Source organism: Strigops habroptila, chromosome 6, assembly GCF_004027225.2.
Source record: "Strigops habroptila isolate Jane chromosome 6, bStrHab1.2.pri, whole genome shotgun sequence".
NCBI lineage: Eukaryota > Metazoa > Chordata > Aves > Psittaciformes > Psittacidae > Strigops > Strigops habroptila.
The window spans coordinates 64,239,100-64,812,858 of NC_044282.2; the positions used below are offsets into that span (position 1 = coordinate 64,239,100).

The 573,759-nt window shown below is 43.1% G+C and overlaps 13 protein-coding genes and 1 long non-coding RNA gene across 58 annotated transcripts in view; 9 read left to right on the plus strand and 5 right to left on the minus strand.

The window, feature by feature from the left end:
• Window positions 1-274: 274 nt before the first annotated feature.
• On the plus strand, window positions 275-46,085 carry MRPS5 (mitochondrial ribosomal protein S5). The gene is made up of 11 exons (XM_030490753.1): window positions 275-1,489; window positions 7,739-7,876; window positions 19,062-19,187; window positions 19,476-19,709; window positions 24,592-24,626; window positions 34,691-34,781; window positions 36,206-36,252; window positions 37,350-37,407; window positions 38,693-38,755; window positions 43,731-43,867; window positions 45,512-46,085. Exons 1-11 carry the CDS (start codon window positions 1,429-1,431, stop codon window positions 45,734-45,736), a joined length of 1,215 nt encoding a protein of 404 aa, XP_030346613.1. The 5' UTR covers window positions 275-1,428; the 3' UTR covers window positions 45,737-46,085.
• Window positions 46,086-54,452: 8,367 nt separating this feature from the next.
• MAL (mal, T cell differentiation protein) lies at window positions 54,453-61,390 on the minus strand. 2 transcript variants are annotated; one of them, XM_030490767.1, is made up of 4 exons: window positions 59,871-61,390; window positions 56,574-56,741; window positions 56,272-56,400; window positions 54,453-56,023 (listed from the first exon to the last, which is right to left on the minus strand). In XM_030490767.1, exons 1-4 carry the CDS (start codon window positions 59,955-59,957, stop codon window positions 55,949-55,951), a joined length of 459 nt encoding a protein of 152 aa, XP_030346627.1. In that variant the 5' UTR covers window positions 59,958-61,390; the 3' UTR covers window positions 54,453-55,948. The 2 variants fall into 2 exon arrangements, with proteins under 2 accessions (XP_030346627.1, XP_030346626.1); XM_030490766.1 differs by lacking the exon at window positions 54,453-56,023 and having other exon boundaries at window positions 56,035-56,400.
• Window positions 61,391-75,796: 14,406 nt separating this feature from the next.
• THUMPD2 (THUMP domain containing 2) lies at window positions 75,797-91,728 on the minus strand. Of its 6 annotated transcripts, XR_003992045.1 has the most exons (13): window positions 91,630-91,728; window positions 91,235-91,367; window positions 89,887-90,284; window positions 88,660-88,737; window positions 87,149-87,201; window positions 86,751-86,838; window positions 86,160-86,231; window positions 85,451-85,565; window positions 83,906-84,023; window positions 82,562-82,733; window positions 81,648-81,779; window positions 81,246-81,359; window positions 75,797-78,479 (listed from the first exon to the last, which is right to left on the minus strand). XR_003992045.1 is itself a non-coding variant. In XM_030490751.1 (11 exons), the coding sequence occupies exons 1-11, from the start codon at window positions 91,723-91,725 to the stop codon at window positions 79,351-79,353; spliced, it is 1,332 nt and encodes a 443-aa protein (XP_030346611.1). In that variant the 5' UTR covers window positions 91,726-91,728; the 3' UTR covers window positions 79,328-79,350. The 6 variants fall into 6 exon arrangements, 1 of the variants encoding a protein (XP_030346611.1); XR_003992044.1 differs by having other exon boundaries at window positions 81,648-82,733; window positions 83,906-83,981; XR_003992043.1 differs by having other exon boundaries at window positions 81,246-81,356; window positions 81,648-82,733.
• Window positions 91,729-93,049: 1,321 nt separating this feature from the next.
• GPCPD1 (glycerophosphocholine phosphodiesterase 1) lies at window positions 93,050-137,347 on the minus strand. 5 transcript variants are annotated; one of them, XM_030490732.1, is made up of 20 exons: window positions 137,079-137,347; window positions 128,560-128,645; window positions 126,026-126,110; window positions 125,090-125,174; window positions 118,431-118,506; window positions 116,564-116,605; window positions 115,188-115,311; window positions 112,772-113,018; window positions 111,508-111,670; window positions 111,287-111,419; window positions 110,993-111,047; window positions 109,501-109,593; window positions 108,333-108,410; window positions 107,136-107,175; window positions 106,260-106,321; window positions 104,771-104,836; window positions 103,646-103,782; window positions 102,276-102,411; window positions 101,784-101,944; window positions 93,050-94,830 (listed from the first exon to the last, which is right to left on the minus strand). In XM_030490732.1, the coding sequence occupies exons 2-20, from the start codon at window positions 128,606-128,608 to the stop codon at window positions 94,626-94,628; spliced, it is 2,037 nt and encodes a 678-aa protein (XP_030346592.1). In that variant the 5' UTR covers window positions 128,609-128,645; window positions 137,079-137,347; the 3' UTR covers window positions 93,050-94,625. The 5 variants fall into 5 exon arrangements, with proteins under 5 accessions (XP_030346592.1, XP_030346594.1, XP_030346595.1 ...); XM_030490734.1 differs by lacking the exon at window positions 137,079-137,347 and adding an exon at window positions 136,446-136,465; XM_030490735.1 differs by lacking the exon at window positions 137,079-137,347 and adding an exon at window positions 132,186-132,241.
• A 998-nt stretch (window positions 137,348-138,345) lies between these two features.
• LOC115609939 lies at window positions 138,346-169,445 on the plus strand. The gene is made up of 3 exons (XR_003992051.1): window positions 138,346-138,542; window positions 149,576-149,682; window positions 167,504-169,445. It is a non-coding gene; the product is annotated as an uncharacterized LOC115609939 (long non-coding RNA).
• Window positions 169,446-172,011: 2,566 nt separating this feature from the next.
• Window positions 172,012-212,821, plus strand: SHLD1 (shieldin complex subunit 1). Its single transcript, XM_030490773.1, has 3 exons — window positions 172,012-172,095; window positions 174,587-174,756; window positions 210,776-212,821. Exons 2-3 carry the CDS (start codon window positions 174,594-174,596, stop codon window positions 211,294-211,296), a joined length of 684 nt encoding a protein of 227 aa, XP_030346633.1. The 5' UTR covers window positions 172,012-172,095; window positions 174,587-174,593; the 3' UTR covers window positions 211,297-212,821.
• A 17,461-nt stretch (window positions 212,822-230,282) lies between these two features.
• CHGB (chromogranin B) lies at window positions 230,283-242,751 on the plus strand. 4 transcript variants are annotated; one of them, XM_030490737.1, is made up of 6 exons: window positions 231,263-231,484; window positions 231,736-231,832; window positions 235,775-235,818; window positions 237,123-237,216; window positions 238,931-240,699; window positions 242,340-242,751. In XM_030490737.1, the coding sequence occupies exons 2-6, from the start codon at window positions 231,784-231,786 to the stop codon at window positions 242,421-242,423; spliced, it is 2,040 nt and encodes a 679-aa protein (XP_030346597.1). In that variant the 5' UTR covers window positions 231,263-231,484; window positions 231,736-231,783; the 3' UTR covers window positions 242,424-242,751. The 4 variants fall into 4 exon arrangements, with proteins under 4 accessions (XP_030346600.1, XP_030346597.1, XP_030346599.1 ...); XM_030490739.1 differs by having other exon boundaries at window positions 238,931-240,687; XM_030490740.1 differs by lacking the exons at window positions 231,263-231,484; window positions 231,736-231,832 and adding an exon at window positions 230,283-230,543.
• Window positions 242,752-245,318: 2,567 nt separating this feature from the next.
• On the minus strand, window positions 245,319-260,724 carry TRMT6 (tRNA methyltransferase 6). Of its 9 annotated transcripts, none has more exons than XM_032920032.1 (12): window positions 260,486-260,663; window positions 259,822-259,989; window positions 258,063-258,190; window positions 257,536-257,645; window positions 254,285-254,376; window positions 254,118-254,201; window positions 252,830-252,954; window positions 251,207-251,571; window positions 250,905-250,990; window positions 247,671-247,773; window positions 247,499-247,585; window positions 245,784-246,570 (listed from the first exon to the last, which is right to left on the minus strand). In XM_032920032.1, exons 6-12 carry the CDS (start codon window positions 254,147-254,149, stop codon window positions 246,397-246,399), a joined length of 972 nt encoding a protein of 323 aa, XP_032775923.1. In that variant the 5' UTR covers window positions 254,150-254,201; window positions 254,285-254,376; window positions 257,536-257,645; window positions 258,063-258,190; window positions 259,822-259,989; window positions 260,486-260,663; the 3' UTR covers window positions 245,784-246,396. The 9 variants fall into 9 exon arrangements, with proteins under 9 accessions (XP_030346636.1, XP_030346635.1, XP_032775923.1 ...); XM_030490778.2 differs by having other exon boundaries at window positions 260,530-260,647; XM_030490776.1 differs by lacking the exons at window positions 245,784-246,570; window positions 259,822-259,989 and adding an exon at window positions 245,319-245,558 and having other exon boundaries at window positions 260,530-260,682.
• Window positions 260,725-260,883: 159 nt separating this feature from the next.
• Window positions 260,884-277,703, plus strand: MCM8 (minichromosome maintenance 8 homologous recombination repair factor). Of its 3 annotated transcripts, XM_030490784.1 has the most exons (19): window positions 260,884-261,055; window positions 261,141-261,296; window positions 261,487-261,561; window positions 262,076-262,158; window positions 262,338-262,487; window positions 263,256-263,359; window positions 263,832-264,030; window positions 264,820-264,905; window positions 266,380-266,531; window positions 267,613-267,811; window positions 268,287-268,317; window positions 268,853-268,993; window positions 270,692-270,833; window positions 271,458-271,653; window positions 271,915-272,128; window positions 273,035-273,244; window positions 273,961-274,037; window positions 274,509-274,698; window positions 276,252-277,703. In XM_030490784.1, the coding sequence occupies exons 2-19, from the start codon at window positions 261,170-261,172 to the stop codon at window positions 276,342-276,344; spliced, it is 2,469 nt and encodes an 822-aa protein (XP_030346644.1). In that variant the 5' UTR covers window positions 260,884-261,055; window positions 261,141-261,169; the 3' UTR covers window positions 276,345-277,703. The 3 variants fall into 3 exon arrangements, with proteins under 3 accessions (XP_030346644.1, XP_030346646.1, XP_030346645.1); XM_030490786.1 differs by lacking the exons at window positions 274,509-274,698; window positions 276,252-277,703 and having other exon boundaries at window positions 273,132-273,244; XM_030490785.1 differs by lacking the exons at window positions 260,884-261,055; window positions 261,141-261,296; window positions 261,487-261,561 and having other exon boundaries at window positions 262,097-262,158; window positions 263,256-263,717.
• Window positions 277,704-278,329: 626 nt separating this feature from the next.
• CRLS1 (cardiolipin synthase 1) lies at window positions 278,330-284,600 on the plus strand. The gene is made up of 7 exons (XM_030490790.1): window positions 278,330-278,845; window positions 279,151-279,288; window positions 279,880-280,009; window positions 280,469-280,554; window positions 281,028-281,096; window positions 281,439-281,530; window positions 283,383-284,600. Exons 1-7 carry the CDS (start codon window positions 278,522-278,524, stop codon window positions 283,468-283,470), a joined length of 927 nt encoding a protein of 308 aa, XP_030346650.1. The 5' UTR covers window positions 278,330-278,521; the 3' UTR covers window positions 283,471-284,600.
• A 709-nt stretch (window positions 284,601-285,309) lies between these two features.
• COMMD1 (copper metabolism domain containing 1) lies at window positions 285,310-362,743 on the plus strand. Of its 4 annotated transcripts, XM_030490792.1 has the most exons (4): window positions 286,639-286,809; window positions 296,598-296,643; window positions 308,604-308,885; window positions 362,604-362,743. In XM_030490792.1, the coding sequence occupies exons 1-4, from the start codon at window positions 286,697-286,699 to the stop codon at window positions 362,709-362,711; spliced, it is 549 nt and encodes a 182-aa protein (XP_030346652.1). In that variant the 5' UTR covers window positions 286,639-286,696; the 3' UTR covers window positions 362,712-362,743. The 4 variants fall into 4 exon arrangements, with proteins under 4 accessions (XP_030346651.1, XP_030346652.1, XP_030346653.1 ...); XM_030490791.1 differs by lacking the exons at window positions 286,639-286,809; window positions 296,598-296,643 and adding an exon at window positions 285,310-285,549; XM_030490793.1 differs by lacking the exon at window positions 296,598-296,643.
• A 14,901-nt stretch (window positions 362,744-377,644) lies between these two features.
• B3GNT2 (UDP-GlcNAc:betaGal beta-1,3-N-acetylglucosaminyltransferase 2) lies at window positions 377,645-400,689 on the plus strand. Of its 3 annotated transcripts, none has more exons than XM_030490787.1 (2): window positions 377,645-378,092; window positions 398,271-400,689. In XM_030490787.1, exon 2 carries the CDS (start codon window positions 398,280-398,282, stop codon window positions 399,471-399,473), a length of 1,194 nt encoding a protein of 397 aa, XP_030346647.1. In that variant the 5' UTR covers window positions 377,645-378,092; window positions 398,271-398,279; the 3' UTR covers window positions 399,474-400,689. The 3 variants fall into 3 exon arrangements, with proteins under 3 accessions (XP_030346647.1, XP_030346648.1, XP_030346649.1); XM_030490788.1 differs by having other exon boundaries at window positions 377,645-377,880; XM_030490789.1 differs by lacking the exon at window positions 377,645-378,092 and adding an exon at window positions 378,452-378,542.
• A 52,494-nt stretch (window positions 400,690-453,183) lies between these two features.
• TMEM17 (transmembrane protein 17) lies at window positions 453,184-457,947 on the minus strand. 2 transcript variants are annotated; one of them, XM_030490633.1, is made up of 4 exons: window positions 457,802-457,947; window positions 454,662-454,765; window positions 454,302-454,415; window positions 453,184-453,903 (listed from the first exon to the last, which is right to left on the minus strand). In XM_030490633.1, the coding sequence occupies exons 1-4, from the start codon at window positions 457,902-457,904 to the stop codon at window positions 453,574-453,576; spliced, it is 651 nt and encodes a 216-aa protein (XP_030346493.1). In that variant the 5' UTR covers window positions 457,905-457,947; the 3' UTR covers window positions 453,184-453,573. The 2 variants fall into 2 exon arrangements, with proteins under 2 accessions (XP_030346493.1, XP_030346494.1); XM_030490634.1 differs by lacking the exon at window positions 454,662-454,765 and having other exon boundaries at window positions 454,288-454,415.
• A 63,399-nt stretch (window positions 457,948-521,346) lies between these two features.
• EHBP1 (EH domain binding protein 1) overlaps window positions 521,347-573,759 on the plus strand; it is a 225,460-nt gene continuing 173,047 nt past the window's right edge. For 14 of the 16 annotated variants that reach the window (XM_030489114.2, XM_030489130.2, XM_030489118.2 and 11 more), the window contains exons 1-4: window positions 521,495-521,811; window positions 522,847-523,257; window positions 554,243-554,300; window positions 566,286-566,381. In XM_030489114.2, the coding sequence (XP_030344974.1) occupies window positions 523,154-523,257; window positions 554,243-554,300; window positions 566,286-566,381 (258 nt within the window). In that variant the 5' untranslated portion in view covers window positions 521,495-521,811; window positions 522,847-523,153. Of the gene's footprint in view, window positions 521,420-521,494; window positions 521,812-522,158; window positions 522,342-522,846; window positions 523,258-554,242; window positions 554,301-566,285; window positions 566,382-573,759 lie in introns of those variants that run through there. The other 2 variants (XM_030489115.1, XM_030489116.1) reach the window with 2 other exon arrangements.

Consider the following 573,759-nt stretch of genomic DNA (forward strand, 5'->3'; position numbering starts at 1 on the left):
CTGAAGATAAGATAAAAATCCTGTTTAAAAGATTATGTCTAGAATCAATTTTCTGCCAGCAGCTGGTCTGTCAGCACTCTACAGGAAATTCTTCTCTACAGCTTCTCAGTGAATTTTCGTTCCATCAGATACACAGCAATCATTGTTACATGTTGAATGTATGACAAATACTGAACACATTGCAGTTTGTGTGCTTCTGCTCACTAATGCAAATTAAACTATTACTGTAGTCTTCAATACTGGAACTAGTACATCAGGAGGAAGAATGTTAATGCAGTACATCAAAATGCCTGTACTGCAGAAGAGGTCAATCAGACCGAAAACTCCACAGGTTTTGCTGCACAGGAAAGAGAAAAATAAGAAGGAAAAAAGCTGCTGTGAATCGTTAGCAGTAAAATATTTCCTGCCTCAAAAACTGTTCTGAAAAAGCAGGAAATCATCTCCTAGCATTCTGCTGCCTTTTCGTTCTTCGTATAGCAATACCTCATAGCCACAGCAGCAGGCACCATGCAGAAGAGGGCATGATTTCCGCCCCGAGAGGGCCGCACCGAAGGACGCTTTAACTGCCACGTCTTCTTACACTTGCTGTGAGACTCGGGTCTTGAACAGTTCCTGAAGTGTATTTAGTGCTTAAACTGCTGCAGCTCAAGGGGGAAAGAGAGCTGCGGGGAGAGTGCAACCAGGGTTTGACGGCATTATTGCCAGGCACACGGAAGCTTTCTATGCCACAGGCAGAGTTCACCTCCGTTACCACAGCTTTCACTGGAGCCCACCTGCCCGCAGCATTCATGGAACACCAGGCTTAGTGCACTCTGAGCGGCAGTGCGGAGCCTCAGTAGAGCTGTGAGGGCACACCGCAGTTATCCGAGCACTGCACAGCCCACTGCACCTCAGGTGTGTGAACACGGAATGGAACCACCGGAATAGACACAACGACTCCTAGGGAAACCGTACGAGCTCCATACCGAGCTTCGGTTTCGGGCAAAGCCCGGCACCGGTGACGTTCCCCGCCCAGCTGCATCCATAGCCCTCTCCCGCAGTGCCGGCGGCGGCGAGGGCAGCGAACGCGGCGGTAGCAGCGGGCAGCGCTGTGCTCCCGCTCCCCTGGGCCGCGGGCGGCCATGGCGGCCCCAGCCCCCCGTGAGAGCAGCGCCCGCTCCCGCCGCGCAGCGCCCCGGCGAACGTTGGGGTCCTGCGGCGAGCCTCTGCTGCGGGGCTGTTCGGACTGCCTGCTGGGCCGTTGACTCTGCAGCTGCCCTTTGGGACGCGGCCGGGGCAGTGGAAGCGTTTCTCTAAGGCTGCAGCTGAGTGTCAGCCGTTGGTTTTCGGCGCTCCGCCCCAGTTTCCCTCACGCGGCACGTCGCTTTTTTATCAGGCAGTGCTCGGGACAGCAAAAGACGGCGGCTGAGAGCGGGGGAAGGGGACAGTATGGCGGTGGCGGCGGTCGGCCGGGCCTGCGCTTATGGCGCCTTCCGAGCGGCGTGGCGAGGTGATGGGGAGTGCATGGTACCGGGGGCACCTCCTCGGGGAGGCGGTAATCGCTTGCGGGCCTGCCTCCCGTAGCAGCGGCCCGGTTCGGGCAGCCTCCAGAGGAGGAAGGGCCCCGCAGTCTAGGAGAGGGGAGTATGTGTGTGCACGTATGTGCACATGTGTGTGCACATGTGTGCGCGCTTAAGCGTGGAAGGTGGGTTTGCTGCGTCCCCTAAGGCTTAGGGGGACCTTGTCGCTCTCTACAACTACCTGAAAGGAGGTTGTAGTGAGGTGGGGTCGGTCTCTGCTCCCAGGTAACAAGCGAGAGGACAAGAGGTAACGGCCTCAAGCTGTACCAGAGGAGGTTTAGATTGGATATTGGGAAAAATGTCTGTACAGAGGGGGTGATCAGGCATTGGAACAGGCTGCCCAGGGCAGTGGTGGAGTCACCATCCCTGGAAGTGTTCAGAAACCGTGCAGATGAGGTCCTCAGTGACATGGGTTAGTGGTGGACTTGGCAGTGCTGGCATAGTGGTTGGACTTGACGATCTTAAAGGTCTTTTCCAACCTTGATTCTGTCATCTGAGGCATGACCTGGTAAGGGCAACCCACTGCGGCCTACTGCCTGCCTGTGCTAGCGTGACGTCAGCAGCGCTGCTGGGGGACAGAGGGAGAAAAGAGTGTGTGCTGCAGAGGTCATTTTCATACTCAAGTGTCTATACATGCGTGTATTTGTGTTTTGTAAGCCCTTGCAATGATTTTTTTCTCTATTTTATTAATTCCAGCATGGAAAAAGTGTTTTGCTGTTGTTTGGAGTCAGCTCCGTCTGTGAGACTTCACAGTGGTTACTGTGGTACAGTATTAAACATCTAGTGATAAGAACAATGCACAGAGAAGCAGGAGCTACTTTCTACATTTGCAGATAAAAACACACCACAGTTGCATACATTCCCTTGTCTGTCCAGTCACTCCGGGTTCTACAAGACCTAGATGTGAATTGTGGTTTATATCTAAATAATGCTAACGGAACTTTCAAAACAAACAGTATTTTTAAAAAGACTATATTTTGCTAGTTCGTATCAACCTAGTTGCTCTTGCATGTGTTATTCTTTTCCAGGACAGGAAGTGTGATAAATACCTCATGAAATAAGTAGTTTTACACTTCCATTGTCATCAGCACACAAGTTTGCTGTTGTCACTACTTAGTAGTTTCCATATGTTATCCTTCAAATGCAGTAAGCATGTACTTCAAATCATAAATGGGCTTTAGGCATGCAGATCTTATTCATCATTACAGGGTTTGGGGCAGGACAGCTGTGCCCTTGAAACCTATATCAGTTATTATCTGTTATCCTGTCAGAGTAACTTGACCAGTAATATGTGCCTTAAGATAATGGAATGAGGTGGTTTACTTTCTCATTCAAATACTGTTTTCTTGCCACCCATTCTACCTTTCTCTTGTTACGTCTTTCTGGACATTTTTATTTGATAGGAATATAAGTTTGTCTTCTAGACGTCTCAAATTCTTCTGTAGGCATTTATTTCTGCGGTCGCTTTTCAAAAATCAAATGTACTATTTTTCCCAGTAGAGGTTAAAGTATACTTAGGAGGAAGGGAGAACACGAGTATTTTTTCCACTAAGGATCAGAATTGATTTTGGATCTGTCCTTCAAAAATTGTGGTCAGAAAATTGGGAAGATTGTCTTTTGATATGTCATGAGAAATAATATTGTGTAACTGAAAACTTCTGCTGGGTGGCAGTTTCTGAATTATGTAGTTAATCTTGATATAGGTAATTTTTGTGATCTGCATGCTTCTCATAAGAGAAAACTGAAATCTTTTCATTATATACTGTTTTTAAGCAGTGAATACTAGCGAGGTTTTGTCACAAACTTAGAATGGTATAAGTGTGGTTATTGCAGTACTCTGGGTACCTTATCCTTTTCTATTGCTAAGCATCCTCCATTTGCAGCTCTGCTGCCTGTGTTTCAGCAACTCTGTCCCCATTCACCCAAGCTGCCTTGGCACTGTTGCGGAGCCTTTGGGGCAGTATTTCCTCTTGTTCTCATGCTGTTGTCCTTATGACCTTGCTGCTGTGAATCCCAATAGTATTTGGTGGGTTCTCCTGGGTAGCAGCTGGCAGGAACAGGAAAAACATCTCTTCTTTCCTTTGCTTTCGTCTGGGTTGTAGGTTTTGGAATCATTAGGGGATGCTGTGACATGCCTTCATAGTGCTTAATAGCCTGTATGTATCCAGTGAGGAATTACAAAGGTCCTGATGAAAAGTACATACTATGGAAAATTCCTATAGGGGAGATGATTTGCAGCATCTTTTGTTCTCACTTTTCCTCCAAAGTAACTTCCATTGTTAGAGTCACTGTATGCCATCAGCTGTGCGCCCTGCTAATAAATCTAGGTGAACCTGTCTCAGGATCCTTTATAGAGCCTAGATAGCTTGTATTCACTGAAGTTCTATGCAAAAGTGATAATGAACTACATGAATGCTTGTGTGTTTTCCAGGGAAAGCTGGCAACTGAGGTGGAAGAAAGGTCAGATTACATTGGTAAAAGTGTATTCAAGCTTGGTGTTAGAACACTTGGAAGCTGGGCACATTTTTTGCTTTCAGCAGAGCATGTCCCTTTTTTCTCCCCCACCTTCAAAGGCAAAATAAAGTGCTCTAGTTTTTTTTTTTTTTAGCTTCTACAGTCCCCTGAAAACCTCCTTGCCTCCACTCCTTAAAAAAAAAATTAAAAAAAAAAACAAACCCTAAGCAGTTAATGAATTTCTGGTCTTTTTCCTTTCTCAGGGCAATCTATAACGAAGTGATGCCCATTCTGTAGCCAAACTGCAGTTAAAGTCTGAGCGTTCAGGGATGTTTGAAAGCAAGCAAGTGCTGTTTCCTTGGTGGAGGGAAACATTTTCCCTGTCTAATTACAGTATCTATCCTAAAAAAGAAATAATACTTCTTGCAAATAGACCAGGAAAAGTAAAGGGCTGCAATTGCTCCTAAGTAATTTATTAAAATAATCTGTGTCTTCAGGTGTGACTCTCTAACTCTTTCTGATTTGATTACTTTGGTGTTCCATGCTTAGCCCAGGTAGATAATGACCCTTTCCATATGCTGTGATTTTAAATGCATAGGTTTTAGCTTGAGAAATTAAGTTCTTCACAGTCAAAATTTTCCAAGGCAGCTGGAGGGTTTTTAAAAAGCAGTTCGTGTTTTACAGTGGTTTTCTTAAGTGATTTTTTTTTATTTTTTTTTTTTATTGCTGAATATATGTATATTTATACTTGTATAAAATTTTGTATTTATCCAGCGAAAGACAGCACTTAAAAGTCAGTGCAGGGTTTTAGTCGTAATGTTTATAGAAGGAATGTAAGTGCCACCAAGAAGTTAATTTTATGTTAGTGCAGAGCATGACTTAAACGCAGTAAACATGCAGGTTTTTTCTGCTTTATTGACATGTCTTTTGCTGGTGGCGAGACATCAGTCCAGCATTCATGACCTGCCTTGCTTTTACATGTGATTCAGGTTTTAGATAAGAATCCCATCATATGTTTGGGGGATGCATAGGGAATGGAGGATATGATGCATTAACTGTACATACTCACATGTCAAAACGCTGTTTGATTGAGATGTGACATTTCAAACTGTTTGCAGTTCATAAATTGATTCTTTGCTCTCCTTTCAAAGTGTCTTTTCGCTTGGTAGCAGTATGTGTACACAAGTGTGTGGGTATACTTTATTAAATACCAGCACTCAGTGTTTCAGACTTTGGGAATCATGTAGATTTGGTTTGGTTAGGTTTTGGGGTGTTGGGGTTTTTTTTTTTTTGCCATGTCTTCCTCCCCTCCTCTTTTGTCCTGCTGCAATTCAGAGACCAAGTGTCTCATCTCCTGGTGTCCAGAATATGGTCAACACAGCCCATAGGCTTTCCTAGGCATGTAATTTTGATTGCCAGCTCAGAACTGGTATTCTCTCACTGCCAGCCTTATAAATTTAAATTGTTCTCACTTTAGAGAAGATTGAATCCTTAAAGAAAAATGGAGATTTGTCACTGGTTTCAGTGAAGCCAGGATCTCACAATGAGCTTTAACAAGGTCTATTATGAGTTGTAATAGTTAAATGTTATAGTACTTTTTTAAAATATCTTTGGATCACCAGACTTCTTGAGATCAGCTGAAGGTCTTCTGACCTTTTTCTATCACATCAGTGTTCATTTGGCTGTTTCTTTCTCTGACATTTGACTTTTTCCTTCTCTTCTATTCACCAGCCATAAAATAATAACCTGGCTCATGATGAGCCAGTTGAGCTACTGGTGAGCAGTAGATTTGTGCGACTCCTTATCAAGGAGTGTTGTGGATGCAAGATGTCTACATGGATCTGAGGAAATCACCTGTACTGAAAGTAGTCAGAGACAGAGAAAATATAAAGGAGGACAGTACTGTACATATTTGCTCACTTTTTACTCTTCCCAAACCAGCTGTTTATAGTGCTTATGGAGACAGAATGTTGGGCTGCTTAGGCCACTAGCCTGAACCACTGCATCTCTTCATAAATGTCCAGATTTTTTTCTTTTCATTTTTCTCAAAAAGGTGTTAAGAACTAGGAATTACTATGTCTTTGTATTAAAAGAAGCTTGTTCAAGGAAATTGTCAGGAGATACGTGCATTTACAGGCCAACAGGAAGTATGTGAAGTGAGCAAAAGTGTGCCACTTAAAGTCACATTTGAGATATGACAAAATTTTCAAGTGTGTGAAGAAATCAGGATTAGATTTTGCAAGTTATTTTGAAGCAATTTCCAGCCGTAGGCAGCTAAAGGGTTTAACAGGGAAATTATAAATACTGCCACACAGTGCAAATTTGAATTTGTTGTAGATGTATGATGTTCTTTAAAAAAAAAAAAAAAAGAAAAAAAATTGTTTCGTTGCACACCAGTCCAAAAAATAGATTAATACCTTGTGTAATTTGGGGGAAAATTATTCTCAGATGAGCTGTTAATTGAATCTTGTAGATGAACAGTTTGTCATTAAACGCATATTGAAAAAAACCCACAAAACAGCTCAATAATTGTGTGTGCTTATAGAGTTATCATTAACATTGTCTATGTAGTTTGTATTAGGAGTGACAACTAGTTCAGTAAGCAATGTGAAGTGAAATGAAGTGTTTGAGTAGTGACTGTAGCATATTGTTTGTATGTGTCTCATAGTATGACTCAGTGATATGTTCTGCATTCTCTGTGAATTTAACCAGATATTTAAGAACCTTCTATTCCTGTTTTTTGCTTTTTTGTGTCTAGGCTACTTTTTATTTTGTGAAAATTGATAGTTTTTCCACAAATTTTTCATGATGGTGTTTTATTGTCAACTTCAACTTTTTATAGGAATAAATGATGATAAATTCACATGTTAAGATTACTTTTTGAATTTTTAGAACTTCCTGCTACGTTACAGCAGTTAAGTGAATTCATTTGCCTAGAAGGAGCAAAACTGACTGCAAAAAACGGTTGTTTTATTGATACTGGGTGGTAACAGAACATGACAAAAGTCATGCTTATTTTTTGCTTTTGAAAAACAGCTGGAAAGAGAGAATTTAAATGTACTTTAGGATGAAGTAGATTCTTTTTGTTGTAGTTTTCTGAATAACATGTTGAAAAGTTGACTTCAAGACAGTATACCCCTCTTTAGTTTCTTTAATATGCACACTGAGGTTGCTGTCAACCCATTTCTCCAACCTGTCAAAGTCCCTTTGGATGACAGCACGACCCTCTGGTGTATCAGTCACTCCTCCCAGTTCTGTATAATCAGCAAACTTGCTGAGGGTATGCTCTGCCCCACCATCCATGTCATTAATGATGATATTGAACAGGATTATTGGGCTGATTTCAGATTTGGTTTTCATAGCACATACAGTGTTTTGTGGTATACTTATTTATCACTTTCGATTGTGTCCAGAACGTTACTGCACATTTTGCTGCTATGACAATATTTCTTTTTGAGGGTGCATTCTCACTCTATCACCACTATGTTAGAAGCCTTCTAGATTTCTTCTCTTTGTGACAATTTCCATTGCAATGTTTCACCGCCACCACCTCCTGCAACTTGCTTTGCACTTCAAGACAGAAGGTTCAAGTTTGATTCTCTTTGGAAATTAAGCTGTATGAGTTGATATTGCTGTTTTTTTCTTCTTCTGTGTATATTTGCACAAAAGGCTGTTTTAAAGAAGAAAATGTCCCGTATATAAACACTTTTCTGTCTTTATTTTAGGGTTTGCTTCTGTGCCGGTGAAAGGGAATCACTGTTCATATTCTAGCCTGGCATGGGCTTTCCAGACACGATGTTCCATCTCTGCCCCCTGGACTGTGACAGTAGAGCAACACAGACAAAGCAGTTTCTTCAATACATGTAAGTCTTGAGTTAGAGTAAAATTATTATCTGTAATAAACAGAAGAAGAAAAGAAAATTTTGCTTTGGAGAGATACAGTCATGAAAAACTATGTATAGTAACTTTTTTTATCTATTCTAGCTACCTATCTCCTAAGACTGTAGTTGCAACTGCAGCTATTTGACAGAAGTGCGTGCATGAGGTCAGTTTATTATCTTTTAGCAGCAAGCAAGGGTTTGTTTCATGTCACAGCGAAGCAATCCATCTAATATCCATCATTGGGTGGAGGGGGGAAGTACATTCCTCTCTGTTTCCTACTCCTTTATTAAGAATATAAATAATGTGTTTATTTTCTAAATTATTTTTGAGGCACAGGCAGGACGTACTGTTCCAGCTGTGCTGTCTCAAAAAAGAAATAACTAAAATGCAGTAATGTTTTAAACAAAAATCTGTTGACAGTGTCCTGCTGATTGTCTGGCCGGCTGCAGTACTTTCCTTCACATATACTTAACATAATTGAGAAATGGCTGCTTAAATTCACACTTGGGACTGTGAACTGAGATAGCTGAAGGGGCCATTCCACCTGGTTTGTGGTTCCTTATCCTATCCCAAAGGGGATAAGAAGGAATAGTAAGAACATAATCTCTGGAGGAGATAACTGCAGCAGTTTGCAGTTCCTTGACTGTTTATAATCCATCAAATACAAGACCTCTGCAGAATCAGGCTGTCAGAACTGGTGGTCTCTTCCTGTTCCTCTCAACATCTGAGTGGCAGAATACTGTTTTCTACATTTTTAATGTAGAAAAATACTAGTTTTACTACATTTGCTAAAGAAAGGGTTTAAACAGTCATGCTGGCTGGCTGTTCATCTTACGCAGTAAATTTTGACCATTGACTGATTTAAAACCACTGAGGGTAGGGAGGTCTCAAAAGAACTGCAAAAGCCTGCAGTGTGTGAACCAGAGACTCCGCATGATAAAGATTTTCTAAGGATGCCAACTGCAGAAAAAATTAATGTAGAACTTTTTCTTAGGCACCCAAGCAGTCACAAGATAAGAATATGTAAGAAGCTAAGCACTGTTGTTATTTTATTTATCTTAAATTTATAATATAGCATTGCAAGTGATTGCAGTGTGATTACAATTTGTAGGTTAGATTGTTTCCTTAGTTATGCTTGTGTTCATATTCACAAAGTCTAGATGAGCTCTGTTTTAGCAGAAAGTTTGCCAGCTTTCTTGTTAGATGACTTAATGAAAAATGTGTTAGATGACTGAATTAAAATGTTTGTTGTGATGGCATCTGCATTGTTTGATTTAATAAAATTTTGAACAAGTTGTATTTGGGCAATCTACCTATAACTATTGGCTTAAGAAGATGTAACAACTTGGAAGAATGTAAGTGTGCCTCATTTATGTATTCATCAGATTCAGAAGTTTGAGGGTTTCTATTTCGAAGTACAGTTTTTAAGAACATTTTCTCTTACAGAATTAAAAATAAAATCTTCAAAATTCGAATGGAGTAGATATTAACAGTGTAAATCATATCCTCTAGCAGTGTAGTTGCTTCAGAAGTGGTAACATTAAAAATGCAGATATGACCATTTTATGTGAAACAATTCTCAGGTGAAATGTCAACCAAATGACAAGTTCTTTGTGACTGAGAAAGAAAAGTATGGTCACCTATCTCATTAGTGAAGGTGTACTTCTCTTTCATCATACCTATAAGAATATTAACATGCTCTTGTTAGTAGGCACATCTGTAGCTTCAACATAACTATTAAAACAGTTTAACTCATTCAAATAGACAGAATTAATTTAAATAAGAGGAATGGCAACTATCCTAGGCACTCTGTGATCCTTACCTAGATAGTTGTCTCCTGCAGCTCTGACACAGAGTTTATTCTTGTCCTATGACATATTTCAGTGAGTTTGTAGTGAAATAATTTTAAATGGTCTTGTTATCTCAGGCTTATCTTCTGTCCCTCCTTTTCCCTTTCCATTGTCCCCACTATGGGAAACAGTTCAGTTTCCATTTAGTTAAGAATTTCACATGCTTATTTAGACGTGGAAGGGCCTGAGGTTTTTCAGATCATGCTTAAAAAATATATAACTTCCTCTGAAAAGTCTTGCCTTCTTTTTCAGTGTATCTCAATAGACCTGGTATTTGCAGATAATGTCTTTATTGTGCCTGTTTCAGTCCAACTTTTGTCTGAGAGGATAGGGCAGATCGATTTTCCCTACATCTCAGTATGTTCCTGGGCTGTCATTCCTGAAGGCAGCGGAGGCACACAGATGTGTGTGTCTCCCAGCCATAGGAGTTATCTTTGATCCCAGTCATCCGAATCAACTAGCATAATTTTCTCAACGTCTGTTGTGTATCCAAGTTATATGAAAAGAAAGAACTTTTATTTGATACTGTGACTGTATAAAAATCATGCTTTCCTAATCAGAGTATTAATTCCGTTAGCCTACCCTTGGGAACAAATGAAAAGAAGAACTTAATTTCTCTGTTGCTAGGTGATGTGTCCAGTTAGTTAGAATACAGAATAAGGAATAAGATGATTTTTTCAGAGGTTATAGAACTAGATTGTAATGATCAAGGGAGAATCATTCAGGCCAACAATATAAAATCATACTCAGAGTAACATGTTTTGTCTCTAGAGGCTTTGCATACTGGAGGCAATTGTACTCAGTATAAATCTCTCTGTTCTTTCTTGGAAACATCAGCTCCTGAAAGCCTGCTCCTTTAAATTACGTTTTATATTAAATTTTTGTAGTGCTGCATGAGTTTTCTTTGGATTAAATTGTTCATTTTTTTCTGCTGTGCCTAATTTGATCGAGTGTTTGTTTTTGGTTTTTGGTTTTGTTTGTTTGTTTTTTGGTTTTTAATTTTTGTTTTTGGTTTTGGGGTGTTTTTTTGGTTTTGGTTTTTTGTTTTATTTTTAAAGAATTTTTCTTTAAGCATGAATGCTCCAGATAAATAATTACTGAGTTACCACTTGTTACTGTCGCTGGTATAATATGAAGAGTTCCGATGTTTCAGCATTAAGGATATAAAGAGATCCAAATATACAACTGCCTTTTTTTTTTTCTTTTTTTTTTTTGAACTTTTACAAGGAGGGTGCCTGTATGTTGATGAATAGTTAGTTAATTGTTTTTAGGCAGAAAAAGGGAAGTGAATATTAAAACCTTACAGTTAATTGTACTTAAGAGGGGGGCTATTTTATTGGGTTTTGATATGTTTCTCTGCAGTGTAACTTTTGTGAAGGTGCCTTGCCTCTGGTTTTCATTTAGTTTTGAGGCCAGTGATGTTTAGTTTACAGACCTCACTGAAACCTTTTCTTCATATTCATCTTGTGACACTAAGGCCAGCTTTAGTAATTAAAGCAACGTTAAAAACATGGTATCATTTACAAGAGCATCCATTAGCTAAGTTAAGATCTTGGTTTTTTAGTAAGTTGTTATGAAGAAAAACCCCATGATTTCTCAGATGTTTGTCCAGATAATTTACAGCAGTTTTTGTTCCTCCTTTAAGCTAACAAGTTTTTAGTCTCTTAACGACTGGGTTTGTAGCTGGATTTATTCAGCGTTTGAATTGTGGCTAACCAGAAAATCCCATGTCTACAGATTCCTGATGATATTGTGGTAAATTGGCAGTTTTAAAAAATGTGAAATTCTAGTGCCAAGTGCACTGTGAAAGTGTGTTCAACCTTTGCAGTTAGGTGGAATAATTCACTATGTCTGTGAAGCAGTATGGATGCATCTTTCAGAAAAATATTTTCTAGCTCTGTTTTGTTGTACTACAATATACATAATACATATGTATACAATACATAATATAGACTTCTCTTGCACAACAAATGCGCAGACACAGCTGAACTTTTTCCTGCAATCCACATAATAAGAACTTTAACATTTTTTAATTATATTCTTAAACTTCTATGAATAAGCAGGTAGTCCCTAAAGCTTCAGCCTTCTATTAGCAAAACCAAACAGAAGCCAGAAAATTTGTTTCTAGATTAGGGGTTTGTTCCTGTTTCACTATTGTGGAAATGCAGCTAGCAGTGGAAAGTAGAAATGAGCTTAAGTTTTCAGTAAAAACATTACAGATATGTGCAGTTGTAATTTTTAGTCTGTGAAATTTATCTAAAACCATCTTACAACTGTCCCATGGTTCTTATCTCTTACATGGCCTAATGTTCCTCTTTATGGTCTTGCTTAGTAGTCCTTGTCTTCCTCAGACATTTTGAGTGTCCATATTCTTGCAGTGCATGAGATACCACCTATCCAAATTAATTGGGAGTGACTCAGTAGTGAGCTGTCTAGACTGAATGCTTTATATTCTTCACTACTTTCTAGGTTTGTATAAAGGCCCTATAGAACTAGCAGAATATCCTCAGAAGATGACATCTTAAGAGTTTTGAAGCAGAGTTGTGAAGAAGAACATGTGTTTTATTAAAGCAGCCCAACGCTTGCAGGGATGGGAGGAGTTTTTTATCATTTAGCAGAACTCGGTATCGTATATACATCATACACTGCCATTTAGAATGTAAGAGGTGTCTTTCAGTAGAAGAAAACAATATTTTGAGTGTGGCCACTTAGGAAACTCCAGAGTAATCCAGCAGTATATCATTTCTTACGGATCTACACTTTTCTGCTTGCAGTCTGGGATTAGACAGGGAGTCAAGAAACTGTGATGTCACATGATAGCAGACAGTTGAAGTTTGGAGATAAAGGAAGTGGCAAGGGCAGCTCTCGTTTGGGATGAACACACTTATTTTGACAAAACGGCTTTTGAATCTTACTGGGATATTATGTAGGCTGTTGGATTTAAACACTGGTTCCTAAAAAAATTTCAATTGTAAATTTTGATTTCCCACAATGGATATATACATAACCTGCAACGACAGTGATAGAATGATTAATTTTCTGAGATTAACAGCATGCAGCTTTAACAAAATGCAGCATTTTAAATTTTACAGTGATACAGCACCTTGGCATGTCACTGAGGATTCCTTTCATGGTGTACTTCACCAGAACTAGCAGGTTTATGCATCAATCGGTTCTCCTGAAAGGTGGCCGTTACTGGATGTGTAGCTTTACCAGAGGTTTGAAAGTTTTGATGAGATTTCTGAACAGCATTTTAGTCATTGCTGTCTTCTGTTTTTCAAATTGAGGAAGCACCTGACCATAGTTCTCTTTGGCCTTGATAATTAGTTTTGGTTAAATTGGTGAAAGAATGCCAAAATATTGTTGTGATCTGTTATCAAAAATAACAGAAGTGTAGGTTAAAAGCCAATGTTTTCTAAAACCCATCAAGGGTTTGAAGAAAAATTAACTGCTGTCGGGCTTTCTAGCTTTCTGAAGAAAGCTGTCATTTTACAAGGAAAACCTAATGTTTAGAACTCCTGTACACTATTTCAGTTAGCTCTGATGAGACAGGTTGCAGTTGTCTCTTTTTAAGAGATCATAAAATCCAGTGTAATTGGAATAATCCAGCTCTGCCTGTTCCACAGTGATGAGGCTGCTTAATAAATTAGTTTCATCGTGTCAGTGCCATGATAAAAACTCTTATTTGATGGGATATCAATTTATTGGCAGTGAAGTTGTCGCTAAGAACTTGTTTAATTTAAAAGTGAGTGGATTACTGTGCTCACTTTAATTCCAATAGTAGATAATAACTATATAATAAAAGTTTTATGAAGCTTAACTTCATTATCTTTCTAGACTGTCAGCACATCCTGCTTTAGAAGCATGACTTCATATTAATTGTTCACGAACACTGACAGAATGACCTTTCTCTTGAGGCTTTGCCTGTTCAGAACAAATACTGAAATGCAATTCTCAGTAGTGAAGAATTAGTTTATAAGCTGTCTGGGACATGAACAGACACTTCACTGTCTACTATACAGTTGCATAATTCTTATCAGAGATGCACATCCTTAAATTGTTAGCCATAATGGTAGACTTTTGAAAGTACAACTACGTCAGAGAAAAAGAGTGGGTATGGGTTTGTTTTTAACATCTTATACAATGATGTCTTGTTCTACAACGAACCTCGAACGCAAAGTTGTACAAATAAGTGACATATTGTTTTCCCTGTTCGCATCCAATTTCAGCTATACCTAGAGAGCAGCTCTGAGGGCAGGCCCATCATTTGCTTTTCATACCTGTTTAATGCTTGGCCTATTCTTAATCAGTCCTCAGTGATCCCAGTTGTGGTGAGGTGATAGAAATGTGTGTGTTTGCTAAGAAATTACGGAGTCCATACTGTTCTTTCAGAAATGTGTTTCAAAATCAACAGATACTGAACATGAAAATTATACCTTACAGTAATGTCTTAGAAGAGTAAGGTAAAAATGAACTTCTAGAGTGTGAGAAAAACCTTGCCTCATCAGACCAAATGTCGGATCATCCTAACTGAGCATCCTGTCTCCAACAGCAGCTCATGCTATTGGAAGAAAGTAAGAATTGGATGAGCATGTAGAGATGCTTCCTTAGAAAAACCTCACAACCTTCAGTGATTTGTGACATGGATTTTTTTTTTTTTTTAATTTATAGCTCTAGGTGGCTTTTTCTTCTATGAATCGGGCTGCTTTTGAACCCATGTAAATGATCTGACAAGAGTGTGTTCTCTTTCCTGTAGGTGGGTAAGCATGTGTTCATCAGGGAAGATAAGGTCAAGGAAATGCCCTCTGCACCTGAGTATAGTGAGGCTTCTGCAGTTTGATTCCTAGAGGAGTTGATTTTTAAGCCTTTGACCTGCCTCTGAGGGGAAAAAAAAAAAGTCTCCTTGTGGTCATAAAGCAGCTGAGTCTAGACTGCGTAACTTACCATGCAATTTGTAATAGATTATGTAAGCAGCACATTCCCTTTGCAGATGCTCTTTCATGTTGTGTGTAAAGTATTTTTTCCAAAGCCGCCTTTAATTTGGAAATGGCAAACCCACTGGTGTCTGGAGAAGGAAAGGGGTTGAAATACCATAGTTTTTTAGAATTCATCTGCTAATAAAAGTGTGTATTCCAAGCTGAAACCTGGAAGAGAATGTTAGTGATTGAAAAGACCTTACTAAGTTCCGTAAGGTAATACAGATGCGCAATGTAACGGCATTGGTGGGCAACAGCACATTGAAAGATGCATGTTTATTGTAACATGGTCATTAGGTTTTTTATTATATGATTAATATTAATGTCTTGTGGCATCAGAGCAGTGGAGATCCAAAGACTATTTGTCATTAGAAAGCTTAAGGAAAAATTGCTTGTAAGTAGAAGTGAGCCTACATATCTCTCTTATAAAGTTGATTCTTTCTTCTCGTTTTATTCCCTTTAGTTTTCCAATTTACTGCTACTTGTCTTTCTCTGTAGTTCATATTCTAAGCAAGCTGGGAACTCGTCTTGCAGGATGCAAAGAAATGTGCTGTTAATCTTGGTTTATCGGGATCTAGGATACTGTTTGCTGGTACAGTATTCTTTTCAGTAATACTTGTGAGTTACTGAGGTGTGATCTAATACTCATCTTCCTCTGAAGTGTGCTCGGGGACTGTTGGGTTCCTTAAATTCAGGGACAGTATAAAAAGACACAAAATCAAATCCTTTTCAAAATATTACAAATATCTTTTGTGTGGATTAAGCAGAATGGAATGGTGTCATGCAAACTTGTTATTAGTGGTTGTTAGCAATCAGCTTGCATAAAGAATGCTCTCAGAAAAATTAAATAGTGGATCTTTTTCTAACCTATAAAATAAAATTTTATATATGACACATTTTCTTGTATTTCTCTTTTCAGTTATTAGCTATGTGCTTTTTGGTAACTGAGTAGAAATGTGGTGGCTTTTATGACAGGGTCTATTTTAGTTCTGGAGGAGTGCATGCAAAATACAAAGTTTTTAAAAAGGCAAAATAAAGGAAGGCCATAAATCAATAAGAGATTGCATACCTTCAGAGAATTTCTGAGCATTTGCAAATGCAAAAAGCAGTACAGCAATCTCCAGTTCTGTTTCTGGTTTTCTCCACTACAGGTCATTTCTTCTGCCTGTGTATGCGCTCTTGAATCATTTTGGTGCTTTGCTGCCAAGTCAGATTGATCTTTCTTATGGTCAGGTTTTTTCTTTGTTGCTGTGTTGTCTGTCTATTGTAAACAGTATCCCCACCATTGTAATCTTCTTGACTGCAGCCTATCCCTTCCATATTCCATTCTTGTCACTTAAAATCAGTGTGATATCTGCCATCTTACAAAGAACTCTCAGCTCTGTAGCCTGCAGGCTCCTGATGTTTCATTAAATTCAGCTGCTTTCCAAGCACATGATGGTATTATTACAGACTGATTAGATGAACTGCACTTTGCTACTGAATGTGGTGTTTTCATCTGGTTTTAATTTTGTCAGAAGTTGTGCAGTGCTTGAGGCCAAAACTTGACTCAGTCTGACCTCATCTCGCGGGATCTGTTGGCATTAACTGGTCTCCTTTGGTACAAAACAATCTCCTTTTGCTACTTTCCTCTATTGGGATTATGTGATCTTATCATACAGATATTTAGAATACAGCTTAAAGTGCTGGGGCTTTTGTGAGTGTATAACCACCTCAAGAGCTCCCAGTTCGTGTGTCTCAACTGCTTGTTGCTGCGCCTCCGCAGCCTCCTTTGTAGCTGTTACAACCCTTTGTGAGGCCACACAAACTGCAGCAGACTGGGGAACCATTCCAGCTTAAAAATAACCTTGCAAAGAAAATGTAAATACCTTTATTGGAATTCCAAGTTTCCAGGCTAGCAGGATTATCATGAAGAAAAATAAATTGCTAGTTACACAGTGTTTTCTGAATAAGCTAAGAAGCTTAACATGATTGATCGTCAAACTTCCAACCTTGTGAGAATCCTATAGTCCACTTTAGAACATCAAAAGCTGCATCATGCATTTCCTACTTACCACCAGTTTTTTTCTGGCTGAACTTTAGTGCAGTGTTATCTTAGGGTAATATTCACTAGCTGTAGACAGCCTAGTACCTATCACCATTTGACCTTTATTGAAAGTAACATGTCGAGTCAGCAGTTAAGTTTTTCTGTTTAGTGAGTTCTGTGCAGCAGCACATTTTTTTAATTACTATTATTTATTTAGCACACAGCTACATGCATCAGTTTGTAATCAGCTGGTAATTTTTTTGTGGCTGACAGTTCAGACGCTGTTTTCAAGCCACCTGCTGATAGAATCATAGAGTAGTAAGGGTTGGAAAGGACCTTAAGATCATCTAGTTCCAACCCCCCTGCCATGGGCAGGGACACCTCGCACTAAACCATGTCGCCCAAGGCTCTGTCCAACCTGGCCTTGAACACCGCCAGGGATGAAGCATCCACAACTTCCTTGGGCAACCCATTCCAGTGCTTCACCACCCTCACTGTAAAGAACTTCTTCCTTATATCTAATCTACACTTCCCCTGTTTAAGTTTGAACCCATTACCCCTTGTCCTACCACTACAGTACCTAGTGAAGAGTCCCTCCCCAGCAACCTTATAGGCCCTCTTCAGATACTGGAAGGCTGCTCTGAGGTCTCCACATAGCCTTCTCTTCTCCAGGCTGAACAGCCCCAGCTTTCTCAGCCTGTCTTTGTACTGGAGGTATTCCAGCCCCCTTATCATCCTCGTGGCCCTCCTCTGGACTTGCTCCAACAGCTCCGTGTCCTTTTTATGTTGAGGGCACCAGAACTGTACACAGTACTCCAGGTGAGGTCTCACGAGAGCAGAGTACATTTACTGTTTGTGGGATTTTTTTAACCATAAACCTCTAGACATTAGGGTTCACTTGAATGTCTAGAAAAGACAAAAATTTCTTTTCTACAGAGACTAAAGCCTACCCAGGAGCAAATACAATTCTTGCCTCACAGCACATAGCAAGTGTGATAAACACTGTTATCCATGGGCATTTTTGCTTGTCTATAGTACACATTTTCCACTTGTCTGTAATACAGCTGAAATCTGTATTACATATTTTGCCTTGTACTATTTGTACAATATGTTATTTGTGTATGTAGTGACTTTCTAGGCTCTTGTCCATCTTGAGGGAGTGCTGTTTTGTAGCTTTCTGGACTTGTGTGTCCTTCCTTGTGAACTTGCTTTCCCGATGTACTGAGCTTTGGTTACTTGATTCAGGATTGTACTTCTCAAAAAGAAATCACAGTTAGAACCATAGAATAGTTTGAGTTGGAAGGGGCCTTCAAAGCTCATCTAATCCAACCCGCCTGCAATGAACAGGGACATCTTCAACTAGATCACGTTGCCCAGAACCACATCAGCCCGGCCTTAACGTCTCCAGGGATAGCACATATACCATACAGTTATGCATCCCACTTTGAAAAGGATTTTTGACTGAAAAGATGGGTGTCATATCTTTGTATCTTAATATAAACTTACTCAATAAAAAAATAAACTTGGGCATTTAGCGATACCTCTGGAAATCTGGGATAGCTCCTGGACCTCACCGTGTTGTCAGCATAGCAGAGCTTCCCCAGTTCTAATGCGTTTGCCAGTCTGTGGGTCAGGACTCTCATGTGCATTTATCTAGCAAGCATGAAATGCTGATGGGAATTGTAGCTATTTGAGCATAGTTATTTTAATTTCCCTGGTTAAAAGCATTTACTGAATTTTTTTCTTACTTCAAATAAACAAAATCAGTTTCTAATTAGAGAGGATGAGATTTAAACTGCCATAGTAACATTGCCCCTGGGTGAAACACAGCAGCAGATTCATGTTGTTGGTTAACTTCTTGTGTTTTGTGGCTTTTTAAAGCAGGCTAATCCTCGGATAATTTTAGGAGTGATTCAAGTTGGCTGTCATTGATATTTGTCCTTGGATAAGTGCTTACAGGTGTTGTTGCAGAGTTCTAATGAATGATTTTCTTTTGATGACCTGGGAATTAATAACCTTACTGATTACTGGTTAGGAATGTTTGCCTTAAAAGAGTTTTCAAGATCGATTTAAAAACCCATGCACCTGGCTGTGTGCCTACCCGATTGCAGTCATCAGTAGAGGCGCATCTCTGCTCCAGATGTATATACAGAGAGTAGAGAATCACTTAGCAAGGCAGTAATCCTACAGTTTAAATCCCAGTGAAGGTCAAGCAAGGGTTAACAGTTCAAGTTTGGGGTTTTTTTTTATGTTCAACTTCAGTTTCCTATATAAGCTGTACTTGTACAATGCTTATGAAAGCTTTTTTTTTCAGTGACAGCTGATGAGCTGTGGAAAGGAGCTTTGGCGGAGACTGGTGTGGGAGTAAAGAAAGGAAGAGGAAAGAGAAGGAAGAAAAAGCTAAGGAAGAATCTGAATAAAGGCCAGGCGATTGGTGAAGGTAGATTCATAAATAAGGGGCTGAAGACATGTCTTGACCTTTTCATGTATAATTTTCTTGATTTAATAAATCAACGAATTGCTGTTAATTTCTTTGGTGTCTGAACTGCTTGATATATTTTTGTCTTAAAAAAAAAATCCTGATTGTTTAATGTGCCCCTAAATATAAATTCTGTATCATAAAATGCACTTGAAATATATAAGAACCTCCCATTTTATTGCATTTTTCTAGTGTGCAGGGTTTCACTCTTAATCTGGCATAAACCATATTTTTTCTGTTATTTTTAAGGACGTTCTGGATTCCTCTGGCCCGGTCTTAATGTTCCTGTGATACAAAGTGGGAAAGTCCAGGCAATTACACAACGAAAAAAAGAAGAACGAGAGAGAATTCAGTCTGAACTTATTCAGCAGAGGGATACATATGAGAAGAGAAAAAAGATAAAAATTAAGAGGCAGGGAGGCTGGAGTGGGAAGTGTTGGGGAGGTGTCATCCTGGATCCTCCTGACCCAGGTCCTAATGGAGGTAAGAAAACCGATTATCTGTCTTAGTCTTACTTGGCCTTTCTGATAAGGGGCTTGGAGCAAGTGAGATCAAGGCTTTTCCTACAATTGAAAATTGATTTTGTTCTCTTTTACGTGCCCATATATGAAGCAAGGCAGCTGAATCAAAGAACAAGTTGTGTTAACACAAGTGAAACTTGCTAAATCACTGCTTAGTTTAACATAGCTGTTAGACTCTGTTATAGACTGTATTATATCACAGAGTAACATACTATGTTGTAGACTGTTACAGGAGTATGAAATACAGCCATGGGGTTTTTTTGTGGTTTCTTAAAGGATCCTGTTGGATTAATCAGGCTTTTTTTCCTAGTCAAATAATGAAATGTGGTTAAAGATGATGTAGTTTGAATGTAGCTAATAGAAGATACTTATTTATTTATTTGCTGTCTGGTTAAATATCACAGTGAAACTAAAAGTCCTATATATAGAGTGATGACCTGAACTTTTTTTTACAATGCTCTGACTCAAACCACTAGAAATTCCATAGTAGCTTTGTTTAACATTTAGAAGCCTAATTATTTTCAACTGACTAAATATGAAAATGAGTTGTTACTCATTCAGCTGAGTTTTTCTTGTGAAGCAGTTAATGATGCTTGTATGTTTATTGTTGTCTTTCTTTAGGCTTTTCTAGTAAGATGAGCTGAGACAAACAGTTGATATTTTTTTTTTTTTTTTTTTTTCCTAACACTGTTTCAGGGTTGTTGCAGTCATCCTAAGTGTTAAGCTCGTTCATGTTTTTGGAGCTCTCTTTGTCCAAGAATATGTTATCCCAATACAAGCTTGGGTCTTGGAACATACGTTGCAGCAAGTCAACATAAATGAGAAATTACGTGCATGTAATCATGATCATATTGTCTGATCTTGCAGTCACCTTTGCTCCCCAGTCTGACTTATGCTTTGTTTATCAATTTCTTTTCTGTCTGTGAATATTATCTGGTTACATTGTACTGGACGTTAACTAAAAATTCAGCCATGCTTTGAACTGAGCCATAAGGTAGTGAGAGCATTGTCTTTCCAGTGTGATCTATTGCCTTTGTCCATGTAGATTGAATTTTTTCTGGCTTTCTGCTTTATAAACTAATGCCATTGTTGCTGTCTACTACTTCTCTGTTCCCTTCTCAGGTTTTCCATTCCTGTAGCTCGAATAGATGATTTTGTGGCTTGTGTTGCTGTAATGTCTGAGATGTATGATTTCCCTCAGATTTACCTTGTTCATTTAAGGAGAGCTTGCCTGCCAATCTGTTCAAATTTTTTTTGGTTGTCTTCAGTTTTAAAAGCAATTCATTCTATTTTAATATCAACATAATGCTTTAGCACACAAATGAAAGATTTCCTATATTTACTTCCCCATCTTTCATTTTATTACCTTGAAAGCAAATATTCCATGGAAGGCAGTGACGTAGCAATGGACTTGGCAGACTGTCCCTGAATCTTACAACTGAAAAATAGATGATTTGAGAAATTAATGGTTTGTTCCAAATTCCCCGTAAGTCAGTGGCAGAATATAGAGAAAGTTGAAAAAATTTCATAGTTCTAGTTTCATACTTTGAACACAAGACTGTGTTGTTTTTAAATTTAAGTATATTTTCAAGTAGTTTATTCCACTAAAAGAAGTGGCAGCTGTTGCAAACAACATTTATGCATGTACAAATTTTATTTTCTAGTGTTTTCACTGATTTTGCTTTTGACTGATGCTGTTGGTGTTGATTACTTGCATTAAAGTTAGCTGTGTGGAGGCTGTAGTAAAGTGCCAAAAAGAGGAAAGGGTACTACAGTCAAAATAGGCAAATCAAGCTGTCAATTTATGTTATAAATTTGCTTGAGAAAAAGCAGTTTCTGATCAGTATGCACTGATTTCCTTTTAATCTGCTAAAAATTTTGAGGATTTTCAGGTCCTCGTAGTTCTTTCAGCATCTTTTTATTCAGATAATTAATGATTTTGCAGGGGAACTGGGGCGTTGGCAGTGTCAAGGTAGTAGGAGGAATAAACCCAATGAATCCTTTTGACCTGAGACTATGGCATGGATTCCCTGTTGTCTAAGCAAGAGTGAGTTCTGATTGAGATTCTGCAGTTCAGCCCTTCCTAGTATTCTGGTATGAGAATCTCTAGTAACCATCGGAGGCTGAGTATAAGCTGCAGCTTCCTTTCAGCAGCGTTCATATTTTCTAATGAAAACAGGTCCAAGATGCTTGTAGAAACCTCACTATTGCTAGCCTTCAGCATCTGACAAATTTGATTGAAATTGACCAATATGTTAAAAAAGAAACAAATAATTGGGGACATACTGTGATTATGTAATATGCTTTGTTCTCTCAGAGGGATCTTCCTCCACTGCACTTTTAATTATTGTGCTAGCTATGAGTAGAGAAAGAACAGTATTTTTCAGTTGGAAATAAAATTAGTTTTCTTCCAAGTTTATAGTATTTCTTTGCAACTGAAGAGGCTTCAGAGAGGGAAGAGAGTACCTGCTGATATTCATATCCTCTACTGTGAGCCAGAAGTCTACTTCTTGTAGATTAACAGATCTCTAAATTGTGCAGGAGTGATTGTGTTTGTAATTGTCTTGGAGGTTATGCGTAAATGATAAAGCAATGTTGGTGAAGGAATGAGTCCCCAGTTCTTCGCCGTTCTTCACCATTGTACTGTTTTTAGCTTTTATCCAGAATCTCACTGTAGCTACACCAAATAAAATAAGTATTAAATGCTTTCATTAACACGGGTCTTCCATGTTCTACTGCAGATAAATTGGAAAAGCAGGAGGTTGGAAGGATCTCTTGTCTATTCTGCTTCTTATACCAGGATGTTGCATTTTACTTCGTGGCTTTCAAAGTCACTATTTTTTTCCACAACCAAGCTGATAATAAGATGCTCCTTGTGGAAAATGCATCTGTATTAAAATACAGATCAAATATAAGTATGCTCTCAATTGCATAAAAGGAAACAAATAATGTGCAATTTATATTCAGGTGTTTATGTGGTCATCAGGTTTTGAAACAGAAACTCAGAAAAAATGGGATCTTTTTGGCACTATCCATGATATGCAGCCTTTTTGCCTGCTTCTATAAAATGGAGTTTGAGAAATGCTAATGGGACTGCTGAAAGCCAAGCCTAAGGGATTTGCTTGCTGACAATTCTTACAGCATGTGTCAGGGTGAAGACCTGTGGAGAGGATCTGAGTGGGCTGCAGTTTGCATGGTTTTGTGCCCTCCTATTTGACTTTCTGCCTTTGCAGGCAGTACATGTCATGCCTAGAGCTCTCCAGTATTCTTGCTCTTCGCCCATTCCTCTCCCTGCAATGTTCTAAGACACTTCAAAAACATCTTATTTTGAAGTTTGTTCTAGTGACAGAGCAGAAACTTACTAACTTGCAGTGCGGTGAAAATGATATGTTTACCACTTAAGGCTGAATATATAATGTTCACCTGAACAGAGCTCTGTGTCTGGTGTTTCATTACCACTGTGATGAAAAGACTTGAACACAGATGTGACATAGAAGTGATCTTTATTTTACAGTGCAAAATGCCTTAACTATTACTAGACAACATTAATGGTGCTGTAATTGTCTTTGATTGCAAAGACATTTTTTTCAGGCAGAACTTGAAATTGAAAGGGGTAGAAAAAGTCTGGCTACGTGATTCATGATTATTTGAAGTGGCTCTATATTGTTTTGCTTTATCTTCCCCTTTTTGGTAGTTCACAGAAATATGTATTAAGAAATACTTGCAATTTCTTTGAATCCCTGTTGATTGCCTAATACAAGTTTCAGAATATTCTGAATAATATTGGATAATAGTTAGGTCATTATGAAAGTGACCCATTTGGTAATTTACCTTTTTCTTTTTAACCATTTACAGCCTTTGCTCAGTGGATATGAACTTGGGGGTTAATTTGCAGTTTCAGAGCAGTATTTAGGGAAGGATTTCACTGCCAGCCAGTGAAAACCCAAAACATTCTGTTTTCATAACATGCTGTGGATAGTTATTTTTCAAAGCATTTCTGCAGCTGGAAAGAATGAGGAAGAATATCAGATATAATTTAACAAAAAAGGCTTCAGTGTAAGTAGTGAGTTGCAGTGATTTCCGAAAGAAGGATGTATAGCTTAGCTTGTGATCAAAATACTCAACAGATTCTGAGGATGTCTCAGTTTTTCTGTCAGCTTTGCTTTCTTTGTGATGTTCAAAGGAAGCAGTTAAATTTGTATGTCTTGCTTTACTATTTAAAAAGTGATTATTTTTCTTCCTGTATGCTACTCCGGTTATTTAGATTGGACAGTCTTTGGAGACTCTTTCCGTTTTAATACCCTGCATTTATGGTACTTAAAAAGATGAGATATTGATTGCAATTGGAGGTTGGGATCCCTAACAGAGCACAATGAATGTGTTTAATAGTTGTTATCTCTTAATTATAACAAGCTGTATTGTAATTATAACAAGTAGTATTACACTTTCTGAGAAGTTACCATTTATCTGGATTTTTTTTTTAACTAGTTTTCTTCTCATAAGTTGATTTTACTGAAGAAATTAAAAAAAACCCCAGACCTATGCTTTATAAATGAAAGCTATACGCTGTTTTTCACTGGTCTTATTCTAAAAAATTGATGGAGTGAATCATGTCAAGTAAAAAACAATATTTGAGGTTTTTTTAAAAGGAAGCAACTAATAAAGCTCACTTTAGATATGTTTGTTCAAATTATTCTTACCTTTTCTACTTACTACTGAGATTAATTTATAAATTACAGTTACATAAAAATTGTGTCCTTTTTTAAATTATACCACCTGCGGAGAGCTATGCTGTTAGATAAGTAATACAAGGAAATGTAATGCTCTATTTTTTCTCCCCACAGAAACTTTTGAAGATTTTGAAACAAGAGTCATTGAGGTAAGCATTACAAATCTTTTTAAGGACTTCAAATAATTGTCACTATTTTATATTGAGCTTGCAGTTATTTAACTAGCCTTTGCCAAGTCAATCTTACAGCAGTAGGAATTAGTCTGGTATTCTGTTTCAGCTGTCATTCTTTTCACTGGGGCTTTATCTTCTCTGTCGAGCAAATGATATCAAATTTAAAGGTGGCTTTGAGTATCTCTGAAATGGCAAATGCCTGCAAATAAAGCTTTAATAGTTCACAAACAACCATAAGAGGGAAAAATTTACCATAGTAAAGAGGTAGGGTTATTTCTCAGACAAAACTACAGATAGGAAGTTGTATAACCCTGCCTGTAAAACAAAAAGAATTAAAGGAGGAGGAGCAGTTGCACAGGGCACAGAGTGAGTAGAATGAAGATCTTATTTTGTATGCCTTTCAAGTAATAAAATATCACTTGTCCTAGATGTTTTAACTTATTCTATCTTCTGGGAAAAAATACTGTTAAATTTCACATGCTTGGTGATGGTCCAGCTCTCTATCCAGATCTCACTGTAAGGTCACTCTACCCTTAAGGAAGTCCACAATTCCTCCTAATTTAGCATCATTGGCAAATTTTCTTAACGTACATTCCAATCCTACATCCACATAATTTATAAAAATATTACAGTGCTGGCCCTAAAATTGAACCCACTGGTGACAGGCTGGCAGGCTGATGTAACCCCATTTACTATAACCCTTTGAGCCAGACTTGTCAGCTGATTGTTCACTTAATTTACAGACATGTCTAGCCATATGCTGGACATTTTGTCCATAAGGATACTGGGAGAGACAATTTCAGAAGCTTTGCTAAAATAAAAAAGTACTCCACATTTATTGGCTTCCTTTGGTCAGCTAGGTGGGTGATCTTATCATAAAAGGAAATTAAGTTAGTTAAAGATGACTTTTCCCCTTATGAACCCATGTTGGCTATGACTAATTGTGTAAACTTGTCACTTTAGAACACTCTCCTGTTGTTTGCTTACCTACAACTGAAATTGCTTATTAAATTTATGTTCCTTTCAGGATTGTAATCAGAACTTTCATTTGCAGTTAATATTTAACTGCTTAATTATTGGAAAACTATACTAGTCTAGCTGCTGCTTGGAGAAAGAAACACCTCTCATTTCTAATTATCATCTGAGAGCCAAGGTCTTCACCTGAATCAATATACATTCTGTGATAGATGCACATCGTATCTCTTTGCTTAATATGAATGTTGACAGGCTTTTATCACTATAAAATTGTCTGTCTATTGAGTTATTACACAGTTTTATACGCATAGAGATGACTGTTCATCAGTTTACTCTTGTCACTACTACAGCTTCACTTACCAGACAAGTCTGTGAAACCTTACCTGTATTTTTAGCCAATATTATGTTGTACCTGTGTCCAGATGAGGTATTTGTTCCAAAGAATCTATCTGTGTTTTGAATTTCTGTTTTGTTTCACTCATAGCATATCACCTTGTGTTCTACTACCAAAGTCCACGAGTGATGCCCTTTTTGGAGAGGATCATACTCTCTCTGTCCTCTGTCATGCACTGTCATATACTGTTAGAAGAGCTGATTTTCCTTCATGCAAATCCTTTTTAAATCCTTTGTTTGACAAAAACTGGTTCTTAGTTAGTCAGATGCACTTGAAAACAGTTACTCAGTCTCAAGATTTTGCGTTGTGGTCATACTAAAATCTCATATTCAGACTTTAATCTCTTTGAGACAGCAACTTTGTTCTGCACTGCATATCTCTAAGTAAGCTATAAATGCCAAGCACTGATTTTCTTGCCAGACCTCAATTGTCTTTAAACTTCTTTGTCCTCAAAATTTTTTCATTCTGAATTTTTTAGCGTTCCAGGACCTGGAGTAAGATTAAGTATTTGTAGGGTCACACCTGTTATCTTGACAATGATCAGTCTTTATTTTAAAACCAAATTGCTGTTTAAGATCAACTTTGACATTTCAGAATCTTCAACAGAATGTGTAAAGTGGTGCTGGTATGCACAAGAACAAATTAAATTAAAGTTACTTCAGTGAGGTATATCTTTTCGATTAGCGAGTGTGTTCAGTCTAAATCTTAAGATAACATTTATCAAAGGATCTGACCTTCACTGGCAGTTCATATATGACATGTATTATCTAAACAGACATGAATATAAACCTATATAAATGAGTTTGTTATCAAGATTTTTTTCTGTTTTCTCAAGTATCTCTAATATATTATTGTCAGATTTGTCATTGGTGCCTAGAGATGACAGGAGATAAAATGAGTAGCAAACTTGCACTTAATGCCCCAGGTGGTTTGTTTCAATAATAAATGGGTAGCATGCTTCTGATGCCAACCTTATGAAGTTTAACCAAACCAAGTTCAAGGTCCTACACCTGGGTCAGGGCAATCCCAGGCACTGCTACACGTTGGGCAGAGAAGAGATTCAGAACAGCCCTGTGGAGAAGGACTTGGGGGTGTTGGTTGATGAGAAACTTAACATGAGCCGGCAGTGTGCGCTCGCAGCCCAGAAAGCCAACCGTATCCTTGTCTGCATCAAAAGAAGTGTGACCAGCAGGTCAAAGGAGGTGATCCTGTCCCTCTACTCTGCTCTCGTGAGACCCCACTTGGAGTATTGTGTACAGTTCTGGTGTCCTCAACATAAAAAGGACACGGAGCTGTTGGAGCGAGTCCAGAGGAGGGCCACCAGGATGATAAGGAGGCTGGAGCACCTCCAGTACAAAGACAGGCTGAGGAAGTTGGTGCTGTTCAGCCTGGAGAAGAGAAGGCTGTGTGGAGACCTCAGAGCAGCTTTCCAGTATCTGAAGAGGGCCTATAAGGTTGCTGGGGAGGGACTCTTCGTTAGGGACTGTAGTGATAGGACAAGGGGTAACGAATTCAAACTTAAACAGGCGAAGTTCAGGTTAGATATAAGGAAGAAGTTCTTTACAGTGAGGGTGGTGAGGCGCTGGAATGGGTTGCCCAAGGAAGTTGTGAATGCTCCATCCCTGGCGGTGTTCAAGGCCAGGCTGGACAGAGCCTTGGGCGACATGGTTTAGTGCGACGTGTCCCTGCGTATGGCGGGGGGTTGGAACTAGGTGATCTTAAGGTCCTTTCCAGTCCTAACTATTCTCTGATTCTGTGCTGATGTGCATATGTCCAGAGTTCTCGGAAACAGCCCTTAAAGGATGGCATTATTGGAAAAAAAACTGATGATCTTCTGATCATATCCAAGTGGATCAGGTGATCTCTTTACATACCAAAATCCCATTGAGTAGTAGTTCAGGGATTATGTTGAGAATGAGAAATGCAATAAAAATGAACATTTATGTGAGCATTAATAAGATGTCCTGAACTGCACCATACACTTTTCATGCATTCTTATTTTAATACACAAAATTAATCTATTATTCTCAAGTTTAAAATCACACAGGTGTGTGGCTTCATGTGGGACACTGAAGAATCAGAAAAAACATTTTTTTTATTTTTATTTTTTTTGGTTCCTCTTAGATCAGGAGCAGCTGTACACACAGGAGATTCTTGTGGTGTTTGGAAAACCCACATATATTATTAAAGCTCCTTTAAGTAAATAAGTTTTTGGAGTACACTGGGCACTATGAGCTTTGGCTCTGATGGAGCAGAGACTGTTTGGACCCCTTAGCCTTTAGCTTTGTCTGTGTTGGAAAGCAACTTGTGATAGTTGAGTTGCATGGGCACTGCTCATAGAAGTGATTTTTGTTAATGAGCCCTGCAGTTGGAAGTGCTTTCAGTGAATTGAAAGGGCACATTGCAGAAAAGTGCTGCTGTTTTGTTGCTGTGACGTGTCACAACTGAGTGTCAGTTGGGATACTATATAGTAGGTATTTACTAAAGCTGGCCTTTTTGTGCTGGCTTAATTGTTTGCAGTCAAATTCATTAAACAACAAAATGCTATGCAGTGCTTCCTTGTTCTATAAAAATTGTTTCAAGGCTTTATTATATCTGAATAATAAAACAGCTTTTACAAGCAGGCTGAGGCTCCACTGTTATATGAGGTTGCCATAGATGTGAACTGAGAGAGAGGAATGGTTTGGTTTTGGTGTTTTGTTTTTGTTTGGGGTTTGTTGGGTTTTTTTTCAGAATAGCAGCAGCACAAAGTTCTGTATTCAAAGCCAGTAGTGAGCCCAAGATAATCGAGTCCTGTCATTTTCTGATAAGTACAAGTTTTGAAAGAAACAGATCTTTTTTAGCATTCTCATTTTAAATAGATGGCTGTATCTGTATGTCTTTTCCATTATCTTTACAACACTACAGGAGATTAAAATAATGTTTGTTGGGGAATTATACTTTGCAGCAAGAAACTGAAAGCCACTTTTAAATTACTGTTTTAAAGACAAAGATACAAAAGCCCCTTTCTGTCGTGGTTACGCTAATAAAAAGACTGTGCTCCCTTGCTGTAAGTGAGAAATTGTTTATTAAAGTGTTTTCTAATAGTGTAGAAACAGAAAAGCAAACTTGATTTTTCCCTGCTTGTAGAATAGGGTACAAACAAGGTCAGATTTTCATGTAAATTAGAGCTAAAGTTGTCAGAGAGATAAAGCTAGCTTGAGAGAGTGTTAAGGGGCAACAGCAGGGCTTGCATATTGGGTTTGTTTCTGGCTTTCGTACAGAAAGGAAAGGAACTTAGAATAGGTGTTACTTAGAATAGGTGACTTGGGCTACCTGTTTCTTTCTTTCCCTGCCAACCTGAAGGCACATTTCCTGTTTGTTCATATATTACATATAAGAAGAATTTCTGTGAATAGAACTGGAGGTAGTGTTTACTACCTCGTTTACATTTAACACAATGTAATAATAGTGGTAATTAAAATTTACGGCTGTAATTGATACATGCTGTTCTTATTTTAACTGGAAGGCTTAATTTTGTGTGTCATCCATCCTCAGATAAATTTTTCTTCTATTTTTCTCCAAAGTCAACATGGTTAACGTAGTGAAAAAAGTAGCTTACATGACATCCTGTGTTATGGTGGTACTAGTAGTGCAATCAAAATTAGAAAGTGAGACCTAGTAGTCAGTAAGGCCTGAAAGTGGCCCTTTTGAATGTTTCATGAAGGGGAGCATACTCTGGAAATTATCTTATGAGCTTACTAGGAAGGAAAACAAACACATCAAACAAGTGCTTAATCCCCTTTGTACTGACTAGTCTAACATGTGAATTCACTAGTTCATCACTTAATTCATCAGGTTTCTAAGACAAAAGTTCTCTAATTCATAACTTGTAACTTTCAACTTGTAACTTGTGCAGCTGTGCGTGAAATAGTTGCCAAACTAACAGCAAGAGTTCTCATCCTTGCTCCTTTGTCACAGTACTTCCCTGTATCACAGGGGAAGCATGAAAACCTCAGCAGTCCACTGCCGTTGGATCCATTTCAAAATCTTTTTGGGTAACCTGACATATTTATGCCATCCAGCTTGGAAGTTTGGTCTGTACAACTGCCATGAGCTAGGGGATTCTGAATTTGCCTGCCTGGCAATCAGTGTGCAGGGACGATCACCGCAGGGGATGGTAAGATGCAGGTGGCAGTGGCTGAATAATGACCTTTAGCCCTTCTTGGACGTGATGTTTGCCTGTGTTGCTCTCCCTTTGACCTCATGGAGCTGCTCCCAGCATACATCAGGCCTTAGCATGAGCTGCGTGTTAGCTAAAATCTGAGCAAGAGCATTAACTTGCCTTAGAAGCAGTAGCTCTATGTTGGCGTGTGGAAAGCAGAGATAAAATAAAAAAACCATAGGTTTGTTGGGTCAAAATGATACAAAGAACCTCTCTTAAGTATTCTGAAGTATTCCTTAAGTATTGCCACAGAAGCGCATGCAGTTATAGGGAATATGAGCACAGAAGAGGGCTACAAACTGTATCACCCTATAGTCATTTGTTCTGCATCCACTAAACAAAAATAAACTGTCTAGCTGCAGCAGGAGGTTGTTCGTAGGGAGTATAAGACCATAGTTTCGATTTTCCATGAAGTAGTAAAAACCCCACGAGTACATATTTGTTTTAAGACCACAGAATTAATCTTGGTAGACTTGTTACTTGTAACAAAAAGAATATTCCTTAATATGTAGTCTAAACCCTTCGTTTCTTCTTGTAAGTCATTGGAAATTGTTTTCTAGATGTTGTTTTTGCAAAGGGTGCAATAAAAAAGGCTTGTGAAAAGGAAATGATGCATGAAATTACAGTGTCTGAGATCCATTGTTTGACATCTTTGACTGAAAAATTATATGGTAGACAGGATACTGTCTGAGTAATAATTTACTTCAAGTGAGATATTGGCTCAAAAGTACTTTTGGGGTATTGGAGCTCTAGATTTTGCTTTTAAAACTACAGGAAAGTTTTCTGTTCCCTAGATGATACTGGCAGTGTCTTTAGACTGACAGTGAAAATTTCAGACAGTTTCTAAGATAGCATCTGAAGCAACCTGTCAGAGGAAAGAATGAGAGGTCAGAGCTGTGTACGAGAATTCATTTCTGATATTCTTGGAGTTCTCAAGAGTTTTGGCCTGCCCTTAAAGTAGCGTTTAGGGATACCACCTTACTCTGGTTCTGTTGATGAAATAATTCAGTCTTTTATCCCTTTTACCTGTCAGGCTGTATGGATGAAATAATTGGCATTTGGAACATTCAGAAGCTTTTAAGTGGGTTATAATTTGGCATGATAATGGATCATCCTTTGAAAAGGAAACAAAGCCATTTCAGATGTAGTATGGCTTTGATCATGCATTATTGTGGGGTTAATCCGAAGGATCTGTACTCAGATGTGAGCTGTAGTATGAAGCCACATTAGACAATATGCTGTGTCAGTAGGGCATATGAGCTATCTTATTTTTCCTCATGAGTTATAAAAGAGAGTTTCACGCATGTGACAGGAAAACTATCAGCACTAACTACAGTTTAGTCAATAGTTTCTCTGCAGATTTGGCTCATTTATTTGGATGAGAAATGCACTTGGGGTTTATCCCAGAGCTGTGATGACTCAATTTCTATGAAAAACACTTCAAGTGCCTGGTCAAAAACTTTCATCTGTTTGCTGAGTGAGGGGTAGAGGAGTTCAGATTATTTTCTGTATTGCAGTTTCTCTATTGCCTTGAGTACTTGGGGGGTGGATGTACTGCGAGCAGGATGGCTGGTTCTAATCTTTCTGCTTCTGAGGTTATAGCTACTGAATCAAATTCCTCAAGAGAGAATCATTCTACTGATGACCAAGATGGAGAGACCACTGACTGTTAGGTTATGTGGTAAAAGACATCTCTGCCCGCACACAAAGGAGTGCAGAGGCAATAGCAGGTAGAGGAACCCAGGTAACACGCTGCCAGCACTCCTCCCAAGACCATCACAGGAGAGCCATAAATGCATTGGTGGCTCATCTGCACAGACCAGAGGAGCACAAAGGCAGGCAGGGAACCAAAATTACAGATTCAGAGAAATAGACACTCTCTTTTGCTCCTGTACTGGAGCAGCCTCAGCCCTATGGTCCAGGGATGACATCTATTAAGATGAGGCTTTCCAGATCACCCTACAGACTATGGGGGGGTTACTGCTGAGGGGTAGGGGACACATTATGGAATGCAGGGGAAGAGAATTTCAGTATTACACAAGACTTGTGGGATGTCTGGGACAGGAACCAAAGGGAGAACAAGGGAGGGATCTAGGTGAATTTGCATTACAACCACTGGATAATGGATGCAGGGAGACAGTCAATTTGAGGTACACTATGATTAAGCTTGAGCATACATCTGTTTTCAAATTTAAAAAATTGTTGTTAAATCCAGCTTGAGTGGCAATCTAGTAAATAGGGGTAATTGTGTCTTAGTTTCAGTCACTTTTCAAGGGCCATGCTGTTTTAAAAGTGTCACACTGTTTCATTGTATATTAATTAATTCCAGTGCAGTTTAATGATGGGCTTTCAGCTGCATGCTTTATTTTCAAGATGGAAGGGAAGCGGTGCTGAGCGCACTCCAGGGGAGCACTGCTTGCTTTGATGTGAGGAGGCATGGGGCTGTGGCAGGGAGAATCTAAGGACAATGTTGTTCAGTAGTCATAGCTGCCTGTGTACATTATCAAGCTTGAAAGGCCTTCACAGTGTTTCGGGAGAGATGCGGTAGCACTGATTGTGATGGGTGACTGAACACCTTTTCCTTCAGAGCTGCTCAGAAACAGCTGACAAGTGCAGTTTTAGGAAGCCTTCTGGAGAAATCATTGCATGTGTCTTTATTGCCACCTTCTGGAAGGGGAGAAAAGCAATTCTTGAGTAGATTTCTACAAACATCACGTCCTTTAATTTTGACAATATGCATGCCAACTTCTGGGTTTTTACAAGTACTTATTCAGATTGGCAGTGGAAGACAAAAAAGTATGTGCAAAGCAGAAATAGTACGCTCTTGATGCTCCTGGGGAGATCGCTCCACTCTCTTCTTTCTTTCATAATCATTTTGCATTTTCTGTAAATAGCTTATTTCCACAGGTACTTTCATCTTAGGGGGCTTTTTTTTAGCTTGCGCTTGTAAGCAATAAGATTGCAGAAATAAAAATAGGTCGGAATAAGCCATTAGCAAAGATGATACTTCTTCAAAGTGCTCTCTAGACTATATGTGCACCTCGCGTTTAACAGCATCTTTATTTTAATGAAAGCAAGGCGGATTTTTTCAGAAGCACTCATTCCTAATCTGTAGCTTGTGATGTCAGTGGAATTTTTTGGGGTGGAAGGGGGGTGTTTGGCGGGGGGGGGAGTGGTGTATGAATTTCAGGAAGCATGTTTAAGCCATGACCAAGTATTGTATAATAACCTGCTTTCAGATATAACACTACAACTAGTCTAGCTTACTGAAGAATTACATGTAGGGAAAAGGAAGGGGCACTGCTTAATTCGTATATCAATAATGCATGTTTAATTTAGCTGTCATGGTAAATTATGGAAATCATATTGAGGCTTCAAGAAAGTAGGCCCTGGTGCATTTGAGAGAAAGGGGAGAAATGAACCATGAAGTAAGTTGTATCTTGTGACTGGTAATTCTGAGACACAGTCAAGCAATATCCAGTAAGTTACTTTATATGTGTATGTATTTTTTGTATACTATATATATTATATTACATTATGTAGTATATGTATTATATATAGTTCATTATATACGGTATATAAACTACATATGAAAATATATGTCTATATTTAAGTAAAAATGTATTTTAATATGTAAACAAAACCAAGGACACTAGCACAGGAGCCAGCTGGGCAGGATCTTGGGTGATACGTTAGGTCATTCAAGGTGGGAGACTGTAATGCAGTGACTTGCGTCAAGTCACATAGGGGGAGTCTGTAGCAGAGGCAGAAGCAAATTTAGGTTTCCAGAATACTGACCATAAGGCCACCTTGTCTCCCCAGTTGTGCCACCCCCTCCAAACTAAATAGCTTTCTTGCATCTCTGCTTGAATTCCTTGCAGAGTTTCTGAAAACATTTCTAGTTCCAGGAATGGAATACTGTTTTCTTCTTCCCCTTTCTTAAATAAAGTCTTTTTAGCAGTTGTCATCTCAGTAATGAGACTGCCTTCTGCAGTCTGCAAGTAGATTTCAGTGCTAAGTTATAACTTGTGTAAAGCAACAACATGCCTTGAAGAATTCCTCTGAGTGCTTCTAAAATATGTTAAAATGTGAGGGGGGCAGTGAGGTATTAATGTCACTTCCAATTTTTTTCCATGTTTTTTCATCACAATTGAAATCACATGTGAAGCTCACAGCAGCAGAGCATTATCTGTTGTGCAGCTAACTACAAAAGGGGATATTTTAATGAAACTTTACTGAGCTAACTTCTGTGTCTGAGTATAGACTTCTAGCAGCCTTTACATATTTAATGCCTTGAAGCCAGTGTCCCACTTGCAGATGATGCCCATTGACAAAGTTTATATTGTATGGTTTCATCACAGACCTCTAATTACTTTTTGGTAAACTGAATCTCTTTAAAAACAAACAAACAGAAACAGTTGGACTGTGCCATCACAAGATGCTTTGTGGTTTGTTTTTTTCCCTCAGGTGAAAAATGTGTTTTCTATGAATGCAAAGGAAGGCAGAAAAAAGTCAATACGTGCCTTGGTGGCTATTGGAAATGGTAAAGGAGCTGCAGGTATGTGCATTTACTGTACGTAAAAGATGCCAAGTTAATCATTGTTTGTAATAGGACTTTGAGAGGCAAGGTTGATTTAAAGGGACTTTTAATATATAAAAAAAAAAAACCAACAAACTCAACCTTTTTTCCACTTGGCAATATTGAAATATCTGTAAGAATTTTGAGTTTCATCTATAAAAGATTTATAATCAAACTATGTATGTATTCATTTGGACACTTTGTTTTGTATCAAAGGACCAAAGAAGCTAGATCTGCTGAAGTGAAATGATTTTCATTCAATCTACCTTGACATTGTTGGACTACAGAGTTAGTGAAAATGGTTGTCACATCCTCTTATTCATTCCATACAGTCAGTTGATGCCCTGCTCTGAGCTGACTGCAAATACTCTGAGACTGCTGTGAAATCTCTTTATCACTACCACAGCTGACCTGGAAAATAGGAGTAGGTCTGAGAGTTGAGAGAGATTAGGTAGCAGTTTGTAAACTGGCAGTCAAAGCAGACTCTGTTCTTTGTTCTACAGACATGCATTTTTTTTGCAGATGCACTATTCTGTACAACCTGGTTTTGATACTCCCTGTTTCACTAATAGAAACCCAGTCTGCATTGCTTTTAGGGTCTTGGAGCTCTTACCTGCATCAGATTCCTTTTGGTTTTCTTCATTCCCTTCTTTCTTTTTAAGCAGAAGGCTGGACTCTTTTTGGCCGAAACGGTCACCATTATTCATAGAATCATAGAATCATAGAATCGTAAGGGTTGGAAAGGACCTTAAGATCATCTAGTTCCAACCCCCCTGCCATGGGCAGGGACACCTTGCCCTAAACCACGTGGCTCAAGGCTCTGTCCAACCTGGCCTTGAACACCGCCAGGGATGGAGCATCCACAACCTCCCTGGGCAACCCATTCCAGTGCTTCACCACCCTCACTGTAAAGAACTTCTTCCTTATATCTAATCTAAACTTCCTCTGTTTAAGTTTGAACCCATTACCCCTTGTCCTACCACTACAGTCCCTAAGGAAGAGTCCCTCCCCAGCATCCTTGTAGACCCCCTTCAGATACTGGAAGGCTGCTATGAGGTCACCACGCAGCCTTCTCTTCTCCAGGCTGAACAGCCCCAACTTTCTCAGCCTGTCTTCAATTGTTTGGTACAAGTTTGGACAAATACACAAAATAAATAATATTTGTTTCATTTGACAACAAGCAATTGGCATCCAATTATTAGGTATTCATAACTGCTAAACTGGTACTTTCTATGGTTTCTGTGGTTTTCTCTGGACCATTTTCGGAGTATGACCTGTGCAGTGGAGTGGAAATAACAGATTCTAAATGTGGTTGTGAAGTTCTCTGTTTTTCCCCCTTTGCTTTATGAAGGTCCTGCCTCATCTATTTCTCAGTAATAAAGTGACTCTTTTCTTTCTTGCAGGTTTTGCAATGGGGAAAGCAGGTGACAGGATGAATGCTTTACGGAAAGTATGTTGCTTGGATGACTTGTTGCTTGATGACAAGCACATGTAATTCATACCTACACTTTTTTTTATGGTCAATATCTTTTGTAATGTATGCAAAGAAGCAAGTCCATATACATGATTTATCTGCCTTGGTACAAGTAATCATAGAATCATTAGGTTGGAAAAGACCTTTAAGGTTGTAGAGTCCAACCATAAACCTAACACTGCCAAGTCCACCACTAAACCAGGTCCCTAAGCACTATGCCTTTAAATACCTCCAGGGTTGGTAACCACTGCCCTGGACAGCCTGTTCCAATGCTTGCTAACCTTTTCAGTGAAGAAATTTTTCCTAATATCCAATCTAAATCTACCCTGGCACAACTTGAGGCTGTTTCTTCTCATCGTATCACTTGCTACTTGGGAAAAGAGACCAACACCCACCTTGTTACAACCTCAGTAGTTATAGAGGGTGATAAGTTCTCCCCTTGGTCTCTTCTCCAGACTAAACAAACGCAGTTCCCTTAGTTTTTCCTTATAAGACTTCTGCTCCAGACCCTTCACCAGCGTCATGCTCTTCTTTGGGCACACATAATGAGGTTGCTTTGCAATGAGATTTTTTTAATGCACTCTTTATTTTATTTCTGCTCCCTTTTCTATGGCATATACCTATACCCCACGGTCACTTGTTTCCAATGCTATATGGCATACAATCTGCTTACACAGTTAGTGTGTAGAAAATTTTGTCTTACACATGCATAATGACCATAATTAAAGGCTCCTTTAGACTTCAAAATGTTACTTGTCCATCTACATTAATCTGGTTTGTGTTATAATGCTCAACTAAGCTATCAATGTAACAATGCTAAAATACACAAAGTTTGATAAAGTTGTTACTGTATTGAGAATTTTCAAAAAATATTAAATCTAGTTGGAGGAAGCAGTTCTTTACAGAGAACATTTTCATTTCCATAAAGTAAATGTATTAGATGTAGCCATCCTGTCTCCAAAGGTTTCTTTCTTGCTTTTTTTTTTTCATTGTCTAGTTAAGTGAACAGTACATTTCCAATACTTTGCAGAAAAAAATCAAGAAAAAAAATGTTTTCTACTTTTATTCCCTAGGCAAAGAATAAAGCAATACGCTGCTTACATTTTATAGAGCGGTATCAGAACCACACTAGTAAGTATTATGATTTTCTTAGACTCTAGATCAGTACTGAATGTACCAACAAGAACTGACTGCAACTTGTTACAAAGCATAAAAAGACGTTAACTAAAACCTGTCTGATCTCATGCATTGTATTAGTATTATTCATGCATTATTTTGCTTCTTTAGCATGCTGTGTGAAATCTCAGCTCCAGACTCTTTTAGCTAGATGGTGGTCGTGTCAGAGTACATAGTCTGTCAATCCCTGTATAAAATAAATTGCCATTAACGGAAATGAATATGTGGTTTATCACTTCTCTATGGTGAACTCCTCTGTGCTTTTCGCCTTTGTATGTCAGAGATGATTCCCTGTTGGGTCAATCCATGTATTGCTGACAGAGCTCAGCAGCCAGGGAGAATGTAGGCTGGAGAAATATGATGTTTCATGGTTGCTTTTTGTTAATTCAGTTTAATACCAAACATGTCCTCTCTGATGTCAGACATGGTACCAGTATACCAAATATTCAGGTATCTTTCAGAAAAAAATTGAAAGATAGTACCTTAGAGAGTAAATGAATAACCAAGTCATTGTGGAGGTAAATATTCAGTATAATAAAACCAGCTTACAAATACAAAACTGCAGTTACCTTCACATATCTATTCCTTGAGCATTATTATTTCACACTGTTTAGGATCTGATTAAAAACTGGTGGCATTTCCACCATGTTTTACGTTCTATTTAACATAGAGGTCCTCTATGAGCCATCTTGACTGCAGTGCTCGAATCCACTGTGCAGAGACTGAACCACAGAATCAGATGTATATAACAGCCACCCACCAGAGGATATGAGGTTGGGGTTCATTTTGAAGCAGAGAGAAGCAGGAAAATTGTAATGGTAAATACTCTGTATGGAAAATCCAAGAATGCTGAAGCCTCTGGGGAAATCTTATGTTAAAAGCTGAATTATTATTAGAAGAATCTGAGTATGTGGAAGAAGGCTAAATTGAATCACGTGACCTCACTTCAGAGCTAGGTAAGGATCATTGGAGATAAACACACACTTCACATTTTTCAAGTGGAGCTTGGTTTTGTATACAATAGTAACATAGTATTCACAGATGTGGAAACTTTCCTAATCTATTCCAGAAATTTACCTCCATTAGTCCTTACTATTAAAGAACTCAGAAGAGAGTAAAACCAGCTTCCCATTCACAGTTCTGAAAAAGAAAGGTACTCCTTAAATGCGCTGAGCTAAAGCTTTTCTAGAAAGAAGAATTTAGCTGTAATGCCTATTGGTTTTTTTTTCCTCCCCTCCAGTTTACCATGACATTACAGTGAAATTTAAAAGAACAACCATCCGCATGAAGAAGCAAAACAAAGGTAATTAAAGCTGCCTAGAAATGTTGAAGTTTTATCAATTACTGACTGGTATTTATTTGATAAAGTTAATTTGTGCAGTGCCTGTTCACTTCAGAAATGGATCATTTGGTGCTAGTTTATGTTTTAAATGCTAAAGATGATCAGTTGGTTTTCGTTAGAAATACCTACTGTTGGTGACATGGTTTTGTTATTGTAAATCGGGGTTTGTGCCTCTTACACTGGTGGGAGCTCCATTTGTGGTTTTCTTTCATGCTTCCTAAGTGTAGATCCTCCTGACCATCTTTTTATACATCATATGCCTGGAAATGGTTTCTAAGAATTAGTTGTTGCATCAGCTTCCCAGGGATCTAGGTGAGGCTGATTAGCCTGTAATTTCCTGGGTCCTCCAGTACCTCAGCCTTTTCTGTGTCCTCTGTCACCAGGTCCTCTGCCCTCTTCAGCCCTTGGCCTGACAGCAGACTGCTGGAAATGGGGGATGCATACTTAGATGATGATTTTGCCTGGTTCTTTTTTCCCTCGTTTATTTGTCAGAGTATCATGCTGACCCGTGTCAGAATACATGTCCAGTTCTATCACATCAGCACTTTTAGCCTTGGTATCTTGCTGCTGCCAGTTTTGGCCAGTTCTTTGCCTTGTCTGAGTATCTTGCCAGTCTTTTCAGTTATACAACACGTTCACATATACAACACATTCACATATAACCAAGTATCCTCCAAGAATCAGGAAACACTTTTTCATTTAATGAGTATTTTCTCTGTTTTATAACTGATGGAACTAGATTGTACATTTCCTGAAACAGGTTTGATGCTGTCAAGAAAAAATTGTGCTTATGTCCAATGTGCTGTGGACAGCAGGCATCATTGGCCTTATTAAGAAGTGTAATGGTAGATTAGTGTGCAAAGTTTTGTAGCGAAATTGCATGTGTGTGAGGGAGGCCTCATTATGTGGTCATGACCTGAAAACAAGCTGTAACATTATATATCTATGCAAAATAGAGTTTTTAAGGGATGATATAGATAGAGCTCTTGCTGATTTTACCTTAATCTCTGACAGGCTTTTGTGCTGTACTCTAAGGGGAGGATGATAGCAGCAGCAGGAGCTGGCTGTAATTTTAGAACAATTAAATAACTTGTGAGCGTACTACAGAACAAGCTTTAACATGAGGCAGGCCCTGGACTTCATGTCTGCCACCATTCCAGATCACTCGTGTTTTTATAGCACATGCCAGCTGGACAGAGCCTACCAGGAGTATTGCTCATCTGTGCTGTAGAATATGCTACCTTTTGGAGTGTGGACAGCTCTTAATCTTCATCTCTGATTTGACTTCAGAATTACAGTAGTCATGAGACTACTCTGCTAACCACATCGATACACTCCTAAGTACTGTAAATTAGTTCCTAATGTGAATTAATAAGGGGAAACGCAGAGCAGTTTGTCAAATACACTTATGTGGCTGTGAAGCCCAGCACTGATACCCTGTAGCTGTAATTAATAGGTATAAGCAATTAAAGTTATTCATAGTTTTCACATTAGGCATATGTAGACTTAAAGTATACCCTCTGTTTGCTGCTGGCATTACAGCTGTATGGTTATGTATACTGAAGCCTCTCACTTTGCATAATTACAGCTAGCAGTTTATTTCCAGTTCCTGTACAGACTCAGGCAGCTATCTCAGCAAATGATCACAACAAAGCCTAATTTTTCAGTAGAAAAGGTAAAGTCACTGTTAAAATTAAAAGTTCCATTCTTGAATTTATTCCTAGTCCCTGCAAAGTGGAGAAAAACCCCATCATATAGTCAGGATTACATACTAGACAAGTGAAAATCCAAGTTAAAAAAGTAATGTGAAGTGAGCATGTGAATGTGAGCTCCTAGTCCCTTAGTGTGGATTTAAAGTGGGTGGTTTACTTCCAAAGTCTTGTTAGTGGCTACCCAGAAAATCTAATGTAGATTTCCTTAACAGTTTGTGTTAGATTATGGGAGGGATAAATTTTAAATACTACTTTTGGTTACCTTTATATCTTTTCCAGTGTAAGAAAATGTTTTACATTTAAATGACCCTTTTCTCTTACATAGGTCTCACTGAATTAAACCGCAGTAAGGCAGCATGCCTGCCACAGACAAGTTTAAAATGTCTGACCCCAGCTTTTTTTCCACAGCTGGAGTTTGCAGTTGGAATCCTTTGCTTTTGTGTTCAGAATAAATTTTGTTCAGTGACTGATGGACTGGTTTGCTGGCTTCTGTTTTATGTATTAACAGTCTGCAGAAGCCTGACTGAGATCAGATGGGAGAAAAGCACAATAAAAATGCCAGAAATGAAATGCTTTAAAAGGCACTGAAAATGAATCTTTGACAAACAGCCTTTCAGAGGTCATTCACGTGTAATTGTGTCTAAAACTTGACTTTGTCTTGTAGCATAGAAAACAGTATTTTCTCAAATCACAGAATCACAGAATGGTTTGGGTTGGAAGGGACCATCCAGTTCCAACCCCCCTCCCATAGGCAGGGACACCTTCCACCACACCAGGTTGCTCATTTAGCCAAAACGATTCTGCATGCATCATGTGTAAACCGTCCTGACCCCAGCGCTATTAATGCTCCAGCCACTGTGTTTTTCCCTTCACCATTATAGTAACTAAAAGGGAAGGTTGTTGTTCTGTACACTGGAGAAAGAAATTTTCCTTTCAGAATTGCTTCAGGTGGGACTTTGTCTCTAGTGGCCAGGTCAGACATAAGGCAAAAATTAAATTGCACATGTGAGGGATAGGCAGTACAAATGGCAGAACAAATGGCTTTGGATGGTCATAGTTTCTTTTCTAATTATAGATTAAAAGAAAAGGAGACATATTGGCACAATAAAACATGCAGCACTGGAATAGACTTCTTTTCCTTATTTACTCAGCAGCAAGACTGTCCCCCAGAGTGGACTAATCAATAACCTGCTTTTCAGCTTTTAAGTAAGATACATTAGAACTATCACAAACCAATTTTTAAAGACTAATAGAACTAGGCCCCGTGAAACAAAACTCTCTGGGGAGCAAGAGAGCAAAATTAGACTCCTCAAAATATAACTCCTTCATTAAAATCTGACAAGTCTAAGAAAACATTTGCTAATATATTACAGTTATGCACTGGAGCTAATATAACACTCTATGATGGAGATGGATGTAGATGATACACAAACCTCTGTTGTGTTTGTGGATTTTGAAATATGTTTGTCTTGCCTCCCCACTCACCTATAAATTTCAAGTTGTTACAGTTACAGGCTTGTAATTTAGCTTTTTTTTTTTTATGATCTTATTACTTTGAACAATAAGTTGAAAACAAATGAGTGTTGCAACACTCATTTGTTCTTTAAGCTTAATGAAAATAATTATTTTTCCTAGAAATGTATTTTGCTATGTTTCCAGTAATTTTAGCTCCACGGAGACCGTTACCTTCATTTCCATTCCATCCTTCACGCTGTGCCGCTAATGCAATAGCAAAGTGTAATTCATGCCAGTTGCTGGGCCAGGAGAAAGGAAGTGATGTCTCAGCACAATACCTTGATAATCAGTGCAATCTTACTCTCTTGGCAGTGCATAGTATTCTACTAGCTTTTGTAAGCTGAAGGGGAAAAGCATAACTTTTACATGGCTGGTGGCTAGAGGCTATTGTATTTTGCATAGACTGTGAAGCTGGTGAATTGCTGTTGCTGAGTCAGGCAAGTAACAGGTTCACATTTTGGAGATCAACTACCAAGTGTGAATTTGGTCTGAGTCAGTGCCATGATGCCTTCTTGAATTTGCAGGCAGCCTCATCCCACTTTCACTGCTCAAAGCTTTGCTTACCAAGAGCTGCATAAAATGTGATAGGTTTTTTATGGCTACCCAAAGGCCTGTGAGCAGCAAGAGACACCAGTGCCAGTGGGCACTCAGCCTCTTTCCCAGCAGCTCTGTGTTTAGATTGGACTTTTCTATTGGACCATTATTGCCCATGGACTTGGACTTCCCTTTTCCTTTCCTCTCTATTTTTCTTTGACTGCTCTGTGTCTGATAGAGGTCTTAAGCACAATCTCAGCCTTTAGGAAGGCACTGCAGGCCTCTCATCCAGCAGCAATCTTCCTGGGAATGAGAGACACTGACATTGCTTCTACTGCTGGGTCCTTTTGGAGGGATGCCCAAAGGACAGAAGTGCTTGAGCACACCAGCTGTTTTGAGCAGTAACTTCACAATAGGAGACCAGTTTAAATCCCTCCATCATGTATATGAACCAGGACTTTAAAGGCAGATTTACCATCATTAGGAATTACTGAAGCTGTTACTCAGCAGCTGATCACCTGAAATTGCACAGGAAGTGGTTTTGAAGCTATGTAGGTATTGCTTTTTAGAAGAGACAGTCTTGGTTGTGATCCAGTTGCATTTGGATCCTCTACCCTTCTAATGGCTTCTTTTTAATACTCTTTTAAGTAAACTTGTTGCCTTGCTTCTCTACTAATATATTATTATTGTTGTTGTTGTTATCATTATCAGCAGGAAGTACTAGTGTTATTTTTCTGCTGAGTGGGAAAAGGAAATTGCCTTTTGTTTGGTCAATGTTCCCAGGGTGGGAGGGTATGTTTTTGGAAGATTCATCTAAAGCTGCCAGTGGTACTTCTAAGGAGTACTACCCAAACTTGCCATATTAAACAATTCTTCAGGTTGCATTATTTATGGTTTTGCTTTGGGTTAGGTGGTGACATTTTCATTTGGTTTTGCATTATGTTAAGTAAGGTATATTTAGGACAAAAGCCCCCATGATCTTTATGTTAACATGGCAGCAAAGCCTGGGAAGAATGGCCTTATCAGAATGGTTTTTCCATTTTTAAGATATAATGTGTTCTAATGTGCTAGGAAACAAAAATAACTAAGAAGAGGTCTTAGTTCTCTCTTCTTCCTTAGCTAAGTTGCATGCTTATAAATAATCATATAATGCTAATTTATATTTTCCCCCGCAGGGTATGGTCTTCACTGCCACCGAGCTATCATCACCATCTGCAAACTAATTGGTATTAAAGACATGTACGCCAAGGTTTCTGGATCCAAAAACTTGATTAACGTTACCAGAGCTCTGTTTAAAGGCTTGACAGAACAGGTAGAGTGCACGCTGAGTGGTTCTATACATCAGGTCAGGGGACAGAACGGGATTAATGTTGTAATAGTTTGTGGTCACACAGTTTATATTGAGGTTTAAAAGTAAGTAATTTTCCGAAGAGCAAACAAAATCAGCATGTAATTCCTCAGCAGTTGTCCGAAGTTGTCCACTCAGAAACAGCTGTATGTAATGCTACCTTTTCCACAACCAAGTGTCTCCAGGGGACATCTGAATTTCTGGGCTTTCATTTGTAGTGTTTTTGGTGACATTTGAAAAATCATGGGCAGAGGAAGTTGTGGCCCAGCTTTGCTTGCAGCTGCTTGTTTGTCTGCAATGTAGGTTTTCATTGCCTAAGAACGGAACATCACAGCTGCTTCTATTGCTAGTATAATTAAGATCCCTGAAATAAGTCAGGGAGGTGGTATCATTTCCTCTAACTCAAAGTGCTCACAATGGAGATGCCTCTCTCTGAGCCAGCTGCCTGTAGTTGATGGAAAGATCCAATATGCAGCATTTCATCATTCCTTTGAATACCAGCCTTAGGATGAGTCAGTCCTTTGGAAATTCCTGGTTATCTCATTTGGATGTAGAGCCTTGGTAGCTGCCAGGATTTGGCTGCTTACACTCCCGATATAGCTCTTCAAAGCTATAATTGTCAAATCTGTCGCCTTGTCCAGTTTAGCCTCAGTAAGGGAGGGGGTTATGATCCTCTTTGCCTAATGAGATAGTTACAGTTTCTTACCAGTATCTGAGGTTAGTCTGACTTGAAGAAGTCTGGCATATATTTTCAGTGTGTTGTCTCTGAGAAGTCTTTCACAGATTGAATAGAAGAAGGGCCTGCTGTATAGATTATTCTCCAAGAGGGTGATCAGGCATTGGAACAGGATTCCCAGGGCAGTGGTATAATCACTGTCCCTGGAAGTGTTCAGAAAACCTGTAGATGAGGCCCTTAGAGACATTGTATAGTGGTGGCCTTGGCAATCCTGGGGTAACGTTTGGAGTTGATGATTGTAAAGGTCTTTTCCAACCTGGTTGATTCTGTGATTGCTTTGAGGTGACCACTTGATATATTTTCTTGACTTCCCTGCATAGGAAAAATTTCCTGTTCCCAGTAGACATTTATTCTGTGAACTGTTATTCTGAGTGTTAACAAAACAACTTGTATGTGAGGAAGAGGTATAGTTGAAAATAATGTTAAATTCATATCATTATATTAGCTAGTATTACCTATCAGGGCAGGAATAAGCACTTTATTGTTGTCAAAGCAAAATTTATATAGGCAAAAATAAAGACATAATAATGTTCCTGCATGTTACTGACATGCCAAGATGAATCCCTGTTAGCAGGATGTTCCTTTTCTGGCCACGTGCTTTCCAGAAGCATCCTCTAGGATGGCTTTGTCATGCTAGTATATCTGCAGTCTAGCTCTCTGAATTCCTGCTGCTTATGCAATTAGCTCATCTGCAACCCATGGGGATGAGCTTGACAAGTAATGTAATTTACACAGTGTTTAAACTGTTTATTTTAAACTGTTTATTAGTAAATTGACTCTTTCTTACCCCATACACCATGTAGAATTTGACCTGAAGTAAGCCACCATTGTGTGTCATTGCTTTGATTGTCTTTTCTCTTTCCTGCTCCCAGGAGACTCACCAGCAGTTAGCGAACCAGAAGAGTCTCTGTGTAGTAGAGTTCCGGGAGGAGCAGGGCCCTCTGCCCATCGTTGTGGCACTGCCTGAGGGGACTGTCCGGGAGGATCCCGAGCCTGAAGATGAGGTTCCAGACATAAAGCTGGAGTGGAGTGATGTGAAAGCAGCTCAGGGAATGAAGAAATCTCCGTGGGTGAATGTCAGACGGACAATATGGTAAAAGCTTCAGTCCCTCTGTCTCTTCTGCTCAGAGATGCAACAGGGAAAGCCAGCCCAGATGGACAAGTTGTCTGGGCTTACATTTCAGAGGAGGGCATCATAATCATACCATTCAAATTGCTGCTGCCATTGCTACCATTCTGTTTGCTTTCCCACAATTCTTCTGACCACTGTTCTACTAGGGACGTTCAGATGGAAACACTCAGTGAACATGACTTTGTCTTCAAGCATGCATTTACTTGATTCCTGAAGATGATGAGTAATCAACAGATCACGTGTCTTTCACAAGCTTTTGGGAAACTACTGGAAAGATAAGCTTGTGAAAGCAATAAAGAATCCTCAGAATGAGCTCAGTGTGAGTTTGTTGGTGTCTTTTTTGGAAAATGCCTATGTCTGGGAGATGTGATGGAAGCAGCAGTAGTGGGAGTTGATGTGTGCACTCTCCATCGCACTCCCTAGGCTCACTCATTATGATAGGGGAACTGTGAGACCAGAAAGTAGTAGTTGTGTGTCTTCTGGTGGGGAGGAAGAGGGACAAGGGTGGGCAACAAGGTGATGGTGGGCAACAAGATGAGTTGTGCAAAAATTATTCATGCAAGTGAGGGAGTTCCCCAAGTGAAGCAGAGCCCAAATATCTGAGGACAGACACCCCCCAGTCTCCTGTGGGATATTGCAGTATTTTGACTGGCTTTGGAAGTCCACTCCAAAACCTGCAATCCAGCCTGCTTATGATACTCTCCTCTGCACATGTGCTGGAAGAAGACCTAACTTCATTTTCTGCCAATTTCTGTTCTCACTGCTAGTGCAGGATAAAACAATGCATTATTCTCTGTGGATCTTTTCTCCATCAATCAAAGCACAGGGAAGTGTCTGACTGATTTATAGCTGGTGCCTCCAAGAGAATCCATACAAGACTTGCAGGTCCACCTTGTGTGCTAGTACAAATGAGGAGCTGCAAGGTAAGGAAGCGGTTGGGTAAATGTCATTTGCTTTTACAGAACTTAAAGTAAGTTAGTAACCCCAAGTCTCCCTCTTTCCCCAAGGTCTGCACACAAGCTACGCTTGCATCTGCTCCCATGAGAGTCTTCAGGACTCCTCTGCCTTGCCTCTGCTGTCTGGAGGAGGTTCAGGGCTCTTGTCAGACCCACAGGACAGTGACTCATATTACTTCCAGGAATAAGACATTTCCCTCCCTGAAAGCAAGTGGGGTTTCAACACTTGATTCTGTTAGCGTAAGGGAGACCAAGGAGCAGGAGGGGGCCATGGTGGCAGTGCGAAGATCAGAGATGGGGAATGGACTGTAGTTGGGTCAGGAAAAGGGGAGGCAGACCGAGCTGGCTGTGAAACAGATTCTGCCACAAACCCACATAGAGCTTTGATTCCTCCATAGAAGTCATTTTTTTGAGGGTTTCCTGTCTTTACAGATTTGTTCATATTAATACAGATGCTTGTATAGATGCTTTACCCAGCATACAGTTCACTCATCACGCAGACAAAGCTGACTGTAAAATGAGAAACATCAGAAACTCTTCCTACATTTTCTATGGAGCTGGCCATGTATTTCTAGTAAGTTTCTTTGCTTTCAGACAAAGCATATTCTCCTGCAATTCAGGAGAAGATGGAAGTGCTTCTAACTCACCGCATCACTGGAGGCAAGGTATCCAATATACAAATATTTGGTGAACAGTTAACATTGTGGTTAAACTATTTAATTAAGCAAGAGTAACCAAGATTACAATCTGGGCATAGTTAATGAATGATATGTCTATAATCTTGTTTTTATCACAGGAGCTGAGGTTTTGCCTACCTTCAAGTGGGTAGTTTGTTTTAACTAAAGTCTAATTGCCTGCTCTGTAGAGTAGATGCCTGCAGACCTCGTTTTGCTGAGGAAGCTGGAAGAGAAGAGCAGAGATGGAAGCTCCAGTTACGCTAGCAGTTGAGGTGTGGTGGTGGCTGTGAGGATGCAATAGGCCACTGTTTTTAACCCCAGACAAGCACCTCCATGAGAGAAGGATCAAGCCTCAAGTGTTCATCATGCCAAACCTTTCCAGTGGGATGACAGCAAATTCTCAGGCCGATGCTGTCTCCTCTATGGGGATGAGACCTGATGCACAGATGGTAGGTGGTTTGTAGTTCCTGGGAGATTGAGGACGCCTTTAACACCGGAGCGGGGGGAAGCACAGCGTCCCGGAGCCTCAGTTCGGAGCGGCAAGAGCGACCGAGGGAGCCTCAAGTCCTCGACAGGACTTGCCCAGGAGGCGGCAGCTCAGCTGACGCGAGCAGCTGACTCACAGGGGGCGGCGCCAGGAGTGACGGCACCAGCCCTCAGTGGGGAAAAACCCATCCCAGGGAGCGCGAGCGACCAGGGCGGGCAGTCAGGGCGTGGCGCGGCAGTTTGCGCAGGCAGGGAGAGCGGGCAGCGAGCGGGATGGTGAGCACTCGCCTCAGGAGCAGGGCCCGCTCTGGGAGCTCTGCCCCGGCGGTGGCCAGCGTAGGCACCCAGACAGAGCCGATGAGAGGGGAGGCTGCGGCGCAGACCTCGGAGTGTAGAAAGTGCCTCGACTGGTCTCGTGAGGCGGGGGTGCACGATGGACAGGGCTGCACTCGGTGCGCCCTGGTGGAGGTCCTCCTGCAGCAGGTGGCTGAGCTGCGGGAGGCTGTTGGAGAGCTAAAAGATGCCAGGGAAGCTGAGAGGAAGCTGGGCTGCTTGCTCCAGGCCCAAACTGCGCAGGGGCTGCAAACGTCCAGCATTGCTCATATAGGAAAGAAGGAGGGCAGCAACCCAGGAAGCTGGGAATTAGTCACGAGAAAAACTAACAAAAAAAGGAGGAAGAGGACAATTAACGACAAGGGGCTTCCTCCTAAATCTGATGTCCCCACCCAGAACCGCTTCGCGGTTCTGCAGGGGGCTAATGAGAAAGCACCCACCACACCTAATGAGCACCCTGCTGATGCACCAGTAAAGAGGATCGCTACTGGTGCCTCCAGGAAAAAGAGGAGGGTCATAGTACTAGGGGACTCTACTTTGAAAGGCACAGAGGCGCTCATCTGCCGGCCTGATCCAGTCTAGAGGGAGGTGTGTTGCCTGCCAGGGGCTCGGATCAGGGATGTTGCTGAGAGGCTGCCTGCTCTAGTAAGTCCTGCTGACTATTACCCCCTTCTAGTGGTCCATGTGGGTGCTAGAGATACAGATAGCAGTAGCCTGGATAACATTAAGAAGGACTACAGAGCCCTGGGAGAGGTGGTTAGGGGCTCTGGAGCTCAGACAGTTTTTTCATCGATTCTCCAGGAATCGGGAGGGGAGGACCTTAAAAAAGCTAGGCGTGTCTGGCAGGTTAATAAATGGTTAGAATGCTGGTGCCATAGTCAGGGGTTTGGCTATTTAGAACATGGGGCTCCATTTGGGAGGCCAGATCTACTGGAGGCTGGTGGAGCTGGTCTGACAAGGGGAAGAGCTGTTTTGGTAGGAGGCTTGCCAGGCTGGTCAGGAAAGCTTTAAACTAGATGTGTTGGGGGAGGGGAGCATTGATCCATCCCAACATTCCTGGTCAGTTGCCAGCACCTGTAATAAGTGCTTGGAGCGATGTAGAGATGTTCCAGCTGCCCCAGGCATTGAGTCGGCTTCATTTGGAGCTCAGCTAAGGTGCCTCTATACAAACGCCCATAGTATGGGGAACAAGCAAGAGGAATTAGAGATGTGTGCAAGGCTACGGGAATATGATGTCATTGGTATCACAGAAACATGGTGGGATGGCTCCTATGACTGGAATGTCGGAATGGAAGGTTACAGGCTGTTTAGAAAAGACAGGCCAGGCAGACGGGGAGGGGGCGTTGCTATCTATGTCAGTGATAGGCTAGAGAGTATGGAACTCTGTCTGGGGATGGGTGATGAGGTAACAGAGTGTTTGTGGGTCAGGATCAAAGGGAAAACAGCAACAGGGGACATTACGGTGTGGATCTGTTACAGGCCGCCTGATCAAGAGGACTCTGTGGATGAAGCGCTCTGCAGACAGATAGGAGCAGCCTCACGCTCGCAGGCCCTGGTCCTCATGGGGGACTTCAACCATCCTGACATCTGTTGGAGGGACGGTACGGCCCGGCACAAGCAATCCAGGAGGTTCCTCAATTGTGTGGAAGACAACTTCCTCTTTCAAGCAGTAGAGGAGCCGACGAGGAGAGGTGCCATGCTGGACCTTGTGCTCACCAACAGGGAGGGACTGGTTGGAAATGTAACGCTCCAGGGCAGCCTTGGCTCTAGTGATCACGAGATGGTTGAGTTTGAGATCCTCAGGACGGTGAGAAGAGCGTGCAGCAAGCTCACTGCCCTGGACTTCAAGAAAGCAGACTTTGGCCTCTTCAGGAACCTCCTTAGTAAGGTTTCATGGGATACAGTCCTAGAGGGCAGGGGGGCCCAAGACTGCTGGTCGGTATTCAAGGATCACCTGCTACGTGCTCAAGAGTGTTGCATCCCGACTAGAAGAAAGTGCAGCAGGAGGGCCAGGAGACCTCCATGGATGGACAAGGAGCTGCTGAGGAAACTTAGAGGGAAAAAAGAAGCTTATAGAAGGTGGAAGCGAGGACAGGCGGCCTGGGAAGAATACAGGAGCATTGCCCGAGAAGCTAGGGACCAGGTTAGGAAAGCTAAGGCCCAGCTAGAATTAAGTTTGGCAGGGGATGTAAAAGATAACAGGAAAGGATTCTATAGATACGTAGCAAATAAAAGACAGACTAGGGACAATATAGGCCCTCTCCAGAAGCTATCAGGAGAACTGGCTACCATGGATTTGGAGAAGGCTGAGGTTCTTAAGGACTTCTTTGCCTCAGTCTTCACCAGCAAATGCTCTGACCACACAACCCAAGTCTTGGAAAGCAAATGCAGGGACTGTGAGAACGAAGACCTTAGGCCCACTGTAGGAGAGGATCAGGTTCGAGACCATCTTAAGAACCTGAACGTGCACAAGTCCATGGGACCTGATGAAATCCATCCACGGGTCCTGAAGGAGCTGGCGAATGAAGTTGCTAAGCCACTGTCCATCATATTCGAAAAATCCTGGCAGTCAGGTGAAGTTCCCGATGACTGGAAGAAGGGTAATATAACCCCCATTTTCAAGAAGGGGAAGGTGGAAGACCCGGGGAACTAGAGACCAGTCAGCCTCACCTCTGTGCCTGGCAAAATCTTGGAACAGTTTCTCCTGGAAAACATGCTAAGGCACATGAAAAACAACGAGGTGGTTGGTGACAGCCAACATGGCTTCACTAAGGGGAAATCCTGCCTGACCAATTTGGTGGCCTTCTATGATGGAGCCACGGAACTGATAGACAGCGGCAGAGCAGTTGATGTCATCTACCTGGACTTGTGCAAAGCGTTCGACACTGTCCCACATGACATCCTTGTCTCTAAATTGGAGAGACATCAATTTGATAGATGGACCACTCGGTGGATAAAAAACTGGCTCGATGGCCGCACGCAAAGAGTTGTGGTAAATGGCTCGATGTCCAGTTGGAAACCTGTAACGAGTGGTGTCCCTCAGGGATCGGTGTTGGGACCGGTCCTGTTCAACATCTTTGTCGGTGACATGGACAGTGGGATTGAGTGCACCCTCAGCAAGTTTGCCGACGACACCAAGCTGTGTGGTTCGGTTGATAACGCTGGAGGGAAGGGATGCCATCCAGAGGGACCTTGACACGCTTGTGAGGTGGGCCGATGCCAACCTTATGAAGTTTAACCCAGCCAAGTGCAAGGTCCTACACCTGGGTCGGGGCAATCCCAGGCACTGCTACAGGCTGGGCAGAGAAGAGATTCAGAGCAGCCCTGCAGAGGAGGAGTTGGGGGTGTTGGTTGACGAGAAGCTTAACATGAGCTGGCAGTGTGCACTTGCAGCCCAGAAAGCCAACCGCATCCTGGGCTGCATCAAAAGAAGCGTGACCAGCAGGTCAAAGGAGGTGATCCTGCCCCTCTACTCTGCTCTCATGAGACCTCACCTGGAGTATTGCGTACAGTTCTGGTGTCCTCAACATAAAAAGGACATGGAGCTGTTGGAGCGAGTCCAGAGGAGGGCCACGAGGATGATAAGAGGGCTGGAGCACCTCCCATATGAAGACAGGCTGAGAGAGTTGGGGCTGTTCAGCCTGGAGAAGAGAAGGCTGCGTGGTGACCTCATAGCAGCCTTCCAGTATCTGAAGGGGGTCTACAAGGATGCTGGGGAGGGACTCTTCCTTAGGGACTGTAGTGGTAGGACAAGGGGTAGTGGGTTCAAACTTAAACAGAGGAAGTTTAGATTAGATATAAGGAAGAAGTTCTTTACAGTGAGGGTGGTGAAGCACTGGAATGGGTTGCCCAGGGAGGTTGTGGATGCTCCATCCCTGGCGGTGTTCAAGGCCAGGTTGGACAGAGCCTTGAGCCACGTGGTTTAGGGCAAGGTGTCCCTGCCCATGGCAGGGGGGTTGGAACTAGATGATCTTAAGGTCCTTTCCAACCCTTACGATTCTATGATTCTATGATTCTATGATTGTCTAAGCCCTGGGCAGCCTCTTTCCCTTCAGAAACAATGAGGTGTGCAATTTTCCAGCCATCACCCCAGCATTGCCAAGTCCACCGCTAAACCATGTCACTGAGGGCCTCATCTACGCAGTTTTGAATGCTTCCAGGGACGGCAATTCCACCACTGCCCTGGGCAGCCTGTTCCAGTGCCTGATCACCCTCTTTGTGAGGGTGCAGCTTGAGGCCATTACATCTTGTCCTATCACTTGTTACTTGGGAGAAGAGACTGACCCCCACCTCACTACAACCTCCTTTCAGGTAGTTGTAGGGAGCGATAAGGTCTCCTCTGAGCCTTCTCTTCTCCAGACTAAACACCTCCAGGTCCCTCAGCCGTTCCTCATCACACTTGTGCTCCAGGCCCTGCATCAGCTCTGTTACCCTTCTCTGGACCTGCTCCAGCACCTCAATGTCTCTCTTGTAGTGAGGGGCCCAGAACTGAACACAGGATTTGAGGTGCAGCCTCACCAGTGCTGAGTATGGGGAGATGATCACTGCTCTGGCCCTACTGCCACACTATTGCTGATAAAGGTCAGGATGCTGTTGGCCTTGGCTGCCTGGGCACAAGCTGGCTCATGTTCAGGTCCATCAATCAGCACCCAAACGTGGCTGTGTTGAAATGACAGGAAAGCTGGGTGTGATGGGGAATGGCAACCTCAGGGTGCTGTTTTCATTTCCTTTTTCTCCTCTTTCCACCATGCAGGCAATACGCCTATTGCTGTAACTCACCTGCCACCTGACCGGTCCAATCCAGCAGCTTCATGCAACAAAGCCACCCCTTGCTGTGCCACTGTCCTGTGGTGGGGCCCAGCAGCCCTGTGCAAACAGGGACACTTACTCACCATCAAGCTGTCCAGCTGCGTGGGACTGACAGTGGGGCCACACTAGGAGGGTTTCAAAGTGGCAGCACTGCTTTGTATCAGCTCATTTGGATGCTCTTGACTCGGTGGTGGCCCTTTTCTCTGCCCAGTCCTCCTCTGGCAAAGACGTGGTGCATATTACACTGCGGCTTCGAGGCCTCCCTCCCAGTGCTATGTACACAACCTTGCCTCAGGCAGCTCCCAGCTGCCCTGGGCTGGTGAGCACTCCCATGCCAGCAGCACCTCCAGTGCTGGTTTACAGCAAGGTTATGCTAATGCTGGTGGGGATGTATCTATCTATCTCAGCAAACCTGGTGGGGCCAGAAGGAAAGGGACAAGCAGGTGAACTAGTGCAGTCTGGTGTAAACTGGTGGCAGGGAAGGGACAAGCAAAGGGAGAAGCAAGGCAGAAAAAACTGTGGAGAAGAGATGGGAGCCCTGCCAAGACATACGCTGCAAATGCAACGCCCACAAGGCATAGGGACATGGATGTGAGGGGACAGACAACATTGCTTGGTGCAGATGTGCTGGCCACACCTGGGTGCAGGAGGTGGACAGAGATATTGCACCCCAGGATCCAGGGTATGATTGCTGTATGTATGTCTGCCTTTGTAAACAGACCCAAGCAGAAAGGTGTCTTTGTGTTTTAATGCTAAGTTCAGGGGCATTAATAGAAGCAGGGCAAATCCAGGCACACACCCCCCCACACTCACCCACAATGACAAGATGTTGAAACCAGTTTCAACAGGAGGATGTTGAACTTCAGAACAAGTGCCATTGTCCCAAGTGGCTGTGAGTTCCCTCCCTGCTCTGAAAAGGGGTTTATTTTTGTATCTCTGTTGCAATCAACTTTCTGTTGTCACACTAACACAAGCAAAACAGGTCAGGCTGGTTTGCCGCAAGAAAAAAATACAAGGAAAAAAGAATTTAAATGTTTCCCTCACATTGCAATTAAAAAGCTTCAACCCCAGCCCACAGTCACAGCTCGAAAGTCCCCCCAGATCTAAAGCAACAGAAGTGCCTCCAAGTCAACTTTCATTTCCATTCTGTTCTCCAGTCCTTGTTACTATCCAGGATCTTCAGACTCAAAACAGAAGCATTTTTTGCTCCACCAACTGGAAGGGCTAATTTGGTAACACTGTTTATTAGGCATTTCTAACATGTGAAAATACCCCTTCTTGGGTTTAAGCCCCATTTAAGTTAACTCACTGTCATGGTTTAAGCCCAGCTGGCAACTAAGCATCACACAGCCCCTTGCTCACCTCCCCCTGGTGGAATAGGGGAGAGAATCAGAAGAGTAAAAGTGAGAAAACTCATGGGTTGAGATAAAGGCAGTTTAATAGGTAAAGCAAAAGCCACGCACACAACCAAAGCAACATAAGGAATTCATTCACCACTTCCCATCTCCAGGACAGCAGGGCTCCATCACACGTAATGGTTACTTGGGAAGACAAACACCATCACTCCAAAAGTTCCCCCCTTTCTTCTTCCCCCAGCTTTATATGCTGAGCATGACCCCGTATGATCTGGAATATCTTTTGGGTCAGTTGGGGTCAGCTGTCCTGCCTATGTCCACTCCCAGCTTCTTCTGCACCTCCAGCCTCCTCATTGGTGCATGGTATGAGGAGCAGAACAACTCTTGACTCTGTGCAAGCACTGCTCAGCAGTAACAAAAACATCCCTGTGTTACCAACAGTTTCCAGCACAAACCCAAGACACAGCCCCGTACCAGCTACTGTGAAGAAAATTAACTCTATCCCAGCCAAAACCAGACCACTCAAGTTAACACTGGAGTAATTTAAGTATTCAGATGAACATCACCACTGAGATTAACCTGAGCTTGCTTTAACCCCTGGCCCTATAGGGTCCCATAGCCAGAAGAACCCTCTCACTTATGCTGAAGTCTGTGCCTCCTCCCTCAGCATTGCCCTGTTACAGCACAGTGCTCCTGAGGCTGTACAGGGCTGTGTACCTGTGTGCAGCAAAGGGAGAATAGCAGAAAAGACTCTTGCCTATCTGCAAAACCTCAGCCAAGCTCGTCTTCATTACAGCAACATAGTGCTGGTGCATGTGAGAGCAGCCATGCACCAAAGACAAGAGTTGATTGCCTCTGCTTATTCAAGATGTTACTCTAATAATGCATACAATTCTCCTGCAGTCTACAGAGCACCTTCTAAGCTGTATTTCGTAGGGGGATTAAAGACAGCAGTAATTCCTGGCATTATGGTTGTGCCTCATAATTCAACAATACTCCTCCAGGGGCTGCAATAACTCGTATTGCCCCTGAGGCAGGTTAAATATTGCCCCCATTTCTCATCACAAGTCAGAGATGGCACTTCCAGAAACTCTAGGAAAATGTTCTTTTGGCACAGCGGGTTTAGGGAGGGAAACAGGCTTATATGGACAGGTGGCAATTAAAATTACCCAGTTTCATACTCATGCTCCTTAGTGCTGGTTGTGCAGGCTTCCCCTGAAATAACAACCCTGGAAACACAAAGGTATGGTTCAGGGAGATTTTAGCACTTTGAACCCAACTATATTATTATTTTTAAAACTAGATGTTTTCTATTTGGACCCCAGTTACCAGCATCAAACTGCACCCAACCTAGAAGAGAATTAAGGGAAACAGACTGTGCAGGATATAGCTTACTCTGGTACGCTCTTTGTCTTCATTGCCATGGTCCCACATTAAAAGCTTCTTGTTTTATAGTATTTACATTAAAAAACAAAACCCAAACCCAGCCTGGAAACTGCAGTCATTGAACAACTTCGGTATTCATGGGGTGACCACAAGACACACTTGCAAGGGGACGCTCTTAGGATGATTTCCATCGCAGGGTAGAGCACACCTTATGGATCACATACACCAGGGTAGCTAAGAATGCAAATACCTATAATGGAAAAACACATCAGCCAGTTAACTTTTTATTACAAGGTATGTGTTCCTGCTCTAAGCAAACACGTCATGATGCATGATATTTCTATTGACTCTCACATGTCTGGAGAGTTCCCCCTCAATGTATGGTCCATCCAGCTTCTCTCCCCCATCCCTGAATGGTTGGTGCAAGTAAAGATTTTCCCTTGAGGCTGCTCCACAGTCACCTCCTTGCCTTCCTTCGCCCGCTTGCCAGGCACTCACCACTGCAGCAATGTTCTCCCGGTGCCCGGCCACTAACGGGTCAACGAAGTGAACGATATGGGTAGCGTAGGCCTCCAATACAGCAGCACTGAGGTAGAACAGAGCTGCTGTTGACTGGCAGATGACATCCTAAGAAACAAGGATCCCACAGTCATTTCCAAGGAAGGAACACACTGAGAAGGGGGGAAAAAAAGGAAGCCACACAAGCAAGCCCCAGCCTGTGCAGTAGCAGGAAAGGAGACGATTATCCACCAGTGACACCGGGGAGAAGAGAGGCCCTGAGGTTTGCCACATCCACTTACCAAGGTGACCCAGGAGCTGCTGCCCCTATGCACACTGCAGATGTAGAGGCACAGGAGGATGGTGGACATGATGAAGCAAAACACAGAGACAAACATCACCCAGCCTTGCAGCATGGGGATCGGGACCTTCGAGGATGCCACCAGGATCCAGACAAGGCCCCCAAAGATCTGAAAATGAAAGGGGGAGAGAGGGTGAGCATGGGATAAATGGGCTTATCCAGGGCAGAGCCAAAAGCAGTGCATACCTCTGGCACTAGCACTGCACATGGCAATATCCCAGGGGTGCCTTTATCAAATTCCCAGCCTTCAGTTGAATCTGGGAATTTAGCTTGGAGCGTCTGCCTCCGATGGTGACCCAAAAGAAGCCTCTCTGTAACCCCACCTCTTGGTGTCACTGCCCACATCGGTGTGCACAGGAGGCTGGTTTTGATGAACAGGGAGGCTTGTTTCAGAAGGACATATTTGGTTCACACCTGGTGTGGTAGATCCCTGAAAGGAGTGGTGTCAAACCCAGCCGACCTGCACAAACAGCATGGCCTTAGTGAAGGCCACATGTAAACGTTACCCTGAAAGGACAGAGAACAGGTTGAAAGGAGGTAATATGGCCAGTTTTACTCTCTGGGATTTTCTATTGATGCTTTCATACACCATGTCCAATGCTAAGAACGTCTGAGCTGCAAGTGGTGTCTTTGCACCAAAATGCACTTAGCAGCTTTTCTCTGCTACAAATCAGTCCAGTTATTTCTAGAACCTGTGCAAAGTTTAGTCTACGCAGTATTTTATGATGAGGAGCTCCTCAGTTGAACCCACACTGTGGAGAAAGGGGACCTATCCCTCATCACTGACTGGTCTTGCATTTGCAGGCAAACCTCCAGAGGTAAGAGAGCCTCACTGACTGTAAGATCATTCTGATCACCAGTGTGGCCCAGGCCAGCTTTTGCCGGCATCCAAGCGCCTACTCATACAAATCACACAACTCAATAGAAAGGCATTGGAGGCATTCTGCAAGTGGGAAAAAAGTTTCAGATTTATGATACTCAAAAAATGCCACATCATTTGTGGCACCCCACATTTGTAGGAAAGTTCATTGATTCCATTACACAAATCAATACATTAAATCGAAGATGTGGTTGAGACCTTACAGATATCTGAGTGAGAACAGGTCTTCCAAAGTGCTGCTGTTTTGATACCTCGTGTAACAACCAAAGACCGACACCTGAACAGTAATGCAGTCCCTGTAATAACTCATGTGGGGCACCAATGAGAGCATTGCAGCTAAAGATCCTGGAGAAAACCTTACAGTTGCTCTATTAAAGTCCAACACAATTAGGGTGAGATGTGAGGTTGGAGGAAGAAGTATCACTTCTCATTTCTTACCACTCACCATCTCCCCTTTCTGCAGGATGTGGTTTCTCACTCAGGCAAGTATGTTTGATGTGGTTTCATTAGTGACTTTGGTTTCATGGTGCTGCTGTTCAGCAGACTCATAAAACTGAGGGAAGGGTCAAGAGGCTTTCAGTAACAACCCATAGCAAGTTGGGGACCAGTCTAAGAAAAACCTATCTATCTTTTAAATTGCCTTTTACAAAGCAAACATATCTGTTTTCAGCTTGTTTCAGCTTTTCCACATAGGCCTGGCTATCCATAGATGCAGAAAGCTCTTCAAAGAAAATAGATTACAAGAATTAAACCCAGGATCAAAGAATAAAAATGGTAGTTTTTAATCAGCACATGGATACGTGGCAATTGCCTGAGCTGCAGGCAGGACCTTCTGGCATTTTTGAGACTATCTTAGCATTTGAAATCCCAATTTTTATCTTTTTTCTGTAGTCACCACATTAAACCACTGCAGTCAACCTCAGATTCCACTAGAGATTGGGAAAGTCTTTATCCTTCTGAATGCTGTGATTCAAGGCAGCCACCTTCTTTGTACACAGCAGAGATAACACAGCTGCACAACCTAGAGTCATACACCTCTGGAGATGGGGAAATCTGGTTATGCAGCATTCTTCTTTCCTGGGTGGTTCCCAAGCCTTCAGGATGCACATTTCCAGATCTTACCCAAACCAAGGGATAGGGTGCTTTTTTTTTTTTGGTCTCATTAAGCAAGCTGCTTTGCCAAATCCCTTGGAGACAGGAATTTCAAACAGTTCAAGGCACAGCCAGTACCTGAGGCCAACAGCATGATGAGCACCAGGGCTAACACAACCCAGTGGCAGGAGTAGTTGGCAAGTATCTGTCCAGCCAGAACCTCAGTGGGGACTTTTCACCCTTTTTCATGCAGCTGCAGAAAACTTGAGCTTGTTCGTAGGGCCTGGGCACAGAGGCCAAGTCCCCAGAGCACATTTGGAGGAGCTGAAGCAAACCCTTTCTCTACACATCAATACCACCTGCTTTAAGCCAATTCCTCTTTGCTTGACTGCTATCACTAGGGGAATTAAGTAAACATTGTCAGTCCCAGGAGTGTGGACTAAGTTGGGTGCCAGGAAAGGATTTGTTCCCAGATGGCAAAGTTGAAGTTTTTAGCATGAAATAATCTGAACGCCATCCTACAACACATAGCCAAAATCCTCAGTGCTAGATGAAAGTGCTCAGGCTTTAGAAAAAGCCTCTCAAACTGTTGTGAGAAGAGCAAGTTTCATGGCTGGGGGCAGAGAACACAGGTTAAAGATTATAGCTAAACTTTAGATCTCTGCTCACAGCAACTGCTTTTAATCACCTGTGCCAATTCTAGTAAAATCATTATCTTCTCCCGCTCAATAACATTACAACCTGGGAAGAAGTTCTAAGGCGTTTATTCACCCTTTGCTCACCCACTGTTGCACACACACCCAGATCCAGCACCCTGCACCTCCAGCTTGGGAACACTGCAGCAGTACAGCTTCAGCAGGCTGGGCTCTTTGCCGCTGTAAACAATTACCTCAGGCAGCCTTTAGCCCCCGGCTTTAAGCAAGCAGTTTATCCTTTGCCTGTATCAGCTGCTAAACTCATCTTCCAATTAATTAATTGGCTCAGTTTGCAACCTAGTTTAAACCCACCAGTTACCCCTTAAACTTTGTTAGGCAGGAAATCACAAAAGGTTTCAAAGACACAACATTCCCCTGCAAACTAAAGGAGAGCTTCAAAGCACCAGCTCAGGGCTTGTGGTTCTCTTTAGGGTTGCTGCACCCAGACCCTTGTGGCTCCTGAACCATGCACTTTGTGCTAAGTCTTATCCCTCAGACGCCTGTAGCATGAAGTGTGCTGGATGCTCCACAAGCAGCATCTGCCCTCCCCCAGGGAAAAGCCAGCACTCACAATTTCAGGAATGAAGAGCACATCTGGGAAAGTCCTCAGGACAGCCAGGCCGCTCGGCAAAGAGGTGGTGGAACCTGGTGAGGACATTGCGAGCGTCTCCCACGGTGACTATCAGCTGCTCTGGCTTTAGCTGCTGGAGGCAAATGCTGAATGCAGCCTCCTTGCTTCCCTCCTTCCTTTTCTCCCTCCCTCTGTCTCTCTTCCTCCTTCCCTTCCTCCTTCCTGCTGACAGGTGAAGAAGGTGTGAATGGCACAGGTGTGGCCAAACGCTGTGACCAAGGACTACTTGGTGGGTGATAGGAGCCACATAGGAGGTTTTCAGATGTGGGCAGCCCTGAGGCATTCTGAGCAGAGCTGTCTCTCACAGGCTGAGCATGCAGGGCAAGTCCCCAGGCAGTGGTGAGGGCAATAGGGAGGACCTGTACCCATTCAGCTGGGCAGCCTCTCATTCCCTCTATTTGCACAGTAAGTCAGTTTGTCCCCCACCCATATGAGCTGGCCACAGCAGCACCCACAAGGGCAACTAGCAGCCAGGGCAGGACAGGGCATGCCAGCTATGGGCAAACAACAGGGCTGAGAAACGTCTCACAGGTGGAGATGTACCTGAAGACAAGGGCAGTCAAATTGCAGGGTGAACCAATTCCATCATCTCGGAAGGAGATTAGATATGCCAAGGTAACAAAAATTACCTAAAATAATGAGATTTCCCAACATTTTGCTTCCTTTTTGTCTTTTTGGTTTTTTAGCCCATTTTTTGGGGGGTTTTGGTTTGTTTTTTGGAGTCCATGTGGGTGAGTCATTCCCCTCTCCATAATATGTAGTGTTTGCCTCTTTCTAATATGTCACTTGGATACCCACCAAACCCACACAACTCCAGAAGCTAAGGCCAAAGTCATGAAACACCAGGAATACAAAAGGAGCAATGTGACAATGCACATCTCTGTGGACCAGCGACCTATGGAAGAAGTGCCATTGAGCCAGGCCCTATCTATGGTGTTTGCCCTTCTGCAGCTGCTCCTATGCACAATGCTTTGGTGCAGGGTCTGGAGCAGGAGGCAGGGCTGTCTTGCAAACCCAATATATAATGGAGTGGGGGTGTTTCTTGCAGCCTTAGCAATTGCCTAATATCCAAGTGTAAAAAGGGCTGCTGCCCCTTTGGACTGAAGGCTAATTCCCTCTGGGTTTGTCTACAGTGATTGTTCGGCAGATAGGTAAAAATGAGGGTGGGTTTATGGTTGCATTGTGGACAATGATGAGAAAGAAGGAGTGGAAACTTCTGTCCTAATTTCTGGTGATCAGCCAAGTGAGTTGATACTTAGCTACTCCCAGCTTTCTGGGCTTTAAAGGAAAACCAACACGGCATCTTTTGAAGATGTAAAAAGACCTCACCAAAGAGCTGGGCCATTGTGCTGTTCATCGTTAACATTCCTGTTGTATAAGTCACTGACCCTTGTCCAAGGGTTCAAGGCTGGCTGGGCTGAACAGTGCTTTGAGCAACCTGGTCTAGTGGAAGGTGTCCCTGCCCATGCCAGGGGGTTTGGAACTGGATGAGCTTTAAGATCCTTTCCAACCCAAACCGTTCTGTGATTCTAGGATTCTATGAAGGTGGAGGTGAGGCTACATGAACCAGCTACATGAGAATGGTGGCATCTGCACTGTTGGTGCAAATCCTTCCAGCTGGGAGCATGACAGGCTCATTTTACACCAGGCTAACAGGAAGAAGGAAATAGGGAGAGCTCTGCAGGGTGGAGTCATAGAAAAAACACCTACCCTGAATCCAAGGACACAGAGAGACTGGGGGCATCAAGTGCAAGAAAGGAATTCAGTGTGAAAGCTTTCCTTTACAGCAGAAGGGACAGATGGCTGGACGACTCTTCAGAATCAGAAAAAATGTACAAATGCTTTCAATAAGCAGGTTAAGTGAGGAGGTTGGTCCCCACTTTAGGGACCTTTCCACCTTATATTTATATCATGCACAGCAATGTGACCAGAAGAGTCATCCTCAGAAACGGACACTGTGTCAGTGGAGAAATAACAGGCATGACCCTGGGAGCATTTTTCCATCAGCCGTCAGTAATTTGCTTGAGACTAACCTCTGTTATCCTGCTTATGGGAATTTCAGATGAGAAGGTGTGAAGGCTTTCTGGAGTCCACATTCAGACATCTGCCCCTCACAAGGTGTTACACTGTCAAAGAAACTGATTTGTTGCTCCTTTCAAACAGTCCTCTCTGTTGTTATTTTTTGTTGTGGTTGCCTGAATACATCTGAACTATTGGATAATTTCTTCCTCTTTTTGTGGGTAGGAATGGAAATTTAAGTCACCACTTAAAATAACATGATTTCATTTCTAAATTAATGAGTTTTCAATTTGATTTAGTTTTGCTTTGCTCCTCCTCCCTTTTACTATCAATTCATCACCATCCTGTAGTAACAAATCATGTTGATCTGGGAGCACTGTTGAACCGCGTGGGGCTGGTGCACATGTCCTGGACAACAGACACACTTCCCTTTTCAGAACCCAGCCTGACTGCGTTCAGCACGAGCATTTGTTTTCATGGTTCCCGCAGCTTTTGTTGTGCCTGTTCTCATCTGTGTATAGTCAGAGCTACAGTTATCAAACTTGGGTCCCTCTCCATAAGCAGTGGTCAGGCAAGAAACAAATGCCTGAAATCAGAGACATTCATACGTCAGATGACCTCACAGTGGGTGCCCTACCACTGCTGTCCTGATAAAGCACCACCAGCAGCTCTGAGGACAGAGAGGTGGCTGGTGCAGTCCGTGTTTCCCTGCTGGGAATGCCGATGCCCTAAAGCCACCACAGAGCCACACCTGCCTGACTCTCCCAGGAGGCTGGAAGCTTTAACCAGCCACAACCAGCTCTTGCAGGTACAATTACCTTGATTATAGCAAGATTCAACACAAGTTATGGTTGTGCCCTCAAAAGAAGAGGAACGGCCCTCAGGAGTGTGTCAGCATTTGGATTTTTGGGAGCCATCCACCCTTTGTTATTTTTGGAACTCTCCACCTGGTGGCATTTTGGGAGCTCTCATCCCCAGGGCTTTTTGGGAGTGCTTCACCATTTTGGTGCTAGGGAGTCCTTTCGGGGATTTTTGGGTGCTCCAAACCTTGTAGCTCTTTGGGAGCTCTCCACCCTGGGCTTTTTTAGGCAATCTCCATCCTGAGGAGCCATTTTGGGGCTTGGGAGTTCTTCAAGGTTTGATCCTTTTCTGGAATTTACCATGACTGGGAATTTTGGAATATTTCACGAGGTGACCCTGGAAGAGAGCTTCACCTCACCAACCTGCAGAAGTGCTTCACTGCGTGTCCCATCAGCATGTGGGCTTTTCTGGGAGCCACTTTTGGTTTGGGAATCAATTTTGGGGTTTGGGAAACCTTTAAGCTTGGGGTTTTTTACTGGAATTTGGATTTTTGGCAGCTCTCCACCCTGTGCATTTTCGGATCTCTGCCCCTCAGAGATTTTACAAAGATAGGTACCCCGGGGGTTTACAGAGCTCTCACTCAAAGGATTTCTGGGAGCTTTCCATCCTAGGGATTTGTAGAGAGCTTCACATTTGGGATTTAGGAAGACTTTTCAGGTTTGGGGTGTTTTACTGGAATTTACCAGGCCTGGCATTTTTTAAGTGCTTCACCACAAAGCCTTGAGGTGGTGCATCAGCACATGCCCTCGAGGAGTTCATCAGCATTTGGTTTTTGGGAGCTATCCACCGTTTGGGTTTTTTGGCAGCTCTCAACCCCATGGATTTTTGGGAGCTCTCCACCCTCGGCACATTGGGAGCTCTCCATCCTGGGGATTTCTGGAGTGCTTCAGCATTTTGGGTTTTTGGGAGTACTATAAGCTTTGGCGATTTTTTACTGAAATTCTACATTTCCTGGCAACCTTGGATTGCTTCACCATGCATACCTGGAGGACAGCATTGCTGCAGGAGAGCTTCATGGCATGGCTCTGAGGAGTGCATCAGCTTTTGGGTTTTCTGGGTAGCCAATTTGGTTTTTTTGGAGTCCTTCAAAGTTTGTTTTCTGTTCTCGAATTCTACAACACCTGGAAGTTCTAGAATGTCCGCAGACGACCGCATCAGCTCACCAACCTGCAGGAGTGTTTCACTGCACACCTCTGAGGAGTGCATCAGCATTTGGGGCTTTGGGAGCTTTCCACTCTTTGGGGATTTTTGTACCTCTCCACTTGGCAGCATTTTGGAAGCTCACATCCCTGCGCCCTTTTAAGGTTTGTTTTTTTCCTGGAATTCTACAACTCCAGCCTATTTTGGACTGTTTTACCTGACGGCCCTGGAGGAGTGATTCACAACCACTGCTCTCAAGGAGTGCTTCAGCATTTTGGTTTTGGGAATCCTATAAGCTTTCTTTTTTCAATGGAATTCTACTACACCTGGCATTTTTGGATTGCTTCACCACGTGGCCTTGACATAGTGCATTCAGCACGTGGCGCTCAAGGAGTTCATCGGCATTTGTTTTTCCTGGACCTTCTCAGTATCCTTGGGCAACTCAGACTCAGAGGATTTTTTTGAGCTCTGCAGCCTGGGCCTTTTGGGAGCTCTCCGCCCTGGAAATTTTTGAAGTGCTTCACCTTTTTCTTTTTTGAGAGTATTTGCATTTGGATTTTTTCTGTATTCCCACAACTGGAATGCCAGGCAACTTTGCAATGTTTCACCCTATGGCCCTCTGCTTGACACCACTAGCCTCAGCAGCGCTTCACCTTGCAGCCATTGAGGAGTGAGGACTTCATGGAAGGTCTCTGAGGAGCACTTCAGCATGCAGCCCCCGCATCACGTTGCAGCCACGGAGCAGTGCTTCAGCTCAACAACCTGCAGGACTCTTTAACTGCACGACCCTGAGGAGTGAAGCAGCTCCTGGGGGTTTGGGAGCTACCCACTCCCAAACTCCACCACCACTTTTTTGGCAACTCCACACGTGGGCTCTTTCGGTGTTCTCCAGCCTGAGCTCATTGGAAACTCTGCACCCTGGGCTTTTCCAGAGCTCTGCACCCTTGGCATTTTTGGGAGCTCTCCATCCTGGAGCTGTTGGAAGTGCTTCACCATTTTGATTATTGGGAGTACTTCAAGGGTTGGTTCTTGTTCTGGAATTCTACACCACCTGCCACCTTGGATATGGTTCACTGCACACCTTGGGGGAGCGCATCGCTGCAGGAGTGCATCAGCTTTTGGGGTTTCAAGAGCTATTCACCCTGGGGGTTTTAGTAGCTCTCCACATGGCAGCATTTTGGGACCTCATGTCCCTGTGCCCTTTTTTGGAGTGCTTCACCTTTTGGGGGTTTGGAACTCCTCTAGTGTTTGGAGGGTTTTTTTTCTGGAATTTACAATGCCCGGAATGAATTTTTGAAGGCTTCAGCATCTTCTTTTTTGGCGATTCCTACATGGTTTGACTTCTTACTGGAATTTACCACACCTGGCATTTCTGGAGTGCTTCACCACGTGACCTTCGGCTGGTGCATCCGCACGTGCCGCTCAAGGATTTCATCAGCATTGGGTTTTTTGGGAGCTACCCAAAAAACTGGCTGGATTTTTGGGAGCTCTGCACACCGGGCATTTTGGCAGTTCTCCATGTTGGGGATTTTTGAATGCTTCACCATTTTGGGTTTTGAGAGCCTTTTAAGGTTAGCGTTTTTCCTGGAATTCTACCACTCCAGGCTACTTTGGACTGTTTTACCCGACGGCCCTGGAGGAGTGATTCACCACCATTGCTCTCAAGGAGTGCTTCAGCATTCCGGACCTGGGAGTCCTGCAAGCTTTCTATTTGTAATAGAATTCTACAAAGACTGGCATATTTGCAGCGCTTCACCACGTGGCCTTAAGTCAGAATGTGGCCCTTGAGGAATTTATCAGCATTTGGTTTTGGTGAAGCTACTCACTATCGTAGGGCAGCTCAGACTCAGAGGTTTTTTTGGAGCTCTGCACCCTGGGCCTTTTGGGAGCTCTCCACACTGGAGATTTTTGCAGCACTTCACCATTTTCTTTTTTGAGAGTATTCAGCATTTGGGTGTTTTCTGGAATCCCACAACGCCAGGCAACTTTGGAATGTTTCACCCTGTGGCCCTGTGCTTGACCACCACCGCCCTCAGCACCGCTTCACCTTGCAGCCATCGAGGAGCGAGGACTTCATGGAAGGTCCCTGAGGAGCGCTTCACCATGCAGCCCCCGCAGAGTGCATCACCTTGCAACGATGGAGCAGTGCTTCAGCTCAACAACCTGCAGCAGTTCTTCACTGCATGACCCCGAGGAGTGCCTAAGCACTTGGGAGTTTGGGAGCTACTCACTAATTTTTTGGCAACTCCACACATGGGCTCCTTGGGTGCTCTCCAGCCTGAGCTTATTGGAAGCTCTGCACCCCAGGCTTTTCTGGAGCTCTGCATCCTGGGGATTTTTGGGAGCTCTCCATCCCAGAGATTTTTGCAGTGCTTCACCTTTTTCTTTTTTGAGAGTATTGAGAGCATTTGGGTTTTTTCTGGAATTCCACAACAAAAGGCAACTTTGGGAAGTTTTGGATTTTTGAGTGCTTTTCACCCTTGGAGTTTTTTGTAGCTCTCCACATGGCAGCTTTTTGGGAGCTTGCATCCTGGAGGCTTTTTAGGGAATCTTTCCACCCAGGGCATTTTTGGAGTGCTTCAACATCATCTTTTTTGGGATTCCTACAAGCTTGGTTTTTTTTACTGGAATTCTACAACACCTGGCAGTTCTGGAGTGCTTCACTACGAGGTCTGGACTTGGTGCATCGGCACATGGCCTCAAGGAGTTCATCAGTGTTTGCTTTTTTGGGAGCTACACACTAATTTGTGGCAACTCTCCACCCACGGGATTTTTGGGTGCTCTCTACCCCGGGCTTGTTGGGAGTTTTGCACCCTGGGCATTTTTTGAGTGCTCCATCATTTTGGTTTTGGGGAGCACTTCAAAGTTTTTTGGTTTTGTTTCTTTTCTCCCCCCTGGAATTCTACAACGCCAGGCAACTCTGGAATGCTTCACTGTACAGCCACAGAGGAGTACATCAGCACATGGCCCTCGAGGAGTTCATCAGCGGTTGGTTTTTTTGGAGCTACCCACCATTTTTTGGCAGCTCCCCACCTAGGGGAATTGTGGGAGCTCTCCATTTTGGGAATTTTTTGAGCACTGCAGCATTTCAGTTTCTAAGAGTCCTTTCCTCTTGGAATACTACTATGCAATACTACAATGGAATAAGAGTGCTTCACCTTGCAGCCATGGAGGAGTGCTTCCGTTCAACAACCTGCAGCAGTGCCTCACTGCACGGCCCCAAGGAGTGCAGCAGCACTTGGGGTTTTGGCAGCTTTGTTTGTTTTTTTTTTTTTTTTTTTGTAGCTCTCCATGTGGCAGCATTTTGGGACCTCACATCCCTGCGCCCTTTTTTGGAGTGCTTCACCTTTTGGGGGTTTGGAACTCCTCTAGTGTTTGGAGGGGTTTTTTTCTGGAATTTACAATGCCCAGAATGAATTTTTGAAGGCTTCAGCATCTTCTTTTTTTGGGATTCCTACATGGTTTGACTTTTTACATGAACTTACCACGCCTGGCATTTCTGGAGTGCTTCACCACACGACCTTCAGCTGGTGCATCCGCACGTGCCGCTCGAGGATTTCATCAGCATTGGGGTTTTTGGGAGCTACCCAAAAAACTGGCTGGATTTTTGGGAGCTCTGCACACCGGGCATTTTGGCAGCTCTCCATGTTGGGGATTTTTGAATGCTTCACCATTTTGGGTTTTGAGAGCCTTTTAAGGTTAGCGTTTCTTCCTGGAATTCTACCACTCCAGGCTACTTTGGACTGTTTTACCCGACGGCCCTGGAGGAGTGATTCACCACCATTGCTCTCAAGGAGTGCTTCAGCATTCCGGATCTGGGAGTCCTACAAGCTTTGTACTTGTAATGCAATTCTACAACACCTGGCATTTTTAGATTGCTTCACCACACGACCTTGAGGTGGTGCATCAGCACATCGCCCTCGAGGACTTCATCAGCATTTCTTTTTCTCGGAGCTACTCAAGATTTTTTGGAAGCTCGGATCCAGAGGATTTTTTGGAGCTCTGCAGCCTGGGCCTTTTGGGAACTCTCTATCCTGGAGATTTTTGCAGTGCTTCACCTTTTTCTTTTTTGAGAGTATTCAGCATTTGGATTTTTTCTGGAATCCCACAACGCCAGGCAACTTTGGAATGTTTCACCCTGTGGCCCTGTGCTTGACCACCACCGCCCTCAGCACCGCTTCACCTTGCAGCCATCGAGGAACGAGGACTTCATGGAAGGTCCCTGAGGAGCGCTTCACCACGCAGCCCCCACAGAGTGCATCACCTTGCAACGATGGAGCAGTGCTTCAGCTCAACAACCTGCAGCAGTGCCTCACTGCACGGCCCCAAGGAGTGCAGCAGCACTTGGGGTTTTGGCAGCTTTGTTTGTTTTTTTTTTTTTTTTTTTGTAGCTCTCCATGTGGCAGCATTTTGGGACCTCACATCCCTGCGCCCTTTTTTGGAGTGCTTCACCTTTTGGGGGTTTGGAACTCCTCTAGTGTTTGGAGGGGTTTTTTTCTGGAATTTACAATGCCCAGAATGAATTTTTGAAGGCTTCAGCATCTTCTTTTTTTGGGATTCCTACATGGTTTGACTTTTTACATGAACTTACCACGCCTGGCATTTCTGGAGTGCTTCACCACACGACCTTCAGCTGGTGCATCCGCACGTGCCGCTCGAGGATTTCATCAGCATTGGGGTTTTTGGGAGCTACCCAAAAAACTGGCTGGATTTTTGGGAGCTCTGCACACCGGGCATTTTGGCAGCTCTCCATGTTGGGGATTTTTGAATGCTTCACCATTTTGGGTTTTGAGAGCCTTTTAAGGTTAGCGTTTCTTCCTGGAATTCTACCACTCCAGGCTACTTTGGACTGTTTTACCCGACGGCCCTGGAGGAGTGATTCACCACCATTGCTCTCAAGGAGTGCTTCAGCATTCCGGATCTGGGAGTCCTACAAGCTTTGTACTTGTAATGCAATTCTACAACACCTGGCATTTTTAGATTGCTTCACCACACGACCTTGAGGTGGTGCATCAGCACATCGCCCTCGAGGACTTCATCAGCATTTCTTTTTCTCGGAGCTACTCAAGATTTTTTGGAAGCTCGGATCCAGAGGATTTTTTGGAGCTCTGCAGCCTGGGCCTTTTGGGAACTCTCTATCCTGGAGATTTTTGCAGTGCTTCACCTTTTTCTTTTTTGAGAGTATTCAGCATTTGGATTTTTTCTGGAATCCCACAACGCCAGGCAACTTTGGAATGTTTCACCCTGTGGCCCTGTGCTTGACCACCACCGCCCTCAGCACCGCTTCACCTTGCAGCCATCGAGGAACGAGGACTTCATGGAAGGTCCCTGAGGAGCGCTTCACCACGCAGCCCCCACAGAGTGCATCACCTTGCAACGATGGAGCAGTGCTTCAGCTCAACAACCTGCAGCAGTGCTTCACTGCACGACCCTGAGGAGTGCAGCAGCACTTGGGGTTTTGGGAGCCACTCACTAATTTTTTGCCTCCTTGGGTGCTCTCCAGCCTGAGCTCATTGGAAACTCTGCACCCTGGGCTTTTCCAGAGCTCTGCACCCTTGGCATTTTTGGGAGCTCTCCATCCTGGAGCTGTTGGAAGTGCTTCACCATTTTGATTGTTGGGAGTACTTCGAGGGTTGGTTTTGGTTCCGGAATTCTACAATGTCTGCCGACTTTGACATGGTTCACCGCACACCTTGGAGGAGCGCATCGCTGCAGGAGTGCATCAGCTTTGAGGGTTTCGAGAGCCATTCACCCTGGAGGGTTTTGTAGCTCTCCATGTGCCAGTATTTTGGAAGATTTCATCCTGGAGCCTTTTAGGGAGCTTTCCACTATGGGCATTTTTGGAGAGCTTCAGCATCTTCTTTTTTCCTACAAGCTTTGATGATTTTTCTTAATTTTAATTTTTTATTATTTTCTCTTCTGGAATTCTACAACGCCTGGCATTACTGGAGTGCTTCACCACAAGGCCTTGAAATGGCGCATCAGCACATGGCCTCAAGGAGTTCATCAGCATTTGGTTTTTTGAGGGCCGCCCACTATTTTTTCGCAGCTCTGACCCAGAGGACTTTTTGCTGCTCTCCACCCTGGGGAATTTTGGGAGCTCTCCATCCCAGACATTTTTGCAGTGCTTCACCTTTTTCTTTTTTGAGAGTATTCTTTATTGAGAGCATTTGGGTTTTATCTGGAATTCCACAACAAAAGGCAACTTTGGAAAATTTTGGATTTTTGAGTGCTTTTCACCCTTGGAGTTTTTTGTAGCTCTCCACATGGCAGCTTTTTGGGAGCTTGCATCCTGGAGGCTTTTCAGGGAATCTTTCCACCCAGGGCATTTTTGGAGTGCTTCAACATCATCTTTTTTGGGATTCCTACAAGCTTGGATTTTTTTACTGGAATTCTACAACGCCTGGCAGTTCTGGAGTGCTTCACTACGAGGTCTGGACTTGGTGCATCGGCACATGGCCTCAAGGAGTTCATCAGTGTTTGCTTTTTTGGGAGCTACACACTAATTTGTGGCAACTCTCCACCCACGGGATTTTTAGGTGCTCTCTACCCTGGGCTTGTTGGGAGTTTTGCACCCTGGGCATTTTTTGAGTGCTCCATCATTTGGTTTTGGGGAGCACTTCGAAGTTTTTTGGTTTTGTTTCTTTTCTCCCCCCTGGAATTCTACAACGCCAGGCAACTCTGGAATGCTTCACTGTACAGCCACAGAGGAGTACATCAGCACATGGCCCTCGAGGAGTTCATCAGCGGTTGGTTTTTTTGGAGCTACCCACCATTTTTTGGCAGCTCCCCACCTAGGGGAATTGTGGGAGCTCTCCATTTTGGGAATTTTTTTGAGCACTGCAGCATTTCAGTTTCTAGGAGTCCTTTCCTCTTGGAATACTACTATGCAATATTATAATGGAATAAGAGTGCTTCGCCTTGCAGCCATGGAGGAGAGCTTCCGTTCAACAACCTGCAGCAGTGCCTCACTGCACGGCCCCAAGGAGTGCAGCAGCACTTGGGGTTTTGGCAGCTTCCACCCTTTGTTTGTTTTTTTTTTTTTTTTTGTAGCTCTCCATGTGGCAGCATTTTGGGACCTCACATCCCTGCGCCCTTTTTTGGAGTGCTTCACCTTTTGGGGGTTTGGAACTCCTCTAGTGTTTGGAGGGGTTTTTTTCTGGAATTTACAATGCCCAGAATGAATTTTTGAAGGCTTCAGCATTTTCTTTTTGGGGGATTCCTACATGGTTTGACTTTTTACACGAACTTACCACGCCTGGCATTTCTGGAGTGCTTCACCACACGACCTTCGGCTGGTGCATCAGCACGTGCCGCTCGAGGATTTCATCAGCATTGGGGTTTTTGGGAGCTACCCAAAAAACTGGCTGGATTTTTGGGAGCTCTGCACACCGGGCATTTTGGCAGCTCTCCATGTTGGGGATTTTTGAATGCTTCACCATTTTGGGTTTTGAGAGCCTTTTAAGGTTAGCGTTTCTTCCTGGAATTCTACCACTCCAGGCTACTTTGGACTGTTTTACCTGATGACACTGGAGGAGTGATTCACCACCATTGCTCTCAAGGAGTGCTTCAGCATTTTGGTTTTGGGAGTCCTACAAGCTTTGTACTTGTAATGCAATTCTACAACACCTGGCATTTTTAGATTGCTTCACCACACGACCTTGAGGTGGTGCATCAGCACATCGCCCTCGAGGACTTCATCAGCATTTCTTTTTCTCGGAGCTACTCCAGATTTTTTGGAAACTCGGATCCAGAGGATCTTTTGGAGCTCTGCAGCCTGGGCCTTTTTGGGAACTCTCTATCCTGGAGATTTTTGCAGTGCCTTACCTTTTTCTTTTTTGCGAGTATTTGCATTTGGGTTTTTCTGGAATCCCACAACGCCAGGCAACTTTGGAATGTTTCACCCTGTGGCCCTGTGCTTGACCACCACCGCCCTCAGCACCGCTTCACCTTGCAGCCATCGAGGAGCGAGGACTTATTGGAAGGTCCCTGAGGAGCGCTTCACCACGCAGCCCCCACAGAGTGCATCACCTTGCAACGATGGAGCAGTGCTTCAGCTCAACAACCTGAACCAATTCTTCGCTACACGACCCCAAGGAGTGCAGCAGCACCTGGGGGTTTGGGAGCCACTCACTAATTTTTTGGAAACTCCACACATGGGCTCCTTGGGTGCTCTCCAGCTTGAGCTTATTGGAAGCTCTGCACCCCAGGCTTTTCTGGAGCTCTGCATCCTGGGGATTTTTGGGAGCTCTCCATCCTGGAGCTGTTGGAAGTGCTTCACCATTTTGATTGTTGGGAGTACTTCGAGGGTTGGTTTTGGTTCTGGAATTCTACAATGTCTGCCGACTTTGACATGGTTCACCGCACACCTTGGAGGAGCGCATCGCTGCAGGAGTGCATCAGCTTTGAGGGTTTCGAGAGCCATTCACCCTGGAGGGTTTTGTAGCTCTCCATGTGCCAGTATTTTGGAAGATTTCATCCTGGAGCCTTTTAGGGAGCTTTCCACTATGGGCATTTTTGGAGAGCTTCAGCATCTTCTTTTTTCCTATAAGCTTTGATGATTTTTCTTAATTTTAATTTTTTATTATTTTTTCTTCTGGAATTCTACAATGCCTGGCATTTCTGGAGTGCTTCACCACAAGCCTTGACGTTGCGCATCAGCACGTGGCCTCAAGGAGTTAGCAGCGTTTGGTTTTTTGGGAGCTACACACTAATTTGTGGCACCTCTCTACCCAGGGGATTTTTGGGTGCTCTCTACCCCGGGCTTGTTGGGAGTTTTGCACCCTGGGCATTTTTTGAGTGCTCCATCATTTGGTTTTGGGGAGCACTTCGAAGTTTTTCGGTTTTGTTTCTTTTTCTCTCCCCTGGAATTCTACAACGCCAGGCAACTCTGGAATGCTTCACTGTACAGCCACAGTGGAGTACATCAGCACATGGCCCTCGAGGAGTTCATCAGCGGTTGGTTTTTTCGGAGCTACCCACTATTTTTTGGCAGCTCCCCACCTAGGGGAATTGTGGGAGCTCTCCATTTTGGGAATTTTTTGAGCACTGCAGCATTTCAGTTTCTAGGAGTCCTTTCCTCTTGGAATACTACTATGCAATATTATAATGGAATAAGAGTGCTTCACCTTGCAGCCATGGAGGAGAGCTTCCGTTCAACAACCTGCAGCAGTGCCTCACTGCACGGCCCCAAGGAGTGCAGCAGCACTTGGGGTTTTGGCAGCTTCCACCCTTTGTTTGTTTTTCTTTTAGTAGCTCTCCATGTGGCAGCATTTTGGGACCTCACATCCCTGCGCCCTTTTTTGGAGTGCTTCACCTTTTGGGGGTTTGGAACTCCTCTAACATTCAGAGGGGTTTTTTTAATGGAATTTACAATGCCCAGAATGAATTTTTGAAGGCTTCAGCATCTTCTTTTTTGGGATTCCTACATGGTTTGACTTTTTACACGAACTTACCACGCCTGGCATTTCTGGAGTGCTTCACCACGCGACCTTCAGCTGGTGCATCCGCACGTGCCGCTCAAGGATTTCATCAGCATTGGGTTTTGTTGGGAGCTACCCAAAAAACTGGCTGGATTTTTGGGAGCTCTGCACACCGGGCATTTTGGCAGCTCTCCATGTTGGGGATTTTTGAATGCTTCACCATTTTGGGTTTTGAGAGCCTTTTAAGGTTATTGTTTCTTCCTGGAATTCTACCATTCCAGGCTACTTTGGACTGTTTCACCAGACGACCCTGGAGAACTGATTCACCACCACTGCTCTCAAGGAGTGCTTCAGCATTCCGGATCTGGGAGTCCTGCAAGCTTTCTATTTGCAATGGAATTCTACAAAGACTGGCATATTTGCAGCGCTTCACCACGTGGCCTTAAGTCAGAATGTGGCCCTTGAGGACTTTATCAGCATTTGGTTTTGGTGAAGCTACTCACTATCGTAGGGCAGCTCAGACTCAGAGGATTTTTTGGAGCTCTGCACCATGGGCCTTTTGGGAACTCTCCATCCTGGAGATTTTTGCAGTGCTTCACCTTTTTCTTTTATGAGAGTATTTGCATTTGGGTGTTTTCTGGAATCCCACAACGCCAGGCAACTTTGGAATGTTTCACCCTGTGGCCCTGTGCTTGACCACCACCGCCCTCAGCACCGCTTCACCTTGCAGCCATCGAGGAGCGAGGACTTCATGGAAGGTCCCTGAGGAGCGCTTCACCATGCAGCCCCCGCAGAGTGCATCACCTTGCAACGATGGAGCAGTGCTTCAGCTCAACAACCTGCAGCAGTTCTTCACTGCACGTCCCTGAGGAGCGCAGCAGCACTTGGGGTTTTGGGAGCCGCTCACTAATTTTTTGCCTCCTTGGGTGCTCTCCAGCCTGAGCTCATTGGAAACTCTGCACCCTGGGCTTTTCCAGAGCTCTGCACCCTTGGCATTTTTGAGAGCTCTCCATCCTGGAGCTGTTGGAAGTGCTTCACCATTTTGATTGTTGGGAGTACTTCAAGGGTTGGTTCTTGTTCTGGAATTCTACACCACCTGCCACCTTTGACATGGTTCACTGCACACCTTGGAGGAGCGCATCGCTGCAGGAGTGCATCAGCTTTTGGGGTTTCAAGAGCTATTCACCCTGGGGGTTTTAGTAGCTCTCCACATGGCAGCATTTTGGGACCTCATGTCCCTGTGCCCTTTTTTGGAGTGCTTCACCCTTTGGGGGTTTGGAACTCCTCTAACATTCAGAGGGGTTTTTTTCTGGAATTTACAATGCCTGTAATGAATTTTTGAAGGCTTCAGCATCTTCTTTTTTGGCGATTCCTACATGGTTTGACTTTTTACACGAACTTACCACGCCTGGCATTTCTGGAGTGCTTCACCACGCGACCTTCAGCTGGTGCATCAGCACGTGCCGCTCGAGGATTTCATCAGCATTGGGGTTTTTGGGAGCTACCCAAAAAACTGGCTGGATTTTTGGGAGCTTTGCACACCGGGCACTTTGGCAGCTCTCCATGTTGGGGATTTTTGAATGCTTCACCATTTTGGGTTTTGAGAGCCTTTTAAGGTTAGCGTTTCTTCCTGGAATTCTACCACTCCAGGCTACTTTGGACTGTTTTACCTGATGACACTGGAGGAGTGATTCACCACCATTGCTCTCAAGGAGTGCTTCAGCATTTTGGTTTTGGGAGTCCTACAAGCTTTGTACTTGTAATGCAATTCTACACCACCTGGCATTTTTAGATTGCTCCACCACACGACCTTGAGGTGGTGCATCAGCACATCGCCCTCGAGGACTTCATCAGCATCGTTTTTCTCAGAGCTACTCAAGATTTTTTGGCAGCTTGGATCCAGAGGTTTTTTTGGAGTTTTGCACCCGGAGCCTCTTGGGAACTCTCCATCCTGGAGATTTTTGCAGCACTTCACCTTTTTCTTTTTTGAGAGTATTCAGCATTTGGATTTTTTCTGGAATCCCACAACGCCAGGCAACTTTGGAATGTTTCACCCTGTGGCCCTGTGCTTGACCGCCACCGCCCTCAGCACCGCTTCACCTTGCAGCCATCGAGGAACGAGGACTTATTGGAAGGTCCCTGAGGAGCGCTTCACCACGCAGCCCCCACAGAGCGCATCACCTTGCAGCGATGGAGCAGTGCTTCACTGCACGATCCCGAGAAGTGCAGCAGCACCTGGGGGGTTGGGAGCCACTCGCTAATCTTTTGGCTCCTTGGGTGCTCTCCAACCTGAGCTCATTGAAAGCTCTGCACCCTGGGGATTTTTGGGAGCTCTCCATCCTGGAGCTTTTGGAAGTGCTTCACCATTTTGATTGTTGGGAGTACTTCGAGGGTTGGTTCTTTTTCCAAATTAGCTTTGGGGTATTTTTTTTTTTTTTTTTTTTTTTACTGGAATTCCACAACGCCTGCCATTTTTGGAGTACTTCACCACAAGGCCTTAAGGTGTTGCATCAGCACATGGCCTCGAGGAGTTCATCAGCGTTTGGTTTTTTGGGACTACTCACTATTTTTTGGCAGCTCTGGCCCAGATGATTTCCTGCAGCTCTCCACCCTGGGGATTTTTGGGAGCTCTTCATCCCGGAGATTTTTGCAGTGCTTCACCTTTTTCTTTCTTGAGAGTATTTAGCATTTGGGTTTTTTCTGGTATTCCTTGATGCCAGGCAATTTTGGAAAGTTTTGGATTTTTGAGTGCTGTTCACCCTTGGGTTTTTTTGTAGATCTCCACATAGCAGCATTTTGAGAGCTCACATCCTCAAGGCTTTTTAGGGGCCTCTTTACCCAGGGCATTTTTCAGCACTTCACCATCTTATTTTTTTTGGATTCCTACAAGGTCTGATTTTTTTTATTGCAATTCCATAATGCCTGGCATTTCTGGAGTACTTCACCACAACGCCTTGACGTGGTACATCAGCCTGTGGCCTTGAGGAGTTCATCAGTGTTTGGTTCTTTGGGAGCTACTAATTTCTGGCACCTCTCGACCCAGGCGATTTTTGGGTGCTCTCTACCCTGGGCTTGTTGGGAGTTTTGCACCCTGGATGTTTTTTGAGTGCTCCATCATTTTGGTTTTGGGGAGCACTTTCAGGTTTTTGGTTTTTGATTTTTTTGGGGGGTTTTTTTTGTTTGTTTGTTTTTGGGGTTTTTTTTTATTTTTTTTATTTTTTTCCCCTCCTGGAATACTACACCACCACACAACTGTGGAATGCTTCACTGTGTGGACACACAGAGGAATACATCAGCACATGGCCCTCAAGATGATCATCAGCATTTGGCTTTTTGGGAGCTACCCACTATTTTTTTGGCTGCTTTCCACCCAGAGGATTTTTGGGAGCTCTCCATTCTGTGGATTTTTTGAGTACTTCAGCATTTCGGTTTTTGGGAGACCTTTTCCTCTTGGAATACTACTATGCAATACTACAGTGGAATAGGACTGCTTCACCTTGCAGCCACGGAGGAGCAAGTACATCATGGAAGGTCCCTGAGGAGCGCTTCACCATCCAGCCCTGCAGAGCGCACCACCTTGCAGCCAATGAGGAAGTGTTTCAGCTCAACAACCTGCAGCAGTGCTTCACTGAATGGCCCCGAGGAATGCCTCAGCATTGGGTTTTTTTTGGAGGAGTCATTCACCCTGGGGATTAGTGCAGCTCTCCAGCCCCAGTGATTTTTCGAGCTCTCCACGTGGTGCCTCTTTTTCAGAGCACTTCACCCATGCTTTTATCGGAGATCTCTATCACCTGGAGTTTTTGACCTCTCCACCTAGGGAAAGGGCTGGTTTTTTGGAGCACTTCACCTTTTGTCCTTTTTTTGCTGGGTTTTTTTTTTTTTTTTCCCCAATGCTCTATTGCACAGTGGTTTTTGATTGCTCCACCCTGTGTTTTTCTGTGAGGTACTCACCCACCAGCGTTTTCTGAAGGCTGTTCGCCATTTAGGTAGCTTGGAGTGCTCCACCATTCCCTGGCTTTTACTGGAGTTCCTCATTGCACAGCCCTCAAGGAGTGATGCACTTCAGATTTTTGGGGTCTTTTAAATCAGTTTCAATAAAATGTCTCTCAGGTCTTTAAGCAGCTTGTATATTGAAGCTTATAAATATATGTATGTCAAAGCTTGTATGTATGTCAAAGCTGTATATAATTATTCAAAACATTAAATGCCATTTTGTATTGAAATCAAACCTGAACATCAATCTTTTGTGGGAGTTCAACTCTGCTTCTCCAGTTTCCTTTCTGCCTTCCCTCTCATCTTCAGACTCCTCTATTTCAGCCCATTTATTTCTGTACCCACACACACTGGCTTCACACATATAAATGCAAATGGGCAATGGGACAGGCTGAGACAGTTTTGACAGCAGCCAAGAAAATCGTTCTGCTCTGACACCCTGTGCAGTAGGGGTCTCACACATAGGCAGAAGGGGCAACTACAACTGTTGCTTCTGAAGCCCTGGACATGGTACTGCTCTTCCTGCTGGGGCTGTGCTGCAGAACACACAACAGCTGGAGCAGCTATTCCCTGGAGGGCACCTGCAAAGAACATTTTGCCACCTCACTGAAAAGCTTGAGTGTACCTGGATGCCCCTTTCCACCATGATTGGGCAGATGGTCACAGGCGAGCCAGAGCCACACCAGAATTTCAGGACTGTGTCCACAAGAAGTCCCAAATTCACATGGCTCCAGTCATCTGCCCACAAACACACTAAAATGGTTTAACTAACTCAAGGCAGACTAAATTTCCTGTAGCTCCCCCACATAAAAAAACCCCCATGAAAATAATACATACAGACAAGAAAGGCATTGCTGCATTCCCTAGGTCCTACTACTATCTTCTGGTAGTGCCTATATCACCAAGGAAAAAAGTTTTCAAAGCAGCCCCTCTCCTTGAACATCCATGTTTTAACAAAACCCAACAGAACCTTTGTGGTGGTGTTCCACGCAGTTCCTTTCTGGTCTTAACAAATTGATGTGCCTCTTGCAAAAGCATTTCAACATCTTCATTACCCTTGTCTTTTCGACTTGGTTCCTAGTCAGAGCCTTCAGCAGATGTGCACTGTGTGTGTCTGAAAAGGAGGGGAAAAAGGGGAGAGGTTTTGACTGCTTTCTTTGTGAATTGTTGAACAAAATGCAGATGAGGTATTTCTAAGCAAGTTGCTACTTCATGGGATAACTGGTGCCAGGACACATGCAGGCTTCCTAAACTGGATTAGCTCTACTTTGTAGGAAAACACACCCAAGAAGCTTCCTAACTCCCGTGCTTCCAGCCCTACAGTCCTCCCCTTCAGACTCTCTCAAACCCACACAACTGCCCCAGGAGCAGATTTAACTCTCCAAGCCAGCAGAAACCCACCTGCCTCCCTTTTCTTGCTTAGTTTTCTGCCAGGAGAACCAGCCACACCTGCCCAGGCACCACACTGAGAGCTAACACCAGGTAAGCAGAAATGGAGCCAGGAGCAGGGTAGGAAATCATCCCTCTCTGGCAACAGTGAGCTGTTTTATCAGTTCAGCTCATCCTACAAAGTCAAAGCTGTACTTAACAGGAATTGAACTACTGAAGAATTATGCTAAAAATAATAAGGTTCCACATTCTGGTAGGAGGCACGATACCAAAACCCAACAGAGCTACAATTTTAGAAAGCAATGTTTTGATAAAGGTGATGTCAAACAAAAGATCTGAAATGAAGGCAAACAAAACTCCCTACACAAGGCATGGATTATTGGTTAAGGAAATCACAGTCACAGAAACTACGCCCTGTAGTACTTACTCAGTGCAGTAACAATGAGATGGCAAAACAACCACCCATCTCTGCCTGACTGACAATCTTCAAAAGACAATTAAAGCTGAAATTCCAGCTTTCGAAACATAAATACTTATTTCTAGAAAAGTCAAAAGAAGCTTCCACAGCTGTAAGGTCAATCAAGTAGAAAGGATGACTAAAATGCCTATGAAAAAGCACCCAACTAAAAGGCACAGTTTCAGTATTTCAGAAGCAGCAAAGCTGTAGAAGAACTGATGCCTTACTGGATCACCCCAGGAAAGAGGAGAGCAAGGACACTGACACGGAGAGGAGAGATTTGTGCTGAGGACTCTGCAAAATGGGAGTTCATCAAAATTCAGGTTGATCTGTTCTGGACACATCCTCTTCCAGCAACACACAGAAGCACTATCAGAAACCAGACACTGGAACCAGGATGACAGCAGCAACAGTCACCACATGCTCCCCAGAGATGCCCACAGAATCTGAGAGCTTCAGTGAAGCAGTTGAGCTGGTGGGTACATGACTTCCCTCACCAAAACCAACTCACAAGCCAAAGGGCTGGGGAGCAGAAAAATCAAGCTTTTTCTTTTTAAAAATGAGACCTCAAGCAAAGTGCCCCCTACAGAGTCCTGCGTGTTCATTTGTCAACTGTCTGAAACCATAAATGACAGAAAGAACTGAAATAAGTAGACATGGTGCAAAAGATCTTTGCAGGATCCGATTATCTCACTAATTATCACAACTATTTGAATTTCAGTAAAGGGGAAAGGAAAAGGAGGCCTTTCTTTTAGACAGATGCCAAAAAACTTTTAAGGGGTCAACCCACACTAGATGAATGACCTGTGAGATGGTAGATGAAGTTCAACCTTTATTAAACCAAAGACTTCCCCCCCCCCCCCAGATACGCTGTGATATAACCATATGAACAAAAGAAGTGGACCTACAATCACCTCAGAATATGCTTCAAATCAATAGGTACTAACCACCAGAACCAAAGGTATTTGAATGAGGGCAAACAAGACAAATTATTAATATGGTCTCTGTCAGAATACTGCATGCAGCATTTGTAACCCAAACCCTAAAAGAACAGCATAAAATACAAAGGGCCTGGGACTAGGAACAATTAGAATGGCAATTTCACACCAAGAGACACAAGTTTTTCTAAATGAGAGAGGATGTAATTACAGGGCAAAAAAGATTAAGCAACCACCTCATTTAACTCTAGAAGTATTTCCTGAAACTGAACAGGACAGGGCAGTGTCTCTTTTTCACCATCAAACAAACATAACTCTTCTTCTACACTTTGCTGACCACCCTACACAATAAAATTCCTTACAACAGTGCAAACAGAAACACAAAAGGCAGAAGTGACTTACACTACAGCAGAACTAGTTTTCACCCTTTCTAGTGAGTGTCATTTTGGATGAGAATATTTGACAGAAACAGAAGGTAAAATTCAAGAATTTTCCTGACATGTAGCTGCAATCAGAAAAGCACTCCTGCTATTAGTGTCTAAACTAGACTTTAGATGAAGCTAAATTACTTGACAAATAAATTTACTGAGATTGTCTGCTAAAATAATCTCAATCTTAGAAGAGTGTCTGGGCTTTGTTACAGATGCACCAACCATCCGACAAAGTAGTAACTCAATCTCCCCATTCACTTCAGCAGCCTCCTGAGGAGACATCTCTGGACGTGGGAACAGATTTTAAGTCCTGTGTTTTACTTAAACTTCCAATGAGAACTTTGTAATATTAACATTTCAGCTACCTATAGGGGCAACACAGCTTCACTGAAAAAAATAATTAAAACCCCAAATGTCACCTCTCTTTCATACCCCCACTGAAAACAGCGTTACGGCCGCCGATTATGTCTCTAGGATACATTAAGAGCTAAGCAACTCAATAACACTTTCTTGTGATGAATTCATTATTGTCTTCTCCAAGGCCTCTTTGAAAGCTGAACTTGGGTGGGAAGACAGATATTTATAGAAGTATTGGTTTAAGGCATGAATCTTTACTTGAGGTGCACTAGCGCATTTCCAGGTAACAGCGAAACAGGAGGACTCACAGCAGCAGGACTGTATATATCTGTCCCATATCCTCTTCCCTTTGAGTCTCTGTAGTTCAGTCCACACCACAGGCTTTTACTTCAAATTCTAAAATCTCCAGAGTAGAGGCTCTGCTGTGGAAAACACATGGATACAGTAATGCTTCCAACCGGCTACACGCAACAAACATAAAAAAAGGAAAAAAGCCCAAACCAACCCAGACAAACTGCTGATTGTTATCTCCATACTAATCACCGCAGAGGAATACAATGCCCAAGTCCACCCCAGCTTGCCAAGTTGCAAATGATTCTCCAAAATAGCAACTGAAAGCAATCTGCAATCATTCTCTACAAAAATACTTCTCTGTCAGCTCAGCAGACACGCAAAGTTTTGAATGAGACTATTCCCCCCCTTACACACACCTTTTGTATAATCTAAAAAGATTGCTAAGAGCTTTCTCTTCAGGAGAATTTTTCCACACGCTCCTTTGCAGGCAGAAGTCACTTCGAATTGTTCATCCACTTGGCAAGTTTTCCCATATTCCACATTGTGCCCTTGGAGTAGTATTATCAAGTGAGGAAAAGCATTATTTTTGACAGAAAGAAGCCTCTCCAATCCAAAAAGCTACAGCACACCTGTTTGACATGTGCAAATGCTGCAAAGAATTAATACAAACAGAGTTTATTTTCCACTCCAAGAGATCTCAACAGTGACATTCCAAACTCATCAGTATGAGCTTTAAAATAAAATACAAGACTGCAAGTAAAAACATAAATCCAGCCCTCAAAAAGAGCTGGAGACTTCTTCAGGCAAGATGTGCTTCCTAAAAAAACACTGAATACTGCTGAAAATCCATTTATATTTAATATCACCACTTTTTTTTTTTTCCAGTTCTGCAAATGAAGACTTTCTCTCCCAAAGAAAGCCCTCCCCATACCAAGACTCTTTCCCTAAACAATGGCCTCTCATTACAATATTTTACAATAAAACCATTTGAAACACTAGTAGGCGTCTTCCACCTCTCCTAAAAAACAGAGGGAAATGTATGACCGTAGGACATCCAAAGGAAATGAGGTGAGCTAACAAATGCACAGGGTTTGTTTGGATTAGTAGGGTTCCAGCAGATCACTGCCATGCTGCCTTTCAAGTGTACTAGGGGTCAAGTTCACTTAGGCACAGTGCAAGAAAGCTACTGATTCCCAGCAGTAGAGATCTTCTTATATTTGTATATGAAAGCATCTGTCTTTCCAAGACTAACCCCATAGACACCATCTAGAACCAGAGATTCAAAACATGTCTGTCTGCTGCTGAGAAAGAATTCTTCAACACCATTCACCAAGGAGGAAGAATTTCGATCAGCATGCAGGGCTTTTGCAGTGGTGGTTTCACTTGTGCCATCAGAAATGGCATCAGGAGAGTCATGTTCAGCACACTTGGTAATACTATCCATGCGCTTGTGGAGATCGTGGCTCAGCAGCAATACAACAGTCCCTCCAACACGAAGTACCCTGGCAATTGCAGGAAAAATAGAGGTTAGGTGTTATCCTGCCTGGCCTTCATTCGTCTGGGCAGAACTAAACACTGCTGACATCTCAGATGCCAGCTGCATTTGACAGAACACTTAAGCATGTTAAGGGTCATGGCTCAATTCAGTAACCTACATTTCCAAATGGAATTTAAATCCCTACCTTCATAACTCCTCCCAGATTGGAGAACTGGGCCCTGTCCAGAAAGCAGGTTAATACTAACCATTGATTGTAATGCATTTTTCTCGGTACATGAGCAAGCATTACATTTGGCTTTGAGAGAGGGCAGGGGGGGACAGACTATCCTGGCTCTGTTCACAGCAAGTGGATTAAACAGTCTTGCTGATGGAGCTCTCATGGTAATGGTCCCTTCCTCACCTCCCCTTCCCAAGGAAATACTTTGGTTAGGATGGCCCAACAGAGCAATCAGACAAGACGACAACCATGGCCAAAGGGAGGGGTGGTCAGCACAAGATTATGTAAGATTGCCCTGCCATTTTATGGAGCTACCTCACCTTCATCACCATCTTCCCACCACATTCCGGCACTGGGTGAGATCAACACCCACTGAAGACCAGGCCTACAGAAAGGGCTTGTTTTCAGCCAAGAAATAAAGAGGCAGATAGATGGAGCTGCTTGTTAGAAGCAGCCCACTATTAACTTGGTTCAACTCTGCCACAAAATGACAGGGTGAGGGATGAACAGAGGCATCTAAAAGCAGACCAGGTGGCAGAACAGAAAGGAAAATGCACACCACCATCTTCTGGTCTGAGATCCTTCTTGCCAATGCAGGCTGGTAAAAGCTTGGTTGTGAACCCAAAAGGAAAACCTATGATTTTATACGAGCAGACCTCAACCGGGAAAGGAATATTGCTTTATTTGCCTGGCCATGGTGATCCTCTTCTCTTTCTCCTTTCTGCCTTGTAAAGAACATTTGTGAGTGTGGCTCACACCACATGCTCATTCCTTGTCAGCTTGTAATACAAGCCACAACAGCCTCCAAGGGACAAGAAAAGGACTCAGACCTTCACAACCTGCCCAGGATCAAACTACAGAGAGTGTTTGGAGCAGAGCAAATCTGAAGCTGAATGAACACTTAAAACTGCAAACGATCAAGACACACAAACTCCACGCATGTCAAACGCCACACATACCTCTCCATTTCCTGGAGAATATCTGGTAGGATCTGTATGTCTTTTGTGATCTTGAACTTCTTCCCAAACGGAATATCTGAAATCACAGCGTCGAAGCTTTCTGAAGGCAATGGCACCGCTGAAGAATAAAGGCAGGTCTTTACATCTGACTATGTGAACAACGAACAGCAGCTACGCCCTCATCCATCTTACACAGCTGTCTGCCAGCTCTCCTGTGGATCATGGTCCCAGACTCACAGTTCCTTCTGTACTTATCCTCACAAACTACACTTACAAAGCCACCAACCCAATGCAGACTGGGAAGAAAGAGATGCACGAGAGCGTGATTTCACTTGCAGATTCCCTGTTACTGGCAGTATGTGTGTTACTGGTGGTATGAGAGTAAGACAGGGATGGCATGGTTCCAAACTAACTGCTGCTTCTCAACACACCTGTGCATCTTTACAAACAAAATGCAAAAAACATTAAGCTTGCAAACACTTAGTGCAGATGTTCAGATACATACGTATGAATGACAAGGAACCACATGCTAAATTTCCATCCATACCCTTTTTATTCCCCCAAGAATCCAGTTACAGCCAGAATCACTTGGATTCTATTGGACCTAGAGTCTATGAAGTATCTCCCCAGAGTTTCTGCATCCTGGGAACAGCCAGTTGTCTTGACCACGATGCAGCACTGCACCCTTGTGGTGATAAGGCCAGCCACACACAGGCTATGCTGGCCAGAACACAGCATGCATGTGAAAGGATGAGGCTGTGGGTTCTCCATCCCTCAGGATGCTCAAAACTCGACCGGACAAGGCCCTGAGCAACCACACCCAGCTTTGGGTTCTTATTAATAAGAAATAATGTTTCTCACACTTCTGGTAAGAAATAAATATTGCAAGGTAAAAAAATATGCATATTTCATCACCCCTGCACAGGGAAAAACACCCAGTTCTTGTCTGTCGTGGATTTCATACAGGACTAATTTAGATTCAGGCTTTGAGGTCCAAAATAAGGTCATAAACTTAGTACCTACTCCCCAGACTAATTCATGAGCTGAGAGCAAACAGATTCCCAATTCCAGAAGAAAGGCATTGTCATTTAAAATACTCCTACTGCAAAACACCAACAATTCAACACTGAGCTTAATGAGTCCCTTCTACTATTCATCCTGTAAATTTAAGTTACAAGCCACATTTTATCTGGATTTGTCCTTACTGTGTTCCCGGTAGACAAAAAACCCCTTCTCACATGGTATGTAGTCTCTGTGGTATTTACAAATTTACCATTAAGACAGACAACTACTGCCCATGTCTGACAATTCTTGTTTTCAATCTCTTCTGTTCGGTTTATTCTTACCAAAGTTCCTGGGGGATAGGAGGGGGGAACAAATAATTATCCATTCACTAGCACTACGGAATCACTACTCACTTTGTTGAGTGTTAGCTCTACTTCACATCACCTCAAGAGAACCTCCATTACCTGTATAATTCCAGAACCACAAAAAACACTCCAAATATGTCTCACTTGGAAAGCCTTTCACATACAACAGACATACCTTTCACAGAAGCTTTAAGTAACTCAATCTTATCCATCAGGCCTGCAGTCCTAATATTCACATCTGCACCCTCTAACTGTGAATCACTTACATCGGCACCCCAGTAACAGGCTTCCTGTTCAGAGAAAAAGAGAAAAGTCATTTTGTTGACAAACAGGTGTATTTATTTTACAGTCCCTTCTCAGCTGTGCCTTGCTGCACAGCTCTTTCAAGACAAAGCCCTTGCTGAGAGATCTACTACCACTACAGAGATCCAGAGGACACAGGAGTGGGGAAGTGGGGAAGACACTCCTTCCATATTCTGGTCTGCTCAAAACACTTGTAACTTACAGAAATACTGAGGCCATGTCCTAACAGCAAGACCCCAGCTAGCTAAAAACAGCCACACTGCTGCCTCTAATACTGACAACTGGCTGTCTAATATGTCGCATTGACACCTTTGATCCCAGAATAAGCCCAGGCAGTTTTAAAGGCTCACACAAACCCTGAGGTACAAATCCAGGGCCCCCAACACCTGCCTGCACAAGTATGCAGGACTTGGATTTACATTCCTGTGGAGGAAGATTTGTACTAGATCACTTTACAACTGTCTGAAAAGATCAGTTTGGTTTACAGTAATGGACTTCGGTGTAACTGGGGTACAGATCTTATTCAATGCAACCACAAGCCATCTTGCAAAGGTCCTGCCTGTTGCCACTGGGATACTTACAGGCCACTCTTTGGCAGCTTCCAGCAGTATCGTTCCCAGCCCACACATGGGATCCAGCACAAAGGCACCAGCCTACAAAAATAATGGGGTTATTGCATCCCAAGCAAGACAGACTCCTCTCCCAGGACAAAGCTTAACCAGGGATGTACAGATCACCTACATACTCGCACTGAACCCAGTGCAATAATTACTGATTTACCAGGCCAAAGTTGCCTGTAAGGAATATAGTAAAAGCATTAATGGTTTCACTAAAGACAAGGCATCAATGCATCCAGCCTTGAGGTGACATTTAGAGGAAAAAAATACAAGTGGACTGCAGATGGATATTGGTACCAAATTAATCTGTGGGAAACATCACACTTGCTCCTGTTTTACCTGGGGAGAACAACCCAACAGGGTTTGCAGCCTAGGCAGTGAAAAAACCTTGCCATTTACACATATATCTGTACAAGGAATAACACCTTTGCTAAAAAGGACCTGGGATTACAGCAGATATCTGGTTGAACAGCAGGTGACAGCACACTCTGATCACAGATAAGGCAAACCCTGTGCATCTGGGACTCTACATCTTTGCCATAAACATTCGCTTACACTGATTTCAGCCAGAGATGCCATGGCCCATGCAATTGTTGACCGCAGTCCTGCTGTCTTGATGTACTCTCTGTTTGCCAAAGGAAGCCTGCAAACAGTGCAAAATCAACGTTAAGATAGCAGTACAACCACCCAGAAAATCCCATGTAGTATGAAAGAACAAGTGAACTAGACAGATCTGCAGACAGACAGATAGAAACCACAGTCTGCCTTTATCCATAACTCACTGAAAGTCTGGCCTACATGCTCAGATAAGCTCCAGGCAGACCACAAGATTAATGTGATAGTGCAGTGAATACTAAACCAGAAGATAAATGCTCACAGTGAGCAGCAAGACTGTTTAGAAATCATGCCTGTTCTGATACTGACAAGACAAATCCAGCGAGGAGAATGCCTACCTGAAAAGAGGAATCCCTACTACAGAGTGAACATCATTAAGATGTAGAAAGATCTGAAAAGAGGAAACACGTTACATTAGAAACTCTCAACTTGACACAACAATAGCTTTAACTCATGTAAACCAGACACAAAAGATGTTCCTATGAACTTCTGATTGTAGTTTTTAATAACAAAAATATATGCTTCAGAAAGTTACGATTAATTGGAAGAAATCTCACTAGATAATCTGAATGCCACTTTAAAGAGGATTTAGCATTTAAGCAAGCTGGGAAGAGAATTCTGTCAATTAGGAATCCATCAGCAAGCACTTGAATCTTTAAGGGGACTGATTTTTGTAACATTGAATGGATATTTTTAGTTATAAAAGCATTTACTCTAAGCAGGAGGGTTGGAACTAGGTGATCTTTAAGGTCCTTTCCAAACCTAACCATTCTATGATTATTCACTGTATACCAGTACTCAGCTATTCACATACACCCCTCCTAATTTAAGAAAAAAAAGCAACCATCTCCCAAAAAACCAAACTAAAACCAAACCAAACACAAACAAACAAAAAACCCACCAAAAACCACCCCATGAGAGCTACTAAGGGGAACTTCAGACGGAAGGCATGCAATCCTTTGAGAAATGTAGGCAGCTCAAAGCAACTGTTCTCCTGTCCCATAGAGAGCATCCCAAAAGATGACTGAGCTCCCCAACAGGTCTTGCATGACTGCAATCCCTCCCCCAGAAAGCTGAAAGAGCGATATTTTTGCAATATCCCAGCCCTCAGCATTTGAATGGTTTCAGAGCAAAAATTTGGACAAGAACAAAACCTCCATTTCAGGTTCAATAAAGCTGTATTTGATGCACAGCCTGGGAAAACTAGAGCCAGTGGATGAACTCAGAGCTCTTACAGAAGGCCTCCGATCTCCCATCATCAGTGCTGAGAGCAACTTCCATATACCAAGTGCAGGGATGGAGAAACACCTTTGACAAGAGCTCTTGACAGAGTAAAAAATCCTTTCCCAGGTCTCCAGATAGCGTGCACCGTACAGGGTGCCTTAAGCAAGCTGCTTGTCAGGGATAGGGTCTAGGAGGAGGCTCTTTCATGAACAGCATTCTCAAGTCAAGTTCCACAAGAACATGACTTTGCTGCTAGCCCTCTTCCCCTACAGAGTCTGAACTAGTTGCCCAATGGCTCAGGTGATCTCCAGTTTCAAGAGTCACAGTCCAGCAGTTTGGGAGCATGCTGGATCCTGAGACATTGCCTGTATGGATCCTTCCCCTAACGTACAGGCCCGTGCTGGCCATTCTCATCTTTATTTAAGTGTTTGGAAGGCACATACGCAGTGGCTACCAAGCAGCTTTGCTCAGCACTACCACACGAATTCTAGTTTAATTCAGCAGCAGAAAGACAAACAAGGAGAAGCCACGGCTGTGAGTGCAAAGGGAGCAGAGAACAAAACAGAAGAGATCAGAGGCAATGCTGGAAGCACCACCAGGCCCACTGGCAGACAAGCAGCTCTACCTCTAGATCAGGGTCCCGCAGATCAGCCCGCCAACCACACTGCTTCATGAGCGCCACACCAACAGCTCTTCCGATCTCCTGCAAGGGGGAGGAAGAGTCACAGGCCATAAAAATAACAGAATTGAGAAAACTACAGACCACAGACTGCAGAATCCTGAGAAACACTTGGAAAAAGAAAGAGCCTCTCTCCATCCCTAGGAGAACATTTCGTATGAAGACCAGAAGAGGTACAACAGGGCAGAGCGAGAGAGAGGGGCAGAGAAAACACCTCTGGACAAAATGACTATCCCTCAGCTGGAGAGCAGGAGGCTGAAGATCAAGTACTGCCCAAACTACAACAAATGTCACCATTTTAGAATTCTATTTCACACACAAAATATTTCTGATGGTTGTAAACTAGATTACCTAAGAGAAAACCTGTGAATGCACAACTGCAACTCACAATTTTCATGTTTCTATGGCATCCAGAAAGCTCTATCTTTAGAATATGAGAACACACAGCACAAATTTAAGCATATATTCATGTTGGCAGGCTCCCGTATCCCACCCTCCCAAAGTACTAGCTTCAGTAGGAAAGAAAAATAATCTAGTTCAACTACTGTTATGTTCAAGTAAGAGAAATCTCCATAAACTGCAGCTACCCAGGGTTGTTGGGGGCTTTTTTTATCTTTTTATTTTCTTCATGCTAGAAAGGAATTATAGACAGGAAGAGGGCTAGATGGAAAGGGCCCCTGGAGGTCTCTATGCCACCACATTCTCCCAAGGACCAAGATCCACTCCCCAAGATACATCCCAGGGCTTCATCCTCCTGGGGAACAGGTCCTCCCCAATACAGAACCACCAAAGCTGCAAGTTCTGGGTTTTGCCCTCCTTTTACACTGAGAGGAGCCTGACTCCGCTGTCCTTGCAGTGGCTCTTTAAGTAGCTGTAAATGACTATCACTCCTCAGACTCTACAGGCCCAGCTACCTCAACCCCTTATCTTTACTTAACCTCAATGCAAGGCATTGATTTGAAAAATATTCAAAGAGTGCCCAGAAATTAACAACAGCCCTTATATTTCCACTTGCTTCAGGTAAATGCAGGTTAAGGGCATTTCTGCGAAAATACGAAAAAATTTAGATCAGTTCATTATTCTAAAACAACAACACAATTGAAATGACAAATAAACCACACATCTCCCTTCACCTTCGCTAAATTCTTTTAAAACATAGGTACTTTAGTATACCTGTGAAGTAAGTACTTTGGCAATTGCTCCACTACAACGACAAGAAACTCTGAAACTGAAGTTAAGCTGCTCATTCACAATAGCCTTCTCTCCACTGTTTTTGGCAGAGTCTTCTAATGAAGTCTCGCTTTCAGTCTGGCAGTCCTCTGGCACCACGCACCCCTCTCCAGCTTCTGCCTGACATTCCTCAGGCACAGTCTCTCTCGCTTGTTCTGTTTTCTGCCTTTTAGTTGCTGTATCTGTCTCTTCTGATTTTCTCTTGAGAGGTGATGGGTTTTCTTGAAAGACATCATCTTTTTTACCCTCACACCCATGAAGGTTTCTCCAAGTAGAGATAACGTCCTGCCAATACTTTGGCTCCTCAATGAAAAGGCTTTTAATGTCATGCAGCATTTTCCCTGGAAGAAAAAGCAGTTCCGGGTTAAGTAGTTCAGCCTCAACACTGGATTTTCCTATGGATTGAGAACAGCTGTTAACAGAGACTGTGTTCAGACTTCATTAATGTGCGAATCCAGGAATCACAGCAGCAGCAGCAATCAGAGGCAGAGCTGGGCTCTCAACACCCACATACCCCACCAGCAGAGACCCAGGCAGCCCTCTGATTACAAGCTCTGCAGACCCAAGATTAAATCATCCAACACACATCTCAACTTATATCTGTGGGTAGTCCCCTTGAGCTTGCTATGACAAAAGACGTACCAGGAATAGAGAGGCAAATTCACTTTAAAACCTTGAAGCTGGTTGAAAGTAAGAGGGGGCAGGGGAAGTATTTCTATTTCTCATTTTAAATTTTACAATCATGGTTAAATTTGATCCTCAAGGCTGAAGCCCATCTGTGATCTCCCAAATAAAATCCCACCAGGACGCAGAAATCAATCCATCTAACTTGAAATTCTTATTTCAACACTGACAGAGAATGTGACCTGAGTAGCTGAAATTTACAAGGAATCTGTGTACTGAACACACACAATCTGTGTACTGAAGTGACACAAGATACCTGTCAGGACCACTTCACTTAAAAGAAAATGACTTGTTACAACGCAAAGGGTCCAGAACTAGACTTCAGTTTCAGGGTGGGGTGTTTGTTACATGCCTTACACATAGACATACACACACAGTGCCAGCAGAACATAAGCTGGTAAGATACCTATTTAAAACAAAATCCTAAATCTCCCCTCCGGCAGCTTAAAGCCATTCCTCCTTATCCTGTCACTACATGCTCTTGTAGAAAGTCCTTCTCAAGAGTTTCTTGGGTTTCTTTTCTATTTTATAAAGAGACCTTGAAGCGGGGGTTCCCGTTTTCGCACACCCCCCCGTGAGCACACTGGACAGGGTGTCAGTGCCGTACCTTTATTTCTAGAAACCGCAAGTGGGGTGTGCTTCTTGAGCAGCAAGAACAGTCGCTCTCCAGACTTGAGCTTCCTCAGCTCGCCCGGGGCCGCCTCTGTGCTGAAGAACACCTTTCCTGAGACGCAGTCCACCTCAGGGGAAGAACAGAAACCAAACCACACTGTGGATGTGTTTTGGGTGTGCACTCGGTCAGCTCACCGGCGGTGGCGAGGGGACGCGGCCAGACCGAGGAACAGATATCGCTGCCCATGGCAGGGGCTGCACCAGACGGTCTCTCCAGTCCCCTTCCCGTCCAGTATAACACCGAGACCGGACCCATGGGGCCCCGTCCGGCTCCGGCTCACCACGCTCCCCTCCGAGCCGCAGCGGTGCGCGGCCCCGGTTGCTCCTCACCTCCGTAGCGCCGAGCCGAGCCCGCACCTCCCGCGCCAGGAAGGGCTCCAGCCCGCGGCCCGCCGTGCAGAAGTACCGCCCGGCCGCCGCCGCCATCTTGCTCCGCCCCATGGCCCTCAGCAGAGAGCCCGGCCCGCCTCGGGGTGGCCCTATCGCGGTAAGCTCGGCCGGGGCCGCTTCACCGCTGAACGCGCTTATCACCGTGACGGGGGGCGGCGCTCTGAGGGGCTGTGAGGTGATGAGTTGCTCTCGCTACTCCTGTTTCAGCCGGACACCGCGCCACCAACTCCTGAAGGGCCCATGGGAAGAGGAGGATTGCTCCATGGATGAGCGATGTCCTCATCCACACCGTTTGGGAGACAAAGCTGTAGAACCCGCTGGGAGTGATTCAGCACCTACAGCCTAGGGGGAAGTGCCAGGAACCAGCAGCTCCCCACCACAGGCAGCCTTCTGTGCTGCAGGATGCACAGGAACTTTCATTGTCCAACTACCGTGTTGTGTGGGACAACGTTCTCATGTCCCCTTCCCACTTAGAGGGCCCAGAGTATGAAGTAACATGGGTCTCACACCTATAGGCCTGTCTTCAGGTGAGCCCAAAAGGAAACACTACAAAAGCAAGAGTACAAAACACCACATGCTTTCCTTGGCAAGCAGGAGAGCAGCTGCCAAGGCAGGCAGGATGCAGCTCCAAGGAGCCTTCACCCCAGCTCAGCATCAGTGCAGAGTGGCCATGTGCTCATGTGAGGGCACAGGGATAGAACAGTTTCATCAGAGTACCTAAACTCCTCTTTGGTAACACCACAGGTCACTCAGAGCTCCTCACAGCAGTTCCCACAATGCTGCTCTTTGATTCCCTTTATTATCCCTGTCAACTGTTGCGTGCTGCTCTCAGAAGTAACACAGCAGGAGAGCTTGTTGAAGTCCAGTCTGGTTTGGAGTAAGTTGCTGAAACACTGTCCCCATAAAAAAGGCAGTGGGCAAGAATACATTAAAGTTGTAACACTGCTCAAAATCATCACCGCAGTGGGTGTATTTATTTCCACCTCCACCCCCTGCAAACAGAACAGGCAAATGCTATTTTCTGAGCAACTGAAGGTTTGGAAACAAGTTTCTCAGACAACGCAGCTTTTAAGCTGCCTTCACACAAAATAGCTGTCATGTTCAACATCTCGGTGGATGCACTGCCCAGCATTCATGAATGCGTAACTCTGGCAGGGGCAGCACATATGTTGCGAAAGCCCTCAAGACCTGTCAAGAGAACCTCCCAGGGGTATACAAATGAGGAAATAAATAAATAAGAATTACTCACATCAGTGAGGAATCTGGATTTGCTTTAAAACAGCCACAGGTTCCTGATGTCAGGAATCTACTTCAGTGCCCCCTCCCTCCCTCCCTCCCAAAAACACAGCTCACATACTGCCAAGTTTTGTGTGTGTTTGTTTATTTTTTTTAAATAAAAGACAGCTTCCAGGATCCTAATCATTACTGTGCTGTTTGTGCAGGACAAAAGAACTTTAAATACTAAAATGCACAAGGCAAGTCGAAACGAGCTGTTTCAAACTGCTCGGCAGTGCAGGCTCAAGCACTTATTTGCAATGGCTTTACTCTTTGTACAGTCGGTTCTATGTAGCAATGCCTGTATATAAAGAATATAGTACATACTATGGTTTTCATTGTCAATTTACAAGAGAAAAAAAATAAATATTTTTCATTCTTATTATACATTAACACTTCGGTAGAAAGTTACAGCTGTTGTGTTGGCATGACCTGCAACTTCAGGAGGAAAAAGGACATGCATACCTACCTATTAAGAACTCTAAACTATGACTTTGTAATAAATTACAGAGGATAGATACCAGCCAACAGAATACAGATTATCTAATTCAGTACACTTGTGATTTTTGCTCTGAAGAAAAAAAAAAAGCCAAAACAAAAATAATCTTGCAAAATACAAAAAGCCAGTAGCTTGCATTATGTAAATAAGACAAACCAAGTGTGGTAAAGCCTTTTCTTCAAATGTTCGTAAATGATCGGCTTGTGGTTTTAGGCAGAGAAGTAGTTGAGTTGGTCCTTGCACCCTTCACACATAACTAGCACCGTAAAGATGCAAGGACCTCAACACCTAAATTTCATGCTTAATAACTAAAGCATGCAATTTGCAGAGTTTGTGCATGGTTTATACTCTGTTTATTAAGGTTACTGTGCAAAATAAAGATTCTCAACCACTGAAGATGTTTCTCTTACTCTGTTAAAATTATTAGCAACATTTCTAAAGTTTATCAGGCCTGTGAGATTAATGAAAGGAAAATCGTACTTGTGGTTCACCCCTGACTGCTATATACAGACACTGTACCACTGAATTGGCAACTGAGAAAACAGCAGCAGCCTGAATGTCCTAAATGAAATGGGGGGAAAAAATGAGTTAATACACATTGCAATTTACTTAAAAATATATAGATATTTTCCAGTGGCACAAAGCTTTGTACAGGTGGACCTGTCAGTGCAAATTTGTATACATGAGGTACCAATCTATTCAGGCCAGATCTAATTATATGTATGTTACAATCACTGTCTTAATTTCCTGTTGTCAGATACAGGCTGACAAGCTGTCACACTGAAATAAAATCAAAGTCAAAACAATTTTTCAGCATATCCAATATCAGATCATTGTAAATTTTCCTACAATTTCATTCCTCAACTTTCACTCCTCAGACTGCTTTTTTATTTTTAAAAAACACACTTAGTGTTACTACTTCTTTTTCAAGATTGAGACTTGATTATAGGAAAAGTTAAAACTATATCTGTAAATTCAAACGATGACTGTAACTGGCTGAATATTGTAACTTGTTTGAAATTTTAATAAGTACTGCCAGGAAGGACGAACATAGTTATTGCTATTTGGGGACTTTAAAAGAAACCAAACAAACCTGAAGGCATAGACAGCACTGTTCCAATGGTGAAAGTTAAACAGATACACACCAGCATTCTACCTAGAATCAGTCCTTTTGCATTTGAACACTCTTTAAGTTATCTACAGCGTTCTCTTCCAGGCAACTATGATGACATTTACATGGAGATATGGATTTAAAGTGGCTAACGGTGGGACACACGCAGCTTTTCAACTCCGGTAATTCTTTCTTGAGACGTTCCAGCTGCTCCACCTGGAATATGTTTGGTTGTTCAGGATTCGAGTCATATATCCTGAATAAATGGGAAAAGAAAAAACACTGATCAGTATAACCCGACAGCTCACAGAAATGCAGACTAGATGAAGCAAATGGGGGTTTTCCCCACTAGAGTAAAATTAGGTGTCAGCACGTCTGTAAAAACAGTATGTTTGAGGTTAGTACCTTAAGTTTTGCCACTCATATCACCATATAAAATGGCATTCCTTTTGCACAATGGTTAATATTTTATTGCATATACTCAAAAGCAACTCACTGGCACCTACCTCACTCTCCTGAAAAATGTGATTTTACAGGTGGCACAAAGCAGTGAAGTAATAAGAGCAGTGTTCCAGGCTTCAAACTTAAAAGCATAAGAAATTTCAGAGCCCTGAGATTACTCAAACACGCTGTGATACACTACTTGTACATAATACAGAGTTTGTACTTACTGTTTCAAGAAGTATTTCACACACAGTTCAGAACTATTTTTTAAAATTACCATTACAACATGAGGTGAAGAGTGAAAAAGAAAACAGAAAATCTGGTCTTTATTCATGCTTAATGCAAGTTTAACTACTTTCGATAGTATATCCTCTTTTCACTTTCTTGTTTTCACACATGTAAAAAAAGCTGCAGGATTTGAACTGCATACCAGCCTGTCCAAACCCAAAACGCATCATACCAGACTGTCAAAACCCAAAACACATTCTGAATTTGACAGTATAGGCACTGAGCATAACTCAAATACTATTTTGGTGCGATTCATTATAAAGCAAAAGCATTCGTGTTCCTGTAATCTAACCTGGGTACAAGGCTTATTGTGACAAGGATACATCCTGATCTCTCAGTGTTAATTTCTAACATCAGCATGTTATTTATATCCAAAATCTAAATCCTGGCATCCAGTTACCCTCATGTGTAGCTGCTGTGCACATGTTCAGGTATTGCAAATCTCCAGGTTTACCTCCTTCAAATGAAAACTTCTGGGGGAAAAAAAAAAATACCATGGCTTCTGCCTTAGTTTTTTTATGACTATTCATACTTCCACTTATGATTCCTTCAAGAAAGTGGTTTGGTTTTATTGCATCATCCTTTCTCTTTCGTACTATAATTTCAAGGTAAGTCCAAAAGGAACACAATGTCACAACCAAAACAATGGAGTGCTATATTATACAGTGCCAAGGTGCCTTTTCACCCCAGCAAGAAAACTACTGAACTGTTGGCAAGTCCAAGACATCAAAAATAACGATGCAGCTCAAAGAGTGATATGGTAAATGGATTCAAGAGAGAAAACACTTCTGCAGGAAGCAGAGGGCATGGATCACATTCCATACAGGAAGATCAAAGATAGTTTCTATAAAGAAACTGCTAGAAATGAGGACAAATGCTGTCCAGTTTTATGGAATATGAACAGAAGGCACAGCAGTTAAAATTACTTGCACAGCACCTATAACCCAATACAGGCCTAAGATGTGACCCAAAAATCACCTAATAGAAATTATCTGCAAAATACAAGCCCAACCTTCCTTTCTTCCAGGATGCAGGTACAACCTGTGCTTTCTTCAGCTAAGTTAGCTTACCTATTACAAATTTCTTTGTGCATTCAAGACAAAGCACTGAAATCAGAAGATAGTTTTTTAAACAGCAACACACCTTAGGAACTGCAAATCTTACGTCTTTCCCATCAGTTAGACACTGGAAGAGCAAATGCATGTTTCTAAGCCCCTTGTTCCTAGAACATGGCTAAGCATGTTTCTAAGCAGCTTCTGGCAGGTATTTTATTAGTTCTTTACTAGGGTCATGCACTGAGCACAGAACTGATGTGCTTAGCTCCCATCAGGTCTTTTTGCCACCTCTGAAAACACATCCTTCCAGCAAGTCCCAGTCACAGCTGTTTTTCTTTGCTATTGCTTGGTCCAAAACCAAAGAGCCAGCAGCACTGAAATACTGGTTTCATGCTAAAAATTTTCTGAAGCTTGATTGAAAGTTTTCATTTTTCTTTACATCTCAAGGTAAACTTGAGTTTACCTTGCAATTCACAAAATAGGAAAGACTAAGACTGCCACTGCATTGCATCTTAATTTAATCATTGAGAAGATGATAAATCAAGTAATACAAGTTGATATCCTACAGATATCCATACTATTATTTAAAGCAACATTCAGTTTCAGGCAAGTAAACCAGCACAGATTTAGGCAATCCTTTAGTTTTGAGAAGTCTTTTGAATGCTTTTGCCTTTATTGCCAGCTAAATTTGTGTTAGTTTTGGAAAGTTACTACCAATAGAGCACACGGCTTTTGTCTGGAGTCTGCAAATGCAACATGCAGCCATATGGTACTGTAGCGTTTACAGACACAAACATAGTGCAGATCCTCATGGAGAAGCTTTCAGCATAAACGTTTGAGGATTACTGGTTCAATATTTTCATGCAGCTGTGTGTATTATTCAACAAACGGAACTCGGATCATGTAAAGTAAATTTAAACAAAAAAAGCTAATGCAAGTGGAAGTCAGCACCCACCCCCTCTCCACACTGGTATTTAACAGATAGCCAACTGCTGTAAAAACATAAGGCTGCCTTGTTCTTACTGACTTAAGTATATTCAAACATAGAGATATTTCCTGGACTGTTTACAAAGCTTATCCAGGAGAAAGATACCAGATAAAACACCCCACAAATCCTGCTTTAAAATTAATACTTTTTGCCAATCTGAAGAATTTCAGTACAATAAAGTTTCTTCTCTAAATAAAGTCTAAACATTGAATTAATAAAGCACTTTAAGCATGAGATTTAATTTACTCTGTGAACAGAAGATACCCAGTCATGCATTTGAAGTACTTTTCTGGATTAGGGCCCAAATAAAAGCCTGGAGGCAGAGGTGGCACCTTTTCTGTAGATTGCCCTTTTAACAAGCAGTGTGGCTATTTTAGATGCTGATAGTACTGCTAGTTGAACGTAAGAAAAAAGCAGAATATTGTCCCAGCAACTGCACTAGAGCATCCATTTAACAACTTTGGGTATGTCTAATGATGTGCAGCCCAAGTGGAGAAAGGACTGGGTGAGGAAACAAAAGCAAAACCAAAACAAATTCTTTCCCCTGCCCATGTGAGATCATTCTTTTAATAGCGTTGGCATTTGTAAGCTTCACAGCTTTAGCCTTGCAGATTTTTCTCCATGCAAAACAAAGGCAGACCCCCCTACCTGCATTTTCTTATTGCCCGACACTTGATATCACCAACTTTTGGTATTCAGGACACAGTTTTTCTGCCATCTTCGCAAGTGGCTACAATGTTTTGCCCAATTCTACATGGATGATTAAAGTTCGGAAAAAAAATAGCTTATAGAAACATCTCTACCCAGACAGTTCATAACCTTTGAGGCAATGACTGCATGCAATAACAATAACTCAGGGCAATACCCAAGCAACCTAAAATTCACTAACATTCCTGTATTCACTTCCTACCTTATTCAGACAAGTTACTTAAACCATGTTAAATGTTAAGGTCTAATAAAACAGCCATAGCCATTTTTAATAAATACCTGGACTTGGCCTGAAGTCCAGAGAACAAAAATTCTGCAGAAGCCATGGAAGAAGTGAAGCCATGGAAGAAGCACACATCTTGATTCAGCCTTGGAAATATTCTGGAATTTGTAGGTGCAACCACAGCATAATGGTATAAGGTTCAAAAAGGCAAAGCGCCGGATCCTGCATTTGGGGCACAACAACCCCCTGCAATGCTACAGGCTCGAGGAAGAGTGGCTGGAAAGCTGTCCTGTGGAAAGGGACCTAGTGGTGCTGATTAACAGAGGTGAACATGAGCAGCTTGTGCCCAGGCAACCAAGGCAGCCAACAGCATCCTGGCCTGTATCAGCAATAGTGTGGCAGCAGGGCCAGGGCAGTGATCATCCCCTGTACTTGGCACTGGTGAGGTTGCACCTCGAATCCCATGTTCAGTTCTGGGTCCCTCACTACAAGAGAGACATTGAGATGCTGGAGCAGGTCCAGAGAAGGGCAATGGAGCTGGTGAAGGGTCTGGAGCAAAAGTGTGATGAGGAACAGCTGAGGGACCTGGGGGTGTTTAGTCTGGAGAAGAGAAAGCTCAGGGGGACCTTATCACTCTCTACAACTACCTGAAAGGAGGTTGTAGTGAGGTGGGGTCGGTCTCTTCTCCTAAGTAGCAAGTGATAGGACAAGAGGTAATGGCCTCAAGTTGTGCCAGGGGAGGTTTAGACTGGATATTAGGAAACATTTCTCCACCAAAAAGGTGATCAGGCATTGGAACAGGCTGCCCAGGGCAGTGGTGGAATCACTGTCTCTGGAAGTGTTCAAAAACTGTGTAGATGAGGCCCTCAGTGACATGGTTTAGTGGTGGATTGGCAGTGCTGGGGTAATGGTTGGGCTTAATGATCTTCAAGGTCTTTTCCAACCTAGTTGATTCTGTAATTCTATAAACTGGCTTTACACTAATGAACAGATTACTGCAGCCCCTATTTATTTCTGGACCTAGAAACAAGCACGTACATCTCCTCCTTGAGTTCTGCTCAAGTTTCAAATTTATCTACTTGTAAACTTCAAACAGCACAGAATCTGGATGCTCACACCGTATCTATTTAATATCAATTTAAACTCTTAACTTCATACACTCAAATGATTTGAAAGACGTCTCTTTACCCAACAGCTCCAACTGTGAATTGAAACCCTTAATGCCAAGTTTTACATTTAGACATGCTGTCCAGGACTTGTCTTGCAGGTACCAACCACATTTCAAAATGTCCAGCTTGGGACATCTGATGCAATTTTCAGAAAGTGTCATGTTGCTTCTAAGGAACCCATATTATTATTAAATTTATTCTATTCAGACAAATAGTAAATTTTGGAAAACAATTGAGAATTATAAAGGAGCACTCCAATATTTGTTTTGACCTGCAGGGAAAAAAGTCAATACCATTTAGAAATTAGAGTTAAGAGTCTCCAACAATTGCACTGAGATAATTGTTTGCTACTCAACTGCAGTTTGTAACTTGGAAAAGAAAGAAGAAATGCACCACTGCAGTACTTTTTTTAAACACCTTTGGAATTACTATTGATTTTGGGGTTCTTCTCAAAAAAGTGAAGGATGTCAACAAGATGGAAGAGATACAGGGGGCAGGTGGTGAGAGGAGACATGAATACTATGAATAATTTAGATGGTCTAAATAGTGCAGGAAGGTTAATTCCCCCTCCCCCCAGTTAAATCCACAAGGGAATTCAGCCTATGAGCAATTTCAATGAATTGGATAGTCATCAAAAGGTAAAAGGTGTTCTGCTATCATACTGCAACTTAAAACACACTGAACAGCACAAAGGGAACATAAGATGACATGTAGCAGCCTTGCTGCCTTGACATAAATGCAACATTATTTAAGTAGTGTTGAGCAGTTAAGTATCTAAAGTAATAAAAGTAAGGTGAAGTCAGAAATAAGGCTGTCATCCACTTCACTACTTTACTCTAGTAGCGCAGATCTATTACTCAGGAGTATTAAGAACTTTAGAAGGCTGGATTAGTAGGCATCAGATGAACATTTCATAAGAACAATTTATGCATTAGTATTTGAGTAAAACACCCCACCTGTCTGTAGACCAGTAATTTATCACTTCAAGTTATGCATGCTACAGGATCCGATTTCCTAACAACCCTATGACTGTACACTAAAGAGTCAGAGTACCACTTTGTTCATCTGCATACTGCTCCAGAGATATTTTTCATCTACTAGAAGGGCCTCAATCTTGAGTTCAAGGAGAGGCACAACAAGCAGCACTGCTGTAGAAGGAAAGAGGACTTATGTTTCAATGACTTCAGTCTGAAGCTGATCCTCAGGTAAAAATCTTGTAACTCTTTTTTCCCACCAATGAATAGAAAGAGACATTCTATACAGTACAAGCAGGGAGACCTCTGGTAAACCAGAGAAACACTGGACCCACCACTTGGGAAGGACTCTCAGTAGTCAAGAACAGATTGAAAGTAGTTAACTACTTTTTTTACACTTGGAACTTGCAACTCTAAGAGCAAGCTATTTGGTTTCTGCCTCTAGGTATCTTGACTCTCAGTTTTCACTTTATACAACAGAGACCTTCACAATTACTTGATCTTCCCCCTCCCTTTTATTTTTCCCAAGTAAAACAATATGCAACAATGCCTTTGCTAAAGCAAAAGGGTTGAAAAAGTCTTCTATAATTTGACACTTCAGTTACACTTAATGCTTTCCTAATCACATACTGTTAGTAATCTATCAGAAATTCTCATTCAATACAGCTTCCCAAATTAATCATCAGCTTGTAATAATTAATTTCACATCTTTTACGATAAAAAAAGCTAAAACTTACTGGTTTTATAAGGAACTAAGGTAACACTTTTGTTCAAAGATTTACCATGATATTCTGATGTCCACCTGAATTCTGTGGGTAACTAATTTCTGAGGTGACTAATTTGGCAGTTTGCCCTCGAGTCATTCCAAGCTGATTTTAGTAGGAAAAAACAGTGAATTCACAGCTTGGAAACACAACAGAATGTTGGCAAAAAAATTAAGTTCAAATCATTCAAGTCGTGTTAACTATTTCCATAACTAAACATAGAAAGCTGAATATTTCAGCCAAACAGTTAAACAACACTGTCCTCACCATGTCACATATAAATACTAAGTTACCATCAGAAATATTATAAGCATGTTAAAAGTGCATGCCACGCACTAGTTCTTTAAAGAATCAAAATTACATTTACATTAACCTCACGAGAAACAGTTATTTTGCTTCGTATATACAGCTGAAAGAGTAGGAATTCGTGTTAGTCTTGTTCCTGACCTGGGTTTATGGGCTTCTTGTACTTAATAGTACAAAAGGAAGATATTCTGCACCCAGTCAACCAAAAAGCAATGTGAAATTTCGTAAGAATCAGGATACAATAATTTCTCAGCTGTATTAGTTATTATTTTTAAAGCACAAGTAAGTACCTGTCATATATCAGCCCATGAACACCATATTCTCTCAACTTCTTCCTGTTATCTGGGTCATTTGCATCATCACCCCATGAGAAGATAACCAGGCCCTTAGATTTCGCCCTTTTAATAAATGATGGATTCCTCAGCAGATCTTCGGAGTGCACATTAATTCCCTGAAATACACAAGACTTCAATTAAATCCATGTTTATGAAACACTCTCACATCAGGTTTTTAATTTTTTGACACCTGCAGCTCTTTACAATTTCATGCATAATAATAAAAATAATTTAATACAATTAAAGAGCTTATCAATAGCACTATTTTTTTAAACACTATTAGACATTTGAAATGAAGGACATTATTTTGGTAGTCACCAAATGTTACTGTATTTCTTTTTATGAGGTTAGTTGTAATTTTAAGCATTGTCAAAACCAGTAAGTTTACAAGTAGTAATAATTTTGGGTCCTTTTACTGCAGAGTAATACCAGAACTTGTCAGCTTACCAGCAAGTTTTCAAACTGTGCAAAGGTAATGGCAATAGGAGTTGTACGAGATCTAAGATCCATAAGTTCTGGATAGAGTTTAGATTCTCCTTGAGTGAGAAATAACACAGGATACTTATTTTGCTTGTGCCGAACCCTGTTAAAGAAGTTTGTAAGTAGCAAATATGTTAAAAAGCAAGGAAATTCAACCTTGAGGAGAATTATGCTCTTTATCATGTGTTCTTCTAGTTCTTAGCCAGTGTAACAAGATGGTACTACAGTTTAGTATCAAACTATGTGACAAACTGCTCCAGCTGTTCCTTTTGTCACTACTGGAGATTAACATAGTTTAGGGGAAGCTAGACTTCAAGTTGAACTCAGATCTACATCCTCAAAACATTTATATAAAATCCTTAAAGACTGATAAATTCTGTAATTTTCTTCTTAAATGCACGTTAAAGTAAAACGAAGATCCATTATAAGAATTTCTAAACATAGTTAATATACAACACCTAACCTTCCTAATGTATTTTTCAAGTTGGATACCAGGACAGGGGTATGAAATGACAACAGATGGAAGCAAAATTTGGGGATTAGCGTGTTATACTCTTACACACTTGCTTCTTAACCCTTTTATTAGTACCTTGATTTGGTTTTGTCCTGCCCATTTACCCTTCAATGGTATTTCATCAGCACAATCTCTCATAAAATGTGATCTCCGTAAAGCCTTTCATTAACAGTGCTAAATCACTTCTGGTTACAAAGTACTACAGCGTATTTTTATTTATGTGCCCCAACTGTTTGTACCCTAGTTCAACTCATGCTTTTCCTGTGCCCCAATACCTTCAATATAACATTCCACAACAGAAAAACTGTTTAAAACCAAGGAAAAAAAAAAAACCCCAAAAAAAAACCACCACCAAAAAACAAACAAACAAACCAACCAACCCCACAAAACCCAACAAACCCCAAACCGAACACAGGTAATCCAAAGTTCCTTCATTTTCTGTCCTTTGTAAAAGGTAGATACAGTGAAAAAAAAATTTGTAACAAGATGATTTTGTTTGTAAGCTAGGCTTGTGTGCACCTCGAGTATGACTGAAAAAGACTGTGATACCAGAAGAAATCTTGACCTTTTTTGTTGCGTCAAGAAAGACTGAAGCATTCAGAAAGGCATCTACTTTGACTTTGTTCTCCTATTTTATTTTTGGCACAGCTCAGATGGCAAAGTGGTCTCGTTTCAATTCCCAACTATTTTGGCACCTAAACATTAGGTCTAATGAGATTACATGTTATTTGTTTCCCACTGGGAGTCTTACATCCAAAGTAAATTTTACCATTAAGAAAAAAAAAAAAAAACCAAAAACATTACTTATTTCTTCTTAACTTACATTGTACAAATATCTGCATGAAAAGAAGAAAACACAATTCTTCTTCTTCCAGCATTCATCAAAACAGTTTTTAGGATAATATCTAGAAAGAGGTTCATATCAAAGTAAGTTGACAAGTTGCCATCCCACTGTCCATCCTAGAAAAAGAAAGGAGAAATTTCAGCCATTTAGATTAATGCTCACTAAAATTATTTTAACCAGCAATGGTATCTCATTCAACCTGAGCAAAATGAGAATTCAGTTTGCCAGTTTGAATACAGAAGTTACTCCTTCAGTCTACTGAGTGCTAGTTACTCAGTAACTAGCTCTATAGGACTGTCAGTCTGTGAGCTGAATTCAGACAGCAATAACTTCCACTGAAAAATTCACTGTCATCCCATCCAAGAAAAGAGTTTCTAGGAACTCTTTTCTCATTTTGAAACCACAAAGGAATTCCATGAAAGATCACTAAAAACTATCACAGATATTTTGTATTGCTGTTTCTGAATATAAAAATGCAACAGTAAATTTGTAGAAACAAACTAGATCCCCTTTGTCCTTGAGAACAGCAGGTACCAGTCATTTTGCTGTCTCTGAGAGCATGAGCATGTCTCCGTGCATAAAGACTTCCACTGGCCACTCTTAGCTTCCTTCCCCCACTCCAGGCTTCCAGTCCTAGCTTTGACAACTGTTTCTAGTCTGAGCGCTAAGCAATCCAGCTGAGTCCACAGTAGTGCTGACTAGAAGGGAACAGTTGCTTGTATTACTGCACCATGTTGTAGCTGCTCCTGCACCAGGCCAGGAGAGTTTGAATTTCTTGTCACTTTTCTCACATATATATCATGCCTGATCTGTTGTGATCCACTGACTTTAAAAAAGGGTCTTCAGCTAAAAGCAATCTGAGCTGCACTATGACCTCAATCTTATAAATACTTCCTACTTGTTTTAAGAGTAAGTTGTTCATTTGCTAAAATGGTGCTACTATACTCCCAGTTTTAAAGATAGTGGGTTATAATAAAAACAAGAGAGTCACATTAAAAACGCCAAAATTATGCCTTTGTAGTTCATTAATTGCCAGGTTAAATTACAAGCTTTAGCCATGAAAATGGCAAAGTATCAAAGTCAGTCCCATGTACATTTACTTACCCTTTGCTGGCAGATCCATTTTATTTCTATGTTGAACCCAACATCCTCAGAAACAGACTCCAGGACCTGAAAAAAATTCATTAATAAAGAGACCTCACAGCAAAGGAGGACAACTACTCTATGAGGGCAGTTACTGGGGTAATACATTAGATTTTAACACCAGTGGGGTCCATCAGTAGAATAAAAAACTTTTAACACAAGATACACCTTTTTCTACTTCAGTTTAAAGTTAGGAAATACATAAAAATAGATAAAATCTTAAGGACAAAAATCTGACAAGGTACAAAGATAAGTCAATTCACCTTAACAAGTGTGAGAAATTCCCCATTTGTACTCCTAAAGAAGAAATGTTTTTTACTTCACCAGGAAGGTTTTTTGAATGCAAAAAGTATCTTCAGTAACACATAGTCCTAAGTATGAAAACCATGAGCTTGCCATTATGATGATCAGAAAAAGAGTATGTGAAATTCTTGAACTATTTGTAAGGTGACTTCAAATCAAAAGGTGAAGGTAAAAGCTAATGAAATCAAGAAAAAGTTGGTAGATGATTCTTTAACCCTATGAAGATAACAGGTAGAGAAGAGAATAACATGCCCTTACTCACAGGAAGATAATTAAATTTAGGGAATCAAAACAGGTAGAGGAATTGAACCTCAGTAGTTTAGTCTGTTACACAAAGTTCTCAATTTTCTGTAGTTAATCTGATTAGACAGTAAAAAATATAGTGAGGCATATGACCTGTAACTGATGGATATATGCTCTGGCACAAGCCTATAAATAATTGGATATTAATAATCTCCATAATCCAAATAAAAAGCAGTATTATTGTACAAAACAAGTCCCTAAAAGGCATGTTAATGAGCAGTTCAGGCATCAGGAAGAACAGTAACAGGGAAAAAAATAGTAGTTCTAAGAAAAAAACCTGCTGTAAATGGTATGAAACTCTTGTTTGGTCAACAATTGTCAGATCTTTCTGTGAAAAATAAGCCAACACAAAGCCCAGAGTTGGCAAGCAGTCATAAGCAGGAACATGCTAGAAATTAATTCATGTTTCTCTTGTGTTTGGCTCTGCTAGATGAGGCCAGGTTCGGTTTTTGCTGTTGCTGGGTTTTTTGGTGGTGGTGGTGGTGGTCTTATTTTGTTTGGTTTAGGGTTTGGCGTTTTCGGGTTGTTTTTTTTTTTCCAAGATTAGAAATCACTTGTCCATGCATTAAAATGCAATACCCAGATGTAAAACTGAGCATATCCCGAGCAATGCAAAGTGGGTTCGTGAATTAAGAGGCTTGAAAGATATGCAAACTATTACTTTTAAGCACTGAAAAGGCTACAATGGCCAACAATAAAGCCGGTGTTCTCAGTTCCAGCATTGATAATTGGAGGCCTAAAACCAAAAGTGCGTATCTCTTGCTATGTGTGCAAAATTGAAAGAAAAAATGCTGTTTTCTTGTTTGAGAGTTGTCATCTCCATTGCTCTATATTCACTGCTTACTCTCTGCAGAGAAGGAAATGGCTGCATCTCAAAAGCAGAGTTTTCTTCTTCTTTAAAAGATGCTGGAAAAAAAATACAAAATATTGCATCAAAACAAACAGCAGTGTTGCTAATCCCAGCAAGAAAAGACTAGCTCAAAGTCATAAGGCCTTTAAGAGTAAAGAATGGAATCAGGCCTTTGATCACCTAAACCTGTTGATTACCTTTTGATTACTTAAGACTTTCTCCCTCTAACACCAACATACTCCAACAACAGCGTAGGCAATTCCTGTTTTGCCAGTAGGAAAATTTTTTGATTCCCCCTTAAAAGCCTTGCCAGAGTATCAGAAACAGCTTCTCCTATCCCTTCTGCTTCAGTCACTGGATCAGATCCAGTGGAAGCAGCCTTGCATGTTAAGGCTTACGTTTATTTTCTCTTTTCCCAGATGGGTAGGACATGTGAGACACTTTGCTAGTTTGCTGTCTCTATAAAGGGGGTGAATTAAGGCCAAAAATTTGCAGCACCAATAAGACACCCCACAGCAGTTACCAAAGTTCTTGCTAGCACTTCTGAGGAGCTGCCAAAAATGTACAGTTAGAGAAGCATAAGATGGAAACATTAGTGGCAACTGTGTTATGAACATTCATAAAAATATATTTATCTACGCACTCATCTTCTACCCTCCTGTCCCCTCTTCCCAAGGGAGTAATTTCCGTGCAGGTATTTACTTCCCAGTGAAGAACTCTATGCACAAAATGCAAGTAACTACGAAAGCATTTAGAAATATTCAGGAAGAAGCCAAATGTGACTAGAACAAGTGACTGCAACCACAGTATTTATGTATCATTATGTGATAATAAATAAATCTCAAGACTCCTGCAAACTAGCGTACGTACCATTGTGGTCCTTTACCTTCAGGGCAGTCACATGAGCCAGCTAAAGAACACAAGAAGAGTAAAATTAACAAATACTCTACCCACAAAGATCTTACTACATGTAACTAATTTTCTTTATAAATTGGTTTTAAGTTTAAAGGTCCATTATAAGGCACAGTTTAAATAATTTGTGAAAGAATAAAGGAAATCATAATACACATATTTCTTTCAAACTTTAGAACATGAAGATTCCAAGGAAAGCTCAAAAACTAACTGTAAATTTTCTTACTGAAATTTCAGAAAACATGTTCAAGAGTAAGAACACCCATAATATAGCATGATGTGAAAAGTCCAAATATTAAACCCTTCTCTGTTAGATGTCAGACTCTCATTTCAAACAAGCGCAGACAGAGCGCTGACAGTGGTTTTATAATGTAGTCACATACTGAGATAGAATCAGGCCAGGTGCAGGGACAACTCCCCTGCTCCATTCAAATTCTCTCTCCTCAAAAAGGAGGTGACCAAGTAATTTTAAGTAGAAAGAAAAATAGTTCTTGGACCAGCCAAGTGTTTCTTTAACTGAGGACAGATCTCTCAGCTGGGTCTGCAGTGGCCCAGTCTCATCCCCTGACACCCCCTTTATGTAGGCAGAGCACTGCTGTTCAGAAGATAGTGACACCCAATTAGATAAGACCAATTAACTAGATCTAGCCAGTCCAGTCAATCCATACCATTGAATCACAGAACCTTCTACACCTCCACATGCACCTCAAGAGAGTAATTCAGCATAATTGAAATGTTTCCCTGTTAACAAGTCTCCCTTGTTAACAGGGAAACGTTTGAGAATTACATTGACTTTGCAACAGGTATCTTTCTTCTTCAAGAAAGACTTGAAAGTACTGGCTTTCAACAAACCCCACCACCACCTTCAGCCTTTCTTATGTTTTAGAAAATATCAATGTTAGCATAATGATATGGATCCACACAAGTTATCAGACCATCTTTCTAGAAGTAATGAAATAAAGACGTAATTAAGGTGCAATAGTACTATTCTTGGAATTAGCAGCTACTCCTACTTGTACCATTTTTAAAACTTGTACTCTCCCAATCAATCTAGTTACTACTCGTGTAGCTTCATACACAATTTGAAATTCTACACATAGCATATCATACTATATATTTGGCTATTCTAGCATAGCATAGCCAAAGTAACAATACCTTCAATAACTGCAGCTGATCAAATGTGAGTTCTTTGACTGCAATCTCAAACAGTTCCAAAGGCTCTGTATCCAGTTTCTTTGAAGAGAAATAATACATAATTAAGCATCGCTGAAAACTACAGAAAAGCCTACATGCTTTTAATATGGTAACATTAAAGGCAACTAATTTTCTATTTATAAAGATACAAGTGATAATATGAGTAAAATGATCAGTTTTCAGGAGTCGGCTGGTACTCAGAAGCATAAAACGTGTCAATTCGGAAAAAAAACCAAGACTTGGTCTTTCATGCAAGTCAGATGCTTCAATGTTCTCTTGTGGCTTACAAAAAGAGCAGAAAAGAGTTTTTTGTTAAAAAAAGAAGGAAAAACTGCAACCTCATGAGGTGAGTAAGGAAAGGAACAGGACACCTGCTTTCCAGATCCATTTTCCTGCTCCTAGAATATCTGCTTTAACTCCTTGCCTTCTGTTTCATCAAGCAATCCAAAAACTGTTCTTCCGCCTCACTTACTGTCCCAATGAGACATGAAGTATATTGTTTACCTCACAGATAAAGGACAGAGCAAAATGCTGAAGTAAAAAAATTAAAGAAGGAGTTAGAAAAACTAATAGAAGCCAAGCCATTTGTGGCTAATCAAACTCCCTAAATAAAGGAGATCTTTGTTTCTTCCACTCTTCTGCCTTCCCTCTACTGGTTGCTACTGGGATACCAAGCAAGGCAGACTTTGGTTTGACCTAAAAAGCTTTTATGAGTGTATATAACTGCTTAAGAGAAGCATACATTTAGGTATAAGTGAGAAGTCATACTGAGAATCATATTAAATCTCCCTCAAAAAAGAAACAACCAGAAGTTCTTACTGTGACAGTCTAAAATTAGAGTCCCAGAGGTGCTACTGAATACAGCTGAGTTGTCTGCATTTTTCTTCCAAACCATAAATAAAAAACTAAGAAAGAGGCTTGAAGAGTCTCAAAACATGCATCTGACATGCTGTTGCTGCAACATCAAAACAAAAACCCCAACCTTCTTGCTGTACTTCATGCACACAGTAATCCTGCATGTTTATTCCCATTCCATCCCTTGATTCCCCAGAATTATTTCTACGAGAGCCTGGCATTTTAGTTTCCGGAATGGTAACATTTAAAGATAAAATACAGATATCATCTTTACCTTTTTCATGGCCATGCAACATGTGAGATCGTGGTATACAATCGGCACATGATCTTTAGAAAGATGTACATCAAACTCCACATATGCTGCTCCCTACAGAAAGTTGAAAAACACACAGAAGAAAACAAAAACCCATTAACTATTTATGCACAAGGATTACAGAACTGCAGAGCTGCCAAGTACTCAGAGGTCCTGGACATCAACCAGAAGTTGAATGTAACTAGCTGTTACCAGTTAAATCATATTCAACAATGGATTAGAAAAAGATCGTAGGGGAAAGTATTTTCATTACCATAATGCAGCTCTGATAAACCCTTATAAACCCTCCTAAACCCTCTAGTAACCTTAAAGTATTGTAAATAAAGTATTAATTTCAAACAAAGGCTAAGTTGATGTTTTTAAACATGGATGCCATCATGGTGCCCTTCCTCCCTCCTCCCCACCAAGAGAAGAGCAATGGCTACAGACTGACAAAGCTTTAGGGAGATACTCCGTATAGGGAGGAGCTTCTGGACTCACTAGTAACACAGCAATAGGGTGTTATAACATGTGTGAGAGAAGAAATAGCTGTATCCAGTGTTCTCCTGTCCTTTCCAACTGTGTGTTATTTTCTGTTAAAAAGGAACTAAGATCAAAGTACAATATTTTTGAAAAGAGGGCCAGAAATAAAGATATGAAGAAACACAAAGAAATTATTTTTTTTTACTTATTTTTACTGTCTATGAATTATTCCCTTGAAAGGCCTCCATGAATACCCAACAAGTTAAGCAGCAGGTGATCTCACAGCAGCATCTTTATGTGACTGTAACTACAGCTCTTCGCTGTGAAAACAGGAGTTAGACTAGGAACCTCTGATGTGCTTCTGACTGCTGCTGCTCTGCTGCAGTGTCTCACTGTCTAGATCAATCTTATCACAGATCACTTCTTAAGTGACTGAGATTACTAGAAGGAATAAAAGTGACCATCTCAACCACAGAATTTAAGCAACTGAAGCTAGTATCTCCCAAACTGAAAGTCTCATCTTAGTATTTCAAGTCTTCATTGTAGCAAGCACTGAAACAAAGGATTGTTTTATCCTAACAGCTCAGCTCCCAAATCTCATTTTTGGACACCAGTTTTAGGTACTCAGCAACCCCTGAGCAAGACCTTTGCTACCTGAGAGTATGACAACAGATCCAGCAGAGCCAAATTTTTACTAATTCATTCAAAATTATTCCAACCCTATGTCTCTGCAGGATTGAGATTAAAATTTTGCCTGTATTAAAACATCACCAGAAAAATATTACATAGAAGTTTAGATTTTTTTGGGGACCTTGAGAACGAGAGTCTAACCTAGCTATTACTTCCCTTCCTCACTCTCTCAAGAAATTTCCATGGTGATTTGATGTAATTTTATCAGTATCATTATCATTCATTGTATTGAATAATGGAAATCAAGCATCCAAGCTAAGCTAGTTTTAACTATCCAAATACTAGGTGTGTGAGTACGTACATGACTAGCAGCATTCCTCAGAGAGGCAATAGTGTTCTCTTGAACTTTAGCAAGCCTGAAACAACAGCAAAGGAAAAGATTTTATTAGAGGCAGCGTAGCACAAAAGTCCATTGAAACAACAGAAATATAAATCAGAAGTCTCTGTTTTAGAGAACACCCATATCTGATATTGAAGTGACTTAAATGATTATAGGTTGTAGCATTTTGTTTTAAACTGTCCACTTCCTCAATTGATGTCAGTGAAACTAAAGTGAACAAAATCCACCCCCAGATTAAAATGCAAATGAACTTACTTAGCTGTTGTTGTAGAATTGCCTGCTCCCCTGTGTCCAACATCTAGAGTTGTTCTTGGTTTCCAATACTTTGCATAGGAAGCCTCCATATCGCAAGTGTATCCTTGGATTGGCTTTATAATTATGTAGTCCACTACAAGAAAAATAAAAATGCTTCACATGTCAATAGATAACTTCACTTGGAGTCATCGATTATCTACATCTGTTTGCATCAACTGTACCTCTAACTTTTCCAATTGTCTTCCTTGGATTTCTGCTCATAATAGCAAGTGTAAGAATTCCAGCACTCTTTCCAAGTTCTGCAAGTGTGGATGACAGGAGGCAGGCAGAACCTACATGACCTGGAAGAACATCGCCTTGTACTACTTTCTCACTTAAATCTTCCTGAAACAAAACAAAGCAAAAAACCATCTATTGTTATATGTGGGTGAGAATTCTGAACAAACTCTTCTTCCCTTCTCCTCAGAAATATACATATACAGGCACTGATGTAACAGAAATTTCTTGTGTTACAGAAAACACTAATTTCAGGCTAAAAATTGTTTAAGACCATGTTCCAAATTGCTATCAGAAATATGAAATTGTTGATGGAAATCTACAAAACTCATATACAATTGTCTTTGAAAACTCTTAGAGTTGATAAGCTTTCCACATCAAAACTGCGTGCATGGCATAGTCCATCTTCTTAAAAGCCCAAGTCATATTTAGAAAAAAGATGAACTGGAACAATATATATGCTTACAACAACATTGTATTCATTTGTAGGGAAGGAGAAGGGCAACTAACATGCAGAACATGCACCTGACCATAGTCAAGCTCAGGAACTATGTAGCCACTTATAATTACGAGCCTAAGTGATCTTCAGGGTATTTTTAGACAAAAGAGAGAATATTTATCTTAAATCCTTTTTATGAGCTTAAAACTGTCTTCTGTGTAAACAGGATGAAGAGACAAGAGATGTTTTCTTTTTAAAAGGACTTTGAATATTAAGATGTTTCAGGGAAAAAAAAAAAATAGAGTGCAACATAACAGAAGTAGTAGTGAAAATCTGCAGCTATCCAGTTATAATTTGCACTAGTTAGTTCAGAGAAATCTCTTGTTTATAACTTAAAAATAATTGTGACGTAAGTAGTTCATATACAAATTGTTCAGGTTCAAGAAGGATAAGGAAAACTTGGTAAAGGATAAAAATCAAGCCAACTTAACTATACGCAGTACTACACACCAAGATTTGAGTCTAATTTGTACTGACTTCTCAACAAGGAGAAACTGCAAAACTTTCTGTACCCTGTTGAGCAGGCTCACAAAACCTTTCTGCAAAATGGGGTAGTAACCAATAGACTCATAACTTGTTTACACAAGTCCAAAAGATCAAGATATCAGGCAACAGCCCTATCCCAACAGTGAAATCTTCATGGTAATTGACTCTAATTACCAAGACTCCCAAAAGCAGACTTGAGTTGCTTCATGGTGGTAGAGACATACCTCAAAAAAATCAAAGATTAATTCCAAGTTATCAGGCTCCATGGTTTGTATTGTGTATTCTATCCATCGATCCGGCTGCAAAGCATAGCCACAGTCTGGCTGAGAGTGTCGACATTTGTATTCATTGTTACTTATTAAGGAGAACTCCACAGTGTTTGCCATTTTCTGAGGGACAGTAGGGGATGTTTTCTCTTGACCTTCTTCATCATCCTCATCTTCCTCTAAGCCTTCTAGAGTCAATTTTACTCTACTCAACCAGAAACACAAAACAAATGGTTAAGTCACAAGAGCATCTTTGGAAACTGAGAATAAGAAAGAAGCTTGAAAAGAAGTTCATGCAACACAAGAATTCTTCTCAACACCACCATCGACAGGACAGCACTGTATGCAGTGGGCCCTCACAAGACTCAGTTTGCAGCTGTTGTCTCTATCTTCTTTTAGTTGTAAGTGCTCGAGTCACTTCTGAAATTGGAACTTGGGTAAATGTGAAAATTGCACTAATGGTCTGAGAAGCAGCACTCCACCAAACACGATTTGGGCTCCCAAACAGACAGCCTTTCTCCACAGACTGACACCCGTAATGCCAAAAGGCTAATGAAAAGCATTGAAAATAGCAGCAATTGCCAAGATCAATATCTGAATGCTGGTGGCTGCTGCTAAGTGCACACACACAACTTTAAGTCTCTCTGAACACCAACAAGGCAGATAAATGTATTCTATTAGGCATAAATAAGATAGTCCATAGTAATCGGTTAAGCCCCTTGAGAAATCCTAAATGATCATTTAAAAGTAAACTGAATGCAATTTCTGAAAAATCCTGGACTGATTGGAATAAGCCTCTCTGTAAGACTCAGAATTCATTATTATACAGAGCAAACCTTCCACACAGAATGAATTATGCCAGTGATGGAAGCATATATGAGTAATCCAAATCCCTTTCTGAATCATCTAAGTAGCAGATGGAATAAAGAGTTATTTAGTAAGATGCTAATTCACTAGTAGATTATCTAGTTAGATTTAGTTTAACTAATCTAGTTAAATTTAGTTAGATTCCAATTCACTAGTAACATAGAAGTTGTATCTCAAAGAAACAGTTACAATCATAGAAATCCTGTATACCGAGTCCACATTCTTAATACCCTCTTACAAAATAAAAAGAAGTCACAACACAGATGGTCCATAAACTTGAAAAGTGACACAGCCATAGCAACTGACAGTCACAGAAACTACCTGGGCAGATCTAACTTTTTAAGAAGAATGTGGAAAAGAGATTGTCTAGTAATGCATCCAGATTATCAAGTCTGGATTTCAACCATCTAATTTAGACAATGTCACCCAAGGCTCTGTCCAACCTGGCCTTGAACACTGCCAGGGATGGAGCATTTACCACTTCTTTGGACAACCTGTTCCAGTGCCTCACCACCCTCACTGTAAAGAACTTCTTCCTTATATGTAACCTGAACTTCGCCTGTTTAATTTTAAACCCATTACCCCTCGTCCTATTGCTACAGCCCCTAATGAAGAGTCCCTCTCCGGCATCCTTATAGGCCCCCTTCAGATACTGGAAGGCTGCTATGAGGTCTTCACACAGCTTCTCTTCTCCAGGCTGAATAGCCCCAACTTTCTCAGCCTGTCTTCATACGGGAGGTGCTCCAGCCCCCTTATCATCCTCGTGGCCCTCCTCTGGACTTGCTCAAACAGCTCCATGTCCTTCTTATGTTGAGGACACCAGAACTGCACACAGTACTCCAAGTGAGGTCTCACGAGAGCAGAGTAGAGGGGCAGGATCACCTCCTTCGACCTGCTGGTCACACTGCTGGTGATGCAGCCCAGGATACGGTTGGCTTTCTGGGCTGTGAGCGCACAGTGAAGCCGGCTCATGTCAAGTTTCTCATCGACCAACACTCCCAAGTCCTTCTCCGCAGGGCTGCTCTGAATCTCTTCTCTGCCCAGTGCGTAGCTGTGCCTGGGACTGCCCCAACCCACATGTAGATCCTTGCACTTCACTATGTTGAACTTCATGAGGTTGGCATTGGCCACCTCTCAAGTGTGCCAAGGTCCCTCTGGATAGCATCCCTTCCCTCCAGCATATCAACTGAACCCTACAGCTTAATGTCACCAGCAAACTTGTTCAAGGTGCACTCAATCCCACTGTCCAGCACTGATCTAATGTTATTACATTTTGGTTGGGTGGTTTGGTGTTTTTTTTTTTTGGTTTTTTTTTTTTGTTTGTTTTTTTTTTTTTTTTTTTACAAAGTGCTTAAATACTTGGTAATTGGCCTGACAGTAGATCCCTATTAGCAACCAAAAATTAAAGTAATTAAATTACTTACATTAATTAAGTAAAAAAGCAGCACTAGTACTGACACCTAACATGAGCTAAATTGCAAACTGAGATAGATACGCAGACTCTTACCTGAACCTTGATGTTTTAAATTTCTTTTTAGATATCACTACAGGTGGTTTCTCAGAATAATGCAGGCGTAATCTTATTTCTGTTTGACATGTCAGCCACCCAGTATCCACAGTTTCAATACCATCTAGCAAAAATTAAACAAAAAGTATTAGACTTTAATAACTTATTTTAGGGAGATCTATACAGTTTAATATACAAAAATATAAATACAGTTCTGACACCATCTTCTAGACAATCCTCCATATCACCTGCCTTATTTGATAGTATTCCCAGAGCATATTTTGAGTGCATCCTTTCACCTGTCTTTTCTGAACTACCCAGAACAGACAACAGATACTGCAGTTGTTTGCTGGCTTTAAAGGAGGTTAAATAGGAACAATGACCCTTGCCAGCTTCACACGTAAACTATCTGCAGGAGAGCACTAAGTATTCCAGTGTTAATTTTATTTATGGTATCAAGGTCTAAACCTCCAAAGGTAGACATAACATTCCCTTATCCTGGGATCTCTCAATACATGGAGCAACACTGACAGAAACTCTGAAGAGTCATATGCAACTGGAGACTCCCCATTTCTACTGAGATACAGGTGTCAAATTAGCTCATGATAACCAATGCTAGTAACACAGTGTAAGTCTGCAGGATAGGATATAACAACAGATATGATGGGGAAACAAAGCATGGAGGAGAATCCTCAACCTCACCATTAGGACAAGGAAAGCCTGTAAGCAGGATGTCCAGAAAGCACAAGCTGCCAGACCAGGTGCTGGAGCTGACCCCGCAGTTTTGAAGAGTTCCTAGCAAAGCTTATCGTTCAATGAGGATATGAAGAAAAATGGAAAAGCTTTGAGAGAAGTATGAGACGTGACAGAGTTACCTCAGGCACCACAGGATTAAGTGTTAAGTAAGAGGTGGGTTAGAACTGCCAAAAATGAGACATATGCACACACAAGAACATGAGGTTTTAGCTTATGAGAGGTTTTGGCAGTTATGTGGCTAACTGAAGAGGCAGATTGTGTACATTTAGTGTAAGTGATAATATTTCTGTAGGCAAGAGTCTTATTTCTAAGGCTAGGTTTTAAAAGAAAGGTAAGTCCATTCTGTATTTCCAAATATGCATGCTCATGATCTAGTGTGCAAATTTCAACACCACCATACTGACAATATTTAAACTCTTCCTAGCAGCCTTTCATTAACATTAGAAGGGCTTAGAGCCCGAGTATGAATTCACAAATTCTAGATACAAAATAACCATATAAGCAGAGAAAACAATTACAGGCAATTCTTGTCAAAACTTTGTATTTCAAATATTTTTCAACTATAATCTTTTTAAAATTAAATACGTGGTTAAGAGTAAAGGTCAATATATCCCACTTACTACAGATTCCAAAGTGGCCGTCGTCAATAGTAATTTCATTTTCTAGAATTAAAAGGAGGGAAAAAGAATGAAAGAGATTAATTTGTATTCACATTATAAAGAATCACTTCCAAGTTATATTAATTCTACTTTTCCACTTCACTTAAAGTATATCTAATAAAAAGTAGGAAAACTGAAACAGATGAATAAGCATGTTTACTGCAACCATCTGTAAAGCTGTTTCCTAGTTTATGCTTTTTCTTAGTTTCTGCAAGAAAAAACAACCAACACAAAAGATGCCAAGACGCTTTACCTACAGTTATCTGAACTGAGAAAAGCAAGAAGGCTGCATCATTTCCTAGTTCGCTGCAGTATTTTGACAACATCTACATCCTACTAGAATCCAAGATGCTTTTCTTGTTAGTGTCAAAGACATTGAAGTTTCTTGCAAGCATACAAGCAAGCTGTCCTCCTGCCCTCCTGCACATTTATAGTTAAAGCTTCTAAATCAATTAAAATGCTTATTCTGTCCACGTGACAGAAACCAACCTAGGACGAAACATTTTAAACCACTCATTTCACGCTTGCTTTTAGCTTACCCTCGCCAGAGTTTTAGTAACTGAAATCTTCAGGCACTAAGTAAATTCACCAGCATTAACAGAACTGCACTAGTCTAAAACTATAAACTTCTCAAAACATAAATCTTAACAAAATCTTGTCTCTATAGCCCTTAATCCCATCTTTTTCTAAGAAGAATCATGGGCCTGACCTCAATTTTTAATAACCACAAGCAACAATTCAGGATAGTAATGACCAAGCACTAACATCCTGGTTTTGCTGCACTGCTTATGAAGCACTGCTTATGAAGCACTGAGTATTTCTTAGCGGAAAAAAAATTCCTAACTGTTTGGAATGAATTTAACTGAATTTAGAGATAAAGTCTAGATCCTAACAGAGGGTAGTCTGCCTCCCTAATCAGTTACTGACAGATACAGAAACAATCTCATTACAGGAACAGAAACACAACTAATTCAATTGAAAAAAAAAACAAAATAAAGGGGGAGAAGGGGGGAAATTATCATGGTACTATTCATGTTTAACAAGCAGTTTCCTCAACACCAGCTTCTCTCTAGAAGACATTTTTTCAATGCATCAGAAAGTACTTAACAGATATGAACTCCTAAGTATGGAGGGGAATAACATTTTTTATATCCTAGAAAAGACAGCGCATAAAACATGCCATCCCATAGCAGCACGAGAGATGTCAATTACAAGCTACATTCAAAGGTTATACCAGTCACTCTTAAAAACCATACTTTTCCTCTGCACAGAAAAGCATTAGGAACTTGCATGCAAGTCTGCATGCCACCTTTTCTTCCAGCAAAATAAACTGCTGGGTATTTAAACTCATTCATGTTTCTGTTTAAATTAATCCATTTACTTAAAAGAAGTCTAATTAAGAATTTTTGCCTTAAAATTTTACTAATGAAATAGTAGTTAAATAAAGACAGCAGTGACTTCACGCCCTCCCCCTCCCCACATGTTCTCTGAAAAAATAATATGGATCCTTAGTCTCAAAGAATTAAACTTACAGAAAATTATTACAATTCCAGATTAGCAAAAGAAAAAAACCAAAACAAACCCAACCCACATTATCTTAAGGATGGCAGAAAAGAGCTTCACATCCCCTCCATTTTTAAGCTATTTATTTTTATATATATGTATTTTGAGAGTAAGGCCCATGTTGCACAAAGAAAAAGTTTATACTTTGAAAACATTCATAAAGTTACGTATTTTAAAACTATAGTTATCAATCCCTCTAAATCAATGTGCAGCATATCAGCAATCTTATGCATATGCCTCAAACAGATGCAGTTGATGCCCATACCTAAAGGGGTAATTGATCGTGGTTGTAGATGAGTCTCCCACGTGTGAACTATGACTTCGCAGGGACCATCGATAGTCTGTAATTTAAAAGTTAAATGTCTGCAATAATTTCTTTTGTTATATCTGATTTTCTACCCATGAAGCTGTTTGGGATGGTTGTGAACTAAACTTACAGATTTAAGAAAGAAAAAGTAGGAGAAAGAGAAAGAGAGGGGGGGGCAAAGAGAGAGAATGAAGAAGAAAATAGATCAGGCTTGTTTCTTACCCCTGCAACTGCTGATGATGCTACCTGATGCGTCAGGTATACATACGACAAAACTTGTGACAAAAAGGCTGACAGGGTGGAGAATTAAAATTATTAAATCGTTACTGCTTACAGCTACTCCACTGGACTACTTTAGTTTCCTTCAGGTACAAAAAGCCCCAGAGTGTCTCTGAAGTCATTCAGCATGCTTGCTTTTTTCTTAAGATACTACAGCAACAATTTAGAAAAAAAAAAAAAACATATCCCACATCTCTAGTTCCAAACGTCATTCAGCATCTACTCATGCAGTTAACAGTTGCAGGGGGGTTTCTCCCTCAAAATTGGCTTGACTAATTTAAAGTCTGTAAAACACCGTTACTTTATTTGTGGTACAGAAGAGCAAATTATTTGCCATCTAATTAAAACATAAATACTTGATGCAGTCAGCCAGCAGCGAAGCCCCTGCTGTCTATTCCATCTGGAGCAAGATAAATTAGATTCTTCCACACAAAAAAAGAATTACTGTCCCTCAAAAGACTAAATTTGTTGACAGACATAGCCAAGACTCAGATAGGTATTCAGAACAGTAACTTAATCTCTTCTTTCAGAACAATTTCATTTGAAATAGCTTTCTAGGATAAAGATTTTTAGGTAACCACTGGCTAACAACAGAAAGAACATGTCTGATTCGCAGCTCAGTCACCCCAAGACATTTCTCTTAACAGTGTGCGGTTGCTACTATCAGTCACAAGAACCACTGTCAAATAGCTGCAGAGTTTCTCATTTTGATGTTTTGGGCCTAAGTGACTCTTATTTCCGAAAAGAGTTGCTACTAGTACCAGAGTCATATAAGCTTCAATGCCAACTTATCCCAGTACTTCAGGTTCCTGTTTAAATAGATTTCAGATCAACAGAGACATCGAGACAAACTTCAAAATCAGCAGTATAATTACACAGTACTGTAATGCTTTGTTATCTTACAAATCACTGAATCAATTCTTTAGTAGCGATGGGATTTCTCAACATATATCAAACACATTTACTCTACTATGCTTTTGATGAGCTAATAGCAATCACCCAATATTTAAGAAGTACTCAATTAGATGGGTTTGCTCTGTCTTACCTAAAAGCAATTCATTTTATCTAAAGAATTCAGAGACATCTATACTTAAGGGTCATGTCAGAATAAAATATAGGAAGTCATTCTTTAAAGACAGAATGCATGTAAATATGAATAAAATAAGATGATACTGTTGTTCTCAGTTAATTCCCATTGTAGGGCAGTTTTAATTCCCATCCTCTCACTGCTGCCACAATGAACACTTTCATAGACTTCTAGAAAAGTAAATAATAAGAAGCTTCTTTCCCCTTCTTCCACAGCAGATCCACATGTGAATGTCACAATTTCTGTTTCTGAAGGTGAAACCTGTGTTTGCCAGCCGGGAGGGTATAATTTCCTAACACCATTCAGGCCTGCAAGCTCTCCAACAGCAACTCCCATGAACACATACAGAACTTGTGGCTTGTGAACCTGGGGAATGCAAATCTGTCCTAACGTAGATTAAGCAGTTTTCTTCAAAAAGTAAGCAAAGGTTTTTTCCTTGTAGAAACTCCCAACCTATTGTATTAAAATAACAATACCAGGTTATTTCTTATGCTACTGTTAATGTACATTTTAATTTTAGGTTCTAAAACTATGAATGAGAATTCAAGTAACATTATCCCAACAATAAGCATAACATGCTGGATACATGCAGCAAAATTTCACCCCTGAAAGGAGTACAGTGGTCTGATTAGGCAGTCCCCAACACAACAGGGATGTGGACCTGCTTGACTGAGTCCAGAGGAGGCCACAAAGATGTTCAGAGGGCTGGACCTCTGCTATGGAGACAGGCTGAGCTGGGCTTGTTCTGCCTACAGAAGAGAAGGCTCTGGGGAAATCAATACCTAAAGGGAGTCTACAGGAAATCTGGAGAGGGACTTTTGACAAGGGCCTGTAGTGACAGGACAAAGAGGAATGGCTTTAAACTGACAGAGGGGAGATTTAGATTAGACATTAGGAAGAAATTCTTTACTAAGAAGATGATGAGGCCCTGGCACAGGCTGCCCAGAGAAGCTGTGGCTGCCCCATCCCTGGCAGTGTTCAGGGCCAGGCTGGACGGGGCTTGGAGCAACCTGGTCTAGTGGAAGGTGTCCCTGCCCATGGCAGAGGGGTTGGAACTAGACAAGTTTAAGGCCCCTTCCAGCCCAAACCATTCTGTGATTCTATGACTTAATCCCAGAAACCCTCAAGCACTTTCCATACTAAAAAAACCCAAGGAAACTACCCGGAAAAAAACAGGTACAGATGTGACTGTGAGACCTCTCACAATCCCTGCTCAACCCATCTTGGTGTTTATAGGTGTTTAAATAATGTTTTAATCCCATGTAACAGAAGTCAGCGTTACCATGAGGTTAAAATCTGAGGTAATTTCAGTGCCATATCCTGACCACATCTGAACAACAGCCCAGTTCAGATCAGCCTGGAGCAGAAGTTAACAATGTGTCATCAGCAGTCACAGTATGGTAAGGTTACCTAAGGAGTCAGCCTCTGCTAGGACAGTTTCAAAAGGCCAATCCAAATCAAGCATTCGAGTGGGCAGTACTCTGAGATTATAGTAAGGGGCACTGTATGGCATGGATCTCTCTCTACTAGAACAGAGATTTTTCTTTTTAAAGCAAAGATTTTTCTTTTTAAAGTAAAAACTATGTTGCTTGATTTGTATTTAGCTGAACATCTGATGCAATTTTAAAGCTCTTAAAAGATATTCAAGAATTTTCTTACATGAAGTGCTTGTGTGCTCAGTACAATTAAAACATGAAAGCACTTTGGTAGATATTTAAATTGTAATTCAGAAGGCCAGTTCCAGACTTCCTGATCCGAAGCAACATAACAGAGTAGGCATCAGGGAAAAGAAAATATGATCTTAAGAACACTACCCAACTGCTTTTATCCAACTGCACTTCTTAAAACTATGTGTCAAGAATATTAACCTACTTCAAGAACATGAAACAGCCAAGTGAATTACACTGAACTGCCAGTGCAGGATTTCTAACAAAAATCTCTCTGGATTTCTGTACCATGTAAGAGACAATAATTAAGCACAAAACCAAACCATCAACTAAAGTCATTCAGCCATCATAACTTTGTAAGGCAACAGCACATATAAGTCACTTGCCAGGAAGTCCTGAGCTAAATAGAGATTTTTTTAGCTCTAGTATTTCTAAGAACAGTTTAACACACAGTTTGCCATCTCAGTGCGTCGTGGCAGAGGTGTTCTTCTGTTACTATCAGGTTAATGGGTTATTAGTCTAGCAAAAGCTTTTCTAAGGCATTCTGATATTAAAAGAATTACTTAGTCTAGATCTAAGCTTCACCTTTATTACTATATTCCATGCATGAAATGGATTTATTTACATTTTAGGAAATGTAAATTTAAGCCTCATTTGAAACCTCTATAATTAAGCAATATTCCCACAAGTGTGAAAAATGTTCACAATCTACTTTTAAAAGTCCTGCTACATGCACGGATAGCTTAGTTCTTTCACACTTCCCTTGAAATAAACCATCTAAACTTACATGCTTATTTAATGTTGGAAAAATAAATATAGAACACAGCTTAATGAGTAAGGTATGTATTTACCTTACTAAAGTCTTCAAAGATGCATGATGCAAACAACACATATGAAAACATTCTTCTAAAACATACAGTATACAGAAGACTCAAATTCCACATAAGGGGTGCTTGGTGTGTCTCACACCCCCCTCACCCCCCAGCAGATAGTATGTGTAGAATAAAATATGGGAATATCTTCACAACAGGGTAAGTGGTACTGGACTATGTTTAAGGAACAAATAAACCTCAAGCAAAACAGTTTAAACTAGTGTCTTATTTCATCAAGTGAATGTATTTACTTTAAAAATGCTTAAGATGACTTATACTTAACATGCTTACAATATAGTAAAAGCTCTTGATATGCAGGAGCAAAGACTTGCACCAATTTTTTGTAAAATGCTCTTTGTATATACATTCATTTACACAAAAGTTCTACAAATTTCACTATATTAAGTAAAAAATTTATGTAAGCACAATCATGTCAATAGTGAAGGGCTTCAGCGCAAACAAACTAAACTGCCCATCACATTGTACTATCTTTCAAGAAAAATAATTTAACAGATGAAATTACTTTTAAAGGGAGATGAGGAAAAGACTTTCTTATTTGTTATGGTGGGGTTTTTTTCCCCAAAAAATGTGATTATATTTATTTTCACATCTAGGCCATAGCAATATTTTGAATAATATGAGAACTATTTCTCTGTGTAACTATGTATCACCCCCAGCTTTCCCACCACATCCATCTCAAGCATCCTCAAAGATGCAGTTGATCTGGAAAGGAGGCAACGCTAGCTTCAACTGGATCCATCTTCAGCATGATTTACTCAATTGTGGTGTCAAATCCATATATTCTGACTTTAACATATTTAAGACTATCCAGAATGATTTAACTTAGAAGTACCTTTTCCTTATCAGAGTTGTTAATGCTAAAGTCCTCCATACAGTGTCTCATTTGCGCTATACTGTGCATTATATTTCTGTTAGAACTAAGGGATCCTGCTTTTTTATTGTTCCTCCAAAAATTTACAAAAAGAGGAAGAAAACATTTGTAGCTGGAATTCTTTTCTTCAGAAGACTTTGTGTTATAAGAAATAAAGCCCTGTGTACTTAACAGGTACAGGCTAGACATCGCTAAATGGATAACCATTTACCCTGGCAATTCACACTTTGTTTTGCAGGGTGGTTTTCTTTTTTTTACTCCTTTTTATATATAGTAGCTCTTTACGCTGTATTCCATAAAATTTATACTTACCTTGGCAGACTCTGCATCACACGGTACATAAAGCGTGCACGATACAGAGCACCTACTTAAAGAAACACACTCACCAATACATATTGTAAACTTTTTCAAATGTTAAAACAGAAATTGTGTTGTCTATGAGCATGTTTTCTGCCCATCTGTTCTCACTAAGCATGCTTTTTCTAGTGTGCTATTGCTTACATTTTAAACTTACAGGCATCTGTGAAAAACATAAGAGCTGGTAGGCTGTAAGAACTGATCTACTTTTGGCCTCAGAAAAAGAAATCTATTATTGGCCTTCTCTTCTTTTGCCTCAGAATAACAACTTAAACATCAGTTTCAGATTAGACTATTTTCACATGCTATAATAAAAGACGGAATCGGGTTTCATTTAAAATTAGTATCCTTCACAGAGATGATACCTCTGTCAAATATTTTCTCCAGTGAAAGAAAGGCTAGTCCAGCTGACACACACTTACACACTCTTGACAGTAATTTAAAATACATAGAAGGTATAGACCAGATGATTCTATAACTTCTTTGCACATACAGCCTTCATAATCCCAATTTCAATGAAGACCTAAAGCTCAGGGTGAATATCTACAGGATATTAATAGAGTAAGAAATACAGCAAAGATAGCTTTAAATGAGTTATTTCTTACCATTATTACTCGTTATTAATAAAACCAATTAAAGAGTAGTGCTTATTTTCCCAACTTAGTCCAACTTTTTTCTGGATGCACTCTCATCCCTGGTCTGAAGGGTAAGTAGGCTGAATCGTACTTACCCAGTACAATTGTTACAGACCAGAATACTACCACATACATTCAACTCACATGCAACACTGACATCAGTACCTGTAAAAACACATCTGGGTCTGTTTCCTGGGTTCCCCCTCACCTCAGTCATGCAAATACCTATATACAAACCTAGACAAAACCCTGGGATGCCCCATTCCTTGTTTCACCTTTTCCCTCCAAGAGATTAACACAGGTTAATTATGCAGCACAAAAGCTAGTTAATACTTCTCATGCTTCACCACAAAAATTCCACAGTAATTTCAAAATCTGTAGCAGATTTGGCAAATTTAAATCCACCTGCTCACATTAACCATTTTTCTCTTGCTATCACTTACTTCCATGTTAGAGATCCTTGCCTTGCTGAAGTCCATATTCAATTATAAATGTACGAGTCGTTATAGCCCTACTATAACTAATGAGAACTTCACCATATCATGTAAGCTTTATAACCATGTCAGGCATTTCACTATCACTGCAATTTTTAACACACTAACACTGGTAAAAGACCAGAAGACAATTTAACAAAAATAATGGCATATGGTCATGTATTTCCAGAAGTGAACTGCTTGTATTTCCACAAGTGCTTTAATGTTTCATATGTTGCAATTTAAGATTTATTTCTAAAAACTCAAGTTTAACTCAGAAAATCCTTTTTACTTCAAATAAGGCAATTTTTTTACTAGGGATGAGCCAACTTAAAATAGAAAAGGTTGTACATACCTTAGGTTCTAGGAAGTACCCTTTAAAATACCGATAGCAAACAGGAACTCCTCTAGGAAGCTCTACAGTGGTTTTCCATAATTCACTGTGGGGAAAAAGAAAACAAGAACAAAACAGTTTCCAAATACAGCCTAACAGCACCTCAGACATATGTCTGTCCTAAGTGATATTCCAAAATACAGTTTGGCATACTGGTGCAAGAAATATTTTTACAAGGTAACTTAGCCAAACATGCACAAAGCACAATAATACTTAAACTGAAATTGCACTTTCTAATCTCGACATCTGAAGTGCTCTAATGGAGCAAGAATTCTCATCCTCATTTAACAGATGGGGAAAACATGATGAAATAATTCAGGAACTCATTCAAGACCACACAGCAAGTCACTGACAGAATTATAAATACATCCTGCAAGCCCTATTTTCCTGCATCATACAAACAGTGACAGGCTGGGTACCATTTTAAGAAAACGCTGAATTCCTCTGCTGCATTTAAACTTTCTTCTCATACAGTCATGTTTATATACACACAAACCACTTCTCCCCATCCCTTTATAGTTCAGATAATGTATTGTATAGGTTAAAAAAAATAAACATTATATGATTCTGTGATTACAAATGTCTCCTGCAATTTGCTGTATAGTTCTGGGACTGAGAATTATCCATAGCAGTTTCTTGCTCAAAATGTCTACAACTAAACTACTGAAATATGCCAGTCACAACGGTTGAAGCATCATTTGTAACTAGAAAAGAATACCCAAGGTAAACATTTTCTTAGACACATTCCTAAACATAAAAAATGTTCAACACAAGAATTTTACTAAACGGTATAACTTTACTCAGTAGCTTACAAACTCAAAGCCAGAATAAGCTTGTTGGTCCAGAACTCCAGCTACTTCAAAGGGAACAAATAAAAACCCCCCAAACCCAACTCACTGGTCATCAGTTTGGAGGACCACTGCAAGTTGTGGATTCCAATTTCCCAAAGTACTGCAGCTCCCGCATATTGCAAAAACCTCTCCTAAAAAAACAACCCAAACAGAAGAACCCCACAATCATCATTACTCGAGCATATATGGAATTAAGAAGTATAGCCTACATGGTCAAACTTTCAAATATTTTAAACATACACCCCAGAGTCATCCATCTAAACTCCCTCTTTCTGGTTCAGAAAGGCAGAAAGGCATTTTTTCGCCCACCCAAAACAACAGCATTTTCTTCACCATCATAAGGATCTCACTGACAGAGGAACTAGGCTTTTTAGTTTTGAGGAAGCCTCTCCAATCACGTCCATTTTTTCCAGTTTTACAGGTTAATCTAGTAAGAGAGACCACCAGGACTGCTTATGAAAGAAACCCTTGCAGACCCAAGAATTCAGAGGGGAGGGAAGGATTTACAAAAGCCAGGAATTAAGTAAGACAATTTGTTCCTAAAAACAGTTTACTGAAATTATTTTAGAGAACATCTTGATCTGCAGTAATTTATTTTTTTTTATAAATTTTTTTGATCCAATTTATTGAGGAGGATTAGATTAAGCTTTTTGGATGCTCGCTGTAAGCAGACCTATGCAGACAAAGACCATTTGTATATTTACTACACAATTCACTGCACGCAATTGCCTAGGTCAGGTGCTTTACCTGTTCCACTCTGTACTGAGGCATATTATGGTTTGGTTTTGCAAGGAGGAGATAAAGGGGAGAGGGAAGACCACCTAAATACCACACAGTTAGAATTTCTGATTGAAGATACTAAAGAGAAGCTAAAATTCTTTTAATATCCCTTTAAAATAGCAGCATTTAGTAAACCTTAGTGTACATGCCAGCTAAACTCTGAAGTGCCATCTAAATCATACTCCTCTGAGTAGCAGGTGGTTAGAACAGTTTTCTGGCCTTCATTTTTAAATGAACATGGGTGAACATCCAGTGAATACTTATCACTCAAAGTACAACACACAAAAGGCAACATTTGAATAAGATGCAGTCACCCCTAAACTCACTTGGACAGTTACACTGCAAGGCTGAACCAGGATTCATAAAATGCTGTTTACATCATCCCACAAGGCACAAGTGAAATGCATGATAAACTGCAACAGCCTTTCCAAAGGCAATTCTAAACTCAGCGGAGTTTGGTTTTGTGGTTTAAGTTCAGGGGTCTTCAACTTCTCCCCTCCCCTTCCCAGGTAATCCAATGCTGCTACTGGCAGAGCTCCTTCAGCTACAGCAAAGAGGAAGCTACTCCAAGGCTTCTGCCCAGTCTCAAAGCTTGCAACAGCATCACTGATATTGCAATCTCTCTGCTTGGGCCAGCTCTGTTGAGCAGTGTATAGATGGGAGCTAGAAGCTCCAGTTTTTCTTTCGTAAGAACTAACCTTTGGCCACCTTGCGGCCTCTTGGTATGGGCCTGCGTCCTGATGAAAACCTAAAAGGAGTCACAGCCAGTAACCAGTGACCCTCTTCCTTCCGCTACAATGAGGTAAAAATGAAGCACTGCATGTTACAAATATGTAAAAGCCTTATGTCAGTTCATAACCAGTGTTGACTCCCAAAGTGGTTTAGCAAGAGGGAGTGAGTCAAAGCATTATTCCTATGCTGGTGATGCTCTTTTATCCTGCCAGTTAGCCTGGCTTTAACATCAACAGGAAGGGACAGTGATGAGAACACAGAGAGCAGGTTAGCGCTCAAGGTAAGGGTTCCTGTTTCACCAACTATGGTGATCTGACAGATCACCATGGTGATCTGACAGAATCAGTACATGACATTTCTAAATAACCTCAAATTCTGCTGTTCGTAGAACTGTTGATAGCTCTGAAAACCTCTCTTCTTTCACAAGATCGCATCTTGCCACTGCTGCATCTCAAAGCTCTTCCTCCCAGTCAAAAGCAGCAGTAGCAATATTGTCATAAGCAGAAGCAGCCTTCAGTGTCACCTCTGTATGCTATACATATGGTATTTCCAGACAATTCTTTGTAACCTGCTAGTGAGACAGGATCTAGTTCTCCCCAATCATTTATTTTTTCGTGGATATTATCAGTACGAGAAAAAGTTACACGTGCAAAGTCAACTTTGTTAGTATCAGTGCCATTACAACTGTGGAAGCAACAGACTGAAAAACAGAACAGGTCAATGCACGCTTGACAAGCCTGGTTCAGAACATAAATACTCATTTCCATGGAATAAAAAGTTACAGACAGAACACTGCTTTTAAAAATAAAAATTTCGGCATCAAAATCTCTAGCATACTATGAAATTGCTGCTTGAAGAAAAAGGTAAAAATTAATTCTCAAACCTCATTTTCAAATTCCTATGTAAATTTTTTATTAATGTATTATACAAGGATTTATTTTTATGTTTGAACTGACGTGTTCTTTTTCCCATGAGGAAAACAGGCAAGGCAGCCTTTCAACATTCAGTTTTCTTCAGTTTTCTTATCCACCATATAAAAAAAGAAAGGAGACAGCACAATTTGAGTACCTGGTACTGATGGTCCTCTTACTGCAAAAGTGACTTGAGAAGAGGTCATAACTGCAGAACTTCCGTCTCAGGATGGCTGAAATCTCCTGTAGTGGGAGAAAAAAAAATATTGCCTTTCAGAAACAGTGCACTACATCTGTTGCTGTCCTAAATAACAGGAAATAGATCCCACCACTTATAGGGAAGTGAGCCACTAGTGATGTTACTGCGAGTGAACAGTAAGAATAGAGAAGTCTTTAAAACCAGCAGCAGCCACAAAAAACAGCATCCAGCTGCAGAAGACACTGTTGCGACACTGGCTCGAAAAAAAGACAACTAAATCAATACCATATGGAAGTATCACTATCATGCAGCATTCATCAGTTTTATGCTAGAATTTTTCAAAAACCTGTTTTGACTGATTTTGCTCCCAAAGAGGCCACTGGAAATTATAATACATTTAAGATGATGACCTTTGGAAAGCAGTAACTTCTGACTGTCTCATCTATGCGATTATTTAGCATCCTCTTCAGAATACAAGAAAGCTTTCACAGACAACCACTACCACCTTTATGGTGGTGTTCATCACCTTGGACTCTGCTCCCCTACCAATACTTCCAGTCTTTCACATGGAGCACCAGCAACTAGAAGCACTAAGCAGTCTTCAAAACACTGCAGCAGGAAAGGACTGCCTATAGCCAGGACAGCAGTGGGAGGACTGACCCTGCTTCAATTTTCTACCCTCCTCCAATACACAATAACTTGATGGGAAAAAAAAGCTGGCAGAATCCCACTCTCCCCATTACAGCAGAAACACTACTGATGTAACATATCTTTTTATATTATTTATGAAATCATACCAAAGTCCAAGTCTATATGTTGCTAGATTAACTGTCATCACCCAAGTATATTCCTTTGGACATGGGTCACAAAATAATCATACTAATTATATGCAAAATTATCTTTGCAATGCTCTCAACTAATCTATTTCTTTATATCACTGGGGTGGGTGTGGGTGGATGTGTGTATTTTTTGTTGTGGGCTTTTTTTGGTTTTGATTTGCTTTAAACCAAACAAGTAGAACATTTTTATCGCTATTTTTGAACACAGAAAAAAGCACTTTATTAGAATGTTTTTATTGCTATTTTTGAACTGGAAAAAGGCACTTTATTTTAGTACAATGTTGGTCAGCAATCCTTTAGTAACAGCTTTAATAATAATGACAAGAAAAACTAATAGCGCTACAGAAAAAAACCCTACCTTTCACTAGCTCTACTACAAGCCCTTGCCTTCAAAGGGCACAGGGCAGTTTAACAGAAGCAAGAAAAGCTATAGAAAGCAAGAAGAGCTGTAGAAAGTCAGATATACCACATAGACGGAGAAAAGCTCATAACCAATCTTCATTCCTCCTGGGCAATCAGAGTTACTTAAAAGATGTTTAAACACCTGCAATTTTTCTTCTGGATCTTCTCTTTCAATCTATCCCTTCTCTAACTATTGCTGCCTTTACTTTATATTCCTTTTTCTCCTCCCTTATTTCCCTTTCCCCACGTCAAGGCAGATGACTTTTCAGTGCTAAAATGAGAACAAGAAAATAGCAGCAATATAGATGTTTGTGGTCACATATTCTAATTCTGCATGTAATCTTTTATAACATTTCTGTAGATGATAAAATCCCAAACTACTGAAGCTGGAAACAAACTCAATTAACAGGAATTCCATGAAAGGCACACCCATTATGAACTTTGTCACATGTGTGTCATTAGGTGGTCTGTGCATTAACAGTGACACATTCTAGCATTTATTTTTAGCAGTTATATATAGACACAGAAGTGCAGCATGTTTCAGTGCTGAAACTAAAATTGGAGTTGTGAAACTGGTCCCATATGACAAGAAAATCCTCAGTTTAAAGCAGAGAATATAAACTACTAGTGTGCATTTATGATGACACTGAATAGTTGAAGGCCCTGGCTGCGTTCACTGACTTGTCCTTGCCTGGACATCCTTTAATTGCAAAGGCAGAGGAGCCAAAGAGGAGATGAAGTAGGTGAAAACGCCTTGCCAAACACAGCAGGTAAGTGGCAGGTGAAGCCTGAACCCACTTCCCCAAAGCAAGAACAGGCTTTTGCCTTGTAAAAAAAGCCATTTCCAAAGCCAATGCAACATAGAATCACAGAATAGTTAGGGGTGGAAAGGACCTTAAGATCATCTAGTTCCAACCCCGCTGACATGGGCAGGGATACCACACACTAAATCATGTCACCCAAGACTCAAAATCAAAATTGACAAAAGTCAGCATGTCTGTCTGTCTTCAAATTAACTGCCCATCCATTCCTAGAGAAAAAAGTCTGAAACCCTGTTAAGTCTATGAAGCTTTTAGCCAATCCTGTAAAAATTCAATGCACTTACTTGCAAAACATCTGTAGGCTTTTTTAAACCACCTGGCAAAAGATTACTACTTTTCTATATAACAGTAGTTAACTGTATTAAGACTTTGATAAACTGATTTTCTAAAGTTGTCTAAAATTCTGCTCAAAAGGCATTTTATCTCAAAGCCCCACTCAACCTGCCCAAACGATGTATATCAGGAGAAGAAAAACTCTGGTTTACATCACCAAACACAGGCACGATTTTTCTAGCAGAACTGCAGCTACACTGACATCCATGTTCAGGGTCTAAGTATTACCCCTCGTTTTGAAGAAACATCTTTTCTAGCAGAAACACACAGCAAAGAAAATAGATTGGCTTGATTCATTAACAAAAAGCATATATTGTATATTATCATGCACTTATAAAGCATTCTGTACTTGCAAGACACAATACAAAAATGCTTTATTTAGGACAAAAAAAATCGTAAGTTTAGCTGTCTAGCTACCGATGGTTCCTTAAGAGGCAGTAACTTAATTCCTGGAGGGAAATGGTAAGAAATCCTAGACATTCAAACTCTCTGACCGGTAGGTGTCAGGCAATCTTTTAAATCCTATGTTTCTTCCTTCAGATTTTCAGCATTGCCTCACCAAAGCAGCTGACAAAAAACAGCAAAATCCTCTCCACTCCCCACACCTATAAAAATGGACTGTTTGGAAGAATGCAGAGACTCCTGAGCTTGAAAGAGTGGTAACTGTCTGCTTAGGGGAACTGAAACAAGTTAAGAACAGTTACATTGAAAATATTAAACACTGCCTAATCAGCAAATATTAACAAAGCCAACCAAGCAGATTTACAAACTAAAGGTTCTTGCACAACAACCATTTTAAACCAACCTTCGGGTTCAAAAGCATGAAAGCTGTATTCTCATTTGCTGCAACTACAGGCATCCAAATGCTATCCGAAGTGCAAACAATTGCCCCCCATCCTGTGTTCCACTTCCTCCCCTTGGTCAGCTTTTACAGACTGCAACTACATGCAAGCAAGCAATGAACACCTGAATCTCAGTCATTTCCTCATGGGAAGAAGGTTTCATCCAGGTAGACATTCACACAATGGTATCAGCACTTCACTAAAAACAAACAAACAACAAAACAAAACCCCCAAAGTGTTTCTTTACCTAGATTCTTGCTTGTCTAACAGAAACATGTTCTTTCCCCTGCCATGTCACAGTTCAAGTCTCTCTCACACTCTCCTCCTTGAGCAAAGCAAACCCTTACCTTTCACAGCCTCTGGAGGCCTCCCAAGGAGACGGTGACTGCACAGCAGCAGCACCCTGAGTCCTGGGGCTGTACTAACCTGCCTTTAAAAGCTTGACTCAGGTAACCCTGCCCACCAAGCAACCTCACCCATAGGCTGTCTGCAAGGCTTCCAGAGCAGGGGCAAGATCAACAGCCTCATAGGTAGGGTCATGTGCAACTTGGTTCCCCTGCCACAACACAAAGATCTCCTTATAGTCTTCGAGAGGAAGAAAAGCAACTGGGAATGCTGCAATTTCAGAAATCCACTTACTTGGCTTTATACACCAAAAGAAAAGCAATGAAGAATTTAAGCATAGTACCCAGCAGGTTGAACAGAAGAGGGAAAAAAAAAAAAAAAAAAAAAAAAAAAGAAGTACTCTTTGTTCTAATATTGCCTATAAAGCTTTCCTTTCACAATCTGCTCCTCCTCATGGGCACCTGAAGGAGTACAAAAGCAACAGGAGTTAATGTATTTCCCTACATAACAATGAACACAAGCTCTCCCCTCCTCATTCTAGAAAGGCACTTCTAGAAGATGGAGGCAAACAGCTGTGGACCCCTAAAGGCACTTGGAAGAAGAGAAAAGATGACATTTCAGGCCCTCCTTCTGGCATAACACAACTACTAAACAGCACTAAAATATCACAGCTTCCCTCTAAAATGACGTAGCAAAGGTAGTCATAGATGGGCAAGACAATTTTTCACTGTAGTCAAAATATACCAGAACATAGACTTAATTTAATAATTCCAAGATTGAAGTTCATTTGAACTTAGCGGCTTACAGGTCTGGTGGTATACAAAACCCCTTCACACACACTCCCCCCTTAATTTCCTTAACCTTTGCAATATATTTTAAGGGGTATTAATATATTTAAGAGGTATTGGCTGTTTGCTATCCCATATCTTATACCCAGTATTTCAGGCTTAGATAAACATACACCAAGTAATCTGGGACAATCTTGCAATATAAGAGCCTAGCTTGCAAACGCTGAACACATTTTAGACTCAAAAATTCAGAGCATTCATAAAGCCAGATGACACACTCTCCCTTGGCACAAGGTTGATTCTTAATAGCAACTTGAACAGGTTTTTGAGGATCTGACTTATAATGGTGTAAGGACAGTGTTTGAGACAGGCTTGAAGCATGATATGATCATTTTTTCCTACTGCAGAGATCTACACACCTGAAGGCCTTGAACTTTCTTTTTGCTGTATCGACAGAAGGCTTTCAAAATTAAGCAACTATACTGAGCTAGATCTGAATGAAAATCTGACTTTATCAACAGAATTGGCTGTAAGGGCTGCAGAATGGTTGTTTATACTCAGCAGCAGCAGGAGAAAAACATACATTAACATCTAATGATGGAAGAGAAGGGAGACAAACAGGCCAAGCCTCAGTAAAGTCTACACTAGCTTTCTAAACTGGGGGTACACACAGGGAACATTTCCATTTAACTAATCAGAACTCATAAAACAAAAGAGAAACAAAATGCTGCTCTTTTGGTACATAAGAGATCCAAAGTTTTGCAAGTTTTATCCTCTCTAGGATGCAGCTAATGGGAGTGTAAACAACTTCATTTAAGCTCCTAGAATCTAGATGACCCAGATCATGAGACCATGACCTTTCGCATGGACTTAGCCCATTGAGGATAGTCAGCATCTGGCAACACGCTGATGAGAAAGCCAAAAAGCAGCAGACTTACACTGAAACATACCGTGTGACTTTTCTTCCCCTCAAAAAGCCCCAACACACTATTTAATAAACTATTAATAGGAATTTCTGATGTTAAGTTATCAACCCAAAACTCTCTTGGGTAACATTCAGGATGACTGGATAATAAAACAGATTTTTCAATGATGGTGAAATACAACTTACAAAAGCATCTTTCTAATTCGTGAATTTTTTAAAGATAGCCAGGTATATACATTTTTTATTGGTACTTAATAGCATTTTTCAATTAAAATGAGACAGCTCAGTACCTCAGTGCCATGATATTCCTGGAATGCATTTTAATATTTTCAAACATCTGGTTCTTACTGTAAGAATATTTTCAACCACTGTATTACTGGTTTTGCTTAGTTATCTGCAGAAAAATAAAGACCATCTGTGCACAAACAGGCTGTTCCATACCGTTAGCACACATTTCATCACAGACCACAGTGCAGACTACTGGCACTGCAAAAAGCAAACATAAGTTCAATTATTTCAAAATATCACTCCCTTTTTTTCTTTGCATACAAAGATCAAAAGGGTAAGGACAAGAAGACTGCAGTATTTTTGCTTTTATTTTTCTGATTTTAAGCAGGCATTCTCCACCTTAAAAGCAGACTTACGAGACATATCAACACCAAGGAGAGGTCCAGTTCCAGCCTGAAGCAGGGGAAAGGTGCCACAGTCCCAGCCAAGTCATTCAACAGCCGAGAGTGCACACGCTGGCAGGAGTGGGGCCAATGCAGGGCACCACAGCTCCCTGCAACCTGCCTCAGGAAGCCTGCATTTGAACACTACCTTGCACTGCAAGACAAGATACTGCACTTACATTTTGCCTTCTTGAAAGCTGTATTATATGCAGCAATAGAAAATCCACGACCATGCGTCAGATCTGGTGCTGTGCTGAATGGAGAGATGAGCCTAACCACACAAAACTGCTGGTTTAAGACTCAGTTTTGTCATTTTTACTTACAGAATTAGACTCTAGAGCATAAAAATACTACTTCAGACTATACCTTTCATATTTAAATGACATCTATTCAAATCCAATTAGACTTGTAGTATGAGGAACAGATGTTGTTGCTTGTGGTTGGTCCTAATAAGGTATCAGAATATTACAGACCACATCTAAAGCAACAAATTAGGTATGTAATAAAATTAAGTAACAATAGTTGACAACACCTGGATTTTAGAACAAGATCAGAGGATACGCCTGTCAGGACATTCACTCTAACAAGTGAAGAATTTTTAGAAACAGCATTACAGCATCAACCCCTTCATTTTCACCCAACCAGAAGGTTCTTCCTGCCACCTCCTCCCCTTTTTCCGCTCCCCGCACCTTGACTGCATGAGAAAGGACGGTCACAAAGTCAGAAGCTCTCATACTGCATTGCAGTATTAACACCGGACAGAAAACAAACTTGCATACAAGATTTGGACACACTGATCTGATTCAAAGGCAGGAATTTTACCAATAGGGCTATGCTGATGTTTAGAAAGAAGCAAAGCCTGAGTACTATTTCTGAAACAGCATCAAATTAGCATACAGAAAAATACCTTTAAGATGCTATTTTCAGTATCAATTTAACTATACATTTGCAAGCCAGCCCTGGTAATCAAGCACAAGATCCCTACCTGACATACTACGTTTGCCTATAATGCCTCTGCTTTGTTTTCAATAAAAAGACCTTAATGGTTTTCAGCATGCTTTAAATACCTGTCCATGAAGCAGACTTTTCTGACTTAGCTATGTCACAGCAGTTCTACAGACAAGTTCTTAAAAAAGTAAATCAGAACAGCACCAGTTTGATTTCTCTTTGCTGAGGTGTTGTTCATTACTAACATGTGGCTGACAAGACCTTTACAAGGTAGTAATTAAGCTCTTTATGATCACATTAATATTCTTCACTTAGGAAAGACTAATAAGATTCATAACGCTCCCCACAGCTCTCAGTATTCAACACAGCAACAAACAACTTTTTGTAAAAGGTTTTCAAAGCCTGTATCCATTTTATTGAGGAGCAGACTGCTTTACTAAGAGATTAATTTTCTGGCAGTTTAGTAGCTTCTATTCAAGACACAGTATTCCCCTGATTTATTTTTTTTTTTAATATATTTTCTACAGTTATTTTACAGGCAACAGTGCTAGAACACATATAAAAATCTGTAAGGAAAAGTATCTTTTATGATAAAAAAAATTATTTCACTTAACTATTTCACTCTACCATTAACGTTTTAAATACTTTGAAGGCTACTCTCCATCTAACAGCACATGCTTTAATGAATTAAAACACTAACAAACGCCCTGCAATGCTATCGATTGAAAAGGAAAAAGAAAGAAACAATAGGGAAATGAAGCTGCGCCTCCTGCAGCAGCCTGGTTAGGAAGCAAGTAATGAAGTTAATCTAGCATTATCTTATTAGCCTCCGTGACACCAAGCACACTAGAACGCCAGCCGTAAGCATTGCTAGCGTGTTCCTTTCAGTCCAAAGCGGAGACAAAGAGCAGACCGGAGCAGCGCACACACCCCAAGCGAATGCGACCGGTGCCGCAGGGTGTTCCGCCAGCCGCGCCCCGCCGGCCTGACAGGGACTTACTGTCCGCTCCCGGCCCGCCGCGGTACGGCTGCCGCCCCGCACACCCCACACAGCGCCCGGCTGCCGCCCGGGAGGCGGCGCGCCGCGTCCCCAAGCCCGCCCCGTCCCAGCCTCGCGGCCGCTTACATAATGCAGCGGCCGCGGGACCGCCCCGGGCGAGGGCTTTCGGCGGGGACGTAAATAAACAGAGCGGGCGGCAGCCCGCCAAGCCACGCTCACCCGGTGCCGGAGCCACCGCAGCGCCGGCAGCACAATGCCCCCGCCTCACCTCGGGCGCCCCCGGGCCGCGCGGCCGCTCGCTCCCCGCCGCGGCCACCCCCCTCCGGAGGCCACTCGCCCTTCCCGCGGCTGCCCTCGGGGCCGAGCGCCATCCCTGGTCACCACACACCAACCGACACCCGGCGAGCGCGGCGCCGCTCCCGCAGCGCCCTCCCCACACCGGGGCGCGAACCGGCACCCCCCGCCCTAACCCCTCCAGGCCTCCTCAGCGGCATGCACCGACCAACCGCTCCCTGCCACCGCACACCCCCTCCGCGACACCCGGCTCGGCAGCACGAACTGACCTGTCCAAGCGCCGCTCCACGGCTCCCAACCCGTTTGATGCGGGGCTGCCGGAGGCACCGCCCGCGTTCCCTGCCCCTCCTCCCGCGGCCGGGGTCCGCGGCCGCTGCCGCTGCCCAGGGCCGCCTGACAGCGCGGGGGAGGGGAGGGGGCGGCACGGCCGCCAACCGGTTCCAGCTGCCCCCGGCCGCACCGCGGAGGGGCGGGGCGAAGGAAGTAGCCTCACGTAACCTCCCCTTGACGACACACCCCAGCCCGCGCCTTTGTCCCCGCCTCCCCCGCCGCGGCCAATAAGAAGCGAGCACGAAGGGCGGGGCTTTTCCTCGAAAGCCTCGGGCCGGCGCCTGAGGTCGGGGCTAAGGCTCAGGGGGCGGGGCTAAGGCTCAGGGGCGGGGCTAAGGCTCAGGGGGCGGGGCTAAGGCTCAGGGGGCGGGGCTAAGGCTCAGGGGGTGGGGCTAAGGAAAGGCGCGGTGCGTGGAGGGAGCCGCGGCTGAGGGGCTGAGCGGCTGTGGGGGGTTGAGGGGAGGGGGGGGGATCTGGTTTGTGGCCACCTGGCCGCCGCGGAGGTGAGGTTTACCCTCCCGCTTTTCCTCAGCGTTAGGCTCCGGCGGCTCTCCCCCCCATCGCAACCCCAGAATGCCCGCGAGGAGTGTGCCACCGCTCCCCCAGCGCCCTGTTGACACCGGGGCGCGGACCGGCACCCCTTAGGCTCTTACAGGGGCACGCATCAATCGTCCCCTGATACCGCCTCACAGCCCCCACAGGCCGAGCTGGATAGGGGCCTTGCTGAGGTGAGGCGGGCTTCCACTAGCACCGTTTTACCCTGGAGGTTGCCTTACCTCAGGCTGAGTCCCAGCTACCCAGCCTGGGGGCGGGAGGGCTGCGCTGGGGACAGGCAGCCCTGCTTCCTACATGCACCTTTGAGTCTCAGTGGCTCAGATGGGCTGTGAGCTCATGGCATCAGGGGCGTGATGGCTTTTTTTGTGGTACGAAGGGGCAGGCCTGCATGCCTGTCTTGGAAGGGTTTAGTCTCTGTGGATTTGATGGTGGCCAGCTCTCTCCATGTGCATTTTCCTGAGGTGTTGCCTGAGCCGCTGTTCCAGCCCTGCCAGCAGGCTGTGGCCTCAGTCACCTGCTGAAACATGGGGTGGCAGGAGCTGGTGCCCGTGATGCCATACACCTGGGTTGGGGCTCGCAGGAAGCCTCCCTGCTGTCATACAGGCTCTGCCTCTTCCTCTACGCAGGTCCGGTTGCCCATAAGCCCAGCTGCATAAGCAAAAGAGCTGCCATTCGTGGTGCAGCTGAAAACATGTCTTCGTAGCAATGGCACCAAGACAAACTGATGTGGGGATGCCCACACTGGAGTTTTGAAGCTGCAGGCAAAGTTTAAGCATGATATTTGTCTCTGTTTCAGGGTAGCTGAGACCACTGGGTGAAGACCCCAGGGAGATTTGCTGCACTAAAAGGTAGTGTTGCGTTTGGGACTGTGACCTTATGGCCTTCCTGAGACCTGATTTTATGACAAAAATGGTATTCCACTGGAATTTACCCAAAAAGCATTAGCAAATAAAGGGAAACTATTTTCCTCTGTGGTTTTGAGGGAGCTTGTTTTCTCTGTTTTGTAGCAGAGTTACGGAGTTGTGAGAATATGACCAGTCCTTTCACTCTAATAACAAACTTGCATGAATAGTTTGGTAAGTAACTTGCTTCTGCTTTATACAACTTGCGTCAGCTAACAAAGAAGCTGCAGTCTGAGTATGCAGAGAAACCACTTATCCTGTCCTGCGCTGGGAGTTAGCACAGTTATGAGTAGAGCTTTATGCCTTCCTTCCATCTGTCTTTAAATGGAGAGCTATTTTCCATTCATTCGTCCCCTGCAAATCCAGCCATAAGTAATTTGTGACACAGCCCTGGATGTTGTAGGGAAAATAAATGTTAATATCAGATGTTTTACACCAGAAAAGTATGTAATACATCTGAATTGCTGAGGTCTTTATGTAAGCATTGCAGCATGTGACTACCCTGCTTGAAGGAAAAATGGTAGGGGAAGGTATGCACTAAAAGCAAAAGCTGAAAGCAGTTTATTTTGAAGCCAAAAGAACAAGAGGAATTCCTCTGGGTAAGGAGGAGGGAGGGTTAGTGAAAAGTGCTTGTTGGAAAATGAGGATCTTGTTAAACACGGATGTGAACTACTCTAGTTACAAACCCTTAGTAATTAAGTAAACATTAGGAGCCATCACTCCTACAGCTCTAACCAGCAGTGAGCTGAAGGAAAGGGAAGAAGAAACTTTAGAGAAAATACTATTTAGAAGAGTAATTGCCTACTGGTTTTCTCTTGCCTGTTTTTAAGATTTATTAGTTGTAATTTGTTGTAAAGCTGGGATAGAATTGAACACTTTCGAACATGCCGTGGTGTGTTAAATTTTTCCAAAAATGTGATATGGTGCCAGTCATTTTATAAAATTGTACCATTAAATTTTTGTTAAAAACTACAAGTATAACACTTGGTCTCTTTCAGCCCTAGTGTTTATTTCAAAAAATGCCTGTATCTAGTCAAAACTATTAGTGCATTTCCTACAATAATTCATTATAGCTAAAAATTGCAGTTCAGACCCTAAATGGATTTAAGAAATACTCATGTGTTTATTCTCTTAAAGATGTACATCTCCCTGCTTCTTCACTGAGGTAACAGAAGCTAATGTAATCAGCTCAATTGAAATGCTTAGAGAATTCTCTCTCCTTCTAAGTTTATGTGGTTGTTTTCAGCTAAAAGCTGACATTTGGTCAAATCATTTTTAAGTTCTTCAGTTACCTTAAAATAGTGTATATTCACTTGGAAAGAATGTTAATAGGAATTTCTATGCTGCATTAAGAGAAACCGCTGATTCTAAGCAGCATTAATTGGTCATGGCAACTTTCAAGGACTAATTTTTTCTTTAAAGGTAACTTGAGTTTGTCAAATCAGAGATGATGTTCTTCAATGTGTAATTGATAAGACTTTTCAAAGGGAAGAGATTTTGTTTAGCTGCATGATTCCTTTCTCTAAACCATTAATGTTACCATGATTGCATCAGTAGGGCTGAGGCAAGTCTTCTGCTTTCTACTCTGCCTCAACCTGTGAGATCCCCGTCTTGCTTTGCTCTTAAGCCTTTCACTGAAATATAAATTTTAATAACTTAATTCCTGTACATAATTCCATTGCACTCCTTGGTCTTGCTGAATAAACCAAACCCAGCTAATTAAGCATGATGACTAAGCTTGTGCTCAGTGCACAGCAAGTAGGAAAAGGGTGGGATGAAAAATACTGTTATGTCTTGGCTTAACCTGAAAAAAAGTCTACATTTAATTAAGTTTGCCAGTGTCCTTTTTTATTTTCCTCCTCCTTAAGGAGTTGCTTCAATATGGTTGGATCAGATAAGGTCTTACTTTGCCATGACGCAGCAGGCAAGTCTCAGCTACTCCTCGAGATAATATTAAACTGTAGAGTAATTAGAGCACATAGTTGAGTTTATAGAACTCTTCTTAAGCATCTGTCCAAAAAGTTTAGATTGGTGGTCTGCTTTCCTTGTTTACATAGCAACAAAATAAACACGAAGAAAATGGGGTTTTATATCATACAACCTGAGCTGAATTGAGTTGCTGTTTGCAGAAGTCCCAAAGAAATCCAGAAACACAAAGCTACAAGATCTGTTTCAAGTGTGCAAACACAAACTCTGTTTAAACAATGCGTGCATGTGTTGGAGAGCATGTTTTCCCCTTTCCACTATAGTAGTTTAGTAAGAATTATTAGTACTTAGCCAGTACTGTCTGGCAGACTGCTTTGTTCTGGCGATGATACTGTTGTCAATGAAGTTGCTGAGCAGAAGAGAAAGATCTAAAAGATGCCATGTGCATGCAGCCTCCCCAAACACTGTAGAAGCTGCTTTAAAACTGGACCTTGCTCCCATGATGTAGGGTCTGAAGCAGGCAGGGTTGGAGGTGATTTGCACCATAGATGGAATACCAAAGTAGCCTTAAGGCTATAGTAGTTGAGATGTGAAGCCCGGTGGGACATATGCAGCCTGTTGTTTTGTAAATGACAAGAATACTTGCTCAAGCGCTGGAAGCAAGTGGTTGAGGCTAGTGTATAGAATACATTAGCAAACCTATACTAAAAAGGCACTAGGAAATGCCTTTGAGGTTTTATGTCCATTTCTGTAACCAATGTAATATTTTCTTCAGTTGCCAGAATTATACATCCAACCTATAAATCAAGCTTCATTGATACTGTAAGTAGTTAGAAAGTGAACATCAAATTATAGCTGCACTTCCTCCTCCTTCATAGTTTGCGTTATCAGTTCCAGTGAAGTGGTTATACTGACACCAGTGCTCACAGCTGAGGAAAGCTGTGTGTATTCAGATGAATGGTGCTCCTTAGTTTACTGCACTTGGTTTTTCTGCAGTTGTTTCAGCTCTGATGGGTTATTGTGAATAAAAATAGCTGGTAAAATTATGCAAATGAATGCACAGCATTAGGCAGGCAGTATCTCATTAGCTTTTTTTTAATCTTTCTGTAAAATCACTGATTCTTGAAAATACACTTCTGACCATTTCTCTGGCACTGAGAGGATTGCTGTATCATTATCTAATGAGAAATCTGGAATGTACAGGCACTAGGGAAAAGAGATGCAAAGAGACTGGAAGGTATCAAGCAACAATAAAAATTGCAAGACAGTAGAACTGCTGTTAGCCTGGCAAAAGCCTCTCAGTCTCATGGAGAATGATGAGAAAGGATTATTAGAGAAAGGCCTGTTGTGCAATGACATTTTTTCTGTAATGTACACTGTAATACAGTATCATGTATTTTTCTCTGTGGACAAATTAGCAGTCAGGGAGCATAGAAACACAGAGATTAAAGCAAGAATATAAGGCTGTGTTCAAGACTTTTTAAACACCTACAGTGGGAAAGCCTTGAAGGTAAGCAAAAGGTGTGGAGGGAGGGGAATAATGCTACTCTAGATATGCAGTAGCTCAGATTTCTCTTTGACTGGGGGAGATAATTGCCTAATACAAGGACTAGATGCGCTGGTAGCAAATGCAACCACAAGCCAGAAAGGTGGACAAGAGCATCACTAGATATAAAATGACATAAATCTAAAATGAAACCCTTATTTGGCCACTGTTAACAAATATCAAATTTATAATGTGAAAAAGAATAGTTACAGATATTTCATTTTCTCTTGTAGAAAAATCAGTCGTTTTTAAACGCTGTTAATTTTCATGTATAATCTGGCACCAGTGGTAGACAATGTTACATCAGAAAATAAAAAATAAATCCAAAGAACCCCCAAAGCCTAGGTGCTAATATGATATTGCAGAAATAAGATTTGGATTAGGAATGACAGAGAATATAATCTAGTCATGAGGGTGCCTGAGCATGATTTGCTTCTTGATCTAAATTGGTTTATAATTTCTCAAATGAAATGTGTATAAATGTTTAATTGTGAAAGACCTAAATAAAGACCTGAAGTACCACACCATCAAAGCACCACATTTAAATTAGCCAAAGTCATTACACCTAGGGTTACCACAGCAAAACAGGTATCTAATATGAAACTTCCTCGGCTTTTTTTACATAACCAAATCAAGTTATATAGTAAGTATCATGTATATATGTAACTTAAGTTATACAGTAGGTTATATATGTAACTTTTTTGTTCAATTTTTGTGTATGTGGTGTTCTGGGAACTCCTAGCTCTGTCTGCATGCCAATTACAAGTCATTCTCTTCTATTTTTGCAATGGTGGTGGTGTCTCTGAAATCTTGTTTCTGAAATTGTACTCAGGACTCCCCATCCTCCTTTTGCCAGCAGGACCCATTTCACACTATCAGAGATAAGGGTGATCAGCGCATGAGGAACAACAGTGGTTGTGGAATATGACACAGATAATGTTGAATTTTTTCTTTCTTCTTTCGTTTTTTCTTTTTTTCTTTTTTGCCATTTCAACAACAGGAGGAACACCTGCCCTAAGATAAGGACAGATGGGATTTCCTATGACAGCAGGATGTTTGACTCTGGTGTGGTTCAAAATCCCATTTCAAAGGTCATGTTTGTCCTTTAAATAAAATGTGAGGTTCAATTTTATGCTCTGCCAGATAACAATAGTAGTGATGCAAGTGCATCCTTTGGACTCCGCAGGTCAGGGCTAGTGATAATGTGGGGCTTTGGTGTGGTGGTGCCCAGTCTTTCCCCAGGGGGAGGACAGTGGTGCTCCCAGTGCCCATGTGAACACCAAAGGGCCCAACAGAGGCAGAAATAAGCCACTTCTTATTGTCCATTGGAGCTTTCTACTTCCATGCTCAATGTTTTTTGAAGTGTGCCTGTACTGAATATACTTACGTGGAGAAAGTAAGTGGGAGACCTCAAATCCAATAGAGAAAAAAAGTCAGCTTTTCCTGTCCTCTGTTTCTCCTTCATCTGCTGCACATACTGATAATGACAGAGAAACATGTTTTAAGTTTTAGTTATCGACATGAAGTTCTTTAAAAGTACAGACTCCTGTGGGTGACTGATATTTCTTCATTTTTATATTTATTAAATAGGTATCAATTCTGCTGTGGTAACCCAGGGTTTAATGCACTGTTGTTCCTGGGAATGCAGCTGTACCCAGGGACACAATTACTTGTAAGCAAAGCTCAGCCTGAGGAGAAGCTAAGGGTGTCCATGGCCTGAAGCCAGTCTGACATCTGGCTGCAGCATTTTGGCTCTCCTATGCCTGCTCTTGCACTCCCACCTGCCCTTTGTATTCTCTCAGGTCCTTGTTTAACCTTTCACTGAGCTATACTAGCTGTCTGTCAGAAAGTGTGTGGGGGGGGTGTGTTTGTTTCGGGGGTTGGTTTGGTTGGTTTGTTTTGTTTTGTTGTTGGTATTGTTGGTTTTAATTAGATGTTGGGTCCGTGGGCTGAAACAATTCAAAGCCAGGTTGGGTGAATATTAGAGCTGTCCTCACACAAGCAGAGATGGCAGCAGCTAGAAGTGAAATCCTCTCTATCTGCCAGGGAACTGCTTACTGCAACAATGGACTTGTAGAAAAAGCAGCTCAGAGATTTATCACTTGAGGTTTAAAACAGCGACAGCTATTAGTAAAGGGACCTCAAAGAGGACTCCTGTACGAAATAAGAGAACATATCAGTTACTTTACACCTAATCTGTGTAAAGATTACACAGATTCTTGGCTGTCTCGGTCATGCTCAGCCAATAGCTCCTGTAAGCAGAATGTGCCTAATCTGCAAACAGCATTGAAAGTGTCCAAAATGAGACTTTTCCTTTTTTTCTAAGTCTAAGAAAAAACAAAACAAGGAAGTTTTTTGAGCAATTCTGACTCTTATGCTCCTTGCTGGAAGGAAGTAAGCACTCCCATCTCCAAACTTCTGGAGATCCATATAGGCATATGTAACTTTAAGATGGCAACATCCCTTGTTTTACAAACCCAGATTTGCTTGCAAGTAGGTTGTTGCTCCAGCTGAGTCTGACAGATCTCTGCAGTGTCTGTCTCCACATGAAGCTGTTCACAAGTTTGCCATTCACATTTTAGTCAAAGCTTTAAAAATTAAGAGCAACCACTATGAAAATGCAAGATCAGTGATAAAAGACATGCTGTACAGCTGAACAATGCATAGCATTTGTTAACAGCAGTGGAAACTGGTTTATCAGGTTCACCCCAGACATGCAATGGATACATAAACTTTTGAAACAGTACAAAATCTATTGGAGTATGGGCAGGTTTTCTCACGAAAAAGAGTACCGGGACTAATAGTAGCAAAATAAAAGCTGCAAAATCTAGACTGCAAGTGGTGTGAGGTAGTGAGGTATCAAAGCTAGCTTCTTGTTTGGTGTGAATGCCCTTTTCTGTGAATCACAGAGAGGGGCTGAAAATTCCCCCAGCTGCTCTCAACTGTGAGGCCAAAAGAGGTCAAGGTGTGCCAGAGCGTACTGGCCTGATCCCAAGTCTGTGTGCAAGGGCAGCACAGATAAAGCTACAGACAGGCCACAGGCAGCAGAAGTCTGATTAATGAAAATGTGCAGGGCTCTCTTTTATCAGTGCTGGCAGCTGTGCTGGCAGCTCTGCTGGCAAGCTTGCAGCCATGAAGCTCAAGCCACTGTTCACAACCTAGGGAAGCTGCACGTCGCTGGAAAACAACTGCTAAAGGAATAACCCTCCATGCTGACTTGCAACTCTTCCTCTTGGGACTTTACCCTGTGGAGAGGTCAGGTGAAATAATGATTAAAGTAACCCATGGGGAAGGCTCCCAGCAAGGAAGAGCTGTGCTGCAGTCCCAGGCTGAGTTCTGAGGTGCGACCATCAGTCACTTGAAGATTTAAGTTGCATGAGTTACTCTAGAAAACCATTCAGGCAGAAAGTATCTGTTGCACCTTGCATTGCTCCAGGCTGCACAAACTCCTGCAGATTTGGATTTGCAGGAAGGTAGTCGCAGGCTGCTAGCAATTTTGTTAACAATTGTCTTGAGCTAAGACTGTGTTGCATCGGGGCGTGCTGCTCCATAAATAGCACCCACCTACTTCCACAGTGGAAAAGTATTTGCCTTTAAAAACTGTCAGTGTAGTGTAATACAGTGCCAGTTATACACTGTATTACAAAATTTCCGTATCTTTAAAGCACAAATAAATGTCTTAGCATGAAGAGTAAAATGACAGCGCAGGAATCATCTCTTTTAGTGTTAATGGCAAGCCTGTGGGGTTTCCCTGCTCTCTTCTAGAACAAGATAGGGCTATAATTATTTCTGCTGTTTCCTTTCAAAGTATCAATCCACAAATAGTTATCCCTGGAAGTCTGAACCATTTTTTAACGTTATTAAAATAAACCAGAGTTTTAGTACCCTGAAGGCTCAGAACATGAACTGTATTAATGTATATGACACTTCAAAGACTTTTTGGAGACTAAACATTCACCTTTGTTCAGTGGTATTAGAATCAGAGAATGGTTTGGGTTGGCAGGGAGCTTTGAAGAACATAAAATCATAGAATGGTTTGGGTTGGAAAGGACCTTTGAAGATCATCTAGTCCTGCCACGGGTAGGAACACCTTCCACTAGAGCAGGTTGCTCCAAGCCCCGTCCAACCTGGCCTTGAACACTGCCAGGGATGGGGCAGCCACAGCTTCTCTGGGCACCCTGTGCCAGCGCCTCACCCTCTTCATTTTTTACGTCTAATCTAAGTCTACCGTCCTTTAGTTTAAAACCATTACCCTTGTCCTGTCGTTACAGGCCATAGTAAAAAGTCTCTCCATGTCTGCAGTAAGATCTCTTAGATGAATGAATGCTGAGAATCAAAACAACAGAAAAAACTGTGATCTTTCAATGGGTTTCTCTTACTGGGACAGGTCCAGGGACTGTGTGCATGCAATCAAAATCTGCAAAGATTCTCATATGCTGAGTGAAATTAGGAGGCTTTTAGGGAATGGGTGTTAAAAAGGCCCATGTAAAATGCCATTATTTCTACACAGGGATGGAATTACTGGGAAGGTTTTGAATGGAGGAGGCTGATTCTGAGAAGAGGGGACTGCCTTGCCTCAACATACTGCTATCTTTCCAATTCCTTTATCCCATGGATCTCCTGCAAAGGATCCTGAGCCAAGCCAAAGGTCAGGCTGAATTAAATCAAAACAATTGAAAAGACAGTAAACAAACCAGGGTTTGACTTATTAAGAAACACAATTTTTGAGTTGTGCATAGGGATCATCACCTCCGACTGTGGAGCAGACATAAAAGTTTCTTTTTTTCAAACTCTAAAGAACTGAAGGGAATGATTCCATTAAAGCAGGAAAGGAAAAGCAGCAGTCACAAAAAAAAAAAAAAAAAGAGAAGATAAAAATTCCTGGAAAAAATACACAATGGGAAAGGACATAGTTTAAATTCAAAGCAAGAAGAACTGACCTTAGTATGTTGTGGCTATTCAGTCACTTATTTCCTGTTTATTTCTATTTACTTTGTTTTGCAACATGCTTCAGATCTTTAATATTTTCCAATCTAAATAAAGAGTTATGGTTTGTTTTGTCTAATAATTTCACACACAGCAGATGCTTCTGCAAAAATACATATTCAGAAAATCCTTTTTGTTTCAATAAAGAAAGTGTTCTGCAAGCTATTACAGAAACAAAACAAAGATATCGTTTTTCCAACTCATGCAGTTGCACAAAATGACTGCTCTGCTCAGAGATGTTTTGATACTTATTAACTGAGTTAAAACACATAAAAAAAAAAAAAGTGGTTTAAAATTAAATATTACAGACTACAGAGCTAAAAAAATCTGACTGTCAGCATCTCCTTCGCCACTTGTGTGTTTTAAACACTAACTTTATGCTGCAGGCTTTCCCTCTGCAGTGGCACATGAACTTTGCCTCTCCTGTCCCAACTGTGCACCTCATGCCCTAGAACATTAAGATCCTGTTCTGTGCCACTGGTAAAGTAAGAGGGCAAGATGGTGCAGGGCTTTTTCCAGGCCTCAATATGAAAATCCCAACAAGTGGCATTATAAAATAGTATTGAAATTTTTAATACAATAGAATAAAAATAGGAATACAGATAGTGAGTAAATCTTACATCCCTGCAGGTGCTGGGAATCTGGTTTACAAACAGCATAGGACAAGCTCCAGATGGATTTCCCCATGGCCCATGGTGCAGATCACACCTATGGAGAGGCTCTGTCTGCCTCCAATACCGTGGTGTCTTTTAGTTTGCATAACAAACTAACCCAGGTATCTTCCCTTCATAGCCTGGACTGTTACCTCTGTCAGAACACCCAGCAGCGCATGGGGCTGGCATTGAGGACTCCAGCAGATTCCCTTGCAGTGGCTACTCATGCTAATGTATGAGCTGCTCAAGCGCTGCGTAAGACACCTGGTAGGGCAGATGTGGTCTGTTCATGGTCACTAACTCCCTGAATAAAATGTGAGGGTCCCAACACAAATCCCAAAGGCCCCTGCTGCATTGGCAATATAGTCTAAAACTAAAAAACAGATTCAGAATGTACTGGAAAGAAGGAAAATATAAACACACAGCCTAGCCACATAAAACTTGATTTTCTTGGGGGAATTAGGCAAAATAAATTAAGCATGTTAAAAAAGAAAAGGCAAAATTGGTGCTAGCTGAGAAGATATCAAGGAGAGTGACTTGTACAGAGTAACGCTGAGCTCCTGCCGAAACTTTATGCCCTGGGTCACACTGTCACCTTTATTTACCCAGTCACAGATGGGTTACAACCTCAGCCATAACTTTTTGGATAGTGGCTGTATGTAAAAATAGAACCATGGCTTTGCACTGAGAACAGTTTTGCTCATAAGCCCAGGAAGCAGTGAAGCCTTGTGACTCACGGCCATCCTGACTTCATTATCTGCCTATTTATAAACACAAATTAATAGCTGTAATAGCATACTTTGTTTACTCTGCATCTTGGGCTTCATCCTCCAGCCCTTTACTGGATTGTAATCCTCATGTTTGCACGATGGAGGATTATTCATGTGAATAAATTATTAACTGGAAAGCATGTGCTCTCCCGTTAATTTTTCCAGTGTAGTCTCCTACAAGTACTCCATGCAGCTATCCCCAACTCAAGAAGTGATTAGTTATGTGCTAAAGGCGTGATCCAGCATCTGTATTCATCAATGTTGACTTCAATATGCTTTAGTTTAGACTTTAACACTGTGGTCTCCCATCCTCTGAGACCTAGCAGTGACTTCCACATTGAATTCCTCTTTCCTGGAGGACAAGGTTTGGGAACATTGTGGAGACAGTACCTGCAGTTGTCATGGGGTAAAGGACCCTGTCCTCGCCCCAGGTCAGCAAAACCTACAACGCCAACGTAAGTGCTTATGCACTTCAAGTTTAGCATGTTCCTTGTGTTTTTCCTAAGCAGCAACAATTTTCAGGGGGGTCACGCCACCCCATGGCCCGTATTTGTTCACATGGGGGTGGTATTTATCCACAGGCACCCTCCCTCCTTAATACCTCAAGCAGAGCTGACACTGTATTGGAAAGGGGGAGAACAGTGACACATAGGACATCAAAATATGGAGCCATTTGTCTGCTTTCCTAAGTTTTCTGAGGAAGAGTGCTGGGGCAAGTGCTGCAGCCCTCTTCTCCAGGGGAGTCCTGCCATGGGTGCATAACTTACCTGGCAGAAAGCCTGGCCCCATAAAGTATCTTCTGAACCTTTTTTCAGGAACCAATTTAAGGGGCAAAGTCACAGCGTTTCCATCAGCAGTTTCAAATAATTTGATCAATACTGCAGAGAGCTGGTGTCACATGCATAATAACAGAAGGTGTTATGGTGCAGAAGTGTCAGGTGAATATACTCCTTTGATGCTGGGGTTTGACCTGCTCCAACAGCAAAATACAAAGGTTCCTCTTGAGCCCCATGTACCTCACATTGATAAGTTGCATACACTGGGAGCAAAGCCTTTGGCTCTGTCATGCTGCCCATTTCTTTCTCCTCTTCCCTGCAGGGTATCTGCTGTGGCTGTACTGTGCCACACACCTCACTGGGAGCCAACCCCAGCCAAGAGGAGAGCAGCTTCACAAGGGAAGATGTGGAAAGGGAGAGGAAATTAAGGTGATTAAGATGAAATGTGCAGATTATTTGGCACCTGGGGGTCTCTCCAATGTTTATACAGCTTAAAGCAGCTCTTCTTCATCTGTGCTGGGCAATGGCTGGACATTGTCCTGGGAACCAGTTCTAGGTGGCCCTGCTTGAGCAGAGGGGTTGGCCCAGATGACTTCCAGAGGTCCCTTCTCACCTCAATCCCTCCGTGATTGTGTGATCTCAAGAGTTGGCTGGTGCAGGTTTCCCTTTACAGAAGAAAACTCCCAGCTGGTTCATTAAGTCAGAGAAGCAGTGTTTTTCCCATCTGTGCCCACAATGCCAGCAGAGAATGTGTTTAGGAAGTGAGAACATGCAGGAGACATGGAGCTCTGCTTCACCAGCTCTCAGCTTTTATGCAGTGACTTGGAGGAGTGTAGTGGCTCTGGAGAGGTAGAGGAACTAATTCAGGAATAATATCTTCTGGCAAAGATAGAGGAATTAATTTCAGAATTTCAGAATGTGGCTCAGACACCACAAGGATGGGCTACCTCTGGAAAAGCAGGTAGAGCTAAAGGAACATGTCTTTTCCAGGACACAAGAAGGATGCAAGAAATGGCTGTGTCTAAATTTAACACTAGCATAAGCCATGTTATTGGTGGTTAATTTAGAAAATAGAAACAACACATTTCTTTTTAGATCTTAAATCTATTTTCTGATGTTTGAGTGCTTCATATCTGAGCAGGCACACAGATAAACATGAACTGCTTTATGAACAGGAAAGTATTGCTTTTACCGCAATTGCCTGTATTCAAAAGGCAAAAGGAAGTAATTATCATTGTTCACATCAGCCATTGCCTTGCAACTATTGTGTTAAGAGAACAAGTCCTGGGATAATCAGTGTTTTGTAATTGTGTTTTTTCCTTCTGAAGTGTCTAATCTTTGTGTCTTTTATTTCTTGTGGTGTGATCAAGTCTTGCACAAAGGCAGATAAAGTTGGGAAACAGGTGAAGAGTTTGGGAGAGCTGAGAGTTTGGAAGGAGCTATATTTGTCTTTAATCATATTCATATTGCAATGAATAGATATAGCTTTATTATTTTCCCAGAGAAAATGCTACAGTGTATTTTGCACTTCTAAGTTATCTCACATAACAACAATAGTATCTTGGATAAGAATAGCAAAGGAAGCATGGGGTATGAAGGCTGGCTGATAAAGGAAGACCAGAGAGCACAGATAGAGTATTCTTCAAGTGCCACAGATTTTCCTAAGGGACTGGTCTTTTAGTATATGGTTTATAAATATAATCTCCTCCCTGCTTAAGGAGATTGTATTTATACAACCTGTCATAAAAACTGCCAGCAATTTTCTCTAGAGAGGAGGAGGAAGTAGGAAGATGAATGTTAGCATTAGGACTTCAGTTACCAGTGGGAAAGGCTTAGCAAAGACAAAAACATGGGATTTGCTTGCAAATTTGTGGCAGTCAGTCCCAGAGCTGCTGCATAAAGGCATATTCCTTTCGATACTGACAGTAACAGGTACACACGTAAAACCATGAAAATGGTGCTTGATTCTAGGACTCAAGTGTATAGTTAGTAATGCACACCTTCAAATGCCAGGAATTTTCTGGTGCAACGTGGGCAAGCGTTCCATCAGCTGCAGGGAAACTGTGCTGATGGGCAGCTAGGGGAGAACCTCCAAAACATTTGTCCTTTTAATCCCAAGTTCAGCCTATCTGCTTGCCATGGTATTTCTAAGTTTGCTACCTTGGCAGTTATCTTGTTTGATCTCCTCAGTTCTTCCCCATACATCCAAAGCATGAAGTAGCTTTTTCACCTTTAAAATTCACCAGTCAGGAAATAACTGCCATTTTTATTGTCACAGTTTTAAAGCATCAGCACTTCTTTGCCAGTCGAGTGGTACTGACCTGTCCCAAAACAGGAAGCAGATTCTTGCCTAAGTATTGCTGCATAGAAGTTGCTAAGTCAACACCGTTGAGGTCCAGTGGGTGTTAACTTGGCGTGATATTTGTGAGTGATAAGCATCTGGGCACACCTGAAGAGGAGCCTGCAGTGGGTGGCCAGCAATCCTCATGAGAAACCATGCCTTGGTTTCTGGAAGCTGATCAAGAAAAGGTCTGAAACGTTGTCTGCCAGATAACAAAGATGAGTTAGGGACAGGTTTTTTAAGAACCATTATAGGCTCCTCTTGTCCTGAGCTGGAAACTCAGCTGTCCTGAGACTGCAAACTTGGGAAAGACCACTTTGAGGAATGCTCAACATCTCATGGAGAATTAAACAATTCTATTAGTTTTCATCAAAACCTCAGTCCTGTTACCATTGAGCTCACTGGCAAAACTCCCTCCGCTTCTAACACGGACCAGAACCAGCATCAGAAATTTATGCTGCCTTGTTCAAGCTTTGCCACAGAGCTGTGTTGCTGGAAGTAACTGCTTTCTAATACAGTTCCAGAGTGGCCTGCACAATTCCCAAAATGAAAGAAATCACAGCTACAGCAGAGATCTTTTCCCAGCAAACAATTCAGCTCATCTGTTTATTTGCATAGGTAGGTACGTGGGCTTGAAGTCAGGTATACATAATGCATGAGGAAATAGATTAAGGTAGAGGCTGAAGAGAATAAAGTTTATGGGAAGAGGGGACACAATACAGCAGCAAGACAAAACCAGCAAACCCCAAAGCCTTTGTTTGCTTTTATTGTCTGTCTACACGTCTTTGGAGTTCAGCTGCAGGCAGTTAACATCTCAAATTGTGATAAGATCTTGTATTTTCTTAGATTTTTTTAAAGCTGTGGAAAGGGTTGAGGTGCCAAATTTAAGCCCATAGACATAATCTCAGCAGTAGCTTTTCTGTGTTCCCACCATACAAAACAAAGGCAGCTATATTTATAAATAGATTTTTTTGTTGTGATGGGCGACTTCAAAAAGCAGGGTTTCTCTGTCCCTGGGAAACAGCTGCCAGCTGATTTTCTTCTCATCCTTGCTGAGCAAGGAACTGGCTGGCCAACTTCAGGAGAAGAATTGGAGCTGCCAGACACAGGTCAGTGCAGTTCAAGCCACTAATTATAAATATTGTCTTTTTGTGTATTCAGGGAAGCCGTGACTCTTTCCTAGACCAAGAATATCCCTTACAGTTTCCTGAAGCCACATAGATATTTTACACCTCACAGGCAAAAAGACCCTCAGACAGGCAATGATCTTGCCACACTTCTCCCAGGGACAACAAACACACGAACATCACTTTTCCCAGGAAGAAAGGGATTCTTTTAAGGGTAAGATTTGTTCCACTGCACAGAATATCCATCTACAGCCAACATCTCCCTTACCCTCCTGTTCTCATCAAGGGAAGAGAGAGGATTTCTAGAACAAGGGTATTCTGGATTGTTTAGGTGTTTCCCGTAGGATGCAATATGCAGCAAGTCAGAGACGCTTGTTGCCCACCACTGACTGAAAATCTGTTCAGCTTACTTAGCCCCAGGAGCCTACACTGTTGGTATTGTAAATAAAGATAGATGAATCTCCCCTAATGCTCTATGAATGCAAGTTCATTGCAAGCATGAACTGAAACTTTGCCACATTCAGCTATGTCTGTGGCTCAGGGAGCCAGTTTCCAATAAGAAAGCTGGAAGAAACTAACCTCTGTTTTAAGGAGATTACCTTCAACAAAGATTTGTCAAGCTGAAGTACAGCAAAGGGCGAAGCCAAAGCACACGTTCCTGTGACGCAGTTACCTTCAGGAAACTCAAGCAGGACAGAAAGGATTCTAGCTACAGGAGAGCAGCTGAGCATGAAGAAATAGTAACCTACAATTAATTTATTCCCCCCAAGTATAATTACCAGCAGATTTTTTTGCTGCAAAGTAGCAGCCTAATATTGGTGCCGATTTTAATTAACGAACCAATGGGAGGCTGAGGAGAGATTTCATACAAAAGTTAATTAATGCTCTGACCTACTTCAAAGTGTTGCTTAAATGGAAATACTGGGAAGTTGACATCAGTCAGTTATGGATCTTTTAGCCTCTATATTACCGGTCATATAATGAGTCCTTCCATGTGACCCACAGCACTTAAATTAGCAACCTAGAAGAAATTAGTGAATACACAAGAAATAAGGAAGCAATTTCCAAGGCAAACATAATTCCTTCTTCATGAACACATCAGAGTTAGAAGAGGAAAAGGTCCTTCCTGCTCAAAACAAGCACCTGGTTTACAGCTGAGTTCAGCTTAGGAAATGTGATGGGTAATAAGGGCACTGCTGCTTAGTGGGAAGGCAGATCTGAGTAGCACCAGTCCAGCTGAATGGTGTAGTGGGACCAAGCCAGTGCCCAGCATGTGGGAGCAGAGCTGAGTACCTTTGCTTAGTGTTACTTTGCTTAGTGTTACTTCTGTAGTCTTGGGGGACAGTATTTTGCACCTTGTGGAAAATGTGCTGGGTTTACAGAAGTATCCTGATGATAACACATTATCTATTTAACAAGAGTATAACTATAGCTATCTCTGGGTTTCTTCCTTTTGTTCCTCCCAGATGTGTTTTAATCGTATGTCTCTCAGATTAATAACTTTTGCTTTGATTTATCTTCCCATTACTGAAAATAAGACACTTCAGGATTTTATTTAATCTTTTTGTTTGGCTGGGAAATAAAAGATGACTTATCTCACTGATCACCTGTAAATTCTTCATAGAAAAGCAGATTTCTCCTTATCTATGAAAACCAGGGCCCTCTGATTCTTGCTGTGGGCCTACAGCTATTTATAGCCACCAAATCACTTTTGCAAACTGATGCCTATGAATGCAGGACATTGATTATTGCCTTACTATTCTTCATGGGCTGTGTTTTGCTTGGCACTGCCCCTGTCTTGAAAACAGCCATCTGAACACACAGAATAACCACACTGTGAGAGAAACGAGGTTTTAGTTCACTCCTATTTCACAAGCAAGAATCTGAGGCACAAGGACATGAAATGACTTTATGGAGGTCAAAGTAGTGCAGAGTCAAACCATCCAATCCTTTGCCCACTCTTCATCATTACATCATCTTCCTCTCAGCTGGCAAAGTGCAGTTGGGATTCTTGCAGTTGGAAGGGCAGAGAAAGACATAATTTTAACAGGAGTGTATCAGGTTAGCTGCAGTCTTGTAAGAATGTCTTTCTTTTCAAGAACACCTCAAGGTGGTTGGGAGTCAGATACTGTACCCAAATTTTGTGAAATGTTGACTCACCAGACAAGCAGCTCTGTTTGAATCACTGCAAATCATTGAACCATTGAAGCAAACCATTATCTGGCAGTTGAGCATCATATCCTTGTTTAGGTCATTCCATAGATAAGCGGTGGCTTATACACTCTACTAGTGGAGCCTCACAGTCTTTTCTAGGTCACTTCACAATAAGAAACGACATATAAAATTCCATCTCTGCAAATCACAGTTTTGTTAGAAGCCTGAGGCGACTCCTTTCTGGGAGGCAGGAATTATACACCCTTGGGATCTGACTTCTCCCTAAAGTGCAGCCCAATCCTACATGGGAAGTCTGTTTTTTAGACCTTTCTGAATCCTATTAAAACCCCTTTTTATCAAGGATACACCAAATATCTCTTTTCTCCTTTTTCTGCTGGAACATGTAAATAAGGCATATTTTCAGTTGGCATTCAAAGAACACCAAGGTTGGAAAGGGTTAATTAATTGTGTCCTTGTCTTTAGCACCTGATTTGGGTAGAGGAGGCAGGTTTCTACATGAGGAAGGAGTCACTCAGTGTTTGTAAATAGCCTTGGGCTTGGGAGAGACTTTGGCTTCTTGCTGCTGGGAATTTCTCCTGAATAAGGGCTTAATGGCTCTCAGATAAGAGCCTGAAGGACTTAGGTGCTGAGTCCTGGGTGGTAGGGAAGGTAGGCTGTCAACCTTCAGTTACCTATTTTGTTATTATTTTAAATATTGCTGCTGTTCCCTTTCCCTTTGCTGTGTTGAATATTCTATCAGTTTATCTAGTTTTGCTCCATTTCTTCCCTGAATTGAGGTGCTCCTGCTGCTGCTTCTGGTTCCCTTCACCCTTCTGCACTGGGGGGTGACTGAAGACCAAAGCTGTGCTGGGTGCCTGTGGTAGCCTTGGTGCAATGGCTTCCAGTCTGTGCTCTGCTGTGCTGCAAGACCCCTGTGTTGCATCTCTTGGGGCATGTTTGATTTCCACCAGTTCCTTCCTCCTGGCCTCTGGAGGCACAGGAGAAGAGGACTTGGTCTTTTGTAGGGCCCAGCTGATCCCTTCTACATGAAGCTGTGCACACTAAACAGGATTAGAAGTCATGTGGGACAACATGCCCCAGCCATGTCTAAAAGGCAATACTAGTTGTTCTGATTGCTGTTGGCTGCCCTCAGAGGAAGTGATGTGTCTGCACTAAGGAAACCAAGATGTAGTCTTAATGGGCACATTCATTTTTTGAGGAAGGTTTTGCTATGGCAGTCACCCTCAGAACAAGACACCTCTCACCTGCCAGGCAGGTGAGCATGCTGCTGAGACCTCTTCTCCATGGGTGATATCCGACCTTCCCCATCTTGTCTCTCCTCTCGGTTCCCGCCTGCACACCTTGCACACTCCTCCTTCCCTCTTAAGAAGGGCACCCCATGAGCTCTGTCACTAAAACTGGAGAGTACTGAGTGATAGTGTCCATGCCCATAAAGGCAGCAATGCTCTCCCCCCGTTCTTCCATGAGTACTTCCCAAACTCTGCACCTCTGCCCCATGATGCTTGTTTGGGCTTAGCTCCACAACAGTCTCCTTCAGCATATTCTTGCACAAGATGGCTGTGAATGTGCCTGAGCTAACGGGGTCCTGGAAAGAGACATCATTCAGTGATGCTTCTTGTCTGCATTACAGGGTTTGCATTTTTTGTTTGCGTGGTGGTGCTTGGTGAACCTCTTAGCTCAAAGAAATACTGTCTCCCACCCCTCCTTCGCATGAGGGCTGCAGGGGAACTGAATAAGCAGCTGCTAAAAGATTCCTGGCAGAGCATCTTGCCCTTGGCACCCTGACTCAAGGCACGTGATGGCTTGGCTCTGTCTACACACACCCACTTGCGTGGATGCTACGTGGCTTGTTTGCAAATACTGGTGACTCCAGCTGAAAGGTGCCAAGTGCTCGCAAGCATCCAGCAGGATGTTGTTGGTGACCTCCTTTATGAAGAATGTCCCATCTTTGGTGCCAGCAACAAAGTCCTGGCATGACCAGGAGGCACAAGGACAATATAATAGTAGCCTCCAATCCTTTAAAGAGCTGTTGTAAAATGGCAGAGCCAAACTCTTCTTAGTGGTGGCAGATGGTGTAACACAAAGCAAAGGTCACAAATTGTGGCTTGGGAGGTTCAGGGTGGACACTGGGGAAAAGCTTCCTCATGGGGAAGGTGTGTAGCCCTGGGACAGATTCTCAGAGGGGTTGAGATAACCTCCATCCTTGGAAGGGGTTCAAGTATCTGCTAGACAAAGCTCCAGCTGACCTGATTTAGGAGTCCTCTTTTGAGAAGCAGGTTGGAATAGAGACTTCAGAGGTCCCTTCCAACCAAATACTCACAGGATGACAATCTCGCCTGTTGGCGTGTGCTGTGGGAAGACCTAGGACAGAGTCTATGGATTTCTGACTGCCAACTCCGATAAGACCGTGTAGTGGGAGGAAAGAAGAACACAGATGGCAGCAGATTACCAGCTGGCTCCCAGGCAGCTTGCATGCTGTTTCACCAGCAAGCAACCCTTCTGGTCTTCCTCTAGGCATGGGGCAAGGACATCTAGCAAGGACAGCTCTGTGCTCTGAAAACACCCCTTGCACCATGGGATACACTGGAGCTATGAGCAGACACACAAAATATTTGCTGACTTCTGAGGGGCCGTGGAAGAGCTAAGGAGTATTGTGACCAGTGGACCTGACTTTCTGTGCTAGTAAAAAAATCAGTGTGAAAGTCTGATTAAAGCAAATGGCATGACCCATACCCTGCCTGTCCATATCTTATCCAAGTCTGCCCAGTACCTATGCACATGCTCCTGCTTAAAATTTATGCTGACATGTAACATATTAACTTCTATGGCTAGTCAAGGCTAATGACTGCAATAATTCAGAAGTTGTATTACCTCCAGAAATGGAATGCCATCCCTGGAGGTATGCAGCACATTATTTAGAACCTATTCTGGGCTTAATTTTATCAAAAAAAAAAAGTATTTTCAAATGTGCTTTAAAAAATAGCTATTATATCATTATGGATTGCTGGTCTCTGACATTCAGTATAATGAATCAGTCATCAGTTATTTCTTGGCAGGGAAGCAAAATGACTCTCTTGAATCATATTTGAAATAAGACAGCATGTACAACCTAAAAGCCTAATGGGAACCATGTGAACAAATTGTCATTTTACTGGGGTTTTTTTGAGGGGGCGAAAAGAAGAGGGTGTAACATAATTTAAAGTGTGCTAAGCCTTTGAGGAAAGAATTGGAGTGCTACAGAAGCGTTAATGAGAGGCTGCTGTATGCTAGTCTTCGGTTCTGGGAAGATGGAACTTTATCTGTAATTTAAAGGCTTTACACAACACAGTAATGTGTTTTTAAGGGGAAAATTCAGATGAATCCTGCATCTTGTAGTTACCCAAGGGATCTGGATGGGTGGCTGTTATTAGTGCTAATGTAAAAATCCACTGCACTTCACTTGCTTCAGGGACACCTAAGTGTACCATTAGCTGCTATGAAGTCTCAAATTAATGAATTAGTATTCATGCTTGTCCTGAATGAGGTAATATTTTTCTTGCTGAGAGTGCTAGATGGCAGGAACAAAGAGCAATCTCTGCATGCTGAATTTTTGTTCCTCTGATTGTACCCCAGGTGGGAAGGGTGAATTTGGGCAGCCGCTGGGATCAATGCACAGCCTTCAGTGCAAGGGGTTTACTAGCACCAGCTTTCGGACTGTAGAAGTCCCTCCTTTGCTCACTCCTTGGCCCATAGTAGCTGTGTATCCTCTGAAGCAGGCATCACTGCTTGTCCCCAGGGACAGGTGGCCTGTTTTGGACCTGTCTGTCCAAACCTGTCTGTGCTGCTTCAGCATGTAGTCCCTGGCCATTTTAGGGCAGAAGGGGCAGATTTGGCTGTGCTCTGTTCCCTGCTCTGGGGTTTGCCCTACCTGTGACAGTTCAACAACCCATCCCTTAAAGACTTGGCTGTTGCAGTTGAACCCAAGGTGTTTTTTGTTGCCTTCAGCAGTCTTTATGATCCTTTTACCTGCTAGAGGTGATCAAGTGGTACTCCAGTGCCAAACATCTTCCCCTAAAGCCAGTTCTGCCACCACTCTAACCTGTGTGCTACCTCTAGTGCTCTACAGTACAGAGATGGTTTAGCCGATACAAAACTTATCGGCTGTAGGGGGAGAAAAGTCGGGCTGGTGGTCCTGCACACTGAACTGGCTCAACCAAGGGGACTGGGGATTGGGGAACACTGCAGTGGGTGCACAGAAGAGGGTGAGGCTGCTGGGTTTGGTGGCAACCAGCTGTGAAATAGCACCCAACAGCCCAGGGACAATGATGGAGGGGGCTGAGATGCAGATGTGAATGCAGCAATCTCATGGAATTCTGGGCTTGGACCTGATGCTGGAGACAAATGTGAAGGTACAGCCCTCGGCCAGCATCTCTTGTTACCACTACCCCTGTGATCCCACTGGGACGATCCCCATGATCTCTTTAGACCATTAGTTCCTTAAGATTGAAATTTTCCTTCTGTGCTAAGCATGAATGGCACAAAGACTAGCATCAGCCCTGGTACTGCAGTACACATGGAGGAGAGGTATAGAAACCCCTGTACACTTCACAGTAGCTCTGTGATGAGAGATCCCACCCACTAAGAAGCATTAGACCTGCTACAAACTTAACAAACTTAAAAGTTAAGTTTGGGGTTTTTTTTCTCCCCCTTTCCAGTTTTGATTGAAAATTACTGGGGCACTCAAGGAGACATCACTGGTTTATCTCCCTGTGGAGGGAATATCTTCTTGCTGTTGCTATTAGGGTTAAACTTTGCCTTGAGTGATGAGCTTCTATTAATATAGGTGGGGGTCTCTTACACAGAAGCTGTTTTAAGGGGCATTAAGAGTTGTAAATAGAGCTTTCATTCGTTTCTGAAGCCTTCTTTTTACTGAAGCCCATGAATCATGCCAGCCGATGCCAGCTCGAGCTCTGATGGCCAATGGTTTTAGTGCTCCACTTAGAGCTCTGCAGGGGAAGTCTCACAGCTTTTTAAGTTTTATCATAAGTTTTCACAAGACTTTAGATAGATTTGATATTTACATCTATACACAGCATCTCTTCTGATCCAGTCACAGTTTTGGACTTAAAATGCCAGATCTAGTCTGGCATTTTTAACTGTGCCTCATAGACTTCTGGATGCTCTACTTAGGGCAGGATTTCTAAAGGGAGTATTTTTCCCACCATCTCTCAGTGCTAACAGGGAGTTCCCAGCAGGGATATTCCAAGGATATTTTGCATTTTTGTGCTGCTTTGTGTCTGGTTTAGTTGCCTTTCAGTCCTCAATAGTTCCTCGAGTTTGTGATTACAGTCTCATTTAACATCCTTTGCTATGGAAACTTGTATTATTGCCAGGAAACTGCTAAGCAAATGCCAATGCAGAGTTTCAGAGTGGGAGGGAAGCATCATGAGACATGATGTTTATGAGGGAAGTGGAAAGTGGAATTCCTTTCATGCAAACCCAAAAACCTGCATCAGAACTTTCATTATATTGAATTTCTCTCCCTCCCCAGCCTTTCTCAGGATCATATGGCTTTGCACTTTTGTTACCCTAAGGATCTAAATATTTTCTTACTTTATCCAAGAAATGAAAGGGGTTTCTGAAACAATGAGGGTATTGAAAAGGAAACAAAACCTGCTTTGCCAATGCTATCCTCTTCCCCAAAAACTGGTGGATGGGGACTGGAAGGGAGGGGGGAAATGGAGGAAGGGAAGATACCATTGCCAGACAAATGGTCTTACAAGAATCATGTAGCTGTTTTAATTTCTATAAATGAAACACACTGTGCCCTAAACTGACAAGATTTCTTTCTGATCTATGGGAAGTTGCTGTTATGCAGTAACTCCAGGTTCCCCTGATGGCAAATTGCTACTAAATAATGATGTGAGTCATGGTAATTACAGCTCTGTGGAGACCCAGTTCTAATGTCTAACCCCTGTGTCTGTGTGGTACCCACCAACTGAACAGTCCTGCCTACCTGAAGTGACTGATTTACTGCAGTACAGCACTGGTAGGTCGTGGAGTGGCTGTTCGTTAGACTCAGTGACAGATCTCACCAAAATGTTAAATATACCATTGCTCTAATTTCTGATTTAAAAGGTCAAATGGAGGTAAAAATACCTACTTGGCACTTCTAAGCTACAGATGTGCATGGTTTGGCTGTGACAGTTTTGCCATAGTAGCCACAACCACTTAATGCACTAGGTGAGGGGCTGGCTTGCTTTCTGGACAAGATTGTGACACTGGAAAGAAAATCATACATTTTCATGGGGCCAAAGTAGGAACTGGTGGTCTTCTCCCAGCTTCACGTCACTTGAGCTGCTGTGTGTGTATCAAAACTCCAGCTGGAGAAGCAAACAAGTACTTCCCACCATAGGATAAATGAAGAAAGAAAGGTACATTAGCTTGAGTAAGAAGAAACGACAGTACAAAAGTACAAATGGATACTGTTGAGAAACCATTCCATCCCTTATTTTTTGCATTAAAAATACGAAAACTTTATGCTCAGTTTAAATACAAGCTTCGGCAGTGATTTGGAGGCCTAAGTACAGTTACTTCAGTTTCTGAACTTACTGGTTAGTTTCTTGTTGGTCTTCAAATTACATTACAAACTCTTGGCTTGCTTGCCTGACTGGTGCTGCTTTTTGGAATGAACTCTTGGCTTGAACCTCCCAGAGTTGCAGAAGAAATCGTGATGAGCATCACCTGCCCTCTGATGCTGAGCCCTGAGTAACCTGGGTCAGAAGAACAGGACTAGCTGGAGCTTCCATGGTATAACCAAGCCTTTTTGGTTTTCCCTTTGGCATGGTTGGGGAATAGTGTTTTTCTTACAAAGACTCATTACTGATGTTGTGATCATGTACTAGAAGCTCTACTGTATACTGTTTTTCCTTGAGATGATTAGCAAAAAGCTGCTAAGCTTACCTTTGTCAGGTTGAATATATATATACGAATCATATATATAAGTTTACTGACTTTAAGAGCTACTTGAAAAGCTGCAAACTTTCCTCCAAAATGTCTGCATTCTAAAAATTCAGCATTTCTTGTCAGTTAAGTCATCATGAGACTTGAAAACATTTGACTTTGATCTTCTGTCTTGGAGAATGAAAGCCTTGCAGTGCCAAGCTGCAGTGCGTGGCAGCGTGGTTTGGTGCCTGTGTAACTTCAGGCAGAATTATAATACAGAAGAGGAAGAAGGCTGCTTTTCTCCACTTAAAAAGGAGATTTGTGTGAATCTGAGTGCTTGGAATCAAGCATGGTTGTCTCTTTTAGGAGTAAAAATTGGTAATAACAGCCTGATAGGATTTTGTGGGCTTGTAACAACAAGCCAAGACAGTATTTCATGAACACACAGGGATTTTCTTTGCACAGGTAGCTGAGTAGCAGACACACATATCCTACTTCCCAGTTGCTTCTGATGCCTCTAGGCATCAAGACCCCAGGCCCTGTTTATCACTGGAGAGGAGCTGTGGCTTGCCAGGTCCTGGAGCTGCCCTCCCTTGGTTTTGAAGACGTGGTCAAAGCAGAGAGCCACAGCCAGCTCAGGCTTCTCACGTGTCAGGCCGTGTTCATGACTCTGGTATTTTTTCCTCCAAGATGACTGGAAAAAAAAAGTGGTAACACATTAACACACATTGGACCTGTTGTTGTCCTGGGGTCAAGGACTTGGTGACAGCTAATGGAAATCGTCAGCAAAACAACATGCAAGCCTTTGTTACAGAGCACTTGAGATGCCCTCCTGGGGTGAAGGAAAGGTGACAAATTCCTTCATTCCCAATCAGGTGATCCCTTACTAAAACCACAATGGTATCCATGTCTGGGCATGCTTCTGTTTCCCTTTTTGTATAAAGAAGGGGTGCAGAAATTCCCCAGGCTGAGGAGCCAAGCACTGTGGTTAACCACGCTTCATCCAAGCTTTGCTCCGTAAGCTTGGCCAGGGTGCAGGAGAGGTGCACATGCAGAGGCAAGGCTGTGTGGAGCCGGGGAGCTCCTTACAAGATCTTGTAGGGCTGTCCATGATCTGCATTGGGAATGATGAGAAACTGGCAGTGGGAACAGGAGGGAAAGTCAGTGCAAGAGGCTTGTGTGATGCTGAGAAGAAGTGGCTGGTGCTGGAAATCCGTGATGCTGGTCCAGCAGGTCACTGCAGTTGTTTCATTTCCATGAGCAAACTTGGGGGTTTTTTTGTGAAGGAAAAAAGGGTTCTACCTCCTCCTCCCTCCCCTCCCCTGCTTTTTATAGGCAAAAGTTGAAAGTTTGAAGTTACAGTTGAAATCTGCCTGTCAGCGTAATGTAGCCCTGAGGTACATGCCAAATTTACCCACTGCACCCTGGTTTAAAAAGTGCCGAGAGGCGAGGATGTGCAGATTGCATCACCCTTGAAAAAAGAGGTTTCCACCAGGGAATCGGCTCTGTTCTCAGAGTAATGTGAGCTGGTGATTGAGTCACAACAGCTTTGATTTTCCTTTATTTTTAATTAGAGGTCTCTGTTCCCATGCCTGTCTGGGCCAACCTCTGTCTGTGATCCAGTCAGTAGAGTGGTTCAACATAACTGCAAATAAAACAGAGCATTCAGTGCTGAGAAATGTGAGCATCAAAAACCTCCAAGTAAGCATCAAGCAATCTCTTAAAAATAGCTCATCTAAAAATAACAGATTAGGGAGGGAGTTCTCCTGAAAAGCAGTTAAGGAGCTTACATCTGGAGACAAAGGACAAAGAACAGCACTCTATCTGCAACGTATCTTTGCTTTTAGGCAATAAATAAGTCTTAGGCCAGAGGGCAGGGTCTCTTCTGTATTTGTTCGTAAGCAGAGCCTCAGGCAGTCTTAGTCTGGTGCTTTACCCAAGTAATTCAAGGCCATTTCCAATGAGTCAGGAACATGGTGTATGAAATCATGCTCCAGCAGGGCAGAGCTCTTGTGGGGTTCTCCTGCCTCAACCCAAGTCCAAAGGTTTAGTTTTCCTTCTGCCAAGCTGTGTCAGCACTGGGAGTGGAAAAGCAGGTTAGCAGCAGGGGTATGTGCCAGCCCCGGAAGTGCATGGCTCTTCCTGCTCTAAAAGGTATTACAGGATGGGCTCCCTATGTAATTGGAGGCCATGAATAAATGCAACTAGAAGGACACCAGAAATACTACCCTAAAGCCAGCAAATGAGGCTCCAGTCTCCTCAAACAAAAAACATTGTTGGCTTAAATCTTTCAGTAGTAGTGGGGGCTTTTGGAGCTGTGAGGATTGAAGCTGGAGCTTGGTGTTCCTTCCGAGGTGGTCATGTAGATTTATTGCACCACAGCATGTTCTCAGTGTTGGTGACACTGGATCAGGATAGTTCATGTGAACATTCACAAGCAGGCTGAAGGCTATCACAGACTGAGGGGAAAAACATTATGTGTTAATGTATCACTCCCAGGTTTAGCTTTGCTTCCCTTTTGATCTCCAGGCTGGGAGACGATTTCCATTGCACTTCTGCTCTGCTGACAGCACAGAAGAGGAAGGCCCAAACCCACTCTCTTACTGCTGAAAAGCCCAAAGCAAAGAAGTAGCAGTGAAGAGAATCCTTACCTTTCCTCCTGGCAGAACTGCCAGGCCTCTCAGGGAAACCAGCAGGACTTTGTAAGCACTTCACAGCTCAGGAAAGAGCTCTGCCCTGCCCAGGTGGAGAAGAGCTGGAAGCCAACAGCTTTCTGACCATTTTTGTTCTACTTTCCATCAGCAGCACATTTCTGCAGAGTGAGAGCTCAGCAGTGCCCCTGTCATGTAGGGGCACTAATACACACCTTGCTTTTGATGGGCTTTAGTCCTTTAGCTGTGACTCAGCCACAATGCAGGCACTAAAAGTGGACATTTCTTGAATGTCCTTAGCAGAGTAAAGACTTTGGAGCCATAAACTCATAAAAAGAAATTATAGGAGAAAGTGTAACTACTCCAAGAAAAAAATCCAAACCCCCCCAAAATCTCCACCCCACCATAATGTATGGAGCAGGTAATAAGACTGTAATCTCAAATCAAGATACACTGAACAAGATCACAATGGAGCTTCCATTTTAAGTTATAAAGATGCTCTCCTAGAATTGATGTGTGAAATTAACACCAAAGCCATTGTCAATCCTATGCCTTATGAATGAGAACTCGGTTGAAGTAAAATGATATGCTGACAACTGCAAAAACTAGTTAGAAGCTCCCTGAAGCAATACAGTGGAGAGAAGCATTGGGGGAGAGACAACATTTGCGTGCACAAAGGGTGACTTCCTTCCAGTACTCTGCACTCTCTGGCCTTCAGTTTCATCTGTTCATCATGAGCCCACTTACAGGACACCAGTCTTTTAGATGAAAAACATGACTCTTTATTTCGAGTCTGGCTTCTAGGAGAAGCAAAGCCAATGTGGATATGCTTATCTCGAGCCACTGTTGAACTCTCTGATCAAATCTGATAGATAGGTAATGATCTCACTGCTGATGTGCTTGCTCTAACAAAAGTCTGTTACTTAGGCAGGGGAAGAAGCCCTACCTAGAAAGTCAGTGGAGGTGGCTCAGCTCTTAGGTGCTGGAGGACTTGTAGTGGAGAAAAGTGCATGACTACTGAAGTTGACACTTGCTGGAGCTACGTGCTATATCAGGCACTGGAAAATTCAGGCGAGAAGCCAGACTGTATTTCCTGTTCTCCTGGGACTATTTACGTTACGCAAGGCTGGAAGCATCTTTTGGAAATTCACTAAGGGCCCAACAGCATAAGAATGACAAATCCCAGGATATTTATGTGTGTATAAATATATATAGGTCCAGCTGTAACAATTTCCATCCATATCCCAGGAGTACAAGAACTCAGAATTCAGACACATGCTTCCTACCAGAATTAGAGGCGTCCAGTTGCTGGCTGGTGTGTATGGTGACTAAGCTGCTGAAGAGACTGTAGATCACTTGCTTCATAGGGTAGAATTAAGAATTAAAGAAGATAAACAGCAGAGGATAAACCAATGCTTAAAGGGTTATTTCGCTCCAAAGGGAGATGGAGATTTAAGCCAGATGAGACCTATCCTGTTACTTCAGATGTCTCTGCTCTTTCTGTGTGCTTCTTTGATCACCCTTGCAAAGTGCAATAGTGTCACAGGCAGAGCAATTAGGATGTACAGAATCACTGGGTAGCAGGAACGCAAGGGAAGAACATGGTTTTGGAAACTTAAGTCAGAAGCACATTGAAAGAGAGGAAGTCTGAAAGAAGGAAATACAATGCTAGTTATGATAGGCCCAAGTTGTGCTTAGATGCGAGGTATGAGCTAAGTTACAGTCTTTCCTTGAGTCACATAATGCTTCTGTTTTATGGTTAGGGAGTGATGATGCAGAAAGGCTCTTTGTAGGAAGGAAATGAGGCCCCACAGAGCCCTGCGGCTGCATCCACTGTGCTAAAAGCTTAAGCAGAACAATAGTGTTACCATCCTAAAAAACTTTCCTTCGAAGTGGATTCAAGCAGCAGCAGGTGCAAAGGGGGTAGCCCGAAAAAGAAGAGAGGTAATACCACTCAGAGGGTAGGAGCTGTGACTCTGTGCCCATTCCAGCAAAGGCTCTCAAGACAGACAGACAGGATTTGGTACAGGATTGTACTGGAAAATTCCCAACATTCACACTTTCAAGCCCCTGCCACAGAAAACTACTTTTTGAAGAGAGAATGATTTCATATTGAGTTTAGAAGTGGCACCTTAAAAAGTCAGATACTGCTGGCAGACCCATAGCAACAGATTCATGGCAGGGGAAGAACAAAAGTCAATTTACTGGCATGTGGTGTTTGAAACTTCCTGTACTTCAGTGTTTTGATTGCAGCAAGCAAAAGGCTTAAACTCCTACTTAGTGAAGGAGGAAGCAAAAAGCATGACTTGTCTTACAGCCAGGGCAGATAAGGCCAAGGGGCTGACCATGTGCATTACTTTTTGTAATGCAGATGGCTGCTTGTGTTTGTAACCTTAACCTGTCTTGAAGAGAAGTACAGTCCCCAGAGTACAGTTTATGGGGTTGGGGTATCTTGGTAGATGCCCACTTGACTATGCATGAGAAAGACAAGTAGGATGGTTTATACATTGATCTTGGTGTTAACCATGAACCTGAATCAGCAGTAAGTGCTCGGTGATAGGTCAGTCCAAACTCTGCAAGACATTAGCCCTGCAGTTATCACTGTCTGGACATAGTAATGACAAGGAGGGGTATTTCAGTGTAAGTGGAACTGACCCTTTTGAGGGAGGTTTGCTGGTTTGAATGGCTGCTTTTGATGTGGCAAAACATGAAACACACATTGTCTTTTTATGTGGTCCTGGGAACTTAACTGCAGCAAATCTGGAGGGCCTGGTAATACCGTTCGTCTGACCAGCTAACACAGCTGGATAAATCAATGAGTTTTAGGGCAACCAAACCCTTTTTTTGCAGGGTTGCACAGGCAGGGTTTGGGGTTTTTTTCCAGGTAAGCCAGTATATTTCCCCAAGTATGCTAACCCAGGTCTGGCCTTGGTAGGAATCAGGATGGATAATACACCTAGACCAGGGAGCTTGAAGATGTTCCTTGTGTGTCTGCTGTCATAATGCAGCTTTTATGTCTTTTGTCCCTGCAGCTGAGCTGCACTTTCCATGCAGTACTGTGGTGTCCATGCAGAGGACATAGCTGCATGTGAAGGGATGATGATCATGCAAAGGTTACTTGAGAATGCTAGGTGTCTTAACTTTTATGGGCGATGAGGTGGTGGAAGAGAGCTTTTCTTCCAGCCTTCCTCTGCCCTTTTCTATCTGCAGAACCACCAGCAAACCTCACTGGTCTGGAAGGAGTGGACATGAGCTGGCAGTGGCAGTTCCTCATCTCATGGGTTCAAAGAGCTGTTTCTTGCCTTGGCTTGCCTCTAGCCCAAAACCTCTCATTACTGGGATAACCCCAAAGGCTTTTCCAGAGCAAAAGCCACTAAAGCACTGTCTGCAGGGCTCAAGGGGAACTTCAAAAGGGGACTACAGTACAGCCTGATCCTCCATCCATTTTAGTAACAGTCTCTAGAGCTGGGAAGTAAAACATGTGCAAATAAGTTTTGAGAATAAAGGGCTAGTTCATTGTGAGGAAGTGAACTCAGAACACTTACGTATACAGACTACAAACTTCGGTTTCATAATTTCTGTTAAACCCCAGAACAATCTTTGTATAATTCAACAGTGAGAAAATCAACCTTGTTTGTCTCCTTAGCATCCCTTCCGCCCCGGGCACTTCCTGCTGAATAGAAGCTATTCAGCTGTTCTTCTATTTTCATGTACTAAATTCACTTCTAGCTGCTGTGAAAGAAGGAAGTGAGTAGACGGAGTTAATACCCTGTGGTGTGACAGTGGGAAAGGACTGAAAAGACATGAACTTGCTCGTTCTGCTCTTTGTGAAGACAGACTTTTGTTCTTCATGTCACGTATGAAGTTTTGAAGAGGGTAAGTCAGCAGATACACATTAGCTTCAGTAACGTGAAATTGTACAGCTTAAGAACCTGGCTCTAAGACTGTCAACACTGAAAACTTGCATTGCAACAGAGCTGCAATAGTCTGAAAATGTTACTTCCTTTTCCCCATGTGTCACTCTCAGTAGTTTGGTCTTTGGTAAATGTCAGGTGTGGGGGTTGATTCTGCGCTTCTTGGCTTTCATGCTTTAGCCAACTTGAGACATGGCTGATGGTGTAGTTTTATCACATGCTAACATTAACACGCTGATAAAAGGAAGGAGCATAGTACACACTTACAGATTTGCCCTAAATACTGTAGGCAAATGTAATCTTTCGGCTGATAATGCAGTCCATAAGGAATAAAGGTAAAAAGTATAGATTACAATGGCAAGGAGACCAGAGGAGTGCTCTGCTCTATCAAGAGACCTCAGGGCCTCTCCCTTCTGGTGAGGGAGAGGAGGGAAACGAGGATTAAGTTCAAAGATTTGGTTGTCCACCTAATATGACAATTAGAAACCAGTAAGCTTTGTCAATAAGCACTATGGCTCCTTGTCAGTTCTGCTTGCTGGAGTTCTTTGCTTTTCCAGGAGCCAGCAGTACCTACCAGTGGTGTTCCCCACTACCAGACCTTTTCTAATGGCAGAAACTCAGGATGATCCAGTGGGGTGAGATCACAGAAATGGCTGGTTTCTGGATGCTGTAATATTGCATGTGCTCCCACAGCTAAATAAAGCAGATTTGCTGATGTTTTGCATTCCCTAGCTCAGCTCCAGCCCCACTCCCTGTAAGGAAATGAAGTGCTTGGGTGCTACCTTACAACTCATAGGAAAGATGCCATCCCACTCCCCAGAGGAACAGACAGTGAATGGCAAGAGGTAGCCCTGCACTAGAGCAGTGTCTGGGTTTAGCTACAGCCCAGGCAGTAGCAAGGTTTGCATCCCTACTTACACAGTGACCCCAAAAGTCCAGCCTGGCTTCAGGGAGGCTGTAAGCGCAAGACAGAGTCGCAGCTGCTGTGCCTGAAAAGCAGACTCAAAGGCTGCTTTTCCCTGTGGGAACCTTCCCCTGGCTTGAGCCAGTTCACCTGGGAGAAAAACGAAGTCCTCTTGGCAGCCATGGGACTTCAAATTTATTTCCTTGCATTTAACAACTTCCCTCTAAACACACTGGTTAGCCACCAGTAACTTCGCACTCCAAAGCTCTTGGAAAAAACTACCAACTCCTTCCCAGTGTCACTGGCAGCATGCATGCCAAGAAGCGCAGCCAGCTCTCCCCTGGCAGCACTTCTCTCCAGCAGGCTGGCCAGCAGTGTTCCTCCCTGACTGCTAACCCAGACAATAAAAGGGGCTGCTCCCTGACCTCTGCCAGCAGCAGTGTCCTGGGATGACTGGCTGTGCCATGCACGCTCTGTCAGGCAGCACTGCAGTACATTCTCTTTGCTGGGAAAGCATCCAGCCTGTGTCCAGGAGCACTCATGAAGAGGGTCAGGATGTCTGTGTCGCTCTCCCATGACTGCCGGTGGGGTCCTTGTCACCACGCCTGTCGTGGCCACCGCAGCCACGTGCCGAAGTGATGTGCATGTCCCAAGATCAGTGTGGCTTGTATCCTATTAGCCAGCAGGGTTTGCAATACTTCCACTGCTGCTTCAACTGCTTGGTGCCATGTGGGAGAGCATGGATAGCCACTCTTGGTGTGCAGCAGCTAACAACTAGCCTCACATTTCCTTGACGTCCACAGAGATTGTAGACGAGCTCTGAAAGCCCTAAGAGAAAGACTCGCAGCCTACCCACCTCCTTATGTCCTGGGTGAGAGCTGTGTTCGGTTTTGCCCCAACCCCCACTATGTTGTTTCCCATGCACACCAGCACAGCCCTGTGCTCGCCACTGCTCAGGGCTTTTCCAGGCTGTGCCCTGGGTCTGGGATTGTACCGCAGCAGCGTAAAACGACCGAATCCTGAGTAGTCCGAGGCAAAAACCTGCCTGCCAGGCTCGGGATGGTGCCGCCGGCAGCCCCGCTGCCGCCTCACCTCGCCCAGGCGAGGGGCAGTGGTACCAAAACCGCTCCCTTTTGAATTCAGAGAACTACACCCGAGTTAAATGCGTCCTGAGGAAAACCTGACAGGAAACAGCTTTCCCCCCACCCCCTATTTTCCTCCTTCTCGCCTTCCTCCCCATACGCCGGCGCGCCCCTGCCCAGCCACCTCAGGGGTGGACCCGCTGCCCGCGCAGACGCTGTCGCCGGCCCGGGGGCGCTGCCGGGAGGTGCCGCCTCTGCCACTCGGTTCCTGTCAGCCCGGGTTTCGCCGTTCCCCCCTGCTCCCGGCCCCGCAGCGCCCTGTCCGGGGCCCCTGCGGCCGCGCCTGCCCGCCCGCAGCCAAGATGGCTGTGCCCGCTTCTCGTTGACATGGCGGCCGCGGAGGCGCAGGGCCCTGCCCGAGCTCGTCCTCCGGCAGCGGGCGGCGGGCTGGGAGGGTACGGTCCGGCCCGGGGCAGCCGTTGCGTGGTTTTGGCATTCCCCTTATTCCCCTCCACAGTGTTTTCATGTCCGTGGGGTGCTGTAGCCTGCTTTCCTCCTCGGAAAGTGGGGGGGGGGGGGGGGGGGGGCGGAGGTGGCAGCCGTGGTGAGGCCGAGGGGGATTCTGGCTTTGGGAGGCTCACACCAGGCTTGGTCGGGGGAGTGCTGCTCTGTGTTGCTTTTGTTTGCTTTTCCAACGAAGCAGCTAGTTGTTGAAATAATGCTTGTTGAAATAATGCGTGTTTGTGCCTGCAGGAAGGGGAAGGAAACGTGACTGGGAGGAATAGAACCCCCTCTCCTGCACGCCCCAAAGCCAGCTAAGAGGGGCAGCCGGTAAGGCCAGCGCGTTGCACCCACCGACATGCCCATCACACATCCCATGGTGTGCCTTCTGTTTGCACAGGACTGGCAACCTGTGTTTGGGACTTCCCAGTAGTAGCACAGTGCAAACGGTTGAGGGTGGCCCAGTGAAAAATCCAGTATTTTTCCTCCTGTGCTTTTCTTCCTGTGCTTTTTCAGTACTTTTCCTCATTCCAGTGAGCTGGGATTGACAAAATCCATACTCCTGAAAGTATGTTTTTCCTCATGGCTTGATTAAAATAATGAGGTAATAACAGAAGGTGGGAAGCAGGATTTGGGTTTCATGGGCCTGTGGTTTGCTCCACATGTTATGTTACGTGGCTCTCTTTAAAACACATTTCCTGGTTGAGGTTTGACGCAGCACAGGTTATTGGTGTTAGTGTCAAAGCACCGCTAGATAAACCTGTTGGGGAAATACCTGCTCCTCCGCAAGAGGGAGCGAAGGATGCCAGCTCTAATTCACTTCTCTCCTTTATGGGCTTTGAATAAATAGCCCATCTGGCAGCTCCTTATAAAGAAAATATTGACTTTATTTCTAGAGTGTACCAGCCCCTTTCCAGGAGGTCTCTGTTGCTGTCAAAAGATTCAAGGGCATTACTAGATGTGCTTTTCTGATTCCTAGAAAAAAATGTTTTCTGTACCAGACCCAACAAACAGTGGTATGTGTGGTGACTGACTGTTGACATCAGCTAGCATATGTGCTTTGAAAGGTCACACCATCCGTCAGCCCGATCAGCTGATGCAAAGTATGTAACTGACCTGTTTGTTTCATTCCAGTGAGCTGCAATTGACAAGGAAGAAGGAGTAACAGACTGTTTGCTTCCGGACTGTGTCCAAGGGGACTTCTTCATTGGTACTGTTCCTAGGTATGGCACAGAGGTAACAGTGTGTCTCTTTCGTATACCTGAAGGCCCAGGGCTGAGCTGAGGTCTTGCTTATCGTCACCAAACAAATCTCACCATCATTTTTGGCAGTAGGGCTGTTCTATGCTTGGTTTAGGAGGATTGGAGGGAGGTGAACTAAGGGATTTTTTTTTTTTCTCTCCCAAAAAAAGGGTGGTTTGTTTTAGCAGAACCTGATCATCACATGGCTGCACATGTTGTTAGCCCTGTTGTGGCACTACAAAGAAGGAGGCCAGCATGGGCAGCTGGCACAGGACCACAGCAGCCTGTATCAATGACAGCCTTAGGTTGCTGTGGTACCACAGCAGCAGCTCCTCTTGCTATAATCTTCCACTTGCTCTTGGAGGGATAGAATTGGTTGGGGGTTTGGTGTGGGGTTTTTTTGCATGCCAAGAACTGAAATAGACAGTTCTGTTCTCTAAAATATTCATGTATTTAAAAAGTAGCACAAATCATGAAAACAGTATTTGAGGAAAGTTTTCCTTATGTTCCTTATGCACAGATCATCTGTATTTTAGGATATGAAGAGGAATGGAGGAGAAGCTTTCCTTTGCAGTGACTGTTGCAGGGCAGAGGGTTGTGTACTTTCCCATTTTTAACCTCCCACTCTGTTTTTTTTGGAAACTTGCTGTCAATGCATGGATCTTGCTTGTACCTCCAAGGCAAGGCAGCTGGTCTCCTCCCCTATCCCAGCCAGCATCTCCACTCTGTTCATTAGCGAGTTTCATTTCATCATCTGCAAAGGTCAGAGCGGTGTCTTAGCTACAAGTTTACTCAACACAGAAGCACTTAAAGAATGGTGGGTTGAAAAAATAATGCTCTACAAGGGGGTATTTACTTCATTTTTCAATACTAATCTTTTCTAGGGATTTCCTAGGTGCATGTGGCTGTAACATTCTTCACTGACAATAACCCTGAGATAAGTGTGTTGCCTTCTTCGTTTTATAGAGAAGGAAATTAATGTGAGCCTGCAGTGCCCTAAGCCATTGCCTGACCACTGGATCTGATTCTATCACTCTTTACCAAAATAGCAGAAGGATACAGCTGGTGGAGGGGGCCATGCAGATAGCCAGAATTTGCTTTTTTCAAATTGCATATAAGCAGACAAAACAGATGAAGGAAGTAACTTGCACAGAATTTCCTGGAATCTCTGTAAGAGCTGGGAGCTAAATACACATTTCACAAGAAATGCTTTTGTTCTCTCTGTGACTTTTCCATGAAAAGTTTCATGAGTGAGGTGAAAAAACCATGCTCATGTTTACGCCACTCAGCCTCATTGTCAGTTCTCAGGGGGTGTTTAAAGCTCCTGCCTTAAAGGCCTTCCTGCATAAGACCTTGCAGTAGGGACTGGGTCATTTCCTCCTCTGTTTGGTGTTGCTGGAGGTAGGCGTGAGCTGAGTACAACAGTGCTCTGTTCAGAGCCTTTACTGTTGGTGGAGAGTCTCAGCTGCCTCACAAGGCGTTGTGCCGGGTGGCCAAAGGCTACTGGCTTTGGTGTTGGGTGGAAACTGAGGGTGTTTGGGGCTCTTCTGCATCTTTCCTTGCAGGTGCCTTTTCTTGAGAGCCCCTCTTACCGAGTCAGTACTAATCATGCTTCAGCCCAGGGATTCCTACTTACTCTTTCTTTTTGTCATTCTGTGAGCTCCTGTCCCACCAAGTTTTTGCCTTTCACTCCTTTCCTGTCCCAGACACTTGTGTGGCTGTGCTTGAAGCTGCTGGACTGGAACACTTCAGTTTCATCCTCTCCAAAAGAGTTGCCTATCCCTTGCGGCCCTTGGTGTGGAACTGGGTAGCACCAGCCCTGTCCTGCTTTCTACTCAGCTGTGTGTTCCTGCCCTCTGCAGTGGGGGACTGGTTGAGGTTGCTCAAGAGGAGGGTGTTGGGATGTGGGGATGTTTCAGCCACAGCTTTCCAAAGTGCTGTGCACACAGCACAGCTGCCCTAGTGTCTCCACACCAGGAAATCCTTGTCATCCCTCTGAGACTGAGACTACCAAGTTTTAAGATGTTCTTTCCTTCTGCTAGTGAGTATGATGAACTTCATGAACTGAGCCAGGAGGGATGGGTTTAACTGGTGACTTCTAGAAGTATCAGTGGAAAGGGACCCTGTAGAATGTTTCCTTTTAAATTACACACATGCTATACCCTGAAGGGAATATACTTTATAGTTTTCTGGTTTGGGGGCCTGAATCTGTACTTCTGAGAAGCCTCTAGGAAAGCCAGATTTGTTGTGGACTCCCAGTTATCTTACTTAGGGCTGCTATCTATGGGTTTTGCTGTTGTTCTTCCTTTACATCTTTAAACTTGTTCTGATTTTCTTAAATGAAGTACAGATATGCTAGAACAGCTTATCTCGGCTCATAAAGCAGTGCAAAAATGGGAGATCATTCGTGTTGACTTCTGCTTAGATTTTCATGCTCTAAAAACCCAGCTTGGTCACATTTGTGTCTCTGCAGTGGGACCATGGAAAGAAAAGAGGTGTCACCAAGTCCTCACTCAGAGGAGAGCAGCGTATTGGACCTACCTTCTGTCTGTGACCTAGCAGAGCACTTTCTGCCTCCATACAGTTGTGAAAACAGCGAGGAGCTTTTTCTCTCTGTGGATACTTTTCCCTCACCGCCCACAGGTAACAGCTTCTGCCTCTCTACATGCTGCTTCTTTAGCCAGTGCATTATCTATTTAGCCAGTGCATCATTTGACTGAGTAACTGCAGTCTGATACTGCTGCATCTGCCTGTCTTAAAACACAGTTTGCCAGAACTAGTCTGTTCCAGCTTGACAGATTCAGTGTGAACTGTGGGCTGATGAGACACAGGAGAGGAGTTCAGAGGATACTATCAGCTGCTAATGGTTTGACAACATTGTTTCTTCATATTTAGTATGTTCTCAGAGGAAGAAGTTTACTTAACTAACCCACTGAGCAATCCTCTAGGCGCAAGTAGGAAATCCTGTCTCAAATTACCATAGTCAGTAAGAAACATTTTTAAACTTACGTTCTTCATGTGTCATCTGGTATCCAGGAATGAGCTCAGGATGTGGCCTCTGTAGCCCATTACTTTAAAATTAACAGTGTAAATTAATGTAACAGTGAATGTTTGCTTGTGCTAATGACACAAGTGTGAAGAGAACTGCTTCAGTTCGACTCTTGGGGGATAGAAGTTTCCTCACTTGAAGGAGGACTGATTCCTGCAGAAATAGCATGTTAGGTCAGCCACTACTTCAGATTCATGAGAGTTATGGTGCATCTGAGAAGATCAAGAGATAGGAGGCACATTCTGATGACACCAGTCAGCCCAGTCAGTGTGGAAATAATGGCAAGAAGTGAGAAATCGAAATGTACTGGCCTGGCGATGCTTCTTACCTTATGTTCATACTGTCTGGGATGAAGGTTATAGTGATTAATATTGTGAAGGAAAAATAAAATGTGATCAGCAGATAACATGTGGAGATGGTTTGTCAAGGCATCCAAGCAGGTGAAACATCACTGATGACATTACTGGGCTTTTTTGGAGTCTTAAGTAGTGTAAAACTAGAGGTTGGCTCCACTCCTTCCTCTGGCACTAGGTGGTTTACTTTGGCCTAGCTCCAAGAAGTTAGTTTGGAATTCAACAGGTAAGGTTTTTCAGTGGCAATTCCATTACTTTGCATGCTAAACAGATAAGCAGTGGGATCTACTAACTGATCTGGCCCTGTTGATGTTGACCACTTGCCTGTGCAGTTGTCTTCACCTCTGGACGTGGGGCATCAAGAACTGCAATGAAATCTGCAAACAGTAGATACCAGTGCTTACTTTGCTTTTCCTATGCAGCCCAGGAAGTCACATGGCTTATGTTACTCATTATGCAAGTCTTGTACTGTAACCTCTACTTTAAACCATGATACATATCATATTCCGTGATCCATATTGTATTAGTGGAATTGTGTATCTGGTTTGAGGTTTTGCTTTATTTGTTGTGCATAAGAGCGGTGACCACCATGGTGAGCAATGTCCGGAGCAAGCCTTTTCTGCTGTTGTGGCAGAGAAGGATGGGGAGGTTCCTCTAACAGTGAGACAGGCTGGAAGGCAATTGTTTCCTTAGATTTCACAAGCCCTGTGTCGCAGGTATGAAGAAATTGTGGGGGCTGGGCAGCAGCTCCTGCAATGTGTGTAGGGTGGCTTAGTTGCTCAGACACCGTTTGGCATGGCTCAGGGCAACTGGACTCAATTGCTCTGATGGATGGGATGCACAGAAAAGCTGCATGGCCACTCAGCAGTCCTGAGACTGGCGTGAGGGCATAGCAGCAATGATGTCCAAAATGAAGATAGGCAGTTCTAAACCCAAATGACAGCATTGGGCAAGCTTACGGTGCACGTGTGGAATATGTAGCTGAAGCTCAGTACTAAGGTATGATGAGAGGTCCTGCCTCCTTGCTGGCTCCAGCAGCCCCCGGTGTCAGTGGGGGTTCCAGGTGCTGATGAGGGCAGATTAGGCCTATGGATCCTCTCCTTCATCACTGTTTTAGAGACCCCTTGCAACTGAAACCACTTGACAATAACTGTAGGATGCACTCTGTAAAATGGTTCCTTACCCTGTGCTCCTGGGAGTGAAATAACCAAGTATCACATTGGGCCTGATTGATGCTGTAGGCATCTGGGTTCCTTTTGTCTTATAACAGCGTCAAACCAATATAGGTACTCACTTAAACTCTGTTTTGATGCAGTTTCAGCTTTCTAAGCCATTGAGTTTGGTCAGTGTGACAGAAGAGGCAGGAGGATGATTTTCGAAACAGATGTGCCAGATGTTCTTGGACAAGCAAGTTCTGTCAAACGTATCTTGGGAAAGGAAGCTCCTTTGCCTGTTTGTTTTCTCATGAGACATTGTAAACTGCTGCAGTGACACATGACAGATTGGGAGAGTGGGAGTGGCTATATCTTGCACCTCACAGTATGACCAGAAGGTTGCATCCTGGGGCTTGGGCAGGATGGATGATGAGTCTTCTCATCAAACTTGAAAGTGAGGATCTTCCTTAGTGAGTCACAAGCATTTTCAAAAGGCCGTTAAGTCTCTGGGAATGTGACAACTTCCTTAGGAAAAAAGTAGACTGTCAGGACAGGCTGTGTTTTCTGATATCAGCTATAAGAACTGGACTCACACTGACTAAAATACCATGCCCTCTGAGCCTCAGGAGTCAGAAGTGGATATGGGAGGTATTCCTTGTGCCTGAGTCACTAGTAATAGGTCTTACTAGTCTAGAGAGGCTCCCTCACTTGTAATGGTGGATAATAGTACCCATTAGCCATGAAGATAGGGCCCTCTGAAAGCAGGCATCCCTAGGCAAGAAAACAGTAGTCCATGGAACTACTACTAGTAGTAGTATGGGTGTTTAAGCTATGTATGAGTGGTTTTACAATTTGCGCAGGAGCGAGGATACTGCTCTTGAAACAAACATGCATACTTATTGTCACAGTGAATTCAAGCGTTTAAATGGTGATAGGCTGAGAAAATTACATGCGGTCAGTGAACCTTTCAGCGTGCTTCCTTTTTTTTTTTCTGTTGTTGGTTTTTTGACCCCATACATGAAAATAATAAAAAAATGATTAATCATTTATAGTGTTTCTAATCTGGGTTGGTTGCGCAATGCTGCAGCAACACCTCACTGCCGCCTCTGGATTAAGAAAAGTTACCAGCAAAACTTGGCAGCGCACAGGTATTTTTGGGGGAAGGCTGAAGTTATTTGGATTAATATTTGAAAGGTTGTTACCAGTGAAATAAATCACTGGCAACGTTCCTTTTGCTTTTAGGGCACTGAGACAGAGCATACCAGGGACAGTGGAAACATAGTCTTTGCCTGGAAAAATTGCATCCCAAAAAAGGGTTAGAGAATAGACTACAGATGTGCCCTGTGGGTTGGTGCAGGCAGGGTCCTGGGCTCTGCCCATGCTCCGCGGTCTGACAGAGCTGGGTTTGCCAGCACAGCCTGGAGTGATTCTGCCAAGCTTGGAGCCAGCGTTTGAGAGCTCAGCCATGGCACCGTGCTTGGGAGACTGCCTGTCTGAAGCAGTCTCAGAGGCAGAGCTCAGCCCCATCTGCCTCAGGCCCTTCCCTAGGGCTAGCAATCTTGCAGCGTGGGTCTGCTTGTTTTTCCTGTAGCTTCTTCCCTAGTTGCTTTTTCTTTGTAATGAAAAGTAGTTAAAAAGCTGTGTCCTTAGGAGAATGGATGGTAGACAGGGTCACCCAGTGGAAGAGGATGGTACATGGAAAATGTACTGTCACAGGAACAGAGGGAAAAGAGGAAGGATGGCAGTAGGAGAGGAAGGATGATGATGGAGAGATGTGGTAAAGGAAGACAGAATTCACTGTGTGATTGGGTAGGCGTGTATGTAGCTAAAAGCTGGCTAGCTTTAACGAAAAATAAGTATTAAAAGCCAGTTTGGGAGGATAGGGGTGTGAAACCTTTAGTTGCCTCTCCAAAAGCACTCTTGTTTCTGCAGTTTGCTTCAGGTTTGAGCCCAGGCTTACCTTTGATTATTTTCCATGGGCTGCCCTGACCTCTCTAATGCAGTGAGAGTCCTGGGCTGCCCCTTCTTATTCCTGTTCCATTCTTAGTGCTGGTGCTCAGGTGGCCACATGAAGAGTCAGCTCCGGCAATTGACCCACGTTGCTTTGCAGCCACATGAATATTGGTGTGGTTGAGATGGGGACAGCTGCTCTTTCTGTCAGCAACGCAGGTATATGCCGAGATACAATGGCCTGCAATGTATCCTGTCTTTCATATGGGGTAACAGTCTTTCTAGAATAGTGGTTTCTGGAAAAGGTAGTGTTAAGAGTATTAATTGCTTTTCCCGTGTGGGGAGCTAGGCTGTAGGTTCTTTTTGATCAGTTTTTTAAAGCTACTTTCAGAAACAGTCTGGAGTCATGAGAGCTTGGGGGAAATGGAGCAGAACCGTTTCACTGGAGACTCGCTGGCTCCAGGCGAGTCAGTGAGTCTGGGCCAGCAGCACTGCTGCTGAAATTGCCACTCAGATGGAGAGAACATCTGATCAATCACAAATGGCCCCAGTTTAAAAGTAAAAGCCGTCATGATTTTTTGACTGTTCCAGTTGCTTTCTGAGTTTTCAGTCAACCAAGCAGATATGTTAAACAAAGCAGAGATTTCCAACATGTTCACACAGCTGTTGGTTCTGTAGGCAGTTAAAAAAACAAATGCTACACATACCCAGTGAATTCACATGCCTTGTTTTGCAGTGGGTTGCTATGTCTGTTATTAGCAGCTGAGGAGTCACGTTAATGTTGGTGCATGTGTTCTGGCTTGTCCTTAAATGCCCTCTTCTGTTACCATGTCCACTTGCCTGTCAGGAGTTGCTTAATCTCTTTTGCAGAAGTGGGTTGTGTTGATTGAAGAAGTCTGGCACGGTTTGTGCTTTTTCTCTATGGGAGTTGTGCACAAGTGCTGACGTAGAAGCAGAAAATGAAAGGAGCAGGCTGTACTTTTCGTGTCAGCAGCAACCTTTCAGAGCTGGCTCTTGATGGGTGCTTGGGGATTCAGTTCAGCCCAGAACTCAGTGTATTCATTCATTACTTGGTATAGAAGTTATAACTTGGCCATCTGAGCTACCACTGCTACCAAAAGTTGCAGAATTTCCAAAATTGCTTTTTGTCTGGCCATGCTGAAGACAAACTGAAAGCTAAACACCTTTAGCTGGTCTCAGTCTCATTGAAGAGGTCTGTAACTTTGTAAGCCCAAAACACGTGACATTTTTAACTAACTTTGAGACTGAGGTAAAGCTGAGCTGAAAAGGATTTGTACTTGCCCTCCAGGCTGCTCTGGTCAGGTACAGAAACTTCTGATAGTCTCCCTTTACCAAAAAGATACAGATCACCCTGAGAACATTTTACTTTTTGGCTTGATGTGGAGGTGCAGGGGAGGGTGCTGTGCAACGGCGTTTTGTGCTGTTACGAGGAGTCTCCTTTGACTGCAGGAAGCTAATGTGCTCTTCCATTTGCAAACTCACTTCACTTTGAACTGTGATCCCAAACGCCAGCAGAGTTCATTGTTTTTTTAAGGCAGATGACCTGTACATAACTGCCATGGCCTTTATGTTTTGGGAATTAGTGGATTCTGTGATTCTATGATTACAGGTTTTGGTTTGTTTTCTGCTGCCCTCTAGTGAACAATGTGACCCGTTTCTGATGCCACAAGCCTTGCATGCTTGGAACTTAGAGGGCTGGTGATTTTGGGTTGGGTTTTCTCAGCTGGTGGTGGGGATATATGTCACTGTACCAAGCTCAGTCCTGTGTCAGTTTACTGCTGTGAGAGACGATGCTAAACAATCGCCAAGGCTGATGCAGGAATACTTCTAGGAGTATTGGCTGCTCATTGCTCACTGCATGGATCTTGGCATAAGGTGGCTAATGTTTCCTGTTGGTAAAGTATCTGGTTTTGTCTGGAAATAGCCTCCCTGCTTCTGTCTGTTACAATTACAGCCGTGCAGGGATCTGATTTTGTTATGGAAATGAAGTCTTTAAAGCTTGGTTATGTTATGCTTCTTTTGGGTGCAACCATCATTTTTTTAGCCTTTCTAAAAGTTCTGGCTTTAGCAACTTTCTCTTTTATTCCTGATACTGGTATAAACATCCAGTTACTTGTCAAGGAGGGTGATATGTTTAGCTTATCAAAAGCAAAGAAGCACCTATTTTCAAGTGAATATGTGTGTGGGGTTATTAATTATTTTTAACCCAGTACACTCTCATGGTCAGTCTGGAGAAGAGAAGGCTCCCAGGAGACCTTATAGCTGCCTTCCGGTACCTAAAGGGGGCCTGTAAGAAATGTAGAGAGGGACTTTTTACAAGGGCCTGTAGTGACAGGACAAGGGGGAATGGCTTTAAACTGGCAGAGGGGAGATTTAGAGTAGACATTAGAAAGAAATTCTTCCCTGTGAGGGTGCTGAGGCACTGGCAGAGGTTGCCCAGAGAAGCTGTGGCTGCCCCATCCCTGGCAGTGTTCAAGGCCAGGTTGGACACAGGGGCTTGGAGCAACCTGCTCTAGTGGAAGGTGTCCCTGCCCGTGGCAGGGGGTTGGAACTAGATGAGCTTTAAGGTCCCTTCCAACCCAAACAATTCTGTGATTCAATGATTCTGTGAAAATACTAAGTTCTTCTTAATACTCTAGTCTTCTCAAGAGGAAAAAAAAAGTGAGATTTTTCAAATCCTAATAATTTTGTATAGAAGTTGTGATCCAGTGGGGCTGATGCTCAGTGGGCTTGAATTTATGCAGCTCCATGGAAGTCCTTGTCAGGCCCCTGGTTTGGGTGAGTTTGGCAGCGTTAGTTTTCCAAGCATCTCTATGTGGCCCAGTTGTGTTGAATTTTGAATGAATCTGCAAAGTGGAATTCATTCTACCTTACATAAAAGGAATGCAGGGAAACCTCATGACACGCAAAATCAAGCACTCGGCACCACTGCGGCGCTGAAGGTCTGGCATCTTTTGTAAATTAATTTTTCAGAAATGTGTTACATAAAGCATCCAAGCAAAAATAAATCCTGGAAGAGAAAAAGGCAGTGCTTTATTCTTTACAGCCTGAGGAAGAAAACTAATCCTATTTTAAGGAGAATTAGAGCATTATACTTAGATCAGTAAGGGGAAAAACTGAGACATGTGACTTGTCTTTTAGACTTCAGTGCTTCAGAGTCGCTATGTTTTCTGTGGAATTGAACAGTTTGTACTAAACCATTAATAATTAGAAATCAAGTCCAGATGAAATGCCTGAGTAACAGTCAAGGAGTTGCACTTACACTGAAGTTGTCTGATCGGATTCTAATGTTCTTGTGTATAAAGGAGAGCTTGGGAGTTTGCCTCTCGGAGGTGCTGTGGATCAACTGTGCAGCCCAACTCTGTGCTGTAGTCTGAGGTTTTGTGTAGGCTTGTTTGGAGTCATATCTTCTGTTCAGACTGAGTTTTCTTCCACCACCAACTCATATTTTTTTTCCCCAGAAAAAGGGAATTTGGTAGGTTTGCTCTTATGAAGCATATTTTCAGCTGTATCCACCAATCTAATTACCAAGCCTTGCAACATGGAAAGGAGCATAGTACATGTTCTGCATGTTACCCCCAAATCCCTAAAAAGTGCTGGTACAATACAGAACTTGGAATTTGTGCATTTGAAAGTGACTTTGAGAGACCATCACTGTTGTTTCCTTTCCTTCATCATTTTTAATTGAGCATATAGGCTAACTAAACCCTTTCCAGCCTCTCTGTGCAGAGGCAGAAACAGAATGGGTTGATTTCCAGTTTGAGATGCTCCCACCGAACTTTTAACAGTGAAGTGGTTTCTAAATTGTTCTAAATGTTCTAAGTTTCTAAATGTTTCTAAGTGGTTCTGAGTGCAGGACAGGGTAGTATTGAGAATGCCCAAAGTGGAGATTGCTTGAGTGGTAACGTGTCTTCAGCAGCAGGTAACAGGGATATTTAAAAGCAGTACAAACAGAACTGATCCCATCTCTGCAAGCCTTTAGCTTCCAGGATTTCTGGTTTAGGAACCGCAGATGGCTTATATATCAATGTTTCACTAGCTCCTGATGAATGATCCTTCCAGGAATTTAACTGCTTTTGGATCTCTATCTCTCTCAATGTGTGAGTGGGACTGTGGGGAAGCAATGGCTTTTGCATCTTTTTCTTCCTTTGATCCCCTGAATCTCCTGAGTTCCTGCAGGCTAAGAAACAGTGTATGATCACTGCTGTTACTTTATCCAAGCCATTTGTGGTCTTACAGACATCTTACAAATTCTCCCTGTTGTATTTTTCCAGGCTAAAGAAACGGGTGTATTTTATACTTACATCAAAGAAAAGCCATCCCAAGACTTTAGGCAGCTTTAGGCTATCCTCCTGTGTGTCCCTTCTAGCTTGTCAATGATCTTTTAGAGATGTGGGGACAAGAAGCACACATAGTGCAACATCTGTGTCATGGCTCAAAGCAGTTTGTCTTTGCTTTTAGTTCTTTGGGCATTGTTTTGCTAGATTTTTTTAAATTTTTCTCTGTTTTTCTCCCCAGTTTAGTTAGTACCTCTGTTGGAGGAAGGGAAGTGTTTCCTTGCTGGGCACTAAACTATGCCTGAGCTAGTACAGTGGTCTTGAAAAGGTACTTCAAAGATCTCTTACTACCTACTAATATAAGGCTGTGATTCCTACAGGTACATCAAAGTTGTGTTTTGCCTTTTTACTGGTCTTTTTGTTCACTGCAGTCTGTTCACATGCTTTGTTCTCTTCTTTCTTTCCCTTATAATATTCCTTACTTTTGCGGTTTCGCTGCTTTGTCTCCTATTCTGTGCTAAATTGCAGTGGTGGTTTCTCCCCCACACATCACCATTGTCCTCATACAGCCACCTATCTGCTGTGGATTCTGGGTAATGTGGTTCTTTTTATCCCCAAAAGTATAGAGATCTTTCAGTAGATGGTCCTTGAAACAGTATTTACAATATTTACTCTGTCAGCCTGTAATTGAAGACTTGAAATCCTAAATCCTCACACCCTGTGCTGTGGGCCGAGTCTTCAACATCATCCCTAAATCAACTGTTACTGCTGGACATTTATTCCAGGAAACTTCATGGTTTTTATTGGCTTTACTTCCAAAACCCTGCTGGCACAGTTTTCAGTAAGATGTTTGCTTTGCGTCTGCCTTTGATGTTTGCTGTGCTTCTAGTCCTTGTGTTTTCTGAGGTGGTTTTCCGGTCCTTTGTGGTTGTAAGGTTCAGGGGTTTGGCTTAGACTTGAAATAACAAAATGAAAATGTGAAGACAGTGTTTTAGTGATTTTAAAAGGTCAGACAGGCCTATGAGTCAGGTTCAGAATATAAATGTGATCCTACTTCAGTAGCCAGTGCAGGGATTTACTGAATATTGAGCAAGGAGGAGCGGAATCCCTGTAGCTGTAGAAGTGTCATTATAACAAACCATTATTGGTGTTCATTTCAGAAAGGAGGCTGCGCAACAGCTGTACCTGTTTTCAAGATGCCGTGTAGCCAATTTCATTATAACAAATGTGTTTGTAGCTTTTCTGAAAGCTCCATCTACTGGAGAGGACCAACTATGAATGCTTTACTTCGCACTGATGACAGCAGTAGATGATGGCTGTCGGCTGTAGAATATCATAAAGCTCTAAAACGTGCACACATGGCATAAGGAAACAATATATCATAGAATCACGCAGTGGTTTGGGTTGGAAGGGACCTTAAAGCTCATCCAGTTCCAACCCCTTGCCATGGGCAGGAACATCTTCCACTAGATGAGGTTGCATCAAGCCCTGTCCTACCTGGCCTCGAACACTGCCAGGGATGGGGCAGCCACAGCTTCTCTGGGCAACCTCTGCCAGTGCCTCACCACCCTTACAGGGAAGAATTTCTTCCTAATATCTAATCTAATTCTCCCCTCTGTCAGTTTAAAGCCATTCCTCTTCATCCTGTCACTACATGCTTTGTGAAAAATCCCTCTCCAGCTTTGTTGTAGGCCCCCTTTAGGCACTGGAAGCTGCTATAAGGTCTCCTTGGAGCCTTCTCTTCTCCAGGCTGAACAATACCAACTCGCTCAGCCTGTCTTCATAGGGAGGTGCTCCAGCCTTCTGATCATCTTCGTGGCCTCCCCTGGATTTGCTCAAGCAGGTCCACATCCCTATTGTGTTGTTGCCCCCAGAGCTGGATGCAGGACTGCAGGGGTGGTCTCGTGAGAGCGGAGTAGAGGGGAAGAATCACTTCCCTTAACCTGCTGGACACATTGCTTTTGATGCATCCTTTTGATGTCTATTTTAGATGTCATTAATCTTTTACCAGTTGTCTGGTGCGAGAGGGGCCTAGTTGATTTGGCAATAACAGTCACGCTATCAGCGCACATCAGTGCCAGACAGTGAGAGCTGTAATAGGTATGTTAGAGCTGTGTCTGCCCGCCAGTGTAACTGGGGTCTTTTAATCTTGCCTTGCCCTGCAGCTGTGGTGTAAGAGTCCCTGTGGGACATTTCTTCCTTATCTTTATCTAAACTGACATTCCAGCTTGGGCTTTTACTTCTTTCATCATGGCTATCAGTGTTTGCCGTTGCTGTGACCTAATCTAATTCAGACTGCAGTAATGACATTATGGCTATTGTTCCTAAGGTGACTGCAAGACAATTTGGTACACACTTATGCCAATGCTGTTTTATTTTACCAGGCCAGTTAATGAGTGTTAGCTATTTAAAAAAGAAGGAATTAAACCCTGTAAATAAATGACAGAGAGCAAGACTGTTAAGTTCTTTATTTTCCATCCTCTGAAGTGCAGATGTGGACTTCTTTGAAATGGAAAATTGTAGATTAAGAACAGAAACCATTTAAGTATGTGTTTTACAGGGGAATGATACACAAGTTTAGAGTCTATAAAACCTGTGCCTTTCAGCCATCATTTGTAACCACCACAATGCCATTAAATATTATGGGGACAAATAAGAATTTCCAAGGAAGTACAAGACGACCTACCAAGAATTCTTACTGACTGAGATACAGGCTGATAGCAGGTCGGGATGAGGGTGTCTGCATAGCTAGATGCTGCTGGCTCCCTAAAACTGCAACATACAGTGCAAGCATGGCTGAAAAGCTGATCCTTGCTTTGGGATCCCCCTTAATGGGTGCTTCCCTGGGCCTTCACTCTTTGGTAAATAGGTTTTTATCACATATGTAGTGCAAAATTTCTTCTGTGTTTGCAGCTTTCCTTTGTAGTCCTACTCAGCTTTTTCAAAAAGTTAGCTCTGTTCCTCACCCCCTGTAGTCATCAATAAAGGTGGATCTGTCCTGGAGCCAGCTGGATGCCGGATGTTGGCAGTCAACTGATGCTGCTGAAGGGAGCAGAGTGTTTACTGAAGTTAATAGTCCCCTGCAAAACAAAGATCTACTCGGGATGGCTTCCTTCACTGCACAGTGCTCCCATCTGAAACAAATTTGTCTGTAAATTGTCTTTAGGTGGACTCCCACATCTTCAAGGAGAGGCTGTGTGAACAGGTCTGTGTGGAATCTGGTATGTCTCTGGGCAGCAGCATGGAAGCCACAGCCTAAGATGATATTTCATCATTCCTTGTCCAGTCCTTCAACAGCTGACTCCCAAATGCACTAATGCCCATGATACCAGTTTCATGTGTTCTTCCATGCTTCTGTGTATGGCTGCAAGGAATTTACTGCATGCCCCAGAACAGTGGAGTCTGGCCTGACACGAGGATCTTTGATTCTATGACATGAGCCTTTGGCTTGTCACAGGTAGGGAGATAGGGGTTAGAGATTCTTATTTTCCTGTGACAGTTACTTTAGTGCAAAGCTGTAGTAGAAATTCTTCAAGTTCCATTAGATTTTCACAAAAGAGATAAATGCCTCAGTTTGGCTCTTCGGCTCAGTCCTGCCCAGGGACTGTTTTTACCACCTGCTTCCCACTGAGATGCTGGCTTTGAGCAAGCAGCAGGAGCCATTTCTTTCACACGATTGGAATTGAAAGCGCAGGCTGCTCTTGCAGAGATCTTCATCTGCTTTGTTGCCTGAACTACGTTACCTTCAGCAATACTGTGGTTCTGTGCAGGGATGTCGAAGGATACAGGTTGAATTGAAGTGCAGGATTCAGGAAAGGGAAAGAGGAAATTAAACTGTGTTTGAAGTTGAGGGAGAGGCTAGGAATCCTGTGCAAAATGGGTTTTGTTGTTTCATTTCTAGCTAATAGGTTTTGATTAATTTTGTTGTTATTTCAAAGCTGAGGAGCTCTAGGAACAATTGCTGATGTAATTGTGGGGCTGGAAGGGTTCAGGAAGACAGCAGTGGCAGTGATGGAGAGAATATTTTACAAGTGAATGGGAGCTGAGCGGTGTTCCCTCTTTCCCCATCACCTTGGGTTACCATTTAAACTGCAGTACATTTCCTCTTCTTCAGACAAGTTACTTTTTTTTTTAATGCTGAATTCCTAGATAACCTTCCATAGCTGTACTTGTCCCATTTTCAGTTGTGTTTTTAAGGAAGAGAAGCAATTTCAATGAAATTCTAGTTTTCACTAGCAGCTGGGGAGGAGAAGATACAAAGCAGTCATGAGGCCCGTAAGCCAGGGTGTGCGTTTTTATAACCAAATGCTATAATCATCCAGTAATAGCACCTGTGAAACATGCTGGTGTGGGCATGAATGTTTCCAGTCACTTTGGAGGGCAAGAACTGTTGTACAGCTGAAACATCTTCACAAAATACTGTGTTCTTTCTTGCAGAAAAATTGAAAATACATGCCATGACTCCTGAAGTAATTGAAATAACTGGGCAGGCTGTACAGGAGTGTGACTATTCCTGTTACCTGGACACTTATTCATGGCATTTTTTCATCAATGTTAGATTCTGTTTTACGAGGCTCTCAAGATGTTGGCTCTGTTCTTGTATAATACAGCTGCTCTTGGCAGCTTGGTATTATGGTCTTATTATAGTAGTGCAGATAGTGCAAAAATGACCCCAGATGTATATATCTGTGTTGAGCAAGTGGCAAACATGCAATGCCTGTGATAACCTTATTATGTAAAAGCAGCATTACCCTTCCCTGTTCTCTGCAGACTGCCTTGGTGTCTCAGCTTGTCAGCTGCATCACTTATATGTGGGTGTAAAGATCTCTGGCTTAAAAACCTCAGTTTAATTCATGAAAGATGTCTGGCTAGGACAGAACCATGAAAAAGGGACACATTGGCTTGGAAAGCCATTCTGAGGCCCTCCTGTTCCAGTCTGCCAGGGTATTTCTTTGATAGCATGGTGCTGCGTGGGTCACCCAGGTTAGCATGGGCAATTGGGGAAGCAGTATAGCTGCATTGGCGTTATAGCAGTCTTCCAGTACCTAAAAGGGGGCCTACAAGGAATCTAGAGAGGGACTTATTACAAGGGCCTGTAGGGACAGGACAAGGGGGAATGGCTTTAAGTTGACAGAGGGTAGATTTAGATTAGACATTAGGAAGAAGTTCGTCCTTGTGAGGGTGCTGAGACACTGGCACAGCTTGCCCAGAGAAGCTGTGGCTGCCCCATCCCTGGCAGTGTTCAAGGCCAGGTTGGACACAGGGGCTTGGAGCAACCTGCTCTAGTGGAAGGTGTCCCTGTCCATAGCAGGGGGTTGGAACTGGATGAGCTTTACTGTCCCTTCCAACCCAAACCATTCCGTGATTCTGTGACCCTCAGAGACCTAAATTCTCAGTATGAAGGTCGGCTGCTTTTGGGCATCTTTTACGTCAGTGATAATTTATGCACAGCCTGACTTCTCCATTTCACCAGGAGGCTTTCACTGCACATCTCTCTCTATTATTCAAACCTTTTCTCAGACATATAGTGTGACTGTGTGCTAGAAAAATGTTTATTGCACCCAAAGGGCTCTGCACTGACAGTTGTCCTTGACGTGCAGCAAGAGAAAACAAGATACATCTGCCCTGATTGCCATGGTCTCTCATTGCTTCTGAATTTATTCCCTGACTTTGAAGCTTCTTTAGGTACTGCTGTGAATTGGCAACAGAGAAACAGATCTTGGGGAACCCTCTGTGGCTGGTGGCAGGGAGGAGAAAAAAGGGATGCCGGTGCTGTTGAAATTAGGAGCTGTATTCCTTGCTGTGCTCTCAAGGCTCTGATGTAACTTGTTCCTACCCAATTCTGCCATGGCAAATTTGGAGTAAAAGAGCTGAGCAGGAGGCTGTGGGCAGGAATGTCTTAGTTTCCTGTGTGTGAATAGAGCTTAATGGGTCCAGTGCCTGGAGTGTTGCAGGGGATGCTCCATATCTTGGTATTACGGTCTTATTTATAGTAGTGCAGATACTGCACTGTATGATGAGGTAGGACATAGCACTAGTGCCTGGAAAACCATTACCATCTTCTCACTGGAGGTCTCTACTCTCTGCAGTGATGTCGCCTGGCTTAATCCCAGAATTGTGGAGATCATTGTGAACTTTATTCCTTGTTTTGTCCGAAGTTATTTAGTCTCAGCCTTTGCATTCACGTGCTGCTCTCAATGTATCCTTACTTCCCCTCTATTACATCTGGCCTGTACCACACCGCATGGGTTGAGTCCAGATCAAATATTCCTAAAAACTCCCAGCTCAGGCACCTATCAAAAAAATAAATGATGTAAGTGGGAGATCTGGCACTGGCTTTAAACTAATTCTGTGTGTCTTAATTTGGACCTCAGGTTTTTTTGCCTGTTTCTCTGTTTTACTTTGCTGAGCTCATTCGTGTGCAGCTGATGAGGCTGCAGCATAAAAGCACAAAAAAGAGTGACTCATAAGCCTTTAGCAGCAGACTGTGAGTATAAAATATAGCACACTTTCATCATCCACAATATTTTTTTAAACAAAACAACATAGGCCAGTGATTCAGCATCAGTGTGGGTTATAGTACATGAGGTTTTATCCTGGAGCCCTCCTGCGTCTGATTTCTTCCATCATTTCATGAGTTTAACAACTCCCCAGCCCACTCCCTTCCTTCTTGGTATTGTATGTCATAGATTTCATAGTAGCTGAGCCCCTTAGCATGCACATTTATGTTCCTATAAAATCTCCTCCACAGACAATGGAATGCTGTCAGGCTGAGCAGTGCTTCTGTGTTTACAGCGGGCCTCCACGCTAAGGGTATACGAATGGGGGCTTTGGTACTTGACAGTGGTCCATTTTGTATGTGTACTTCTATCTCAAAGATCATGCAAAACTTGCTTGCCTTTTTTTTTTCTTAAAAAAAAAAAAAAAAAAAGGTTAAATCCAGAAAATAATTGTAATCTAGGGAGGAATCTAAATGTTGGTTCTGTTGCATGTGTTGGAAGATGAGGAAAAGGAGAAGTATAGTATAGCATCAACATCAAGCGCTTTTTACACAGCAGGTACTTAGATTATAAAACTTGGTGCTACAGAACATTATTGAGGCTCAGAGCTTAGCAGTATTAAGGAAGGGGATTATACAGTTTGTGTAATAAGAACAAGCTAAGTCAATAGTTCTTGCTGACACAAATGTTGCTGAGACACTGGATACATAGGGTGCTGTTTCAAGGCTTGTACTAATCGCTGCCTTATTTCAAGTGTCGGATCATACCTACATATCCTCATTACCACATTTCCCTATTGTCACGTATAACAGACCACAAGTGGAGGGGACATACTAGACTAGATGTACTTCTGATCTGATCCTGCTTGACACCTCTTTCTTTTCCCCTTTAGAAAAGAGATAGTCCCATTCTGCAGATGGCAAAGCTGATACCAGTGCTTTACTGCATTGCCTTCAACTCTTGCCTTCAATAGTCTGTACCTCTTAAGTACTGTTACTTGAAAATAAATTCTTGGATAACCTTCCCAAAAGCAGAAGCAGGAGGGGGATGTTGGAGTAGAGAAGCAGGCAATGCAGAGTTGGAGGAAGGGACAGACTTTCCTTTGATCCACAGCTTAGCTTGATTTTGTGCATGTGTAGATTTTGCAGTGGTATTTTACTTCATTAATGGATAACTCACAGATAGCATGCATCAAAATATGGTAACTTGTACAGGCCTAAGGAATACTTACCCTTAATATGCTGACCTGGTGCCTAGCCCCAAGTTCTTCTGTACTGTTCATAATACAAATTTATTCTGAATTTAATGATTTAAGCAGTTATGATCTATAAAGATTGCAGAGAAATATATCGTCTGTGCTCCTGGTCATGCATGGTGCAGCTCAAGAGGGATCTGTTTCGTGATATCTTATAATTCAGTAGCAATTTTTTAAAGGCCTGAACTTTCTACTGAAGTGCTGAATTGAAGCAAAACCTGATTTACAGAGCTACCATCTGCAGTCCCGGTGGAATTTAACATTGCTCTACATTGCTGCTTCGCTGGATTCCTAATGAGGTTATTCCTAGGTTAATTTTTCTCCCGATGCAGTTTTAATTAAAATAGAGTAAAGGCAACAGAAGATGCAAAATAAAATAAGTTAAGAAAATCCATTCCATGCTGCATCAGTGCTTTGTGGTAGGATGTTTGTTATTGCTGCTAATTACTATTTTATATGAGGCACTTGTCTAATAGTGTGTGTGTGAATCATCTGCAGTGCCTGTGGCAGCATTCCAGAAGTGAAGTTAGCTCCAGTATCTGAGTCACTGAGTTTGCACCAGTGGCAGCATTCCCACGTTAGGTTGAATGTGAGGAAATACTAGTGTTCTTCAGCCCAGCAGTCTTGGGATATAAAGGGAAATATTTTTGCTTTGTTAAGAAATCACATATTGCTATTAGCTTTCAACAACCTGCTGATAGTTACTGAAGACAGTGACATATTCCTGATGAGGATCTAGCTCTGAAGTTTTTTTTCTCTTGAGAGTAAGAAGAGGAATCATTCTTTTGCAGAGCAGAGAAGCAAAAATTAGGTTGAAAGTTGGATCTGATATTCAGAATGCAAGCATGTGCTGTTTCTAAATGCCAGTGTCTAACTGTGTGTGTGTTGAAGTGTTGCAGTCTATGTTTTCTGGGATCATAGAAATCGTTTCCCCATTCTCAATGCTCCTGTTAAGAAAACAAACAGCAAACCAATCTAACCATTTCTTAAGAGGAAGATGATTTCAGCAGGAAATCCTCCTGAAGGGATCTGGCAGGAGGCTCTCCTCCCAGTTCACCTTTTCTCAGGTGTGCACTAAAACCAGAATTTGCCTCTCCAAACTGGTACTAAATGAATTCGTACTGGCCAAACTTAGCCAAATTTTCTTTGCAGCTGAGCCATGGGAAGGAATGTGTTATTACAGAGCTGTACTGCTGCAGCTAGGGGCAAATTTGGCCTCCTTGCCTCAGGATCCTGCTCATCTCAATTCCTGTGGCATCTTGGAGTAGATGTTAATAAGACCAGAGTGATCCCAAAACAGTGGGGTGGCCAAATTTGAGAGAAGATGGGAAGCTTAGCTTGCTTCATTAGCCTCAGTGAAGGGGTTTACTCTGAATCTTCTACTCTGAAAGTTTTGAAGCCCTGCCAGGCAATAGCTGGCCCTCCCTTTCTCCTCACTTCTCAAACAGACCTCCATAGCTTTTCTCAGCCAACAAGTTATTGGCTTGTTGCCGGAATCTGGTTCGTTCCCTTGATTATTGCATGGGAAAGTAATTGGACTTCACTGCTGTTTTGGAATCTGATAATGTGTGTGGGGTTTTTCTTCTGCAAAACACCATTTACTGCCAATTTGAAATCAGTTGTTTCTGCTCCTTTCTGAACCAATGTGTTCTGTGGATTTTACTTCTCTTCTGGACACCATCCTATCTCTAATTGTTCTTGCTTTAGTGACCAGTGAATCAGCAACAGAGGTAGCCTGTTGCTTGAAATTTAGGTGGAGAGTTTGGGTATGTATCTGAATGCTCCTGTGCCTTGGCTTCGATACTGCATTTCCACCTGTGATGAAAGAAGGGAGCAAGCAATGAAGCAGAAGCAGGCCCATCTTCTTAAGGGATGTAGGGACCAGGCAAAGACTTGAGCTTTGGGTGAACACTTACAGGCACCCCACTGCTCTGCTTGCACAGCTTACTGCCACATACAGTACCTGCCAGGCTTTCCTCTCTGCACCTTTCCTGCCTGCTCAAGGAGAAGTATTGCTGTGAGAATGAACACTGTAGGGACTATAAAGTGCATGTTGTTGGGAATATGAATGTATTGACTATCAACTCAATATTCTAGATGCTCATCTGCCAGGAACACTTTACTTGGAGTAGAGTTATTATGGACTAATGCGCCTGTAAGGGTGTCCTGCCTTTACCTGTGGCAGGTTGCTTTGATAGTAAGGCTGCGACAGTGAGAGGAACCCAAATGGGAAGCAGATGGTGTACCAAGTAGCACCCTTTGGCCTCTGTTTCCTCTTTTTGTGGTTGGACTGTTACCATGGGTCTGAGTGCTGCTTGATCTTGCCAGATAGGTTGTTATCATTACTGCATCTTATCACAGAACATAACTAATTAGGCAAGAGCTAAACTACTTAGAGAACTTCAGTGTTATCTAGAACTATGTCTGGTTGGTGATAATTCACTAAAATTTTAATGTAGTTGTCCCTGCCTTTTCTTGCTGCTGTTAATAACCTGGAGAAGAGATTAATGTTCTCAGTTCTGCATCTGTTAGAACACCATCTACGTGACTATGCTGATTTAACTCTTGCTTTGTCCTCTTCTATAACACTTTGCCCAAAACCATCTTTGTTTTGCCTTGGGGAGTGTTTGTGAGAACATCTCTGGTTTCATTAACATTCATGTGGATATTCCCTAAAGCTCAGTGCTGTCTTTGAAAAATATCACTGTCCCAAATGTGCTTTGGTGCACATTTAAGCAGGTTAAGTCCTGCTTAAAGGTAAAAAAACTAAGACAAAGGAGGTTAAATAAACCGTCTGTTTTGCCTTAGCTATATGTTGATCCAAAGAGCACTTTTGGGGCTGGCACATACAGCATGTGACACCCTGCAGAGCGTGTGCATCCAAAGAAGAGCATGAGTACCTATCGCTTCGTTTTGTACCGTGTCTTACTCTGTGGACATCTCCTGAAATCATACTGCTCAGTGCCCATTAGAGAAGACTTGGCATGGACGATATAGCTCATTCAGCGAATTAACTTGAATAAATAAAACCTACTGCACTTTTCCTATCTGTGTGGAGCTTCAGGTGCTAAACGCACAGCACACAATTGCTGCTGGAGGGGTATGGCTGTAAGTACTTGGAGAAGAGTTCAAGCCTTGCCTGGGAGATGACTGGGTTTCACAGAAGCAGACATCTAGGACGGGTGGTCACACATAGCTAATGCCTTAGTTCATCAAAACTGCTGAATCTGGTGTGGCTTGCCCTGCCTTGAATCTTGGACTTACCTGTAAAATAATGGTGAGAGCAAATGGGTTTTGGCTAAAATTCTCAGTGGGAAAGCTGTCCCAAGAAGGATTGCTCTGCTTTTCTGGAGACTCTGGTTGTCATTCTGTTCACTGAGGCTTTTTAATTCATAGTCAACTCTTGTGCTGACCCTATGGCCAGTGCCTTGGTTTGCGGCTGGAGTGTTCCCTGCACCTCAGGAGCTTCGAGTTGTTTATGGGTCTCCCCAGTGTCAAAGCCAGCCACGTAACCCTGAGCTGGTCCATCGTAAAACAGATGCCGGTGAGCTGGGGCACAGTGGTGCCCCATGTGAAATGCAGCCCAGAGAACGCTGAGAACAGGAAAATTTTAGCACAGTCCATGTCAGAGGCAGCAAATCTGAGAGGAAGTATGAGCTCTGCCACACGAGGCAAGGTGTTGTGTTGGGTTGCAGCAGGCTATTTTGGTTACATAGCTTGCAAGGCTGGAGATCCAGTGGAGGGAGCTTGGGGCAGTGTTTTGGAGGCTCGAGTCTGCAGCCCTGTCTGATGACTTAACCTGTGTCCCTACTTTATGCTGGCATCTATGCTTTCCCATCTCTGTGACTGCCAGTTTGCTTTGTTCTTATCAGAAAAAGCCCCAGCCCAGTCCCACTGCAAAGGTGGCCTGTGTGGGACCACTATGAAATCTAGTGAGTGCGGAGAAAAGACTCAAGACCCATATTAGGATGGGCTGGAGTTGTGCCGTGAATGTCTGCACTGATCCACACTTAGTGTGTGATAATAATGCCCTTTTCTCCCCCTTTACTATCCCTGGGTGTGCAGAGAGTATCAGTGCTATAGTCTGCAGTGAAACAGCATTGGGAAAGTTGATATGAAGATGTTGGCATCTTCTGCTAAACACTTTTTGAAGTCTCTGGATTTAGAGTATAACAGAATATTGTTACCTTTATGCTCTGCTCCTTGGGTAATATTGCAGAATGAAACAGCATGTTAGCTGTAAGAGATTATTTCATTAAAACACATCTTAGCTTGGTTCCAGGCAAAAAACCTTAAAATATTCTCCCTTTCATCTGTGCTCAGTAATCTGTTCATCTGCTTTCTGTCATCCTTTTAATATTTTTACAAAACTGGGGAGTGTGTATTGGTTTTTTTTTTAACGGAAATTAAACTCTGTTTTGAGCTGGGGAGTTTTCATTAGACTCAGTCTGCAACATGTGTGTCTAGCTCCTGATACTGGGCTGTAATTGAGTTTTGCATTCTGTCTCAGCAGAGTTCATCTCAAAACCTAAAATCTATCAGAAAAAATAATTTGTGGAGATGGTCTTCATAAAACAAAGGCAGATTAAATCTGGAGCTGTCACAGAATTGCTCTTACAGATGCATCTGCTGCAAAATAATTACCTCTCTCGAGCCCATTAAGTTAATCAGTGTATTTTGTTTGTGTCTGCAGCAAAAACGATTAAACGCTCATCTCCCATTTTTTAGGTAAATTTACTGATTCTCTGATTTTTAAGGGTAATTAGATTTATTCTGATGTGTATCACAGTCCAAAGTGTTCCTGTTGGACGACTAGCTGTCTGTAATATAATTTACCTGTAGCCAGGATGTAATTTCTTTTCAATCACCTTTTTTCCCTTGGGCTGTTTTTTGCTAAAGAGTACTAAATCCTTTTGTCTCCTCTCACGTAAATTGCATTTTAAAAGCTTAGGGCTTTTTGTACAAGCATAAGAACTGCCATTATTTGCATCTATTTCAAATTTTCTTCTAGTTCATTTTCTGCAACTTGAGGAAAGATTTTATAATGTAATTGAGAATATAAACACTGAGTACCTTGGTTGTAGTCTATGAATATCTTCGTTGGGAGCCTGATCTCTCAAACATGGTGAGACACTTGTGCAGTGTGTAGGTGCATGCAGGAAGAGGAGACCCCAGGGAGACAGTGGATGTTAGAAAGCAGCTACTAATGATGGCACCTAATTCCTAGAAGCACACCTGAAATTCCCAGCAGACTTCCACTGTGAGATTTCCCACAGAGATTTCCTCAGTGTGATTTGCCAGGTCCATCAGTATGGCTCAGCATCACTCTGTGGTTTGCCGGGGGGGATAAATCCCACCCCTCCACACTGAAGTGATTTGTGCAGCCTGGACAGTGGCAGACCTGGAGAGAACACCGCTTCCACCATGGTCCAGTGCAGCAGAGCCTGCTTCCTCCTCGGGATCACAGCTGCCAGGGAGCACACAACAGTGCTGTAGTGAACCCATTTTCTGCTCCAAAGTCTCCCCTGGAGCCTGGACCAGGTGGGCATCACACTTCACATGCATGTGCTGTTTTAACCATGGGAACACTCACCCTGCAGTTGACCAGCATGTGAACACTGCCACAAAGAGTGAGGCTTTGAAAGGAGGCCGCATGGGCTGATGCCATCATTTCTGTCAAGCCTCTCTGCAAGGTAGCAAGCATCTTGTGTCTCTCTTCCTGCTTTGTACAATCCCTGCTCGTCCAGGACAGACCACTACTTTGCTGTCTTCAGATTGACTCTGAGCTCCTTGTAGTGTCAGTGGTTTGTAGATTTAAATAACCTTGCCTGTGCCTCCTTTTCTTCCTGGTGTGGCAGGAGGGTAAATAAGCCTTCATTGTTATGCTGGAGGTTAAAGGGAAGAAAAAAAAACCACCCCAAGATCTTTTAAACTACAATTTTATGGCAGTGATGATGCACTCGTGGTTCAAGAGAACAAGATCACACCCCATGATTAACCTTGTGTGCTTTGTTTGCCTATTGTGCTCTGCTTGTGCTTCTATGTTGGCATTGGATCACAAGTGCTGCTGTGACTAAAACGCACCTTTTGTCTCTTCCTCTGTTTGAATACTTAATCTCTGAATTCTTTCAAGTCTGTGTTGCAGCAGACTGGCCTCTTATATTTTTTATTATAAAGAATGAGTGACAGTTGCTGAGGGGGCACAACTGAGCCTCTGTGCAAACAGATACTTGTTTTGTTTCAATTCTCAGTGACCTTTATTTTATCCTGATTCAATTGCTCACTCAAGGCGCCAGCCTCTTCTGTACCCTTAATGCATTAAGCATTTTTCCAGCTAAAGGAAGTGCCAGATATATCTCCTCTTGTCTTAAGAGTTATGGTTAACCTTCAGCAGTAAATGTGGCCAAGAGGAACTGGAAAAATGTGAAAGTGGATTTGTTTGTAGAGTGGAGGAAATAAAGGACTCCAATTCTATGATCTCAGAGGTTTTGAAACTTCAGAGCTGAGTTTCCCCAGAATGTCAATTTTATTTTCTGACATCTGTTCCTGACTGGATTTATTTAATGGGAAACGCATGTAGCCACCTTATTTGTAAGTTAATAATGTTCAAGTCCAAGTCATTCTTGGATATGAGCATTTTCTGGTATGCTTTTGTATCTGTAGTTATACCTTCTTTAAGAGGCACAAGTGTCTATACACTGCAGAAGTGTCCTCCCTTACGAGGGTACTAAGGCTTTGCGGATGGCTTAAGAGAAAATGAAAGAGATTAAGGAAGTGTATTGTCAAGGTAGTGGAGTACAAATTAATTAATTACATCCTCATGCTGTCCACATTTGATCTAAAACAATGCTATTAAGTAGGCTTTGAAGACCAGTCCCAAACTTGAGCTGAAAATGTTCACTGAAGTCTTTGTTTCAGAATTCCCTGTTCTGTTTATAAATAAAACAGATGCATTTACTACAATCAGAGAACCCAATCTGTTTGAGTTGTTTCCTTTAGGGCCTTTAAAACCAAATTCTTAAACTGATCATAAATTTGGGAGGTTAAAAAATTAAAAGAAAATTACCCATATGTATGATCAGCTAAATTATCTGGACTGTCAAATCTCACCCCACCAACCAATCTCAAATAAGAACCAGGACACTTTAGCTTGTACTAGAACACAGCTGCCAGGAATATCTCCAGCCTAGACAGAGGAAATTGAATAGTGGTAAACTTACCGTTTTGTTTGAAAAATGGAATCTACCATCACTGTTAAAGATCTGATTTATATCATACAAATATCATACATACCTGATTTTATCATTGAATAAAAATGTCCAGTGTTAAGGCATTCATTATGTTAAATATTTGCCTTTTCCTTTCAATAAGTTAATATTATTAATTATGTTTGAATTCACGTTTGCCAGGAGTGCTAATCAGTGGTGAGCTGACATTAACTCCTTGACATTTTTAAAAGAAGAGGAAATGTTACTCCAAAATATGGGTGAACTTCCATTGTTTGAACATGTGTGAAAATGAGATTTGATAGCTAAAGTTGGCAGATGCTTCCGTTGCTGGAATGAGTGAGTTTCACCTTAGGAATGAATTATAAACTCCATCGATTTGGAACTATTTTGTTAATTAAACTGAGTTTGGAGGCTTCTGTAACAATTTTGTCCTGTGTTTCAGTGAGACATTCCACTTTGTAATGGCTTTTTTACCTTGTCTAGCTCACTGGCTCCCAGAGCATTAAACCTAAATACCACCCCAGTGGGGTTTAATTTATATACATCTCTGCCCTCCATTTCAGTGGAGACTCATTCAAGAACATGTTCCATTTTCAGATTATATTTTCACATGGGCCAGCAAGCCTTTCTCAACAAGTAGAAGAATATCACAAGCATGCTGTCCTTCCCCCTGCCCTTTAAAATGTACTTCCAAAAGCAAGATGCTGAGGTATTTTCTCTGGTTGAGATCAGAGTAAAAGAACCAACTTGGAGCAAGGCTACGATACTGAAGGAATTTTTTGTTTCTTAAAGAATCCCCATCGTTAGCCCAAGGATACCTCTAAACCCATCTGCTGGGGGATTCCTGGTGCAGAAAGCTGGTTGCATGCCCAGAGAGCTGGTTGATTTTAGTTTGTATGTTGTTTTTAGGAATATAATTTTCACGCATTTAGCACCTGTGCTGCAGCCTCTGGCTGTCTGGACTCAAAACCACTCTCTTATCTGTTAATTACCCGTTTGTTCAGCTTTACTCATGTTTATTTTCATAATCTTATTTCTCATCCTTTTTTCCCCTCTGATACTGTTTTGGAGAGAGAAGCAGTTGCATGTGGAGACCTGTGTTCTCATTCAGATGACAAAAGGGAATTGCTGAATGTCCCATTAGCATTGGTTGCTTCACACTTTAAATGAGAGCCAGGCAATTTTGAGAGTCTGATCAATAAGCTAAAAACTCTGAACTTGCTGATGTTTCCCAATATCTGGGTGTCTGTTACTAGAGTCTCTCCAGCCTGTATTCAGAGAACAAATTCTAAACGAACGTGATCATAATTCACCTCCCTACTCTGTAGAAAGTCATAAAAATGCTCTCACATCACCTTGAAAAATAGTTGGAGTGTTTTTCTTTACTATTTGTAAACGATGCAAATATTTACACATGCAAATATCAGATGGGTTATGAAAACCACACATCACACTGTTCATAGGTCCCTGCTATAAACCCTCTCTCTTCTGCATTTTTAAAAGGAGTTTTATCTTTTTCCCTACCTTACTACTTGTGTGATTGTTTTTGGATTAAGGAGGTATTTGAATTATATTTTGAACATTTGGATCGCCCTAACTTGTTCTGGCTTATCTGTCCTTTTATTTGCCCTGTTTTGCAGGAATTAACTAATTTTTCTGATTACAACTATTTGTGACCACCACAAGATGCTTTCAAGCTATGCGTGGTGATGCAAGATCTTGTTCTCTCTTATGTGTGGCTTAAAAATATCTGTGTTATAGAAGCGTGGTGAACAAACATTACATGGTTGCAGTAACTGTCGCTAACCACAGTTCGTCAGTAGTCGAAGGTGTTACTAAAAAACTATTCAAGCAAGTGGTTCACACACAGCACCAGGCTCTTGCCTGATGAAGCTTGTGCAGCCTCTCAGCAGAGCCATCCTGGTCCCCTGGTGCAGAATTGCTGTGGGGTAATAATACAGGATAGGGTTACCTTTTTAAACAGGATTTGGGCTCTCGCTGACCTTCATAGTTTACCCAGAGTTGTATCCACTAGTACTTGAGGTGAAATGTTTTGTTTGGGGCAGAACTGAGAGGTTTGAGTGCACCCAGATCAGCTCATGGCTAAAAAATTTTCTTCAAAAGCAGGACTCATAGGCTGTGCAGCCAGCTAAAGGAATGCAAACAAATCTGGAGTGTCTGAAACCTTTTACTGTTTGGCCTTTGAGGGCACAGCTGAATTATAGCAGGGAAATGCCTGTATTGCCAAGCTTTTCTCATGACTGGCTGAGAGGACAAAGTGAGGAGATGAATGGAGATTGCTCTAGTTGCTTGCTCAGTGATTTTTCTCCTTTTTAGCTTTTAAAGTCATACTCCTTTATAAGGATTTTCTCCTTTCTTCCTTCTGCTCTGCCCTTCAGGTTTTATTTAGTCTGTTCAGATGCATATACAGTCCCACAGCCATGGGGAAACCGCCTTAGGAAAGTTTTGTAGGTGAGTGCAGCCCATTAAGGACCTGAGGATTCACTCCCAGTGCAATTCTTATGTGATAACCACTTCCTATTTCAGTTTTCAGGTGCTTGGTTTATTAACAACACAGCAATTCCTGCAGAAAGCTGGCTGATTAAATGGCAAAACAGTTCTGTTTAATACCTAATTTTCTATCAAGCTGGTTCTGATGGAAGAGATTTTCAGTGATTCCCAAACCAGCATGTAGATAATTAAGAAAAACCCCTTGTGGTTCTCAAGCCTCCAGCATTTGTGAATGGCCTATAAATGTGCCTATTGCTCTAGTCTAATAATCTTTCTACTCGTTACTTGATTTCAGGTATTACTGCAGCAAAACTAGATGGCTCAAATGTGTATTCAGTGTGTTTTTAAAGTGTCAAGCCAAAATGCCACAGACTAGTGATGAACAAATACCTCCAAGTTATTAAACTTTTATATCTTGCTTGCTTTTCATTGTATTCTGTTGAAATTGCATTTTCTGTATCTTGAAAATTTCCTTGATGACTGCTTGATATATCTGACTCTCTGAGTTCTTCAATATGAGGATATTTCATTTATTAGCCCATGGAAAGCTGATACATGGAGATTGGTATCTTGCTTCCATTCTTACTTTTGAGTCGTTTTTTTCATTTTTTATCAATATTTGATGCACAAGCTTTCTTTGGCAATGCAGAAAACAGCAGCCCCAAGCTGTGTGATTCCACATCCCACGCAGTGGGGCTGGGGACAGGACGGAGAGGTAGTTCTGCTCCTTCTGTCCCAAAGCACCCTGGGCTGGCTGCGTCTCTGCACAGCCTGTTCAATGTGTGCAGCCACATCAGGCATGCACGGAGACTGGGAAAATGCCTCACTCTGCCTTCAGATCTTCGCCAGAGTATCGCCAGATTTCTTTACCCTTGTACCTGCTGTTTGGCTGTGCTTTTTCAGGTTATTTCTTTGGGTTTGGTTTATTTTTCCTACTCCTTCTTCAAGTGCCAGCCTTTCTGTGCTTGTCTGACATGCAGCATATTTTCAGGAGCATGACACAGACAAGAAGCGTGGTTTTAAAATCATCTTATTGTAAGTAAATTCAGGAAACCACCTCTGCAAGTGTGCCAAAAGGTAGTTCTCTTGGTTTCTTTTTTTTCTGTTGTACAACTTGTAGTGATCTGCTGCTGAAGAATTTGTCAAGTTAAAGCTTAGATGGCATTGTCTTCAAAAGAGCTAAAATCTCTATGGCTTCTTTTAAATTTGATGAGAGCATCTGTGTATTCAGCACTTCTGAAAATCAATCCACCGTTTTGGGATCTGAACCTAAATAAAAAGTTGGTAGAAAGTTGGACAAATTCACTGTCATGGTTTAAGCCCAACCGGCAACTAAGTACCACACAGCTGCCTGCTCACTCCCCTCCACTCCTGCAGTGGGATGGGGAGGAGAATAAGAAAAAGGTAAAAGCCCACGGGTTGAGATAAGAATGGCTTAATAATTGAAATAAAATATTATAATAATAGAAAAGAAAAAAGAATAATACTTCTCTTCCCCTCAAAAAAGACCCAAACAAGTGATGCACAACAAAGGATGCTTAAAAAATGTCTTGCTTTGCAGTTTTTTCTTGGTCTAGAAACTGCCTTTCTGCATATGCTCCTTATGTCACTTGCGTCCTCAGCTGTGCATAGCTGGTTGGAAGCAGAGCTGACATGCAGGTGAATCTGTGTCTATGTTTGTGGGTGCTAAAACATTATAACGAATTGGACTTTCAAGTGCTGTAATGGCAAGGGAAGGCAGTGTACCTTGAACAGCCCCTCCCCACCCTTTTCCAAGTTCATACAATCCGTAAGTAAAGCAAATATTTTGCTAAATTTTATATAATATTTTGGTCTTCTCATTAAAGAAATACTGTCATGACAGGCTCTTCCTCTTCTGTTTTAGCTGTATGAATAGCATCATCTTGTTTTTCCAGGCAAGCTGTGATGCATGTCACTCTGCATGGAGATACAGAAGGTAGAATTTTTGTAAACTGATGTTGAAACTTGAGCTATTGATCTCTGGTGAGAGCTGTGTGCTTATTCCTATTCTTGCCAGAGGCATCAGATGAGGATTGTCAGTGTCTTGAGTACCGCAAATGTGTGACTCTGAATGAAAGACAAAAGTATTTAATAAATCACGAAAGGATATTGCTTTAGGGTTTGTTTTTTTTAATACTTGCAAGTACAGTGATATTGTCTTTTTCACTAATATCCGTAATCTAGAATTGCTTCCTGTCACTGGCAGTGGCCATTACTGAATATTTCAGACTAAGAGGCAGTTTCCCTCCCTTTATTTCATCCCCATCCTCCAAAATGGGTGTCTGCAGCATAAAATGTGCTGCCTGTTGGGCCCTATTCTTGCCTCTAGCAGATGATTTGTTAAAGCCCCGAAGAATGGGATTTATTAACTCTTCCAGATTTTTTTTTCTAGGCTTGTCTATGATCACTAATTGTCATCCAGATAGATGTTCAAGTCATCTTTTCATTTCAGCTCATAGTTCTGCATGACATCTGCAGAATGTACAGTATCTTTCCTTTGTGTGTCTTGCCAGAAACAGGAAGGATTTTTCCCTCCTCGGTCTTTTACCTTGGAACTATGAAGAATGTTGTCTTTCATTAGTCCCTGTTCGTCTCTTGAAGAGGTCTCCTTGAATGACTCAGGTTCCCAAGGGACTTTCTCAGCTCTTAGCTGAGGTGGGCATAGCAAATCCTTTTCTGAATTCCAGAGTTAACTCGCTAGTAACCTGACACGGCTGAATAAAAATTCTTTCCGTCTCAGCTAATCAGGGTTTGGGAAATTCTTATGTCAGAAAGCTAACAGTTTCTGAAGACCTAATACAGAGTCAGCTGGAAGAAAGAGAATAGGCAAGACTGGAATTCATAATTTTTAGGCAGGAAACAGATATGAAGGGAAACAATTATCATGTGCTTTAGCTGTGCAACGCACTTTGTTTAAGTGAGAAAGCTCCTTCAGGCACCATGAAACACAAATCCCGGTTTTCCTTCATAAAATTCTTTACAAATCTTAAGCAGTGAAAATCAGGCAGGCAGAATTGTTCCCCACCAGTTTTAAGCACCAGGCTTTTGCTTTTATTCTGGAACAGGATGCGCTTAAAAACAAATATGATCTGTGGCTAAATTAGAGCCTTCTGTGTATGAAAAAGCAACAGTGCAAGTTATTGATTAAAAGAAGGAAAAATCAATCTTTTTAATAAAAGACTTCTGCCTGCCCACAGGAGGAAAAGGGTCAAGCTTGACTCAAATGGTGTGAATCATCCCTGTGGGCAGGGTGATGCTGTGGTCCTGGTGAATAAGTGGACTTGACAGGAGAGGATGGTCCTTAGTGTAACCACAGAGAAGGCTTGGCTTGGGGATGCTCATGTTGGATCCTGTCCCTCAAGGCTTGGAAGCCCATTGATATGAGTTTTGCTGTAGCTAAGGAGAAGCTGGTCTAGCACATCGTTGCTGTGTCTGTGCACATGCACATGCGTGGTGCTGTTCTTGCAGTTGCTTCCCCATGCTCTCCTAATGCCTAATTAGAAACTGAGCAATTAGCTTAAGAAGCCTTGTCAGTGTTTCTTTTTGGAAATTGATATATTTAGTGTTACACAGACAAGGCAATTCTGGCTGTCAGTTCCCAAGACTGTTTATATAATAGGAAAGCAGCAGATAGTTGCAGTTTAATAAAGCCCCTTGATGCCCTCAAGGCATTATCTGCTGGATAACTTTAATTGACAGTTAATGTTTTTATTATGTATGTTCCAGAGAAATGTTACTCTTGCTAGTAGAATCTTTAACGTAGATCTTAAGAAGCTACTTTCAAATCACTATTTGAGACAAATAGGATGCTTTAGGGGTTTTTGCTGGTTACACAGTCATGGACATGAAACCACTCTAAATATACCTATTTGAGGAGTTTTTACGTTGGCTATTTCTATTTTTACAATGGTGATGAGTTCCAAGGGAGGAACTTACTTGTAAAAATAAAATCTCAGGCACCCCACTTACATCCAGTGCCCACTGCTCTGGGGCCTGGCTGAGGGTGTATTGTCAGCAGGCTCTTGGGGCATAGCTCTGAGTGCTGGTATTTATGATGCTGCCGCTGCTTGTGTCCATACCTGTTGCCCTGTACTGTAGGGCTTGGTTGCTTAGGAACAGGTTTGTGAGATGGCGTGGTGCCTATGTCTTGGCTTTCACCAAATAAGGAGTTTTAATTTGTAGGAGTTCGTAGCTGACTTGCTCTGTGGTTTATTAAATCCAGCGTGTTTAACTGGAGCGTTCTCTGAAAGATTTCATCTAGCGGAGTTTTCCAGCTGTCTTAAAAGTATGGTGCAGCAGGCATCAGATGTGAGCTCCCAGAGCTGGGCAGAGCTTAATACCAAGCGTGAGAGCTTAATACCAAGCGTGACATTTGCAAGAGTGTCTAGGGGGTTGCACTACGCCTGCTTATTGAATTTCAAAACCTCTTTGCCATTTGCCAGCCTTTTTATTTTTCTTGAATTTCAAATCCCTAAGACAGAAAGGGAAGGGTTTATGCTTCCTTCACATCTCACATGCAAATTAAAGCCCCCCCCCCAAGTTTTCACACCACAAATGTGCAGTAGGTAGAAGGAAAAAGCAGGGAGCCTGACTCAGTACTGGCCTATACCTAGTCCTCCATCACTGCCTTCCTTTTCTACTCCAATTCCCAAATTCCTCCAGCCTCTTTACTTTCTAGCTGCCTTTTGCCCACTCTCCCACGCTCACCTCCTCCAGGTCTCCCGACAGCAGCATTTGCACAGCTCCCAGCCAGCTCCTCAGCAGTCAGACACAGCAGCCTGTGCCTCTCCTGTGGGCTGGAAGGTGAAGATTATAGCTGGTTATGTCATGTGTGAAGGAGAGTCTCACAGATATTGTCTTATGAGCTATAGCCTACTGCATATTATGGCAGGAGAAAGCTGTTTTGTGTGTCATCAGGGAGACGACAAAGTAGCAAGGCTTATTATATTCTTATTTTCACTTTCAGTTCACAATTTAAATACCCACAAGGAACAAATTTGCTCTGCTTCTAACTGTCTATTTGAATGATAATGTCATTGAAAAATCCATTTTGCCTTGGCTTTAAATGCTGGAAGGTTTCCCAAACAACGATGCAAGAAGAAAACAGATGTTTTGTGCAAGGCAGAGATCTGTGCAGAGAAATTGTAAACTCTACCACAATTCTTCAATGCTGTACCACAAACACTTTAGGATCTGTCATTTACTCAAAGTGATAGTTATTTGTACAGCACTTAGCAGAATGATACTTGGGGTTTTTTTGATACTTCTTTTTATTTGGTGCTATTCCAATTGAAATGTTAGTAATGGAAATCATACAATGCAAATATATTCCAGTTCATGTAAAGGGATGTAATCGGCAGTTCACACATGGGTTTTTAACTGTTGTAATCAATGGAAATTTTGCTAATGCAAGTAAGAGCTGTCTCAAGTGCACAGCACATCTAATTGTACAGTGCATGGGCATGTACGGAGTTCTGCTGCAACACGGGACCATGTTCTTGCCTTCTCTGTGTATAGATGCATCTCCCAAATCATGTGATTTGGCACAGATTTGCTGTCAGTTGGGAGCTCTGCTCAAGCCCAAGCAGTATCATCTCTGCTTGAGCTTTTCATATGTCATATGGATGTGTCTGATGGAGAGGCAAGAAGGGATTTCCTAGGAGTGGTGAGAGGGCTGTAGCAACCCTCAGAGATGGCATCTGTGTTCATTTGTCTTACCGCTTTATAGCAACCACAAAATTAGGGACGCTTTCTTATTTGTGGATAACTGCTTTCACCCAGATATGTCCTGGCAGGTTGATGGGAAAAGAGAAATACTGCAATCTGTGAGAACTTCTGAATGATCCTTTTTTCATGGGTACCGTCAACCAAAACGACTTTGTCCTTCATTATTGCCCGTGGATGTTGAGAATGTGTTGACTTTAACAAGGCACAGTGGGGAGAAGACTCATGTGGGCAGAAAGAGCACGCTGAGGTACAGATGGCAGTGTCCAGGGCAGGTGAGGTGTCCAGGGCAAGAAATGGCTAATTCTTGTGACCAACAGAGGACAGTCTTCTGTCTGCCTCTCTGAGGAAAAGTTTGGGAGCACCAGTTAGCTGCAGTGTGCCAAGAGGCAGAATCTGTGGTCACCTGCAGATCTTGAACTTGGCATAAAAGCTTGGTGGTGCCTTGGACAATGCAGTATTTTAAGTTCTGACATGGGAGTCCATAGCTTGGTTTGTCTCCCCAGCTATAACATGTCCCCTGCTTCTGTTCTTCAGCTACTCTGAAAAAAAGCTGTATTCAGTTATGCTCAGCCCCGTCAATTCCCAGGAAGAGTAAGTAAAGTATTGGTGACTTTTGGGATAGTCTCACCCAAGGAAAGAGTTTCTCTCTCATATAGCTCTCTCCTTTCTTTGTTTTTTCCTTTCTACTGTCGTGTTGCTCAGTTCTCTGGTAATCTTTGTTCAGGGACATTTGTTCAGACAAGCTGATCCTAATGGTTCCTTCAGGCCTCCACAGCCAGCAGGATGGCTGTAGCAGGAAGCAGACACGTGTTTTCTCAGTACACCATCAGAGCTGAGTACTTAAATAATCTCTGTCACTCTGAGACACTCTGGATAAGAGTCCCATCACTGATTTTACAACATAGGGATGTGCTCTAGCATCACACGGTCTTTAAGGTTCTTTCCAACCCTAACCATTCTGTGATCCCTTAACCAACATTTGGTTGAACTTGAATAACGGCTGTTACTATACTGCAATTTGTATGTCTCCAGATGAATTTAGTTCTGTTAAAAAAAAAATTATTTGCTTTTCTTAGTCTTTTCCTCAGCCTGTGAAGTGGTGGTGGTGGTGGTTTTTCTTTCCTGAGAAAGCCAGCAGTGTAGCAGCTCTGCTATTTGAAGGATGGCTTGTTTTACACTCTTGACTGTATGTGCTTGAACACAGTTACACAGAGACTCAAACCAGTTCATGAGCTGTTAATGCAGAAGTACAAATAATAATATTGCAGAGTTGTTACATCACTGAAAGTGGCCCAAGTCCAAAGCAGGATTTGGTTATGTGCTTCAGGCGGTAGGGTTATGTGCCTGTACCAGATGGAGACTTTAAATTTTCATCAGCAGGTTTATAAACACAAAGAATATCCTTTTATCAGCCTCTAGGTCTTTTACTAATAAGCTGCAAATGCTGTACTTTAATTAGCGTGGAGTGAGGTGCAGATGAAATAAGATACATTCTTAGTGATGATTATCCATCATGTGAGAACAAAAACAAGACATGAGTAATGGCCTGTTTCATTTTTTGGGGGCTTTGTTGTTGGTGTTTTTTGTTTTCCTTTTAATGCATACTTGGTAGTATAAATGAGTGAAAATAGCTAAAAATAAATTGAGGCAGATTCTCTGGTGATGAAACTCCACTGCAGGCAAATGGAGTGTGAGTTTTCAGCCCTGCTCGTCTTTGCATTGACTTCTGTAGGTGCTGGGCCAAGCCAACACAAGGGTGTGTGACAGCTGTGTTGTGAAGTTTGCCATGGAATCATTCCCCCACCCTTTACTCAGTCTTGTCACACGAGTCATAGAGTCACAGAATGGTTTGGGTTGGAAGGGACCTTAAAGCTCATCTAGTTCCAACCCTGCAGGAACACCTTCCACTAGAGCAGGTTGCTCAAAGCCCCGTCCAACCTGGCCTTGAACACTGCCAGGGACGAGACAGCCACCCTGAATGGGTAAGGATAAATTGTTTACAAAACTACACTTTTCCTGCTGCTGAGAGCTAGCCACAGAGGTCTGGGCTTTGAAGCATCGCTGCTGTGTGCAACCAAGGAATCCCTGCTTTCCTGACGGGTGCAAGTGTGTGAAGAGGGAAAAGGGATTGATTAGTTTAATGCTGCCTTTGCTTTTAACAGTGTGTTTGCTGGCCTACGTGTCATGCTTGAGTGCTGTACGTGTGCCCCACCTGAGAAGCTCTTTCTGGACCCTGCAGGCATCCAGCTGGTGGGCTCGTGCCCCGTGGTTTATAAATCAGTCAGGAGACCTGTGCATTACAACAACACTATCAGCTCTTTAGAGGGTGTCGAGAAAGGACCTTGACTGATATCTTTTAGGGAGGAAAAGGGTTGAGTGTATTTGCAAAGTTGGCACATAGTTTGAGAAGGTATTGGGAAATGGTAAGGAAAGTTGAGGAACTATGCAACTTTGTGGGAGGTAGATTGGTTCTGGGAATTCTGCATCTAACTTTCCATGTCTTGCCTTAAGAAGGCTTTGCTGGAAAAGTATCCACTAAGAGGGCCTACTGTTGAAGTATAATATACATAAATTTTAATCAGTAGCTGAAAGAAAACTGTTCTCCCAGTAATATAATTGAGTACTTTCTGACTAATCAAACCCCAACCCCCTGAAATATATACCAGTCACTTCTTCAATGGATTGTGCTTCCACAGAGGATGGCTGCTTTATAGGTCATACTGGCATAAAGTAGAATAGTTTAAGTTGTAAAAGACCTTTAAGATCATCACATCTAACTAGAAACCTATCACTGCCAAGCCCACCACTGAACCATTTTAAATACCTCCAGGGATGGTGACTCAACTACTTCCCTGGGCAGCCTGTTCCGGTGCTTGATAACCTTTTCAGTGAAGATATTTTTCCTAATATGCAATCTAGGAGTGCGGGAGTAAGGCGGAACAGCATTGATTGCAAAGATCTCCCCTGACAGGATGAAACCACCAGGATTTTGTTCTTCCCAGATTATGTAGGGGTGAGATTTGTAGCTGGAGGCAGCTGCTGCTCTTTCACAAAATACAGCTTTGAGCTATGTGTAAGAAATAGGAAGACAACAACAGAGCACAGGGGTTTGCAATTGCTACAGGGATCTGAGCACAAGTGCCACTTGATTGAATTATCTGAGATGCATGAGCCTTCAGTTCTAACCCAACGTAGGCACCAAGGCTGAGAGATTATTGAGGCAAAATGGACCTGTTCTCTTTGATTTGCTCTAATTTGCTACTCTGATGGCATATATCGATGTTAAAAGAAGGCCACTAAGCTTTTCTTTGTGCTGCATTGGAAATGACACATTGCAAAAGGAGGAAGAGTTCTATTTTAAATTGCAGAATCGGAGATGAAGTGAAATTGAAAAGAAAGATCAAAGATAGAAAGTAGGGGGAGGAAGAAAGAGGCAATGTACAATGTGGCTGCAGAGACATCTTGATTTCATTTTAATGAGTCTCTGACCACTCAGGGAGGCGAGGGTGACTCTTTGTGTTACTGGGGGCGAAAGAACAGCCTACTGCCACCGCACTGAGATTTGCTTTGAATGTGGTCTCTTACCAAAGCGAAGGGCTGCACCCTGCTTCCTGTTTCACAGGATTAAAAAAGACCAAGCTGTTTTCTGACTCCTGCGTCCTGCTTATGTAACTTGCAGATGACGGCTGTGCAACCTCTGCCTGAGCCCTGGAAAATTCTCCTGTCGGTGACTCAGGTGCTTGGCACACAGGCTGTGGCGCAGCAGGCTTGGAGATGAGATTGCAGTTAGACGCACTCACTGGGTACCAGAGCCCAATTCAAGGTCTCTTTATGGAGGCTCTTCCTACTAGAAGCTGTGTGTGGCTTGCTTATCATCCTGGTCATGTCATTACCAAGTGTCTCTGTGCTGATGCTATATTAATTATGTGCAAGTACAAAGCATCCCCCTTGCTTGCACTGGAGCAGTAGAGAACCGCAGGCCTGACTGTTGTCCAGAGATGTGGGTCAGCAAGGAAGGAGGAGAAGTGCTAGGCAAGAATGAGTCCTCAGCCTTTACATAAGGCTGCAGTATGTGCAGAGAACATTTGGTTATAGAATCACATAAAGGTTAGGGTGGAAGGGACCTTAAAAATCATCTAGTTCCAACCCCCTGGGACTTCACGGGGAAGCACAAGGTCCCCTTTTGCAGTCCCCATTCCCAAACTCCATGCAGTCACTATAACAGTGTTGGTTTGGAGGCTCTAGATCTGGCTAAAAGCTGGAGGACAGGACAGCACATGGTGCTGCAGGAGTAAAATTGAGACTATAAAAAGGGAAGTATTAGACCCTGGAGATGAAGGGAGAAAACTGAAACAGAGGGAAGTCTGTGCCAGTGAGTAGATTCAGTCACTGCAGAAGGTCAAGGCCAGGACAACTGCGATATCCCCAGATACAGCCCATCTTGTATGAATCTGTGCAGCAAGCCCCTCTGTAGTCCAGCCAGGTTTAAAGCAGTACTTAGCTCGCTCCTGCACAGAGCCTGTTTGCCAGACTGCAGTGAGGAGGGACAAAAAAAACCATCTTGCCACAGGGATGTCCTGGTGACTAATCAGTTTCATTGATCTTGTGCTTGCAGGAGAGAGCAGTCTGTCCTCTGCAGTTCCTGCAGGCTTTGCTGCTGGAGGCCCTGAGGAAGCAAGCATGAGATGTTATCCAGAAGCAGGGTTGTGTGAGCCCACCAAACCTAATGGTGCTGCGCTCCCCTCCATGTATGAACATGATAGTGCAGAAGATACCAGAATCAGGAAATCTCTTGATGGCTTCTACAAAATGTATTGTGAAAAACGGCCAGACAGAATGGATCCCGCCTACAGGGCCGCATCACGATGTCTGTCAGAGAAGATTTCAGAGCTATCAAGCCGGGATGGAACAAAATACGCGTCGCGTTGCCTGCAAATGGCCCAAGTGGTCTTGAACAGAGATGGGTGTAAGATCTTTCCAAATCACCCCACTACTGCTTGCTTTTCAAAGCCAGCTGAAGGAGAAGTCGTGTTGGAAGACATAAAGAGAACACCTGGACTCTCTGATGATGTCCTGCAATTCCTCTTGAAACAAACACGGACAGAACAGGGCCCTGACATGTCATGCGAGAAGTGAGCAAGACACTGGGATGTTTCTGTCATTGGAGCTTTGCTCTCACTGTGAAAAAAGGTGATGTTCTTAGAAAGTAACTGTTTTCTTAGCACCATCTTGAACACACGTATTCCGTGGAGGGTTTCATCTGGAGCAGACTTTGCCACCTTGGTCTCTGCAGGGCAGCACTGCTTAAGGAGCATCTGCGGTCCCCATGTAACTGCTTAGGCTGTGTTGACTAAGTGGGATGGGCGACGGGTGATATGGTGTCTGTTGCTGGGACATCAAACATGATGATTTATTACCTACCAAGCTTTTAAATTGACCTGCACCCCTACCCCAGCTGAACAGTGGTCCAGCCCAAATTCAAGCGTTGCATAGGCAAGTATGTCCAGATGATGTTGACTATGACACACTGACTGAACAAGCTTGGAACAATATGCCTCAGAGCTAGGGAGGAAACTTAAGACTTTGTTCTGTACCTGACAGATACTGTAACTCCTGTGCCTCCACAGGGTGCCTCATAGCTCTGTGTGTTTGCTTACAGGCATACGATTCCACAGATCATGACTGCAACGCGGGTGAGCTTTTTCAGCAAGAAAAAGTGTGTGTTTTTATGAGAGAGGAAATGCAGCTTCTGAGAAGGTTATTTTTTTTAACAGGAAGGATAAAAAAAGAAAATAAAAAAGCTTTATCACCGTAGTGATGTTTCTAACACTTCAAACGCTCCAGCTGAACAGATTGAGGATTTTTTTCCTGTCTGTATGAGGTGGCTTAAGAGCAACCTGAAATAGATTCATGAGTAAGGGCTCTGCAGAGATGTCTGTAGGGAAGCTGTGGAGTTGGTGCCAGCTGCTCTGGTAGCTGCCTGCTGTAAGATTCAGAAGACCTGGGAAAAGCAGAGCTCGCATATCAGCATGCCCAAGGCTATGTGTCACTTGGTTGATTCTGTAGGGGCAACGTTGCTTTCTCCAGCTTTCTCCCTACACATTAGCCCCTGCTGATTTCTGCTACCATAGGGTCTGAGCTCAGAGCTTTCACAGAGAGAAAGCCAATGCTCGTTGCTTGAGTACACTCTTATCTTAGTTGGCACTGCACAAGACCTTGTGATCACTTTCCTGGTGCGTTGATGGATGAGGGAAAATGTTCTGTGAGATGTCTGAGCCATCCCACCAGTAGGGTTCATCTGGTGTTGGTTACAGCAAAGGTTTGCTTTTTCTAAGCTCTGTTGCTGTTTATACCCAGAACTTTCTTGCTCTGGTTTTAGTTGGCAAGATGAGCACTGACTGCAGTGGGAACTGGCCCATTGCACTGGTTGCCCAGCTTGGGTTTTAGTGATTGTCACTTGTCTATGACATTAAGAGGTAACCTTAAGGCCTAATTCCAAGCAGTTGGTTTTGGTGAGGAATTTAAAGTGCTCTCTGAGTTTGATGCATTGCTATGAATTTGGCAGGCCTAATTTCCTTTGCTTTGTGCTTACGGAATCCAGGAGTGAATCCCAAGGAAAATAGCTGCACAAGGGATGCAGGACTGGGCTCCCACTGTCAAAGCTGTGATGTGAAGGGTGCTGCTGTCACACGGGGCTGCAGTTCAGGCCCCTCTGCTCAGCATGTGGGAGCCCTTTGAAGTGGTCAACCAGGTCCAATCTCTCTCTGGACAGATTTCAGTCACTAAAGCTATGCTTTACTGTCTGCAGTTATAAATGTTCTGTTCTTGAATGAGGTATCAGGCTCTAAGAGAGACACTTGGGTTGGAGAAGATAGGTACATTGTAGTCCTTACCAGGGTTGCCAGGCCCACTGCTTTGATGTAGGTTTTGCTTTGTTTCACAGCTTGCAAATCAAAGAATCCTTCTGGAAAACTTTGGAGTTTTGTCTTCTCCAAACTTTTATTGTTAGATTTTCATTAAAATTTAGAATAAACCTAATTAGTTTATGGCAGATTTTCATATATTAGATGCTTATAGAAGCAGAGCAGAGCTCAGCTAGATAAATTAGGCTCCAAAATCCCATTGATGTTTAATGATAACAAAACAAGCTTAATGTTTAGGCAAGTCTGACAGTCTTCTCAGATATCTGGTGTTAGGAGCTGAAATAGGATAGGGTTTAGAATACCTGATCATTCCTTCTGTGAAACCCCTCCATTCCTGCAGAAACACTTAATATTAGAAAGTGTTTCATTGGAATCTTACAGTTCAATCACTTTTATTAAGTTAAACAAGACTGCAGCACAGAGAATAATACTCATCGCTCCTTTTCCCACTCACTGCTAATTAATTTTTTACAAACCTGTGCTGGAACCTGCTCTATGTATTTCCAAGTCTGCTGAAAGCCAAACCATTTATATTACTCATTTCCTTGATAAACATCTCTCCTCGATTCCTTCAAGACACAGGGAGATGAATGCATCTCTCTCCCTTGCCAGGTGTTTCAAGCAAGACTCACCAATTGCTTTGAACAGGCTGTTCTTGAAAGAAGCACAGTCCCATTTGGCATTTTATGATGCTACATAGAAGACATCATAATAATGCATATTACTTCTGGTGAGCAATAGCACAGGGGGGCTAACTTAGTCTGTTTGAATTTCTTCAGCTGATTTGTAGTTATAACTAGGATGTGTTGCTTTGAATTAACTAAGTTGGATTTTTTCCCTCCTATTTTTGTGAGTTCTTTGCTTTTTTTTGTCTGTTGCTTTTGTGACTTTTCTTAACCCAAGAGAGGGGAATCTATCCATGTTCTGGATCCACTAAAATACTCTTTCACAGACTACTTCACCTCTTTCTTGCAGTGGAGTCTTCAGAAAGATGGAAGCAGCTTTGAGGGAACAATCAGCTTAAAATGTGTAGGGATGCCAGGATCCTGTGTCAAGCCAGTCCTCAGCGGTGTAGAGTGGGACGGCTGCCTTACAAAGCTGATGCACCTCCTACCACTGTAAACACAGCCACGGGTGCCTTGTCCTCTGCTGCCAGTTGTAGAGGCACGAACTTGGCCAGAGCAGTGTCCCCTACAAACAACAGTGTCCCCTACAAACAACAGTGTCCAGCCAGTGATGGGAGACAGGAGGAGGACAGACCCCAGGAAGAATGAAAGCAGAAGGAGGGACTTGGCAAGGGGAAAACAGCCCCAGGAATGCAGGTGGGTGAGTAGGTGCATCAGGCTGAGCTTTTGGGGAGCTGCTCTCCTGGATGTTGTCCCCCACCCCAACCAGTCACCCTGTGGACAGTGGAAGGAGCAGCCCCAATGGGGAAGAGTGATCCCAGGCTCCATTCCTGCCAGTTTATACACAGCTTGACAGCGCTTCTGTCCTGTTTTCCTTTCTACCACCATCCCTCCACCAACCTCCAGTTCCTTTCTGTCTTTTGTGATGGTGCTAATGAGATCCCTGGAGGAGTTTTCCATTTAAAATGAAACAGATGTCTCTGAGCCCAAAGAGCCTGATGTCAGTCAGCAATAGAGCAATGAACCCACACACAACCACTTAAGGTGTCTCTCTTGGAGGCCTTCTATCTACTCAGTGGCTTTGTTGCTGCTTTAGTCCCTCTCCCGGGAAGACATGTGCCTTTCTGCATGTTTTCCACACACTGTTCATTGAAGGGGTGGTTTGCTGCGGGATGTTGCTTGCAGCAAACAACACTGGGCAGGCCATTAATTCCCCAGTGTGGATGTGTTCAAGGAAGCACAGAAAGCAAGAGGAGGGGATGTGCTTTAGGTGACAGCATATGGGCAAAAAATGAAGAAGAAAGCACAGTTGGGATCTCAAAGGTCAACTTCGAGGTTCCCAGCTAATGTGGTTACTCTCACCACTTGCACCAGTTTTAGCACTTGATTTTCAGCATTTCAGTTTGGAGGTAGCTCTTACCCTGCCAGCCCAGCTGCTGAGGTTCCTCATCTGTTCCCTTTCCACACTGGTCCAATCCAAGCGCGGGATTGATGTTTGTGTTTCACGCAGCCTGCTGCAGTTTCACATGGGGCTGCTGTTCCTGCCTTGCTGCCCCTGGAAGGTTGGCACAGCTGCTCTGCTCTGCAGGTGTTTCCAGCAAAGGCAATGGAAATTTGGCTTTAACCAGAGCACGAAGAGGCCCTGCTGGCCCAGCTGGCTGCAAATTATGGCCAAGATCTATGGATTTGATGCAATCTCTCTTTGCAAATAGATTTGTACTGGAACTGTCTTGCTGTCTTTGAGTCATCATGAAACTGATACATCTGGCTTCTTGGTGGTTCTGCTTAAGGTGTTGCTTGCTTGCTTTTGTGGCAGGGGTGTTGTACACGTGCTGGAGGGCACACAGAATATTGGAGCAGCCCCCAGCTACTCAAATTAATGGTGCTAGGGGTAAAAAAGGAGCTGAGATGAGGATCCAGCATCATTCCTGTAGTGGTAAATCTGTCTGCAGGTGCTGGTTTGCCAGAACCCAGAGAAAAGCATCCTGCAAGCAAAAATTATGGAGAAAGGTAATACCAACTGCTTCAGCAATAGATACAGCTGGAAAAAATAAACATGCTCTGGAGTGTGCTATCAATAATTACAGAAACAGTTCTGGCCTTTCCCTGCCAGCTCACATTGCTTGACCAACGCGGATCTGTCACAGCTACAAGGGTATTAATACTGATGGATGTAGGGAGCTATTGCTAAGGATGTACATGGAGGGAGGAGGGTCTTCAATGTAAATCAGATGTTGTTGCTCATACTTTTTCACTAGTATTTGTGCTATCCCATGCAGTTAAATATGAACTGCTGTGGAAAACCTTTTAACTGCCAATTTAAGGGAAATAACCTCCAAGAAAGAGTGAGCTGGAGAAGTCGGAAGACTGCATCTGGAGCCCTTGAGTTGCTGTACTGGGTTTGGTGATTGATAGGTCTGTGCTTTGGTCTGATACCTGGTCTGCCACTCAGATTTTTTAAAAAAGAAGAAAAAAGAAGAATCCAAACCCACACAGTTTCCACAAAGAAAGCTTGGAGCAAAATGGGAGGTTCCTGTTCTTTGGGAGAGTTCTGCTGCTACTGATGTTTGAGAGATACCTGCTGGGTTTTGACGGAAGAGAAAAGAAGCCCTAAGGGACTCCAGTCTCACCCTTGATCAGCCCTAGAGCCAGATGTGGCCTTCCCCACTCATAACAAATGTGAGATATCTGCCTGGAGCCCCTCTCTGGGGCTGTGAGGAGAAAGGGTGCACACATAGTGCTCCTCCTGAGGCCTGGAAAAAATGGAGCTGCCATCTTTTTATCTGCTTTTTGAATGAGGTTTAGAAAATATACAAGGGAATAGCTGTTCATTTGTTGTTGAGGGTTTTAAGTGATGATACAATCATAGAATCAGCTAAGTTGGAAAAGACCTTTAAGACCATCACATGCAACCGTTACCCCAGGACTGTAAGTCCACCACTAAACCATGTCACTATGGGCCTTGTCTATACTGTTTTTGAACACTTCCAGGGACGGAGACTCCACCACTGCCCTGGGCAGCCTGTTCCAATGCCTAATCACCCTCTCTGTGAAGAAATCTTTCCTAATATCCAATCTAAACCTCCCCTGGTGCAGCTTGAGGCCGTTACCTCTTGTCCTATCACTTGTTACTTGGGAAAAGAGACTGACCCCCACCTGACTGCAACCTCCTTTCAGGTAGTTGTAGAGAGTGATAAGGTCCCCCCCCGAGCCTTCTCTTCTCCAGACTAAACACCCCCAGTCTCCTCAGCTGTTCCTCATCACACTTGTGTTCTGGGCCCTTCACCAGCTCCATTGCCCTTCTCTGAACCCGCTCCAGCACCTCAATGTCTCTGTTGTAGTGAGGGGCCCAGAACTGAACACAGGATTCAAGGTGCAGCCTCACCAGTGCTGAGTACAGGAGGATGATCACTGCCCTGGTCCTGCTGCCACACTATTGCTGATACAGGCCTTGGCTGCCTGGGCACAAGCTGGCTCATGTTCAGCCACCGTCAATCAGCACCCCCAGGTCCTTTCCTGTTGGGCAGCAGAAATGAGGCAATCTTAGTTTGGAACATGCATATCCAGGCAGCTAATCTGGGGTCCTGCCGTGGGGGGATCATGCTGCTTCTTGCACTCTGGGCTCTTGTGGCTGCACAGAAACTGCCTTTAACATCCTGGTTTTCTTATTAGAAATCTCTGATGCGGCAAGAAAAGGGATAAGAGGACTTATTACTCTTCAACCCTTTAGGAAATGAGATAGAAGCAACGACAAAACAGAGAATAGGCGGCTGCGGAAGGAGCATGAAGACAGATAGCGGCAGAGGAGAGCATGAAACTTTGATTTTAAAAAGCAATGTAGGCAGAACAGCCTGGATGCAGCTGAAAAATTTGGATTATGACTCACATCTACAAATCTTGGCTGGCATCTCACAGAGGACGTGGTAAGCTCTGCGCTACTGAAACATGCCATCTTTTGAGATGTTTGCATCCCTCACGGTCAGGAGCGCCTGTGGTTCTTCTGTGCACTGCTCACTTTCAGGTTCAACATCCAGCTCATGCCAATAAACCTGCCAAAAATAGATGTGTGTCTCAGGCTGAGACAGAAGGAAGGGCAAAGGCTGAGCCCCTTGGAATAAACATCTCAGGTAATAAACTTGACACAGGTCTTGTCTCATGGAGACGTATTTTTTTCTTAATTGTATTTGTTTTCTTTGGAGTACGAGTCTGATTCCTGTGTCCACGCTGTTCTGCACAGTAGGTGGTTGAGAGGGTAAGTTTTGAGGAAGGGTAAATTACCTTCAAGGAAAGTGGGGAGGGGATAAGTTTCAGCACTTGTTTAGGTGGGTGATAATCTGGCATCCTGGGATGTGGTTTGGAACGAGTTGGCCAAGGTGGTTCTCTTTGTGTGGTTGGAAATGCTACTACAAAGCACTCCTAGGGTCACTGTCTTCACAGACAGGGCCCCCACACTTATTGCAGAACAAAGGAGAAGAAACTTGTGTCCTTTGTGAGTAAAACCAGAAATTATGTGCTTGGGGCGCATTCCTGGAAAACAAGTGAAAATTCATGAAGCTTGAAATTCCCTCTTGGGATGGGATATCCAGGATATCCAAATTCAGATATTTGTAGCAGTTGCATCTAGAAAGGTCTTGCACTCTGGTTATTTTTCACTCCTTCTGAAGTCAAAGACGTGAATCAACTCATGCTTATATTCCAAAGGCTCAATACTTTTGAAGTGACTTAAATCTCCCTCTGCCCTATCCCTGCATATGGGAGAGGATGAACACTCCCATGCAAATGCTCCTGCCCTTAGATATGTCCCAATGTTCATATCCCATCTTTGCTGCTGCAGTGACCCCTGGTACACTGCCTGGGTATCAGTTACTATGTGGAATATCTGCCTTCTCTTGTCATGTTGCTATTCCCTGAATTTCAAGAACTTTCAGCCCTGTTGTGTTTTGGGTGGGTTTTTTTTTTTTTTTGCCTTCCATGACTGGAAGAAGCCACAGAAGCATGGTCACAGGCTTGTTACTTTCGATCCAACTCTGCTTAGGTGTCATCAGAAGGACTGAAACAGTGGCTTGGAAGTATGGCCATCCATGAGTAAGTAGATGATGGCTCCTTCCAGGTAAAGAAACAGGGTTTTCTGGATGTTTAAGTACCAAGAGTGGTACAAGGCTGTTGTAGAAATGTCCCACATTCTGTACAGTTCTCTCCAGCCTGTGCAATAACCTCAGGGAAACCGTGTTTCTGAGAGGTGAAGCACTTTCCTCTGCCTGGCTTGCACTTGGCTTAGCTTTGATGCTTCTGTGGTTTCAGCACTTGATGACGCGCAGACCATTGTCTTTCAGAACCCCTTTGCTGTTGGTTTCTCCATTCGCTTTGTTTGCTTCTGTGATCCATCCCATCATTTCATTTTTTTTCTCCACTGCATTATTTAAGGCAGGAAATAACCTGTTTCCCTGGAGGCAAGGAACCAGGCAATGCTGGACCTCTTTGTACCCAAACACGCTCCACCACCATGAGCTCAGTAGGCAGCTGGGCTGCTTTGGTTCAGCTTTCAAAAGCAGACTTAGCTGTAACCACTGAACATTTAGCTGCCAGGCAGAAGACCTGCTGTGTGCATGCTCTGGGCAAGATAGCTTGCAAGTTGGCCTTTCGTGCAGTGGGAAATATCCCTCTGAGCTGTTGTTTTTCTCTTGCTCTATCCCAGGTACGATGTGCTGCTCAGCAGGGCTGGCTGCGTGATCCTAGGGCACAGTGATCCCAGGCACCCTCCTGCCCTCCGCTTTCTGCCCACTTTAAGAGCTGTCGGAGGAAGTTTTCCCAGCTTTCCTTAAATCATGCTGCTGCAGCTCTGGCAGTTGGCAGAGAAGGAGAGCAGGGACTCCTGATCGCTGTTACAAAGGTTGAACACGTGCAAGGCACATTTATTTCCTTCCTGGTTGCAGTGGCCTCAAGTAGTGAAGGTGTCCCCTCTTCAGCCCTTGTTCCTTCCACCCACCTCCCCTCTGTCTCCTGGTGTGATCCCCTGCAGCTGCACACCCTGCTGCACACCCTGCACACCATCCCAGAGCTGTTGGCAGGAAGCTGTGCCTGAGCTTTGGTCTTCCTTTGTCCCCTCTGTTCGTCTCCCTGTGCTCTCTAGTAGAACGTGGAGGCTGCTTTTGCAAAGGCATTTGGTGTCTTTCATTGTAGAACAAATCCAGGCATTTTTCTTCCTTCTGCTTGTTCAAGAAAGTGTCCCGGCTCACAGCAGAGGAGCAGCGCTCCAAGCCTGGGTTAGGACAACACCTAAAACCCACAACACCTTTCAGGGCAGTGGGTATACAAGATTCCACAAGATCTTCCAGTGAAACGTGCAAGTGAAGTATAATATGGAGAATAACATCAGCGAGTATGACAAGCAAAACTGATCCATTATTGCCAAGTAGGAGGAACACATGGTGAGGACTTGACAGCCAGTGCCCAAGAGGTTTCCCTGCTGTTCGGCCCAGATCCAGAGCCCACGGTGACTCAGGCTGCAGCAGGCACACAGCCCCCCAGCCGCCTGGGATGCCTTGGGACTCATCTTCAGGCTAAGCCTGGCAGGCAGCGAGTGCTGCCTCTCTATTCCCAAAAGAACCCTACAGAAATGCCTGATACAAACTATTTTGTCATCCTTGATAAATCCTCCTGCTATTAAGTCATTCTGCACTCTCCTCGGCTGGGAGCTCCTCCAGGACGTTTGGTATTGATGGCCTCACCAGTGCCTACTCCAACAGCATTTTGATTTCCCTCCCACACAGCTGCTAGTGGGAGGCACTGATTCATGCCGATGACCTGCCCCATCCCAGAGCTGAAAGGCAGCCAAGGAGAGAGCTGAGCTCCTGCGACAGGCAGGTGCTGGAGCAGATCCTCAGCAGCTCCCAGCCTGCAAATGGAGCTGGGGTCATTTACACTAGCAGAGGATCTTTCCCCAGGAGTCTGAGGTGTTTTGCTATGTGTGGATACATCATAGAATCACAAAATGGTTTGGGTTGGAAATGACCTTAAGATCATCTAGTTCCAACACCCTGCTGTGGGCAGGGACACCTCCCACTAGGCATGTCACCCAAGGCTCGGTCCAACCATAAGGTTGCTAAAATCAGTGTACAAGAGGCAGTATACATCCTATAGAAATGTCTCAATTTCATTATTGAGTGTAGGTGATTTTGTGTGGGGCATATGTTTCCCCACAACACAAAAGTTCATTTTAAAAATACCCTGTTCTGTAGGCTTTCCCTAATGACTATTTTTCCCCACACATCTACTAGCCAATGACATATGCCAGCATTTCTTCCTTAAAAGTAAAAACTGGCACATAGCACACAGAGCATGAAATAATAAGATGTGATTAAGACAGTAGCTGAAGCTAAACAAAGCCAGAAAACTCATAGCTGAAAGGTCAAACCTTTATTTAAATTGCCTTTGCAATGACCTATTTATTTGCAGGTGCTGTGAATTAAGAGGGAAAGTCTTGTAATGAAAGGACATCTGGCATGGAAAATCTCACCTCAGTTGAAGCTGAACAAAGTTCCACTCACCGCAGAAGGTAGGTTTCTTGTACTGCGAAATGTCAGTCAACCTCAGGGCAGGTAACCCTATCCAGCATTACCTGTAATGACTGCATGTGTGGGCAAGATGCAGTACCTGGGCTAGGAATGCTGCTAAATGGGTGCTAAAATTGGCACCTCTCACCAGGGAAACGGGATGATTCTGTGATTAAAGACACCAATGTGGGGATAGGGGAGATGAGTGGTGTGCCCTGCAACGTATTTTCAGTGTGACCTTCACAAATTGGTTTGTTCTTAGTTTCCAGCAGGTTGTTCTGGGTATCTTGAGAGCTTTGGAGAAAGAATGAGAGGACAGGGCATTTACACCCACTTTTTGTCTAACAGTAACTTCCCCAAAAAGGCTGCAGTTAGAGGTTGAAATAAAATGGGCTTGTGTCTATGGTCCAGGTCCCCTTGTTTCAGAAGTGACTCAGCATGTGCTCTGTGAGGCTTGCTTGTCTTCGTGTCCTGGTCCCCTCATCCTCCCTGGGTCTTGGTGATCCCTGAGGAAGCATCACTGCTCTGAGCGTGGGCTGGGAACCAAGAGAGTCAGGACATAGCCGAAGGCAGCTGTGGGATAACTGCCTATGTGTTCCCAAAGCACTTCTTCCCCCTACGGGATGGCTGGATCTATAAGGTAGCTGCTTTTTTTCGTATTTTGGGGTGGCTTTTTTGTCATCTGAGTACTCACTTTGGTAAGGAAAGGTTGGTCTTAGTTTCGAGACATGTTTGGTGCTGGAAGCAGAAAGAGGTTGAGTACCATGTGGAGTGATGAGAAACATGTCGACAAGTCCCATGTCCCTGTTTTTGTCTCTGTGACCGTTAATGCTGGTCATCTGGTGTTCAAGAATAAACCTGTTGCACGTGAATTACTGAAGAAAACAAAATCTTCTGGGATGAGGAAACACAGACTGTGGCTAAAGACTATTTTGGAGGCTGGGGAAATAGTTCCAGAGGCAGCAGTGAATCAGGCTCAAAATGCAGTGGTGGTCTGGACAAGGTTCAGACTGATTTCTGGGCTCTTTCCTCCTGTTCCTGCTACCGTGGGGTGCCTCTGTGGTGCTAGTGCTTGTTGAGAGGAGCTGGCAACAGCACCAGCCTGCCATGAGGAGAAGGAAATTAAGCCAGTTAAGCACAGATGCTTCTTGTTCAGTGTTTGAGTGCAGCAGGCAACCTCAGCAGCCCTGGTCCCTAGTTGTCCTCAGAGCTACTCAGTTTGGGTGTGACAGTCACCCATACACACTGCCCAGCCAGCACTTGGTGCTCCTAGCCTTGAACTGAAGTGTCCCATTAGCTTTGTTCTCAGTGAAAGTTTGCCACATTTGACCCATTTGAGCTGAAATATCCTCCCTTAGGTGGCCACCCAGTGTGGGTCTGCATGGAGCAGGAGCCATTTGCGAGCTGTCTCTTCCCAAAGCTAGGGCTTTTGACACTTAGGCTCAGTTCACCTCACGTGAGAGCTGGCGAAGCCAGCCACTGTGGCTTGCTCTTCCCCAGGTCCAGGGTAGCAGAGTTTCTTTCAGGGTCACTTTTTCTGCTTTTCCCACCTACATCACCTCACTACTCCCAGGGTTACAACTGGGTGTTGGGCCTTTCATCAGGGCTTGCACCAGCACGTATCGTTTTCCTCCCAGATTGTTTAAAATGATTCCTGCTTAGCCTTTCAAACATCACAGGGAGTGGCTGGATGGAGTCACCCCCAAGGGCCTTCTGTCTTGAGTGTGGTCAGCACCAGCTGCCAGCAGAAAGGCTGAGGAAGCCCTGGGGTGTTACAAATCCAGAGAGCTTGTGCCAAAGAGAATGTCCTGCACGTGCTTTTTCAAGAGACAGACCTGAGGACAAGGTAGTGTGGCATCAAAGGTGCTGAGGACCCCAAGGAGAGCTGGTATCACCCCATTCCCATGGGGTCCTGGCTTCCAGCTGGTCAAGGTCTGGAGAGGGAAGCTGTGGCAGGCTCCTACATTACTACCCCTGGATAACAAGTCACAGCTCTTGGCATCTGCTGGTTTCCACCTTGTGAGGACATTTAATCTTGAAAGAGCTTTTTTCTATATTCCCTGGCAGGCTGTGTGCTGGCTCCGCATCCCTGGCAAGGGGCCTGCAGCACATTGTGAGGGTTTTTGGCTGGAAAGCTACAGAGACAGGCGCGTGTGATGGGGTTTTGAACGTCAGCAAAGATGCCCATTGCTCTCTGCCTGATCCTTTCTGTAGGCTGCCAGGTGCCAGCTGCAGTGAAACTCTTGCAGGAGGTGCTGCTGCTTCTTGAAAATTGATGCTTTTCCAGAGAGCCCAACAGGAACCCAGTACTCAATCTCTGGCAGCCACAAAGCCATAAACTTCTCATCAAGACCAGCTGGATGGATGGGATGGTGAATGAGTGCCAGGCAGCGTGGAAGTGAATTTCTGCCAGACCGTGCTCTTCTCTCTGAGCAGGGAGAGATCTTTGGAGAAGGGACAGAGTGGTGGCCCTGGTGCGGAGCCATGGAATCCCTGTGTATCATCTGTGCTTGTAGCTTTGGTATGCCAGTGCTGCCTGGCTTGTTTGTACAGAGGTGGCAAAGCCAGAAGGTTTGTGACCGTGTTTGAAGGGAAGGACCTAGATTAATGTTACTGGCAGATGGATAGAGACCCAAATGAATGCCTCCCTGAGGGACCAGCTCATGTCCATCCTGTTGGCTGGTCAGCACTTGCACAGCTCCAGACTTCACCATGCCCAACCAAAATGGTGGGAACAAGAGAGAGGGAGGTGGGGACAGGGCAGGGTGGAGTAGGTGGATGGCTGGGCTGGGATGCAGGAGCAGGCTGGGGTCCCTGGGGAGAAAGGGGATACAGTCAAAATCATTGAATTCATGTGTCATTAGTTCTGCCTATTGCAGAATAACTCTTCCACTCTGAAAAGATTCTCATTATTCTTGAGAGGGACTTTCTTGGTTATTGCAGGGTTGGAGGGAAGGCATTTGAAAGCCTTCATGTTCGGGGAGCCAAACTCTGGGGTCTCCTGCAAGGAGAAGCGGTTACTGCCACTTGGCTTGCAGAGCCGCTGTCTGTTGGGCTTTTTCCCACTGATCATTCTCACTCCCAGCTGCTTATTCCTACTGATATTACTTATCATGGTGGCTGCTTTTTCAGTCCCAGGGCGGATGATTGCTCTACTGGCTGGTGTGCTGCAGTGGCAGGGAGGGTGGTTTATAGAATCACAGAATGGTTTGGGTTGGAAAGGACCTCAAAGCTCATCCAGTTCCAACCCCCTGCCATGGGCAGGAACACCTTCCACTAGAGCAGGTTGCTCCAAGCCCTGTCCAACCTGGCCTTGAACACTGCCAGGGATGGGGCATGTTTTGCAAAACATCAGATCGGCGCTGACATATGGTGCCTCTGATTCCCTGCCTCACTGTCTGAGTTATCCCATGTTCCTGGAATGGGGGAGATGAGGCTGGAAAAAACTCAGGAGCAGAAGGATGGTGGTGTCCAGTGAACAGGGGTTTGTGTGTGAGGAAGTCAACATCCCTGACAGGCCATAACTTTTCCATATGGCATTTTGCAGAGGAATTATAACTATCATTTGCCTCTGGAAAATTGTTCCTACATCACAAATATAGGTAGTTATTGTCTTACCCAGGAACAAATGCCTGAAAACTTAGGTATCTACAACAAAGCCTAAAATGACAGGCCAGGGATGTACTCTCTGGTCCTGGCTCTCAGCTGGTATCATTTGAATGTAGTCTCTGAAGTCAGTGGAACTAGACAAATTTACACTGATGGAGTAAGTAATATCTGCCAGATATTTTCAATTCCCAAGGCTGCCTTTAAACTTAAGCCCCTTAAGCCTTTTTTATAAGCACACAGCATTTCACACAGAGAGCCTGAAAGTCTTAAAATCAGTGTATGCAAAGAAAAAAGGGATTTTCTAGTGGGAAGAGATCTTAGCAAAAACTCCTCTTGCATTTTGGAGGTTTTACTCTCTCTTTCAGGGGGTCCTCTTGCAGCAAGGTTTCTGCTTTTAGTGTCAGTGGCGATTGAAAAGAGATGATTGAAAATTCCTTTGGCGATTTCTTTTGCTGTGTGAGTACCAGTGGCATGAAATAGATCTCTCAGCACTGTGCCTTCAGTGTGGAATTATGTGTAAGGGCATAATGGGATTTTTTTTTCAGTACTTGTGTCATTCAGCAGTAAAAGGTTTCCTTTGAAATCGTTATGGTCTGTTGCAGAAACCTATGTATTTTTATCTTACAAAATTGAAATTTGCCTCTGAAATTTCCGTGACACTATCAACCACAGACCAATATTGTTCTTACCAAACAGAACCCTTGCTGAGAGTCAAAGTGCTATAAATATTTAAAGAAATGAATTACTAAGTAAGCCAGACTAGTGCCCCAGTCTGTAAATATTAAATGGAATATACACAGTTGACAAAATGCAGGCAGAAACACTGAATGGGGCCGTTTCATCGCGTAAATGAAATTATTTGCAGTGCAAAGGCAACTGTAAAAGTCGTTTTTGCTTAATGACCAGCAGCACTCAGAATACGAGGGCTTAAGTCAGCGTTTTGCTTGCTGAAAGAAAATTTCCATCCTGTTTTACGGTCTGCTGCACAAGCCTCGGGCTTCTTCACCAGGGAGGTTACCAGCATGGTTAATTGCATACTTAAAACGTTGTGGGGGGCTTGAGCAGGGGTTGTTTTGTGGTTCTAGGGGTTAGGGGGTCTGGGTGTGTAGCTCCACTGTGCCAAGGCTGGAGTGTGAGATGCTCCATAGCTCTCAGGCTGCTCTCTGGGCATCAGCTGCCTGGAAGCTCCAGTCCTGCAGTGATGCTGAGCATCTGAAAGCGGGGCCAAGGAGGCATGCTGGCAGCTTTTGGGGGCTGCTCTTTGAACAGGACGTGTGTCTGGTGAAGAAGGTGTAGTGGTGCTGTTACTTCTCCTCCTTGAGCAAGAGGAGGTGTCTGGGACTGCAGAGGTCGCTCCTGTTGTCAGCAAGGCAATTTCATTACAGCCAAAGCTAGGAGAGGATTTAGTCATGGCCAAATTCATAAAGCCATGAGTAATCATGTAAGGGTTTCCTGAGCTCCTGTGGATCCAAAGCTCCATTTTAGCTTGATAGCCAGTTCATCTGGAGTGGCAGGTTTTGGCTGGGACTCCAGCACATCATTTTCTGACAGCAGATCAGGAATTTATACCAAGATGAGAAATGACAGCACAGAGAAGATGAAGAGACTTGTGACTAAAAATCCCAGCAAAGCAACAGTATTAGGCAAATTCCACCTTTCTCTTGTAGGAAGGCAGGAAACACTGTTTCACATCAATGTCATCTTTCCTATGAGTGCCATACCAGTGTAATTTCAAGAGCTAAGTTGCATATACTGCCTGGAGCAAGCAAGGTCAGTGAGTTGCTGTCAGGGGAGGACCTAGGAAGTGGCACTGCTTTTTGGTGGTGATCATGCTGACAGTGCAGTTCCCAATGTCTGCTTTTTATTTATGTATTTATTTTTGTATCACGGCATAGTCTAGTTCTCTCCCACCTGAGCTGAAGAACACTGAGACAGAGGAATGTCTGGGGAGGGAGGGGAGACAGGTGTGTATGCGAGTGGCATATATGAGGATCATCATGTGGAAAACCTGGGATGTCAGGGAAATGGTTGTGTTTAGACTTGGTCTTCCCTCTCTCGCCTTTGTTTTAGGTTTGGCTTAATTTTAGGAGGTTTTTACAGCTTCTGTAGCCTGTGAGTCTATCCAGAGGCCCTGAAGATTTGTGTTAGCTGGCTTAGAGCTTTTACCAGAAGACCACAGCGGTGTCTGTGCATGTATTTTTAATATTCCTTAACAATTATGACATGTTTTATAGGTATATTTTAAACCTTTTTTCAGTTTGGCCATATAACATTTGACCTTATTCCTGTGGTATAGATGTATCACCGAAGAGCTGGAGCTAGAAGGATCCTGCATGGAAGAGGGTTACAAGTAAGTGAAATCTTCTTAGTTTTTTTTAATTAAAGAAGAGTTAGACAATTCAAGAAGAGTCAGCCTGAACTTTTAAGGTTCTCTTGGTTCCGAAGGAGAAATATCCTGCAGATTCTTTAGATTTTCTTTCAAGAAAGTCTCTGAGACTAAAGACTGGCAGTTTCTAGCAGTTGTTTCTGTACTGCCTAAGAGCAACGTGGCATCAACAAAACTCCACTGTGTGAGGTACTCTGTAAGTATAGTAAGGAAAATAAGATAGTTGCCCAGACTACAGAAATGACACATCTGTACCATGCTGGGTCTCTTCACAGCTCCTCTGTCTCTCAACTGGAGCTCAATCTGCTGGGCAGTTCACTGATACCATGCGCTAAGGCCACAGGCAGTGACAGACATGTTTAATTTTCAAGGGGAAAATTACCCAAAATATTTCAATGAGGCAAAAGATGTGCATTTTAGATTTAAATGGCTATCATGTAAATACAGAATTAGGTGGATTTATACCTTGGTGTATTCAGGTGATTTGTATCTTGTGGACTCAGTTCTGCTATGAGGGTGCACTTTTTATCACTGTTGGGTTTTGGATGTCAGGCTAAGCTGAAAGGTGCAGGCTGAACACCCATTACAAGTAACTAACTGTACCATCCTGATCTGCCCAAGCACAGGCTGCTACAAGGTGTGTTTAGAAGCACTATGGCTTATCTAATAGCAGTATCATTTCATCTCCCATGGATTCAACTCAAGCAGACACTGTTCCTGATACCTCTGTCCCTGTCATTTGTCAGATCCTCCCGTAGCTTGACAAGCAAGCTCCCTTCATCAGCATCACTGCAGGTGCCTGGTACAGGATAAAATAATCTTTGTTCAGTAAGAAGGAGGAGGTCTGACTGTGGTCCTGGCTGCTGCCTCTCAGAGAGGCTTTGGCTGGAGCAGAGCAAAGATTTTGGGGTGTATATGGGTATAGGCTCCTCTTCTGCTTTGCCAGGCCCCCTGTCTGGACACAGTGCAGGTGAGATCCAGCTGAGCACTGGCCTGCTCCCTCTCCGGTGGATGTGTCTGATGGATTTTAACTCCTCATATGAACAAAGAGATGAGCCAGGCATCTCCTCCTGCCTCACTGTAGAGCTACTAAGATGATAATTGAATTCCTGGGGCTTGGTTCAACCATGTGCTGCTCCATCTCTAAGCTACTGTAACAGTTGGTATTAGTGAGCTATGGGTGAATATATATATATAGAGTGGTGTATAACAACAGCAAAGCCTAAGCATCTGTGCAACTCCATTATCCATTATGTTGCAACCAGCACTGCATATGCATGAGACCTCTGAAAGGATTTTTGCTGCCATTAGTGAAGCTGGATAGATGGTGTCCCTTGAGGTGCTGCCTTTTCAGATTTCATTGGTGTTTTATTCAGATCCGTCCCCTTAGCACCTTCTGAATGAGATGAATTTGTTCCTGAAATGGGCTGCAGGATTTTCAATCCGTGAAAACTAATTGGCATCCAAGAATGAAGATAATCCGACTAGCATATCTAATTAGAGGCGAGCAATCCTCATATTGCCCGTGCAGTCTCAATTTAGAAGGAGCTCAGACACAGAAACTCGCTTATCATCCTTTGAAGTTCTAGCTTCTAGCATAAGCCAAACATGTTTGGGGTTTTTTTAAGCATTTGCATTTGAGCGAATCCAGCAGGATAAATGCTATATTCATAGCATGATAGACTGTCACAATATTATGAGGCGTGTACATCACTGCAATCAAAGTTCTGGCACATCTGAGAAGGGAGGTTGGGGTGCACCACTCACAACCCATAGAGTGAAATATGCCACCGCCTGCTGTAATCTTGATTTAATGCAGTCACATCTCTTTCCTAATCCGAGGGGAAGCTTGTGCCAGCTGATATCTGGCTGTGAAAGTCCATGTGAAGTGACATTGTTTTGAAAACACAGGCTGACTTAATTAACTGTGGGCAAGGTCCTTGGATTTCCTCTGTCTTCTCTCTCTGGTTTCCCAGCGCTGGAAAGAAAAGTCTGTGGGATCATGTTTAGAAATCCTACCCTTGGGTGCTGAAGATGGAATTAGATATATTCCATCCAGTTCTGTCCCAGCTCCTGTCACAGACTTCCTGCAAAGCTTGCAAATCTTTGTAACCTCTATTCTGATCAAATCTGAAGGTGTTAACATATGCTTCCATGTAGACCCTGATATAAATGATAGCAAAACATGCCCTGGCAGTGCTTTCACGTCTTCTCTTATCAACGGCAAATACAGGACTTCTTGATTCTTTGGGATCAGCCCACACAGTGCTGAGGTAAGGGAGCGTTTCAGAGAAATCCTACAAGTCAAATATAAATAAACCAACTGGTACCGAGAAAACAGCCCTGAATCACAGAATGGTTTGGGTGGGAAGGGACCTTAAAGCTCATCCAGTTCCACCCCCCTGCCATGAGCCGGGACACCTTCCACTTTGCTCCACTTCCAGGTTGCTCCAGGCCCCTCTGTCCAACCTGGCCTTGAACACTGCCAGGGATGGGGCAGCCACAGCTTCTCTTGCAGTGCCTCACCGCACTGCTGCAGTGCAAGGGATGGATTAGAAGCCACGTGAGGCAGGGGTGTGGGACTGCTTAATCTGAGCTGTCTGTTCAGCAGCAAGAAGGCTTCTGTAGTGGTGGTTGTACCGATTACAAACAGGACTTGTGCGGTACAGGTACTTATTATGAATACCTCATAGATACTAAAATAACTGGCTATTTTCATTCAGCATCTTTGTATCACTTGCCCCTTTTGACTGTCATGTCCAAGTTAAGTACAGCCAAGCAAATGCTGGAGTAGAGCAGTTACACAGGGATAACCAGAGAGTGCTATTTATATGCCTGGGGAAGCAGAGAATGCTTAAAAGGCAAATATTTCACCTAAAATTCTTTCTCATGATCAAATGAGGAGACTGAGGCCAGGCCAAATGCTCACACAGACAGGAGAGGACATGGGGGCCTTGGAGACATTGAAATCCTTCGTAGTTTTGGATCAGGCTCTTGACTTCTCACGGTCAAGGCTGGTGACTTCCAAAGAAGCATCTGCCTGTGGAGGCGGGGCTTGTATAGGTGGGAGCAGCATGCAGGAGGGGGAGGCTGAGGAAGGAGAGAAGACCCTGGAGTATGGATTTGCTTTTCATGGTGGCCAGGTAACAGGGGGTTCTGTTGCTTTGCAGAAACTGTAATCTGAATGCAAGGTGGACAAGGTACCTGGCTTTGCCTCCTGGAGGTAAAACAAGCTTCAAACGGAGCTGAACTTCCTGGCTTCCTTCATGGACAGATGGAGCTGCATGTGAGTTTTATTGGAGTCTTGTGTCCTGTTTATATGTTTAAAGGCTGTCTGCTTATAGCAGCCTGGCATTGTTCATACACAATAGTCAGTGCACAGAATGATAATAGAGATAACTGCCATTTAGATGTATAGATCCATTGTCCTCCATGAACACTGGCAATTAGAGGGCCACCTGCTTAGTGCTGAGAACAAACAAAAAAGAACAGCTGAAAAATACATGTAATTTGGAGATGGCCCTCTAAGAGTTAATGAAGGGAAAAGCAAAACAAGTCCTAGTCTTACAATGTCTTTGCCTGGCTCTGAAGGGAGCTTGGGGGGAGCATTCAGACTAGCTCTGTGGATTGCTCATCATAGCCTGTTATTTGTGCTTTACAGTCCATCACCGACTAATTGGGACAGTGGGGCTGTCTTAAGAAAATTATGCAAAACTCGATGTCTGTAGGTTTGCTCTGGCTCCCCAGAGCATCATCACAGTAAATACAAGGTTTGCCTGTGGAGATGGATGCTGAGAGCAATGATTTCCCTGGTAAAGCTCTGGAGGAACCCTGAGTGTCATTCACACACCAGATGACATAAGTACAGGGATCACTTTCCAGTCATTCTCTCGTTCGAGGTTTGCTGTGTGAAGGGGGGAATGGACACACAATGATTTGAATGGAAGGGATAAAAACCTTGCAGGAAAAAAAGGACTGCTGCAGCATTTGAAAAGGCAGCGGTGATTTCTTGTGAGAGCTGTTCCAGAGGGCTGGATTACCGCACCTCCTCCCTGTAGGCAGAGGCTCAGCATCCTCTGACGGCGGGAAAGACCTGAGGACGATCCCGCATCCTCCGAGCTGGAGAAAGGGGCAGGGAACCCCGCGCTTCTCCTTTTCATAGGGGATGGCTGGGGGGTGTACAGGGCTATTAGGAGCACTGGGCGTGGGGCAGGAGGAGGATAGCTGGTAGGTAGTTGCAAAGGAGGGGAGCACGAGCTCGGCTTCCCCAGCCTGGGAGAAACTCCCTCGGGGCCGGGTGGCAGGGATGGCGAAGGGATGGCGAAGGGATGGAGAGGGGATGGAGGCGGGATGGGGAGGGGGCGGCCCGCGGTGGGGGGGTGTCGGTGTCGGCGCCGCCCCCGGGGGCTCGCAGTGACGCAGGCTCCCGGCGGCGCCCCCCGCCCGTCTCCTCCGCCCCCTCTGCCCCCTTTAAATAGCGCCGAGCGGAGCCGAGCGGAGCCGAACGGAGCGGAGCAGAGCGGAGCATGGGGCCGCTTGCGCTGCTCGGCCTTCTGGGCGCCGCCGCCCTGGCAGGTGAGCGGGACCCGAGGGGCGGGCGGCGGCCGAGCCCCCGCCGCGGCCGGTCGGTGGCCGCGGGGCGGTGGGGAGGGGACGGGCGGGTTTGGCCTCTGGAGAGCGCTGGAGCGGAGGGGTGACGCCACGCGTGGGGCATGACGTCATGCCCGGCCCGCCCTGCGTCACCCCGGGGTCGCCCCTCGGTACGCGGCAGGGTTGAGAGAGGGCCGGGGGGCGGCGGGTCCGCGGGGCTGCCCGGAGCCGTGTCCGGGCTGGTCCCGCACCCCCCGCTGCTGGGCGCTGCTCCCCGGTTATCCCTGGAAGTGTTCACACAGCGCGTATGTGAAGCCCGCAGTGACATGGGTTAGTGGTGGTCTTGGCGGTGCGGGGGTAATGGTTGGACTCTATGATCTTAAAGGTCTTTTCCAACCCAGTTGATTCCATGATTCTATAATCTATTACCCCCCCAGTACAGTTTCTTTCCACAAAGGCTAATAGGTGTAAATTCCATTCAAGTGGTGCTGCTAGATATTTGCCACCTTGTTCTTAATACTGAGGGATGACTGTAAAGTAGCAGCTCTGCAGCTTTAACTAACATAACATTATTTTCTTGGCATGCGGCGCTAAATACTAAATCCACCCTGTGAAATGAAGATTAAACACAATAGGATGAGGTGGTGGCTGGGCTTTATAGCTTTATATGTGTGCCACATCATTTCTTGAAAGAATCAGTGTTGTTCTAGGCTGGGTAATTCAACTTTATGTGTATTAGAGGTCTCCACATGGAAATGCTTCTGGACTTGTACTTTGTAATGAAGTTGGCATCCTTCAGGTACCTTTGTTGTAGTGAGAAGGCAGGGTGGAAGGTGAGTGAGAGACCCCAGCTCAGAGAAGATCACCGGACTTATTCCATAGACCCCATGGAAGTTCCTCCCCAAGGAACTTATTCCTTACTAAGTTTTTGGGTTTTTTTCCTGTTTATGCCGTTAAAACAGATCAGGTACCTCTTTACATCCTTGCTTTAAAATGTCAGACAGAATCAATCAACTGAGGGACTTTGTTTGAGGCTGGGAATCGGTGAAACATTAACTTCAAGAACTTTCTAGTGCTCCTTCTGCAGATCAATATGCCAAAGTTCCTGTGATCTTCCCTAGGAAAGGTTCTTGCTGACATTTTGATGAGCGATGGCACTGCACTGAGTCATCAGCATTAAAGGAACAAAGCCATGCGGGGATTTCATCAGGGACCCGCCAAAAGATGTGTCCCAGTGTTGGAGACACAAGCAAAAGCCACGTGAATTTGTCCTGAATTTCTCATCCTTTTTTTGTGATCTTCATCAGCTCTCAGCACTTGTGCAAAATCAAACAATCTGATCGTAACTGCCTGGGCAGATCTGGCTCAGGAGGGGGATGCAGACCCAGGGCTTGGCTTTGCTGTGTGGGTCTGTGTGCGGGCAGAGGGAGATTTTCCATCTTGGTGCCTGCTCTGGCTGTGTTTCTGCTGTGAAACCCTGTAGCTGTACGTCTGCTGTGCTCCCACAGCCCGGTGGGAGGGTGCCCGGTGCTGTCAGCGGTGCTGGGGTGGTGGCTTCACCCCTCCTGAGCACATGGGGAATGGAAAGGAAGGCAGAGGTGCTGGGCAGCCGTCTCCAGCTGGCACATGGCCCCACGGGAGCTCTTGCCAGCTGGCACAGGCAAGTGCTGCCAGCACTAGTGTAAAGTGGGGCACGCTCGCTCCCCATGGGCTTCCTATCTTGGCTCTGGCAGAGGAGCTGCCTCAATGTATTATTTCAGGCTCTGGGATGGATTGGATACTCATTTTGCTCCTCCGGGCAGGTTAATATGACATATGTTCAATACCATTTGCTTCTTCTGACGTTGTTATGACTGCCTATGCTATCATAGCCTAGCCTGTGCCTCCTCTTTGTCTGTGCATGCCAGCTTTCATCATTAACCAAGCACTTGCTTGGTCATTAATCTATCTGTAAACTTCCTTAGAGAGGTGAGAGCTTTGGCATGGCAGGGCAAAGGCAGTGAGTACAACCTGACTTTATACTCCTGCACCACTGACATAGCGCTTGAGATGCAGCCTCAAGTTGGCATCTTTAATAGCATAAGACGTTCACAAGTTTGTTCTGTGCTTTATCACACCAACTGGGTGTAACTCACAGGAGATGCACTGTGGCAGCATCACTAACAGGACAAAATCAGATGTTTGCCTTTCTACATGTCATGATTTCTTATGGGCTGGAGGACCAGAGGAGCCTCATAAAGAAGAGGCAATGAAGTGAGTCATCTCCTCTCCTTACATGTAAGTGATGCCTTTGAGCAGCTCGTGCCATACGAGCAGTGTCTCCAACCCCTTTGGGATTGGGAGAATGTCCTTTTCGTGGTTAACAGTATTTTCTAGTAGAAGGAACTTTGCTGCCAGCCTCCTGCCTCCGCGTGTACGTACATCCTTATCCTCAGATGGAGGATGCAGGCTGGTTGGGCTGCAGCAGCGTCAGCACTGTGCAGCGTGGTAGTTATTTGCATACCAGGTTAGTAAATAAAGTAACCTAAAGCCTGGCTCAGTCAGCACTGAACGCAAGAGATGGGGAGAGGGTTGGCTCTGTGTAGCACCATCTCCCCACACACCATCTGGCATTCTGGGGAAATGATGGGGTAGGGATGCAGTGCTATTTTAGGGGAATCCCGTCTGTGCTAGTCTTGTGTGGGTTCCCTTCTCTGAGCGCAGTTGTATACGCAGAGAAGAGACGGGGTCTGGAGAAGCACCTTCCTACGAATGTGTTTGTGGGAGCAAAAATAGAGGGCAGCGGAAATACCAAGAGAGTTATTATTGTGTTGTGTTCAGTTATTACACGCAGAGTCAGTGCTCAAGGGGATGTCTGCTTCCCCTGCAGGCACAGAAGAGAATAAAAGGGTTTGTTGCTGTCAATAGTACAAGGCTACACGCTCCTGCCTGCTTCGCAGGAAGCTTCCTTGGGGCAATGTTAGTTTTCCTGGCCACTGTAAGGTAGACTGACCCCCTTCCTCTCCATAACCTGCTCTGTGCTCACCTGATACAGAAGAACTCTCATTGTCCCAACCAAGCAGCATTGCAGAGAGGGTGATAGATGCATTTAAGACTTTCCTGACTTGTGCAAGAACTTCAGAGCTGCACCTCAACTGTACATTTGTGTGCTGGGATTATATACCATGCAGTAAGTCTATGAAGCCACAATACAATGAGCCTTTCCTCTACATACTGGTGTGTGGCTGGCAGACTTGCTTAACTTCACTTCTGCAAATCTCAAGGTAGATGAGACTTGACATGGTTCTTGAATAATGCAGCCAAGCTCATTAACCAGCTGGAGACATATTGCAGCAGTGATGGCAAAACAAAGCAGCATGGAGGCTTCATTTGTGACAGCTTCCTTCTGTAAGCAAATATGTTGGACCAAGTAGAACTGATGCAAGGAGGTGTTAATACCCTGCGTGTCCTCAGGACATTTGAGACAGGTTGTGCTGCTTCCTTCCAGAGCAGTGTTTTCCACTGGGATTTGATTTTTGTTATTGCTTGGGGTGATAATGGACCACTTGGTGAATGGAATTTCTCCTGTCCCTTCTGGCTCTGTCCTTCCCTTCAGGAGCCACCTCCCATTCAAGTGAGACAGGATTTCTCCAGTAGGACTGGGACAGCAGTCACTCTAAAGCCTTGAATGGGGAAGGGGGGGACGACACCCAGAGCCCCTTGTAGAAGCCAAAAGGTGTGAACAGGCCTTGCTTGTTTCCTGGTTTTTCACCACCAAACAGGTGCAACTATATGAAGATCTAACTTGCAATGAAGCTCTGGTCTTGGAATTTGAGCATTGTTTTCTATTTCTTGGTGTATAGTCTTTTTGTGGATAATTTGAGGACTCCTGTCAGTGATGCTTGTTGCTAGGATTAATGAGTCTGTAATAATTTGTTTTTCTTCTAGGTGTCAGTGCAGTTCCAGTGGAAAAAGACCATGTTGAAGAAATGGTGAGTAGCTGGATGTGAAAGCAAATTTCAGAAAGAAATCAGCCACATGTTCTCTATGTTTTGTCTTTAAACTCTCAGGGTAATGCTTTTTTTCCCTAAGGGTAAACTCTTAAGAGATCATTGGTGATGTGGAGCTCAGAGTCCCTTTAGCTGTCAGAAGATGCCTGCATGCACTTGTGCATTTGATGAAAATGGAAGCTGGCTTCTTGTGTCAGTGTGGTATTCTGCATTGTACAGCTGCTCCCAAAATGATCTGAAATAATATTTGATAGTACATTTTATTGAACTGCAAAAAGTGAGATGGCAACTGTGAAGAAAGATTAAATATCTACAGTTACCAACTGTGTAATGGACTTTGTAATGCAGTCCTCCCTTCTGCTTTGGAAAGAGATTCTTAACCTCTTTGATTAACGAAGTGCCATTAGCTGCTCTCAAACCCTGTAACCTGACATCAGGCCCTCTCAACTGGTTGATAGTGTAATAATTTAGGTTAGTAAATTCCTGGTAATAACTGAAAACAATTAAAGCACAAATGAACGGCTGCGTAAATGTTTTATCGTGTCCTCCGATCCAGGCACTCAGATTGTCAGCCTGAGGCTCTTGTACCGCTGACGATCTGAGGCCTCGCTCACAACCAGCAGCTTCAACGCTTGAAAAATCATGTGTGAATTCGTACTGAAGAGCTACTCTGGTAGCACTTAGGACTAGAGGTGGTTGTGTGGCTTTCCTAAAGCAATTGAGTTGCTCTGTTTCCAGAAGACTACCCAGTTAAATGTTAAGCACTGAAGAGGCAGGGCTTGCAGCAACACACATGGAAAAGTGTGGAATGTGTCACAGTGGGTATAAAGGTGGGTTTAGTTTATTGATAATCCAGGCAGTACTTCTGGTAACACCTTTGCAGCATCCTCATTTGGACAGATCCTACAGGATGATCCTCATCTCTTGAATGTGTGTTGTGTTGGTTATTTTGTTTGTAGGGTGCTGTTACCTCATGTTGTTTGACTCTCCTTTGTGCTGAACAGGGTTTTAATATTTAAAAGCATATAAAAGATGACCGTTACCTATGCAAAGAAAAGGGGACATAAAAAGAGCTAATGACTATCCTCCTTTTACTGGTATGGGAGTGAGGAGCAAAGCACTTGTTGCCCAAATGCAAGTTGTGGTAGAGCTGGGGATTACTCAAAACTCATAAATGTTAGTTAGTCTGAACTCTAATCCTGACGTAGCTTTCCTCACTAACTGCATGAGAAGTAGGATTTCCATTTCTGCTATGAGCATTTTTTCTCCTATTTTGTTTCTTCCAGGTAACACGGTGCATAGTGGAAGTTCTTTCTAATGCTCTCTCTAAGCCAAATGCACCACCAATTAATCCTGAGTGCAAAGAAATCCTGAAGAAGAGTAAGTACAACATTACCTGAACTTCTGAAAGGAATTTGGTAGATGGGTTCTGTCTCACGTTGCAGCTGCTGAACTGTTATTTCAGCCTGTGTGAAACTGGTGCCTTGAAATTTCACTGTCAGAATGCTCATTTCCTTCTGTTTAGTCTGTCTTGCTCACAGAGCAAACAGCCTGGCCTGGTAACTGTCAGGGATTCTGGGATAACACATGTGGCTCTCTACTTAAGCCACCTGGAGAGCCTGAGACAAGCTCTTTAGGCAGCCTGAGAGGTTTGGACCAGCTTTGGACCACCACATGCTGAATGCATCCCAGAGTAGGAACTGCCTTCAAATAACCACCACTTAAATCAACAAGGCTCCTGTGCCTGGTGGCAGCTGAATCGATGCCCAGCTCAGGAGAGGGGAGTATTTTGCTCAGCCTGGAAACGATTTGTGGTACTGATTCCAGAGGTCTGCAGATGTGTGCTGAAAGCTCCCTGTGGATCCCTGTGGAAGTGCTCATTTCAGATGAGCTCATTCCTGCAGCATGCTGCTTAGCTGCCTCAATGTCAGGTGTAAGCCCATTTGCATGCTTGATCACTGTCTGTAGTGAAGTGTGGTTGAGTTTGGCACTGCCAAACTGCACAACACACACGTCTTTCTCCTCTGCCCAGTTACATTTATTTGATTACAGAACAATAAAAGGCTCTTGAACTTACCTGCCAGCAGGAAGCAATCATGAAACCCATCTGACTCCTCTTCGTTCATAGGGGGAATAATGCATGGCCCTAATCCAGTCATCAGAAGAGAGTGGGTTTGGGGCTTTAGGCTTTATTTGCCCTCAGCCTCAAATTTCTAGGAGATGCTGAATGCCATCAGGCATCAAGCTTTGTTTATGACCTTGTTGGTTGCAGGGGAAAAAAAAAGTACATCTGCCATGTTTTAGAAAATAAAAAACCACTTTTGGAAAGAGAAAGGTAAGGACCATATTTTTGCCATTCTAATTCACTACCAAGGATACCAGGTGATGGGAAGCTTCTCAGAAATAATGAGTTATTTTTAAACCTGTGCAGCTATTGTCTGAAAAGCTGTAGGACTCATGAGCTATTTCTGATGTTACTGGGGCACAAGGGAAGCAGAAATATCTTCACAGAAATACACCGTTCCTGTTGTGGTCAGTGTCAGACTGACCACATTTAGCATGTTGGAAATAGTGGAAGGAGCATCATTTCATTATATAAAACTATTGTGAAGTAACTATTTTTATTCAGCCAATTTAGAACTTAGAAAATTTGCTAAAAGCCCCAGATATTTTTGAGTAGCTTGAAATAGGTGGTTGTCTTCTTTGTGAATAAGCGTATGTGATGGATAAGACCTGGCATTCCGAGAACCCAACAAGCTCCAGATCCCATTGATTTTTTTTAAACGGGAATGAGAATGAATTTAATTCAATACTAAAAATGTGATCACAAACAAAGAAAAAAGCCAGAGAGGAAAAATTATTCTGGAAATTTCAGTGGAACTTAAAAACACGTAATTAAATGAAAAATAGTTAATGCTTGTCCAGGCAAACATACCAAATGTTAGAAAATGGCTAATTTTAAAAGCAAAATTAAAACATTGATTCTGTCCAGATCTTCTTGTTACTTTGGGAAGACAGTTACCTATTTAAACTGAATTAAACCTGCTTCAGTGGAGAGTTGGATTACTGCATTATGCTGCTTTTGTTGTTGTAGGTGGTAGAAATGACAGAGAGAGAAGTGAAAACAAACAACTCGAAGTGAGGCATTTGAAAGACCCAGCAGAGGTTGAAAAACATCAAACTGGGAGCGTGGAGAAAGAGCAGTCTCAGATAGAAGAGGAGTCTAAAATGTACATGAAAGGAAGTGATGAGGAGAAACTTGCTCACGAAGAAAGTAAAAGCAAGGAAGAGGAGGATGAACACCACGCACCTATGCATACAGAAGAAAAGAAAAGCTACCAGGGAATCAGAAGAGAGCAGGAGAAGAGCTACGTCAGTGAAGAAGACAGCAAAGAGAGCAAGAGTCGTGATGAAGAGGCAGAGCATGCTGCTCTCAACAGGAAGCCCCACTCTGGAGGCACAAGCACAGAGGAGCTCCCTGATGGGAACGATCAGCGCCCCATGGGCCACTGGCACTCGGAGGAGGGAATGAAGAGCCCTTACAAAAGAATTCATGAAGGTGAAGAGGGAGAGGCAGAGGAAGAAAGGAGTGAAAAATACTACCATGAGTCTAAGGTACGTGGTTTCGCCCATCAGCAAGAGCATGAAGAATCTGATGAAAGTGAAGAAACAGAGGAGGAAAAGCAACCCTACAAACCCAAACGTTATCAAGGGAAGCACAGAACGGGTGACGCCTCCGAAGAAAAGAGGGGCCATGGTGGTGGGAAGGAGGACCTGCATGAAGAATCAAACATAGAGGCAGCCCATCTCTGGGACAAAAGGAACCACCATCAAAAACACCATGAAGAGTCTGAGCAGCAGCATGAGGAGAAGAGTGGTTATCAGGGGAGGCATGGGTCTGAAGAGGTGGAGGAGAAGAGCCATGCAGAGCGGGGCACTGAGGAATACAGAGAAAGGTGGCAGCAGAGCAAAGAGAGCAGTGAAGAAGAGAACAAGAAGCATCACCACAGTGAAGAAAGTAATGAGAAATGGCACAAGGAGAGGAGACACCGTGATGAATCACATGAGGCCAGGAGGCACCATCCTGAGGAAAGGACGTATCTTGGGGATGGAAGTGAGGAAGAGCTGGACAGGTACCTCAGCGGTGGCAGCAAGGAGAGGCAGCATCGTGCTGGAGGGAGATACAGCTTGTGGGACAATGAAGAGGAAGGGTCACAGAAAGCGTATGCTCGAGAGCGCAAAGGGCAGGCCAGAAAACACTACAGCTCTGAGGACAGTGTAGAGCAGCAGCGCTACCCTGGCAACAGTGAGGAGGAGGAGGAAGTAGAAAAGAAGCATCACAGCAGTGATGAGATGGAAAATGAAGAGGAGAACATGGAGGAGGGAAGATACGCAGAGATGGAAGAGTACAGAAGCCGTCTCCCTGCAGAGAATAAGAGAACCACGGCATCCTATGGCTCTTTCTACCCACTGCTGTGGTGGAAGAGCCAGCATTTTGAGAAGAGAGACAGCACAGGAGAGCAGCTTCTGGAGGGCAAAGAGGAAGGCAGGCCCACCCTGGACAAGAAGAGTCTTTTCCCTGAATATAATGACTATGACTGGTGGGAGAAAAAGCAAATCCTAAGTGCTCTGAACCACGGGCGCAGCGAGAAGAGAAATTTTGGCAAGATGAACAGGTACGATATGAAAAGGCAGTACAACAAGATGGATCAACTCGCACAACTCCTGAGTTACAGGAAGAAATCGGCTGAATTCCCAGAGTTGTACAGTTCTGGGGAAGACATGAAAAAACGTCACATCATCAGGAATGACAGAAGAAGTCTGAGCCAGAGGCCTCTGACAGAAGAGGAGGTACGTGTTCAGGTGTGTCCCTGGAAGGCCAGGGGATGCTGACTTCACATGCACATTTCTAAATCCGTTCCCAGGGCAGCTGGTAAACTGTGCTTATTGAAACACAAACACGATTTAAGTCACACTGAGAGGTCTTAAATGATACAAAAATCTGCTTTCTTTGAACAAATTCAGTAGAACTACCCCAGGGCACAGTTCATAAAATAAAGACAATGTGCGTCCTCGTTAGCTTCTGTCTGCTCCAAGACAATGAAGAGAAAGGAGGTTTTCTTCCTCTTTGGGCCCTCTAGAGTCTTGCAGACTAATAAAACAACAAGGAGCAGGAGGTGATTAACAAGCACCACTTGGTCTGTCAGGTTGTTTAAATTGAGTGAAAAGTGAGTTGGGCATTGAGTGAAATGCAGCTGTCCATTGACTTCTGCTGTAAGTGCAGAGCAGAACCTGGCTTGCACTTGTAACCCTGATTCGTGCATGTAGTTCCCGTGGATGTGAATCCTTTTCTTGTTGAACTTCCTGTTCTGCTTTGACATCCAGGAAAACTGAGTCTCACCCATCAGCTAGCTGTGCATCCTGCGTGTCACTGTATCTATTGCACAGAGCCGGGCTGGGAGCAGTGGAGGTTTAATCCGCATTTATATAGAGGTTAAACAGTGTTAGCGAATTATCGTAATAAACAAGAACTGGCTGCATGTATTCCCTACTCCCTCCAGCATCCGTTAATGTGGAGGTTTCCTCTTGTTGCACATTGTGCTTGCTGTATGCCGTAAGCCTGAACCACTGTGATCACAAGGTTGCAGCCTCCTAAGGGACCTTCACCTGGACGACAAGAGACTGCTGCAGGGAGCAGCAACTGTGAGATAGGTGGTGGTCACTACTAGATAATCATAGAATCATAGAATGGTTTGGGTTGGAAGGGACCTTAAAGCTCATCCAGTTCCAACCCCTGCCATGGGCAGGGACACCTTCCACTAGAGCAGGTTGCTCCAAGCCCCTGTGTCCAACCTGGCCTTGAACACTGCCAGGGATGGGGCAGCCACAGCTGCTCTGGGCACCCTGTGCCAGTGTCTCACCACCCTCCTAATATCTAATTTAAGTCTCCCCTCTGTCAGTTTAAATCCATTCCCCCTTGTCCTGTCGCTACATGTCCTTGTAAGAAGTCCCTTTCCATGTTTCTTGTCGGCCCCTTCAGGCACTGGAAGCTGCTCTGAGGTCTCCCCTGAGCCTTCTCTTCTCCAGGCTGAACAAGCCCAGCCCTCTCAGCCTGTTTCCATAGCAGAGGTGCTCCAGCCCTCTGATCGTTTTGTGGCCTCCTCTGGACTGGCTTGAGTAGGTCCATGTCCCTCTTGTTCAGGGGCCCCAGAGCTAATAATGGTGCTTTAAAGCTAAAAAGATCAAGCTCTAATTAGGCCAGGTCTCAGAATGAGCATTTTGATATTTTCCCCAGCCCTAATTTGGTTAAAAGCAGGAAATGGCACAAATCCCTACAGAACGTGCTGCACTGCTGTTAACACCTCTCGCCCCAGCAGCCTGCCCAGGGACCAGCGAGCAGCCAGAGATGTCTGCCTCAGAAACAGTCTCTGTCTCTCAGTTTCATGGAACAAAACATTTGCCAATGTTATTTGATGTGTGAAATGCTCTTTATGTTTCCCCAGGAAAAAGAACTGGAAAACCTGGCCGCTATGGATTTGGAGCTGCAGAAAATAGCTGAGAAGTTTAATGACAACAGGAGAGGCTGAAGATGAGCTGCTTGGCATTCCAGAGCTCGGTGTAGCTGCACACACAATACCTGTATTTTGTGGTAAATTCACTGCCACTGGATTGTTGTTTGCCCTAAAGACAGGAAATACTATTTACTGTCCACTATAGTGTAGTGATTTATACAGCTGAAAATGTCTTTGATTTGCTGTTATGCTATTGAGATTTGAATAGCATGAATTTTAGTATTCTAACCTTTCATGCAAGGCAGATATTTTTAATATGCTTGTGAAAATGATTGTGTTGGTGTTCTTCAGAGATATATTTGTCTGAGTTTGAAATAATAAAAACCATTGATCTTGGACCAAACTTTCTCCTTGCTTATTTGATTGATTGGGTTATTTCAAAGTAAGCTGTATCGGATTGCGTACAGAACATTAACTTGTGGTTCACCAATGCTTTTTAGAAGTTACAAGGAGCCCGTCTGTGCCTTTTATTTACCTGTTAGCAGCAGCACAAGAGGTAAGAAGGAACACCAATTAATTTGCTACATCCTGTGAATTACTTAGTTTTGGAAATTAGTCATTAAAGCAGCAAAGAGGCTGTTTATTTGGAAAGCACGTGGTGCTTCAGAATCAATGCATTACATAGTGGTTTTGCCACTTACTCAGACTGAGTAGTACCATTAATTTAATCACCTACTGAATATGCTTTGCTAATGATGTGTTCTTTCTGCCTGCTGCTGGCAAGCAGGTCGTGGTGAGCAGCACTGCAGAGTTTCTGTGCAGCACCAGAGCAGGGCTGACCGTGCACAAGGTGAGTTTCTCAGCGGGCAGGATGGGCTCTGTGTAATCACTGGTAGGATGCCTTACATGAGTAAGTGGTGTGTGGAAGGAACCTCTTAGTAATCTATGGAGCTGTGTGAACAATGAAGCAGTAAAATAAATGATCCCATAATTAGTTTCAATTACTGCAAGTATCTGGGGTTCGATTTAATTAAACTTACCCAAATGTGGTTTTTACAGACTTTCTGCTGTGACTGTCTTCAGTTGCTTGTATGGCTTTAAAATGACAGATGGTAGATTTACATTAGACATTATGAAGAAATTCTTCCCTGTGAGGGTGCTGAGGCGCTGGCACAGGTTGCCCAGAGAAGCTGTGGCTGCCCCATCCCTGGCAGTGTTCAAGGCCAGGTTGGACACAGGGGCTTGGAGCAACCTGCTCTAGTGGAAGGTGTCCCTGCCTGTGGCCGGGGGTTGGAACTGGATGAGCTTTAAGGTCCCTTCCACCCCAAACCATTCTGTGATTCTGTGCTTGTGTAACACTGCACACAGGAGGGAGGTGCTGTACCAAGAACTCAGCTGAGTCACGTTATCAGTAAACGTGCAGTGTCCATCATCCCAGCTTAACCCTTCTGATCCATCTGCTCATTTAAACACAAACACCCTCTCCAGTTAACTGTAAGGCAATACAAAGTGAAAGGAGTAAGATGCTGATCCTTGAACTGTGTGAGCATGTCTACGCCAGGGACTTTAGTACGACCACTCAGATGTTTTATCTTGCTTGGTTAAGGTATGTGAAGACTGAATCCTGGCTCAAAGGAGATAACAAAGAATTTTCACTTCAGTAGGACCATGGTTTCACCAGACTTTTCCAGCAACAGTAAGGAGAGTTAGGAAGTGTCCCAGCTGGGGACACTTTTTTCCCTCCCCCAGCTGGTATGAGCAAAAGCATGTCCATGAGTATGTAAACACCTAGAAGCAAATAGGTTTAGCTGAAGAACTGAAAACTTTCTGAATTGTTCAAGTCTGTAACTTCTTTCAAAAGCTCAGTTTATGCAAATACACACTCATGAATCAGCAGTGTTTTGCTTAAACACGTCCCTGGAAAGACTTGAAAACCAAGTATCATTCGGTGGTTCCAAGAGCTTTGTGACAGCCCTTTTACCTGTCGTCTGTCCCTGCTCCGCTTGCGTTGCTCTGCGGGGCTGACGCCACCAGCACCAAGAGCCGAGCAGCTGTTTTGACTGCGCTGCCTGTTCCATTTTTACCCACACATTTGCATTCCCTGCTCAACACTTTTTGATGGGTAACATGAGAGGGTTGGGTTTTTTTGACAGCCCTTCAATATGGTTTACATTAATTTGCATTATTTAAAGGCAAAATGCATGCTTTTGGGATTGAAGCTAGGTGGTACGATTTAAGACAAGGATCGGTGTATTGAGGTGCATAACCTTGTTCCAGGAAATCAAATGAAGCACAGATGGTGGTTTTGGCTTCTGAAAAAGTGTTGTCTTGCTTCTGGCTTGTGCACCCCTGGCTAGAGGTAAATTTGATGTGTAGTTTTAGTAAAGCACAGGACTAGAAAGTTCAGCAACTGCTCATTTCTTCTAACCTGCTATTTTCAGCCAGTTTGCATAGTGAAGGCAGTTGTGTGTTTGCTCTGTGAGAGAAAAGACAGCTGCCAAGTCCCTTTACATGCAGCGATCCCTTTGCCAGGCCAAGCCAGGCCCTGCCAGGCATTCCCAGTGTGTTACCAGAGCAGAGGCTTGAGCTTCCAGTGCCATGGAGCTGGGACCCTGTCGGCTGCTGCAGGAAGGCTGAGGCTCCCCTGAGGTAGCAGCAGCACCCGGACCTCCGCCGTCACCCTCTCTGGGCAGGATTCATGCTTGGATGAGCACGTCAGGAGACACGGTTAATGGGCAGCTGCACACAAGGCACTCATCCTGATTAGTAGATTCCTGAGCTATGCTTGATGGAGATTAAACACACGTGTGCAAGTACCACCTCCCTCTTCCTCACTCCCCGCGTTGTCTTTTCTCTTTAAGACACTTTTTATTACATCCGTTGTTTTCAACTTAAGACATTAAGATCTTGCAGGATGCACTCTCTTTCTTCTCATTTTGGTATTTTCCCTGATTTCTTACTTGTAAAAAAAATAAAGGCTCCCAAGCGGTTCAGACAATCACAACTTGCATTTCAACACTGCTGCTCTCTCGTCACAGAATTTTACAGCTTTATGAACTCCGATTACCTGACCCCAGAGCTCCAGATTGCCCCTGAGGAGCAAGTTCAAGAAGGCCCAGGCTTGCTGGCTCCACAGCCTAAAGCTCCCCACTGCAGGTTCAAGGGTGTGCAGCCAGCAAGGGTGCTCCTCTGCCAAAGCCTCTGCCAGACCTGTCAGTTCCCAAAAGAGGAAAAAGTAAGAAAAATAAAATAAAACTCCTTAGGAAAAGCATCCGGTGGTTTAATTGAAATGACAAATGCAAAGTTAAAAAAAATAATTAAAAAGAAGCTACATGTGAAAGATAAACCAGGAGAATAAATACATATACACACACATAGTGGTGTAAAAGCATATCACAACTCCCAGGAAAACAACAGGCAATGCTAACAGAGACATTCTGTTTAAAATCTGATATTTTAATTTATGAACATGCACTTGCTCTTCTGTACTTACTTCAGGAAAACGGGGTCATGCCATAAAGTTCTGGCATTAGTGTTCTCTTTTGACTGTTCCTTTGGAAAGAAAACTAATTTTTGCTGTTGATTCCACTTCCTTGAATTGCTGAACACAGGCGGGTTCTGTCTCCCAAGAGGAGCAGACCACTACCTACAATGTGTCATCCTGATGCTGTGGTGGGAAAATGGAAAGCAAAGGCCCATGTGTTGATTCAGAATTCAACCTTTTAAAAACTGCTTCTTCATGTCCACTTTTGGCACCAGACAAACAGAATGCCTTCAGTGATGCTTGAGCTTCTCTTGATCTCTTCTTTTTGAAGTCACTGTTTTGAAGTCACTGTGATGTTTGCTTCTGGGGGTTTTTCTTCTCATTCTGGTCACATACACTGGTAAAAAGCGAGTCAGTCCTCCCTACCAGGCAGTTCTGTAGCTTTTTGCTGACAGATGTGTGGCAGGTACAATTCCTGTGCTGCCAAGAGCACAGAAAGTATACTTGTTATTTTACTAACAGTAAGACTCCTGAGATCTAAAAAACAAATCAATTCTTCAAATGTTAACAATGAAGGTCTTGAACTTTGCATCTTTTAGATGATGGCTCTTCCATCTTCAGTGCTTCTAAATTAGTGGAATCAGATTTGCCCTTATCCAAGACAACAGTTATACCAGACAGAAGGTACCCTCCACCTCCACTCATTGTCAGTTTTGGATGGCTTCGATCTGGTAAGACCTTTAAAAACACAAAACCCAAAACAAACAAGAAAACAAGGATCTGTAAAAACTCACTCTGTAGGTGCACATCAAATTGTGTATTTTAAACTTACAGTGCAAGATGTCATTTTTCTTCCAGCCATCACAACAAACAGCCCTTTGGAAAGTGTATTTGTCTTTGAAGGGCCAAGTATTTGCATACCAGGAACCACAGAAATACGTGAGAATATGGGCTTTGCTGATTACTATTTACTGCCTTTCCAGCAAAATTGTAAAGCCAAGGTTTGGGATCCGTGAAAGTCCCAGTAACATGTTCAGAACTGGTCTACTCTGCAAAAAGCCACAGCTGGTCTAACAGCATGGAGTAATACAGGAATTTCCAGTTCCGTCACCATCATCTTTACGTAGCTAGTCTTAAGGTAAGGCCTGGCAATGAACCATCGCTTTCACCTACACTGTCCTTTTCTCTAAATGCTTTCTCTTCAGTTATGCTTCCTCCTTGCTGTGACTGCCATCAGTCACTGCTGATTTACCTGTGTCCAGGACACTGTCCAGTGGTGTTCCTACCTGCACCTGGACACAGTTACCCTCGCCAAGCTTAACTTGTGTGAACATTTTCATCTACGAATCTCCTCGTTGTTCCCAATCTGGATGCCTGATCAATACTCAGTAATTGTGGCTACCCTTGAATTAAGTCATCCCCCAAACGGTAATTCCTTATGGACTCCAGAAGCCTATAGGCAAGGAGAAAGTCAGGAAGATACAAGAACCTCTTCAGAGGAGGTGAGCTGCTCAGAAACCAGACATGCTTCTGCTTCTTCATAGTTGAGAGGGTGCTACTCCACATGTAAAAACATCTCATTCAAGCAAAACAAGTTAGAGGAACTGACATTTTTCCCTGTGGAGGCATTTTACCCTCTCTTACAGCCGCTCACTGTAATCCTTACCTGGTAGTTCCGTAGCCAGGTTTCAGACAGCTTTAGGTTAATAACGCCGCCTCTTTCCCTCAGCTTTGTATAACATTCTAATAATGGCTTAAAGAAAAAACAAATAGTAGGTTATAGAGCAGAACAGTCCCAAACTTGAGCTGTAACAGCTAAAGTAACAAACACGGTTTACCTCTTTATACTGGCAGTAGACAACAAAAGGCCTTGAAGGAGCAACAAATTCCAATAAAGCAAGCAGTAAAGGAGTGGGATGGAACTTGCTGGCTACAATTAAACTGCAAAAGAAATTTCATGCACATTAGTTTTCTGCTTCTGAAACCTATTCATCAAGTGACATTTTCTCCTACTTAGTACAGCAATCAATTATAGCTTAAATGTTGCTCATCAGCATATTTTCATGGCTCCAACAACTCCCCGAATACAAGAACAAATCATGATTTCCTCCTTGCATAATTAAGAGGATAAAACACTTGCTCCCTAAAGTGCAGGATATTAAAGACACCGCAGGAGCACTCAGTTCAGCTGTGCTGAGCTCCACACTAATTCTTATGACCTAAGAATTTGCATGCTGCTTTCTCTACTCTAAGCCCACCCTCCAAATAATAGAATTTACATTTTGTGACTGATAATTGTCGCTTAGAATGGAACCTCAGTTGTGATTCTTTGTAGGCTGGATCATCTTCATTAAATAGAGTTTTATATAAAAATCATCATATAAAACAATCCCTTAATGAGCATGACTAAAAATCTTTTAAAAAGAAATTATGTCCTTGCCAACTTAAAGGTTTCCTATTTTATTCTTCTCACTCTACAGACTAATGTAGAGATTTAATCGAGAAAATCACTGCTAAGCTAGATTTGGTTGAGTAAATCAGTTAATAAGTTGTTCTGATGCAGAAAGATTTGGCTAATGGAACTACTCCTCCAGTATACAGATACCCTATGAGATGACCCATCAATTTACATTCATTCTCCAGGAGAGCATGAAGCACTGGAGACACTGTTAAACTTCATACCAAAAGGGAGGTAGAAACAGATATTCAATTTTCTGAACACAATAAAGAGGTGAGACAACTCTTTCAGTGGTTTCCATTTTGGTTTTCTGCCCATCATGGCCTCGTGAGCCATTTACTTCAAATCCAAACTTCAAAACATTTGTGCTCAGTAATTAACCAAGCAGACCATAAAGAGAAATACTCCAAACAGAGCCTCAGGAGGCTTGGAATGCTGCACTGATGCTGCCAGCAGCTCTGCCAGACAACAGGAAGGTGAGAGATGAGAGAGACTGTGAAAAATCAGATTCTGTTCCCTCATATGGCAGCACATATTGTTGTCAGCAGGTGGTCTGGCCAGTCATAAAATGAATGTAATGGGTGAGAGGGGAGGAGGAGAGAGGAAGGGCACGGAAGGGGAGGGAGGGGTTATCTGGTCTAATTCTGAACACATTGAGTGTCTATGAACAAATTTCCACTTTTGTAGTATCGGAAAAATAGTCTATCTTAAAAAAGTCTTCTTTAAAAGAAAACCAATTATCCCTAATGAATGTCTTTCTTTCCTCCCTCTCAAAGACCTATCACAGACTTCAACTCTCATAAAAATGGAACTGAACAAATCAATGTAGTACAAGCAACATTTTACCACGTAACAGCACAGAAGATACAATTTAAATAAAATTTTTATCTTCTATGTTAAGTAGTAAATATTGTTAAATCCAGGACCTCAAGAAGTAATTCTCCTAAAGCTGGTGCCTATATTCACCTAATGACCAGTTATTCTTTACTTTGACAGTAAATCCTAATCTTTCTCCCCACCTCCAGTGTTAACCAGCTTTTTTTACCTATAACTACCACTTCTAACTTCCCTGCCTGCTTCTACTCATGCACCAGGTCGTTAGTTTGAAGCATTTCTTTATTCCAGGCCAATTTTTCCTGGCTTAGCAGTCTATGTTCCCTGTGGTTCTTGATCTAAACAAATGGTGAGCTATAAAAGGCAGATGACTAAAGAAAGGTGATCCTGACCGAGCCATCTGCAACAGTGCCTTCAGGCAACCATAAACTTCTCTTCCCCCCATCATGCTGAAGACTTCCTAAAGCAAGAAATCACTTGTCCCTTCAGGTAGGTAATTTATTACAGCTTTCATGCATTATAAAGGACAGAAGTATACAAGTGATTTGAAAACAAGTGAACAAGAGACAAATACTAAATAGACTTCCTTAAATTCAAACAATCAACAACTGAAAATACTATTTTACGCTACAGGAAGTATCAAATCAAATATTAGTTTTCACTTTGCCAGACCATACACAGACATTCATTATAGTGATGGCTGCAGGAGACAGTGGTAAAACCAGCCCAAAACCCTACTGCTATTTAGGCAGCTCACTGGTGTAGTGGTTTAAACCAGGACAATGGGCATCCACTTCAATGGCTGGTGGTGCTGCTGCTGCCAAACAGATGTGCAGTACTTTTTACAAACCTCCTGTACCATTTCATTGCTTCAGGGAACACAGAATGCCCTGTCTCTGCATCTTCATAGTAATTCTACCACTTAAATATGCTAGATATGAATGAGCACAAGTTAAAATATTTCATAATAATACAAAGTTAAGCATTTAAAGATAACCAATAAATGTGTATTAAAATTTATCCAAGTAAAACTGCTTTATTCCCCATGAGCCAATATTAGGAAGAGAGAAAAATGAATATGAATGTTATTAATTAAATCAACTTTATTTGATTAACTCAAATCACTTCAGCATTTGCTATGAACATCATGAAGAAGTCACAAGTCTCAACCACCAAACGCTCTTACACTACTATGGGAATATATTTATAAATATTTTATATGTTCCCACATTTATTTCTATTTATTTGTTTTAAACTTCTGATACTAAATCTTTATTTTAAATTGTTCCTTGGGAGCAACCAATCCTGTCTAATGCAGTAAAATGAAGTTTTCTCCTGTGTAAGAAAGAAATGAATTTCTAAAAACAAACCAACCAACCCCAAACCAACAAACTTAGTTTCAATTTAATAAACTTAAACCCTCAGGTTCTACTTTGCCAATCAGAATCCTGGGATTATTTTTAATTGGCAATCTTTTGGTATTAAATTCTATCTGGATTCTGTTTCTCTTTGGATGGGATAGATTTATTTCTTTTGTAAGTGTTTACTCATAGCTAGTCAGGAAACCACAACTTTTAGATCATGAAACGTCAAACCATTTAAATAACAGAAATCTCAACCAGGTAAGAACCAAACCAGACCCCAGACACACCTGGGTTGACTGCTTGCTTGTAAATATAAAGAAAAGAAATGGGGTATTTTTAAAGCAAAGCTTTGATTTATTTCAAGGGAAATCATTTCCTGTAAGTGTGTTTTCAGATGTTTCTGACAACAAACTCACCCATCAGCATTCTTCTCTCTCAACAAAGCAGCAGTTTCTAACAGCTTTTTCCTTCTCTCCCACTGTTTTCTTTGCTTTTCCCGAACCTTTGAACAACAAAACAAATAGTTTGCACTTTCACCGGTAACTATATATTGAATTATTATTGCATGGACTGAATTTTCCTTTTCTGCATCTTAGATGGCTTAAGGTAACACAAAAGACAACTTCCAGAGTTCCATTTTAACACCTCATAAGGCTGTATTTCAGCATGTCTGATTCAGATGACATTGTAAAACTTGAAATACTATAAATATTCTTACATTTTCTTTATTTTCCTTTTCTTTGCTCTCTTTAAGTTCTACATCTTCAGCATTAATGTCCATTGTTTCTTGCTCTTCTGTTTGGTTGATCTCCATAGCTGCTTCAGTAGTAGATTCCTCTTCTGTTCCCTGTAGGGAAGTCTGCTTCTCATCAGTCAATCCATTGCTTTCTTCATCCGCTAGTGCATTATCTTCAGGTTCCGAAGGCAGAGTCTCTGTAGAAAATGTCCCAGAGAGCAGACTATCCACTTTGCTGAGAGGAAATTCATGAAGGTTATCAAAAAAGCCTTTTGGAAATCCAAAACAACTGGTAGCAGCTCTAACAGGTCCCCCTCCTGGATACATCTGAATAATGGATCCATAGCCTACGAGAGCAAGAGAATCAAAAACACATTGGAAAGCCAGAGTTTCTTAAATTGCTTAAAATTTCTAAAATGCTAAAATGAAGTGTTCATTTAGAAATACTGAAGTAAACTGCCTGTTTTTAATCTAACCTTCATCAGGTTTAACATGCTGAAGCATGCCTCAAGGTAGAAGACCTTTATTGGAAGAACAACAGTTACTAAAACTCAAAAGGACAAGGTAACTCAAAGATTCTGCATGTACTAAATGTATTTAGGATAAGCACAGAACATGTAACTAGTGACGAATTGTTAGAAAAACTAATTTAATTAAGAATTAAAAGACATGTGCTATAGTATTTGTTACTTGTAACTACGGAGTGGTTTTGAGAAAAGAAATAAAGGCTAGTTTAAACAGTATTAACAAGCAAAGAATTTCTTCAACATGCAGATGCTAAAGGAAGAGATGTCAGATGTTTAAACATACTAAAAAGAACTTTTCAATAATTAGATTGAAACGGCATCTTATTTAATGTCCTTCAGAAAGTATCCCTATGGCCAAAAATTGCTGAAACAAAAACCAAGTTACGTACAGCTGCCAGTGAGCTTCTCAGCCAACAGACAGCACATCTGGGTGCGCAACATTAGATCACACTTCCTACCTTTCTAGGCTTCTGGAATATAATTGTCACCTCTCTCTAGTGTCTCTGACTGATTTGTGATGAAACTAATTAACTGAGTTTGAGAAATAAAAGTAGTATATGACATTTTCTTGGGCATATTCTAGGATAAGTTTGACTTAGTTTTTAAAATACACATTTTGTACACGTTACATCTCTGGTCCAGTGAACAAGAGGAATGATGACATTTCCAGTGCTATGGGCTGTCTGAATTCCAGCATTACTATTCCTGCTTCTGCCTTGACTTTCCTGGACTTCCCAGGCGCCCAGGAACAATCAGCATACAAGCTCCTTACAGCCTTTTCTATACACAATGTCATTATGCTAAGACAGAAACTAAAATAGATCTACATACAGTGATATCAACTTTAAATTTCCTATTTAAATAGTGAAAAATAAATCCAACTGAAATATGCAAAATACAACGACCTGGACCTGGAAAGCCAAGTATCTCTTTGAATAGTGGAGACACTGAAAGAAATTTTAAAAACTGAGAAAGCATTTTGCAGTACTGCCTTTTAAAAGTACCATGTATATGCATATTTCTTAAGCTTCAAGTAAGCCCTCAGTCTGTACATTACTAAAGCTACCATGTTCCTCACCTCCCATTCTCTCCATCACTGCACCCAGCACAAGGCCTGCACATGTTTCCATTACAATCATCTTGTTGCCAGCACGGACGTTTCCTAGAGTCAACATCTGAGCCAGGGTGTCATACCTCAGGTGGCTGGAAGACAGAGGGGGTTTAGCAATATCAAATTAGTTTTCTTAAGAGTTAGAAATACTGTGTATTAGCTCAGGAGCCTGTCAAAAAAAGTTGGATTACAGGAAGATTTTCAGGAACAGCATCAGTGGTCTTCAGAGTCACCATGTGGGCACTTATAATTAACCATCTGGTAATAAAGAAGGACTAGAATCAGAGCCAACAAGAAATTAGCAGGGAATAGCAAAAGTAGGATGTGAAGTAGGGTGCACATACTAAAGTGGGTATCTCATGCTGTGCCAGTGAGACGAAATATTTTTTAAACTTTGTTTTCTCTGTCAGTTTTGTAAAGAACAAACAGTATTTGAATGTATTTCCTAATCCAGTGATGTGTCCTTTGCGATGTTCACCTGTTCCACAGCAGCATGCACCACCTGCAATCCAGGACCAAAACCAAACTCTACTGACCACAGCACATGCACTAAAGAGACTCAGTGATGGCCAAGGAAATGACAACTAATCTTAGTAGACAAATAAAGCCAAGTGATGGAGATGGCAGAAAGAGAAGGAAAAAGGTTTGGGAAGTCTTAAATAACATAAATTTGGGGGTTTCAAGTCTCAGCATCTTAGACCTACTCTTACTACTTTAAAAACAATAAGTCCATTTCAAACAATGTCTGTAACAGTGCACCGTTTAATTTAGGTAAGTGCAAATCAAACACTGCTAGATCTCTGTTGTTGTCACCTCCCCACCCCCAATATTAACCACAAGTTTTTAAATTCTACAAAGACTTCTGACTGCAGAAGATTTTGAATCCCTAACACATTAAAGACAAAAATTCCTGCTTCTGGCAGGTGGCTTGTTATTTTGATTACTGAGATGATATGCCACTGACCAAAACCAGGTAAGAAATAGCTCTGAACATGCGAAGAGCTTGTTGCTTCCATGGGTAATTAGCAAGATGGTGGTGGTAGGGAAATAGTGAAAGCTTATTCTGGATATAAAAGTCTTCCTCTTTGCTGCAGTAGCATATTGATTCATTTTCTATATCACATTTTTAATTTTCTTTCCATTAATAGGGAAAAAGATATGCGAATATTATATACTCCAGAATAATACAGGTATTTTGAAATAATATTAAAATATCTTTCTAATCTGAAAAAAAAGAAATAAAATAAAAACTTACTTAATTTTTCCAGGTTCCCTTGCATAATACATTGTTGAAAGAATGCGAGTGGATGGTTTCACAATTGTAATAAGTGCCTCATATCTGTAAGAAACACACAGCAAGTCTTATTCTAAGCTCTGCAAATTAGAGAACCAAGTATTTTCTACAGTTTGAAATTCACTTACTTTTTTTTCTTCTTCTTTATGTATTTATCTTGAGCAAATTCTGTTTTGTCTCTGAACGTAGTACTGTTCTCTATTAACTGTTGAACTATTTCCTTGGAAAAGACAATTTCTTTTTATTATAGCTGGTATTTATTTCTCATTTTATATATAGTATTGTTTTTAAACAAACACTGAAAATACTTTCTTCCAGTAGAGCCTGCATACCATTGACTTCTACTGACATTAAGAGCAAATTAAAACTCCTATTAATCAACATGACAAGTGCAGTAATTTAATAGTCTACTTTTGCCTCTTGGTGTTCTCTAACTACATAAGGCCAGCATGAAAATGTAAAATTGAAAATGCTTATCCTGGAAATGAGGCGTTTTGTGGGGAAGGAGTCTGGTAAGTGCCAGAACTAACTCATGAGAGAGGTCAGACTTGTATTGGACCAAAATGAATTAAAACCAGATTGTTCCTTTTGGCATCAGCAAGTCATTACTTTAACGCTTATTGCGAAGCCTCAGTAGCTAAATATTCCTATCCCATGCTGAATGTGAATGAGACTACCCTGCTTTTCTTAGTGATTAGCTAGTTTTTATTATCCTGTATTTAGAATGAGTCAGTTATGTTTATTGTCAGTTATTATGGAACAACTGACATACATTCTGTTAGTCTAACGTTCCCCATAGTAACTGGATTGCACGACAGTATCCCAAGTCCTGTGTGGAGCTATACAGACAAAATACTTTACAACAACAAAAGAAAAGAAGGAACCTGATGTCATATGTAATATTTACTTTAATCCACCTCCCTCTTTGGGTCTCTCTGCCAGACTTCAGCATCTCTGTCTTTGAGGGTATCTTTTTTTTCCATGTTGTCCCAGTCCTTCCCCTACAGTCTGACTACTTTGCAGACATTTCCCTTATACCACTTTGTCTGCATCACAAATTGTGCTGGACTCCTGCACCAACAACTTGCACAATGTCAAACTCGGCATTCACTATTTCCTACAATACTCCTCTGACTTCTTCCTTGTCTATCTCCCAGGTTTTCCCAGAATTCCAGTTTTTGTTTCCTGGTCTCCTTGTTCTGATTTCCTCCCTTTGCCAATCCAACTCTTCCTCATATTTTTGGGTTCCAGCTGGAGGGATCACTAAGTCCTCGAACAAAAAAAGTGGGTTTGTCTCCCTGTCTGCAATATAAGAACAAATGCTGCAGAGTGCTGTTTTGGTTGTTGTGATCAAAGTAGTTTAACTGCTAAAACTATAAGTTTCTATTAAACAAGAACAATAGCATAACCTGGCCTCACAGGAATTGGCAGGGGGAAGAATGACAAAAGGATTCTTTTCAATGTGGACACCGCATCTCCTATTGCACTTTAAGAACTTGCTCCAAAATGCAGTCGTGCAAGTACTTCTCACTTGCTATTGCTGCTTTTCAAGCCACTAGTTCTTAGAAGTCCTTCAAACACTTAAAATGTATTATTAATGGCATGAGACAACTTATCTTTCCTTTTTTGCCTTATTCTCAGAAACAGTTAAATGCAATACTCGTGTTGTTCTGCTGGGGTTTTTTGTTAAAGTAAAATTTACAGTGAGGAAACTGAGGAATATTTCTCTAGAGTAAGCAAAAGCCAAAAGGAAGCTGCAGCACTACACAATGCCCTGGGAGTACATGCCACTTCATGTCTTCATCCTAATACCTATCCCTCAGGACCTGGGAAGGATTTGGGAAGTAATGGGCCCCATTAACACTGAGGTTGCTTTATTTCAAATAACAATCATCATCTCTAAAATGAGCCTGCATCAGAAAGACATGCCATTCACAAACATGAGTTCAGATTTTTCAGTCATTTATGGAAGAATAATATCTATTGCTGTTCATATCATAGAATCATAGAATGGTTTGGGTTGGAAAGGACCTTAAGATCATCTAGTTCCAACCCCCTTGTCATGGGCAGGGACGCCTCATACTCTACCACATCACCCAAGGCTCTGTGCAGCCCGGCCTTAAACACTGCCAGGGATGGAGCATTTACTGCTTCTTTGGACAACCTGTTCCAGTACCTCACAGTAAGGAATTTCTTCCTTATATCTAACCTGAACTTCCCCTGTTTAAGTTTAAACCCATCACCACTTGAACTATCACTACAGCCCCTGAGATGAAGAGTCCCTGTCTGGCATCCAACATATAACACAGTCTAAAATGAATATTCAGCTATAGTTCAGAAACCAGAGCTAACAAAGTAGGATATTTTAATAACCTAAATAAAAGTATGGTAGATATATGGCACAGGCATGCTGAGGACATACAGAAAGGCCAGAGTGATCTTCTGCCACAGATAATGAGAATGAATGGAAAACATTCAAAGCTATCAGACTGATTAGTACATTCTTCTCAAGGAGCTAACACAACTAGCAGCACAACCATGGAAATAGAAGAAATACCAATTTAAACTCCCTGGAGCCATCCATTATTAAGCAAGCAAAAGCAGAACAGGTGCTCTGAGGAGCAGCAGCAAACAGCAAGATGTAAAGAGGAGATGAACTTGATGTAAGCATGAGCAATTTCTTATTTTTATTTGAAAGGGTAAACCAAAGACAACAGAGAATTTTGCCTGATAATATGTGCACAACAGAACTGGCTGCTGTGGTTTATTAACATTTAATATGGCCTCACTTCTTTTTGATTAAGTGCAGGGTAAAAACCAAACCCTCTTCTAACAGAACAGATCTCTTGAGAATATTCTTAGCTTTTGAGATGCAGATAAAACACAGGCATCACGTGTTTGGTAGGTACTCCCTAGAGGCACACTGATAGTGTATTTGTTACAGAGTGTTCTTTGTTAACACTTTGGTGTTCATCTATAATCCATTCCTACACCTTTGATTAATTATTGCATGATTAATAGGTGTGTAATATAGAAATACTGTTTTTAATCTTATGAACAAACAAGACTGAAAGGTGATTATGTGAGCTGTCTTTCTTTAAAGGTTTTAATATTTCTTTTTGTCTGTTATGACTTCTGATGCCATAAAAATTCATACTTTACTCTCTGTGGACAGAACTGCCAACCTTACATGAAGTTTTCTCTGAAAATAGCCTTTGCATTTTTGTAAAAACCAGATTTTTAGGAAACCCATGACTTGAGCAGAAGAACAAAGAAAAAGCACTGAAGTCTATGCACCAATAAAAAGAATAGCCTATTTCATAAGCTAAAATATAACCATCAAGGTAGCACAGAAATGACACCAAAACCTTATTTTTACCTGTCCTTTAATACCCTTGTCCTTCAAAGCCTTTATGTCATCATGAGTCAGTTTTTGAGACTTTCCATCGTCAACTATGTTACGATTATCTGTACCTGCTTCTTTTGTTTCTAAAGGAAAAGGATATAGACTTGTAAAATCTCCCTCTAAATATCTTTAAGTTGGAGAAACATGATTTTAGTTTCACAGAAAGCAGACTTCTCAAGATTAAACCCACATGCTTCAGGGCCTTGCAAAATATTGCCTAAGCAATCAATGAAATGTAATATGTAGAATACACTTTAGTGTATATATATTCCCCCAAAAGAAAGGTCCGAATTTTCTCCCATATTAAAAAGCTTATTTGTTATAGGACTAGTGGAACAGCAGATCAAGACAAAACCATGCACTTTTACGACAGAAAGAATATAAGTAACATTAAGTTAACCAATGATTAATAGGAAGTTTTTCCACCATCTTTGGTATTATCAAAGAAACAAATTAATTTGAATTAGTTTTTCCAAATGCCAACCGATCCTCTGCAATACCTGTGTTAGTCTCTTCCACCTCTTGCTTTGGCTGGAGGTTTCCACCACTGGTTACTTCGAAAGTAGTTCCATAAACATGTCCGATGGCATTATCCAAGTAGAACCACTGCTTCTCAAAAATTATTTTTCTGAAATAATACAAAAGTTGATGATATTAAAAGCATTATTTTTACTATGTCTGAAACCCACAACAGTTGAAACTAAACTATAGCTTCACATATGCCATTTTTATCTATATCCTTGAAGAAAACCAAGACAAACATAAGAAGTGAAATTAACCACAAACCCACATTTAACTGAAACTGGTTTGGAAAAAAACAAAGAACTTCAATTGAGCATACAGTAAGAAGAATTTTTTTTTTTTTCCAGTTCAAAAGAATTCTATAATGGCAGCTAAAACAAGGCACTTGAATTATAGAGTAACATTTGTGACAGACAACATCAGAACAAGGCAAGGAATGAAATACATCTAAGCTGGGTCATACAGAATAGTGCAAAACGATCATAGAATGGTTTGGGTTGGAAGGGACCTTAAAGATCATCCAGTGGAACCTCGTGCCACAGGCAGGGACACCTTCCACTAGATCAGGTTGCTCCAAGCCCGGTCCAACCTGGCCTTGATGGGGCAGCCGTAACTTCTCTGGGCAACCTGTGCTAGTGTCTCACCACCCTCATAGTAAAGAATTTCCTCCTAATATCTAACCTAAATCTACCCTCTTTCAGTTTAAAGCCATTCCCCTTGATGAGCATAAACCTGTACTTTGCAGAGCTCCTTTGAAATAACATCTGACAAAAGACTATGAAGAAGAGAGCAGACAGTGTCTTGCAATACTAGAAACATTTAATACAAAAATTATCACTGTCATTTTGACTGCACTATGGGAGGTTTGCATTCTTCCTCCTTCACACAAAACTACATCCACGAAACCTTTATCTTTCAGGCCGACCTACAAAGGTTTCCTTACTAACCAGGGAAATACCAATCCTGTCAAATGGAACAGGTACCAGTGTATATGCCACACTCACATTTGAATCAAAACTTATCATTAAGAGCTCTTACTCTGCTGATTAGACTCATCACTAATTCTGAAGCTAAGCAAAAAGGTTGAGTTCTTTGTTATTTCCAGTTTTCTACTGGCTGAAGAATGCAATTCATGCATATTCTTTGCATATGACATTACTTATAGCCCCAAGTACAATCCACAATTTAAATAAAGCATAAGAACAAAGTTCTGTCAGACATTACCAGGTTCTCTTCATACAAAATTAACATACTTGCTCACAGAGTCTATTAACCCCTGCCAACCCAGATCTTAAAATACTAATAAAAGTTCATAAAACTTGAAATTACTGGAAAGAATTAAGACAGATAAAAAACTGCATGCATGTATTCAAATTGTATTTTGACGACCATTCAAAACATAACATCCAACCACAGCTATTGTCACGTGTTATTGGACTGTCCCTACCCTCATCAGATTATAGAAAAGGAAAAATCAATGCAAAAGTTATTTAATTTCCTATGGCAATATTTACACTGACTTTTTTATTATTTCTTTTACGATAAGAGTTTTAAACAAAAAGTGAAGAGGGACCCAACAAGCAGATCTTGGCAGTGCTCTGCAGGCTAACAGAGTTAACTACTTGATTCTGGTGCCAGATTCTACTGGTGAACATTAAGCCTGTCAGTAACCAGTATTCCCAAATCCCTAGGTCTGAGCTATGCCATTTTTAAACCAGTCTCATTCAAGCATAGTACCTTTAAAGCTCCATGCTACTGAATCAGATGTCTGGCCACATTACCCAACACTGACTTCTACACATTGGTCTATAAAATTGTCTGCTGCAATAGGTAGAGCCCAGGCTGTGTCCACTGATTACAGTATTTCCTGCTGGGGTGCAGGTGCTTCTTGCTATGCCACTTGGCCTAGGAAAAAGAAACAGGAAACCTTTCATAGCATTCTCTCCAAGGCAGTAACTACACAGAACTGACACCTAGCATCTTCCTACATTCTAACACCGACGAGAACACTGAAGCCGATCCCTATCAACAAGGCAGTGCTGCATCTTGCAGAAATCACATGCCACAGAAAGAGAAGTATGATAAAGACATGCTTTTCAGGCTGCTGCACCTTTTCTCCTCTTCAATCAACACCCGTTTGACAATGAAAACACGAAACTATATTAAATAACCTCCATTTTCTTTACAACAAACGCAGCCAGGTGATCTTCCGGGTTGTTTTTCCTCACAGGAACTGAGGCAGCACTGAAATCTGTCACCTCAGCCTAGCGAGCCCGTTATTCCTGACTGCACAGCAGGGACCTGTGGGTCACAACGGAGAGACCCCCCTTCCCTCAAGCGGGGCCGCACAGCGACCACTGAAGCCGCCTCACGGGTGGGTGGGGGAAGGGAACACACAAACCTCGGCCGAGGGGGACACGCCAAGCTGCACGGAAAACCCCTCACCTCCGCCGTAACACGGGTACCGCTTTGAAGACATCATCCCGCTTCAGGACCGCGCAGTCCCCCTCACGAATACGCGATCGCAGGCTCGGCCCGTCCTCCATCGCCGCCGCTCGTAAGCGCCACACCGCAGAGGCGGCCACTGCGCATGCGCACGCGCATATTGAAGGCGGAGCAGCGCAAGCCGAGGCGAAGGGCGAGTGGGTGGGGCGAGGCCGCCTCGGAAGGGAAAGAGGAAGCCAATGAGAGCGGGCGAGCTACGCCCTCTACTCCATGGCGACGCTATATGCTCCCTCCGGATTGGCTGCAGCGTCGGAAGGGGTGTATGGGCGCCAAAACAGAGTTTTGAGGGGGCGGAGGCTTCCCTGTCTTCTCGGGGGCGCTCGGCGCTGTTGTTTCCTCCCCTCAGCGCCGAGGCCGCTCAGCGGGGCTCCTCTTTGCCTCCCCGGGCCCTGTGGTAGGGAGAGGTCGGCCGGATCTTCTGCAGGGCCACCGTGATCCCTCAGGGCCTTCATTCGTAGCAAAGCAGGTGAACATCCCCCCCCCGGCCCCGGCAATTGACTCTAATTTAGGTTGAATTTCTTCTGGTAACACTTCTGTTTCTCTCGGCTCAGTTTGCTGGCGCATCCCCAAGCCGAGTCAGATGAGCAGGGACCTCAGAGGCAGGGGATGTGTCCGGGGAAGAGGCTTTCAGGGGTGGCGAGGAGGATGGCGAGGCGGATGGCGAGGCAGAGGACACAAGGGAGAGTGGAGAAGAGTGCCTGAGCCTGGTGAGCCAGCTCCTGTGCTTCTACCTGTTCCCTAAAGCCATAATGCTTTGCTTTTGACCTACTGCCCTAGGCAATTAAAGCTGTTTGCTTCCCCATGGTCAAAAGAATCACTGAGAATGAAACTTGCAAAGTTTTAATATCCACATTGTTTTAATACCCACTTTTATCTTTTTTTCTTTCTCCCCCCCAGTAAAATGTCGACTAGTTCAATCAACGTTGGACCAATTTATTCCCTACAAGGGCTGGAAACTTTATTTCTCTGAAGGTATTTTTAGACCAAACTTGTTTTAAGAAGTATTTTGTTCCATTTTGTACAGAATTGGTTGTAAGTAGAGGGGATAAGTTCAATAAAAAGCAACTGAAGTTCGTATTTATTGTATAAAAACGTGAATACAACAGAGATTTCAATCTCATGGCATACTGTAATCTCTGTGGGCTCCAAGCTGTGGAAAGGAGTCCTGAATATAGTGTAAAATACAATCTTTCTTAAACCTGGTCAATTAGCCACGTAAAACCTGCAGCTATCAAAGACTGGAACTTACATACCTCTGCTGTACTTCACCTGATCCTATGTGCTTGTCCTATGTTGTCCTAGACAAAGTTCTGGGTTTTTTTCTGTCAGGTCTTATGATAGACATAACTGTGATAATGTAAAGATCTATAATCTTTCTGTTTTGGAATGCAGAAAAAGAATGGAAGAGAAAAAGTCTGTTTATGTATTTTGTGAAATGGGAAGTAAATATTTCTGTCCATTACTAACACAGCGTGTTTCTAATTAGCTTATGCTGACAAGTCCCCTTTTGTCCAGAAGACTCAAGCCTTTGAAAAGTTTTTCATGCAACGCATTGAGCTTTATGACAAGGTAAAAACAAAACAAAACATATCCTACCCCAACAGCCTGGTGTTGATACAATAACGTTACAAATCTTGTGTTTTCTCCATCAAAAATAATTCCCATCATAGATATGAAATATTTATGATGTGATTTGTATGTGTTATATTTAAAATTTTAAGTGTATTTTATACCTTAATGTTTCACAGGATGAAATAGAAAGAAAAGGAAGTATTCTTGTGGACTATAAAGAACTGATACAAGACAAAGAATTGACTAAATCAATACCAAATATATCTACTGAGTTAAGGGACATGCCTCAGAAGATACTGCAATGTATGGGTCTGGCAATTCACCAGGTAAATAAGATGTTCTAATACATAGAGGCATAATCCTCACAATGAAAAATAAATCACTGGGACTTGGAGGCAATTATGTTATAAACCTCAAATCTCTTTTTTCTCTCTCATTGGAAATTACTCTTTATTTAAAACCGAAACTTTTCCATCTCTCCACCATTTCTGTACAGCCCACAGAATCATGTTCTTCAAAAACCCATTTGTCTTGGTGGGTTTTTTTTTGCTTATTCATTGTCAAAGCAGTTGATTAAAATTAAATGTAGTTCCAACACTTACTCCCTATTGGGAGTTCTAACTCCTGTTTTGTTTTGGGGTTTTTTAAATACACTGTGAATTATCTGTGCAGTGTCCAACTTCATGTAGCAAAACCATGGCTGGTGGGTGAATGGTGAGCAGGTTCAAGAATTCCTGTCTCTGATGTCTCTTTAAGTAGCATTTCACTGCTTGTTGACAGACAAGTTCTCAGATGTTTGTGGTTTACGTCACACAAAAATCCATACATTGAGTATAGCATTAAAGATTATTGTATACATTATTTTAGTTAAAAACAAAAACACAACAAATATGTTAGTTTTAGTTCCATTTAAAATAAAGCTTAAAACTCCTCAGAAGCAGAAAAACTGTTTAGTGAGGGGTGTGGACAGCAGAGAGCTCTTCAGACTGCAGTAGGGGGATCTGGTTATAAAAGAATGGAATCAAACCTAACAGCAAATTGACTCCATGTTGCATGGCACACTGCATTTGTGCCTGCCTTTCTGTTCTGTCTAGGTGCTAACAAAGGACCTTGAAAGGCATGCTGCAGAGCTGCAGGTGCAGGAAGGATTACCACTTGAAGGAGAACCTATAATAAACGTGCCTCTCATTCATGCTCGGTAATGGGTGTTGAGTATTTGGGTTTTTTTTCCAGCAAGATCTATTTGCTGCTTGTCCAATGGTTGTCAGTGTCTATGCATGGTAATAAAGCTTATGTATTTATTTGATTGAGAGACTTGACTCTGTGAAGCTATTTCCAGAAGAACAGTCTACGCTTTGCTTTTTGGTTCCCCATGACAAAGGCTAAACTGTCCTTGTGAACGAAAAAGTGAAACAGTGAAAAAGATATTGAGGCATATACACCTGGGGAATATCAAGTGTTACGCTGCTTTCTAGAACAAGAATGAAAGACTATGCCATGAGTCCACAGCCAAATGATTTCTACTCATTCCTCTGGATTACTGCTAACAATTGGATGTAGGATTTTTTTTGTTTGGGTTTAGTAGGGTTTGGGGTTTTTTGTTGGGTTTGTTTGTTTCTGTATTTAAAAATGGTAAGCTTTGAAAATGTTACTGCTTAACTTCTGTGTAGGGTGTACAACTATGATCCACTAACTCAGCTGAAAAACGTTCGAGCCAACTGCTATGGGAAATACATTGCCTTGCGTGGCACTGTTGTGCGTGTCAGTAACATTAAGCCTCTGTGCACTAAGCTGGCTTTTGTATGTGGTGCATGTGGAGATGTTCAGAGTGTTCCTCTACCTGATGGAAAGTATACTCTTCCAACTAAGGTAAGTTAAAACCATTTAACTTCATGCTTTTATCTGTACTGATTTGACAAAAAGCAGCATCACTGGTATTAAAAATAAAATCTAATCTTTAAAGCTAGGTTAAACAACTGACATATTAAAAAAAAATTAAATTTACCATGCAACTTTGTATTACTGCATACTTCTGTTATTTGAAAACAAGTATTGAATTGAAATATCTTCACATTTCCATTTCACCAGTTATGTTTAAAAAACCTCTTCCACCACACTGCGGTGGTTTATTATGCTTAGATTGGGGTCTTTTGTGGGTTTTGTTTAGAACATTTTAATTTCTCTGGTTTTTATCTGGATTTAAAAAGTTATTAGACATAGGACAGTGCCCTCTCTCCTTGTTGTGCTCAAGTGAAAAAATTTTCTCCCCTGGAACCTCTGCAAGTATTAAAAATACAAAACAAAACCAAACAAGCAAACAAACAATAAACCCACAAAACCCACCACCTACCATCTCCCTTCTCCCCCCAGCACCCAAAAACTCAAACCAGTTCACCCAGGGGATCATAAAATTCAGCTATATCTGCTCTAACAACTCTGAGTTCAGGTGTCTGTGGCTGATATCTCTTCATTAATTATGTATGTGCTAATTTGTAGCCCTAATTTAACTAGCTGTTTTCCTGAAATGATGTCTATGAATCACAATTGCTTTGCTTTCCCTCTTTTTTTATATCTATATGTTTTAATCAAATTAGGCACTTTAAAATTATGATGTTTAAAAAAGCATTTGAGCATGAACTAGAATGACTATTGTTACAGTGCCTTATTCCTGAGTGCCGGGGCCGATCCTTCACAGCTGACAGAAGCTCTCCTTTAACCACTACAGTGGACTGGCAGTCTGTTAAGTAAGCATGTCTTCACTTCTGCTCAAAGATGTAATGCAACAGGGTAGTCAAAGAGGGACAGGATGGCTCATTCCATGTTACATGGCATAATTTTAACAATCTCACTCTTTTGGGGCAAGCACTTTTCAAAATTTGTATTACAAAGCAGTGGTTTTATCTGAGCACTAATATGCTTTGTATATTAAACTTACCCGATATAATAGCTTCTTGGAAATTCCTCCTACCATGACTGAGTTCCTTGGGAAATGTCCAGTTTGTGCTCTTTGCAGCTTTTCTTGATCATTTCTAATTGCATCTATTATCTAATGATTCCCTTTTGTAAGTCAGCTAGAAAAACCCTATTAAATTACATTGGTCAGCTGTCCCAGTTGACTTGAATGAACTGGAAGTAAATTTGAGGGCTAGAAATCTTAGGTTGAAGTGATGTTGTGTCCTTAAGGTACACTCAGTAGAAGGAAATAGTGCTGTGCCTGCCCATTCATCTACTTTCTATGTCTAACCAGCAAGTAGGCATGCCTAAAATTTTTTTGCCCCTTTTGCTGTAGGGGAACAAGTCACTGTTTCTATACAAATTAACAACGTTAAAGTATAGGAAGGATCTGGTTTTCATTGCTTCCATCTTACTATGTGCTATTAGCTATCCTACTGTTGCCCTATAATATACATTTAGAAGAGTTTGATGTGTGGTTCCTTACTAAGGTAAAGGGATGGACAAGGCTTGGAAAAAAACAGGACTCTGCTGACTTTTTCCCACTTCAGATTCAGATTCTATAACTTCATGTGCTCTGTATCAAAAGTCTTATTGTGTCAAATGACATCTAAACGGTTTTAATTTATTAACGTGCTGTAATAAAAGTAATTCGAAGATTTTATTTAAAAACCAGTGCTGACATTCTTGTCAGCAGCTCTAGAGGGTGCTGTTTATCACAGCGTCTTAAGAAAAGGTTCTCAATGAGCTTCAAGGAAAACTATCAGAGCTTTCAGTGCAGAGCCAAAACTGGAACCTTTTAAAGAGCTTGTTAGTTGCTTGCCTTTTACAATTATACATAGAGTGAGCTACTGTTCTTGTTACAGTCTGAGGGATATTCTGGGCTTTCCTAGGGTTAAAATGCCAATTAATCATTCATCAGGACTATCGTCTCTGACGCCTCAATTTTTGTATGTGAGGTCCATCTTATTTCGCATACTGTACTTATTTCTGCTCCTCAGTGCTAGAAAATCTGAATTTGTATTATTTCTGGAGTTTACAGTTATTGTCTTTCTGGGTTTTATGCATAATGTACACCCATTTATTGAATTCTGAACTGAAAACGTCTGTTCCTCCAAATTCGGCACTGCTTTTTCTGGAGTTTTTCAGGGCATTCCTGCTGTCTCCCTTCTGGATTGGTTGGAAGCATACAGCTGCAGATCTTGTGTGCTGTAATTGAATTGAAAATGTTATGCATGGATTGTGCACTCACCTCATGTTTTGCAGGGTGCAGGAGCTCATGGCAGATGATCAGCAAGAAGCAGGGCGAATCCCTCGCACTATCGAATGTGAACTGGTTCAAGATCTTGTGGATAGCTGTGTCCCAGGAGATGTGGTCACTGTTACAGGGATAGTAAAGGTGTCAAGCACTGAGGAAGGTAAAACACATCACCTGAGAACATCTTTGTCCTAGGGCAGTGTTTTTTCTAGTGATAACGCAAGAACAACAACAGCCATTCCCCTTAATGTGAGCATCAAAACTGTAGATGTGTTAAGTGTGTGTTTCTTCAGAAGTTGTCAGAGTTTTATAAGAAGGAGTTGTTTCAAAAAAGCCAGACACAGTGCTGCCCAAGAGGAGCACTGTCTCTAATGGCTACAGACCTCCATCAGTGACATGTTGGGGTTCACAACCCACTGGTTGTGAACAACTGGTCTAGACACAACTATTGACCTGAATCTTAAGTACCAGTCTGACATATGATGTTTTAGTGTGTCAGTTGGTAGGAAAGCCTTCTCTGGAACACCAACACAGCAGGGATATCCTTATTTCCTGAAGTCTCACCGAGAGTCATTGTTTGCTTAACCTTTTCCCTTTAAAGTCTCCTTTGAACGACAGGAAAGCTGTCACTCTATTGTGAAGGAGTATTCCCTTTCTTAGTTCAGTGCTCCCTGGAGAAATCTTACAACTTCTTTTTCTTTCTTCTTTTTTTCCCCAAAGTGAGGAGTTACATTGCACACAGCTGTAATAGAATATATTGCAGAGAAACACAGTACTGATTTACTGTGAGACCACATTCCCTGCTAAGTAATCATTGGGGGATATAGAAAATAAGTAATTATTAAGCTACATGTTTAATTATTCTGCACTATGGATTTTTTCCCCCTCTAAATATTGAGTGGGAATATTTTGTATTCAACATTTCTTTGACTAAAATAATGCAATAATTTGAAATTCTTGGAAAACTTAATTTATTCTGGGAGAGAATTTTTTCTTTATACATACACCCTCCTAATCCAGCAGAATATTTTATTGTGTACCTGAATAGAGGGAACTTGAAGAACAAATGTAACCAGAAACTTACTTTTCATCATTTTTTGAAAACGCAGATGTTCAATTCCTTAAATACAAACATTTTGCACATGGCTGAACTTAATATTTCTGAATTACCCTATGCAAATAACATTGGTACTTAATGATAGAAAAAATATTCCTTCATCCTTTCTCAATTTTTCTAACAGGAGCTTCGAAAAGTAAGAATGACAAGTGTATGTTCTTGTTGTACATTGAGGCCAATTCCGTCAGCAACAGTAAAGGACAAAAAACAAAGAGTTTTGATGATGAGACTTTTCAGAGATCGTTCATGGAGTTTTCACTTAAAGACCTCTATGCTGTTCAAGAAATTCAAGCTGAGGAAAACCTGTTCAGGCTCATCGTGAAGTAAGTTGTGTCAGACCTACACTAGGTCTAGGATTAGATTTCTGAATCAGCATGACCACCTTCAGACAAACATGACAGCTAATCTTAAAGCTATGAAACATATAAGGCTTGTGCAACAGGCACCACAGAGATTTAAAAAACTTCAGTGGGCAAGGAGCTTGGGAGGAAGTGAAAGCGTTGCAGTTGGGATGTTATAACTTTGAGGGGGATTTGAGGATACAGGGAACTTAGGAGTGTTTTAGTTCAACCCTGAGACAGAAATCTATGGGTAAAAAAAGCAATGAATTAATTTTTCTCCTTACTGAATGTATTCAACTAATGAGTACTGCTTTGTTCTTCACTCTGCTTTTCTACAGCAGAGGAAAGAGGTGCAATAATTGAGCAGCGGGTGTGAAAGACCCTCAGTTCAGACAGAGAAGTACTCTTTCCACAAGATTTATATTTCCCTTAGGTTACAGTTTTCTTTGTTTTTCAGCTCTCTTTGTCCTGCAATCTATGGCCATGAGGTAAGTAATTTAATAGCTCTGCTTGCAACTTCAGTTTGAAATGTTTATGCCGCAGTGAACTCCTAAAGGAGGGAGAATGGCTTGAAGCTGGTGTGGGGGAGATATAGATTAGACATTAGGAAAAAATTCTTCCCTGTGAGGGTGCTGAGGCACTGGCAGAGGGTGCCCAGAAAAGCTGTGGCTGCCCCATCCCTGGCAGTGTTCAAGGCCAGGTTGGACAGGGCTTGGAGCAACCTGGTCTAGTGGAAGATGTCCCTGCCCATGGCAGGGAAGTTAATACTGAATGATCTTTAAGGTCCCTTCTAACCCAAACCATTCCATGATTTATAAAGCTTATCTGGGGTGGAGGGAAGGAGCAGGGAAGGTACTTGCAGATGACTGTGACTCAGTCACTTTCAGTGACAAGGAGGTGGCAGCCTTATACCCTTGAGTTCAGCCATCCAGAAGGGAAGTGTTTTTATGGCCAATACCAGGGAGCTGTCAGTATTGGTAACCATGATCAACTACTTAGTAGTGTTGGTATGTACCACTACAGATTGTAAAGGCAGGTTTGGCCCTGGCATTATTTGGAGGATGTCAGAAGTTTGTAGATGACAAGAACAGAATCCCAGTGCGAGGAGATCCACATGTTCTAGTCGTTGGAGATCCAGGATTAGGAAAAAGTCAAATGTTGCAAGTAAGTCTTGATTTATTTCTATTGTGATTGTACTTTTCTCTAAGTCCTTGATATCTTGACTCCTTGTAACCATGTTAGGATAGCTGTGCCAAGACCAAAGGCTTGCTTGAGTCTGGCTAGAGGTGCCTTTTAATGTAGGACGCCTCAAACATAAGACAGAACCCAGAGGGGTCCACTGCTGTCCTCTCCTTCCAAGGAGCCTTGCCAAAGGGGTCAGGCCTGTTAAAACGCTTACCAAAGCAGGTATACTTGGTCAAGCCTGTGGCTTTTCAAGTGCAGGCTTGCTGTCCTGCCCTTATATAGTTGGAGTTGTTTGGTTTTTTCACCAACCCTTTTCCCTGGTGAGTTTTACTCCCTCCTAACTTTATTTGACAATGGACCAGCTAAATGAAGAAAGTACGCTCTTGGAACTAATGAACTTTTAAATATCGTGTCATTCACCTTCTGTGAGGTTTACTTCTATTCTCTTACCTTACCTCCATTCTCTTACCTGCTGTGTTGCTAGCATAGATCTTGGCTTTTTAGGAGAGACACCTGCTGCTGTGACTGGGTTTGAATTTTGGTGCACATTTCTGCATGGCTGTGATAAAATCTGTCAGTAATAGATTTTTATTTTTATTTTTTTTTTCACCATAAACCAAATGGTTTTAAAGCTCCGTGTCTTTTCCCATGGTTACTGCAAAGTGCCAGAGGGACAGATTTCACCTGGATCCTGCAGCACTGCATACCTCATTTAAAAAGTCAGAGTCTTTCTACTGTGGACATGTTATGTTAGGATACAACTTGCAATAACTGAAAATGATGGATTTGTATGCAAGCATTTGGCAAACAAATTTTTCAGGTATTTTTTCCATTGAATTGGGACTCTCTGGCATACAGCAGATTATTTGTTTTTGCACATTATTACTAAACAGCTGAATGCCACTCAAGAAAAGCTACTAATCTGTTCCTCAGCTCCTCTGTCACCACTGTGACAGGAACAAAAAAAGTTCTAAGGAGAAAAGCAAAGCTGTGTAAGACCCAGAGCCTTTTGTTTGGTTGGGTGCTTGGGTATTTTCATGTAATACTTGGTGCCCGTCACGTATCTGGTACTGAACAAAACACATTGAGTGTTATCTTTTAAATAAAACAGGCACCAGAAACTAGAGAGTTACTGGGAGAATCCAGTTAGAACTGTATTCTGGGCAAATTTAACTGTAGTGCGTCTGTGTTCAAGCTTACTGTGCTTCGCTTTTCTGGCTCATATTTCAAATTGCAGGCTGCTTTCTGGATGCTAGGGACATAGAAAAGACTAGCACTGTCCTTTATTCCCTAGTTGTGGGGAGAACTATGCATGCTTCCTCTGAAGCAGCATGTTGGACACTAGGACAAGATATTAGTCTGAATAGACCTTGGGGTCTGAAGATACAGAAACCATGTATCTGCAGTTCTGTGACAGATAGCAAGTGCTGTGCCCAGGTCCTAGCAGTTCTGATAATACAGTAGATACAGCTGTGCTGCAAGTATTGTGATCAAAGTTATTCCTACTGTTTCACAGAAGTAATGCCTTGCAACCCCAAAAGACATACAACTTTACTGTTGAGCCATGTTAAGGAGAAAGAAACAGATTTATGTTTACTTTGAATTGTTTCTCTAGAATAAGGTTTATGAAATTCTTCATCTTGGGAGAGGGGGAAAAAGTACTTATTTCTCTTCTAGGCAGTGTGCAATGTTGCTCCTCGAGGTGTGTATGTCTGTGGTAACACTTCCACCTGCTCTGGCCTGACTGTTACACTGTCTAGAGATGGCGCTTCTGGAGATTTTGCCTTAGAAGCTGGTGCTTTAGTGCTTGGAGATCAAGGTAATACATGTAATGCTACAGGTTTTATATGACTGCATGTGGGGGGTGGGTGTATGTGCTGCTGGAGTCTAAGATTAACTACAGTGCTTGCATAACTGTGGACTAAAAATGTAAATTTGAAGTATGATACTGGCTTTCCACACCTTGAGAAGTTCTGAGCCTCTCCAGTGACTTCTCTGGAGATGGTTCCTGCTTTCTTAGGGCTTAGGATGTATATGAAACTGGAGTTCTGCAGTTCACAAACCAGCCTTACTTACTGTGGCAAAGAACTAGGATTTCCTTCTTGAGAAATCTCTGACTTAATGGCAGCTGTTGGACTCTTACTGGGTTTGAAAAATAGCTGCTTACAAGATGTCATCTATTTATAGTTTTAAAAAGCTTGCTTTGTCATCTTAATGTGTGTTCAAGACAGTTTCCACAAGCCAGGCCAACTGCACAATGGTTCAGCTGCAGCACCATGAAATGAAAATAACCCTTGCTGACACAGATACTTGGTCTGATGTCTCCTGCAGTCCCCAAGACTCTAGGTTGGACTTCTGATGTAGCATTGGATTGTAACATACGCTCATCCATCAGTTAATGCATTCTGTAATAAGCCTTTGTCCTGTTGTTAACTACTTCCAGGAATTTGTGGAATAGATGAATTTGATAAGATGGGAAACCAGCATCAGGCTTTGTTGGAAGCCATGGAACAGCAAAGCATCAGCCTTGCCAAAGCTGGCATCGTTTGCAGTCTGCCAGCTCGGACATCTATTGTTGCTGCAGCAAACCCAGTTGGAGGACATTATAACAAAGCCAAAACTGTGTCTGAGAACTTAAAGTGAGCGCTTTCTGAAATGCTGTTTATATAGTTCACCATCAGGAGCAGATGCTTATAATAGTCTTGTAGCTTGTATATAACTGCTTTTAGTTTCCTGGAGCTTGAACACAAAACTTATTGTAATAATTAATTTTCATGGCTTTTGAGAGAGAAAATGCTGTTCTACTTCATTCTGAATAACGGGACAAGACTTTAAGTGTCCTCGAAGTGGAGCAGAGTTGCTTCTTTATAAGCACTGTGGTTTTCTTGTCTCTGCTCTAGAATGGGGAGTGCTTTGCTGTCGAGATTTGATCTAGTTTTCATTTTGCTGGACACCCCAAATGAAGACCACGATCACTTGCTGTCCGAGCACGTGATGGCAATCCGCGCTGGAAAGCAGGCGGTGTGCAGCAGTGCTGTTGTGACTCGCACCAACACGCGGGATCGCTCTATTCTCGAAGCCACTTCAGATCGACCGCTGCTGGAAAGACTAAAGGTAGGACTTGTCCTGTGACTGTTGCTGTGCACCTTCCTGTGATGTTCTTGGTGCTGAGACACAGGCAAGCCTGACTTGCTGGATGCCCTCAGTCTCCCACTCTCATTCTTCTCATGATAATTTGCTGCATTAAAGCAACATTTAAGGCTCCAGCCACCAGTTTCTAATAATTGTTGTAGCTAATGTTACCCACCCTGCTGGAGCTGCTAAAGATGTGCCTAAGCCATCTTCATCTCCACACAGAAAAGAATTTATTAGCCAAGCTGGGTTCAGTTGTGGTAGCGAGAAGACAATTTGTGTGTGATGCTCTAAAGCAAATTTGCTGTGTTAGATTTCAGTAAAAAGCTACAGAACTAGACTGGATACAATAATTTGATATAACATGATGTGCTCTGAAGTACTGAATCCGAATAAAGCAGTGCGTAAACAAATCCTTGGGCATCTGCAACTCATGACAGATTTGGGGATTATAGGAGAGGAAGCATATTTCTTGTTGAACTTAGGTGATCTTTTTGAGGGCTGATGTTGTCAAATGCCAAGTCTTGGGAGAAATATCCCCTTTGGCAGCTAAACCCATGCACTTTTGGGAACGGGATATCAGCAGTGATGGTTTTATCTGTGGAGCTGTATGTTATAACAAGCGTGAAATTGGATTTTCTCTTTTATTTGGCACTTATTGCAAACAAGAAGCTTTAGCTGCTTTTTCTGAGATGGCCAAATGTGTTTAATTCCATGTCTAAGCCTAGTGTATGGACTTTTAAAGTACACAGTTCATATATGAAGCACTAAAACCCTCCCAGTGAAGATTTCACCAGATAAAGGATAGAGGAGGAAGATTTTATGTTAAAAATTGTATTCTATAGGGTTCTGACAGACAGAAATCTAAGCTCTTTGTAACTGGGTTAGATCTTACCAGGAGAAAACTTTGATGCCATTCCACATCAGCTGCTGAGGAAGTACATTGGATATGCTCGGCAGTACGTTCACCCAAATTTATCTCCAGAAGCTGCTCAGGTCCTCCAGGAATTCTACCTTGAACTCCGGAAACAGAACCACGGAGCAGACAGCACCCCAATCACCACAAGGCAGCTGGAGTCACTGATACGACTTACAGAGGTAAATGCAAGCTGTAAGACTGAAGGGATTGAAAGCAAAGAGATTATTCCAAAACTGCTACTGATACCCTATAGTTTTTGACAGCTTATTCACTGCTGTGCTTTTTTTGTTGTGTTAACAAAAAAGTAAGAATGCAAGAGACTTGCAAATGCTTAAGAGCTGCTGTTGCTTAAAGCCTCTTATAAAGTAAAACACCCTTGATGGGGTGTAAATTCTTCCCTGTGAGGGTGGTGAGGCCCTGGCACAGGTTGCCCAGAGCAGCTGTGGCTGCCCCATCCCTGGCAGTGCTCAAGGCCAGGATGGACAGGGCTTGGAGCAACCTGCTCTAGTGGAAGGTGTCCCTGCCTGTGGCAGGGAAGTGTCACTGGATGGCCTTTAAAGGTGCATTCCAACCCAAACCGTTCTATGAAAGACAAGCTATCACATTCTCCCAAAAGAAGAAAAAGTAAGTGCAGGCAGGAACAATCTGCTGCCCATCTTGAACTGAAACTGCTGCAAATAAACTCCAAGCTACAGCCTAATAATGTGAGCACACAGGGGATGACATGGAAATGCTATTGAAAAAATAGAGAAATCTTCCTCTAAATCGTGTAGACTTAGGTTCCATCTCTGCTCCTGAAATTTCTGCTTGTTATGGAGTGATTGTAGCCTTTTTTCACATTGGCTATAATATATCTTAAATATACCTTTGTGGGGTGTTTTTGTTTTGTTTTAAGGCACGATCAAGGCTGGAGTTAAGAGAGAAATCTACCAAGGAAGATGCTGAGGATGTAATAGAAATAATGAAATACAGGTAATACACACTGCTTTAAAAATAAAGAATCCCAGTGCTAGTCATTCAACCTTTTTTTTAAATACAGATACACAAACACAGTGAAGAAATTACTGTATCAAATTTAGGCCCTTAATGCCAATATTCAGATTTGTTAGCTCTTTAAAAACCCTAAGTTGACTATGATTGCTTAGGCCTTTGAGTTGTATCATCATAGTGGTTATGTAGATCTGTGCACAGTAAATTAGACAAGAGGTACTGCCAAAGGTTTTCTCTTGTGTAATTACTCCCTGTTGTTGCAGTTGAACAATTTAACTTTAAAAGTGATTTGGACAGATGCTTAGTCTAAGTTCCCTAGATAGTGACTTTCTTACCAGGGGATGGTTTCCTATGCGGCTTCTGAAAGCTTCCTCAAGTGGTTACATATCAGGAAGCAAACTGATGCACTCTTGCTTTACCCTCCTGTTGATCTTGTGTTAAATATATTTTTAGCATGCTGGGAACCTACTCTGATGAGTTTGGAAAACTGGACTTTGAGCGTTCACAGCACGGGTCTGGGATGAGCAACCGGTCACAAGCAAAAAGACTTATTTCTGCCCTTAACAGTATTGCAGAGAGAACTTACAACAACCTCTTTGACTTGCAACAGCTTCGGCAGATTGCGAAAGAGCTGCAGATACGGGTAAGTTGGGAAATGGAGCATTTCTCCTGCAATAAACTGCAAGATCAGTCAAAATGATTTATTGCAAAACAGAAAGCAGAAAAGGCACATCTGTTGTGCCTCTGCAATGAACAGAAATGAGCAATGTTTGCTGCTTGTAGGCTGAACAATCTTCCCGAATTGCCTTTGTTAGCCTCACTAATGTTACTAGCTGTTTGACAGTGATGGCTCCTTGCACTAGTAAGGGCTGGTTCTACTTCTGGTCCTTAACAAGATTCTGCTTTGTTTGTGAAAGGCAATTTTGGTTTCAGTGTCATCTACTTCCTCTGGCTCCCCAGGGAACACACCTATTTCTGTTTCCAAATTTAGACTCTTGTGGTGTCTGTGTTCTATTTCAGCAGTGCAGTGATGTTTCTGTTTGACCTCTGGGGTTTTCATTCCTGCTTCAGGCACCCTAATGCTGTAACTTAATAGAACATCATGTAGGACAAACGGCCACAAACGTGTTTTATCCTGTAATTTGCATTCTGTACATGGGTGGGGGACTTCTTCCAAACAAAAATATTGATAGCTAATTCTACTTCTTGTTTCAGAATAAAAAAACTGAAGAGAGGGTAAACTGAAAGGGGAGATTTAGATTAGACATTAGGAAGAAATTCTTCCCTGTGAGGGTGCTGAGGTGCTGGCACAGGGTGCCCAGAGCAGCTGTGACTGCCCCATCCCTGGCAGTGCTCAAGGCCAGGTTGGACACAGGGGCTTGGAGCAACCTGCTCTAGTGGAAGGTGTCCCTGCCTGTGGCAGGGGGTTGGAACTGGATGAGCTTTAAGGTCCCTTCCAACCCAAACCAGGCTGTGATTCTATGAAAAAGCTTCAAATATTAATTTAAAACTTAAAACTGGATTTCAGGTGTAATGAGTGAAAAGTAGTGATAGTAAGTTCCATAAAGAGAAATTAATTATGGGCAATAGCGTCGTTCTTCTTGTTCCCTGGTTAGCCTGCTTTGGCCTGCTGGGGCAAGATTGCTTCATTTCCAAACTTTTTCAGATGTTGGCTGTACACAAGACTGGATTTGGTGTGAATCCTGTCTGACAGAATGTATTGCTACCAGCTCCCTTCCCACAGGACCATTCATTCAGCAGCTTTTAGTTACTTAAAGCTAATTCAATTAATTCCAATCTTCCCTTCATATATAGAGTATATTTTTCCCATTCAAAGTCCTACACCTGTAACAAGTGCTTGGAAATCAATGAGAGTTGTAGAAATCGGACTGTTCATTGACAGATACTTGTGTTTCAGAACTCAGACATCTGTAACTCTGCATACTTTCTGCATGTCATAAAGTGGAGAACTCTTGTTCTGTGTAACACCATAGTAAAACCAGCGTGTAAGTAAAGCGCAAAAGGGTGCAACTGACTGTGCCACCTCCTAGTAGGTCAGCAGATTGCTGAGGAAACTAACCTATTCTTAGGTTAGTTTCACTTTATTTCACTGAACTCTCTTAAACTTTGTTGGTTTACATCAGATAAAATGTCATTCTTCCAGTTTGAGATATATTTTTGTCTTTCTTTTCCCAGGTATCCGATTTTGAAAGCTTTATTGGATCCCTAAATGATCAGGGTTATCTTTTGAAAAAAGGCTCAAGAGTTTATCAGCTTCAGACTATGTGAAAAGAGCCGCTGTGCTAGACTTCTTTGAGACATAAGTGTTGCACCTGCAATGGACTCATGGCCCTGCAGCAGCAAAGCACACTGAACTGCAGCCTAGCACAGCAGTGGAGGCGCTGTTGCTTACTGAGGTGTGAGATCCCCTTTCAGAAACTAAGGGTGCCCAGAGGCCAGCTTCGAGCTGTTGTAGGACAAACTGACATCTAGTGTTGCTACTTGACACATCCTAGACGTCTGCTAAAGGATGTGAGACCACCGTGTACTTCACCATCCTTGAGGAGTGGGAAATGTATTTTGTATTGACATGATTGCAGTACCATCACAGATCTTAATTCTGTAAGAAACATTGGAGCCACCACCTTAAAACCAGAAATCTTTCATTAGAAGATCTGAGTTGTATTTTTAGCACTGTAGTTCATTAGAGGAATTTAAACTATGGAAATACGGCCAAAAAGTTGGGAAGCTTCATGTTGAGACAACAGAGTTGTTGAGTTTCAACATGAAACTCAACAGTTTCGGAGCTGTTTGGAAGCACTGCCTTATTGAAACTGACCTGATTTCTGTTTGGCTGCTCTGTAGTTATTGGTCTTTGTAGATGAGATTTTTATTTGAAATGTAAGTCTGATATAAGAAAATATCCTTATTGCCCTATTTAATTTGTAAAATGGCAATTGGCTTTTGTTTATGTCTTTCATTAAACTTTATATATGAGAAATCCATGATTTAAGTGTTACCCAGTGACAGTGCGTGCTGGTGTAGGTGTTAATGGCATCTTTATGTCATGGGAACATGCTATTTATATATCTGTGTCATGGAAATATAAATAACATATTATTTATGCCCCATCCCTGGCAGTGTTCAAGGCCAGGCTGGATGGGGCCTTGAGCAACCTGTTCTAGTAGAAGCTGTCCCTGTCCACGGCAGTGGGGTTAGTATTGAATGATCTTTAAGGTCCCACCCCAAACCATTCTGTGATTTTTATGACAACTCTATCACATAAATAACGCTTCTTCCTGCCACAGAAGAATGTGTGTTCCGCAAGAGTAAAGTGCTGAATGTTTCCTGACCCTTATGAAATCAGAATCGTGGTCTAGTGCAGTAAAATGGCAGCTGGGAAGCTTTCAGCGTAAGTATCCTTCTGGATGGCAGCACAATCCTCACCCACTCCTCCTGCTTCTCTATCATCAGCAAACTTGCTGCTGGTGCACCCCTTCCAGTGCCCGAGTTGTGTTCTTCAACTCCTGCCTTCACCCTCCACATTTAAAAAGGAAAAAAGCAAATGTATCTGCCTGATGTGGCAAATGGGTTAATAAATTAACAGTCACACACATTTTAGCTGCTTTTTCTACATTCTTTGGGGCAGCTGTGAAATAGAGTTAAATATCCTACATGCCATTGGTTTTCTTGGGTTTTAAGGACCTCCATTTGTTTTACTGGCTGCTGTGTGTAACTAATGCTGATTAAATACCTGGGGCTCGAACCCTCCCTGGGCGATAAACTGATGCCAGAACTGAACACCACCACCACCGCTTCGCACCGGCAGGGAGAGTGGGCAGGCAGGCGCAGGCCTCGCAATCAAACCAATGGCTGCACCTGGAAAAGTAAACTCTTCCTCCTCCTTGAGCTAAAGTAAACGTGGGTGAGGGAGGGCGAAGAGCGAGCACAAGAAACTACTTGGTTCCCCTGAGAAGTCTCTCACGGTAAAACCAACCTTCGCCTTCAACCCCTGAGAGAACAGCAGCACAGAGCCGCCCGCCGTGAGGACCGGACTGACGCCGGGCAGCCGCCCGCCATGCCGCCATGGACGCCGCCGCCCGCGGGCCCCCGGGGGAGAGCTGTAACCGGCGGGTATGTCGTTAAGCGGCGGAAAACCCGTTTTCTCTGTATTTCTCCCCATTTCTCACGGCTGCGATTTACTCTTTAACTCAGCCACCGCACCCCCCCCAGGCGGCAGCCTGCCGTAAAGCGCGCGGCGCGGCGGCGCTGCCGTAAAAAGTCGCGCCTTCCCCTCCACGCCCCCCTGCCTCGCCGCACACGCACGGCCCGCGGCTCGTCCCCCTGTCCCCGAGCCCCCGCCCGGCTGCCGGGGCGGCGGATGGCGCGGGCGGCGGGAGGCCGCTCGCTCCCGCGGGCAGGGCCGCAGCGCGCCTAGGCCCCGCGGGCACGCTCCACCCCGCACCATGCTGGCCGCCGCTTGGCTGGGCAGGGGGTTCTGGGGGCTCCTCCGCAGCGCGGGGCGGAGGCGGCCGGGCGGTGGCGGCGCAAGGCCTCTGGTCAGCCGGCTCGGAGCGGCGGAGGGGCGCGGCGGGGGTGTGGGCGGCCGCCGCCATGGCAACAGCGGCGTGTTCGGCTGGGCGGCGGGCGGCGGGGCTCCGGCGAGGTGGTGGCGGCAGCCCCAGCGGCTGCTGCGGGAGCCCGCCGCCGCCTGGCGCCTCCTCAGCGGCGGGGCCGCCCCACCGGAGCCCCCCCGGGAGCGGCGTGTGGCGGGGCGGTACGCCGAGCTGGTACGTGACACGGCGGGGAGCGCTCGTAACCCCGGTGCGGGTGGGAACGGGTGGGTTTGCCCGGAGTTGGAGCTCCGGGGGGGCTCTGCGGGTCTCTATCGGCGGCGCGTTGTCCCTGGGAAGGCTGAGTTAATGTTTAGCAGCTCGGGGACGTGTCCGTGTGTCTTGCGCAAACGGCAGGTTGCTTTCAGGAGCTTACAAAGGCCGGTTTAACTTAAAGTGTGAGTTTATCTTGATTAATCCTGTTACGTACCAAGTCGGGGTTTGCCTTCTTGGCATGAAGTTTTTGCTTTCTCGCTTTACAGTATGAAAACCCCTGGACCATCCCAAACATACTGTCAATGGCAAGAATGGGTTTGGCGCCAGTTTTGGGCTATTTGATCGTTGAAGAAAACTTCAGTGTTGCACTGGGTGTCTTCGTTTTGGCTGGTGTGACGGATTTGGTATGTGTGCATTGGTTTGGAAGTACGGTGAGGATAGCAGGGGGTTACGATGTCCAATTGGCATGCATTGAAATTCAGATTCCAATGCAGAGTGGAAATGAATAATACGGATAGTTTTTATATTAGTTGTTTTCTATATATGTCCTTGGCAACATTGTGAAGGGAGCTTGGAGGTGCCCAAACGGGACTTAGTGCTATTGGAGCAAGGGGAATGAATATAAAGGTTCCCCGACCCAGCCTCAGGTGGGCATTCTTCAGTCAGTGCTTATGCATTGATGGTCCGTTACTATGCGCAGGCATCCCTGGTCCACCCATCATGACAATAATTGTGTGAATTTTAGAACATTGGTCACTCTCTTTTCCTTTTTCTCCTTTTAAAAAATATTATTTAATAATCAGAATTGAATATGCTCAGAGGCTTCCAGAATCTGGAATGCTATGTGAAAAAAAGCATGAAATATCAGCTAAAGGTATTTCATTTTAAACTAGCTGTATTATGTGAAGTTGTTCATGAAATACCTCTGTGTATAGCCTGTATAAGCTATTTTTATTCTTAGTTTTCTAACAGAAACCTGAACTTTGTTTTTCCAGTTGGATGGATTTATTGCACGGAACTGGGCTAATCAGAAATCAGCTTTGGGAAGTGCTCTCGATCCTCTGGCTGATAAAATTCTCATCAGTGTGCTCTACATAAGCCTGACTTGTACAAATCTTATCCCAGGTGAGAAAACGTCAATTGCATGTACTGTATAAGGTAAAGAAGCTGATCTTATGTGTAGTGTTTCTGGTAGGAAAACTATGGCTTGGAACTTTTGCTTTGTCAATTACACTTTGTTATTTGCTTCTGTCAAATACTTAAAAACCACACCTCACACCCCCAGTAGACCTCACAGAAAGCATGTGCTGCCATATACAAAACCAACTAGTATATACTGCCATTTTAAAATGTATTTCTTTAATGCAGTAATAGTAGCTATAACAAAAATTTTCTCATGGACTGGATTGTTTTAAGACTTCAGATTAAAACCTTTCAGAAGTCATGGTAAAAATCTTCAGTCACGCATAAAACTTGTTCAGAAGAACTTGAGAGTGGTTATCTCTTGCTTCGTATTTTGTGCTCTTTTTTTGTTTTAATCATGCACATGATTTTTCACTAGATCCTGTTGGCTTGGTTTTTCAGTTCCCCTTACTTCCATGATTATTCTGAGGGATGTAGCGCTCATTGCTGCTGTTTTTTATGTGCGATACAAAACTCTTTCTCCACCGGTAAGTGTATAGCATTAAACAGAACTGTATGAACATGTAATCACTGTATTTTTATTAAATCTTTTGGATTTTTACAAATATAAAAAAAGGTTAATAAGCCTTCAACAAAGTTGTAACCGAAAGATTTTAATCTTGAGACTTGATGGTGGCTCATAACTTGGGTGGTTAACCTCAGATGTAGTGCTGTGCTTGTTCTCTCACCACATATATTTGGAAGCAGAACAATAGTTCATGAAATAGGTTTCATAAAGATGAGTCAGAGCTACTGATTTTTTCCTGTGTCTGATGTGCAATAAGTCGTATAAAATTTATTTTTACTTTTTTCCTGTGTATAATATGTAGTAAATAATACAAGAGCAGAAGCAGTGTAATTTTTTAGTGCTACAGTAGGCTTTTCTGTGTTGTGTGAAGAAGTATATCAAATCGAATGTACTAAATTGACTTTTTTCCCCCCTCTTTTTCTCACCCAACAGAGAACACTCAGTAGGTATTTTAACCCCTGTTATGCGACTGCCCAACTAAAACCAACATTCATTAGTAAGGTAAGAGTAGTAACTAACTCCTCAGTACTTGGGGTGGTATGTAGTTTGGAGGGAGGGGGCTGTTTCCTACTACCTGAGTGCAGTTTCAAAATAGCACCAACCAATTTGGAGGCATTTTACATCCTGAAAGATTTTCAGCTATGCTCTGTCAGAGTGCATGCTAATTTTGAGTGTATATAGTTCAGTTGAATATATATATGTGTATAGGTCATTAAAAGAGGCTCCTAAATACATTTTCTGTATATAGACTAATACTTAAACCAGTAATAAAAGTGTCTGTTTGTATTCCTTGCATAGTACACGTCTTCATTTTGGTCACGTTTCCTATTTTGCTTTTATCAGATGAACACAGCGGTTCAGCTAATTTTGGTGGCAGCTTCTTTAGCAGCTCCTGTTTTCAATTATGTGGACAGCATATATCTGCAGACATTATGGTAACTTATTTCTTTGCTTGTTTGTTTTGTTTTGGTTTTTTCAGATAATCTACTCCTAAAGAAACTGGCAATTAAGATTAATTGTGTGGAACAAAAAACCTGTGCAGAGATGACATAATAGACCCATATGCCTGAATTTTTTACACATTTATTCCTAAGTGGCACAGGAGCTAGATATTTATTGGTACTTAATTCACTATACAAGCGAAAAGTACTCAAATGAAGCTAGTTAAGATCCAGGAATAATAGCTGAGAAACAAGTCTTCAGAATAGGCAGATTTCAGATTAATAGAAAAGAAGGGAGTGGGAAGAAAGGCTGTATGGATTCTTTATTCATGTCATAGGTGTCCTTGAAAAAATATATCCTTGATGTCAGTAAAAATAGATAGGAAATGTTTTCTTTTGCTTTATGCTGTACCTGCTACCTTGAAATCTAGGTTTCTGAAGCCTCTTTGAAAAGCACCTGAAGAAATCTGTGAATCCTGCTAGACTATAGGAAGGAAGGGGAAGGATCAAATGAAAACAGGCATACAGGAGTGTACCTCCTTAAATAGTGGCTGTTCCTTTCACTGCTGTCATTGGAGGTGTGAGCTGTACCTGAAGCTGAGCTGTAGCTGAGGGCAGGTGTTACAAGTGCAGTTATTTCTCCTGAGCAGTTCGGTAAGAGTTCAGGACAAAGAGGCTGAACAGCAGAATTATTAAGTAACTTAGTTTAAAGTAGTTGAAAATCCGGTGTTACTTGTGTTATTTTTGGGGGGAGGAACGGGGAGAGAGAGAGAGACACTCAAAAAAACCCCCACAAAAGTAAAAAACACCCAAAAGCTTTTAAGGAACTAGAAACCTTGATCTTGACAGTCAATGTAGTTTTTCATCCTGTTGAAAGCCAAAACTAGAATTGCATCTGTGAAAGGTGCAATTGTCTGGGACTCTGTGAGTGTGTTACAACATCTTCATTGTGGTCAAATTTTTTATTTTGCTTTTATCAGATGAATACAAAGCTAATTTTGGTGGCAGCTTTTTTAGCATCCCCTGGTTTTGGCAAGCTGTGGCTGCCCCATCCCTGGAAGTATGCAAGTCCAGGTTGGATGGGGCTTTAAGCAACTGGTGGAAGGTGTCCCTGCCCATGGCAGGGAGGTTTAAACCGGATGATCTCTAAGGTCCCTTCCAACCCAAGCCATTCTGTGATTCTGTAGTGTGAGTAATGAAGAAATGCTGGGTGTAACTCACCAGGGTCCTCTGTAAACACACTCTCAAAAATGACCTGGATGAGTGTGTCCAGGGAGAGCAGTGGTATTAGAGGGGTAGGACTGTATTGGTGGCTTGCACCTGAATGGTGTCAGCCTTTGACACAGAAGAGCACTGCTAATTTAGTAATATAGGTGGTTATTACCCAGTGTCTGAGAAAGGAACAAAAGAGGCTGAAGCCAAAACTTCTGCTTTAGCTTTGGAACTTGGTAAAATGAGAAACTCAAGTCTTGTATGGTTTGAATGCTCCTCTTTTATACTACCAACGGATAGTTTCTCACATCAGACAGTTCTCAAGCTGGTAAAAATTAGTGTAGGCTACAAATACTGAATCTTTTGTCTTCCCTTCTCTAAGACAAGTGCTAATATGGTAAAAATTTTGCCTTGTATGCAATTACACTGAAACATTCTACTTTGCTCTGCATGGCAGTTCCTTTGTTTATCTAATCTTCCACTTAAAACTGAATTTCAGCATTTTAACTGTAAACCGTATTTCTGTAGGACATAGCCCTTGACTGTGTAGCAAAAAATAGGAAGGAGCTTAAAAATAACTTTCTTATTATTGTACTTAGACTCAAATGACTTACAGGAACTATTTTGCCCAAAGGTGCATCACGGCTTTCACGACGGTAACATCTGCGTACAGTTATTACCACTATGGCCGAAAAACGGTTCAGGTGATAAATAACAAATGAAGTTCTCCTGAAAGGACAGGATCTTGGCACCACTGGGTGCTGTACTGCCCAAGGGGGTTATATTGCAACTGAATTTTGGATCAAGAGCTCTTGGTTTTTTTCTGCTTAAACCATGGCATCGCAATGAAGTGAAGATTGAACATGTACTGTGTATATATAGAGAGACTTTTCAATGTATTTTTAATTTGTTTAAAAATAGGGTTGTTTACAAAAACAAATAAATAATATTCTTAATGACACAGGTTACTGATTGATGCCACGTGCATTCTGAATAATTTTATACTCTTTTTTGAAGTAAAAATAATGCACTTTTCACCAGCTTTCTTGCCATCTTCACACAAGGCACTGAGTAGGCCGAGATCTAAGAAGAAAAATCAATTATAAGAACAGATTTGTCTTTGTACCTCAGCCTAAGTCACTAAACCAGCATTGCTCATGAGGACTTCATGATGTCCATCAGTCTGCAGCAGAGGAAAGCATCTCATCGGGGAACAGTATCTTCAGAGATCTAGACCAGAGAGATAAAAATTTTTTACTTCGTATTCTGTGGTGGTATGGATAAGCCATGAAGAGTTACTACCCTGCCCCCTTTTTCAATATAAGCAACCATGAACTGTACTCATCAGAGAAGAGCATTGGGTCCCAGAAGGGTCGGCTGTGCAGTGAGGAGTCTGTACCCAAATGGAGTTATGTTTCTCATGCTATATATTAATTTCTAGTGATTGAAAGGAACTCCTGTATCTCCAGATTCTTTAAAGCTTTTAATGATGCTGTTTAATCTAAATACTGCTGTAGAAAAGGGACATTTTAAGTATTGTCCAAATGAATGGAGAGAATGGAGAAACTGTTAGCTGCACATACTGTTAATTCCTTAATTTTCCTATTCCTCTAGCTTGAAGAGGGTACGCCATGATCCCCTCGGGCCAGGACAACTTGCACATGTTCTTTGGCTATTCTCTACTTACAGAAAGATACAGAATAAAGAACTAGGCAGAAGAGATCATGTTGATCATAAACCTATGTTTTATATTCTTGAGCAATGTGATATTTCTTGTATGTCAAAAAAGTGCAACTATGAAGGGCTTAAATAATTGAAATCAGGTGGTGAGGCCACTGATAAATGATACTAGGAGAAGAAAATTTGCTGTAGCCATCTCTTTTGAGAGCACACAGTCTCTTTTGTGACTGCACATGCCTGTATATACAAAGCATTTTAATATTTTTTATATTTAAACTTGTATAGAATGGTGCACAGAGAAAACACTTGATGTTTGTTAGTACCTTTTTCTTAACTGTCTCCATGTTTTGTGGTCAACCCTGCATCTTACAGCAAAGGGATAGAGAGCAAAGCTGAGGGAAGCTTCCATAAAATACCTGAGTGTTTAGTAAAATGGAGTACTTGAAGAAACAGCATAGAAAGAAATGTATTGTACCCAGTCATGTCATTGCTGTTTGGTTCTGGTTAATGAGATTGGGTTTTGGTTGGGTTTTTTGTTGTGTTGGGGGTGGGGTTTTTTTCCTGTTTTAATCACAGATACCTTTGAACCATTGCATGGCAGTGTCAGGGAATGGAATACTGGTCAGTGGAGGCTCCATGTTGGTGTGTGTTATTACACCGTGTTGAAATCAGTTCCATGTACAATGACTCGGTGGGACGTGCCTAAACACTAGTGTTAAATAAAATCACTCTGGACGGCAGAACCGCTGCGTTTTCCACTTGCGTATTGGGTACTCGATGGTTACAATCGCCTTGCTAAGGGCACGATGCGCCTCCCCCCGGTAAGAAGCCTCAGTACACCGGTGCCTGCCATGGCCGGCGGGGGCTGTCCCTGCGCGGCCGCCGTACTCGCGGGCGGGGCGGGCGATGCCTCCGCCCTCCTCGCGATGGCGGCGCCGGATCCGCCTCAGCCGCCGCCCGAGGGCTCGAAGCCGCTGAGCGCGCTCCTCAGCGGCATCGCCCAGGCCGCCTACTACGGCAACGCGGACATCACAGAGGAGCTGCTGCGCGGCCAGCTCTACCCCGAGGCGGCGCCGGAGGAGTTCCGCGCCCTGCGCGCCAAGATGGGCGGCCTCCTCCAGGTACCGGCTGCGGGCGGCGCGGCTCTGAAGGGAGGGAAGGAGCCCCGGTGTGAGGGGCCGCGCTGCACAGGGACCGGTGTTTTCCTCCGCCGTGCGGCTCTGGGGGCAGCCGGGGCCGGGCGTGCTGCCGCGGGGTGAAGCCGGTCGCCCTCAGCAGCCGGTGAAGCGTTTGGTTCCGTCCCTTCCCTTGCATGGCGTGGCGAGCCCCCGGTGTGGTGGAGGTGTCACCTCAGGAGCCCTCCACAGGCCAGCGCGCTGTGAGGGCAAAGGCGTCTCTTGGGTTTATGCCTATGGAAGTACTGCTGCTTGAGAACTTCCTGCGAAGAGCTACTGTTCGAAACACAGGTTTCTTGCAAGAAAACTGCGTTTTAGGAAAAGTATCACCAATTAAGGAGCAAACTGTTTTAAACAGCAAACAGAGTTCGCTTTATGTGTAAGAGAGGGGAAAGTATTTTTCCCCGAATGGATGTGTTTGCTGTCCGTTCCGAGAGGACAGCGCGGTGTAGTTCCCACAGCTCAGTGTGTCACAGGGGGCTTCCAGGAGCCAAATGCTTGGGTGGCCGCTGCCACCTGGTGGTTAAATCCACGGCTGTTCGCAGGATTTATCAGCCTCGCACGTTTTTGGTGAGGAAAAAGTGTATCTAAACGCGGTAGCGTAGTCTTGGCTGGGTAGTTTTTCACGCTCAAACCAACGTGTTCAGCAGCGAGCTTTTTACGTTGTCTTTTTCCCTTTATAAAGTGTCATTTTTTGCACACAAGTAAAGCTGCAACGTTTGCCGGCTTTGCTTTCCCTGTCACTACTCGTTATTTTTACTGCGTGCTGTTTGTATTGCTGAAGGTCATCAGCCTGTTTTTCAAAACAACATCTTTTAAATTACTGTTCTCTAAAAAATCTTCCGGATTACCTTGTGTTAGGCTATATGATGGAAAAAATGTGAGAAATTTTAAAAGGAATTGGCTTTTCTTGCTTTTATCTGTGTTCTTATTTGTTACAAGGTCAAAAGTAAGTGAGTATGTACCTTGTAAAAGAAAAAAATACTATAAAGTGTCTTCCCCCCTCCCTATATTGCTGCTTTGTTCTCAGGAACCAGTGTGTTAGTGCAGACATGCACGTTAGCCCAGCACATGAAGTTAACTGCTGCTTTAAATGGCCAATAATTCAGTGCAGTGTCACCAGATTCAGCAGAGGACACAGCTTAGTCTCTCATCATTATGCTGTGCCCACAGCGCTGTTGGCAGCAGCCTCCCTCTTTGCGGCAGGTAAGAAACTGCATGTGTGAAATATACCACTTTAATTTGATGTTTCTTTGCTGTCACGCATGCCTGAAGACAACCGCTGTGGTGGGCAGAGCAGTCAGGTCTGGTGTGTGTTCTGCAAGATGCAGTATGCCAGTTGGGAAGTATGTTATGGCCAAAATGAGGGGTCTTGCCCCTTTTGCCCTGTCCACTGCCACTTCTTACCTTTTGACAACTGCAGTGCTTTCTGGACTGCTCAGTTTTCTGACAGATGATTGAATAACTCAAAGGGAGGAAGAGAAAGAGAATTGCTGCAAAGTTCCTGAGTTTAAATTGTCTTGTGACAAAGATCTGATGAGCATTAGAGTGATGAAAGGAGACATTGGGACTACGTAGCTAGGAGTAAAGGGGAGCAGGAAGCAAGATAATAGAATCATAGAATGGTTTGGGTTGGAAGGGACTTTAAAGCTCATCCAGTTCCAACCCCCTGCCACGGGCAGGGACACCTTCCACTAGAACAGGTTGCTCCAAGCCCCGTCCAACCTGGCCTTGAACACTGCCAAGGATGAGGCAGCCACAGCTTCTCTGGGCAACCTGTGCCAGTGTCTCAGCACCCTCATAGTGAATAATTTCTTCCTAATATCTAATTTAAATCTCCCATCTTTTAGTTTTAAACCATTCCCTCTTGTCCTATCACTGCACGCCGTGATGTAACGGCACATTAATTGTGCTGTGTTAATTGTTTGTAATGGGCACAAGTTACTCCTGGGGAGATTCAGGTTGCACACTAGAGGAAAATTTTTCATAATGAGACCAATCAGCCATTGGAATGGCTTCCCCAGGGAAGTGGTGGATTCCCCAGCACTGGATACTTTTAAGATTCAGCTGGACAGGGTGCTGGGCACAGTAGTCTGGATCGTGCTTTGACCAGAAAGGATGGAGCAGATGATCCTTGAGGCCCCTTCCAACCTGGGATTCTAGGATTCTCCCCACCTCCCCGTGTATTCTGGCTGATATTTCAACGCTTTGCTGTAGATTCCTGATCAATTCTTGATTCATTTTTCAGGTTCATTTTAAAAATCAATCTCTTCACTATATCTTAAGAAACACAATTAGTATTTTTCTAGTTATTTCAATGCAGTACTGCAGTATAGTAACTTTATTTGAGTGATAGCTTTATATGAATAATCTCCAAACTCTATATAGCTTTGTTTCTCTGCTTACAGAAGTGGGTAGTAGCTCTTTAGCCGTCACTGAAATGTCACAGCTGCTCAACCAATGTGATGTGTTTGAGGTCGGAAGAAAAGACAGTGCCACATCTAGAGGAAATAGCTGGAGAAGCTTAGGTAGGCAAATGTAGTTGGCTGATGTGGAATTTGGTGAGGATGCTGGCACTCATTTTCTGCTTTTATGAAGGGTCTGTTGTTTCTTTAATGATCAGGTTCATATGGTGCCCTGAAAAGCCTGGACTGAAAGCTGAATCATGAAGATTGATTCTTGCAGGACTCAACTCTGGTTTTGTCTGTGGTTGGTTGGTTTTTTTTTCTTCCCCTCTCAAATACAAGTCCTACTCAAGCATTGTTGAGCTGTCATATTCTGGAGATAATGTTAATTCAGGCCTCAGAAAACACAGATGATTCAAAGTATTTGATATTTACCCATTGCTGTAACATATGCATATAGCTTAGGAGGATGGCAATATGTTGGGGAGAGGATATCACATTCCCCATGTGCTGCTTAAAGAACCAGAACTGGTAACAGCTGTGGTCTTCGAGGTCATGCCTTCCAACAGAAATTCATATTCATAAATAACAAAGCATCTCACTATTGTCAGGTGTGTCTCATGGTCTTTATGGCCACCACTCTTCTCATCTCCTTATGAACGAAATTCCTGGGAAATAACCAAAATTTATATGGTTCAACACACTTCAAAGTTCTAAGCTAAGCAATACACAAACTATGTTGTACAGACACAACTTGGTGCCAAGTACGTGTGGATTTTGGGGTACTCATTTCTAGTGGGTGACTTAAAGGATGTAACACTTAAGTCCTGTGGATACTTTCAGGATCTCTGTTCTAGACCATCCTAAAAGATCCCTTGGCTTTCTGGTCAGTTTGAGGGCCCTTCCTCTTTCACACCTCCCAGTTTGTGGGGGAAAGGTTGATATTAGGGTTATGCTTTGAAAGTAGGGAGGCTTTAACTTATTTTCCTCTTCCTCCATCTACCTAGTAGGAAAACCCATTGTCCTAGCTTTTTTTTTATACCTCCTTTTCAGTTCTCACAGCTAGCCTGCAAATCTCTGCATCGTGCATAAACTGACTCTTCTGAAGCCGTCACACAGAGGTCACACAGAGATACGGTGTGAGCTGTTCTCTTTTGTTTGAAGGATTTGGCAGGGGAAGAGCCATCTTGGCCCTACGAGTTGCTTAACCTTTATCTTCAAGTTGCTGAGAACTGCCACGCACATACTTGCATGCTTTAGAGAGGTGCCTGGAACGTTTTTAGTATCTCTGTGAATTTAAATATGGGGGAGGCGGTGTTATATTGTATTTGCTGACAACAGCAAACTTCAAAAGTCTTCCTCTGTGCTTATAACATCTTAGCCTTTGGACACACATCTTGGATGCTGGTGTCCCCCCAGCATCTGAAGGATCAAGCTCCACTCAGAGATCAGTGTTGTCCCCTCCTTGTCAATTGTCACATGAGTTTCTGAGCAAATTTATTCCAGTCTTGATATTTAACTCATTGTGAAAAATCTACATGATTAAAATATTTGTGTTATCTTTTTGTGGTATTACTTTTTCCTTCCTCCTCTGGGTGGTGGAGGAAGGGGAGCAAACAGCAGAATAGCAATAGAAAGTCAAAGTACTTGTTTATGCAGCCATTTCCCTTGTGTGCAGTGATCTGCATCTGCACTTCAGAAGGCAACAGATAACTTTCCTGTCTTCACTGATGATAATACCTGATGGCACCTAATACATTCTTTTAGGAGGTGGCCATGCTGTTTATTTTCAAATACCTCCTTTAGAAGCCCAGGTCCTTTATATGGTCAATATGTAAAAGATTAGATGTCTTGGACTGTCTTCTGTTGAATTTAAAGGGAACGTAAGCACCTGAATTGAATGAGATGAATAATGCCTTGTGCCTGTCTCTTGAGGATTTTTTTTCTCTGATACCCATCTTCTTGATGGACATTCATTGGCCTTATGACTTAATTGCTGTAGTACTTCATGTCTTCTAAGTAGTAATCATAAATCTGTACTATAAATCAACCACTTAGTTGTAATACAGCTGAGGATAAATAAGGTGAAGGACTTTTCCTGTACCCTCCTGTGTTCTACCTGTGCAAAGCATGGCACCTGGGAGTAGTATTGAGGTGAAAAAGGGCCACAAAAGCATATAATTTATTGCAGCAGTGAGCATTTAAATATTTCTTTTCCTCTGGTGTATAGACTAGTCCTAGGTTTGTATGTATAAAAGATGTTGTTATGATCTGTTTGTTACACCTGTTTCCTTTCCTGCCCCTAGATCTGCTGAATGTGCATGTATCATCTGACCTCTAAAATGCTGAATTTATTTTGTAGAGAAGCATGTTACCTTATTAAATTTACTTAAAAAAAAAATCTCACTTCTTGTGTGGAATATCTTGGAAGGTAGAACAGAGCCCTAGGAAGGCTGGCCCTGGAGAACTGTACCGTTTTAATGTTCTGTCAGTTGTTCTTTACCCTCTGCCTTCATACTTCCCAGCCTCCTGTCCCGTAAGGTGGCAAAATATTGAGAAACTGGAGGAGATCATAGATCAGCTTTTGGAAATTGTCACCCCCAGCTTTTTTGGTTTTTAAAAACACTTTCATCATGTTTAAAATACTAAATTTGTTTCCTTCTTACATAAGTTTAATTAACTGTATTGCACTGGTAATAGAGTTCCTTTACGTCTGGAGTAATTCTACTGTTTTCCTTTTGGTGGCAGTAGGCTATTGGATTTATTGAACACGATTCGTTTGCTGCTGTGTTGGAAGTGTCCGGGTTTGCTGTTCTGCCTCAGAACAAACTGTACATTGGCTAAATATCAAGAAAAATTGCAGTGTGAGGAGTCTAAATATTTTATTATATTTGATTTACACGTATTTATTTTCAGAAATGCTGAGGGTATCACCATCTGTAATGACAAATACTGGTACATTATTGGTAAAAATATTAATCAGGCTCTACGTAAGTAATATGTGAGAACCAAGAGCTTGATATCCATCATGTAAGATGCACCCAAACTCTATGTATACACTTTATGACGTTCACTAGCCCTCTTCCATTGGTGGCTTTCGTTAGGAATCATGCTGATATATCTACCAGACTTTTCTGATGACAGATGTTTAATTTCACTGTTTTTCAGCCAAGAGGCTGATGGTAACCATCGTTATTTGGCTCTGCTTAGCCACTGGCACACATAGTGTATGCAAGTCCCATCTTGTAGCTATTTCTATGTTGTGGAATGCCCAGCTATTTCTAGTGATTACTTCATGCCTTTGATGAAAATCTGTTGAATAAGAAACCTTTTGATCAAAATCTGATCTAAAGGCTTGTGGGAGAAAACTCAGTGAGACTACTGGATAAAATCACTCCGTGTGTAAAATGCTTTGGAGTCACATGAGCAAACTGGGTGCTTTGGAGGCTGCCTAGTGCTGTTATCCTGTGTCGTCTCTAAAGACTGTCCCTCTCCTGCTAGGGACTGCAGTCCTTTCCCTGTGAAGTTGCTGTTGTTACCTAGAGAGGAGGTCCCAAAGCATTACTGCTTCTGCTTGAGAAGGAAGAGGCTATTTGCCCTTCGTAAAAGGGATCTGTCCTTAGGTGAAGGGTCCGAGCAGGAAAACAGTCACAGGGTTCACCCTGTTGTGGAGGAGAAAGGCCTTTAGCAGGATTTCTGCTGACAGCCACTGGTGGGAAATAAACGACTTCTTGCATTTTCTAATAAGGGAAGAGCTGTCATTCTTGCCTCTCCCCAGATAACTTGTGATTCCTCAAGTATGTGAGCTGAGTCATGAGCTCTTCAGTGCTTTGCAGTTGTCCAAGCTTCTGCAGGCTGAGAAGCAGAACAGCCTCAGTCCGAAGACTGAGATAAAATCGTTTGGGAAGAGTTGATAGGAGAGACTGCTTGTTTTCTGCCATTTAGAATTGCAGTTGTGCCTCCATCTACTGACTAGAAAGATAACTCCATAAGCATGCTCATTCTTCTTAATTTGGGTAAAAGGAAACAAGTTGCTCACAAAGCAGTATCAGCAAGTACTGTGTCCATATGAGGTGCTTTCTGCCCAAATGTGCACCCTTCATAGTGTTATACTTTTCACTCCAGTGAATGACTGTGCTTATTATGAATAATTCTATTTGTTATTGAGTTAGGCAAAAATATGCTAACAGTAACTGCATGCAGAATTTTGGGAGGGAGGGAATGTCTACAGTGTTATAATTGGCCATACATAAGAAAATCATTATTATCTCAATTGATGTTTGCCTGGAACAACTACATAACAAACGTACTCTCTAATTTAGTGAAACGTCACTGTTATATAGCTCACTAATCTTAACACAGCTGGGCAGCACCTCTGCAGCGTCTGCTGGTGCAGCATACATTTTCTTTCCTCTGTATACTTACAATTACCGCTTTTTTTCCCCTACTTCAGCATCATCTTAGGATGGTAGAAAATGGAATGTTTACTTGAACGTGCTTTATCATGGCCATAAAAATGTGCATGGATACTGACCTGAAGTGTTCTTATTAGTGCTTCCGATCTGAGTTATTTTAGGTTTTAAGTATGCGTATGTGTGGTCAGTTCACATAAGGACTGGTGCAATGGGCAGTTGTAGGAAGAGCATAAAGTGGAGGGGGAAAATTCTTCAGAAGAATGAACTGGAAAGGAAGGTTGGCTGCAGAATGTGACATGGTTGAAGAACATTGGCAGGAGCAGTAAGATCAGTGCTTCACTGCCTAGAGCAGCAATTTATTGTGTGTGTGTCTGTCAGCTGGAAAGAACAATATACCTGCGTCGTTCTGGATTTTTTTAAATACTCCTTTTTCTGTGATTTCTCCAGTTGCAAAAGCTGGTGTTTGTTAAAGCCTTTCATATTTGCAATACTGCTTTCATTGCTATTGGAATTACTGAAGAGCTGTATAGAAGGTGGTGTCAGTACCTGTGGGATGTAAAGGTGATGGTATTCTGCACCATGAGCAGATCTATATGAATTGGGCTGCCATTTAAACAATGGGGTGTGAGCAAGGAATCCACACCTCCACATTACAAACCTCATAGTCTTCCTACTGCTGTGCCACTACAAGTGCAAATCTTGAAGGCAGGCAGAAGCAGGAGGGCTCCCACCATTATAACGTCATTCATTTAATTAGTAGTATTTTCTGTAACTCAAGCGTAAGACAGGGGAAAGGTCATTTACTTAATGAGGCCAATCCAAGATGCATTTCATTTGAGACTGTAAAGCGCCAATATGCTGTGTCAGTTCAGTGCAAATGGCTTACCTTACATTTAATGGTTTACTTGACCTTTCCTGTCATATTATTTTTTGATGTTCTTATCAATGGAAAAGTGGTAAGTCAAAAGAAGTCGGCAGACCTGCGTCACTGGTGTGTAATAGGTGTGGTAAACTCCCTATTGCCCAAACCAGAGTCTCTCTGCATTTTTCTTCAATTATGGTGTTGATTGTATCTGCAAGTAGAAATCTAGTTCCTTTGTCCCGGTTGCAGAGGTGGGGGCTGCCCTTCCCTATCTGTGGCTAGAGCAGGCAGGTCAGTGCCAGCTCTTCATGGTTATAATAACTCTGCATTACCTCTTAGTTTTAAAATGCTCTACTGGAAATCTGCTAATTGTTAATGGGCTTCCAGAGAAGCCTGCTGCTGAGAAAGTTGGATTCCTTGGTGGTTGTCGTGCTTCATATGCTGTTGATTTCCCTTTCCCATCCAAACATATGACTCACTTCGCTGCATTTGTAGAACTTCTGTCAGTAAGTAGTATTTTCATCATTAATAACACCAGCAAGTTTTGGATGCACTCTTTATTTCTCAAAAAACCCACCTCACACAAGTATGATGAACAGAAGTTCCTTAGACATATGTGTGTGATTAACATATGAGTATATGCATGTGTTTGCACACGTGCACAGAAAGGCAGGTGTATTGGTTATGCTGAAATTCATTAGTCCAGTCTGATCCCTGCAGAGTTTCTTTTGACCTTATCAAGAGACTACTCTGAAGGCGAGGGAGTTGGATCTTGCCTTTGAAGTTCATTACTACAAATTAAATGCTTCTACTGTACTTAATTAGTGTTTATCAAACACATGCTGTATGGAGTATATTTGAAAAGGGAAGAAGACTCCCTTAGGCTTCACATGTAGTTTCATGCATTTATTACAGTAACACTACTGTTCCATTCCCTATTTCCCAAAGTGTGGGGGAAATGCTGAAGAAGGTAATGAAGTTCACTGCCATCATCTCGGCACTGGTGGTTTTCTGGACTAGTGTGAATTGGTTTTCCTTTTGAAATATGGCCAATGAAAAGGGGAGAACGTGAGATGTCCCTTCTTTGATTTGATGTATAAAGAAAGACTAAAAGGAAAGGAAGGCTGTACACTGAAATTATACTGTTTATTACATGATACTTTTAAAATTGTGTCAGTTACAACTGGTGTGAAGGAAGATTAGTGTTTGCTTGCTCCAGGAGAGTACTGATGTTGGCAATGGAGTAGAAATTCTTACTCCAACCTTGCTGGTCTCACGTGAGGCTGCCTACAGCTGGTCAGATAATAGACTTTTTTCTTTCTTCAAAGGTACATACATTTTTTTTCATTGCAAGTAATCTTATTAGGAAAAAAGACTAGTCAGTGGATCCTTTAAATTGGGGTGAGCAGAATCTCCTCTGCTAACATATACATCCTCATTTCACAATTCAGACCAAGAAGAGAGCAACAGGAAAGATGTGTTAATGCTCTGAACAACCAACACCCTATCAGTGATGCAGAGCTGTGGCATTCACTTGAGCCACTGAAGTTCACAGCTGGTGTATGAAAAGGAAATTTGGATGACACGAGTCAACCTTTTTATAAGCTGAAATTTTCCATTCTCTGTAATGCTTAGCAGCTACTGGCTTGGGATGATGTATGTTAGTTTTTCTACTGTACTAGTTTGTGGTAATTGGATGCAGTATATCCAACAACTTTATTCTAAAACCCAAGCTGACAACACCAAAATCTTAGAGTGGTGAAAATACTGTGTGGCTACAATTAATTCCATTTAGCAGCTTATATTCTCTGGATTTCTTCCAGTCTGGTGACCAAGTGTGATGGAGACTTGAACTTTTCAACATGTTTAGATGATGTTGAGTTTTGTAATAGCTACAATTGTTACCTGAAGTCTTTTGTTCATTGATGCTCATTGAGCTTAGTGGGGCAGAAGTTGTTGGGTAAGAACCTCTGGCAGCTTGAGCTGCAGTCTGAGTGGCTGGTCTGGTTTCCGTGAGCCTCTTTGGGCAGGAAGTGGTGGCTGCAACTTACTGAGGGGGCTCTGAGTTCACCCCTAGAAGATCATTGGCTTTAGAAGAAGATTAAGTGACTTTCTTTAAAGGCAGAGCCTAAAGTATCATATTTTTTAATTCTATGTTTATTGTTATAAATGTATGCTTTTACATAACTTCAAAGAAGTATTTAATGTATGGAGTAAGTCAGAGCTGACTGGCACAGGTTGTCCAAAGAGGTGGTGGATGCACAATCCCTGGAGAAATTCAAGGCCAGGCTGGATGTGGTTCTGGGCAACGTGATCTACTTGATGTCCCTGCTCATTGCAAGGGGTGGACTAGATGAGCTTTGAAGGTTCCTTCCAACCCAAACTGTTCTGTGATTCTATAGATGGCCTCCATTGTGAAGAATTAGGAGTTCATTACTGGGAAAACCAAACTGGTTTCTTACTACGTTGTTTACAGTGCATGAGCACCTGTTTACAGCTGATAACCAAAGATCTAAATCAGAGTACTCCATCTCTTAGGAAGTTGATAGTTTTATAGTGTATAGCAAGCTTGTGACTACCTTCTCCTTCCCAGCTCCACAGGGAGTTGGGTATCTGTTTATCTGCTCTCCTTGAGGATTGTGTGTTGCCGTTCTAAAGGCGACAGTGATTCTGGAATATGGGTTTTTTTAACCCCTCTAATTCTTCGCCATCTTCTATATTTACCTCTTAACAATGCTGGTTTATGTGTGATTCCACATGAGTAAAAATAGAGTCCAACAGAATCTCACTGAAAAAAGACTTAAAATATACTGTGCAAAGCAAATGTGAAGTAACAGGCAACTTGTCCAATTTTTAGACTTAAGTGTTTTTCTAATAATTTTTTTTAATACTTTTGAAATTATCTCACTTTGCATATGTTAATATATTTCTGAAAGCACGTTTTTCATCTCTCTCTCTCTTCTCTAACAATAAGTGGCAATACAAATATAGTTTGAGTGAAATTCTGGGTTTTTTTCCAAATAAGGTTAGATTTTTTTCTGGTTGAGATTTTTTGGGATCTCTGCCAAAAGATTCCTACCTCGGCTTGATGGGTAGTTTTTTTCTTTCTTTATAGTCTCTATAAACCATGATGTCAGGATTATGAAACATGTTCTGATGATAGATGCAGACACTGAAGTAGTATCTGTGTAAAAGGCAAGTAAGCAGCAGACATTTTTACTCCTTGTCTGGCATTTACACATGGCTCTGTTGTCTCTCTTCAGACTGTCGCATCAGATGTGCTGTTCTCTTATACTCTTTTTGCCATTTCAGGTTCAAGAGTAGTTTATATTCTGTTCTACAAGAACAAGCTGTTCGTGTAAGTACTCTTTGTTTTACATAGTCAAATCTGGTGCAAATATTGTATGCAGTTGAGTTATTTGATTTCTTTTGTGTTTTTCATTAAACTCGATTTTTACCTTTTCTGAAGTGAACAAAATATTCATAACTCCCTTATTCTGTAAAAGTAGAAACAGCACATTTAAGCAGTGTGCTCTTGTTTTAGTAGATAGAATCACAGAATGGTTTGGGTTGGAAATGACCTGAAGATCATCTAGTTCCAACCCCCTGCCATGGGCAGGGATGCCTCGCACTAGAAAATGTCACCCAAGGCTCTGTCCAGCCTGGCCTTGAACACTGCCAGGGATGGAGCATTTACCACTTCCTTGGCAACCTGTTCCAGTGCCTCACCCCCCTCACAGTGAAGAACTTCTTCCTTACATCTAACCTGAACTTCCTCTGTTTAAGTTTAAACCCATTACCCCTTGTCCTATCGCTACAGTCCCTGATGAAGAGTCCCTCTCCAGCATCCTTGTAGGCCCCCTTCAGATACTGGAAGGCTGCTGTGATGGTCAGGTATTCAGATGGTGCTCACACATACGTGTTTTCAGAGAAAGCAGAGGTAAGAATAGAGGTCAGAAATGACTGCCCTTCTAACACCATTCAGTGACACACTTAGTTTTTATACATTGCTTAGGATGAAGATGATGGTTCTGAGCCTGGTTGGGGTCTTGCAGAATAGCCCCATGGTTTGTTCTCCAGTGTTACGTGTGAGATGCATGGGTTGCTGAAGCTGTGCTTTACTGATGGGTCCTCAAGAGACTAGAGGTTGTTATGCTGCACTTCAGACCTCTTGAGACCTCTAAGATGGTCCTCTCTTGAGGGCTCCAAGGAGCCCAAAGGCACGAGCATCTGATGCAACTTTGCAGAAGGACTCTTCCCCCATCGGTTACTGGACATGCCTCCTTGTAAACAGATCTCTGCCTACGTGCCTCTATTTTGTGTCCATTGTACAAAGTCTCCTGAATGTTTGAAAGAGAAGGATCTGGCTCTGGCTTGTTGTGAACCAGGTTAGAAGAGTGTCAGTTGTTCCTTGCTGAGCAGGGAGAGTGCTTTTGTTCACAGGATTCATTTTATGACATGTCAGTTTATGGCATGTCAGGAAATCTATAAAAAGTCTCCTAATAAAAAGAAAGCAGTAGAGAAATTTTCTGGTTCATGTGGACAAATAGTAGAGAGTTCATTTAATATGAGTAGCCCCCAGTTTGACTGAAAGCCAAGGAAAAGCCATGGGAAAATCTAATTGAACTATTTTTGATGGCATGGGCTGCAGTGTCTTGGAGCAATTGAGTGCTGAAGTTTTTAGGGGTTAAGGCCAGTGATGGTGGAATCTAAAGCCAGGTTTTGTGGGTCACCACACACTCTTCACTGGCGATGTGTGCCTGCGAGCTCTGCAAACCACTGTTGCACATGTGCAGCTCTTGAGAGCCATGCATGTTGTCTGTGGAGGCACAGGGGTGTGGAGTGGTTCCTACAAGCTCGCTGGAAAACCCAGTTACTTGGCCAGCTCTACTGATGGATGACTTCATCAGGAGCCTAACCTGATAGAAATAGAGAACCCCCTCTAGGGTAGTTAAAGCAGTCATCTAAATTTAATGGGATTCTATTGGAGGGTGCTTTTGCGTTGATTTTTTGGCTGTTTCCTTTTTTTTTACCCCAAAAAAAGGTTCTCTGCATTTAGTTCTAACCCTTTTTGATACAGCAAGTGGTACTTAAATCTTTATGGGAAAGTGAGAGATGGTTTATTCAGAGCTCCCTGGTTTGGGCTCCCAGTCAGGTGTCGTTTTCCAGCACCAGCAATGGAAGAGGGACCTTTACAGAACAGCTGTGATGCCTACAGTGAAGAGTTTGACCTGCTGCTCCCCTCTCTCCTCATAAAGGCTCAGCTGTTAAAAACCACCATGGCTGCTGCTGGTTTGTGGCACATGTTTTATATTTCACTGAGCTGACAAGAGGGAAAACCATTTTATCCGCATCAAAAGCAAGACCTGCAGGCTGGTACCCTGAGACTGGAAGCTTACCTCTCGCCTGTCAAACCTGTCAACGTGCAACACAGGTTGTCAAAATAGGTGATGAATGACCAGATGGTAAAGTGCTCTTGCTTGCTTCCCTTGAAACTGTGTAGTCTGTAAGCTTGTCTCCTTTACTTGCTGATCTCTTTGATGCTGTGGAGTGTGTCTGCAGGGTTATGGGCTAAGGCAGTGATGTGCCATGGTGTGAACCTGGTCTAGAAGTGCAGAAACCCCTCTATACCCGGGTAGGAAAATGTAACTCCAGCTATTGCCCATAATAGTACAGGTAATGTACTATATAGTGCTGTGAAAGGAAGGAAGGCAGAGCGTGGAGTCAGGATTTGGCTGTAAAACATTATATGGCAAGACGTCATACAGTCGAGGGGTGTGACTCATGTATCTCATGTTGTTCACTGCTGGAGCATCTGTGCTTTGCTGTAAAGGAAGCCGATGTCCAAATGTAAACCAAGGGGGAAATGAGCTGAGTTAATGATTAACTGTTAAGATGCAAACAATCAAGATACACAGAGTAAAAGTGAAAATTAATTCATGATGTTAGTTCTGTTTGCTGTGCTTGGTTCATCATAAAGCAGGTTTGTGCTTTGCCTGATTTCACTGACAGGACTGCTGCCTGCAGAATGCTCCAATAAGCTCTGCTAATGTCTGCACCATTTACTGCGCTCAGGGTAGGGCTACAACTTCTTTTCCACGTGCCTTCAAAATACGAGCTGCTTCAACATCTATTTTTAACTCTCCGAAGTGAAACGAGATTAAACATGAAGCGGTGGCTGCGGCAGCAAGTCATTTTCCCAGAATGATTGTAGAAACCTGATAAACACAGTTCTCATTTATTGTGTTGTGAGAGAACAGAGGAGCAGAAAAAGAGGCTGAACACATGGTCTCTTAAGGGAACGACAGGTCATGTCACCAATTCCGGGACTGTCACTGTGTCTGTCTCCTCTCTTTCTGCTTTAACTCCCTCCCTTGAATTTTGTTTCATTTTTTTATTTACCATCTGGTATTTATTCTGTCCTATCTGGATTTCTCTCTGCCTTTTATTTTCCTCTCTGTCTTTAGCAATACTGCATTAAATGGCTTCCATCTGTTGAGAGTTCTTATTTTTGAATCCAGCTCCTTCAGGAGGACTGAAGAAGAAACCATTTTAGACTGAATAATGTCACCTGCAGGATTTATATGTTCTCCTAGAAAACAATTTGCTTCAGCTGAAGGGAGTTCAGGGAGCACATTTGTTTTGGAAAAGGTTGAACCTCTCAAACTTGTCTGTAACACAGCTGCATGTTTAAGAACTACTGGAAATGAGACACTTTTTTGCCTCCACCCCAAGTAGCAAAATGCTTTCTGAACCGTAGCAAAGAATTTGACTCAAGTGGGGAGAAAACTGACAGCAAAGCTTGGGATTTTTTTGCTGTAATTCAGTTGAATTCAGGCCAGGATGGACAATTGATATTTGTATTTTTAATTTTAATATAAATAGATTTTAAATTTTTTATTTGACCCATGAAGTTGCAAGCATATTTGCTATTAATAGAACATTTCCGTATTTTTTCAGTTCCTTGTTTTATCTCTCTTTAGCCTGTCCAACAGCTATCTGTGCCCTCCAAGAAGCATTTTCCATTGCCTTTTTTCTTGTACATCTCTTCCTCTTTCTATTTTAAATAATTTAAGTAGTTTGGAAACTATTATTCAAGAACAGGGGGTGGTGCTTTTTCTTTTATGTTTACTGCTTAAAATCCAAGCTTTTAGTGTCTGTTTGCAATCTGAGTGTGCAGGCATTGTTCAGAAATCTAGCTATGACTAATGTTATTAGTGGGTGGGCTTGTTCTGTCTTTTGGTTTTTTTTTCCTAAATATTTATTTATTCTTGTTCTGTAAGTGGTACAAAGCCTAGACAGAGTCTTTGAGACAAGGAATTGGGGGTGTTGGTCGATGAGAAACTGAACATGAGCCAGCAGCGTGCACTCACAGCCCAGAAAGCCAACCGTATGCTGGGCTGCATGAAAAGGAGTGTGACCAGCAGGTCGAACAAGGTGATCCTGCCCTTCTACTCTGCTCTTGTGAGACCCCACTTGGAGTACTGAGTGCAGTTCTGGTGTCCTCAACATAAGAAGGACATGGAGCTGTTGGAGCGAGTCCAGAGGAGGGCCACGAGGATGATAAGAGGGCTGGAGCACCTCCCATGTGAAGACAGGCTGAGAAAGTTGGGGCTATTCAGCCTGGAGAAAGGAAGGCTGCGTGGAGACCTCATAGCAGCCTGCCAGTATCTGAAGGGGGCCTACAAGGATGCCAGAGAGGGACTTTTCAGCAGGGACTGTAGTGATAGGACAAGGGGTAATGGGTTTAAACTAAAACAGGGGAAGTTCAGGTTAGATATGAGGAAGACGTTCTTTACTGTGAGGGGGGTGAGGCACTGGAACAGGCTGCCCAAGGAAGTGGTAAATGCTCCATCCCTGGCAGTGTTCAAGGTCAGGCTGGACAGAGCCTTGGGTGACATGGTCTAGTGCGAGGCATCCCTGCCCATGGCAGGGGGTTGGAACTTGATGACCTTAAGGTTCTTTCCAACCCAAACCATTCTGTGATTCTAAGTAGGTCCAGACAGCAAAGTCCTGATGATCCCCAGTTTTTCTTCAGCTAAAGATAGGTTTTAGGATGGAGCTGGGGTGGGGGAGCCACAGCTTTTGAGCTTAGCACAGCAGGTTTGCAGGAAGCACGATCTGACCGCACGGGCATGGCTCAGGTTGCGGTTCAATGGTGGCTGCCTATTTTTATCAACCTTTCATCCTCCTTTGTCATCAAATGAGTCTTAAGACCACAGAAAAATGACACCTCCTGCAAATAAATTTAGGAAGTGGCGTTTTATGGAATTGTGAGCTCAAATTGGTCATTTCTAGCAGACACACAGACTGATGGCAGAGGCAGGCTGGAGGGAAATGATGTGGTCACTTTGGATGCTTTTAGAAACTAATGCAAAGATCTCTTTTGCGTTCAATTGTAAGCTAAGCCAAAAATAGCTGAATCTCTACTCCCCTGTTATTGAACTTCATGTTCAAGTAAAAAAGTAATTTTAGCAGAGAACATTGGGTTTAGTGAGCTTGTAGGCACAACAAAAAAAAGAAAAAGGTAGGGGTTTGGAAGGTTTCTGCTTGGTGCGAAACTTGGGGGAGAAAATGGAGGAGCCAAGAGGCATGGAAGCGACCCATTGAGAGGAGTTTCATCTTTCATGTGCACATTTGACAAGTCTGGATGGAATCAAGCGTAATAAGATTAGAAATACAGGAAGGATGGAATTTTGCCTGCAACTTCAGCATGTACACTCATTTTTTCCCATCTGCAATAGCAGTTAAATGTTTTTTTGTTGCTGCTGTATGGTGCAAGTCCTCTCATCCAAGACAGTCATGATTCATGAAAATCAGAGTAACTCCAACTTGAAAATATTTACAAGTCTACTGAATGTCCGTTGACCTGGTTAGTGTCTCCTCAGCAACTAATCAAAAGGCTACACAGGTTGGAATAAGAAATAGTTGTTGCAGAACATCTATTTATTACACACTAGAAAAAAAAAATAAACGACAGGTTTTAAATAATATATGTATTATTATCCTTTTAATGATTCACAGTTAGCTCATTTCTATTACCAAACAGTTTCATTTCACTTTTAACTGTGTATTACAGCTCAATAAGAAGCAAACTAAAATAATATTGGGACATGGTATGGAATTTGAATAAAAGAAGTAAGTTTGTGTGGTCTCCCAAGGCTTAGATGAAGACTTAAAGATTAGTTAAAGTCTTTCTTCTTTGATGTAGAAACACTAAATGGTCACTTAAGGGTAAGGTCACTTGTGATTTCTCACTTACAAATTTGCTGGGGGTGTAGAAGCCTTTGGGTTTTTTCCCAAAAGATGGATCACCATTTTCAAGTGCAGACAAGCAGGCTGTTGCATCTAATTTTATCTTAATTCCAATTCTCAGGAGAGCTTTTGGACTCTAATAAACAGTGTTTGTGAGGCACAACCTACCAACTAGTTGAAAACCTCCACTGTCTCCAGAAACGTGGGAAAGTCTACTGGACTAATATCCAGGGAACATCTATGGGAACAGCTCGTATATTACAGGACTGGATATCTCAGCAGCCCTTGGGAGAGAGTCTGGTTAGTACATACTTGCAAAGGAGGATCCAGAAACCACAGGGTTGCAGAGATCTTCTCTAATTCCTTCTGTCTGAAGCTACTATTTGCAGAAGAGCATGCTGAGCTAACTTTGACAAATAGCGTTGTGTCACTTGGACCCACGTGTGCTGTTACACCCAAAGATGATGAAAGCTGCTTCTGTTTCCCCCCCTGCTCTCCCAGGGTTGCCTTTCTTTTTAGAGAAGGAGGAAGAAACTACACACCCCAAAGCTGCGTGCAGCAGGTGCTCCCTATTTGCCCCAAAGCCCTTCTAACTGAAAGGAATGCATGGTATCCTGATGTTAACAAGAATTGGCTTTTGTGCTATCAAAGTGTTTTGGCCAAGTGGGGTCCCATGGCATGTTCCTCCTGACTGCAGCTGGTCCCCCCACTCCGTGCTTGTGCTCCAAGGGTCTGAGAAGCAGTTTTCAAGAGCATCTGAATTATAAGGGTTGTGATACAGCTATAGCCTCTTACTCCCCCCTCCCCAAAACCTGAAGAGGCGAGTTCATTAGTGTGAACTTCATTAGTGTGAACAGCACTGAATTGTTTATTTCTCTGAGCTTGTGATTGCTTTGTACTACAGGCTGGCAGAGCAGCCTGCGATTTTGAGGGTCAGCTGTAGAAAATGCCTGCACATGCTGGCAAGGCCAACTCTTGGAGCTCTTCCGTAATGGTTGACAAATTAATGTTTTCTTTCTGGAAATGAAGTGTGTTCTCTTTTTTCCGCAGTGGGTTTTACCAGTTGTTGTTTCTCACTAGTATTGCTTGTCAGGCTTTGTTTCTGAGAAGAGATAATGAATATAAGTCTGTTTTCCTGTTCTGTGTACCATGGCACACGTCTAATGGATCTAATTAAGCTAATACAAAGCTCTCCAGATTATCAAATACTGTTCCATTAAGGTATTTGAAGTCATATTTTTATTGGCTGAATTACATTTGAAGACATAGTGGGTATGTGTTGAAGATGAACACAAGGAGAAGTCGGTATGACCAAAACTGTTTCTTGTTGAAAAGCATCTGCTTAGCTTCTGGAAAGAAAGGTGGAGCCAGTTGCTGACAGTAGGGTTTGCATGCTTGTAGTATGACATACTGTCCATAAGCTGTGCTTCCAGGGGAAAAAAAAAAACCCAAAAAATTGAAAATCTCAAAACAGATAATGTGAGGAAATTTTTAGTATCCATTAGATACTAATGATATTCTCTGAAAGACTCTAGTTTTGAAAATAGGCTTTTTTCACTTAGTCACTTGGGTGAATAGTCGCAGTAATGTAAATTAAATTACTGGTGTAGAACAGCTATGATTCTATACATTCCTAGAAAACTTCTGCTTTTTGTTAGTTGAAGATTTTTATGTTGAAATAGTAAAGCATTTGTGATTTCCAATAAGAGCTGGAATTAGGTTCTACATAACCTTTTTTTCCTCAGTGTCATACTTTTAACACAGCGCTTCTTGATGTGCTGCAGAACTGCGTAGAGATGGGACAGTCTGTAAATAAAAAGAGAACTGTGGTAACATACTGCAAAAGTGTGTTTATTGAGGACCATTAAAGAGATGAAGTGGGAAACAACTAAGGCAGGATCTCCATGTACACACACTTAGCTCAGAATATAGTCTTTATAATTTAATGTGTGTCACTGACAGTATGGTGAGTCAAGGTAGGGGAGTGAATCCTGCACTTTAAGGTCTGTCTGGACTAAGTCATTGGCATTAATAAGATTTATCTCTCTTGAACCAGTGCTCACAGTGATTCAGCTGTAGGAGCTGATGGATGAAACAAGTTTCCACACCTTTAAATCATGAGAAGCTTCCAGTTGTGATGCTAAAACAAGTCTGTGGTGTTTATTCCAGCAGTGAAACCATCTTTATCACTGCTGTGGACAAGAGCTGGTCATTGTCCTGGTGGTGGTAAATGCTCCTCCAAAATGCCTAGGGTTTAAAAGCATGAGAGGGAGACCTATAATCATATATATTTTATTTGTCTTTAGTCATAAGCACAGAAGAACCACTCATGTTTTAACTTTAAATTAATCTTTAGATATATCAGTAAGGTGTATTCACTGTAATTTGGATTTCTGTGTAATAAATGAGCATTGTTAAAGGTAATGGACAGAACTGTTTGTAGTGCTGTTCAGAATATCACTGGAAATATAATATTTAATTTTTTTTCCCAATTTAAATTCAAATATTTCCTCAACCTTAAAAAAAGTCCAGAATTTAACTGTGTCCATTCATATGAGCAATGGAGTGGAACTACACTTGTTTAAAGAATGAGTTGTTCATACAATAGGGGAGATGGAAGATCAGCAAACACCCCAATTGTTCTCTCATTTGTAACTTTGATCAGGTTTCCTGTCCACAGGGAAATGTTTCCAAGTTAAGATGAAAAATAACATTAAAATGAGTTGCTGTTCCTATGTGTTTTGACAGTTTTTATAGCTGGTGGGTTTTGTTGAGGAATTGCAAAGTAAATGTATCTTCAGTAATATCTTCACGCAGCTGTACTGCCGTTGTACTCGTTGATTGTGCCCACTTCCAGTTAAAATCTGTATGTATTTTTTAAAAGAAGTAGTTGTATTTCCAAGCTGAGATTCCAGTCTCAATGATGGACTCTATTGGTATATTATTTAAAGCCTGCATTACCTGATAAATATTCCACCAAAATACAGTATGGTTGTTACCTTCTGATTTCTTAGCTGTGTACATGTACAGATTAAGCAATCCATGCTGTGTGTACATGTGCACATGTGTGAGAGCAAGCGAGATAAATGATTGCTAATTATGATACACGGTTTCATTCCTCTGTGATATGGGATAGTATTTTGGTAGCAAACTGTATCAGCGTGCTTATGATACATGAACATACGGAGTTTTTAAATGTAGCTCACACCGGATCTTAACTAATCATCAATCTGTTGATGATCTTTGCCAAACAAGCAAGTTTAACCCTCCTGTATAAGCCCTAGTAATACTATTGTGTCTTTCTTCTTAAAACTGAAAGCTTGGTCATAAGCTTCCTCTTTCAGATACACTTCAGAGTCAGACTTGCTTCATGTGTCAGGCACAGTAAGGATCTCTGTGTGTGTGCGTGTGTGTTCATTTTTTATCATCTTAGCAAAGCACTGCCAGAAATCTTGCTGCATCTTGCAAAAAGAGTTGTTGTGAAGGGGTGAGGTTAAAAATAATCTGAAGAATTACAAATGTGAAATATTTGAAGGTTATAAAGTCAAGCCTAGAAAAGAGTTACCTGGTTATTTGATCCAGTGAATCTGCATTAACAAAGATCAGATGTTTCTCTGTGACACCTTTGCTTCGTTCAGTGCAGAGGATGCAGTTTATGATCTCAGTTCCTGCACAGGAATAAAACAGAAGGCAATTTTCTGCACAGCTGAACTGAGAAGAAAGTCTGCATCTCAACTTGATCTTGATCTTGACAGGGCTTACATAAGGTGCTTGGGTCTGCAGCTCTATTGCCCCCTCATTCACATAAGTCAACACAAATGGTGTGCATAAGTGATAGTTGGTGTCACACAACACCCAAACAGATCTCCACATAGATGTAGTGATATGAAAATATTAAACCAGAAATATTCCACACTGCTGTAATAGACAGTCCTGTTCATGTAAGAAGTGGATGTAGGAAAGGACCGTGAGTCTAAACAGCTTTTCTTTTGAAAATGAAAAGTGCTTTTTTAATTTACAGTATAACTAGATATTACAGGATAATTTCTTCTGAAGTTAAATATCTTCATGATAAAAGCAAGCAATATACATAGATAGTGTGAATGCCCTATAGAAAAGACAGTGGTTCACTAGACATCTCAAATTTTGTAATAAATAGGCAGATGCTGCTATTAAGCTGGAGCCCTGATACAGCTGAGTGGTTACTTCTAGTGTGGATTGCCATTCCTTTTCTTGATCACGTGACAGATGGCAGCTAATCCATCGTGAGGGTGAGGGAAGGCAGCATGTCCCTCTTAAAACAAAACACTACAAGAGCTCCAGGAGAAAGATCTTATACACTGGATGATTAAAGGCTGTTTAAAAAACTGTTGTAAATCAGTTGTTTGTTGGGGTTTTTTTTGGGGGGGTGGTGGTGTTTCTGGTTTGCTCTTCTCTTGGAAACAAGCAAAACCCTCTAAGTAGGGAGGATGTGGTGGTGTATCTGCTGAAGGTTGAGCACATCGCGGTGTTGGCTTTACTCCCTTCCGAACGGCAAACCTGCTGCTGTTCTCTGTCATTTGCGTGATACGTAAAGCTCTTTGTTTTGGGCTAGTTCTTGTGTGTAGGGTTCTTTTCCTACCTGCCATTTTATTTCAGGCCATTCCTAATGTGACTAAGATCCCGTACTTTGACATCTGTCTGGTCTAGAGGAAGGTGGCAAAGCCTGCCGGTAGCTCATCCCCATGACAGTTTCAGTTCATCACCGATGAAGCAGCAGGTCTCACACCCTTGGCAAGCTCAGAGAGCACTAACCTCTTGGTTTTCAGCTAAGTGATACCCAATTTTGTAGACAAGCAATGTGAAGCAGTGTGCATCCAGCCAAAAGCCACACGGTGTCACCTGCTTGGTTAACAAGAGCGAGATCATTATTTCCCTGAGCGCATGGAGTACAGCAGTAGGGATGCCATGTCAAGGAAAATTAAATCAAGGCAAATCCCAAAGATTGCAGTGTTGGCTGCAATTCGCCTTGCTGTGCTCCAGATCAGCACCTGCTTGGAGCTGTCATGTTTATTTAGGATAAGATGCATCCATTTTGTGTGAGAATGAAGCAAAAGTGTCTGCTTGAAACTACAATGAGGAAACTTAGCCACAGTTTCCTCTCTCCACCTCCTGTCTTCCCTTCCCTTCACAGCCATATTTAGCAACCACTGCCAGTTAGGCAATGCAAATTTAAGGCTGTAGGAGTATCAGCTTTGCAAAAAGCTGATACTCCTACAAGGTGGAAAAACTGGGTATCTATTAAAAAAAGGGTTTGGCAAGAATAATTTCTGTTGTTATGCAGGGAGGAGGAATAAATGACCCCTTCCACTCCCTTGCAAAACACAAATTTAGCCCAACAGAGTCCACTGACCCTTCGGAAGAAGCTGCAGGCGTGTTTTTAGGGATTGCTCCATGCACACAGACACTCAACCTTGGAAGACTCACATTCTTGCTGCTGCAGCCATCACATTGCAGTGGCCAGTGCTGCAGACCTTGCTTTACTAGTGCAGCATTTACCAGTTTTGCTTCCTTGTCTGCAGTGGGGAGGTGGCAGATGAAGCTATGGATGATGCAATGAGTTGGGATGTCTCCTCACTTGTTTCAGCTTTGGCCAGGGACATGCTGTGTTTGCCCCAAGTTTCCTGTTTAGTAGGCCATCAGAACAGCAGTATCGTGCCTGAGTCAGTGTTCCCAGTAGGGACCAGTTGGGTATGCTTAGGGCATACTGGAGGAGAGGGCCAGACAGACAGTGAGAAGCCTCCTGTACCAATACTGCATTCCCAAAGGTGCTCCTAGTTTCCTCGTCGCTGTTGCCACTCCATTATCCTCCCTCTCGCTGGGGACAGGAATCTGGGATGAGTGGTAGGCACTTACAAACTGAGTTTTAATGAAAGTTGTCAGGTTTCTATAACCCAGATCTGTTTGCACTATCCTTTTAAAATCCAATGTTTGTAAAACCCTAAAGATGTGACCTTTTGGTAGACTGTTAAAGAGTATTTTTGAGCCAGCTTTTCCCTTTTACTCCTCTTATTTTCCCTACAGTCAATTGCTTCAGCAGACATGGATTTGAATCAGCTGGAGGCTTTTCTCACTGCCCAAACCAAAAAACAAGGTGGCATCACATCAGACCAAGCTGCAGTCATTGCAAAATTTTGGAAGAACCACCGAATGAAGATCCACGAGAGCCTGATCGATCAGAGCCGTTGGGATAACGTCCTGAAAAACATGAACTGGCGAGTGGATCTGAAGTCACAGTCGAGACACATTGATCAGATAAACACTCCTGTTGCAATAGTTGAAATGGAACTGGGAAAAATTGGGCAGGTAAGCTTTCTGTTGCAAAATACATAAACCTGATTTAGCTATGTATGTACTGAGACATTTTACCTATTGCTGAATTCTCTACATCCAAATCAAATCAGTGTATTTTTCACCACCAGGCCTTTAATGTACTTGAACTGGTGGTCCGTCTTTGGATACAAAGATACATTCTGGCTGGTGAATGCAATTTGGGTTGTTTTTATATCTCCATATATGTATGGAGATATAAAAATATAGAGGTATAAAGCTCTCTTCACGTTAAGCTTGAAAAATCTGAGGATGCAGAAATAAAACATAAAATCAGCCATACTAGTAATTATATTTGTATTCCATTGTCGTGATGTAGACACCAAGACATCCATGTATTGCAAAGTCCATTAGTCTTTGTTTGTTTGTTTTATTTTTCTAACCAAATCCTAAAATCAGATAGTATCTGCAAAGTAGAAGCTGAAAAAGAATAAAGTTCACAGATTATGATGATCAAGAATTCCCTACATTTTAGGACAAATGAGGGGAAAGACTCCTTTATTTTACGTAACACCTATTTTCGTGTAACATCTTTATTACCAGTCACACACTATGCAATCTGGTCTCAGGCAATCTGGCCTGAGAAAAAGATACAGGTCTATCAGTGCTGAACGCTGCATTTCCTTTTAATCTTTGGCATTCATAGGAATGTATAACTAAAGGCACGGCTTCCCATCTTCAATCTTTCTGTCTTTTTCTGACAGGAAATGTGTTTCAGTTTGTTATCTTTTTTTCTCTGCAATGTGTTAGCGCATCTTAAAACCTCATTTCTTAGCAGCAGCTACTGCAGATCATACCATGAGCTAATTTGGGGGTTTGGATGTTAATAGTTAACATTTAGCAAGTTGCCTTGGATTTTATAATATTTTAGTATCTTCTAGCAGAAGAGTGCCCAGATTATGTATACCTAAAATATGTATGTGTGTGTATGCACACACATGCCTGGAATACACCTATGCTGACTGAATGATTTAATTGAAACTGTGTGGCTATACCATGGCCAGAATGAATGTGCAAGTAAATTGGGATTCTACAGAGTCAGTATATATTGTTGAAGTTATTCTGTTTATCTACTTTTCCCCTTAGTCTTTGAAAGCTTATCCTTCCTAAGTGCTGACCCTCTGCCTTCCACTTGTGTATCTCTGCAGTGACCAATACAATAATGGTGTGTGGGTTTAGTTTTCTTCTTTCCTAGCATCAAAAAAGTGGAGATTTCTCCTCTTGAGATTGGAAACAATTGTATTCTATTAGTAACAAATGGAAAAAGTTAAGAAAAAAAAGGTTACAGGAGTACAATTGAATTAGTCCATCAGTGAGCAAATGGCAAAAATACCCATGTTCATTTAAGAAAAAATACAAAACCTAAACTCAGAACCACTGTTGTATTTCATAAGGGAATTATGTAGCTCATGACTCTTGTTTTGAAATTGTTTTTTCCCCAGTAACGGATTATTGCGGTAACATCAATCAGCAAGTACATTTGTATTTCTTCCACCCTGTGCAGCATGAGAAAGGGGATGTGAACTTGAAGGAAGAATACACATTTCAGAGATGCTGTCATTCCTTTTACCAGAGTCCCACAACAGAAGGAAATTAATTATTTTAGCAACGCAGCTTCGTATTTCAAAGGGAAGCAGTTGTGTGAATGTGCTTTTTTGAACTGCCACCAGACATAACTTTTGCCTCCGCTGCTGAAGACAGTAGTGAGCTGTCGGCAAGTGTCTGATGCTTGGTGCAACTAAGGGTATTAGACTGGTACTTCCAGAAATAATCACAGAGTAATTAGAATTGTCACCACTTGAGTCAAAATTGGCATTTATTTTACGGAGCTGTGGTTTCACATGGTCTTTAGCTTTGGATTAAATAGGTTCTCTGCTGAAAAGCTTTTGGTTGAGGCGGTCCACATCAGGCTGCATGCTCCTGTGACGGGCTGAGTTTTGGCAACCCTGGAACTGAAATGGCAGCAAGTGGGTTGCCAGAACAGTTCATCAAGCCTCTTCCCACGTGTTTGAGGACCTCCTGGAAAGGTGGTCACAGAGACTACTATTGGAGGTTGAACAAGTTGTTCTTGCACACTGGATCCAGTCCATAAACTTAAAACCATCACGTTTTCTAGCCTCTATATGTATTTTTACTTTATTGTTAACACATTTATATCAGTTCTAAATATCAAGTTTTGTAGCACATCACATACACGTATGCTGGTATCTTTCTGAAACTTCACAAAGAGAATGTCTTTTCTAAAAGGTTGTCAGTCACAGGTGTGATTTGGTGAATAGTGAAGGTCTGGATTTGCAGAAGAAAGCTGGCTGATGATTCAGGAGTAAATTATTTAGAACAGATTGTTTTCATTTGGACACTTGATAACAGGGGAGTATACAAATGCATCGATGTGTAATGAATTGACATTAATATTTCATGTTTCAACAGAAGCAAAGAAATACTCTGTAGAAAATGTGCCTTTCCAGAATTTAAAGTCGCTCTGATTCTTCTCTGTGTCTCTGGGCTGGATTTAGATCTCCGCCTAGCAGAAGGCAAGACAGTGTGGTGGAGTGTCTGCTCCTTCAGCTTCAGTAAATGACCTTGCTTTCTGCTTGCCATCTCTGAATTTTAATCAGGCAATTCTTTCATGATGGAAAGACTGTATGTGTAAGACCTGATATGGCTAGAAATGGGGAATTTGAAGTGACTGGTTCATAAATGCCACTAGACCAAGTTTACATGGATTTTGTTACATTTCACAAATGTTTTCTAATGGAAGAGAGGTGTTTCTGGGTTTGAGAATCCATTACAACTTGCATGCATTACTTCTTACTAGTCTTGGCATTACTAATAATAGAAAAAAAGAGAACCTTTTCTTCTAAGTGCTCTTAAAAACACTTCTGATGAGGAACATTCGGAAATACTGGTGCTCCAAACTTTAGAAAGTTTGGTTCAGGATGTATAATTTGCATCTTGAACTCTGATTCTTCAATAAAGATTTTACAGTGACATTTAAAGTTTCCTTTATGCTGGTGATGTAGTCTCTAAACATCTTGGTTAAAGGCAGATGAACACACTAGCCATGAAGGACTCGGCTTTGAAAGCCCATTTTCTTTAACAATATGGCTAAAAATAAATTCCTAAAGCAGTTGCACTTTAGCCTGCGTTTGCCTTCATCTGTTCATGATATTCACCGCTTATCACTGCCAGTTCATTCTTTCCTTTTGAACAGCCCATCTTTTCCTTGGCGCAGTGGTTTTATCCTCCTGCATCTCTATACCTTGCTGGCTTTCTCTTTAAACATCTATAGCTCCCTGCCCCCTTCTTTATGTCTTTGTTCTCCCTCTCTGAGTATTGCTGTAAAGCTCTTTTGGCATGAAATTTCAACTGGACGCAAATCTGCTGCGAGGGACAGCGGCATGAGCTGCAGTCGCCCTTCTCATGCCCTTCCTGCCCTGCTGCACCAACCCTGGCCCATATGGTGAGCGGTCACTGCTGCGCAATGTGAGGTTACCTGCAGATTTCTGTCACAGATTTATGTCTGACCTTGTCATTAATAGAAAATGAGTGCGTTGATTTTCCACTGTGGTTTGGCATTAAGGTATTTAAACTTGGTTTATGGACTTTGTGATGTTATTTTCCTTATGAGATGTGTCCCTCCCATGGGGCTATGTTCTTCCCACTAGTATTGTGGGCTGATTTGCCATTAAGTTTTACTTTCTTGCAGCATTATATATGTTTTGCAATTTAGTATCTGAGACTGATCAAATGTTACAGATTAGCTGAGTATTTGCTGTTGGCTTTTATGCTTAAACTTATTTAAAGAATGGGTATTTCCACGCGTATTTCTTTTCATTGTTTAAAATACTGTTAATCCATGTAATAGCACTTTTATTGGAGTTTTGTGGGATGTTAAGCGTGTTATATGAGCAAAGAGTATTTTCTGCCCTAATTTAACTTCAAGTCTGAGATTGTACTGCAGGATTCTTCCCAAAAGACCTGCAGAAATTGCATCAGGATTATGAATTGGAGGGGTTTTCTGAAATTTCATCAACTTTTAGTTTGTATGACTACGAAGATTTTACTCTTTTAGTGTTCTGGGAAGGAGTGAAGTAGATCTTAAAGAAAACTAAGTTTCTGACTTATTAATTACGTATATTCTAACCAAATCTAGGTGAAATCCGTATCAGCCGTGCTATAAACAAATGCAAAGTTGAATTCACACACGTAGACAAATACTAAAATAGAACATGCTTTCACAGTAAAATAGTAAAAGAATATTATTATTATTTAGCTTCTGTAAATCTCATTACCTTGCTAGCATTACAGATTGAATGCTGCTGAGCATCTCTTGGTGTTTGTCACATTTTTGTAAGCACAGGTCTCTTGGCTGTGGTTGTCTCCAGCAGTAGCTTTCACCAAGGGAGGAAGGTCAGATCAAGAAAACGTCATGAGTAAACTCATGCTATAGAGAGGAAGGATTATGGCTGCACTTGCTTTTGACTCTGTGTGACTGTAGGTCAGGGTGCTTCAGAGCTTTCTCTTAAAATAACGTCAGATAATGGACTTCCTGTCCTTTTTATGTAGGATCTATTCTGAAAAGACATATCGCCTTTTGTACAATATAGGTATGAGCAAAGCAATGCTCTGGGAGATGAATAGCAGTTCTAGGTACCCGAACCAAAATAAGGGCAGCCTGGCCTGAGAAGGGGGAGGAAAAACAACCACTAAACTGTTTCTCCTTTCCAGCCTTAATCCACTTTAATCTGTGTAGTTATTAACATTATCAGAAATGTTGTTCTGGTCAAAAATGGAAAAACATGGGTATTTAGAAGGAGAATTGATCAACCTAACTGCAACAGGCTTAATACTTTTAAATGATTAAAAATATAAAACCCGTTAAGTAGAAGTTAGTGGAAAAAAATCACCTTTGTGGCCAAGCCGAATGTCATCACTTGAGCTTTTTGTTCACCTTGGAAATTTATGAGCTGGAGGGAACAGTTACATAAGGCAGTACAGTGCAAAAGCAAATAAAAACCAGAGGGCAGAGGGTCATTCAGCACAGAGAAAACTGGAACACAGCTGACTGACTTAACTCAGTTATTTTCTTAATCCCCTGCATGGCACCCTCTGCAGTCCTTTGCTTTGACAGTTCAATTTTTGTCACCTTCTCCTGAAAGCAAAGTGAGATTTGGGGAACAAGAAGAGAATTTTGTTGTTTGTGGCTGTTGGGATTTTTAAGTGTTATATGTTATGGAGATAAGAGCATTAAACTGAGATATCAAATAACTGTCTTAGTGAATTGTCACTTTTCCTTTGAATGTATATGACAATATTTTTTCATTAGTACCTCCTCTATCCATCCTACATGAAGCAAGGATATTGTACAGTTAGTGGTACTAACAGTTTACATCCTTGTTTATTTGTGCCATGTATACACACATAGGGGTGTGCAGGTGCGTGCACACACACATTCCTTGTCAACTGTTTTTACTCTGGAACTGGATTTGCTGAAGTAGTTTAATAGAGTAATTTAAGTGAGACAGATATTTTTCTGATTGTAGCTGAGCTCAGGGTATTATGGGGAGAATTCTGGATGAACTGAAGGTGAGCTGTACGAAGATAGATGTTGTAATGGTGCATATTTGCTGCCTTTCATCTGCCTAAATTCAGATTCAGACCTGGACTCTTGTATTTTTTTACCTTCTCAGAAAATACATTGAGGTGTGTACTATGGCAGGGAACTTGCCATCTGTTACGTGTCCCATATGATCAACAAATGTTTTGCAATCTAACATCTATCTGGCATTCTTATAGAGCAATAAAATGTTGCTTAGCTTTGGTGAAACACCCTTCAGAGCCATGTCTTGCAGCCTTTGAGTACAGATTATGATGAGGCTGGGACAGGGGCAGCTGGGTTCAACAGACCTGTCTGTTGAAAATTGTTTCCAGTAAATGCATTTCATCACTCAGCTACACCTTTTTCTGGAACTGGCGCTACACATTTACAGTCAGAAGAACTTGTTCTTTATTGTCCTTATCATCCTTATGCCTGTCTACTTATAGCTTTTCTGGAAGGAGAATCAGCTCCTTTGCCCCCAGAAGTGGTTGGTATGCTTTTGGAACCAACCCATAGGTAACAAGCCTCGATCCTTGTCCTGGCTCTCCTACTAAAAGAATTTCTATAATTTTTCAACCTTTTCTTTGCCATTACTGCTGGGGTAGGTTACTCTGAAAGTTTGTGGTTGTGCATGCTTTTAGATCTTCAAGACTCAAGCTGGATGAAGTCGCTGCAGTCAGATGTACAGGCAGGGTCTCTGCCACAGCAGATCTGAGCATTTATCCCACAGGCTTTCAGGTGGAACAGATGGCTTCATGCTCCTTGTTTAATTCAGCCGCTGTGTGCATTTCAGTTCCTTCTCTATTCACTGAACCTCACGTGGAAGATTGAGCTAAGAGCGTGTTTCTGTTGCTTTTGTACTTTGTGCTTTAGTTCTGTCTGAATGCGTGAACTTCTGGGTCAGGAAATCAGAGTTTGGTTTCAGGAGAGGGAGAGCATTTGTTTGGGAGCTGTGACACCAGTGAGGGGAGCAAAAAAAGCTGGCAGCATTTAAAGAGAACACGTTGGAGAGGCTGGATGCAAAGATGGCTGATGGGCTTCAGTAACCTCCACAGCTCTGGCTCTGTTCTCTAATAAGAAAGTTATTCTGTGTCACTAATGACCTTAGAGGATGGTTACGAGTTTCTTGTGGTTTCTCATCGCTTTTCATTAACTGGGTAATTCAGAGATGCTAAATTGCACATGCCCCATCACCAAAGGAATTGCTCAGTTTGAGGCAGGGTGGCAGAGCGGTTTCAGCCTGACACTCACACTACTGCTGTGGTATAAATAATCACAATGACACCACTGTCGGTGCAATCCCCCATCACCATGGACTTGGAATTGTATAGAAACTGACTGCAAATATGCAAATAAAAGCATTGCATTTGCACAAAATTCCACGTGCAGATGGCACCATTTGGCTGCATGACGTTGCTCTTAAACTAGCCTAGTCAGGGCTTCTGCCTTCTTCAGAGCATGTGGCCTGGCCTGGGTTGCTGCCAGAGGGTAGAGGAGCAGCTCTGCGTTTCCCACATCTATCAAGCATCTAGAGATTCAACCTTGCTGCTGCAAAACCAGGCTTTAATTGAGGTGAAATGTAGTGTAAGGGTTGGATAGATACAGCTTAATGTATGAAGTGGAAGGTCTTTCGAGATTTGCAGAAGGTGAGATGAAAAAACTGAAATGGGAAACGTGGACTAAAAAATACCACCATTTCTCATTTTAGTAATGCCAAGCCTGGGCCAGGAGATAGAGGGGACCACGCTTGGCCAACGTGATTGATTCCTGGTTTATTAAAAAGCAACTTTGAATGCAGAGAGTGGGTCTGTTTGCTGCCGTGTTGCCAATTGTTGAGGACCCAGAGAGAGCATTTGCTGATGTAAGGCCCCCTGGGATCAGTAGGAGTTAGTGAATTCTTTCGGAACTGCCCACCTTTTGTAAACCAGCAGTGTGCAGTTTGGGTGTGAAAGTGAATATATTCTGTTTTCTGAATTAATTCCTCTTGGGATAAATATATTCTTTGAACTACAGTTGCCCTGAGAGGCCTTCAAGGAAGTGGGACATGGTTGAATGACTAAAAATGGCAATCTCGGCTGGTTTCTTTTTAACAAAAGTCAAAAGTTTTGTGAGATTCTCAAATAAAACATTCTAAAAAGGGGGAACATTTGTGCTGGAAAGCCTGTATACAGCAAATCAAAGCAACTGGTCTCTGCATCTTACCTCCAGTGTTGCTGGCCATCTGTGTTCTTCGGAGGACTTGGATGTCAACATTAGCAAGTAATTTGTTCTTAGAAAACTCAGAGGAAAAAAAGGAGTTGTTGTGAACGTAAGTGCCCACTGCATTGGTTGACAAAGCATCTTGTTTATACAGGCCTAGCCTGGCCAAACACATTTAAAGTTGTTTTGCCAGTTGGCCAGCCTGCCCGCTCTTTTGACACTATGCCACATTGCTGCTGAAAAACATTCTGGAGATCCTTCCAGGTTTGTCACAGTCTCTCTTGAGGTCCCCAAATATTAGTGTTCGGGGTGTAAATAAGAACAGGTTCTTAATCTACTTTAATTAGGAAGAGCTACTACAGGAGAAGGTATCAGAGGATAGAAAATTGGAAAGCGGGCATGTCATCAGGGAAAAATGCTTGTAACTTACACTCTTCCTTGCTGCTTAATCTTTTAGATTCTCTTTACTTTGTCTTATATATATATATATATATATATACATACATACACTCTTCGTAAAGCTGGACTCCAGTTTTGGCTGTGCAAGAATTGATTCAACAAAAAACCCCAACAGAGTCCACAGTAACAAGGCAAAATCACTGCAAACTGTACCATTAAACTTGCATGTTTCTCTGCACGTATTAGTTTTCTGAGGGAAGAGTGAACCTGTGTCATTTGTTTTGAGCAGCTTGTATGTTATCTGCCAGCAGCTTTGTTTTTTCACCTTTCTTCACGACTTGAATTCCCACGTGGTGAACAGTTCTATTAATACATTAGGCAGCAGAAGGCATGGGCAACAGGAGAATGCAATTCGTAGGCAGTTCTCAGTGTAATCTTTTTATTGAGGAAATATTTCTCTTGTAATTTCTAGCAAGCTGTGGCTTTCTCTCCTTCTAGTGCTTCTACTCATGTGTCTCATCCTAGTTAAAAATGAAAAAAAAAACCAAAACCCAAAACATCACTCTTTTTCCTTCCTTTTCTTCTTATACTTCCATTTACAAAATCTCTAACTGAGGGATTTCACTGGTAGCAGCTGGAATTTGCTGGTGTACAAAGCTGTCCTTGGCAGTCAGTAACTGAGCGTTAATGCTGGGATATTATGAGCTCCCTGCATGGAAATGTAGTCAATCAATGTGTGAGATGCTTGGAATACCATCTCTGTGTTTGTATAAAAGCAAGCTCTCATTCCTGCTGCTATCACTTTATACTACGAGCAGTGGTACCTAGGGACTTCTAGATGCCAGCAAAGAAATTCTGGGTGAGGCTTATGCCGCTTCCTAAGGGAGTGAATTAAAATTGTAAGAAACAAGGCTCTTTTAGAAGATATCAACCTCCATGTCATGTAGGTCAGGCTTTCAGCAGATGACTAGTGGAATTTTGCACTGAAGAAGCTCAAACATTTCATCTCCATTTGCAGGTTTACTTTCCTCCATATTAAATAGATCTGCCTTACAGGTGCACCTCAATACACTGGCCTTTGCTTCATCTTGTGAAAAATATAGGCTAAAAGGAAGGCAGTAAATAGAACTGCCACGGAAAAATCACATGTGCATTTTAGATGGTAATTTCAAGTAACATGTCTTTTTCTCGTAGTGACGTGGACTTAAAGAGTTCCAGACCTTTGTTACTTGTTCTCGCCATTGCACTACCCTGGTAGTTACACATTTACAGAGTTGAGAGTGGCTGACTGAGTCCAAATGAATTTTTTTTGTTGCTCTCTCTCCACCCTTTTTATTTTTTTCCCCAAATTATTTTTAGTCTGGACCCCTTTGTTGAAGGGACGGGATAGGGGCAAAATTGAGCAAAAGAAATTGAGAACTCGGCCAAAAAAGTGCTCATTTAAACATACATGTTCAAAGGATCACTCATTTTAAGCCTGAGCTAGTGGTCTCTTGAACATGAGAAGTAAAGCAGCTTTCCTTGAATGCCAAGGATGACCTCTCTGAAGTGCCAGCTTTTCCTCAAAGCATGGAGGAGGAATAGAAAATGAGAGACACGGCTGTTGGATAAGTTTGGTGTTGTAAACTTAATCTGGAGAAGTGTGGAAAAGGTATCTGATTTGGAAATGATTTAAAATGGTATCTGGAGGTGGAAACCTGCTAAGATTGCAAGAACAGAGGAATCTTGATATTTTAGCAGCGTTAGTATTCTTTGTTTCTAGAAAATGTCTCAGCTACATACATTCATGACATCATTAATGAGAAACATGATTGAAATACTTGTCTTGTTACTTGACTGGTTATTTTCTCCAGTGTTAGGTGGGAAATATGGCAAGCTGAATCACAGATTTGGCTGAGTTGCCTAGAGTGATGCTGGAAACAGGAAGGAGTAGAGCTGAACAGCAAGCAAGTCCTGACTTAGTCACAGCTTTAACAATGAAACCGGTTTATTGTTTGGAGTTTGGGGTTGTGTGGGTTTCAGGGGTTTTTTTCATTCAATAGTTAGAATAAGTTGATTGCTGTCAACAATTTCATTGTCAAAATAGTTTTTTTCCTATTGCCTTGTGTGCCTCTGTTCCATTCTTTTTTCTTTTTGCTTGTTTTGAATATACTTACTTGAGGTAGTGTGTTGAAGGATAAGTTTCCCTGCTTTTCTCTGAAAGGAGATGGTTGGGAGGAGATCACTGGCAGTGCTTTTGGTTAAGATATCACTGTCCTATTTACTGCTTTAAAAGTTGAGGAACTGACTACTTTGAACATAATTCCAAGAGCAAGTCCTCCTCATTTAGAAAGAGATTCTAGCTTACAAAAGATACAAAACAACCCTTTGATTAAGAAACCTCTCCAAGCTGTAATTTTGCATAGACCTTGACACAAGGGGTTTTTTTCTGTCCTCCTTTCAAACTGTCATTTGCAAAACTCCACAAAGCTAATCAGACATGCAAATCTGCAATATATTTTTAGTTCAACTCGCTGATGTGTATTCATTGATATGTTATTAAGACAGGAAAAGCAGAATTTAAATTGCATATGCTTAACTTTGTTAATAAATGCTTGAAATGTAGTCCCACTTTTAAAAGTAACATACAAGTGATGCCACTTTTTCAGGGTTTTTTTCCTTTTAAGTTACAAAGAGGGTAAAAAGCCTCTTGTTTTAAGCACAAAAGTAAGTTTCTAGTGCTTTTTACCCCAACCCTGCGCAACTAAAGGACTCCTGTGCTGAGTTTTAGTCCTCCTTGTACACATCATCACATTCCTAGTGATTTAATTGTAATAAATTGTGCCAATGGACACCTAGTGAAGGTTATGTCATTGTATTTGAGTTCCCAAACTGTATTAGGTAGAGTTAGATAGCCAGATACAAGATGGAAAGAACAGTTTCCTTGTGTTCCAATGTGGCTAAGCTCCACCAGTGCAAATCAGGGACATGCTTGCCCTATATTTAGTTTGTGGTGGCCTAACCAAATGAGATACTCGCAAATTACTACTGGAATTAGAATAAATTCTCTGACAGCTTCTGAACCTTCATTGAGCATTCAAAGCTGCTATAATATCTATTTCTTTAAACGTCTGAAGAGATACTTCAATGCTTACAGGCAATAAACTTTTCAGTCAATTGATTCCATTTTTGTTGAATCACTCTCAAAAGTGGAGCTGTGCTTAGGAACTATTAAAAAATGTTCATTCTTCCATTTAACCTGTAAATATGCCACAGGACTTGAGAAAATGAGTTTGATAATGGTTTTTGGGGTTTTTTTTAAGACTTCAGCCTGGAAGGCAGCATCTTAAAAGAACTCATCATTGAGGAGAGTCTCTACTGTATCCTGTTACGCTGGCCCAACTTATCGGGTCTGAAGTAATGAGGCATGACAGATGATGAGTCCAGTGCATCATGTTCAGAACAAATAACCCCGTTCAGAAAATTACATTTCTGCTCTAAGCAGTCATTTTGGGTTATTTGCAGCTAATTTTGAAACTGCCTGCTTTTATGGAAATGGAGCACTCGCGTTTCCCAGTAAATATCAACCATGATGCTCAGAGACGGCTGTAGAGTGCAACTGTCTGGGTAAAAGCTGAAGTCTGATCAAACTTAATTAGACTGGAACCTGTTCCTGCCTGGAAATAATCTTGTTTATACGTGAGAACAAACACGACACTTGACAGAATTGGCTTATGTGGTACCAACTGCTGTAAGGACATGGAAAAGAGCTGTCAATTCATGTCTTCTTTGTTGCTGAAGGTGCAGACACTGGCAACAGTATCTTCCTGTATTGTTTCTCTTCTTACTGGCCCTTTCCACTAGAAAAGATACTGATTGAATCCAGTCAACTTCTGTGACTAGTAGAACATGCTTTTTTTCATTGCCATTTCTGTCCTGTGGTGTTTTTGCTGCCATCATTGGAGTTTGAGCAATGAGCCATGTCTGCATCCAGTTGGTCACCCGGAGCTCACTGGAGGGCATGTGGAGAAACCCTGGCTGTTTGAGGGAGTGGTAAATCTGGCTCAATTTAGGTGTCTGCCTTGGACTATTCCCTCAAAGAATCTGATTCCATGGACTCCAAAGGAAAGCAAGCATTATTAGCTGAGCATTAGGGGCCTGAAGTTTGGTGAGATGGATCCCACCCTTTGGCTGAACTCTGTACTGATTAATGATGGCTTAACAACCACTCTTCTCAGATGAAGGATATGAATAAAACCTTGTTGCTTAGTCGAGCTCAGAGCAGATAAGGCAAACTATCTCAGCCTTTGTTTTCTAGGAAGCAAAAACAGAAGAGAAAGGCAGCTTGTCCACTTATATTGGGGGAAGAGTAGACAAATGAATACCATTAAACTGTCAGCCAAAGAAGTGTGGGCTGCTGGATGAGAGAGACCTGCATTTGCGTTGAATCTAAACTCCTGGGGTAAAATTAACGCAAGATGTAAGTGAAAGGATGAAGAAACCATCTTTAAATGTCTGTTTCATTTTTTTAAAGTCATAGTAAGCAAGCATTAAGTTTGCAGAACAGAAGTACTTACATGTTTAAACATGCCAAATGCTATGTGACAGTTAACAGCTCCGAAATATCATCGTGGTATGGATGTGATGTGTGACCGAGCGTCTTTGGGTCATAACACTTTCCTCTGCAAACACGCTTGAGTCAAGCTTAGGGGATGCTAAAGCAGAAGAAGCAGAAGAAACACAATACCCCCAACTGAGAGCGAGGATTTGAAAGACAGTGGACAAACCGATCAGTTTCAAGGGCTTGAAGCTTCTCTCTTGGGGGCAGGGAGAGGCTTGTTTTTCCAGGCACAGAGCTTGGAGATCCAGAAGACTTGCTAACCCCTGAAGGAGACTGTTCCCCAGAGCTGCTGGAGGAGAGCTTAGCTGGAGGGACTTGGAGGGTTGGATGGTGCTGCCACATCCCAGTGGTCTTGGGGTTGTCTGGGGAATGTTGGCTTGCCATGATCCTCGTGCAGAAGCTATGTGGTAAGAAAATTGCCTTTAGCTAATCTTTTTATTCTAAACCATTGACTTTTGCTCTGCACAGGCAGTACTTTATTTCAAAGAGCATTGGATGTTTCTTTTCTTAGTCATTGCTTTTTGGAAGAGGATTTTTGGAAGGGGTTGTCAGAGGTGTGATGTGCTCCAAGCCTGCAACACAACCTCATTCCTTCTACCACTTCTGGTGTGTTTCTTGCTCCCCTGCTTGCATGACAACATGCAGACCTCTCCACAAGCTCTTGTGGCTCCCGGGAGGGATTTCAACTCATACCTTTCTCTTGGGGCTGAAAACCAAGTGCCAGGCCAGATGGCTGAGTACTGTAAGCACTTTAACATGCAAATGGTGGGAGAAATTTGCTGTTGACCAGGAACTTGCACGACTTTAAATGCTGGCTGTGCTCTGGGTCAGCCTGGCTCATGATTTCCCATCCTAAGAAGTGACAGCAGTGTCCAAGAACCCTCCCTCCCTTCGGAGGACAGGGCTTTCTCCTTCAGGCAGGGAGTTGTCACCAGGGCTCTCCCGTTGTTGTCTCACTGCCTTCCCCATTTGGCATCATTCCCTGCTTGAGCACGGCTCCTCTCCCCCCTCCTTTCTTCTATGCCCTTTGCTTGGCTCTGGTTGTGTGTTTGTTTTCTCTCCCACACTGTCTCTGTTTCATTTGCTGCCCAGAATAATAAGGGGCTTGTTGAAAGGGTGCTGCGAAGTAATTTGTCTTCTTCGTTCATTCCGTATTTATTTAACATTAGTTTTCAGCCTGCCTTGAATACGAAATTACAAATTTCTTCATGGTTTATTTTAATAGTATTTATTATTTTGGAGGCTTCTATGCAAGCCCTATTACTGCCATAAAAATCTCATAAATAAATAGTTATCATCAGTTATGATGGTATTATAATTCCTGTATCCATTCCAAGGATACAATCTGAGGGCAGAGAACATAAATGCGAGGATTTCCACTAATTCTGCTGCCCAGTTTGAAAAACCTTAACCCTGAGTTCCCAGAGTGCTGAGCTATGGTGGTAAAGCCAGTGTATGTTTCTGATTGAATACCCACCACTCTGATGGACATCAGTCCTTCTGCAAAGCAGACCCCAGCTGCTTCAGACAGAACCTGGAGAAAACTGGGAACACACAGGGAGTGACCGCCTGGAAAAATGCTGTTGGTGTGACTTGCCCACCATTTCATGTGCTTTCCTGTACAGGTACAGCCCTGTTCTCTAGGTATCATTCAGCTGGTTTATCTGTAAGATCCTTCTTTCTCTTCCTGCAGTTCCCTGTCGGCACCTTCCAGCTTCTGCAATGTGAGTGAGCATGGGCAGCCTGCAGACCTCAACCTGCTTCCCTACACAGCCCCTGTTCATTCATTGCCTGGGCACTGCCTGCCACAGAGTTCTGTTGGAAAATAAATAGTATTGGATCTTGACATGGCAGCCTGCGTTACAGCATGTATGCAAAAGGGCAGGAGGTTATTTTAAGTTGCCTGGCAACTGTAATTCTGACATTTTCTGTATTATGATAATTTTGCATTGTAGTGCTCATGTTCTTTAATACAGTTTTCAGGAATGGGGTTGGAAAGAGTTTCTTCAGATTATGCATGCAGAAGGTCCTGGCTTGGACCTCCTGTATGCACACAAGAACATTTACATGTGGGCGAATAAGTTTACTTAATGGCTGCATGCAAATAAAGGCAGAACACTCATGATATTCATAAGCCACTGGAGAAAATATTAGTGGGATTCTTCCAGCTAAAGAAAATCTGAGATGGAGGTATATTGGAGCAGAATATTAATACCTCCCCATCCAAAATCTGGAAAATGGCTTTTAGTGCTTCTGTTTTCTTTCCCTGCTGTTAGAACCTAAGTCAAATGCTGCATTTTATCTGAAGTGGTTCACCCAGAGAATGTGCTCCGTGCGAGTGTACATATTATCCAGCCTCATGGTTTTCTTAACATCTTCCTTTTTCCAAATTTTGAAGTGTGAAGCAATAGCATTTTATACATAGTGAAAAGTAATCATACATATAGTGTATGCACTCTAGTCAATAAGGTGAATCTCAGCCTTAGCTGCAGGAGTAGGCCATCATGCAGAAAAATCTCATTTACACTGATGCAGTAGGATAGGTGTAATACCAGAGCCTGCTGAACTGCAACTGAAGCACACCCTGGGGAGGTGCTGCCTGTTTTTTCTTGGCTAAAGTGGGTATTTTTCAAGGCTGGAAAACTGGGCAGGAAGCACATTATAGAACAATTAGCACTGGGCTGTGTTTGTCCAAGGAAGCATCTGTCATCTTTGACAGGGGAGAAAGGTCATTTTCTTTGGAACATCTGGAGAAGGTTGTTCAAAGTGTGGCAAGCTGGCACGCAGGATTTGCTTTTGAGATATTCTGCTGCTTTTCTAAATGATTACCCATGGCTTGAAGATTGCCTGGGCATCAGTTATGATGGGTTTGCTGGTAGGAAGGGGACTTCACCAGGGTTAGCTGCTAAATAGGGGACTGCTAGAGAAGGGGCAGTTGAGAGCAGGAGGCTCCAGCAAAGATGCCCAAGTCAGAGTCTGGAAAGGGCTTAGACTCCAGCAGGTTCTTAAATGCAAGTCACTTCTGAGCAGTGGCAGCATACTCCTCACTCTGTATGATGTTCTCCCTTGCCTTTCTCTGCCACTTCTGCTTTCATTTCCTCTGCTGCTTCTCTTTTCCCTTCTGCCCCTGCACCCTCAGGGCGCTGCTCTGCCTCTTCCCCCCTCTTTTCATCCCCTTGGCTTCCTCCTCGCTCTCAAACTTGGTTCTTTGTTTCGTTTCCGCAGAGCTACCTGGGTTTTCTTTTCTTTGTCAGAGCTGTGCAGCACAGCAGAGCGCCATGAACCATCCCAGGTCAAAGCTGCTCATGACCACGTGAAAGTACAGAGGCTCTCCTGGGGAAGGCTCAGGTTTGGGCGGTGTCTCCATGTGCTCTCTATGTTACTGTACTGAGACCAGTGCTGTGTTATGGAAACAGCGTATTCTTGCTCTGTGGCAAAGCTTATTTTTTTAGGAAGCTGTGAATAGATTAAGTTGTATTCTTGGGGTTGCATGTGGCTTGGTTTTGGGGGGTTTTTTTTAAAGCAGTGTATGAAATCTTCACTTGAAACTGCATGAAACTTCTTGTCTCTAGTTGTCCTTCTATGGATTTAGTGAACTGCAGTATCAAAGCAGAGCTTTAAAAACAAGGATGGAACATATAGGAATTACTTGGCACCCGCATGTTCTAATGTATTTTAAATAGTGAGCTTTATGTGGTAAGTTTATGTAGCTGAGCTGTATAATTTTGTTCGTGATGATGATTATACTGAAAATCAGCTTTGCTAGTTGAGATACACGTGAACACAACGTAGGCTTATTACCCAGGAGACCTGATTAGCAATAGCGCTGGAATTGGGCAGAGCACAGCTTAAAAGTAAGCATATTTGCATTTTAAGTCATCTGCAGTTGCCATGAAGGTATGCAAACCACTGTCAATTAAAATTGTATGTCAGACTGTATGAATGATACTGCACGCTAATGCTCCCACATGTGGCTCTGGGATGCATGAGGACACTGGTTCTTCTTTGTGATGTTTATTCCCCTTTAGACTAGTGGATCATGTGGCAATCTCAGCTTCCAACAGGATGCCATCAAGGGGTTTAACAGATTCACTGAGAGAATCAATTGTGCATGTGTTAGATGGAGTCTTCAGATTTCTCATTAAATATCAGCAAACCAAAGGGTCATCATCCCCCCATGCTTCATCTGTCATCTGTTTGTAGCCTGCACAAACGTCTTCCTCTTTAGACCTTTACTTCTAAGTTGGACTTCCTTGAAAATCAATTCAGAGAACTGAAGATTGACATACATGAACAAATGGGTCCATTTATTTAGAGAAGACTAGCTCTGTATGTTGCATATGGAAATAGATATTTTTTAATTTTCCTTTGCCCACTAGTAAACATACTTCACACTACAAGCATTGTTAATGCAAAGCCCAGCATCCTGTTGACACTCAGTGATATCTTTGATGAAGGCAAGGGTTGGGTCACCAAAGTGAATGGAACATGACTTTTTACACTGAAAAAACCCACATTCAAACTTCTTACTTGAAGATGCGTTTTGTGCATGGTTTCTCTCTCCTCTGTACAAACACAGAGGAGTTATCTTGTGTTTAGACTCTAGACTTGTCTGGTAATAATTAGAGACAAACCAGGTGGAAAGTCATGAGTCAGATGTTGAGGAAAAGATGCAGCTTTTTCGGATCAAAGCAACGTGCTTTATGTACACAGTCTATATTTCTGGATAAGCAGGAGGACTTTTTCATGTTCTTCACAGGGTATTTTGGGATGTTAAAGTGGTAGCATAAGAACCTAAACAGAAAAAAAGCACACCTTGCAATTATGGGTGTGTTGCATCACCAGAGAAGTTGTCTTCATGCACAGTAAGTGCTGTGCTGTCATGGGCAGAAAAAGCCAGGCTTTACAAAGCTAATGGCATATCTCCATGCTCCTGCTGAATTCTGAATATATTTAGTTTCATATGCAGCCTTCCACTTGCATAAGCATCTGGGAATAACAAGCTATTCTGGCTTTTCCTGCTCTTCGCTTTGTCTCCTCTTCCTTCTCACCCCTGAAATTCTTACTCTGATTTGAGTCATTGCCATGTGTCAGGTATTCTTGTAAGTGACCCCCTCCCAAACGTACATGCCCATGAACTTTTGTCTTTTTTGGAAACTTGATTTCAAACTCACAGGGCTGCACACTTGCCGACGTGCTGTATGTAGGTGTGCCAGGAGCAGAGTATCGATTGCTGATGCAGAGGGAAATCTCCAGGGTGGAGGCAGCCCTGGGGATACACAGGGAGCATTTCTTCTGAGGCTCTTGCAAGGCTAAAATCTGGTTATTTCAATGGTAATAATAGTAGTCACTAGAAATAAATGCAGAGGTCTGCTTTACTTGTGTTAGTACCCATGCTATCTATATCCCTCTTGATTACACATGGGTAATACCTTATGTGTCCCAGATACAGACAGCTGTTTCCATGTTAGGGATAGAGATGGGGGGAATGCAGAGCTTATTTGTTCCTCGTTAATTATCAAAAGAACTCTGCAGTAAATATTTCCCATAGCAGCTCTTCCCTGTCCATAGCTCATTTTGTTTGTCTCCCTCCCCACAGGAGTGCAAGGGAAACAAATTCTTCACTTCTTTCTGGATGTGGAAGAGAAATGAGTTAGTCCCATATGTCATGCTTATGAATTATGAGTCCCAGTCCTAACGTTACAAAGATACTGTTGTGTACTGTAATAATTCAAAGATTTTGCTTCTCTAGCATTTCATTTCTCATGATTCCTAGATTAAGGGAATGTTGGGGGGGTGGGGGAGTACATACTGTTTTCAAAGTACTGAAATGCTTATTTCAGTACTGAAATGCCAAGGTAAGTTGCACCACCTTGGAGTTGTTTCATCCCCAGTGGCTCTGAACACAATCACCATTACTAGGTTTTCAGAATGTTAAAGGAAATAACTATCTTTCCCTGCCCCCAAGTTGCAAGGTCTCTTCTCTTGCAGTAAGTAATACCAAGGGTATCTTTTCTTTGTGCACTTACCTTTCCTTTCTTTTTCCCATCCAAGGAAATGACAATCTAAAAGGGAGCCTCGGAGCTTACCTCATTTGAAACACCTCCAGATTTCCGGCTTGCTGTCACTGTCATTGCGACAGCGTTGCAGTCAGGTACCATGGTGATCTTAAACACTGTCACACTGCCTGCATGTACTTGTCAAATAATTTTTATAAGGGTTTATTTTTATTGCTTTGATTCCAATATGGTTAAACAACAGGCATATCGAATTCCTACTGCAGTCAATGATGATTTACCTTAGAAGAAGCTAATTTTTAACTGTTTGCTTAGTGCTTATCAGTGCCTTATTCCTTTGTACTGCTCTAGCTTCAGGAGAACAGCTTCTGACAATGGAATCTGCCTGTGTAAAAGTGCTGCTCACTGTAATACAAATGGATCCCTACTTCGAGGAATGTGTTTCAAATGAATGCTGGTAAGGAACTCTTTTGTACTTCTACTTTGAAAGTAGAAATACAAAATGACACAAAATTGTCCTAACGTCCCTGGCCTTTAATTTATTCAAGAAGCAATTCTTAACAGTCTGGTCCTGACACCTGACAGAATGTTCTAAAACATGGAAAGATGTACTGCATACAGAACTCAAGGCTGTGGCTGCGGCTGCAGGCATGGAACAGAACCAACTCAGAATTGTGTTTAGACATCGCTGGTGGTATCAGGAGGTATATGGTTTTCCCTTCCTGTGTGGCAAAGCCTCCTGTGATTCCAGAATCATGTTGAAGTTAGAAGTGCTTTCCTTACAGGGTAGGAGAGTAGTTAGTACCATGATTTAGCTAATACCCTGGAAAAATTTGCTACGTGGGTTAAAATCAAAGGTATGCATCATGCTTGAGCAGGTCTAACAAACTGCCGCAGTTGAAAGAGAGGTTTTGGTCTCCTCTCCCCTGTTCTGCTCCTTTCTTCTTCCAGACAGTGATTTGCCTGCTTTACTAGATTGATTTTTGGCCAGGTTAATGGACATAGTTGGCTCACAGAAGACTCCAGTGATCACCAGCACTGGTGTAGGGGAATTTTCTGGACAGGGGAGAGGACCTCTGCTTAGCTGCTGTGGGTAACTTGAGGAGGCTCTGCCAGAAACTTGCTCTAAGTGATGGTGCCCACAAGCTGGCTGTGATGGTCATGATTCGGAAGAGTTCATCCTGTGTCTGAATCAGCGATGCTGTAATTACTGCTTTTGCCTAACCTGAAGCATACTTTGTTTTCACCACTCAAAATAAGCTAAAGAATTATTTTGAGGGGCTGTTAAGTTTGGTAAAGTCAAAAACAACTTAATGAGAACTTAAACTATAAGCATACAATAATGCTTTCTTTTTTTCCTCATATTCTGTGGGTCACATAAGGACCAAGTGGCCAGAAGCACTAAAAACTAACTTACCAGGAAGCTGATGGGGGAGGGAGAGGAATAAATATGTTGAGTGGGATAGCTTTCTCTTGGGAGAACTCTTAAGAATAAACATTGAAACAGAGAATCCGGTTCTGTTATATCTAAATAACTTGTCATGTGGGTTTGGCAAAGGCTAACTTTCAGTATCTAAAGTAAAAGAGGCCTTTTACTTATTTCTGGGAGGGTTATTTTATTCTCATTTCAGGATCTGAGATTTAAAATAGTTCATTTTTTTCTCCTCCTTCAAAAAGAAAGCCACAGGCTTGTTGCCATGGGCTTGAGGAAGATAATTCTATTGAATTTCACAGAAAGGATCCTATTTCGCTGTGGGTTTATAAGGAGCTTAGAACAGTAAAGCTAAGTCAATAATTAGATTTTTAAATTAAGAGTTTTATATACATATGTGTGTTTATATATAGAGAGATCAGCTGCAAGAAATACATGGAGCTGAGTGAATATAGAAACATGTGAAAGAGTGGACCATCAGCTAAAACACTTTTCCAGCAGAGAAAATCTGCTAAGTAGTAGTGTAAGTAGATGTTTGATCTTGCTGTTTCTCTATCTCTTATGCGTACCAGAGTAGCATGTTCACAGCAGCTTTTCCCAAGGCTGATGCCTGCAACACCTACCTGGGGTCAAGCATCCTGGGCCAGAGCCCTGGGGTTTTTTGTTCCTTCTCCTAAAGCTCTGTCTCTAAGGCTGTCCTTGGTTTTTGTAAGAGTACAGAGAGAGAGAGAAGAGGCTCTAGGTGATGAATTACGGGTCTGTTTTACTAATGGCTTGTATTTCACTAAGGACGTAACTGAAATCTGCCAATATCACTTGCTCAAAGAGATGTTGTTACAGCAGGAACTTTGAGAATATTGCAGCGGGGTTTTTTTACTTTGATGAGGACTTCAATACCAGCCTTTATGTGTGATGCTTGTCTTCCCTAGTGTCGTCTCATTACGCTGGCTGCCTGTTTTGCTGATACCCAGGTGCTTGGGGTAGTGTCTGAAAATGTGAATTACAGTGAAGTGAATGGAATTACTTGGGGTTTAGTTTGTTCCCCCTCCTGCCAGCAGCTGAAGGTGAGGATTTGTTTTCAAAGTACAGTGCCAGAACGTCAGTGAAATTTCTGATGGATGCTGCTCTCCTGAGACATGGCAATACTTCATTCTTCAGCTTGGCCGGACCCACGGCAGTGTTCATCTGCAAGTAATGTGATTTCTTGTTCTGTGTTATGGATCTTGATACACTTACAGACCTTTTGGCTATTCCTTAAGGTTTGTTGATAGTGGGAATAGGCTCTTGGAGCTTGTATCCAGGGTACTAGAGAAGACTTGGAAAAGGTTTTCTTCTAGGGAGATACAAAATTAACATGACCTGATGGGCCATTTTAATAAAAACAGTGATGAAATCAACAACTAAACAGTAAATTCAAGCAGCAGCCTCCAAGATGTACAAGATGAAAGCTGGGAAGATTAATTCCCAACCTAATTTTTGCAACCAAAATTGCTTCTGAACTGCATGTGCTGAGTCTTGAGTCTCGACTCTGTAGGTTCCTTGTGAGTGGAGGGAGAGGCTTCTCCAGGGAGTGTCTCAGGGTTGACTCAAAGGGCAAATGTAGCCTGACAAAGACCATCTTAAGCACCACGTCTACCTGGACCTGATGATGTGAATGCTCCTCAGTGTGGTTTATTGTGCAAATATTTGTAGAAGACTGTTGGTTGTCCAGCTGGCATCTCGAAAAGCCATCTTCCAAGTTCAACTGATGCAGTAAAGACAAGTTTCTTTGTGATACTCATATGTATATTGACAGTCCGTCCTTGACTGTCATCTTTTCCTATGCTCTACCTTTCTTGATCTTTACTCTGACAATGGTCAGACACTGGAACAGGCTGTCCAGAGAACTTGTGGCTGCCCCATCCCTGGCAGTGCTCAAGACCAGGTTGAACAGGGCTTGGAGCAACCTGGTCTAGTGGAAGATGTCCCTGCCTGTGGCAGGGGTTTGGAACTAGATGCCCTTCCAACCCAAACCATTCTTTCAATCTATGATTCTATGATCTTGTCTCCCTCCAAAATCATGCACACTCATGCTTTGAGTGGCAGCAGTTTCCTGCATCTTTTTGGTAGGTCACACTATTTAATCTCTTTGTTGCTAGTGGTAAGAAGGGGGTCAAAAGGAAGAGTGTACTATGAAAGAAATTTTTTGTGAGGTGTTTCTTTGTCTCATGTTATCTCAATAACATTGTAATAGCTATGCCTGTAACATGATCCTTAAAAGCTGAGAGTTTGCTGATTGTTACCCGCCAGTGTTGGAGGGCTGCCCTGTTTCATCCTGTGCAAAGTGGTATTACTTTGTCTTTTACACTTTGACTCCTCAGTTTTTAAAACAAGATGGAAATTCAAGGTGAGTGCAATGCTGTGACAAAGGTTATGCATTTACGGAAGTTGTAATAGAAATAATGGAAAAGTAATTTTCTGTTTATAAAAAAAAAAAAGAGGGAATTTGTTCGCCTAATGCTCTAAATGAAACAAAATCTTCATCCACAAATTGATCGGCTGCTGCCAACAGAAATATTTCTGTGTGGCTCTGAGTAATTTTCTAAACTTGCGATCAAAGATATGAACACTTCTGCAAAAACAATTAAAGCTTTTTAATTCTGTTTGCCTTTCTCTTTCTGTCTTTTGCCTGAGACTGTTCTGCCTTAATCTTTAACAAGTATATCTTTCCATTTTAAAATTATGGCATAGTTTAATATCACATCAGTATTTTCACAGTGAATACCAGTTATAGTAAGAAATATTTATCATATGGTTAATAAAATGACTTAAATATTCTATATTGTAAAACTGTAGGAAACTGGTATATCACATTGCTTACTTACTGTGTGGTGTTAACAGTATGATTTGACAGCATGGCTGAGAAGACAGACAGAATTAAACCCAGTTTGGTTTATTTTTTCGTTGAAAGATATCAGTACCCTAAAAAACAACTATTTATTCACCTTTCAAACATGAAATGGTAGAATTAATTCCTTTCCATGGCCAGTGCTGTCTAGGGAGTTTTCCCGTTAGGGGTAGATCCATAGGAATGCCTGCTGACCTCTCTGTGTCTGGAACTTCCAGATTGGCGACTTCTGTTTTGCCTGTTCATCCTGTGCAGTGCTTGGCTCAGGGAATTTCATGACAGAGAACAGCCTTGTTGATACGCAGCATTCAGAAACCTCCTTAAAAAATACAAATACGAATAAATGCATGGGTCAAAAAGGTGGAAATTTTAGTCAAGTTTTTTTGGGGGTATTTTCTTTTTTATTAATATTAAAGAAATATGTTTTGTATTAATAGTAAACCAAACAAAAAGTGTTGTACATACAAAATATACATCTTTAAAATTATTTATCAGCTAATTCACTGCAACGGGAAAAAATCTTGCTGGATTTCATTGTGGGGCTTTCTGTGGAATGAGCTGTCTAGTCAAATCATAGAATCATGGAATAGTTTGGGTTGGAAGGGACCTTCAAAGGTCACCTAGTCCAACCCCCCTGCAATGAGCAGGGACATCTTCAACTAGATCAGCTTGCCCAGAATAACATCCAGTCTGGCCTTGAATGTCTCATGTAGTACAAATGATACCACCTTAAAAAGACTCTTCAGATTCTGGCATTTTGGTATTATCAGCCATGGTGGAAGGATTGCTGGCACAGGATCTGCAGTGAATGCAAGCTCCTGGTCAGGCTGAGGAGTTTCTGACCACCGAGCTCTGAGTTTCTTCTAGGTTTAGGATCAGCAGTAACCAGCGGCCTCTGCAGGAACGACCCAACAAACAGGGCTGGCTTATATATTAAGTGCAGGAGTCCATGGCTTAGGGTTTCTGCTCCAGGAAACCGTGCCTTCACCCCTTCTCACACTGCACAGCTTTGCTGTTTGACCCTCTACCCAGGTGTTGAGGAAAAAGCTGTAACCTCGAATTGAACATTGCCATCCAGAAATCCACACATCTGTGTTGTCATACTCTGCGTGCATTTGCATAGCCCAAAAAGACACCCCAACCCAGAAGAAGGTGTTGAGGTGATGGCCAGTAGCTGAACAGTGCAGCCCAGCACGGATGAGGGAAGCGTTTGGCTTTGGGACAGGGAGAGCTGCAGGTCGAGGCGGCCAGTTTTTAAAGCTTTGGATTTGTTTCTGTTCTTCCCAGCATGAGGAAAGCCTTGTTTTTGTAGTGTTTCTGGACGACGACTAAAAAGTAAGGTTAAATTCTTTCAGGACAAGTTCATCGTATCTGACCTGGGGGCGGGGGAGGGTGGGGGGGTGGTGTGGAAGTCTTTTGTGCTTATCTCTAAAGTGCATTTTAACTGAAAATTAAAGAAAAACAATAAACAATGAAGGAGACGGGGCTATTTCTGTCATTTGATACTCTGCCTCCTGTCCCTTGCGTACATGCTGTAATTTATCATGGCGTTTGCATAAGGTTAGTTCAATGCCAGGAGTAAGACATTTATAAATTGACTCTGCAAAGTGATTTTCTGCAGGGGTGTGTAATGGTGTGCCAGAGCCTGGGAGGGAGGCGAACCCCTTTTTCCGGGTGTCGTGGTGGCTGTGCAATTGGGGTTCAAAGGAGTGTCTCTCCTTCTTTCTAGCAGGGAAAGATGTTTTCCTACAAAATTCAGCTTCTTTTGTGTTGACTTGCTCGATGCCTGGTAAAAAAAGAGTAGCAGGGGAAAGCATCTCATGAAGAAGAACTGGAACAGCATCTCCTTTATTTTCAGTGTTTAAATGTAGTACCTTTCAGCTTTGCTACATGAAAAACATGGACCTGATGGCTAAAACTTAGTTTGCCTTACGTTTTATTTATTCAGATCACTGTTTTGGCTTGTTCACGTGGGAAGAATTGGGTCTTCTATTGTCTTCTGGTCACTGAATTGCAGTCCTTGTTATAGTGCCTCATTAGAAAGTCACATCTCCCAAGAAAAGACCTTTTTGTCTGGTAAAGTGCAGCAGGCCAAACCCTTGCTGGCAACGCAGTCAGACCAGCTGGGCAGCAGTTGCAGACACTTGGAGTTTTGAGGCTTTGCCTGATGGACTGGGATGGTATCTGATGTTTCCAGCCATTCTTGCCAGCTTAACTATCAAGATACTGATGCCTGCTAGGGTTTACAAATGGGTCACTGAAAAAGGTTTCGGGGCAGGGCATGTTTTCGCAGGGAGAGGGCTTGTTTTTTTCAAGGTGTTGTCCACCATGCTGTTGCACCAGAGCTTTGTGCAGGTGTCAGGATGCCATGTGGTTCCTCAACCATGGTATATCCAGGTCACCTGAAAAGCTGTAGGGACCTTTTATGACCTGAAGCCATGCTCAGAGTGTGAACCACTCCAGCCCCTCATCCCAGTGTTAGGGCCAGGGGCACGTTCGCGGCTTCCACCACTGAGGGACGAAGGCTTACGTCTCCTGCTGCTCAGATAAACATAATTAGTTTGGACATTGTTCTTTGAACAACACACATCAATGGTGTGGTGAGGCTTTTATTGGCGATTACGTGTTTGCTTTTGCCTCATGAAGTTACTCACACATTGACACGATCCTTTGGTTTAAGAGACAGGTTTACTAGGGAGACATGGCATGTTGCCATCTTCCGAATTACCTCAGACACACCTTGGCAGCAGATCTTGCTCCTCTATTCAGAGAAGGTCTGTGACAAGATTGCAACCTGTGCTATTCAGAGATGCTTTTTCCTCTTGTTGTGCTGGGCTTAAGTCTCCCATGTGCATTTTCTTGTGCAGCTGGTTAACAACAAAGTTTTTTAGGTTGCACATCTTAAAGTTGTTTCCATCAGTATCTTGGGCTTTTGTTGTTGTTTATGAAAAACAAAAAAGCTGAGGCGAATTACAGTTCGTCATGCTAAATCCAGTCTTTGGCATGTGTTTAGGTTTTTAGACTGCTGTTAAAAAAGAAAATCAAAATATCTGAAATTTCATTATCTGGCTACTCCAGAAATGAATCCAACAAGTGTTTTGGAAAGTTTCCATCACAGGCCTGATACAAAGTTAGTGGTGAGCATTAAAGATTACAAATTATTTTTAGCTGAAGATATGTTTTACTCAAACACTGGTCATCCTGCACAAGGGCTGCTCCATTTCAGACCAGTAGTTTCGAGCAGCAAGGACAGCACTGCCCCTCAGCATCAGTATGTGCCTCATTTGAGAAGATATGTGAGATGTCCATCACCCCTCCCTGAGATGAGAAGCTTAATTTTTTACGGGGGGGGTTTAATACATTTGGGGACCCTTCAGTCATGTGTTAAATATGGTTTTTGTTTCCTGTGGCTTGCTGGCTGTCCAATAACCAAACTCTAACAAGTCTTCTTTGCCACTTGTGTTATTCTGTTTAATAATACGCTATTTTTAAGATGGGATTCATTTGTATTTACTCTCAGTGAATACTTTGAGAAGAGAATTAATCTTGTCTCTTTTTGAAGAAGTCAGAAATGTTCAGGACTGAAGTCAAGGAAGCACTGGCTGTGGACTTGTTCACTTCATTGCATACACCGTCACACATATTGAACATGCACGTTCTGCTCCTGAAACTTGTTAACTGTTGGAGCATGGCTCCTTGTGAGCTCAAGAAGATGCAACACAAACTGCTAATGCAGTCTAAGTGTATAAATAGTACTTTTATTAAAGTACACTTAACTAATACTCTTGTGAACAGAGCAGTTGTAGCTAAATAGTGTATGGTTAGGGTCCAGCAAAAGCTGTATTTTACGAAATCATCAGCTGTGTAAAACAAACAAAATTATAGTTTAGGCATTTACAAACTTGGTTTTTATTAGTTCTAAATGAAAGTACCTTTTTCTACAAATTCTCTTTATTACTTTAGCGATAAATCTTACAAAATGCAAAAATATTTAATGGTTATTGTTATTTAGAAAATTTGATATTCATTGCAAATTTAGAGAAATACTCTGATATTTTGTGCTTATTAGTAAGCTTTGATGAAAATGTAATTCTTATCCCTTTCAAATTATACTTAATTCTAAATGTTACTTAACTCTTAAGATTAGCTGTGTGTACTCTCTGTCTTTAAGGAGGGAGAACTGATGGTGTTCACTATTTATCCAGCTGTCTTCCCACTCCTCCTGCGAGTACTGAAACCATATGCAAGTAACCACTTACACACTCCCTTTTACATTGTTTTCGTTAAATCCATCTCTTCTTCCTCTGTAATTTTCTATCTTTAGACATGGGTTATTCTCTTGGTTTTCAGGGTCTTTCTGGAGAAGGTTGATGACTTGTCCCTCACTATAAATGATAAACCATTGTAAATTCCTGTTAAACTGAAGAATTATGAATCTGCTGTTAATAATTTCTACTTCTGACAATGTATTAGGTAGAAATGCATTGTGTAGCATAAATCATGCATGTATTTCAAAGCAAGAAACAATCAAAGTATGGAAATTACCAGCAAGTAGCTTTGCAAGGGTGCATATTGGGATTTAATAAGGGTTGTTCTTTGACTATGGCTACTCAAAAAGATTCTTTCTCATCAGTATGTCAACTAATATAAGCAGTAGTATTTGGGCCAAAATAAAGCAGGTCAGGGAGCTCCGAGGTGAAGTTTTGTCAAGAGATATGATATCTTAAAAAAGTGCAGCACATGGACATAGTAGATTGGTAATCTGCAAATGGGGGTTGATTTCTGGGATTAGGGGTGAGATGCCCAAGTCTGACAATGAAACCAGCTCTATAGAAAAAACACGTATAACAAAAGTTTCTGTGACATATTTGGTGTGAATAAACCATCAGGTTTTATTACTAGGAAGTACCCTGGTAGTGGAAGAGAGAATTTTTGAAACATGGAACTTGAAGTGAATGTTTAACAACATTTGGGAGAAAAGCAGATTGTTCAAGCATGGATGTTTTAATGAAGAGCCTTATTGAAAGTCACGGTCTTTTCCTGTGTTCATTCTGTGTTTTTCACAGTCATCTGTTCCTTAAAATATTTTCAGTTTGGGGTTTGTTTGAAGCTTATTTGGGATTCTCAATGACAAGTTTCAGGGGGAATATGTATAATCCTGTGCTTTGAGGAGACTGTCAACAACCAATAATTGAGGAGTTGAGGTTGAACTTGTGGAATTGTTGGCTATAATATATCCTACCTTTTCAGGTACTTGAAGAGCTAATTAACAATTCTCTGTCTTTCAATTCCGACATCATATAGCTCAGGCTGCTGCACTCCTCTGGGCTGGAACTCAGGAGCCTGTGGGTTTGGTAGTTTTGAGGAAGATAAAACTGCTGTTTTTCTTTCTAACTCCTTTGGCAGGCAGAACGTTCAGGGGATAAGGAGGGAACGATGCTTATTAAACTGGATAATTTGTTTTGGTCAAAACTCTCTTAAGGGCAAGCTATTTTTAGAGCTTTATCTGCAGCATGAGTTCACTGAGGTGTTTTGAAGCTCACTCCAACAGGAACAAGGATTGTTTTACCACCAAATGTGAACAACTTTGTTTTGTAACTTGAAATCTGTGTTTAGTTACTCTGTCAGTGGTTTTGTGGATCCCAGTTGTGAGAAGATTCAGCATGTAGATATCAGGGGAAGCTGCTAAAACAAATGCACCCAGGGAGCAAAACTGAAAGGGCTATGGAGATATATTGTGCCTTTATTGACAATGACTGCCCAAAATAACTTTGCTGTTCGTGTTACAGAATATTGATTGTTTTACAAAATTTGCTAATGATACAATCGCTCATCTGTGTTTAACAGCATGAATGAATAAACCCCACCCAGATACAACATCAGCCTCAATTAAACATATTAAACCTTTCATTAGCAAATTCCATGGACCTCCATTTCCTGAGTTTTTTAGAACAAGCATCTTGACGGGCATTATTAAACAAGAGTTATAAAAAAGAAATGCTGAAGCTTTCTGGTGATGCTAAGCTAATTTCTTTTGTGCAGGAGGATGAACTTCTTGGCTGGGATCAGGAAGGGCCCAAGCCAGTAGGCTGCAGCCCAAGCGAAATGAAACCAGGGGTTTCTCTTCTCTCTTGCCATGCACTTCTTAACCCATACACTGAGATTCCCAGGTAATATTTCATGGGTGGGTTTTCTACCAAACTCTTGAAAGTTAGCACATCGAGTGCTATATTGATTAGGATATTGATTACTTTGCTCTGTCAATCTTTAACCCATTCAATTTTCCAAGATGTGCAGGTAATAAGTATACTGCTTTTTCCAAGAAACAAAATACAGGCACTTCAGGGCTTAAGAAAAACAAGCTTTTGTAGCTTAAAAAACTAGTTGTTGCTAATGAAACCTTCAAATGAGAGTAAAATGCATTGGAGCAAGGCACTTTCACATTAGTATAGGGCATTACACTGGCACTTCCTTACTCTATTGAGAATATCCAAGCCTTGAATTAATCAAGATTGCCGGCTGTAATAGCAGAAGTTTGTAGTCTCAGGTTTGGATTGTGTTTTGGTTTTCTGCCTTTTAATGGGTGTGGAAAGAGCACTCTGGTTAGAACTCTAATTTCAAAAGCAGGCACTGTAAAAACAGAAAAACAGAAGAGATCCCTTTGTCAGTCCAGGTGCTTTTCTCACAAGTACTTGCTTGATGCTCCCAAGCACCCATCGGCATCCCTTAAAAAAAAGAAAGAAAAAAAAATAGGTGAAAAGGACGTAATTCCTTCAGGCTCCTGGAGGCTCCTGGAACAATGTCTGGAGCTGCAGACAGGAACCTGTCCCTTTGTTTTTAGCTCTGCCTGTTGTTTTTCCTGGTGATTAGTGATCAGCCTTCTCCCAGCGCAGGGAACTTCAAAGAGCTTCAAAAGCCACTTGCTTTTTCCTTGGTTTGGGTGGGAGGAGGGATGGGATTGCTTGCTCCTGAGACTTTGTTTTCTAAGGTGGCAAGTCGCAAATGCATTTTTGCTTCTGTAGATTTGAGGATGTGAAAGATTCCTTGGCCATAATCCTGGGTCTTTCGTATCCCTTCACCCTCCCCCAGGTTTTAAGATGCAAAGCCTATCTTGCAGCTCTCAAAATTCATCCAAGCTTGAATTTGGCTGTTAGCTGCCATTGCCAGCTTGTATTGATCCCTTGCTAAATGATGGCTTAAACCCAAGTCCATTTACTTAAAAACAAGTCCAGTTGTAGTCATCTGGCAGACGCAATTGATTTGTGAGGTTCTTCCCTGCTTCTTTACAATTCTTTTTTTTTTTTTTTCCCAATGGAAATCAATCTGGATTTATGGATACCATCATTAATGGATGGTAAATACATCTAAAATTTATATAAAGCTCACTCTGAAGGATAAAAACAGTGTTACACAAACATTCATGCAAACATTAATTCATCACCAATATAAACATTCTTATTCATGGCAAGCATCATCTCATCAGCTCATCTCAAACATTTTCAGGTTCTTTTCCTTACAAAGAGGGAACTACAGTTGATATTTTTGGAAACTAGATTATATACTAGACATACTGATCAAGATGAGATCCACGTACAATCCGGTTTCCTGTAAAACTTATGTAACAGGTTTGCAATCTTACACTGAAACTGTTCTCACACTGAATGTGTTATGGCTATGTATGAGTCTGATGCTACATCTGTAATTTTTAAAGCAGAGCTGGATAATCCGTGAGCAAAACAGTAAGAGATTAAATGGAATAATGACTACTGATGAACTACTGAATTTCTGGCTTTGAAACTCTAAAAGTAGTTGCTTGCCCTGTGAAGTGGCATCTCTTTTTCAAATAACCAGACTGGCTCAGGCACTAGAGCAAAAGCTTTAGATCTTGCTGTGGTGGGATCCATATTATTGAATTAGGGATGTTTACTTTCTTGTGCAGACCAAGCAGATAGTGCAGAATATAAAATTCTGGTAATAAACCCAGTCCTTGATTAGATGGTTAAAATATAACCGTGCCTTACTGTTCTCTTCATATGAGTGGGGTGCTTTGTATGTGTCTTTCTTCCTGTGCTTTTCCTTAGTGCTCCAGGCACATGGAGGGCAATTTTAAGAATTTGTTGGGGTAAGCAAAAGGAAACTTGTAAGAAGCAGATGGAGAAGTTCTCCAGCAGAGTAATTCAGTGCTCTGGCTCTGTCGCCCTGCAGTGGGAGGTGGGAGCTTTCTGATGACCCTTTCTTAGAATGGGCCATCAAGAAGGACCCGTCCCCAGCCAGGAATAGTGTTTATCACAAGGAGCAAAACTCCTGAAAGGCCTGATGTTTCAGCCTATGTGTGCCATTTAATAACGAGTGGTTTAACACACTAACTAACCTTCAAAATTATGCAAAGGTATTGAAGAATGTTTCTGAGATAGGAGATTTTGTTTCAAGGCTGCTTCAGATTTTGTTTTTCCTGCCCAAGTTGTATTGTGCTTCATGGAAATGAAGTCTCTGATGGCTCATTTAGATGCTGTGTCACGTCTGCTTGTTCGCTAAAAGAAAGAAGAAGAAAATACATGCCAATTTCGATTTCTTCAGCCAGTCTTTTATGTGTGTTAGGCAGTTACATCTGTAGTGCCTGCTGTCAGTGATGTAAAAGGAGCACTGAAGGTCTTACAGGGGCTTTCTTCCCTCCCAACAAGAAACATTTGTGTATTTACTTCAAAGAGTGCTGCCTGGTTGTGTCACCTACAAAAACATAGAATCATAAAATCATAGAGTGGTTAGCATTGGAAAACATCAAATGAAAGGCAGCAAAGGCACCTGGAAAAAGTTGTTCCTTCTGTGGACCAATTTGGTAAGTGGGAAAATCACTGTAGTGGAGTTTTGTAATGACTGGCAAATTGTCTTCTCCCAAAATGAAACCGTACCATCCTTCATTTCGTGTAAGCTGCTACATTTACTAGCTCTAACGATGGACCAGTTCCTCATTCTTTGACCTTTATACGTTTTTTCCCCTAACAGCCTTTTTCCTACTATTGTTTTCTTTATGCTACACCTGTTCCTCCCCCCCTCTTCATGCAAAAGCACATTAATCATTAACATTGGTACATGTGGCTGAAAAAGTGCCTTTTCAAAGCTGCTTTTAGCTGAGGTATAAATATTAACCAGCAGATCCACCAGTAGCTTCTTAAATACTGCATCTATTAAATGCCCTGGTTTTGCATTTGAGAGGGACTAGTCTGCCATTATGTACTTGGAGATGCTCGATCCATTATTTAACATCTTTGTTGGGGACATGGATTGAGTACACCCTCAGCAAGTTTGCCAAAAGCACCAAGCTGAGTGATGCAGTTGATAGACTGGAAGGAAGGGGTGCCATCCCGAGGGACCTTGACAGGCTGGAGAGGTGGGCCAGAGCAAACCTCATGAGGTTCAACAAGGCCAAGTGCAGTGTCCTGCACCTGGGTCAGGGCAATCCTAAGCGAAAATATGGGCTGGGCATAGACTGGATTGAGAGCAGCCCTGAGGAGAAGGACGTGGGGGTGTTGGTCAATGAGAAGCTCAACATGACCTGGCAGCATGTGCTTGCAGCCCAGAAACCAACCATGTCCTGGGCTGCATCCCCAGCAGTGTGACCAGCAGGTCGATAGAGGGGATTCTCCTCCTCTACTATCCTCTGGTGAGACTCCTCTGTAGTCCTGCATCCAGCTCTGGGGCCCCCAACATAAGAAGGATGTGGAGCTGTTGGAGCAAGTCAAGAGGAGGCCATGAAGATGATCAGAGGACTGGAGCACCTCTGCTATGAAGGCAGGCTGAGAGAGCTGGGCATGTTCAGCCTGGAGAAGAGAAGGCTCCAGCGAGACCTTAGAGCAGCTTCCACTACCGAAAGGGGCTACAAGAAACCTGGAGAGGGACTTTTTACAAGGGCCTGTAGGGACAGAACAAGGGGGAATGGCTTTAAACTGACAGAGGAGAGATTTAAATTAGACATTAGGAAGAAATTCTTCCCTGTGAGGGTGGGTGGGACATTGGCACAGGTTGCCCAGAGAAGCTGTGGCTGCCCCATCCCTGGCAGTGTTCAAGGCCAGGTTGGATGGGGCTTGGAGCAACCTGCTCTAGTGGAAGGTGTCCCTGCCTGTGGCAGGGGGTTGGAACTGGATGAGCTTTAAAGTCCGTTCCAACCCAAACCATTCTGTGATAATGGACCCTAAAAATGAACAGCAGTATTAGGGACACAAGTGACATGATCTCAAAATGAGTATAGCACGTACTGGTATTAGTCCCGTCCATTTATTATAGTCTTGAGATGGTGGCTGTAGCATGGGATCATCTTTCTTGAATTGTGGAGCCCATAATACTTTGCAGGACTTACTGAACCCTTTGGAAGCATCACATGAGGGTGGCTCCAAAGCAAAACTATGAAATTAGTTTTCTTCATTAACTCTCCTTCATCTCCTGACAGTGGTTCAAGGATTCCAGAATAAAACATGCTACATTAGGTGTGTTGAAAACGTGTTGTAAGAAATGATCTCTACTTACCAAACTGCTAATGGAAAGCAACAAAGGGAGATCAGGCAGAAGAAACCACCTTTTTTTTTTAAACAATAAATGCCGTTCTTCTACAATGGTTATTTTTTCTGCTCTCTTTGCTGTGATAACATAGTCACCCTGTAAGGAGCACATATTGTATTGCAATTTAAAAGTAAAGATGCCTTAAACATATATCAAAGGCAGTCCCAAGACAGGGTATTGTAATCAAAGTGGCACGTGGTGGTCTTCTCTATTTCTGTAGAGATGGTGAGGTGAGATATGAATCAGAAAAGCTAAAACAAAGCTTGTGATATTGATGATGCAGAAAAGCTAAAAGAAGCTTGTGATATTGATGATGCAAGATCAAAACCAGAGAGAGTATTCCACCACTGTGAAAAAGAGGAAGATACATTAGATTTAGTGTTATATTTAATCCTCAACCAGCTGCTTATCTCTCATTATGGGACATTCTGGACTGCAAACCGAAGTGTGATGTTTAAGCCAACAGAACAGCAAGCTGCCCTTCTCGGGCCTCACTGTACATTTATAATGTTTCTGTGCTTTTAGCACTGGCATTAGAGCTGTTCACCGCTAGACAATGACAGCAGTCACATCTGCAATGCCAAGAAGTTATCGAGGGGGATGTTTCAAGTATAACATGTTCAAATTATTTATTTTCAAGGCCAGGTTGGACGGGGCTTGGGGCAACCTGCTGTAGTGAAAGGTGTCCCTGCCCGTGGCAGGGGGTTGGAACTAGATGATTTCTAAGGTCCCTTCCAACCCAAAACCATTCTATGATTTTTTAGGGGCACTGATGCTACCTTTTCCAAAGAAGAGATGTGAAAGTCAGCGTTGTAGAGGATTTGTTTTTTCCACTTAGAAAATGGTGTTTCCTGCTGTCAGTGAAGTCTCAAGATGCCTGCTCTGAAACTCACAGAGACAAGCTGTGTCAGGGAGAGCCTATGACAGGAGGAAAAAGTAGATCACAGACTAAGCACAAAAACCTGCAAATTGAAAGGTATCTTTAGGGGAAAACATCCCCTCGAGGTCCACAGTCCAGAATCCCCAAACCTTCTTTGAGGAAAACCGTCTGTTTTTTCTTTCCATAAGTAAATTCAGACCCAGGTGAGCAACTGTACTGTTTGATTCCCCTCTTTTGGAGCTGTCAGCTGATGACACACGTCTGCATCTGCAGTGAGATCTTGCTGCGGCAGTGTGTCTCTTGGGTCACTGAGACTATGGGGAGGGATGATGTAACTGAAACTCCAAACATATTTGGGGTTTGGGGTTTGTTTGGTTTGGGATTTTTTCCTAAAAACCCCAAACCGAAACATACAAAAAACCCCATCAATGAAAAACCCCTCAGTTTTGCCCTTTGTAGCTGAAAACTAAGAGGACAGTGATTAGAGCTTTTACCTAAGACAAAAAATTAGTAAAGCTGCTTTTCTGGCCATTTTATCTGATAGCAATCAATCTCATCAAGCAGAGTGCATCTGTGCTTACAGATGTGGCTATTCTAAGATTGAAGAACTTCAGACAATGCTACCAGTGCTTTAGATGCAGGTACCAAGGTCTTTTTGCTCCTGCGGTAGTTACATTTTAGTGGGCGAATCTGCAGAGATAGAACATTAAATGCTAGCTCCTCATTAGAGTCAGATAAATGGGTTATAGCTGGGGAAAAGTATGGTGATTCATTTTTTAATGGAAAGAAATGGCTTCAGTTCTGTTCTGTTTCTGGTAATATGCTATCTTCTATCCCTGTGCTGTCATTTAAAAGTCTAATCCCAGTTTTAGACACTGCGGGGGTTTTTATTTGAACTTATTTCCAGTGTGAGTATTCCTCTCAGGCTGGTATTTTTCGATGTTTAAGACTCTTGTTTAAAAATAAAAAGTATGTCGCTTGGAGTTTAACTCAGCCAGGTCAGTAAATAAGCATCAGTTTTCAGTGTTTACATCCCTCCATCCTCCCCATCCAGAGCTCCTGAAGGGTTTCTATATTTTTATTGTCCCTTAATGATGAAACTGTCTCCACTTATTATACCCATTACAAAAGGGCGAGGGGATGGTCCAGATGGCCTTTATTGTCTTCATCCTGTTCATGAATGATTCAAAGAACAGTATCCAGTTCCTGGAAGCTCTAGGGCTTCATTTTTAATTTTGACTAATTGTTTTCTTGAAATAATGAGCAGTGATGACTCCAGAAGGCACATTCTTCTGGCGCCCGGATCATTAATGACTCACTGTATCTTTAGTAACAGTTAAAAATACGCTTCACCACAATTTTAAAAAGTCCTGGTCGTTTTGCTCACAAAGGATGTGTAACGTATGGTAGGAATAATGGAGATGTTGTGTTTGCTTAGTATTTCCTATTCATGGCCATTTTGAGACAGAGAATGCAAGGCAGCCAAAAACTAGCAAGAAAAAGGGAAGTTGCATTGAAGGACTGGTCCAGCTGGAAAATATTGTCTGGGTAGTTTTTTAACATGGCCTCTTGCCTCCTCCTTAACTTCTTTACACTGATACAGTACAAGTACTGTGCCATGGTTTTGAGGCTCATCTGTAATGGGAGCACTAAAATTAGTCTCCTGTGCAGGAAGACTTTGGTTTTCTTGGAGATTTCATGATAGAAATTTCATGGCATACATTCTTCAAAAGCAGCACTGGCAGACAGTGGAGGGAAGAAAGTGCATTATCTATTGAGGGTACCATGTGAGAGAGGTTTCCAGCAAGGGAAATGCCTCATCACTTGTCTCAAATGATGCATGGGCAGGTCTGTTCTCATCCCTATTTGGTTTTTCTCGAGGGGAAGTCATGTAGAGCCCTCCACTGTCTGAACTTCAGACACATCCATGAAGTTGCTGCTAAGGATCGACCAGTGAGTGTGACTACAGGCCCAGGCTGAACCCAAGACACAACCCCTTTGCAGCAGCACAGGATTCAACAGCACATAAGAAGAGTTTCTTCTGGAAAGCATCTCTGGGATGTTTTTCAGCAAGGGTGTGTTGTTCTGATTTTATAACACACACAGGATGTATTTGATTTCTTCATGTGACTGAGTGGCTTTGTTAAAAGTGATGGTGAAAGTTAATTGTTTTGGAAGTTACTCTTGTGGTGTTACTTTTTTGGTGCAGAGGATGCTCATGGTGACCACTGTCCTCCCCTGCCCTGCTGCCGCAACAACAAAAAATCCAAACAAAAACCTATCGCTGCCACTGCACTAGTTTGAAATGAGAAGCTGGGATCTTGTCAAGCTAAAGTATTTTATCAGCATTTAATTACAGTCCTTTGTTAAATGGGTGCATACAGAAGTAGCACAAACTCATTAAGTGATAATGCTGAGTTCTCATCAAGAACTTGTTTATTGGAGGATCAGTCAAAGGAGGTAAAAAATGCCATCTTCACTTGCTGGTTACTTCAGGAGCTCTATAGTATGAACAGCCTTTTTATAACCCAGGTTGATATTTTAGAAAATATCTTTATGTGTCTATAACTTGTTTCCAAAACTGTTAATTGGGCTTGTGGGGAGAAAGGCTGTGCCAAATGTAAAGCTGCTTCCCAGCACACTTTTATCTCAGGATAATCCATTTATCCAAGGAAATAAAGGTACATTTTATAATGTCCAGTGGTACCTTTACCAAGCCTACAGTGGAGCAGAATGAATGCAGTAAGCCCAGCATGCCACCATGTCTGTTTTTCTTACAATTTCTTTATCAAACTTGTTTTCAATTTATGAGTGAACTTAGTCCTTCTGAAAATGAAATGCCGCTTTTGGCTTTGCATCATGCAGAATGCAGGCAAGCTCATGCCAGTGTTCACCTCCCAGCCCTGTCAGTGCACACCTCTCTGTCTCCAGTGCTACCCATGCATCATCCTGTGCTCTTCCTGCAAACAGTTTGGCAGGCTCCAAGAAATTAATCGCTATGGTTTTGTGGTAGATACAAACAGCAGCTAACGTGAGTTGAACCCAGCCTTGCTAATTAATACAGCCAAGATGAATTTGGTTTTACATCTCTAGAGGGGAGGCGGAATGATGCTTCAGAGGAGTCGTTTGGATTTTGTAAACCTCTCTGAGGTCTGTGTGTACTGTAAAGGTTTGTGAAGGAATGGAAAACCAGGGGTACGAGTGTTGGATGGTCAGTGAAAATCTCCATTGGGCATTCAGCAACCGTTCAGACAAAAGCAAGCTTAAAGAATCATAGAATCCACTAGGTTGGAAAAGACCTTCAAGATCATCAAGTCCAACCATTACCCCAGCACTGCCAAGACCTCCCAGGAGGACATGTTTAGTCTGATCCTAGGAACAGGGAGGAGGTGGAACACATCCTATTTCTCACAGTCCCACAGCAAGAGTGATGACCTTACATCTGCTAAGGGGAACTGGTCACAAATCTTACATTTTGTTGATGCAGGAGAAATAGGCTGTGGTGTTACAGATTTACTACCAATGAGAAAAGCATCTGTTCTGATAAATGCTGATGTCCAAACTGTGGATGCAGACCGAAAAAGAAAGGTTGCTGTTGTGGAGAGAAGAAAAAGAGACTTCTCCTCTGCTTCAGAGACATAGAAAGCTAAATGAGCCATTCACATCATCTCTATTTTCCTCAGAAGTGGTTAAGTTCTTTTATATTTCATCGCCCTCTCCTCCCCTTGTTCATGGGGTGAAAAAGAATCAATTAAATATCTGACGTGGAGGAGCTGCAGCTTTTCTTTGTGGAGAAGTATCTCCAGTTCTCACGTGCTTATTTTCATATTCAGTTTTCATATGCTGAGCAGATCACTTATTAATTGTTAAATGACTGCTCTGCAATTCAGTTATGGAAATGATTTCCACTTCAGTACCACTTTGCCCTTGAATTGAGAACAAGAGGTCAACCAAAATTAGATAACTTTTCTTTTAATCTTTTCTCTTTCTAAAAACCACATGGTTCAACATGATGCCTGTCTGTGTCTAGAAGACTATGAAGTGCCGTGTGTTAAAACAGTCTTTATGGCAAAGCTGGTTTTGGGATCACATTGAGAACTGGTGTCCTGATCTGTCCTAATTAAACTTCTAAACAGATGGATACAGGTGTGGCGCGCTGACCGTGGTGCCGAGTTCATATTCTATTGCCTGTACTGATTTCTAGGATGAGTTTTGAAATTGCAGCTTGGCTAAAACAAAGTTGTAATATTAGCTGAGGCAGAGAGCTGTGTGGGCAGAGCCCGCGGCCCCTTGGCTTCAGTGGGATTCTGCACAGGCATAAGTGTCCTCCCACACTAATCTCTTTGCAGGATTGCACTGAGAGCTTCAGCTTTCACCGTGAGCCTTTGCTTTTCCTCTTACACAAGGAAAGAGACAGGGGGAATTAAAAAAGGAGTTAAGAATCATGCAGCAAATATTAGCAAGGACATATTATGTGTTAAAAAAAAGGGCGGAGGGAAGAAAAATGCGAATCTGTGGCTTCTCCGTTTTTTCAGCAGAGAGCTATATACCTCCAGTAGCTCCCTGCTGGCACGTAACAGTGATATTTTAGTGCATTTGATCCAAAGGTCACTGGAGTCAGTGCAGAGATTCCCACTATCTTTAGTGGGCTTTGCACCACACTCAGCAAGAGCTGCTGTTTTGCTGATAAATCCGAGTGCGATGCCTGTCCCAAGGCTTTGAAACAGCAATAGCAGCAGTGAATGAGGGGCTATAAAACAGGCTGGACTCAGAGATGTGGCTGCCCTCCCTTCTGTGGGAGGTTTCTCATGGTGAACGTAAAGGCAGAAGTTTGCATTCTGAAAGAAGTGAGAAAAAAAAACAAAACAAAAATGAAATAAAACATTTTCTTTCCAATTTGGCTTTTTCCCCCCATATAAGCTCATACACTCGAATTACTAAAAAGAAACCACTATAGTTATTTTGGTCCTGCTGAGAATATGTGTTTGCAGTGGCAACGTAACTCTTGAGTAGTCCCTTTTGTCCCCATAAATTCTATTTTCAGATCATTGGAAAGGGTATGGATACATGCTGTAAAAACAGCAAAAAAAGCCTGTTTGGCCTGACCGCTTTGTCTCGTTGTATCTTTTAAGACAGAAAACCCAGCTGAACGCATCAACTGCAGGCATATTTTCAAGCCTTTGGTACGTTGGTTTTGTATTTTTAGATGAGCCCTTCTCTTTTCACTCTCCATTTTGAGGCATATTTGTGTGTAATTCAGGATTTGTGTGATGCATCAGTGTGCCAGGGACAGAGGGTTAATGTTTCTGTGACAAGATGGGAATGCTGGTGGTGGTGTGTGTGCCTGTGAGGATGCCGCCAGGCTTTGTGCTCTTCCTCCTCTAGGTGGTAAAATACCCTGGAGCAAATGTCTGTCTGGCATCACTGTGATGCTGTAAACACAGCAGGGGTAGATGCACATAAACAGATGCCCTTGAAAAATTAGTTTATGAAAAATTCCATGTTGTGGTCACAAATTCTTTGCTGTAGCTGGGTTGTGCTGATCTAAGAGCTTAGGTGCAAGAATCTAGAGACTTTTGGGACATGGGGCTTTTTGAGGGCAGACCCTGTCACTGTTCAGAGGTGCCAGCCAGCAGATTTGCATGGCTTTTACTAACCACTTGCAAAACTTGCAGCAACCAAAGTAAACAGCGTTGTCCTTTTTGTTCAGTTCTGTGTGTTGAAGTATTTCAGCAACATGCCCTCTACTCCCCTCATCTGCTCCCTTCTAGGCAATCCAAGTGCCTTTTAGACCACAGGACAAGTACACCCTGTTCAGAAAGGAGCAGAAAAGAAGGTTTTAAACACGTCTTATTCAGATTGCTGATTCAGTCTTAGTAGTAGATTATCAGAGTCTTCAGTCTCTTCTTTGACCAAACCAGGTGTGTTCTTGGCTGAAGACAGATTGGAGTTGAAAAGCCAAGATCTAGCAATTGCCATCAACAGGAGTCAGCATTGCCTGCTGTCATGGAAAGTATAGCCACTTGAACTGTCTTAGAGTATTCATTTCCACTCAGCTTTTATATTTGGTGCAATACTTTCAGGCAGGACATTAATAGGCACTTGAATCCTTTATATAACACACAAACTAAAACATTAAAGAGCTGCGAGGGAGCAAGAGAGATCTGTTTTGGGGATGCTAACCAAGTTATTAAGCCTGCAGGCTGATAGTGCTCTCAGCCAGAATACACCAGGATCCCAAGTCACGCAGCCTCCTAAAGGTCAGGTATCCTCTGCTCAGGTTTTGACTGTGTTCTTTGACTGTGAGATTATTTTTAAATGCAGATTACTTAAACTGTATCTATGTAGTTGGTATAGAATCATAGAATCACAGAATGGTTTGGGTTGGAAAGGATCTTAAGATCACCTAGTTCCAACCCCCTGCCATGGGCAGGGACACCTCGCACTACACTGCGTCACCCGAGACTCCTTAACCCCACAGCTCATTCCCATTTCCCTGCCAGTAAATACTGCAGTAACGAGGGAACATAGTTGACACTGATTTGATTAAATAAACAGTTAAGTTAAAAGCAGAGAAATTTCCTTATGTAATTAAGAGTTAAGTAAATGCACAGTCGGCAAACTCCAGTGTTGATAATACCCTAAAACAAACACATGCCCCAGTAGCATGGAGGGTTTGTTATTATAATATGGTACTTTCCCATACATTTAAGAAAATGGTAAATAATATCACAAAGTACTTAAACTTGATTCTGAAAAGGGGTTTTTTATGATGCTGGATGATGCCTGATTTTATGTATTTTTTTTTTTTTTTGTGATGCTGAATGACTTCCATGTTAGATAATAGGGAGGTTAAAATGTGATGAATCCGAATTCCAGGTCTGATTAATGTTCTCACTAGAGAAGCCGAATTTAGGGTAAAAGCAGAAGATCCTTCTAGCAAGGGCTGTCTTTTTCTTAGACTAATTTCATATTGCAATTAAGTGTTACAAGACTGAAAAACCAGAGACTAGCCTAGGTATTAAACATGGATCAAGAAAGCTCTAGACTGACATTTCAGCTCTGTGAGCAGGCTTAAAAACACCAACCAAACAAAATGTGGTGCAAGAAAACAAGTACAGCTGTCAAACGAGATAGAAATAGAAAAATGCAGATCAGCACAGGAGGGCAACGATCACAACTGAGGAAGGACATTTACCCTTTAAGGTGCCCTGCAGGGACTTTTGGAGGAAAGTACATCACCTTGCAGCGGTTCCACCGAGAGACTCTTTGTTAATGAAGAGCTGACACAGCAGACAGAGCTCAAATAAATGATGATGGAGCTTTCTCATCACTGGTACCCTTGTGAGCACCGGCAGGGGAAAGACTACCAGTGGTGGGGGAGCTGAGATGAGCTAGAGAATGATTAAGAAAATGAAAGCCTGATACCCTGCTAGAAATACAGTGTATTTCCTTTATTTTTTAAACACGTGTTGATACAAATCTCACAGTGATAAAGGTAATTTAATTTGGTTTTTTTAATGCTGTCTTTATCCGCTTCTCTGTACAGTTTGGTGACATTTGCAGCTTTCACTGTATTTCTTTTTTCTTTTAAAACCTCTTAAGCCCTGCCAGATATCCATAGGCATGCACTGGGCCATTCACATGGAGAAAGATACATATAAATGTTAAACTTAAAGAGTTCAACCTTTATTTCCCTAAGATTGCATCCTATGACATTGCATTGCATAGGATTCCCAAAAGCTTTCTTCTAAAGGAGGAAAAGTAATGTGAAATTTTCAGTCTAATTTACACTCTTAGGATGATTGGGAACTGTCAACCGTATTTGTTACAGGATTAACATGATTCCACATAGCTTTTATGTACCATCCCCCAAACAGGGGTTAGTCCAGTGATGACTGGTCTATAAAGATTCAGACTAGTTCTAAGGAAGAAATTCTTTACAATGGGGGTAGTGAAACACTGGCACAGGTTGCCCAGAGAGGTGGTGGATGCTCCATCCCTGGAGACATTCAAGGCCAGGCTGATGTGGTTCTGGGCAACCTGATCTAGTTGGAGATGTCCTCTGCTCATTGCAGGGGGTTGGACTAGGTGAGCTCTGAAGGTTCCTTCCAACCTAAACTATTCTGTGATTCTATGATTTTCAAATATTGACCACAAGCCCTTGAATAAATTCTCCCTAAATTCTCCCTTAATAATCCTTGCCCTTGAAGACTCCCAGCTGTCAAGACCTGTATTGCCTTTTTCCTGCAAGGAGGAAATAGCCATGCCTGTAGGATGGGAAAGACCTACACGAAGTGATAGAAATCTCTGCAGCCCATCTGCAGAGAGGTATTTTAAGCTTTGCTAATGGAAACAAAGTTTGTGCAAAGAATAGTTAGAAAGCAAATGCATTTCTTAGGTGGTGATTTAACTCTTTGCTTGTTTACACTGCCCTGTATGGAACAACTGGGCTTGAGACCCAACCAGAGTTGCATACCAGCATCACCAAGAAAGTGTTAATGGACTAAGCAGGTGAAGTGATTTATTTTGCATGCTGTTACACCTATTTACTTCAAGCTGTTCAAGCAGTAGGAGATAAATGCCCCTTTTAAACATCCCATGCTCCTTGGTTTAGGGCTTGGAAGAACTCTTGAGCTCAGCTGTTCTTTCAAAGATGCTGGAGTTCAACTAAAACAGTCCTGATGTGCTTTCTGTGTCAAAATAGTGTCTGTAGGGCTGGAAAAGAGTTGGGGGGGGGGGTGTCTTTTTGTGTTATTCTTTCAGTTCTTTCAGAACTTTCAGAAAGCATCTTGCTTTTCATTCCTGCACTGGGAGTTAGATCTTAAGACTTTTTGTTCTCCTGCTGCAACTCCATTCCTATCTAAAGAAGGCAACAGTGATGGCATTGCTTTTAGTTATAATTACTCAACACTATATTTAGTGGCCTTCAGCTTTGACCAACTTACAGGTCAGTATTTCCCATGCCAGGTTGAGTCCTTCCCAGACTGCTTGTCCATCTCCAAGATCAAGACTGGGAGAAAAAAAACCCTCGTATTGATGAGGCTCTGAAAATCTTATTTGTGCATCCTTGACAGAGATTTTGTTCAGCAGCTCAGTTCCTAGAGGATTTTGCCTGAAGTGAGCATGTTCCAGAGTGGAAATGCAGCCTCTGAATGCCGTAGGCACTGCTGTAGGTACCCAGCTTTGGGTTCAGGCTGATGAACAAGCTACCCAAGGGGCATTGCCAGAAGGTATGAGACAACCTCACGTGTAAGCCAGCGAAATGCAGCCTCAGTCTGCAAAGCCCTGGTGTGAGGCTCGGTGAAGCTGGCCACAGCTGAGCACTGCAGAGTCATTTCCCAAATGAGATGTTCCCCATTTTCTGGGTGCCAGGGGCAGGTGCAGGTAAATCTGCAGAGAGCCATGTGCTTACAGCTGCAGATGGTTAGAGCTGTGTTGAAAAATTATGGAGCACTATTAAAAATACTGCAGGTTTCTGAAAAAGGTGGTAGATATCTCAAACTGTGCCTGCACCGGAGGGATTTTAGGCTCTGCATCTCTTTGCCTGCTTACCGAGTGCTGAAATGAAGCTGATGGAGCTTCATGGGCTTGGTTGACTTTGCAACCTTAGCATTGGTGCTCAGTGTTGGCATGTGGGGCTCAGGAGGACAAACCAGGCTATATATTTAAACAATTACTATTGACACACTTCAATCACTCCACATTTATGAACCTGGTTGACTACAGGGGTGAAGAAATCACTGGAAATTCCCTATCAAATTCAGTTTTATAGTTAGTGACTTGAATTGTAAACAGGCAGGAGACCAAACTACTATGTATGTTATATACATTTAAACATACGCTGCTTTTCAGCGAGGGAGGGCCATAACAAGGTTTCCATTCTGTTAACCTCCTGTGATGTCCAGTGACCGCAGCAGATTTGGAAAGGCGTTTGTGGGGTAACTTGAGTCTCAGCTACTGGAAGACATTATAAAAGGGTGTTGGAGGAACCAGGTAAGCAAGCTGAGCAAGTGGCAATCAATCAGATAAGCCCACATAAAAAGCTGCAGGTATAATCTTGCAGAGAGTCATCCATAAATGAGAATGAAATTTGCATTTTGTCAGCATATACAGGTCTTTTCTTCTGTATTGTGTTGGTACCAGCAGAACTGTGGCTTTTATAACATTTCCCTTTTGGCCACAGAAAGTTGCCGTACAAAGTGGCTCAGCATTTAAGGGATTCGAATGTGTTTTGCTCTTGTAGGAGAGACGTTCGCAGTGTTTTCTCCAAACGAGCTGAGGGTTTGGGCTAATCAACATCCATAATGAATGAGCAGTGTCCTAGCAGCATCTGGAACACAGCGGTTATGACTGAGCACTCTTTCACTAATGAAAAGAAAGAGGAGATCACAAACGCAGGGTAATTACCCATGTTGGACATCCAGCGTTTGTTCATTGCCAGCCTCTGTGTTTGTGCAGTGTGGTGTAATAGTTTTAATGGAGGCATGGGTAAGTAACCCCTGTAACACAGAGTTTGTGGAGGGGGAGCACACAGGGCAGGATGCTGCTCTCCGGGCAGGATATGGGGCATACATCAGGTTAAAGCAGGTCAAAAAAAGGAAACGGGTACAAATCAAAGTGATACTTTACAAAAATCAAGGAAAGAAGTTGGAAGGCTTACAGAAATCAATGCAAGTTCTTAGCACCAGCTTGAAAACAGCATAGCCATATAGAAAATATATAAAGCTTGCATAAAAGTGTCAAGGTGTCTTTTTCTTCTTGTTAATTCTTCATTATATGTTATTCTTGTTAATTCTTTGATGCGAAACGTGTAAGAACTACAGTGTAAGCATCCTTCTAATTAGTTACACTGATTAAAATATGGATTGGTTTGGGTTTTTTTAAACTGTAACACTTTCTGAAAAGAAATCTGTTCTTCTAAAACAGACGTACAGGCCAGCAGGTTAAAGCACGTGCATCTCTGCATCCATAAAGACTCATTTTTCATGTATAAGGCATAAAACACAAGGTAGACTATTTTCAGTAAGCTGCTAACAAAAAGCGGTGACATTACATTTGGTGTGCAGTATGAGAGACCTAGTCTTATGCTCCTGGAATTATTCCAGTTTCTACAATCCTTTATCTGTTTAATCTGTGATATTACAGGCTTGATGTTACATTAAAAGTATTAAAAAATCCGCAAGCGGGTTAACTGTTCTTTTCTATGGGGCTGTAGTAATCATTTGCTTAAGAGATTCTTGGTTCCTGTAATACCAAAATAATGGAGGGGAATTAGAAGGCACTTTCAGTTACAAATATTTGTGCTTTATTTTATACAGTATTATGGAAATGAACTGCACTTTACCTTAGAGTTTTTGAAGGCTGTGATTGTAGGCTTGTGGCAAAAATAGCTCTGCATTGAATGAAAAGTAATGGATTTTGTATTGTCAGAAATGTGGTCATATGAGATCAGTGGATCCATTCCAAATTTTCTGGAATTATCTAGACTTTGCTGTCATTATCCTGTGCCCCAGTGTATCTTGCAGAATATTAATGAATCTAAGAATAACTTCTGAGGTTTGCGGGGGGATCACGAGTGATGCAATGTGATAGCAGATTTGATGCAGCATCTCGTACTTTTATCGCCCTGCACTGGTTTGTGACAGCCCAGTTTTGGGGGGTTCTTTTCTTCTTATCATTTATCAGGTGTTCCCAATCTGAGAATCTAAACAGCAAAAAATAAATCGCTTTCATAAACCTCTGACACAAAATACTTCCCCTTAGCATGAATCACCCAGTTCAGTGTGGTGTTACCCTGATTTCTGGAGAAGAAATAAGCTCAAATTCAGTATTTTTCTTTTTGGGTCATGTTTTCCTACTTTAGAGAACATTGTCATGGTAACTTACACATTATCTTTTACTACTTCTTTCAGCATGAATTACACAGGTAATTGCTGTCTCTCTCTCTCCCCAGTCCTGCTAGGAATGTTGTGAGCAACTATTCCTTGTAGAAGCAAACCTGGAGCAGCCAGGAAGTGCTCAGTGCTGCGAGGGATATTTCACCCCACTGTTCTACAAGAAGATCAGGTGTAGCTCACTGTGTGTTTTGACACTCCTGCAGCAGATACCACAGATGTTTGCATGGAAGAGGGATGTGGGTTTGCATTGTGCAGAAAGCACAATGTACTAGAGCAAAACCCAACACCTCTTAACCAGGCAGCCCTGGTGAGTCACATCTGAATTGTGTGCACCAGGTGTCAAGGAGAGGCCTTCCAAAGAAAGGTTTGGAAGCAAGTAATAGTGATAATAATGCTGAGGTGAGTTTATCAGGGTTTACTTATCAAGGTTTGTTTATTTTCTGCCACCAGACAGTACGATAGCAAATTCCCACAGTAATGAGTAAGAGTAGTCTGCGATGAAGGGAGCTTCTGCAATAGAACTTGGCAGCATCGTTGCAAAATGACTTTCAGATGTGCGTTTTCCAAGGAAAATGAGTCCTTTCCCTGTTTAAAATGTGTCTAATTTCCAGTTTGAATTTTGGGTTATTTTGGGTTTCTGAGCAGCCTGGTCTAGTGGAAGGTGTCCCTGCCCATGGCAGGGGGTTGGAACCAGATGAGCTTTAAGGTCCCTTCCAACCCAAACTATTCCATGATTCTATGATTATATTGGGATTTTATTATTATTATTTCTTTTCTCTTTTTTGGGGTGGGGAATTTTTTTTTTTTTTTTTCTTAATTTTTTAAATTCCCCTCCCTTTTTCCTTTTAATTCAGATTAGCATTTCTTTGTCCTGCAAGCCTCTAAGCAGGTCCAGCTAAACCTTGAAGGTAATATTGTTTCTGTCTGTGTTAGAGAAATAGCTCTAACATGGAGCATGCTATTAATACCTTCAGGCAGTGGCCAGGTCACTGGCATGACTGGGGCGATTTGCCAGCTCCCTTTTAACACTGGAGCCAGTGGGCTCCACAGGCAGCTCAATGTCCCTGCTTTAGAGCTGCCTCCGCTCCCCTTGCTCCCAGCAACGCTGAGATGTTGAGGAGTGACCAAAGCCACCTTGTGCTTTAAATCTATTGACTTAAAAACTAACCAAGTGACCCTGATGTAAAGCAAGTCTAAAGGACTTTGAGTGGTTTGTATTTTTGTTATTTGCAAAGTTAAGGTGCAGTTACTGCTGCGAGGTCTCTGCCAGTTTAATCTTTTAGTGATTAAAAAATTAAAAAGGGACAACTGAGAATGTACAGTTCTTGGTTGTGAGAATGGGAAGCTGGATCACACGGGCACAGGCCAAACCTGCTCTGGTGCAAAGCAGGCAAGGAGGAAATCGGAGCCAATAAGGTAGTTGGCCATTATTGATTTTCCTTTTGAAATACCATTACACTTGTGACTTGGGATATTACTTACAGGGTCATCCCTGCAGGTGTTTTACTAAAATAGTATTTAAATGGAATTAGCAAATTTGGAGGATTTCTTCACAAGGAGATTTTTTGGTAACCCTAACTCATGCTGCTGAAGCGTGTTCTCCCTAAGCCCATGCACATGTTTCCTTTTACTCCAGATAAGCAATGTCTTAAGACTCATTTGTAAAAGTGGAAAAAACCCCCCACAATAGGCTATGGATTTACTCTGAAATCGGTATTTTGTCTTTTCTGTTTAATTAATACCTTGGAAACAAAGCGACATTTGTTTCTGCTTGTGGGTGTTGCTGGAGGAGATGAGTGTGCTCTGAATTCCCACTCGTGTTTGCTGTCATGCTTGGTGCAACCTGACCGCAGGTTGAGGCTTGCGTGATGCCTTAGTGATGCCTTAGTGATGCCTTAGTGATGCCTTAGTGACCTGCTCCTTGCACCTCACCCTGCCTGCAGCTTTCCCCAGGATTGTTTTATTTATCCCCCACTGGCTTTTCTGTTTGCCACCTGATTTGCTTGTATTGTGAATTGTAAGGTACTCATCTGGTGTTAATACATTGCTGATTTAACCCTAACCCTGCTGCAAAGCCTGCAATTTCTTTAGTGCACTTATAATAAAAGTCAAAGGTGGTTTTCAGGTTTGTGTTTACAGAGGTAATTCTGTCTGAAAGAAAATGTTTGGTTAGCTTGTAACGTGGCTTTAGATATCCTTGAGTTTCTTCTGAATCATAGAATGGTTTGGGTTAGAGCTCATCCAGTTCCAACCCCCCTGCCATGGGCAGGGACACCTCCCAGCATACAAGGTTGTTCAAAGCCCCATCCAGCCTGGCCTTGAAAATAAATGATTTGAATATGTTACATTCAATTTATATCTGAAACATCCCCCTCAATAGCTTCTTAGGATTGAATATAAGATATGTATTCTTGAGATGTATAGGTATGCCTGAAATCCTCCAAAGAAAAGTTGTCCTTCTATGTATTTCAGTGCTTTTTCCTGCTACAGAACTGAGCCTGTCTGAGTAAGATGCCTGACACCTCATTCTGCAGCAGGAGGGTGCCCACAGCTGGCTGTGCCGTGGTGGGAAGCGGCAGCATCCATGGAGGAGTGGTGAAACCCCACTGGGCTGGTGGGGGCCACGTTGTCTCTCTCCAGGCTCGTCCTGAGCTGTTGCACACATCCTACTGCAGATCTGGTGGTGGGTTGAGCTGTGGCCAGATGCAGCCTGCAGGTGACTCCTCTGCAGAGGAGACACGGGCAGCTGTTCGGGAGGGAAACTCTATGTGGTTGGCTCCTGGCATGTTATGGTAGAATATTACATGATTTTACAAGGGCATGTAGTGACAGGACAAGGGGGAATGGCTTTAAGCTGACAGAGGGGAGATCGAGATTAGACATAAGGAAGAAATTCTTCCCTGTGAGGGTGCTGAGGCACTGGCACAGGTTGCCCAGAGAAGCTGTGGCTGCCCTATCCCTGGCAGTGTTCAAGGCCAGGGATGTAGTGGTACCAATCGCCCAGTGGTCTCCGAGACCCCAGTTCAAGGCTGTGAGTGGGCTTGTGCTCACTCCAGGCATGTCTGAAATCCACAGAGGTGAGGACGGGCACACAGCATTTCCTGTATTCTCCTTGCACAGTTTTAAAATGCTGCTGCTTTTCATATGAACATAGTATCTAACTGGACAAACCCTGCTTTTTTCTCTGTCTCCATGCGTTGAACGCTGTAGAATGCTCCAAGTGTGAAGGTGGAATTGGCTCCCTCTCCCCTTGCACATGGCATCTCTGCTGAACCATGGAGACCTGCTCTCCTGGTAGCTGGCAGCGCTTCTCTGAATTAATGGAAGAAAGCCCCCAGTTCCTTGAACCCACCTGAGCTGTGAGTTGTTGAGGCTGTCATCAACACCTCGGCATCTTTGTTCAGTTGCTGAGCAGTTTGTGTTTCCTGCCCCTTGGCAGGGGGTTCTCCTCACCTCTCACACCTTTGTCCAAGGTGTTTCCACCTGAGTAGGCACATATTTGCATGTAGCAACCTTCACTGTCCTTGGGCCAGCAAGCATGAGGCATGGCACCCCACTGACCAAACCCCTGCCAGTGTTCTCACGTGTGACCACCACTTGCTAACAAAGCCGAATTCCTCACTTCTGTGTTGGGACATGCCCCAAGCCACCACCCTGGCCCATGGAACGAGCCTTAGTCAAGACACTTCGTGTTCCAAAGCAGATTTACTCCCAACTTACGTTGCAGTCCAGGCAGTGACCAAGTTCCCTGAATGAGTGTCATAGGAGGTCCCCGAATAAAGTGGAAATGATGTGAATAAAATGATACCTGAATTCAGAGGGTTTATCTTTGTTTTTCAATACAGTAGCTAAAACTTAAAAATACTAGATGGATCAAAGTTGCTGGAAACCATTTTAAGTAGCTGCTCACACTGACGCAACAGAGAACTACTTATGTTTTTAAGTTTTGAATGTGTGAGGATTGGTTTTCTAAAAATACATGGGTTTTACTGTAACTACTGAGATAAAGTTGTGCTTCTCTTAGCCTCTCACAGAAATATTTTTGCAGCACTCTGTTGTTACTGAGAAAGAAAAAAACCTGGAAGACCTGATTCGAGGCTGGGGGGAGTTTGTGTTTCTTGGATGTTTGTTTTGCAGTTCCTTTTTATAGCCCAGGCTCAGGAGGGAAGTGGGAGGAGGGGTGGGAAAGCATGTGGGGAGAAAACCAAGACAGCCACAGGAAATGGATGTCCATTCCCACACCTTTCTGGGAGCACTGAGCTTGGCTTTCCAGCCTGAAGGTGGGATGCATGTGCCGTTTCCATTGCAAAATGACTATGCTCTTAACGGCCCCGTTTATGCGCATACACGTGCCTTTTTCCAAAGACCATGTCCATCTCAAGGCCAGGTTGGATGGGGCTTGGAGCGACCTGGTCTAGTGGAAGGTGTCCCTGCCCATGGCAGGGGGTTGGAACTGGATGAGCTTTAAGGTCCCTTCCAACCCAGACCATTTTGTGATTCTATGATCTCCATGAAGAGCTCAGCTGAAGTCCAATGTGCCATGCTTCAGGACTTCCAGGTAATGAATGACTTGTTCCATTTTGGTTTTGCTTAACTGAAAGGGCTCCAAGTGGGCTGAGATTTCTTTTAACAGTAGGAATTATGAAAAGGGATGTCGTGTTTCTTGCTGAGGAAGAGCAGAGGTACCAAATTGGTGCTGCTCCTGGAGGACACCTGAGGGGAGCAATGGGGAGTTTTGAATTTCACAGCTCTGTCTTCTTTTTTCTTCGTATTTTTCATGGAGGGTATAAACTAACGAGACATTAAATAAAACTGAAGCCAAATTCTGAGCAGCCTGATTCACAGCCCTCTTGGTCATGTTTTAGATTGGTCCACGTGAGAGTGTCATAACTAGGTACCGTCCAAGCCTCATAGGAAGGTTTTAGCTGCTTTATAGATAAAAGTATGCTTTGTGAGTACACTTAAGCTTGTATAAAGTGTCTTGCAGAGTCTTAGTGTAATCCAAGAGTGTCCTTTTGCTCAGTTTACATTCCTTTTAACTGACAAAACCTGAAGAGGAGGGAAAAAAAAAGTCCTCCTTATGCCTTAGGCTTGCGTAAAAACATCTCCACCAGAGCTGGGCACTTTGCTCTTCTGTCTGCTCACATTCACCATGTCATTAAACCCTAAAATCAGCTTATGCAGATGTTGAAGGTTGCATGGGCAAGCCCTGGCCTGGGGAATTTGGTTGATGGGCTCACATGACTTGGGGTGCACAGTTGTGGCTGGAAAGCCTGAGATGTCACCAGGAGTTTGGCCTTGGAGTTTGTCCTGTCGAGGACTATGACTGTGGAGTTAAGCTGTCAAATCCATCACCAAACATCTTCCTTCTGCACAGTGACCAGCTGTAATTATGCTTTGCTGTAATTACACTTGCAGAGATATTTTATACAAGGTATTTCCATAAGACGTGTCAATAACCATTGTCAAAGACAAGAAAAATGGTGTGAGGGAGTCCTTGCTCCCAAGTCATAGATTTCATATCTGTCTTGTCATTGATCCTGACTGTTTAATGCTACTTCTGTGATGTTTTGGAATGTACTGCGTGATATTATAGAGATGAATGATTAATTTAAGAAAAAAGAAACAAAACCACAATCTACAATAAGTTTCCAATAGGATGCTGTTGATGAACCTAATTGCTTGCTCACACAAAGGCCTTTCCTAGTAGTCACCTGTATATTCTGCATGGTATATATTTACTTACGTGACCATTACTGAACTTTACTGATGCTCATTCAAACACAGTTCTCCTTAGTTCTTTGAATCCCTTTCTAATCAGAAGCACCCACATACTAAACCTATAGCTTGATCTCTGCCCCTTGGTCCATCGGCTGATTTGGTTGTTAGCAGATAAGATAATAAACATTTAATGAAAATGCTTTTAGCAGTCCTAAAATGTGGTTAGTAAAAGTTGATGGATTTAATCTGTCCAGTTATTTTATCCTTGTGTATTAACTATTAATTCCATAAATGTAAAGGATGAAGTGGTGGTGGTTTTGATAGGGGTTAATTATATGGAAAAAAACATGTTCTGAAATAATGATATAAATTTTAGTCTGGCAGAAAACAGGTGGGACCCGGAGATGCCCTTCTGCTTTTATGAGCACCACAGGGTCTGTGTTACATATAGAAACTTGGTGGATATACAGTGATTCTCATGGCTGAAACTATTCCGGTGTCTCATAAGGAAACCTCCTCCATACCGGCTGCACTTTCATCTTCAAATACTTTCAGTTTGTTTCTCTGTCACTGATGGTGCTTCACCTGGAATGACCTTTAGGACACAGTCAGGCTTCTGGCAATCTCAAACATTACTTCTGCCAGCTTCACTGTAGGAAATGCTTTGTAACTATAGACATAGCAGTAGGTAAGGTTAATGGGCTGGAGATCTCAGGAGGCCTTTTCGCCTTGGTGTTTACTAATGAGTTCCATATCATTGCAACTTTATATATATATATCCACATATATACACACATATTTTTTTTATATATACATATATATATATCTTCTTTATTATCTGGGCTTTTGAAAAGATCCTTTTACTATATCCCAATATCCATCTTGTTAAGAGATAACTTCTAGATGTGACAGGACTTTTCAAAGCAAATCAGTGATACTTCTTAACTCGCTTCTAAGTTTATATTGATACTAGAACCCATGAATAAGAGAATATAAATCTCTCCTGAATTTCCTGACTGGAATGTCCTGTACAAGACTCTCTTTTGGATTCTTGTTTTTCCTGTATAAAATCTGGTTTTTGTATGTGACGAGCTTTGTGTGGTGGCTCCAACCGCTTTGCAGTTCCCAGTGTCTGCAGCGACAGCTTTGGGGATCAGCGGATTGGGAAGAAAAGTGGAAGTCTCAAATATAATTCAATTTCCACAAGTTTTACAGAAGTCTGCAGCTAAGGAGACACCCAAACTGATGCCTACACTTGAAAGGAAAGCTGGGCAGAGCTCAGCTGTCCTATGTCCTCTTTGACAGCCCCTGGCACATACTGCTCTCGCTCGGTTGGTGTGTAGCCAACTGCTGGGTCTACTGAGGTTATTTGAGTGGTAGAAGGGAAAAAGGGGACATGGGACACAGATCGTCAGGAAAGCAGAACTCGCTGTCCTGCCTCCATTGTATACCTGAAAACCCATTGTCTTTCTCAACTGTTGTTCTTGCAATTTTGTTTTGTAGGAGTCGGAGTTCCTCTGTTTGGAGTTTGATGAGGCCAAGGTGAGCCAGATGCTGAAGAAGCTCTCAGAAATAGAGGAGAGCATGAACTCATTGACTCAGACCACTTAACCAAATAAAGAGATTGGAACTCAGAAAATGAATGGCCCTCGGTACTCTTTCATTATTCCTCTTTGTGCACATAATCTAGCTAATGATTGTTAAATCCTGATGATAACTGCAGAATGCATTCACAACCAAGTATGGGCTAAGTCACACTATGAAACTTTCTCTGTCCCCTCCTTCAGGCCTGTTCTCCAAGCCAGCAATGGTGGTGTTTGCGTAAAGCTTTGCATCATCAGGCCTTCGAGTGGAGCGCAGCTTTTCTCTTTTTCCCCTCAGTCAATCTCTGAGTCATGCAGATGCTGTAAATACTGGGCTGGATGAATAGCAAAGGTAAATTGGCCAGTTGTGGCAGGGAAGAAATGAGCAGAAGAAACAAGCAGACTATGGGGGACTTATGTTTTTCCTTCCAAACCATGGGCTATGTTGAACAAATCCACCCACATGAACTGTGTCTGCTTTGAGCTTGAAGTCCAGGAGAGTAGGAGAGCAAGTTCAGGGAGCAGAGACGCAAACATACATTTCTGTAACGGGAGTGTCTGTGCTGCTAAGGATTAAATGGATCCTGAGGGTGTGAGGTGGCCAATGTTGCTGGCCCATCCAGTCACACCTACCCAACACCATGGGGAGCCAGGGGGCAATAAGGGGAGCCTCAGGGCTGTGGGAGGTGCTGGTTCCCCCAAAGCAGCAGCCCTTCTGCATGTGCTGAGCGCCTGATCCAGCTACCTGCTGGCAAGCCTTCAAAGCCGCTTTTGACCTGCTTCCCTAAAGACCATCCACCCTCATCAGCCTTCCAGCTCTTGAGCTGTAGTGGTGCAGCCCTGGCACCGAGCTGCACGGTGTGTTTGAGGGGCCAGTGCTTTGTCAGAGCACAGTTTAACTTGGCTGCTCTTAGTCCTGTTTGTCATGATGTTTGTTTTGACCTCAAAAAAGCCCCAGGTTAGACCCAGGGTTTCTAGTGTGTGCATGTTCAGCTTGGAATTTGGATAAAAGGAAAATGTCCTTGGCAACCTTGCAGGTTAAAGCCCTATTGATAAAATAGTTATGTGAAGAAAGCTTCCAGAGGCAGATAAGGTACGTAAAGGGCACCACGAGCTGAGCTGCCCGGGTTGCTGTGGCTCTTGGCTGTGGAGGCACCCACATCTCTCTGCCATAGCACCAAACTGCAGAGCAACCACCACCCTTCCGCTGCAGAGGACCAAGAAGAAATGTTTTCCGTTTCAGATGTTTCCGTTCAGGGGTGCACATCCTTGTCACAGCAGGATGTATAACCACACGTACTGGCTTATCTGGGCAGGAGAACCTGGTGGGTCTGTCTTGAGCATGGAGCATGATGGTCGGTACTGGAGAACTACCTGATAGTCCATAAGGTGGTGATGGACCAGCTGGAGATGACAGTGGCTTGCTGTTTTGTGCTGTTACTTAACCAGAAGGTGTGCGCACACATTTGGTTGGAGGCCACATTGATGCTTTCAGTTTTATTTCAGCTTCATAAGCAACCTCCTCCTGAGCTAAAATTATATTGAGGGCTTGTACCAAGATAGAGATGACAACATAAAATATTCTTGTGCCGTAACTAAAGTACTCCTCATTGCTTCTCCTTGTGAATTTATTGCTTGTGGAGTTGCCAGATTGTACTTGGACACAAAATCTCTTCAGAGTGAGAGAAAGGCACCTACACAAAATCTCTTCAGAGTGAGGGAAAGGCACCTTTTCCCATCTGCCTGGTCAGAAGGGCAAGCATCACTCAAGCCAATTTGCATCGCTGCATTAGGAATTAACATTTCCTTTACTGTGGCTGTCCCTCTGCCACCCTGCCTCTCACAGCCACCTGGTTCTCCCCTCCATCTCACGGGAGGACTGCACAGCCCCATAGCTCCTTGCTCTCCCCAGCAGATACTTGTCAGAGTGGAAATGGACTGTAGCTACCAACCGATCCCCGCACTGGTCCACGGGTACCTGGCTGCTGGCACAGATGTGGAATGCTGAGTGGTTGATGAATCTCTGAGCTTTCCACTTGCTTTTTCATCACAGTTCATTAAAATGGAGGCGTCTTTCTGCATTTTAGAGCATGCTTAAAAAAAGAAAAATCAAGGTCAGGGAAGGATCATGATCTTAAGTAACTTGCACCGTGTCAAACATACTTATTGTTTTATTTTAACATGGTCAGAGGATAGGAAAATGTGCTATAAATGGAAATTAAAGAGAAACAAACTGGGAACAGATGTCAGGAAGTATTATTTCATGCAAAGAATAATAAATATGTGGAATGGGTAACCAGGCATGGAGGCTGAGGCAAAAAGCACCAGGGTCATTTAAGAAATAATTAGATACTTTCCTGGTAGAGGTGTGAAGTTAAAAGGGGGCACGTTTTTATGGGTGCCTGCTTCTCTCTTCCTAATCATTGCTCCCCTGAATATCTAATGATTCTGATTTTCTTCTTGGTGGATCTTTGTAAACTACTGTGCAAAACAGGGGAAAGAAGCCGAGTGTTTTGAGGACCACACTCTGCCCAGCCCTTGGTAAGGGCACAGGAGTGTCATGGGGCAGCAATGTTTCTGCTTCAGGAGGCTTGACATAGGCAGGGAAGAGGATGCTGCACTTCCCCAGACTGCTGTAATCCCCAGCTGGTGCTGGAGCATGGAGAACAGATTTCCCCCTGAGCAGGACCATGCCTTCCTACTGACATGGTTTATGTGTGTATGTGTGTCCATCTGTCCCTCCCTACAGAGTTTTCAACCTATTGGCTACTTTTGACTGAACCTGGAGAAAGAGGCCTCCAATGCTGCTCTGCTTTGCTTCCTTGAGTGAAGGACACAAGCACTCGTGGCTATTTGTTGGGATTCATGGATGTCACTTGGTATGGATGGTCCCACTAAATATCTCTGTGGTGTTGGCAAATGAAAGCTGCTGCTTACACACTTCAGGAGAGATTTTGGATTCCTTTCCCAAATCCCAGATGTAAACCAGACTCAGCCTGAACATGTGGCTGGGGCCACACGTGGATCCTGGCCTCCTTGTGTAGGTCTGTCTGAGCAGACATTCCAGCACTGCCCTATTGGCTATAATGGCCTCATCCTGTTTGGAGACCACTGCTGCCTCCCACGGGCACCATTCCTGTGCCTCGGTGCTGAGCCATGCCAGCAGTGTGACACCAGGGACATCACCTCCTCCTCCTCTTCCTCCTTCCTTCAGAGGAGCAGCCACATTGCAGCGCACCCCGAGCTGCTAATGAAGCCTGCCAGGCAGTTTGGAGATTCCCAGCAGGGACACAAGCAGCTCAGCACAGCCAGAGGAGGAAAGTGAGGGACATGGGAAGCAGCAGAAGGGCGGGCTGAAGGAGGGTCCCTGCCTGAGTTCCACCTCTCCCTTGGGAGAAGTTTCCCTGCCCAGGCCTCAAAAACAGCCAGGGAAGGAGCTGAGACACAACTCATGCCATGTTCCACTATACCTAACTTCGGAAAACTCCCCTTCATAGCTGCCTCACTGCAGGTGAACCTGTGATCCGCCCAGTCTCCATCCTTCCTAGTTTACTAACAACTGAAAACCACTTGCAAATGGAACTGCCGTATGCCGCCAGGCTGGGGCAGGCTTGATTTCAATCAAAGTCCACGTATTTCATCTAACCTGCATTGTGTTGGTGGGGGCAGGGCAGGGAATGTCCCAGGAGATGCTGCTCAAGCTGGGGACAGACCCAGTGGCACCAGCAATTTCCTCTGGTCCCACTTTTGCTGATGCTTTCCTGGGTGGATTTGCCCTGTGGTGAGTGAGGTTCTGCTGCTGCAGCTCTGGCACCGTGTCCATGATGACTCACTGTGCACATGATGGACAGCCCATCCCAAGCTCTGCTGCTTCTTACTGGAGACTCGCAAACAGCATCCACATGTTGCAACCTTCAGCTGGTTCTTCCTCAGAGGTCACCTTTTTCACTGCTAAAATGCGCTTGCAATTGATTCCTGCGATCGCTTCTTGTTTTCTGGGAATTCCTCCAAGTTGCCACTCGTTTATGATCTGGTGCTTCCCTAAAATATCTGTGAGTGCTGTTGCTTTCAATCACGCATTACACAATTGGCAAGCCGTGCACTCGCTCTCTGCTTGGCAAGATGATTCCTCTTAGCACTATTTTCTTTTTTCTTGGTCCATGTATTCCCAGAACTGCTGATTTTTTTGAGTATTTTTCTAGGCATACCTGTATTTGGAAAAAAACCCCAACAGTTTAGGCACACCATGTTTTTCCAAATCCAAGTGCTGTACTTCATAAAGCTTCGGGCTATGGGAAGCAGCAGATGATGAGGCATACTTATATTGGTGTTGATTTACTTTCCCACTGTTCAGGTTACTTACTCTCATTTTATTTTACATTTCTTTTTCATTTTCCTTTCTTACAGGTCCTTTTTGCAACTATAAATATCAGAATTAACATCTGTGCATTTACTGTGTTTCACAGGAGGGTTTTCACTGGAGTCTGTGACCTCCACGTTTTATTGTGCTTTAACTTTTTGATAAACTGGTTGATACTTTGAGAGATTTTTCTTTCCTGTACATCAGTTCTTTGCTATCTATAATAAAATAACTTGCTATTGCTCTGTGTGGATTTCTTGATTTAGACAGTTGCCGAGCATTTGTAGATGCACAAGTCTCTGAGGAGTTTTCCCTGAAGACTCATGTTTGCCACACACTGCTTGTGGAAATGTTTCCTTCCCCTTCTGGGGAATTTCAACAGTTCATTCATTTATGCCAAACATTTATGAAGAGGTGCTCAGTCAGTGCTGGGGACAGAGGGAGCCTTTTTAAGAAGGCAGTACCCCACGGCGATGCCGGGCAGGGGAACGCAGAGCTCCTCCACAGTAGCCGCTGATGACTTTTTAATGCGTTATGTTTCATGCGGTCTCCTCACATGGAAAAGCAGACGAAGAGTCCTTGCTTGGAGCTGGGCCTGTTAAAATGTGCCTCTTAAATTAGTCCCAAATCCCGGGGAAGCAGGGCTCAGGGTGCTGTTTAATCCAACACGGAGGCTAGAGCTTTGCTCCTGGGCCACCCTCACCATGTTGGGAGGTAAAGGTGATGGCGCAGGGAGAGAGGCAGGCATCACCATTGGTACTTTCTCAACCGAAAGCTGTTTCTGCCCATAAAGGTCACCCTGGTTTAGCCAAGCCTTGGCAAAGCTGCAGATGAGTCCTCCTCTCCTCAAAAGGGACACACACACCCCAACAAAAATGCCTTTTTGAGTAGCTGAATCCCATGGATAATCCCTGGGGCCACCAGAGCCCCCAGAGGACATGATGTGTCACCTCCAATGAAAGGGTTGCAAGGGGGATGCAGCTACAACCTCACCTGGTGCAAATCCACCTCCGAACTGCCAGTACCATGTGGGGAGGATTACGCTGGGATATCACCTAAGCTGCTTGTCCCAGCAAAAAATCCATGGGTGGTAGAGGTTGGTGCTATGAAGCTTTCCTCCCAGATGTAGTGGGGTTCATAGATTCACAGAATGGTCTGGGTTGGCAGAGGCCTTAAAGCTCATCCAGTTCCAACAGCTGCCACAGGCAGGGACACCTTCCACTAGAGCAGGTTGCTCCAAGCCCCTGTGTCCAACCTGGCCTTGAACACTGCCAGGGATGGGGCAGCCACAGCTTCTCTGGGCAGCCTGTGCCAGCGCCTCAGCACCCTCACAGGGAAGAACCTCTTCCTTATATCTAATCTAAATCTACCCGCTTTCAGTTCAAAGCCATTCCTCCTTGACCATCCCCATGCTCAAATCCCCAGATGCCTTGCCCTTCCTCCTTCCTTTTGGTGGGAGCAAGGCAGAACGTGAAGTGCAAGAAATTGCAGGAAAACAGGTTTGAAAGCATGTTGGAGGGAGGGGGCTGGGGCAGCTGGGGATGCATTTGGCCCCAGGCATTTTGCAGGTGGCCCTTGGCATTATCGCAGCACACAGGACCCAAGGTCGGGCCCCTGAAATGTGGTGCTGTCAGAGGACATCGGCCAACAGGGAGGTGTGAAATACTTCTACAAAGACGTTTTCTTGTTTCTTACCTCCCCTGAGTGCAGGGGACTTGGAGCTTGCATTTTAATTCACTTAGTGGTCAGCTGAAGCTCCAGCACTCAGCCATTAGCTTTTGTAATGAGATGGTACTGGAGAATATGTAAAGCCAGGTAATTGAATAAATGGCATTTTTGGATGTGTCAAGTGTCTCTAGACCCTTGAGGAGTGACATTTTACAGAGGTGAATGGGGGGAAAAACAGCGATCACAGCACAAAACCCAAAGCTACAGTGCCTCTGAACAGAGCCCGAGAGGAAATATTAATCACTTGGGTTTGATGACACGTAATTTCTCTGCCATATTTGCTGAGCTTTCTGGCCAGCTGGCAATGCTGGCCAAAGGCAGCATTACCAGGAAATTGTATGATACAGTGCATTTTAGTAATAAATGGCAATCTTCCCTTGCAAATCAAACCATGTAGAGCATTAGAGTCTTCATGGCATCTCTGTTCTTGGCAGTGAAATAGAAAATAAGCAAAGCCACATCAGGAGGGCGGCAGGCTGAAATAGAGAGAGGTGTCTGTTTGATCCCAGCCTCCTGTGAGTGGCTCAAGTCTCTCCCTGTGCTCCTAAAACACGGCTGCCACCCCACCACCCTCTGCAAAATGCCTAGCGGCTTGGTGAGCCCTGGCTTCCTCCAGGCATCCCCTTAAAATACATTTGTTACTGCAGAACCTCAGGACAAATCTGCATTTTTCTATGGCCAAAGAACACAGTGTGTAAAGCTAATTCCCTGCTCTAAGATCCTGCGAGGCAATGGCATGCAGAAGTACAAGGTTAAAAAATGCCATCGAGAAGCGGTGGCTGGGAACCATAAATACCTTTCAGGCAGTCCTTAGGCACATCAGGAGACAAGCAAAGCAACTGGAATTTATAAACTTACATAATTAATCTTTCTTTGTGGGGAGAACAAACAGTCCCATGTTCCAGCTCTCTCAGGGCCTTTGACAATCAGGCTCCTCTCTATAAATAAAGTTATGTAAGTTTATACATTTCAATTAGTGCTTGTTCTGGCCTCTTGCAGCTCAAGGATGTTTTCGCTCCAGTTTATTATTTAGGTTGTGGATAGATCATTTTGCCTTGGTGCATCTATAATGTGAGTTAAATTAAGATGCTTGCAAGCAGCATAATAGTAATGAAACGGTCTCTGGAAAACACTGGCACATCCCCCATGAGAATGAAAGAGAAAAATGAGCTTTATATTGCAGTGTCTGACTAAATATCTGCACCCTCTTCTGCAGGGCAGGAGTGGGATTTCTCTGTCCAAGGACACACAGCCTGTGAAGGGTGAGTGCTCGTACCTGGGCTGTGCTCTGGGGCCACTGGTGACACAGTGGAATGGCCACTGATGGTTTGTTTCCAGAACAGGAATACCTCTAAGTCATCCTCCAGCCCTGTAACTACAACGTGCTGCAATCAGAGCTGGCAGAAATGCTTAACCCCAACAGCTTAATCTCCAGCCATTGCAAATTAGTACAGCCCCATTAACTTCAGGGGACTATTTACATGGGGGAGGTTAAATACGTACAGGATCAGGCACAAAACCTGCAGTGATTTCATACATGGGCAGTGGTTTACTCATTTATGAGGCTCAGATCTCATCTGTGCTGCGTGCTGGTTTCTGAAGTTTTATTTATTTATAGTGAGCACAGCCACGTCACAGGGATTTCTCCATCGAGCAGAATGAAGAAAACCCTTCATTTACTCTGATTGATTATGTTGCTGATCTCAGTTCCTAACACAGGAGGTATCTTCCCTCCAGGTCATTTTTCCATAACCCATTGGTATGAGGCTGGATATTAACTCTAGATATGTGGATTATTTCATTTCCCTTTGCCCTGTTTTTTATTTCTAAAGTTTATCTGCAGATCCTACAATAACAAGATGAAAGCTTTCTGATCTCCTTTTTGGACATATTGTAATTCTCATACGCCGGGGGCCACATCCTGCACCCCGGGTGGTACTGCTGGCCTCCGCTCAGTGCAATGAGGTCTCCTGGTAATGAGTGTGTGTAACCCAGCAATGTGGCACGGCAAGTGGCCTGCGGCCTCTGAGGTGCCTTTTACGAGGATAAATACATGTCAGAGGGTTACAGAACTGCGGGGCTTGGGGGAAATCAGATGAGCCCCATGTGCCTGCAAGAAGCCATCAGCAGCCAGATGGTGTCGGGCAGGAGCTTCCCAAATGGGAGCAAGGCCCCTGGGTGCTCTGCAAGTTCAGTGTGCTGGACGGGTGCCTGCACCCAGACACTGACACAGGGGATGCTGGTGGGGCTGAAACCAGTAACTGCTGTCCTGCTAGGGTCCCCAGAGAGCTGGCCCAGATCTCCTTCTGGATAGGGCCTGATGAGTGCCTTGGAGGGAGTTTCAAAACAGCCCAGTTATGGCCCACTCCAACTCTGCAGCCATAGGAGCAAGCTACTGCTGTCTGCCTGAGACACGGCTGCTCTCCCCACCTTGGTTTTGAAGCCCCTTCTGCTCATGCCACCCAAAGGAGGAGCCCTCAGCAAGGAGTGCCAGCCCCAAGCCCAGGCGAACACACTCACTGTGCCCCCACTGCTGGTCCATAGCCCCATGGGCTGAGCAGGATTTCACTCCAGTGGCGGCTGCAAGCGCATTGCCAAATGTCTGGGAGTGTCTTGAAAAACCTCCTGCGCACAGTGTTGGCTTCATTTTCTTTGCCACCCAGAAACAGCCAGCTTGGATGCCAGCAGCCTTCCAGATACAGAGCTGGTTTTAACTGGAGTTGCCTTACCCAAGCTGGCACTGTGAGAGTGCAAGGGAAATCATGCAGCAGAGCCTCATGCAGAAGATGCCTGAAGTCAAGATGGTTTAAAACAATCTAGTCACGTGAGCACTAGCAGCTCTCCCACAGCTGGGATTTTGCTGGTGCTTAAAACTGCATCTGCTAAAAAATAAAAGCAAAATAGAAGTGGTTCAGCTGAAATACATTTTTTTTCCTAAGTCTAAACAGTTTTCTCACCTTTGCAGAGACTCAGCTACAGCCTCTGCTGCCTGGCAGTTTTCTGTTTTGCAGGTCTTCAGGTCTTGCTGCAGAACGCTGTGGGATGCCTCTGAACTGAGATAAGGAGAAGTGCAAGGGGCTTGCATTTCCAGGAAGAAAAAAGGAGATGCTCTGTACATAGCAGGCGCTTTTTTGTTGTTTGCAAAATAATTATTGTCTAGTTTCTGCTGATATACAAGTGGAATTTCAAGTGGATTCTCCTCCATCCTCTTGCCTGCACTCTGCACTGCTGTGCCTCCTGTCTGTAAGGAAAAGGAGCCTCACTGTGGGGGGGGAGGAAACACTGTTAGTTAGTGCAGCCTTTGTCTGAAAAAGGCAGGTATGTCCTTCTAGAGCAGGAAAACATGGACTTGAATCCAAGCAGCTCAGGGAGTAATTATGCTTGGCAAATGTGCATCAATACAAGCACAATGCAGCTCTGCCCACAGCTTGCAAATGGCAGCACACAATGTGGCAGGGGCGAGTTTCCTCCATCGCCATCCTGCCCCGCTTTGCCTGCAAGAGCAAACTGCAGCGCTCCAGAAAAAACAAGTGGTGCTCTGGGGAACGTGGATGCATGTGCCAATCCCTTCAGCTTCAGTGGTTTTGCTAAAGCTGAACATAGCACTCACATCTCCCCCATCTCACCAAGGCTCAAAAGCAAAGGGAAGTGGAGCAAACCAGCTCTGACAGTGGTTGACCTTGCTGTGCTGCTTTGCGTGCAGGTGTCAGGGGGAGAAAGTGGGGAAAATGACTGTGTGAGGAGACCACTGAAATACTGTGTTCCTGAAATATCGTGTCACTGGCAAGCCTTGCTGTCAAACCTTGCTGTCAAATCCTGCTGACAAACCTTGCCAATCCTGAGAGAGGCTTTTTGCTGGCTTTTTTGCTGGCTGAATTCCAGGCTCAAACATTTGGGTGGGGAGAACCAGGTTCATTCCTGGAGGAACCGAGATGCTCCAGCTCCGATTGCATGTTGTCTTTGCATTCTTACTTCTTTCTGTTTGAAAAACAGGGCTGCTGCTGAAGTGTTCACATGCCACAGGAGCAATCTTTAGGCTCCTGTTATTATTTAAATTTTAACCTCTTATCTTGTGTTCTTATCCTCCTTGGTCACAGAAGCACACTCAGGTTAGTCCCATGCTTTCCAGGTGTTCTCCAGCCAGACCAGTCTGTCCAAAAAAATCAGATAGACCTGTGTCCTGGATAAGCTTTGGTCCGTCACAGAAAAATAATTCCAGCATGCACTGGCCTTAGGGGAGCGTTTGACCCAGGAGAACTAGGTGAGTATTTACTAGAGGGAGGTTGGAAAGCATTTCAGTACATGTGTGCCTGCAGCTGGCAGCATTTTTGGCCCAGATGGTGGGCGCATGTTTTGAAGCAGGGGCTGTGGTGCTAAGAGATGTCGTTAATCCTACAGGATGCGGTGCGAGGGGTCTGTGCCAAGCACTTCTCTAATGCAAATGACCACCAGTCATGCTGGACTTGTAGGTGCTCCCTATGGAAAGGAGCTAGTCAGTGTTTCTGATGGGATGGGTGGTGGGGAGGAGGCTCTGACCATGTTCACACGGTACCTGGAAGCAGGTACCTGGAAATCCCAGGCAATACACGGATTCAAGGGAAAATCGTGTGTCTGCTGCTTCCTGGTAGCTGGGGGAGGACATGCCTGTAGCTGCTGTGATGAGCCCAGGAGGTGTGGTGGGACCAGATGTGCTGCCGTGTGGCTCCCCCAGGGCAGCAGCCCACAGATCCCAAGGGCAAGTGCCCCACGGCCAGGCCCCATCTTGCTGCAACCTGGCTATGTGTTACTTCTCTTACTCTTGCTTTGCTGCTAGGAAACAGGAAGAGCAAGATAACCTTGAAGATTTTATAACCTGGGACTCGTTCCTACTTCTCCTTTTCTCCTGGCAATGTACCAATTAACAGGCAAATGCTGCTGAGAAAAGGCATACATGAGTACGTAGCTCATTTCCATAGCTGCAAACACAGTAGCCCCCCCCCAGTCAGCTTTCATACCAGTGAACCCAATTGCAATGACAGCAATGAATAAATAGCCTGGAAAAAGTAGAAACTATTTTGAACCTGATAAAAAAAGACAGTTGAATCCTTTTGGAAGACTCTCTTTTCTGGCTATCGTGCATTATCACACTACCTATGGAAAACCTCACACAACAAGAATTTGTGTCACCAACTGACACACCACCACTGCCCTGAACACACAACTTCCCTGTAACCAGCCCCTGAGAAATGTCTGATACTCTGCAACTCACTGGCAAGGGCTGTACACTGGGTCTAATCATTTGCATCATGATGCTGAGTGAAGGTGGTATTTTCTAATATGTAGGCAAAAAAGTTATTCCAGATTCAGGCCAATTTAAGCTGTGTACGTGCTGCTGAGAACAGCTGCAATCAAAAGCATTTGCTCTCTTTCTCAGGGAAAAAAAAAGAAAAAGCAAGAATTTACTACTGTGCCCATAACAAAGCTCAGCAAACTTCAGAACAACTTTAACATCAAATTCTTCATTATTTCCTTAGTTTCGCCAGAGCACAACCAGCCATCTAGGAGAGGTTGTATATCTGTGTTTAGATGTGGCCCCTCATGTCCTGCTTCATCCTACTGCGCACGGTAGGGACCATACTCCCTCACAGTCACACTGGCAGAAGTAATTAGTGTCTGCTCCACTGCCAGTGCTTTAAAAAGTGTATTTTTATAAGGCTACTCCTTCCTGTGGCACCTCACTACCTGTCTCAACAGCTGGATACCAAATCCTCTTTCCCAGCAGGCTCTGTCAAAGCAGCAACATCAACAACAGCAAAAGCTTGGGAACAGCATGTCTTTGTGCTGTTAGGAACCGCTTCCCAACAATTAATGTATAAGGTTGTATCAGGTCATGACACAGCATGGCAGGACACCAGGTAGATTCATGTCCTTGTGTTGTTTTCTCGTGTCTCATGGCTGTGAGCAACAGGGTCTGCTGAAAAGGGAGAGATATAAATAAAATACAATATATATAAATCTGAGAGTGACTGAGGCATTTCTTTGCAAAGCAATTGGTTAGCTGGTGCTAGCCACTGTGCTCGCCTTATCCCTTAAACCCCGGTGGGGATTGGGAGGTGTCCTGACCCCCAGTGAAAATGCGTGGGGCAGAAGGGAAGGAGGCTGCTTTGAAGCGAAGCCTGAAGGAGGATGTCATGGCAGGACGGGGGGAGAGTTGCTTTGTGGGACTGTTGTGTGCTAAAGAGACTCCATTAAAGCTGATGACTGACAGAGGAGATTTGAGTTGAGAGCTGGAGCAGTTTTCGTGCTGTTGCAGTAGGCTGAGGCGCATGGAAGCTTAGCAGCCTCTACTCCAGGACTGTGTTACACTCAGTTACTCATACTGGGTCCTGTTAATTGTCAGCATCAGGTAAGAAACCTCCCCAGGCTTAATGATGCATGGATTTGGGGAAGATCAAGCTGCCTGCACTCGGGGTAGTGGGACTGGAAAGTGAGCTCCCGCCTTACCCCTCACTGGGGTTTGTAGGGTGTAGCTGCACTGAGCACAGCGGGGGCATTGCAATTAGGCAGTGTTTTGAAAATACACTGTGCTCAGTGGCAATGTCAGCTCTAGGTGTCTTCCTCCTTTCAGCTAATTTTTGAGGCTCAGCTGCCAATTGGATCAGGGAATATATTTGGATTAAAACACCTCCCCCCTCCTCAAGGTTTCACAACACAGCCCCGTGACCAGTTGAGTCGGTGCGATTACAGAGGAGCAGGCATGGCTGTGGGGTGGGACCAGGAGGAGGGAGAAGTGTCTTTCCCCTAAAGACAGCAAGACCATTTCACCACTGGCCAAAATTTACAGCTTTAGTTTGCTTTTCCAGGCTCCTTAGCACCCAGCGTTACATGACACGCTGTTCTAGTTGATTTTTGGTTTCCTCTTTTCTTTATTGATCTCAAAACATATTGTTATGAAATCTCCCATGCAGTGGAGCAAAGTTCCTGGCTGCCAGACGCTTAATTCTCCTTTCAAGCCTTGTGTTAATGAACAAAGATGCTTGCTGATTTAGGGTAACTCCTCCCTTTGCTGTAATCTTTCTACTTGCATGAAAAGGACAGCTTTACTCAGACATGAAGTACATATATAAATATTTGAAGAGGACTGAAATATGCAATGACCCTCCCAATGCATCGTGGATGGGGACGTTCCTTCCAGACTCCTAAAGGAGATTTTTGAGCAGCTCCAGGAGACTCACAGGTTTTCTCTGGGCCTCCAATATTTAATGACACAGAGCTCAGTGCGTGCTATGGGCACTCACGCTGTTTACCAAACCAGCCGTGTTTATGGCTGTGTGTATCAGCTACTGGAGCTTGGGGAAAATGAGCGCTCTAAAATGAAAGTGCATAAACGTGTATTTTTGTGGATCGTGGGGACATGCTTACCTCTCCCTTTGCAACGAAAACAGTTTTTAAATGACTGTGCCAGGTGACATTGAGATAATTGCTTTGACTGGGCCTCTTCTTATACTGGATTGAGAATGCAGGTGCTAAAAATAGAAACAAATGGCATGTGTTCATTTTCTTCCTGTATAAGACAAAAAGCTGTGAGGTTCACAGTCCAAGGGAGCTGTAAATCTGTCTGCTGGTAGCTATTGATCTGGCCCTGATGAGTATGAAGATGGTATTCCTTGCTGTAACAGCACACATTTGTATGTTTTATTTCAGTAAGCATCCTGTGTCTTGGAGATTTCTCTAGTTTGTTTCAATAAGGATATCTGGCCAGGATTTGTAGTCTCATCAACTTAGCAAGTAAGCAAACAGCAAAGAAGAGGGTTACTAATGAGTGAGTCATGCATGATTAGTATCAGCTCTGGAGGGCAAATTTCCAAAACCTGAAGCTCTCAGAAACTTATTTACTAAGGGAAGCACTGACAGCCTAAACCAATCCTTTCCTTCTCCCTCCTGGACTCAGTAACAAAAGCTTTGCGGACCACCACGTAAAGCTGAGCCAGTTTCAATTACTTTGCTTAAACATGAGAAACCTTATAAAAAGATGATGTGGAACGGCATTTTTCAGCACGGCTCGATGCTGTGTGGAAAAACCCCAAAGAAATTAACACTATCATAAGGCAAAGTAAGTGACCAGCTGCCCCTGTGACTGTAGAGGCCTCCAGCCTGTAAAACTAGAAGGTATTTACCTCAGAAACATGCTTTTATTATTACAGGAGGGAGGGGAGGAGGTGCCAGCTCACCCTCTCCCACTAACGAAGCTGGCAAACACAAACGCGTTGGTGTTTGCCTTTCTGCCGAGCCAAGTGCTCCTCCCTCCCTGGGGAAGTGGCCCACATACCACCCGGGGAAGCCTTGGGTGGCTCCTCCCTCCTGTGCTGTCAGTCACTGCTGGTGTGTTTCGCAGCGAGCTGCGGGTGTTTGCGGACGTGCCGGGGACACACATTTCCCCTTCCACCGGTGTTTTGCCTCAGGAAGGTTGAGGCGTCGAGGGAAAACATGGCGGACGGGAGGAGGGGCTGCGGGCGGGCGCTAGGGCGGCGGGGTCAGGATGCGGGGATAGGCGGCAGCCCTGGGCTCGGAGGCTGTCCGGAGGGTCAGGATGGAGAGGTGCGATGCCGGGGAAGCGGGGAGAGATTGTATCCTGCTAGGGAACAGACCGGCGAGGCGGCAACATCAGACCCACCCCCTCCGCCCGCTCGCTCGCTTCCTCAGGGGCCCGACAGTGCGGCAACCACGGGGACGACTGGGGCCAGAAGGGGGAGCAAAGCCACGCCCCCCTCCCCATCCCACGTCTCCGCTCCGCCAATCCGCTGCGCCGCCGGCCGGGCAGGGGCGTGGCTTCGGCGTGAGCGCCGCTCTCTATGGCCCCGCCCGCTTTGCAAAGCGCGTGGTTGGGAGGCGGGCGGTGCGCGCGCCTCGGCTCGCTCGCGCGGGGAGAACGCGCGGCCGTGCCAGCGGGCAACAAGTGAGCGGTCCCCGGCCCCTCCGGCGGCGGCTGTCCCGGCACCCCCCGAGCCCGCGGCGGCTTTGCCCTCCCCGCGCCCCTTCCCTTCGCTCCCAGCCCCGCTCCGTCCGCCGGCCCCGAGGAGATTGCGACGGGACGAACCCTACGCGGTTGCCGCCCCGGCATCACTCTCAGGTGCGGAGCTCTCGCCTCGCTGCGGGGTCTGGCGGAGCGCGGCGGCCGCGGCATGGAGCCGCGCCGGGCGCTGGGGCCGCGGTAGGGCGGCAGGCTGGGGAGGGGGATACCCTCACCGCGTTGAGGGGCAGCCGGCGGCCGGACTAAAGCATGGTGGACGTGGAGGCGGCGGCAGGAAGAACCCCGGCCGAGCCTCGCGGCAGCCTGGCAAGGTACGTGCGTGCGGAGGCTCGGCGGCAGCGCTGCCTCCTCGGGGCGGCGGGGGTCGGCGCCGCGACGGGGCTTGAGGGGGGGAAAAACCCCGCAATTTTCTACTTAATTTTTACCTTTCTATGTTTTCCACATCATGAGGTTTTTCTCCCTCGTAGCTTATTTGTGTACTGACAGATACAAGCTGACGGGGAGGGGGGGTGAACGGCCGGAGACGTATATATTTATTTGGGATTTGCGGTCTTTTTCTAATGTATTTTTCCTCTCCCGATGGGGGAGGTGACAGGCGGTGGGAAGGGTGGGGTTAAACCGCGCGGACGCGGAATCTCTGCCCTGGCGCACAGGAGCATCGGCAGCCGGCACATGTTGCAACAAACTCGATGAGAGCAAAGCAGAGGCGCAGGCTGTGGGCATGGGTGAAACTTAAGCCGGCTCAGCCGCGTTGAACGACCGTATGTTCGTCGTCGGTTCTTTTATTTGTTTTTATATGTTTGTTTTAACGTGGGGAGGAGGAGCTGGTGCTGCAACCGTGAGCTTTTTTTTTTTTTTCCCACAGAAAACCTGGGATGTGGGGTTGCTGCAGTGCTGGGAGCTGCTGCAATCCTCGCTTTGGCTGGAGGGGAGGGACAGGGGAGGACGCGGGCACGGTAGCGCCCGTCGGGTGTTCTTCGGGGGTGGTGTGGAGGAGCTGGAAGCCTCGCACAGCTCCTGGGGTCACCTAATTAGCCTGCTTTAACCCAGTCGGTTAATGATTAATGTGTGCTAAGCGTTAGGATGTTGCTGTCACGCTGCAGTGCTGAGTTGGTGGCTCTTATCTACGGACTTCGGCGAACCTGAAAGGGGGGGAAATGGTATTTTTTGCTAGAATTAGCCTGAATATATCACGAGATGATGCTTTTTAGTCCTTTGAACTTCCTGAGACATGCCGTACCCCGTCAGGAGGGGACTTCAGGTTACTCTCTGTGATTGTGGCCAAACTGCAGCTCGCAATTCATTAGTCATCCTGCAAAAATTTATGGTGAAAGTTACTCGAGTAACCCTTTAGGCCGACTTCCCAAAATGCTCAGTGCTGTTGGAGTTGATTATTAAACCCTAGTGTTTAGTTTTAACTGTGCGGAATAGGAGCTTACTTGGTTCGGTTGGATGGTTTTTCACTCTCCCCTTCCTTTTTATTTTGGACGCTAAGTGGGTTTGGGCACAGAAGAGGTGGAAGGATGTATGCATAAAATTACATGCTAAATATATAATCTGAAAGTTGTTGAGGAAACATGATTATAGCGTTCTCTTGTGAGGAAATTTCTGGTTAATTATTCCTCCTCTGTCTTAAAGAGAGACAGCCTCGAATTTAGTTATCTCCTGAAGTTGCTTAAAACAGTTTCGTGTTCTTGTTGCGGTTCCGCTTTTGCGTCAGGCAGATTTTCGTGCTGTCACGGAGGGTGTGTGCACGGGTGGGGTGAGGGGAGAGATGACACTCCGGTGAGTGGTACAGCTACAGCCGGTGCTTTGCTCGGATGATGAACTGGCTGCTGGCAACTGCTTGTCACCTTCGTGACCCAGCCTGATGCCTGTTGAAACCTCCGGGAGGAATTGAATTAGCTCCGAATTGTTACCAAATGCGTGGAGGAAACAGAACGGAGAATCAGCTTTTCTCGTTCAGCAGATGTAATTTCTGATGGTTTGTTTTGATTTCTGTGTTTCTAATTTCTGATTTTTCGAGTAAGTGACTTGAAAAGAGAATAGACTCTTTAAAAAAACAAGGTTGCGGTGAAGATGAATTAAGATATGGAATGTTTGTCTTGTACTTAAAAATATAATGCTGGTGGTTAGAATTTAAATCCTTTGGCTTAAAGGAAACACTGATTTTGCTGCTTGCTTTGAATGTGCAACTTTCTACCTGAGACCGTGTCAGTACTGTTTTACAGCTATGAGGAAGCTACGGACACTGCATGAAGTGATCAAAAATGAGAATTTGTCATTTTGTCACCTGCAAACTGGTTTTGCTTGAATTTTTGCTTGCTTCTTTTCCCATTGTGCTATAAATAGATGAGGAAAACAAGGTACAGCAGCAAGGTAACACTGCCAAAGGGACTTGTTTTGAAGGTCACATATTAGATGACTGGGAGTGCTAGCTAACTGTCCGATGATGCCCTGTCTCATAAGAGATACAGCTTACCAATCTCCTTAGAGATTGTTCCCAATGAACACAATGTCATTGGTGGTCAAAAATTTTATTGCCTTTAAGCTCCTCCTAAATTTTTTAAATACTTCTGGGTAATAAAGGTGCTGCTGAGATCAGTATAAAAGTAGTGCTTGCTCCGAAAGGCTTTGATGAAAAATGAGAAGTGCATAGAATTGCTTTGTATTCTATGCTGAAAAAATATTTGTGGTTGTCTGCATGAATAAGTTACACATTATGTATATGGAAGAAAAAAATAATGCAGGATTTGAGTGTTCATCTTCTTGCCTACGCATCGGGCGCCTTGGAGAACAGTCTTTCAGAGGAGTCCTCCTCCATGGTGACTTGTCAATGCCAAGACCATTAGTAATTGTCATTTTACTGCCACCTGGTGCAGCTGTTTTTATAGTGGGACTAGCTCTGATAGTGATTTTTTTCCTGTTGGCTTCATGAAACTGCTTGAAGGAGAACAAACGGTGGTGATAAAAGACAGTCTATGTCAGTGCTGATACTGTTGAAACATAAAACATAGTCATATGTCTCCTACCACAGCCAATATTGTCATTATCACAACAGTCAAGAAGCAGGGATGGCTTGTCACTGGTACATGCACTTGACTGAAATCTGTATAGCTGTATTTCTCCAAATTACTAAAGGAGAGGAAAAAGATTGAGCTGTATCAACTAAAATCCTCAGCCAATTTCTATGGTAACTTGTTCTTTTTCAGCAAATTACTCAGTTTTTGACAAATATATGTCAAATTATCTTGTAAGATCTTTGCTTCAGACAGTTTGTGAAACTTCACAAAGTTAGTTTCTTGATGGGCTGCTTCTGTGTGCTGTCAGACTTGTGGGTTTTGATGGAAAGTGACTGAACAGCTGTCAGAAATGCATCAAGGGTTGATGTTTCAGATCTCTCTTTTACTGCATTCGGTTATGTTTCCTGCTGTAAAAATCTCATTAACTTCTTTTTCGGTTGAAGTATGTGGCTCTAAATAGTAGAGCTGGGTAGATTTCTCATGGGTTTGTGGCACAGTTAAGCTTCTTAAACTATATAATTCAAAAACTTGCCAAGGATAGGCCAGAAGGAAGCTATCGGCAAAAGTATACTTACTGTGGCAACAAGGTCTTAATAATGTGTTTCATTTAGATGGGTGTGTTTTTATAGGAAGCACAGAATATAGCGGGGGGGGGGGGGGGGAGGGAAGATGTAATTCATTAAAATAATGAGCCTTTTTAACGTGTAGTTTTCATGTTAATGTTTCTGGAAGGCCATTAGGATTTGCCACCTTTCAAAAGCTTTAAACAATCTTTGTCCTTTTCATAGGTTAACAGTTTGGGATTTTTTGCCTAGTATATTTTATTTTCTATTACTATACAATAGAAGTGTATAAGTAATTTTGAAGCAAGTAGGCATCCATTTGCATTTTGTATTTAAACTTTACAAATCTATTTTCAGGTATACCCAATTTTAATCTCCAGTGGTTGTAAAATAACATTTTTAACCAAAGTGTTACCAACTAGTTGAGGAAGAAAGTGCAGTTGTTACAGCTGTGTGCATGAATGAGAAATCATGGGGTTAGTATTTGACATTGCTAGGGTGTTGTAGGCTATGTTCACGTAAGTGCTTCACATGGTCTGGAGAAGGATTTGTGCCTGTGAGTGCAGTTAATAAAAATTACTAATGTAACCTCCCTGTTATGCCATGTTCAGACCTCACGGATACATATTTAGATGTTTTTATCAGTCTGCTACTGCTTCATAGTTGCATTGCACAATCCTTGTGAGCTTAAAACCCGGCAAAAAATAAACAAGAAAAGATGATGATATAATGAAATACCCTTCCCATCATTTTAGTATAAAATGAATAAACATTTGAAAGTTGTGGGGTAAATCTGAATGTTCTATTCAGGCACATTTTGCTTTTTACATAGGAAGAACTGACAGGTGTCTTGGGCTTGGTCCTGTACTTCTCTTGCATTCTTTTCACTGATTTCATTGGGCCTTCTAGGACTTTAAAGACTAGTAAGTAAACCTCCCCGAAACTCCAGATCATGTAAAACCCAGTGAGAAGACTGGATCATTAAAATGTCTTGTGATGAACTGTGCAAAAGAATTATTGAGTTGATGTCTCATGAGAAGCAATTAACATTTAAATAAGGAGAAGAATCCCAGTGTGAGGGGTGTGGTGCTGAAATCTTTAAAGGGAGAATTGATGAAACAATTTCCATCAGCAGTTGGTTAAGAAAGCCTTGTTGTTTGAGAGAAATACAATAGCAAGAGTTGAAAAGTATTTAATTTGGAGTTAGTTTTGATCATCTTTGTAAATAACTTCTGAAATTTAACAGCTGCTTTATTTTAAACTCACGAAAGACTTACTCTGAGAGTGAATTGACTAAATCACTTCATTTGTAAATCAACTACCTAACTCAAATAAGTAAGAAATCTTGGATTTTTTATTGTGGATGATTAGTTTTATTACATTTCTATAAAAGATTAATTCTTGATGGTTTATGAACCACCAGAGGATATGCAGATTTGTATGCCTTTTACAGTAGCAGTGTGGTATTGGAAGCTGATGTGTCCCACCAAGGTGTGTGTACACGTGTGGGGTGCTCAGCTTCCTGCCGCAGACAGGGGCCATTCAGCCTGCACTGGGTTTCCTGCTGACAGCATCTGCATGTACGCTGGTGCAGTTTTGAGGTATAGGTGCTAAAGCAGTGCTCCTGTCTGCCTCTGTGCCCCCAGGCTGTCCTGTGGTGTAGCACAACAGTGCCCCCCAGTCTGTTTGTGCAGCTGTGGTGTGAGCTGAACCGAGCAACCAAGTGGGTTGAGAAGATCTTTTCTGTTTGTTCATCTTTGGGGTTATACATAATGTAATACAATGAGCTATGCAAATATGGGAATTCATGAACTGGGGAAGGGTGGGGGTTACTTTAATATGGTTTAAGGAGTGGTATGGCTGAATGTCAGGTTGTACCCTGAATTTAATGCTGTTTCACCTTACTTGAGCAACGATATTTTCTAATCTAATATTTGAATGTTAGAAAACAGTAATGGGAGGCTGTCTTTGAGATGGAGAATGTTATTGCAAACTTGTTGATTTGCTTTTGAATAAAAACAATTGAGAGACGCAAAACAGCTTAAAGTTGATTAGTCAGACTGCTCTCAAATGTAGTGGATACTTTGCATTGGTGTGAATGTAATATGTACAGAAGTAGTTCCTGCTTGGATTTAGATGTGTCTAATTGGGTTACATGCTTATCTGCCATTAACAAAACCAGGAGTTAGCTGCCTAACCTGCTTAAAGATCTCTTACAAAATCCTCCTGGTACTTACGTGAATCTTCAGCTGACTAAAACTGCTGGAGAAATTGCATCCGTTTTCTTGACAGGCTGGAATGAGGTCTGTATCTTACATCTTACAAGTTTGAAGGAGGAAAATGAACTTCCCTACGTACAGCTCCAGTGATTTTCTGAACTTTAAATGAATTCTTCAGAAAGATTAAAAACCTTTTTTCCCCTGTACATGTTAATTACACTTGAAACCAAAACCAGTTAAGGCTTTTCATGTATTTGCGTTTTAAAATGTAGGTTCTGCATTCTTTAACATTTATTTAGTTCAGTACTGTAAATTCAGAGGCAGATCCCAGAATTCTGACCTGAATATTCATAGTATGAATTTGGTTTGAATTTACTTTTGATGGATTAATGACATAGCACTTGCAGGGAAACATGGTTTGAGATGGCTGGGAAGATGACTGTCTCAGCTCTGTATCCCATCACCCAGCCACTGGCTGCCAAGGTAGCAACTTGTGGAAGTCAATTTGAAAACCACTGTCCGTTTATGTTTAACCCAGTGGTAATCAGGGGCAGTGACTTCATCAGACATACCAAGTTATACCGACCTTGCTTTTGAAACACGGTTTTTAGTAGTATGGCTTATGTCTGACAGTTTAACATGGGCAAGAAGACGAAGTAGCAGTAAAATTTTGGTGACCCTGAAGCATGGTGCTTACAGGATTGCTTTGTTAGTTGACTGAATAATGAATGATCTCTATGCAAACATGAAGGTGGTTGGAATATGATTAAGGCAGTATTAATTACTGTTTTGAAGATAAAGCTGGAAAAGATGCCAGGAGGAGATGAATTGTCTTGTTTGTGGAAATTATGGTTATCTGCATCTTGAATAGGAACACTAAATAACCTTTTTTATTTCCAAAGTAAGACCTCTTGTCTGTCCATCAGACTTTAATTATATAAATGTCCATCGAAAGCATCAATCAGGTTTGCAATGTGTTACTCATTTTCTATTACCAGAGCTAGCATCAATCAAAGTACTAAGTATCTGGCAGGAGGGCAGTTCATTATCCGCTTTCTAGCAATTATAACACTCAAATTTAAATGAACCCCTTAACAAAGAGCAGACCACAGTAGGAGTAGCGGAAGTGGGTGGGTCATGCTGGTTCACTGCTAACCCACTGACTTGATTACAAGAAATGTTAGAGAAATTCAAACCCCAGGGTGTGTCTTGCTGTGGTTGAGCTTGCCAGCCAGATTAGCTGCTTCTGGTGGACCAGGCTTGTCTGTCCCTGCCTGTCGGGATCTCTGTGGATGAAGATGGGAACAACATCAGTAGTGTCAGGCTGCAGTGGTGGTGTGCTGGTACATGAAAGCTTAAGCTGGGGAAAGTGGGGTCTGCTGTGGTCTGGGCTGTGTGAGTCTTACCTCCTGCACTGTTACTGGTGTTTGTGCAGCACAGCAGAAAGCAAATCTGGTGATGTGAACAGGCTGAAAACTAATTGCTGCTTTATTAGGTTCTGTATCGTCCTTTTTAGCTCCCTGAACTGACTCATCACAGTCATATCAGTGCAAAAGTGGGATGGGAATTTGCAGTTTACAGGGGAAGGCGTAAATTACAGGAATGTGTCAGCCCTGACTGAAACTGTTTTAAACTGCCATGAAGCTGCACCAACTGACTTGGAATCAATGTGGTGAATGAAATTAATTTTCTTCCAAAAGAAACTGCTGCCACTCAGTTAAAGCTCTTCTCTTGATTCTTTATTATTTGTTCAAGCTGAAGCCTTCTAAAGGTACTTAAAAATCTGAAGTTCATAAATCAGAAGTTGGCAGCTGTGGGTTATTCCTAATGAATTGCACAATGTCATAATTCTGAAGCTTGAACTGACCTTAGAACGACATGTGATTTACTATTTTTGTATACTGGATTGGGAAAACAGGTCATTTTCACTACTGCGGGCCCTCAAATACTGAAGTATTAAACTTTCATATTAGTTTTTATGACAAGTTGAGATCTTACCTTCAGTTGTCTGTGTGAAATCTCAAATAGTAAAAAAAAATCCAAAACAAACCCACAACAAGCAACCCAGATCTTTTTTACTCTTAAACAAAAACCCCCAAGGTTTGCCTGGGTTTTGGTTTTTGGGTTTTGTTTTTTTTTTCACATGCACTTAGGAACACCTTCATAGATGTTTAGTGTGGCTGCAGGTATGCCAGTATAGAATGGTAATATTGGCATAATGCGCTAATGTAGAGACACTGCCATAGTTTAAATTGCCTTATGTAAGTGAGGTGTTCGTGTGGAGCTCTGTTGCTTTTTAATCCCTGTAGAAAATCATGACCAAACTTGAATAGTTTATGCCAGTAGAAAAATTAAAATATACATTAAACCTGGGATTGAGTTTATAGAAAACTCTTCTCTAATGACCAGAGGGCTTTTCTTGTTTATGCCTTGATCTTCTAGAGAAATATGTGAAACAATTCAGATATGAACTGAACATTCTTTAAGAAAATCCAAGGATTTAATTTGAACAGGTACATAAAAATATTTAGCCCTAACTCGCTTTGAATTCAATAGGTACACAATATTTAAATGTCTTCTTAATTAAACCCAGACCTTTTGAGACGGACATTTATAATAACATATAGACAAGGGTTGTGATGATCTGAGTGATTTACTGGTAGCTGACTAATTAAAAATGAATGAAAAAATAGATCACTCTTCTGGTGAAGGTCTTGTGACTTTATCAGTTTGATTCAGGGTTAGAAGTGTTCAGTTTGAGATAGTGGAGGTCTGGTGGTATCTCTTCATCTGTCGGGCAAGAACATCACCTAAACTGGTTTTAATGAAGTTAAAAATAACTTGTTTTCTTGAATTACTTTGTAATGATAGTCTGATACAATCTTTGTGGGTGTTGCTGCAGTGTTTGAGCAGCAATACAAAGTCAACAAAACTTGTGTTTCATAAATGTTATTTTAAATAGTGTAAGGTGACGCTCTGGTAACTTCTCTTTCACAGTGGAGGAGAGAGGGAGGGAGGTACCTGGAATTAAAATTAATGTTTTTGGTGTTTTCCTGTCCTCAGAATGGTGACAAGAAACATAGTAATATAACTTTGAAGATTTTGGGATTCCGATATTCAGAACGCACCATTCAGCAGTAAACAAAGGACTATTCAGTCTTAATACCACAGTCAGAAGCTGATGTCGGTAGTCTCAGGACAGCAGTCAAGTAGGCTATTATAGGTGGAGAATTTTGGATTCTCATTATGCTTTTGCAAACTTTAATGTAGCAGGAATTTCCCCACCTTTTTGTAGCAGTTTCTGACAAGTTAACTTCTTGAGTTTCATCCTAACATAACTACTTTGAGCAATGCCGTTAAACGTTGTACGTTATCTGATTGCTTTGAGAAGCAAGACTCTGTAGAGAATAAACCTGCTGACTTGAGGTAGTAGTAGTCAGAGAAATTTAAATGTTTGTAGTGCTCACAGATCTTTTCAGATAGCTGCAGGATCTGTCTGCATTGCACCTAGAAAAGCTGGCTTCAATGATAATCTGATTGTCTACTGACAAGGTTGTAGGATGATGTTCTTAGCTAGTGAAGACAGACTCTTAATCCATGCAATTTGGAGTCTTGGTGAGACCTAGTGATGGAGCTTGGTCAAATCTGGCTTATGCTGTGGAAGAACTATGTTGGAACATGTATTTAGCTGGTGCCAGATGACAGTCACTCTCAGCCTGTGTGGAGAAAAGTACTTACCTATTCCGTAGTTAAAATAGTAAGTTCTATTCAATAAACAATCAGTGGTTCAGAAAACTGGGCTGCGAGTTACAAGTGTAGATTGTATTTAGAGAAAATGCCATATATTTTATGTACTGCTGCACTTAAAATTCTGTAAAGCACGAAGTTATGTTTTCTTGCATTTCTAAGATTCGTATGTTGTGTACATCATGAGATGTTTTTATTTCTGAAGTAGTAATTGCAATAGTGATGTTAATTTCCAGCTTATGTGCTGTTTGAGGCTGTTCCTTAACTAATGCAGTCAATCCACCCTAGGAAACAATCCAAATAGGCTGCTTGGAATGTCGTCTTCATAAAATGGTAGCTCTTACAAGAATGAATGAGAAGGGAGAGCTGTTTAGAAATGGACTATTGCTTTAGCGCTTGATAAAAGCAGTCAATGTTTAGAAATACATTCTTTCATTTTTCACCATAGTTTTTCCTTGTCTGATGGCAAAAGTTTGGATTGTTGAAAATAAGTTTGCAGGCCTCGTTTTGATGATTAGAACAATGGGCCTTGTCAGTACTGCATTACAAGATCTTGAAGGTTTGTATTCAAGCCAGTAGATTACCATTGGATTGAATAGTACATGTTCATCAGATCAGCTTGTCTAAAGTATATTAATCACTAAAGAAACAAAAATTAAAGTTTCTATAGAATACTGGATTAAATGGAGTGAGACATTTTTCTGTGTGGGGAAGTTGCAACAGTTTATATCTTTCCTGTTTTTTAACACCATCTCAGTTGGAAACCAGGGTTTTGCACCCATCTGTGTGCAGACATATGTTTATTCAGCATATTTTTAGAAGCTGGTTCTAAGCTCTTATCCCTGTGACTGCAAATGTGATGTGCCAGATGAATTGAGAATGAACGGTGCAGTTATTTCCTGAAGTCTGTAGGTAGCTCCAGTGTTGCTGCTGCTGCATAATTTGTTGTGATTGCCCTGGCAATGTAGAACTCTCTGAACTTCTCTAGAACTTCTCTACTAGTGAAGCTGAGAGACATTATTTCAAAGCAAGAACAAGAGCACATTTGAAAACCCTTGTGTAGAAAAAGAGCTACAAATGGCTATCAAGAAAGGAGGCACAGTGGAGAGCTTTGTCCCTCTGCCTAGGATGGCTCCAATGCTTGGAGATGGCTTTCTTTCATTTAAGAGGCTTCAGTCCTTCCATACTAGTTTCAGACTTGAAGAGATAGTCTTGAGGTTGTAACCTATAAGATAAACCAGTGGTAGAGCTTATGGCCCAAGTTTATTATCATAGCTGTTGTAAAGCTAGTTTGTAAAGTGACTGAGTTACATGGATGAGGTTAGGTGGAGTGGAAAATGAGTGGCAAGGAAGCAGTACCTTTAAGGCAAAGGATGAATTGGGCAGATGACCACAAAAAAAATGCTTGTTTAGTTGGAAGAGTGGCAACTGTTTAACAATCCTCCTTCATTCTGGCAATTTCAGATTTATTTTAATGTTTATGAGGATTTTACTAATTGTTTTCATCAGTCCATCTCAGAAGAGAGGGGCAGAATCCATGTGGGAATGGAGTTATGGCATGGATAACATAAGCAAAAGAACTTTAAGAGGTGTAGCACAAAACTGATTATCTATGATTCCATGCAGTGTATGCTTCATTCCCTTAAATTGTAGGGAATGGTCTGGGAGTAACAAGATTAGTTAAGTTTAATATTTGGAATATTAAGGCTTCAGGTCCAGTTAATCTTTTTACCAGACAGCCAAAGCAAGTGTTCATTAGTGATAATTTCAGTGGTAAAATTTGTAGGTGCTGGAAACTGATTTGAGAAGATCCAACTTTGTATGGGTCACAAGACAGTGATGACTTCCCTGAAAAACTGAATGGCAAAAAAGCTCAGCATCATCTGCCTGCTGTGAGGGTCTTGGACAACCAGTTACATGTGTAGGTGTTTTAAATGAGACAGCTTTCTGAGCTAATGGGAATACACAGAGATGTGTGTGGGAAAGAGGTCTTTCTCAAATTTTGTGGTGGTTTTGGAAGTAATCTCTATTTAAAACTTAGCAAGACTGAGTATAGTATGTACCTTGCACCTTATACCCAGCCCCAATTGATACATACCTCTAAAAAAGTCTCCACAAACCCTTATTTGTGAGCTTTAAGTACTAAATGCTTTTTTGTTGTTGTTGCCATGTCAAAAAATGACCTAAGAGAAGTGTGCTTGTGTGGGGAAGACAAGATTAGTCAGAAGTGCAAAATAGTTCCAGAAATAAAATGGCTAGGACTTTTGTCATGGCAAAGGAGGAACAGAGGACAAAGGTTCATTTTGTACCTGGTATAGCAAATGTACATAGAGAAAATAACTACAATTTTTTTAATGTTGTATTTTCCACGAGTTCCCCTCTTGTGTGGTAATAGAAAAGCAAGTCATTCCAAGTTCTTGCTGTGTGGAAAATTAATCACCAGCGGAATTCATAAAAGTTGAAATGCATTCAAAGAGGGATTGGACAAAGTGAGATTAGGTACAATAGTAGTAATAAAACATGCTCCAAATGCAGTTCCTGGCCATCTTAATACCTTACTGCAGAAAACCAGGTGAATATTACTAGAGAAATGCTACACTGTGCCATTGGGGCTTTTGGGTGTAGTTTCTGTTTGGTTGGTTTCCTTCTGGGTTTTTTGGTGGGTTTTTTTGAGTAAAATGTGCTGAAGATGACTAGTGGGAAACAGTGTGAGGCGAGATTGCCTTTTATTCAAACTCAGTAGTACTTTATGCATCAGGCCGTGTTTTAAGAAAATAGGAGCACATCATTCCCCAATCTTGCTATTTACTTGGATCTTGAAATTCCGTGTCCAAATTGCACTAGTGTCTTTGAGTATTAAAATAGTGGAAGAGTAGAATTTCTCCCAAGACTAAATAATATGCTGACAGATAAAGCAGGTATATGCAATTAATTAATGTTAAATATTAGCTGCTCTGAATGTCATTGCACTTTTTGATGCTTTGTGTAGTGTGTTATCTCTGTTACTTTCCTTCAAGTGGAACATTGTTTCAGACTCTGGTGCTTGAAGAACACAGAAAAGAGGGACTATTATTCATTCGTAACCACTGTGATGTGCTTCTGCACAAGCAGAATACTGGGATCTGTTTGATATTTGCCAGTTCTTATTATGATCTTAATTATTATTGTGTAAAACTGAACTCATGTAAAGTCCTGAGGGGGGAAAAGCGATATGATTGTGTGTAGCTAGAAGAAGGAGTGTTCAAGTTCTTTAAAGCTGGAAATAGCACAGACTTTTTATAACAGCCTGAGGCTCTTAACATCTTCGTTTTCAGAAGCTGTGTTGTTGCTCAGTCTTTTGACCCCTGAGTAGAACTGAGATGTTGGGAGAACTGGTGCGTCTCGCATGAGGTTAGAGTGACTGTGTATGGCTTGTGATGTGTTTAATAATAATATCTTCAGAACCATGGTGTTGCTATTGCATTCTGGCACTACCAGAAGTTGTGCTCTATGTACAACTGCTATAAGGGCTATCAGGCTTCGAAATGAAGTTACATGGTGAGACCAAAGTCTGCCATAGCCTCAGTTATAGTTAGTCTCTGCAGAAAGAAAGGTGGCAGGATCTGATGGATATGTGAATTACAGCTTTGTTTTGCCAAATTCCTGATAGTTTAGTCCTGGACCAGTAGAGTGGTAGGTGTCATACCTGCAAGAAATAAGGATTATCTTATCTTTTGTCAGCTCCAGTGAGTAAGTGGAGTTTTAATACTTGGGTTTGGCGGTCAAATAATGCAGACAGGTTGTTCAGCCCACTTAGAAAATACAGCATAACTCCTATCCTCAGTAGAAGATACAGGTATTTGCAGTTCAAGGTCATGGCTTCTGTCAGACTTGAAGAAGGTGGAGAAGTTACATGTTTTGCCTTGCCATCTATGCAATCTGTTCAAAGTCTGGTGTTAATGGCTGAGTATAAGTATAATGTCATTGCTGATGATGCTAGATAGCCTCTTATTAGAGGGTGAATGGGATTATGAATTCAGAACCAAGGCTCAATTCCTGATGTGTTGTCATCCCTGCTGAAGAGGGGACATCTGTCTACTCCCCTACTCTGTTGTGTGCTTTCACTGTAGCTGCTGTGGTGCTTATCTGTTGTGCATCTCTGGTCATTGTTAGTTTTCTGCTGGGTTAGTGATGTGAACTGATTTATGGAGAGGCCTGGCAGAGCACCAGAGCCAGCGCGAGGGAGGGATTGGGCCTGAGTTCTTGGAGTCAGAAAGGGAGGAGGAGAAAGTCTCCATCAAAAGGAGGGGTCAGGCGATTAGATCGGTTCAGATGCTTGTAGATCCACAGCCTGGAACTGCTGCAAGAGGTGAGGGTTGAGGCAGGTAGTCTAATTAAACATTGTTCTTTAATTCTGGGGTTGCATGAGTGTGCCTAGGTTTGGTTTAGTGTCTTGAAGTACAACTCTGCTGCTGTGGCTGCATCTGCTGTGGAGCACTTTGTGGGTGCAGGAATGCTTACGCAGGTATACGCAGTGTGGGAAGGAGTGCCACCTGAGGTAGCCCACATTGTGTTATCTAATATTACTTTGCTAGGGGAATTGTTAATTGTCAATGCTAAATATTCAAGCTGGTTTAAGGGAGTTTTGCTTTGGATGACTTGCTTAGCTGCAAATCTCTATTATATGCTATTGAGACTGCTTACTGTCACAGCTTGCTTCTACTGCTATTGAGCTTTCATGTTGAGATTTGAGGTTACTAAATATTCATAAATAAAAGCATAAAGACAGAATGTCTTAATAGCAAAGGACTTGTCTTGGAGAGAAGAAATTGATGGTTGGTACATCTAGAAACACCATTTAAACTTATTTTTAAATAGAGCTATAACTTTGAAAATGGCTGTTTTGTTACTTGCCTGTTGCTCCTTGAAACTTTCCTTTTTTGTGTAACAAACAGGAATACTGTGTTTTGTTCATCTTGCTGGAGGAGCTTGTGGGGCATGCTGGTGCTGCGCAGTGGAACGCAGCACAGGTCACTGTACTACCACAGGCTACACTGCCTTTCGAAAGCAAGCTAACACCCTTGCGCTCGCTGTTCGGGGTTGTGGTGTGTGAACCCACTTGCTGACCTGAAACTGCTTTTGAGTATCCTTGTGGAGTAGTGCTGCATTACATTGTGCTCAGTGGTGGTGGTAACAAAATTTACCCCTTTGAAAAGGGAAATGATGGAGCCTGCCTGCAGTAACGAGTAATATCCTTTTAGGTGTTAAGTTTTAAATAGTCACCAGCAATTAGATTGCATCATTTATCATGGGCTTCAGCACTTAAGAGCAAGGAAGGTGACTTTTCTCAGTATAAAGACACATGAGGTTACAGTTGCTTTCTCTTTTGTAGCTGCCTTCTGAAGGCTTGTTCTTCAATTTCATGCTATAGGTATACTCTGATTGCACTGCAAGGGGGAGCTTGGGATGGGTACTGTACAGAATGAAACTGTGTAGAGTGCTGCAGAAGATGCTTCAATGTACAATTGGGTATCTTAGTAAGAGGCTCCACTGGTTAGGAACTTAAACATCAATAAAAGTCAACAGATATGATCAATATTTGGTGTATGAATACATGGTTCTTTGACACTGAGGTTGCTAAATAGAAATTTGGAGTAAAAGAAAGTTCTTATTTTGGAAAGTGGCATTCCTGAAGTTGTCTTACGATGTCTCAGTTAATGTGTAAGCAAGCAGTTAATCCTCTGGTATTTTAAACACTCAGTGGGTGTTCCATTGAATATAAGCAGAATGAAATAAGTTAGATACAAATTTGGTGTGACTTCTCAGGAAAGAGGGCTTTTTGCTTCATTGCTAAAATTGGTAGGATTGACTGTCAAAAAAGTATTAATTTGCTGCTTGCATTCGTGCTCATCGGTGCCTTCCTTTGTTTTGATGGTATTGCCAAAAGAGCACCTGCTACCTTGAAGGTTTTGTCATCTATGGTAACATCTTCAATTCAAACCCTTGCTTAAAAACTGTAGGAAAGAAAAACTGCATTGTTCAGGGTGGTATCCAGCATCTGCCAAGATCTGAATGTTAAAGCAAGTTCCAAGTCTTCAGAATTCCTTTTTGGATTGATTATAGGCTGCACTCAGTGACTGCAAATCTAGGTGTGTTTTGTTTGATATCTTGTTGTAGAGGACTAGTTAGTGCACCCTCTGAACCCACTGTGTTTTGTGGCCTCTATCCTAGGGAGGATTGCTTTTTCTGAACTTCTAAATGGACTTTGCTTTTTAACTAGTTCTTTGCAACTTCTGCCTTTTCCTCTTGCCTTTTTGTCTCCTACAGCTAAACCTCAGTAGGTGTTTAGGCTTGTTTTTGTGCATAGTAATGTGTTAGTAGCATCAGTTAAAGTTAAAACTGTTATCACGTTTCACATTCTAAGTTTGTGAAGTCATTATGGAAAATCAAGTGCTACAACAGGGCTAATCGAAATCTGCAGGATCCCAATTCCAGTGTGTGTGAAGTTCAAACTGATGTATCTCGTGTGTCTTTTATTAGGGGCTGGTACACTTGGATGTATTTGTTCTTGGTTTTGACCTTGAGTTTGGCCTCCTCCCGATGTAACCCTGGTCAGGGGGCATCATGGCCCCTCTTTGTGTAAATTCTTGCTTTCAGAAAAGACTCTCTCATGCATAATAAATTCCTGGCACTGGATAGAGTGTGCATGCTTGATGTTCAAGAAGCATTTGGACAATGCTCTTGGATATATATGATTTTAACTTTCAGGTTGCCCTGTGTGGAGTCAAGAGCTGGACTCGGTCCTCATGGATCCCTTCCAGCTCAAGAGAATGATTCTGTTCTCATTTCAGACCAACTATTTTAGACTTCTAAAAAGGTTCCTTGCAGGCTTTTGCAATACATTCACTCTTGAGATAAAGCATAAAATAATACTGTTTAAAAAGAACTTGTGAACAGTTTCTCGCTATTTGCATTAATGTTATTTGGACTTAAAAGCTTCTTGGGCATTTGGAATATTTTTTTGTAGCTCATGGCTTCTTTGTAATACCAGGTTTCTTCTGTTGTGGTTCATCTTGCTTTATTGATTGCTACCTGGTCTCACAGTGAAGCTGTTTTTCTTCCCAGGTTCCACTAGCTTGCATTTCCCATCCATCTTTTGATCTCAGTGCTGCTTTTGTGGCTCCATAAATCTGATCCCTTCTATCAATACCTTAGTTTTTACTGAGTGAAGTGTAAAAGAGTGGAGTGGAGCTGAAGAGGGCAACTCCTCCCTCCTTCTTTCTCCCCCCCGCGCCCAATTTCTGCAGAATCAAACTTCCCAAATAGAGTTTCTGTAGCAGAATCTTGTTTTATGCAGAGTATAGTTAATGTTAACTTTTTTCCCCTAGCCACATGGGTGTTTTCTAAAGGCTTTAAACAAATTGACTTTATGTATGCAGTGATACTGACGCAGAACTCCACACAGCTGGAAGTTGCATAAGCAGAAATGTGATGATTTGTACAAACTTGAACTGATTGCTAGAATGGTCTTCGTATCAGTGTGGCTGAGAGGTTGAAAATGGGCACTGAGAAACTGTGTGTCAGATCACCTTTGAGTGTAGGTAACTAATCACCTTCCCCACTGAAGTTGGAATAAATTTCTGCAGGATTTTCTGTTCCTCAGGATCTGTGTGTACTATCATTTGCTTTAGTGATACATAGTGTTTACCCTCGTGTTCTGCTTTTTATGGTAGCTAGCTAAGTGTTCTAGCCTCTTCTTTTTTAACACCTAAAGCAGCAGCAATTTTTTCAAATGGTGCATTGCTTTGTACTACTTGCTTCAGTTCTTCAGCAACATTTAGTATAAAAATGGATTGGATAGGCTTAACTATGAACCCGATCACTTTTAGTTTGGTTTTGGCTTTCCTCACAGATCTTCCATTCTCAGCAGTCAAAGGAGGCAGCTGGGGATTTTTATTATTAATTAGTAATATTATATTATTATAAGTAATATTATAATAATATTATTATAACTAATATTATATTAGTAATATTAATGCTGATAGAAGCTATTACTGGAATAGGAGAAAGTTCTTGTGATGTGTCCAGGTTGCTGTCATTAAGCTGTAAGTAGAAAATGAGTGCTGTCTTGTACTTCACGATGCAGCTCCTTAGCAAGCTGCCCAGTGCACAGAATCTCCATCCTGCTGGAGCTTTGGTCAGTCATTACAGTGTCAGCAAAGCAGATGAAGAAATAAGATTTGCCTTGAGACCTTATGGTGTGTTTACTTGGGGGGGGGAACCCAACAACCAAATACCCCCAAACAAAAAAGCCGACTACCCCACTAGCAACATTAGAAATGCAGCACACCCTCCATTGTGATTGATAAAAAAAACACGTGGATAGCTTTTGATTACCAAAAAGAATAATGCTTTCATGCAAAACTGCATGTGGGGGCATGTTCATGTCTTGTAAAACTCTTATTTATATTGCGACTGAATGTCACTTGTTACATAGGTTTTCACAGAAATACTAATTTTATCACCAATATTTGATAGCTTTTTAAAAAGGAGATTGAAAATTATACTGGAAGTACTTACATGTGGGTCTGATAGCATTTACTGTGCTTCATGTGATGGAACCACTGTCATCTTGCCAGGCTCTACCAAGTCGAGCAGTAAATAGAGATCTCTGTGGGATCCCCGCCTCATTTGCTGCAGGGGATTGCAAGGCTACATGTGAAAACCAGGAAGATTAAGGAAGGTCTTGTTACAGAATTGGAATGCTTACCCAGAAGACTTAGTGATTTGAAGGGTTTTGTTAAGTGATTGAAATAAAGTCTTTGCCAATGGTGTCTCATTGTCTTCAAAACAGTCTCCGGTCAAGCATCCAGATGACTTAGAGTTGTTGAATACTCATAGCTTAGTAGCTGGGGGATGTGACAGATAAGCTGTGATATCCTGGAAGATGACGCTCTTGACAATCCTGTGTTTGCTAACTATTACTGGGGGGGGGAGCTTCTTACCCCGTTCTCTCTTGAGTTCTGGGATCTTAGGTCATTTGTTCTAGTAAGAAGTGCTATAGAGGATGGGGTAGATAAGTACTGATGTGTATGCTGAACTGCGTGGAATAGTACAAAACACGGGACAGCTGCTTCTCCCCTTGTACTGAAAGAGAAGGGAAGAAAACCAGTATATAATGATCTGGTTTTAGTGGAAGCTGCTGTGGCAGTTTGAAAAAGGAAGATACAGTTTCTGTGAACTCTGTGGCCAAGCCACTGCTTTCTGACAGTTCAGTTGTTTAACTTAAACGGTAGCACTGACCACACATACGTTTTTGTTTTCGATGTATAGAAGGAAACCGCTTTAAAGTTAGAACAGCAACCTTCATAGCTGCTTGAGAACTGGATGTTAAATAACATAGATCTGGCCTGAGTGTATGCAAAGATAAATATGCAGACAGTACAGGATGTCAAATGAAGGAAGAGCAGGGATTTTTCGCCGAGTAGTCCAGTGTTCTTAAGAGTGGTTTTTTATTTAAAGTACAAAATACTCCCCCTCCTTTGGATTTAATGACAATCCAGGAGTCAAATGAGGGGAAAAAAGATTACTGATTATTTACTGGCAGCTTTCTTTTTTGTTACTTGCTGAGGAGTAAAAGAAAGCAAGATTGGTCAATCCAGAAGAGACCAAGGGTCAGTGTAGCTCACGTGTCTGGTGATGACTGGAAATAAAATGAAGAGCAAGTACAAGGTATACTTCTCAAGCATACCTTCCTGACTACTGTTGCTCTGTGACTTCAGGAGCTCTGAGGCAGTGTTGGCAGCTGGGCTTTTAACAGTGATTGCGAATCTTTTTCACGAGTTTTTTCTGGTCTTCCAATGTACTCCTGGCTAATGAAAGCATCAGCAATGAGTTTGTATCTGACTTCAGTGTAATCTTACTTTCTTATTAATTATGAATTATTTTCTCGTCTGACTCCCTAATTTAGAAGGGCTTGTTCAATTTTTTGGGGCTTGTACATTGAATTACCCTGTGGCTAGTAAGCAGTTTGATAAGGGTTCAGAGGAACACACTGTTTTCATGTTGCTCCTTGTACTGTGTACCTTTCATTCTGACAGCTGTGGAAGAAAGAGGGATTGATCCATTTTCTCTCTCAGTAAGAAATGGAGATGGATCACCGAATAACCTTTGCTGAAACAGGGAGAGGTACACTTAAAATTCCTGATCTTAAATGAATAGTAAACCTCTCCCTTTTTTATTTCTTCTCAGTTTCTATTTCCTTCCTCATTGCACTTTCTGGGGCCATTAATTTTCTTTTCCAGTTGGAGAGAGGAAAAAAAAACCTGTTAGAATTCATGTTCTCTTCTGTCTGTGGAGATCTGAATACCAGCAATGCAGCAGGCCTGTTTTGTCAGCCTCTCTCCCGAGGAACAGCCAAGTGAAATGGACAGAAACTAATTGTGTGCTTTAAAATTCAGCTCTGCCTGTTATGTAGTTGGAAGGTACAAGAATGCAAGTATAAAAGCTTGAAACTTAGTTTAAAAATAACTGACCTTATCGTATAGCAATTTATTCTATACCCTTAAGCTCACCTTACTAACAGGAAAAAAATGTTTCTCTGACTTTGCCAAGCCGAGGGCTCAGATTCTAGTTGCTATACAGACCAGTGTTTAAAGGAGACTTAAATGAGGAACAAAAACTGCTGGCTTACTCAGACACAGCAAAATGTTATGTAAAATTCCTAAGTAACAAATGGGAACTTTACATTTTTACCAGCTTTTTGTTCGCAACTACTAGCTGTAGGTATGCATATCTCAGAGGTAGGTTAGTTTCTGCCTTTGGGGGGGGGTGGTAGGTAACCTCTGGTTTTAGGCTACGAAGTTGCACATTCTTTGTGTAAAAGTAGTTTGTGTTTTTGAGATGAAGAACTCAATAGGAAAGCTAAAAATCTGTCATGTTTTTGTTCCTCTTCCCAGATATGAGAAATGAGTGTTGGACGCAGAAGATTAAAGCTGCTGGGAATTCTGATGATGGTAAACATTTTTATTTATGTGATTGTGGAAGTCTCAAAAAGTGGCAGCCAAGAGAAGAATGCAAAAGGACGTGTTATTATACCACGCAGCAAGTTCTGGAGAAAATATACTCCTCACAAAGCGTATTGGAACAGACAGCAACAGAAGCTTGAGCTGCTCTACAACCCTATTCTGACCTTGCTTTCCAATATGACCGTGGAAGAGAACTTAGTTTCTAATGCGAGTGTTCTCAATTCCTGTGACCCTGACCCATGGGTAGCTTCAGAGGTTAGTGACTTTGCAAACTTGCCAGACAGATTCAAAGACTTTCTGCTATATTTGAGATGTAGAAATTATTCGTTATTAATGGATCAGCCAAACAAATGCAAACACAAACCTTTTCTGCTGCTGGCTATTAAGTCGCTTACACCCCATTTTGATAGAAGGCAAGCAATTAGGGAATCCTGGGGCAAGGAAATCAAATCGGGGGATGTGACAGTCAGAAGGGTCTTCTTACTTGGGCAGACCCCACCAGAGGATAATTTCCCTGATCTTTCAGACATGATAAGATTTGAGAGTGAAACCCACCAAGACATTCTCCTCTGGAACTACAGAGACACTTTCTTCAATTTAACTCTGAAAGAGGTGCTGTTTCTCAAGTGGGTCAGCAGCAGTTGTGCAGATGTCCAGTTTATTTTTAAGGGTGATGATGATGTTTTTGTGAATACCAATCAGATCCTGGATTACTTGAAGAGCTTAACAAAGGACAAAGCGAAAGACTTATTTATAGGCGATGTGATCAAAGATGCTGGACCTCACAGAGAAAAAAAATTGAAGTACTACATCCCAGAAAGTGTTTATGAAGGTTCGTATCCTCCATATGCCGGAGGCGGTGGGTTTCTGTACTCTGGTGACCTGGCATTAAGACTGAATAATGCATCTGACCAGGTACTCCTTTACCCTATTGATGATGTTTATACTGGAATGTGCCTTCAGAAGCTTGGGCTTGCTCCGGAAAAACACAAAGGCTTCAAAACATTTGATATTGAAGAGAAATACAGAAATAACATATGTTCCTACACAAACTTAATGTTAGTACATAGTAGAAAACCTCAAGAAATGATTAAGATTTGGACACGCTTGCAAGATCCACACTTAAATTGTTAAAGCAATGTGCATAAGTGTCTTAAGTACAAATAACTTTCCCAGTTTGGATCTGACTTTCTTGGTGGACCAGTGAAGCTCTGTTTTAATAGTTTAATTTTTTCTGAAAACTTTTTCCAGTACATCTGAAAATAAGTATAATACTAGAATTTGACTTGATGGCTTGAAGACTTGGTCCTGGCTTTTCCACTGTCCTGGTGGTCATTATGTTTCAATATTTGTCTTAAATTAATTTTGAATAGGACTTCAAGGATGTAACGAGCTATCAGTGACTGGTTAGCTGTATTGGAAACAGGGATTGCCTACTACAATGCATCTTTCATGAATTGTGATGGTGGAAGAGAATTTTTCCTTGAGTAGTGTCTGTGCGTGGGTGCGTTGAAACCACTGTAAATTGAAAATTCACAAATTGGAAGAATGTAGTTTTAAGTATGAAACACTCTTACGAGACTAACTTGGATTTTTTTGATTTATGGGTTTCAGTCTTTTTGCACCCTGGAACAGTGTTTTCTCCTTTACTTATGATATTTTGTGCAAAAGCGTGCCTGTGTCTGAAGGATTTACCCTTTTATTAGATGATACTGTTGGGAACACCCCATAAAACAGCTGAATATATGAGGAACAGGAAGAATTTTGTTTGGGGCTGGGCAATAGGTACAGTTAGGTCTGCCCCAAGCTTACAGGAGGTAAAGCTGACTTGTTGCTCATGTTATTTATGTGAAAAGCTACTCTGGTCAGTCCTTGCTTTCTTTTTTGGCACTAAATGTGATCAGGTAGCTCGGTTTGATGCAAATAACTGAAATTGCACATTGCTTATGAGAGCATGGTTTGGATCTCCTGTAAAGCGGTAGCAAATCTAGAATTGTGCCGATCCTAAGAGTTTGGGATTTTGAAACAAACTTTGAAGTTGCATGATGTCTCATGTAGAGTTAAACATGTTCTCAAAACTCAGAACTACTTCTGTATTTCCACATTTGCTTATAAGAGTTATTCTAAATAGTGGTTGCTTCCTTTGTATGTGTAGAAGTGCCTGTCTATTTATTGTTCAGATTGAAGACCAAAACATTTTCTTAAATATATTTTGTGTAACATTTTATTTGTATAGTGTTGTCACTCGGATATTTAAATAGAGCATGATATTTTAAATCTGAGATGTGTAACATGTTAAATAAAGCTAATTGTTATTTTTGAATTTGAAAAATAAAATGTGATTTAAATATTTCTTGTAATGCTTCATTTGAGACATAACATTGACTTGCAGAGCAGGTGCACTTACTTTCAGTAACAACACATTTCAGAAGCAAAAAGTTCTTATTTGGCAGATTTCTCTAATGCTTGTGTAACAGACTATCAAGAAAATGTTGTTGCACTTGTGCATGGATTTGTTAGATGCTGTAATAGATGGACAACTCTGGCAAAAGCAAGGGAACATGAAGTGCCCTAGGAAAAATAGTGTGTACAGAAATAATTGCCTGTACAATAAAGCTGCTTGTACAACAGAAAGGAATCAAGGAATGGATTGAATGGCTGGCACTTCAGGTTTTGTTTGAAATAACTTGGCAGCCACAAGTTGGCTCTTTCACCTGCTTTCTTATTTCTTCATTTACCTTGAAGAAAGTGATTGTTTTGGCTGGGGAGAGGTGAGGTGGTCTGGTCTTCCACCATTGGGTTCTGTAGATGTTCATGTCGACCCCAACATAGATAAATTGAAGACAGACTGTGCTCTGGTATTGTGCTGTGAGGTTTGGCCTCTGTGCCTTGTCATTCCTCATAGGGAATGGCATCTGTCCGAAAGAGCTGCAGGTTTTACTGTACATCTGCTGCTTCCTCCTCTGTTCTTCCTAGCTGTGCTAAGCACCCTGTGTCTTTTTGAATATTAGTGGGAGTTTTGTCGAGAGTTCGGGCCAAGTTAAAGAAAAGCTATGTTGGTGATGGGGAATGCAAGTAGAGATACGGTGTTAAGGTTCTGTATGGACTAGAGAGAGGAGAAGAGGAGGGTACTGTGGGCGGGCAGAGACATGGTGGGGAGAGAGAGGCAGAGGAGAGGCAAGTGAGCACTACAGGTAGTGATGAGGTCCAGGGAAGGATCAGACTCAACCACAAGAGCAGGTTGCAAAAACAAAGGGACGGGAAAAGAGCCCAAGAATTAACTCATATGAGTAAGATAGGGTGGAGTGCACATGTGATACTAACCTGTTAGTAAAATGGGTGGGATTGGTGGAGTGACAGCATTAATTAATTACTGTATACCCTTTCTGTAACCATGAGATTAAAAACAGGCCTCTTGTGTAGGACACAACTAAAGAAAAACAGACTGAGTGGTACTTAGCAAGGAGAAATGCTGTGAAAAAGCATCTACCTGCCTTATGAAGTGATGAGGGAGAGAGGGGAGAGAAAAGATTGAGCAGGTGCCCTCAGTGGGCTAAATAGGTAAGAGGTCCAGGAGAAGAAATTGGACAGACTGGTTTTGTTTACGCTGGGTGTGGAGAAGCACCGGTGACTGTACTGTCCCATTGGGTCTCCGGTCCACTCCCATGGAGAAAGAATTGTCTTGACAAAGAATTGGGAGTGTGTGGAGTAACAAAAAAGTGAAATAAATAAGAACAGAGATAAGGAAATGGAATGGAACCAAAAGAAACAACATGTGGTGGGAACGGGATTTGGGGGCAGATGGGAAATTGAAGATGAAAAGTCTTTAAAAAGCAGATACAGTATTAGGTTGTTGTAGCAAGATACATGCTTTGGTCCTGTTGCATTTTGTTTGTTTGACTAGTTTGTGAAAGTAATTAAATCGGGAATATTTCTATTTTTTTTAAATACAGGCTGTTTTCCTATGAAGTAAACTTACTGTTGAGGAAACAGTGAACAAAAACTGGTAACTACTATAAAATAAACATATGAATGACTTTTGGGATTACTTAGTGGAAAGTGATCTGAGAAATAATAGGGAGCTAAAAATTGATACTTTTTTTCCCCCTTAATTTAAGGGAGAGGAAAGAGTCCACTAAGATGAAAGCATGAGAAAAATTGACTACAGTGGGAGGTGCTTAGATTAGGCAAATGAATGTGGATGCAGTCTTTATTTTTTTTCCTTCCCTGAATACAGCAGGGAAAATGGAAGTGCTGCTCCGATTAAATGACATTGCATCAGGGTAAGCCATTAGAATCCATTAGCTTGTTTGTATAAAGGCTCAGGCCTTTGCTTCTAAATCCAGTTGGGAGGAGGAATTGGAGGACTTTGGATAAGGAAGGTAAATGAGCTATAATTAATGCACAAATTATTGTGTTTGTCTTCTAGAAGATGGCATTCCTTTTTTCCTAAATAAAAACATTCTGCCTGTTGTTACTTGGACTGTCTGCACCTACTCTTGGATCCTTTCCCCCCTACCCAATTTTATTATGTATGCTTGAGTGAAATGTGTGTCTCGCTTCACTGGTGAGAATTCCTGACAATCCTTTCTGCTTTTCAGTGTTGGAAGTACTGAAAGCCGAAGTTCAAGAGTTTTGACTGGAGAATACAGGAAAAATGCAGGCTAGAGCTTAGTTAAAGCTTTTGCTTTAGGTATGCAATTCAACAAGGATCCCCATGCAGGTAGTTCTTAATTTTGGGCTTTGTGGTGTGGTAATGAGCAATCTAGCTCTTATCTAGTGCTGTTGTGGTGCTGATCTAGCTTGCAGTAAGCAGTTTACTCCCTGGTATCTGGCCTCCTTTCCTTTCCAGCTTATTAACACCTCATATGCATAAGATTTCAACTGTAGTTGTGTTTGCCTGAAGGCACCAATCCAAATGAGTTCACGTCTACACTGAACTATTTCCTTCTCAAAGAATAACCATGAAACCAACTTAGCAAGCAAATAGGGCAGGGAGATCTGCTTAATGGGCCCTTTTTACAGACAGTAATGGAAAAGAGGTGGTCTGAAAGGAGGAATGTCAGTCAGCATGAGCACAAAACATCACCAAATTCTCTTCAGCCTCTTCCTCTAACTTTTTAAAGCTGTTGCCCTGTTCCTTGCTGGATGAAGATGAGAGGAGTGGGAGTGACAACTTTAGTAAAGCGAATGCAGTTCTGGAAGCTAAGTCATGGCCAACAAGCCCTATGCTACTCAGACATCTGCTAGTGGTTTTCCCAAGAAGGGAAGTTGAATAAAGACAGGGTTGCTAAGAGCCACTCTTGATCTTAACCTCTCAGGAACAATTTGGTATCTCGTTTTCCTGTAGCTCCACATATTACAAACTGTATACTGAGAGACTTAAGCATATTTTCTAAATGTCAGGGATGATTGAGGACTAAGCAGGTCAGTTCTTTTTTTGTTGTGCTCAATCAGGTCTTTGGTTGCTACTCACAGTATAATATTGGCTCAGCCTGCTCAAAGTAGTGTTTAAACAACGCTGGCTAGACTCTGCTGAGAGGTGGCTATTTGCACACCAGCCTTTTGAAAAGATTTACAATCTCTTTTCATTTATCGGTGAAAACACTTGTACCCTGTCTATCATCTGACTGAGCAAGGTGAGTTGGACATCAGCTGATCTTGGTGTGTCAGTCTTCACTTCAGGGTCTGTTAACATGTAAGTAAGAAACAAGTGTGTGTGATGTCAATTTTCTTCTGTATTTGTGTGTTATTGCAGTAATTTATTTTAACTGCCCTCTGGCCTAAGGACTTCAGACCATGAGTTATGTGCTTATAACTCAGCACCCTTCCCTGCTTCAGGGGCTGGGGCGCTTGGCAGCATGCAGCTTCTTTGCTCTCTGAAGAACTGTAGAGGGAGGTCTCAAAACTTGCCCATGTAAGTTTATAGCCCAAATTTTCTGTTCAGCTCAGCACTAGCATGCTTGGTTTGTGGTACTATCACAGAGGCCTGGCAACGGTCACTCAGTTCTGACCACAGGTGTTTTGGGATGTCAGTGTTGTGGTGGCTCAAAGGGAATTCATTCAGCCCCAAAGGACAATGAAGAGATGGGATCTCTGCTTTTGGGATCTCTCCTGTTGCCGTAAAGTTACTGATCTTTGATCAGGTCCTTCTTTCAGTCTTACCCTGCTCTCTCTGGGAGGGGGGTTTGTATGAATACATACTGAATTTCCTGTTACCGATTTATCAAAATAGAAGTTTACACAATTTCAAATTTCATAGTGAAAAAATTCCAACTAATTTCTAGGCTCCTTGACTTGCCTGTGCTTGTCCAGCCAGTGACCTGTGTCATTTCCAGTCTTCCCAACTAAGCTCCCCATCTGAATGCATGCATCTTTCTTCCCTTGTTGTCATGTCTTTGTCCCCTCTATTCCATGTTGTTTCAGGTGTTGGTGGAGACAAAGTGCTTCCCTCTCCAGTAAACGTCGAGGTTTACTGAGAAACAGAAACACCTCTTTGGATTCACTGGAATGGTTGGATTTTCCTCCCTCTAGCAGATGGATTTGGGATGCCCTCAGACAGTAGTCTTAAGGTACTTTATGAGTTTATGGCTTTATGTTCAGTGACACACCCTTGGACTGTGGAGGAAAGAGACAGTTTGGACAGTGTTCACTGGGAAATCACCTGGGAATTTGGCTTTAAAAATACCCTAAACATCACTGGCTTGGAGGCTGGTTCAAACCATTTCGGTCAGTGGAGTAAGGGGTGGGGGGGAAGTGCTGAGCTGCGAATCAAGCTGTAAACTTTCTCATTGGTTTTAGAGTTAGCTTTTGTACTGTTGCTGCCATTGTATCTTCAAACTAAACTTCTCTGGGCAGATTTGGAGAGAATTTCTACAAGGGTTAGAAATAATCCCTAAATATATCCCTTCTTAGCTTTTAAAGCCAAGAGCCGCAGCTTGGTATTTGTTGTGGCTGTATTTTTGTGTCCCTTTCCACTCTTCCTCCATCCCTCTGGCTGAATTTTGACCGAATTCTGCTTTTTGCTGTTTATTCTGTGTGAGGGGGTTGTACATGATTCATTCGTTTCCTTGTGTGGCTGAAATGCATCATCTGTTTTTTCCCCACTACTCCTACCACTGCTACTGATATTCCTCCTCCAGAAAAGTTATCTCACGAATGTCTGAATTTTGTCATCTTTTGGGGACATCACATGTGTGATGCCGGCAGACCAGCAAGAATGCGTGTGTGATGAGTATTTGATAGCCTTCTGTAAAACCTGTGACTTCCTTTTAAGAACACAAACCTTTCATTGTACAATAAATTTGAGCTGTAACTTCATCATCAACAGCGTTATCCTTCGAGTCACTTCTTTTGTGTTTTCTTACCTGTAAGCTCACTCAGGTTCTTAATGTTTTTGCTGCATTTTGTGCTCTTATTTTCCTCGTGTTCTGCAGCATTAGATTGTTAGTTGTGATAGAGGTGGAAACTGTTGTGCAATTTATGTTTGGTCTATATAACTACTCACCCAGGAAGGGAGGCTGGTATCAGTCATCTCTTTACAGAAATCAAACCAGAAAGCTCACCTTGTGAGTAGGGGCGAGATCAAAAATAGCCAATTTTAGGCCAAATTTTTACTGAGATTTGAAGTATTCTTCAGTAACATTATTGAAGAAAATAGAAGCATATTTTTGTACCTAGAGACCCCTTGTGTTTTCCAAAATCTCCATCACGTTTCTGATTGTCCCATATTCAAGCATATACAAATGATTTAAAAAAAACCAAAGAGGGGCAAAAATCCTCGGAAGCTTTCAGATAAGGAACAGCCAGGGTAAGGAATGATAGGCTAAGCTGAAGGAACAAATGACCCCTCGCTAAGACAGATGCCTTGTTATGCACAGTGTGAAGTGAGGGATTTCGTTTTAAGATGAAAAACCAAAGGAACTTGTCTGTTTTCCCTTCCCTTCAATCTTACTGGTATGTGAGGAAACAGACTTCTGCTTTAGACATCGGTTTGGCAGCTGCCCAAGAGACCTGAGAGGGAGAATTTCATCATCTTGTTAGTTGTTGACTGCTTTGCTTATGCAAAAATAAATGCCAGAGAAGCCAGTGAATTGTTCTGGTTTTCTAAGTCTATCCTGCATGGTTTTGATATAATCCCAGGTGCTCAGGAAAAATATTAATGAGGTTTGGGTGAAGATAATCAAGATCACTATCAAAAAAGTTTAAACATAAGCCATGCTTTACTATACCTAGAAATTGGATAAGTTTCAAGAGAGGTGAGCTGCACAACGCAGCTCTGTCTGTGCCCTTTGGATTTCAGAGAGGTTCCTCGTTGGAATGAGTCAGAGAATTCTTGTTATTAGAGCTCTCATCCATTCTCTCTATAATATAACCTGGATTGCTCTAATTTACATTTGAGGAAGAGCTGTATTGAGCCATACCAAGGCTAGATGGGTCCTTCGGGCCCCTCAGTGGAAGCACAAAATGCTTCTGGTAGCTCAGGAGAGCCTTTAATCCAGTTTAGAAGTTGCTTCTAGACCATGGTGGTTAGTGACGAGCAACAAAAATACCTAAATATCTCCCAGGAATTTGTCTTGTCTTTTTTTTTTTTTGTTTTTAAACTTCTGTCGTGGTTTAAGCCCAGCCAGTCACTCAGAACTATGCGGCTGCTCGCTCACTCCCCTCACCCTTCTCCCCCCCTTCTCCCAGAGGGATCGAGGAGAATCGAAAGAATGTAACTCCCACGGGTTGAGATAAGAACAGTTCAGTAACTAAGGTATAATACAAACCCACTACTGCTACCACCAATGATAATAATGATAAGGGAAATAACAAAGGGAGAAAATACAATTGCTCACCACCTGCCGACTGATACCCAGCCCGACCCGAGCAGCGATCTGCCTTCCAGGTGACTCTCCCCAGTTTATACACTGGCCATGACATGCTGTGGTATGGAATACCCCTTTGGCTAGTTTGGGTCAGGTGTCCTGTCTCTGCTTCCTCCCGGCTTCTTGTGCCCCTCCTCACTGGCAGAGCATGAGACTGAAAAGTCCTTCATCACAGTAAACATTACTTAGGAACAACTAGAAACATTGGTGTGTTCCCAGGCAGAAAGTCAAAAAGACAGCACTGCACCAGCTACTAAGAAGGAGAAAAATGACTGCTACAGCTGAACCCAGGACAACTTCACTGCATGCTCTGGCAAGGAGCTCTGCAACATAATTATGTGCTGTATGAAAATTTGGTATCTGGCACTTGAAGAATGAGAAAATCATTAGTTGGCTGTCTCTGCTGTGAGTGGACGCAAGTACTAGCCCCCCTTCCTTGTCGAAGCCAGTAATCTATGTCTAAAAGCTGAAAGGGTTGACTTGTGCAGTAACACCTTGCTTTTGAGCAAAACACCATGTTGTGAGACCTGTAGCAACCATGTAAGAACTAGTATGTATGTATGGTATACTATCACTGTTCTGTATCAGCTACTCTTACTTAGTAAAAGCTTGCAGTGCTACTGAAGAGCTCTGGGCATGGAGGAAAACATGCATTGAGGGAGGTGTTATCTCCTCAGAATCCATATGGAACACAGATTTAGTGTGAATGGTGTCTTTATTACCCTTTTGGAATGGACCATCCTCAGTAGGTTGATGGTACAGCTATGGGTGGTATGACTTAAAACCTGATGCCCTTGTGATCTTCTATTAACAAAGTATAACAGGAAACAAAGTTTTATAGGTGAAAGTTTTATAGGTGGCCTGTTACTGGTTACCTGATGCATTGAACAGAGCTTTTTTTCCTCCACGAAGTGTACCTTCATGTGATCTGTGTCAGCAGTTCTTATTCAGTGATGGTTATCCATTTATTTTCCTCTAGCTTCCTGATTTTTAATTTCTGCCCTTTCTTCCTCATAGGAAAGCAAGATGAACCATTTTAGCTACAAGTAAAAGAATATTAAGTGTGAAAAAATTAGGTTCAGAGCTGCCGGAAAGTGAATGCCACAGTAGGAGCCTTATGGAGGAGTTGTCTTTGGGGCTCTAATTGGAGCATCTCAAAGGTTTTCAAAATATTCATGTTCGATCTAACTTTGGAACTGATTTCCTACTATTTGCTAGGCCAAAATTGCATTTACGTGTGCCAAAATTTGTCATATTCTCCAGCTCTCTTGTGTATCGCCTGAGCCATACTGTGTGATGTAGTTGCAGCTGTCTGCTAGAAAGTTTCCCTGCTCAACGAGAAGTGAAATGTGTGCCCATGTCTTGGGAGGAGGAACTGGCATGGACCCAGCAGCGTAATTCTTGGATGATGCCTGATTCTCTATCCCACTTTCCAGGCGGCTCCAGCACACATGAGGGTCCTCTCACAAATGCACATGCTTTTTCCTTACTCTGAGCATGTTTTAGGGCAGGAGAGAACATAGACCTCCTGGTTCTGCTCTCAATCGGGTCATTAAGAGTGTAATATCCTTTCCCCTGGTTTATTTTTCCTTGTTCTCAGGTGGTCTGTTTTGGATTTTCCCTGTTTCAGGATGTTGGCTGTATGTACCTGGTGTTTTAATGCCAGAGAGATCTGAATCATTCACTCGGGGTAATTAATACTGACCTAATTACACAGATGAGTTTTGCACTGAAATTTTTAATGGTACTTAATAATTAGAAGAGTTCTTCATTCCCCACCTCTATGATTCAGTCCTTTGCCTTTCGTGCCTCCAAAAAATAAGGGCACTTGATGAAATTAATTCTCTGTTTATTTTGTGTTGAGTAACTCTCCAGGGCCCTGTGGGTCCTGCCTGGAGAAGCAAAGGAACTTGCTGCAGTTGAACCTCTCAGCAGAGAAAGATGTGGTTGAATTCAACAACACTATATTGTGCCTCATCTAAACCAGGAGGAGGACATCAATTTGATCTCTGTGTAGGAGGTTGCAGATGTCAAACAGGAATAGGGAGACTCACAGGCTACGGCTTTATCTGTGGCTGTTGTGCACAAGCACTGTTTTCTGTTCAGGAAATCCTTGTCATGTTCACTAAATGGGAAGTATGTTAAAGATACATCTATATGTAAAATCTTATAAAAAAACTTTGTGTCTAGAGAGAAATTGTAGAATCATAGAATGGTTTAGGTCGGAAGGAACCATAAAAACCATTTAGTTCCAACCCTCTGCCATGGGCAGGGACACCTTCCACTAGACCAGGTTGCTCCAAGCCCCATCCAACCTGGCCTTGAGCACTGCCAGGGATGGGGCAGCCACAGCTTCTTCAACCTGTTCCATTGTCTCACCAGCCTCACAGTAAAGGATTTCTTCCTAATGTCTAATCTAAATCTCCCCTCTGCCAGTTTAAATCCATTCCCCCTTGCTCTTGTAAAAAGTCCCTCTCCAGATTTCTTGTTGGCTCCTTTAGGTACTGGAAGACTGTTACAAGGTTTCCTGGGAGCCTTCTCCAGGCTGAACAAGCACAGCTTTCTCAGCCTGTCTCCATAGGAGAGGCGCTCCAGTGCTCTGATCATCTTCACGAAGGCTCCTACATAGCCTGGTAGCGTTACCCTTTACCTCTTACTTTCTTTACCCTGAGGAGCGTGCAGGGTTATGTCCTAAAGCAGTGGAGTAAATGGGAGAAACCTGGATGATAAAGACCTCACCTCTTCCGGTTTCACCAGTCAGGGGAAAAAAGTGTTAGAGGCCAGCATGATTTCAGACCTACATCATGCCTGCAATAAGGCAGTTGCACACTCCAACCAGCAATCCAGCCAGTGAAGAATGAGGCTGTGCCCAGCCTCATAGATGAATTGAAGCAGTAAATGATGGACTTGACCCACTGCACTCCTGCTGGCTGAGGCTTGCTGAAATGACTTCCCGTGTTCCTCTGCAGAGGAGAGAGGGAAGGAGGGTCTATAAACAAAGATAAAAAGCTTGGTCTGGGAGTCTTTGTTGTAAATGGAGAGCCTCCATTGCTGAGGGCACGCAGTGTCATCAGAGCCGGAAGGATTTCATGGTGAACTGCAACTTGGGAGCTGCAGGCAGGAACCATGGCCCACTGCTGCTTCCCAGGGAAAAACTGATGAAAAATCTGGTGGAAAACTGATGCACAGAAATATTAGAGTGACTATTTTCCCTGGGTCTGTATCTCTTCCATGAGTTCAAGTGAAGTACAGTGGTTTCAGAACCACTGTGGATAGCTTATTTGTAGACACAATGTGTGTTTATACCTCGCATGTCTCCAGGGGCTAAAAATCCACCAGAATACCCCTGTGGTTGTAGTTCTGTAAGGGTGAGCAGATAAACATGGTGCTTTGGGGCTGATGTTACTGTTTGTATCCCCAGAAGGGAATTCTGTGAAACGAAAAGGGCCTGAACTGTGCAAAAGAACTCTACAACAGGCATTTCCTTCAAGTCACGCAGCATTTGCTTAAATACATGAGTCCTGCTTTAACATTGTATTAAACGTCCCTCCCACATACTTCTTTTTAAATTTCCCCTGTGTTTCTTCCTTTTATTTCTGGTCTGTTCTGAATATCCCGGTGTCTGGAATTTGTCTTTTATAATGATACATAATGTGGCGTGATGCCAGCTTCTGCTCCAGGGAATTTTTGCTCATGTTAAGATTTGAAAAACTTTATAAACATATGCTTGGAGGAAAAATAGTCTGGTATTTAAGAAACAGGATAAAGAGAAGAGCTCAATGCTTTTACCACCTATGTCATATCCTCCTGGGCTGATGTTTTTTGGGGGAAAGGGAGAACTTCTGAAACTCAGCTCCAGGATGCTTCCACACTGACTGATGGAGCTACTGCGGATAAAGAGAGCATCTGAGATGTGCTGTATAAATATAGGTAAAAATTCAGTGAAGAGCTTTTGTTCCTGACCTCTTGGGCATGCTCTGGCTTTGCTCGAAGAGTGAAGAGTAAAGATTTGAGACACATTTCTGAGAAGAGGCAAATGGTCTATAACAGAAATTAGACCTCTTATTTGGACCATCCTTCTCACTCAACATCTTTGGTCCCAGGCAGGTAAAACATAGGACAGTTTCTTACAGGAACCAAGATGATTTTCAATATATTTATGCTGAACTCGAGGTGAGCAATTGGATAGGATAGCATGCTTAGGAGATGAAATTTCTGAAGGTGATGAAGAGGAGGACATGGGCAGCCTGGGGGGAGTTCAGAAGGGCTGCAGGAAGCCAAGTAAAATGGGAGGTAGATGTGAAAGAAGATAGGTGGAAGATGACACAGCAGGGGGAGAAGGTGCTGCTCTGGAATAGGACCTTGGGGTTGCTGTAGGTGGTGGGAAGTGATCAAAGCCAATTGTATACCAAACATGGCAAGGAAAGGGACAGAGTATATCTCTGTGGCACTCTAAATCCGCGGTCCATCCATATCTTCAATAATGTACACGGTTTGGGTTTCCTCACCTAAAAAGGACAGAGGAGGACTGCAAAAGGTGCAGAAGGAGACAAGGATCCATACTGACAAGCTTCAGTTTAACTGGGGTATGAGTCTTGGATTTAGAAAGAAATGTCTGGAGAGGGTCATGACAGAGGGCCTGGAAAAGCAAGAAGTGGGGGTCTTCAAAGGGAGCCAGTCAGAGCCAGAAGAACAACAGAAACTAGTGGGTTTTTTAAATTCAGCAGGCAGTAGATCTGTGGAACTTCGTGTCTAAGGGGTTTTGGGTGCTAAACATATATATGGGCTCAAGGGGAAACTGGGCAAGTACTCGAAAAAGGGAGTCCCCTTCAGGAGGGTGGTATTTGTGTGGCCAGCGTCACTGACCAGAAACTATACCATGTCAGAAGACACCTGAGCTGAAAGCAGTTGAAGGCAGGACAGCACTTCAGGGCAAATACCTTTCGTGGTCATCTTCTTACTCTTCCCTGATCATTTCCTCATGACTGCTGTTGAAAGTGAAGACAGGGCTGGAGGCACCATTGTCCTGACCTGGTGCTGAATCCTATGTTCACATTCCATAGTGTTGTCAGGAGCCAGCCAAAAAACCCTTTTTCTTAATAAACAAAATTCCTAGCAATTACCAGCAGTATAACATGCAAGAACACCAACTCTGTAATAACTGCACAGATGATAATTATTTTCCTCATTTTCACAAGCCATTGCATGTAGGTAGTGCTCATTTACTTTGTTGTTTTCATTTTCCTGTAGCTCCCCAGAACGACAGTCCTAAAGCTCAGGCTTTTGAAGCAAGAATAACTGGCTCTGCAGACAACTTGCCAACTTCTTGAGTGAGAGTAAATGAGTGGAGAAAGCTGGTGTCACAGGGTGGTGGCTGTGCTTATTGCTCACATCTACTATTAACTTAATCCTTGAGGTTTACATCAGTAATGCTTTGGTTCTTGCTTCTTCCTTCCACAGGATACCATACCCTGGGAGAAAACAGTAAATGCTACTTCTCAGCTGGTTTTGCTGGCTGTGTAACTGCCTGGGAAGGAAAGGCTGCTTAGAAATGGGTAGGTGTTTTGCCTCAGTGTCTCGAGGGAGGGGATAGGATGGAATGGGCAAGCTGCCCTGCCCTACAGCTGCGCTCCTCACTTCTCACACAGGCTTCTGCTGCTCCATCCATCCATGTCCACATCCACGCACTGCTGGAGCACCCGCTGTTGTTCTGGATGGAGATCGCTTGGCTCGGGAGGACACTTCAGCCCCAGCTTATGCTAGCTTTGTGTTACAGACAAGTTTTCATTAGGATGAGTGCCTGCTCTGTGAGGACAGTTAAGCTGGATTTCTCCCTGGCTGTATGATGCAAACTCAGCTGGGGATGAGGCCAGCAGGCAGGAGCTGGGGCTGAGCCACCAGCCAGAGCTTGGGGAAGCCAACAACGAGGGACCTGGCAGAGAAACCAGCCCAAGAGAGTGTGGGAGGGCTGGGAGTAAAGATGTATGTGTGACATAAAGCATATCTCAGTTGCCAGAGGGATTTGCAGAGAGGCTGGAGGAACATATTTAAGGTTGTTTGAGGTAACTTGACAGCTCTGGGCCAAGCTTTTTTGCAGACACTGGAGCATTCACATGCAAGTTGTCTTCCGAACCAGCACTTACATGGGAAGGACATTGTCCCTGAATGCTGGTGTGATGGCAGCTGGGGGATTCCCTGAGCAGCTCCCTGACCAATGGAGCTAGAGGGCTGAAGTATGCTGGTAGGGCAGGAGCAGGCACTGTGTGCTCTGACCCCTGCCAAAGCTACAGAGCTGTGGGCACAGCGAAGCTGCTGGTGGGCTTCAAGTCTCAGCACATTTGAATAAATTATTTCAATAAATGCTTGTCCCTAAGCCCTCCCCCTCCAACCAAAGGTGCTGGCATGTCAGTGAAGTTTAGATTTGAGACTGCAACTCTTTTTATATGTATAAAAATTCCTATGTTATGATTTTACTCCATTAGGGCAAAATGCTGCATAAAAATTCCTATTTACAGGCATGAGGCAGCTGCTTTTCATTAGGATCATTTGCCATAAGTCAGAAATACTGCATTTAAAGAATGTGGTTGATTCTCTCAGTCCTGCTCCATGGTGATCTCGCTGCTGGGGTGAGGGTGGCAACCTGTTTTTCAACCAAATTGGGGCTGGACACCTCGAAACCTTGAAGACGTACAAGCCCCACAACACCCAGTCAAGCACAAATGCCCCAACTGGGGAGATTTTTGGTGGTGCTGATGGCTAATAGACACCAGCCAATCTCACCAGGAGATGTAAAGTAAAGATGCAAGCTGTTTGTTAAAATACATACATATGCATTATCAGATGCAGAGTTCTCTCTTCCACAATATCCTCCCCAGCTCAATGTGGATGGCTGATAGGAGCATCCTCCTCTGCAGCAGCCCAGGCACTCACAGCCCAATTGCTTGTAATAAAGACCCAGAGAAGTGGCGTTCAAGCTACTGTTTCACAAATACCCTTTCCAAGCATACCTCTTACTGACTCTTTAATTTCCAAAGCTATGAAGGGCTGCTGCAATGTTTGCTTGGTCTATTTATTTTTTAACCAACCACCATCCTGGTTTACTCCAGGTGGGATGTTACTGTTCCTTTTGGGAGCTGCTGTGGCTGCTGGCAGTCATTCAGCCAATGCAAGCTGTTGTTCAGATGGGTTTTTGCTCCCAAGCTCCTTCACAGCCCAGCCAACCAGGAGAGCAAGGAAGTGTCACACACCAGACACGGGCCAGCTCTTTGGCGCGGCTGCCATTTCTAACATCTGGATTCCTTTACGTGAAGTCATTAGCAGAAGTAAAAGAGAGTTCAGGCAGAAGGGAGGGGAAATTCCCCTTTGACAGCTCTTCCAGTCTGTTGTTTGAGGACGTTTATGTTACTGGCTTAGTCATTTGAACATCCTGCTGGAGGAATTGGATGAGATTCTGATTTTCTCTCAAAGAGCTGATGTTGAGGGTGGTGGCTGCTGCCAGCACAGACCCAGTCATTACCCCTATGAGTGCACACAAAGCATCTGGGATTCAACCTTTCAGGCTGAGCTCATGTCTGCCTTGAAATCGGGCAGGGTTTTGCCACCAGCTTTGCTGAACAACCTCAGTGCATGCAACAGGTTGTTTCTGAGCAGCCCATTCCCCAAGGGCTTTCCACCAAAATATCTGACTTCTGGCTGAAGCAGGCAGCAACATGGCCTGTACCTGGATGGTTTCCAAAGACAGTGTTTGGGATCTGTTTTCTCCCTGCGCAGAGCAGTAAGAAGGATCCATCTCTTTTATTGCCTTTGCTGCTGCAGTCCCTCAGTGGCTCCGTCGTGTGTATGTACAGAGCAGTGTTTCCTGCAGCCTTTCAGAGCTAGGTTTTGTCCCCATTTTTATGGTTTTTGTTGGATTTTCAACATTTTTCTTCTCTTCTGTGTGAAAGTCTTTGGCAAGAGCAGGAAGTGGCAGCTCTGTACCAGGAATAACATCATTCTCCATAATCACACACGGTTAGAGGCATTGAAGGAAAAAGTGGTGATGTGTTCTCAATTTGAACTTTTGCACTGCTTCTTAAGCTGCTTCCTGACTGCAAAGTGCTGGCTTCTTTGCTAGCATCATGGGGAGTTTTCATGGCCAGTGATCCCTGCTGCCTTCCTCCAGTACCTTCCAGTGCCCAGTGAAGCCAGCAGCAGCAGGTTGGAATGAAACCTTTCCTCATCCAGAGCCACAAGATGACTGTGCTACCAGACTCCTGGAGTAGCTGCTGACTGTGGTGGGGCCTAAGGAGGTGGGAACAGAGGGGGTTATCAGCCAAGATAAAGCACATTTGAACATATTTGGTCTAGGCAAGCACCATGCATTGGTTTGCTGCCTCTGCCTTCGAAGCCCTTTGGCCATGCATGTCTGTATGTGGGGCAAAGAGCATCTCCTGCAGAGGCCACCATCAGCCCTTGGTCACTGCACACATTTGGTCACAGTTTCAGCAATGTGACCCCACCCCATAAGCATCAGAAGAAAGCATGAATGTAACAGACTGTGCTGAGAAGATGGGGTATTAACCCAGAGTAGATGGGGAGCTTGTCTAACCAGGGCTGTGGAGGTCTATTCAGGGCTTTGGGAAAATCTCTCCTCTAGACCCTCATCTTCACAGGGTGTTTTGCTACAACACCAGGCAGGCTTGCCAGCTCTAAGTATAGCTGGAGTGGGTCAGTGTGTTTGCAGACCAGCACATCATCCTGGTCACACTGGCCTAAAATGGGGGTAACCCCATGCAAAGAGTGTCAGTCTGCACTGAGCCTTGTATTGGGGTCAGGACAGGACCCATGCAACCCTTTGGCGCCCCATTCCCAAGCAGGCAGGGAGTAAATCTGGCCACAGCCTTAGTGGCCTCTATTTTTTCTCCCCCCCGCCCCCGGCCTTTTCCAGGTCTTTCAGCTTTTATTTCTCAGTGGAGAGGTCAGGATTTTTTTCTTCCCCCAGCTTTGCAGTAATGAACCAACATGGAGTGACATGGCAAAGGTCATGGCTGCCTCAAACCCAAGCGTGCTGCTGCAAGAGAGCAGTGGGGAAGGAGACAAGATGGTGGAAGAAAGGATCTGGCCACCAAAGAAGTGTGTTTCTCAGCACATGGATGTAGCTACAGTCATCCTGAAAGTCTGGGGCAGGAGCTAGTGCATCAATCTGCTATGCACCACTGCGCTGGCATCACGCCACCACCTTTCTGAGGCCAGGACAGGCTGTTTTGGGGCAGAAAGGAGCCAGGCTGGGGAATTCCTCAAGGCACTGGGCTTTCCCCATGCTGGTGACGACAATGCAGAGACACGAGGCTGCATCTTCCCCTCCCTGCAAACTCCCCAGATGTGGTGGGAGACATCATGGTGGAAGCCAGGTGGAAAGCACTCATTTTTGTTACTGGCTCTTGAAATGTGGTCACAGCAGAGGAAATGAGCCCCAGTTTGGCTGTTGCCAGCGTCTCCTTTCATGCTGCTGCTGCTTCTTGAGGCTAAATGGCTGCAGACAGACATGCACAAGAGAGGATGGACCTATCCAAGCAGAGCGGCTGCCCAGCAGGATGATGGCCTCTTGGGGATGGGGATTTGGATGGAAAACTCCTCCGGCTCTGTTACCATCCCAGAAAACACTGGACAGGTCTCTTCTGCTGCTTAGGGCGGCTGAAAACAACAATTACCAGCAGAATAACAACCACTGCTGCCTCCCCTGGGCTCATTGCTCCCAGGCGGTTCAATTAGCCCTCGCTTGCATAAAGCAGGGAGAATAACACCACTATCAACCCAGCTGCATCATTTCTATTTTCATTTCCTGCCAGCAAAGCATCACACAGGATCATGGCAAAAGGAGGGGATGCAGGAGCTCATCCTAACAACAGCAGCCCCTCTGCCCGGGTCCCTGTAGGTTTGGAGGTGATTTTCCAATGCGGCTGCTGGGAAACGCAGCCCCATGGTGGCTTTCTGTGCCCAGCCAGCATGCAAATAAAGATATGAGTCATGATCCCACAGCCTATAAAACTGCTTTGGTCTCCCTGTTTCGGACAGTTGTTATTGATTATTTTTAGCTGTAAAAGGGGGCAGGGAGGAATGAGCTGGGACACGGCTCCCTGCTGCTATTTCAGGGGATTTGTTAGGTTTGCAGCTGACTGTTGAGAGATTAATAGACAAACCCCAACCACTTTGGTATTGTGTGCTCTTTATTTTTAATATAAATCAGTTCTGCAGTGGTTTGCAGGACACAAAGCTGCCTGCAGCCCTGGTGTCCTCACACCAGAATGAACGGCCTGGCTGGGTGTGTGGGTCAGTGGCCGGGGCATCATTGCTGCAGGGTTTTGTTCTGCCTGTTCTTCCTCCTGCTGCTGAGGATGTGCAGAGGTGGGAGCTGCTCTGGAAATGGGATGAGTATGCCCATGCCCAGCTGGATGTGAGCTCCCAGGTCCTCCAGAACTGGTTGTCCCAAGCCAGGGTTGGCTTGGGAACCTCCTGGGGTCAAAGAGACAGCCACCAGTCCTCTTGCTCTCCACCATCCCCATGGTCTGGGGGAGAAAGGCAATGTTTGCCCTGCTAGAAGAGACTGGGCATAAATCCCACTGCGGTGGGTGCAGGGAAGATGCTCTGATCCTGCCACATGTTGCTTCTGGCATCTGTCTTGTCCCAGCCTCACATCTCTCCATAATCACTAAGCAGAAATTGCTGTTGCTGGGGAGATGCTGAGATATTGCTGTAGACACACAGGCCCAGCTAGCCGGCTTTCGTGATGGAAGACTGGCCTTGGGAGCTATTAGCAGGGAAATACTTCCTTCGGTTTTAGAGAATAGTTCATCAGAGTGATGCTGAATTAAATGAGTGAAAAATGAGGCTGAGTGCAATGAAGCAGCAGCTCACATGCCGTATGAACGGGATGCACAAGCTTCTCAATTTAAAAAATATTTTGTTGAAAACCATTTCTGCAGGTATTTATTTCCATCACCTGTTAAAATATGTTTTACCACGTGTTCTGGAGAACAGCTCATTTACCATCATAGAATCATAGAATGGCTTGAATTGGAAGGGACCTTAAAGCTCATCCAGTTCCAACCCCCCTGCCACAGGCAGGGACACCTTCCACTAGACCAGGTTGCTCCAAGCCCCTGTGTCCAACCTGGCCTTGAACACTGCCAGGGATGGGGCAGCCACGGCTTCTCTGGGCATCCGGTGCCAGCGCCTCAGCACCCTCATAAAAAAGAATTTCAGAAAGCCCAGAGAAAAATCACTTTTGCCTTCCCATGCTACACATCTTCATACACAAATCTTGTGTGTATTTTATGCTGTTAGTCTGTATAAATCCCATGAAACGCGGTCTGAACTGTATATAGTTTTATTAATAGTATTACAGTTCACCATCAACCTGGGTAAAACACTCTCCATGATAAACTGGAGTGAGATGGCATCACTCATTTAAAACATCCCCAAGCACAGTCCAGAGGATTAACAGCCAAATCAGTGAAAAGCAGCTGGTGATTGAGGAAAGCCAACTCAATATGTAAGGAAAACATCAGCTCCTGACAAATCCCTTACCTTAAATGTATCTAAAAGTGTAATTGCATCCTTGGCCCCAACAGACCTAAAATCAATCTGGCTAACAAGTGACACAAAGAAATGGGAATTAAACTGATGCTTATCTCCAGTAACTAAATACAGGGATCTCATTATACATAATGTATATATAAATAATAGAGTAGTCCCTGCAAGCACAGCACTGTCAGTTCACTCAGAGGGATAGAGACATTAAGATGGGCACCCAGGAGATCCCTCAGTATACAGCTGGGCACCTTGCTGAGCCCTAAAGGATAGCACAACTTTGTAAACCTGTTAAAAAAAGAGCTTATCAGTGATGTCATCATTTTTCCTAAAAAATATTCTCAACTTTGATTAAAATGTTGAGTTTGCAGTAGTTTTTAGCTGTCATCCATATTACCCTTTGTTTTGCAGCTTAGTTTTTTCTAGTTAGCAAAGTGATGAGTGAAATCCTAATTTCTTGTCCTCCTTTAGCTCTTCCCATTTGCTCTGGTGCATAACAGAATCACAGAATCACAAAATGGTTTAGGTTGGAAGGGACCTTAAGATCATCCAGTTCCAACCCCCTGTCACGGACAGGAACACCTTCCACTAGGGCAGGTTGCTCCAAGCCCCGTCCAACCTGGCCTTGAGCACTGCCAGGGATGGGTCGAGCCACAGCTTCCTTGGGTGACAAAAAAATTGAAAGTGTTCAGTTACTTTGATTTTAAAAAGCAAATAAAAACAACTATTGTCCAGCATGATTTTCTCTTGTTTCATGCAGCAATACAATCACTAGAGGGAGGCAGATGGTAAATTTATCTATCCATCCTAAGCTCTCAGGCTGTTTATGTTGCCTTATAAAAGACAGCAGAACAGTTGAAAGTAGGAGCGCCTGGTACTTCTTGCTGCCTGGGGGGAAAATTTGAGCACTTGCTGAAATAAGCTTGATTTTGGTGACTGTCTCTTTGATGGACCTGCCCGCACCGGTGGTCCCCAAGGTGGCTGTGTCCTGCAGTGGCAGTGGCCAGCCAAGGTGCCTCAGCAGCTTCAGAGCTGCCTGGCTGCTGAGGGTTGTGTTGGGTCCATTGGCTCATCCTGGGAGAGATTCACTCTCATCCTGAGAAACTGGAAGCGCAGGAGCTGGTAGAGAGGCTGAAAACTCAATTATTGGCCTCCTTGCACAGAGTTTGTGCAACTTAATGTGACCCAGTGTAAACATGCCAACCCGCTTGCCTCCAACAGACACCCTCCAGGCAGGCACCCCCAAAATAAATAAGAAAATCAGCAACTGCTGAGCATGAGGATTTAGTCAAAAGGGCCAAACATACTAATGGACAATTTATGTTTTTACGGAAATACCCACAACAAAACAAACAAAAAAAGCAGCTATCAAACTGTCGTGTTCCAGTGGGATGGGGAGGAAAACCGGAAAAAAATGTAGAAATTCGTGGGTTGAGAGATGAACAGTTTAATAAGTGAAATAAAAACAAAATATAATAATAATACAACAATAACAACAATAATAATTATGAAATGGAGAGTGAGAGAGAGGGGAAGGAATAAACCCTGCCCCCAGAGAAAACCACAAGTGATGCACAGTACTATTGCTTAACACTGACTGACCAATACCCAGCCCAACCTGAGCAGCAATCAGTCCCTTCCCTCTAACTCCCCCCAGTTTATATACTGGGCATGACATGCTATAGCATGGAATACCCCTTTGGCTGGTTTGGGTCAGGTGTCCTGTCTCTGCTTCCTCCTGGCTTCTTGTGCCTCTCCTCACTGGCAGAGCATGAGACTGAAAAGTCCTCAATCAGGGTAGGTGCTTCTGAGCAACAACTAAAACATCATTGTGTTATCAGCATTATTGTTATACTAAAGCCAAAACACAGCACTGCACCAGCTACTAGAAATCAGGATGCAAACAAAAACCCACATGTTAAAATTCTTCACTTAAATGCTTACGTATCAGCAAAAAATTTGGCTTTATCATTTATTTCACCATTTCCTCTCTACCATCTGCTAAGCTAAAATGAAGCAAACACTCCTGTTCTCCTTATGAACCAGATGATACCTCCGGTTCATCAGGGCATCCAGGATGCTTATCAGAAGGAGGATCTGGGGAACTACAGGTTTGTCAGCCTCACCTCAGTGCCAGAGAAGGTTATGGAGCAGATCACCTCGAGTGCCATCACACGGCATGTACAGGACAATCAGGTGATGAGGATGGAGCAAGGTGTGGTTTGGTCTCTTCTCCCAGGTAACAAGCAATGGAACAAAAGGAAATGGCCTCAAGATGTGCCAAGGGAGATTTAGATATTAGGAACAACTTCTTCCCCAAAAGGGTTGTCAAGAACTGGAACAGGCTGGCCAGGAAAGCCATTGAGTCACCATCCCTGGATGTATAGATGTGGTCCTTAGCGACATGGTTTAGTGCTGGGCTTGTCAGTGTTAGGTTAACAGTTGGACTCGGTGATATGATTCTATCTATGATTCTATCTATCTTAACAGTCTTTTACAACCTAAATAATTCTATGAATTTATGGTGAGCATGGAACAGGGTTTGCAGGTCTGTCCATGCCTATTTCACAGTGAGAGGGAATTTGGGGTCTCCTTGGATGTGTAGTTACAGACAGTTGGCTGTGGAAGGAGGTTTGTGCTGCTGCAAGAATTACAGCCTCTCACTGGTCTTTTGGCCTTCAGGACCACACATGGGATGGGTGGAAAATCCTAAAAATTGGGAGCTGGGACACAGTTGCTCACACCATCACCAATGCAAACTCCGGGCGGCTGGGATGGTCTGACGTGCTGCTTGTTTCAACCCACCAAAAAAAGGGTGTATTTGTCCCAGAACATCCATCAGCCTGTCAAGCTGTGATGACTTAGAAGAAAAAAAAAAGGATTTTGGTTTTTATTTTGCTAAATGATGATTGACATTTTAAAAGGAATATTGTCAAAGCCGCATGTCAACCTGCCTAATTGCCTTATGTGCGCGGCCCCTAATGACAAGTTAGACAATTACAGCTGAAAGAATTTTAAGCATCTAATAATTTATACATCATCACCTGGGCTATTTGCTTTCCACACTTCACTAAGTATAGACGAGGAGAGGAGCTGCCTGTGTTTCAGAGCAGTTTCACCTGTTTCACTCAGTCCTGTGTCAGGATGGTGCAGCCCCAGGGGAAATCTCAGCCTTCAGCAGAAGCCGCTTAAAATGTTGTGATGAAAACATTAACTTTTACATTGCGGTTGGGTTATTTTTCCCTCCAGTAATTGAATATTTTCTTTTTTTTTTTTTTTAAAGAGAACAAGCAGCTTGCGCTCTGCTTCTGGGTCAGATCAGGGTATCAGCATTGCCTTAACTTCAGTTTATAGCATTATGCATTATAAACAGCTAATGCCTTCCCACCAAAGCACCCAGCAAGGGAGGAATACTGACCAAGGCAGGTCTATCCCCAACAAGTGATAGCTGGCCTCATTTCATTGATTAGCTAATTGCTATCACAGGGGTAGCAGGGCAGTATATGAGTGAGTGGGCTCCCAGGCTAGCTCTTTCACTGCAGGGATGTGTTTTGAAGAGGGTCTGGGGAAGCTGATGATCCCACATTTGCTTTGCCTGGGGGATTATTTCAGGGAGGGAGAGGTTTTCCTTTTCTTTTTTGGTCACGTTTTGATGTTGTGCCTCTGGTAAACCTCTGCCATGAAGCCTTTACCTTCCCTGGTGCTTTTGTCCCTGCTCCTGGTGTCCTGGGCCTGGGGACTGGCTGCTGGCAGGCAGCCTCCTGGGGCAATGCTGAGGTCCCGCCGTGGTGCTGCTGGTGCTGTCCGAGGGGTGAGTGATGGGAAGCAGGAGCCCAGTTCCCTGTGGAAAACTCCCTTCCTGGGTATGGCATCCTGCCTGCTTACAAATCCTTCTCTCCTCTGCATGGCTCCTACAGATTAAAGCACAGCTGGGCTTTGCTTGCTGTGTTTTGGGGGTGTTTTTGTACTGGTTGTGGTCTAACAGCATAAATCAGGTAATGCTTTTGGAGGTGGGAATATTTATTATCACATAGAAAAAATGGGGTGGCCTAGGGGCTTGGTCCAAAGGCAAAACTCCAAGCTACCAGAACATGGTGGATTTTATTCTCCCTTCACATTGGGCTTAGGTTGGGATCTCTCTGAGCAGCATTACAAGCATGGGCAGTGCTACTCAGGCTTGCTATAACTCTTCTCTTCATAGGCATGTGGATCCCCTCGGAAATATCAGAAGGTTAAACCAGGTAAGGTAATTCTCAGACCAGCTTTTTTTAGCCTGACTAAATCCTCCCCAAAATTCGTTAGGTACCTCAAGCCATGGTATGGAAAGCTGGGAGCAAAAATGTGGCCCTGGGGTGGAATGGTAAGGAAGGAGATGTGGCAGGTACTGAGTGCTGAGGGAGGGGAAAATCAGTGTTAGTGTGGGAGATAACATGTGCTGCTATCTTGTGGCTGCCAAAGCCCTACTGTAGAGCAGGATCCTAGAGGCAGGAGCAATGTGCTGCAGTAAATCACTGTTAGGCAGCAATTAAAACACAGAGCAAAAGTTCAGCCCAAACTTTAATTGTGCTCCTGTAGGGTAAACCTATCGCTGGCTTGTGGCTCTTCTAGCTTTGAGATAGTGTTTTTGGAATATACCATATCGCTTCCTGTCCAAGGGAAGGTGTTTCCCAATTTAAGGGCTGAATTAGCTATGGTGAGATGTTAATGTTGCTCATCCTTCTGAGGCTCTGAGGGCTTCTTGCTTGGCTGAACCCTTTAAGCAAAGGGGTTTAAAGCTCTGTCAGGAGAGCTCTACCTCCCATCTCAGCAGTGTATAAACAACAAAAAGTGTCTGCGTGCCAAAACCAAAGGTAACAGCACACTCATTCAGACATGGCAACTCCATAAGCCTTTAGCTTTGATTCCTAAATAATCCGACCTTGGAGATGGAAACCTGCCTACTTGCAAGCAGCACCAACTGCATGGCTGTGCTGGGACCTCTGTGCTCCTGCTTGGCCATGTCGGGGGGGCACTTAAAGCATGAGTGTGCCCTGCTCTAAGGTGGTAGCAGTGGGGGAACAGCCTGGTTCCCTGTGGGGCAAGAGGTGGCTAGGGCTTCTCCAGCTGCACCCAGCCTTCTGAGTATGCTGGAGCAGCACATTCAGGTGGGGTGAGCAGTGATGGGGAGGAGGTTTGGGGTAAGTTGCTAGCAAGCATGGATGGAAATAGTCCCTCAGGCTGGAAGGGATGGCAGTTTTGGGTGCACCACAGGCTGATGTGTTGGTGCGTGCCCAGGTGACCTCCCCCTCTCAACTCCAGGACCTGACATGGGATTTCTTGTGTGGTGTTCTGCTGATGCATTTCCATGTTTTCCAAATGGAAGCAGGAGGTAGCAAACTGGGGAGATGAGGGACCTTGAAAATACATTTTGGAAATAAGGACTAGTAATTCTGGCAAGTGGAGATGGAGGAAAACTTGAAGTTGTTGCTTCTTTTCTTCCAGAGTCAGAGTCTCCTTGGATATTGGCATATGTGCCTATAAGGAGCTGCCACAGAGTCCTCAAGGGCAAGTATGGGGAGTTTTCTCCTCCAGCGTACCGTGGTGATTCCCCCATAAACTTTTGGTGCAACTGGACAATCTGGGCAGGCACCAGGAGGCATATAATAATTTATATTCAGGGCTTTGTCTCTAAGGAGGGTTGCAACAGAAATGAGGACAAAATCCTATTTGAAGGCGTTTCTTCACTGGTGGAAAACAGTGTGGTTTATGCTTGCTGGAAAAAGGAGACACATGCTTTTGCCACCTTTGCCGAAGCTGTCCACGTTGTGTTGCTGAAAAGGTACTTGCCGAACTGCAGAGATGTGCAATTTAAAGGGAAGTACTACATCTTCCAAGACCAGGAAGGTGAATCTTCCTCCAAAGATGATGTGATTTCTGAATCTCCTGCTCCAAAGCTTCCAAAGGAAGATAATGTTTTTCAGTCTGGCTGGGCTGAAAATCTTAGAGATGTGCTGGGCTTTGGAACCACACATAGCACCATGAGCCTTGACAAGACCACAGCGCTAAGCAGCGAATTGATTCAAGGAGGAGGGATCATGCTGGATGCTACAGCTGTGGGAAGTCCTGCTGAGCTTGTCCCATGTCAATGTGCAAGTATACCACTCCTGGAAACAAAAGCTCCTTCTGTACTGAGGTCTGAGCTGCTGGGAAGTCCAAGATGCTGCAAGGAAGCTCAAGGCAGAGGAACACCTGAGGGTATAGTCCCCACTGTAGCCCAGGATACCTGGGGGCAGAGTCTCTCTGTGAGTGGGGACATCGCCATGGGTTTTGGTTACATGCACAGCCCTTCAAGTTTACATTTGGAAACTCCTTTGCTTGGTGCCTTGCAGGTAGTGGAGCCTTTTTTGCAGCCATCAGGTGTGGGTCTGGAGAACAGCCAGTCTGTCCTGCACCCTACCATGGGGCCAAAAGATCTGGGAAACCTACAGTTTACTATTAAAGCAACACGCACAAGTTACCCAGACTTGGCTGCCCTCTCACAGTCTTTGTCCCCTGGCAGAAGAGAAAGCAAAGAGAGCACAGATACCACCATGTGCCAAGGGGCCAGTGCGGTCAGCTTAGAGGAGGTTGAAAGCCATCCCCAGTTGAGCGACCCAACTGATGGCACTGTGAGCAGTGATGCTGATGGCCTTGCAAGGGGGCTGATGCCCAGTCTGAGTAGCCCATATGAAGTGGTAAACAGGGACCACTCACATCTGCTACCTGAGAGAAGCCAAAGACGTCAAAGCGGCTTTAGGGATTTGTCCATGACTCAACCTGTGCTGGGAACAACTGGCCTCCAGCATACAAAACTTGTGGATATTTCTCCCCTGGAAAGTTCTAGGGGAATTGTCGGGGGAAAAAGAGCACCGCATCCCACAGCACCATGGGACATCCTGCAAGAGCATCCTCATTTGCCTGGCCAGAGCAGTCATGGCCTGCAGTCAGACCCTGGCAGCCTTCCCCAAAATGCCCAAGCACACATTGGTCCCACTGCTGAGAAAGCTCATGTGTCTTCCTTTCATGTACAAAGCTGCCACCACCAAAGTGACAGAGCTGCACAGCCAGGGCTGGTTGTACCCTCTTTGCCAATGGGGCTGGAGCATCCTCCCACAGCCATGTCCACTCTAGGGACAGAAGCAACCTCTGTGCTGGTTGTCTCCTGCACAGCACCAGTTGTTGCAGACTTCAGCTCTACTGATTTAATCCCTGAAGTTCCTTTTCCTCCAGAACCTGTGTCCAAGGTGCTCTTCTCTCCACCATCTGCTTTGCATTCAGACTCTGTCAGTCTCAGGCGAAGGGCAGGCATCTCACTGGCTAGCCCAGGAGGACAGGAGATGCTGTCCCCTTCACCACCTCACCATCCACCAGTAGCCTCTGAAGTGGGCACAGATGAGTCCACCAGACACCTTGGCCCTGGGATGCCAAAGCTGGTGCTGGGGCAGGCGGGTGACCAGCGAGGAGAAACTGCAGCTTCTACGGCCTTGATGAACAGGGGGCCCTCCCCAGCCTCCATTGCTGTCCCAAGGCCTGATGTGGGGCTTCCTCAGCCGGAGGACCATATGAGCGGTGGCTCTGAGGTGGCATCAGCTTCCCTGCCTGGCACCTGGGAGGTCAGGAGGGAGAAGAATGTGGTGCCTGTGCGCCATCAGGGCATGGCTGGTAATGACAAACTGGCTTCTGCCTCCATCCTTGGGGAATTTAAAATGCAGAAAACCACAGAAGCTCTTCAAGTGCTTGCAGAAGAGGGGAGAAATGTCTCCTCCAGCACCACTCCTGCACACCCTGCTCCTCCTGTGGCACCATGGGGAGAAACACTTTCAAGAGGCCAAAACTCTCAGGAGCCCTCTGATGTATCTAGAAACACTTGGATTCCAGGAGAACAGGAACAGAAACATACTGGTAGGTCTCACAGTACTTTGTATCTTGGCATAAGCCACCTTCGGAGGGCAGGATAACTTGGTGGGGGCAAGGATGAGGCTGTGCAGTCCCAGTCTGGCAATCATTACCTGCTGTCTGCCCGCTGTCATGGGCAGAACGGACTTGACTTGGAGAAATCGGTTTAATTTATTACCATGCAAATCAGAGCGATGAGAAATAAAACCAAATCTTAAAACATGTTGTCCCTGCCACTCCTTCCTTGACATGCAAACCCAATATAGGAAGATTTCCAACAAGTGGTCTTTTTGGCCAAACCTCTGTTGGAAGCAAAGCCGCATAATTCTGGCTGCTGGAGGCTGGATGGGCTGTGAGGGGCCAGACCCTTGCAGAGCAGCTGGGACCCAGGTTCAGCTCCGATTGTAGAGCTGAGATGTGGCTGCAGGGGCTGCAACTATAGAAATCTTGCACCAGGAAAGGGTCTGAAGCGGGGCCTTTTCTGCAGTAACTTGCAGCACCTCTGTAAGTGTGATAGCCATGTCCTGGTGCATACAGTAACTGCTGACCATGTTTCTCTTCTGTTTCCCATGTGCCAGAGCTTGGACCTCCCTGGACAATGGAGTACTTCCCCATCAGGAGCTGCCACCATGTCTTTCAGAATGGGTCTGGGATGTTTTACCTGCCGCTGCATGCTGACATTAAAACTAACATCTGGTGCAACTGGACCATCCGGGCAGGCCCCCAGAAGCACATTGTCATCTATGTCCAGGGGTTCCATGGGAGTGATGGCTGCGGCAAGAACCAGGACAAGATCATTTTCCAGGGGATCTCATCAAGTGTGGAAACCAAAGTGGTGTATGCCTGTCAAAACCGAGGCACCCTGATCTTTGCTACACAAGCTACTGCAGTCCATGTGTTGTTTCTGTCAGGGAGTGGTTCCCTAAGCCATGAATACAGATCTTTTAAAGGACAGTATTATGTATTCAGAGACTCTGTGGGCTCTTCAAATGATACTGTAGCTCCCCAACAGCCCATTCAGGAGACCTCTAAGAAAGAGAGCTGGAAGACAGCGGTAACAAAAGGTTTATTGCCCATGCTGAGAGCCTCTGCAAGCCCATCAGCTGTACCTGCTGGTGACAGGATCCAGCCTGAGCTTGTGAGCCCTGATGAAGAGACCCAGCACACTCCTGATCTTATAGAAGATGCTCAGTATGGTGCTAACCTCAGTGAGTACGATCAGCTGGGGGATGAAACCAAGCTGCAAAGGAGCCTTGAGGATAGTGGCACCGAGGGCAGAGAAACTGAAGTTGACATGTTGGTGGAGCAAGCTCCATCTGGGCAAGATGCTGGGCATAAAGCTGAGCCATCTGTCTTAGAGATTGTGAAGGGGGATGTAGAGATGGTGTCTGCTCTGGTCACCACAGCAGGTATCCCTCCCTCAGAGGCGCTCAGCAGCAATGCAGGTCTCCCTGACAAATCATCTAGCCTGGACCAGGCCAGCAGCAGCAGCCTGTCAGAAGGAGTGGCTGCTGCTGCAGATCTCACCCAGACACCAGTGCTGGAAGAGTCACTGCTAAACACAAGTACAAAACCTCCTCTCTACCCCTCTCCTAGTGTGAATGCAGGAGATACGGTGTCTCTGGGAGAAAGGATGGAAGAGTTCTTTGGTAAGGTGTTTTTTGGGTTACCTGGGGCTAAAGTGAAGCCTGACACTGTGCAGCATCTCTCTCCAGTGATGTAGCACTCTCTTAATGTGGCTGTTGCCTTCAGCTGGTCCATGTGGTATCACTTTGACTCCTTCTGTAACCAAGGAAGGTGGTATTTGAGAAGACATAGGATTATTTATTGTAACATGGGCATCTATGGGATGATGCCCCTCTTAACAGGGACAGACTAGTTTCTAATCCAAGTGCTTTGAATTATCCATGAAGGAGCCAGCCTCTCAGCTGTAGCTTTATACCCAAAGCAGACTGTGGCTGCTCATCTTGCTTTTAAACAGCTCTGGCTTGCATTGATTCCTATGGCTGTAGCCTGGCGCAGTGCTCCTACCCATGATCTGAGCTTCAGCTCCAGAAATTAGAGGGAGGAAATGGGGGGGAAAAAAGGCTTTTGTGTCCTAAGATATTTTAGGAGTTGATGGTAGACATCTGTCACAGAAATATTTAGCCACCCATACATACTAATTTCTGCCTGAAGGTAGAATAGGTTCTCAATTGCTTTTTCCTCACCTCCAAACTGCTGTTGTGGATGTGGGGAAGAATTTTTTAGTTCTTTTGAAGCTGCTGGCGTCTAATACACAAGCTGCTTTGCTTCATCAGTGTCCAAGGCAGCTCTGTTGGTGGCTTCACAGGGGTAACATTTCATCTACTTCCAGGAATGAAAATGAGGTTTATTGGAGTAACTTCTTCTACAGGGCACTTCCCACTGTAGAGTATATTGTATTTAGAACTTGATATTTAATCTCAGCATAAGGAATATAGGAACAAGCTGCCACATGGCACTCTTCTTGCAACAAGGTGACACATACCTTATGTACTTTTTCCCCCCCTTACCAGTATGCTGAAGTTAGTGGCCTGATTCTTTTCCTTGCTCTGACAGATCTGGTTTCTGCCCTGGCATCTCTAGAGAACAGCACAACACTGCAATCCCAGCACCATCCTGGAGGTGAGTGATGTAAAGAGTAAAGCATGTCTTAAAACCCTGCCCTAGGTTCAGTGTGCTGATTGGTGTGGTGTGTGGACATCACTTCTTGTTAAGTTTAGGACCCAGTGCAGGATTCTTCTGAGTCTTTGAAGATTGTAAGATATCACTGCAATCCCACAGTTGTGCTTTGGCCACTCTGAACATACCCTGGAGAAACCGCAGCTCACATGCTAAACCCGACATAAATGTTGACTTGTTTGAGTTCAAGCTTTATTCGTTGGCTGTTTAAAGAATATTTTTCTAATGTGAATGAGCCTTAATTCCTTCAATACACTCCAATAGGTGTCTCACAGCTACCGGGATCAGAAACCTGCAGGAGTTCTGCTCCTCAGGCCAGGGAGAGAAGCAAAACCCCTTTATGTGAACTTTAGCAACTGAGCAGCGTAATACTGGGCTTATTTGGCAGAGCAAGCCACAGAAACAGCTTGCAAAAAAGAGTCAATACAGAAGAAGCCTGAGGTTTGAACAGGAGAAATATTGCTGAATAAATAGGCTTTAAAGAGCAGACTCCGGCAAATCTGTGCCAGCCTGGATTCAGCCAGCAGTTTAAGCTGATCCCAGACACGAGTGAGAGAAATGGGATTTTAGACTCCATCAAAAATTGATAACTTTGGGAAAGATAGTAGCTAAAGAAATGTGAATGTGATCAGATACACATTAATGCTTTAAATACTTTTTGCTGAAAGGTCAATTCTAGAATTCAGCATTACCTAAGGCTTCTTTTCACCTGTTACTCAACAACTTGTTCTTCCTGATGCACAGCCTCTGGAAATACCCACGTGGCACTGACTTACACAAGCATGTCCTTGTGGAGCTGTTCTGCTTGTGTTTAAAGGACTAACTCATTCAAGGAGCCTGTTTGTGTTATGTGCACTTAAACATACTAGGATCTTGTGTCTTCTGGTAGATGTGCTGTTTGAAGTAACTATTGAAATCAAACCCAAGGACTGGATTCCTCATGGCGGAAGCAAGCTCCAGAAGGGTCTTCTTGAATCTATGAAGAACCATGTAAGTCTGGGTGTGAGGAAGGGGAGAAAAACAAATGTGATGTCCCAAATGCTCAACTAGAAGAGACCGTGTTGTGCCCTTCATCCCGGGGATTTTCTGTCAAAGCCACATGATGAACCAGCATCTGAGTTGCTTGTGCTGGTCATCATCTGAGGCCAGTGCTGATACCCTGGCAGGTTGCCTGGGCGCAGTGGCTGGTGTTTAGCTGCAGCAGCCCTTCATAGTGCTGTGCTGTTGCAAGGCAGCAGAGAAGCACTGCAGAGACAGGGATATAACCAATGGAGGGCTGGAACTTGCCTCTGGAAGTGGGGCAGCTTGTAGCCAAAGCCTGAAAGAGGTTTAGCACCCACTTACCTGGGGCTACTACTGCCCTTCCTTTTCCCAAATGACCTTCTGTGTTGTGGAGGTTGAGCTGAAGCTAAGCAGATGGGAACAGTATTCTAGAGAAAAGGCTCAGAGCAGTGGGTTATGGGACATCTAATGTATCCCATGTGGTTTGCAAAGGGGAAGAGCAAGGTAGGGAGGTAGACTGAGAAAAGAAACTTTGCTGCCATACTCCTGCCCATCAAACATCAAATCAGCACTGGTCGCTCTGTTCCTTTGCAGATCCAGGAGAACCTGAAACTTTCTGCCAACAGAGTCAATGAAATAAAGTTAAAGGAAATCAAAAGGTAGGGTTACTGCTGTGCTGCTGGCTTGGCAGGTGACTCTGCTATAATCTGTAATATTTCTTGGGTAGCAGTGGCTTGGCTCCTGATTCTCCTTCCCCAGCCTTGCTCCTCTCCTGTAAGCTGTAACTTGTCCTGAAAGCAGAAAAAAAGTCTATTTTCTAGAGGAAAGATGCTAAAAATTGATGTTTAGTGCTGGCTAGTGCCCTTATAGGGCCTTAGGTCTATAGGCCCTTATAGGTCTGAGATGGATTTAAACCCTGAAGAAAATGAGGATCCTCACACCTGCCTGGTGTCTGTTGGAGAAAGCTGGGAGCTGTCAGCAAGGCCCCTGACACACTTTGTTGAGGCTGACCTGGGGCTGCAGATTGCCACTACAAATTGCTTTATGCAAACAGCTAGTCACTTCAGCCTAGCTCTAAGTGAGGACCATTACCAGGCTTTCCTTTATCCCTTGGTTCAAGTGCAAAGCTGGCTCTTGTCACAAATAATCTTTGCAAGAGCCTGCAGCGCCAGTGTGTGGAAGGTCTAAACGGACTTTCAGAGCCGGGACTGGTGGTGATGCTTTCCTCCTGCCTGCAGGACGAGCAATGCCAACCTGCTGCTCACCTTTTGGCTGCATCTGAAGCCGGAGGAGAGGAACGTGTCTCTGCTCCTGCACTCCCAGCTGGAGGAGCTGCTTGGCTCCTCGGTAGGAGCGGAGAAGCTGCAGCTTGTTTCTCTGTTTGTTGAAGGTGCGTGTTTCACTTGTCTCTGGGATAAACCCTTTTATGCCAAGCCTGACTCGACTTACAGCATGTATTCCCCTGTTACAGATGTGAATGAGTGCAGTGCTGGGGTTGGACTCTGCGGGGAGGAGGCAGAGTGCTTCAATGGTGTGGGCACGTACCTCTGCCGCTGCAAGAAGGACTATGAAGATCATTCCCCCACCAAGTCTGGCACCCTCTGCATCCCTGCTCCACGATCAGGTAGAGGACAAAGTACCAGCTCTGCTTTCTCTTGCAGCTGGGTGCTTGTCGTGTGTGTGTGAGTAATCTGTGCAGGATCACTCTTGCCACATGCAACCTGGAGTGAGCACATCAGGATAAGGGGCTCTCTGTGACTGGGGTCCTAGAGCTGTGCCTCTGCTAATATGCATTGCATGTGATGCTTAAAAATGGCATTGCTACTGGAGTGGTGGCTTTAGATGTTCATTTCTGGTGTGGGAAGGATATATAATATCTTTGCAAGGCACCTCCTAGCTGTTTGTCCCCTTATGCCTCCTCCTTCAGCATTAGGAGCTCTTCTTGGGAGTTGTGTTCAGGTATGAGCAGACTTGGAGGCAAATGTGATCCTTTCAGAAACTAAGGGGAGGGAAGAAAGGTGAAGTTTAGGCAGTATAGGTATCCAAGTTAGAAGGAGAGCCTTGTACTCAAACGAGAAATGGCTTTTCCTAGACTCCAAAGGCATCGGCTTTCAGAGGTTAGCCTAGATGAGCCTCCAAGGAGTGACCTGCACCACTTAACTGTGTCCGGTTAAAGAATTGCCGCTCATTGGGTGTAATTCAGTGCAACGTCTGTGCTCCTGAAGGCTTTCCTGAGTGGTGCCTGAAAGTTTTAGGGAGTGCTGCTACTTTCAGGCTCCTCAGTACAAGAAAGACATGGGCATACTGCACGGAGAGAATCCAGTGAGCAGCCACAAGGATGAGGGACTAGAGCATCTCTCCTGTGAGGAAAGGCAGAGAGAGCTGGGACTGTTTAGCTTGGAGAAGAGAAGTCTGGAGGGATCTTACTGATGTATATAGATACTTCAAGGGATGGTGCAAAGAAGACAGAGCCACGCTCTTCTCAGTAGTGCCTAGTGACAGGACCAGAGGCAGTGGGAACAAAGTGAAACATGAGAGGTTTTTCCTGGGCATCAGGAAACACTTTCTGTTGTTTTTACTGTGAAGGTGACTGAGCACTGGCCCAGGTTGCCTGGTGAGGTTGTGGAGTCTCCATCCTCAGAGATACTAAACAACTGTCCCACCTCAACCCTTCCGTGATTCCCCTTCCTGCTTGAGGGAGGCTGTAGATGGAAACTCTTGGTACAGATCATGCTCCCCGGGTGCAGTGAGTCGATATGACAGCCAGCACCTGTACCTGGAGCTTAGCCTGGAGTATTTAACAGATGTTTAAAATACTGGTAACAGTCCATGGTGTTTGCTGCTGTACTCTGTCCATTGGCTTTGTTGGCACTTCCAAGTCTAATCTCTCCATAAGGCATAGCCTCCCTTTCCCCAGTCTGCTACTTTCTCTGCATCAGGGTTACAACTTGGTGCATGTGAGCCTTTATTCCCCAAGACCTTCTGCATCTTCTGACATTGGTTGTTCAGAGCTTGCTGCTATAAACAGAATGTGGACAAGGGTGATATGAGTTACCTTTGCTGTTTGACTGATCAGCAAACTTGGTCACTCCTCAGAGTGCCCTGTGGTCTCCTGTCACACTGTGTAGATCTTGGTGAGAAAGACATTGCTGTTCTGGTGTTTACCCCAGTGCTCCCCTGATGTATTTGACACAAGGCTAAGCAGATGGCAGGTGGTGCTTGACTGTAATCAAAGCTGGCTACTCCGCAAGATTGGATTAATAGGGTCTCCTAGCCTTGAAAAACAGCGATACTCTGCAATATGTACCCAAAACACTGATGCTATTTTACCAAAACTGCTTCTCATCCCTGCAGCATTGAAAGCGGCCTAAACCTGAATTTGAGTTTGCAGCCAAATTGCGTTTCTCATCAATTATCCCAGCTCCAAATTCATTAACCAGTTATGTAGTCTAAGCCTATCCACATCAGCTCGATATCGTTATATTAAGATAGGAATAATATGATAAATGCATATTTTTTGCTTGGGTCAAGGAGAGGGTCCCTTCAGGTCTGGATGGGAATGGTAGTAGATCTTTTAACTTCAATGCAGCTGCACATGGGTTTGGCAATGGCTTTGATCTGTCAGATGCTACCCCAGGGCTGTCCTAGTGTAGCACCAGCCCTGCGCTGTTCCTGCAGGCTGGCTCTTGGTCTAAATATTTCTTTGGGATGGAGGTTTGGGAGAGATGCTCTGCCCCAGAAGCAGTCATGAGGGTTTATTCAGGGCAGCTGGGGAGATGTTGACCTCCCTGGAGGAGCACCCACAGCACTTGAGCACTGTGGTCACAACGTGGGGGGCTTTGTGAGCATAGTAGGGGCCACTTGGGGCAAGCAGGATGAGGCCATGGTCCTTGTCTTGCAGGGATTGGTTTCTTCCTCCACCATGCTGACATCCTGGTGGGTGCAGCCATCATGGCTGCCCTGTCAATGCTGGTGGCTGCTGGAGTCCTGTGCAGGGCAACCATGCGGGGACGGCACCCCAGGAGGAGCCTGAGCCCTGAGGAACCACCAGCGAGGGCTGCAGAGGAGCCGGTGATGGAGCTGCATGACCTGGGGCAGTGCCTGAGCCTTGATCCCTTCCAGCTGAAGCTGCGGGCCAGGCCGCCCGAGTGGCTGTGGGCTGCCCGGGTCCACCCTGGCCAGGAGTACCGGGTCTTCGTGGAGCAGTCTCCCCAGCTCTGAGGGGGTCCTGGGGCTCCCCCAAGCCTCCCTATGGCCCTGGTGACCTGTGTGGTCACTTCTGCCTTCCCCAGCTGACACAAGCCACTGGCTGTGTGAACCCTTCTGGTGTGTTTTATGGACCATAAATATCCCACCACAGTCTTTCTTGTCTTGTAGTTTAATTTTTAATACTCACTTAGCTTGGGAAACAAAGTGCTTGTTCCACACTGCTGCACTTACCCTGTGTGAGAGTGGTGCAGAGCTGTAAGCACATGGAAATTAAACACTTTTTTAAGAAAAAAAAAAAGGCAAATAAGATATTTCGGTGTTTAATTTAAGAGATTAAAAATTATTCTGCATCTGTGCTCAATGCTGCCTGCTTTCCCCTGCCCCTAAGGCAGAGCTCTATGGGAAGCCCTGATAAGACCAAAGGATCTGGGGAGGGGGGGGGGTGGTGGTGCTTCTAGCATGGCAGAGCTTGATTTAGAGTTCTGGGGAGACTCCTGCCGAGGTTATGGCACATCGATCCCCTGTCACTGAATGATGGGGACAGCATTTTTGGTGCTTGCATGGATGCTGGTTGCTGAGATGCTAGCAAAAAGCACCACTGCCAAGTAAATCCTCTTTTCGGGCAGTAAGGGACAGTTGTGCCCGCAGCTTGTCCTGCAGCTGAAGGCTGTAACTTCTTTATTTGCTTAATTTAGGGCTTTTAAAATTGGAATTACGTTGGGTTTTTTTTCTCCCTATGGGAAGATGTGTGGATGGTGTGGTGGCAAATGTCCCACTGGAGGGCACTGTCTGCCACAAAACCCAACAAGGGCTGCTGCTGCAGAGCTATGCCCCTGTATGCTGGCCTGGGCAGGGACTGCCAGATGTGAGGCACATCTGGAGCTGGGTGTCCCCGGGTGAAACAGGACCAGTCAGTGCAGCTCGTGGATAATCTCTTTGCACTTGTTAACCAGTTTTGGCCAAGATGTGCTATGGAGGTGTGGGCTGCCCAAAGCAGCTTGCACATAAGTGTGACCAGCCTCAGTGTTTACTCTCCAGGGTGAGCTTTGAAAGGGCCCTGCTCTGTTTCTCTGCAGGAAGGGGGTAAGGATACTGGTGAAGAGGGAAAAAGGGACACCAGTGATTTCCTTAGAGTAATGCTTTTCCATCCTTCCCGCTAAAAAGCAAGGCCTGTATCTCAGCTGTTGAATCATAGGAGAAGCAATATGTGCAGCATGGAGGGGGATATTCCAAGAGGAGAGGCCATCATAAATGCCAATGTTGTCAAAAACTGAGTGAGAATGTGCTACTTGCACTGAGATGATAAAGAACTGAGCATCCCTGGCGCTTGGCTGGCTGCTGCAGTGTCTGTCGGGTTAGGGTGACTGTGCTGCTCTCCAATAACAGGCTTGTCCAAAGTAGTTGATGCTGATGGGGTCCTCCTGCCTGCAGAGATATGCAAAGCAGAATGAATACTCCCTGCGCACACTCCCCCAACAGCAGCACTTCAGTGCTCTTTAGTGCCATCCAGGTTTGGGTTCCAATAAGGTTAGACAAAAATAGGTCTCCCCAAGACATTTTGTTCGTTGCTTCCTGTGACATACGTGGAGCAATCAGCTCTGACTGTTTTCATATTACAAATAGCAAAGCATTAAAATGCAAACAGCTCCCTAGGAGGCAGGTAAATGTGTGCAAATTTCCGTTGTAAAGAGAAGGAAACCATTAATGGGTTTGTGCAGAGTGTGCTTGTTTTCCCTTCGAGGTCAAAGAAAAGCACTAGAGGCTAAAATAATACTGCCCTTGTCTTGACCTTGGATTTGGCTGGCCACCACCTCCCCTTTTTGCTCCTTGGCTCCATGCAGGGGGCTTGGGGGCTTTTCAGGTTGAAAACTCTACTCTCCCCCAATAAGGTTTGGATCCCAAATCTAAGAAACTAACAAGCAGATTGATGCTTCTGCTGACTTTCCAGCTTTTCCAGGAGCAAGGTGAGCTCCATGCTGTTCTCCTGCATGGGAAGCTGGCCCCTGTAATACTCTTTGGGTTAGCAAAAGCTGTGGTATCTCCCCAAGCCTGTGGTGCCATCCAGGAGCAAGTTAAAGGTACCAACTTACCTTCCATAAACCTTCTGAGCCACCATCCCCTGGCCCACTGTGAAACCAGTGCATCCCACTCCTTTCTATAGCCACAGTGTGTTTCATCCCATTTTAAGGGGTTTCCTCAAGATTGATTTTTTTCCGTTGTGTGGCTTCTGGAAAGCAGTAGAAGCTGGATGTTTAGCTATTCTCTTTCACAGTGTACTGAAGAAAGGGGTGACACACATTGGAAATGCAGCTGGTGTTTTCAAGAGCTCATGGCAGCTATGTTGCATTGCTGCTTCTGCACATCACGGTGCTTCAAACTCAAAGGACTGCTTATATATTAAAAAAAAACATTAAAGTATTCAACTGTGCTATGAATGCTTGTGCACATCAAATGGTGGTCTGGAAGAAGTGCTCATCTTCAAGCCTGCAAAGTTGATGTTCTGCTGTCTTTAGGGGTTTTCCTTTCTCTTTTTTTGAGCGTGCTGCTCTGGAAGGAGGCAGTGAGGCGCCTTACAGCAGAGAGGAGCTGCTGCAAGCCCCAAGCCCTCAGGGTTTCCAGTTCTAGTTAGCACTGTGAATTCCTCTGTGATTTTGAAGAAGACAACGCAGAGGTCAGGGGCAGGCTTTGGTAGAAAAGGCAGGCTTAGAGATGAGTGTTGTGCTTGGCCCTGGGAGAGCACAGTTTGCCCTGCCCTGTGCATCCTGCCAAGACAAGGGACTTCTCCCCAGAACCATATCCGCTCAGAGACGAGCAATCCCTGCAATCCGCAAAGCAGAGGTGCCATAAAATGGAGACCCACATCTGGGAGTGTGCTCCAGCTACAAAGCTGGGAGACATCCTGCAGCATCCCCCACTGCCAGGGTGGGTGGGATGACTACTTGGCAGCTTTCAGTCAAGGCATCAAAACCTTGAGATACAGATATATTGTGTCTTTACATGCATGGGCACATACAAAAGAAGGGGATGGATCACTCCTGTTCTTCATGGAGTGATTTGCTTTACTACTTTTAACTGATGTTAAAATGGCAGAGTCACAGAAGAGATTGAGTGAAAGACCCCCCTCGTTTGGTTTGGGTTTCTTCTTCTGCCACAAATATCTATCATATTGCAGACATGAAGTGTTTTAAGTGCTTAAGAAATCTGTTCTGTGCTATGCTGATTCCCAGCCCTGTCTGTTGTAGCTGTATCATTAATAAGCAGATCACCTTCCACACATGATGTTATGCTACTGCAGAGCACAGCTGGGACATCTGGCAGTGATGTGGAATTGTCTCCCCTTTAATGGCTCATCCCTGCTCCAGTGTTATGGCTAGGAGGTGTATCCTCAGTAATATTCCAATGTACTACAGAGATAATAAGCCTGAGGAGGGGATCGGTGCTTCCCCCCCGCGCATGCACTGCCTGCACCCAACCAGTACATAGTTAAGCACAACCCATCAGCGCCTGGCAAGAAAAGAAGGAGATGCAAGGATGGAAATGGCTTGCTTGGTCTGCATGCTATGAGAGGGAAAGAGATGATGTAATTCCTGAAAAAGACCATCAGCTGAGCTGTCACTTATCGTGGATGGGTTTCAGGCTGGATATGTGTGGCACAGGCAGCAGAGGGAGCAGACAGGAAGAGTTTCCGTTCCCAGGTAGGAGTCCAGCCAGCTGCATCTTTGCTGGCTTTCCCTCGTTTGTAGAAATGTGATGTAATCCTTGCCTCATGTAAAGGGATGCTCTACTCCTGAGCGTGTTTATGTGCAAGGGGCTGGAGAACTGCAAACCATTTATCCCCTCTTGTGTGAGAAAGTCAGACAACACCTTTCCTGATGTAATACAAGCGGTCCCTTTTACAGCTTGCTCTGTCAGAGAGGCGAAAGGGTTTCTCTGAGATTTTGGGGTCTTGGGGTTGTTTCTGGGAATGGCAGAGCCAGAAGAGGACAGTTGAGTGATCTTGTGTCCGGCTCCTGAAGCAGGTGTCTTGGAAATGCTTGTTCAGCCAGGCTTGGGCTGGATTCCTAGCAGGAGATCACCCCAAGTAAGGAGCCTCCAGGCTCTGAGGCTGTGGTTTCTCGGGCAATGAGGACAGTGGCCAAAGCTCTGCCTGCCTCTGCTTTTCCCAGCACACTTGCTCTTAACCCTGGGAGCAAAGAATAATGCTGTGGGGAGAATCCCCAGCATTTAATCTACTTACTCCAGCCTATTCCCATGCACTAAGATTGCCCAGAGAAGCTGTGGCTGCCCCATCCCGACAGTGCGCAAGGCCAGGTTGAATGGGGCTTGGAGCAACCTGGTCTAGTGGAAGGTGTCCCTGCCCACGGCAGGGGGTTGGGCCCAGATGAACTTTAAGGTCCCTTCCAACCCAAACCAGTCTGTGATTCTATGACTTAAATTCCCACTGTAAACCACTGAGGGAAAGCCTGCAACCACCACTGCAGCACAGCCAACTGCTGCAGGAGGACCCAGCTGCATGGAGCTGGTTTCAGCATGTCATTTTATTTCTATTGCTTGCATTGGGCCATCTATTCCTGCAGCCCTTCATCCAGACAGAATACCCCTCTAATGCTCATGCACTGTCCCAGGGGGAGAGAGAAAAGCCCAGTGCTGTGATGTGCCCAGGCAGGGCTTGCTGCAGCCAAACCTGCTGCAGCAGCAGGTCCATCTGTGCTTGGTGCGAAAGCAGGAGGTGGAGGTGGCATGCTGCCTCTCTTCTTATCGGGTGTGAAGTGACAGCACCTGCCCCTCATGGCTGCACTTTGGAGAAACGTCAGATTTTTATTGGAAGCATCTAAGGTGCACGTGTGATCCTTGGTGAAACACAGCAGGACTTAGATCCAGATGTCAAGACCATCATAAGCACTGTGTGTTACAGTTCCTCTGTTACAAATAACTGCTCTTTCAGTCCCAAATAATGTTGCTTTTTATTTTCCACTAAGGCTGAAGGAGCCCTGCTTTGCCTCATGAACATCAGCTGGCTTTAGGAGCAGCCCATCCCTCCTTTCCTGCTCTCCCACGTCAAACAGAGAGGGGCTGAATTTCTTCCCTCCCTCTGCTGCAGGTCAGGGTATTGGCATCTGCCCTTCTCTCTCATCTGTGGTGGAATGAATTAACAGACAATAAAACAAGACAAATCTGCTAGATGTGTAAATCTGAATTCAGGCACTGCAGCCTGAGATCGACTGGAAGCTCTGCTGCTTCTGACATCCAAAATGAATTCGTCACCTCACTGTGCAGCACTCCGCTCGCTCACAGCCCTTGGCCATGTGAAATGACACACTCTTGATTTATGGGCCATGAGATATGATTTTTTTTTTGTGGCAGGAACTGTTCTTTCATGCATTATTACTGGGTGACTGCGGTGTGTGCAGAGGTTTCAGAGGGTCCATGATTTACTTGGAGACTGGGAGATATCCTAGGAGCTGCAGGGGAGGAATGGTATTTGAATGTCAGCTGATTTATTTTGTTTGAGACATTTGCTGAGCCCTGATTGAACTCATTCTTCTCAAATGCTTCAAATTAATCTGATTATTTTTTTCCCCTGGGTTTTGCAGCAGGGAAAACCTTGTCTGGCTGCAGAGCACTGTCCTTGGACATGGATCATCAAGCTAGGGAAGATGCGGATGCTAGAAAGGAGTTTGGTTTCCTTTCCCACAACCAGGAGAAAGCTGGGAAAGGAATGTAGATGCTGGTGCTTGCAGCCTGTTGGGCTTCTGTACCCAGTCTACTGCTGCTTGTGAATGTCTGCCCATTGGTAGAGGCTGGGGCATGACAATAACCTCATGAAGTTATAGTCACACCAACGGAGATCTCCAGAGGCTTAGATGTCCTCATGGGCCCCAGCAGATTTAGGACACCCCTCCTTTTTTTCCCCTGCTGATTTCTTCCTCTCACCCTCCTTATCCATTGCATCTGCGTTCTGCGGAGGAACCTCAGGCACATCTAAGGCTTCATTTAATGTACTAGATGGTAGAGCAGTAATGGGCCGTAAGTGAGCAAAGAGGGGATTTTCATGGACAGATGATAAAGAGATGTTTATAGGAGTGGGGATGAGATCAGAGACCAGAAGGATGTTTCAGCCTTTGCTGCAATTGCTTTGTTTTGCAGCAGCAGTGGAAAGGGCAGAGGGAAAAAAGCTTCCTTCTTCCTATAGATGCTTTTAAGCACCATTGATGACTTCGGCAGGATGAAATTACCCATGTTCAGAGGTGGGTAAACTCTGCTCAACTCTCTTTTCTCCATCTCCTCAGAGCAATTTGCATCACTGTGCTTGTTCTAACCAGACAGCCGATGAAAATTACAACTGGCCTTGCATTAAGCTTTGTGCTTTAGTGAATTGGCCAGCCATATGGCTATGTATTGTAGCATCGCTGTGGTATGAGGCACTCTCCACCAGACTGAAACTCTCCTGGTTGTGACCTTTACATGCAAGGTACATATATGATATCCTGAGCAATCCCTTGCAGTAAAGAGAATGCGGATGCTCTAGCGAGCCCACAACCCCACAAGTGGGCAGGAATAAGCTCTCTGCAGGCAGGAAAGGCTCATAGGAAGTTGCTTCTCCTTGCATTGCAGAAGACTGGAATGAAACCAAAGGCTGAAGCCCAAGAGAAATGGTTTCAGCTTATTGCTGCTGTTCAAAAATGCAGGTAGTCATGGGACTGGGTGGGTGATGAAAATGACTACAGTTTGGAAGGGCCCCTGGATGAAAAGCTTAGGGATTGGTGCAGCTTAGTTTAAAGAGGAAAGAAATAAAAGGCTGTGGTAATGGTATATCTCCTAAATGGCTTGCCTCATTGTACAGGAATGAGGGGACGCTCCCTGAAAGCAATCTGAAAGGCAAACTTTAAACTCATAAAGGAAATATTATTTTTTAATCATGTGAAATGGGGCAGTGGAGTTCACTGACATCAGATATAGCTGCTAGCAAGTTCTGCAGTGCCTGAACGGGAGTAAGGTACAGGGGCAACTGAGGACAACCCACAGTTAAGTGAAAATATATGGTGAAGGGTTTGAAAGTTTCCTGCTCCAGGCCATAACTGGTGGGAGTGGGAAGGGGTTTCTTTGCACACCTGACTAGACCACATGGGGCTGATGTTCTGGCACCTACATCTGGGACTGAGCAGCGTAGGGACATGCCAGCCAAGGATGAGGACCTTTGCTCAGTGCCTTAGCCAAAACTTGCCTATTTGCAAGGGCTGGCGTGCTGCTCTGTGGTGGAAACAGCTCCTTGTTCCCTGCAAGCACTGGCACATGCTTCTAGGACTTTTCTGCCAGCAGAGAAAAGTGGAAATGTGGCTTTATGCTGTGGTTTGAATGGCACTAGGTAGGTGAGGCTGTAATATAACCACAAACCGAGGACAATCCCTCCTGGAGAAAGTCTTTTTTGCCCATCCAAGCGAGGATGGAAAAATGCAGTAAATATGGCTAAGATATTACTTGGGAATGCCAGGAAAGCCCCATCTCCTGGAAAGCTCAGGCTGCTTCTGAGCAGTGATTTCCCGCTGGTCTTCCCCCAGGGTAACCATTTGAGAGCCAGAGATGTTGGTTTGAAGTCCAAACACTTAGACATCCCACTTAGACTGCAGGATGGCCATCCCAGATGTACAGATGGCCATTTGAATGACCCCAAATCCCTCAACTTCAATCAGAGCTGGCTGTTGGAGAAGGTGCAGGTTTGGCCACACAACCTGGCAGGCAGCAAGGCAGCAACTGGGCATTGCAGAGAAAGAGCAAGCATGGGGAGGGCAGGCTTGGAGAGCCTGTGGCTTTGCATCTGAGCAACTTTTGGGCTTAAAGCTTTAAATTAAGCCATCCTGTGATGTAAGATTGAGGACTGACAGTGACAACGTGGGGAGGCTGAAGCAGTTTCCATTTAGGCATTGACATGCTGTGATGGAGGTGCGGTGGATGTATTAAGTGTAGATATATCTATGTCAGCTTCAAATTAACCAGGCAGAGCAGAGAAATGAAGCTTGCTCCATTGTAAAAAGATGGCGTTTTGCTTGTAGCCTGGTCTAAAAGCTTGTTCTCTTATTTCTTACATCTTCAGAGGCAGCAGCTCAGGCTCCTGCCCGCCCTGTGGATATCACATGAGAGTTTGATTTCTTCATTTGAGCTGCTGCCACATACACAGTTATTACCTGCAGATGTGTGTGTGCAAGCACGGGCTCCGTGGGGATGGAGCAGAGAAGCTGGCTTTGTGGTGGTGAGGAGCACTGTCTAAATATCGAGATTTCCTGGAAGGAGGCAGCACATAGTGTGAATTGGGTCTGTTCCCAGAGCATCTTAACTTGCAAGTGATTAGCTGTTAATTATTATGCTATAAATTACTTAATAAATGAGTATTCTTCACAGCACCTATTGTACCACATGACATATGCTAAGCTGTGTGAAATACACATAATTACTGTTGCAGAAAAGTAATTATAGCTCTTTTCCCCCAAAACTCTTGTGCAGCCGCCAGCCGCAGCATGGGCTCTTGATCCAGGGCGATGTGCAGTCAGTACCATTATGCACCACCAGCCACCTCGTCCCCACCTCAGGCTTGCTTTTGGCTTTCCAGGGAATGCTGGGATTCATCGAGTCGTAGAATAGTTTGGGTTGGGAAGGACCTTAAGATTACCTAGTTCCAACCCCCCTGCCATGGGCAGGGACACCTCACACTAGACCACATCGCCCAAACTCAACCAGATTGAACCTACAGAAGGTGAAAAAGCTGTGCCCAGCTGCCCATCGCCTATGTTTCAGCCTCAGCATCAGGCTTCAAAGCACCCTGAGGATAACATCAAGCTCTCTATAGTTAGCTTTAAAAAAAAAAGTTCCCACTAAACATACTGGGTTTATCCCAGTTTTGCTTATAAATGTTTTTGCATTGTAAGGCTTTAACAGTTAAAACTCTAAGAAGAGTGCATTCTCCTGCTGGGCTACTTCAGTTCAAAATGTTTTTCCAGTGACTTCACCTTGTTTATGGCCCTGAAGAGGGAGTGGTGGAGTCTCTTAACTGAGATCATCAAAATATTTGTGCTGGTATGTGCCTTTTAGACCTGCCCTTGAAATTATTCAGCTTAGCTGTGGCTTGACTTGTTTTGGGCATTTGAGCTTTAATTTCTGTCCCCCTGCAGTTTTGTAGGTCTGACTTGCGGTAATTGGCCATGGGACTGTGTAATTGTGGGTTTGGGTGTTTTCAGCTGGTTTCTGAGGACATGCAGTGGTCTGGGCTTGCTCAGAGGTGGAAGGGGAAATAGCGATGGAAGAGTGCAGCAGAAAAACATCGGCATGTGGCTGAATAAGTGCAATAGTTTAAACTTATTTAAGAGGTTTTCTAACATACTGAGGCAAAGTGCCTCTCTTAAGGGCGGGCTGCACATGTGAAAGATATGCTGCAGTAAAGATGTGCTTGATAATGCTAACTGTAGTAGGATTTTGGTCTTAGCTTTGACAGTTAAGCTACGTGGTCACAGTGACAATGGGAAATGTTATTCTAGGATTTACATGTATATCCCTCAGACCTTGTCATGCTCTCCACCTTTCCACTCTGGAGACAGATTGTGGAAAAGACCTGATAGGGTTTCAGAGGTACGACCTGGGAGCTTTTAAAGTGATCAGATTTTAGGGTTTTTTTTAAGGGGATGATGGTCATTTTCTAGAAATGAAATCTCTTACAGCAGATGGCTGAAGTCAGCATATCCTTGAGAAGGAGCCGTGTGCTGCATCTCAGCTGAGGGCTGTCCTCTCGCTGCACACCAGAAACTTTCAAAGCACTTTTCGTTGCACTGCTTCAAAATCTGGGTGTGTTTGCTCTTTATTTCTCCCAGGCATAGAGAAGGAGGAAAATAATCCCTCTTCTACTGCAACCAGTGGGCTGTGCTATACCCACCCACACTGCCTCTCCCTGTGCCCATGCTGGTTACAGAGCGTCTACTGCATCTCCCCATTGACAGTTCTCATGCTGGCTGCTTATATTTTCTTTTCCATGTTAAGGAGGATGAAGGCACCTGAGATAGAAGGTTTAGATGACATGGGAAGGTTTCACCACCGAATAAAACCCAATCCACTGGAACTCTGTGCTTGTCTCCTGCCACAGCTTCTTCATAGGTTGTAAGGAAGCAGGAAGCTATTAACCAGATAATAAGCACTAGATATTACAATGGGGATTTCTTACATTGCTAGAAGAGAAAAAGGTGCCCCGCCCTTCTGCTGGCTGAAAACAGCACAGATGATATTCCCAGTACTCCCCCCCCACTGCCAAAAGATTACAGGCAACAGCATCCATGTAAGTTCATGCTGCTGACATGTGAAGCCAATGCCTCCATTTATTTTAGTTTCCAAATCACACTGATGCAGCAGCAGACAAACAAGACTACTGCTCTGAACACAGCCCTGAAGGGCACCATTCACATGTCTACCACATCAAAACCACACAGAAGTGAGGGCAGGAACAAGCTACATGTTAGAAAGCCTACAGGGTATTAATGACATATAGTAAATGGGTACTAAATAACAGGGCTGTCACTGCAAGGCTGCTGCACTGAGCTAGCTTTATGTGCCTGTTCTGCATATAAACAGCACCGGGATATCTGCAGGGCTGAATCACATGTGCCTCGAAAAGTGCCTAATTCCCATAAAGGTATGGGAAAAGCTGTGTTCTGAATATCCTTCATAAGGGATAGTGGTCTGATGGTATGAAACGGGCATGTGGCAGGACTGGATAAGGTCTTCCAGCTCTGGGGGAGAAGGATCCATCAGCTTTCAGACCTAGAACATCACTTGTTCACTGGTGAATTTCAGAAGTACTAACAACAAAGCAGTAAAATGGCTCAAAGCACCTCCAAGCATGAGGAAGAATAAGAAAATATTTATTTATTTTTACAAGCTCAAAACATTTGTTCAGCAGACCAATGGGCAGAGCTCTTACCTGAAAGAGATCTTGTGCCCCCCAAGGGCTTCTTTAATATTATTTTAATGCTTGAAACAGGGTAATATCAATTTTTGAGTGCCTGGTCCTCTAAAAAAACCAAAACAGTGCAGACACCTTTTGAGGATGAAAAGGTACCAGGTGACAGTGTTGGAAGTCACTGGTGTTCTGCAGGCCTCATGAGAAATGAGTTGTATTTACTCCAAGGTGCTGGAGTGGGGGAAACAACTGATTTCTCACTCAAGTGGGATTATGTACATCCTCAGTGGCACTTTTGTGCTTACTAGGATGGACATAGCAGTAGCATTAAGGCAGGTTGGACATCGAGGTCCTGCTCAAGCTCCTGTCACAGCTGCTGACCATGCCAGGCTGGAATATTATCAACTGGCTGCCAGCCAGCACTAAAAATTCAAGCCTCTGGCTGCCTGATTAACCACCAGCAACACAGCCTAAAACAATGGCAGCTGGCCATATGGTGAAATTAAAACCACAACCAACCTCTTCCTTGGATCCCCACTGAGGGTTCATCTTCTTTGCAGAGTTAAAATCGCTATTGGCAGGGGCTGGATTTCAGAGCAGAGGTGACACTGTTTGCATCTGCACAGCACTGGCACACCCTCCACCCAGGAGGGTCCCAAAGCTGCCCTGTGCCCCAGCGACTGGCTTTGCTGAAGAACCCCTCGGCACACTGGGTGGGAATGTGCTGGCCAGGGAGCACAGGGAGCTGTACTGCTGCTTCCTGGACCAGCACCAGTCCTTTAGCAACACATCATTGAAAGCTGTACTGAGAAACCTGAACAGGGGCAAATATGCCCCATGCTACTCATAGCTATTGGGCTGCTTTATTGCAGGTAATGTTTAAGACTGAACCAAATTACTCTTTCAGTGCATCCTGAATAAACCCTTAAAGATTTTTCCTTCTTTTCCAATCTCCATTATCACTGCAGTATTTCATAGTTCTAGAAAACCCCCAAGTATTTCAGAACAAAGCAATCCACAGCTTTCCTTCTTTTCAGTCTTTTGTATCCTAGGGCTGTCCTAACACAGTTTTTATTGTGTCACATCTCACTGTCGCTGACTGCAACCAGGCTGGCTAATCCTTCTGCTGCTGCCTTATCAGTATTTTTTGTAATTCATTGTTTGTCCATTCTACTTTCACAGCTTTTAGGGTTTTTTTTCTTGTTTCCCCTACCCTCCAATTTCAAGGCATTTGTGGCTGTCCTCTGTGACTGCTGGTAAGTGGTAATGTACAAAGACATGCAGGTAGTTAATATTGGGAGCCTGATTTTGGCAGCTGCCATCATATTTTTTCCAGTTGGGAAAGAGATAAAATTCAATATTCTCCAAAGTTGACAACATGAAAAGATTTCCATTACAGATGGAAGTGGTGAAAGAGCAGAGAACCACTATATGATCCAATGTCCCTGTGTACAGGGTACAGATCAGCATGTGCATTAGCACATATGGAGAACACTAACCTCCATGATTTACATGGTGCTTACCTACCAATGCGGGCTCAACATGGCACACAAGCTCTGGTGAGGAGATCCTATCTTTCTTAGGTCATAGGTGCTGCTTCTTTTTCCTAAGTAAAACTGTATAAGAGAATAGTTTTCAATTCTCAAGCCCTGCCATGCATTCAGGGTGGGAATCAAGGTGGCTGTCAAGGACACTGACATTGATTGTCAAAACTGAGTGGTGTTTCTTTTTGGTGGGATACATCAGCTGAACATACTTGCTCTCATCATATGCTCTTCCATGTGGCACACCTGAGCAGTTGACCAGGACAATCCTGTATCACCCCTGCTGCTGCTCCTCACCAAGTGCTCTTGTACCTCTTGGGCATGAAGAGACATCTGCTAATCAGCCAAAGTTACACCTAGGGCATCCCAAACAGCTGTCCCCATTCAACCCATTAATTCTGCTTTTTAAGTTCTTTCAGTCAGGGTTGTGCTCTTCTGGAGGTAACTCCTCAGTGTGGTGTTGGTCTTCCTAAGGAGCTGCGTCTTTGAGGTAGAGCCTGATGTAAGCAACAATCAACCAGTTATTCTTTCCTAGGAGCATAGCTTTGTCTTGGCTGAAAGATGCTAACAGCTTTTGGAGGTATGCTTCTAGCAGCATCGCAACCTTGAAACTTTTCCATCATTGCAGTCTTGGTACTGCAATGTGCTCAGCTGTGCTTCGGGGTACTCTGAGCCACTGTGATTGTATGTGGGACACTTGGACTATAAGGGATGCCGGCAACATGCTGAGGATTTTCTACTCCCATCAATTCAGGTATTTCCTCATAGGCTGCTGGAATAGTTTGTGTGACTATTGGAAGATCTTTAGCAAAGCACTCCCCCCATCCCGCCCTCTGTTTTTATACATGCCCTGCTAACCATGCTGAATCATTTGGGGGAAGAACAGAAAAAGAGTGACTTTTCTCCAGGATTTTCAAAGTGAAGGCATTGCTCAAAGACTTGTTCAACTACTCCCAGCTGCTTTACAAAGGGAGGATTTGTGACATTTCTGGTTGTGGTAAGATTTTGCTTCGAACCATGGAGTTTTAAAAACAAACATAGAGCCCTTTATATATTTTAATTGTTGGCTTTTACATGAATATGCTGCAGTCATAAGCATACTTTGGTACCTTCTGATGTGCTCTTGTGAGTTTTAATCTTGTGATAAATTCTGCATATCCTGTGCAAAATGCCACGGGATCAATGGCAAAACAGAAATAGAACAGCTGTCTGTGGTAAAATCCTTTCTGTAACTCAAACAGGAGGTCAAACACATTGACTGACAGGAATCACTCTGCATTGACACAAGCAGTAGCTTCCTCTTTTAGCAGCTGGCGACTAGTAGCTGCATGGTACAAGAGGTTCTGTTCTAAGCTCCAGCCTCCCATAAGTTTTCTCTGTGTAAAGTAATAAGAAATAAATCTTGCCTGGCATTAGTGGTACAAGCGATTAGAAATAGCTATATCTGATGTTCTCACCTTACGGAATTCAGTTTTCTATAAAGTGAGAACATGGTAACTAAAGAGCGTTCAAGCATTTTTGTTTGAATTTTTTACTTGGGAACAGTATGGGTCTACCAGTTTGAATAAAGAAAGGTCTTTACCTAAAGAATGACTGTAGCTTCTTTCGTAGACTGCAGGAACTTCTTCGCTGACATTGGATGTTCAAGGCAGCTCTCAAGGAAGTCACTAATACTTCCTTAATTCACTATGGAAGGCATGGTTCTTAGCATGGTCGTGCTTGCAGCTGCCTGCCAGACTTGTTCATTTCTTTCTATGGTTTCTCTGTTGAGCTCATGTCTCTTGGCTAGTATGTGCTTCCCAGGACCTGTACTTTTATTACTTTCAAACCTTGGATCACCTGAAGAAGAAAGTGCTTTTTTCATAACAAGCTGTAAAAGTTGCATGTATTTAATGAATGAGGAACTGTGTCCTGTCGGCTGCTGCACAGCTGGGGGAACAACGTTTCCTCTGAATCCCTACAAGACTTCCATCTAGTAACTTTGCACATTTATTTCCTTTTAATAAATCCTCTGCTTCATGTACCCAGGGGCTCCTTCAGGGGCATCAGTCATCAACATTCTCATTTTCCTTCACTGCTACACTTCTTGAACCTATTTATTCTGTTATAGTTTCAATTCTTCTTGGTCTTATCAGCTGATCCTTATATACTGCTTTGCCTGTTTCCTATGGAAGACCTCTTTATTACCTTTGCTTTATTTGAATCACTGAACAAAGTCCTTTTTAATTGCTGCCATCTGATCTTTGTCCTGGAGAAACAAATCTCATTTTTTAAAATAAATGATCTCTGCAGCCTTACGCAGCTATCAAATATTACTATTGACTCTCTTATCAGCCTGTGTAATGATGACAATTCTACCCGCTTCATTAACTATTTAAAGATTAACACTAAGTCTAGTCTAGTTTATAAGAGACAAAGGCAAGACTGAAATGTATGATCTCCTTTCTCTAGGTACAATTCTTTCTGCAATCTGAAAGAGTGAATGGTTGATATAGGAAGGTTAATGCTGTACTCCCTTTTTTATCAATTGTCTGGTTTTTCTATCAAATCTGTGCCTTATCTCATGTCTCCTTTATCAGATCTGCTTGAGTAAGGTACATAATTGAAGCCTCTTCCAAATTTAATTTCCCCTTCTTGGAAGTCCTGCAACTATTAAAAAATAAATCCTTTTACAAAGTCTGTTTTAGACAAGGAACACGTCCAAGTTCAGGTATTAACAACTTGGCAACTATGCCCTTGAACACAAAACACTCATCTTCAAATTGATCAGAAACCTAAAAAAAGGGCATTTTAAGATAATATGCTGTTCCTCATTTCTTTTCTTCAGTGAAAGGAAATTATGTTGGTACAAATTTCCTTTAAAATTGGCTGTTGGCCTTTCCTAACAGTAAACTTGGTGAAATAAAGTAATTGAGTTCTGTACATAGACTTTTGGCATTCAAAGACCTTGCTCGTGAAGGGAGAGCTATTGGCAGCTATCTAGACCATCAAAAAGTAAGTTTTGAGGTTTTCTTTGCACAAACCCTAGTGTGGCAAAAAGCTGCTATTGCATAGTTTGTGTTCAGAACTGTCTAGATGCTGCTCAATGAACTTCCACCTGTTTCCAATGTTCTTGAGTTCCCTCCTTTTGCCTTTGTTTCCATCTATTCTCTGTGTGCCTCTGACACCAAGTCCCCTTGCTCCCCAAGTACCTGCTTTGCTGAATCTTAGATTCTCATGTTCTCTTCATGAATATTTTGCACTGCAAGATGAGTACATTCTTCCTATTATGGGACTATGTACCTACTCATAGCTATCTGAGTAATAGGAGGAAGAAGACTTCTGAAGGACTGTTAGCTTTCCTGCTGTGTCCCTTTGAAGTTCTCAAGTACCTTTCACTGCTTCCAGTCTGTTCTGGCAATTATTCTTTGATTTCTTCATTAAAAACAAAGCAAACTTTCCTATGTTTTTCTTTAAAACATTAATGTCGCTATTGCTGCTTTGCTCTTGATGCTAAGAAGTTCCTCTGTTTATTTTCCCATTTATACTTATTGCGCAAATACCTTCTGTAGTTTTTCCCCTTTTCCTCATGTACTTCACCTGACGCTTTTGTTTTTTCCAGTGCAATTCTCCATTTGTTGTTCTATTTTCCTAAGTGCTACCGTAATTTTCTTCTCTTGCCTCTGGATACATAAGGAGTAAAAAAACTCATGGAAAACTACAGTTGTAGGCACTGAATGGGAGTTCTAGACTTTGGGAGTTGCAGGATTTCTTAATAATAAATGTTTAAGCTGGTAATGATGAAATTTGGAATAGATTAGCAGGTCTGTTAGGAAGCTTGAGCAGAGAGAATGCAGAAATCTTGTGTTTATCAAGTTGCTGGAGCTTTACGTTCCAGACTGGTTTCTACCTTAAGCATTTCTAGGCAACATTATCTCTAACTGTGTTTCTCTGAATTCTATTTTCTGTATTGCCTTATTGATGTGTTCCCTTCCATCCCAAAGAGCTTTCTGTCCCTGTATCTTTAGCTCCTGATAATTGTTTTACATGGCAATTTGACCGTCCAAGTGCATTATTTCCTTATCACCAGAAGCAAAGATTCTGAGTCATATCTCATGGCCTTAGACTGGAGGCCAGTTCCTTGTTGCCAACCCTGGTGTATGGTTGACTTTTTTCAGCTTTATGTTGTATTTGATGTACTTGGTTTTAAAAGTCTTGCCACCCATTACACTCTTTAATCTCACAAAGGAGTTTAAGTTTTAAACTTGTTAAGGTGATAAAGAAAATAAAAGGATACACCATTTTCTAGTTAAGGCAAGAGGTTGGATTACTGTACCATCTCAGTGTACTTCCCTACTAACCTCCAATAGCAGGCTTTTAATAAGGGGAACAGGCAAGATACATGCAGGGCAGAAGGCATGGCAATTGCCTTAGTGTCTTTTCTAAGCTGTCTCAGTGCTTGTCCTGTCAATGGTATCAAGGGCAGACTCAGAGAGCTGGTATCCCTATCGAAAAGATACTGCTTTTCTTTAACTTGTATGTTCTCTTGGAGAAACTACTGGGATGTATTGAAAACTAGCAGTGCTCAGCTTCCATGCTGCATCATTATCCTCTATTTCTCTGAACACCCTGGTTTTCTTAGTGGGGGATGCAAGCTCATTGGAGGTTTACCCTACATCCATGGCCAGGAAGGGCAGCCATTGGTGTCAGTCCCATCGTATTTGGGCAGGAAGAGACAGTTCTTTATGGCTACTGAGGCACTAAGACATCTGAGTTTCAGTTCACAATCGCTGGAGGAAACAGACTCCACGGTATTTGATGTTTCTCTTTGGCCTGTCAGGACCTATTATGCCAGTATTTGATATTGTCATGGATCCTACCAAGCTTTGTTGGCTCACCAGCCCTGACCTTCGTGCTCTCCAGTGGTGTAATTGTGGTTGACATAAAAATACGTGCAATTTTCTCACTGCATCAGTTATGAATGTTTTTACAAGGAGTTTCTAATGCTGTGAAAGCGTTTTTGAAATGAAGTAACTTCTGCTTAAACCTCGTACAGGCTCTGAATATATGGGTCTAAATGTTTTATATTAACCATTAAAGACACTCCTAGGGACTCTCTTACAGAAATCCTCTTTTTTTCAGCACAAAAACCAATCCAAGCCAGTAGTTTGCTTGGGGGGGAGGAACCCAAAGGGGTATCTGCTCTAATAATACATGCTTTATAATAACAAAATGAAGAAGGAAATTTAGTAGAATTAACTGTACCATTTGCTCATGGATTAAAAATAAAACGAACTGTTCTGGTATATAGCAAAGCCAATGCCTTCTTTTCACAAGAGGCTCTATAAGCTTTCAGCATGCAGCAGCTTTAAGCACACTGTGCCTTTTTCATGTTAGACCCATCTTCTTTGCATTCCTTTGAGCAGGGTGAATGTTTGTGCCAGCTCTCAAAACTGATGACTTTTGCCCTGCTCAAACCTCAAAGGAGTCAAGTAAAAAATTTATTTTAACTTTTGATCCCCATCCCTCCTTGACAGAAAAAGTGAACTTTTAGCTATTACTGAAACTGGAGCAGGTAGTATAGACATTAATACAAATAACAGGGATGACAGAACCTTGGTGTATGCCCTGGCTTGTAAAAAATGGGCTCTGCCTTTCAGCGACATAAACCAATTTTTTTAATGGCTATAATTTTGTTACTGCTGACTGATAGAATCCTCCTTTGGAGAAAACTGAACCAGTCTGTTTGAACGGCTTCAATATTTAAAACTCTAGCCAAGCCAAAGAAGATGAATGCAGGAGTTCTGAGGAAGGAATACTTAAAATTAAAATTCTATCCCTGGTTTATTATTAAAGAATTCCTAGTACTGAAATTATCTAGAAGACCATCTCTGAAACTGCAGTCTTTGTTCACTATCTTACATTGTTCTTTCTGGGCCTCAAGATTACTTGAGGTTCTTTGTTGATTTGGAGTGGGGCTTGGGAGGTTTCTTTTTTTTTTCCTTCACTGAGGTACCAGCCTTCCTATGCAGACAGACCATGCTTATTTTCATGGAAGTACCAGACATTAAATATGTGCAACATCTGGAAGAACAGAAACAAAACTGGTATCAACACAATAAACAAGTATAAAAGATTTATTGTAAACAAAACGTGTTTTGCTTACAAAACAATGTGTTTTGTTCACAGAACAACAGTGAAGGGGGGGAAAGCTTCCATTTTTTTAAAAAGACCATGTGCCTTTATAAAATGTAGAAAACCACCAAATCTGCTCTGTTGAGCTCATTTGTGGACACAGTAACAGATCACAAATAGTCCGCTCAAGCCAGTTATGTAATTGGCTTTGATTTTTTTTTTTTTCTTGCAGAGTGGAGCTCCAGTCTCTGAGGTTTACTGTTGGCTCTCAACCAATATCTATTTTTTAATATCTTTGATGTAGGAAGGCAAAAAATGACCCAACAAAATGGAAACAGCTCTGTAGCAGCATGAGGCCTGCCTCTGTTAGCTCCTCAAGCCCTCAGTGTGTGATCCCTAGCACTGGGGTCCCCAGCAGCCACGGAAACTGCTCCTTCTTCTTTACCAAGGCTGTAAAAACCAGGCACGGGCTGCTCCTCCAGCTGGTCAAACTCATTAAGGCGGAAGTGAGTTGCCAGTTTGTTCACCATTCTTTTCAGGGTGACAAAGGCTGCAATGACTTGGAAGATGAGGAAGACAGCAAAGATGCTATTCACTGCTCGCTCCAGTGCCTGAATTTTCAGACCTTCATTAAATAGCAAGAACAGAATTGTAGGCAACTGCAGGAGGAGAGTCAGGAGCCAAAACCCAGCTAGTTCAGGGACCTATAATAGGGAGATATCACCTATTAAAAGAGTAGCAGTTGGAGATAAAAAATTCTTATTTTTTTCCTAATTTTCCAAAAGGCAGCGTGTAATGGGAAAGGGGAGAGCGTGGTGGCTTAATATTTCCATATACTGTCCTTATAACCATACTTACTCTTAGTTTTAGGGAATGAGAGGATTCCTTTCTGAGGGAAAAATTATTGGAATGCACAAAATTAAACAGAAGCTGATGCCAAGAGAATAGAAGATGTAGGCTGTAACTTAGCAGAAATAACCATTTCTTCAACTTAGATCTCTTAGATGAACTGGCAGACCACCTTACTTACATTAAACTCCAAAAACTAAACTCCAAAATTAAGCTCTACTGCACAAATTAATACATACATGAAGTAACATACTTTTTCCTGTAGATTGCCCATGTATCCCAGGTAGAGTCGAATGACCTCTATTAATGAGGTTAGGATCATGATCGTGACCAAGATGAACTTGTAGTAATCCGACAAGTACGGATACTAGAGGGAAGAAGAGAATAAAAGTTTCTGCTGTGCTGTTTAATAACATGCTGTTTGTGATTAAATGAAGACACTGTTTGCTACTCTAAGCTGACAGTGTTGATTCACTTTTAAATACTCTTGAACCTCCAGTTCTAAGGAATTCCCAAATAAACCAAATAACCTCTAACTACAATGAGCTCTATTTCAGTACTAGGAGATATCTGATCAGAAACACATTTGTAGACCACTTCCTTCAGGACTCACCTTCAGATGGAGCATAACAACTATGCTGAGCCACCAAAATGGGAAAAAATAAACGTTGAAATAGAGGGACATCTGCAGAGGTAAACTGGAAACTACTTCATTATCTGTAGATAGAGAGAAGTCTTTATCACTCCTAGTTTGTTCCATACTTCCATAAATATGGCAGAAAGATACTACTTCATCTTAGCTTCAAGCAGGGCATTAACACTCTTCCCAGTCAATTAAACATTAAGAAAAGTATTTTTATGTATCCAGAGGAAAACTTCTTACCCTATCTTGAGTTACACCATCTCCTGGAATCTAATGCAAAATTTCAGTTCACAGGACACTGTTTTTATCACACAGTCACATATTCAAGTTGAGTGTCTGACTCTTGATTACCTGGTAGCTTGTGGCTTACTCCACAAACTCTTAGTGGTAGTTTTAGCTCAAGTGGTGCTATATACTGATATTTCAGAAAGAATTAAGTGGTGGTTTCATTGCTGTTCCTCAGAGAATGGGCAAAGTTTAAATGACACAAAATACTGGATGATCATTATTTTGTAGAGGATCCTCCTGAGTAAGGATTTAACTGCTAGAGAGCAGGTTTACATTGCCTACTCTATTTTCAATCTTTATTTAAATAGACATTTGGATGCTGCAAGAGCCCAGTAATTCTTCTAGTTCTTAACAGCTAACAATTTCAAATACGTGTTAAACTAAAACTTATCCTTTAAAGTCTGGAGAGAGCAAAATGCATTCATACGATGTGGAGAAAAGCAAATATTGAACTCTTCCATGCAGGCGGTAAACTATACTTAGGATTTCATAATAGACATACAAGATTAAACTTAAGGAAGAATTCAAAAGGGCATTGTAAGGCAATGATTCATTTTTAATGGGTGAAGTTTTATCGCCATATTCTAGTTAACTGATGATGCATCTGCTTTACTTCAATCACCAACAGTCTCTTTCCTTATGTTTTCCCCAAAAGAAGTCTGTAGGCACATCTGGTACTACCTGAGCAAGTTTAGAAAGTATTAATTGTGACCTGCTGATTTGTATTCAAGTCCTATGCCCCTGTCCGTCACCATTTGATTTCACTGAAAATTAGTCTGAACAGTCACATTGTTTCACTTCCGGCTTTGGAACTACTGCCTTCTCTTTCTGTATCTTCTAACCACTCTCGTACCTGTCTTTGTTCCATCTCAGTCTGGCATCCCTGTTTCCAATCCAGCCACATGCAGCCTGGTACACTCTGTTCCAGAAGTCTTTATGCCAGTTGCAGAAGTATTCATGGTAGCTACTAGACTACATGGGAAGGGAGGAGGATTTGGGAACAGAACTGGGACAGACCTTAAGGGTAGGGTGTGAGGGGCAGGGAATTGTTATACTGAAATAGAAGGTGTCAGACAACCAATATATATATTTAATAATCCCATTTTTTAAGCATCAACATTTTCTTACATCTGCAAAGGAATGAAATGCTATAGGTACTTCAGTTTCACTGTCTACCTAAAATTGCCCCAGCTGTCCTAATGAGTGAATCTCTTTAACACCAGGAGGACTTCAAGGAACACTGACCTATAACTCTAAAATGCTGTTCTACCTTTCAAGAAAACATGACCATCCCATTACCAGTAACTATGTGTCTGCCCTGTAGGTATTGGATGAAATTTTAATGGTTCTTGGCCATGTTACTTAAAAATAGCGAAGCCAAGAGCTCCAATTTCAATTGTGATGAACACGTTTTAGGTATGTTAAAGGTTTCATTGACACAGCATGGGTATTTGTAACTTCTGCTCAAGTTTTAGAACTGTGTTTTAGATGACTGACTAGCAATATAAACCAATTCTAATTCATCTGTCTAACCCTAAATTGAACTAATGCTTATTTTCTGGAATTGTTAAATTTAATGGAAAAGCCAGATGGTATTGTGATGGCCAATTCTTTGATGCTAGAGCAACTCACTGATACATGTCTGTGTAAACTTAATTTTTGAAATCCTGATCTCCAAGAGTTAATGGTACATTTGCAGTTGGTTTCAGAAGGCTGGATATTCACTTAAGAGTTTTCATAATGGGAAATGGGAATAACTAAATGTAGAAGTTAATCCTGGAGTTAATAAAAAGATTTCAGTGTTGTTTGATAAATGAAATTAATAATTACTGTTAGCAGTATAACTACACAAAGAAAATGAGTACTCCTGTCTTGAAATGACTTTTTGATTAATTTTATCATCTTGGAATGGATTTAACAGTTGAAATTAATACAGCCTATGTAGACAGTCTGTGTTTATTTCCATGGCTACTCTTAGTCCAAAGGTATGAAAAGGGGACATGTTGGCTTGCAAGTTTCACTGGCAGCATGATGAAGAAATGGCTATAGGTCATTCTGATAGACTTGGAAATTAAAGAGAAAGGTGGCATCTTGCAAGCTTCAGTTTTTGCTACCTAACTCTCTAGCTTTGTACACCTCTTCATGCTTTAAGCACCTGATGTCCTAACTGCGCAGGACTACTGAGCTTAAAACAGCAGTTCAGTTCTTCTGTTTGTTCTGTGTTCTCCATGATTTTTTTTATATCTTTTATTTGGGCACAGGCAGAGTGCCTGGTGGGTGGGTAAGAATAGATTTTTTTTCACCTGTAATACTTTACACTAACTTGCTTACTAAGCTGTGAAGGCCGGTGTAGAGTGTACCCGGTTTCAAACCACGCCTGTTCCCTGTGGAATATTTTAAGGAAGCCTGTCTCAGACCTGCAACACCGCATCATGCGTTAGAGCTGTTTTACCCCAAACACCATCACGCCACCACACTACATGACTGACGGTGACACCAGGTCCCATCGATAAGGAAACTCCGCTTTTCACCGGCGGGCTGCCACCTGTGTCCCAGGGTTCCTCTGAGGCCTCTCCTCGGACCCTGAATCCGGAGGAGAGCGGCCGGGCTCTGGAACCGGTACCTCCGTCGTCCCGACCGGGCAGAACGGGAGACGTCCGTGCCCCCACCCGGCGGCAGAACACGGCCGTGCCTCAGTCCGACGCCCCGCCCCACCGCCCGCCAGGTGCCGGTGGACGCCATCTTTCTTCCCAGGACGCTCCCCCCGTGCCGGCCGCGCCCGCCGCCATTTTTGTTGCTGGCGAGCCGCCGCCGCGCGTTACCTGCGCTGTCTCCCGGGTACGGCGGGCCGGTGCGCTGGCTGTCGGTGAACACGGTGCGGCTGAAGGAGCCCAGCCGCCGCCTCAAGGGCTCGGGCAGCGACATGCTGCGGCGCCGCCGCCCACCGTTGCTGTGGCGACGGGGCGCGCAGGCGCGATGGGGAGGAGTGGTGCTCGCGGCTTGCCGACGGACGGTCTGAGTCCCCTCAGGGTGAGCGGGATGGAGCTTCTCCCGGCGCCGGGGCGAGGAAAGCGGTGCCTCTGCCACGGGGACAGTGTTATAGCGGAGCTTTCTGGCAGAGGTATCGAGGCCAGAGGTTTACGCTTGCTGGTGTGATGTAAAAACATGTTTATATGTGCTGTGTGTGAGAGAGCGGTCACTGCTGCCTCGGTCTGTGCTCAACACACGTAGCATTCCTGCTTGCTTCTGTCATGTATATGGAAACATAGAATGGTTTGGGTTGGAAGGGACCTTAAAGCTCATCTAGTTCCAACCCCCTGCCATGGGCAGGGACACCTTCCACTAGAGCAGGTTGCTCCAAGCCCCTGTGTCCAACCTGGCCTTGAACACTGCCAGGGATGGGGCAGCCACAGCTTCTCTGGGCAACCTGTGCCAGCGCCTCAGCACCCTCACCTGCCTAAGATCTCATCTAAATCTCCCCTCTTGAAGTTTGAACCCATTGCCCCTTGTCCTATTGCTACAGTCCCTGATGAAGAGCCCCTCTCTGGCATCCTTATAGGCCCCCTTCAGATACTGGAAGGCTGCTATGGGGTCTCCACGCAGCTTCTCTTCTCCAGGCTGAACAGCCCCAGTTCTCTGTATGTGCATGGAGAACATTTTTGCTTGTCACTGTGCAAATGTCGAGCTTTCCTGCCTGATTTCATCCCTGAAAATGAAAGCAGTGCCCCGCAGGCAGGTCACCCGGAGATTGTGGTGGCACAGTCAGCAGTGAGCCCTGCGTGTGAGAGTTCCTCAAAACAACATCTTTTTGCCCCAGAAGTGCTGGTGCCTGCCAGCTCTGAGCATCTTCCCTCAGCTCACACATCATCTTGGTTTCTTTCTAATCAGTCAGAGTGGATTTTTTTCCCTAGTCTGTTAGGGCAGGGTTTGTTTTTTTCTGAGAAGGTTACTACAAAATAGTGGTCCAAGGAAGGAAGCTGCAGGGCCTCCATGCTTCTGGTAGGATAAATCTTGGGGAGTGATGGTGCTTGATGATGGCTAGAGAGAAGGGGGTGTGAAATAAGCATTAACATTGTCAGAGCTATTTTATCACTTACGGTGAATATGAATGACTTTCATTTTGTGATAGATTCAGCTATAACCAAATTAGCAAATACCTTTTCCTCAAGGAAACCTGTCTGTGTCAATATTGACACAGACAGGTGTGTCAACTTAACACAATGTTAAAAAGCAATGGTGAGGTGATCACTACCTTTTTTGTCTCATTAGCTGTTGCTCTTTATAGGAAGTCTGCATGGAATTAAGAGAAGTCAATAATGTAAAATCAAGTTCTGCTTGTTCTTCTCTTGTTCAGAGTATGTAGTCCCCCTAAATACAAGGTAACCTGTTCACCAGGCTTTTCAGCCCTCTTAGGTCCTAATTCCTTCTGAGGAGAAGGGATGCCATTCTCCCAGGAGATTATTCTGTGTGCAGGAAATTATTTTCTGTGTGACCAGAATGAAAGAGCAGCTTGTGCCTTTTACTGGGAGAACTGATAACATCTGTGATTTTATTGTACCTAACATGACATGTTGACGCCTTTCTGCCCCCTACCCCAAAATCGTACTTAGCAGTGCCTGGGGTGATCATTCTCCAGTCTGACTTTCCAAACTCAATATCTCTGACTAAATAATTTAAAGCTGTGTTTAAATTTAATTTCACTCTTTCCCTCTGGGAGGACTACAGAGAAAGATGGCTGAACAAGCAGGAGTTCTGAGAAATCCATTTGGCTTTCCAGCTGATGAATGATGTGGTATTGACAACAGATACTTTTCAAAGAACTTCTCCAAACACGGGTATGCCGGCAGGAATCTGCATCAGAAAAACCCTGAAGACCTTCAGAAGAAGTGAAGAGGAAATGATTTTTAAATAATAGCAGCAGTTTGGAAGGAAGAAGGAATTAAAGATATCCCAGAATTTCAAGGGTTGCTGTGCATGTCCCCTTAGCAGCAGGGAGGGCAGCAGGCTTTGCTGTGTAAGGGATCCTAGAAAATAAAGTTTTAAACACAGGTGAGGGTTATCCCTCTTTAACATATAAGACAGAATAAGAGAAGCTGAGTCCTGTTAAATGCTGATTGCAGTTTGTGTTGAAACTACAGAAGGCGGCACTTAATTCAGCATGTTCTGGATATAAGCAGACAGGTAATTCATCCGGTGAAAAACACTCCTTATAAAGTATCAAAACACAAGGTAAAGAGCTGATGGAGCTTTTGTAGTACGAGATGGGTCGGTACAGTACGGACCACAGCTCAGCAATGGTTCACCTTTGAATTAGGTAGCTCAGGCTTGTTGGGAAATAATTTAGCAAAGGTAAAAAGTCAGAGTATATTTCATGTTTTTTGACCTGTGAGGCTTCCCCAATAATCAGCATAGTGACTGTGATGCCTGTGGGGGGTTAAAGCAACACAAGCTGAAGTCATAGACATCATGTTGTGTCCTAGCCAGATGTGGATCTCAAAGCTCTGAGCTGTGAAAGCAGTAGAGGTGTAATGCAGTTTCAATGATATAAATCTGTGAGTGGATGCCTGAAAATTGGCTCACTACCTAATAAATAACAGGAGAGTTTAAAGATCACTTTTATATTTGAGGAACCATTATGAAAAGCAGCCTTAATGTTAGATAAGGCTTCTGATAAGGTTTCTGAACTTCAAGAAGTACAGTCCGTATTTGTTATCTTGCCAATTGCCAGTAGGTGCTAGAGATGTGTTTCCTGTCAGGTTCAACAGCTGTAATGGTGACTTTTGGCAGGCTGAGAGAGCTGGGCTTGTTCAGCTTGGAGAACAGAAGGCTCAGGGGAGACCTTAGAGCAGCTTCCATTGCCTAAAGGGGGCCTGCAGGAGATCTGGAGAGGGACTTTTACAAGGACATATAGTGACAGGACACGGGGGAATGGCTTTAAGCTGACAGAGGGGAGACTTAGATTAGACATTAGGAAGAAGTTCTTCCCTGTGAGGGTGCTGAGGCGCTGACACAGGGTGCCCAGAGAAGCTGTGGCTGCCCCATCCCTGGCAGTGTTCAAGGCCAGGTTGGACACAGGGGCTTGGAGCAACCTGCTCTAGTGGAAGGTGCCCCTGCCGGTGTCAGGGGCTTGGAACTAAAGGAGCATTAAGGTCTCTTAAACCAAATTATTCTGTGATTCTGTGATCTAGCAGATATCACCATAAAGTTCTGTGCTATAGGCAGTGGCAAGATGATGAATCTGTGCAAGATTTCAAATTAGGTTACCTGAAACCTTGTTTTACTGTTGTTGCCTTGGTCCTGGTCTGGTTAAAAACTCTTCAAATTAGGGAAAATGTAGTCGCATACTCTCAGCTCATTAGGTTCGTATGAATTAAAAGTATGGCAGGGTTTTGATTAAGTCATATATTCATGGAAGTCTAAGGTTTTTTTCATAGTATAAGCTGGTGGCCTGGAAAAGTTCAGCCTTTAAGGATTTTCTTTTTGATTACTTTTTCAGAATGAAAGAATGGAAGAATTTTCCCTGAACTGCACAGTGTTATGCCTTTTCCTGATGCCAGTGGCTATGAGCAGGGGCCCTGATCCCCCAAACACTTTGATTTTTCTTAGGAAAACCTGTCAAGTATACAGTCAGGTATCCTGCCAGCAGCTGTGTGGCAGTCAGTGGGACTTTGCAAAATTGGGCTCTGCTCATTCAAAACTGAAGCAATCCAGCATAGCAGTCAGTGAAGTGTAAAACTGAGCAGTAGGTACAGGAAAGGCCATTGGAATGCAGACACCACAAGAAATGCATGGATTTGCCATGTGAACTCAATTTCCAGACACAAGGTGTGAATCTGTGATATTTGGCAGCCTTATATTTTCAGCAGATGGCCAAGCATCCTACACGTCCCCATGAAATAAAACTGTGCACACTTTTAATATTTTTGTCTGTGCAGATGCTTAAAATACTCCCTGAGGATGGAATATGTACTCTTTGTTTTTACTAATTCTGTTTAATTTTCTTTAGACTGAGGCACACATTTTTTTGGTCAATTTAACAAACAGAACTCTGATTTTCTGTAGGGAGGGTTAGAGAGTACCCAGTCCAGTTTCAAACAGAAGAGAATCTCAAAGCCTCAAGGATCAGAACACCAGGGCATCTTCATTGACGAGTCAGAGCTTCCTCTAACAGAAGGATATAAATCTGTGCCATAAGGAGTCAAAGAAGGAAAAACATTCAACTGTTATGTGGCTGTAACAGTTACGATGACCATCTGTATAAATAGTGTAACTGTCTAGCTTTTGTGATGAAACTCTGTTTGGCCTTTTGCTTTTTTGATGGAAAGGCATTCCATTACTCAATTTCTTTGTGTCTATTCACATATGAAATGTTAAGGTAGAAACAATCAGATTTCCCATTCTCTGTGTTTCAAAATAAGCTACTGAAATGTGAAAGTGGAAGAAATAGGCTCGTAATTGCACAGCATATTAAATGACTGTTTTATTTCTCTCTACACGTTAGCTATAAATAAAACAAAAGTCCCTGAAAATCTGCCTGAAAGCTTTAAATCAGAGAAATATTGGATCTTTGTGTATCCACAGTAGTCCAACTAAGTTGGTAGACACTGGCTTGGCTCCCAGACCTAAGCTCCTGGGGCTCTCTGGCAACAGCACTAAGCCATAAACACCAGATGCAGTATATCTAACGAAATTAAATATCAGCAGTTTCTTACAGTTGGCATTTCAGAAACACAGAGTTCATTTAAATGGTGCCAGTGGTTTATCTTTGCACCTGAATCACAATTGCTATATTTCTGAATGTGTTGGTGTGGAATCTCATGAATGCTGTTTTCCCTGGCACGCCTGTGTTGCTGTCCCTTATGTAGCCATAAGTGTGCAAGCAGCAGAAATCACTCTCCTCCTTGCTTGCCCTTCAATACCTGCCCAGTGCTTTAGCAGAGTGCTGTAAAACATGTAAAAAGTGCTGATGAGCGGAGCTGTGTGCAGGCAAGCAGAGTGCAGGCTTGCTTTTGCCTCATGTCCTCAGAATGAAGTGACAGATTGGGAGTTTTAACAAATTACAAGTGCCACGAAGGCTCTAATGTGTGTATTTGAAAGGATGGTGTTATTAGCTGTGACAGTGTCTGCCAGAGCAATTTCACAGCTGTGCTCCTGGCTTGCAGTACCCCAGGACAATCTTTTCTCAGTGTCACTTGTACTCGTCCCTGGTGTTCGTTTAACACCTGCGGGATATTTGTTTCTGATAAACAGTTGTTGTTGCTGATGAGACTTAGCCCAGGCCCTTGTGTAAGATACTACATATTGCTGCAGTCATTCTATGCATTAAATATATATTGGCTATTTTAGTCTTAAGCAGAAAGACAGCAGCAAAAACCCCTATCCCCCAAAAAAAAAAGCAAAACCGAAAGGACTATTACTTGTTCCTGTGGATTGAGTTTCTTCTTGCTGTACTTGGCATTTAGTTAGAGCTGCTCGCTAGCTTGTTTTATTTTATTGATTTGTAGTTTTGTCAAGCATGTTGGGAAACTCAAAGTTGGCATGGCTGTTAAACAAGTTTCAGGGTTATTAAACAAACTTTACCATTTGTGTTGCAAAAGTACTCAAGATTTTTGTGAGACACAAGGAGGTTACTGTGAATGGATGGATTTTGAGCCAGATTTTCACTTCTGCGAAGATCCTTGACATGCTCTTAAAGGACTCTACATGACCTGGCCAGTGCTGAGAGGACCCCTGCTTGCAAAAGGTGGCTCTGGAGTAGCCAGTGAACACCATGTTGTGACACTGTAAGGAGGCTGGGTACCTTTCTTCAGCAAAGTGATGTTCTTCATTTGCTTCCAGACCTTGTTGGGGATAAGCTCTGCCCCAGTCACACCTGCAAGCCTGGGCAGGGCTTGAGACCTGTTCTTTCAGGAGATACTCAGGGAAGTGGTGGGGGCTGTCAGAAGTTCTCAGCGAATAGTGTTTTGTCCAGTGTGTGGCTGGAATAGTCACAGTGTTCTCTTTGCACAGAAATGCACATGGAGAAGTCTGCTTTGGCTCTAGAGTCGCTTTGAAGATGCCTTTGCAGTTTGTGGGGAGTATTTGTAGGAGGATTTTTATGACAGAGGATCCGATGGCTTCAGCCTTGGTCTCATCCTTGCTTGCATAGATAGGTGAGGTGGTCTTTCCTGCAGTAATTTTAGCTGTCTAAATATTACTTGTTCAATCCAGACTAGTTAGAGATGCTTCACCTCTATGGTGGGTTCCCCCAGAAGGCTGTTGATGGGGAGGAGTAATGTGCTTGCTTGCATGTTTCTGTCCTTCTGTAGTGATTACTGGTAGAGTCTAGTTATTTTGCTATATCCAGGTGCCCAGCCGTTTGAAAACTGAACGCTTTACAGAGATCTAGGTTCTCCCAGAGGTTATTTTGTGGGTCTAAGCTCCCCCAGATGGTAGAGCTGTTTGTGCTTCCTGGGCATCACACCAGATACTTTACTTGTAGTCTGTATAATTCTTGGAAAATGCTTCCTGGGACATGGGCCCTGACTGTGCCGGTGCTTTCTCTTTTTATTGCAGAATCCAAAGATGGCACAGGACTTAAAAAATTACCTCCAAGGTGGCCTGTATCAGCATGATCATAAACCCAAGCAAAGGCAGCATTCGTTTTGTTATTGTATGCTGCTGACAGTTCTCTGTAATAGCTGTTTTGTACCTCCTTTGCAACTAGCTCAAGCCCAAACCCAGAGTGAGTGATGGAGGATAACATTAGTAATGTGATCACTTAGGGGAAAAAAGCCACAAGGCAGAGGGGACTGTTGTTTAGTTAAGAAACTAATCACAGGGTTAGGGTTTGTATTTTTAGTTTCTAAATTCCTATTTGGACAGTTACATAAAAGCCTGATTTCAAAAGTGCAAGTATGTAGAATCTTCAGTGCAACTTCAGTGGGGCAACAGCAGCACCCTAAACTGAGATCAGCTATTTGTATTCTCCAATATGCATTTGGGTGCCTAAATTTGGATTTCTAAACACAAGCAATCTCCCCCTCTGCTTTGAAGTTTTGCTGAATGTAAAGGTGAGTGTTGTGTTATCAAGTCAGAATCAGTGTGTTTCCTTTATCCCTTCTTCATATCCAGGCCAACACTTCCTCCTTGTGAGAGTAAACGATTGTGAGAATGACTGGAAATCCCACAAGTCTCACTGCAGGCATAGAAGATTCAGGCATAGAAGCAGAGTTCTGGTTCAGGGTCTTTACCTTCAAACATCATGGGTTATGCTTTTGGGATGTTAGTGCAACACCACTGCAACCTATGATATCTCTCTTGGGATGCGGATTTGGCTCCATAGTTATTTTTGTTCCATAATCTGTTAGCTTTAGGCTCTTTGCTGTGTTTCCAGACAAAGCAAACTTGGCTCAAATTCTCATCAAGAAGCAAGAAGAAAGAGTGTAGTGACTCTCCAAAGTTCCAAAGAGCGCTTAATTCTTTCTTTTACATTTTCAGTTACTTAAGGCAGGGGCTTCTTACGCTGGGTACTTGCGCCATTGTACCTAAGTCTCAGCTGTGGCACTAGTAGCCATCATAGTATGAATGATCATTTTGAACTCTCCAGTCTGCTGGCTTTGAAATGTAAAATTTCCATCATTTGGGTTTTCTCATGGAACTGGAATCTATAAAGTGGTGCTTAACACTGGAGAAAGTCTAAAGGGATTTTTACTATAAAGATGTTGCTTAAAGTCAAGAAATTCCTTTCCTGTGTGCTGCATTGTTCGCGTTCACGGTGGAGGAGGCAGGATGGAAGGATCAAATCCAGCTAGCTTGTCCTCTTTTTCCATGAAATGCTTTATTACAGGACTCAATTAAGAGCAGTTTTGTCCCTCAGACTGTCTACAAGGTCTTGCCTGCCTTTAGGAATTTACAGCTGCAGGATTCATTACAACAGTATTTTAAAACACTCAGTGCTGGTGCAGCAGCTCCTAAGTAGACATGCACCGAGTTCACTGTGCAGGTGGAGTGTTGTTTGTAAACTGCAGCATCCACATCAAGACGCAAATACAGTCTGTGTTGATACATGTTTAAAGGACAACTGGAGGTACCCATGAGAAAAGCTAGAGCCTGCTGTGGAGTGCCACTGCATCATGTTTTCTGTCTTCTTTCATGTGAATTAGCACAGCTTGTGCCAGATTTTTGCCTCTGTAGCATTATGAGTTGCAACGGTTTAGTTGATGGGGAAGACCTGTGCTGAGGTGCTGTAGGTTTGGTGTCACAGTGTGACATGATTGGTAAGAAGTAATTAAAATAGAAGGAGGACATCGGCAAAGTCGTTTTCTGCTTGACTAGTTGATTTCTATTCAGCTGGTCACTTTTGCTTGCAAAAAGTCATGAATATCTACTAGGTCTTGTCTGATGTAACCTGGCACATCTGTGAGTTCCTTAAATTCTCCGTGTAAATCAGTAAGGCCCTGGGAAGGGAACTTCATCCTCCATGCCAAAGCCAGGCCAACCATGTCCAAACCACACCTCTCCAGTGCCTGGGCAAACCTACCCTGGTGCTCAACTGTCTGGATCATGATGAAATGCAGCCTAAGCCACGCTTTTTTTCAGTTCTTCACTTCTCATCCTACCCACCATGCACATGCAGCTACTTCACTGCTTCTTTCTGCAGCTACATTTTCATTTCTGTGTTGTATGCTCCCTCATGTGCTCTTCTGTTAGTAAAACAAATCTATGTCTGTATGCTAGATGTTTATCACAGTAGGTATCCGCTGATTTCCTCGAGAGGAAGTCTAACAGGCAGAGACGGGAAAAGATTTAGATGAATATACTAGAAGAGTTTTGGTGTACATTGCAAATTGCCCACTGTGGTACTAGTCAGCCCTCATTGATCATGCTTGAAGAACACGTTCTTTCCTTGAACATTAAATGTGGCAACTCACTGTATGAGGACTCAGGATTGATACTGCTATCCTGCAAGGATAATGAGGAATTTGGCAGCCCAGATTAACAGATGCCTTGAGAGATGCAAGCATGATCACCTTCATAAATACATATTATGAAAGCATGGGCAGTGTTCTAACTGTAATGTATTCTCCCTGAAGGAAAATATGCCTGAATAAAGAAATCAGAAGGAACTTGTTGCCAAATGCAGAATGGAAGGAAATTCCTATAAGGCTGGAGTCTATCCACATTTTTCCTGAGTGGTCTTTTCGAGAATTAGATGAGGAGTTATTTCTCTTCGTTTTGTTAACCTCTAATCTCCAAACTCTATATCACTTTGCAGAAACACACTGGCATGTATGATGTGCATACATAACATAACATTCCCTAGGAGACTTGATACTGCTTTATAGTCACTGCAGGTGAATTTGTTTATAAAAAAGGCAAGCAGCTACTTGAGACAGAGGGAGTATAAATCAGTATTTGCTCCTGTGCCGAAAGTGGATTTCTGGCTGTGTTATAGTATAAAGGAGATTATTTTTCCACAAAATGGCAAGACCAAAGAACCCTGGAGATGAATTCAAGCAGTCCTTATAAAGATTGTTTATTATAAAAGTCTCAGTTACCAGATGTGGAGGGCCTTTAACATCAGATCTGGGTTAGCTGCTTGAGTTTGCGAACTAGTCTTAAAGCTGTCAGTACCTCCAAGTTGACATTCAGCCTTGCCTCAAGGAATCCTAGTTTAAGAGCAATCGAAAAACATTGCTAGGCAGTCCCTTCTCATCAGTCTATTCTGGCTGAAGGTGACTTGTTGAGATTATTCCTGAATCCCAGGAATAACCCTTCCTTGTGGGAATGTCTGTTGGCAGCAGACATGACATAGGAGAGTTTACAGGTTGCCCCAGCTTGCATGGGCGACTGGACCTAGGATCTGGCAGCTGTAGATTAGAGGTACCCAAAGCTGCCTTAAGGCTGCCTCACACGCCAAGGGTGTGTTCTGCACTGCCAGGAGGGAGAATTGCAGCCTCAGAGCCTGGACTGTCAGCGCTTTATTCCAGCCATTATGTCCCAAAATCTCATCCTGGTGAGGGGTTGAGTCTGTCAGCTGAATAACTTACCTTCTGTTCTCAATGTTTCTTTACTCTGCGACAGTGAACTTCTGTCCATCACTGGACAAATATTTTAAAGCAGCTTTTTGCTGTATGCCTTTCAAAGCAGAGAGAAGTGCCAAGTTAAACCAAACTTCAGAATGTCTTATTATTTGCAAGAGAAAGCTCATCAAGTAGAGTTTCCAGTGCAACGGGTAGAAAGTTGTAATTCCTTGGGGCTGGCTTAATTTTGCCTAAGAGTAGGCAACTCATGTAGCCGTATTTTCATTCCCATGTGAGATCAGGGTCCTGACAGCATGAGGCACTCTGCTGAAGTGAATGGAAGTGGTTTATTTTTTTAAGGTAAGGAAGAGCTTTAACCTTTCATGTGAAACAACTCATATAACTTCACTAAGCGCTTCTGCAGTGAGCTTTATAACTCCTAGTGGAATGAGAGCTTGTTTCTTGTCCAGCCTTGATTTGACTGGGTTGAGATATGCTTAAGAACTAGTCTAGGCTGAAAGATATTTTTCATGTAAGAAAGCTGCAGAAAGGATAATGACCACAAGAGTCTGAGTAGCAGCAAAGGCTTCAACTTGCTCCCTTTGAGCATCAGCTTGTCTTGCTTTGACATTAGTAGGGTGTCAAGATGTAGACTTAGCTGAAGTAGATTTTTTCATCAAACAGATTTGTTTACTTGGTTTTTGCCACTCACCCCCAGCCCTTTTTGCTATGTGTAAGTGCCTTTCTAGTCCAGGACCCTTCAGAAGAACTATAATTTAAAAATCCTTTGGTAACTACGCTTGAATTTTCAGTCAGAACCTTCATCAAATTTAAGTGCTATTTGGTTTGTAAGTGTTGGCTAATATTTGGACTGATTAATTTCACATACTGCTTTCTGGAAACTGCCATAGTCCATTGCACAGGCAAATATTGGCCCAGCATATGGAAAATGGCAACTGATCCAGCTGCTCTGGGGCTCCCAAGGAAAGACGCATGAAAAAGAGCTGGTTTTCAGACTGCCTCCACCTTCTCAAATGGAAGTTATTCCTGGGTTTTACCAAGGCACTGAGGCCTTGGAAACCACTGCTGACTTTAGAAAACTCACTGGTCACAAACACAGTTCCTTCCAGTACTATTCCTCTCCTCCCAGTATTATTCATGTTAATTATGGCAATAGGTTGTAATCAATTAGTGCTGGAATAAAGGGACTAATATGCTGTGCAGATGCAGCTTGATACTTGCTTGCAGAAGATACCTGAGACAGCACAAGTACATGGTGCTCAGCATGGTGCTTAGCATGACACAGCTGGAGGTGCTGTACATGGTGTGCCTCTACATTAGTGTACACTGGAGGCATTCCTTACCTCGCATCAATCTTCGTGCCCTTGAAGTAATCCCTTATGCACACCACCAGTGTGCTCAAAGTGGTTTCCTTCCTGGTCGACCAAGGTTGAAGTCATGCAGGAGTGCTCCCGATGGTAATCAGCCTGTGTTGTGAGCACAGTGTCCTCCAAAATTAATGCACTGCTCAGGCATGCCAGTGACCTGCAACTCAATACGAGCCACATTGCTGGTAAGTGTTATGTAGATAAAAAGTCCTAGAACTGTAGCACATTGTGTCAAATCAACCCTCAAGTTTCCCCTCTTTATGTCATGCCAGGAGGTGTTGTAGATGCACAGTCCTGATCCAGCAGTGGTACTTATAGATGCTGATAATAGAGAGCATGCTGACATACTACACACAGAAATAATTTAGATCAGGTGCCAGCAGAAAAGCCCATGGGTAACTCAAACAATCCTGGTCATTCCAGTCTGCCTCTTTCTTTGAGCGTGGATTTGCAAAATGCCACCCCATAGCAGTGTGTCCATACCAACATTGCCAAGCCACTTTCAAAGGATACTTCCTCTCTGTTCTTTTTTGGAAGTGGTGAAGACTTCCTCAACCTCACGGTGAGAAGCTAAGAATCAAAATCAGTGGCTTTATTTTTGCTTTTTGGGTGGAGTTTGTTCTTGCTGGATAATTCTTTGCAGCCCCAGGGAAATTTTCTGGTAATGTTATCTGTCAGTGGCCCAAAACACGAAATCTGAGCAATGTGGGGTTTAAAAGGCAAGAGAAAAAGCAGTTGCTTAAAATTTTGGTCCATGAGAAAGCTGGTAATTTTTTTCTCTCTGATCATGTAACTTGTAAGAGGAGAGAGGGAAATCAAAGTGGACTATTAAACAGTTTAATGCAGAAATTACTCAACACTTGTTTTTCTAAGCTTGAAACCAGAAAAATAGTGTTCTGTTCAGTGTTTCCATCATATCTATAGACAGAGTAAAATGTCTGTAGTCTTGAGAGAAAGCTCATAAATTTGGCAGGTTACCAACCTCTAGTAATGCACATGTTGTATTGCTTGTGATTTTCAGATGCTTCTGTACATGGTCGCTTGGAGCATTGCTCTTTTCAGCAGCTAGACACAATCGTATGCAAAGGTTGCACAGGAAACTCACATTGTTTTCCCATTTGATGTTATAGATTGACCTTGGCAATCTCTCAAAACAGAGGACAGCAAAATTGTTAGTGCTGTAGAAAAATAGTATTTTCCAGATAGTCAGCTATGCAGATTGGCACAGCCTCCTGGATTATAAAGGAATGATGCTATGTTATAGGAGCATAGAGGTGGGTGTAGCTATAACTGTAATTGTAATTTCTATTCTGAGGTACTTTATTGTCTTTGCTGTAGACTGTAGTGAGGATCCAGTAAGACTCTACTTCATTGGTTTGTGCAGATAGGACCGGACTGAAGTATGAAAAGGTCTCCTCTCTGCAGATATTGAATTGATAGAAATACAGTTTCTCAAATGGTATGTAGAGTTGACAGTTTCTGACATATTAAGATGTCACTCAAACTCAAGACCGAGAGACATATATATAAAAACCACATCTGTAAAACATCTGTCTTGTCTTTTTTCCCAGGTGTTTTTCAGGAGATGCCTTATAATATATCTGCCCTACACCAAGCCAAGTAGGAGCAACTGTTCATGCTAAGGTAAAATTCCAGTCCTGCTGAGAGCAAGAAAAGTTTGGTTGGTGGGAGACAGATTTTTTGGCTGGTTTCTTTCAACTGCTATCTACAGCATGCTTCACAGTTTGGTTTTTGAGTATATCCAAGAGCTTCCTCTGTGAGAGGTTGTAATTTGTACAGCTGGAGCCTGAATGAGTCTTTGGTCACTATTTCTGTCTATTCTGCATCACTTCAGACACTACTAGTCAGTGTAACCAATGGATCCAAAGAGTGCTCACTGTTGTTGTGGCAATGTAGTTTAGTGGTTAGTGTGCAGCATAAGAAACGTACTGTCTTCCACACACAGGATTCAGTTTGGGTGGTTTTGTGATTAGCATTTTGTGGGGTAAAGAGGAGATGAGATTGCGTTTATAGCAAGTTGAAAACTTCACCCTGAAATATAAGCACATACACAGTCTAGGTGGCTTTTCAACTCAGTCCGATGAAACAGAATTTATCGCTTGTCGGATACTTTTAGCAGAAATTATTCAAAAGTACTGTTTGTGTTGGACACCCCTGGGACTCTTCACCCTTACCACTCTAGGATAGAAGTAGGCTTGTTGATATGTGCAACTGAATATTTCTTTGCCAGAGTTCAAAGGCTCTGGCCAGAATGCTCTGGCCAGTATCAAAACTGGATTCCTCCGCTAGAAAGTCAGAGTAACTTCACTGACTTAAAAAATCTGCTGCTGCATTTGGTCTGAGGGGTTTTCACTTCAAGCTACATGATTTTTCTCAGCTGTTTTTCTTAGGTTGGGCATTTAGAACTGTTGAGCTCATCCCACAGTGATCTGGCCCTCTTCTAAAGGATGGGTGTAATTTGGGTCCCTCTACAGTGACAGCTGTGTAAAGATGAATTCCATATTCTGGTCAGGAGCTCAGTTACTTTGTTGGCCAGTGCATTTAGAAAGCTGCTGCCAGTCCAGCTCATTCATTTCAGTGGGATATCTTGAGTTTTTCCAGTGCTGCTCTTATTTATTTATGTTATTCCTGCATGTCGGGTTGTGTCTCAGCATAGACAGCAACCTCCAGAATGGCTATTTCTTCTGCCTTTTTCTGATCCCAATCATATTCCAGTGTGAATACTGATTGCAAAGACGTCATTTGGCTTGGTTGCAACCTCCGTATTTGATTGCTCCCTCTGCTTGCTGGGTTTGCCAAAGACCTACTGTTTCTCTAGGCATCTCCCTCCTGATGTACTTAAGGCATTTTGTATTATTTCTTCTGGCAATTTATTCTCCCGAATTTTTTCTTTAATATCTCTTTTTCATTTTTCCCGTGAAAGACTGTTCCATTGTGTTAGAGACACATGATCTGGATTTATGGCGCCTGAAATAGTGGTTTGGCCCTAAAACTCACCTCCTGCCGTACCACTGGAAATTATTGCAACTCTTCTGTATCTTTACTTTAAAGATCACAGTGAATTCAGGCAGGCATGTGTGGTGTTTTTCTAGCAGGAGAATATTTGTTTAATCCCTGTATAGAGAAGCAGAGAGTGAAATCCTAGATCCATTTAAAGCAGTGGAGCTTTCCCTGGGCTGCAGCTGAGCAGTGCCTAATGATCAGGTTTGTGGTCTGGAGTCAGCCTTCCTGCGAGAGAAGATTGAAAGCACAAAGCAGGATTTGCTCTCCCATATCCTGGGATGAGAGACTGAGCCAAGGAACAGTGTGCTATGGTGAAGTAGTAGAGGACTTGGAGGAAAAAGTTTTCTTCTTGGTTCTTGCACTGGCCTCCTAAAAGATAGTAATTTATGTTTTAGTGTTTGCCTGGCTGTAAAATAATAAAGTTCCTCAGCAGCACAGTACTGTTTGGATGTGTGGTTTTGCTGGTGTGTTGCAGTTGTATTCAATGCATGTCTATCTGGGACATGCTAAGCCCATAAAGCAACAGATAAGCTTAAGCTGCATGTTTAGTCAGGTGCTTAAATGCATTGCCTGGAGAAGGTCTTAATTTATTCCCTGTGAATTGTGGTGGTGTGTCCCAGTGGAAGTCATCTGGCCTGGTGACAAGCCTGGCTTATTCTCCCAGCAGAGAAGTTTGCTGAAATACGGTGGGTTAAAATGGTTTTCCCCTATCCCTGTCCCTAGCTGAAGAGCAGTTTAAATAGCAAAAACTGTCAGGAGTGCTTATTCAGAGAAGTAGCATTGGAAGCTGAAGATAAGAGCATTTATCTTCACGTCAGAACTACTCAGTGTCTTTGATGGGCTCCCAACACGCTTTAACAAGGAGCTTAGGCTGGAGACTCTGGAATGCGAGGAGTCCAGGGGGTGGTGTTTATCCCACCGAAACATGGCATACATCAAATCAATTACACGGTGCAAGTGTATTTCCCCTCGTCACCAGTCAGCATTGCAAGCTCAAAGAAAATACGTTCTCCTAGGCACTAGAGGAGCCTCCTCTCTTTAGATGCTGATTCAGTCTGAAATGTATGTTAAAGGAGAGAGAGAAAAAAAGAGGGGGAGAAGGGGGAATCTCGTATGTTCTGCAGCAGGCTGCCACATCGATCTTGTCATTTAGGCAAACACAGTTGGACCTGAGGCTATGAGTCTGTGGGATGTGCTGTCATGATTTCTGTCATGAATTGTCAGCCTCAGAGAAGCACAGGAGAAAGAGAGGTACCATAACAAGGTAGAAAATGCAGTAATAAAGGGACGAGCAAGCCATTTAAGGGCAAATCAAGCCAGTTGCCATTTTGGATATTGCTTGCCTTCAACAGCTAGAAATGTGCTCTGCCCTTGCCTCCTTCCTCAGTGAAGCGGTGATGGGAAGAGGCAAGACGTAAGGGAAGGAGTGGTGTTCCTATCGAGGCTGCTCCCATCCATGCTGCTTGGAGGGTTAAGCTGTTCTGCATGGCTAAAAGTCCCTGCAGGTTCCGAAGGATCCCTCATCCTGCCCAGTGCTTGCACTTTTACCACTCATGCTGTGGCTTGCCAAGCCCTCCCTGGCACCATCTCTGAGCCAGCTCCTCCGTGAGGATTTCTTCTTGGAACTCGCACCCTGAAATTACAATCTGTGTTATACGTTGCTGATGACCAATTTGGGAGCTGACAGGATCATGTTCAGGTTCTGTGGAGACCTAATCCTGGAACAGAAACTTTCCTGGAATAGTTCTCTCCGTCGGGAATGTGGTTTAAAATCCTGTTTTTGTTTAAATGACTGCTTTGGGAGGCATTGTGCTACTGCTGGTGGCCACAGTGAGAGCTGGAGTGGCTTCCACCACAATGTTCAATCAAGCAGATACGCTGGCAAACTCATCCTAATTAATAGCAGGCCTTGGGCATCCCTCTGCTGGATGCTTGTACTGTGCTGTCTGGAACGATGTCAGCACCTTGGGGATACTTGTGTTTCTCCCGAGCAGAGCAAAGACACTAGAGAGCGCCATGTATTTGCAGATTTTGACTTGGGAAATGCGGATGTGAGTGCTCCCTGAGGGGAGGACATGCGAGAGAACTGTTCTCAGGGCCCAGCCTGGGCTTGCTGCTCTGTGCTGCTCAGGAAGAGCTGTGCATGCAGAGGTGGTTTCCCTCTAGATATGTGTAGCTGTGGATGCAGTGTAGCGTTGCATTTCCTCCACTGAGGTCCGTGTCTTTAGGGGAGCAAAGGCAGTTTTGCTGTCAGGAGGAAATCCCCTCATCTCGTTGTTAGTAGAGGAGACGCATTTGAACCAGCAGACCTTCCCAGCCTTCTGTCTTTGTCTTGAACATAGCAACCAAGAGGGGCCTGTGCAGCAATCTTCCATCTTAAGGAAATTCTCAGAGCAGACTAGAGTGACATTGGAACTAGATGATCTTGAGGTCCTTCCGAACCCTAACTGTTCTATGATTCTATGATTCTATGATTCTTGGGAGGTTCCCTTGAGACAGCTTGGCGGGAGGATTGCCGTTGCTTTTGAGCTCAGACTTTCCAGCCCTCCTGCAGAAAACATTTAATTTTCAAGTACTTCAATACCTAAACAGTGTTGAACAGTTTAGTATATTTGAATGGCTGAGTCATTTCTTCACGAGCAGGCTGGAATCAGATTGTTTTGCTGTCTCCTGTTCCCACTCCCCCAAATGGCATAGGCTGCACATGGGTTGTACCCTCCTCTTCCTTGTGGGAGGGTGGGAAGCTCATGACCATTCCATCAGTGCTGGAGGATAATTGTCCTTGCTGTTACACCACGCACTGTCCTGGATCTTCTCTCATCACCCAAGGCCTCCTGAAGCTCCCCTCTACTTGCTAGGGAAACAGTCTACATGGCATCATGCTCCTCTTAATCACTGATCATGCGATGGTGGTGACTAAACTTTTATTATGGTGAGCTGGCTTGTTTTGCTCCCCAGTGCAACGTTTCTTGCAGAAAAAATGAAGCTTCACCAAAACCTGACTTGCTGTTCAGAAGTTGCCCATCTCCATGTATTCATAAGTACTTTTCCAAAGAAAAGCTTTGGAAATTTTTTAGGGAAGGTGATATATAGATATTTCAGAATTTTAAGTCTGCAATTTTTCTCCTCCTTTTCTTGTGCTGCTGAGTCTGAAAGGATAAATGAAGTCTTGCAGTTGTTTTTCCTATCTCACCTATTTTATTGTTGTGTGGGTGTTTTATTATCTTGCCATTTCTGAAAACATTTCACATTGCAAAAGCTCAAAAATAATAAAAGAGAAAGAAAATGGTAGAAAAGAAAAAAAAAGTTGTAGTGAAAAGATGTTTGGGAGGAAACGTTTTTATTGCGGATGCCAGCAGGAGGAAAAAGAAGAGGGAGTACATTTCTGTTTCCTATCAAAATGCTTAATGGTGTAGATGTTTAGAAGTTTAATTGAAGAAAATAATCGTATTTGGGCACTTCTGAATGGATAAAATTTTTCCTGCACTGTTTTGACCTTCCACAGTTCTCCTTGACGTTACTGCTAAGTCCCCTCTGCCCAGTAGGCTGTGTCAGAAGCATCTGGAAATAGCAGATAAGAAAGAGCCTTGGGGCAATGCAGTTTGGAAGCAGCAGCCACGCTGGAGGGCAGGAAGCATCTCTGTGCTTTGGGGGCACTATATGAACGTGAGGAGCTGCTGTGTGCTCTGAGAAGCTGCTTTCCAGGGGAGCCTGTGCCTGTGTGCTTTGAAAACTGCCTCTCTCCTCTCCATCAAGGGGGAAGTCACCCACCCAGCACAGGCCTAGGCTGGTATTTACCAGGAAGATGGTGTGCCTGGCACTAGGCAGAGGATTACCAGCTGCAGAAATGACTTTCCAGGAAGTGCCTGGTGAGATTTTATCTTTCAGTTTGGAGAATGTTGGTTCTACGCAAATCTTTGAGCACAGGAAAGAAAACAACCCTGGGCACAGGGCTCTCGAAATGAAAAAAAATGAGCCCTAAGTTAGAAAAATGGGGCCCTAAAACGTTAGGATTCAGTGGAGGTATTGGAAGTAGCTGAAAAATTCCTTCCCATTCCTTTGTGCTGTGGTTGAGACATTGGTGGAAAGCATGAAGTGTCTCTCTGAAGGCTTGGTGTCCTGTTTAGTGCCCTGTGTTACCTGTACAATATCAGCAAATAATTACTAATTAGACAGAAACACCCTCAGCGTTCACACTCAGCACCTGGGTGCCCCTTTGCACTTACACGTAGCAGGTAAGAGTGCAGATATGAATTGCACTTACGTGTAGTAGATATGAATTGTGTTATCTGATCTCTCATACTGTCCATCCATTCGTTACCCTAAAAAGCTTTGGTAAGTTTTACGCAGTTTTGATCAAATTTGGCCAAGGGGGAAAGGTCTGAAAAATATCTTTTTTTCCTGAAAGTCAGTTTTAGAGAAGGAGAAGCCAGCTGGAGTGTTGTCCCTAAGGAAGGGCAGACCCATGTCTGGTCTCAGGAGGAGGTAGTTTCTGGGACCCTGCAGTTTCTAGCTTCCTTACCTAAGGAGTAGTAGGAATAAAGATAATAGGAAGGAGCTGGAAGGTTTTGTGATGGGAATATTGCCAAACTGCAAATATTCTACAAATGTAATGGCAGGGGGAGTAAGGCATATAGGATATAAACCTCCAGAAAACCAGATTTCATGGCTCTGCCGCTCGGAGAACAACATGCTTACTGGGAATGTTGGATTAAAACTTGATTTCTCCATCAACGACTGTGATCAGTGTGTGTTGTGTTGTAAGTGGGCAGGGGACTTTTGCCTGTGTTAAGGAGCGCAGTGTTATGAACAGTTTCCTTACTCAGGATGGCATTACTCCAAGCCTCAAGGTAATTTATATCTCAGGTAGGCATGCTGTAGTTTAACAAGGCTAAATATGGAGAAATGAGAGCCTGATGTGGGGCCATATGCTCTGTAAGCAACAGCAGAGTTTATGAAGGGTAGTTCAATATTCTTTGTATTGTAGGAACAGGCAAAAGCAGATTTTTTTTCTAATTGGATTTTGGGACAGCACAGCTGGGACAAAGCTTTAGCAGGAATTCAAATGCTGCTGCTTATTAACACAGCAAGTGATTATTTACAAGTCCTAGCTTTTTCTTTGCTGTTTAATGCTCTGACAGCCACAGACCTACATGGCATGTTGCAAACATGAGGTTTATAGAGAAAATCAACTGCTTGTTCTTACGGCCCCTCTAGAACTAAGGTATTTTACCAAGCCTCTGGAAGGTACTTCGCAAGGCAGGAGAGTTCAGCCACAACTTCCCAGAGGTAATCCTGCATCTTCCTCAGCAAAGAACGGGTGGGAAGCAAGAGAAGGAGAATTTTAAGTGTCCTTCTGGTCAATGTAAAACCAGCAAGTTGGAAACAAGTCACACAAACGACATCAATTTTTCTTCTCTTTACTTAGAGAACTGGGAAAAAGTGTGCTTGACAAATGAGTTATCACATCAGCCCTTCAGCAAAAGAAAACCTTTATGAGCAAGAAAAGAACCATCCTTTCCCAGTTACTTTGTAGTTCTTATTTTAGTGTTTTGGGAATAATGGTCATTTGGGGATTTTTTTTTTTCCAAGTGTGCTTTTATTTATTTATTATTTTTAATTTTACAGAGAAGAAAGGAGGCAGCATGTAGAGACATTAATTGGTTGCTTCAAGATTGATGGTGGAAAGGGAAACTCAACAATCATCCTTAGTCCACATGGGCTTCACAGTATTTGGCACGAGGCAGCACGCAAGATGAAAGTGTGTCTCTTGACAGCCAGCTTCGTACTGGCAGCCTTTACTCGAGGCAACAAATTAATCTACTCAACTGTGTTCTGCATAATTGTTGATACTGTCTTAATTGGTACCATACGTTTCTCCGTGTTGACATGTCCATCATGTTAATGTCTAGGGACTGTTTGTTTCCTGCCAACTCGGGAACAGCACAGCCTGCTCCATCCTAACTGAACTCCTACCTACAATGCCTTAGTAAGAAATATTTGACTGTATGGGAAAGGGAAAATGTAGAGTCGTGTTGGGGCATGACTCAAAATTCATGGGAAAAAAAAGGAACTCCTGATTTCAGTAGCATTTGGAGATGAGCCAGCTTTTCCAGGGCTCTCTAAAGGCAAACCAGTTCAGCTGAAGTCAAGTCTAAAGGCAAAGAGGCTTATCCTCCTGCTCCCAAGAAATCTGTGGCAGGGGCCGGCAAACGTTTTCCAACCATGTCACAGTGGGGTGTCCAGGGCAAGGCAGCTGCCCAGCTAATTGACGCCAGTGCACTGGTGGCTTTGTGGATTGGGATTAGCATTTTCAATTGTGCCCATTAATGACCTGGCAGCCAAGGCAGAGCCTGGAGCGCTGCTCTCCCCCCAGCTCCTCTGTATGCTGTGGTAACAGGAGCAGGAAGATGCCGGTGAGGTAGAGAGCTGGGTGCAGCCCAGGGTGAGGCGACCATGGATGGACATCAGCAGCGTCAGCTCCCGAGAGGAAACAGCCATCTCATCACCAGGCAAAAGCATCACAGAACCTTCCCCCCCTGGCAAGGCAGGGTGGAGGTACTAGGAAGTATTACTGGATGCAGTTGTCCCTGAAGAGTCAGCCTCTCAAACCCCCAAATTAGTCCCTAAATAAAAGGGCACTTCTGACCAGCTCTATGGCCGTTTCCACACCTCCTAAATAAGAAGTACTGCCATTCCTTTGTTTCACCAAGGAGTTCCATGGTTACAGTCCTTAAAGCTTACAGGCAGTCAGAATCTATAGGATAGGCATCTCACTCAGGGCTATATGGAAAATGAATCATTCTGTGTTCAGTACATAAGGCACAAGCTAGCAAACAGTGATGACAATCAATGTTGAATAACTTTTTATTCAGTTAGTGCCACTCTGCTAAGCATCAAATTATCTGGGATGGAAAAATGCTGTGTGATGATGAAATGTGAGGCTCTAGCACAAGGTAGATGTGCAGGGAGGGCGGGTAATGTTTGCTCAGCTGACCTCACTTTGGACACCTCCGGGTGCTAGGTTACTAGGCTTCGCTTCTGCAATGAAATTGTTTGCTATATTATTGCTCGTGCACATACACACACAAGCTCTCTCATTTCCTCTCTCTGCTCCTACAGTTAATTGATCTGAGCTACCCTCATTTTATGTTCCATCATCTCTTGTTCAAGCTATTGGCTGGCTTTAAGCAAAAATATTTATGTAGAAATGAGAGAAAGAAGGCTTCTTCCCTATCCTTTTGTAGAGCCGTCAGTGAATATTTAGGCTACTGCCAGTGTATGGTTGAAAAGCTCATTTAAGAGAGCAGCAAACACGTGGAAATATGTTTTGTAAAGGCCTTAAATTCTACCATTGACATTTGGGTCTGGAGAAGAGAAAATTGGAGGGGAATAAGGAAGAACTTGTGCATGGATTTTTTCAAGTGTAGCAAGAAAATACAAGTCTACTGAGCCATAGTGTTTTATTTAAGAGTCCTGCCATTCTCAGAAACCTGGTTTTGCATGTGGAGTGCAGTGGCAGTATTGGTAATCAATATGCCAAGAAATATCATTCTTTTGAAAGCTGTGGGCTGCCTTGCCCTTTGTGGTTCCCAGGAATTGGTATTGGGAAGTGAAAAAGAAGAGCGAGCTGCTTCAGCAGATTGACGTGAGAGACAGATGAAATGGCTGAACTAAAGGAAAATCTTTATGCAAAGTGAGACCTCCAAGCTATTTCTGGCATCTCTCTGTACCCTTTTGGTGTGCCAAAGTACATTCGCAGTGCTGAGAGTGTCCTGTCTGATGCAGCTTTAAGCTCAGAATCATGTAGTTCCACCGCTTCCATCCCAAATCCTTTCTGCCCTCAGAGCTCAAAAAGTTTGGGTAAGAGCTGGATGACCTGTTTTCTTTCCTGAGTATCTTGAGGAGCCTTCCATCAGTTCAGTTACTGCAGAAAGGTGCAGCTGAGAAATGCAGCATTTCCAGATGGCAGAGGGAGGTGTAGGCTTCGTGCACAGAGGGGTTATAATCACTAAACTGTCCTAATGAAGGAAACTGCTCAAGAGGTGATGTGAGTCCTCACACAGCAAGTGAGCGGGCTCAGCAGCTTGTCTCCTGCCTGGGGCTTCCCTTGCTCCTGGGAGCAGGGCAGGATCTGGTGCTGATGCTGCTTGTGCAGAACAATACCCTCCCTCCACGAGTGCTGGCAAAGCCAGTGCAAGTCATTGCTCTGGTCCCAATGTGGCTGGGAGTTGGGATCCCATGGCCATGGTCACCCATGTCTCCTGGGGGAGAGCCCATCAGGCACATCCCACTGGGTGCCACAAGATGTGCATGGTCAGGTGCTGCCTAAATGCCATTTAAGCATCACTTAGTGCTGAGCTTGCTTTATTGCTGATGGAATTGGGGTATAAAGCAGTTCAAAATAAGGATCAAACTCAGCATCCTTGAGCTGCTGCTAGCAGGGACAAGGTGTCTCGGAAGGGAAAAAACCCTATACATTTATGATTACTTAAAGACACCTTCCACAATGATTCTTTATAAGGGCAGTATCTGGGGGGTGTTTTGGATTTCTGCGCTTGTCTTGTGTGCTTTAGCCTGTGAAGAAATCACCTTAGTGAGGCTTTCTGGAGAGCTCTGAAACATTTCCCTGCTCTTATGCTGTAGCAACAACTCTGTAAAGAATCCTCAAAGATGTGATTAAGTGTGTTTTGTCGGCACTTGAGTGGAGATTACATCATCTTGTAATATATGTATATAAGATCAAGTCATAGCAGTCTTCCATTTCATAATGCATGTCACTGTGAGGGAGACTTGAATGCTGCATCTGCTGATCAGATGCATAGTACAGTGCTGCCTCTTTCCCCTACTGCTTTAATTGCATGTGGTAGCATTTTTTAGGCCGGGAAGTTTATATTATCTTTTCCAATTGAATCTTTATTGAAGTTGAGTAAGGAATTGGAATTTGGATAGGATATTGTGTCTAATGTAGTTACGTGAGCATTTGGAAAGCTGACTTGGAGACCTCAAATGACACTAAACTGGACTGCCTGGTGCTTCTAAATGAAATATTGCTTTTCCTGAGAATTCGCTTTTAAAATGTATTTCTATTATAAAAACATAAGGTGTTGTTTTTCCATACTGTTCAGTTTAACCAAAACGCCATTGTTTTCTCCATTCCTTCTATGTTTCTAGTAGTACTTTTTTGTAGTTTTCTGGCGAAGGAAAGGGTCACAACAGATGTGGCTCAAATGCTACAGAGGCTTTTGGTTGCTTTTGCTTTTGCCCAAGTCCAAACATTGCTTCTCTCCCAAAGGTGTCACATTTGGAAGTGGGGATGCTTTTCTGGGGCTAGTGCGGGCTGAGGGAGGAATGATGGTGTTTCCTTATCATTTCTCAGAGGCTGCAGTGGTGGATGCTGGAGCTGCCAGTGACCTGAAAGGCTTCAACCCTGCCCGTCGGCTCCCACCTTGCCCTCCATAAACACCTTCAGCCAGTCCACTCTTGCTCAGCTTGTGAGGGGAACAGTTTCAGTCCAAACCAGAACCCTTGTAAATCACATATTAAAATGTTTTACAAGCCTGTGTGCTAAATGGGAAACATGCACACAGGGTGCATTGTTCACTTATGGTTGTAACCGAAGCCAGAAACAGCAGGGAAAGGGGAGTGAGACCATGTGAAAGCCCAAGGGAAACAGTCCCCAGCCAGGCAACTACACGACCTTCACAGGTCGCTGGCTGGTTGCTGCAGCTGCATTCAGCCCTCAGAAGCCTTTCTTAATTCAGACACATGTAAAGATGTCCCAAAAGCACGTAGGAGCCAGACAGATTCAAATCCCCACTCAGTGAGCAAAGAAACTGCTGATGTTAACAAAGGAGAAAGGATCAGCTGCCCCTGATGCCTTGGGGCAGAGAAGGGTCCAGGTGGAGGGGAGCAGGGGCTGATGAAGAAGCAAAGGGAGAAGGCAGAAGGGCAGCTGGAGGGATAAGGTGGGCTGTCTCCCAGGTTGGAAGGATGGGGCTGTTCATAGGGAGAAACAAACCAGCGTGAGCCCCGGAATCAAAGGGAAAATCATGGAATCATGGAATAGTTTGGGCTGGAAGGACCCTTCAAAGCTCATCTAGTCCAACCCGCTGCAATGAGCAGGGACATCCTCAACTAGATCAGGTTGCCCAGAACCACATCAGCCTGGCCTTGAATGTCTCCAGGGCAACCTGTGCCAGTGTTTCACCACCCTCATTGTAAAAGATTCCTTCCTCACATCCAGCCTGAATCTCCCCTATTTTAGTTTAAAACCATCACCCCTCATCCCATTGTAACAGGCCCTGCTAAAATGTCCTGAGAACTTTCTCCGGTGGCGCAGTTTTGGATTTAAAGCCTGGGGATGGGTCTCCCAGCAGCTGCAGGCATCGAGGCCTCCTACAGCCAGAGACCTTGCACCCTGCAATTTAAATTGAGCTGGCACAAGCATCAAGAGGTTTGTGCTTTCATCCTGGCCCAGCTAAACCTTGTCTACCTGCTTTTTTGCAAGCATTCAGACAAAACCAAGGATTTGTTAAATGGGGAGAAATAACCTTACGTTTAACGTAATTATAGTATTTATATTTGAAGAAATAACATGAAATAGTTTTAAGTTCAGCTGTAAAAATGGCTTTAATACTTTAGATGGGCTTTTTTCCATACACATAAGTCTTCATTTTTTCCCTCAGGTTAAACTTGAACTTCATAAGCACTGATGATGTGAAAAGATACTAATTAAATAAACGTATCTAAAGAAATTAAGTGCATTAACGTGCTGCCAAGCTTTGTGCAGAGCTCACCTCTCTTACCTCTTCTTTGGTGTTGTATCTAGGCTCTCATCCAAAAGTTTTTACACCTCCTGTAGCTTTCTTGGCCTCACTAAAGCTGCCTCCCAGTGTACAGTGCTCTCAGAGGTGGCCATGGGAGTTGAACGGGCGATCCCCATGCCAGAGGCTGTGCCTGGCTGGAGCGGTAACATCTGAAAAGACAAGGAAGGATAACATAAATATAAGTTACGACTTCCAGAACTGATTTGAACATCAGACAGAGAGAGAGAAGCGCGAGGGAGATCTAGGCTGCCTCTGATTTTTTTGTTCAGCTGATGGTGGTGCTGGCTGCCCGTGATCTTGCTGCTGAAGTGTGTTGTTGGCAAGCAGTGATTCTTCTGCTGTCCTGGTAGCTATCAGCTGGGGGCTGCACTTCTCAACAGTGTCTTTAGTAAGAGTTGTGCTGGGAGAGGCAACTTGGGGGACTCTGGTGACAGCTTGGGTACCTCAGCTTGGGATTTTCATTGACTTTTGGGCTCATTGGGCTGTTTGATATTAAACTGCTGCTCTCCAATGCCTGCAGATGCCTGGGACTGTGAGGGTGATTAGAAAGCTGACTTCTTGGAGTTAAACCTGCTATATTTCCTTCCACATCCCATTCAGGACTCAGCTGTTAGACGCTGGAGTGCATGCAGGATGGGGGGTCTTATCTGGAAAGGGTGTGCAAAGCGAGCAGAAATGATCCATCAGAGTCGGTGTGACTCCCTTGGCTCAGTGCTGGCAACAGCGACCCTCATGGTGGCCACAGAGAAACCGCCTTATCTGTAGCCCACCCTTTGCATCTTCTGTGCCAGGGATCTGAGCTGTCAGCAAAGTCTCATGATCTTTGCTTTGTGGGCACCAAATTTCAGTCTATTATATGGACTTCTAGATTTGCGAAGATGAAGCTGGCCTTTAAAGTAACTTGTAGCCCAGTTCAAACCAATTCCTAGGTCCAGTCACATATTTCCTAGGTGTCACTTGGCTGGAGGCTTGGTCAGCCAGTACAATGGATCTGGCATATGTGACAGTCAATGTCAATACACCGATACAGGAGGCAGGCAAGACAAGTAGTGACAAATACCTTGTTCAAAAATGCCCTTTTGGCTTAACTAAAGAATGACAGGATAACAAGAGGCTTGCAGGAGTCTCTCATGTCCATAGCCTAACCCCTGCTCAACACAAGTCCAGCAGGATCAAGTTGCTCAGGGCCATGTGTTGTTGATGTTTGACTATCTCCAAGAACAGGGGTCCCACCACCTGTCTGCACCCCATTCCAATGTCTGACCACCCTCATGATGAAAACAGTTATCCTCATATCTAAGTGGATTTTCCCATCTTCCATCTGGTTCAGATTTGCACCTTGTCCTTTCCCTGCACACTTCTGAGAGGAGCCTGGCTCCATCTCCACTGTAGCCCTCCACCAGGATGGAGTGAACTGGGCACTTGGCTGGTTTCTCAAAGGCAAGACGAGATGAGTGAGTAGCTGTAGCGGCAGCCTGTGTTCCGTGCATGAGGAGAGTGAGGTCATGCTGATGGAGACAGTACTTTGTGTTAGAGAGTTCATTATTAATTGTGTTATCTAGACTTTAATGCCCTCTTTGTGATGTACTAAACAACTGCTGTTGAACAATGCAAAGCACTCCGTTTCTGCGTAAAACAATACCTCTGGGTTCTGTCTTCCCTTAAATTTGTTCTGCTGCGTGTGCACAGCATTCTTTTCCACTTAGCCAGTCGTCCTCCTAGGATTTTAAGCAAGCTAGGCCATAAAAATGTTTACATTTTTCTATAGCACTTGGTCCGTACCCAGTCAAACAAGCATGGCTAAGAAGTGGTGGGACTTGGATTCAGTGGGAGCGTGCCATCTGAAGCTGCAGCAGGCTGGCTTGCCTGTTCCTTCCCTGCAGTGAGGAGACCTTCTCGTGCAGAAATGTGTCTGTTGCAATGACACTTCTTTGCAGACGCCAGAAAGAGGCAGTGTGTTGAAACTGCACATCTGGACATAATTCCAAGCAGCAGATTGTTAATGTTATTTTACTTGTAGGAAGAGTTCTTTGTTTTAAAGACAGATGTGGTGTTCATTCAAGACATGTTTGACACCGTTAAAGCCCCATATGTAGCAAGGAGATTATAGTAGATGTCCTCGCCACTGCTTCAGGCTGTTAGGACAGTGTTAGAGGTGTCTTCTCTCTGGGCCAGTCTTGATCCTTCACCCATTCCCCTTCATGCTGCTTACGACAGCTTTGTGATTGGTGGTGCAGATTCTGGCCTCTGGGGCTTGTCTTGCAGAGCAAAGGTTTGTTGCTCCTATGGGCACATCCGTTGTTCCCTGTTCTTTGTACCCCAGTTGTGGACTAGTCGTGGCAGTGAGGGGAAAAGTGAGCTCGATGGGAGCAACCGGGCTGTGGCATGGATACAGGGCAGGGCACGTGCTCTAGTCCTGCAGCACTGTGAGTGTTCACTGATGCAGGGGTTTGCTGGAACTTACTGGATGCAGGTGCCCCAATTCCACTGAAATTCAGTGGGATCCTGGCTCCAGGTGCTCTGTCACATGCACCGTGCTCTTACAAGTGAGACTTAAGTAGCTACAGGGATTTTCCAGCATGCCTGGGCACCTCACTCCTGCTAATGTCAGTGTAAGGTAGTGTTTGAAAATCTCACTAGACATTTACTGCAAATCTGCTCAGCCAAACCCCTCTGCCAGGCTTCTTTTCCTTTCAGCTGTGCTGGAGTAGCCCTGGAGATAGAAGGAACAGAAATGCAGGATTCATGCCTGCAAACTGCTGAACTGATACCTAGTATTCCTGAGAGACAGTAAATCCTTTCCAGATGTTAAGAAAAGTAGCTTAGCTGTCTTCTTCCATTAGGAGGCAAAACCTGGGACTGAATTTATATCAATTTATGTATTTTTATATATATATATGTATATTGCTGTAGATAAGCACAGTACACATTACACTGTCAGATGTGTATGCTGAAGGTCAAGAAACACTTTCTGTAAATGTATTGTCCTGTTCTACTGAATGGATGTATGAATTTGATTTTATTGATCCTTTCATATATGTATGTGTCTATAAATATAAAAATATGGCTGTACAGACTCTATCATTCCTATAGACTCTCATCTGTCATTTCCTGGATGTATGATCTATCTATCTGTACCACGTAGCTCTATATTCATCTGGTCTATATCACGGCAAAGGGTTTTACAGAAACACTTCTTTGGATTTTGTTTTGACACAGGTACATGAAACAACTTGCCAAGATGACCCTGCGAGGAGTGCACTGAAGAGCTCTGGAGAGCTTGAGGGTGGTACATACAGAACAGGGCACACCTCTGGATTGGTTTGAACCCCTGAGACATCCCACTGAAGCTGACATTTATGTTAAATGTCTTCCTGCTGATCACATTATTGCAGTAAATACTAAATGAATCTGATGCTGAACGCAGGCAATCTTACCTTTCTCGATAACTCTGTGTTAATATTACATTAATTATTCCTGACTTACAATGCTGTTGAATGTTGGTAAAGGCTGAATTGCTACTTGAAATGCTGATCCTGACAGTCCTGTGGCAGGCGCTAAAATGTGATTTCTAAGTCTTAGGGGAAAAGAGGGAATACATTACTATTTCTGATTAGAGGACTTCAGAAGGAACATATTCTAGTCACATCTCATGGAGCACTCGCCTGAATCCCTCTTGCTTTCAGTAGCCAAAGCCTTTGCACAGGACATAAAAGGAATATACACTCAGCTTTCTTTATTTAAAATTTTATGGTGCTTGCTGATGTGGAATCTGTTCAGCGTGTATGAACAGTTCCCCACAGGAAAGATGCTGTACGTACACGGAGCAGCAGATATTTCCTTTGCCTGGGAGAGCAGACACATGGAAGTAAAGCTTGTGGAGCAGACACAGAGAGACCACTTCTCACTGGTATCACCTTCCCTGCAATCCTGGATCCGAGCTTTTTGACTCCAAAGTCTGCCATGGCCCATTTTTGTATACCCAGTATTTATCTCAGGTGTCCCTTTTGTGAGACTGCCATTTTCATGATGTAAAGAACATGGGAACTGTGTGGCAAAGCTGAAGACTGCCAGGACTGGGAAATCACAGTGCTTAATTCTCCAGTAAATTAAGTGAAATATTGGAAGAAAAAGGATTTGGGACAAAGTTTAAAAAAGCACCCGAGTAGCTCAAGAAGCCTGAGCCATGAACTGTTGAAAAACCCCTCTGTGGTGACCTCAGGTACTGCCTCTTTCAGCTGGGGGTTCCTGCATGGGTAGATGCTCTGATGAACACCCATCAATTCTGTATTAATGCAAGGACCCAGCAGCTATGGTCAGCTGTCCTCCAAAATCCCCTCGTCTTAGGCGCTGCAGGAGGAAATAAGCAGCTGTGACATTTCTCCACTCCTCTCCAAGGTCTGGATGACCTGTGTGGCAGCCGAAAGGATGAGGAAGGGAGGAGAAATGTTAATAAAGTGGGAGTTTGGGGAGTGGGGGGAACCTTCTTGCACTGTCCTGCGCAAGCAACCACTCTAGCCTTCACTGTAGGAAAAATGCTCCATCTCTCAGAGGGTGTTTGAGGTTTCTGTTTGTTTGTTTACTTAAAAAGAAAGCATCTGGCGTATGTATGCAAACATTAATGAGTCATTTAAAATATACTCAGCATTGCACTTGTGAGGCTGCGATCTTCCAGCTAGAAGAAATGTGATGGAAAGGAGCGGGCAGACCCTGAAGGACTGCTTTCCAAGCATGAGGAGGGGACTCAAAGCTTATTTTTCACCTCCCTCCGCTTACCTGCTCACCACCACTCCTAGGACCATATCCAGCCCTCTAAAACCCCTCGGTGAGGACTTTGAAATCCAAGTGAAAATGACTGTCTTTGAGGCTGCTATGCCTCCGTAGAGAGTCCAGCGCTTGCCAGTGGGTCTCTCCAAGAAAAGCAGTTTATTTCCAGCACTGCGCTGGGCCACAAATAGACTTGACGGTGGGGAGGGGAAATGTGGGTTGGTCTAGTTCTGTCCTCTCTGCAAGTGTCAGCCAGCAGCTGGAACCAGTCAAATCAATTAACAATCATAAATACATGGGAAGTGAAGCTCTAAGAAGACTCAGCCGCTTTCTTGGAAGTTTACAAGCAGCGCAGCAGGCTGGCAGGCTCTGGCTGGAGCAGTGTCTGAAGGCCAGCAGACACAATGCTGGGATTATAGGAGCTTTTGGAGATTCCTTGCAGGAGACAGTTTCCAAATATAAATGAAACATTTAAATATCCAGCAGTGTAACACTCGGAGAACTCCCGTTTGGATAGCAAGAATTCCTCCTGCTTTAGATTTGTCTCTGGAAAGGAGCTAAAGACTGAATCTCCCAACAGGAAGAGGTACTTTTATATCAGGTTACACTTTCAACATATCAGTGGCAGTATGATTATGTTGCAGTGGCTGTGCCAAGCGTTCCCCTTCTGTAAAGCCCACACACTCAAGGCCTATCACAATGAAGCTTGTGTGCCTGTACAAATACGTGATTCTGTTCGCTGCTTGGTTTTGCCTATTCCTGCTTTGCAGGCCTTTACCATAGGGAGGGAAACAAAAACTGAAGCAACTCCAGCACCTGGGGCATGGTTAAGAAATGGAGAGAGGGCTGTGTGATCCAAGCATCTACCAATGTGTTCCCATGCACCCAGAGAGATGCTCTGTTTCTTCCCTCAGTCCTACTGAATTCATCCATCTTCCAAATTGCTTTTTGTAGACGGCTGCTGAATCATGCACAGGAACATTTATGGGAAGGAGTTTATTCCTCAGGCAGTCCTTAGCAGTAAGGGGGGCTTGGACTGACCTTCTTGGCTACTGCTGCAGAGAAAGCTCAGTGTATGCAGGTCCAGCATCCGTATTCATGGAAGTAGTTTGCATCTGAGTAAAAATTACCAATTTTTTATTTATTCTCACTGTAGGTGTTTTAATAGATACAGCTTATTTCCTTTTGCGTTTGTAAACAGCTGTGCCTGTGTTTTGGGGAGCAGCTTTACTGTGGCACAAGCTGCATCACCTCCAGAAGCATCTTATGCTGCATCACTGTACATGAACAGTGCATGTGCAGATGAACCCTCACTGTCCCTCCATCTTCTGGAGATATCAGTTGCCTGTGGGCAGCTGGGTCCTGACTCCAAGATGCAAAGAAAAAGCATATTTCAGTGTGTCAGGGCTCTTTCGAAGAAGCAATGCAGCTGCTTCTTCCGCTGTGGCAGAGCTTGGATGCCTCCCAGAGACTGCTCCTGGGTTTGTTCGTTATCCCACAGGCTTTGGATGGAGGACAGCTTCATTTTGTCCAGGATGTTTCATACTTCTAAATACTGCATGCTCTAGAGCACTGTGTGAGTGGGGGTTAGAACTGAGCCATAGGAAAGTACGTATGAAGGAGAGAGGAGGTACCTTCTCAACATGGGTAACAAAATGGGAATCAGGGTGCCTGAAATGGGCCAGTGCTGCGGGGAAGGATTTTGGTGGTTTTCTTTTTTAGTCCTGCTTATGAGGTTAAAAAAGGACCAACACTTGGGCAAGAGGGAGCAGATATCCAGCCCCAGAACAAGAAGTTTATGAGGGGTGAATGAAAGAGTGGAAGAACAGGTGAAGTGGTTGCTGAAGGGACCACAAAGCGTCTGACAGAGTGCATCTGCAGAGAAGGTCTGAGCTTCTGTAGCCACGCTGGTGTGATAATTAATCCTTTGTGATTCTGACAGATGCCTGCAGAGGAGCAGAAACAAAAGATCATGGTCTGACAGTGATTTATGCATCGTTACTTGTCAGACTAAGAATTCTGGAAGTGGGTAAATAAGCCGCAGGCCAGACTGTTGGTTGTGTTTGAGAAAACTGTAGAGGATTGCAGCATGGGGAAAGCTGGGCTTCAGCACTTATTTACCACAGGCACTTACTATGTTTTGTTACTTGTCTGAAACCACTCTGTTCACACAACAGGGAGAGAAACGGGCATATGATTTCTGAAACAAAGCTCTGCCTCAAGCCTCAGTTATACTTAAAAAGTGGCAAAAGATACAGCCAACCCCAGCATATATTACCCTGGGAGCTTTACAGGGTATGGAGGAGGCTGGACAATGGCTGCAGTTTGTTACCATCATCCAGGACACTGCGACACTGCAAAGAGCATCTGCAAAGGAGGGAAACAGCTCTTGCCATATATATCATCACAGAATCTTAGAATGGTTTGGGTTGGAACGGACCTTAAAGCTCATCCTGCCCCCCTGCCAGGGGCAGGGACACCTTCCACTAGAGCAGGTTGCTCCAAGCCTCGTCCAACCTGGCCTTGAACACTGCCAGGGATGGGGCAGCCACAGCTTCTCTGGGCACCCTGTGCCAGCGCCTCAGCACCCTCACAGGGAAGAATTTCACAGCCACGTGCCTGGGGCAAAGGGCAGGGCCCAGCTTGCTGCGTGGGATCCCCACCATGGTGCAGGCTCCCTCTCGCCCTGCCCTCGGGCTCTCCATCTCTTTCTCCTTGAGAGATGGCTCTTGGAGAGCTCCTTGTGCCCCACAGGGGTGGGTAGCAGATGGGATGGAGCTGCACAGGGCAGCACGTGGGGTCGATGCTGCAGCAAAAGGCATTTCTTAAGGGACAGTAGTGCTTATCACCGTGTTTTCACCTTGCAAGCTGTGTCACAGCATGTTCTCACTGCAGCTCTCAGGCTGGTCCCTGCTGTGCATGGTGACAGCATTGCCAGCCCCGGGCAGCGATACCAAGCACTGGCAGCACTCAGGTGAGAGCTGGAGTGGAGATGTTTGGACTGGAGCAGCTCTGGACACGCTTGGGAGTGGGTTAACAGCCGCCTACAGAGGCTGAGAACCCAACAAGGAGGCAGTGGGCAAGTTCAGGCACCTCCAGGGCTAGGCAGCAGCTGAACGGGCGTATGGAGCTCCCAGATTGCAGTTTTCAACCAAGGTGCCCAAATTCTGCCAAAATCTTGCTTAAGATGCCAATGGTATTTGCAGGCTTTGTTTTTATTTTAATGTCGCAGCCTTTAATCTCTGTGGCTTGCATTCTCTTTGTGTAAGATGAGGTTACTTATGCTCAACCCTGTTTTGCAAGAGCACTGCTATCTCTGGGTGGATGTTCCCGTAGACAACCACAATATTTAACATATTCCATTGCTCTGTGATTCTGCCAAATTCTCACCTAATTCTCTGCCTAATCAGTTTCCAAGCTTCTTAATGGGTATATCTTAGAATCTCAGAATCATAGAATCATAGAATCATAGGATGGTTTGGGTTGGAAGGGACCTTAAAGCTCATCTGGTTCCAACCCCCTGCCACGGGCAGAGACACCTTCCCCTCTTTCATCTTAAAGCCATTCCCCCTTCTTGTGTCACTACATGCCCTTGTAAAAAGTCCCTCTCCAGATTTCTTTTAGGCCCCCTTTAGGTATTGGCAGGCTGCTGTAAGGTCTCCCCATAGCCTGCTCTTCTTCAGGCTGAACAATCCCAGCAGAGGTGCTCCAGCCCTCAGAGCATCTTCGTGGCCTCCTCTGGAGTCACTTGAGCAATTCCATGTCCGTCTAGTGTCTTGGGTCTGAGACGTTTGTTTTTGGAAGGGGGATTTGCCCAGGAATGAATCTCCAAAAAGGACGAGGGAAAGAGGATGGCTGTAAGCCCTCATTAACCTTAATTAGTATGGCATGAATGGGGTGAGGGCTGCGCACATCCCTTCACCTTGAGCATCCAGCACTGCACAGGATCCACTGCTCAGCACTGTGCACAGAACCAGCGTTGAGGTGTTAGTTATAGTCACACACAGCCATCCTGTGTTTGCTGGTTTTCTTCTGGGTGTCTGAATGGAAGTGCTTTAATCCTTTCAGTTCTTGGTATGAAAAGCTCTTGACTCTTGAAAAGCATCTGTCCCATGGAGGTGATCAGTGATCCTGCTCTCCTGACTGCCTGTATGAGGGGCTCTGTTGGGCCTGTTGCAGCTCTCCTTCAGCCCCAGCTCCCAGTTTCAGTCCTAAAGTGTCCTAGTGTGTTTGCCAGACGTTTCCTCTGGTACTCATGTTGTCATTCACCATGACTAGTACTGCCCTATTTCTTCTGCAGAGTAATGCAAAGCAAACCAGCCTCCCTAAATCCCCCTCCTCCCAGGCAGGGCTCATTGCCCACAGGAGCATCCAGCCTGCACCATCAAGAGGCTGCTCAAAACCCTCAAGGACTGAGATCCATGCTGTGAAAATACAGAGCCATGTTCTTGAGCTGATGTAAACTAGTGTAGCTCCATTGATGTTGATCCAGCTTATACAAACCGAAAATATGGCCTAGAGTAAATGAATCATTCTGCTGAAATGTAGCCAACTCTGAAGCACACCTGTCCCATGGGGATGCTGAGAAGTGAAAGTTATTTCCACCCTTTTTGGCTGATAATCCACAAATGAGCCACGGATCTGGCATGGAGGGAAGGCAGCAGTGAAATGCATGAGTCACTTTACCCACCACAAAATGTCACTAGTTCTGGAGACAGATGCAGCAGCTGTTTAACAGAGTGTAGCCCAGGTGGCAGAGATGGTCCTGTTAGTTATACAGTTCCATAAATGAACTCACTGCGTTGCAAAATAATAGCTGTTCCTTGAGCTCACTCCGGAGCAAAGTGGGACTGGGCTGCTGCGAGCCTTATGAGGGGGATTTAGATTAGATCTTAGGCAGAAGTTCTTCCCCGTGAGGGTGCTGAGGCGCTGGCACAAGGTGCCCAGAGAAGCCGTGGCTGCCTCATCCCTGGCAGTGTTCAAGGCCAGGATGGACGGGGCTTGGAGCAACCTGCTCTAGTGGAAGGTGTCCCTGCCCATGGCAGGGGGTTGGAACTGGATGAGCTTTAAGCCTCTTCCAACCCAAACCGTTATGGGACTCCATGAAAGTTCCAACCACTCTTAAGGCCATAGGAGTAAGCCCTGCAAGAAAGGCAGCGCAGTATCACCGGTGGGGCCACAAATGCATGGCAGTGCATCATAAAGGAGACAGGTAAGTGCCAGAAGTTACCCTCAGTGTAGCTCCATCCCCTTAAAGCCTCTTTCCTTTCTGCCCTCTGTAGCTTTGCAAAATGTGCCCGGAGGGCAAAGCTTGCGTTTCCTTTTGCTTTCTTGCAGGAAAGGTGAGGAAGATAAGTGCTCCATCTTGCAGCTGCAGATGTGACGCATGGAGTTGAAAGGTCAGATCTGAAACAGATTTAGGCCTACACAAAACAAGATGCCCCAAGACAGGTCTCCTCATGGGGGCCAGAGCTGGTGTGGCTGAACAGCTCTCTCAGAGGGACCTGCTTTGCTGCAGGAAGATGCTGCCCAGGACAGTAAGATTTCTGTTACTAGAGCTAAGATATCACTTTCCAGATTCCATTGGATTCAAGGGTCGCATCCATCTCATTTCTTTTTTTCTTTTTTTACCTTTTTGAAATTCCCTCTTTTCTCAGAGGGAGCCCAACTTGCAGTTAGCAGGAGGATTTCTCACTGTTAAGGGTAGGGCTGCAGGACCACAGGCTCCCAACTCCACACCAACAGGGAAAAGGAGCTGGAGCAAGAGAAAGGAAGGCTACTAGAGGGTTGCTCATGTACACGGTTGCAGGATTTTCCCAATGTGAAATCCATCAGCAGCCACGCTGGCTGACAGCGCAGGAGCGAGCAGTGCCAGCACTACAAAGCTGTGCCCTGGAAAGAGCTGTCATGGTCTGAAAGTGGAGTTTATTAACTCCAGATTTTCACAGTGTAGCTGGCACGCCAACAATACGGCCCGAGCACAAAGAATCACTTGCAGTTATAAATCAGGGGAAGGCATCTCCAAAGGCTCCTGTGAGCCTGAGTCATGAACAGCACTGTGCCAAGTGCCAGCTGCGGAAGGGCAGTGTGCCCACAGCTGGGTCACTGAGCTCCAGGCATTACTGACTGCCCGAGCAGCAAAATGGCCAAGAATGGCAACTGCTGTGCTGGCCACAGAGCACAACTATCTGAAACACTGGGCTGGGCACTCGCTTATAGGCAAAGGGAGCTTGGGCCACTTGTCAGTCAGTAGGGAAAAGGGGGAGGTGAGTTTTAATCATAGATTCATAGAATGGTTTGGGTTGGAAGGGACCATAAAAACCATCTAGTTCCAACCCCCTGCCATGGGCAGGGGCACCTTCCACTAGAGCAGGTTGCTCCAAGCCCCTGTGTCCATCCTGGCCTTGAACACTGCCAGGGATGGGGCAGCCACAGCTTCTCTGGGCAACCTGTGCCAGCGCCTCAGCACCCTCACAGGGAAGAACTTCTGCCTAAGGTCTCATCTAAATCTCCTCTCTGTCAGTTTAAAGCCGTTCCCCGTCATCCTGTTACTACAGGCCCTTGTAAAAAGTCCCTCTCCAGATTTCTTTTAGGCCTCCTTTAGGTAGTGAAAGTCCACTCTAAGGTTTCCCTGGAGCCTTCTCTTCTCCAGGCTGAACAACCCCAACTCTCTCAGCCTGTCTTCGCAGGAGAGGTGCTCCTATGAAGGAGCCATGGGTCCTGTGGTGGCTCAGTTGAGGAGAGGCTTTAGGGAATAACTGAAGGATTTGCCCCTCATGAAGGAAGTAAGGCAACAGCTATCACTGTCCCAACTATCATAACCCTCTGCTTGCTTTGGCATGTTTAGAAATACCTTTATTGTGTCGTTTTGTCTACAGGAACAGATGGAAAGGTGGGAAAGGTTACCTGCTATGGCTGTTTGATGCTATCACTCAGCTGGAAATATCCATCTCTGGGGCTGAGTAAGTAATGTGAAAACGTGTGTGCATTGACACAGCATCAGCTTTCCTGTGGGGAAGGGTCAGAGTCTGAGCCTCCCCTTGTCTTCCTGCAGGAGGCTCACACCACCCTGCTGGCTGGGGGCTTAAAGCTCTTCCAGCTATGCCTGGAAGAGACCCCTTGATTTTGTGCTATGTCCTTAAGGAAGGTTTAGGAGAGGGTTGGATACAGCAGTAACAGCTGTATCCAGGATGGAGAAAACAGCAAACAGGTTTGCAAGCAGCTCTCTTGCGGTGCTCCTCCTGCGTGATTTAATGTCTCTCACCCTTCAACTCTCCTGCAAATGCTGCTTGAGCTCATTGGCATGGGCAGGGGTTTGAGGGGTTAAATGAGTAATTGTGTCCTTTTTTCAGCAGGCTTAAGGCCATATTTGGGGCCTGATATTAGGTCAGCATTGAAACTTGAAAACAAAGCTTTTCTCCCCCCAAAATAGTGCTATAAACTAGTCCCTCAGCCTTGTACTCAGGTAAGAACCCCAAGACTGCTGAGCACTGAACAATTTTTCTTGCTGCTGCTAAATACAGTAGGACTCAGGGGAATGTGTTTTTGCTGTTCAAGTCTGTCCTGAACTTGCCATTTTTCATGTCCTTTTTAGTAACTGATCATCTTGAACCTTCCCTTTTTGCTTGGAGCACAAACTTCTCATGGGGATGCTTCCCTGTTTGCCCCTACCCTGTAGATCATGGTGTTAATCTTTGATTGGGACCTTGTTGGTATTTCTGTGGAGTAAATAGAGTTATCAAATATATTCAGAACTTAAAATTCAGGTGAGGGCAGCTCGTGTGGGTGCAGGGATGTGCATAGCAGACAGAGGCAGAATAACATTCAGTTATTTTTCTTCTTGTGTTACAGGACAAAACTTACCCCCCAAAAATGAAGGCTTTGCCACATGTTTTCTGTAACCAGCCAAATAAAATATTATGTCTTAAAGCATTCAGGGTCAGAGAAATAACTCAGGCCCCGTGCTTAGCATTTTTTCTTCCTCACAATAGCTTCTGCTGAATGATAATCTTTAAAACTATGCATGTGGGGAACCAGATCCTGACCCCCATTGCATCTGCTCTGTGCTGCTGCAGAAAGTGCCGAGCAGGCAGAAAGTTAGCTTAGCTGGATTGTGGGAGATTACCCTGACCCAGTTTGTCAGTTGTGGTGCAGGAGACTGGGTGCTATGGCCAGAGAATGGCAGAAGGAAGAGGATTTGGTGTGATACTCATGTATTTAGGTATGTGTTGGGTGGAATTGTGGATTAGCACCTCAAGGGTGAGGTACTTTTGCAACAGGGATCTGGTGCTTGGCAGCAGCCAAAGCCATGGCTTTGACTGTTCTCTGGATGTACATGTCGTTGTCGTATGAGAAACACACGTGTTACACAGAGCACAGCTTTCACATGGGTATGTCTACATGATCCTAAGGTCCTTTCCAACCCTAACTATTCTATGATTCTATATTTCCTGATGCAAACTTCAGAGAGGGCTTCATTACTAGATAGCAGTGTAGAGCAAGCACAGCAACTGAGGTGTTCCAGCTCCTGTCTTCCCAGTGACCCAGCCTGGGTACAACCACACACATTTCTGTCATAAAGCGACCTCCTGTCCATGTTTCCTGGAGTGTGTTCTCCTTTCAGCAGCAAGCCTGGGGGCACCCTGGTGTCTAACTCAGTGCTATATTGGAGGGGCACCCTGGCGTCTAACTCAGTGCAGGTTGCTACAAGCAGTGCAAACTTTTTCTGTGTTTGAAAACGGAGAAAGTCAAACTGGAGAGGCCTGGAGCTATTCACAGAGCATGCTGTGCTTGGGTAACCCAGCCTTTCTCTTTAAAGACTCTGAATAGATTGGGTTTTGCAGCTTTTTCTTTTTTCCCCCACTGTTTAAAATTCATATCTTGTTTTAACAATAATTCAGTCTTGGCTAGTTCATTAAAAAAATTCTGCATTGAATTTACCCATGATTATCCACCTCTGGAATTTCAATTTTGCTTATTTTCCATTTTCTCACAAACCTACAATACTTAGAGCTTTCCTTAGAGACGCAGATCCTGAAACAGAGAACAAGGAGGAAATTTCAGTTTTCATTACAATGTAATATTAAAAAGCATAGTTTTTTTCTTTTGTAATGATGAAGAAAAGATTGAAAACGAGAGCTGAATATACTCCACACGCTCAGGAACCAGAAAGCAATAATTAAAGAACCCAAAATTCATTGAGATCTTTTGTTTGCTCGTGGCTTTCTGTTTTCAAACTAGCAACAGAATTTCAGAGGCTTCATCTGCCCACTTATCTTCAGCAGTGGGCAGTGCTGAGGTCCTGTTGAATACTGCAGAACAGCTGCTCCAAATTGCTCTCATTTTCCCTGATTAGTCCGTCAATCTGCCTAAGGTCCTAATCTTTCTCCCCTAACCCAATTCCTCTTTGATTTCATTTGCTGAAGCCTGGAGAGAGCAAGCCTCAGGCTCCCCTTTGGCACCAGAGATCCCCAGGGCCACAGGAGGCTGCCTGATGCCATGGCTGGAGGCAGTGATGGCCAGGGGAGGTTAGCATTATTTCAGAGTGCTGGTGTCTTCAGCCTCCTTTTTGGTATGTGTCCTGTTTTAACCTTATGACCTGGTGCTCCTCAGCTTTTTGAGCAGCAGGCCCTGCTGCTGTGGTTCCTGTTTGGCTTTCCAAAGTGGCATATGGGGAGAAGTGCTGTGACTGAAATGACTTTTCTCCCTTGTGAACCTGCAGAGAGGGGCATCCTGACCTGAGGAGCACCCTCTCACCATGCGCTGAGCCTGTGGCCTGCCTACACATGCACTGATTCCTCTTCCACTGGTGCTACCCTGCCTGCCAGGAGGCTGCAAACAACTCTGTGGGCACTGTAAGTATCTCTACTGAGAGAGAAAAGTCCCAGGGGTGGAGGGTAAAAGCACAGCTACCTTCTTGCTGCACCTTAAGACCCTTTTTCCAGCACTTTGCTGTTTTGCTGCTAGTAAAAGGAATTTTATTTTCTTTGCCCTCTCTACTCCCAGATTTCCACAAGGACGTGTGCTGTTCCCTACCCATTTCATGCATCCTGCTGTGCACCCTAATCAAAGCCCCACTTAGGTGGAACAGTGCTAACCCAGGATCTCTTGTTCCCATCAGCAGGGCTGCTGCTGTTGTGGGGAGGCACAGCTCCACCTTTTTTACTCCTGAGCACTTTCTGCTGCTGGCTCTGCTTCTCTACCTGCTGTTTATAGTAAGGACTCATCACAGATGTAAGCTCATTAACCACCCCAAGCCACACTTCCCTGAGTCTATTTATAGTGTCTTCCCTCTATTCCTTTTCACAGCCCCCACCTTAGTCATTACTCAGTTCTTGGCATCTGGGTTTTGTTTTTATTTAAGCTTGGAACTGATAAAGCATGAGGAAAGGGGAAAATCTGGAAAGGCAGACCAACATCACAAGCAAAGTGTATGTAGGGTACATATAGTGTAAGACTAATTGGCCTTAAGTGTATGGGCAGCAGACTGGCAACAAAGTTATTGCATTAAAAGAAATAAGAGACTATTTACCCTAAAAAGTTAAAAGGCACAGGACAGACAAACAGGAGCCCTTTAGACCTCTTGGGATTCCTTGTGTCCTGCCAGCAGCTGAGATTGCTTTCGTGCCCTTAGCACTGGTCAGTCCAGAGCTGACCCTTGGCCACCAGCCTGGCCGAGAGTCCCATGGGCAGCCAAGAGGAGGGGAAATTGCATAAAAATCTAAACATCTCTGCAGAGGTATTTAGGTGCCCAAAGGTGCAGAGAGGCACTTAGTGGCCTTTCAGAAGTTCATCAGGAGATTAGAGGGAGAGAGGAGGAAAATTCCCATCTCAGGGATTGAGTCTGAAGAACCTTACCCACCTCGAGGCCTTGGAAAACCTCACCAGGCACCTCGCTTCATGTCTAAACATCCCAAACATCTTGGAAAACCTGCTCCAAAGTAGTTACTACTCCTGTTGATCAGTTTCTGCCCACCCAAGGCTGGGAACAGGGTCTCAGCAGTGTCCCTTCTTGCCGTGTGAAACTACTGCCATACCCACTACAGTGTGAGGGATGCATGGATCCCAGGGAAGACAATTCCTCTTGCAGCAGCATGTTTCTAGCTGACATTGATTTGCAATAGGACTGTCAACAGCAGCTGGAGAGCCCTGATCCTGGAAAAAAATATGTCAGTTGCCTGGGTTGGTTTTAATTCTTTAATCCTTTGTCTGCAACCTAATGTGGTGCAGCATTGCTTGGAGATGAAACGTGCCGCTGCTGCTGCCTTACTGTTGCTGTTGCGGAGCATGGGGTCTGGCCAGGTCCAGGAGGAGCTGGGGAGATGGACTGGCTTAGGTGGACTGGCTTGCAGTACCCTTTGAAAGCTGCACAGACCTGTAAGTCACTTATATTTATATAATTTTCTCTGTCTCTTTCTACATCTGAATTTTAAACATCCGTTATAAGGCAATACTGCTTTTAGTGGCGAGCCAAGTTTTTCCTCTAAAACACATGTTCCCTAAAGCCTTAGTACTCCATTTCCTTTGTTCTGATTTATTGCTGCTGTCTTACCACATGTGCTAGGCACAGAGGAGAAAAAATACCAAACCCAACAAAACAGCCCTCTCTACCCCTTCCCCAGACCACATACATCAGGATTAACACACCTAATCTATTATACCAAGTGACTCAACAATGAACTAACTTACCTCTAATTTCTTAGCTGACTCCAAGTAGATATGCTGATGAAGAGTGAGTGTAGGTTAATAATGTGAGCACTGTGGTAAACCCAATGAAAGCTACTGTGGGGAACTGAAAACTGAGGGATAGATGCTGAATCTGGGGAATGATAGATTAAAAAATAGTAATTATTGATTGCATTTCTAAATAGGGATTTTGTGGATATCGTTTTAAAGTGCCTTTTATCAATACCTAAAGTGGCCTTCTTTGTCAAAGGATGAATTGTTTTTCACAAAATAAAGGTCCATTTTTGGTGTCTCAGGGTGAGCATCAAGCAGCTAGAGGTCTTTGAAATAGAAAAAAGTCTTCCAAGGTTTGCTTTCCTGGAGCTGGTTCAGCCTTGACAATAGCAGAAGGCTTAATTATTTTCATTGCTATTTGTACTAAAGGTAGCTCTGTGTTTTCCTCCTCAAATGCAGAGCAATAATGCAGAGGTTGAGCTGTGGCTGTGAGTCAGGTGGACCTCAGCAGAGAAAACTTGATTGGGTACAGTGGGGTCTCTGTGGAGCCCACTTCCTGCATCCTCAAGCACACCGAGGAAATGCCTATACCAATATATATATATATGTGTCTATACCCATAACTGTTTTAGTTTAATTCTGCAAAAACTTATCTGTTCATATTGAAGTTTATAATTCACCACACACATTGGATATCTGCTGTCTTGGCCTTGTCCTTGGCAAGAGGAGGTCTCTCTGTCATGTCTAGGACTATGGTGGAAATCATGACCAACCTGCTGCATTGTCTATGCGGGTTTCTAAGATATAATTGGTGCAAAATCCCCACTGTCTCCTCTCGTGGCTGTGCTTAGCTGTGTGCATCAAGAGCAGAGCTGCTGGCTGGTCCAGGTCATGTGCCGTGTCAAAGTGGCTGCTACCAGCATTGCAGGGTTTGGGGATTCTGTGTGTTGGTGTTTGCCAGTGAGTTCAGAGACATCGGGGTGAAGCCTCTGTTTGTAGACAGCTGGTTTGTGTTCCCAATGGCAGTGCTAGCAGGGTGCTGGGATACACTTTCCTCTGAGATCGCCATAGGCTTTAGAAGAAGTGAAGTGTTGAAACACATTGCGTCCCAGTGCTCTGTGAACATAAGGGTCAAATAAAGCTAAGCGATTACAAGGGAAGGGATGTCCTGGCCAAGGGGAACACAGTTAATACTTGCCTTCTTAATACTTTCTTCCTTTCTGTAAACCATCTCAACAGTGGCTTGTGCTCTGTCGGGTATACTCACATCATTGTTTGAGCTGATGTATCACGAGCTGCTTTGCTTTACTTGCGTTTTCCCTTTGAGGCAGACTATAGATGTGAAGCTCGTTGTCATATTCAGGCCTGTTAACTGTGTTAGTTGACAAAGGAGAGCATTCAAAAGCCTGCTCAGAGGCATATTTGTCTTTTTTTTTCCTTCTCCTTTTTAAATGGAAACCAGCTTTCCTAGCAAAATGTTTTACAGAATCTGCTCCCTTGAAACCAATACGAGGCAACGGCAGTGATTGCAGCTAGTTGCAACATCCCTGAGGCACATCATGTTACAAGAGGGGCTGCTCGCAAAACCTCTGTGAAGGAAACCTACTGAGACCTGTCTAGCTGGGGGTTGTCAGCTCATCTGAGGTGAGCTATACACCCGATTTCACTTGGTTTCTTTGAAGAACGAGCTGAATATACTCAAGCCAAGTTCAATGAACTGAAGCTTCAGTAAACATAGACCTGAATTTGAGAGAATCTGGGCCAATAGGTTGGGTTTAGTGAAAACTAAATCAAACTTCGACCCCAAACCAGCAAAGTTTTCTGATTTTGAACATCACTTGAGGATCCAGTTAAGCCAGGAACTCAGAGACAATGACAACACAGAAACTCAGTGCTGATGCATGTCTCACCTAAATCCTAAAGACAAGATCAAATCCTAATATAAAATGGTCAGACCACTGCTTTGATAAAACAAATACTGTAAAATATGTCACTGATCATTTTTATAATCATCATAATAAAATTATTTTAGACTGCTTTCAGGTCCAACCAAGCAGTGCTTAAAGCAGTGTACTTAGTACCAAAGTCCAGTAAATTGTTTGTATTAGTATGGTTTGTGAGGTTCTTAGAAGCTTTTTCAAAGAGAAAACTCTGTTTTGTTTGGGGGAAAAACGCAAACCATGCCTGCCTGGTTGAAAAGTGCTCCTGAGAAGATCTTTCTCAGAAAGACTTAAGAGCATTGAGCCCTGTTTTGTTTTCTTAGAAAACAGGAAATGAATTTTAGCTCTGCATTTAACTTGATTTCTTAAGTGCCTTGCTTTGTATGATCACTTTTGGGTTTTGGAATGCTACAGAAATTATCTGAGGGCATTTTCAACACTTCAAAATTAAAACCAAATTGTTGAAATTGTGCCAGCATTTAAATGAAAATTGTTTTCTTAAACAAACACTTGAGGACTTTCAATATTTTTTTAATCACAAGAGCATTCTTAACCCAAACATCTCTTCTCTGTGGTTTTTCAAGTATCCAATCTGCTAAAACCAGATGTGTCTTAGGATGTAATCAAATTCGAGATCTTCTTAGCCAAAAACTAGATGAGCAAGGAGTGCTAGTTCTTCACACAACACAAAGGCATAAGTGGGTGTAACTGCGAATACAATCTCTGCCTCTGTGCCCACAAAAGTGTCTGGGCAGCAATACCAGCGCAGACTTCTGCTGTGTGGAGAGAGGTCAGGCGTGGGGCTGAGCATCTGGGGCTTGTGCAGCTCACAGCAGCGAGGAGGGAGTAACAGAGGCAGGAGCTGGCTCTAATATGTGCTGCTGTGCAGATGCTCTGATATTCAGCTTTCCACACAGTGGAAAAGAGACATACAGAAGCTGCTGCAGATGAATGAGGGAGGGTTAGCACAGCGCTTGAATCTTTGGGGGTGCATGTGTGTGAATTTATACATACATGCCTCAGGAGATGCTGCATGTAGAGAGAGAGTGAGTCTGGGTACTGAGAGCAGCACCTAGTCTGGAGCAATGAAGCAATGGAGCTTCTATGTGGAGCTTTTCAAACACTGAGGATGTGGCTGGCTCTTGCTCTTTTCTGATGCAATGGGGTGTAGCTGGCCCTGAGGTGTTTTGTGGAGTCTAAAGCCTCTCAGGCACAGTTCGGGCTCGAGCTGCAAATCAGAGCAGCCAGAAGCTGTGGTGTATACTGCTGTAGAAACCTGGAATTTCTGGGACTGGTGTTCCTGTCAAAATCCATCTAGGCCAATGTCTCATCCCTGACAGAATCCAGCAGCAGCCGCCTAGGAGAAGAGTTTGAGATCAGGACGTATGTGGGACAAGATAATCCCCTGATGCTCTCTGCTAGCTCGGCGACTTTTAGAAGCAAAGTATTTCCATGGGGCTCTGTGACCCTGTCCTTCTCTAAGCTGATCCCAGGCCAAGTTCCACATCTAGGCTCTGAGTGCCAACCCCGCTGCTTGTCCATGGGGTAAGATATCTACCAGTGTTGAGTGAAATCCTGTCCCTCCTGGAGAATGCAGGGGCTCCTCCTGGAGAGTGGTTGCTGTCCCTAGGTGAGCTTTCAGCCCTGCTAGAATAAGGCCTTGCTCTAGCCCCGGGCAGGGGTTTGGTTACAATTGCTGTGTGGTAGCTGGCTGTTGGAATGGGAAATTAAATCCATGTCTATAAAAGCAGTGGTTGAGGGTTTTGACATCATTTCATAGGTGGAGTTGGGAGAAGAAGGAAAACACCGTCAGGTAAAGGAAGCTAGCCTGGTGGATGCCAGCTGAGGATGTGGTTCTTCATTATTACTACTTCTTTGATAGTGCAGGAGACCTGAACAGCATGTTTCTCCTTTGGCGACCAGGAGTAGGACTGCTTGAGGAGTGTGTACCCTGCTTTGACAGACTCTTTGTCCTGTCTGTGTGTAGTAAATGAAGGAGCCTGAAAACAGTTCCCCTCAGCAACACAAATTTCTCATCACCCAATTGCAGCCCTTCTGTATTGCAAAAAAAAAACCAACTCAAAAAATCCTTCCTAGTGACCCCAGCAACACATGCTTCTCAGCTGCGGGTCAGGGAGCCAATACTGTAGGTGTGCCTTCAGAAAGGGTGTGGAGCAGAAAGCATTCCCTGTGGGAACCGGCATAGTTATTTTATCTTCTGGGTACTATTGGTTACATTCGCTCCATCAACAGATACTTTTAACAAGTGCTGTCATTCTTTTGCTGCAAAGAACATGTGTAAGTACAAGTGACCATGCAGCACATCTGATCCCAAGGCTTTGACACATTTCTCCAATATACTGGATTTTCTGGTATTCACTCATTACCGAAGGCTGCCTACAAGATAAAATTCTATAAAAAATCCTCCAATATCCCAGCTTTCCTGGCCTTTTCCTGCAGCAATAAGTAAACTCTTCAAAGAGCTAGTAACAAGAGAAGTGTTGTAAGTCTTAAGAGACCTCTCCTTGTGAGTAACCTTACAAGTTGCAATGCTGTAATCTAGAGAAGCTACGAACCAAAAGGAGCTGCATCAAACCTTTTCAGCCCTGTGGACATGGCACTCTTTCATACCATAACTCCAGAATAATCTTCTCCAATACATATTGTGAAGGTAATGCTGTTATCCTCAGCTGGCTTCTGCTTAACTATCCAGGCCTGGCTGGGGCTGGAACTCCAGAGACGTGAGTGAAGATAGGATCTCCCAGAGGCTTTTGTTGGCCAGCAAAGTGCTGGCTTGGAAAAGAATGTGGAGCATGTCCAAAATAACAGAGTCTGGAAGGAGTTTGCGATGGTCTGTTTTTTCTTTATTTCCTAGGAGATGTGAAATTTCCTTTTCCAGATGAGTCCACTTCGCGTTTTGCATAAGACAGCAATTGCTTCTTGTAAGACTTAGCATTTCTGCTAATTTAATGAGTTAGCCTTACAAATTGACTGCATCAGTCATTGGAAATGCCTTTTTCAAGTTCCACAAGCATGTTTTAGACCTCTTGATAAAGCCAGTAGCATGCTGGACTTTCACAAGCAGAAGGACCTCCAAAAGTATGTAAGTTATTTCTGGCATGTTGTATTCTCAACATGTCAAGGAAACATGGATTATTTTTACACAAACAGGCAAAGCAAAATGGTTCCTTAGCAAGCTCCCATGAACATTCTTGGGCCCTGAGAAAGGAGAAAACATAAACCCAAACCATAAGAAAAATCACTGCTTCTGAATTAGGTTTCTTAGATGGATCATGTTGTCACACATTTGGAACCAGTTTGAACCTCTGATGAATGATGGGGGGCGTGAAGAATAAAACGGAGGAACAGGAATTAATTTGGATAGTTGATCTTTGAGTGGACTTTTTTTTTTTTTCCCCTGACTTACTGTGACTTTATCATCAAAGTTAGACCGTGACAAACTGCAGACACTTTTGGAAGTTCTTTTTAATGGCTGTTAATTGAAAGGTGATGTGTAGGTGTTGAAAGGAAAAGTATCTCTGGAGCTGAACAGGCCTGTGTGGAAAGAACATGCCAACATCTTGCTGAAAGCACAAAGCAGTGCAGCAGCAAGATTATAGGAGCGTCCTAAACTCTCTTGACATTGCAGCACACAAATTAGGCTATACGGTTTGCACATATCGGAGGCTGTTTTGAAACTCCCTATTAAGGATTACAAATGCTGACTGCAGTTTCTAGGCAAAGGCAATTACATATCACAGTTGTGGCCTCAGCTCAGTGTTTTATGTCTGAGCTGGTATTACTGTGTAGGGTTCTAATGCGTTAGATTACCTCAGCCGAAACCAAGTTATGGCACCTACCAAAGTTGAGTCCTGTGATGAAGGTAAAAAATAGTATAGCCTGGTCTGAGCATTTTTTCCATTTCAGTGTTGAGAAGTCTTTTCTCACAGAGTGAAAGGGCTTTTTAACAGAAAAGCGGCATAAAGCTTGTGTAAATAGTGATATTTAACATGCATCCTCATCCATAGTTGCTACTTGGGGTAGTGTTTCTGCTGGTTCAACAGCAATGTCCAAATTCAGGAATAGCACTTGTTGCTTGGGCTTGGTAGAGACACAGCCACCTATGTCAAGGTTCGTTTTGGCTCAGCATTGTTAATGCTTACAATAATTATTTAATTAATGTCAATAGTTATACCTTTATTCAGTGCAAGGGTAGTTCTTTTGCAAGTACTTTATCCCAGAAAAATAAAAGGGAAGAGGGTGTTTTTGTGCTGTCAACACCTCCGGCAACTGAGTGCTCTTGCAGGTATGATGATGGCTAGCGCAACGCAGAGACAGTGCTACTGTGGGATGTACATTGTATCTAGATGAAATGAAAGTTCACAGTGACTTCTCTTCTTTCCTTTTTTTTTAACCTTGCACTTAATATTTGCTGTCTCTTCTCTGACAAGCCTCAAGAAGAAGCTTTGTGTGTAGTGCCAGCACAACAGCAGACAAAGCGAGAGAATCATAGAATGGTTTGGGTTGGAAGGGACCTTAAAGCTCATCCAGTTCCAACCCCCTGCCATGGGCAGGGACACCTTCCACTAGAGCAGGTTGCTCCAAGCCCCTGTGTCCAACCTGGCCTTGAACACTGCCAGGGATGGGGCAGCCACAGCTTCTCTGGGCAACCTGTGCCAGCGCCTCAGCACCCTCACAGGGAAGAACTTCTGCCTAAGATCTCACCTCAATCTCCCCTCTGTCAGTTTAAAGCCATTCCCCCTTGTCCTGTCCCTACAGGCCCTTGTAAAAAGCCCCTCTCCAGATTTCTTGTAGGCCCCCTTTAGGCACCAGGAGCTGCTGTAAGGTCTCCCCGGAGCCTTCTCTTCTCCAGGCTGAACAAGTCCAGCCCTCTCAGCCTGTCTCCATAGCAGAGCTGCTCCAGCCCTTGGAGCCATCTCTGTGGCCTCCTCTGAACTTGCTTGAGCAGCTCCAAATCCTTATGTTGGTGTCTCCAGAGCTCAATGCAGTACTCTAGGTGGAGTCTTACAAACTGAGACAGTTACCTCTGATATAATTCATAGATAATTAAGCCAAGTTGGATGGGGCTTTGAACAACCTGGTCTAGTGGAAGGTGTCTGTGTCCTTGGCGGGGGGGTTGGAACTAGATGGTCTCTAAGGTCGCTTCCAACCCAAACCATTCTATGATTCTATGATACAATACTGATATTTCCTGGTTTTATCTAAATCTCCAGTGCTGAAGATTTGAGCTAAATCTTATGTTTTCCTTTTATTTTTAATTAGCACATCCACCAAGTTAAAACCCAGCATCATGAGAAGGTCCTAAGATGGGGCTTGCTCCAGTTTTCCTGCTGAGCAACCGTTTACGAATTGCTGCTAAAAAATGTCAGGGGATGGTAGTTGCTGTGCTGTCACATGGGCTGATACAGTGCAGAACCTGCTTTGCATTCTTGAAGGGAAATTATCCAGTGCTGCAATTCACAATTTATAATTGGATGCATATTAATATCCAAAAAAGGCAATAAAATCTACTGTGTGTTTTAAAAAAAAAGTAAGTAGGAGTATTACAAGCTGAGCAGTGAAAATCTGGAAGACTCCTTTGCTGGAGCTGAGCTGTGTGCAGTGCTATCCGTCCCTTAATTACAAGCAATTTTAAATCATCTCTTTCCTTCAAAGAAGGATTTTGTTCAGCGTTTGTGTTAATTTTAATCTCACTAACATAATGCTCTCTTGGAACCTCTCCCTCATGTTGTAACAGCAAGACATGCTGCCTCTTTTGTCCCTGCCATTTGGGAGACGCACAGCTACTGCTGCTTGCCACTGCAGCCCTGGTGTTGTTTCTATCAATATACCTCCCTTTAAAGGAAAAGAAAACAGAACAGAACCCAACAGTGGCATTTTTTCTTCCCCCCCTCCCCGAGTTCACTTTTATTGGTAGTATTTAAGCTAGACTATGCAAGTGTGTCATGAAAATCAGGGGTTTAGAATGGATTGTGCTGTATTGTAGTGGAAAGCTTGTTATTCAGCATACTAATTATTTCTGAGTCACTGTATTTATGAAATGTCATGTAATAACTGCCTCACCACAGTGCAAAGTAAATGGTGCAAAATCAGGCGGTTTACGATTTTGACATTTTAGTGTACAAACATATTCCTGAGTCTCTTGGGGAGGGGGAGAAATTAGATAACATTTTCATGACTTCTGAAAAATGACATTAGATTTCATAATCTGTAACACTCCATATGTATAGCCTTTGTTGTGCATTTTATTACAGCCTCAGTGGCTGGTATTTCAAGTGTCAGCTGTAAAGAGAAAATGCACAAAGGCTGGTTTGTGGAATGGGGGCTACAACATGGTAAAACCATACAGAGCACACATCAAAGCCAGTGAGACAAGCTGTAACTGTGCACCTGGGCCATGCTGGGACACCAAAATTCACCCTGAGCTTTTCTGGTGTCAGTGGGGAACAGGTTGCCCAAAGAAGTGGTAAATGCTCCATCCCTGGCAGTGTTCAAGGCCAGGTTGGACAGAGCCTTGGGTGACATGGTCTAGTGTGAGGCGTCCCTGCCCATGGCAGGGCGGTTGGAATTAGACGATCTTAAGGTACTTTCCAGCCCAAACCCTTCTACGATTACAAAGCCCTCCCTGAAGGAGGCTTTCTGACCAGTGCTTGTCACTAGAGGATAAGTTTGGGGTTTTGTTGAGTTGTGTGAACAACCTGTTAACTCCAGAGTAACTGAGAGGCCTTGAGCATCTGTGAGTGACCAACTGGGAGTGAGTACAGAGGGGAAGGAGGACGGGTTGCTGCTCCAAGTAGGCTTCTGAGTAGTCCTGCGTGGTTTCTGGGAACAATGGGTGGATGCTTACCAGAGCATGTGATTTCATAAAATATTGTGCATAAAACCATAAAACTTTTGTGCTACTCTGCAAGCTCGCTTGGTGTTACGAAAGTTGTGGGTCATGTGCTTGAATGCTCTGAGAAGTCTCTATTGACATATTTATCCGGCACTTTTCTGGAAAGGGGCAAGTGGTGATGAAGCAGCCACAGCTTCAGAAAACCAAAAATTGTCACTGGAAATAAGGGAAATCCCTGGCCATCGTTGGGTGATAGTGGCAGCAAGCGTCCGGCAGTCAGGCACGATCTGGATGTTAGGGTTAGCCCTTCCCTTTCTGACATGGAGCTGGTGTTGGCAGCCTCCTGGAGACTTGGCAGCATGTCAGAGCTTGCACGTGTACATGAGTACAGGATGGAGCCCTGGAACTGTGGTGGATCTGGGTGGGTCCTGCTTAATGTGAATTTACAGCTGTTGGCAGACTCAGGTCACACATCCTCTCCTTAGTGCTTTACCCGTTGGCATTACAATATTACAAGGAGCGTGATCTACCATACATTTTGCTGAAAGTGGTGAGATGATTTATCTTTTCCGTATTAGGATATAACTTTCTTCATTTCAGAAACAGACCCATAGTCTTCAGGCTATTTAACCATAAATCTGTTCTAATTTTTCTTTGAGGTTTTATGCTTGTTATGAGTCTCGAGGTCTGCAAAATGATGATTTTCCTCAACTAAAGCTTCATGGAAAGTGAAATTTTGTTAATGAAACAGAAGTGAAAGAATTATTTTTACCATTCCAGCTACATGGCTACTCTGACTTCCTTTTCTTTTCATGTTCCAAGTGCAAGAAATGTACCAAAAGCTGGTACTGAGAGAGGTTGGAGGCTTTCATTCATCTTTACGACTCCATATTGTATATATTTTCTGACTGTTCTATAAATAAAAACAGCCATTAAGAATGCCTCTGGCTATTATATCCAAGGATAAGCGTTTGAGATACACAAGAGATGCTCAGGGAATTGGTAAGTCTTCAGGAGAAAAAAAATGTCCTGAGATCAATTTCCTGATTCAGTAGTGAAGTCCTCATATCATATAAAATGTAATGTGATTGTCCATGGCTGTAATAAAATCTTGATTTTTCCACCAAGCTTGCATCTATAAAAATCAAATTTGTCCAGCATTAGTCTGCATTTTGCAAGGGATAGGGTTTTTTGAAATAGATGTGATAGTAATCCTTTATGGAACATTAATATAGAAGAACAATAATTTGTTGCATTTTCTTCACACAGAAACAATATCCGCTGGAAGATGTGCAAAATAATTGTCTTTGTCCTTCATTGTCACAGGCCATTAGCTAATGAATTTAAGCTGTACTTGGCTCTTGCTCCAGTAAGAAAACTACATTAGAGATCTTGTGGCCTTAGCATTATATAAAGCCTTTCAGTGTGTTTTATTTTAGTCTTACTGAGGTGATGCTGCCATGGACTCAGGAATGCATCATGGTTTTGCGGTAAGCAATGAGGTCAACATTGCCTAATGTAGTGGCTCAAGCAAGCTGAAGTGCATCTACAGTTATTAAAGCTGCCAGATGCCAGACCCCCTTTGCTTGGTTCCTTATAATTTAGCCAAACTTTTTGGGCCTACTTTCGTCATGGCTTCAGGTTCATCTTTTGAGTGGGAAGATTTGCTAAACTTGGTTCAGCTATTCTGAGATTCATGCTAGGAAAAATAAGTAGTTTGAGCAATACTTGAAATAAGCCATAGGAGCATGTAACTGTAAGCTGAGCAGTTTTACCTTCTTTACCTCTCAAGTAAATCACTGGCAAAAGAAAATCCTGTGATAAAGGAAGTGCTCTTCGCTGTCCCGAGAAAATCCGCCCACATTCTGGCTATCTGCAGAAAAAGAACGTATGCGAATGAATGGCAGAATTTTTTTGTCAATTGTTCCTCCCCCAGCAAAATGATTTTAGCTTTCTGGAAAGGGAACTGCACTAGAAATCACAAAACCTAGAGTGCAAGTTTTTTCTTTCCTATTGACTGCAGCATACCTTGACCCATCACAAAATCCTTGAGTGTTTTAATCCTACTTTAAAGGTGAGTAAGCATTGTTATCCTCTTGCTGCAGAGAGAACTCAGAGGCTGAATAAGCTAACCTTTGGCAGAGCTGGGAATGGATGCCATTTTCAGACCTTTAATCAAACTGCTTCTCTACATATGCCATTATTGTGCTTGGCTGGGACCCCACTGCTCCTCCCACAGATCAGAAGGACACAGGAGGCCTCTTCTTTCACCTCCATCTTCTCTCAGCTGTCCTAGGCCAGCTTTTAGGAGCTGTTGCTGCTGCTGCATTGGCCACCAGGCACTGCAGAGTGGAGCTTCTGAGCCACAGCACAGGGAAGCAACAGGATTGGAGCCAGCTGCTGCAGCCTCAGAAGAGGCACTGCTGCTGCTGAGCCATACTGGATGGCACTAGTCCCCCAGCTGTGCCGTCCCTTTCCCCATGTGCATCACAGCCGGGAAATGACACACCATTCCTACTGCTTCATGGGGTTTGCCTACTCCTGTGAGTAGGCAGATGAACCATGAGTTCATTTGGGTTACTGCCAACATGGGGCTGCCAGAATGGTCTGAGGAACAGAAGGAGCCAGAGACAAAATCCATACCACTGTTATTTGTATTGAGCATCTTACTGATACCAGAAAAAGAACCTGAACTTCCAGGCATTACTTTGTATTCGAGCTTTGAGATCATGGATGTCTTAGAACATAGAATCACACAATCACAGAATGGTTTGGGTTGGAAGGGACCTTAAAGCTCATCCAGTTCCAATCCTCTGCCACGGACAGGGACACCTTCCACTAGACCAGGTTGCTCCAAGCCGCGTCCATCCTGGCCTTGAACACAGCCAGGGAGCTGGGCAACCTGTGCCAGCGCCTCACCACCCTCATAGGAAAGAATTTTTTCCTGATATCTCATCTAAATATACCCTTTTTCAGTTTAAAGCCATTCCCCCTTGTCCTGTCACTACATGACCTTGTAAAAGTCCCTCTCCAGATTTCTTGTAGGCCCCCTTTAGATCTGGGAGAAGGGATGGTGAATGTATGACACACATCTGCTGCCTGCAGAGACTCTCAGGAGAGCAGTTGTGGCGTAATTCTGCATCTTTTTAGAGATTATTGTTTCTGCGCAATCTGCAACACCACAGTGTTTGAGGGCTGGCTGTGGTGAAACAGTGATCAAGTTTTGTTGTGTCATGTAGAGAGAGGTGGTGCCAGACAGCTGGCAGCACAGGCTATTTAACCTGCAAAGCGGTGTGAGAAACGAGTCGGGACTGCCACTCCTGTTAACAGGCAACATTTGCTCCCTTGCCTCTTTTCATCTCCATAACCAGAGCCTCATTTGTCCATGGTCTGCATACCCCCATTCAGTTGTACCGTCTGCCTACTCGGGCAAATGTTTTAAGAGATAGTGCAGGAAATGTTCTGAATGCTGTATCCAAAACCCGAGATGCTTCAGTGTACAATGAGCACTGCTTGCAGCAGAGTAAGTGGCTAGGAAGCTTTGGCACTCTGCGGTGTGCAGAGGGCAGGTGCCAGATCGCAATGACCACCGCTTTTTCTAAACCTGCAACACTTACAGCCCTACTGACGGAGGTTGGTTCACGCTAGAGGTAAATTCAACATGTATGAAAGGACTCTTGTTCTTCTCCAGCAGAGAGCATAAAGACAGGCTGTCAGACAAACTAATCTATCCAATAGGTTTCTTTTCAACATCATTGAACTGTCATTTCCACAGGGCTTTGCCAGAATGTTTGATATATCCGTTGTTTCCCAAAACAGACAGATTCTGATAGCTTGGATGATACAGGAATTTTTGCCAGGAAGAAAGAGGCTAAGATGCCTTTACCAGCCTTTTGCTGTTGTTGTGTAGGCCCTTTGCTGAGATCCAGAGCTCTGGTGAGAGATGAAAGGAAGGTATCTTGGTGACTGATTAGGTTGCATCTCTGAATGCAGCCATGGAATCATTCCCAGCACTTGCCCTGAGCTGCGAGCACATTTGCTGAGGTTTTGGGATTCTGCTGCTTCTGGAAATAAACCCGTTTATGCCTCCATATCTTTCATTTCAAAACTAGTGATTCAAAATGGTCTTAGGCACCACTGTGTCACCTAGCTGCGGTTAGAAAGTAGCCCAAACTAGAGATTTCCTTTTTTCTGATTGTCCCGCTACAGACCTGGCAAAGCATTCACTCAGTCTAGGCATTTGTGAGGAGTCAGGAGGATTCCTAAAACTATTCAGAGGGAAAAAAAGCTGAATGTCCCTTCCCAAGCCTGTGGGTGAAAGATATCTGCATTGAGCAACCTCCTCCTTCAGCTGGGGACTCACTGAGAAGTCTGCTATAGAGATACATGGTCAGTAAGGCTGCGTGTCCTCTGCAAGCTCTTGCAGAGGAATTTAGCAAATATGAGATTCTGAAGTGGGGTGAACTGGAGGAGCCCAATCACCACCATAATCTGGCAAAGTGAGTCCTACATCCCATTTGTACTGAGGTCTAGCACTTCTTTTCTAACTGTGCTTCAACCATCTACTCCTTAAATTATCCTGGAGAATTTAGGTAGTAACAACGATGTTTAATGTACCCTTTTTTTCCCTTAGAAGAAGTAGTTTTGGGGTTCTCAGGGAAGCCAATGAGTGCGTACAGGTCTGGAAGATGGTGAAGAATGGTGGTCCCATACTGTAGCTTGGGATGTTTGGCTCTCTGTGTAAGTGAAAGCACTACATGAATTAATCAACATTTGCATATTTTTTTCCTGGCGCAGGGCTGCCAGCAGTATATAGTAGGCAGAGTTTTGGGCTGGTTTATTTGTTAGAGGCGTTTAATGATTGATCACCAGACGGATTTCAGCCCACAATCCAGCCAGAGCATATGCACCAGAATGTTCTTTTTGCCATCGCAGGTACCTGTGAGAGGTACCTTTTCTATGTAGCATGATGCATATTCTGTGAGCAAACTCTTACCATTTTATGTGGATGAAGCTGAACACAGTGTTGCTGCATGTATTTCAGAAGCTAACTGTCCCCATGATTTCTGACAGTGTGACTTTAATAGATACACAGTTTAAACAGTGTGCAGGGAGATTAGTGATAACTTAAAGTAATACACTTAGTTAAAAATAACTTGCGACACCATTTAAATCCATGTGGATTAATTTGGACATATTGAAGAGCCATTTCTGAGTCTGGAATTACCTGCCTTGGGTGTGATTATTTTGTTTCATTTTCAGACTAACTAGATATATTTATCTAAACAGGGTGGCTGCTGAGATTTTAAAGGTTGGAGCAAAAAACTTTGCAGTCAGTTTTACAATTAATTGCTTGTCCTTTCAAAACTGATTCTCTCCACACCATCTCACACCTGCCCAACACTTGTCCACTTGCATGTCTTGCATAGAATAATAGAATCATCCAGGTTGGAAAAGACCTTTAAGAGCATCAAGTCCAGCTGTTACCCAAGACCACCACTAAACCATGTCACTAAAGGCCTCATCTACACAGTTTTTGAACACTTCCAGGGACAGTGATTCCACCACTGCCCTGGGCAGCCTGTTCCAATGCCTGAGCACCCTTTCAGTAAAGAAATTTTTCCTAATATCCAATCTAAACCTCCTGTGGCACAGCATGAGGCTGTTACCTCTTGTCCTATCCCTTGTTACTTGGTAAAAGAAACCAGGTCCATGGGGCTCATTTTCATCAGCTGCAACTTTGCTACCTATAAACCTGCAGCTCAAAGGCCACACCACACATACGTATTTCCACTCTGTGCTTTGAGATTCTTTTCATCAAGCACTAATGTATGATGTTTTGGATTCTGGTCGTACAAGTTGTTAGATACAAATTTCCTCTTAGTCTGGCAGGAGCACTGCTTTGCATAATAGATTGTCTTACCACATCTGCAAGGTAATTGCTTCTAGACAGGCTTCCAGGAAGGCCCCAGATTTGATCTATGGTGGTCTGTGCATTACTGATGTCTGTACTCTAAGGAAGCGTACCTCTGTTATTGATGTACTGCATGGATGGATGATGGTGTAGATCCAAAGTTAAATAGGCGTTCTCTTTAAAGGCGACATACAATATTATATCTGCACAAAGAAGAATTTCCTGCATGATCTTTAGAGACAGCTGTATTACATTTTACGATTTCTCTGGCATTTATGCAGAGTTACAGAAATGCAGTTAGAAGGCTTTACATTTTTCCAGTTCAATGTTCTGATTGCATGTCCAGCTACTCGTTTCCTAATAAACAGGATCTCAATAGAAAAACATGTATGGTCTGTACAACCTTCACTCCTTGACCTTCCCACCTTTGAATCTGCAGTTTCCTTAGATGCCTCCGTGAAGCATCTACAGCTGGTTAATCAGAGATCTGACATATCCGGCGCCATGTAGAATGGGTGTGTGTGTGAGAGCTAGGAAGCAAGTCTTCCTCTGAACTTGCTCCATCTCTTATTTTCTTCCATAGCTCTCAGAAAATGATCTTTCTGTTCTTAATCTCTGTGGAGAAAGAGTCTCACTTTCTCACTTGTGCTGCCATACCTGCCTGAGATGCTTTTTCCCAATCCTAGCATCATTTGCACCCTGTCTTCATCTTGTCTAAAGTTTGGCCCTTTCACTTTCAGCTGTCTTCACAGAGTGTTGGTGGTAGGTTATGAAAAAGTACATAACCTGTAACAAAGTTAGGAAAAAAGCATGTATTAAAAAATAAGGCCATGCTTAAAGTGGAAAATAACTGCAGAAAAGAAGGAAAAAAGAAAATTACAATGAGAAAAAGTGAACAGTTCCAGAGAATCAAGGTCATTGTTTATAAAAAGGCATCTTAAAATAACAGCTGGATTATTTGGTAAGAAATCATAGAATCATTTAGGTTGGAAAAGACCCTTAAGATCATCAAGTCCAACTGTTAACCCAGCACTGCCAAGGCCACCACTAAACCATGTCACTAAAGTGTCACATCTATACTTGAGGCCATTACCTCTTGTCCTATCACTTGTTACTTGAGAGAAGAGACTGACCCCTTCCTCATTACAACTTCCTTTCAGGTAGTTGTAGAGAGTGATAAGGTGCCCCCTGAGCCTTCTCTTCTCCAGACTAAACCCCCCCAGGTCCCTCAGCCATTCCCCATCACACTTGTGCTCCAGACCCTTCACCAGCTCCATTGCCCTTCTTTGGACCCCCTCCAGCCCCTCAATGTCTTTCTGCAGTGAGGGGCCCAAAACTGAACACAGAATTCAAGGTGCAGCCTCACCAGTGCTGAGTACAGGAGGATGATCACTGCCCTGGCCCTGCTGGCCACACTATGTGCTGTTTATTTTAAAAAGAGAAGAACAAAGGCATTCTTTACCTCATTAGTGCTGCAGGATGTCCTATACAAGCATAATTATACTTTGCAAAAAGGCTGGAGAGACCACACAGGAAGGGTATTGAAGAACTGGAAAAGGTACAGGAGGCACTAAGCATGATAAAAGATCGAAAGTTGTTATTTATGGAAAAAGTACAGGCTGCTGCTTTTTTTTTCTTTCCTTTTTCTTCCTCCCCCCCCCCCCCTTTTTTAAAAAGAAGACAGAAACTGTGGCCACTAAGAGATGTACACAATTCTCAAGGCTATCGAAAGGTTAATGACAAAACTCATTCAGACCGTTGCAAGCTGGCTAACAGGCGAGTTGATAATAAACTTGGAGAAAGCAGTTCTAATCCAGAGTTTTATCATACAGAATAGGGCAATACTGTCCATAGTGCGTGGGTCTCCACCATCAATACCCCATCTTTTGTCTCGCCTCCACAGGCCGAACTGCAATGTGGCTTCTGCATTTCAGGAATGTGACTCCTGTCCTTGACCTCGTCTGCAGATAAATACAACGTGCCCCTTACTGCTGAGTGGTTTGGGAAGAATTTCAGCCAGACAAGAGAGAGGAGATAAAGGAAAGACAGGTGAGGATGGTTTTCATCTGCTCTTTTTGAACCAGCCTGCTTGAGTTTGCCCACAGGACATTGGGCAGGGGGGTTAAGAGAGGCAGGGCAGGGAGTAGCTAGTGCCTGTGGGGTGGATAATGAAGCTGGGAAGCAAAGCAGCTGTAACAGGAAGGGGCCACCCAGGGAATGGGCCTTTTGGGTACCCTGTCTGGCACAGAGCCTGGAGGCTGAAGCACAGCAGGGTCTCACCACATACAAGTGCAGGCTCCAGCCACAGTAGGAGAATGGCCGGATAAAGAATTCATAGAAAGAGGTGCTGGTGAGTTAACCCAGCCCCTGTCTCTGCAGATTACCCTTGGCAGCAGAGCTTGTGTGAGCCTGGTGTCTGGGGCAGGCTCAGGTTTGGGAGGTTTACCAGCATGGGTGCCCGTACACAGCTCAGTGCCTTGGGCTGGGACCTGGCCCAGGCTAGGAACACTGCATATGTGAGCTGGTCAATAGGTAAGTATCAGGCTGTCCTGCCTGCCTCAGCCCCTGACAGGGTGTTAACAAAACATCAGCTCACCAGAGCACATCCTAAAATCCACTTATTTTGCTGGTAAAGCAAGAACAAACTGTGACTTTTTTTATGCCTGGTGCTTTAAGCGCAGCTGGGAATATTGCTGAGATTATATGCTTTTGTTACAGGCTATGATAGTAACTGGGCTATCTACTTCTGCAATGTGGGAATTGCCTTTCCTCAGCTGCTAGTCTCAAAGTCGAGCTTTCATTGCACAAATAAAACAGGGTATTCCACCCTTCCCCCCCTTCCCTTCTCACCAATATCTAGCAGAGGGAATATTCAGCACATTTTCCCCTCCAAAACAGAATGGTTGTTGGGTGTCACCACATCATGTGAAAAGAAAGCTGAGTGGAATTTTACCAGCAACATACAAGAAACGAAAGGAGGGAGGATTAAAAAACATATTTTGTTGCTGCATACATTTTTATTAATTGTTATGTATATATTCATTTATTTATTTATTTACTATTAATTTATTGGGTTGTTAAGAAACAAAGAAAAAGAGCAGACAAGTGTGCTGCCATAGGACTTGGTGAACATTACTGGTTAGAGAACTGAATTTTAGGATGTCACACACCAGTTATGTGCCGTATATTGCAGACCAGGAGGATGGTACTTTACGCACATCTCCTGAGGTCAGCACAAGTTCTCCACTACCTTTGTTAACATGGGATCCAACTTTTGATGTGATTTAGACAACACAAGAAGATTTAAAATGTAGCAGGTGAGGGTAGCCTCATGTGCATTGCCCATTGCCTCAAAAAGCTGAGTGCTCTTGCAAATTTGACGGAATCTAATTAGTTGACCTCCTCAGTGACATTTCTGCAGGCTCATACACAGAAGGGCAGGGAAACTGAGATTTATAATGATAGCTATTTCTAGCAAAGGTCATTTCTTTATTGGTGAACAACATGTCCTTAGTCATGCTGATGACAAGGCACTGAAGGATAAGGGAGAGGCTGTATATCTTTAAAGCTTAACAAGGTATAACATAAATAGAGCATAGATCATCTTTCTACTTGGACCAGGAGGCTTGCAATCTACCACCATCAGGCCAAACCAGGAGTTAAAATATAGGAAGAAAATAAATACTGGGATTTCTGTGGAGATTGTGAGGGAGGCTGGATATTTCAGTGTCACCAAGGATGGGGAGGAAGAGGAGTAACCGAGCACGAGTATGTATTTTTGGATAGCAAGGGTGTCCTCTGTGGAACCAGCTGCTTATAAAGAACCGGGTCAGGTTGCTCTGGGGACTCCCTCGTCGGCCTTGCCAATTTCCCAATTCGAGCAGCTCTCAGCATCCTGCTCCATGCCATTTCCAGAATGACTCACATGAAGGTATACTCAAATATACACAAACACACTTCCTCACCTGTCCTTGCTCAGGGAAGGAAGCAGCAGTTTGGACAGGAATGTGGTTTAAGTAGACTGTATCATACATATTATATATCTTTAAATAATAAAACAGCATCTGCCTATTCAGCATATGACTATTTTTCCTGCTCACAAGTGAGAAGGTCTTTCACACTGTACCTAAAATGGTGCATCCTTTTTCCATAATCAGGAGGACCCCTCTGGAGTCATGTGAGAGTTGTTCACCCAGCTATAAAGAAGTGAATACTGGACACTTTGGTGTAACTACCTTTGCTTGGTTTTACCATCAAACTCATAATACTGGATTAAGTAAAAAAATGTGACTGTTTCCCCAGATTTTGGCTCAGATCCTGAACCACCCTGCATAGCTGAGCTATGGTTTCTGCTGGATCACTGGCACATATCAGGCTTATGGCTGGCAGGGCCACTTAAAAGATGTTTTCAATGTGGCAATGAAGTCAACGCAGGAGTTCCTTGCTGTGCTCTGAGCAGGGGAAGAGGAATGAGGTTCTTCATCCATGCCCTTGCTAATCCCTTTTGCCAATTATTGGTTCCTTTGAGCTGTGCGCTGCCAACAGAAGTCACAAGGGCTTTCGAGTTGGTCTGGTCAAGGAGCCAGTCCAGTAACCTGAGAACAGTGAGGTGGCCTCTAGCTTCTAATCTGCAGCTGAAGATCTTGCCCTTCTTTCCAGAAGAATTGCTCACGCTCTTCGAAATCTAAAGCTTCCCCAAAATTGTTAGAGCTGAGGATTCCTACTCTTAAAACCTGTAAAATAAATAGACAATCTGCAGGATAATCGCCTGTGTTACAAGTCTCCCCACACAACAAAGGAAAAAGCAGCCTTACGCCGTGTACTTCTTGAGCCTTGTGCAACTTGAAGGAAATGGAAAACGTTAATAAATAATGATGTTTGAAACACAAGTCACCGAACAAACCACCAGACCTTCTGTGTTTATTCTACAGGGCAAAAAATGTCTATCTCATTTGAGGAAAATAAGATCTTGGCCAAAGATACGTCTTAGGAATTAGCCTGGATGCTGCACAGTATTCAGAAGATAAATCAGAGCGGCTCACAGGTAACTCCTTTAATACATACAGAATAAAGACCGCTTTTGAAATAAAATCAGTACAACTGACTACTTGGTATTTCCCTGGCATGAGTAACCAAGGAGCTCCTCAGGGCCACTGGAATTGTAAATGACTTGTTTGATACACCTTACAGCTGCCAGATTTCCGTCTGGTATTTTCCGAGTCAGAACCAAGCATATGTGTGCTCCAGACTGTGCGTTCTGATGTGTTCTGGAAATCCTGGCCTCGTTTCGCACATCCTAAGCAGGTGATCTGCACTTACAAAACCCAGTAATGTCTCCCTCAAGCGTGCTGAAATTACTCTGTGTGTGCAGAGCAGCTGCAAAACTGGGACAGAAATCTTAGGAAAATGTGTAAAATCTTCAAATTGTAACTAACTTCAAAAATATTCAGGAAAAGAAAAAAAAGAACATTTCCGAGAAAATCTGTGTAAGTACGACTGTCTTTCACATTCCAGTGTAATGCTTTAAGAAGGAAAATCACTGCCTCTTCCAGGACAGCTCCAAATAGGTAGAAAAAGCATGCCCTCTGGCAGCTCGGATAAGTACATCTGTCCTGAGAGAAGGCAAAAGAATGAAGACTAGCACATTATAAGCAAGGGGCTGACCTTCTTAATAGCTCAAATGTTCCCTCTCTCCAAAGTAACTTAGTTCAGCTTAGGCCTGTGGCCATCCACACAGTCATTTTTTCTCTCCTTTCACTCCAGCCACTGAATGCTGGCAGCCTCTGTGATGTGCCAGCATGGGGGGAGGCAGCTTAGGGAGGAGGAGGAAAAGACAGGGATAAGGAGCTTCCCAGTCCATAGATCAGGCTTGGACTCCGTTTGGTTTGTCATGAGAAAGAACAGAGAAGGACTGCAAAGCCCCGAGGCTTCAATTTCACAGCTGCTCTCAGACCTCCACTGCATTACCTTTCTTATTTCCCTGTGCTTCCACTTGATAGCTGGCTTAGTTTCTTACTTGGCTGGCTGATAGGTTCAGGATTAGCTCCCACAGCCTCCCACACGACGTTATCCTGACTCCAGAATCCACTTGTTGCCAACAGCGCTTTGGGATCTATGACTTAAAGGGAGGCTTTGGAAGGCAAATGGGCAAAAAGCAGCGTGGCATTTCCTCTCTGAACTGGAATAAACCCCATTTCAGTTTGGATTCACGCTGGAACCTAGCACCAAGAGCTTATATCTGGCACCACACTGAGAGCAGCGCCAGCCAGCGTGGACAGGGAATTCCCACAGGGATCACCCCCTCACGGCTCCCTTCGCCCCTGCAGGTAGGTCTACATCCAACCGCACCGAACAGCCGAACCCCGGTGTTCGGGTGAAGCCACAGAGCACATAACGGAGGCAAATCAGCGAAGAATCCTCTGCCCGCGTTATCTAATTCCTCCTTTCATCTCCATCGACCCCCACAAGGACCCCAGCGCACCTCCAGGGCCGGGCTCTGGGTCACGCTGTGCCTACACCTCCGGAGGGCCGGGCCCCGCCGCCGGTACCGTCCCTCGCGGTGACTTTCCCTCCCCTCCCGCCGCCTCGACCCGCCCCCCGCGGCCGCTCCCTCCCGCCAGCCGCCCGCGCCCCCGTGACAGGCGGCGGCTGGGGCTCCCCCCGCCCGGGCCCGCTCCCTCCTCCCGCACCGCACCGGCCCTTCCCGCCACCCGCAGCGCTCGGACGGCGGCGCCGGGTCCCGGGGGCCGCTGCCCGCTGCCGCGGGACCACGCCCCTCCCCTGACAGCCTGCTGCTGGCGCCACGCCCACCCGCGGCTTTAGGAAGCGCAGCTGCCAATCGCCGGACACTTTCCTGCTGACGGGCAGCAGCGTTCACCAATCGCGTAGTTTCTCCTGCCAAGAAACCCCGCCTCCTAGAGCGCTGCCACCAATCACAAAAAAGATGGAGTCAGGGGCGGGAGAAGAGGGCCTGCGAGCTCCGTCTTCTCTCACTATCTCCCTCTCTCCGTTGCGCGAGGATCGCCCCCTTCGCCCGTAGGTGATTGACAGGGGAAGGCAGCCAATAGGCTGCGGGAGGCGAGCGGCGGGGCCAATAGCGCGGCGGGGGCGGGCTGCGCCGGGCGGCGGGGGCGGGGGGAGCGGCGGGCTGGGGTGAGGCGCGGCGCGGCGCAGCGCCGGCAGGAGGGCGATGGTGGTGGCGTGAGGCGCGGCGGGACCCGCGCTTGCTGCCCGGCCGACGGGGTGAGGCGAGGTAGAGGGAGAGCGGCGTGTGCCCGGTGCTCGCCATGAGGCTGCAGGAGGACGGGGACAGCCGCAGCGCGCTGCCGCCGGCGGGGCTGCCGCAGTAATGGGCAGCGGCAACGCTGACTCTCGCCTGCCGTGTGGTGCCAGCACCCGCCCGGCGGGGACCGCCCGTGAGGAGCCGGGCAGGTGAGTGCCGCGGCGCTGCCCCGCATGTCGTCCGCTTCCCCGAGCCGTCCCTCTCCCTTCCCCTCCCTTGCTCCTTGCCGTTGGCGTTTTAGTGTTTTAAACGCTAACGGCTGCGGGGGGCGCTGCCCCGGCGGGCTGGGCGCTGGGGTGACAGGGGCTGGTGGGGCGGAACGGGGAGTGGGGACGGCCTCTCCACCCCCCAGCGGGACATTCCTGGAGGCAGGTTGCCTTCTTGGCAGCCTTGATGCCATCCTGCCTGGCCTCCTCGCCAGGTGCCGCCACCTTTTGCTTCCCCACATTCCTGTTGAAGAGGCTTTTTCCTCTCCACCCAGCAGAGATGCTGCTTTCCTGTGGAGGGAGAAGACCTGTCTGGGTTTCTTCCTTTTCGCCTCCCTGATGAGCGTTTCTCAGTTGAGGATGGAGAGGCATTTCCATTTCAGTATGATGCTGCGAGGAAGATGGGGCAGCCAGGGCTCAAGAAATGCCCCTTCCTCTTTCATCCTCCTCCTCACCTTGGCACAGGCATTTAGGTAGTAACACTCCCATGTCGGCTTCTTGGCTGTACCTTCTCCTTGGAAGGAGAAATGGGAGCGGGAGGTGTGTGTGTGAGAGGAAACAACTGTTACACCTTTTGTCATCAAGACAAAGAACTTGCTTTCATCTCCCTGTGTCCCTCCCTCTGGGTGCACGTTGGCAGCACCTCAGCCACTTCGCATTGCTTCCTGGAGATGCTTCATAAGGATTCGGTGTGGCCCTGACCTGCCCTTTTTTGTTGTTGTTGCCAGTTATGATGGTGCTGATAAAAGGACATGTTGATATGTTTCCAAACAGACTCGTGGTTTGCATTCCTGAAATTGCTGCAGCATTCTTATTTATTTATTTAATTGGAGGGAGGGGGGATGACAACAGGAAGGGGGTATGTTTTTGTGGTCTATTGTGGTCGTTTGAAAGGTTCAAGATCACGTGCAATTGCAGCACTGTAGTCTGGAGTATATTAACCAGTGCTTTATCACCTCTGCTTTATTTGTCTTCCAGTTCTGCAGTCTCCACATCATCTACTGTATGAAGAATGATGATTCCATGAGAGAACTTCCTTTCAGTTACCTGTCCACTCCTATTGCATGCTGCTCCTGTCCAGTGATGAGCCACTCAGCTAGGCTGGGATTTACCATGAAGAAGGGAGAGGCAGAATATGAATTGTAGACATCCCATCAAGTTCCTCACTCACTCTTTTTACTGTGTCTGTATATAAATCTGCTAGTATCGAGCACACACGCTCTTAAACCTACACTGGTGTTAGCAGAGTTGCTACTGTGTGAGAGGACTGATATTTCTCACCATCATGGCTTCAGTTTGGAAAAGACTGCAGCGTGTTGGGAAACATGCATCCAAGTTCCAGTTTGTGGCCTCTTACCAGGAACTGATGGTCGAGTGCACAAAAAAATGGTAAGTAGCACTCATGTTGCTGCATGAATGGTGGAGTAAGCTGGTGGTGCTGAAATAGGAAGGATGTTGCTCATTTTGTACTGTTTGGTGTGCATGCACTGGTCTTCCCCCATTGCTTTCTTTTGCCTGAAGCAGCAGTGTGGGATGCTTGTCTTGATGAGTGCTTGTTTTGCTTTGTACTTATCTTGGACCTGCTGGTTTTGTTCTGTACACTGATTTTCTTAGTTGGAATTATTTTTATCATGCAGAGGACAGTGCATTTATTAGCTTGGCATCTGTGGCTTGGTGATGTGGTTTTGGTTTTGGGTTTTGGTGGTTTTAGTTTTGTTTTGGTTTTTTTTTTTTTTTGTCATTATTAAACATTTCCTGTGAGTTGTTTTCCAACTTCCAGCTCAACTTTTGGTTCTGAGTGTTATCTGCTGACACTGTTGTTAGCTTACTGAGGCATTTGAGATGAGTCCTGAAAGATGGTGGTGTGTTAATCTGGGGTGGATCCCATTTCAGTTTTGACTTTTGTATCTGCAGATGTTTGGTCTCTTCTTTTCCTTGTTCCTTTCCATCTTTTAATGGGAAGAGGCAAGAGACAGATCCTTGGGAATTCTTTTAAGGTATTTTAAACAAGAATTTTGTGCAGTGGTGGTCCAGTTGGATAGCTTTGAAGCAGTTAACAGTTAATGGTATGGGTCTGGCGCATCTTCCTTCCTGTGTGGAATGAGCTTAAATAAATCTGCTAGGGAAGACTAGAAGCAGCTTTTAAATAGTCAGGCAAAGATATCCATTATACAAATACTTAAGCGCTGTTTTATACGTTTGGAATATTGACATTACAGACATAATTCCTCACATTAGTGAGAGTCTGTAGTGTCAGGGGATGAAGAAAGTACTTTCCAGACCTCATGGACTGAGATGTTCAAATTGCCTTGTAATAAACTGCAGCCTCCTTTCTAATACTTGGCCTTTCTTCTTGTTGGCAAGTTTGGCACTTGCATTGGCTGCTTGCACTGGTTGTGAGTAATTGCCTCTACAAATTTAAATTCTATCTCTTGGAGTTGGAAATCTCTGTCAAATATGCTGGGAGGCTGCTTGTTGCTGTGTTTTAAAGGAACACTGTTAGGTTAATTTTTCTTTAAGTTATCTTCTTCCCTAAAATGTTTTGAATGGTTAGTAAGAACAGAATTGGTTTGGAAGTTGAACTTGAATTCGTAGAATAAGCTACAAATAAAACTGTTTTAACAGTTGAAAGATTGTTGAGATTATCTCATGGGATCTGCTCTCTAGTTCAGGCCAAAGAGTTCTCCACAGTAATTTTGGTTTATCAGGATCATTTCAGCAGTTGTGTTTATTACTTTTAATGCTTTGTTTTCATAAAGTAGCCTGTTTTGGCTTTCATTTTCACTTTGATTCACTCCTTGCTTGAGAATTTGCATAATGTTTCAGCACTAAAGTATAAATGCTGCAGGGAAATGTTCAGATTGGATCTGCAGCTGACTTTCACTTGATTTAAGAAGAATTCACACACAAAAGTTCTCTTGTGAGCAATCTTGTTATTTTAGAAACAATTAGCTTATTGTTTAATCATAAACTAGAGTACCCACCTAGCAAAATGCCTGTGTGTGAAGTAGTGAAACAGCCTTTCAAAATCAGACATGCAATGGAGTTTTTAAAAATAGGTTGTCTTTCTGAACCATCATTTTGTGTTCTTGAGCTTAAATAAAGGCAAGATCAGTGCTTGTGTTGGTTATGATGGAGCAACAGTATAGTGGTGAAATGTGGATGAATTCTAGGAAAAATAACAATAGGGAAAAACATCACTCACACAGTCATTTGATTGTAGGCTTTTCTATTCTGTTTCCTCTTGTTTGGAGAGCTTTAACAAAAGTGCTCTTTCAGCATGCAGGCTAAAATACGATATTTCTGCCATAAGTTCAACTCCTGTGTGAAACAAAAAGGTAAGTATATAAATATTCTGAGAACCTTCAACTAAATCTTTCCTTAACTTTGGAGAAGATACAGTTTTGCACGTGCTGACAGAATCATTTCTTCCTCTATTTCTAAAGCTTGACTCTGAGTTTGGCCCATGTGAGAAAGAAGCGGAAGAAATGAACTCCATATGCTGTTCCTGCTGAAAGCACTCACTATATATTAAGTGTCAGTGCTGTAGCCTGTAGCTTGTTTGATCGAAATGTAGTAAGCAGTAAGTTATTTTAATGTACTGGCATTTTAACAATGCAGTGTTTCTGGAGGAAAAGAATGCTCCATTCATATTTTAAAATAAATGACAATGCAGTCATAAACACATTTGAACTGAGATGTGTCTGTGAGCAGGGATTGTGCATGACCAAAACAGGTCGGATGCCTGCCTGTGAACTGCTATCTTCTGTTAGGTTTGTGTTTGTCTAACTCTTCAGAAAATTACTTGTGCTTTAGAGTATTTTTGTAACTGATCGTGTGAGGTTTGCAACGCAGGGTATATTTCTGGTTGGCTTTAATACTTTTTGTCTCCTCTGGACATGTATTGATTTGAATAGCTTAGTGTTCAAAATAGCTCCTGCTCTTTTTTTCTGGAGTTATGCTGGCAGTGTGGGAAGCCGCTACCTCTCTGGTGTTTCTGCTTCAGTATTTAAAAGGATTATCTCTTAGGTACAACAGCATTTGTCCAGCAAAAAAACCCCACTCCCTATCCTTGCTTTTTCTGCTCTCTATAATTTCTGATTCATGTCCCTACTGATGTTTAAAGGCAGCCACTCTTAGATGATTGCTTTTCATTGGTGGTGTATTTGTGGGGTGACAGGTTGCGATGGCATGTCCAGTGTTGTCACTGTTTCATTAGAAAAACCTTATTTTCAGGTGATTAACAGGACTGAGTTGCTTCTGTGGCATTCTGGCTGCTCCTGCTGACCCAGATCTGATTATTGTGGATGCTTAGTACCTTTGAAAAATCGAGCAGTCGGTTTATTTAGAGCCTTTCATTAAAAATAAATAAATAAATGTAGTCTTGGTCTTTATGGATTAGTGATTCCTGCTACTGTGAAAACATCATGCTTTCATTAATCATATAAGCACTTGGGTTTTTTTTTCAAAGGCTGTGCTGGAGTGTGTCATCCTGCACTTACCCTTGGAATAAGCTGGGGCAGCCCAGGATTTTCCACCACCCTGACCAGTGAGCTGCAGTCCTGGTCTGGAAGGACTGTGCATGGCAGAAGAGCATTAATTTAGTCGCTATCCTAAGTGCAGAGCCATTGAATAAAAGCAGAAATCAGCCTCATGCATTTTGCTTAAGCTTCTACAATGAAAGTTGTATTTGCTGCTTTGTGCTGTCAGAGCAGACTGTTGCCGTGTGGGATAGGAGCGTGCTGGGCATTGCTGGCACGTGTGGTGCTGTGACTTGCACAGGGGATCCAGTTCAGTTGCCTGAACACTGGTGTCTAGCGCTGTTCGAGATGCCTTTGGGTTTTCTGCCAGTGCCACCTGCCAGTTTGGAGAAGGCCAGGTCTCCTGTTGATCCTGTGTCAAGCCTGCCAGGCTGGCATGCATCTCTTGTGTACCCTGGGGCTTCTCAGCTGCTGGAGGCCTCTGTTCAGGCAACTGAGTCAAGGCTTGTCTGAGGCACAGGCTTAGCAGAGGAGCATCACAGGACAAAAATACTCCTTTGGGCCAAAGATCAGTTCCAGTACTCGGACCTGGAGCTGTGATAGCTGTTTTACAGAGCTGCTGAAGCATCTAATGCTGAACACATGGAGCTCTATAGGATGGCTTTTATGTTTGTTTATTTTCGTGTGGTATCTCATGAGTCAAGGACTCAGTAGAGGCTTCAAGCATAATATTCACTGGTTTCCACAGAGAATGGCCTTACTTATAGAGCTGAGGATGCCAAGTTCTTAACATGTCATTGTCCATTGGTTGCTTTTATGAACAAGAAAGCAGCTCACCTGAACATAGGTGCTAACTGCTTAAAATGCTGGAGAAGAGTAAGCATAAGGAGGCTTCTCTACAGGATTTTCCATTCAGGGGTTGCTTTAGAGGTAAAGAAATAAGTTATTTTTTTACAATGTTTGTAATATCTGTCATCTCCTACATGACCTGCTTTGCTTTTAAATCCTGCCTAAAAATACAGCAAGCTGTGCTGTTCTAAGAGGGTTAAACTTTTCTTGTATGCTGCCTTAACTGAAGACAGGCTTCATTTCCATGAGGGCAGGTTGCCTAGTTTTGTGTCAAATTAAGTATGGTCTGGGGTAGGTTCTGTATTTTCAAATATACATCTTTCTCTTTTGGAAATGAAGTAATGCTTAATCTTTTTTTATTTTTTTTTTTCCCAAAAGGCTTTAGCCATCTGTTTTTCTCTTTTATTGTAGCTTCATAGCTGGATGCTGCAGGAATTTTAAGATTTGGCATGCATTGTACATGGGAGAGATGAGCTTTTTGAGATTCCACGGTTCACACCAGTCTGCTTGCCTTCTGGTCTCTGCTTTCTAACAAACCCTTCACTGCTGAAGGCCACGGAGAGAACTGGAGTTAACTGCTTGCTGTAGAAATCCTTGGGGATTGCCTGTACGGGGTCAGGTTGTCAAATTGCTCAGTTCATTTCCTTGCTTTACATGGTTGTTAAGAGGGGTTTTGTGAGCACCTAAGTGCCTTTAATTATTAAGGATGATCGCATTGAAACTTGTGAAAGAAAGAGATACAGTTACAGGTCAATTCAGAGCCTCTTTGAGTTGGTTTTGCTGTGAACCACGCTTTTTGTCATGGGCTTGCCCTTCTGAGTTTTTCCATCAGCCTTGCATTTGCATGTTGGGTACACTGTAACAAGTGTAGCTTGTGCAAGGAAGGCGTCATGCAGTTTCTCCTGGGTTTTTTTTCAGCATCTCAATTAAATTCCACCCTGTCCTCGCATTCTTCATTGAGATCTCTGATTCCACACCAAATAATCCCCATCTGCAAACACACTTCAGCGTTTTCTTCTCCATTCATTTACAGGTTTTGACTGAGGACTTTTTGAGGGCTTAAACTGTGTGCCAAACTTACTCTTTCCAAATAATCACCACCAGCTGCCTTAAGGGTTGCCCTTGTTCCTTTCTTTCTGCAGTCAATTAAAACACACTTACTGTCTACGCACAAAAGCAGTTCTCCTCTGCCACCTTGCAACTCTTCTTTGTGTCCAAAAGAGATTCCTTGATTTCAAAAATGTAGATCTGCTTCTTTGGGCTCTCTGCCTGAGTTGTGTCAGGAGGTTCTCTACCAATCCTGACTCCTTCACACCAGCTGCTTTCCTTTCCTACCTTACCAGGCTAGCCTCCTGGCCCCTTTTTATAGCCTTCTGTCTGTTCCATGGACTGCAAGTTAGGAATTTCTCATCAAAATTATTGGTTGCATATTGTTCAGTGAAGAGATTTCAATAGGAGAGGTATGAGTGTATGTGAAATCTTTCTTGCTGCTGACCTTTTCAGATTGTCAGTGCTGCATACTTATACCCGTTTTCGATTTGCAGCAGCTCTTTGAGAGTATTTGAAACTCTGGATCCAGTTCGCAAAGACCTCGTTGGTAGAAGCAGGCACAAAGCTTAATATCTGTAAGGTACAGAGATTTGGGTTTGTCATAAATACTTCCTCTAGATTTTATTTGCCTGAGACAGAATTCTTTCTAGCAATTCCTTATCATAGTTTACTGTCCTAGCAGTAACAAAAGTAATTGCTTACAGCAGAAAAGATAAGGTTATATCCAAGTGTAGACAAATCCATCTTAATGGTCTATTATTCATTCAGTTAAAGGGGTGAGGATGTCTCCTTGAATAATAAATTACACTAACTTACATTCTAACCAGCTTTGTTTTTTGAGAGAGAAACTGTGTGTGTGTGCGCGTAACTTCCTCACAGAGCTTTACAAATAAATAAACCCTGGCTCTGTTCCTGCAGGCACTGTGGTGCACGCATACAGTAAAGTACATGTGGACTGTTCCTTTGAACCCAGTGGGCTTGAACTGCAATAAAGAATTGTTTTGCAGGATTGGATCCCAGTGAATACCCTTTTCAGCTCTTTGTTTTATGAGGTTAAATAAAATGAAATATTATGACATTGAGTAGGCCTCATCCAAGCTGAGTCTTCAGTCTCTTAGGCTGCTCAGGCTGTATAGTGCCAGTCTGTTGCTTCAATTAGTTTTTAATTGGTTGGAGAGAGCTGAAGTCCCTTTCACAGTTGAGTGTGAACAAGGAGAGGAGGAGGAGGAGGCTGGTAAGGTTGACTAAATCTGAGGAAACTCTTATAAAACAAACCCTTCAGTTACGGTAGTAAATGCATTCTGCTTGGGTGGTTTTCTGAGACTACGGGGGTGCGGGGTTGTTTGTTTACTTCTAAAAGCTTTCCTGGTTTACTCTGAGGGGAGTGTGTGAAGTGTGTGTTTGTTTCCATTGCCCCTTTCTCTCCTTTTCCTCCTTGGAGTAGAAGCTGGCCTTGGCAGGCTGTTTGCTACCTTGCTGTGGGACACTCCTGAGCTGCCCTCTGCACTAAGTCTGTTTTGCATGTCCCAGAGTGGACTCTGAAACGCAGGAACTATACAGCTGAACTTTTGTTCCTCATTTTAAGATATGCATACAGCAATAGGGTAAATAAAGCTGTCTTTGTTTTCTTCCTCTTGCTGTCTATATTTGAAAAAAAATGTATTTCTGCAGCATACAGTTTATGTCAGAGCCTCTCAGCTGGGAAAGATGTATGTTTTGGCAGTTGAGGTATAGAGTAGTTGTGGCTTTTGGCACCTGGAAAGGCATTGCAGGGACTTGGGAACTGTGGGTTAAGCATGAGCTAAAATTAGCAGAACCATAACTAACATTGCTGTTGTCTAAGGCTCTGACTCATGGGGTTTTCTAGATTCAAGAGTGGAGCTGAGATGTCACAGTCCCTTAGCAGCAGTCGTTTTCTGCTTTCCTCTGCCCTGAAGCAGAGGTAGGATGAGAGCAAGGCTGCCTGGTGTGTTAGTGTTAACTGCCATCACCTTCAGTTCAGATTTGTGAGGTGAGCGTGGACTGCAGCAGTTTGAGGAGCATTTGCACTTCCCTTATGCTGCCTTGATGGAGCAGGGAGGAAAACCTGCCAGAGGGGTGAGATGAGCCACAGCTGCCGGCAAGAGCATCTTAGAGTGCTTCAGCTAAATCACCCAGATCCTGAGTCAGTGCCCTGTGTTGTCAGTGTAGGGCTTCCAAATGCACAAGCTTTTGAGATGAATCAGAAGTGCAGGCCCTTCTGAACTATAATTTCCAGCTGTCTGCAAACCTGTAAAGATGAGCAGTGCAGAAGTAATTCTCCCTTGGCTGTTGAGGTTTTCTTTGTAGTGGAGAGTCCTTATTGGGGGTTCTTTTTCATTTTTATTATTATTTAAAGAGACTTTCTCAAGGATTACTCCAAAGCTGTGGCCAGGCTCTGCAGCTGCTTAACTGTCTGCAGCTGCTGAACTGCGATCTCTGTGGCTCTGTGTATTTATTTTAGCACAAACTGGTTTTGGGTTTTATTTCATGTACATGCTCAATCTTCTGCAATCGTTCTTTGGGTTTTGTTTTGGGTGAGCTGCTGTAACAGAGCCTAACAGCATGCTGACGGATCTGATCTGTTTTCTAGTAGATCTGTTGTCAAAAATAACTTCAGTGCTGACCAAACATCACAAGAGCAAATTAATTTCTAGTTCCAGGGACAACTGAATTAAAACAATTGGGGGCATTTTAAGTCTCTATCATATCACATGAGTTTTGAGTCTCATATTACCAAGGCCCATGTTACTAGCTCTCATTTCCTTGGTGTCATCTTCACAAGCACCTGTAATGACTAGTCACCCCCCTCTTCCTTCACCCAAGAAGTAATGTTTTCTTCCTTGCTGCTTGCTGTCTGATGGGTCAGAGTTGTCAGGCTGCTGAATGGGTGGCTCTGGCTGTTGTGATCAAAGATGTGTGTTTTGATGAGTGTGCAGCTTTGCTGAGAGAATATATTCATCTCCACCTGTTTGGACAAGCCCCATCACCTTTTGTGTAGGCCAGGCAGACCAAAGACATTCCCTAAGTCAGCTCTGGGTTTTCCATTACACATGTTGTTGCCTGATGCCCTAAGATGATAGCTGTCTTAAGCTTTCTTCAGGCCTAAGACTAATGCGCTGATGCCTGTGCTTTGAAATCCAGTGTCATAAACTGACTGTCTCCTCCCAGCTGTGCTTGGGAAGAGTATTTGCATAGCCAGTAATGTTAATATCAAAAGCCATATTAAATGAAGTAATTGGAGAATCTGGACCATTGAATACAGTTGACAGCACATTGTATGCTGCCACTCAGCATGCACTGTGAACTTCCTTGACTTTCAGTGGCTGCTTATTAAGTAAACTCTGAATCCTTTTGTTTATGGCAGTACATAGCAGGAGATTTAAAAGAGCAGAAAAGAGCTGTCAAAATGGCTTAATTCTCTTTTCCAGCAAAGATCTAACTCAGCAGTCTGTAAGTTTCCGAACCAACCTGTTGCTGATTTATCTGTGGTTTATTAGCAGAGGACTTAACCTTGACAGCTCTCGTAACACCTGACATGATTATAGCTCTGGAGTCACAGCTCTGGCCATGTGGCAGGTATGAGAGTCTGGCTGGCTGTTCTTAACTACTTGGCTGCATTTTTCTTCTGGTTGTACATACCATCTCTTGGAAAACTGATTTTAGTAGTTTGTCTCTTCCTGTAGGTAACCTGAGCAATAGTTGTGTAAAGCTGTGAAAACTTGCAAGAGAACAAGATTTTTGAACTCCTTTTTCTCTTCAAGTGCAGATCTTAACTGGATAGAGTACTTGGAATAAGTGTCTCTTAAGTTGAGCTAGTGAATATTCATAAAGCTTCCCCTTGCATTTCTTTGTCTTTGACATGTAAGAAAATTTTAAGAATGGGAAAGTCCTAACCCATTTTTTACCACTTCCTCTCATACAACAGAAAGAAAAAGAATCTAGCAGCATTACTTGGTTTTGAGGCGTATTTGGGATGATTCCTGTTTGCTGTCAACACTTCTTAAAAGATCCTTTTTTAAAATACAGTGGTGTTTTAATCCCATTTTGAAGGGGATTTGTGCATGTAGAAACGGGATTTTTGAGTTGTTGGCTTTGGTTTTGGTTTTCTATTTTCTTGCTAAAATTGTTTACTTTCCCTTTAGATGGCTGCTCTGAGCTCTGGTGTCTGCATATCCTTTCAGGATACCTAGTCAATCTGAAAACAGTAAAGGGATTATTTTCTTTCCCATGGATTCTTCTTTTCATATAGTAAATGGGATTTCAGGTTTTCTCAATTTGAACTGAAAGATGACCAAGAGTTATCATAACACCTTGAATTCTCATAGCGGCTGATGTAACCATGGGATTTTCTGACAGAGGCTTGAGAGAGTGTGTGATCACCCATAGTGCTAGAATTGTAAACGTCTAGTGCTTGAGACATGATGCCTGCTTTAGTCCATGGCTGTCAGCCTGTCCAGTGGAGGGGGGGGAAAGGCAACTCTTCTGCCCGCAGGAAAGGCAACTTTCTCTTCTCTATTTTCTGGTGTAAGCCCTATGCCATCTGAAAGCTCGCAGCTGCACAACGGGGCAGTGCCAGAACATGGTAATACTTGGTAAAGGATGGTGTGAAGGGACTGCTCGTGGCACATCATCCGCTACCTGTGGGCCTGTGGCAGCCTACGGTGCCACTGCCTTGTCAAAGCCTGTTGTACCTCCACACCAACACTGAAGTCACTAAGAGAGCCGGGACAGCTCTTTTCTCTGGGCACATGACACTTGTGGCTGATGGGGCTGTGCTCTCAGGGGTTATGACAAGTTAACTTGCTGTGTTGCTTTCGAACCTTCTGCTTTTCCCTTATTTTAACTTTTGCTTCATAGGGAAAAAGTTCTCGTGTGATGTTAACAAGTGGCTGAATTTTCTGCCTGGCCAGCACATTCAGCGTTGTGTTGGAAAGTTTCAGTGGATAATTTCAACTAAAGCTTGTGGGAATGGAAACCTCCAGCTCTCATTTGCATGGGTTTAGTGATAAAGCGGCTCTGGATGGATGAGTCTTGCTCAGACCCCATAGCTGCAGGTGAAAATCTAGTAACTCTGCCCTTTATTAGACACCGCAGAATGTGCAAGGGCGAAAGCTGCTGGCATCCCATCCTCTTTCCCTCTGGTTGGAACTATGGGTTAGTTGCAGTTTGTGCTTACACTCCGCCCTTTGCGCCAGTGTATTTTTGGAGCAGGAGCTGCTAAATACATTTATCTGTTTGTCTGTTCCCCATCTGCTACTGTAGCCATCTCCTGCTCTAGCTGCCTCAGGAGAAGCTGCAATGCAGGGTATAATGGCAGTAAACCCAGGAGTGTTACCTGTGCTTTCAGTTTGTGCGTTACCTGATCGTGAAGCTTGGTGTTCATCTTACCCATCATCACGAACTTCAGTACTGCTCACAGTGTAGCTAATGTTGAGTTAGTGTACCATTGCAGATGACAGCAACAGTCCCTTGTTTCCTTCTCTGTTTCTGAAGTAGGAAACAGGAATATGGAACTTTTTTGCCTATAGGTTCAGTCTTGTTGTCTGGAGTGAACCCTAATAAAGTATTTACAGTGCACAAAGTCTGCTTCCTCCTGGAGAAAAAAAAATGCTGACTTCAGTAAATAAACTTATTTCAGACAATTTTTTTTCTGAGGGAAGTAGTATGTGTACTGCAGGGGGAAAAATACTTCCTCTTTTAGCAACAGCTGTTAAAAGCAGGGTGCTTGCTTGCCTTGCAATTAAGGATGAAGTCAGCAAACTGTAATTTTTAAAAAGAAAATAATCTTGAGCTACTACTGACTATAGGAAGACTGCAATTTACCCTAACTTGTTTATGTCCACCTCGTAGTGAGAACTGTCAGTATCTCTTATGATTGACAAAGCTCCATTAAGGCCCAGAGAAGCAGAAACCTGCTGCCTCATTAGCCTCACAGACTTGGTTTCCTGCCTTCCTCTGCCTTCCCTGTTGTGCCACACGTGGGCTCGGAGATGACTCCATGAGATTTGCCTCAGGTCTTCTCCTACAGGGTTCGTTTCATCTTTGCAGCCTTTAAAAATGGTTGGCCTTGCAGCTTTTTACGTGGAATGTTTGCTTGTTGCATTTCAGCATTGCTTGAGAATGGGGCAGGATGGGCTGTGAGAGGAGCTGATGGGGTTTTAGGGGTGTGAGGAACAGAACGTGGAGCTTTTCTCCCTTTGAATGGTCTGCTTGTACAGGGTATATGAGGCAGATCCTGCTGGGTTTGGAGATACAAAACCAGTGACCTAAATATGAACAACCCGTGTGCGAAGTAAAAATAATTATTGCAGAGAACAGTCATGGAGCCTTCCTGAATTTCTGCCGATGTCATCTCTTCGTTTAGCACGTGTTTTAGAGTTGGGGTCTTAACTTCTTCCTATACTGAACATCCCTTGCAGCAAAGGAGAAGTTAAAAGCAATAGAGGAGATGTTTCTGCAAGCTGGTGACACAGGATAGAGAAGTCTGTCACCTGTGCACAGTATGTACAAATATACAGTTCAAAATGCAACATGTCCCAAGGCTTACATCAGAGGTCCAAGGCTCCTTCTGCCTCTGGACAGAGTGTCATCAGAATAGGGCAAAACAGGAGCTTGGGCCCAGTTTTGTGCAATAAAATATGTACATCATTTGGAGAAGGTCTTTGTAAGAAGGTCTTAGTGACATGGTTTAGTGGTGGACTTGGCAGTCCTGGGGTGAAGATTGGACTTGATGATCTTAAAGGTCTTTTCTAACCTAGTTGATTCTATCTATACATAATAAAATTGATGTGTGTTGTGGAGCCGTCTTAAGAGGAGGGAAAGCCTGGATGCTGATGATGAAGAGCAGAAAGTGTGGCTGTTGTTAGTAAGGGACAAATCTTGTCTACCCTTGGTTACTCTGGGAGACTCCCAGGTGTGCTGTGGAGCACGTGGGCTGAGCAGGCCCAGGAATCTCACTTTCCTCACAATCTTGAGCCACCAAACTATGTAGCTTTGAAACAGTGCAGTATTTCATGTTACTGAAAAGCTTAACATTGTAGTAAACCCCAGGCCTTTATTCTTCTATTGAATACATTTCCTTTCAGCTGTAATCAGATTTCTGTGTTTCATTCAGACAGATGTTTGCTGACCCAGGCCATGTAGAATTCTTATGACAAAATATGCTTGCTTTAAAATGGGAACTTACTGTGTCACATTGAGCTTTCAGACTTGATTTTGCTGAACAAGCAGTATGCACATGTATATACTTGAACCTCATCTATATGCAGCAGCTCCACTGTTTTACCGTGCCTTTGCAATCCAAGTCATACAGCACCTATTCTTCCCTTATAGGCAGGAGGCAGCAGTGCAGAAGTACATTATCTAGAGACATTTTCATGGAAATAGCTGCGCACGCAGTTTAAACACTTCTGTAGCAAAATAAAGTACATTTCTATTTTTGAATGCGCCAGAACACCTATTCCAGTTTGGAGTAGCTTCCCAAATTGAAGTAGTTTTGTTGTCACAAAAATTGTCCTGAACAACCCTTGATTATTGAAATGTGGTGTTGTGCCTCTGGTTGTGTTAAGGGAGAAGTAGTCCATCGTTACTCACATTTTAAGTCCGAGCCCTACACCCAGTAGGTGGAGGTTACAGGGCAGGAGAGGTGCTGGCTTTGGTACCATCTGCTCAGCCAACACTGATGGGAATAAAACTGAAATTAGGCTTTGCTCCAACACAGGTATTAATGTTTCACTTTCCTAATTCATAATAGTCTCAATTCTTTCAGAAACTATTTTAGAAGGGAGGTTACATCTTCTCTTGGTAATTATGATGTTGCCTCTCTTTGAGTGACTGCGATAGTAACAATCATTGTTAAAAAAGAAATCTAAATTTAAAGTGTTCCAGAGATCCTTTTTGTGCTGAATGAAAACAACCTGCATTATTTAAATATTTCTGCCTTTAAGACACAGATGGAAAAAGTCTGGCTATTAATATCATACAATGTTAAAAAAACCTCTGAGTGCTTCTGAAAGGGGTTCTTTTGTAACATTTTGAATGCAAAGGAAGATTTATAGCTTTCTAAATAGAACCGTAGTATGTGTCTGTCTTTCCTGGGTGTAATTTCACTCAAACTCATGTCCTGATCTCTTCAACCTGTTGCATCCTTATAATGTCACCATGTTGTATTTTCTTCACTGTATCTAAGTGATACTTCATATTTTGTATTTTTATATTGATGTCACATGCAGGTGGCTGGGTGGTTGATGTGAAAAGAGTAGGGAAACCTGTGAAAAGGTTGAGGTGCCCAACATAAGGACGTGGAACTCTTGGAATGAGTCCAGAGGAGGCTACAAAGGCTATCAGAGGGCTGGAGCACCTCTCCTACGGAGAGAGCTGGGCTTGTTCAGCCTGGAGAAGAGAAGGCTTCAGGGACGCCTTATTGTGGTCTTCCAGTACCTAAAAGGGTCAAGAAGAAAGCTGGGGAGGGACTTTTTACAAGGGCATGTAGTGACAGGACAAGGGGGAATGGCTTTAACCTGTCAGAGGGCAGATTTAGGTTAGATATTAGGAAGAAATTCTTCACTATGAGGGTGTTGAGGCACTGGCACAGGTTGCCCAGAGAAGCTGTGGCTGCCCCATCCCTGGCAGTGCTCAAGGCCAGGTTGGACGGGGCTTGGAGCAACCTGCTCTAGTGGAAGGTGTTCCTGTCCGTGGCAGGGGGTTGGAACTGGATGATTTTAAGGTCCCTTCCAACCCAAACCATTCTAGGATGATTTTATAAATAATGCAGCGTATGCAAAAAGAGTACTTATGTGCTTTTACTATTTGGTGCATTTATACATAGTTACAGAAGGATAAGAACTTACAATTTAGGCTTTTCAAGCTGATCATTGTATCAAGGCATGATTTCTCTATTTGAACTTGGGAAGTTGATTTTATACATGTGTGACTGTGGGAGTTGAATTTTTGTTGTATCCCAAGGCAAGTTCCCAGTCACAGCAAAGAAATCGCAGTGTTTTCTCTCCCTCTCTTGCTACCCAGACGTAGCCAGAAGCTGTGGAGTAGCTTTTCGAGTACTGAAAAAAAGAAGAGCTTGTGGAGCTGTATAGGTTTTCAGTTAGTAACAGTAGGGAAAAGTTATTTTTGTTCCTTACATAAAGAATTCTGTGATGGTCAGTTTAGCACCTTCATTTGTTCAGAGCACACTTGATAAATTCTGTGCAGCTATATAGGTATTTTTTGATTTGGAGGGGGACATAAGCTCCTTTTTGCCTCTCATTCTCTCAGGGTGCGGTCTAGTGGTAGAATCAACAGGAGTCAGAAAATCCTGGTTCCACACTCGGCTTCCTTTCAACTTCCCTTGTAACTGTGTAGACAAGTCATCTTTTCTATCACTCCCTAATTCGTGTGCACAAATCATCTTCCATCAACTTCCCTACAGTTTTATGTCCACAGTTACTTATAAGTAGGATTTATGTCTCCTGTTAAAGGCCAAAAGCTAGCAGCTCTCCATTCAATGGTACTGGCATAAAACAACTAAGACGACGCTTTACGGTTCAGAAATAAATATCAAGTGCTGACAATTTCTCTGCACAAAAATTCTGCAGCTGCACAGCTCCGTTATTAATCCAGTCTTACCAGGCTGCTGTGTGATAGAGAAAAACGATCCCCATTTTATATCTCTGAAACCTGGAATACAGAGAAATTGTGGAGAAGGTGCGAGACACCCTCTCTGTACTGATAGGAATTGTGTGAGTGTAGGTTTATGGTGGCAAAACTCTGCATAACTGAGGGGGAAACTGCAAGTTATACCCTACAAACAAACAAAAAAAGCTCCTTTCTCCTTCCCCACATGCCCCCCAGTATGAGTCGTGTTAATGATGGGGTCATTTACAAGGGTGTTTGGTAATATGGGATCAGAGTAAACTGTTGCAGAACACTATTGAGGTAGAGCAAGACCAGTGGAGCAGAGTACATGAGGAAAATGGGAAAGGTAATTCTGGAGGGGAGGTGACCACATGATCACTGACCTACAGTTACTGACGGAGGAGCTTAAGCAAGCTTTTTGTTGTGGGGAGGGGTTTTTGTTTGTTTTCTACTTATTTTCCTTGGAGTGATGTGTAATTAAGAATATGTGTAATGGATAAATGCCCAGTTGAGGGGAAGGAAGTAATTTGTACTAGGCTCTAAGTGCATCCTTTCTGGATTGACATTTCTAAAATATTTTAACCGGTGGTGGTGGTATTAGGAAATGACAAAAACCATAAGGACCAAGGTCGTCTTCAGGAGAGGTGGTGGATGCCTGAAGCATGTAATTGCGCTTGAAAACCTACATGTTGATTACTCCAGTGGGGAAAAGTTCAGGGGACCTACACTGTTTGTGTCAGATTCACTTGCAAATGGTAGTGACGGTCTGTCTGACAGCTGAAACCAAAGTGCTTTTAAAGAGGTGCTGATGTAGAAACCATAGCACTACATGAAGGAGGAGAACTTGTTAGGCTCTGTGAAGACTTTTGGGAATAAAGGTGGTAGGATGGAGCTTGGTTACAACTCCCAACAAAGCTGTGACTGCGCAGCAGGATATAGGCTTATCATTGCTGCAATATAATCAGAGCTGTTGGAATATTCTGCTTAAGCTTTTTGACTTCAATATATACATACACTGGCTGGATTAGAACTGCTGATCCTTTTTTTAATTATTTTTATTATTTTATTATTTATTTTTAAATTTTTTCTTTCTACACTGCTGCAGAATTTACTTTGTGATTTATTTTCTGCCTGGGCTTCGGGTGATAGCTTTTTCTTTCATATCACATTCACAAAATCAGTCCCAAAATATAATGCTTGTAGAATAGAGAAAGTGAATATGGGGGAGGAGTAACGTTTTTATTTCCTACCCTTAAAAAAAAACCACCCACTAAGTATTCTATGCAGTGTGTTTGTTGCTCTTATTTTACCTGTTTGTTACTCCAGAACATCTATCCTGTGCCTTAGAGTGTAAAAAGAGATAGGGTAGCACATGAGACATTTGAAATGTTTGAGGCTAAACTACAAGAACCGCTTTAGGTTTAGTCAGAGGCAGACTGAACTCTTGACTGACTCTCTTGAGGAACGCAAACCTCCACTGCCTGTTTCAGAATTACTGGTCTGGTTTGTTGATGATTCCTGAAGACCAGGATTGCACAGAAATCAAATGCTTCAAAGCCAGAAGAAAAATGCAGGTACTTGTTTTATCTCTGGCGCTGCTAGTTATATGATGAAGCTGGCCACGTGTCAGCTTTACCTTATGGATATCTTTGTTTGGAATGTCGAACTTTTTTCCTCTCCCTTTGGGTATTCCAGCTGTAAGGTCCCTTGGCACGCATGACTCCTAACCATTCCTTAGGAGAGGGAAAACGGAGAAGGGATTGTATGGCTGAGAAGAGGGAGCCTGCATCTGTCTTCAAACAGTTCAGAGTTGAAGAGGTGAATTTACGTTAGGTAAAGCAGGAAGTATCCAGTGCAAGAGCTGGTCTGCACTTTGACCCTCCTGGCCTCAACTTTTGCTCTGCCACCTTCTGCCATCGTGTCGCTGATGCTTCATCTGTGGGATGGTGGAGGGCTGTCAGTCCCTTGGGAATAACGGCTGCACACGTTGGTCTGCATGCCTTAGGGAAAGCGAGTGGTGTGTGCTTGCTGGGGACAGGCCACACGTGTCGGACATGGCTTGGGCACTTAGGATTTACTGCAAGTCTTTATGGAAGGGTTTTGCAGCTCACAGGCTGGACATCATGGAGGCAGAGTGCATGTAGAGGCTGTTGTGCTACCTGTGCGTGAGTGGAGGTTGCAGCTGCCACAGGGAATCCTGCCCTGCCCGTTTTGGGGAACCTAAAAGTTTCTTTACGTTGTTCCAGTGATGCGAGCTGACCATATAAAAGCCAAATATCTGTCTCTGGTTTACACTTTGACTTCATAATTTTCTCCAAAACACTAATTTTCATTGGCTTTGAAGTTTGCGGGTTTCAATGACCCAAAGCATCTTTGAACATTAACTGCATGGAAATGAATTAGTAAATTCACACCTCATTTGGTACTATATTGCTTGTCTGGCTGCAGAACAAACAAACCCAAACCCTGTATATGTTAAAGCAGAGCATTAGCTTTGTAGCTGGAGCAGTGAGAAATAAGAGCTCTCCTGCAATGAAGGGGGTTAAAGGATTTAGCTTGCTAGGTTGCCTTCGTCCAGGTCAGGTCCAATCTTCACCTGAGACAGAAGGTGCAGTTCCTCCAGAGGACAGCTTTGGGGAAACAAAAGCAGTTGAGAAGGCATTGGTACTGCACCGGGTAATGTGTTAAACAACAAGAGCTAGATATGCCAGCGCTCATCCGTCAAAGCCCAAGAGACAAGGTTAAATTAACAGATCAAGCTGAGATAAGTGTTTTGTGTAAGCTCTTGTCTATGCTCAGAAACTGGAAAAGTTAAGGAGACCTGACTTGAAGCATGAAGTGCATAAATAAAGCTGTGCTGAGCTTTCCTGTGAATGCACTCATTCAGGAGATTTGCTCTTCGCTGCACTAGCCTGGTGACCTTCATTTTCCTGAGCGTTCCTCTGTGGTTTGCCCATCGTTGGGAAGCGCTCGTGCTGCCAGAGCGAGGGCATGCACACACGTGTGCAGTGCTGGCCCTGCCGAGGCTGATGTTCCAGCTGAATGCTCCAGAAGTAAATATGTTAAAATTTTGCAGGCTTCAACTTTTGAGCCGCCTTTGTTTTACAGATGAAAAGTGCATTTTCTGTCAAATAGGCTGAAATATGTGGAAAATCTTATTTTGCAGAATCCAAGGAGTTCGTGTGCCCACACATCTCTATTGTCCACATTGATGACTCCGCACATAACTGCCTTACCCCCTCAGTGCTCTGTGTGAACTCTGCACAGCTAAAATTGATTCTCATTCCCTTGTTGGTTAGTTTGCAAAGTGGATTTTATTAATCAGGTTTCTTTGACCCTAATTAGGCAAATGTATTGAAACTCCAATTTGAAATTTAATCATTTATAGTAACTTCTCTGTTTTATGGTAATACCCTTCTAAAAGCTTGAAATTAAATTTTTTCTTCTTGTTTATTCTCATTTAGTGCCAGATCCTGCAGCACTTAATCTGGTAGGATGTTTTTGCCTTTCACTGTGAGGACGCGGTTCTTCACTTGGCACAACGAGGTGTTGCAGTAAGTTTGAGAGTCTGTCTTTCTGTTAGAGTGGATGGCTCTCAGCACTTTGCAAGATTAAGAGTGTATTTTGCTCCAGGAACCAACCTAGCCTTCCTTTCTATTCACCTTTCTGCTTCCAAGGAGAACTGCCTTTTGCACCAGACACATTTGTGTTTACAGATAAAAAAAATTTAAATTAGAGTAAAATTGAAATCTAGGGTGAGACAAAATTACTTAATCTTTTAAGCTGTGTGCTCTATGGGATAGAGGGACTCTGTCTCTTTATCCTTTTGCCTCATTTAATGGTACAAGACTCGAATTCAGCCTGCAAGACATCAAATCCACTTAATAAAAAATCTGGACAGGATCCAGGAGTCTCTTCTGTGGCTGCAGATGTTACTTTACAACTACCCCATGCTAAGAGCCATCAGCTAACTAACACAGCCATCAGGCTAAAACAGAATCAAGCATTTCACTATAGGATGGAGTGGGTATGAGTACTGTCTATTTTAGGTTGATATAAAATACCAACCATGACAGCACAGAAAGAAGGGAGAGGGCAGCACAGTAGCCAACATAGTGACCAGGTTTAGTCTCCAGTTACAAACCTGGTGTGTGATGGGTAGCGAAAGCTCTCAAAGACTTTGAAACAGTTGATACTGGGAGTGTCTATATGTCTTTGTTGGCAGTGTAAGCAAGGAGAGGGCAGTGTTCATTTTTAACAGTTTATCTCAAAAAATTCTAGGGATGCAAAGGACCTTGAGGAGTGTTCTCCCATCGGATGTTAGTAACCAGCTGTAAGAGCTTTTCAAAGGAGAGTAGGTATAGCTCAGTGTACTGAAAAAAATGTGAAGGACCCACTGGTCTTAGTTTCTTCTGCAGGGAGCCAAAGGGCTGACCTAGCTCTGAGGGCACTGTTTGTAGGAATGTCTGACTTGTGTGAAACTAGATCAGGTTGTAACAGAAAAATAGCATATAGGAAGATTATTAGAAAAAAAGCCAAACAAACCCAAACCAACCAAACAAACCCAAAACAACCCACAAACAAACAAAACCCATGTCAGGCTGAAAGATGGAGTTTCTTCGTGCGTTTTCAGCATCAGCATGAATTCAGCTGTACTGTAGGTTCTGTATATTTGCTTTTTTTAATTGAATTCCATGCTTTAAAACAGTCATATTACATATGCTGTTAGTTTCCAGCTTAAATGATCTTGAAATAATTAGTTACAATCTCATTCAGATTGCTGTTGGGCATCTTACAAATAGTAGTTATTAGCAAAACCTATGTCGGTCCTTAGTTGGTGATGTTTTTAGAGGTTTTTGACCTTGAGATAGAAATGTTTTATCAATTTTATCTGCAAATTAGGAAGTTTGGTGTTTTCAAAATACTTTCCAAATTTTAAAAACTTAAAGATAATTTTTTTTGTTACGTTTCCAAACAGAAATAAGGGTATTTCAGTTAGGAAATTTTGTTTTGTTTACCATATCCAGTGCTGGCAGGAGGTTTTACTTGGTCTCTTGAGTATCCATGAGTTAACATGCAGTTTTTCTTAGCCAATACTTGCTGCTGCATCTGATCCAGGAGTGAGACTTTGAGGGCATTAACTAACAGGCTCAGTCAGTTTAGCTTTCTAAAAATGATATAAACTTTTAGACTTTTAGATGTATGACTCCAGGGGAAGAATTGGTGATCTATTAATAGAAATAAACGGTGTTGCTTTAGAGATTGACTTCCGTAATCAGAAGTGTTAACTTCTGTTTCAGGAGGCAGCTTGGAAGCAACGTAACAACTTAAACAGATTGAGCAGGAAGAGGAGGAGTTGTTCTAATTTTACAGTCTTTGGAACAGTTATTTAGCTGTAAATACTGATCAAATAATTTCACTTCTTATGGCCATGCCTGCATCTTAAAGCAGCTCTCAAAAGACCACCCACATGAAATGGGACATCCCATGGGAAATGATAGTGGCAGTTTCTAATGGCCTGTGCCAGTTCCTTAGAAACCACATGCAAAAATTCTGTAACTTTGGTAATTAATGTTTTTGTTTCTTAACATGCCAGAAAATCATAGCTTTAGTTTTGAAAATTATCCACATATAGCTTACTGCTGCAAAATTTAAATGCTCCATCCCTGGCGGTGTTCAAGGCCAGGTTGGACAGAGCCTTCAGCGACATGATTTAGTGTGAGGTGTCCCTGCCCATGGCAGGGGGCTTGGAACTAGATGATCTTAAGGTCCTTTCCAACCCAAACCATTCTATGATTCTACGTTGGCTTATTCTCGTGTTTTACATATTTACGGTCTTATTAAGCTTGGAGAGGACGAAGTCTGTAGAGGCTTTGGAGTTTTTTGTTTTGCTTAGTGTGCAAGTGTGTGACTTTGGGACTCAAATTTAAATACAATGTTCCCATGTTTCTCTGGTGTTTTGATGTTGTGGCTGCTTCGGAGATTTCCAGTAGCTGGTGAGGTATTGCAGTTGGTAAAATCTTCTAGCTTTGTGCCTCTGAAGGGTGGCAGAAAGGTGTGTTACTTCCACTGGTGCTCCAGCTATAGAGGAGTGTGCCTCCTGGTAGGCCAGTATTTTGCTGAAAGCAGGTGGTTCATAATCCTATGGTTGGCCAAACAGCCAAGGTGATGCCAGAATCAGAGCTCAAAAGGCAGTTCAAGAAAAGCCTGGTGCTGTCGGTTTGGAAGGATGCTTTGAAGGATACACAGCACCAGATTCTCCTACTGCCCATGCAGAACTGTAATTTTCTTCAGGTTGAGTCCATGGATTGCAAAGAGAGGAAGAGGATGGAGGCATTAAGACACTTGCTTCTATGACTCGCTTTATCCATGTCCTAATGTGGATGTTGGAATCTCTGTGGAACAGAAGTCAAAACCTTTGTTCTTATAACTGTGTGTATGCGGAACTCACCCAGACAGTAAGAACAGCAAAGATCATCCTCTCCTTTAATTGCTTATAGTAGGCTATGCAGAATTTCTTAAATCTATTTTAGCCAAATTGGAGGAGGAAGATTCTGTTGTGAATAGTTCCATTTCCCAACACTGTGGTTTTGATGAAAGATGCAGACTTTTCTTCTGTTCTGTAGAAATTGTAGAAAAATATTTTTTTTTCTCTCCTGTTTCCAGATTGAAAGCCAGAACTGCCTTCTGCTCAAATGCTGTTTGGAAAAAATAATTATGCAAAATGGAATAGGATCTGTTTTGTAATGGGGTCTGGTTAAAGCTGACGATGGTGTGCCAGTGGGTTGGAACTAGCTGATCTTATGGTCCTTTCCAACCCTAACCATTCTGTGATTCCGTAAGAAGCTTTTTGCCTATTTTTAGTACAGGAATATATTGTTTAATGTGGGAATTTATTTTTTTTGATGGGTTGAAGGTATGTTTCAGGCAGCATTTGTCAGTCAAATTTTTATTTTAGCCATGCTTTTTTGCATTTTTATTGTGAGAATACATCTAACGTTTACGCTTGTGCTTCAAAATAAGAAAGGATAATGCAGTAGTTTAAGGTATCCTCAGTAATGCGCATTGTTGTACAGAGATTATCTGTGGTCTATAGATAGAGGTATAGGTAGGCCATGGAACATGACTAAAATCAAAGGGAGAATTGGTGCTGTTCAGCATCAGTCTTAAAATTTTCTGATGGCTGTATAGTCCATGAGGACAGGAGCTGGAATTTGAATTCAAAATTCCTAGTTTCCTTGATCAAGTTTACTAAAAGTGTGTTTCCCTGGTTCTTGTTACTGATCTGGTTTATTGTTTTGCACAAAGAGAGGGGCAGGTAACGCTGATCACTTATGTCCACTTAAGGAAGCGCAGGATATGGAGGCTGGGTGTGCAGAGGTCTGCATTTGGCACATCTATCATAGCAGAAAGATGGTCTAGCACTTCACCACCTTAAACCAGCTTTCAAGTGTGCTGTTAAGTACGAGGTGCAAATGAGTTCGATTTCTAACTGGTTTGTGTTTATTCACTTGGCAGTTGTCAGGCCTCATCTCTGCAGGGAAGAGGATCAGCATAGTGAGTTCACTGTGGGTTGGGACTGGGCAGACTGTGCAAGCAGGTTTGTGTGGTGTCTGCTCTTGCCACGGGCTGCTTGGGAGAAGCAACCAACAGCCTCTAAACTTAAAGCTTCTAAAAAAAACCAACTCCATTAATTCATTATTGTTAAAATGTAGAAGATCAAATATTCTGGGGAAAAATAAAGGAACATAAAAAGGAAAATCAGGCATCTGAGAAAGATCTGACTCAGGGTAGCCTCCTGTGAACTTTCCACTATGAAGCAACACGCTCCATTCTTTCCACTTACAGTTTGTCTGCATGGCTTTGTTAGGCTGTGCTCCTCCCTGCCAGTTAGCCTGAGCCACCACTAGCCAGGCACTAAAACATGCAGTTAGTGGTGTTCTAATGCTCTGGACTGACTTGACCGGGGAAGTTGGTATTATACAAGCAAGCTTTTAGATGACGTTCAGCAGCTCTTGTTTTCTATAGGCGTTGTTTGTTATGGAGTACTGTGAGGTGTTTCTAAGCTCTGATGTGGTAGGATATCTATGGTAAATGTGTGGACTAAGCATTGCTGCAATAAATGTCTGCAAGGGGAGTGTCTATGATTATAGGAGAGATAAGAGATCCACTGGTCCTTCTGGTGCAGTACTCTTAACCCCTCCTTGAGGCACGCAAGGCTAAATTGGATCAGGCAAAAAAAGCTTCTACGTGGAGGGCAGCTGCATTTGACAAAACATTCAGGGACTAGTCAAAGCATTCGCCTGTTTCTGCCAAAAGGATATTAAAGAGCACAATTTCTGAAGACTAAGGTCAGTTTGTGTATTCTGCAATATAAAATTCTGTTGCAGAAAGCTTTAAGAAAATATTTTGCTAGATAGTCCTGTTGAGTTTGTTTTGCTTAAGATTCTTTACTGCAATAACTCCTTGTAAAATGAAGTTGAATCTGTCCTTGTCGCTTGTTCTGAATAATGGATGAACTTGGGCTTTGTTCAATCCAGCTCATTCCACAAACTTCGTTTGTGTTTGGCTTAAGAAAACCAAGTCATCAGCAGTACATACTACACATTCCACGCTCAGCCTTGCAAACAGATGCTGTGCAGATTCAGTGGATCTGACTGCACTTGTAAAATAGTCATAGTGTCTTGCTATGTCCCTTTTTGTTTAAACCAACCAAAGTCAGACTAAAGCTTCTTTTGAAAAGCAAAACATAATCTTGAGACGTAAGTCTTGTAGAGGCCAGTCTGCTTAGCTGCAGATGTATTAAACCCCCCTAAAATTCAGCTCACAAGGAAAATCCTGCTCTTTCAACAGCTTGGATAGTCTTGAAAAAATATGGAGACCTCTGGCGGGAAGAGATGAAGGAGGAATTTTCTGTGTTAAGCATAGAATCATATAATCAACTAGGTTGGAAAGGACCTTTAAGATCATTGAGTCCAGCCGTTACCACGGGACTGCCAAGTCCACCACTAAACCATGTCACGAAGGGCCTCAACTTCGTGGTTTGTGAACGCTTCCAGGGATGGTGATTCCACCGCTTCCCTGGGCAGCCTGTTCCAATGCCCGACTACCCCTTCTGTGAAGAAATTTTTCCTAATATCCAATCTAAACCTCGCCTCGTGCAGCTTGAGCCAGTTCCTCTTGTCCCATCACTTGTTACTTGGGAAAACAGACTAGCCACCTCCTGGCTCCATCCTTCTTTCAGGTAGTTGTAGAGAGTGACAAGGTCCCCCCCTGAGCCTTCTCTTCTCCAGACTCAACACCTCCAGGTCCCTCAGCCGTTCCTCATCACACTTGTGCTCCAGGCCCTTCACCAGCTTCGTTGCTCTTCGCTGGACCCGCTCCAGCACCTCAGTGTCTTTCCTGTAGTGAGGAGCCCAGAACTGAACACAGAGTTCAAGGTGCAGCCTCACCAGTGCTGAGTACAGGGGGATTATTACTTCCCTAGTCCTGCTAGAAAGCGAAGATGCGGAAGTGGAGGGATCTCAGCTGTGGTGTCCTCTTGTTTTACCTGTTTTAATGATGTCTCTTTTGAAATTTCCCAGCCTTGCAAAGACTACTGGATGGTTGCAGTGAGGGAAGAACAAGCTTTGTCTCTGTTTAGGAGCTTGATGCATATTCTGCAATGAGTTAGGTTGGGAGAGAGCTGTTTTGACTCAGGCAGGCTGGCGTGGCAACACCGTGAGGTGGTTCAGAAGTCTGTTCACAGCCCTTGTGTGGGAGTCTGCTGTGAAGTGGGAGCAGACAGGCTAGGCCAGGTGAACACGTCAGCCATCCTACCTTAATTTGCTGGTGGATGTGACTTGGCATCTTGTACAACTATGTTGAATGATGCCTGTGTGCAGAGTGTTTTGAATACCCTTAACTTCCACCATGCAAGTTAAGGGGGGATGGGAAAGAAGCCCCCAAACCTCTTTCTGAAATGCAGATCTTAATCTCTTAATGTACTTCATCTCATAATTAGCTCAGATGGGTTTTGTCTGCATGGTGTTTTATTTTCTTCTTGGTGTTTCTGGCTTTTGCAGTCAATGCCGTACCCTTGCGCAGCGAGAGGGCTCGTTTGGCAAATGCATCAACACATGACATCATTCTTACAAGTGTCTCTGGGCCTGTTTAAAGCATCGGTGGTGACTTGACTGTACTTCCCAGATTTGTAGGCAGCTGTGGAATTTCAGTGATCGTGACCAACAGGAAATTCTGATGGAAAAAAACTTAGTACAAGGCTTGCGAAAGGCTGCTGCTTGATTAGTTCCTTGGTTAATAGTAATACATGGCATAGTGTAGGTCCAGAGCAAGACTTCACTACAAAGAGAGCTTTTTTTCATCTGTAAAATCAGGAAAAGTAACGTTCATCTCAAATTAATGGTGGTATAGAAGTGATCACATTTATTTTTAAGAGACCAGTAGAGAGCCTTGATAGCATTCCAGCAGTCATGTAGGAAGCTGTGTGCTGGTGGGGATTGGTTCCTAGTGACAACCTTGCATGTCATGCTGGTGTGCACAATGCAGAGGGGACAAAAGGTTATTAAAAAAAAATTCTTATCAGAAGTACTTTGACATTAGTGCTCAAGTAATTATTTTTATCCTTCAATAGGTGCATCTGCATGCTACTGTGCTAACCCTGCTGCTTCTCTTGGTAATTATACTCTTTTAAGCTTGCTTCACAAAAGTAATCTAGAAGCCTGTAGTGATTAATGCAGTTCAAATCAAACACAGTAAGGATAAAACAAGCTCAACTGAAAAAAAAAGGGGGGGGGGGAGCGTGTGATGGGGGAAGAAAGAAAAAAAAACCCAACACTTGAGCGATTTGATGCCAAAACAAACATGCAGACAAATAAGCAGACTGAAGTGTGTCTATGTTCATACAAAAAAGGTACCTTGTGAGTTACAGGCATTGAAAGATTATTCAATGTTATTAAATGTAATGATACCTTGGTACAAACAAATACTGTTACCTGTTTTCTTTCCTTTCACCAAAAGGTTGATAGTAATTGGTCTTGCCATTGGCTTCAGTGGCCATGATTAAGTTGAGTGCATTTGCAATTCTTTTCAGCAACAGATTTTAAATCTGAGTCTTTTATGGGCTTTTTCTGGTTATCAAAGAGTAAGTTTGGTGGAGAAATAGGTCCTGGTTAGTGTTACCTGCTTCTGCTAAAAGGTTTACAAAATGAGAGCTAACAGGAGACTGGTAGCTTTTATGTCCACCTTTCACAAATGATCTTTGGAGAGTTCTGTAATCAAAATATTGTGCCAAATATTTCCTGGAATGATCGAAGCAAACCTCAGAAGACCTCGAGTCTTGCACAATGTCCTTTTCAATCGGTAAAATTCGTGGCATTTAAGGTAAAGATCAGATGACATAGGGTTTTTTTTCCAGTCTGTGGAATGTTTTTATTACCTTATTTAGTAACTGTGGATATGGAAAGTCTGGTTCTAGTATTTTATCACTTTTTTTTTTTTAATCAATTGTTTCAGTGGGAGAATTGAAGATACCGGAATCATGGCTTCCATCTGACAGGAAAAGCAGTCATGGTTTTGAATTATAGATGTTTTATTAATCTGTATTTTAGTTACTTAGTGTGCAGGGCAGTGACGAAGCTCTTCTTCTGAGCCACAAACTCTGAAATCATAATCTTCCCTGCTTCTTTGCTGAGTAGGTTTTACTTGTAAAAAATAAAATAAGTTTACTACTGTAAATTGCCTTTCTTCAGGTATGAGTAAATAGCAAATACAAATTTATGATATGCTGTATAAAATATGATCTTTTGGGTCCAAGCTGGATCCTTCAGTACTTGCCATGGGTCCCTTCCTTTCACAGTGGCAGTGCCTGATGCCCCAGTGCTGGTGACTTTCTGCGACTCTCCCTCCCAGTGCCTGCTCCTCTCTTGGCAATGCTGCATACCGGCATGGGGTGAAGTGTAGAGCACCGCCAAGCTGATTGTGTTAGGTTCCAGTACAGTGTTAAGTACTCCCACTGAAAGGTTGGTGGTGGTGAATGGTATAGACTTAAGCAATTACTCAGTGTGGAGATGTAGCTCTTCAGCTAAAACCCAGTTGTTTCCCCAGCTCCAACCCCATTGTCCTAGGGTTAGTGGTGTGTTGTTCTTTACCTTAAACATACTGACTTTGCTGAAGAAGTGACTATCTAGAAGTCTTCGATGGCTTTAAAGAAATGAGAAATGTTCATGCAGCACAGGAAATTAATTTTAGATTATTTGATTTCATAGGTGACTGATTTCATAGTATTTGTTCAGCTTGCATCATTGTGGATTTTGTATTTGGAATGATCTCTGAGCTTACAAAGTAAACTTATAAAGGATACTAAACCTGATCTTCCACCTAATTCTGCAGAAGTGATTTTACTTGCTTTTGTTGCTGGTTAATGAGCAGCCGAGGTTTATGACAATGAAGGAGGGGAAAAACCTGAAGTGAGAAATATTACTGAAATGCTTCAAATGAGCAAACTGCATTATGTGATTTTGGCCATTTCCTAGCACTGAGAGATCACTAATAACCTTGAATGCTGGTTAAAATATGAGCTTGGCTTTTTGTTCTAGAAGTCTATTGGCATAAAAGAGCAAGGAACAGATTGTGGAAGGTTGCTCTTGACTTCATTTGTAAAACAGTTCTATGGAGATATTTTAAAATTGTTGGATTTGTGACTTTCTTGAAAAAAAATCTGATGTTCTTTGTGATTTGTTTTAGTTAAGCATGTGGTATACTTAGTGGGGAAACTCGTCCTTCAGGATATTTTCTTCTTTTCTCATCTCTTCCCTTTCCATTTTGCTAAATTTTCTGTCTCCATATTGTGATGACCTTCCTTGTTTTGTTTTGCCAAAGTACCTCTGGATGTGAATTTCTCTTGTACTTGAAGCTGAAGGAGCAAAGTATGCTCAGTACTTAACAAAATAAATATAGTGGTGCAAAGAGCCTGGGGGAGCAAGTGCTGCTTGTGGTTTGATATTCTCAGGCGGAGTTAAGGCTCTAGTTGGCTTTTTCATGTTAGAGAATGTCTTTATATTCCTGGCAGAGGGAGTTCTTCAAAATTGGGAAATAAATCCAGGCTTGGTGATAACTGTGTATGGGATGCAGATGCACCTCCCACTGGAGAACTGTGTTGAAGCACCAGCTGTGTCTGAGCAAGCAATGGCATGGTTTAAATGAAAGAACTAGAACCACATGTAAGGTCAGTTACTAATGTGGGGCACGTGCGTACCCGTATCACAGCAGATAACTGTTGTGTTTTACTGCTCATCTCTGTTTTTAGTTATTTCTCTGTCCATACTTGGAAGGATTTCTGTACTGAGGCATGTTAACCCTGGATAAATGCTTTCATGCTACTTACTTTTACAAAATAACCATTTTTGTTTACATGTAGCCTCTTCTTCACTCTTTTGTTTTTAAGCATCTGGCATAGCTATGGGTCTCTTCTAGAGTACCTTGTAACGAAGAAGTATCTGCATTGCAGGCATGCATGTGTGGATTCATTCCTACTTTGAATTGACTCGCTTTGGCACTGACACTCCTCCTGTTTCCTTGCTTTGCTCTGCTGTCTTGCTGCTCTTGGCCTGTTTGTTTGCACGCATGTAACTCTTCTTGGGCCATGTCCATTGGGGCCAGCCTCCTGGTTTAGATGTTGGCACTATGTGGAGCTGGGTGTGCTGCTTCACTCTTCCCGCTTATGGCGTGTTTCTCCCCTGGGAAGAATGTGGAAGGTTAGGTCCAGTGCCACTGTAACAAAAATCCACTTCTGATGCCAAGATAAGTAAGACAAGATCAAAACAGATCTAGACTGATAAAGTGGCATTGTTGTTGCTGAAGCTGCAGGAAAGGAAAGAGCTGTGTAGGATCCTTCTTAGCCTCCCTCACAGGATCTCTGGAGACCTGAGTGCTCTTCTGATGAAAACTTGTGGACATTTACTCTTGAAATCCATGTGTTGGAGTTCAGTATTTTCATGAACTACTAAGCATAGAATCGAGAATGTTGTCTTCTTTTACATGTTTCGGATAGCTGGTGTTCCTGTACACCTGAGCAGACCAAGGCTACCGCAAGAATAGCGGCTGGCTGCCCTGGCACTTAGCACTGTGCCCTTTTAGGTGGGAGGAAGGATAGGTGGAGAGTGGGGGCAGAGTGGGCTTGTCCCCTTCCTGTTTTAGCCTCCTGGCTTGTCCTGCCTTTTATCTAGTGAAGCTTCTATTTGTGTGACTCCTGGAGGACAGAGTCCTACTCTTGGAGGGAGGGTTGACTTCAGAGTGGCCACTGGTACTGCAGGAATTCATCTTCTTTTAACTTTTTTCTCTTCCTTCCCTCCTCCACCTTCCCCTGCTTTTGGCATTATTTTTTCTTTTCACTTGGAGGCAAGCTGAGGATTGAATGAGTCAAGGTTAAATTAAATCTGGTGCACAAGCTAGTTTCTGAAAGGAAAGTCAGCTTTAAAATGCAAAGTGAAATCCCTCCAGAAAAATTGTTTATCACAGGCATGGGTTTGGATTGCTTTGCTTCAAGGATATTGCTTGGGGGTGTTTTTTTTTCCTGATGGCACCAACACAGTTCCCAACAAAGCGAACAGCGGCGTGCGCCAACACATGAGAACCTAATGCACCCAACACCAAGTGAGCAAAGAGCTTTCCAAGTACACCACCATGACCTCATTGCCAAGCAAGGTTTTGCGGGAGAAGCCACAAGCAGAGCCAACCTATGGTTTAGATCACCCAAACAAGCCATAAAAGTGAACTTACACAGCTTAAAATGCAGTAGATGATCTCACTTCCAATTTATCATTTTTCCAACCTGGAAATTAAGGGATATATTAAAGGAGAAAGGTGCAATACAGAACAGCAAATAAAAGCTTCTCTTCACATTTTGTTTGCAGGATCTTCCTTTAACTCTGTTGTTCAGAAGAACTTTAGTTCTGGTGGTGTTTAAATGTAAATCGTAGGTGATATATTAGTTTTATTGCAGCCTGCAAAAATGATAAATTGGGAAGGTGACCATCACTTAAGTGCTTTAAATGACTGTTAAACTTGGGTTTTGATTTGAAAGGTTAGTTGTGAAGTAGGTAGTCTTCCTGTGATGAAATACGAGGATAGCAGTGTGAACACTGCTTTTTTTTATTTAGAATACTTGTGTGGATTTTATTTTGGATGCATCTTTTAATAATGATTTGAGCACATTGTATCTTGACTTTGTCTCTGTAACATCCCTATCCCCATATATATATATATATTTTTTTTTTTCTTTTAAACATGAAAATCTTATCAGCAATTTCCCTCCCCGCCCCCAGGCAGAGTTACGGGTTTAGTACTTCTAAGTGGAGATTCCCTCAAGAAGCCTGGCTGGATTTGCAGTCAGGCTTCTTGGTGGAATTTGGGTCATCAGCCAGAAAATAAAACTGGAACGGAGGGTCAGGAGTCTCCGGAAGAGGGGTCATGGTCTGGACGTGGGACCAGAAGTGTGGCCATACAATGGGAATTGTGTCATGGTCAAAAAAAAAAAACCCGCTTGGAAGTTAAGTCTATATCAAAAATCGCTCAGAGACAACTGTAAAACTAATAAGGTAGAAATAATAGGGCTGTAACTATTAACCAAGAAATAAATCCTCAGACATTTAAAGAGAAAATAATTTGTGCTGGAAGTGGCCTTTGTTGGGGTTTCTATCTGCATTCATTGCAAATACCAAATAAACAATTGCTTAGAGAGCCACTGAGTTTCAGCAGGTTTGTCCTTCTGAGTTATAGCTGGGGAAGCACTGATTTATCCATCTGTGGTCATCCAAGGAGATTTTGAGGCATAATATAGGACTCGATTCTCTTGTTGTTTGAGGTATTCAAGTAGAAAAAGTAATCCTTTGGGCATAAAGAAGTGAAATTGCTTGTTTTCTTTGCTAATTAGCAGTACCTTTTCAATATGTCTGCATAGAAATTCAAACTCTCGTTTGCACTGATGTTTGTTTTGGGTACCGGATTGTTTCCAACGTGTCTTTAAAGAGGCTGGATACTGTTCTCTGCCCCATGGATGAGCTTCTGCTCAGGTGTGCTGCTGGCTCTGGGGAGATGCCCACAGGCAAGGAGAGCAGGAGGAGAATGATGACGTTAGTGTCCAGACTGGAGGACAGCCTTTTTCTATAAATACATGTTACTTTTCCTGTTAAATGACTGATGCAGAGAGTGGTTTTTAGATGAGCTATTTTTAAGAGATAATGTATCCACTAAGGATGTCATTATGTATTGCGAGAGTTTTAATATAAACTGTTTACATATGGATTGTATTGTAAATTAAGCTGTTTCTTCCTTATCTTCAACAGGCAGCCAGATAAACTAGTGGTGGTTTGGACAAGAAGAAGCCGAAGAAAATCCTCTAAGGTTAGTTGATTGCTTAATAAGTCCCAACTTCTGTGACAAGCATGGTCAGCTGTTTGAGGGACTGGTTTCTTGAGTATGGAGAGCAGCCAAATAAATAAGACTTTAATTGTTTTTAACTCATATAATTACTTTATCCATATAGTTCAGAATAAGCTGCCGTTGATGTCAGTGCTAATTTATGGAAGCACTTAACTCTTATTCCAGCTTCAGTTATTTGTTTAGCAGAACTGTATCATCATCAGTTCAATTTCAGTTATTAATTGCTAGACCTAATTAGAAAGGAGGATCTGGCTCACTACTTAGAAGTGTATTAAACATAATTAAAAAAAAGTAATAAAGAATCTGACCTCTCTGCAATAGGAAGATAAAAGTCTGAGTAAGAGGCTATTTCACAATTTGAAATGCTACAAATAAAACCATCGAAGCAGGCTCTTTCAACCAGTAGTGTATCTTTGAATTGAATTTTAACATCTTATTTCCACAAACAGTGTGAGAAAGCCTGTGAATTTGTGTTTTATGGCTAATGGCTTAGTAGGCGGAGGAAAGGGAAACTCCAAGTGAAGTCTGCCCGGTATCTGCACATTAATAAAGTCTGTCTTCAATGGGGTTGGGGCTTTTTAGATATGCAAAAGTTTGCAAGCAGAGTAGCCCTCTCTTATGTGAGCTTCACCTTTCTTTTCTTCCTGCAGTAAGAAATGTGAAAGCTTTGAGATTACTGTCTCTTTGTTAAATGGTGCTCAGTTTGTCTAGATTGCTGAATTTTACTGGTAAGATGCAGTTAGTCTCTGTGGAGCCTTTGTGGGTCTGGGGTGAAGGGAAAAGTGAGTCTGTGTGTGTGGCCTGGTTTCAATAGAACATGAAGCTTAAACATCCCCTGGCCCCCCAACACTCGCCGTTTACACTGAGATTGAAACAAATGGCAAGCATTTCTATCCATTTTCAGTGTCTAATGTGATAATGTCTTGTATGGTGTTGTATTGACTAATAACAGTCCTAGCAGTCAGTTTTTATTGCCCCAAGGAAGTGGAGAGCCTATTTCAGCGGGCAAGCAAAGGCCTTTGAATGCTGGTATTACTGCAGGTTTTCTTTTGTTACCTTGTGTCTTCTGGTGTAAGGCTGTCCCCCATCTGTCCAAAAGCTTGAGAAGGGCAACATAAATGAGCCAGGGAAAACAAGTGTCCTAACCCCTGGGCAGGTTTGCAGGGGTGTGCTGGTTTCCTACCCTCCCAGGAGATCTCCTCTTCAAGATAACTCAGCTGTACTTGGTCATTCCCTTTCCCCACAACTATTGCCTCTTACCCTGGTTGGGCTTATGGCGAGTGGTCTTGTCTGGAAATGAAGTTTTGGAACTCGGCCTTTTAATAATTCTTTAACATTTCAGTTAAATAGACATGGTCTAAGCTCCTTTTTTTGGTGCGTGCATGTGTCTTGCAATGATACTTCCAAGAACACTGGAATGGTGGAGAGAGGGCACCCATGACGGAGAAGATATATTGAAATAATTATATGCTGAAGAACTTAAATGTTTAGAAAATGTGATATACAGTTTCCTGCCCTACTCAGGAGAGGCTTTGGGGGTTTGGTTACTGGTACTTCTCCTTTTCTGACTTATTTTTCTCACTGTCATGTATATTTGCTGTATTTTGCCTTTTAACTTGAGCTCTAAGCTGTTTTATCTAAAGACTGGTTACTGACTGAAAGTGAGTGCACAACCAAATGCCTGCTCCAGTGTGTGCATCCTAAATTCTGCTTTAGGGTATGAAAATCCTAAAGTGTTACCTGATGAGTAAATAAGAGTGGGAACTTAATCTGTCACCTTTTCCCAGTTAACTGCTCCTGTTCTGTGTTCATACTCTTCAGGAAAGCCAGTCAGACTATTCCTCCTTCATTCAAGGATAAACTAGCTCAGGTTACTTTGGATTTATAGCATGGTGTATATCTAGGCAGTAACGGCTGATGTATGGTGTCTGTTGTGGCTTACCCTATGAGAACGTCTCTATTTTGGCTTCATTTAATTTCTGTAGAACAGAGAGCTAAAAGGTAATACAGAACTGTAAATTCAATACTTACATGAGCATTGTAACCTTGAGAAGCTTGGTGAAAAGTAAGGTATTTGTCCATGCATGACTGCTTTGTGGAGATTCAGAATATGGTCAGAAAAAGAAGCAGCCCTAACAAAAGTCCAGTAGGGCTTCATGAAGTGATGGGTTTCTGCCTGTGGTGTTATGGACATGATGCTGTAGGCTTCAATGGCAACATTTCACTGAGGTGAGAGGATTTTCTGACAGTAGCTCAGCTGTTTGGGCTTGAAGTTTTATCAGCTGGATCATAAAGTTCCAGGATACATCTTCCCATGAGTGTCCTCTCTTTTGATCACCAGCCAGTAAAAGCAACTCTTGGATGAACTGGCACATTTACCTGAGACTTCAGAGTCTTTCGTTAACTAATTCATGCTTAGTAAGACCTCATGAAGGTACTTCGAAAGAGGCTGAGTGGCCCTGAGGCGAGGGCAGAGAATAGAGTTAATTTTAAAGCTTAGGTAGTTGATACAATTTGAGCTGTTTGGGTATAAGACTGAAGATCAATAAGTGTTCTTGATCTGTTAGTCATCCTGCCAGTAAAATACTTTATTCAATGTATTTCTTTCATCTAATTGCTTTTTTGGAAGCAAGTCAAATGAATATTTCCTCTTATTTTACTTTTTTATGGACACTGGGCTCAGTGAGTACAAAACATTAATGTTTTTCAGCTTCTTCGGGAAGGAAGAGGAGAGAGATGAAGTCTTATCTTACTGAAAATATGTTGTAAAGACTTCTTCAGATGTTATGATATCTGAACTTCTAAGATCATTGGGGATAATGAAGGATATCCCTAACAGATAGTTTAGAGACTCAGGATTGTTGAGATTGGAGACTGCTGGAGGACACCTGGTCCAACGCACCTTCTCGAGCAGGGCCGCCTAGAGGTGGTTGCCCAGGACCGTGTCCAGACAGCTTGAATATTTCCACATGGGAGACTCAACACTCAGGGCAGCTTTTGCCAGTGCTTGGTCATCCTCATGGTGAAAAACTCTTTGGTGAAAAACTCTTTCCTGATGTTAAGAGGGAACCTCCTGTTTCACTTTGTGCCCACTGCCCTGCCGCTGGGCACCACTGAGAAGATCCTGGCTCTGTCATCTTTGCAACCCTCCCTTCAGGTATTTATATACATCGATAAGAACCTCTTCCCCTGAGCCTTCTCACCTCCAGGCTAAACAGTCCCAGCCCTCTCAGCTTTTTCTCCTATGAGAGATGATCCAGTCTCTTAGACATTTTCATGGCCCTTTGCTGGGTGCTTTACAGCAGCTCCATGTCTGTCTTGTACTGGGAAAGTACAAGAGATATGTTAACCAAAAATGTGGTGCAACTTGGAAGAAGGTATGATGGTGCCATGGACATACGCTGGGGACTGTCCTGCTTAAGTAATATAACCTTAAGATGCCATCGAGATGATACCTATTTCTTGGAGTCCTTTGCAGCCCTTAGTTTTGTGGTTTTCTGTGACTCTGATATGCCTTCTGGCCCACATACTTTCTTCCCAAGTAAACTACAGTGGTCCCTTAATTAGAAGAAATAATGAGAGACAACATGTGCACCAGTCTGAATATTTTAGTGGCTACTTTGGGAAACCATAGGATAGGAGCTGTGGATATGTTAACTTATAGTAAGCTTCAGAGTGTTGCAGATGAAAAGCAATAACTGTTTGGAAGAACATCTATATGGCAGACTGATGGATGGATCCGGGACCATAAATGTATCCAGCAGTTACTGACCTTAATGCAGATTTAAGTTACAGCTCTAATCTGGGATCCCCTCTCTGGACAAATCCCATTTTGATGTTTTTTGAGGGGAGTGTCAAGATAAAATGCTTCTGTATGTTGGGCATTGTTGTATCAGGGGTTTACAGAAGATGGTGATTTGCAGTCTTGCCATATTGGGCAGAATTACTGCTGCCCAATTGGCAAGCAGTATTGGGCAGAATTATTGCTGCCCAATAGAGCAATTCTAGAGCCAAAATGAACTTTCAGCTTGGGGGTGGGGGCAACTCGTCTGTTTGCTGGAGCAAATGTCTGTCTTCAGAGTTGGGTAAATGGGGCTGAAGGTGGAGCCTGTAGCAGTGGCCTTGCTTAACGTTTGCTCTTCAATAGCTTGTCACACTGGCATGTTGGCCACAGGTTTTCAGGCCCTGGGCTTTTGGATTTGCCCTTTTATTTCTTTAGTGGGAGAGGAATGCCTTTGTTCTAATGTAGAACAAGGGAAAAATGTGTTGTAAATATGTTTACCATCATTTCAGTGAGATGCTCTTGCATTCCTAGGCTTTGAACTAAGAAATTTCAATTTGAAAAGAGATGTTGCCATGATGTCAAGGAGGTACTTTCTGCTCTTCCTGTGAACACATACAGGCTTGAGGTTGAATTATACACCTCTAAAGAATTAAATTTGCACTTGCTTCTGAGAGCCTGACAATTATTCTTCAAAGATCCTTTTTGTATCAAAGCTGAAGAGGGTGCCTTGCCTCTGACTTCAGCACTTCTGTTGCAGGTTTATCAAAAACTGTTTAACCACAGAAAAGGGACAATGTTGGGAACAGGGGAAGGACTTGAACCGTAAGAGCAGAGTCAAGAGAAGCAGAGGGACAGGGGGTAAAAAGGATCTATATGTAGGGAATAAAAAGAATCCCTTGTCCACAATAGCAGCCTGCAGGGCTTTTTCTCAAGGATATGCCATGAATAAAGCAGCAGTTGGGTCACCTGTTTTGCTGTCCTTGGCAATCTGTTGCATTTTCTGGCTACTTCATTGCCTTGCCTGTCACTACCAGCTTTTTCACTGACTGGGGTTACAAAGGCATGTTGTGGTTCTAACATGCCGATGGCTGCCCAGGACCAGTGCAGTTCAGTAATGGCACTCCCGGGGCTTCTCAGTTTGTTAGCAAAGAAATAAAATCATATTGGTTTGCAAATATAAGTGGTCGAAAGCAGGATGAGTCATTCTGATGGTTGGTGTGTACTATTTTGGGCATATGTTATAGTTTTCAATAAGGCAATTACAAATAGTTTTTTACAGCACTGCCGCCGGCAGACAGTGGTTAGAGAGAACATGAGGACTGAGAGGGGAGTGGAACTGCTTAATCAATGAAGCTGGAGGGTGTTTGTTAAAGAAGGTATACAGCATGAACAGAAAAGACTGCCTCACTGTTACATAGTTAAATGCTGCCTTGGGAAGTTCAGTTTTGTCCCATCCTCATCTACAAATTTCCTGGTTGAGGCTGGATAGTGTATTAAAGCTAGATTTGATGTATCTTTCTATTTTGTGCATGTCTGGGGCATGGGATGTGACTTGCAGCAGTGTTGAGCAGCCATCGTTACAGTTGAAAAAGTCTGCTTTGGAAGACAAAAGAAAAGGTTTCATGCTTAATCCCCATAAAGTTAAGTCATTGTTGATTTAACCAGGCCATAGCAAATCAGTGGAAACTGGCTATTCTTTAGCTGCTTGTAAATTTGGGGCTATAATACCTTTCCTTTTTACAAGCACCCCCTAAAGTTAAGTTTTGGTGACATTCTGAGGTGTACAGTGGTGGATGTCCCAGGAAAACAGTGAGAAAAATGACCCTGAATGCAGGGTCTTGTTGGGGTCTGTGTTTTAAATAAGAAGCCCAGCAGATAAGGCCAGAAAGTGCTTGATGAGAAGGGGAGGCAGCTTTTCATCTGAGTATCAGCTATTGTGGACAGTGAATAAGGCAAGGTTTGGTGAAAGAAACAGCATGAATCATATGTTTAAGGAATATGTCATGAATGTGTGTGTGTGCAATTAAGCTTGAACAGCTATCCCAGTGCTAAGAAAATCTGTTCCAAGTGAAGATGAGTTTTTGCTCATTTGCCAAGCTTAGCTTCTGTAGTTTTTCAGCAGTAATACATGGATGCTTAGTTCTAGTTGTAACACATGTGCATGCTGATGAATTGAAGACATTCATGGGAAGACCTGTGGGAATCTGCTGGTTTCCTTGTCCCTCCTCTCAAGGGACACTGACATCAGTGGGTTGAACGAAGGCTGCCTGGTGTTTCCAGGGCTTTGAACTTTCTTCTTTGGCACATGCTGAGTTTTTTGGACTGCATCCCAGGGTGGGAGTGCGACAGGAGTGTTGTTCTGGTGCCCAGCCTCTTTTAATTGGAGGGCCAAACACAGTGATTTCAAGAATATCATGGGGATGCAAGCTGTAGTCTGGAGCATGGTCTTTAATTTGTCTCCTCCCTTTGTGATGCTGAGTTATGGTACAGAGGCAGAACAAGAAGCCATCCACAAACTGCCAGTTGAGGTTTCCTTTGGTGTGGGGGAAATTCGGCAGCTTTTCCCAATCCATTGCTTTTCCAGTGGGTCTGTTAGCAGTGGGATCATACTGATCCTCTGGCTGCCCCCAGATGATGTATGGCTTTGGTGGGGCTCATCACATAGAGCACATTGGATCAATGCTTGGTCTTCACAAGCCATGCTGTTGGCACGGAGGCACCAGATGAAAGATCTGGCTGCTTAAGGTCAGCTCCTCCTCTTCAAGGAAAATACTCATTATATTTTTTCCTCTTCCTGTCTGTGTTCTGCCTGGATAACACTGAAGAAGAGGGATTATCCTTACAAGCTGAGCTGCCCTAGGCACTATTGGAACCAGTCGAGCTCCTGCTTGGTTCCTGTGCCCTGAGCAGCCTGTCACAGAGACAAGTAGCAGAGCTGGTCTGGTCGTAAGCAGTTGGCAAAAGTTTTATCAGGGAAAGAAAAGCAGCAGCTCACTGACTCCCACTAAAGCCACTCCTGGGGCTGCAGGTGGGGAGCAATGGGAGGTCTGTTTCTGACTTTTGCTTTTAAAGAACAATACTGAGGACTTGGCTACAGGATCATGTTTTTGATTCATAAATATAAACTGTTCCATAATTTGCAGAAGGCTTAAAATATTATGGTCAGCTCTAAGATCTTACAGGAAAGTAACTTGCAATTATCCTGCACAACAGAGGCAGGATGAGATGAGGTGATAGTGAAGAAGGGAGAAAGCAAATGGGTAGCATGAAACATCTGGAAGAGTAGGCTCTTGACTTAATGTAGTATATTGGTTTTGCTGAGTCAGGAAAATAATTTTTGTAGAGACAGGGGTAAATGTAAGCAGAGTTGGTCATGATAGAAATGACATATGTGCCAGGTCATGAAATCCCATACATATAGGGGCTGGGGAAGTGACTTCCATAATGTACTGTAGTTAGCTGATTTGCTTGCATCTGCCTTATCTTCTTCATCATGACGTGATGAACAGCTGGTGGTGGCATTTATTAACTTCATGTTTGGAACCAAATTTTTGATTTGAGGCTGTCTTTAACTTTATCTGTTTTTATTCAGATTTTAAAGATCATTTTGTTTATATGCTATTACCTAAGCAGTTGAGCAGTGACTGTAAGGGAAGGCTTATATTCAGTGTCTCTCATGTTTTGTTGTTGTTCTCCCTCCCCAGGAAGTGGCTAAAAGATTCTGGTGTAGGTTTGGTTGGGTTTTTGGTTTTTCTACTTCCCCCTTCTCCCTGAAAGAGTCTGACACTGGATTTACAAATGTTTATACACTTTATATTGCAGAGAATTGATAATAACTGGGTTTTTTTAGATTGGAGGAGAGTGCTTCGAAAATAACAGTGTTTACAAATTGCCTGCTGTGTTCCAAGTTCTGCAGAAATGTTATTTGTATTTTGGAGACCAAGTTTGCCTGCAGAGAGTGGGAGGCAGTTTCATATGGTCAAGGTCAGCCCCTGGTGGGTAATTATAAGGCAAGGTGGTGCACGAAAGGCAGCCCTCAGGTGAGCTAGTCTCATCTTCTTCTGATCAATCAATGTGTTGCCATCAGTTGAACTAGATAGAGTTTAGTACAAGAGTTTCAGCAGTGCTGGGAAATGTTACTTTCACGATTAAGCCCCCTCATTAAAGTAAGCCCACTCTGTGCTTTCCATCAGAAAGTACTGGAGAACTAGACTTGAGTTTGTCTAGCCCATGCATGAGGTGAGAGAGGTGTGTGAGACTCTGCTGTTTCATACAACCAAAAAGTGGACACTTGGCAAGAGTGGAGAGACTTGACTTTGCTGATAATAGCTTCAGTATTACTAAATGTTGAGAGTTCACACAAATATCAGAGTGCTGTCTTTGTGTTTGAAGTTATTGACTATTGAAGGCTGCTTGACAACAGATTCAGTATTTTGAGTAGTTTGTAAGCCCTTTGATGCGTCGTATGTGCATAATGATATGGAACACTTAACATTTTCATTATCTGGCCCCTGTAAGTTGCTGATTTTGATCCATTTTTAAAGATTATTCCTTTCTCATTGAAACCAGAGGCCAAAACTGCAGAGGTGTCTTTCCATTTCAAGCACAGCAGAGCAGTTGTGTTCACAACATCACGTACGGTAGATTGCAAAGCTGGCTGTCTGGATTTGTAACTGCTGTTATTCTGGAGAGAGAACTCGGGAAAGACCTCAAAACCGGGTAGTCCGAAGTACCCATGTGAGTCTGTAGGCTCACTTCTCCATCCTTTCTTAAATAGCTTTATTCCTCCAACAGTCATCAGGTTTGTGCCAGAGCAATGTTGTAGGTTGGACAATGTCATTCACAGCCCTACTCTATTTATAGGGTATTTCAGCAACCCCTCCTGTAGCTCGTGTTTCCTGATTTAAAAGAGCTTTCATGCTACATTGTGTCCCATCATTTTCCACTGGCAGAAAAAGGAAGGAGTTGCCTTTCTGCTTGAAATGCAACAGAGCATTTCTGCTTCTTTCTCCAGGCCATGGCTCTTGTCCCTTGGAATTAGGAGCTCTGAGGCTGGAAAAGGGAGTGCTGTGGCTGAGGCACGTGCTGCTGGTGGTCACTTCTGCTTAGCCTCTTCTGTTTAGCCACTTCTATTGCCTTGGCTTCAGAAACAATGGGACATGGCTAGTGAAGGATAATAGGAGATAAGGAAAAAGTGTGTCTAGAAGGCACAACCCAAGGGGAAATCAAGTTAGAGGTGAGGATTAGGGTGGAAACGTACTTTGCGGATGCGGCGCCTCGCCTTCATACATTGACTTGCTGAGCCCTGACAGCAATCCCCTGTCTGGAAGCGTTAGGAATTCTGCTGTGCAGAAGTGGCCTGATCCAGATCACACATCAAAGTCAAGGCTTATAGTTTGGAAGTTGAGAAGGTTTTTTGATATAGGCCAGATGTAACTTCAAGAAACTGCAGCACAGAGATCATTGACATGAGAAATATGTGTTAGAATAACATTTTCCATGTTAATTTTAAATTACTGTTGTTGTTAGCCCTTCCTCTGTGTTTTCCTCCCATTGCTTTCCCCTTTCCCTGTCTCCTTCTGAACAACCCAGATGTCATTTTGATGTTATCTTTCTCTGTCATGCTGTTTGTGTGGTACACTGTTTAGTTTTTCAAAGCCAAAGGAGGACTTAATAACATTCAGAGCAGCTTTGATTTAAAAGCTCACTAGCTAGGGCTTGCTTCCTGCTTGATACTTTCAGTGACAGAAAAACATATATCTGTGTGTGTGTTTATTGTGTTTCACTAACTTTCCTGGTGGGAGGCAGTGCTGATGAAGGGCTTGAAATAAAGCTTTGCCTGCAACAGTGAACACTTATTTTCTAGTTTTTATTTATAAATGGAACAAGTGATCCTCAGCTAGGCAGACTGTCAGTGCTTGGACCTTGGACATCGAAGGTCTGACCTGTTTGTCAGTATTGGCCAAAAGCAGCAGGAGAACGCAGGTTCCAGACACGCCATGAGCTCCTACTAGTTTTGTGAAAATTGGTATTTGGAAAGAGGAGGGAGTGCTCCTAGGAAGGAGATGTTGATTTGTCTTACAAGATGCTGCATGAGGACGGGTTGGCTGGCAGGTGAGCATGCGCCTGGCTCAGGAACAAGGATCACTGCCTTGTTCTTGCTGACTATCCCCATCAGGCAAGCTGAGATCGATGCAGGGAATTGCGGGCCCTGTGGAAGGGAGCTGCTCAAGTGACTGTGGTGGGGATAAAACTGCTGTGGTGTGTTTTGCTGCTCACAAAACATCTTTTTCTTATGAAATATGCTTGCGGAGTAAAGCTATGAACAGTGTTGTTTGCTCAGTTATTCAGAAATATATCCAGGCCTGCTTTAGAGTAATGAGATTAGACTGAAATTTGAGGAGTTAAAAATACTAGAAATTGGGTTCTTTCAAGTTGCTCTTTTTAAAATTCCTTTCTTCAGATGCCCCAAGTTGTGTTATTAAAGTTTACTCTGCAAGCACAAAGCATAGAGACTTACTGAAATTTCTAATCTAACTAGGCATCTTAGGGAGCTGGGTTTTAAGCAGTACACCAAAGATGGAAAAACTTGTGATAAAACCACAGGAGAGCTGGCAGAGTTCAGCAAGAAAACAAAAAGAAGGGGATGGAAATGTGTGTGCTGTGCACATGCAGCTGTGGAGGCAGGTAGGGCTCTCTTCTCTGGTGGCTGCGCAGGCTGGATTCTGTCAGCTGCTTACCTGTTCCTCAGCTTCTCATCTCTTCCCAGCTCCTGTATCTCCCTTTGTCCTTCCTCTCCTTGCCCCTGCTGCCTGCCTTAGTGGTTATTGTTACCTGCTGTTAATCTGCAGACCTCTGCTCTGTGAGAATTGAGAGATTAGAGGAAGAGCAAGTCCACCGGTGTTACCTGTGATGCTGCAGGCTCCCGTGAAAGCTCAGCTGAATGCAGGAGGGCTCATGGAGAGCAGCCATGTACGATGGGGCTGTCAGATATGAACCTGGCATCTGGAGCACACACTGCCTATAGCACCCAGCAGCAGAGTTATTGCCTCTCTGTGAATGGGACTGTTTCACCACCTCTGTCTCCCACTTTGATATAGGAAAGTCATGTTTAAAGTTGCTCAGGTTACCTGAGGGTACCTGAGAACCTGAGGCACAAGTCCTATTAAACTTAATATAGCAAAAATTTTGTCTAATAAGTAGTCTTAAACTGAAGTTTGAGTGTTGTAAGGAGGACAAAACTGTAATGAATGATGATGTAGAATTAAAAGAAAAAGCCAAGTTAATTGGCTTCAGGTAACAGTAAATAGATTGTACATTCTTTCCTGATAAAAATTCCACAGGTTTGTAATAACACCCCTGTTCCTCAGCAGTACTTGAGCTTCAGCAGCCCTCCCTCATTTGTTTTACAGCATCACAAATACATTAAGTTGAGCTTGGAAAAAAGCATACTTATTCTGAAAGACAAATGCTCACGTTTTGTTTTTTTCCCAGCACTAGCTGTTAAAATATAAATACAGCCAACCATCAATCCAAATTGATACTCAAAGGTAGACAAGTTCTTGGTCTAACTGTTGTTTTTTTCATTATGTTTTTTAGGTGTAGGTACCATAACATATTAATTCTGAAGAATGTCAATGTTTTAATAGCTTTTAATCTGCATTATTAAATCATTGTTTTCACTTTCCTTAAGTAAAGCTGTCTTTTTGCTTTGTTTAGGTGTAAATGTGGTTAAGCCTGCACTAAGTGCTGTATTCATTTGTTTTTTAAATAAAAGCATTCCTTCATCGGGGTAAAAACAAAATGAAACTTGGCTTGCTATAGAATCTCTGGTCTTGTGGCCTTATTTTTTTGCAAGGCTCTGAGTGTTGTGACCTGTGCTATGTACTTAGAAAAACAGAATTTAGGACGTTGTGAGGAGCAGCTTTAGTTCAGTGGAAAAAAAACCAAACCCAACCAATAAAGCCTGCTAGTGGTCTGACTTTCCTTACTGTCATTCTTAATGATGTCCTTTATGGTACTCAGTAGAGTCATACGTTTTGGAACACAGCCTTTTTGGAGTAAGTGACATATTATTTCTACCTGCCTGCACTGGGTCCCATGGGAGTTGAATCAGCACTTTTATAATAGCTTTAAGATAACTGTTTCTTTTCTTCCTTCAGGCTCACAGCTGGCAGCCTGGAATCAAGAACCCGTACCGCGGAGTGGTGGTATGGCCTGTTCCTGAGAACGTTGAAATTACTGTGACGCTCTTTAAGGTATGGGGTTTTTAAAGCAGAATCTTTTCTGTTTCATAAACAGCATAGAAAAATGCTGTTTGGAAATGTCAGATTATAATGACAAGGCCTAATCTTGCTGGGTTTAAGTCGTTAACTGCACGACCTTATGTCGCCAGCTTAAATCCGGGAGAGAAGGATAGTCTGTTCCCTGCCAAAGCTTACTTTTATAGTTTAGTTAACGCACTGAAATATCCCATTGAGCTGATTATGGCGAGTCATTGGCATAGAATTTAGTACATGTGTAACTGCGCACGTAGTACATGTGTAAGGGCTTGGCATGGGTTAGTCTGGTTGGTTTTCTTTAAATACTGTCAGCCAGAAGTTGTCAAAACACAGTCACTTCTAGACTTCCTTGTTCAGTTGCAGTGCAGTGACCTTATTTCTTATGCTATTGATTAGGAAGCAGAATCCAGTTCTTAATTTCAGAGTATTTAGTACGCCACACAAATAAGTGAATATGGAGTATTGGAGTAGTATAGAGAATTATAAGATTTTATGGGGGATTTTTTGTTAGGAACTGGATTTGTTCTATTAAAAAAGAAGCTTATTGGGTGGCAGCGAAGCAGGAGGAGAAACTGGTGGTTATGCTAGAACTTATTTCCCAAATATCATTGGGCAAAGCTCTTTCTGCATAAAGATAAACAATGCAGCTTTGCATGTGTGACAGTGTAGGAGGTTGCCCGGGAGGCTGAAGATGTCTGGGATTTTCATTCCATTACTTCGTTCTTGTTCTTTACTTTGGTGTCTCCAGCTACACTCTGGTGGTTGTTATTTAGAACTGCTCCCTTTACATCTGAGGGCAGCAGTAACATACTTTTTTTCTAATGAGTAATATTTATAATTTCTTTGTCTTGGGGACTTCCCTGAGCCACTGCTTGGAAGTGGCTTCTGACTGGCTTTAGAATGTGAATTTATTGCTTGGCTCATTAAGCCTAAAAAGGGCGTTTCTCTCTTTGTCTTCCCCCCCTCCCCCCCCTACTTTTTTCCTTTCCCGTTGGGATCACCAATGAACAGAAATATCCCAGGTTGGCAGTGATGCCAATTGTCATAAACTTGTGTCTCCTCTTAGCAGACACATAGTCTTCAACTGAAGTTCAAAAGTTCACTAGCAAAAATTGTTTGCCTTTGCATGCTTCAAGGGCCTCTGCTTGGATTAAGGACTTTAACACCATTATGTGACTATGCTGCCTGTCTGTATAATCTGAATATGGTTATGTAATGCAGTAAATGTTGCTTAATATTTTAAACATTTAAAGTGAAGCAGAAATGCACACAGTTCTTGATTGTGTATGTGGTAACATGTTACGTGAAGAATGAGAAATTAAGTTTCTTTTGGGTGCAGCTTTGTGGCCTTGGAGTAAAAGTGTCTCCCAGCCTCCTCCTGCCACCCCATGCTATCTTTTTATTCCTACCTGCACCACTTCAGGGTTGTGTTAAGTAGCACAGCACAACAATCTTATAGTTGTGCCACCGAGACTGAGGGCTAAGACCATATAGTGAGGTGAGAGAAGGGCCTCTGGAGCTGGTGTTTGGTATTACTACAAGCTTAATCTTACCCTGCAGGCAGATGTGTTCACTGGACTTCCTCTCCCCTCCCCAAAAATGAGCCTGCCCATCACAAGGGTTGGTCTGGGAGGAGCATGAATGACCACCCTGTGGCTGTGCCTTCTGGCAATGGTACATACTGATCTCTGGGGCAGCGAGCGCCCGGTTTTAGAATCAAAATACTGAGATCACACGAAGAAGCATCATGTGGTCAGGCAGCTCTTTATGTAAATCTGTTTTAATTGAGCCTCTGGCTCCGCCTATAAATGGCCATTATAAATGGCTCATTGTCTTTATGAGGGTATGTAGGTGTGGTACAGAACAACGCTTTTTGAGCAAGCTGGGTAATGCACCAGGAGTTCTGTATCACCATGAGGCCAGCAGCCTGCCTGGATGAATGAGCTGTGAGTGATATGTGACTGCAGGCAGAATATGGTGTTGGCTCAGTGCTACAGCAGCACTTGAGCTGTAGAATGGGGTATGTCCTAACACCCGGAGAGCTGGCGTTTCTGTAGCTGGTATGTTCTGGGCAAAGATGGTCAAAAAGAACTAGCTATTTTTTGCACAGCTGATGCACTGGCTGATCATCACTAGAGTAGTGGGAAGGGAAGTATGTAATAGCACCCTCCAGCAGCCTTTTTGGGAGCTGACTTACAAGTCGGGTATTTATGTTGTTCCCTCCTCTGGAAGGAGGGAGTCGAAAACACTGGAAGCAGTAAAGGTCAGAAAAAGACTGCTGCTCATCTTGCAGTTCTGCCAAAGTCCCTTTAGGAGCCATTACTCTGCGAAGGAGAGTGACTGCTGAATGCTTGGCACTTTTCAGTAGGCGCACTTAGCATGGCCATGCTGTTTAACAAACAGTACTTGTCCTTTTTGTTACAACCTGAGAAGCTAAGGGAAGCTGCTGACTCCATGTCGACACTGGCAGAGCCCACTGATGGGAGCAGCTTGCTCTGACAGAGCTTTGTAGCAATCACAGATAACAAATTAGAGCAGCAGTGCTGTTTGAAATAGAAGTGCAGGAAAGGGAAAGAGCAGGCTCCAGAATAGACAGCTACGTGTTTTGGGAAATGATTCACACAGTAGTGGCTGTGCATTCGTAAGTGGCTGTTGAAATGTGTTGCTGGTGGGATTAGGAGATAAGTCGAGGTTTCAAGTGCTGATGAGAATGTTAAGAATATCCTCTCCAGTAGTCACCCTGGACACTTGAGAGCTGGCTAGCAAAGTGCCTGTGATCAGTCAACAGACAAGATATTATCTGCACATCCCTATTTTGGGTGTTAGCTTGTTTCCAACAGTATAGTTGTAATTCTTAGGCAAGCACAGCTAAGTATTGATGAGACTGTAACCTTCATTTAGATAACTCATTTCAAATAAATAAAAACTTTTTGTTTCATTTCACTTAATAATGGGCTGCTGGTAAGATTTCATAATGCTCTGGAGTCATGTGGGGAAAAGCATCAAATGGACATATTGATTCAGCTTCCCTTGACTAGCTCTAGCTCCTGCCCATCCAGCCGGCTGAAGTGCTAATTACATTAAAAGTTCCATCTGTTCTGAAAGTTTTAAGTTCTTCCTTTGCCATGCTCTTATGTTGGTGTTTGGTTATGCTGTGGGTTTTTCAACCAAAATGGGGAGAAAAACATTCTGAAACAATAAACCTATTGTGCATTTTAAATCCATGATTTGTGGTGCTTTCATGGAAAGATCCACATATGCCAGAAAAAAGAGTTGAATTCCCATTTTTTCTTGCTTCCACGGTTGCTCTTCAGAAGTTCATTTTTTCAAGTCCCTGCATTACCAAGATTTAACCATCATGTATGAGAGCTTGTATGCTTTTCCATGGCTTTCTGTACAAACACATACCTGTATCAACTGAGAGAAATTTTCAAAGAGAAATTTTCACTGCCAGGCAAGCCCAGTGCTTTTAGCAAAGTGAAGCGAGCATCAATTATCCTGTGAGGATTTAAATTGCAACATCATTATTTTCTAGCTTAAAAGCAAAGTGAACTTCCCAAGCAAAACTGCTTCTTCTGGAGTAAGCATGGGCTTTGCTTCATTGGATTACAAAACCCACTTGTTTTGTCAGTAATACATGCTGTTTATCACACTAATGTACTATTGCAACAACAGGGAAGATTTCCAGCTGTTGATTCTCAAGTTTGTAAAAGACATTTTTAAAGGCATAGCTTTCTAAGCACACAAAAAGCTATTTGAGTAAAATAGGAACAAAACAGATGATAAAAGGAGACTTATATTGTTGAAAGTATTCCCATCCCTACATATATCTCTCAGAATAAATCCCATATAATCTGTCTTGAAGGCCTGAGTCAATCATGTGCTAAGATTACAATGCAGTAGCTGGCCATGCACTAGCAGGAACACTGCAGCAGAGCCAATACAGTGTTTCGGAGAAGGAAAAAAACCTTCAATAAAGCCATTTCCAAGAGCAAAGGTCAAATCCAGGTTCAGAACATACTTGTTTCAGTTTAGGAGAGGCCAGTGGCTTGACTGGACACTATGAAGAATATTGATTGTATAGGAGGGAGAAACAGCCCTGTAGAGAAGACAATGTTGTGTGTCACATATACAAATCAAAAGCTCATGGAAGTGAGCACATTTGCACACTACAAAATTAAATATCCATGGTTAGTGTGGGGACTAATTGTAAAAGAAAATATTTAAAAAAGAAAAAAAAGTCAATCCTTTCTAGCCCAGAGGCTTCACTGGAAAGTGTGAGCTGTCGTGAGCTTGGTGTGGTGATATACAGGGACAGCTCTGCCACTCTGCTTGGAGCTGCCTGCTTTCCAGAAGCTCAACAAAAGCTGATCAGAGCTGTATGTGATTTTCTAGACTAATCAGACCTCTGTAAACAGCATTGAAAGCAACAAGAATTGGGTCAAATTTTGAGTCTTCTGCAGCTTCAAACAGCCAAGTACAAAAGCTGAGGACAGATGCTGGAGTACCCGGAGCATCTGCTACAGGTCACTGGTAGAGGAAGATCACAGACCCTGTCATCATTTGATCTGATTCAATATGACAGCCCTTAAGTAGTTATTCCCCAAGAAGAAAGACCGAAGATTAAGGCTGGTATGAAGTGATCTAATTGAAAGGCAAGCTTCAAAAGCCAGGAAAGCTTAGGGAGGAGGCACATGGAAGGAAAGGAGGAAGGGGCTAAGAGTCTGAAGATCTTCCCCACCCTCTCTGGCTGCTAATGAGGAGAAGGAGCAGTCCCTTGTTTGCTGATATTTCTTTCATTCCTGTTAGAAGACATATACAGATAACTCTGAAGATAACCTAAGCTACTGGAGAACGGTTACCTTTCTTCAGTCTTCTGAAAACACCTTATACAGTGCAGATAGGATCTAGTGCTTGACAAAGCTCCTTGTGGAATGGGCTGATCAGCAGAGAAGAGAAAAATGTGACAGACACCTTCCTTGCTGGTTTTCCCTTTGCTGATCCCAGAAGAGTTGTCTGTTTTCAGGTTGTTGGCATGTGGATGGTGTCACAGGAAGAAGCTGATGGGTGGGATTGCAGAGAAAAGTTCTTAGGACTGAGCTTGTTGAGGGCTAGCATATCTCTAGAGAAGCAGTTAACACAGTCACTAGGGCAGTGTGAGACGGGCTAGGTTTCTGCTGTCAGACCAGAGTGCTCTACTGATCTTGAGAGTTGGAGAAATTATCCAAGAGTCTCACTGTAGGAGAACTGTAACATGATGTCCTGCCCTTTGCACAGTTCCCAGCTATTGGTTTCTCACCTGAATGTTACTTTTGAACACTAAGTTATTTTACCAGAACAAAAGAAAAGGAAAAGCGGGAGGGAGGTGAGGAAAGAAGGCTCCAAAACTCAGTTGGAAATACTGAAAAGGAGTGTTGTACTCGGAGGTAAATGCTTTTGGAAAGAGAAACAGGAAAGTGGGGCCCATCTCTTAATATTAAGAATGATGATTCTTTTTTACACAATAAAATGAGGAGGAACAGCAAGCTCTTCAGTCCATTTGTCCAAATACAGTTTCCAAGTCAAGGTAAAACCGTAATGAGTGTTGGATAGATTGTATTAGTTCTGCATCTGTGGTATGTTGGTGAAGAAAATGAGCATTATCAAGAAAAAATGGGTCTTGCCACCTCCCTTCATGTAACAGCAAGGTATGAGACAGTTTCAGGCTGAGAAAAATATTGGAGACAGTTTGTTCCTTGAGCTTTTTAGATAATTTTCATTACCATTTGCTTTCAGGAAGGAGGATGGGAATGAGGTCTGTTTATAACTCTTGTCTTTAGGTGTTTCTAGCAGTGCATTTTCAGTGATTACTTGTATCTGCTTGCAGATGTGGTAAAGTTTTGTGTGCTATGTTATCGGGGGGGCTTGCCTATGGTGCAAATTTCAAAAGCTGCTATAGCCATTACTCCTAGAGTTGTTATTCTTTGCAATGGCGTTTTTTCCCCTAAACAGTAGTTAGGTGTGCTCAATTCATATCATGAGTTTTATGTAGGAAATGAATGGAGAATATGGGTTAGCCAGTGAGGGAAGTATATGTTGTTAAGGGTTTTTTTTACTGGTATTTACCCTCTTCAAATCCAAAATAGATGAAAGATTAGCCACATTTACAGAAACATCACTTTTTATGGAGACCACCAGTGGAAATGTTAGCCTAAAGGATGAAATGATGGTAGCAATAGAAACTGTGTTGTAACTGTAATCATACAAGTACCTGTTAATGCTGACCACATCATAAAGTTATAAGCTGGCTAGAAATAGGACTATGCATGCTGCTCCCTGGGCTTCCAGTAAAAGCGTTTTAGTGAAAAGAGTGATGCCAGTTACATGTCTGTTGCAAGGAAATGCTGAGGCTTATGTGTATAAGCTTATTTGGGCTTTTGTGTTTCTAGATGCATTTTAAGAGTAACAAGAAATGTGGCTTTAAAAAAAAAAAATAAATCTGGATTTGTCTTTAAATCTGAAATATCTTATACATGCAAAGTGTCCATATCTTAGCATATTCCATAGCCTCTGAACTCTTGGTAAGGCTGTTCATTAGGGAAATCCTTGAAGCTTTGAATTTTTATTTTTTATCCCAGGTGGTTGGTAGGGAGTTTGGGATTAATACACTTGTGTTTATATTTCAACAGTGTTCAAAACTTGCTTTCAAGTGCATGCTGAATTGTTGAATATTAAGAAGTCTTTTCATTATACAGTATTATTTTCATAGAATCACAGAATCAACTGGGTTAGAAAAGAGCTTTAAGATCAAGTCCAACCGTTACCCCAGGACTGCCAAGTCCACCACTAAACCATGTCACTGAGGGCCTCATCTACACGGTTTCTGAACACTTCCAGGGATGGTGATTCCACCACTGCCCTGGGCAGCCTGTTCCAATGCCTGATCACCCTCTCTGTGATAAAATTTTTCCTAATATCCAGTCTAAACCTCCCCTGGCACAGCTTGAGGCTGTTCCTTCTTGTCCTTTTGCTTGTTACTTGGGAGAAGAGATCAGCCACCTCCTGGCTCTATCCTCCTTTCAGGTAGTTGTAGAGAGTGATAAGGTCCCCCCTGAGCCTTCTCTTCTCCAGACTAAACCCCCCCAGGTCCCTCAGCCGTTCCTCATCACACTTGTGCTCCAGACCCTTCACCAGCTCCATTGCCCTTCTCTGGACCCGCTCCAGCACCTCAATGTCTCTCTTGTGGTGAGGGGCCCAGAACTGAACACGGGGTTCGAGGTATAGCCTCACCAGTGCCCAGTAAAGGGGGACGATCACTGCCCTGGCCCTGCTGCCGCACTGTTGCTGACACGGGCCAGGATGCTGTTGGCTGCCT

Bases quoted from the DNA above. Each gene is read 5' to 3' on its own strand.
- MRPS5 (XM_030490753.1), top strand. From the start codon at position 1,429: ATGGCGGTGGCGGCGGTCGGCCGGGCCTGCGCTTATGGCGCCTTCCGA. The intron at 24,627-34,690 runs GTAAGCATTACA...TTTTTCCCTCAG, and splicing joins TTGAAACAAGAGTCATTGAG to GTGAAAAATGTGTTTTCTAT. The intron at 36,253-37,349 runs GTATGTTGCTTG...TTTATTCCCTAG, and splicing joins GGATGAATGCTTTACGGAAA to GCAAAGAATAAAGCAATACG.
- MAL (XM_030490766.1), bottom strand. From the start codon at position 59,957: ATGTCCTCACCAGGTTCCACCACCTCTTTGCCGAGCGGCCTGGCTGTC. The intron at 56,742-59,870 runs GTGAGTGCTGGC...TTTCATTTTCAG, and splicing joins TGCTCTTCATTCCTGAAATT to ATCTTTGGGGGCCTTGTCTG. The intron at 56,401-56,573 runs GTAAGTGGATGT...CTTGTTTCTTAG, and splicing joins GCAGCTCCTGGGTCACCTTG to GATGTCATCTGCCAGTCAAC.
- THUMPD2 (XM_030490751.1), bottom strand. From the start codon at position 91,725: ATGGCGGCGGCGGCCGGGCGGTACTTCTGCACGGCGGGCCGCGGGCTG. The intron at 91,368-91,629 runs GTGAGGAGCAAC...TCTTCCCCTGAG, and splicing joins CTCGGCTCGGCGCTACGGAG to GTGGACTGCGTCTCAGGAAA. The intron at 87,202-88,659 runs GTAGAGCTGCTT...TCCTCTTTTCAG, and splicing joins TGCGGGACCCTGATCTAGAG to ATCTTTCTACATCTTAATGA.
- GPCPD1 (XM_030490731.1), bottom strand. From the start codon at position 134,800: ATGGTCGTGGATTTTCTATTGCTGCATATAATACAGCTTTCAAGAAGG. The intron at 125,175-128,559 runs GTACTCAAATTG...TTTTCCCCACAG, and splicing joins AAGAGGACCATCAGTACCAG to TGAATTATGGAAAACCACTG. The intron at 102,412-103,645 runs GTAAGTTAAGAA...CTTCTTTAACAG, and splicing joins CATGCAGATATTTGTACAAT to GGTTCGGCACAAGCAAAATA.
- SHLD1 (XM_030490773.1), top strand. From the start codon at position 174,594: ATGGAAAGAAAAGAGGTGTCACCAAGTCCTCACTCAGAGGAGAGCAGC. The intron at 174,757-210,775 runs GTAACAGCTTCT...TTGTGCTTGCAG, and splicing joins TTTTCCCTCACCGCCCACAG to GAGAGAGCAGTCTGTCCTCT.
- CHGB (XM_030490737.1), top strand. From the start codon at position 231,784: ATGGGGCCGCTTGCGCTGCTCGGCCTTCTGGGCGCCGCCGCCCTGGCA. The intron at 231,833-235,774 runs GTGAGCGGGACC...TTTTTCTTCTAG, and splicing joins GGGCGCCGCCGCCCTGGCAG to GTGTCAGTGCAGTTCCAGTG. The intron at 240,700-242,339 runs GTGTGTCCCTGG...ATGTTTCCCCAG, and splicing joins AAGAGGAGGTACGTGTTCAG to GAAAAAGAACTGGAAAACCT.
- TRMT6 (XM_030490775.1), bottom strand. From the start codon at position 260,630: ATGGAGGACGGGCCGAGCCTGCGATCGCGTATTCGTGAGGGGGACTGC. The intron at 252,955-254,117 runs GTAAGTTTTTAT...TCTGTCTTCCAG, and splicing joins AGGGAACCTGGAAAAATTAA to CCACCTGAGGTATGACACCC. The intron at 246,571-247,498 runs GTAAGGATTACA...GTGTTTTTAAAG, and splicing joins CCTGGCTACGGAACTACCAG to GTCTTACCAGATCGAAGCCA.
- MCM8 (XM_030490784.1), top strand. From the start codon at position 261,170: ATGAGCAGGGACCTCAGAGGCAGGGGATGTGTCCGGGGAAGAGGCTTT. The intron at 267,812-268,286 runs GTAAGTTGTGTC...TTTGTTTTTCAG, and splicing joins CTGTTCAGGCTCATCGTGAA to CTCTCTTTGTCCTGCAATCT. The intron at 268,994-270,691 runs GTAAGTCTTGAT...TTTCTCTTCTAG, and splicing joins GAAAAAGTCAAATGTTGCAA to GCAGTGTGCAATGTTGCTCC.
- CRLS1 (XM_030490790.1), top strand. From the start codon at position 278,522: ATGCTGGCCGCCGCTTGGCTGGGCAGGGGGTTCTGGGGGCTCCTCCGC. The intron at 279,289-279,879 runs GTATGTGTGCAT...TTGTTTTTCCAG, and splicing joins TGGCTGGTGTGACGGATTTG to TTGGATGGATTTATTGCACG. The intron at 280,010-280,468 runs GTGAGAAAACGT...TTGGTTTTTCAG, and splicing joins TTGTACAAATCTTATCCCAG to TTCCCCTTACTTCCATGATT.
- COMMD1 (XM_030490791.1), top strand. From the start codon at position 285,355: ATGGCGGCGCCGGATCCGCCTCAGCCGCCGCCCGAGGGCTCGAAGCCG. The intron at 285,550-308,603 runs GTACCGGCTGCG...TTTTCCCTACAG, and splicing joins AGATGGGCGGCCTCCTCCAG to TCAATTGCTTCAGCAGACAT. The intron at 308,886-362,603 runs GTAAGCTTTCTG...TTTGTTTTGTAG, and splicing joins AACTGGGAAAAATTGGGCAG to GAGTCGGAGTTCCTCTGTTT.
- B3GNT2 (XM_030490787.1), top strand. From the start codon at position 398,280: ATGAGTGTTGGACGCAGAAGATTAAAGCTGCTGGGAATTCTGATGATG.
- TMEM17 (XM_030490633.1), bottom strand. From the start codon at position 457,904: ATGTCGCTGCCCGAGCCCTTGAGGCGGCGGCTGGGCTCCTTCAGCCGC. The intron at 454,766-457,801 runs GTAACGCGCGGC...CTCTATCTACAG, and splicing joins GTACCCGGGAGACAGCGCAG to ATAATGAAGTAGTTTCCAGT. The intron at 453,904-454,301 runs GTATGTTACTTC...TCCCTATTATAG, and splicing joins TGGGCAATCTACAGGAAAAA to GTCCCTGAACTAGCTGGGTT.